Source organism: Stegostoma tigrinum, chromosome 21, assembly GCF_030684315.1.
Source record: "Stegostoma tigrinum isolate sSteTig4 chromosome 21, sSteTig4.hap1, whole genome shotgun sequence".
NCBI classification, from domain to species: domain Eukaryota; kingdom Metazoa; phylum Chordata; class Chondrichthyes; order Orectolobiformes; family Stegostomatidae; genus Stegostoma; species Stegostoma tigrinum.
This window is the reverse complement of record NC_081374.1, coordinates 28,464,109-28,918,794: the sequence shown is the minus strand read 5'-3', so window position 1 is coordinate 28,918,794 and position 454,686 is coordinate 28,464,109. Positions and strand designations below refer to the sequence as shown.

At 40.3% G+C, this 454,686-nt stretch overlaps 3 protein-coding genes across 4 annotated transcripts in view; 2 read left to right on the top strand and 1 right to left on the bottom strand.

Annotated features, from left to right (window-relative positions):
• Window positions 1–49,497: 49,497 nt before the first annotated feature.
• Window positions 49,498–62,395, top strand: LOC125463027 (ubiquinol-cytochrome-c reductase complex assembly factor 2). Its single transcript, XM_048553655.2, has 4 exons — window positions 49,498–49,737; window positions 55,050–55,124; window positions 56,837–56,906; window positions 61,933–62,395. The coding sequence occupies exons 1-4, from the start codon at window positions 49,600–49,602 to the stop codon at window positions 62,031–62,033; spliced, it is 384 nt and encodes a 127-aa protein (XP_048409612.1). The 5' UTR covers window positions 49,498–49,599; the 3' UTR covers window positions 62,034–62,395.
• A 5,987-nt stretch (window positions 62,396–68,382) lies between these two features.
• Window positions 68,383–320,625, bottom strand: itpr3 (inositol 1,4,5-trisphosphate receptor, type 3). 2 transcript variants are annotated; one of them, XM_059653417.1, is made up of 59 exons: window positions 320,550–320,625; window positions 319,878–320,196; window positions 305,670–305,740; window positions 260,210–260,331; window positions 247,670–247,756; window positions 227,125–227,283; window positions 224,484–224,582; window positions 223,449–223,532; window positions 217,241–217,387; window positions 214,219–214,314; window positions 207,071–207,115; window positions 206,036–206,190; window positions 200,900–200,999; window positions 199,914–200,074; window positions 194,945–195,086; window positions 193,687–193,845; window positions 192,133–192,305; window positions 190,686–190,805; window positions 186,604–186,786; window positions 183,937–184,188; window positions 182,033–182,177; window positions 174,201–174,345; window positions 171,606–171,802; window positions 170,305–170,437; window positions 163,640–163,697; window positions 161,607–161,772; window positions 157,962–158,111; window positions 156,922–156,996; window positions 156,060–156,185; window positions 152,333–152,455; window positions 143,241–143,441; window positions 142,876–143,127; window positions 140,946–141,071; window positions 138,986–139,111; window positions 137,334–137,454; window positions 134,013–134,194; window positions 131,736–131,884; window positions 123,266–123,374; window positions 121,106–121,196; window positions 119,544–119,719; window positions 112,594–112,786; window positions 107,941–108,113; window positions 102,613–102,813; window positions 99,417–99,527; window positions 98,192–98,287; window positions 96,141–96,242; window positions 95,441–95,524; window positions 93,478–93,579; window positions 91,190–91,382; window positions 88,899–89,024; window positions 88,014–88,186; window positions 86,056–86,220; window positions 83,522–83,714; window positions 82,724–82,825; window positions 79,747–79,871; window positions 77,445–77,610; window positions 72,107–72,267; window positions 69,923–70,084; window positions 68,383–69,276 (listed from the first exon to the last, which is right to left on the bottom strand). In XM_059653417.1, the coding sequence occupies exons 2-59, from the start codon at window positions 319,964–319,966 to the stop codon at window positions 69,184–69,186; spliced, it is 8,016 nt and encodes a 2,671-aa protein (XP_059509400.1). In that variant the 5' UTR covers window positions 319,967–320,196; window positions 320,550–320,625; the 3' UTR covers window positions 68,383–69,183. The 2 variants fall into 2 exon arrangements, with proteins under 2 accessions (XP_059509400.1, XP_059509399.1); XM_059653416.1 differs by lacking the exon at window positions 320,550–320,625 and having other exon boundaries at window positions 319,878–320,497.
• A 122,845-nt stretch (window positions 320,626–443,470) lies between these two features.
• The window catches only part of LOC125462792 (diphosphoinositol polyphosphate phosphohydrolase 1), a 155,517-nt gene continuing 144,301 nt past the window's right edge, over window positions 443,471–454,686 (top strand). Inside the window, exon 1 of the mRNA XM_048553173.2 lies at window positions 443,471–443,898. Within this exon, the coding sequence (XP_048409130.1) occupies window positions 443,800–443,898 (99 nt within the window). The 5' untranslated portion in view covers window positions 443,471–443,799. The remainder of the gene's footprint in view (window positions 443,899–454,686) is intronic.

The following is a 454,686-nucleotide window of genomic DNA, read 5'->3' as shown; positions in this document are numbered from 1 at the left end:
TACTAACCTCATCCCACCTCGTTGACCTGTCCGTCTTCCCTGGACTGACCTGTCCCCTCCCTACCTCCCCACCTATACTCTCCTCTCCACCTATCTTCTTTTCTCTCCATCTTCGGTCCGCCTCCCCCTCTCTCCCTATTTATTCCAGAACCCTCACCCCATCCCCCTCTCTGATGAAGGGTCTAGGCCCGAAATGTCAGCTTTTGTGCTCCTGAGATGCTGCTGGGCCTGCTGTGTTCATCCAGCCTCACATTTTATTATCTTGGATTCTCCAGCATCTGCAGTTCCCATTATCACATGATGTATGTATATGTTTTGTGATTTTTAAGGGGAAATATTTAATATGTCCATTTTTCAACATAAGTGTGTGAACTGGTTTTGTATCTTAATGGAATAAGATTCACCTTATAATACATCAATAACTTTATTAAATGAACTAGTTGACTGTTTCCTTTTTATTCTACTATAGAGAAAGCATAAACTTGGGCATGTTAGGAACAGGATAAAACAATATAAATTTATGCTGTGACCCATGGAGTAATGGATTTAGAAAAATACATTCCTCTTATCTCAGTCAAAACAATCGTCTGAAGGGTTGCTTCTTGAGAATGCCTATTTAGGGGAGCTCCCCAATTTTGGCAGAAGCATCCAACTATTGGTAAAAAGAACTTTGCAAATTTGACAGGGTTGAATTTGCCTTTGTTGTTTCTGGTGCTTTGGTTGATGCTGGGTAGTCTGAATGCTTTATCAGATTTTGTAGTGGTTATATACAGCTCATCAGCTGGTTGAGGCAGTTCAGAGGCATTTAAGAGTGAACCACATTCCTGTGGATCTGGAGTCACATGTAGGTCAGACCAAATGAGGATGGAAGATTTTCTTTTCAAAAGCAGTGCATCAGGGAAGTTTCAAAGACAATCACCAATGGTTTCATGGTGTCTCAATATAACTTAATTCTACATTTATGAATTAAATTCAGATTTCACCATTTATAGTCGTGGAATGTGAATCAATTTCTGCAGAGCATTAGCCTCAGTCTCTGGATTACTAAACTACTGACATTAACACTGTGCCACCGCCTCTGTATCACAAATATTAAAAATCATTATGTTGCAATATAATGTAAGACACTGAATTTCACTTAATGTCTGCTAAATAATCAGAGACAATAATGAAAATTACAGTGTAAATGTAGAGTTTCATGATTCCCAAGCAGATACTTAAACATGTCATAAACCCTCATATGTTACTAAGGAAACCAATGTTTGTTGGGCCTCCTCAGCTTCGCTTTCTTCAGCAGCCCATCTGACTGGAAACTACAGGTAAATGTTGTAAGTCGGTGGGGAGAAAAAAACATATCCACTGGACCATAACTGTACTTTGTCTCATTAAAAAGGTAAAGGTAACCAAAATGACCGTGCATCTTTTGGTCCAAAGGTTCAGTCTAAATAGTACATAAATAATTCCTTTAAAAATCTTAAGTGCCTTTATAATTTGATACAACTTTTGTAGCCCAAATACAACTTCTTTCCCTAATGCAGCAAACCAACTGTAGTGATCGAATAATCATAGATCACTTGTCCTGTACATATAGTTGAGCTTAGTGACACATTGCAAATTGATCTCGAGCCAGGCATGGGGTTATGTATATTCAGTAAATTTTGTTTCTCATGTATAATATCTTCTCTTGACTTAAGTTAAATTCCATAATACTGTTCCATCTGTTTTGTATATTTTGTCCAAATCATTCTTTCTTTTTTGGACTGCCATCTTCAGTGTTTCTGCCTTTACTTTTTGGTAACATTTGCTGCTAATATTTAGTCCTTGTCACTTTTTTTTTGTAAATTAGTGAGTTATGATCCTAACACTAAACACTGAGATACTTTGTTCAACACCCCACCCACTCACACCACCATAACTTAACTCCTCTTCAAAATACCTTTTTGCATCTTTCACTTCTTTGTGTTCAGGATATACATGGTTTAATATGAGCCATTTTCAAATGTACATTATAATATTGCCAAATAGTTCAGCTGATACATAAGGATTTGCAACTGTTAAAAGTAGGTAATTGTACTGGGTAGTAAGTGAATTACGTGTCCCAGGATTTTTTAATGTCTCGTTTTGTGAGTGAAAAATTAATTTAATATTTGTAATTGTGTTTGTAACAATGTGCCTTGCCTCCATCTGGAAGCTATTCATTTGTGTACTTTAACTATTAGCATATTTAGACAAACCTCTGTGATAAAGATGCAATCAAATCACTTAAAGAAAATTGTCCTCAAAATAATTCTCTTCTGTCACGACTGTGTAACCCAGTTTACCATTGTTTAAAAAGTGGTATCATATCCAGATAGTATTATATTTCTAAATTTGCCATCAGTACATTAGAGAATATTAGTAAAGCACAATGAAAACAACTAATGTCCTATTTTTAAGGATGATCATAAATAATACAAAAAGCTGGCTGAGACAGCTGATTGAAGAAGTGTTGAACTTCAAGAATCACAATTCAGCACCTCCATCAATGCTATGGCACACAGAGCAGGCTTATTACTTTTCTGCCAACACAATTAATCGAACTATATATTCATCGGTGGATGGGGGGGTGGGTGCAGGGGCAATGTTTGGGGAAGATTTGTCAAACACTATTTTTTCAATATCATGGGAAGTGAAATTGCATCCAAATGAACTTGGATTATAATGATCATTACGGTATTCCTAGGGCTTAAAATAACGACTGCTGCACAGCCAGATTTTCTGTGCCATTGTTGTCTCATTCTAACGGTCCATACAGTTTAAAATTTCAAAGGAACCCTCCTTGAAATAAAACTAAATATTTGAATCCTACAGCATGGAAACAGGGCATTTGAGTTCACACCAACCCTCCAAAGGGCATCCCTCCTAGACCCCTACATTTCCTATGGATAGTCCATCTCGCCTGCACATCTTTGGACTCTGAGAGGAAACCAGAGCACCCAGAGGCAAACCACACAGATATATGGAGAATGTGCAAACTCCACACCGTCATCCAAAGGTGGAATTTGAGCCGGGCCTCTGGCACTGTTAAACAATAGTGTTAACCACTGAGTGTCATGATATCACTTGTATCCTTTTAGCAGCTGCAGCTTTAATGTGTTAGATGTCACCCATTTCAGTGTCTCCAACACGTACATCCACCTCATGTGACTACAATATACTGATAGATAAAAACAACCTTCAAAATTTCTCAATAATAATCACAAGATGGTAAAACGTGACATCAGGTTAAAGAGAGTTAATGTAGAACCAAAGATAACTAATGGAGAAGTGGCATTAGATTCATCTGAAAACTTGAGTTGAAAATGATGGAATACTGTTTTAGAGTCATAAGGTTTTTGAACTTCCAGATATCATTCTTGACCATTTCTCGATTCAAGGATGATGGTTATGCAGGGTTTTGCCAAGAGTCAAGATCTCTCTCACCCAATGAATAAGCTGATTTTTAACCTACAGGTCTTGAGGTGCTATTGCCAGGATGTCCCATGAAGTAATTGGATCCAGAGTAATGAATTTGTCCTGCTTTCTTCTTTTGCTACTGTTTTGTTTCATTCTTTATGCACTAATGATGGATTGGAACCAAACCACCTTCCTGCTGCCACCTTAATTAAATTTGGTAAATTTATGCCCAGGTTCTACAACTCTGCCACTAACTGAGGTGCTTAAAGACTCAACCAATGACCATTTGGGGCTATTCCGCTCCGGGCTGCAGTTGCTTTCACTCCAGGAGCAACAGGAAAGAATTTACCAACTGTTTAGTGCTGTGGCTTAGGGAGGGAAAATTCCTTAATATGCAATGATCTGTGCTTAATTGATGGGCTAAATGTAGGGCAGGGAAGTCATGGCTGAGAGCCAAATTCTTGCCCTTTTTGTTTTGTACACCATGTCCTTCTTTCTCCATGACACCCACCTCACCAGAACCTCACTAAATAAGATGCACCTTTTCCATGGATAATCCCCAATCTGGAGAGTCTGGGGATGTTGTATCAGTGGTTACCATGGCCTCTTCCATGTCACTATTGAATTCTGCAGCTTCTTCTGATTGTTTGACAGTGGACTTTCTACTTTGCCAATCAATTGCCTGACTGATGGAAGATCTGACAGGCTTTACCATCTCGCCCATGAGTTTCTCTTCACTAATCTCTACCACTTTCAGATATATCCCAAGGAAAGGAAGATGCCAGCCTTTGTGATGCAGAGCAATGGCACAGCTTGATGGACAAATTGTCACCATTTTTAATGACTACTACTTCCGTTTTTCAGGAAGAACCTTTCACTTGGACTTCTTGATTAGCATGTTATATGCCACAAAACTCCTCACCTTTTTAAAACAACTTTAGCATGGCAAAAATATGCCAAGATATTTCATAGTTGTCTCATCAAACACAATTTAATATTGATCACACAACAATACATTAAAATGAGTGATGAAGAAGTATGTTTCAAGAAGAAAAGAGATAAATGGAAATGTTTAGATATGGAGTAGCGTATCTTCAGGTCCAGCCAGCTAGAGCTAAAATATTCAACAGTGTTGTCATGAAAATGGGGGTGTTTTGGATGGCAGGGTTAGAGAGCCTGTGTTATGAGTATTGAAGCAGGGTTGGAGGAGGAATCTGACTGTTGACTATCCCAGCTTTGGAGGGCCCGCCTTACAGGCCTCTTTGAAGCCATTAACCCCCAAGAGCTGGGTCTTGTTTGACCCATTTCTGTATCCAAAAATGTGCAATTGGCTCACTTTCCATCACGTTTAATTTACATGAATTAACATTTAGTTTGTTAGCTAAATGTCATACACAAATATAAAATCTAATGAGATTACAGAGAAGTTTTTTATAAGTCTCCGTTCTGCTTTCAAGATCTTCAAATAAAATAGAAGAAACCACACAACAAGTGCCATATAAAAGCACCACGGTAATAAAATGTCCAGGCCTAACCTCATCTTTCATCCATCCCATTGGCGTTTGAACCCATATCTGCAAAAATCACCTTTAACCATCAAAACATTTAGCTACCCATTTTAGTTTTCAGAAAATACTGTCAAATTAAGTTCACCTTACTGTCTTTTAATTTCTGTCATGAAGATTCATTGTTAAATGAACGAGGAATTTGGATGTTCTTCAAGAAAAACTGGAGGTAGAGATGGAATATTGTAATTAAGTGAAGGTTTAACAGAGGACATATTAGAGATTGGAGATCAAGATGATAAATTCTGGGATAAATTATTTGAAGTCCATTTCTCTTTTTTTTCTAGCCCTGATGTACATTTTTTTGCAATGCTTTTTCCTTTTATAAACCAGCAATATTTTCAACCACCCTGATGGCATTTCTTTCTTGCAAAGATTCATTTCCAGCCTGTAATTGTTTCAGTCTCTGTAGCTGCTGATACTTTGCTTTTGACATTAGAAGCGGCTAGAAGACCAATGTCCACCTCTCTGTGTACAATAATTCTTATCCAATTTTCTACATACTTTTGAAACAGTAAAATTAAGTAGTGATTTATGATGTGGCAGCTTCAGGATCAGCCACTGTACTTCATTAGCTAAGAGGTTTTTCTCACTCCCTGAGTTATTTTATGTATCTATCACAATAAACAAAAACATATAATAAACATTGCAAGAAATGATACATATGTTTTCAGGTTAATTTCTCAGTTGATACTGTGCTTCCCATGAACTGGCATTCTGTTTTACTGGTTTTACCCATCTCTCTTCAGACACATTCAACTAATGCTCTCCATCCATTGGGTAAACACACGCAATTATCCTTGCTCATAGTTCCCTTTTCATTACCTTTCACAGGAGCCAGAGCAGGTAATTCAAGAAGGAGGCACGTAACCAGATGTTGGCTTCCAGTCATTTCTCAGTTTTGCAGTCATTGAAGATCAGCAAGCTTTTGGTGATTTCTGCTGTGGGAGACGGGAGGGATGGTGGTGCTATCAGCTACCTGATGATAGAATGAAATGTTAGGCAGCAATGTGGCACAAAGTGCTTAGTCATGTTAGTTTAATGCCACCAACCACTGAAATGGGCTTACATTGAAGGACATGGTGATGTAGTGTTAATATAACTGCATCATGACCTGGAGGCACCAATTAATGCCTGGCGGACATTGGTTCAAATCCATGTGGAATTTAAACTCAATGAATTTAAAAATTTAGAATTGATAGCTAGTCTCAGTTACACTTACAGTAAACTATCTTAAATTTTCATAAAAATCCAACTGGTTCTTAAGGTCCATTAGGAATGAACATCTACCATGCTTACCAAACTGGCCTAAATTTGATTCCAGGACCAAATTAATATTGTTGACTCTTAATGATATTTTTGAAATAATCTCGTAAGCCATTTAGTTCAGGGACAAGGATGGAACACATGTTGGTGTTGCTAGTGATGCCCACAACCCATGAATAATTACATAAACATGCATATTGATGCAAAGCATCACCCTCTTCACAATACTTATTCATTTCTTTTATCTACCATCAAGCCTTCCTACATCCATTAGGAGGAGGTTCAGATTGTCAATCACAACTGTAATTCCTCAAAGATCGCATTCTTTGAGGGTGCATCATCGCCTTTTATGTATCAGAACATATACTTGCATTTCCACGAGACAAGTTAAAGCTGTGTTTTCATTTTGAGGGCTTCCACTTTACATGTGAGCAGGAGCAGATGGTGAAGTCTCGAATTACTGAAGAAATGGCACAGGACGCTCCAAATTCAATTCAGCTGGACACTACTGGTGTGCTCAACAAATACAGTAGTTTTGCACTGTTGCAGATAGTGGGCAATGTAATGGGAAGGCTCCTCGTCCAGTTGGATGAGTTTGAAGGAGTTTGTCACAACCACAAGAGACATGATATTTTAGGTGTTTGTGATGAAGTCTTTCTCCATAGAATGGGTGGCCAAATGACTGGAGCATCGAATACAGAAATGAAATGACTGCATGCTGGTCTTCACTAATAGCTTGCATGATATGAATGCCACCTCCAAGAGAGATGTCTCCTAGCCTATGTTTTTCATTCTCCCATTGATCTGCAGAAAATTGCGGCAAGCAAGTGTGCCTCCATCATGGCAGAATAACGGAGGTGGAAATTGGAACTTGGTTCAAAGTACATCTATATCTCACAAATGTGTTCTCTCCCTTCTGTCACCCAGTGCCACACATGGTGCTTCTTTTCCTAGCAGCTGCTTGCCTGCCATTGGTTTCAAATTTCAACTTGTTAACATGTAGTTTCTTTTTCTCCCACGTACCTGATAGAAATTAGACCATGACATTCCTGACTTGAAAGTCAGAGGAGGTAACTGGTGGAACAAAACACAAAAATCGCTGGAAAAACTCAGTAGGTCTGGCAACATCTGCGAAGAAAAAAATCAGAATTAACATTTTGGGTCCAGTGGCCCTTCCTTACCGGACTCAGAAGGTGGCTCCATCCCTCTGCTTGAGCCTCCAAATCTCTGTCTTGGACAGCAATCCCCAGCATCTCACAGTATGCTCCATAGGCAGCATCCACAGACGTTTTGGCATTAGGTGTGTATCAGCCTCACCACTTCATCATGGCATATCTCTGACAAATTTACAATGCATTTCTCCAATTCAGGGCTGCACTCGGAGCATATGGCATCTTTTGTTACAATGCTACAGTCAGGAAACTCTGTGTGCAGTGTCAAGCATCCATTTCATCAATTGGACCAGGGTGGCAGAAAGATTGGCGCATACCTGGGAAGCCAAGAGCTAAACCTTCTGGAGAATAGCTCCTGGCAGTGTCGCCCATGATGGTAAGGTCAAGGAGGAAGTTTCAGGCAAAGCACATTCCTTGAAGACCTCAAAGGCGGAGCAGGTGGAGGATGATAGCTAAACTTAAATTAGGGCATCACAACAGCTGCAAGGGCGAATGAAGGCTGTAACAGAGAAGGGCCGCCAGTTGTCTTGTCTTCAACACCTATCTGCTAAGGTCTGTTTGGTGACTGTCTGTGCACCAGCCTCCCCATGTTAAAAGATGTCAGGAGTAGGCATCTTCCCAAGAGGTACCAGTTCTCTTACGTCCTGGACAAACGTCCTATTGACAATTAGCTAGTAGTGGAGGAGGCAGGACCACGATACCTGGAAGTCTGTAGTCACAACCGACACATTACGCAGTGGGTGTCAGATTTACATGGCCTTCATCGACCTAACCAAGGTATTTGATAGAGTTAATTGCCAGGACCTCTGGCAGATACTGTCACAATGTGGCTGCCCTGTTAAGTTCATCAGGATACTGAGGCTGCTGCATGATAACATGTCTACTACAGTGCTTAGCAGTGAGCTATACACCACAAAAATAATCTCTGCCATGTCGCTGAACAGAGGCAACTCTTGCACAAAGAGAGGCAGAACATCACCACCACCTCCTACAAGCATTACCATCTACCAATGCCCAAACTGCAATAGAATCTGTGGATCCTAGATTGGCACAGAGAACTCTGACAAGGAGGGTCATGTCGGCATTTACAGGACCTTTGACATAGTGGAATCATATTTGATTGAAGGCAGCACAAACCACACTGTGAATGGGAGCGTGGTCGAATTATTGATTAATATACCATCCCAAACCGCAATCTCCACTTCACCCAAGAAAGATACCAGGAATTTAAGGATGTCCTTGCAGTCATGAGAACTTCCATTACTGGTGAATGTGCAACAGCATATCTAATTAAACAAGCTGCAGAGAATTACATGAGGAAAATTCATAGCGAGAAGTGTTCTATGAAACACCATGAAGTTGGCATTTAGCCTGTTTTTAATAGACTTTAGTCAGCTAAATTCAAGATCTTCATCGTTCTTTACAGTTCTTCCCAGTGAGCTACACTTGTTCAATCTTTTCCTCGAGAAACAATTGCAATCCGACAGTTCCATTCAAATTTTCTGCTTCTCAGGCTCTTGATCATTTTAGTTCCATAATATACTTCCATCATCATATCCTTACAGTCTGGAATTTGTGTTCCAAGCATTTAGGATAGAATAGGATTGGGCAATGGGTCTGGGTGGGATGACGTTTGGAGGGGTGGCGTGAACTTGAAGGGCCAAATGGCATGGTTCCACACTGCAAAGATTCTATAAGGCTCTGGAGACCTGGTTTTGAATTCTGCCATGGTAGATAGTGATTTTTTAATTCAATTTAGAAAAAAATTGAAATAAATAGCCAGCTTAGTGACAACCATGTAATCACTGGCAATTGTAGTAACAACTGATTTGGTTCACTAAAGTTCTTTAGGGGAGGTACATCTGCCACCCTTACCTGTTCTGATGTGACTCTGGACCCATGGTAATATGATTGATTCTCACCTGTCTCCTGAGAGTTACAGTTGGGCAATAAATAGAGTGGCACAATGGGTCAGTGGTTAGCACTGCTGGCTACAGTGCCAGGAATGCTAGTTTAATTCCACCTGCAGGAGACTTTGAGTTGAGTTCGCAAATTTTCCATGTTTCTATTTGAGGTACCTCCAGGTATTCCAATTTCATCCCACAGTCCAACGATGTGCAGGTTATTTGAATTGGCCTGCTAAATTGTCCAGGGCATGCAAGTTAAGTGGCTTAACTGTGAGAACTGTAGGGTTACAGGGATGGGGTAGGTCTTGATGCGATACTGTTTGGAGGGTTGGTGTGGACCCAATGGGCTGAATAGCTTGTTTGAAATACTAACCTAGCCAGCAACACTGATATCCCATTTTAAAAATTCTATGCAATAAAAAATGCTACTTGAATACACCTTTTATATTACTTTTTTTATCTTAATTTTTATCACTTTGTCTATGTAGCAGTAAATAATAAACATCAAAAGTTATGGAAAGACCCAGATGAACTTCTTTTATTTTCACTCAAGGAGCTAAGTTCCATGAAAAGTGTCATTAAAAAGTAATCTTTATTCAGATATCTGCATCTCCCGCATTTCCCACAACACATCCCTCACACCCCGCCCCCGCCACAACCACCCCAAGAGGATACCCCTTGTTCTCACATACCACCCACCAACCTCTGGATACAATGCATCATCCTCCGACACTTCCGCCATCTACAATCCGACCCCACCACCCAAGACATTTTTCCATCCCCACCCCGTCTGCCTTCCAGAGAGACCACTCTCTCCGTGACTCCCTTGTTCGCTCCACACTCCCCTCCAACCCCCCCACACCTGGCACCTTCCCCTGCAACCGCAGGAAGTGCTACACTTGCCCCCACACCTGCTCCCTCACCCCTCTCTCAAGCACCAAGATGACTTTCCATATTAAGCAGATGTTCACCTGCACATCTGCCAATGCGGTATACTGTATCCATTCCACCCGGTGTGGCTACCTCTACATTGGGGAAACGCAGAGGCTTGGGGACCACTTTGCAGAACACCTCCGCTCGGTTCGCAATAAACAACTGCACCTCCCAGTCGCGAACCATTTTACCTCCCCCTCCCATTCCTCCGACGACATGTCCATCCTGGGCCTCCTGCAGTGCCACAATGATGCCACCCAAAGGTTGCAGGAACAGCAACTCATATTCTGCTTGGGAACCCCGTAGCCCAATGGTATCAATGTGGATTTCACAAGCTTCAAAATCTCCCCTCCCCCCACTGCATCACAAAACCAGACCAGCTCGTCCCCTCCCCCCACTGCATCCCAAAACCAGCCCAGCCTGTCTCCACTTCCCTAGCCTGTTCTTCCTCTCACCCATCCCTTCCTCCCACCTCAAGCCGCACCTCCATTTACTACCTACTACATCATCTCGCCTCCTTGACCTGTCCGTCTTCCCTGGGCTGACCTATCCCCTCCCTACCTCCCCGCCTATACTGTCCTCTCCACCTATCTTCTTTTCTCTCCATCTTCAGTCCGCCTCCCTCTCTCTCCCTATTTATTCCAGAACCCTCTCCCCATTACTCTCTCTGATGAAGGGTCTAGGCCCGAAACGTCAGCTTTTGTGCTCCTGAGATGCTGCTGGGTCTGCTGTGTTCATCCAGCCTCACATTTTATTATCTTGGATTCTCTAGCATCTGCAGTTCCCATTATTACTTGTCTTGCTTTTATGAAATTTGAAGATAACATTAACTATTCTTCTTGCTATCCTTACTCTATCACTCACTCACACTGGTTAATTCAAAAGCAGGTGCTACTTTTAATTTTAAGTTAAAATAAAGTTGTTTATCAGGCAAAGTATCTTTGTGTTCTGACACCCTGACCAGAATTTAACTAGTACACCAAGGATCCCTCTGCCAAAGCAAAATGTGGGTCTTGCGTGAATGAATGAAGAAACAGTGACAGTAATTTTACAGGTCAGCTAATTTAAAGACTGGCAATAGAACAATGGTCTGCCTACCTGGGCTACTGGGAAATCAAACGGCCAGCAGCTTAGCATCACCACTGATAAAGGCACCCACTACCAAGGCTGCAAATGTGTGGAGAAGGCACTCTGTATTGAAGTGCCTTTGAAAAGTTGGCAGAAAAGTAGTGATGTGCAGGTCCATTTCAGTAGCTCCCAGCAACTGGAGCATTGAACCCTCCAGTAGGATTCCATGCAACAGCTTGATGTAAGTGGGGTACTCACCACATGGCAGAGTGGAGCATTCCTACACTTGTCATTAGATGGCTGTCAAATAGGCTAATTAATTACTTACATGGCTGCCTACCTCTGGTGTCTGAGATGCTGCCTTTTCCACATTTCATAGTATCCTGTATCAAAGAAAGCACATTAGAATTTTCCTTCATTACCTTATGCTATTTTCTCACCTCTCCATATTCATCACCAGGTTAAAACTGGTAAAATCCTTTGCTTCTGGTCATTATTGCCAGACCCCGCATAAACATAATTCTCTACTCCCCAAACTCTATTCCTCTTCTTGGCAATCATCTTAGGCTAACTAAACCTGCTCACAAGTCTGACGTCATATTTGATGTAGAGCTGTGTTTTCAACCATGAATCTGTTTTGGTACATTAAAGCTACTTTGCAAAACCAATCTGTTGCATAATGCATTTGTTGCAAAATTCTCTCGACAGCTTAATTTTTTGCATCTGCAAAGATCCAGTAGGAAAAAAAACCTTTACAGACAATGAATAGAATCTTATTTCAACTGGAAAGGCATGGAGTAAAGAAAGACATATGGCAGAATTAGAAAGAGCACTTAGCTGTCTTTAGGTAGGCACGGTCATAATGGGCTGAATGGTCTCTTCTGCTCTGATTTCTAAGGTTCTAATTGCACAAGTAGTTCAGAAAGTCCAATTTCAAAATTAGGAATAACTTGCTGCATCTCTTAACCAGGTGTTGAGGTGAGATTCTCTCTAGGGAGCAGCAATTTACCAGTTAATGCGGTTTACTGCTTTTTGCTGACTTTAATAAATGTAAATTTCGCTTCATTAATATGGAGTTTTCCATTGTGCCATCCACTGCAAACAAACTAAATGAGGATTCTCGATATGGAAGTCAGAGCAAGTATCTGGTGAATTCAACTGGCTGAGAAGAGCCTCCATGTTGTTCACCACCCATCAGCATCCATGGGCAGTAGTCACACTCACTCCTGATCCACAAAGTTTGGCATTCGACAATTGACAACCCCTTGGGATCTCTTTGTCCCTGTCCAATCCACTTGGAGGATACCTAAGAAGTACAGGCCCGCATTGCAGGACTCACCAGCAATTATCAATGAAAGACTGCTGTAAGGACATTTTTAAGCACCCACCTCACAGATCAGAGCAGACCACATCCCAGGGATATTGATTTACTCTCAATACATTCTCTCAGTTTGAACAACCTGCAAGCTTGCAACATCCCTGCCAGACCTTGAGCTGCCTATTCACACAATCAAACAAGCAGGCAGCTGTCTTTACCGGTCCATGGGCCTCAGTCAAAGCAGCACCCTTCATTTGTCCATGTCTATCTCATACCTGCACAATGTGCCAGCAGCTTATGCAGCAAACACATTGTATGTGCAGTGAGCAGGCAGCCTTGTCCCAGACTCTTAGGAAAGTAAAATCCAAAAGAACTGAGGATGCTGTAAATCAGGAACAAAAACAAAGTTGCTGGAAAAGCTCAGCAGGTCTGGCAGCATCTGTGAAGAAAAAAATCAGAGTTATTGTTTTGGGTTCAGTGACCCTTCCTCAAAACTGTAATCCGGAGAGGAAAGTAATCCTCTGAAATCCATGGAGGCATCCATTAGTCAGGAATCCTGACACAGTAAGTCGTCGGAGGGAATTGGGTGAGTGACAGCAAGTGAGAGAAGATGTTGCAGGCAATAGTGAGAGTAGTAAAGCATGAAACTTGTTGGGAGGTGGAGTGAGTATGAGAAAAGATGGTGGTACTTATCTTCCCAGAGTGGAGAAGATCATTAACCTCCCTACATGGCTGTGCATTCCTCCAGATTGTTGGCACTGCACCAGCTGAGTTGTAACATCTGACCTGGAAGGTGTGGACTGGTGATGTGGCCTCCTCTGCTAATCCTAGAGGAAGATGGTGTCCTACCTTGAGCCACCCTCACCTGTAGGACCTCCAGGTTCCTGCCTGCAAAGTGGGGCACCAAGCTTCCCTTCTCTGCTATGTCCTGGACCAAGCGAAAGGAACTGTGCAAGGTAGCTCCAGACTGACAGTTTTTGCCCAAGTGTACATCGCACTTTTAAAGAAGGCAATGGTGCATGGGATGCCAGTCAATTCCAAGATATCCCAGCAGTGCTGACATGCTCGAGCAATGGTTTGTAGTAAAAGATAGGGATGGAATCAAGCATGAAAGATGCTCCAGGTGTGGGATAAATAATCCAGGAGGTGAGTTTGCTAAGATACGACCAAAAAGCTCAATAGACATTGCAGATAAAAAAAACCTACAGAAAAGATTAAGACTAAGAGCGAGGGTTTTTTTTTCCCTCTCTTAAGACATAAAATCTTGCAACTAGTCCATGCAATAGTCCAAATGGTGAAGGTAAGCAGCACATAGATGACTTATTGTACAATATGTGTGCCCATCTCCAAGGAAAGTCTTTGGCTCATTGTTTGCTGATGGGTCCTACCTGAGCAATTCCTGTGAAATGTGGTGTGTTTGTGTGTCCCAAATCTACCATAGCCAGAATGGGAATTGAACCCATCCTGTTGAGGTTATTCTGAACCATATACTGGATATCTAGCATGGCAAGCTTACCAGGTCTCTGAAAGTATTTTCTATACCATCAACGGGAAACAAAGCTTCAAGCTATTTGACAGAAGACGTTCAACAATGCATTTTCAATAGCTACGCTGAAACTTGAATGCTGCTGTTAGATAAAATAAGTAAAATTCTCTGTATAGTCTTATTCTCAGTATTAAAGTAAAATCCTGATGGCAGATGCTATCTTTTCAATTAAATTCTGACTGTGCTTGAAACAGTGATAATGAAATCAGTTTAGGAATTGGAAAGATGTTGCTGACAATTAATGCAAAAATAACTGAAAGTACCAATACTGTCTGATAGCTCTTGTGGAAATTATTGTTTTTGGATAGAGTCAGATAATGGTTGCATGTATGAGTGATCCAAGGTTCAGGATATAAAAAATGAAATGTTTTGTTTGTTGTTCATTTGATCCAGATTAATTTATTTGTATTTCTTTGGGAAAGACATGAGAAAGGCTTTGCTTAAAGACACATTTTTTGTGGAATTATTCTTACAGTGTTGTGTTTACACAAACTCAGCAACACAACACTCTTATTGCTCTTTCTATCATTGTCAGTATTTATGGGCGGCACGGTGGCTCAGTGGTTAGCACTGCAGCCTCACAGCGCCAGGGACCCGGGTTCAATTCCAGCCTTGGGTGACTGTCTGTGTGGAGTTTGCACATTCTCCCCAAGTCTGCGTGGGTTTCCTCCGGGTGCTCCGGTGTCCTCCCACAGTCCAGAGATGTGCAGGCTAGATGGATCGGCCATGCTAAATTGTTCAGGGGTGTGTGGGTTATGGGTCTGGGTGGGATGCTCCATGGGGTAGTGTGGACTTGTTGGGCCGAAGAACCTATTTCCACACTGTAGGGAATCTAATCTAATCTTAACTACTCCAAGGTCAGGAATAAAAACAATTTGGATACAGTTTCAGAGACACTCAAATTTCTCTGAAAGTAGTGTCATGCTTCAGGTCCCCCAAACTTGAAAAAACAAGCTTTCTCTGGCAGGAATAATTAGCTCTTTGATCAATGCATTATACTTTGCGATGGATATTTCTCTTGCCACTTCTTCACTAGAACTAGGCACTGCGCATTACAGACTGAATTCTAATAGTGCCTGAAGTTTTCTTCGATCCTGAGATAACAAGGTGTAGAGCTGGATGAACACAGCAGGCCAAGCAGCATCAGAGGAGCAGGAAGGCTTACGTTTTGGGCCTAAATCCTTCTTCGATCCTGAATCGTTCTTGAAATCGATGCTCGGGCTACAACAACTTTAAAGGTGGAGATGAACATTATAACTGTTCACATTTGCCACAGGACTCATTCATCACCAATCAATCACCATATCCAAAGGATCTCGAATAACACTTACATTTGTCAAACTTGCAAAATTGAAACTGACATGCTTATTCATCCACCAAGTTCCACACATTCAAAATTTAAACATCAACTTGATCAGTTGGATCATCTATTTGTAACTGAATATAGTTATTTGTCAGATACAATGTTCTTAACAGGCCCATCACTTGTTTCAGCATAGAGTTCCTAAGACGGAGTAATTTTTTTTAGAATTTTAATAGTTTTCAAAACATTTGGCAAACTACAACGCATGTAACAAATAAAATGTAAACCGGTATGATATATTTTGACATTTTTTTTAAAAAATTCAAATTGCCTAATAAAGACATACTCAAATGTTAAATAAAAATTCATTACGGAAAGAACGGTCAGGGGGAAACAGAGGGAAAGAGTCTAATTGTTTAAATTGTTTGGATTTTGCAAGGGTGTTTTCAGTCTTGAAGAACAGAGTATGATAAGGGTCTGATGATCGGCCAGAGATGCAATGATGGACCTTTTATTTTTATACCTGAATTTTGTCTTAATAGGCAAATGGCCCCAATAAGATGGAAAGTGAGGCCTTTCAACCATTGATTCACATGCAATATTACTGTGATAATATAATGAGCATACTTTTAGCGGTATATTGCATAGTAACTGTGAGACATGGCCATCAGGAGCAAAATCAGAATGCATCATTTCTCCACAAAGCATGGTAGACTTCTGGAACTTTCTACCCCAGAATATGGTGGAAATGATTTGGAACTTTTAAGGCTTGAAAAAAATTTATATTTTATTAGGCTAGGGTATCAAGGGACATGTAACAAAAGTGGGTAGAGATGAATTTCAGTCATGATTTAATTAAGTGGCAGAGCCAGCTCAAGGGGTTGAGGAGGCTATTCTTCTAGTTGCTAATGTTCTAATGGCTCATTACTAATGACTATCAGAATCCTTCACAAAAATGTTTCTGATACATTTATGTTCCACTCAGGCACCACAATTACTGTGAGAAAAAGTTAAATGTCATTATGCTTTAGCAGAGCCCTTGTGGAAATCTTATGTGCTGATCTGTATTAATGTTCAGTGTATGTGCAGTTGGCAGGGGAATTTATCCAGCAATAATTACATTCATACAAAAGAAAAAGCAGTTACTAGCTCCACCATGTGGGCACTGCAACAAACTCAGCATTATAGTAGATAATAAAATGTGAGGCTGGATGAACACAGCAGGCCCAGCAGCATCTCAGGAGCACAAAAGCTGATGTTTCGGGCCTAGACCCTTCATCATCCAGCCTCACATTTTATTATCTTGGATTCTCCAGCATCTGCAGTTCCCATTTAATCTGGAGTATTGTTTTGGTGACTACAGCAAAGTCATACTTTTAGCTGCTAACTGGTCCCAACACTGATATTGTGGTGTAACATGCAATAATAAACCAATTACATAGAGTTCATAATATTTGTAAAACTCTTGTGGGAGATTAACATCCTCAATGCAAAAGTAGGTTATAGGGGAAATTCTGAAATTTCTGATCTAATTCCATAAGCGGTCATGGCTTTGTTACTCCTGGGAAAGTACTTTGGCCCACAAACTTTAGGCAAAGGAGACACTACACACCAAATGGAAGACACAAACCAAAATGTAAGTTAGGATCTCAAGTGAAGTTTTGAGCTGAAATTTTGGGGCCACATGCTCCTCTCATGTTTCTTCTTTTTGTCATGCAACAACAGACAAGAAGTACTAGGGAAAAATAACAAGGAAAATGGTAAGTTCTTACAATTTTGGCATTGTCATTATAACATCATTTTGTCTCTAACCAACAACAGGGAAAAGTTACAGTTAGGATAAAGACTTGCATGGAGATGATTGTAAGATCACCGATAAATTGAAGAGGCAACAGCAGCCGTGGACCCTGACAATGCTAAGTGGGCATTCAGGAGATGCCAGCCATTGGCCCAATAGCATGCACGTTCTGATCTCTGGAGTGTTGCGCCAATAACAAGAGAAGTTAAAGTGGTTACTCAATGAGGACATATAACTGAGCTTAGCAGAGCAGCAGAGGACAAAGGAAGTGTGGAAAATCTAACAAAATGATCAGAAAGAACAAGAAGAAAAGGCAAGTGACAGCAGAGGTGCAGACTAGCCAACCACACATATAACTCTATCCACAAACAGCAACCACCTACCATTTCCTAGAATTGCTGGTGAATATTTTAGGATTCACCTGAACCTATTGGCCACGAAAAAAAGTGGGACTTATAGTTAAGGCTAGATGCTATAAATTATCTTGTGAAAAGATGAGCTGTCATTGCTTGAGCTTGCATTGTTCTTGCCTTCTCCGTTATTCCATTAGAGTCAGAAAGGTCAGAAAGGAAATAGGACAGAGAATCAAAGCAGAACACAACTGAAAATTTGGGCCTGAGTTATAAATGGAACAGGAGGTGTTGAACAAAGCGATTTATCCTATTTATCCTATTTTGATCTCCCAGGTGTTGATGAGAATGCTTGTCTCTGGGTTTTGAATACATCTTTAACTTTTCTCATTATTGCCTCACTTTGTCAAATTATCACTTCTGCCATTTTAATTCTCCCATGTCCTCCTCTTAGTCATAGACCGTTTGTTTTATTGAGCCTTCCACCTGCTCACAAAACTGCTCGACTGCTTTTAAAAAAAAACAACCTGGAAAGGTCATCAGACTGAAATCTTGACTCATGGCACATAGATGTCTGACTCTGAGCGTTTGTATTTTCTGTTGTAATGATTCGTACTTGACAGGAGGACTACAACTGGCATTACATGCCATACACATCCTTTTTATTCATTCATATCCTGTGGCATCTCTGACATTTATTACCTATTCCTGAATACCCCCAAAACAGTGGTGGTAAACACCACCTTGAGGTACTGTAATTGATGTATCAATATGTACATCCATGGTGATTTCTTTTTACCTGTGAGAATTTGATACTGCTGAAAGACTTATTAGCCAATTTCAGTTAATTTCATCTGCTGACCATCCAGGCTTGTTTCATCAGGTGGAAGGTTTCCTTTTGCTGTCCTCTGACATTAGAACGTCAAAGGAAGTTGTAAACCAGTTGGTTGTCCAGACTTTAGAATCATCAATATTGCAGATGTGTGCAGGGAGAGATGTCTCTTACTTACAGACACATTATTTCCTCCCTAAGGTACACCAGTCAACACTGAAAACAAAAAATACTGGACATCACAGGGGATCGGGCAACATCAATGTAGAGAGAGCAAGCTAACATTTCAAGCCTAGACAACTTTTCATCAGAGCTCTGACCCATTGTGATTTCCAGCATTTTTTATTTTCAGTACAGATTCCAGCAACTGCAGTAATTTGCTCCTACTCTAGTCAACAAAGTGGGGCAAAACTTCTCTGACCTGTTGCCACTCAACCACTGTACTGTCAGCTCTAACTGCTGCCTTCCTACCAAATTCCAAACAAACAAATGCTGATAACCTCTTCAAGTCGCTAACAATCAGATCACAGCAGGCCTTTAAATGGGTGGACAGAATAGTCTTCCAGTTCATAATCTGATCCTTCTCTTACCATCAGACCTTGATTTGCCAAGCTGCCTACCTACACAATGCTAATAAAATGTGAGGCTGGATGAACACAGCAGGCCCAGCAGCATCTCAGGAGCACAAAAGCTGACATTTCGGGCCTAGACTCTTCATCAGAGAGGGGGATGGGGTGAAGGTTCTGGAATAAATAGGGAGAGAGGGCGAGGCGGACCGAAGATGGAGAGAAAAGAAGATAGGTGGAGAGGAGAGTATAGGGGAGGTAGGGAGGGGATAGGTCAGTCCAGGGAAGACGGACAGGTCAACGAGGTGGGATGAGGTTAGTAGGTAGGAGATGGAGGTGCGGCTTGGGGTGGGAGGAAGGGATGGGTGAGAGGAAGAACAGGTTAGGGAGGCAGAGACAGGTTGGACTGGTTTTGGGATGCAGTGGGTGGAGGGGAAGAGCTGGGCTGGTTGTGTGGTGCAGTGGGGGGAGGGGACGAACTGGGCTGGTTTAGGGATGCGGTGGGGGAAGGGGAGATTTTGAAGCTGGTGAAGTCCACATTGATACCATTGGGCTGCAGGGTTCCCAAGCGGAATATGAGTTGCTGTTCCTGCAACCTTCGGGTGGCATCATTGTGGCACTGCAGGAGGCCAATGATGGACATGTCATCTAAAGAATGGGAGGGGGAGTGGAAATGGTTTGCGACTGGGAGGTGCAGTTGTTTATTGTGAACCGAGCGGAGGTGTTCTGCAAAGCGGTCCCCAAGCCTCTGCTTGGTTTCCCCAATGTAGAGGATGCCACACCGGGTACAGTGGATGCAGTATACCACATTGGCAGATGTGCAGGTGAACCTCTGCGTAATGTGGAATGTCATCTTGGGGCCTGGGATAGGGGTGAGGGAGGAGGTGTGGGGGCAAGTTTAGCATTTCCTGCGGTTGCAGGGGAAGGTGCCGGGTGTGGTGGGGTTGGAGGTCAGTATGGAGCGAACAAGGGAGTCACGGAGAGAGTGGTCTCTCCGGAAAGCAGACATGGGTGGGGATAGAAAAATGTCTTGGGTGGTGGGGTCGGATTGTAGATGGCGGAAGTGTCGGAGGATGATGCGTTGTATCCGGAGGTTGGTGGGGTGGTGTGTGAGAACGAGGGGGATCCTCTTTGGGCGGGTTGTGGCGGGGGTGGGGTGTGAGGGATGTGTTGCGGGAAATGCGGGAGACGCGGTCAAGGGCGTTCTTGACCACTTTGGGGGGATAATTGCGGTCCTTGAAGAACTTGGACATCTGGGATGTGCGGGAGTGGAATGCCTCATCGTGGGAGCAGATGCGGCAGAGGCGGAGGAATTGCGAATAGGGGATGGAATTTTTGCAGGAGGGTGGGGGGGAGGAGGTGTATTCTAGGTAGCTGTGGGAGTCGGTGGGCTTGAAACGGATATCAGTTACAGCTGGTTGCCTGAGATGGAGACTGAGAGATCCAGAAAGGTGAGGGATGTTGCTGTGTTCATCCAGCCTCACATTTTATTATCTTGGATTCTCCAGCATCTGCAGTTCCCATTATCACTACCTACACAATGCTCTCGTTCTTGACATTTGATTGAGTATGAGACAATAATCGGACTAGGAATGAGCTGACCATGGACTTCTTTTCAACCCCCACTTAAGCCCACCAAAAAGCATGAAATCCAACCTCACATCCCTGTAGTCTGGGCATCTGGATTAAGCATCTTCCACATTTATTCTGAATATGAGTTAGAGAAAACTAAAAGCGTCAGAAAACCTTTTGGTGCAAAACATACAGAAGGGGGAAGAAATCTGTACCATTCTTAATCATAATAGCTCAAAATTGAAACTCAAATGAATTTTGTGCAAAACGAAATGTGGGTTTTGAAAATTGGTATTTTTGAAGCATTCAGCTATCATTTCCATGGAGATTATTATTGAGGCGCGTGCCCTCACTAATCTCAGACTTTGGCAACAACATGAAGGCAGAGTTTGCAGTAAATAAAAATAGTAATCAACTCGCGAGAGTGTTAATTGATGTTCTTAAATGTTTCATTAAAGTGTTATGCCTCACTTACTTGCTGTATCAAATGGAAATGATCCATAAGCCTTCTTCATTTATAAGACAAATATATAGTACAAAACCCAGAAGGTTATTCAATAGTATAAAGGATTCTATGCGGTGATTAACTTCTTAATGACTGACAATTAAATTAAAAAAAACATTTACTGTTCTCTTACTTGGTAGATTTAAAGATTCTTTTAAGTTACAGAGAAATAAAACTTTTTCCTTGATTACTTCTTTTGCTGCCTAAAATAATACTGCCAAAACTTGTAATGTAAAGGTAATTCATAACATGGGAACAAAATGAATCATACACCACACAGTACATGTAATGAACCTTGAAGAATATCAAAAGTTGTTAACATTTCTCATTTTTTAGAGATTTAGTACAGATCCAAATTCCAGTCAGTACAATGTCCATGTAGATGATATATCAGTGATTTGAAATATTTGTGACTCATGATGTATAACTCATTCTCGCCATAGAATAACATTATCAATAGTTTGCCATTAATTATTATCAGGCCATTAGTTTTGCAGGCAATAAAATACCTCCATAGGGTATTGTGAGTGACTTCAAGTATATAATGAGACAATCATTTAAATAAAGGTATGACAGTGCTGTGGCTTTAAAAAGTTATTTTGTCCTTTGTTTTTAAAAGAGAGGTGTACAGCAGTCTAAAAAACCACTTGGGTAAACAGCTTGAGGCCTTGTTTTTTTTTAAAGTTGGAAGAATAGACGCAGCCAGGATGAATGTGGCCAGCTCTCACAGACCAGGAATTCTAGTGTTTCAGAGATGGTAGGAACTACAGATGCTGGAGAATCTGAGATAACAAGGTGTAGAGCTGGATGAACACAGCAGGCCAAGCAGCATCAGAGGAGCAGGAAAGCTGACATTTCAGGCCTCAACCCCCCTTCAGAATCTGAAGAAGAACTTGCTGACGTTTGGAATCATTAAAAGCAATAACATTGACATATGGAAGAGGAGGCTAGATGAAAACACAAGGGAGAAAGAAATCAATGATGTGGGACTGTGAGGGGAAAGATAACATGAGTGAAAGAATGTCCATGAGGAATTTAAACACTGGTACAGACCACTTGCTTAGAAATCCTGTTTTAGTACTCCTGATTCTATGTATATAATATTAAAAGAACACCATGATATTCTTGTTCCTCTCCAAGTTAAGATTATCCTATTTTCAGCATATATCACAATTCACTCAATATTTCTGGACCAATTTCCTAAAATTACATGACAAATTTCACTGTTGGAACTTCAAGAACTATGAAAGAAAAGTAAAAAGTCTGCCAGTACCCTCTTCTCAGAGTAACCAGGATAGTAAATAAAGTTTGAGGCAAAGGACAAATAAATTCTCCAAGCCACGTTCCAAGAATTTCTATTACCCTTGAGTATTTCAATTGTTTTCAGGAAAGCCATTAGCTTCCAGCTTATTGAAATGTCTCCTTACCCATCTTCATTTACCTATCTGTGACATGTCATTTGCCATTCTTGTATGTGTCCTGGGCATTACATAATTCAACAGGCCATAGTAAACTTACAGAATGGATGTGTAATTAACTTCAGAATTGAAGGTGGATTCAGAAGAATGGTTTCATGCCTTGCTTTGTTAGTTTGTTGGAAACAATATATCACAAAATTTACTGCACAGATTTCAATGACAAACAGTGGACTGAAGTGGTTCAAGAAGGCAATTCACTGCCACCTTCTCAAGGGCAACTAGGGACGGCAAATAAATGCTAGTCAGCTAGCAATACTCGCGTCCCATGAGTAAACTTTAAAAAAAAGCACACCAATTGGGTTTGGCTCAAGGAAGAACTGGTGAAGGTGCAGATTTAGATTGTGGAATTTTCAAAAGCTCCATTAAGATTGGGAGATAATGCAGATTGACATTTTTGGGATGTTTCGGATTGTACTATTCAGAATCTTCTTTGCAGCTCATGACCATTGTAGCAACTTTCTGCAACAACAGCAGTGCACTTCTAAAGCATGGACCTGCACTGTAAAGTGTGCTGGCAACCATGTCATGGTAAGTGTTAGAGTGGCGTACAATGATCAAGACTGAAAATGAAGTTAATGTGAGAGTTGCATTGTATGAAGAGTGATACTTACTCAGTTGGTAGGGCACAGATATCACTGCATCCCTGCAGGAATGGTCCTTCTGCAAATGTCTGTATTTTCTACTCATAAGGGCTGAGAAGTCAAATGTTGGATACTCCTTCCCTCCAACCACATGGCTTTGGTCTTCCCTGGAATGGGCTGTGTTCTCTTGTAATGACAGAAAGGGAGGGATTGAATAAGGTGAAAGTGGGTGACACAGCTCTTTGTGCTGGTACAGTGGTGAAAAGGTGTTGAGATGTTCCAAGGAACTGAGGAGCAGCACAGATGCTGTACAGGCTCATTGCTGTGGGAGGCTGGGATGGGTGACCACAATTTAGGAAAGACATTGCAGGCAATAGTCAGAAGGAGGACATGAACATTGATTGGAGGTGGGTCCAGTAGCAGAAATAGTGAGTGTGGTATAGCAGAGAAGAGCATGGCACTTACCCTGGTGCAATAGAGAAGGTCATTGACAGGCTGCCAAGATCTGGTTTTCTCTGCCAGTCCTCCAAGAAGAGAACTTCTCTCCTCTGTACCACACACTTGGCCAGTGCCTCCAGAATCGTAGTGCCATTTTTCCCTTCTTCGACACGTTCAGATTCTGTTTGTCAACAAGCAGGAAACCTTTGCAATGGGATGGCACAGTGGATGCCAGTCTTTTGGCAGATAACGCACAGGTAGTGAATTGTTCTGGGATGAAGCATTGTAAGGTGGGGCTGGAATTAGAGATGAGAAGCACCAAAGAACCCATAGTAAGTAATTTATGCAGAGTGTTTGGTAAGATGTGGTGAAAGAAATCACTGGGGTTCAAAAAACCTTCAAAAACCCATCAAAAAATTGTGCAACTCAGACCTAGTACAAAAGCACATAAGATTCAGCACATTGTATCTCAAAACTCTATTTTACTTGGCCTTGAATACATTCAATGAGTCAGCCTTCTCTGTTTTCAGTGGAAGAGAATTCTAACAATCAACAACTCTGAGATGAAAACCTTTCCTTGGGCTGAATCTTACATTTTTGGCAAAGTCCAATTTGAGTCAAAGTTTTTGGAGGGTTTGTCGATGCAAGAAACATGCCAACCTCTTTCTGAAAGAACTGAAATATGGAGCAAGATGATGCAAGATAAAATGTGGACTTCAAAATCGATCTCATCAGATCTGTCATGCAATTCCGCCACAAACCTTACTATAGCCAAGATTGTTCAGACCTCCATAAGATTCCAGCCCTTTGTCCCCTAATTGTAGTCTCCCCTAAAGGCTAAATATGCTCTCAGGATCCACCTTGTCAAGTTTCCTCATCGTATAGATAAGTGTGAGGTGTTACATTTAGATGAAAAAGTAAAAAAGCCATGTTATGCTTGGATGATGAGAGTTTAAATGTTGCTAAGGAATAAAATAATCTAGGGACGCACATAAATGACGAAAAAATAATGATGTTTAATAAGAAATTAAAATAATTAAACTAATCACTGAGAGATTGTAGGAACTGCCAATGCTGGAGTCTGAGATAACAAGGTGTAGAGCTGGATGAACACATCAGGCCAAGCAGCATCAGAGAAGCAGGAAAGCTGACATTTCGGGTCTGGATCCTTCTTCAGAGTTGGGGAAGGGGAAGGGGTCTCTGAAATAAATAGTGGGGGGGAGGTGATGATGGAAGGTGGATAGAGCAGCAGATGGGTGAGGAGAAGCCAGACAGGTCAAGGAGGCGGGGATGGAGCCAGTCAAGGTGAATAATGTGAGGAAGTTAGGATGGGGGTTGGTCAGTTGGGAGGGAGGGGTGGCTAGCTGGGAGGGAAGACAATGGGTCAAGGAAGCAGGGATGAGGCTAGTAGGAAGGAATTGGGGGTGGGGGTTGGTCAGTGAGGTGGGAGGAGCAGACAGGTGGGAGAAAAGATGGGCAGGTCAAGGAGGTGGGATGAACTGGGCTGGTCTTGCGGTAATGTTGAGGGTGGGGAGATTTTGAAGCTTGTGAAATCCACATTGAGACCATTGAGCTGCAGGATTCCCGAGTGACATGTGCTATCTGGAAGTCTATTTAATCTGTTGACCACTCATTGTCTAAAAGAACTTCAATTATTCCTAAAGTCATCTTTCAATTGTTTGAACAATAGTTCCTTTGTCCTATTTGTCTTCTACTACTTGACAACTTGCAGTAATGTTTTATATTTACATTTTTAATCGAGAACTGAGAAAAAGTTCTTAGATGAGACTGAGAAAGTTTGTGTGATTTTCTTTTGTTTGTTCTATTCCTCTGAAAGCATATCTCTCCTGGCCATCACAACACACTTCGTGTAGGGTTCATCCAGCCCCACATTTTATTATCTTGGATTCTCCAGCATCTGCAGTTCCCATTATCTCCTGTATTACGAGACAGGTTTTGGAATCCAATCCCTTCTCCTTGTGATGGCAGTTTGACTCAGGCAGCATGACTTTTTTTATCGATGCCGATCAACCTCATACTCAATCTGAGCAGGACAAGTGTTGACAGAATTCAGATTACATTAGATTTAGATTAAAGACTACAGTGAATTCAGACTGCTCCAGGTCAGAAGAAAGTAAATTCCTCAGCATTCCCCACAAAAAGCTCAGTGTCAGGCCAACAATTTAATGTGAAAAATAGAAGTGCCTTATTCTTCAGCACTTCCATTGCTATAAGTAATAGTTTCAGTAGAGTTTACGCACAGAGGCTTGGAAGGCTGAGAGACTTTTCTCCAATTCTCAACTGCATTAAAAAAAATTCTTAACAGTCTTAGTTGAAATAATTGGCCACCAGATTCTTTAAATGCAGCAAAAGGGAGAAGCTGAGAAATATCCACAGTAAATCAACAGCCTGCAAGATGAACATGTGAAAAGAAATAAAATGGAAAAAGTGTGTAATAAAAATGCAGGAAACACATTGCAGGGTCAAAGGTACACATTTTGACTTTTTGGCCATGGTATTCCTCTTGTGAGAGGCTATGACTATCTTAGTTATTTTTGTACACTTTTGGTTTTTCATTTTCTCATTGAGCTGATCCTTCACGTCAACAAGCGGTTTCCTGCTTTCAACATTAAACAGTTATCTTCCCCTTCGTGATTGCAGTAATTTGTTTCCATAGCTATTGATGGGCTTGTTCATCCTTTAGGTCTAGTGAAGATTCTACACTTGTAACATTCAAGTTTTTTTTTTCCCTTTTACTGAAGCTGACAGATCCATTGGGATGGCTTTTAACTTTCACAGCCAGTCACTGAAATGGCAGTATCGAATTGACCTCCTGTCATAACACATTCACTTTGATGGAAAGAAAATTTAAGCATAACAGGTGGCTGATCTGTCTGCTTCTGCCAGATTTCCACCTGGTGGCAAAAGTTATAAGCATCTCAACTTTGAATTTCCTTCATTTTCTATTTTCTTATTTTGAGGAATGCATTTTAAGAAATTTGGTCAGGAGTTAATTTCCTTTGAAGTAACATGTTTTTAATTACAAGTATCACTTTGCAGTTTATCATTTTAAGGCTCCCAGTGATCAAACCTTTATAGTGAGTAAATGGTATATGTGGGTATTACAATCTATTGATTGTTGAGTCTGACTGAACTGCAATTGTCAAGGAACAGGACGTCCATAATTCCTGCAAATTAACCTGACTCTTTTTAAATGCCATATAATTTGTCACAGTTAACTCCCACTAAATTAAAACAAACTTCCTTGTTTTGGGCTGACGAATTCCCATGAAATTATATTCTGATCCCACAAACACGGGCAAAACATCCAGTCATAAATACCAAGGGGTATATTTTTTATATTTTTCTTTTGTTTACAAAGAATAATTCCATATTTGGTCCTATTTGGATAGTAAAAGCCAATAATCACAATAGACCAGGTCATTCAAATTTTACTTTCACCATTTAATCAGGGTTCAAATATGTCCAACTTGTTATGAGATTCCTTTCTTTCTCTCTGAGTGATTTGAGTCTCTTAAATTTCCTATAGATAAATGTTAATTTCCCTTGTCCCTTCACTGACCTCATTTTGCCTAACAAAAAACATGTCCATAAGACCATAAGACATAGGAGTGGAAGTAAGGCCATTCAGCCCATCGAGTCCACTCCACCATTTAAATCATGGTTGATGGGCATTTCAACTCCACTTCCCTGCACTCTCCCTGTAGCCCTTAATTCCTTCTGAGATCAAGAATTTATCAATCTCTGCCTTGAAGACATTTAACATCCCAGCCTCTACTGCGCTCCGTGGCGATGAATTCCACAGGCCCACCACTCTCTGGCTGAAGAAATGTCTCCTCATTTCTGTTTTAAATTTACCCCCTCTAATTCTCTGGGCTGTGTCCATGGGCCATAGTCTCCCCATCTCATGGAAACAACGTCCCAGCGTCCACCTTTTCTAAGCCATACATTATCTTGTAAGTTTCTATTAGATCTCCCCTCAACCTTCTAAACTCTAATGAATACAATCCCAGGATCCAAAGCCGTTCATCATATGTTAAACCTAGCATTCCAGGGATCATCCGTGTGAATCTTCGCTGGACATGCTCCAGGGCTAGTATGTCCTTCCTGAGGTGTGGGGCCCAAAACTGGACACAGTATTCTCAATTGGGCCTAACTAGAGTTTTATACAGTCTCAGAAGCACATCACTGCTTTTATATTCCAACCCTCTTCAGATAAACAACAACATTACATTTGCCTTCTTAATCACAGACTCTACCTGCAAGTTAACCTTTAGAAAATCCTGGAATCCTGGACCAACACTCCCAGATTCCTTTGTACTTCTCCCTTTGCCCAGTTCCTAATAAAGTGCTGACCACTGGGGCAGAATAGTAGCTCAGTAGTTAGCACTGCCTCTTCACAGCACTAGGGACCTAGGTTCAATTCCAGCCCTGGATGACTGTCTGTCTGTGTGGAGTTTGCATGTTCTCCCTGTACTTGTGCAGGTTTTCCTCTTCCTGCTCTGGTTTCCTCCCACTGTCCAAAGATGTGCAGGTTAAGTGAATTGGCCATGCTAAAATTGCCCATAGTGTCCAGAGATGTGTAGGCCAGGTGGACCAGCCATGTTAAGTGAGGGGCTATGGGAATAGAGTGGGATGCTTTATAGAGGGTCAATGTGGGCTTGATGGGCCCACTGTAGGGATTCTATGATTAACTTTTCTTGCTGGTAATACTGGCTGATGTTGTTAATCAATCTTTTTCTTCATTTTGCCGACGACACCAAACTTGGTGGTATTGTGGACAGTGAGGAAGTTAGCTAAGATTCCAAAAAGATCTTGATCAAATGGGTCAATGGGCTGAAGAGTGGCAGATGGAGTTTAATTTAATAAATGCGAGGGTATTACTTTTTGGAAAAACAAACAAGGGCAGGACTTATACAATTAAAATAGGGCCTTGGGTAGTGCTATAGAACAGAGAGGCCTAGAGGTTCAGCTACATAATTCTCTGACATTTACATCACATATAGGTAGGGTGGTTAAGAAGGTGTTTAGCACATTTGCTCTCATTGCTCAGGCCTTTGCCTACAGTATAGGAGTTGAGACAAGATGTTGGTGAGGCCTGTTCTGAGTATTGAGTCCAGTTCTGCTCTCCATGTTATAGGAAAGACATATTACGCTGGAGACAGCTCAGAAGAGACTTACCAGAATGTCGCTGGGAATGGAGTGTTTGAGTTACAAGGAGAGGCTGAATAGACTGGACAATTTTCCCTGGAGTATGAGAGGTTGAGGGGTGACCTTATTGAGGTTTATAAAATCACGAGGTGTATAGATAAGGAGAATGGCAGGTATCTTTTCCCGAGGGTAGGGGATTTCAAGACTAGGGAGCATATATTTAAAGCAAGAAGAGTAAGATTTGAACAAGACACGAGGGGCAATTTTTTTTACACAAAGTAGTTTGTGCGTGAAATGAAATTTTAGAGGAAGTGGTGGATGCAGGTACAGTTACAACAATTAAAAGACAATTAGATAAATACATGAACAAGAAATGTTTGGCAAGATATGGGCCAAGTGCAGGCAGATGGTACTAATTTAGTTTGCGATTATGGTCGACATGGACTGGTGGGCTGAAGGGTCTGTTTCTGCGCTGTATGACTCTATGACTCCATGACACTATACTTTAACTCTATGTTAAATCCCTTTATTCAGATTTCTGCCCATCCGAAAGCATCAAAGCAGTTTTTATCAAAGTCACAAATGATACCCTACATAATTGCTGTTTGACCAATTCATCCTCCTCCAATGCCTCTCTCCTGCCATCCAGTTAGGTTCAAAGTTTTGATAAAGATCTGTAGTTCAAGTTGCAGATGAAGTTGTTGCCTTGCTTACCGAGCTAGCTTGTTCTCATTCAGACGTTTCATCATCACGTTAGGTGACATCATCAATGCAGCCTCCGATGAACCGGTGTTATTGTACTTAGCTTGGGATTTATACTGTTTGGTCTGTTTTACTGAGTGGAGTCATTTCCAGTTTCGATCTGTATGGATTTGTTTCTGGGGTCCAATTCTATGTGTTTGTTGAGTGCAATACCATTGGAGAACCATGCCTCTAGGAATTCCCACACATGTCTACATTTGGTCGGGCTACAATGGTTACCTTGTGCCAGTTAAACTGAAGGTCTTCATTGTCTGAGTGTACTGATATTAAGGATATTAATGAACACCAACTGGCAGCAAAATGGCTTGATGAACTCCCCTTAATATCAGTACACTCAAAAAAGGAAGGCCATCAGTTTAACTGGGACAAGGTAATAACCGTAATGCAATCAACAAACATATAGAATTGGAACCCATGCAGACCAAAACTGGAAGTGACTCCACTCACCATAACAGACCAAACAGTATAAATTCCAAGCTGTGTACAATAACACCGGTTCATCAGAGGCTCCAATGATGATGTGATCTAGCATGGAACATCTTAATGAGAACAAGCCAGCTCGGCGAGCAAGTCAACAACTTCATTTAGTTAGGTTGTCGGCAACTTTCACAGTTTCACATTTAACAATCCCAATGTCAAAGAATCACTGGCAATGGCTTCTTTACCTCCTCCTACTCCACACTTCTCTATACATTATCAATTTCCACGTTTGCTGATGACACTTAGCTCTATATTGTCATCACTTACCTTGATCAGTCCACCATCTCCAAACCTATCAGATTACTTGTTGATATCCATAATGGGATGTGTAGAAATTTTCCTGACTAAATATTCAGAATTGCAAAGCTATTGTCTTTGCAGCCTGTCTCAAACGCCATTCCCTAGACACCATCTCCATCCATCTCCCTGGTGATGGTCTGTGGCTGAGCCAGTTTATTCATAATGTTCTGATGAAGGGTCACTGGACAATAAATGTTAACTGTCTTATTTCTCCATATATGCTGACAGATCTATTGTGTTTTGCCAGAACTATCTGTCTTCATTTTAGATTTTTAGCATCCACATTTCTTTCTGTATATTTATGTTCTGAATCTTAGGGTCACATTTTAATAGAATTCCCAGTGTTTTAAGAGGCCATTTAACCCATCAAATTTGCACGGACCCTCCAACGATTATCTCACCCATACCCAGCATCTTACCATATCCCCTGTAATGGCACAATGGAGCAATTTAGCTTGGCCACTCCACCTAACCTGCACATCTTTGGGTTATGGGAGGTGACCAGAGCACCCAGCAGAAACCTACACAGACACTGGGAGACTGTGCAAACATCACACAGACAGTCACCTGAGGCTGGAGTTGAACCTGGGTCCTGGTGCAGCAAGGCAGCAGTGATAACCATTGAGCTACCATGCCTGAACATGAGCTTCTGACCACATACCTGTACCTATTTCCACCTCAGTTACTTTGCATAATTCCATGCTACAGCAAGTAATCTGCTGTTAAAACTCTCATCTATGCCTTTGTTACCTCTCAACTTCACAATCTCAAATTACGACTGGATAAGCTTCCAAATTCTACCATCCATAAGATACTCAAAAATGCTGCCACCCGCTTGTACAAATTCTCATTCTCCCATCTTTCTTATACTCACTGATTAACCAGTTCCCAATTAAACAATGCTTTAATTATAACATGTTAATTCTTGTTTTCAAATCTCTCACATTCTTGCCTCTTTTTATCTCTGTAATCTTTATCAACTGACCAAGATTTCTGTACTTCTCCAATTCTTGTCCCTCAACTTAGAAATTTTATTCCTTCCCCTACTAGCAATTGCCTGTGGCCTTCAGTTACCCAGGCCCAAAAGACTGGAATTCTCTCCATTGAATGCATCTGTATTGTCTTTCTTCTTTAAGACATTCACAGAGTCATAAAGTCTTAGAACATAGAAGAGACTCTTCAGCGCATTGTGCCCAAGCCAGTCATCAAAGTTTAGTATTGTTAAAAAGTTCCAAGGCACTTCAAGTGCATTGTCAAACAGTACTTGATAGTATGTTACATCAGCAGACCACATGTTTGCTCAAGTCCCATTTTCCAGCACTTGGCCTGTATCTTTGTATGCTATGGCATTTCAAGTCCTTCTCTAAATATTTGGTAAATACGATTGAGATTTCCCACCTCTATCACCCTTTCAGAAAGTGAGTTCCAGACACCCTCTGGCCATCCACTCTGTGAGTGTTAAAAGCTTTCCTTAAATACCCTCTAACCTCCAGCTCTTTCCATTAAATCTAGGCCCCTTTGCTATTAACTCTTTTATGAAAGGGAAATGTTTCATCTTGTCTACCGATCTATGCCCCTCATAGTTTAATGCGCCTCAATCAGGTTCCCCCACCCAACCTACCAAAACAGTCTTCTCTGGTCTAAGGAAAACCATTCTGATCTATAACATCTGTCTTCATAACCAAATCACTCTACTCCAGGCAATGTCCTGGTGAATCTCTACTCTGTTAAATTTGTTTATTTGAGCAAGCATATGGTCTTTTGAGGTTGGTTGGCTTGTTGAGCTGGTGTGTTGTTGTTCCGCAGATGTTTCATTACCCTGCTGAGTAACATAATCGGTGCAGCCTCCGAGTGAAGCGCCACTGTGTCTTCCTGCTTGTGTTTTTTTTAAATCCAGGAAGGAAAACACAACAGCGCTTCATTGGAGGCTGCACTGATAATGTTACCCAGCAGGGTAATGAAATGTCTGCAGAACAACAAACCAGCTCAGCGAGCCAACCAGCCTCAACATCCACAACCCAAGCTACAAATCTATTCCAAAACCTTAAAACATATAGTCTCTGAATGTTATGTGTTGTCAAATGTTGTTCTGATAATGTTCAGCCTGTTTTATTAATGTTAATTGTTATTGATAAATTCAGGCAATTTGAAATGCTCCTGATTGGGATATATATAAATCCACATCACAAACCTTCTCACACTTCCATATAAATTATCCATCTCAAACACAAGCCTACAGATGAGCTTCACGCGGAAAATATTGTAAGCTGGAGGTACCTTTCCCAAGTTAGGATTCAAGATTATAACTCAGTCGTATCACACATTTTGAACTTAATTTGACCCACATAATATTATCTGAAGGATTTGACAATTTTCCCTACTGGCAAACATGAGGGGAAATATTATTTTACGTCCCAATCTGTTTTCCCTGCCATCCATCTCTGTGCCCTCACACCATCCACCTTTGCTGTGCAGAAAATTTCAAAAATGCTCCATTCATTGCCACTTTAAGTTCTCCTATCATGTCATAGATTCATAAATTTTGTAATACAGTATGATTTATGCGAATAATCTCACCAGTAAGATTTCCATGCTTTTAAGATTTCTATATCCGAAATGAATAACAGAGAGAATTGAAAAATCTGGCAGTTTTGCTATTGCAAACGAGAAAGCCTACACCTTTAGGGCTGATGTACCTGCTGGAAATCTCTGTGGAAATGCTGTCGTAACAGTTAAAACTGCTGGCATGTATATTTTGTCAGAAAAAGTTGAAGCATTGCATTCAGACCATTTTTCTTGAGACTTTTTTGGAATGACAAATTAAGACATGCAGTTTGTTATGTAATAGTTTGGACAGGCAAACTCTCTAATTATAAATGACCCTTCTTTCTATGAAGAGTACAAAGTTTTGTATAAAAACGATTAACGAACTATGAATTCAATTTGAAACACATGCAGGTAGATCATAACACACCAGATTAAATGCTTAAAAATGGTAACATCTAACTTGCCTGGTTATCTTGTTTCATCTATGAATAAACACAAGGACCGATTACTTCAGTATAAATTGAATGCTTACACTTAAAATTAAGATCTTGAAAATATGGTGGCATATAAAGGATTGAGGATAGTGTATAAAGTTCTCAATCCTCTAATTTAATGGGGACATTGGCAGACATAGACAGCTGAAATTTACGACTGAAAGTGTGCATTAGGAAGTAAGTTTGATTTCAAGTTGTGAACATACATGGTTAAGGAATGGGAGGAGGTCAAGAAGATCAGTTAAAGAGCAGGAGGAGATCTGGAAGTTTGGCTGCTGAGTGTAGGATTGATGAAGACTTTGGTTCTGGTAACCTTTTGGGTTATCAGTATTTATGTGTTTTATGCAGGAGTCCACAGGGCGACACACAATGCCCCTAACAAACAAAGCTGTCTTAGATCTTTGAAGGATAAACAATGCTGAAAAAATATTTCCAGTTATCTCAGAAAATATGTATTAGAGACAAAGATCTGTGTCGTAGTAATCTTCACCTTTCTATCATTTTACTGACAGTGCCTTGTAGCAACAAAATCATGATACGGTTCTCCTTCATCCAGAGGCAGTTTTTATTGAATTGTTCAAGTCAGGTATTCTTTCTGATTTAAAACAATCCAGTTGGCTTCAACTGGTACAATATCCAATGCAAAGAATCCTTGAAGGAGTTAAATTGGTTCCACTTAATTAAGAAGTATGAGTGTGCAGGGGTAATTGGGAACCTAGAACAGGAGGAGCATTAGACCTTATTATTTCTCTCTGTTCCTGAGCCAGTGAACTACTCTTTGAAATCAATGAACTTTTTTTACAAAGTAGGATTCTTCTGCCATGCTCAGTCTCTTCAGTGCCACATCAAGCTGTATTTTCTCACATGAGCGTACAGCCAACACTTGAATAACATCTATTGAGTTGGTCTAATTCCCCACAGCTGCAAAGGTCCAGTTGCTTTGCCAAAAATTCGAAAACTTACTACAGACTGGTTCCTGCTGAGTTCACAACAATGCTCAGAATCTCATGAATAGAAGTGGGCACATTCCAAAGCCCATTCTCTTCTTCATCACAAGAAAATGTGAAGGACAGATACAGAGGCGGAAGGCATTCTTCCAGTGGCTATTTTTTTCTAATGCCCCCTCTCATCAGGATCAGGATAATTAGAATCAAGCTTTTCTCATGAAAGTTAAAATGTTCAGATGCCAGCACTGAGAGCTGAATATTATACTTACTTGCAATAATAAATCAGAATGGAATTTTTCATCTATATGCCAGATTCAAGTTTTAGGTTTACCAACTTTTCAACATAAGGAAACATAAGTTATGTTTGAAAACTTTTTAAACAGGCTATCCTTTGTGTGTCAGAGGCCTAAATCTATTTTCCTTTCCTTAATAGTAATTTCAGCTTCATCAACCCACAGGTCGATGTACAACAGAGCAAATGCAAACCTTTACCGAAATCTCATATGAACTTAAAACAGCATTTGGAAATTGTCAAGCTTTGCATATTTTCACATCTACCTTTTGAGCTGTTCTGATTGAAAAGGCTATTACAATTGTCTACATCTTCTGACTTATTTGTAAAAGATAATGCAATGTTTACTGGTTAAAAATTACAGTCAAAACAGGCTCCAGAGTGAAGGAACACATCACTTCCTTCAAATTCATGTGAAAAGAGATTGCTTGGAAAATCAGACATGAATCATTTTGATGCAGTTCAGGTAGAGATTTAAGAAGTGGTACTTTTCAGAATATTATGGAATTATTTCAGGATTAGCAGGCACAGGGTATGGCTACCTGACAGAAGACTATTTCTCATTTCTGTCTGGAACAGTCCACAAAAGTGACTAGCAGCCAAGGATAGACAAAAAACAAAGATTGTCTCCAAGGAGAATGGTGCTTTCAGGTAGTCTTGTGGCACAAGTTGTACCTTATTTGTAGATACAAATATCTATCCATTGTTCACATAAGGCACAAATCATGAGATAAGCTAAAAAGATGATATCAACGTATTCAACCCTCATTTGGATAATCCCGAATTCAATGTACACATTGAACACTGACAACTGAACATAAAAAACCCCTGCATTTGATAAACAATTAAATATCAAAAGAAAATAAAAATACTCTAATTATGAATTTTTGTAACATGACAAATTTATATTTGAAATTGTAAAATGGAAACAAGTCTCCTTGTTGTAGTACAAATAGACACAACATCCGTCATAATTTCAAGCCAATTTTGATGCAATGCTTATGCTAGGTAATTTAGTAAGAAAGCAGACAGAAGGAAAATATGATTGGAAGAGTCCAGCTTATTCAAATCTGTACGATGTGTATCAAATGAACACAATCGCTTTTGTATAAGCTGTGTCAGAAAATATTCCCAATCAGCTATTCTGTTACTTTCACGGCATCTTTGTAGATTGCAGCCGAGTATGATGAAATCGGTTGTTTTATTTCCTCAAATCATATGCTCAAACACAACACAGTTGCACTGCAAGATGTACATTAATTGCTTCTACAAGAAATTTTTGTCATTTATTTCAATTAAATAATTATAGTATCCAGGCAATAGCATGCCTTTTGAAATTTGAATTATCCAATTTATGATACCCTGTGGATATGCTCGTTTCAGTCTTTGAAAATTTGTTGTCTAGCATAATACATTGACATTGAAGAATGGTGACCAACTGAACACTTGAAATTAATATTCATGACAGGGTATTAATGTGTTTATTTAGTGCTGCTCACAGACTTTTATGACTGAACAGTTGGTAAATTTGCATATTCTACTGGCTGGACCTTGACAGATGTTAATTGGTAAGAGCCATGGATTCTTATAAATTTGCATGGACTTCCAAAAATTATTTATGATTATGAATTTGCCAGTTACAGTATCAATAAAATGATTCTGCCTAGATTGACACATCCAATTTTACCAATGGCTGTGCCAGAACCTTAGCTTATTTGAATATTCATTGAGCATACAATGTTTTGGATGCCTATAGGAGGAATTAAGGAACATTTCTGGGATCCTTGAAATCTGAAGGTATAAGAATATGAGTTTCTAAAAAAAGCAGTCTTTAACATTTCTGAACAGGGTGATTAGAAAAATAGGTTTAAATTTAAAAAAAACTATCTTCCTGCTTATTTTAATGCTGATTTCATACACATGTATTTCAGAATTTTCAGCTTTTTTGCCATTGACCTTCAGTTTTTGAACAAAGTTTTGTATTGGTATAGTTGCAGGTTCATTGACTTCATTTATATATGTCTTAATTTTGAAAACTCCAAGGTCAAAACATGTAAAGCTAAGAGGAACTTTATATTCAAATTCAAAGCATATTAGGACAATACTTTTGAATGTTATCAATAATACCATGCAATTTTTCCTTCATTTTTGAGACTTGTGGCTATGTCAGCTTTTTTTGCCCAATCCTAGGTGCCTTTGAGAGTCATAGAGTCTTACAGCACAGAAACAGACCCTTTGGTCTAATCAATCCATGCCCAAAATAATCCCAAACTAAACTAGTCCCATCTGCCTGCTCCTGACCCATACCTCTGCAAACCTTTCTTATTCATGTAATTATCCAGATGTCTTTAAAATGTTTTAATTGTATTCATATCCACCACTTACTCAGGAAGGTCATTCCATACGTGAACTACCCTCTGTGTAAAACATTTGCCTTTTTTAAATCTCTTTCCTCTCACCTTAAAACTGTGTCCCCTGGTCTTGAAATCTCCCATTCTAGGAAAAAGACAACTATTATTAAGTCAATCTATACCACTCATGATTTTGTAAACTTCTATCAGGTCGCCTCTCAACCTCCTTTGCTCCAATGGAAAGAAGCCCCAGTCTATCCAGCCTTTCTGTATAACTCAAACCTTCCATATCTGCCAACATCCTGGTAAATCTCTTCTGAGCCATCTCCAGCTCAATAATACTCATCCGATAACTGGAAGACCAGAAATGGACACAGTATTCAAGAAGAGACCTCACCAATGTCCTGCACAACTTCACCATGACTTCCCAAGTCCGACACTAAAAGGACTGAGCAACGAAGGCAAATGTGCCAAATGCTTTTTAACCATCATGTCTATATGTGACGCAAACTTAAAAGAATTATGCACCTGCATCCTTTGATCCCTGTTCTACAACATTTCGCAAGGTCCTACCATTAATTGTCTAGGGGAGGTGATGGTCTAGTCATATTATCGCTGGACCGTTATTTCAGAGACCCAGATAATGTTCTGGTGGCCCAGGTTTGAATCCCACCATGGTGGATAGTGGAATTTAAATTCAATAAAATACCTGGAATTAAGAATCTAATGATGACCACGAATCCATTGTTGATTGTTGGAAGAACCCATCTGGTTCACTCATGTCCTTTAGGGAGGAAAACTGCCATCTTAACTGGTTTGGCCTACATGTGACTCCAGACCCACAGCAATGTGGTTGACTCTGAACTGCCCTCTGGGCAATAAATGCCACCTAGCCAGCGATGCCCTCATCCCAAGAATGAATAAAAAATAAATAAGCCCTACCCTTGTTTGTTGTACCAAAAGGCAATAACTTGCATTTATCTAAATTGAACTCCACCTGCCATTTTTCAGCCAATTGACCCATTTGATCAAGATTCCTTTGTAATCTTAGAAAACCTTCTTCATTCTCTATTATGCTACCAATTTGCTGTCGTCTTCAAACTTACTAACCATGCCTTCCATATTGTCATCCAAATCATTTATATAAATGACAACAAAAGAGGTCCCAGAACTGATCCCTGTGGAACACACTGGTCACAAGCCCCAAGTCTGAAAAGCAACCCTCTACCATTACTTTCAGTTTCCTGCTGCTAAGCCAATCATGTATCCAATTGGCAAACTTACACTGAATCCCATATGGCCCAACTTTACTAATTAGCCTACTACACAGAACTTTGTCAAAAGCTTTACTAAAATCCAAAAAATCAGCATCTACTGCTCTGCAATCATCGATCATTTTGGTAGCTTCCACAAAAAACTCAGTCAAGTTTGTGAGAAACGATTTTCCTTACACAAAGCCATGCTGACTATTCCTAATCGATGTTTGCCTCTCTAAATATCTATAAATCCTACCTTTTGTAATCATGCCCAACGATTTACCCACAGCCAAAGTAGGATCACAGGCCTATAATTCCCCATTTTCTCCTTATACCCTTTCTTAAACAAAGATACAACATTAGCCACCCTCCTGTCATCAGGCACCTCACCCATAGTTATAGATGATGCAAATATTTCTGCAAGGAGCCACGCAATTTTATCCCTTACTTCGCACAATGTTCTACAATAAATTAGATCAGGTCTCTGAGACTTAGCCACCTTTGTACTCTCTAAGACCTCCCAAACTTCCTCTTCTGTCATATTAACTGTTTTAAAAACAACAAATTGTATTTCTCTGCCTTCTCTGGGCTCTATTTCTTTCTCCACAGTAAAAACTAATGAGAAATGTTCATTTAGTATCTCTCCCATCTCCTGGGGTTCAATACAATGACCTCTTAGATCCTAAAGAGTCCTACCTTCTCTCTAGTTACCCTCTTGCTCTTAATGTATTTGTCAAATCTTTTTGGATTATCCTTAGCCTTATTTGCCAATATTATCCCGTGTCCTCTCTTTGCCTTCCTGATTTCTCTCTTAAGAATGCCCCTACACTTTTTATATTGTTTAAGAGGTTCAATTGAACCAAGTTCTCTATATCAAAAATAAGATTCCCTCATTCTTGACTAGAACTTCAATATCTTTATTTATCCATTGTTACTTAATCTTACCAGCCTTACCCTTCAGTCTAACAGGAACACAATGCCTCTGAACTCTTGTTATCATGCTCCTAATGCCTCCCAATTCTCAGTTGTTCTATTATCTGTGAACAGTCTACTGTAATAAACTTTAAAAAGTTCTTATCTCAAACGATTAAAATTTGCCTTACTCCAATTAAAATCTTTAACTTTTATGGAAGGCTTGTACTTTCCTATAACTATTTTGAAACTAATAGGATTATGATCGCTGCAACTCAAGTGTTCCCCTACTTTTACTCCAGTCACCCACCCTGCCTTATGCCCAAAAGAAGGACTGGTTTTCCTCCTTCTCTATAGGACCGTCCACATATTGATAAAGAACATTTTCTTGACCACATTTGAAAAATTCTTTACCATTCAAGCCTTTAACATTATGATAGCCCCAAACAATGTTTGGAAAATGAAAATCCCACATTATTACAATCTTATTATGCTTACATATATCTGATATCTCACTACACACTTGTTTCTCAATTTCCCTCTTACTATTGGGGGCTTATAGTACAATCCCACCAAAGTGATCTTTCCTTGTTTATTTGTTATTTCTACTCATATATTTTCATTGGATGATCTTTCAGAAATATCTTCCCTAGTTATAGTAGTAATATATTCCATAATCAAAAACACCCACCCCTCCTTTCTTGCCTCCTTTTCCATCCTTCTGATAGCATCTAATGCCCAGAACATTGAGCAGCCAGTCTTGTCCATCTCTGCCAAGTTTCTGTAATAGACATGACGTGCCAATCCTATGTTCTTGCACATGCCCTGACTTCACCAGCCTTACTTGTAAGACACCTTTCATCAAAATAAATGTAACATTCTCTCCTCACACTCAGAACGTTCCCCATCAATCTTTCTATTTACACTGCGACTGAGCATTCCTCCACTCCCCCTGTCTATCTGTATAAAGTCTCCCTTCATGGAATAAGCAAATCACCCAGCTAAAATGTTGGTCTCTTTCCAGTTTAGGTTAGGCCTATCCTTTTTGAACAGGTTTTTAAACATTCCAGTTGTCCAAAAACCTGAATCCCTGAACAATATACCAGATCTTCATCCACTGATTTAGCTCCTTTATCCTTTTGTTACTTCCCTTGTTTGAGTTTGGCATTGGGAGTAAACCAGAAATTACTACTTTTTAATCTTCTCCCTAACATCTTAAATTCAGTGTGTACTGCCTTAATCTTTTCCCTAAAAATGTCATTCCCACCAATGTGTTCAACAATTTCTGGCTTCTCAATTTCACTTTTTTCACAATGTGCTTGAAATGTTTAGAGACATCCTTAATCCTAGCACCAGGAAAGCAACAAACCATCCTAAACTTACGGCCATTGCCATAGACTCTCCTGTGCCCCTGACAGGAGACTCCCCTATAACAATAATTCTATTAAATCTTGTCAAACACCGCTTAAGATAAGGATTATTCCAAATGTTCAATAACTGACCGGCCCTTCAATTTTCCTCAGCCAGTCTATCCCCTTCTAGAGCTTCAAAAACTGAATACCTTTTTGAAAGAGGAATAGCCACCAGAGATGTTTGAACAACCTTCTTGCCCTTCCCCACAGTCACCCATCTATCTGACTGATCCTGCCGGGTAATAAATTTTCCGACTTTATTGGCCATCTCACTCTGTACCTCATACATACCATTAATGGCACTAAGACTAAAAAAAAATGAGTTTCAATAACACCTTATATATAAAATAAACTATCTTTCATTACCTACAGAAAATAATGGGAAAAAAAAGAATTATATGTATTTAAAACTTAAATAAAATAACCACTTAGTTGATTAACGGATTAAAGAAAATCCTCTTCAATAAATTCCTTGAAGAAAAAAAATCTTCTTCAGGGCCGATCACAGGACTCCACAGAATGAAAACACAACTCCTTATTTTAAAAATACCGTTCGAATTTTCAAAAAAACATTTGCCAATATTAAAAAAAAATAAAAACCTTTGCAATGTGAAAAACCATCTAAAGCACATATGGACTTTACTTAAAACTTCTCTTTGTTCATTTATTGTTCCTTAATCTTACCAGGCTCACCCTTTTCTCGAATAAGAACATAATGCCTCTGAACATTCATCATCACACTCTTGAAAGCCTCCCACTTGTCAGATGTTGTTTTACCTGCAAACAATCTACTCAAATCAACTTGGATAGTGGTGAGCTGTGTTCTTTAACAACTGCACTTCATTTGGTAAGGGTGGAACCAAATGTTGTTTGGAAGGATGTTGCAGGATAGTGACCCAGCAACATTGAAGGACCAGCCCAAGTTTATCAGTGAATTAAGGGAAACTTGCAGACAATAGAGTTCCCCTGTATCTACCGCACTGTTCTTCAAGACTGTAATGGTCATGGGTTTGGCAGGTAATATCTAAGGTGCATTGATGAATTTCTGCCATGCATCTTATAAATGGTAACTATCGCTGCTACAGTGTGTCAGTGTTGGAGGCAGTGAAGGTTTGTGGATGTGGTGTCAACAAAGTGAGCTATTTTGTCTTGGATGATATCAAGCTTCCTCAGTGTTGTTGAAGCTGCCCTCATCCAGACACTCCTAATTCGTGCTTTGTAGAAGGTAGACAAACTTTGTGCAATACATCGAATGAGTGTATTCATTTATAAATATGAGCTAGTAAAGGCAAGACCTGTATTCTCTAAAATTTGGAGGAGCCAGAAGTGACTTAATTAAAACATATAATATTTTAACCAGGTAGGCATGCAAAGAACATTTCTTCTTGTGGGAGAATCGAAAATGAGTGATTATAGTTTAAATATACAGAATTACCTTTTTAAAACGGAAATTTTTTCTCTTAGAGGGATGTGAGTCTTTAAAATTCCCTTCCTCAAAAGGCAGTTAATACAGAATCTCCAAATACTTTTGAAACAGTGGCAGGTACCAAGGGGAATGAAATATTATTGGAGATATGCAATAATGTACTGCAGAGGTTAAATTTAGATCAGCCATGATCTTATTGAAAGGGGGAGCAGGCTTGAAGTGATCTACGCTTGTTCCTTGTTCACATGTTGGTATGAGTAAGGAAATAAATTACCCACAGCAGGATTACTAGTCTCTGGCCTGCTCTGATAGCCATACTAGCGTTTAGACCAATTCAGAGTCTGGTCAATGATAACCTCCAAGATGTTGATAGCGAGAGATTCAGTGATTGTAGTGAAATGTGAATGGCCGATGGTTAGATTCTCTTATTTTTAGGTGCCTGGCACTTTCATGGTGTGAAGATTGATTATTAGCCATAATTTAGATATTGTCCATGTCATGTTGCTTTTGAACATGGATAGCTCATCACAAATGGTGCTGAACTTAAACATAATTAAAATGTTACTCTTTATAGAGTACACTGAAGGTTTATCATTTGTGAGATATAAGTAAGTAGTTTGTCAATTGACTGATTGCCACAAGCGCCGAAATACAGAAAAGCTTCTGTTTATGAGTTGTACAGGCAGGGAGTAAGAGGAAGAATGGAGAAATACAGTCCTATTCATTGGATAGCATTTAGTAGGAAAATGCTGGAATCTATGATAAACAATGAGACAGCTGTGTATTTAGAAATGAATGGTAAAATTAGGGACAGTTAACATTGATTTATAAAATAAAAATCAGAATTGACAAAGCTCCCATACAGGAAATTAGTAAATAAAATATGTTGGAGAAAATAGACCAGTATAGATTGAAAGTGTTCACAGACAGAAAGCAGAGAATATAAGCAAACTGAAAATTCTAAGGATGGCAGGCTGTTACTAGTAGGTTACCAGAAAGATCAGTACGAGATGCACAATTGTTTATAATACGTATCTAATTGATTTGAATATGTCTCACCTGCGCCAGCAGTAGAATCATAGAATCCCTACTGTGTGGAAGTAGGCTATTTGGACTGTCAAGTCCACATTGACCCTCCGAAGAGCACCTCACCCAGACCTATTCCCTCTACCCTGTCCCTGCTTTTGCCATCGATAATCTACCTAATCTGCACATCCTTGGACACAATGGGTAATTTAGCATGGCTAATCAACCTTACCTGCATATTTTTGGACTGTGGGAGGACACCAGAGCACCCTTTTCTTATGCTCTTACCTTCAACTATTTGTTTATAATGTACTTCTATAGTCTTTTGTAGGAAATATAATTCAATTATGTGAGAGTGAGGTGAGTGCAAGGTGAAGTTCAAGCAAAATTTAACGGAATGCAGTCATGTAAAGGTAAGTGGCAGTGTAGGCGAGGAAAACATTCTTACAGCCTTTGTTAAGCCTCTGGCGGTATCTCAGTTTAATGGCAGCTTTGTCATGGCCGAAGAATGAGAGAGCAAAAAGAAGTAGGAGGGAATAAAATTAAATAAAAGGAAAAGTAATTTCCAGGGACAAAACAAGGACCACAACAGTCCAGCTTCCGACATATTTTTGACAGCCATGCAATAATAAAAATCCTTGATGTAGCAAAAATGCCATTTTGCAAAATGAGAATGACATCATATGGTTCGCTCCACTAATTAGCAATTTCATAAAGGTCACAAAATGATGAAGTAGAAAAATATCTTGCAATGTCTCAGTCTGAAAATACATCGTTGAGAGGTTGATAAAAGAGGGAGCATATTCGAAATTTAACTGTGGCATTACTCATCTATGAGTAATATAAATGACCTAAAATGCCCAATCCTTAACTTCTCCTTATAAAAATAAAAATTACAGCTGAAAATTTTTTATCGGCAAACAATCTTGGAGACCATGACTATCGCTGGTGACACCGCAGCTAGGTGTTCACCATATATTCACAATCATTAAAGGTTTGGTGTAAACATAAATGACTCTCAAGCAGACTATGGGCTCGAACCTGTGCTCTGTCTTGGCATAGCGAGATTTGCTTTTGACAGATTAATAAATGAACTCAATGTGTCACTTTCTGGCAATCTGTTGTGATGCAGACAAAGTTGGAATGCTAAGTCCAAGCCCCACAAAAGGGCTAATAGGTCAACAGTAATGGTATGCATTACTTCTGAGGATGAAAGGTTGTCTTTTTTCTTGCCACATCTTCAATCTATGTCAACAGCAGTGCCAATAAGTCAACTGTGCCATTTTCCCCAACAACCAGTAAAATGCTGCATTGAGGTCATCAAGGTCTCAAGTTCAGGGGCCTTCATCTCAGAAATTGCAGCCTTCTGTGAGTACTGCCAAAGCAATTCAAAGGGCACATCATAGAAGAGATGAGTTAGTAAAAATGCCCTTTTAGTAAGGCATAATTGGTTAATCACTTAGATGACAAAAAAAATCACTAGAATAATATTCTGTTGGGAAGGAAGATAAACACATGTATTACATTTGCATCTTCGGTCTCCAGTTGCTTTGGGTTACAGTTTCTTTGGCTCAATTGTTTAAAGACATTTCCATTGTGTTTGGCGGCATATTTTCAATGAGAAGAATCAAAGGGGTAATAAGACTGTGTTTTACCTGATTTTACAGATACAGTGGTGCAGACGTCACCACAAGCATCACTCTATCAACTAGTCCCTGCATTGTATTTTGATGCCCTTCCTTCTTATGACTTTTCATCACCATCATTCAATTTTTTCCAACTTAGCAATGGATAAAGCATGATATTGTTTTTTTTCCATGTAACACTCTCTGAATTGTTATATTATGCAGAGTGATGCATAACTAGAATAAAATGGCACATTTTGTATGACCAGCTTTAGAGGATTACAGGCTTGCTCGGAAGGAGCTCAAAAGTGGACTGAGGAGGGCCAGGAGGGGACACGAGAAAGGCTTGGCAGGAAGGATTAGGGAGAACCTGAAGGCATTTTACTCATAATGTAAGTAATAAGAGAATGATCAGGGAGAAGGTAGGGCCGATCAGGGATAGCGTAGCGAACTTGTGCGTGGAGTCTGAGCAGATAGGGGAAGCCCTAAATGAGTATTTTGCTTCGGTTTTCACTAAGGAAAGGGACCTTGTTGTGAATGAGAGCTTTGGGGAGCAGGGAAACTGGCTTGAACAGATCAAGACTGAGGAAGTTGATGTGCTGGAAATTCTGGCAAACATTAAGATTGATAAGTCCCCAGGGCCAGACCAGATTTATCCTAGGTTGCTCCGGGAAGTGAGAAAGGAGGTTGCTAAGCCGCTGGTGAAGATCTTTGCTTCCTCACTCTCCATGGGAGTCGTACCAGAAGATAGGAGGGAGGCAAATGTTGTTCCTCTTTTCAAGAAAGGGAGTAGGGTAATCCCTGGAAATTACAGACCAGTCACTCTTACGTCTGTGGTCAGCAAGGTTTTGGAAAGAATTCTGAGGGATAGGATTTATGACTATTTAGAAAAGCATAGCGTGATTAAAGGGAGTCAGCATGGCTTTGTGAGGGGCAGGTCAGGCCTCACAAATCTTATTGAGTTATTTGAGGAAGTCACGAGAAAGGTCGATAAGGGTCGAGCAGTGGGTGTGGTGTACATGGACTTCAGCAAGGTATTCGATAAGGTTCCCCACGGCAGGCTCATTCATAAAGTCAGGAGGTATGGGATACAGGGTGATTTAGCTGTCTGGATTCAGAATTGGTTGGCTGACAGGAGGCAGAGAGTGGTTGTAGATGGCAAATATTCTGGCTGGAGATCAGTGCTGAGTGGTGTCCCACAGGGGTCTGTTCTTGAGCCTCTGTTCTTTGTAGTTTTTATAAATGACTTGGATGAGGAGGTTGAGGGGTGGGTTAGTATGTTTGCTGATGACACAAAGGTTGGAGGTGCCGTTGATAGTATCAAGGGCTATTGCAGGCTTCAGCAAGACATTGACAGAATGCAGAGCTGGGCTGAGAAATGGCAGATGGAGTTCAACCTGGATAAATGCGAAGTGATGCATTTTGGAAGGCTGAACTTAAATGCTGAATATAGGATTAAAGGCAGGATTCTTGGCAGTGTGGAGGAACAGCGGGATCTTGGTGTTCAAGTGCATAGCTCCCTCAAAGTTGCTACCCAGGTGGATAAGGTTGTTAAGAAAGCATATGGTGTTTTGGCTTTCATTAACAGGGCGATCGAGTTTAAGAGCCGCGAGGTTATGCTGCAGCTCTACAAAACCCTGGTGAGACCACACTTGGAATATTGTGTCCAATTCTGGTCGCCCTATTATAGGAAAGATGTGGAGGCTTTGGAGAGGGTGCAAAGGAGGTTTACCAGGATGCTGCCTGGACTGGAGGGCTTGTCTTACGAGGAGAGGTTGACTGAGCTTGGACTTTTCTCTCTGGAGAGAAGGAGGAAGAGAGGTGACCTGATCGAGATGTACAAGGTAATGAGAGGCATTGATAGAGTCGATAGCCAGAGACCTTTCCTCAGGGCAGGGCTGACTGCCACGAGGGGTCATAGTTTTAAGGTGTTAGAAGGAAGGTATAGAGGAGACGTCAGAGGGAGGTTCTTCACCCAGAGAGTTGTGAGCGCATGGAGTAGTTTACCAGTGTTAGTCATGGAAGCGGAGTCATTCATGACATTTAAGCTGGACATGCACATGGACAGCAGTGGATTGAGGGGAATACAGGTTAGGTTATCTTATTTTTGGATTGGGATTATTCCACGGCACAACATCGTGGGCCGAAGAGCCTGTAATGTGCTGTACTGTTCTATGTTCTGTTGATCAAGGTATCTGAAACTTTCAGCCAAACTGCCCAATGTATGATTTCTCAGGTTCTTAATGGGTTGTGACTCTCATTTTATCAGTATTGCTTAGATAATGGTGGACTTGTAAAGAAGTGTCACCAGCTAAATGTGGTCTATCTTTTGGTGTTACTGGACTGACGAATAATGGATGGTGAGATCAGCAGAATTGATGCAAACTTGTGTTATGACCAGGTGATGAAATGGCTCCTCCCTTTTCTCCCTCCTTGTTTAATCGTGACAGGCATTTTTTTGTTTAAAAATGGTTATTGTTGCCAAATCTGATTACTTAACTGTTTACATGTTATCATAAAAGAATTAATCGACTTAGTTTCTTGAGTTCAACAAATACAGAGATTAGTTTTGTTCTACTAAAACTGACTTGGGAAAATAATAATAAAATATACTTTGACTTCCCACACGCGCATGTACATGCACTTGAAGCTCAACACACAAGATTAGAGGTTAAACAAAAACTAGGAGTGGGATTTGATCATTTAGGCTTTTGAGCCTGTTCCTCCATTCAACATGGCCAAAAATCACACAACACCAGGTTATAGTCGAACAGGTTTATCTTAAGACGCAAGGTTTTGGAGACTCACTCCGTCTTCAAATATCTTCAAATAAACCTGTTTATACAAACTATAGCCTGGTGTTGTGTGATTTTTGACATTGTCCAGTCCACTACAACAACAGCACCTCCACATCATTCAATATGATCACAGTCGATCCTCTAACTTAATTCCATATTCTCATTTTATCGCTGTATTCCTGATGTCTTTAAAAGTGAATCAGGTTGACAGGGTGGTTATGAAGGCATCCAGCACACCTGTCTTCATTGCTCAGGCCTTAGAGTAAAAGAGTTGGGGTGTCATGTTGAAGTTGCACAGGATGTTGGCGAGGCCTCTTGCGGAGTACTGTGTGTAGTTCTGGTTGCTCTGCTGTAGGAAGGATATTATTAAATTGAAGATGATTCAGAAAAGAGTTACTAGGATGTTGCAGGAATGAATGGTTTGTGATATAAGGAGTGGCTGAATTGTCTGGGACTTTTTTTCACTGGAGCATGGGAGGTTGAGGGGTGGCCTTATAGAGGTTTACAAAATTATGCGGGGCATTGATAAGGTGAATAGCAAGGATCTTTCTCCTTGGGTGGGAGAGTTCAAAACTGAGGGGCATACTTTTCAGGTGAGAGAAGAATTTTTCAGTAAGGACATGAGGGGCAACTTCTTCATACAGAGTGGTTCGATTGCGGAAATGAACTGCCAGAGGAAGTGGTGGATGCAGGTACAGTTACAACATTTAAAAGACATTTGGACAGGTACATGAATCAGAAATGTTTGGAGGGACATGGGCCAAAACACAAGCAAGTGGGACAAGTTTAGTTTGGGAACGTGGTTGGCGTAGACTAGTTGGACAGAGGAGTCTGTTTCCATACCATCTCTATCTTTTGTTTGAATATATTCAGTGATTTGGCCTCCACCGGCTTTTCACTAGTCCACCTCTTATCCTGAGACTGTGTCCCCTGCTTCTCGACTCCTCAACCAGGGAAAACATCCTCTGGCATCTTGTCTGTCCTGGCCTGTTAAAATTGCATACACATCAATTAGATTTTTCTCATACTTCTGAACGCTCTGATTACAAGCCAAGTTAACAAATTTCTCATACAGGCCAGGGGAGGATGGCCAAATTACGTGGAATGTACAATAATGTATAATAGATGTGCGCATCTTGCTAGTTAACATCTTTTGTTTAAACATTTTTTTTAAATTTCATGTGTCCATCTGATAAAGTAAAAGTCAATATTAAATATAATCATGTTATATTTGATATACACCTTGATACAACTTGATTTAATTTGTGTTTTCCTTCTGTCATGATCACATACCAGCTTGGGTTTGATGGGATAGATGAGGTTTCCTCTTCTGGTTGCTGGTTCCTCTTCTGGTGCAAAACTACAATGCAAACAAATGCAGAAACTTGTGCAAACTCCTCACAAAAAAAAATCCCTGCTTCAGTGGCACTTGTATTCACATGATTTACAATTCAATTAAATGGTGTAAATGGGTGACAAATCCATGTTACTGCTGGGATGACTGGTGACTACAGACTCCAGTGGACAATTCTGCATTGATGAGGGCATTCCATTGTGTCTAAAACATACAGAAAATTATCTGTTGCTTTAAATAAAAACAGTGCTGGAGAAACTCAGCAGATCTGTCAGCATCTGTGAGGAGAGAAACAGAGTGGATGTTTCGAGTACGATATGGCTCCCTCCTGGTCCAGTGGGCAGCAGGAACTGCTATAACAGGATGCTTAGGCCAGCCACAGCCGTGACCTGCATCGCGCCTTAGTAACATCCATCTGATAACCTTGTAGCTGTGTGAGGTTCCTACGAACAGACGTTCCGCTTTTTTCTGCATTTCCAATACACCTAGCAGGTTCTGCAAGCTGTTTAGCAATCAATCCAGATCTAGGACACTCTGAGAAACGTGACAGGAGATGCAGTAAACATCGAGTGAAAAAAAAATCTAATTTCAAAACTTGTACTCTGACTCCTGCAAATGATGCGAAGAGTTGGTACAGACAGCACAAGGGTTCTCAATGATTGACAGCTCAAACAGCACGATCTCCTCAGGCGGAACAGGCTACCGGGACCGCACATGCGCACACCTGCACGCGCCATTTTGTTGGCTGTTGAAGGGTCGGTGCCGGCAGAGCCGGTGAAGGTGTTGGACAGTGGCCGGTGTGGCCCTCAGGAATGGCTGCGACCCGGTATCGCCGCTTCCTGAAACTCTGCGAGGAGTGGCCTCTGGATCAGACCAAGAAAGGCCGAGACCTCGGGGCTTTCATCCGCCAGAAAGTGGCGCAAGGTTTCCGAGAAGGGGAGAGCTCCCAGGTAAAGCGGAGGGGTTAGGGGGTCGGAGGTGGGGGGGGGGGGGTGGGGGGGTGGCGGAAACGGGCCTGGGGTAGGGGGTCGGAGGTGGGGGGCGGGATATGCATAAAGCAGTCTGTGTCCCGACTGTATTAATTTCCTGCAAAGGTTATAAAAAACATGCACTAATGCATTGATGAAGGTTATGTAAGCAAAGTGCTAATGATAGGAAAGATCTTGTAAGAATCTCTTTCAGGGCTCATATGGCACGGTGACACTGTCCCTATCTCTCAGTGTCCTTCTTTGCTGGCTTTTTGCTCACTCAACATGAAAATCTAATTACACTGCTGTCTCTCTCCACAACTTGTTCTTTCTCTGATTCAAGCAACTATTTATTTTCCCTCAAAAGATATGTAGAACATAGAACAGTACAGCACAGAACAGGCCCTTCAGCCCACAATGTTGTGCCGACCATTGATCCTCATGTATGCACCCTCAAATTTCTGTGACCATATGCATGTCCAGCAGTCCCTTAAATGACCCCAATGACCTTGCTTCCACAACTGCTGGCAACGCATTCCATGCTCTCACAACTCTCTGCGTAAAGAACCTGCCTCTGACATCCCCTCTATACTTTCCACCAACCAGCTTAAAACTATGACCCCTCGTGCTAGCCATTTCTGCCCTGGGAAATAGTCTCTGGCTATCAACTCTATCTATGCCTCTCATTATCTTGTATACCTCAATTAGGTCCCCTCTCCTCCTCCTTTTCTCCAATGAAAAGAGACCGAGCTCAGTCAACCTCTCTTCATAAGATAAGCCCTCCAGTCCAGGCAGCATCCTGGTAAACCTCCTCTGAACCCTCTCCAAAGCATCCATATGTACCTGAACTATACATAAATAATGTCACTTTTCAACTCTGCCTCGTTCTTTTTGTAAGCATTTACTTTACTAATTCCTTGTCACTAACTCCCTTACCAGGCAACTTCTTTGCCCTTGGTCCTATTAGTTTATCAAATACTTTTTCCCCTATGAAAGAGACTGTTGCAGACGATTTCCAATCAACCTGTTTTGAGGTGTTATGACTCACCTTTGGAGCAGGTGGAACTTGAATCTAGGACACTGAGAGATAGGGACAGTGTCACTGTGCCATATGAGCCCTGAAAGAGATTCTTACAAGATCTTTCCTATCAGCAGCTTGCTTACATAACTTTCATCAATGCATTAATGCATGTTTTTTTGATAACCTTTGCAGGAAATTAATATAGTCGGGACACGGACTGCTTCATGCATATCCCAATTAACTACCTTCCAACAGTTGCCTAGATTGCAATTGGAGCCACTTTGAAGATGCAGGGTCTGATAACTTTTTTTTCCTTGCCTGATGCTTGAAATATGGAGACCATCATAAGAACCTAGGAAGTAGCAAACTAATAGTCAATTTCTCATTCCCAAGTAAAACAGTGGGAGTAGCAGCAATGACAGTCTAGCTGAGGTCTGTCTAACTATGATTAATGGCATATCGTTTATCATTTGGCCTTTTACAATCCCAACAAATTCATATCAGTGAACAGAACCTGAGTTGCAGGCATCATTGTAACTATTGTTTGCCTGTGTTCCACTTTCTGAGCTTCAGACCACTTGGCAAAGAAATGATCTTGCTCTGTATAAGTATTATATTTCTGATGTCACGCAGAACGGATTTCCTTTTTTCTAGCTTGACATTTTCAACAATTTTTACAATCCATTTCAGGAGAACGTTATTTCAAAGGTCTTGGGGTTTTAGGGTTGCAAGTCATTTTTATTTCTCCGCTGAAATTAAATGTTTCTTCAGTAATTTATTTGTTTCAGTATCTTGCTGCCAATTCCCCAGTTATTGGAAAGTCTATGCTAACTTTGGTTCTTAGAAAACTCCTTTCTCTGTTGTTTATATTTGTTTCTCCACATCCCAATAACTGTAGTATTTGACTATCTTAGCAACTGAAATCTTGGTGAAAAATAATATGTGAAATAGCTACCACTATAATTTCATCAGACCTCCTAATTTTAATTATTTCCTGCAGCTAACTGGGTTATCTACCATCTCCTCCAGTTTTTATTTTGTCATGGTATATATTGCATAATACAGAAATTAAATTCTACAGTGGCTGTTTTCGTGTGCCAGGATTTTTAATTTGCCATTTTAATTGTAAATTGATAGAGTAGATAAAACCAAAATGATATTGAATCTGTATTTGATCAGCTTAGAGAATTCAATTGAAAAACAAATGGAGCTACAAAAAGCTGGCTTTTTAAAAATTTCGAATGCGTGTTTTCCTGTCTCTATTTCAATGTACCAGAAAATTCACTGCAGTACTTTGAATTTTAACAGTACATAATAGTATACTATTATGATAGGTTAACAAAATGGAAGGGATTTCATAACTTAAAAGACTTAGTGTTCACGTATTTAACTACATGCAGTTGTCAACTGATGGGAGTTATGGAAGCTTCGTGATTATTGGAGTTTGACAGTTTAAATCCAATCATGACATGTTGTGAACTTGAATGTAGAAATGTGGTAACTAACATACAGGCTGCCAGCAGAAAAGAAACATGATTGGGAGCTGCCAGATCTAATTTTTTAAAAAAATTACCAGATGGTCCACTAACACATTTCAGGGAGAAACATGCAAGCTGAGTCTGCTCTGGTATGTGTGATTCCAGATTGCAGTTGATTTGTTACCATTGGGTAGAGAGCAATGGACAATAAATATTGCCTTGCCAGTGTATGCAGATAATATAGCATTATTGATACGCTATTAATGGAAAGGATGGTAGACTTACATTTCTATTAGTTCTTAGCTGCCTTTAAATTTCAAAAGCAGTGACTTAGAGGAGCAATTAGTCAACTTTAAGGTTGTTATGTTGGAAATATTCACTAGATCTTGGGTGTAAGGACTCCTCGGAAATCTTAGCATTCACCTAAATGCTCAAAGCCAACGGACTTGTTAATGTCTGAACTGAACAATAATCAGACAGTGCAGCAATACTACAGTACTGCTGTGAAACATCAGCCTAGATATGTGAGCATGAGCATATTTGGAACACACTGTCAACTTCCTGCCAATTCTGCATTCACTTCAATAATTTTTATCTGCTCTTTGTTTTAAATTGAGAAACAAACTTGCTCTTTATACATGACTTTTGCTGTAGAGTCTGTTGTTCCAATCTGGAGAACCAAGGATAAGAGACCATAACCTCAAGATAAGGGGATATCCAGTTTGCGTTGAAATGAGAAGGTTCTCCCCTAAGAGAACTTGGAATTCTCTGTCCCAGAGTTGTGAAGACTCAGTTATTGAAATATTCAGGGCTTACATCACTAGAGTTTTCAACTCTTAAGGGAATAAAGAGATACGAGATTCAGTCAGGAAATTTAAATTAGTAAGACCATAAAACATAACAGAAATAAGCCATTCAGCCTATTGAATCTGCACCGTCATTCGTTGAGATCATGGATTAACTGATAATTATCAACACCACTTACTTCCCATTTACACAACTCCACATTCTCTTACTAATTAAAATGCCTCTCAGCCTTGAATATGTTTAACGATCCAGTCTCAGCAATTCTCTGGTTTAAAAAAATTCCATGGATTTAAAACCCCAGAGAGAATTCACCCTAATCTGTCTTAAAAGTGTGACCCCTTAATTCTCCCACAAGAAGAAACAACCTTTCCACGTCTTTTCCTGCTCCTCTGCTGCCTGGTCTGCTGTGAATAAACTTAAAGCTGATCTGCCTCCAAAATGCAGGACTTGCCAGAGCAAGACGTGGAAAGAGATAACAGTTCCACCATATGTTATCTCTTTCCATGTCTTGTTTTGTCAAGTCCTGCATTTTGGACGTAGATCAACTTTAAGCTTATTCATTAGTGGAGCAGTCTTTAGGGTCATGTGGCCAACTGCTTCTATTTGAGTTATTTAGTAAAATATCTTGAATTTTTCCCTCAGGCTTAATTTAAAGTAGACATAACAGAGATATTAAGTGGGCTGAGTAAAACCCTAGCCAAAGTTGTAACTTTGAAAAGGATTTTAAAAGATGGAGTGAATTTGAAATGTTGATCATGTTGAACATAAGCAGTTGAACACATGGCACATGGTGGTTTGGTTTTGAAGTGGGCGTGTAGCAAATGCATTAAGTCAAAGGAATAGAAAGTTTAATGTGAGAGGTTGTAGAGCTAGTTGAATTAGAGTTGGAAAAGGATGGCATAATGAAGGTACTTTAACACAAGTCTGGGAATTTTAATTTTTAGAATAAGTGTCGAGAGTGGGACGATTGGCAGCTAGTGTGGACTTACATCCTATCCTCAGAATTTGGGATAAATTGAAGATTCAGGTATTTAAGAAAGCACTGGAGGAACTGAAGTTTGAGATGAGAATAGGTGAGGATCCCAACAGTTTATGGCCTGAGGGAAAAGGTGGAAGCAGTAGTCTTACACAATTGGAAAGAAACATACACTCTGGAAAATGTATGATGCAGAATTGGAAGATGAGCCCGAAGTTAGAAAATTTCGGTTCACTGTGCAGTGACTGAAGAGGGGGAGAATTTGGTGGCAACGCTCTGACCTGCATGGAAAGGGCTAAGAGTGATATCCTTAGCCGTGTTTAATGTTTTGTCAAGGTTGTGAGTGCAGAGGTATATCTGATGCCTTCAGCATACATGATGAGCCAGTTGACTCTGTTGCCTGTTGCAGTTATAAAGTGTATATTTGAGAATGAGGCGGTCCCAACAGTAGATCAAATGTATACGCCTGGAGAAGGAATTGAGCCCCATGTTTGCAATTCTGAGCTCACTGTTTTATCAAATAGGCAATATTGTTTTTAAATAAATCATTTAGGAGTGAGAGAATCTTGAATTTGAGGGGTCTGAATTGTGACAATGCATCATGATTGTATGAGTTTATCTTGCTGAATTTAGGTTAGTAGGATCTGTTGGTCACTATCTTTGACTAATCCACCCCACAACCTAAACTGAGATAACTGTGCTCCATCCCTCATCTTGCAAATCAAAAGCTTATCCCTTGAATAACCATCTTTCTCACCTTCCCTGTCTTCCTGGCTACATCCTTGTGCCAATGTCTGTCTATCCCAATAGAAATGTACCAGATAATCATGCTGGCTGTTGGATGGAAAACCTGCTTTACAGAAAAAATAAGCTTCTAGATTTCCTACCCGAGACTTCTTCCGGTCTTTATTTAAATATTGGGGCCAGAGATCCCTATAGGATATGTGTATCACCATTAGCTTTTGTGATTTTTGATTTTAGTAATATTTTGTTTTAACATTTTTGTGTTTAGATTGCAGATCCAGAGAAATGTGATCGGATGTATGAAAGTTTAGCCAGGATTCATTCTGCTTATTACAAAAATAAGGTACTGATGCTTTGACATCTTTATCCTTCCTCTTGTATTTGCTTATGAAATGCATTGCTGAATCATAAAGGGTAAAGTTAAGCATTCAATTCTAGAAACTCCCCAGGGTAGAAATGGGCTAAGACTGAAATAATTAGGGGGAGAAGGAAGAGCAATTAGAGAGGAATATCCCAAATATGGAAGACCAAATGGGGAAAAAAAACAGTTGCTGAAATCCAGTACTTTTCAGAAACTTCAGTTCTGGTCACAACATGTCAAATTCTTAATGATTGTGTGATTTTCATGCTTTGACAATGAGATATCCCTGTGAGTGTTCCTCAAGGTATTGTCCTAGGTCCAACCATCTTCAGCTGACCGACGAATAATACCTTCATCACAAGGGCATAAGTGGGGATATACAATGACTGTGCAATGGTTAGCACTGCTCGAGACTACTCAGATATAAGACATGGACAGCATCTGGATTTGGGTTGACAAGTGGCAAGTATCATTCACACCAAATGCCAGGCAATGACTGTCTCAAACAAGAAAGAATCTAAATTTTGACCTATAACATAATATCAGCATTATTATTGCCGAATTCCACTCTATCAACAACCCCAACCATTAACCAGAAATTAGCTGGGACTAGTCATGTAAATATTGTGGTTACAAGGCAGGTTAGAGGCTAGGAATCCTGCGTAGGTAGACAAAAAGAAATAGGAGTAAGCCATCTGGTGTAGCAAGTCTGCTCTACCATTCATTAAGATCATGCCTGATCTAAAATTCTTGTCCACAACCCACTACCTGACTCCTCAAAGCCTGTCCGCCATCTACAAGGCACAAGTGACGAGGGTGATGGAATATTCTCCACTTGCTTGAATGAATGCAGTTCCAACAACATCAACCTCAAACTGAACATATCCAGGACAAAGCAGTCTGCTTAATTAGCCTCGTGTCTAGTTCCTCCACCGAAGCTCAGTAGCAACAATGTGTACCAGCAGAAATTTCTGTGACTGCTGAAACAGCGCCATTCAAACCCTTGACCACTGCCATGTAGAAGGGCATCTGCATGGAAACAACACCAGTTGCAGGTTTCCCTCCAAGCTTCTCACCATTCTGACTTGGAAATATATCATCATTCCTTCAGTGTCGCTGGGTCAATATCGTGGAACTCTGCCTGATAGCATTATGGCTGTATCTACACCAAATGGACTGCAGTAGTTCAAGGCAGCTTGCAATCACTTTCTCATAGACAACAAATGCTGGTCTCTTCAGCGATACTCACATCCCATGAATGAATGATGTAAAACAACCATGTCAAGTGTACGCTGATATTAACAGTAAATATTTGGACTTGACTTGAACGAAGTTTAACAAAATTTTGTGAATGTTTTTGTGAGCAGTGAATGATGATATAACCCTAACACATATTTCTGAAGCAACTCAGTTACAATAATTGTGAGTACAGTTGAGTTTGATTAGGGTTGGCAAGCAAGTTAATTACAGGCTGTAATTAGCGATTTGTTTATTCCCCTGTTTTGTTTATATCATAACTCTCGTCTGTACATGTGCAACCTAATAAAATTGAATTCATTCTTCTTTTGCAGTATTCTTTTCAAAAATATCCAAAGTCAGTCTTGCCAAATTCAAGAATATCAAGAATATGGGATGATTTTGTTCAAAGGTGTATAAGCAAATAATCTTAAATCTAACAACTTATTTCATTTCAGTACCCTCGTCTCAGAAACACAAGTTTCACTGGTGTAACTGTGGAAGAATGCCGACTGGTCCTTGCAACAGGTAACTACTCTAGACTTTGTAGTTCTTGACAGAAGACTCCCGCTGTTGTCGTATCAAAGAAAGTTAAAAGCAATATTGTGCACATTGCATATGATAGTGTAGGACAAATTAGGTTTTTCATTCAGCTGGTTTCTTGCCCTGAACTAATGTTACATCAGACTTGTGTACCAGAGACACAAGGTTTTGTTTTTTTTATATAAATTCTTTTGTGGGCATCATTGGCTTGACCATCACCATTTTCATTTGTACTGGAGAAGATGGTGGTGCATTACTATATGAACCACTACAGTCCAAGTGCATAGGAACACGGTGGTGCTGTTAGGAAGGAATTTCAAGAATTTTGGCACCACACCTGTGGGACAATAGTGATAATGTCAGGATGGTGTATGACTTGAGGAGAACTGGCAGGTGGTGTTTTTGTTTAGGGGAAGTGTTTGTTGCTGCTGGACCAGTATTTATTGCCCATCCTAATTGTCCTTGAAAAGGTGGTGGTGGTGAACCGCTGCCTTGAAATACTGCAGTCCATGAAGTTTAGGTACACCCGCAATACAGTTGGGAGATAATCCCAAAATCTTCACCCAACAACACTGAGGAATGTATATATATTTCCAAGTCAGAATGGTGAGAGGTTTGGAGGGGAGCTTGCAAGTGGTTGTGTTCCCATGTTTCATCTGCCTCCTTCCATTTCTGGTATTGGGTGAAGGTTTAGAAGGTGCTGTTTAAGGAGTCTGCTAATCTTGTATATTGTACACACTGCTGCTATTGAGCTTTGGTAGTGGAGGGGCTGGATGTTTGCAGATGTGGGGCCAATTAAATGATTGTTTTGTCCTGGATGGTGTCAAGCTTTGAGTGTTGCTGGAAGACACTCATCCAGGTAAGAGGGGAGTTTTACATCACACTCTTGATTTGTCCCTTGGGCACTCTTTGGGGAATCAAATACAGAGTTACTCACTAGGATTCCTAGCCTTTGACCTGTTTCTGTAGCGACAACATTTATATAGCTAGTCCACTCAATAATAAATCTCAGAATATTTATAATGGTGAATTCAGTGATAGTACTGTCATTGAACATCAAGGAACATTGGTTACATTCTCTCGTTTGAGCTGGTGATTGTTTGGTAGTTGTGTGGCACAAATTTTAATTGCCACTTGTCTCAGAAAACCTGGATATTATCCACATCTTCCTGGATTTAAACATGGACTGTTTCAGTGTCTAAAGTGCTGCGGATGGTGCCAAAATTATGCAATCATCAGCAAACATTCCCACTTCTGATCTTAAGGTGGAGGTAAGATTCACGGAGTTGAAGAATACTTAGGGCCCTAGTACTTAGGAATGTTTGCAAAGGTGTCCTAGAGCTGAGTTGACTGACCCCCAACAACCATAACCAACTTCCTTTGAGTTAGATATGACTCCAATGAGCAAAGAGTTTTTGCCTCGGATTCCCATTCTATCTGGCTTTGCTTGGCTGCTGTGATACCACACTTGGTCATTTGTGACCAATATGTCAAGGGCAGTTCATCTTGCTTTGGAATTAAGTTCTTTTGTTCACATATGTTACAAGGCTAAAGAGTTCGAAAAGCTGCGTCTCCCAAGCAGAACACAAACTGAGTGTCAGTGTGCAGGTTATTGCAAAGCAGATGTTGCTCTATAATGCTGTTGATGGCCCTTCCATTACTTTACTCATGACCTAAAGCATACTATTTTGGAGGGTGGAGGGGTGGGGGGGGGCCCATTGTTAGGATTGAATTTGTCATTCATTTTGTGTACGGGACATACCTAGCCTGTTTTCCACTTTTTGTGGATGTCGGTGTTGCTGTACCGGAATAGCTTGGCTCAGAGCATGTTCTGGAGCACACTTCTTCAGTGCAATAGCAGGAATGTGTCAGGGCCAGTATCCACTGCCTCCAGCTGTTTATTGATATCATGTGGAGCAGCCAACAACAATCAGCTTCAGAGATCTGTGAAAACCAAGGTCACAAAGGTTTGGGGGAACCACTTACAACCTGCCCATGGGTTATGTTTTGGAGAAGTCTCAATCAGACTTCAAGCATCTTGACTTCCACCCACTGCCTGAAGCTGTGCACTGTGCACATCCTCTGCATAGCAACATTGAAGTGTCTTGACGCAGCCCCACTGATTGCTTTGAACTGAGCCAAAGGCCACAAACATCCTGGAAGGTCAGGTCAGATTAAGAATGCACATATGGAAGCTGCCTTCATAGTGAAGACTGTGCAGCAACCTGAGTAGAACCACTCATCTTCGTAGAAGAGAGCCATTCATATGTCAGAGTTGAGGAGGATTCCAGCAGCTGAGCTTAAACCTCGATATTTGCAGGTAATATTCCTCCTCAGACAGAACTGGATAAAGAGTAAATATTGTGGAAATCTGGCAATGCTCACACAGTGCTTTTAATAAAGAATATTTTCTTAATAAGACTGAGTTGAGCCACAGCTTGAATTCTGTGTCCCTTTGTCTGCCTTATCAACAAGAGTGCTAGGGTAAAGTACTTTTCATACGTAAACTGGTAGAAGTGTCCAAAGCATGAACAGCAGTGTTGTTCATGGGGGATTCACTTTTGGTTATGCATTGAATGTGAAGCCAGGAAGTGCATTCCTCCCTCGTGAGTAAATATTTTAATGAATAGGGACTACAGCTTCAACTGCAAGTGAACATTGTTACTGTGAATGCTGCAGTATAGAGCTGCTGTATCCAGGGCAACTGAATTTTTGGAAAGGAGGCTTCTTAATCCGAGATTCTCTGCATATGCAGATTGACTGACTGACTGACTGACTGTTTTAACTATTGATGCTGAATGCCTAAGGTGGAGATTTTACCGGCATGAAGTGTGGTGCACTCCTGATTTATGTACATAATTTATGTACAATGCCATCACCAATTTGAATGCGCTGGTATCCACTTTGTCTCTCAAATGCAACATCAACTAATTCCTTTTCAACCAGGGCTAATGAGGATTAGCCCTAGTGAAGTAAGTACAACATTAGAACCAGTCTTTGAAATAGTGTCTCTCCATGGAAAAGGAAAATTATATTTAAGTAGAAGGAAGTACAGTAGAGAAATGGATGTAGTAATTGTGCATAACGGTCTTTTGAAAGGACAAAATAGTGGTGCAGACATTTAAATTGGATACTTCTGTGGACCACCTGAGCAGTAGGATTTGACATTGAATTTTAAAAGTGCTCTAGGAAGTCTCCTTTGGAACTGTTATTTATCTAGCTGTATTTAGATTGCAGATTGGTGCTGATGTCATTAGATTGTGACATGGCTCCAGTAAAGATGAAGAACAAATATTTTTTGAAAAAAGCAGGCTTCTGGAATGGTCACTATTTAAGTTGGTGAAGAATGAATGTTTACAAACTAAATTAAAACATTGGAGTACAAAGTGTGTAGCTGGATGAACACAGCAAGCCAAGCAGCATCTTAGGAGCACAAAAGCTGACGTTTTGGCCCTAGACCTTTCATCAGAGAGGGGGATGGGGAGAGGGAACTGGAATAAATAGGGAGAGAGGGGGAGGTGGACCGAAGTTGGAGAGAAAAGAAGATAGGTAGAGAGGAGAGTATAGGTGAGGAGGTAGGGAGGGGATAGGTCAGTCCAGGGAAGACGGACAGGTCAAGGAGGCGGGATGAGGTGTTAGGTAGGAAATGGAGGTGCGGCTTGAGGTGGGACGAAGGGATGGGTGAGAGGAAGAACAGGTTAGGGAAGCGGAGACGGGCTGGGCTGGTTTTGGGACGCAGTGGGGGAAGGGGAGATTTTGAAGCTTGTGAAGTCCACATTGATACCATTGGGCTGCAGGGTTCCCAAGTGGAATATGAATTGCTATTCTTGCAACCTTTGGGTGGCATCATTGTGGCACTGCAGGAGGCCCATGATGGACATGTCGTCTGAGGAATGGGATGGGGAGTTAAAATGGTTCGCGACTGGGAGGTGCAGTTGTTTGTTGCGAACTGAGCGGAGGTGTTCTGCAAAGCGGTCCCCAAGCCTCCGCTTGGTTTCCCCAATGTAGAGGAAGCCACACCAGGTACAATGGATACAATATACCACATTGGCAGATGTGCAGGTGAACATCTACTTGATATGGAAGTTCATCTTGGGGCCTGGGATAGGGGTGAGGGAGGAGGTGTGGAGAAATAGCTTGGGTGGTGGGGTCAGATTGTAGATGGCGGAAGTGTTGGAGGATGATGCATTGTATCCAGAGGTTGATGGGGTGGTCCCCAAGATGACCTTCCATATCAAGCAGATGTTCACCTGCACATCTGCCAATGTGGTATATTGTATCCATTGTACCCGGTGTGGCTTCCTCTACATTTCTGAAAGTGTAAAGCACATGAATGTAACAAAAATTCTTTACTTGCAAAGAAATATCTTCATTTTTGTAAGGTCAATTGTGCAACTGAGATTTGTGAAAACCATTTGCTCACATTTTATCCCCTAGTTTCTCGTGATTGTACAGATGCAGACTAGCTCATGACTTCTTGGCACAGAAGGTTGTGCAACATTTGTTTGGAATGGCACAGAAAATCTTTTCTTGTGAAAATTGAGACTTGCGTAAAGCGGTTGAAACTAAAATAATAAGTCTGGGTAATATTTGTGAAGATGCATACTAGTCCTCTTCAATATTCAAAACATTTCACTGGACTGCCTCCACCTCCTAAGTGTTACAATTTGCATTAACTAGGTCTTTAAAGACTTAAGTGTTTGACATGAGCTGACTTTAAATACATCTGTAGGATTTTTCTCAGTGTAAATAAATTGTAAATTCTCTAGCACTATTTTAATAGATTCTAATTTCATTGCGCAGTCATTCATATTTGTGAAGTGCATTATGTACATAACTGACTCAGTTGGTAAGCTAATACACAAGAAGTTGGGTTCATTTCCCGGACTGTGACAAATTTAACAATTGTATACAGGGTGCTATTTGAGTTGGTGCTGTTGGCTGAATACTTCTGGTATTCTCAAGATGGCCAGACAGCATTAGTTGTTGACTCTTGTTTTATTCTTTGTAGATAACATGAAACAGTTGGAAGAAATGAAGAAAGGAATGTGGAAAAAGATACGAGAGAAGTTCACACGCAAGCCAGAAGATGCCACCAAAGAATATGCCTAACAGTTTACCTTGTTAGGACTACTGCTTCATTTTATTTACTGCAATTTCTAAACAATAGTGATCTAGTTTCTAGGGAGACATTTCATAACTGTGTAGATGTTTGTGGAAATAATATGTTACATAAGTAAAGGATTGTTAAAAAATATGTTTTGGTGACTGAATTATACTTGGCACATTTTCTAAAATCTAATTCTGAATCCCAGTTGATTTATGAAGTTTAAAAATGTTGCCATATCCAATTTTCCCAAGTAATAGATTAATGGAAAAATTCCACAAAGCATAGGATAATCTTTATCATGTAGTTCATAGAGAAAGAAGCTATTTCTGACTTCAAAATTTTAATAAATGTGCAACCAAGAAAATTGCTGATCAAATCATTTTAACCTTTCATAACCTGCACCAAAATTCTGCAGTTTGCGCAACTTGTTTATTTGCCCAACTTGGGTAAACAAATTCTTGGGGATGTTTAACATCAAAGCTTGGTATTCAGTGCTGACAAGATTTATGTTCCATGTTTCGTGTTTAAAGCATATAAAGTAAGTAATTGTAACTTAAGCTTCATCTAGCAATGATGTATAGGTGTTTTTTTTTTTGAAAACATAACTAACTCTGCGGTAGGATCAGGATACTTTACACAAGTGGTTTACTGGGTAATGGTTGCGACTGCTTGATCCTGACTGTTTGGAAGGGATGATAGCAGTCTTAAGGGGAGACCAGAGGCTGTTAAGATCCCATTGCTCTGTTTCATCGAGAGTCACTTAGTTTGTGGAAAGGAGTTGGTTGTATGAGGCCATTTTCCCTGGGTCTTTGAATTCCATGGGGGAAGTTATTAGCCTCCCCGCCTTCAAGCCAACACCAAAGTCATCCCAGCCAATGTCATTGAGCTGCAGTTTGCAAATGATGCTGCATATATGCGATCTCAGAGGATGTACTCCAAGCCACCTTCAGCATCTTTTACAGAGGCATATGAGAACATGGGTCTCACCCTGAACATCTGCAACACAAAGGTCCTCAACCAACGTGACCTGAAATTGTGGAGTGAACCCTGATCATCAGACTCCACAGGGAAGCCTTAGGGAACATTGACCACTTCCAATACCTCAAATTCCCCGTCAGCCAAAGCAGCTATTGATAAAGCGATCCAGCACTGCCTCCAGTGTGCTAGCGCAGCCTTTGGCTGCCTGAGGAAAGGGGTGTTCAAGGACAGCAATATCAGACCTGACGTCAAGATCATGTTTAACAGAACTGTGGTGGTTCCTGTTCTCTTAAATGACTCTGAGATGTGGACTGTCTATAGCAGACACCTCAAGATGCTGAAGCAGTACACCACCAATGCTGTCTGCACAAGACCCTGCAAATCTGCTGAGAAGAAATAGCACCAAAACCAATGTCCTTGACCATGCCAACGTCCCCATCATTGAGGCATGACCACCACAAGATTCCCCAAGCAGGTGCTCTATTGCCAGCTTCAAAATGGCAGGCAAGCCCCAGGTGAACAGAGGAAGTGCATCATTGATACCCTCAAGGTCTCAGTAGCAAAGTGCGACATTCCCACAGACACCTGGGAATCACTGGCCCAAGTCCATCCAAAGTGGAGGAGTTGTTGCCAGGAAGGCATTGAGCAGCTTGAGACTTACTATCAAGGAAAAAGTGGAAGCCAGGCACAAACTATGGAAGGAAAGCACTGCCACACCAATGCCCCACCTACTCCTTCCTTCAAACACCCTCTGCCCCAAGTGTAACAGAGCCTGTAGTAACCACATCAGTCTGTACAGGCACCTATAGAGTCACCCTCATCTCTGAGGGACCACCAGCGAAATGAAAAATTTGGAAGGGTTGCAGCCAGCAGAAATGAAAATCTCAGCTGGCTGAAAAATGTCCCTGGGGAAACAAGACTGTGAATCCTACACCCTTCCTACTCCAACCCTCCATCTTCACTTGCAACAAGTGCAGCAGAGACGACCATGCCAAGATGGGTCCTGATGAACACCAGGTGATATTTGATAAGGATATCCACTATGGCACAAACCATTGTGATGGAAAGCTGTCAAGTAAACTACTGTGGATAGGTAATAAAATGTGAGGCTGGATGAACACAGCAGGCCAAGCAGCATCTCAGGAGCACAAAAGCTGACGTTTCGGGCCTAGACCCTTCATCAGAGAGGGCTCTCTGATGAAGGGTCTAGGCCCGAAACGTCAGCTTTTGTGCTCCTGAGATGCTGCTTGGCCTGCTGTGTTCATCCAGCCTCACATTTTATTATCTTGGAATCTCCAGCATCTGCAGTTCCCATTATCTCTGATACTGTGGATAGGTCATTTGTCTAACATTATCTATAATCAATGCTCTTATTTATTTGAATGCATGATACATTTAAAGAACTTTTTTACACAAAGTCCCAGTAGTTGGAGAGTGGGGACTTGGATAATGGCTCTCTTCCTGATTTTCTTTTCATTCATACATTCCCTAGTGTTACAAAATCAGTAGTAACTCCTGTATTGGGGCTGACATTTTAATTTAAAATTTCCTATCTATTGTACATGGAGCCTTAGAGGTTTGCAACATGGAAACAAGCCCTTTGGCCCAACTTGGCTCTGCCATCTAGTTTTCACAATTAAACTAGTCCTGTTTGCCTGCCTTTTTATCCATATCCTTTCATACCTATTCTATCAATGAGCCTGTCCGAATGTTTCTTAAATGACAAAATTGTACTCTGCTCCATCACCGCCTCAAACAGTCTATTCCAGTGTGAAAAAGAATTGCCTTCGGGACCCTTGTGTTTCTCCTTGTCATTTTAAACCTATGCTCTCCAGTATTAGACTCACGTACCATGGGAAAAGCTGTTGGCTATCTATCTTGTCCATGCCTCTCATCATTTTACAGATTTCCAGAAGGTCATCCCTCAGTCTCCTATGCTTCAGGTCCCAGCCTGTCCATGCTCTCCTTATAAGTGGAACCTTCCAGTCCAAGTAGCATCCTAGTAAATCTTTTCTGCACTCTTTCTAATTTACTATTATCCTTTCAAGAGTAGGGTGACCAGCACTGCACGCAGGACTCCAAATATCACCTTACCAATGTCTTGTATAGTTGCAACATGATGTCCCAACTCCCATGTATGCCAAAGTCTGCCTTTGCCACCCTGTCTACCTGCGTTGCTACTGTCAAGGAGCCATGCACCTGTACCTCCACAGCTCTTTGTTTTATATTACTTGCCATGGCTCTACTATTTACTGTAAATCCTGCCCTAGTTTGACCTACCAAAATGCAACACCGCACATTTATCTAAATTAAACTCCTAACTGCCACTCCTATGCCCACTGACCCAGTTGATCAAGATCTCACTATATTCTCAAATAAACTTCACTGCCCTCAATACCACCAATTTTGGTGTCAACCACAAATTAACTTACCATACTCCCTAAATTTTTATCCAAGTTATTTATATAAATGACAAATAACATTGGAGCCAGCACTGATCCCTGTGGCACACTACTGCTTACAGACCTGCAGTTTGAAAAACAACCCTGTACAGCCACCTCAGTTTTCTACCTTCAAGCCAATTTTGTATCCAACTGAATCCAGTGAGACTTAACCTACCGTGTGATATTTGTCAAAGGCCTGGCTAAAGTCCTTGTGGACAATGCCCTCATCTATTTTCTTGGTCACCCCTTCAGAAAACTTCATCAAATTTGTGAGAATGATTTCCCATGCATAAAGCCAATCTGGCTATCACAAATGGGTCCTTGCCTCTCCAAATGTCTGAAGATCCTGTCTCTCAGAATCACCTGTAACAACTTACCCACCACAGAAATTAGGCTCACCAGCTGCTCTTCTGATGCTGCTTGGCCTGCTGTGTTCATCCAGCTGTACACCTTGTTGTTTCAGATTCCAGAGCATCTGCAGTTTCTACTATCCCTTTCAATATCCCTTCAATAAAGTATTCCTTTTGGAGAACAGAGTGTCTTGAAGCAAAGTTCTTCCAGGTTTGCTGAAGATACCAGATTTTCACATTAATTGTTTTGTTTCATAATCATTGGTTTGATGCAATAGCTTACAGCAAGCAGTGGGAGTGTATAACTATCTTCAGCTTGTATTAATTTGCTGCAAAAATTTAGAGAAATTTAAAGTCTGGAAACCTTCTGCAGCTGCCCACCACCCACCCCCTATCATTCCCAAACACAAATTGTTCGGCTGCCCAGGAACCAATGGGAGAGTTGTCAGGCTGATATCTGGCATTATTTGCACAAACCAGCACTCTGTTACCAGCTGAATTCCACTACATTGACTGTCCCACACCATGTGGTCATACCTTCCTCCCACCACTTGCAAAGCAGCAGTGTAAACAACTCTCCATGAGTTCCAGTAGCATGTTTTCAGAAATGTAGCAATTCCTTCCTCAGTCATTCCTTTTAAAAGTTCTTTTCCCGCTTTAGTCCACAAACAAAATAAAATCAAAGATTTGGTCTCTACAGTAACCACAGTGAATTTTGGCTGCCATTACGATGCTCACACAAGCTTTAGTTAGCTCATTTTCCAAGGGCAAACACTCCCTCCCTCAATATTCTCCTTCCAACTTGCTCTTCCGCCCTGTACTTTTCACCTGCCCATCCTGAGTTTATATTGGATTATAGTTATTCAGCCCCATATAAATTTAATACCATTGTATTTGTAAGTCCAACAATGATAAATTGAATAGTCCCTTAAACAACTGGCAAGAAATAACTCCATGGATGCATTGTATATTACTGTAAGTATTAAGTCTAGTAGTGTATTCATATCACAATAAATTAAACATCTTTATAATTCTATATTTCAATCAGCTATACTAGGGAAGCCATATTTTTACTGTCCATTCCTAGTTACTTTTGTATTTAGCAAGCGTACATAATGTTTTCAATCTTTAAAACATAGGGTTCATAAACACAATGTTTTAACTGAAGTGTGCAGAAGTTGATTAATGAAACATTTGCTGTGGAATCTAACAGTCTTACCTAAGTGACCAACTGATAAATATGCTGACCATTGTGAAGAAGTAGATTTTTACATCATTGAACATATTCTCTCGGAACAAAGTGAGTTGTTTGTGAAACACTTCCACATAATTATCTTTATCTTCTGGAAATTTAGACTTTGTGTTAATTAAGTAGCCTTCACCCAGGGCCACCAAGCTCTTTTCTTTAAAAATATTTAATCAGGAAATACAACTTTATATCCTTAAAATTACTTCTAAATTCAGATGTACAGCCCTGATGACATGATGCACTACAATCCTTTCAAAATCACTACATGCTTTCAGATGTTTGATAGCCAGATTGTTACACAATACTCAAAATTTATACATTCATATACCTGAAGTAAAAATTTGTTTTATAGTCCAGTTCTCAAAAACATAGGCATAATTGGCTTTGTACTGCTTGAAAACAAACGGATCACATTTGCAATCTGTGCAGGTGGGGAGTGAACAGTTGGTCATGCAAGTTTGACCTCTTGGTTTGCTGCCACTCAATTAGATTTGCAAGAATAGAGAATATTTTGACTAGCTGATTATAGCAGTGGTATTGATCAGAGCACAAAGACCTCTTTAGAGTGCTTGTATGTTTTGTGGAATCTGTTGTTTAACTGTCAAAATTTTTGTATTGCTCAGCATTTATTTATTTGAATTATGTCTTGGTGATTAATTCCTTCCACCAAAGAGATGTCCCAAAGCTAAAGTTAAAAATATATCTTTTATTGGTAGGAATTACTAGCTGGAAGCTGTACATTACTTAAAATAAAATATAAATATTTATTCAATTAATCCTCAATCTATTGCACCTGTTGATAAGAAAACATTGCTTGTCGATGAGGTGGACAGAAGTCTGCAATTTCCAATAGTCATAGAAGGCATTGGGTGCATCAGTAGGCATGTAGATGAATTTAATCCACGTTCACCAATTCATTGAGTCTCAGAATAGCAGTAATCCAGTAATGCAACTTATCTTGTATAGCCTACTCAGAATAGAATGGTCTTGTTTCAAGCATTCAAGAAATCTTATGTTTCCTTTTGAGTACATTTTCAAGCTGTTAGAACTTTTAAACTATGAACTTTTGAATATCAAACCATTTTAAACCACTGGCTTAATTACTGTTTGATTGAGTTTATTACTTCATCCATGGGATAGGTTTAATACAAAAAGAACTAGGAAATTGAAAATGCCAATATATGTTGTGTTGTAAAAATAGCAGTCGGCTAATTACAGACTTTATGTGAAAGACAGAATATTTGGACATGTGAAGATATTTTGAAATATTTCAGAGTTATTGGCTACAGCGTAAGATTGGTATTTTAAAAAAATCACACCATGACAAAGGTTAAAACTTAAAAAAAAGTTTATTAGGATCTAACCGTCTGTCATTTGCCAAATAGGCACTGATTTCTTATAGATTCTACATTCTAAGAATTAGGTTTCATGGTAGTGTTGTAGCCAGTACACTTTTTTTTAAATGAGTAAAGCAAATGTTGACACTGGCTCTGCATGTGTCCAGGTATTTATTTGTGTGACTACAGAGATTGAATACAAGTTGAATTCGGTGATGAGTTGTTCATGCTGATTAAGTTATGAGGTGATTCTGTTCAGTCTCCTATTCCAGCATTAAACCTGTGTGTAGATGCTGCAGTTTAATAACTTTGATTCAAACTCTGTTATAATAACCAACAGAGGAGGTTAGAAATGTAATATTCATAAAGAGATATTGTTTCCCTGCCTGAAGCAAGTAATCAATGGATTTCTTCAAGTTTTCCAATTTTACCAAAACGTAAAACACAGAAATGAATGACTTTGTACATCATAATTTCAATATATATATAACCTACAGTAAGAAAATAGCAACAATCACATTTTTAAAATATTGCACGGTGACATCACCAGAACCGTAATATAAAACCCCATTCCCCTTTTCAAGAACTACACTCTTTCAATTTACAAGTCGTTTAATTCTCATGCATTTGTAAGTATAGTTTCCTTGCTTTAAGATCTCTTCCACAGTCCCAGAGAAAATACTAATATGTCTTGTTTCAATCTAATTTACATTTCGTTGTGAAGAAAGATGTCAATACACAACAGCATTATTAGGCAGTGACGTGAACGTTAAGTTGTAGTGCACTGGAGATTTTCACGCTTTTGCCATCTGATGGTTTGTGTTTGATATGTTGCTCTGCGCATCCACGAATCCCATTCTCTGCCTGCGTTTCCTTTGTTCTGTCATCTATATAAAGCAAAAAATAAATTATATTTTCTTAAAATCTACAACATTGTCTGATGACATTAGCATTAGATGTATCAACCACTTTTTTATTTGTAATAATTTTTCCATATTAATGTATTTCCCCAACCTTAATAATAAAGTCCAATCAAGTTTTTAAATTCTTTGTTACAATTTATTTGGCCAACTTCTTACTCTAAAACAAGGTAAATGAGGAAAACAGCTGCTTGGGAAATAAGCAGGTAGAAATAATTTATAATGGAGAATGTATACTTAATGTAATTATACTGACATGTTACAGCAGAGAAATTGAGTGGATTCCAAATTTCCTTAAACTTGTGAGGTTGAGAATGTTTGAGGTTTAAAGTTTACAGTTTACAATATTATGTTATTTTGAATTCATACAAACTGAAAGATTATACCAGAAAAGAATAATTAGTTCAAAAAATCCACCACCACTTGTGGTAGAATATCATGGCCAGAATTCTCATATACCTCTTTCCTCTGTAACCATGTAAATGCTTGACACAGGGCAGAAAAGAAAAAGGGAATCCAGAGCAATAAAGGAATAATACTTGAAAACGACTTTGATTTCCTCATATACAAATTTGTCCTTTGATACAATAAATGAGGTACTTTAAATACATGCCTGTTCTTTTAGTTCTGTAAGTTGGTTTGTGAGGTTTGATACAAGCTTCATTGTCGAGAACAACTTGTCCTGTAGATTTCGAAGTTCATTCTGTTCTCCTTCTCCTTCATTGCTGACCAGAGACATAGCACGCATACGTGGAAACCAATCCAGATTTTTACTCTACAGAAAGTAATAAAACAACAACTGGTATTCTGGTTACTTACATTTTGGAAATGCCACAATATCTACGGCATTTATTATTACATTCAATCCTCCAGCATGGATGAGGCACATTGAAAGAAAAGAACTTGCACATAATAGTATATTTCATTTTCTCAGGAAGACATTCCAAAATTTTTCATAAACAATTAACTGTTTTTGGTTGATTCTGTTGAAAGCTCGGATCCAAAATATTAATTTTATTTTTCTCTCCACAAATACCTGCTGAGTATTTCCAGCAGTTGTTTTTTTTTCCTATTGTAAGTATTTTTGAAGCGTATTCACCATTGCAGGTAAAAATGGCAGTCAAATGTCATACAGCAAAGTTCCACAAACAGGAAGGAAATAAATAAGCAGATAACCTCTTTTAATGTTGCTGGCTCAGTGGTAAATATCAGGGCAGATACAGATAGAAATCCCATTGGGCAAATTTTATCAGAAATCTTTTAAACTATTGGAGCAGGCAAATGGGGCGTTGGTTTAACATTGCAACCGAAGGTCATCACCCATCAACAGTGTGGAATTTTGTCAGTACAAAATAGATAACTAACTAGCTAGCAGCCAACTTCAGCAAGTAAAAGGGAAGGAAAATGGAGCATTGGCCTTTATTTCAAAGGAAATGGAGTATAAAAGTGGGGTAGTGTTACTAAAGCTAGACAAGGCAATGGTCAAATAATAATTGCACTAACAAATGTCAGCCAAGACCACCACCAAGACAGAATCTATCCTATCTCCCGTGTCATTTCGACAGCAATATTATCACTGAATTCCCCTAACATCAACATTCTGAAAGACCAGAAATTTAACCAACCAGTCACATAAATATTATACCTTTGAGCAAGTCAGAGGCTGGAATTTCAGCATCAGGTAACTCACTTAACTAACTGATTGCCCAAAACCTGTCTGCCACCTACAAGTCAGGTATGTGCCAGAATGGTTTCCATTTGCCTCAATGAGTGCAGCTCTAGCAATGCTGAGGAAGCTTAACATGATACAGAACAAAGCAGTCTTCTGGACTGGTGGCGCATCTTAACATTCACTTCCTCCACCACCAGCATACGACAACAGCTGTGTGTACCAACTACAAGATATAATGTATCAACCTGTCAAGTCTCTTTGACTCATCTTCCAACACTATGGCCTCTGTCATCTACAAATATAAAGCCCAAATGCATATGGGACAACATCAATTGAAATATCCCCTTCAAGTCAAAAATTATCCTAAAACGGAAATATATTGTCATTTTTACAGTGAGGCAGGATTAGATTTGGGAGCTGTGTTGCTGATGGCACTGAGAGTGTACCTATGTCAAAAAGGAATGAAGTAGTCTGAGGTGACTATGAATCATCAAACTCTCAAAAGACAATTAGGAATGGGCAATAAATGCTGGTCTTGCCAGTGACATCCACATTCATAAATGAATAAAAACAAAATCTGGGATTATTGCATGAAATTGGAAGTAAAAATAACAAGAAATTTGACAGGTGACATTTTATGGTCTGTCCCATTGACATGAGCAGTTTTAAATTGAGCATAAACTATGAAAGGTGATTTGCAGTTTGGAGTTGACATTGATTATTCTTAGTACAGCTGCAGTATAGTCAGGTATAAAATAAGGCTTCCATCAACTTTGCTATAAGATCCTCACTCAAAAGAGGGCTTAATGCAATAGTCTGATTTTTTTTCCACTGCCTGAAGTAAGTATTTTGTACGGGTTTTCACCGAATTAGGGATCTTTTAAAATGTATCTCTGTTCATACACATAAAAGCAGAAAGAGTTTATCCAAATTTGTTTCAGCTAACAGGATGAAGATACCATCTTCCACCTGGAATGAGCTGGATGGGAACCAAGGTCTCAGAGGTCGTAGAACTCCAGGCAGCTTTTTCAACCTTTAAGTATACTAGTTTATGTAGTTGCGAGTTGTGTTGAATGAGCTGCAAAATTAAATTCAGTACAATATTTTGTTTAATTAAAATATTACCTTTATCATTTGAGCAACGTAGCTCTCTGGACCTGTGTATTCAGTCTTCTTTTTGACATTAATCAATACAATGAAGTATAAATAATTCCAAATGTTGTGTTCATTGTTAATGTGCTCTTCAAATGATACAGTCTTGTTATCAAACTTGTCACGCTCAAGGCCTGTGCAAAACAAAATTAGACATTACTTCCAGAAAAAAAAGTTACCAAACCTGTAAAATATTTGTTCAAATTGTGGAATATTTCCGGGTCTGCAGTTTTATATCCCCGCTGGTCTAATGTGGTTTGATTTCACTGTGGAAGGAAATTTGAGAATGAAGCCATGTTCATTTCGCAAAGGCAACTTTTAAAATTCGGCTAGGGGCATTTCTCAATGTCAATCTGCTCATACCCAGAAAATTGGCAGCAAACAGCAATGGTAGTGACTGACATTTCCATTAACATGTGGTAGTGCTAGATCATGGAGTGAAAAGTAACACTTGCATTGACTGCTGGTGGAGCACTGAAAGGCATTTGAATCTTTGTTGCTAGATATTCATTGTGAGTTACATGTAAATGTTAAGATCCCAAAGCAACATAGGTGTTGTTCCTCCAGTTTACGCTTGACTTCACTCTGACAATGCAGGAAGCCAAGGATGGGTGTGTCACCAGAGAACTGAAATCAGAAGGTCGGGTTGGATGGTGCATGCAGAGCACAGATGCTCTGTAAACCGGTTGCCGAGTCTGCGTTTGGTCTCCCCCATATAGAGGGGACCACATTGACAGCAATGTATACAGTAGATGAGGTTAGATGAAGTGCAGGTGAATCTTTGTCAGATTTGAAAGGACTCTTTGGGGCCTTGGATGGAGGCGAGAGGGAAGGCTAGAGTCAGTGAATTTGTAGTGGACATCAGTGGTGAGTCGGTTCCCAGAGATGGAGAGGGAGATGTCCAGGTCCAGTAAGGGGAGGGAGGTGTCATAAATGATCCAGGGGCAGATGTAACATCTTCTGCAGTTGCAGGGAAAGGTACTGAGTGGAGTGGAGTGGAGGGGTTGGTGGATATCATGGACCTGATGACAGAAACGCGGTGTGCATGGAACGTGAATAGGGGTGGGGAGGGAAATATCTTTTTGGTTATGGTGTCTAATTGTAGGTGACAGAAATGTCAGAGGAGGATGTATTCTATTTGGAAGCTAGTGGGGTGGTATGTGAGGACTAAGAGGACTCTATCCTTGCTGGTGGGGGGAAGAGGGTTTGAGGGCAGAAGCACGGGAAATGGGGGAGACGCGGTTGAGGGCATCCTTATTAACAGAGGAGGAAAAATTATGATTTCTAAAGTATGAGGATATCTGGAAGACCTAGAGCAGAATGCCTCATCCTGGGAATAGAAGAGGTGGGGGAATTGTGAGTATGAGACAGAATTTTTGCAGGAGTGTGGATGAGAGGAGGTGTAGTCAAAGTAATTGTGGGAGTCAGTGAATTTGTAGTGGACGTCAGTGGTGAGTCGGTTCCCAGAGATGGAGAGGGAGAGGTCCAGGTCCAGGAAGGGGAGGGAGGTGTCATAAATGATCCAGGTGAATTTGAGGGCGCGATGAAAGGTGTTAGTGAAGTTGATGAAAGTTTGAGCTCCTTGTGGGAGCACGAGGCTGCACTGGTATTGTCATCAATTTAGCAGAGAAAGAGGTGGGGGATGGTGCTGGTGTAGTTGTTGAAGAGGGACTGTTCCACAAATCCTACAAACAGGCAGTCATAGCTTGAGCCTACACGGGCACCCATAGCTACCCATTTGTCTTAGAACAAAGAAAAGAACAAAGAAAATTACAGCACAGGAACCGGCCCTTCGACCCTCCAAGCCTGCGCCGATCAAGATCCTCTGTCTAACCTGTCATCTATTTTCTAACGGTCTGTGTCCATTTGCTCCTTGCCCATCCATGTACCTGTCCAAATATATCTGAAAAGACGCTAACATGTCTGCGTCTACCACCTCTGCTGGCAACGCGTTCCAGGCACCCACCACCCTCTGTGTAAAGAACTTTCCACGCATATCTCCCCTAAACTTTCCTCCTCTCATTTTGAACTCATGGCCCCTAGTAATTGAGTCCTCCACTCTGGGAAAAAGCTTTTTGCTATTCACCCTGTCTCTACCCCTCATGATTTTGTAGACCTCAATTAGGTCCCCCCTCAATCTCCGTCTTTCTAATGAAAATAATCCTAATCTACTCAACCTCTCTTCATAGCTAGCACCCTCAATACCAGGCAACATCCTGGTGAACTTCCTCTGCACCCTCTCCAAAGCATCCACATCCTTTTGGTAAAGTGGTGACCAGAACTGGACACAGTACTCCAAATGTGGCCGAACCAAAGTCCTATACAACTGCAACATGACCTGCAACTCTTGTACTCAATACCCCGTCCAATGAAGGAAAGCATGCCATATGCCTTCTTGACCACCCTAATGACCTGCGTTGTCACCTTCAGGGAACAATGGACCTGAACACCCAGATCTCTCTGTTCATCAATTTTCCCGAGGACTTTTCCATTTACTGTATAGTTCGCCCTTGAATTTGATCGTCCAAAATGCATCACCTCGCATTTGCCCGGATTGAACTCCATCTGCCATTTGTCTGCCCAACTCTCCAGTCTATCTATATTCTGCTGTAATCTCTGACAGTCCCCTTCATTATCTGCCACTCCACCAATCTTAGTGTCATCTGCAAACTTGCTGATCAGACCACCTACACCTTCCTCCAAATCATTTACATATATCACAAACAACAGTGGTCCCAGCACAGATCCCTGTGGAACACCACTAGTCACAGGTCTCCAATTTGAGAAACTCCTTTCTACTAGTACTCTCTGTCTCCTGTTGCCAAGCCAGTTTTTTATCCATCTAGCTAGAATACCCTGGACCCCATGTGACTTCACTTTCTCCATCAGCCTGCCATGGGGAACCTTATCAAACTGCCTTACTGAAGTCCATGTATATGACATTTACAGCCTTTCCCTCATCAACCAACTTTGTCACGTCCTCAAAGAATTCTATTAAGTTGGTAAGACATGACCTTCCCTGCACAAAACCATGTTGCCTATCACTGATAAGCCCTTTTTCTTCCAAATGGGAATAGATCCTATCCCTCAGTACCTTCTCCAGTAGGTTCCCTACCACTGACATCTTGTAGGAAGTGGGAGGAATCAAAGGAAAAACGGTTGAAAGTGAGGACCAGTTCTGCCAAATAAATGTGAGCGTTGGTGGAGGGGGACTAACTAGAGGAACAACAACTCATATTTTGCTTTGGGAGTTTACAGCCCAATGGCCTGAATATTGAATTCATCAGCTTCAAAATCTCTCGTCCCCCAACCTGTCCACCTTTCTGCTCACCTATCTGCTCCACCCTGTACATTGACTAAACACAATAATCCCCCACCTGCACACCCTCCCTGTAGCCCCAGTCCCCTCCCTCAATTTATTTCTGGGCACCCCTCCCCCTCCCCAGTCCTGATCCATAATCAGTGGATCAGATGAAAACTCTAAAGTCCTGCCACATCCAATCTTGAAAGGTGGTGAAAGTTTAATGAGTAGAGGACACTGCACAAATATTCCTATCCTTAGTGATGACAGTGAAAAAGATAAAGCTGAAGAATTTTTAACCATCTTCAGCCAGAAGTGCTGAGTGGATGATCTATCTCAGCTTCCTCCTTAGATGCCCCACACAACAGCTGGCAGTCTTCAAATAATTCCATCCATACCACATAACATCAAGAAAAAGCTGAAGATACTAATTATGGGCTCTGACAATCCGTGACCGATAGACACACCCATACCCAAGCAGTTCCACTGCAGTTTCAACACGGGCATGTGAAAAAATTGTCCAGGTATGCCCTGTCTACAAATAGCAGGACAAATCCAACAATGTTAATTACCACCCAATCAACCTGCTCTTGTTCATCAGCCAAGTTATGGGCAGGCTTGTTTGCTAGTGCATTCAAACAGCACTTGCTTGTCAACAAGTGACTGTCCTTGACATCGAGAAGCATTTGACGGAGTGTGGAATCAAGGGGCCCTACCAAAACTGAAGTCAATGTGAATTATGGGGAAAAGTCTCCACTGTACCAATGAAAATGGTTGTGATTGTTGGAGGTCAACCTACTCAGTTCCAGGACATCTCTGCAGAAATTCTCCGTAGTGGTGTCCTAGCCCAACCACCTTCAACTGCTTCATGAATGACTTTCTCTCCATCATACATTCAGGGGATGGTACGTTTCCTCATGTTTGTACAACATCCAGCAGATTTTTTCCCTCCTAAGGTACCAAAGTAGCTTGTATCCATAAGCAGTGAGATTTGGACAATATACAGCTTTGAGCAGGTAAGTGACAAGTAAAATTTGCGTCACATGACATGAATCAGGCAATGATCATTTCAAACAAGAGGGATATGTGCCCATGACATTCAATAGCATTGCCATCGCTGAATGCCCCATTATCAACATTCTGGAAGCTACCACTGACCAGAAGCTGAACTGGACCAACCACATAAATACTGTGCTACAAAAGCTGGTCAAGGTCAGAAATTGTGTGGTGAGGTGCGGTGAGGAACTCACCTCCAGCTTCTCCACGGCCTGTCCACCATCTAAAATGCACAAGTCAGAAATGCGATTACATACTCTGCACTTGCAAAAGTAAGTACAGCTCCAAAAACAATCAAGGAGTTTGACACCATCCAGATCAAAGCTTGATCGGCACCTCCTCCATCACTGAAGCACAACAATACAGCCATCGAGTTATACAGCACAGAAACAGAACCTTCGGTCCAACTAGTCCACAGTGACTATATTCCCAAACTAAACTCAACCCAATTGCCTGCGTTTGACCCATATCCTTCTTAATCTTTCCTATTCATGTACTTATCCGAATGTCTTTTAAATGTTGTAACTATACCTGCATCACCATTTCCTCTAGCAGTTCAGTTCACACATAAACCACTCTCTCAGTAAAAAAGTTGTTCCTCACGTTCCTTTTAAAACTTTCTCCTCTCACCTTAAAAATACTCCCGCTGGTTTTGAACTAAACAAGGGTGAGGGATAAACTGAAGTGCGATTTTGTACATGGGTCTTAGGCCATCAAACATATCACGTCAGCTACCCACTAAGATGTGATGCAAGAGGCACTTAATTTCTCCACACTGCATCTTAGGAGGCTGTGAGATGATTAGTTAAAGTAACATTACCAGTTTCCTCCAGCATACAAAATAGTACTGAACCAGATTGATCTATTATTTTCAATCTGAAAATGTAATTATTGCAGCATTTTATGAGCTGTTTTTATTCATCTGGTGAACAAGTATTAGATATCAGCACTTACCACAGATAAAACAGGTTGATTTCAGGACTTCTTCTTTCTTTTGTTTCTCACTTCTCAAATCAGCAAAGGTGTCAATGATAACACCAAAAATCAGGTTCAACACAATAATGATGACAATGAAGAAAAACAGCAGATCAAAGACAACACGAGCAGGAAAGAGAGCTTCCTGGAATACATCAATCATTGTAGAATTACAATTACTCTTGAAGGTCAATATCCTTGTGCTTCTGCAAAATAATCTGAACTAACTTGACATGTACAGATAATAATTTTCAGACACCATGTTAAGGAGAATTCTATAGTTCTTTTGGCAGGCTTTTGATGGTCAACGCTTATTTGATACATGAAAAATTGCCCTCTGAGACAAGCAAGCCAGGGTTTTTGAGAGACCTCAATGTGCTAAAACTAATTTTCTCCCTTTGACTCCTCTTTGAATCTTTCTTTTCTTATAATATAGGTAGTTCTTAGTTAATTTCTAGCTTATTTTGTTCATGTTGTTCGAAATAAATTATTTTAAACAGGTTTTCATCTTAATCTCCAGCTGTGATTCTGTTTCCAGGCTCACTATCTTGTGTTATGTTTTAACTTATGTTAAAATTGTATAAACCCTTAATTAGGTTTCATTCAGAATACTGCGAACAGTTCTGGTGTCCTTATAAAAGACTTAGAGGCCCTGAAGGGGAAAATTAGTAGAATGACCTATTAGAATAGGATAAACTTTTGTTTTCTCCAAAATGGGACATATAAGAGATATCCGGAGATAGACGTTCAAGATTGTGAAAGGGATTATAGGGTAAATAAGTTAGAATTTATTTCAACGTGTGTGCAAGACCAGAACTTGTGGCTGTAAGTAAATTATAGTCATGAAAAAATCAACCAGGAATTCTAGAGAAATATTGCTACCAGAGAGTTGTTGAATGTTGAACTGACTACAACAGCATTCAGCTAATGCAAATTGCAAAAATGCATTCAAGGGAAAAGGGAGAAATGAGCAGAATATGTTTATGGGTTGGGTAAGATAGATGGGAAGATATGTGAGTTAAATAAGGGCTTGTTGGTCTGAATGGTCTATTTCTGTGCTGTGCATACATTGTCAAAAGAAGTTAACTACCCCGCTCAGGCAGTATGATGGCTCAGTGGTTAGTACTGCTGCCTCACAGTACCAGGACCTCAGGTTCAAACCCATCCTTGGGTGACTGGATTCTGCACATTCTCCCCATTCTGTGCGGGCATCCTCTGGGTGCTCTGGTTTCCTTCCAGTCTAAAGATGTGCATGCTAGCTGAATTGGCCATGCTAAATTGCCTGTAATGTTCAGGGTCATGTAGGTTAAGTGTGTTAGCCATGGGAAGTGCAGAATTACAGGGAAAGGTAGAGGTATGTGTCTGGGTGGGATGCTCTTCAGAGGGCTGGTGTGGACCTATTGGGCCAAATGGCCTTTTTCACACTGTAGGGATTCTATGATTGTCCTCATGCCTGTGTAGAGTTCCGCCAGGTGCTCTGGTTTCCTCCCAAAGTTCAGGGATGTGTAGGCCAGGGGGCCTAACCATGGTAAATGTGGGGTTATGGGCATAGGGTGTGATGCTGTTTGGAGGGTTAGTACAGACTTGAAGGGCCAAATGGCATCTATGTGCACTGTAGGGATTCTATGAATATTTTCACTTTTTTGTTGGTAGTCAGACAACATGTAAAAAACAAATGTACTAAAAACATTGAAAAAAGGCCCTGCTGATTTGCTTACTCTGTAATATATGTGTATGTGCCTCAAGGTAATTCATCACCCCTGGCTTAACGTAAAGACACGGTTACTATTAACAATGATGATAAGTTAGAACACACAGTGATACTGCAGCACATTGGTAGGATAGTGTTTTAGTTGAGATTCCTTTTATGTTCAATTAAAACCTGTGCCATTAGATGAAATGCCAAAAATGGCAAAGGCAAATTGACACAGGAAAACTGAACATGAAATGTTAAATTCCCTGTCACTTTTTAAATAGTATGATGTTACTAGCTCTTAATTGACAGTAATACATTCTATAAGCTGGAACATAAGCTTTGATAATGAGAATGGATAGTAGTATGGTGTTTCTTAAAAGGACTGATAAAACATTTGGGTGGGGAAATTATATAACAGTAATTTTAAAAATTTGAATTTATTTTGGTGAGTCTGAGTCTTCAAGCTGCATGCACACATGTAATAACAGTGAGTAGGTATGGATACTTACTGCTGGATTTTAAACTTGAAACTGTGGAGGTGAGAGACAAATGCTTTGAGGTCTCTTATTATAAAGATTTACTTACATCTTTTGAAGGTTGTCTGAGTATATCTCCAACACCACCTCCATTACGTAGACCATGATTTAATACTGTTACTATACACATCAATAGAGTGTCACAGGCTCGCTCTTTGTCACCCTCTGCCTCATCTGTAGTGACAAAAGTAAAGTAAAATTTTCATCCAGTATTCTTTGAGAAATTAAGAGTGTGAGCTCCAAGCCAATTGCACAGATAATAACTTTAACCACTTGTGCAGAAAATTTCCTTATCTCCACAATTCCAATCACTTTTTAAAAAGTCACACGACTTTAGTCCAACAGGTTTATTTGGAATCACAGAAGCTTTCGGAGTACAGCCCTTCATCAGGTGCAGTGCGACAGCAGGGCAGAGGCATCAAAAGATCATACAACTGGTGTGAGTCAGGTGTCAGATAATAAATTGCTGCAGGTGACCAAGAGTGTTAGACAGTGAGAAGAGTATTTATAAGTGTTTGCTGTCATGACAACTGACAAAGACATAGGAATACACAAAAGGAGATATTCAGGTCAGACATTGAATTGTAGGTGTGAGGCTTTGTTCAGAATCTGTGTCAGAGTTTAAACTTGGATTCAAGCTGATTTCATTGCGAAAGCTGGCATTTTTTAAATACCACATTGACTGACTGTGACTGCAATTTCTGTGTTTTTGAACAAAATAGAATGTATCTGCAAATAAGCAAACATCTTGGATGAAATGATTCACCCATTAGATGTGTGTGTGTGTGTGTGTGTGTGTGTGTGTGTGTGTGTGTGTGTGTGTAATAAGTAATTCAAAACCTCACAACTAATTAAGGTAGAGAGATCATCACAATTTATCAAGGTGATGCTGTCAAAACAGGAAAGTAAAGAAGATTTCACAGATACAAAAATCGACCTACAACTCAGATGACCCTGAGACACTTTGCCGTCGCCCCGCTCGCAAACTCCTAAAATCATCTCCTACACCGACTCTACAGTAGGTACTGCAACCTTTATAATTGAGATAGAGTCCATATTCCCAGTTTGTGCTCAAGAGATACAGCTGAATGGTTACAAGATACTGCCAAGAAGATGAGGCAACTGAACTACACCACCAACATGCATTACAAGAACAGGAAACTAGAGAACCATGGAATCACCACCAGCAGTAACCAAGCCTCCCCTGGTACCACAGATGAAAGTGGTACCACCACAGGAAAATACACCATTAATTTATCTGACCGCACCCTTCGACTAAACAAAATTGAATTTCTCAGCCAAAGGCTGAGTTTCTGTCCCACTACCAAAATGGGCCCCATTGGTTTTGTGGCAGACAGAGGAATTCATCAGGTGAATGAGGTTCTAGGAATTCTTCCACAAACCCCAACATGTCAGCAGTGAGCCCAATGAGACAACCAATGAACTGGCACAGTCGAAACAAATCTGTGGAACAGCAACCAAAGGAGGAGTTGAATTGGAACCCCCCCCCCCCCCCCCTAGGCTCTATACGTATGCTCAAGCTGTCAGGAGGTGCGTTAATGCCAAATTCATCATTTGTACTCACAAGGTAGTGCAGAACATCACCCAAGCACAATACAATGCCATCATACTGTCAAGACCAATTGCAACATTTTCGTCAGTCTAGCAGACAAATGAGGAGCCATCGTCATACAAAATAGAATGGAATACTGCAAAGAGGTGTACTGACTAGTGAACAACCAGGAACAGTACAGACAACTGCCTCCCAATCCAACCCAAGAACACACTTGTCAACTCAACAGACTGATCAAGACTTTTGATCCAATCCTTCAGAGTATCCTGTGCACTCTCATCCCACGTACTTCTCACATAGGAGACTTGTGCTGCCTTCCAAAGATACACAAAGCCAACACACCTGGACGTCCCATTGTATCAGGCAATGGGGCACTGTGTGAGAACCTCTCTGGCTATGTCAAGGGCATTTTGAAACCCATCATACAAGGAAACCCCGGCTTCTGTTGCAACACTACAGACTTCTGACAGACACTCTGCTCCCATGGGCCAGTCAAATCATGAACATTCCTTATCATAATGGATGTTTTGTCACTTTACGCCAGCATCCCCCACGACAACAGCATCGCTGCAACAGTGTCACTGCTCATTACCAACAAATGCCAATTTCCAGATACCATCCTACAATTTATCCACTTCAGCCTCAAACAAAATGTCTTCCCCATTGACAACCAGTTCTTCATCCAGACACTTGAAACAGCCACTGTAACCAAATTTGCTCCCCAGTGTACCAACATTTTCATGGACAGGCTCGAGGAAGGCTTCTGTGCAGCACAGGAACTCCAACCAACACTATACACCAGATGCATTGATGACATTTTCCTCCTTTGGACTCATGGCAAGGAATCACTGAAACAACAGCGATAGCAACAAGTTTCATCCCACTGTCAGACAGAAGTCAGACTTCTGCTGCTAAATATAGATGTATGACAGTCAGATGAGAACAGATCTGGTGGCATCTGGTCTAATCTATGTGTGACTCCAGACCAAGAGCAACGTGATTGACTCTTACCTGCCCTCTAGGATAGGCAATAAATGCTGCCCTAAACAGTGAAGCCCTCATTCTGTGAGTGAATTTTAAAAAGCTACAATGTGTTACCTTTGAAATATTTTTTGTTGGTCTATTAAACAGAAAATACTTGGGTGAGTTAGCAGAGGAATGCGAGTACCACTGGAATCATACCTACCTTTCCTATCAATAAGATATAATCTGACCATCACCCTTTGACTTTCAATGGCATTACAGCCTTCTCAAGGGCAATTAGGAATGGGCAATGAATACTGGGCTGGTTGGCGAGGCCTAAATCCCATGAGAGAACTAAAATTTGGGAGGAAACTGGGGAAAAGGAAGAGAACATCTTGTATCTTCTCGAATGTGATGGTAAATGAGATTTGTAGAGTGATGTGCAGAGTTTTGCTAATTTGTTTCTGCAGGTTAACGGTAATATGCTGACCTGATGCCTCAGTGTCTTGGATGCCTGCAGAACAATGAACATCATCAGCTGCACACGTGTTGATAAAATCCTTTATAGCGCTTCCTGGTACTGCAAATGAACCTAATGACAAAAGAAACAGTCTGCTTATCATTGTAACCTTTGTCTTACTGAAGATTTGTATAAAATTCTTGCTCTTAATGATGTCATCCATTTTACTAGGTTATTCTTGTTCTAATTCTCAAATTATTTAATTTTCCCTCTTTAGATATTGATGTTTCATGTACCATCCCTAAGGTCTTTGTCAGTATTTATGGCTGAGCCACTATGAGATATGCAAAGGACGACCTGGCAATTAGTTCTGTAATTTTTTTTCCCTGTGCAGAGAAAAAGTGTGTCATCACACACTCAAAAATGCTTCTTGATCTCAAGTTCGAGATGAGGAAGTTATTATGTGCAAAGTTGCATTTGTTCATCTGTGATACCACTTTAGTATGGCAATGTACTTTATGCCCTGATACTCCTTTGCTACATTAGTCCTATGAACAAACAAAGATGAATGGCCACCAATCTCTGGCACTCTGGTCAACTTGCATGTCGTGGAATGAGTGTGGATTTGATGCCAGACATATTGGACAATATTCATTTTCTGGTTGTCAGTCCACATTGTTATGTCCATTAAAGTTATTCAGTGGGAAAAGCTAAAGCTTTTGCAAAATCAGGAAAGCCTGCCTGATGGCCAAGACAGTGCCAGAGCATGGTCTAAATTATAGCCGAGTTCTGCTGTATTAAGCCAGTAGAGTCTCAAGCTATATTTACCTGATGTCTTGCTGCTCGGTAACCTCTCAACATCTAGAATGAAATCATCTTTCAGAAAGAGGAAGCCCACGATCGAGAAAAGATAAACAAGGATGAGGGCAAGCACAGCTGTCAGGAGGATGGAACGACCATTACGTGTAACACTTTTAATGACATTAAACAGGGTCTCTTCTCTGTAAATCAAATCCAACAGCTGAAATACAATAGTCAGACATGTGGTAACTTTATATTTGTCAGTTTTAAGTGTCTCATTTTCATAGTCTGAACTTTGCAGAATAGGAAGGCAGTAATTTTCAACAGAAGCATCTTTACAACAATGTTGCTTTGAAATTGGTTTTCATTAGAGGAAATACAAACATTTTCTGCATTTTATGCTGGTTTGGTATCAAGAAACAACAAAAAGTAGTTTCAATTTACATTCATCTGGTCTATCTTCCCTCAAATCCCATAAACCAATGTAAAACAAAACAGAAAACAATGCAAAATGAGGGGTACAATTCTGAAAGGGTGCAGGAATACACATCACTGTCCGTGGTAGGGCAGGTAGAGAGTTAATAAAACATACAATAGATGGGGCTTTATTACTAGGGACATAGAGTACAAGAGCAAGGTGATGCCGAATTGTATACTTATAAAATTTCAGTTGTAGGGTTGTGTGCAGTTCTGGGTGAAACACTACAGGAAGGATATGAACACATTAGTGAAAGAGATTTACAAGAATGGTTCCAGTTATAAGATAGTGTCATCACATGCTCAAGAATGCACACTTTAGTTGTAAGGTTAGCTTTGAGAAGTTGGAACTGTTCTATTTGGAGAGATGAAGACTAATAGCAGATCAGAATGAAGTTTTCAAAATCATGAAGGACGTGGAAAGAGTAGACAGAAAAGGATCAAGAACAAGACAGCACAGATATAAAGTGCAAAAACAGAACTTGCTGGAAAAGCTCAGCAGGTTTGGCAGCATCTGTGAAAAGAAAATCAAAGTTAATGTTTCAGGTCCGGTGACCCTTCCTCAGAATGGTCTGAGGAAGGGTCACCAGACCCAAAATGTTAATTTTGAATTTCTCTTCACAGATGCTGCCAGACCTGCTAAGATTTTCCAGCAACTTCTGTTTTTGTTCCCGATTTACAGCATCCACAGTTATTTTGGTTTTTATTATGGATTAAACTTAATTTGAAGAAGAAGCAAATGTGAGGGGAGAATAAAAGATTTTCACACAACGTGTGTTTCAGGTCAGAAATGAACTGTCTAGAAGTGTGGTGGAAGCAGGTTGAGGCATTCAAGAGGGCATCACATGATTATTTAGATACATTACATTGTGCAAGGATTTGGAGAACACATAGATAAAGGCACCGAGTCATATTGCTCATCTGAAGAGCATCATGACATGTCTCATCACGAATTGCCTGACACGATGGGTCAAATTGCCTCCTTCTGCACCATAACACTTGTGTGATTGTATGAATCATGCAGCATGTTTTTAGATTAGGCCAATGTTTTATATTTACATCTTAAACTTCTACACTAACCTACTTGGTCAAGGCTGGGGAACAAATTTCAATGGAAACTGGGCACTGAATTAATAAATTGTCCCTCCTTCTTTAGAGATTGGGTTTGATTCTAACTTAGTCTTATGGCATGAAAGGTCCCTTTTTTCTGCTGACTGCAAAGTTTCTGCTTGAAATGAGCCAAGAAATCATAAACCAGTTCCTATTTGGCCTGAGGTCCACATTGTGACATTGCGTGTAATTCAGGAAATTGATCATTTATTGACCAGGTGGGAAGCAGTAACATAGTGGTACTTTCAATGGACTTGTAAACAAGAGCCTTGGCTAATGTCCTATAGATTTGAGTTTGAATCTCACTGCAGTATCTGGTAAAATCTGAGTTCAATAAATCCTGGAATTAAAAAAAAGCTAGTCTAATGGTAACCAAGTAAACATTGTTGATTATCATAAAACCCATTTGGTTCATTAATGTCCTTTAGGAAAGGAAATCTGCTAGCCTTACTTGGTCTGGCCAGATTCCAGAAATATGATTGGCTCTTCAATTGCCCTCTGAAATGGCTGACAGAACCAATCAGTCCAAGGGCAAACATGGATGGGCAAGAAGTGCTGGACTTGCCTGAAATTGTATATCCCATGTGAGAATAAATAAAGATATAGCTACAAGAAAAGATCATGGGAAAAAGTACAATCAAGAGCATACTGCAAATAATTACTAGAATCAGTAATCTCTCTAGGCAGAGAATTTCTCTCGCAGTTTTCATGTTTAGTTCATATGCGACAGTGAAGCACAAGACACAGTTACCGTACAATTACCTAAAAATATAGCATCAGCCTTTAGTTGTAAAAGGGCTGAACATCTTTAATGCTGTTTTATTTCACTTCAAGCAATTTTTTTGGACAGTTACCTTAAACAATATAGCATAACCAGAGCTCAATACTAAATGAAACAGGAGTTAGGTGAAATGCTTTGATTAAACATTTTAAACATTCTGGATGAAACGGTGATAAATGAAGATCTAACATACCAGGATGCTGTAGAAAAACTCATGCACGAAGAGCCCCAGCACACTTGTCACTATGTATCCAATATGGTAAAGGAATGCCATGTCCATAATCATGGCCTTGTATCCAATGATAAATTTCCCACCATTGCCCACAAAACTAACCAGATACACTATTTTGTTGATGAGCTAAATATAACAAAATGAAAAGAAAAAAAAAATTAATGTGAAAATAAAGTGCATCAAATGTAATCCAATATTCAGAGTGCATTGCAAAATGAGTAACCAGCATTTTTATTGACTGGAAGTAGTTTAACATTTCTATTGAATGCCTTGGAGATTCACTCTTGAAGGTGATAGTGATCTTACTGTTGAGTACGAGAGCTACTTTAGACTGAATGTGTACTTATTTACAATGCCAAATCTTGCAAGTCTGTCCCAGATACCCTAGGACCTCTCATAACTCTTAGACAACAGAGATCTCACAGGTTCCTTTATTCTATCAAGGTTTTTCAGCCAGGCAGGGACAGTTGCTGGGAGAAAAAAAAGACTACCTCCTCCAAAAATAGCTGATGCCACCATTTTGAAACTATCGGATTGATGCAGAATGAAGATACAACACTGCTCACACTTCTACCAGGCCCACAATGGAACAGGCCATACACCTGCAATTCACATACCACTGACTTGATTATTGACCTTTTTCCTGGAGTGTTGGGCAAGCCTTCTAACTCTGGACACTGTACTCCCTCAGATTGCAACAAGGGCTTTGGCTGGCTTGATCTGACTTTCTGTGGCAGCCCTTTGGAAAAGGATGACCCTCCTCTACAAGAACCCATTTGCCAGCATTTCCAGGTTCTGGTTCATGAAATGCAGTATGAGCTTTCTGCTCTCTGTGACCTAACAGGCAAACACCACAGTGTGAGGAGCAGTTGCTGGTTTTCAGAGCATGAAGTAGTGTACATCTGGGCTTTAGGTGTGGCACCAGTGTTGTATATACAAGAAGGTCCCAGTATTGGTAAGCAATTCCACCTCTCCTCCTCAGTGATGCCACAAGATTATGCAAGCAAAGTTGCTCTGTGCATGGTAAACCAAGTGCCTTGAATCTTGCTTAACAAAAGAACTTTAACGGCAAATTGAGAAAATCCACTCCAAGTTTATCTACATAACAATAGTCAATTGTGCAACATTGCAAATTGTTTTGACTCACTGTGAGAAATGCACTACTGTGTATGAATTCAACCACATTTTCCCTTCTGCTGAGTTACCGCTAAACATAATACTTATAGCTCTCAAACATTCTTTTCCTACCAGCCAATATATACAATAATTCTAAACAAACACAAAGAATGCAGATGAAACTCAAGAGAGAGAAACAGTTAATGTTTCAAGTCCAGAATTCAAATTTCAGAACTTGCTTTTACACAATTATTCATCTAATTTAGCACTGGGTTTTTAATTTTCTATAATATTAGATGACAGTGACCAATACACGTATATATTGGAATTAGTCAATTTGTCTTTCATGTTAAACAAATACTTTTAAACCATTAATTAATTCACATTCTGTTTCGTATATTCTCCTGTTGCATATTTGATTATTTGGGTGGATCGTTACTTGTTCACTTAACCCCCACATGTCGGATAATCCTCAAAGTAATTAAATAGAGCATGTGTGCAAGAATTTTGGAATTTTGCCAAATTACTTCAGCAAACAAATTGAAAGGCAGAGTCTTTTGTCAATAACAAGTAAATGCCAACATCAATTTTACATGTAATTTCTATGACCACCCATTGCTAAGTGAGACATCTTGTAATGATTTCTTTTTCAGGATTTTCCAGACAATTATCCAGCAATTGTATCAAATAGTAGATTAGTCAACTGAATAAAAACTGACTTCATACCTATTTATTTCAAGCACGGAGCCTTTGTTTTGCATAATTCAGCATTCAAGTTTGTTAATAACCAGCTTTATACTTACATTAAGTGATCCCAGTGTTAACAAAGTGTGACCAATTCCAATGTAATATATCGATCGAATTATCAATGCTATTAATAATGTTCTGAGGCCATATCTCTTGGAAAGCAGAGAAACTACTGAGAAACAAATTACACCCCAAAAAACAAGTGAGAGAAAAGATGAGTCCAGGGCCCCTGTATGAAGAAAAGTAGAAAACAGGTTGTTACTATGTTTTTTTTTCACTTAATACATTTTATTATGTAACAGAACATGTTGTAACCTTCTGTCAGGTCACTCAAGTGTGTCTGCTGATTTTGACTGCCGGAATTTGCAATACAATTTTGGCAGCAGTTAAACGTACCTTACATTGTTGCAGTACCAAAACAAATTTGATTATTAAAGCTATGACCATCTTTTTCACCTGCTTTTAAAACCTAGGCTTGACACCATTTGTCCTTATTTTATTGCTTTCTCCACTTGCCTTTTTACTTACTCTTTACAACCTTAATAGTATGCTAAGTTATGGGTCAATGTCAAAACAACAGGAGCCTGTGGTTTGGTTTGAAAGAACAGATCATACTGTTCCATAATACTAATGGCATAATTGGTCTTTAAATCACTAGCAGTATAATTTTCCATTATTATTAACTGTTACCAGTAGTTTTAGGACTTCGACAAGGTCCAACAGAGGCAATACATTTACCGCACAAATCCTTGTGGCATAATAGCAAGTTAAATTTTTCAATTTATTCTCGATAATCAGATGGAGAAGTGTTTGGACTTTGACCTAAATTTTGAAAGTCAAAGTTCTTGATTAAATGTTCAGCTAATTATTCACCATCATTTATAATCTATTCAGATGATAATTTTCAAACATTCAAATGCTTCATTAATCCATGAACCTACCCATTGATGTAGGTTCTGCATAAGGATAGAAGAAGGCAATGACCAGATTGATAAACACAGCCAGGTTGAAGGAGATGCTGCCCCATAGTGACATCCTCCTGGAAAACCAGTACAGCAGTGGCATATCTAACATAAAAAACAAAGACAATGCAATATACAAATAAAATAAATAAACAAACAATCAGTGAGAGCACAAAGATGTACCAGTTCAACTATTTAAATTCAATTTTAACAATTGTGATTTTACTTGCACCTTCTTGAAAACTGAATTCCCACTACACAATTTACAGCAGAATTTAGAACACCAGAAAAAGGAAACCATTAGTAATGCTCCACATATATCCCCTCCACTCTTATTTACTTCATTTGACCCAATCAGCATATCTATCTTTTCCTCTTTCAGTCATGCATATCCCACAAATACAACTGTCTGCCTCATCAGTCCATTCAGTAAAGAAACTTCTCCTCAAGTCTTCTTTGATTTATTAGCGATTACTTTATATTTATACTGCAATTTTGGACATTACCGCAAACTATAACATTATTTTTTACATCTACCCTATCAATCCTTTTCATTATTTAGAAGACATCTCTACTGAGTACCGTCTCAATGTTCTATTTGTAACAGAAAGAGCTGGAGTTTGTTAGATTTTCTTTATAATTGCACCCTCCAATTTTGGTGTAACTATTGTAAATTCTATCGCACCTTTCCAAGGGCTTCTACATTGTTTTTGTAATATGGTGACCAGAATTGCGCACAGTGATTCAAATGCAATCAATGTAAGGTTTCAGTTTAATTCAAAATAACTTCTCTGCTTTTCAATTACATCATATTTCTAGTGCTCTATTTATGCTTTGAGTGGCAGTGTTAAATTACTCCTGCTCTAATTCTTTTGTGTCTTTCCCCCTTTTACACTATTATTTTCCAAGTGTAAATGGCCACTTAATTCCCAAACTGTAAATACACTACTAATATATACACATCTGAGTTGAAAATAATTCTGCAATTTACACTCTCATTCTACCATAACTTACAATTAAGATGTAAAGTATTATAATGCATTCTCTATTTATGGGTGGTTTCATTGTACAAATATGATCCTTGACTTAAGAAAAATACAAATATTTGAATAGTTTAACACATTTGTTTTTTTTAAATGAATTGCAAACCAAAAACAAAAATCCTCTTTCTGTATATTCCTTTAATTGTGACTGAGTTCTTTCGTACCTGTGGAAGATGACTAGAATCCAAACTATGCTTCAGCTTTATTTTCAAGAATAGAGTTTGAGTAAACAAAAAAGTTTTTACATTAAAAGCTCTACAAAATTATTAATCTGTTATTCTAGAATGTGGAGCGGGCTTGAAATAACAACCATTGCAAGTTGAATCAAACAAGGGAAACTATTTACACTCTAACCTCTCCAAACTGGAAATTTATTATTCAGAAACACCAGTTGTTCAGAAATATTTTCTACAGAATCATCTGGTCCATTAACAGCACTATTTTAACACAGTACTTTGGCACTGGAAATGTAGAAGTTACAGTATCTGGATAAATAAAACAATCTTCATAATTTCTTTCTAAGACTTTATCAGTATTGTTTATTCCACGTAAATATTTATATCCACTGTTTGCACAGTTCACACGCCTTTGGTTAGGCATTTCAATGTCATTCTATTATCCATAAAATTCCAAATTGCAGAAAGGTCTTATTCCCATGCAATGCAAATGGAGATGTTGCTATGAGGGCTGTTCCAAAGAGAAATTATTCTGAAAGTATCTGTGATCAAATTATTTTTCTTTAAATTCAAGTTCAATTTCAACACTGCATTCCCAAATTTAATTTCTGTCATTTCACAGAGACAATTTTGATTTAATGGCATTCCCTGCTAGGTTCACACCATTAACCTTTTGTGATTGAATTTTCTATGTGGTTTATTAGTAATACACTTCAATGCATTACATGGATTTCTGTACCATCATAAAATATGTAGATGGGAACTAATATCTAAGCCTTAAATGTTGCTTCACAATTACTTAATGTGAAAATTAAAGTGATTTGTGGAACTGTCTTTCAAAATTCTAAACTACTAATTTCTAATTTACATGCCCTAGAATTTGGAACCTTTCAATGTGTTCCATCTGTTCCCAAAATAATTGAAAAGCACAACAGCACAACAGCATAATTCCTCCTTTCATTCGCACAGGTAGATCAGTGAAATATCTCTAGGCAGCAAATTCTTTGCTTTGACAGTAAAAACAAATGAATGCTTTCAAAAACTGTCTTACTTCGGAGTTTCTTCTGCCATTTCATCTCATTGTATAAAAAATTGGTCTTTTCAAAGAAGTCGCTGACTTTGCTGCCTTGTTCATCTTGCTCTGTTGTGTTGACCACTCTGTGCTTTGACTCATTTGTTAGGTATTCACAAATGCTTGGCACAGGGAATACAATCTGCTCCATGTTTCGATCATTCCGAATAATCTAGTGATCAGAACCATAGCAGGAAAATGCAGTTAAACAGACAAAAGTTACACAGCCATACAACTGTGTAGACAGCAAATTATATTATTTTAAGCATGCCATAAAATAAACCCAAATTAACAACTTTGATAGCTTCCATTTGCATTTCAAACATTCAAAACACTTACACTATATTGTACATTTTAACTAGATATACATTGATTTGGTTATTTATATGACCATCAAAAGGCCTCCATTGACTCTAAACTGCTGAAGTCAGTCATTATAAGAACACTGTTGTTCTGACAGATCCTTTAGCAGGCCTACCAGTTTATTTTATGATTCCAGCTACTCCACATTATCAATTTTAATTTTTCCTACAGGACTGCAGTTGCACAAGTTAGTTAATAATAGACATTAGGGAATGAACACACACCAGATAATGTGCACATTAGATGGGTTGTCAATCAGTAACATACATAGAGATTCAGATGGGTTTGGAGATATCACTTTCTCACTACTTTATGTATTCAAACTGTTTCCTTCACGAAGAGGGCAGTAATTAATCTCTGTTAGAGTGGATGTGAAATAATTCTTCAAGAGAAACCTCTAAGAGGTGTGCAGATTTATGAGTTCATAGAATCACACAATACAGAAAAGGCTTTTCTGCCCATCGGGTCTGTACCGGCAAAAATATACTACTAACTACACTAGTCCCATAGCTTTGAATGTTTTGACATTCAAGTGTTCAACCAAGCACTTTTTAGAAGGTTGTGAGGTTTCTGATCTCAACTATCCATCCAGGTAGCACATTCCAGACCCCCACCACCCTCTGGGTAAAAAAATATTTCCACAAATCCCTCCAGCTTATCTCTGGGTGCTCTGGTTTCCTCCCACAGTCCAAAGATAATACAAGTTACCTGGATTCGCTGTGCTAAATTGCCCATAGTGTCTGGGGATGTGCAGGCTAGGCGAATTAGGCATGGGAAATGTGGGGTTACATGAATAGGATAGCGGGGTAGGTCTGGGTGGGATGTTCTCCAGAGCGTTGGTCTGCTCCCAATGGGCAGAATGGCCTGCTTCCATATTGGAAGAATTCCATGATTCCACGAAATCCTGTCTGAATCTTCTGCCTTTCATTTTAAAAGTATGTCTCCTTGTTGTTGACCCTTCAACTATAGGGAGCAGCTGCTTTTTATTCACCTGTCCACCCCTTAATCTTATACACCTATGTCAAGATTCCCCTTCAACCTTCTCTGCTCCAAAGAAAACAGCCCAAGTTTATCCAGTGTCTCTTCATGGGTTAAATGCTCCAACCCAGGCAACATTCTGATGAGTCTCCTTTGAACCCCCTCCAGTATAATCGAATCTTTCCTATTGTGTGGTGACCAGAATTGCACACACTAGCAAAGTTTTGTATAGCTCCAGCATGACTTTGCTGTTCTTATAATCTCAGCCACAACTGATTAAGTATGTATTATTATAATCAACCATCCATTTGACCAAGAAAAATTCAATAAAAATACAATGAAAGCTCACACTTCTATATATTAAATCAACCAAACTCCAACCGTGTGAATTTTTAAACTTCACAAAATACTTTGTAATTAGTTTTATGCTATCTACAACTAAATAAAGTTAACATCCCAGTTGGATCCAGCCTGGGATTGACCAATTGGCATTGTACAATAAAATATACTTTAGATATTTTAAAACAATAAAATTCAAGGAGAATGGCAAAATTAGGTAATCATTTAATATTTTTATGTAATAAGCAAAAACAAAAGTTTGCAATAAGAATTAATTTATCTTTGGTGGTGAAATATATAGCAAACCTAACAGAAATAATGAAATCAGGCAGCTCCACACCTTACCTACCACAATCCAGAAATGATTTTAATGTATAGTGTTCCTTTATCAAAAGTCAACTGGATATGGACCATAATTTAAAACGCTCTATGCTAAAATCTGTACTTATATGGTTTGCACTGTTATAAAAATGTTACTTTTCAGATTTCATCTTGGCCACTAACAAAATGCTTATTGGCCTTGGTAGCGTTGCTCAGCTGGAAATCACCATGCTCATAAATTGAACATACAAGTGTTAAAATTCTACCTCGACCTGTGCTGTATGATTTGAATAGTAGGTCAAAGGATCTTCCTCTTCTTGTTGGTCCTGATGGCCTGCTTTCAGCATTTGCATGTTGTTCAACATTAGCTACAAAAATGTATGAAAATCCATTAAATCAAAAGACAGGTGACATATCGTTGCTGTTTATCCGACATTCTGAATCATCTGAAAACTTCCGGCTGTGTCGTTTTTCTGCATATGTTATTGCTTCATTTATTCTTTTAATTATTTTTTGAATCAGGACCTGTATAAAAAACTGTGGATATTTTACTTCTTTAGAATATGCATCCTACAGGCAAAAAAAAATGGAAATCTTTATGGAGGAAAAGTGTTTCTTAAGCCAAGATGCCATTGTGTCAAGATCACTGACATCTGATAGATTCAGTAACACCAACAAATTAAACCTGAACATCATCCGTAACTTAAAAAATTAATATGCAAAGATGCATGTTTTATATTGTGTAGGCAACACTCAGACATAATAACAAAATTGTGAGCTACATTTCTGATGCTGTTATCCTCAGAAAAATAATTCTATGTAAGTTGCAAGTTATTTTGTAGATCAGAATCATATTTCAACCTCAAATATGATTTGGTTTTAATGAGAATTTAATTTGATTCGCCTTATGGCCTGGAAATAGTTTTACAAGAACAAAAACTGAATCAAAAGTGGCTTCAATGATCACCTGACCACAGATTAAGACAAGCTCAGGAAATCAACACTGCCATCTGAAAGTCATCTTATCTAAAGACATCAAAGCAATCAAATGTGTTGGGCATCAAGAAACTCACATCTCTTGTTTTATTTTGCATTTGTACATGCTGGACATGGAAATGTTGTCTGAAAAAACAGCAGATGGAGTTAATGAAATAAGGATTTCTAACAGCAAAAACTTAACGTCATCCATTCCCTGTTATCCTTCATTATCTCACAAACAGAGCCTGGTTAGAAAGCAAACCGGAGAATCAATTATTTACGTAGAACTCAAGATATCTACAAATTTCACAGCTGGAGATACTGGTTATCGATTAAACAAACATGGTATCTGGTTAAAATTTAACTTCTCCACAATGGTAGGTGTGTTTGAACTTCGTTACCTTTATTTTTCCTGTCAGTACCAGACACTCCCTCTGTTTTTGTGTCTGTTGTGTATGTGTAAGTCTTAGTACTTTTCTTGAGGTTATTTCACATCAGAAAACTTTATAATTGACTGCCTAATTTTAACTAGCACTACATTTAATTGAAGTGTGATAGCTATGTTCCAAAAAGAAATTAAAATACTTTTGTGAATGGCTGAGAGGGGAGCTGATTCAACCCTCTTAACTTGATCTGACATCTCTATAATTAAAAGTACAACTTTGTAAGGTATAATTGCTGAGAATCTAATTTTGTTCATAGGTAATTAATTAAAATGTTAAATGGGTAATGTTGTGACTAAAACAAGTCTAACACTGTCCAACCCTATCCAACACAAACACACATGGAACACCGTTCCTAATATCCAATGTATTCTGAAAACATCTAATTGTACATGGGTTACATAGCTAGCCAAAATGAGCATGTAAATAGGACTTAACAAAAAAGGCAATCTGCATCTGATATCAACTCTTAAACTGGCAACACAAATTCTGCCTTTGGATTGTTTGGCCCTCTCCACCAGAGAAAGCAGTATCGTGAATCAGGTTTAAGGAAGAGTATATGGATACTTTACAAAGAAGATAATCAATGGCTATTGGAGTAGGTTGAAATGTAGAGTTGAAGATACAATCAAATCAGCCATGATCTTATTGCAAGGTGGAGCAGGTTAGATGGGTTGAATGGGCCAGGCCTGCTCCTAATTTGCATGCTTATACATTCTGATTGAGCAGTATGAGAAATCTTTATGGCATGCATTTGGTCAACTTTTTTTTTGCAATGATTTCTGCCAAGAAATTTCCATTTTCTCACCAATGAAATGCCTTCATCCACCTCATCTCGTACCCGTTTGACTGGCTTCAATAATTGCTGCAGTTGTTTGTTGTGGCGAGACAACTGAAATAAACAGTAAAAGCTTTAGAAAATCTTTGATCTCACTAGCACAACTATTAATGGTGGGGTAATGGTACTGAGGCATTGAATACGATATTTAAGTGAACAATGAAAACTGTTGGAAGAAGAATCTGACAGTGCAACTCAACTGGAATGGTCCCATGCAGACTCAAACACGGTGCTGGTAACACTGTGATCATTTATAGATTCTCCTGCCCGTGTTCAGGCACAATTTTGGCATGGTCATTTTTATCTGGAATAACTCTTTTTCCCTTCCCTGTTCCACTTCATTCTTGTAGAATTCATATTTTTGCAGCTACATATTTCACGGAAAGAATTTTGCAAACAATGCAGCCACTTGGATTAATGAATATGTCACTACAAATAGAAGATATTTGTGATTCTGGAAATTTCACAGTCGGTTCTTTACACAGCGAAATCTTTCACTAGTAGCAGCTAGTCTACAACCAACCATTGATCCTTAGAGCAGCCTGTCCATGGAGTTATGCTCCACTTGACATCATACAGTCTGTCACTCCTCTGGGCTCCAAGACACATGAAGCAAAGAGAAAAGGAAGTAAACGGCAGTTGTCAAAGAACCAAACAGAAACAGTATTACCTGTAAGGCTAATATATAAATGTTGTGTCCCACATCTCTCGGAGAAACTTCTGAATTCTCACATTCTTCTTCTTGTTGGTAGGCCTTATTAATAACGTTAACCTTAAAAAGCATAATTTAGGTGCAAATAATTAAAAAGCTATAATAGAAATGTGCTTGCAGTCGCATCAATGTGTAGAATGAAGTGGCTCTTACTCCCTTCATACACTCAATTGTCATGCAATGACACATTGAATACAGTAAAAGCCAACAGTTTTAGTAGCAATTGGAGTGACAATGTACATTCCAATAAAAATGTAGCTTTAATAGAAGCCACTAGACTGGAGAGATACACTTACTCCCACACCTCCTCCCTCACCCACATCCCAGGCCCCAAGATGACATTCCACATCAAGCAGATGTTCACCTGCACATCTGCCAATGTGGTATACTGCATCTGCTGTACCTGTTGTGGCTTCCTTTACATTGGGGAAACCAAGCAGAGGTTTGGGGACCGCTTTGCAGAACACCTACCCTCGGTTCGCAACAAACAACTGCACCTCCCAGTCGCGAACCATTTCAACTCCCTCTCACATTCCTTAGACGACATGTCCATCCTGGGCCTCCTGCAGTGCCACAACAATGCTACCCGAAGGTTGCAGGAACAGCAACTCATATTCTGCTTGGGAACCCTGCAGCCCAATGGTATCAATGTGGACTTCACCAGTTTCAAAATTTCCCTTCCCACCACGGCCTCCCAAAACTAGCACAGCTCATCCCCGCCTCCCTAATCTGTTCTTCCTTTCAGCTATGCCCTCCTCCCACCTCAAGCCACACCTCCATTTCCTACCTCCCAACCTCATCCCGCCGCCTTGATCTGTCCATCCTCCCCGGACTGACCTATCCCCTCCCCACCTATACTCACCTCTACAGGCTCCATCCCCACCCCTTTAAGTTGTCTGTCTCCTCTCTACCTATCTTCTCCTCTATCCACCTTTGATCCGCCTCCCCCCTCTCTCTATTTATTTCAGAACCCTCTCCCCATCCCCCTGTTCTGATGAAGGGTCTAGGCCCAAAATGACAGATTTTGTGCTCCTAAGATGCTGCTTGGCCTGCTGTGTTCATCCAGCTCCACACTTTGTTACCACTAGATTGGGCAGTTTATTTGATTTGAAATGTGTTCTAAAAGTAATAGGATTCCTTTTACCGGGCTAATTTAGTACGTGTGAATGACTTAAAGTTTTCTGTTTATGAGTTTTTTCATCAGACATAATATTAGACAAATGAAAATTCCACCTTCACAGAATTTAGAAAGTGCTTTGAATGCAACACTGTTGATATATTAGCATTCTCGCCTCTGGGACAGAACGCCATTGCTTCAGTGTTTAATCTAGTCTACCACTACAAAGGAGCACTGATTGATTGTTGTATCCTTTGGAGGCCACATTAAACTGCACCTTATCTGTTTGTTGAAGTGAATCTTAAAGATCTTATTGCACTATATAACATCTAATTTGCTGTTAGCAGGGTGCTGTTTAATGCATTATTGGCTGTCATATTTGCCCATGTAATGGTGACTACCTTTTATTTTCAAATGTACTTAATTTGTTAAATGTTTTGGATTGCTCTGAACCTGTGAAAGGGTATATAAATACAAGTTCCTTCTTCAGTACCAATGTGGTTTGCATAACAATTTTTTGCAACTATCTGTTTTCCTTTGCAAGAATTGCATTGTAAAGACAGCCCTTCAGACAGTCAAATGACAAAACATTGCAGTGTTAGAAAACTGAAATAAACCACAAAACATTGTAAACACTCAGGTAGTCAAGCATCATGCATAGAGATCAAGAGCCTGTCATCACCAGTCAAGTTTCAGAAGAAAGGTCTTAAACCTGCAATATTAACACTTATCTTCCTCTCTCCACAGGTATTACCTGGCTTGCTGTGTGTTTCCAGTGTATACTGTTGTATTTCATGTTTGGCTAATGCAACCCTTACAAAGTGATACGCTTGAGTTCGAGATTTATGGCCATAAATCAAATATTTTTTAAACAATTGTTTAATGCTCTCACCAATTCCTGGGGTCTCAAATTGAAGAGGATCCTCTCTGCATTCTCACTGTCATGTCTACTCTCCATGAGTGCAAGTAATAGCTTTGAAGCATTGTCCTATTGTAAAGATGTTAAATGCCATAGCTGAGAAATTAATGTAACTAGTGGTATTTTCAAAAAGAAAAGATAATGAAAACATTTGCACAATCAAAGAATCAAACATCATGAATCTACTTTTCATTTAGAAAAAGAAGTTCCAATGAATTTATGAGTTATGCTACTATTTGAGATTTAGAAGTCAATTTTCCTACTTTCAATACACCAATGCATCATAACAAAGACAACCTTTTAAAGGGTGAAAAGGGTGATTTTTGTTTGTAACACTCATGATGCGGTTGATGGTGCACTTGCCTGAATCAGAAGGTTGTGCGTTCAGGCCCTAGTCCGGGACTTAAGCACTAATGTTAAGACTGATACTCCAGTGATGTACTGAGGGAGTGCAGCATGTTGGAGGTGCTGTCTTTTGCATGAGACAATAAACTGAGTACCTGTCTTCCCTTTTAGATGGACATAAAAGGTCCAGTGACATTACTGCAAAAGATAGTAAGGACATTTTCTCCTGTGACCTGGTCAATATTTATCCCTCACTCAAAATCACAAGAAATAAGTTAAAAGGCCAATCTCACTTGCTGGGAGGTTGTTGTCCAAAATTTAGCTACCTCGTTTCTAATGTTACAAAAGTGACTACCCTTCAGTACTATGTCACTGGGTGTAATGTGCCTGGAGAGATCTAGAGGTCATGAAAGGCACTGTATGAATATAACTGTTTTTTTATCAATTGACCCCACAGGTATGACTGACATAAGAATTGTTTAACAAAGATTCCACAGGTAGAAATTGGTAGACAGTGTGTTAACTGTCCACGAGAGATATATAACAGGTCCCATTTTAAACTGCTACCTAATGTCAAAAGTATCTGTAATGGCATTAGATATTATTTGCTACAATATTTGAGAATCCAGATCATTCATAAATAGGAGATAAAACTCTGACTTAAATGCGTTAGGTAAGAACAAATGATTAACAGTTCTGATTTATGTACTTATCTGAATTTGGCACTTACATAACTGCCTATTTGTTCATTTTCTACTTGGACCCACATATGTTACAGTGTAATACAATACCATGAATTATATTGAACATATTGGGATGAATCTGCTGTCAATGCTTTGGATGCTTTCCTTACCTTTAGCAGTAGCACTAGGTCCATTCTGTACTTGCACAGCGGGCTGATATCATTCAAGATCAGTGCAGTGATAATATCAATGCCATTGCTCTCATGAGATACAATGCAAGTCTAAACGGCGAAAAATCAAACAAGCTGCTGAAATACCTCACAGAAATAGGTTGGAAACATATTACTTCTTAAAGCTAGGCTTTGCTTCTCCTGATTTAAGCAAAAATTTGCAGTTTATATTTTTAAAGACTTTAACATGCACACATTAAACAAAAGTACTTGCAGGCTAGCATGATGTACTGCTACTCCAGTCAATTTGATTATGAAACTAATATGGATTGCAGCATTGATTGATAATAACTCTGTCTCTCAGTAATTTCTCATTTTGCAAAGATTAAATTTAAACAATCAATTAACAAGCTGCCTAATCAATTACATGTGACCTGAAGTATTAACTGGGCGAGCCAACAGGGATCTGATCCATTGGTCAGTTCCTCAGGATGTCCCCGCCAGAAACAAGAATTCTTCAGGCACTTTAAATGGTTATTGGCAGGCCAGCCTGAGATTTGCTGTCCTGACAGCAAGAGTCCAGCCCACCAAGAACTGCCAGACAATTAGATGCCAATGCCTCGAAGTTGGCAGTGCCAATGGAAGTGGTAGCAACGTCTGGTTATGCACTCAACAGGTGTAAAAGATTACCAAGGGACCTCAGGCCAAAGGTGAGGGAGGGATGGGAATCCGGGTGAGTGTCGAGGGAGGGCCTGGGGTTTTCAAGGCAAGGGCAACACGTAACTTTCAGCACCCCCCCACTCAGTTTTGATTGGGCAAAGCATCTGATAACAAAGAACTCTGAGCTACAATTGAACTGTAGTTACCCTGTAGAACCACACAATTGTGATTATGGCCATTTGGCCTATCAAACAAGTACCACTACCAAATGCTAATCCCTGTATTTTCTTCCCCATCCCCTTGCCAACTCTTTCTATCTGAATAATCCTCCGATGCTCTCTTGAATGCCTCAGTTGAAGCTGCCTCCACCACATTTCGAGGCAGTGCATTCCACACCCAAAGTAGCTGCTGAATGGAAAAAATATTTTCTCACAACACTCTTGTTTTTCTTGCACATCATTTTATATCAGTGGCCTCTTCTTGTTGCTGCTATTACAAATGGAAATTTCTCTCTAACTACTCTGACTAGCCCACTCATGATTTTGAAAACCTCTACCAAATTTCATCTCAACCCTCTTCTCTCTAAGAAGAACAGTCCCAAGTTCTTCAATCTACTCTCATAACTGGTGGATTCAAACTTGTAAATCACTCCTGCACTTTCTCCAATTTGTTAACATCCTTGAAATCCTGTGGCATCCAGAAATGTACACAATACTCCAGCTGATGTCTGACAAGTGTCTTAAACAAGTTTAACATCGCCTCCTTAGTTTTGCACTCTATGCCCCTATTAATAAAGCTGAGAACACTGAATGCCTTATTGACTACTCTCTTCCCTGTCCTGCCACGTTCAATGTTCTGTGCTCACATACTCAGATCCCTCTGCTCTGCTTTAGAACTGTACCCCCTCAGGGGTCTCAGGGATAATGGGTGTCCAGCAGCTTATAAACAAGCCTAACTGCACCCTGTCAGCAGGGGCTGGGTATCACAGATCAACTCCTTCCAAGCTTCAAATTAATCAAACGGGCAAGTAGGGTTATTCCCCCACCAGAAAACTGATGCTTAGCCTCTCCTGAAATTAAGTGGGACCAAGTGCCACGGTTCCTGCCTGTCTTTAATTCTGTCTCCACAAATGCTACCTGACCCATCGAATGCTTCCAGCAATTTTTGTTGTTATATATTTTCATGTTTATTTCTTTTAAGCATTGCTGTTATGGCTAATCTTCCAAAAGTGGCACTCACAATAACGAAACATCCTCATTACAAGTGAATCAATCTCTATCCTGAGTTTTATTAGTACAGTAAAAATAAAAAAAAAGAAATCTTGCATCAATGTGCTGGAAATATTTGTCATTTGTCTTTGCTGAATCCAGGTAACTTCTGACATCAACTCACAGGCCCAGATTTTCACCATGATGGAAGGTTTCTCCTATGTGGCGGAAATGGACTGAAATCACAAATAAATCCCGCCCCCAAACATAGAGCTTCCCACTTCCACAGGGGCAGGAATGAAATCTGCTTGGGTTTCAAGCATGTGTAGTTCCTAGTGACAACTGGCCATTTAAATAATTGGCTGCCACTTACAACCCACTTTATTAATCCTGCAGTATGGGACCTGGAGTGTGCAGAGCAGACCAGCTTTGAGTGGGTCAGTTTTCAGCATATATCTTCTAGGTAACCAGCACATCCTGTCACATCCTGTCAGGCATCCTTAGGGTTGAGGGAGGTTGTCATGTATCCTTTGGCATTATTAACTATCAAGTAGATTATGCATAAAAAAATCAGTAGAAGGTTCATCATGTCAAAGAAGAAGTATCAGGAAGTGTCATAACTGTCAAGACCTGTCAAACTGTTTTTTTTATGACATTAAGTCACAGACCTTTATGTGTTTGTCCTGCATGAGTGGGTACTTGTGAACCTTAGGTGAGGGGTGGTGGGTAGAAGTAGGCACTAAGTTGGTTTGGTTGGATAGTGTGTCAATGGGGGGGGGGGCACAGGAAGCATGAGGAACCATGGGAAATGGACAAAGGGACTTAGGAGGCAAGAGTAAACATTGGTCAGAATGGATGGGGCATGGTAGTTATGTGGGGGCATGGAACTGAGGGATAGTGGGGGTGGGTGCAGGAGGTGAGGATAGGAGGATATATTAAGCTTTAACTTTTGTTTTGGACACAACACTGCAGCCCCAGGGCACTCTTTCCACCCAGTGTGCGTTAGTAATCGGCGGTCTCCTCAGCTCTTCTCAGTCCAGCTGGCCTCATATGCGATCCTACCTGCTACCCCCTCTGGACCCAAAAGGGAGAGTAAAGGTAGGCGTTTTTGGATGTTGGACATGTGGATCTGAGTTCCTCAGCCTCGGTGCGCCAGACCCAGGTAAGAAACTCAGAGTCCATGTAAGAAAGGGTAGCAGCAATATAGACAAAGCAGATTTTTGTTTTGCAGTTTGTGTCACTCTTAATGCGCGGAGTATCAAATGGAAATTGCTGTTCATACCTGCACAACATTGCATAGTTCAGTAATGCTAGACATAAATGTGTACCTGGTTTTCAGTGCACGGTCCTTGACAGTACTCCGTTAGTGTCTCCAGCGTCTGTGTAATAAGTAGCACGTTATGTTCATTGATGTACAGCCCAAGCAGCCCCAGGCCTCCAGTGGTGCTCCCACACATAATATCCAAGAACTGCAGAGTCTGACAGACTAAGTTGTAATTTGTCTTGTTGTGTTGACAGCGAAGGAAATTCTATTTAGGAAACGCATAATCAATCAAGAAAAAAGATCACCGCTGATCAACTGTAATGTTTAGATGCTGACCAAGATGTTGTTTAAAGTTCTTAAGGAATTCCTAAACCCAAAATGCTAGTACCAAGAGAATAATTTTAACACTCATGCATGCACTTATGTGGCAAAACCAGTGACAAAGGATGCAAAATTGGTCTGGACAAATGATTGTGCACTATTAAGAATTAGTACATTATTTGATGTGCCAACTTTTTTCAAGAAATTTTATTATTACATTTACTGGTGTATGCTCCTGCATTGCAGAAAAGAAATAACAGAATGACACAGTGTGGAGCTGGAGGAGCACAGCAGGCCAGGCAGCATCAGCGGAGCAGGAAAGAAGGGTCCCGACACGAAACGTCAACTTTCCTGCTCCTCTGATGCTGCCTGGCCCATTGCGCTCTACCAGCTCCACACTGTGCTATCTCTTGCATTGGCAGTTCTTACAATCTCTAAGAAATACCAGAATGCTGTGTGTTGTAAAATCGTAAATATGTTCATGGGAAACCCATTGACAAGTGCATTGAGGCCCATGCAGGCAGCCTCTCAAAGATTTTTTGACACGTCACCCCCAATGTTATAGCCATTGAATTCAAAGAAACAAGAATTGCAGATAGTGTGTCTCTGATTCTGTGATATGTGCTGAGATTGTGCAAAGCCCCAAATGTGATGAAGAGGGTCACAAAATTATCTTTATAGGTTTACACTGGGGAATCACAGATGCCAATGGAAAGATAGACTGAATAGTACAAATGGTCTAATGTGATCTGTTTTATTACTGCAAATGGCAAACAAAATCCGCACTCCACAAGTACCAAGTCGTGATAATCTCTAACAAAACAGAATCTATCGCCCCTTGATATTCATTAGCAATATCATCACTGAATCCCAAATCAACAACATTTGGTAAGTTGACCAAAAACTGAACTGGACTAGTCACATAAATACTGTGGTTACAAGAGCAGGTCAGGGGTTAGGAATCCTTCGCTTTCTGATTCCCAAAGCCTATTCACCATCTATAAGGCACAGGTCTGGAGTGAGATGGAATGCTCCACACTTTCATGGCTGGGTGCAAATCCAACAACACTCAAAAACCAGGAACTAAGCAGCTCATTTGACTGGCACCACATCCACAAGCATGCATTCCACCACTGGCACTCAGTTACAACAATATGCACCACCTACCAGGGATATGGCAGACACTCACTAAGGATCCTTATGTGACACATCACAAACCCAAAATCACTATCATATTGAAGGATAAAGGCAGCAAACACATCGGAACACAACCAATAGCAAGATCTCTTCCAAGCCACTCATTTTCATGCTGCAACTGTACAAAATGCTAGCATGGCCTCACTTGAAATATTGTGTATAGTTCTGGTTGCTCTATTACAAGAAGGATGTGGAAGCATTGAAAAAGGTGCAGAGGCGATTTACCAGGATGTTGCCTGGTCTGGAGCAAAGGCCTTATGAAGAAAGGCTGAGGGACTTGGGTCTGTTCTCATTGGAGAGAAGAAGGCGAGGAGGGGATTTAATAGAGACATACAAGATGATCAGAGGATTAAGTAGGGTGGACAGTGAGAGTCTTTTTCCGAGGATGATGACGTCAGCTTGTGCAAGGGAGCATAGCTACAAATTGAGGGGTGATAGATTTAAGACAGATGTCGGGGCAGGTTCTTTACTCAGAGCAGTAAGGGCATAGAACGCCCTGCCTGCCAATGTAGTTAACTCAGCCACATTAGGGGCATTTAAACAGTCCTTGGATAAGCATATGAATGATGATGGGATAGTGTAGGGGAATGGGCTTAGATTAATTCACAGGTCGGCGCAACATGGAGGGACGAAGGGCCTGTTCTGCATTGTATTGTTCTATATGTTCTTTGTCCTGACTTTAAAATATATCACTGTTCCTTCAACATTGCTCGTTCAAAACCTTGGAACTCCCTCCCTAATGGTATGTGGGTGTACCAACAACAAATCGATTGTTGCAACTCAAGAAGGTTGCTCTCTACCACCATCTCAGGGGTAGCTAGGGGTAGACAATAAATGCTTGTCCAGCCAGTGACATCCACACCCACTATAAAGACATTCACAGAGGAGTGGTTTAAAATGCCAACACAGCTAATATTTAACTGGGGTAAAGGAAACTATGATGCTATCAGGCAGGAGTTGGGAAGTACAGATTGGGAGCAATTGTTCCACAGAAAGGGCACAGCAGACATGTGGAGGCTGTTCAAGGAGCAGTTGTTGCGAGTGATGTATAAATTTGTTCCTCTGAGGCAGGTAAGGAGGGGTAAGATTAAGGAGCCTTGGATGACGGGGAGAGAGGTGCTTCTTGTCAAAAAGAAAAAGGCAGCGTATGTAAGGTGGAGGAAGCAAGGGTCTAGCACAGCTTTAGAGGATTACAGGCTTGCTCGGAAGGAGCTCAAAAGTGAACTGAGGGGGGCCAGTAGGGTCACGAGAAAGGCTTGGCAGGAAGGATTAGGGAGAACCTGAAGGCATTTTACTCATACGTGAGGAATAAGAGAATGATCAGGGAGAAGGTAGAGTCGATCAGGGATAGCGTAGGGAACCTGTGCGTGGAATCTCAGCAGATAGGGGAAGCCCTAAATGAGTTTTTTGCTTCGGTTTTCACTAAGGAAAGGGACCTTGTTGTGAACGAGAACTTTGGGGAGCAGGGAAACTGGCTTGAACAGATCAAGATTGAGGAAGTTGATGTGCTGGAAATTCTGGCAAACATTAAGATTGATAAGTCCCCAGGGCCAGACCAGATTTATCCTAGGTTGCTCCGGGAAGTGAGGAAGGAGGTTGATAAGCCGCTGGCAAAGATCTTTGCTTCCTCACTCTCCATGGGAGTCATACCAGAAGATTGGAGGGAGGCAAATGTTGTTCCTCTTTTCAAGGAAGGGAATAGAGAAATCCTTGGAAATTACAGACCAGTCAGTCTTACGTCTGTGGTCAGCAAGGTTTTGGAAAGAATTCTGAGGGATAGGATTTATGAGTATTTGGAAAAGCATAGCGTGATTAAAGGGAGTCAGCATGGCTTTGTGAGGGGCAGGTCATGCCTTACAAATCTTATTGAGTTCTTTGAGGAAGTCAATAGACAGATTGACGAGGGTCAAGCAGTGGATGTGATGTACATGAACTTCAGCAAGGCATTTGATAAGGTTCCTCACGGCAGGCTCATTCATAAAGTCAGGAGGTATGGGATACAGGGTGATTTGGCTGTCTGGATTCAGAATTGGTTGTCTGACAGGAGACAGAGAGTGGTTGTAGATGGTAAGTATTCTGCCTGGAGGTCAGTGCTGAGTGGTGTCCCGCAGGGCTCTGTTCTTGACCCTCTGTTCTTTGTAGTTTTTATAAATAACTTGGATGAGGAGGTTGAGGGGTGGGTTAGTATGTTTGCTGTTGACACAAAGGTTGGAGGTGCCGTTGATAGTATCGAGGGCTATTGCAGGCTTCAGCGAGACATTGACAGAATGCAGAGCTGGGCTGAGAAATGGCAGATGGAGTTCAACCTGGATAAATGCGAAGTGATGCATTTTGGAAGGTCGAACTTAAATGCTGAATATAGGATTAAAGGCAGGATTCTTGGCAGTGTGGAAGAACAGCAGGATCTTGGTGTTCAAGTGCATAGCTCCCTCAAAGTTGCCACCCAGGTGGATAAGGTTGTTAAGAAAGCACATGGTGTTTTGGCTTTCATTAACAGGGGGATTGAGTTTAAGAGCCGCGAGGTTATGCTGCAGCTCTACAAAACCCTGGTGAGACCACACTTGGAATATTGTGTCCAATTCTGGTTGCCCTATTATAAGAAAGATGTGGAAACTTTGGAGAGGGTGCGAAGGAGGTTTACCAGGATGCTGCCTGGACTGGAGGGCTTGTCTTACGAGGAGAGGTTGACTGAGCTTGGGCTTTCTCTCTGGAGAGAAGGAGGAAGAGAGGTGACCTGATCGAGGTGTACAAGGTAATGAGAGGCATTGATAGAGTCGATAGCCAGAGACTTTTCCCCAGGGCAGGGCTGACTGTCACGAGGGGTCATAGTTTTAAGGTGTTAGGAGGAAGGTATAGAGGAGACGTCAGAGGGAGGTTCTTCACCCAGAGAGTTGTGAGCGCATGGAATACTTTGCCAGCGGTAGTCATGGAAGCGGAGTCATTAGTGACATTTAAGCGACTGCTGGACAGCACATGGACAGCAGTGAATTGAGGGAAATGTAGGTTAGATTAGGTTATTTTTGGATTAGGATTAATCCAGGGCACAACATCGTGGGCTGAAGGGCCTGTACTGTGCTGTACTTTTCTATGTTCTATGTTCTATGTTCTTATCCATTCGCATTCTTGTTTTGAATATCTGTGGACTGTGATCCCAGTAGTTATGCTTGGACTGGGTTATGAATGTCCATCAATGCTGCCACAGCTGGAGTTTGTAGAATTGGTGAAACAGTCCTTAACAGACACATGGAACGTAGGCATATGTGTCAGTATGGGAACCCACCATCACTTCCCAAGTCTCTTCCACCATTCATTCAAATCACAGTTGATCTGTATCCTAATGCCAATCTATCTGCCTGGGTTCCGTGACCTTTGAAATTTTTGCCAAATCGAGCAATTGTGGTTTGGATTTTTCAATTAGCTTACCCTAAACGGTCTTTTGGGCACAATTCTATACCTCCACTCTCCTTTGTGTACAGAAGGGCTTCCTGAACAGTCTAAAAGTCATGTCTCCTTGTTCTGGACTTCCACAGTCCTTGCAATCTAGCCTCATGAAGGAACCAGGTAGCATTTTGGTAAAATCACATTTATATCACCTCCAAAACCATACATATGTAGACATTCTTTTCTCTGGTATTTTAATGAAGGTGCTAACACATTTAAATTAATAAGTTAATGCTGCTGTTATGATAATTGGCGAAACAATATCACATTGATTATTTATCTGCTAATGTGACTGATAATAGCTTCTCATTTTATAACTCCTTCATAGGCCCAATAAACTTTCAGAGACCCTGACCTGAAACACTAAGTGCATTAAAATTAATCAAATTTTTAGCATCAGTAAGGGAACGTGTAAAAGAACATATGATCTAACCTGGAGGTTATTATTGTGGTTTTCACACAATAGCTGGAGAAAGCGTAGGATGGGCTGCATTATTGTTACTGCTGGGCTGATTTCAGCATCCTTTTGTCCATGATCAGCATCACCTAATGTGTTCATCTGCGATCTGCTGTGAGTAGCTGCCATCAAAAGGTGAACATCTTTTCCTGAGGGGGGAAACAAGCGATGAAACAGAAACAACACCACTGGCTCGATGCAATATTACTGTCAAACACATTAAATATCTAAATGAAACTTCTCCATCCATTACAAAAACAGATGTCAATGGCTTCATTAAAAGAACAGATGACAAGTTTTATGGGAAGGTGTTAATGTATCTGTTACTAATATTGCACAGCATGATTCCAAAGCATTGAGGATTTCATGATATAATTCCATTTAATTGTCTATTTCTTCTTATGATTAAGTAGATGGATATTGCCTTGGCAACGACAAATTCATATTATTCGTTAAAAAATTATCATTTGGAAGACTATTCACTCCTGACACAGATGTATTATTTTTTAAACTGTATCTATGCTGACTGAAGTTTATTGGCACAACTAGCTCTTTCGATCCTGCAAAGTTCTCTTTATTAATGTCATGGACTTTTGCCAACATTTGGAGGGTTTTCCCACAGACTGGTGAAGCAACAGTCAGACGCAGTCATAATAATCAAATACTGCCTTACAATATGTCAGCCACCCCCATCATCGTCCCTTGATATGTCTGGTCCCATTGGCAGGATAGAGCCAGTTGTATACCTCTGGGAGGCAGTTGCTTTGTAGAGTCTTCATTATTGATTCTGGACCCCATGAACTCTCAAGGCATCAGGTTAAGTGCTGCACAGAAATCTCCTGCTGATTACAAGGATTCAAGACAGTGGCTGAGCAGCAGGGCTGCATGGGTACTCTTATCCAGGACTCATCCGCTCTTGCATGCTTTCACTTTTATCTTCCCTTTTTCTTCTTTTTGGAACCTTTTATAGCACATTAGTTGGGGAAATCATCATGGCAGTTATGCAGAATTGTGGCTTCTCCTGGCGTTCGGAGACACAGAGGATACGGCTCCTCATGGCGACTGGCAGCAGGGATGGCAGTGACAGCAGGGATGTTCTCCCAGCATTCAGGGCTGGCAGCGGCAGTGGCAGCAAATCTCCTCCAGTGACCAGAGGCAGTGGTAGTAGTGGACTTTTTAAGATGGCGGACCTGGCAAGGAGACATCTCAGAGGAAGGCTATGAGAGTGGAACTCTTGGTGAGGCTGTGGCAGTTTGGTCTGGCAGCAGAGTCAGGGACTCCTAGTTGCAGCAAGCCCAGATCAGGGACTCCTGGCATTGGTGAGGGGTCCGCGGATGTAGCGGTGGTAGCATACTGTGCCTGGAGCCAAGGTCTCCTGATGTCATCAAGGCAGCAGCACAGCCAGGGACTCCTGGTTGTACAGCAATTGTGGGTTCAGCACAGGACCTGCATTGGTTTCGGTAAGGTGGGCCCAGCAGCAAAGAGATGGTGCCTAAAGAGTGGCAACTCCTGCATTGGGGAGACTGGTGCAGGTGGTGATGAGGCAGTAAAGCAGGGTTGGCAGCTCAAATATCATTAGTGAACCAGTTCAGGGCTCAGGGCTCTCTTTCAGTTATATCTTTTATCCTTTTTATTCTTCAACTACTCAAAATAGCAACAGATCATGGCAACTGTTGAAGTCTTCCACTGTATGTTACACTGTAAGGTGCAAGTGACAATAAATAAATCATCATCATTCAATCATTCACATCACATTCTCCATCAGTCAATGAATCCAATACTCTTCACTGTTGAACACCTTCCCTATTGAACATCACTTGGAGGAAGTACTGAGGATAGCAAGGTACAGAATGTGTTCAAGTTGAGGTACTTCAACGTCCATCGCCAATGTTGACTTATTAGCACCACTACTATCTGAGCTTGTTGAGTCCTGAAGGTAAGACAGATCCTGCAGCAGATGGTAGTGAAACCAACAGGAGGGGAAAAAATCCTACTGAATCTTGTCTTTACATTGCTAACCAGCAGAGATGCATCTGCACTTATAGAACAGTGCAAACTGACGTATTGACTTTTCTTGTTATGACTCTGTCCCATTTTCATACTCAGGATAGCCTAAATGGATTTTGTGATATTGCACCTATGCTAAATCCAGAACAGATGTAGCAGCTCAAATCTGGGCATATATAAAAGGGCCATCAGCAACAGCAGAACACCACAAGCACTTTTTCCTTTATCCTTGCATGGGGTGTTGATACTGTTGACAAGGCAAGTATTTGTGTTCATTCTTTGCCCATGAACTGAGTGGCTTGTTAGATTGTTTCAGAGGCCAGTTTGGAGTCGACCACATTGCTGCAGGTCTGGAGTCACATGTAGGCTAGACCAGGTAAAGATGAAGGATTCTGACAAAGCATCTTTGCTCTTGAAAGGTTATCTCTGTTTTTCTCTCCGAAGATGCTATTGGGCCTGCTGAGTTTCTCCAGCAATTTCTGTTTTTGTTTCAGATCTCAAGCAATTCTTTGTTTTATTGTTTAAGGATGGCAGATTTCCATTCCTAAAGGACTTTAGTAAACCAGATGAGTTTTTACAACAGTCAATGGTAGTTGGTATGGCCACCATTACTGAGACTAGCTGCATGTTCCAGATATATTAGTTGAATTTAAATTCCACCAACTGGTGGGATTTTTAAATATATCAGATAGTTGATATATATGCAGAGTATTCGTCTGTGTCTTTGAGTGACTAGTCCAGTTATGTTAACTCTACATCATCACTTTTCGCTACAAAATCTAATCTATAACCTCATGGCCGGACATATCCCTCATTCCACAACTGACATCCACTTGACATCAAGTCAGCACTTGATCAAGTGTGACAATAAAGAACCCTAGCAAAGTTGTTGAAGTCAATGGAATCAGGCTGAAAACTCTCCAGTGGTTAGCATTATACCAGTCCCAGGTTGTGATCGACGGGCCAATCATCTCAGTCCCAGGAATTATTACAGAATCTCTTCAAGACAGTGCTCTAAACCCAACCATCTTCAGTTCTTAAATAATCACTCAACCATTTACCTCCATCATAAGGTCAGAAATGAGGGTCTTTGCTGATGATTGAACATTGTTCAGTACCATTTGCAATGCTTCAGATACCGAAACATCAGTGAATAAGCAGCAAATGTCAGGTTGGGCAAGTAAGTGTAATGCACAAATGCTAGACAATGACCATCTTCATCAGATGAGATTCTAACTATCTTCCCTTGATATTCAAAGGTAGAGCCATCACTGAATTCATTCCTATCAACATATTGGAAAGTTATGACTGACCAGAAACTGAGGTGATTGAGCTATACAGCAGCTATAAGAGCAGGTCAGAATCTGAAAATTCTGTGGAGATTAATGCATTTCTGCATTCCCCAAAGTTCATCACTATCCACAAGGTACAAGTCATGGAATAATTTCCACTTACCTGGATAAGTGTGGCACCAACACTCTGGAAGCTCAGCAGCATCCAGAACATAGCAGACAGCTTGATTGGCGTCCCAATAACCAACTTAAAACGTGTACAAAATGATCAGAGGTATAGATAGAGCGATCAGCCAGAAGGTGTACAAAATGATCAGAGGTATAGATAGAGTAGACAACCAGAGACTTTTTCCTAGGGTGGAGGTAGCTATTATGAGGGGGCTTAGTTGTAAAGTGAGTGGAGGTAGATATAGGGCAGACGTCAGAGGTAGGTTCTTTACTCAGAGAGTGGTAGGGGTGGGGAATGCATTGCCGGAGAGGGTAGTGGAGTCGGCCTCATTGGGGGCATTTAAGCGACTATTAGATAGGCATATGGATGATAATATAAGCTAGGGGTGGAGGTTAGATTCACCTTAGGATTAGAGTAAAAGTTCAGCACAACATTGTGGGCTGAAGGGCCTGTACAATGCTGTACTGTTCTATGTTCTATGTTCTATGTTCACCACCAGCAAACAGTAACAGCAGAAAGCAACATAAGAGGGTTCAGTGAGGTTACTCACCACTGATTCTTTGACAGCAGCATTTAAACCTGCCACCTCTACCAGGAAGGATGCATGGGAACCTCAGCAACTTTTGATGAGGACAGCAGGAATACTGATAGACCAGAAGCTTTCAGGAGCTGATCCCCAGAGCACCCTGAATGATGGATCTCAAGCTGGGTTATAGTGGGACTACATTAAATAAAAGCAATTTATTAGAATAGTCAATAGCTGTAACAAAGTCATGGATAATGGTTTCAGTAGATCAGCTGAGGCTGAGACAGTATGACTGGGGTGGAAAGAATTGGTTTTGCTGAGGGCTTGGTTTGCATTCAGAAGTTCAACTCAGGGTCACATCAATCCAAGGTTGTGAACAATCTGGATTTGCCTCAGACAAGCTCAGGAAAGGAGATATCATTGATGACATCTGTATTCAAATAAATTTTCAAGACATATTCCTTCCTTAATGAAAATCCACTGACTTAAACCATTCACTCAGTTTCTTTCTCCCCAAATATTGCCTGACCTGCTGTGTATTTATCACATTTTCTGTTTTTTTATATTCCTTCTTTGCTTCACAGTTTGTGGTGAATTTGACAGGACAGTGAAAGTATCAGTAAGGATAATCTAACCTTTAAGACCAGCTCCAAGTATAGGATTCGTTTTCTCCTGCATATCATTCTTAGCCATTTTGCCTCCCAGATCGTTCATGTTGACTGAAACATTTGCTTTGATTTCTTGCTGGGCAACTTTCATACGTTGATTAAGGACCTTGAAAAACTTTTCTGATTTATTGTCACTAGTCATAAGACTGTAGAAAGAATTCTAGAAACAAAATATGCATTGACTGTACATATTAGCAAGCATGTTGTATCTCAACTTCATAAACAATCAAATGATACAGGAAATCGAATGCTAGACGTCATAAGCCTCAACACAAAAGGTCACTTTTTACAGCAATATGTGTCAAGACATGTTGTCACTTTGACTGACGAGTAAATGGAGATAAACTCCCTAACGTCTGCTACAAAATAACTCAAAAATACAGAAGATTTCATTTACAAAGATGACAGTGTGATCAAACAGCAAAAACTGCAAAAGTAGACATTAAATGTACTGAAATAAGCTAAGACTGGTAAGATGGAAAACAAAACAGAAACGACAAAACAAAAACAAAATGATACAAAAGTGTCACCAATACATTCACAGGCAGCTCAGTGTAAAAAGAAAGTGTAATTATGAAAAAAGCGGCAATAACTAACACTATGATATTTTATAAAATCAATAAACTGATATTTTGAAAATGCAATTGAGATTCAGATTCCACTCAGGTCAGAATTCTGCTCTTGTTAATTATATCTGTTTAATAAACTCATTCAGAAAAGGAATGAAACTGGTTGCATATTAATCTCATCTATCTTAACACTTATTGGCTGTGGTCAATCATTCATCCATGGCTTGGAGGAAGCATCTATTGTAAGCTTTGAAACCAAAAGTAATTTCCTCTGATGCCCTGATATCCACACCATTCTTCAATGTGATAGAGGAGACAGAACAATTGATTGATGATACTTAAGAGACTCAAGGGGAGATGAAAGAAAATGGTCATATTTATGACAATAAAGAAAATTGGAGGATGGAAACCTTCTGAGTTTGAGAAGTAATTGCCTCACGACTTGACTGTTCTGTGACAACTGATTTTACACAGTACAGCAAAGGTCGGATAACACAGAGCTCCAAGCATCTCATCAGGGTTTTGACAATAATTTTTATTTGGCTTGTACTTTGCTGCTTCATCTATATATTTTAATGAAGATTGATCCAAGCCTTATCACTTGGTGAAATCCAGGCAACTGAGTAGTTAAACTTGTGTAGGTTATTTACCCACTCAAAAGTCAGCCCTTTCATGCTGTCTCTAGTTCTAGAGGGGATGAGGTGTCCATTGAAAGAATTCTGAATTTATGTGAATCAAGATCTTATTAAATCAGAGGATACTGCCATCATTTAAACTGCATGCTGAGCAGGAAGGTTTCTCTGGACCTCATAAGGAAATTGCCAATCTCCCTTGACCATGAAGTCACTCCATGTTGGATCTTCCCAAAATCCTTTCATTGCCACTTAAAAAGAAACTTGCCAGCAGCTACCACCTGATCTTTAGATTAAAGAAAAAACAAAAGAACTGTGGATGATGGAAATTTGAATCAAAAGCAGAAATTGCTGGAAAATCTCAACAGGTCTGGCAACACCTGTGGAGAGAAATCAGAGTTAGCGTTTTGGGTCCAGTGACTCTTCTTCAGAACTATGAAGCTATGAAATGGTTGGTATTTATACAGAAGATGGGGAGTGTGGAGACTAAACAATAGGCGGAGATAAGAGACCAAAGAGGGAGAAAAACTGTTGGACAGACAAAGATAATAGGAACTGCAGATGCTGGAGAATCCACGATAACAAAATGTGAGGCTTGATGAACACAGCAGGCCCAGCAGCATCTCAGGAGCACAAAAGCTGACGTTACGGGCCTAGACCCTTCATCAGACAAAGGACTGGTTAAAGGTCAGGCTGGGATAATAAATGGCTGCTAATGAGAACTATTAGTAGTTGACAATGTGTACTGTGTGGTAGCAGTCCATGTGATGACAAGGTCTGGTGTGTGGGGGTTGGGGAAAGCATAGGGAAAGGTGCTCAAGTTCCAAAATTGTTGAACTCAACATTAATTCCAAGGCTGTAGAGTTCCTGAGCAGAAAGCGTGCTGCTGTTCTTCCAGCTTGTGCTGGCCTGAAACAGAGATGTTGGCCAGACAGCATGGTGGTATGGTGAAGTATATAAGGGCCATCAGCAACGGCAGAACTCCACAAGAACTTTTTCCTGGCAACTGGAAGCTCAGGGTTTCTTTTACAGACAAGAACTTGGGGCTTCTGCAAAGTGGCCACCCAGTCTGCGCTTCTTTTCCGCAGTGTAGAGGTGAACAGCGAATGCAGTAGTCTGGATTAAGTCAAGTGCAGGTAAAATGCTGCTTCATCTGGAAGGTGTGTTTAGGGCCTTTGATAGTGAGGAGGGAGGAGTAAATGGGCAGGTATTGTACCTGCAATTGCAAGGCAAGGTGCCATGAGGCTGTGGGGGTGTGTTGGGAGTGAAGGAGGAGTGGACCAAGGTGTCCCAGAGAGCTCGGTCCTTAGGAAATGCTGACAAGGGATGGGGTGGAAATATGTTTCTGGTGGCGTATTTAGTCAAGATTTACTATGGAAGCAGTCAGGGGTGTCCATGGGTACCCACATGGGCCACAGTCATTCCTGTTCTCTTTGTGGGGTATACGGAATATTCCTTGTTCCAGTCCTACTCCGGCCACCATCTACAACTCTTTCTCTGGTATATCAATTACACCATTGGTGCTGCTTCCCTCTCCTGTCTATAATTAGAAAAGTTTATCTATTTCACTTCCAATTTCTACCCCATTCTTTCCTTTTTCTGGTCCATCTCTGACTCCTTTCTTCCCTTCCTCGACATCTCTGTTTCCATTTCGGGATAGATTGGCCATCAATATCCACTACCAACCATCTGACTCCCATAGTCACTTTGACTATACGTCCTCTGACTCTGCTTCCTGTAAAGACTCTATTCCATTCACTCAGTTACTCTGTCTCCATCACAGCTGTTGTGAGGATCCAACTTCGAGAAGGGGGCCTCAAATATCCATCTTTTTCCTCAACTGAGGATTCCCAAACACTGCGATTGACAAGGCCCTCAGCTGGTTCTGACCCATGTCCCACACTCCAGCCTTCATCCCCTCTCCTCCCGCCCACAACAGCGATAGCGTTCCCCTTGTCCTTACTTACTACCCCATCAACATCCACACCCAGAGGATCATTAGCCACTATTTCCACCACGTCTATGGGATGCCACCAGCAGACACGTATTCCCCTCCTCTCCCTTGTCAATCCCCCGCAGGGGCCGCTCCCTCTGGGACACCCTGGTCCACTCCTCCTTCACTCCCAACAAAGACCCACAGTCCCATGACACCTTTCCCTTTGACCACAGAAGGTGTAACACCTGCTCATTTACTTCCTCCTTCCTCAGTATCCAAGGGCCAAAACACATCTTCCAGGTGAAGTAGCACTTTACTTGCATTTCAAACAATCTAGTCTACTGCATTCACTGCTCGCAACATGAACTGCTCTACATTGGACAAAATGAAGCACAGAGTGGATGACTGCTTTGCAGAACAGTTCCAACCTGTCTGCAAAAAAACCCTGAGCTTCCCATTGCTTTCCACTTCAACAGACCACTGTGCTCTCTGGCCAGCAACTCTTGCCTCAGGCTTGCTGCAGTGCTCCAACAAAACTCTGCTGGAAGAACAGCACCTCATTTGTTACTTGGGAACCCTGCAGCCTTCAGGACTCCACATCAAATTCAACAATTTTAGGGCTTGAGCACCTTACACACACACGCACGGCATTGTCACTACATGGGCTTCTACCACACGCTACACATTGTTAGCCATTACCAGTCCCCAGTAGCAGCTATTCATTTGCCCATACTGATCTTTAACTGCTCTTCTGTCTGTCCAACTGTCTTTTCTCTCTCTTTGGGCTCTATCTCTACCAATTGCTTATTCTGCCCCCTCCTCACCTCCACCCCATCTTCTGTACAAAAAACATAATTTTCCTAGTTGCCATAAGATCTGACAAAGGGTCACTAGACCTGAAACAGTAACTCTGATTTCTCTCCACAAATGCTGCTTGATCTGCTGAGATTTTCCAGCAATTTCTGTTCTTACGCCATCTAATCTTTGTCTTCTTTGTGTCCTCTTCAAACTCAATGTTGATGGGAAGTGGATTGACTGCATTTAAATGATGCCCGGGAATTAAAATACCACCGGTCTAAAACAAATGCCACCATGTATTTACCATTCTTTGCTTCATGCCATCCCAAATCTGCTCTAAGTTTAAATCAACCCGACAAAGATTGTATTTATAGACCTTGTAATCTGTCAGTCATCATTGAAGAGAGTTATTACATCTGTTTGCTGTCAAGGAGAATTCTCAAGAACAGTTTGCTCTGAAAAAAAAGTTTTTTTTCTTTTCATGCTGTCAACACCTATTTATAAATCACAAGCTTTGACAAATTTCTGTTCACCTCTCGTCTCCAGAAGTGAGGACAATTCAGGTCACACCTGTATTCATAACTAATTATCAAGTGCTCCTTCTACAACCTGGTTTTTTCTTTGCTTATATCACCATGTGTGTTATTTGACATATTCCCCCACAAAAGTAGCATTAATGATCATCAAAAATAAGCTTCATGTTGGTATTGGAGTTGCGTTTAGATTAAATGGTCTATAAATTTGATCACAACCAAGAATAGGCTTGGAATAGGCATGAAATGGGAATCTTGTGGCTGTTCACTTGGCAACTGTGTTGAAGCCTTACTATCATGTGCATGGTCAGCATCATCGCCACTGCTTATTAGTTATATTTGTGTTTATGTAGGAGAAGATGGGAAATAAGGTGTTTCTGACAGAACTTAAGACATTCAGTCCACTGAAAAGAGATGGTGCAGGAGGGAACTCGTGAACACAAATCTGACTGCAAGATCTATCTGATTAACAGACCTTTGGTTCTACAGTGCCATTTGGAGGCTGAGAATCCAAGTAGGAGCATGTGGAAAGCAAGGTATTCCTTTTTGAAAGCAAAAAAAAAGTCCATACAAAAGGTGGCCAAGGAGGTCAATAGCAGGAGCTTAATGCCCAAGACACATTACTGCACTGTTCAAAAATGATCAATGACACTATCGGTATTGTTATGTTATTGTTCAGTTGTTCTGTTGACATTCCTCCACTGTCTGCATCCTCACGACTGACAGCTCTCACGTCTCCTGCTTTCCTTCACACTCCTCCATACACTGCACTACAAGCTTTTCACACACTCTTCTCTTTCAGCTTAAAAGTTCAGGCGCAATATCGGGTAAGAGCTAGTGAACGAAGGAGACCTGCATTCTGCTTCAGCTCTGGAGGAAGACATGCTATCTAACACTGTCCAGCAATTAGCACAGGGGAGATGTCATTCCGGGTGTCTTTAAACTTTATTCTCTATTTCCTTCTTATTTCTCTTCCACTGTAGAAGTCCAGCAATTGCTACTATCAGCCATCTATTTCACTCCAGTTAAGAGCAGCTTTCCTGCGTGATGTACTTGAAAGAAAGAAAGGTCAAGGGTCTGGGGCAACAGCATGAAATATACATTCCACAGGTACCAGGCTGCCAAATGACAGACACACTAACTAAATCATATGCAAAGAGCTGATTCTGGTGGTTCATTCTAATGAAGATGGCTTATGGGAATGATGGCGAACATGTGACATCTTTGGATAGTTTACCGGTGAAGACATCATCAATGTTTACAATTTCAATTTCATTCTACCCACAAAAACAGATAAGGAGGTGGAAAGGGGGAAGACTGTCAGAAAATTCAGTAGATTTGGGTTGTGGAATATCTGTCGCCTTCTCAATTCCTTCCAAATCAATCACAGCAGGTCAGGGTCATTTGTGCCCCGAGGCCAAATCAGATCCCTAAGTGGTCAATTAAGGACCTCATTCTGTTTCTGTGGGTATTCTCCCACCAAGGTGGCCAGTACAAATACACCTGAAGCTCAGTACAAAGGACAGACAACAATGTTCTCCAAGGAGGCAGAGCGGTCATTTGAATATAATAAAGGAGGATGTGTGGTTTCATATCTAATCCAAGGCTCAGGTTCAAGTTGGCTGCTTTATGGAAGATGTAAGTGTATTTACAAGTGGACTGGACATTCAGTCAGACTGGAGGGTTTTCAGAGCCAGCTAGTTGTGAATTAAACAGACACAGACAATGCAAGAGAAAATCAGCAGGCTTGGCAATATCTGTAAAGAGATAAACAGAGTTAATGTTTCAATTGCGGCAAGAGGAACAGTGAACTTTGTTTCTCTCTCCATACATGCTGCTTGATGTGCTGACTTTCTTCAGCATTCAATACATTTTTTTCTGATTTCCAGGATGTGCAGTGTTTTGCTTTCAATTTAAGTAGTAAACAGTATGGCACAAAAGAAAATGAAGGTTCAATACACACGTGGGATTAAGATAGAAACTGAAATGTTGCAAACGCATGTGAAAAATAAAAGTTAATTTTTAGGAAAAAAAATCAGGGGATTTTTCAATATCATTGTGAAGGAATGATACTCACTCATATCAAAGCAGTTCATCCGTGTCAGAGACATTGTTTAGCAATAATCCTGATTTGGTACGCTTATAAAACCTCAGTCGCACCTCATTCAGCAAAGCTGGACATTTCTGATGGCAATTTCCAGAAAGAATAGTGTGGAAAGACTAAAGTTCAGATCAAAGTTTCAATGTTGCCTGCTAAGCCTAACAGTGCGCCCTGGGGCGGAGCAGAGTATCACTGACTGCAAGTCCCAGATTCCTGCCTGAAGCTGGGATTAGGCAGGCCCAAGAAGTTGCTGGCAGTTCTAGACATAATGATGATGATGAGTTCTGACAGTATGAGCTTTGTTACAACTACAAATTTCAGGTTATTATCATCAGTTTAGATTGTTACCTGAATTTCAGTGTTTCCTCCATCTAGCAAGGCAATAGCTAATAAAATACTCTCCTGGAAAATCTTGTCACTTTTGGAGCTTGTGATGAGATCTTCAACCAGTTTTGTGGCACCCTCCCTGTCCAGACGACACTGGATAGTAGAAATTGAGTTCCAGTCTTGACCTTTATCTGGATCTTATACAAGAAGATAGATTTTAGGTCACAAGGAAAATCAGGTAACAGCTTCTTTAAAGATGTATAGCAAGTATTGTTGGAAACGCTTAATGTTCATTACAATATCTGTAAAGACTGGATTAAAATAACGGGGAAGCAATGGCCTAGTGGTGTTGTTACTGGACTGCTAATCCGGAGACCCAGGTAATGTTCTTGGGACCTGGGTTCACATCTCACCATGGCAAATGGCAGAATTTCAATTCAATAAATATTTGGAATTAAGGGTCTAATGATGACCACGAGTCAATTGTTAGAAAAACCCATCTGGTTCACTAATATCCTTTAGGAAAGGAAACTGCCATCCTTAACTGGTCTGGCCTACATGTGACTCCAGGTCCACTGCAATGTGGTTGATTCTTAACTGTCCCCTGGGTATTTAGGAACAGGCAATAAATGCTGGCCTAGCCAGTGACGCTATTATCCCATGAATGATTAAAAAAACACATACACTTGATGTCATTGTTTGCTCATAAGTATATGGTTGTTTGTAAATATAGTTTGCCTATTAATATCTATTATTTAAGAATCCAAAACATGCTCTTCACAATATTAGATACATAATCCAGCAGAACATTCACCAGCTAAATGCTTCTATAGGACAGGAGCTGGGGAGGATCAGATTAGCTCTTCTGCCTCTGAAGCAATGGGCCTGCAGTTCAATTCCCATTCCAGGATTTAGTGGCTGTAGACCAACCTAGTCAGTAGTGGAGGTAAATCAGTGTGTATTGGTGCCAGCCCCAGCTCAGATAAAGAGGGAGGGTTAATGGCAGAAAAGGCATCCAGCATCACAAACACCCAGATTCTTCATTGTCAATGGGTCAAACCTCCCTAATAACCACTTTAACTCCCCCTCCTACTCTCTGGATGACATGTCCATCCTGGACCCCCTCCAGTGTCACACTGACACCACACACAAACTGGAGGAACAACACCACATATTCCACCTCGGGAGCCTACGGCCTGATGGGCTAAACATGGAATTCACCAGTTTCAAAATCTCTCCACCCCCAACCTCAGCCCACATCCAACCCTCCCTCTCATTCTCGCCTACTTGACCATGATATAATCTGTCTATCTTCTCCCTCACCTATCCATCCATCCCACCTCACTGACCAATCCCCACCACTCCCTATCTGCAATTAGTTATCACCATCTCACCTACCTTCCCCAGCCCCACCCTCCTCTCTCGATTTATTTCCCAGCTCCCTTGCCCCTCCCTATTTCTGAAGAAGAGTCCTGCCCAAAACATCAACTTTCCTGCTCCTCTGACACTGCCTGGCCTGCTGTGTTCCTCCAACTCCACACTGTGTTGTAATTGCTAGTTACTTGCATTTTGTTAGTAAGTACCTCCAAAGTACAAATCGCTGGAGTCGCCTTTTGAGTTTGACTTTTTGCTGTAGAGGTAGCTATTCAGAAGAGTTTTTCTCAATTCATTTCCCTGCAGGAAAAGAATCATGTGATGAGCACCGCGGCTGAAAGTACAAACATTTCCACAATCCCTACAGCACCATTCCCACCTGGATCAACAAATGTCTCATCCTAACACTTATTGAATTAGAAACTTGTATATATTTTTTGATCCTATTTCAGCCACAATTCAGTCTAGAGGAGCTAAGACTTCAGTTGTTGAGAGAATGTGTGATAAACCAAGATGAGTTCCTCAGGGGATGACTCAAATTCAGTCACCAGAACCATTTCAAAATTGCTAGAGAATGGGATTTTCTTCCAAGAAAGACACATGCATACTTCACCAAAAGCACTAGCTTCTAAAATGAAGAATAATAATCACTGTATTTCATCCAAAAATATTGATTCCTAATTTGTAATGTGGGTAACATGTTAACTAAAACATTAAATAGTGCTAAACTGAACAGGTGAGTGAATGGTAGATCCCAGAGGAGTACTGAGAAATAAAGAGACCTTTGTGTATAAGTCTATAAATGTCTGAAGATGTCAAAACAGGATTGCAGGGTGATGAAGATGGCAAAGTGGGATACATGCCTTCATTAGCTGGGATGTAGAATATAACAGCAAGAAAATCTTATTCCAACATTATAAAATATTGGTGAGGATATAAATGGAACACTGCATGCAGCTCTAGTCACCACACTATCATAAGGACATGACTGCAGTGCAGACGGTGCACTCGAGATTCAGCAAGATGGTGCCTGGGACGGAAAATCTCAGTAACAGGCAGAGACTGGATAGGCTGGGGTGGTTTTCCCTGGAGGAGGCGGCTTGGGGGGGTGGGTTATCTGATTGAGATATACAAAATTAAGAGAGACATAGATTGTGAGAACCTTTTCCCCAAGGAAGACGTGCCTGAGACCAGAGGGAGCAAGTGTACAATAAGGAGTAGGTGGTTTCGAGGGAATGTGAAGAAATTTTTTTACACCCACTGTGAGGTAGAAATATGGAACATTCTCCCAGAGAGGAAGGTACTCTTGCAATATTTAAGAAGCATCTGGATGATCACTTAAAATTCCAGGGCATAGCAAGCTATGTACCAAGGGCAAGTAAATGCAGTTAATGCAGTTTGGATTTGTTAGTCAGCATAGACATGGTGGGCTGAAGGGCCTGTTTCTGTGCTGCATGACTAAGTATCTCAATGATCTGAAGGCACTTGTCACAAAAATCCTGCTTCCCACTCTTTAGATGTGTAAATTACTCAGGAAAATAATTCAATTCCAACAAACTCGACATTCCAAATTTGAACTCTTCAGAAACGGGCAGATTTGGGTCAGATTAGTGTTTAAAGTTTCAGAGGTAGATTTTCTGATCTAACCTGCCTTCAAACTGCTCTCTTTGGGATGTAACTGAGACTTCATGCCCCCTCTCCACCCCAGGCCAATCTCAGGCAGATTTAATGAATGCTGTGACCATCACTGACTGGCTTCCCACCCAAATGACACCCCACAATGATGTTCTCTGCACACAGGAAGAATCACTGATGGAACTGACTTACTGTGGGGTAATATTCCAGAATGCTCCTCGCCAGACAAGGGAAAGGTTCACTGACAGCAAAGACTGGGATCTCCAATTATAGGTTCCCCAACGCTGACTGATCCACTCTTTGTCGATCAAGTCAGTAAAAAACTACCTAATTCATGTCCCATTAGTGACTTGTGAACAAAATATCAGTGATGCAATTTAAATGTATAAATAAACTTGTGACATTTTCCCAGAGGTTCCATACATTTCTCAGATTTTTCATAATTTTAAAATATTGTTGATTATGCCACTTATTAAATCTCACAAGCGTAAGTTCTGCAAAAATAGTTTGATTCACTGTGCACATCATTTAATACTCATCCTCAACCTCCTCTGTACCAGAAGTGATTTAAGGTATCTACGGAAAAAATAAAAATTGCTGCTGTCAATGTGAAATGCAAGTTAAAACTTCCTGAAATTTAGATGCAGGTTTGAATTAGCGCAATAATTGAACTGGTCCTCAGCTCTCTGTATGAGCAATAGTCCATCAGAAATGCAGTTAGACTTTTTTTTTACCCGGTCTCCATAGCTATTCTTTTTGACCAACATTGCTCGGAGGCTGCGAAGAACTTTAATGCAGAGCTTCTCTTCTGTTGACATGAGAGTCTTTGTGTGTTGAATTAGCCTGGAAAAATAAACAGATTGATAAAGCTACAAATTGTAGAACCCTTCGCCCAGATGATGTTAGCAATTCGTATTCAGCTGCTCATCTAATATGCCTTAAAGTTTGAATGGCATCATAATATAATTGCACAGATTTTGATATGCTCTGATTTAAAGGTCAGGTGATCAGGTTGTATTGCATGAATCAGGAGGAGGAGAAATAGGTGGGCTGCAGAGTCTGTGATTGTTTTTGGTGAGCTTGGATTGGAAGACTGCAAGCCTACTGTAGAGGGTTTGGGGAGGTCTATCAGGTGCTGGTGTTTGGGGCAACGTAAGAATGGTGATCTCATGAGCGGCAGTGGTTACGGTGAGTTCTTACCTTGTGCTTATTTGTGGTGTTTAGTGCTGCTATTCCGAGAGGCATACAGCAATGATAACAGATGCCTCGGGGTAAACTAAAGTTTTAGCAGGGGCCATAATCAGAAGTTAGGCCATTTATTTCCATCTGCTGATGATCAAATGCCTGCTTCAAATGTGAATCAAGGATACCTCAGATTTGACTTCACTAAGACGCAATTCTGCACATTCATATTGTAAATGAGCATGAGCATATTGGATCCTATTTTCTTTATCTTTTTGTTGTGTATATGATTCAACTTAACCTCTAAAGTGTACATAGGCACTTCACATTAGAGCCTTTAGTTACTAACTAGTAAGCATGAAAAATGTCCTCATAATTCTGCCTACCTTTGTGGAAACATTATTAGAATTATGTCTGTGGTACCTGCTGGATCAGAAGATTTTTACAGTCTGTTTAATGCATGATGCTGATACTCAATATCATGGCTGTTGACCATAATGTTATAACAGTTAAAAAATAAGAAAAACATTCATCGGTCTGGAAGCATCTGTGAAGAAAAAGAATCAGAATTAACGTTTCAGGTCTGGTGACGCATCATCGGAGTGTTTTGAGGAAGGGTCACCGGATCCGAAACATTAACTCTGATTCTTTCTTCACAGCTACTGCCAGACCTGCTGAGTTTTTCCAGCAACTTCGGTTTTTGTTCCTGATATACAGCATCCCCAGTTCTTTCGGTTTTTACAAAACATACATACTTGGCTAACAAATGCTTTGGAGTCACAAAATCATAAATGGCGCTACATAAATACAAATATTCACTATGGTTACTGGTATATTCTTGTGTGTTAGTTGCAATTGCTATAAAACTAACCAAGCCCTTAAAATATTTTAAAATGTGAGGCTGGATGAACACAGCAGGCCAAGCAGCATCTCAGGAGCACAAAAGCTGACGTTTCGGGCCTAGACTCTTCATCAGAGAGGGGGATGGGGGGAGGGAACTGGAATAAATAGGGAGAGAGGGGGAGGCGGACCGAAGATGGAGAGTAAAGAAGATAGGTGGAGAGGGTGTAGGTGGGGAGGTAGGGAGGGGATAGGTCAGTCCAGGGAAGACGGACAGGTCAAGGAGGTGGGATGAGGTTAGTAGGTAGCTGGGGGTGCGGCTTGGGGTGGGAGGAAGGGATGGGTGAGAGGAAGAACCGGTTAGGGAGGCAGAGACAGGTTGGACTGGTTTTGGGATGCAGTGGGTGGGGGGGAAGAGCTGGGCTGGTTTTTTGTTTTAATATAGAATCTTCTGGAATGGGCACAGAGCAATACACTCTACTCAATATGCTGTGATTAAAGGGTTAGTTCTTCTTGATAAATTTGCTTTTTTAAAACTTATGAGTTATAAAATACCTCCAAATCATTCAGAACACATTTAATTTTGCATAATTTAACTGGGGTCTAATACACAGAGGCGTCTCATTTTCATTACACTGAGTACCTCTGTTCCAACTCACTTCACCCTGATCCTTTTGCAGCTATCAGAGAGTTAGTCTAGACTTGAAAGGATTTAGAAACAATTCTTTTGTTCATAGGATATGGCTGAACCTGTCAACATCATGTGTATTGCCTGCCCTAGTTAGGCTGAAATCATGATGGTCAACACTATTGTGAACCATTGTACTCCTTGTGCTGTTAGGTAGAGTTTTCTAGGATTTGGCTAAATAATGAAGAACATAAAGATCAAGTCAGAATGGGTATTTCTGGAGGTGGCAGCACTTTTCATAGCATCACTATTTTTGGTTCCTTGTGGTGGTGGAGGTCACAGAACAGAGGTGTCATAAAAGCCACTTTGGCATATTGTATGTACTGCACCCATGGTGTACTGCTGTATATAGAGCCCAGTAGCATAGTGTCATTTTTCCCACACCCTTCCTTCCCATCCAATCCTCCATTGCACTCCCTAGCCCACTACCGACCCATTCACCTTTCCCTCCCACAGCAACTACCCCCCGCCACACCGTGTCCTACCCTCACCCATCATGTGACCCTCCCCTCCTTCAGAATCCTGGTACATGCCAAAAGCTCCACCCCTGAATCTTGCCGCATATTCACGATCTCCCCGACCTCAAACTCTGAGGCTGAATGGGCTGTCCTCAATAAAGGGCTTGCATTCGTGCCCCTCCAATCACACCTCAACAAGTTCCGTGCCCATCAAGATGTGGAACTCTTCTTCCATTGCCTCCGCCACCGTGCCTTCATCCTCAATAGAGACTCTCAACCACCTTCTCCTGCCTTCAACCTCCCTCCTGCTCTTGAACACCCGCTTCCGGCCTCTTACCCACCCTGGACCTCTTTATTATCGCTTTGGCAGTTGGCATCGAATGCCTCAATTTCTCCAACCCCCCACCGACTCCAACCTCTCCCCCTCCAAACATGAAGCAGTCCACTTTGTCCACATCAATCCCCGTTTCAATTTCGAACTCGCTGACAAAGGCGGTGCTTGTCTGGAAGATGGATATCTATGTCTCAGAGGCTGAACGCCAACTCTCCGACACCATGTCCTAGCTCCCCCTTGACCACAACCCCACAATGCCCATCAAGCCACCATCATCCACACTGTCCATGACCTTGTCACTTCCAGTGGCCTTCTGTCCACTACCTCCAGCCTTATTGACCCCCAGCCCTGCACTGTCAGTTCTACCTGCTCCCCAAGATCCACAAGCCCAACTACTCCAGCAAACCCATTGTCTCTGTCTGCTTCTGCCCCACCGAACTTATCTCTTCTTACCTTGACTCCATTCTCCCCCACTTGGTGCAGGCACTCCATATCTACATCCGGGACACATACCACGCCCTCCACATATTTGGAAACTTCCAGTTTCATCTTTACTATGGATGTGAAATCCCTATACATGTCCATACCCCACAAGGATAGCTTTCAGGACCTCAGTTCTTCCCTCTTCAACAGACTCGACTAGTCCCCACCCCACCAATACCCTCCCCTGCCTTGCCGAACCATTCCTCACCCTCAATAACTTTTCCTTCAAATTCTGCCCACTTTCTCCAAATCCACGGGGTTGCCATGGGCACTCACATGGGCCCCAGCTATGCCTGCCTGTTTGGTTTTCAGTTATGACGAACAGCCTGTCTCTAATATGTACACCGGTACTGTTCCCCAACCCCTTTACCGTTACATCAATGACGGCATCAGTGCTGCATCCTGCACCCAGGCTAAACTGGAGTAGTTTGTCAACTTCGTTAACAGCTTCCATCCTGCCCTTAAATTCACTCGGTCTATATCAGACACCTCCTTCTCTTTTCTTCACCTTTCCATTTCCATTTCCGGCAACAGATTACAGACTGACGTTTATTATGAACCCACAGACTCCCACCACTACCAAGACTACACCTCTTCCCATCCTGTATCCTGCAAAAACCATCCCATTTTCCCAATTCCTCTGTCTCCGTTGCATCTGTTCCGATGAGTTGTCCCACTTCCAAGAATCCTGGATGTCTGTCTTTTTCAAACATCCTCTTTCCCCCTCCGTCATCCAGACAGCCCTCCACTATTCCCCATTCCACAGTTCTTAAGCTCCGCTCCCCTCCAAAACGTAATAAAGATTGGGTCCCCCATGTCCTCATTTTCCATTCCACCATCCTCAAACACATCTGCCAACTGCAATTAGACCTCACCACCCAGAACATCTTCCATTCCCCACCTCTCTCTGCCTTCCACAAGGACCATTCCCTTCACCACTCCTTAGTCTGCCCATTCTCCACACCAACCACTCCAACCCACCCGGTACCTGCTCGTGTAACTGTAAAAGATGCAACACCTGCCCACGCACCACCGCCCTCACCTCTGCCCAGGGCCCTAAACAGCCCTTCCAAGTGAGACAGAGCTTCACCTGCATTTCCTCCAACTTCGTCTACTGCATCCAGTTCTCCCACTGTAGTCTTCTCTATATCAATAAGACCAGACGTAGACTAGGTGACCAGATATAAAGGGAACTCCAGATGCTGGAGAATCCAAAATAACAAAGTGTGAAGCTAGATAACACAGCAGGCCAAGCAGCATCTCAGGAGTGCTCCTGAGATGCTGCTTGGCCTGCTGTGTTCATCCAGCTTCACACTTTGTTATCGTAGACTAGGTGACCATTTCGCTGAATGTCTCTGCTTGGCCCATAATGGCCAACCTAACCTCCCAGTCACCACCCACTTCAACTCCCCGCCCACTCCCCCTCTGACATGTCCGTCCTCTGCCTCCTCCAGTGTCACAGCAACTCAGAACGCAAATTTGAAGAACAGTACCTTTTCTTCTGCCTGGGCACCCTACAGCCTGGAGGACTCAACATTGAGTTCTCTAATTTTAAATAACCTTCCCAACCATCCCCCGGCTTCCCTTCCAGACCCTCTGACTCCCTTCCATTCCACCTTCTGACCCTCCCTATCAGCCACTAACCGGATTCATCCCTTCCATCAACCAACCTGGTCATACCTACGACCAGTGTCCACCTATCACCACCATTCTGCTACTCCCTCACCTCTTTATCTGCTGCTCACCCTACCATACTTCCAGTCCTGAAGAAGAGTATTACCCAAAAAGTTGAACTCTCCTTTCCTCTAGATGCTATCTGGCTTACTGTGTTCTTCCAACCTCCTGTCTGACTACCCTGTCAATTAAAGTAACTGTTCTGTCCTTGGGTTTTTTCAAAGTTGCAGATGCCCCTGGCCAGGTGCGTTGTGAGTATTATACCATACTTCCAACATCACCTACAGGCAAAGAGAGGTCTGGCAGCAAGCCATTTGTCCCAGAGTACCCAGCCTTTTCTTGGCTCTTGTAGCCGGTGTATTGGTAGATGTTGGGTCTCGCTAAACATCTGGTCAGTGATGGTCCCTAAACTTGTCAACAGCCACAACACAAGAAGAGTGGCACCAGTAATCAAGAAGGGATGATTGACTGGCTTTCTCAAGTTAGATTTTGTTACTGAATAGCATCTATGTTGTTCAGGTATTATCACCACCTGTCAACTCAAAATTGTACATTGTACAAGTCTTATTGTAGGTTGCCACAGGCTACTTCTCTATTATCAAGTTTTGAATCGAGGTAAAGAATGAAATCTTGACTGCATAGACCCACTCTTGACCTCAGTGCAGAGAAGAATATTGTTGAAACTGCTGAAAATATTTTACTAAACAACGCTATTGTGAGAAACATAGAGCATAGAACATAGAACATTACAGCACAGTACAGGCCCTTCGGCCCTCGATGTTGTGCCGACCTATCATACCGACATGAAGCCCATCTAACCTACACTATTCCACGTACGTCCATATGCTTGTCCAATGACGACTTAAAAGTACTTACAGTTGGCGAATCTACTACCATTGCAGGCAAAGCGTTCCATTCCCTTACTACTCTCTGAGTAAAGAAACTACCTTTGACATCTGTCCTATATCTTTCACCCCTCAAGTTAAAGCTATGCCTCCTCGTGCTCACCGTCTCCATCCTAGGAAAAAGGCTCTCCCTATCCACCCTATCTAACCCTCTGATTATTTTATATGTCTCAATTAAGTCACCTCTCAACCTTCTTCTCTCTAACGAAAACAGCCTCAAGTCCCTCAGCCTTTCCTCGTAAGACCTTCCCTCCATACCAGACAACATCCTAGTAAATCTCCTCTGCACCCTTTCCAAAGCTTCCACATCCTTCCTATAATGCGGTGACCAGAACTGTACGCAATACTCCAAGTGCGACCGCACCAGAGTTTTGTACAGCTGCAGCATAAACACCTGGAGCAGAATCCTTGGAATGTGGTCAACCAAAAAAAGTCTCCCTGTATGTCAAATGTGATTCAAACCACTGAACTCCCATTAAGTGTGACTTTGCTAAGTTTCCTGGTGTCACAAGCTGTCTAATGCTCCTTGATTTTGAGTGAAGCTACGATCATTTTATTTCCTACATTTCACTCTTTGTCGGGTTCAAAACCATGATGATATGTAAAGTAGATCGATTCAGATAGAATCCAGGCTGAATGTCAGTGAGCAGGTCATTCATGCACAAACAAAGAATTCACAATTACATAGTGCTATCTGCAGCTAATGATTTATTTCAGAGTGTAGGTGCGATTACTATCAAGGTGAATGCTGATGTTAATTTGTTAATGCTTTGTTGTTATTGTTAGCATGATAAATGTTGGAACAATGACACTATCAGAACTCCTCTGCTCTTCCTTGCACAATGCTATTGAATTTTTATGACTACCTTCCATCACTTTGTGGATGACTGGGAGAAGCAGGGAAGAAATATGTTGTAGCCTACTGTATCTCTCAACTAATATTTTAAGGACCATGACAGCCACAGTAGACAGGAAAACTTTGTAACAGTTTATAGTACATTGCATGTTTCACAATCAACTTCCATTTTCCAGGACAGCTTTGATGGTCTTAACAAGAAATCTATTTACCCTGTCTAAATGAACAAGGTAAACACGGTGTCCTTTTAAACTTCAGCAAATACTATGGACATGATTTTCTCCTCCACGGAGGGGTATAGAGGGTTGGGTGAGAAGGGGAAACAATGAGGCAAATTGGCCACTGAGAGGAACTCACCCCACTCTTACTACTCCCTGGGTAAGAAGGGCCATATGCCGCCTCCTTGACCTGTCACCAACTAAGGCACCTAAGAAGACAATTAGCTTAAGGGTCTCATCTCAGAACCTCCCTAATCATCCACTGACCTGCTGGATGAGAAAGGTGGCTAATTTTTCAAATGGGAAATCAGGGACAGCATCCTGCTGGGTTAGAGAGAGAAGCCAATCAATTGTCCCAATCTAGGAAATCAGAGACAATTTAGGGGATCAGAGACCTCCTAATTCACCTTCCAAGCAACTACACTCTGCGAGAAGAGGATAAAACATATTCCCTGCCTTGCCACTGGATCCCTAACTTTACGACTTGGAGGCTGTTAGCCTCTGATTGGGTGGTGGCTTCTAGTGGCTCAGACACCAGTGTTAAGGCCTGTCATTTAACAAGAAACTCAACTATGCTCTTCCTTCACCTTTTAAGGAGCTGATAGAAGCAAATGGCAAGTTTTCTTGACGGTTGTGAGGGCCTGTTAATTAATTGTCACCTGAAATGCTAATCTTCACCCTCTAAAATATGGAAAAAATTCCACCAGATGAAAATCATTGCATCAAGGCTATTCTGTTGTCTATAATATTGTCATGTTCAGCTGCCATATGTACAGTGTGTACAGTGTATTCTGGAATTGATATACTAAGTTTTTAAAAATGCTTAAGTACACACTATATTAACAATTGTCTTATTAACTACTGTAATGTCAGAATTCTAGATGTACTGTCAACAATTAAAAAAGGCAACAATTGATGTTCTCTTCAGAAGATGGTTATTCCAAATCATTGTAAACAAAGGTGCCCTGCAGAACTTTTGCAGACTTTGTAGCATTATTATTGCTTGGCCATTCAACAATTTAAAAAAGTCTTATAACAGAATAAAGCAGCCACGTTAAAGTGAGTTACTGCTTGTAAAATATTCTTGGATTTCAGATGATGTTCACAAACCTTCATGCTTCCTTTGCAAGTTTATGAAAGCCAAACTGTGATAGATCATTAGAGCTAACTCTATCTCAACCATTATCTTTATCCAGTGATCAGTCACACAAAGCAAAAAATGGGCTTCATTGTCACTGAAGCATACATCAGCATTAATTTTCTTCAGGCTTATTTCTAAGAGAGAACTTGCTCCACTACAGGGTGCAAATTATTTCATTTTCTCATGAAAGCATTCAAGCTTCAATCCAGGACTAGAAGGTTTCCACTTTGTAAAATTAAAACAGAACATTGCATTGTGTGGAGACCTATTTACCTGCACAAGGGTATGTAAAAGCTTCACAGTATTGTTCAAAGGCTAGGAAGATCCCCTGCTGTCCTGACCAGCATCTTCCCTTAAATAACACTAGCAATATTATAAATAATTAACTTGTCAATCAATTCATTTATTGCAGTTTTCCCACTTACTTGGAGATGAATCCACCACTTTCACACCGTAACCTGGCTTCTGTTCCCTCCATAAACAAAAGTTCTGGCTTATGCATGACATCAATAAGAACAGAGAGCTCAGCCTCCACCAGTGGTTGAAGGCGATCTTCCAGGGTTGTTATGATATCCTGCAGAGAATTAAACAAGAATAAGTAAGCTCTGCCGGTGAAATAAACATCCAAGTGCCACTGCTACATACACATTGAATCACTGTTATAACATGTTTCTCACTGGGGGATCTTAACCACATTGTATATTCAAAATTCATCACTTTCACCAATCTATTCTCCAATGTAGAAAGACTATGATCAACAAGTGATTTCATGAGGTGACCTTATAATAAGCATTACATACTGTAAAGGCAACATAATTGATTGGGCTCATTTGTCAGAAACACAAGCTCGGAATTTGCTCGGAATTGTGGGTTTGGCCAGTAGTGATGGAGGATGTAAGGACTTCCGGAAAACATAGATTAATTGAGTTATTTAAGTTGTTATGCTAAAGAATCACTTTTGAATTGGAATGAATGAACCAAAGTATAAAATCCACCTCACAATGGCACAACATGTTAAAAAGTAAACCAGTATTAGTGTGGTAGGAATTGTCAGGAAAACTAAGTGGAATGGCATCGGACTTAGTACTTCTACTCAGAAGCAGTCACCGTTCAGTTACTGTTGAGGCTTTGCATAGTTCCTTTGTTGGAGTCCAGTACCTCCAGCTAGAGAGAGGGCTGAGGTATTCACAGATCAATTCCATGTGAGACAGGGAATGAAAAGACAAATTCCAAATGCAAGACTTCAGTTGCCAAGGTGAGTTGACAGCAATATTTTCACCATGAACTCAGATCATGCTGGGGTCTAGTAATCTTTCACAGATTTAACATACAGTGCAATAATAAAACAGCACTGTATTGCTAGAGGTGCTGTCTTTAGGATGGGATCTTGAACAATTCCAATCTTTTGAGTGGATATAAAGATTCCATGGCAATATTCGAAGTAAAGTAGGGGAGTTCTGCCAGCATCCAAGCCAACCTTTATGTTTCAATCACCTAAATGGATTTATTCACTGATCTCATTGCTCATTAGGGAACCTTGATCTGTGTATATTGGTTGCCACATGACTGCACTTCAAAAAGGTGCATCACTAGTCTGAAATGACTTAATGATGAGGATATGAAAATTCCAGATTCCCTCTTACATAATATTTGAGAACGAGTTATTATAATTTAGTATATTGTTTGGTGAGAAGAAAGGATTTGAAGTTAAATTATCAAGTTAAGTGATGTTTGTTGTAATTATGACTTTGCATGTTTACCTGACATCTGCAAAATAAAAGAATTTGATGATCCATACCTGGTTTTGACTTTTTACTGTGTTACTCAATTGCTTTGCCAACTGATTGGTGAAGTAAAGGGAACAGAGCTTAAAAGGAACGTGCAATCCAGGACAGAAAACCCTACTGCCACTGTGTCAGCTTTCACGATTATGTAAATCTAGTCTAGTCAATACAGCAAATGACTAAATGCAGGAGGTGCACTGACCACCGGTGAAGGTCACTGAGCACAGAGAGAGTATGTATGGCAGACTGCAGATTGCGAACAGACGCAGAATAGCAACAAGAACATTTAGGAAGCAGCAAAAGACGGTTAATTCTACAAGAAGCAAAAGCAAAGCACCTAGCTTTATTCCTGAAAGAGGATCACAAAACCATTCCAGCTGTGTTGCCCTCCTTTCAGCCTGGTACACACATTCATATTAACACTGGATTTAAATTACAGACATTAACATTATCACAACTATACTGAGTTATCATAGAAACACATTGAATTCCCCACCCTGCCCTACCCTATTTCTGCATTTCTCATGGCCAATCCACCTGGCCTTCATATCTTTGGACTGTGGGACGAAACCGGAGCAGCCGGAGGAAATGCCGCAGACATGGGGAGAATGTGCAAACTCCACGCTGACAGTCACTCAAGACTTGTAAAAGGGACACATTATCCAGAATGCACCAGAAGCCCAGAGTCTCAACTGCCATCACAGTGAAATGAAAAACTTCAGGAAATTCAACAAATGTCAAAAAGCAAAATTTTCTAGGTTTGAGGGTAAGGATGATACAACAGTGATTCCGGAGGTGTTCACTTGAGGCATTTTTAAAAATCAGGCACTGTATAGCAAATTATTAAATGCAGGGCATTTGAGCTTTTATAAAATGTCTTCCTTTTTTAAAACACAATGATAAACAGATGTAGCAAACCTGCAGTTTTTCAATGATATTCTTGTAGTCCCACTGTTGCTGTGTACATGCAGTGCGAGGAAAAGCTCGGGTGCTCGTCTTCCAATTTGGAGCAGTTCTCTGAGATGCCAATGACTGGTTGTCTAACAAGGTACGAACCAGACTCTCTAGGTCTAATGGAAGGGGCAACGAGCGGTTTTTTGCTAAAAAGGAGAAACCACAAGGTTACACTATTTGGGAAACAAGTCTAGCGAGGTAAGCTAAGCAGCAGGATTCCACAGGTTCCTGGAGACACTCCTGTGCATTTAGCCAATCTAAACGCTGGTATAATTATATGCACTGACATTAGGCCCTTACATCACCTTTAAAATAATGAAATGTAGCATCCAAATAAGCTACCACATCAACAAATAATAACCCAAATAATTTACTGAGACTTGCAGGTTTATACAAAATAATGCCTTGTCAATGCGGTGGTCAGGCTATATTATACTGCAAATGCTCAATCTTTTCTGATCCTTGAGACGAAGCAGACCCAGGTTTGAGTAGTACTTTGGATGGCAGACTGCTTGGTTTTAAAAAAGCAGAATGATCAGGGCTCTTGGGAGCAGGGGTAGTATCCTATAGGTAATGAGCCTAAATTTGCTGGATCAACTAAAATGGGAAAAGACTTAGGAAAGGTCTATTGAAAGGTCAATTGGTCAGATGGTGACAGTGTTATCTGAGGAAATATGTGTTTAAGTTGAATATTACAACTCAGCAAGATGACAGTATGTTTGGGTTGAGTCCGTCCAGGCACAAGGTGATATTTGACCATCTGTCAGCAAAACAATGGGCAGTTGACCACAGAGTCATACAGTGTAAATATTATATGGCTGATTTTTGATGCCACAAAAGCTGCAAGGAAATAGCCTGCATAAACAGCCATGAGCAGGCTAGCTGCAACCAAGGTTGGTTAAATTGAGAGTTATTTTTTATTCATTCATGGGACGTGGGCACTAGCAGCTGGTCAGCATGTTTACTGCCTGTCCAAAGTTGCCCTTGAGAAGGTGGTGATGAGCTGCCTTCTTTGAACTGCTGCCGTCCATGTGCTATGGGTTAACCCACAATCCCCTTAAGACAGGAATTCCAGGATTTTGACTCAGCAATGTGAAGGAACAACGATACATTTCCAAGTCAGGATGCTGAATGGTCTTGCAGGTGGAGGTGTCCCCATGTGTCTGCTGCCCTTGTCCTTCTATTTGCAAGTGGTCATGGGTTTGTAAAGTGCTATCTGAGTTTCTTTAGTGAATTTCTGCAGTGTATCATGCAGGTAGAACACACTGTTGCTACTGAGCATCGGCAGTGGAGGGGAATGGATATATGTGGATGTGGTGCCAATCAAGAAGCTGCATTGTGCTGGACAGTGTCAAGCATCTTGAGTGTTGTTGGAGACTGCACCCATCCAGGCAAGTGGGAGTATTCCATTACATTGCATTTTAGATTGCAGGCAGGATTTGGTTAAGTCTCTTTCCAACACAACAACTAGAGAACCTAATGGGTAAAAGGTCATTTGACCATGGCAAAGGTGACACAATGTGAAGTTTGCCACTGGTCAACTGATCACTCACTGAAGGCTGGATAGTATCAGGATTCATCATGCAGGCTGCATATGTGGAAGGGAACGTAAAAGATTGTGCTTCAGGGTGATAGCTAGCTCGCTCAAGAATTGGAGTCACCTAATCAATGACTAGAGATTAGGATGGAGCAGGCTGATCACTTGTTTTGGTTTGACACTTGGACAATTCTCTGTGAACTGGGTCACTTGCAATTGTTATGTATTGTGTAGGTAAGCCTGCGATGTATTATTGTTATCATTGCAGTATTTTATAATGTACCTAGCTTCAATAAAGAATAACTGGGTTTACTCTGTTGTTGGAGCTGTTTTGGGTTATTGATGTTCTGATGAGAGAAGGCAGAAATAAAAGCTTACAGTCCTTACCTCTGAACCAGGAAGCTTGGATTCAAGTTCCATCTGCTCCAGAGGTGTGTAATGACATCTCTAAACAGCTTAATTAGAAAATGCCTACGGTTCAGGGACAGAAAAGGAAACAGCTGCAGCCTATTCACAACAGTGATCCGAGCAAGCATGTTCGAGCAAGGAACTATATATCATTCTCTATCATTGCTGATGCCAGTTGAGAAATACCACGTCTCTAATTTATCTGAAGAAATTCCTGAATAAAAGCAACTGTAAAATGAAGGCAGGACTGCCTAAAGTGAACTGGGAGCTTGCTCAACAGATAGGACTATAGAGGTGCAGTCAAAGACTTTTAAGATATTTAATATCTCTCAGCAAAGATGCGTTGTTGTGGGAAATAAAGAAGGAAAGACTAAAGAAAGAAGGCTGCATCTTCTGTGGTTGAATAAGGAATTTAAAAACAGTAACAAATTGAAAGGAACACTGCAGAAATCTGCAAAGATTAGTGTTAAATCAGAAGATTGTCAATTTTAAGAACCAGTAATGAATGTTTAATTTTGAAAACAAGAATAAGATTAGAATGAGAGAAAGCTAGATAATAATAGAAAAAACAGACGGTCAATGATTCTGTAAGCATTTCAAAAGGTATAGCCAGATCTAGTGTTGGATCTTTGGAGAGAGATACTGGAACACGAATTTTGTGTCTGCCTTCACTATAGAAGGCTTAGAAAACTTCCCAAAGGTATTTTACAAGCAAGAGGTGAATGGAACATTGGAACTTGAAGGAATCGTCATCACCTGCATCAAAAGATATAGGAAAATTATTTGACCTCAGGTCTTATAGCTCCCCATGACCAGATGGTCACAGCAATAGCACAGACATTGGTTACAATCTTCCAAAGTTCCACAGTGGAACAGAAAATAACTAATGCAATACTTTTATTCAAGAAAGGAAGGAGACAGAAAGGGGGAAACTACAGCCCATGGGGCCTAACGTCTATCATAGGAAAGTTAAGGATATTATGGCAGGATACTTGGGAAATAATAACATAATCAGGAGAAGATCTTTTTCTTTCAATGGCCATGTAGGACTCTTCCCCAGAAAGCAGTGGAGGCTGGGTCATGGAATTTATGCAAGTCAGAGTTGATAGATGCAGATAGAAAATCAAAGGTTATATGGGGCAGACAGGAATGTCAGGTTTACATCACAACCAGATCTACAATGATCTTACTGAATAGCAGAACAGGCTGGAAGGGTCGAATAGCCTATTGCTGCTCCTAGCTGTAAGATCCAATGTTCCAAGTGTATGGGCTGTGTATTGGCTAACCTGGGTAATTTATTATGATTTTTGATTTCTTACCATAAGGATTGTTTGCCTTACCCATCAGAGCTAATGTCCTAATGCAGATTTCCACTGAAGACTTTTGCTGCTGTTGCAGCCAGGAGCAATCCAGAAGCCGGCATGTGGACTGCAGAAGCTGTATGACAATAGACTGGTGTGTCTACAAGAAATTAGAAGCAAAACATGCAATTATTATGCAGGCAAAAATAAAACAACCTATTGTGTGCCTATCCATATTAAGAATGAAAACTGGAGAAATTGTTCATATGTTTATTACTCTTCGGAGATTTTGGCATGAGGCACCAAACTAAATACAAAAATATGTTAATATTATTTACACAGCTCTGAAGCAACAATGTGAAATGTTCCATTTTCTTCATAAATCTCTTGTGCAAAATATCCTTATGTTCATTTGCCAGTAATATAACCTGCCAAAACTGCACAATAAATAGCTGAAAAGAGGATTTGAGCGCATTATATTTGCAGGGCGAATTTTGTCAAATTCCTGAGACACAGCCCTGAGGGTGGGAGTTTAATTACATAGATTTGTTGGCTGTGGGTTAGATGGAAGGTTAAAGTTGTAAAATCTGAAACCTGACCTCGGTCTGGCTTCAATGTGCCCATTTGCAGCTTTTCAGGAGTAGTAAGGGAGGCCAAGCAATGAATGCACTCTCTGGAAGTAGGTCACCAATTTAAATTTGACAATGAGATTAGCAGCTCCACTTTGATCTATGATTCTGGTCAGGCAGAGACTGCTAAGTAAGAAGATACAGGACTAAGGTAGGTCTAATCCCTAACCTCTGGAAGAAGAGATCAGGCTTTGCAGAACAAACTGGTGGAAAGAAGATATGGACTGCTTGATTCAGCCATTAAGTGCTCTCTTGTTAACCGCTGCATCCAGCATACGTGCTCTGTCACTACCAAAGATCGGACAGCTATACAACACTCTCAAGTCTTCTGGTCTCTCCCATCATGCGCCTACCCTCCTATGCCTCTCTATCTATAATCACCAGCCACCAGCCATGAGTCCCTCTTCTTCCAGAGGTTAGGGATTAAACAGGCCTAGTCCTGCATCCTCTTACTTAGCAGTCCCTGTCTGACAAGAATCAGAGCCCGTCAAAAGGTAGATTCCCAGGCAGCGACACAAGAGTGACACCTGGCACACACTGGGGAGGTAAAACCTAGCAGCATTTTGAACAATTTTGACTTCTAGATTTCACACACCTTACTGATGCTCAAGGAGTTAAAACTCTGCCTCCCCTAATTAACATCACGCGGGGTATGTCATAGGACAATTGTAATATCAAACCTCTTTCATACGCTTTCAAATCTTATATAACAGCATCCTTTTCAGATTGTTAATCCGTTTCTTGGACAGAGACTGATTTGCACTCCTACATAACAGACTTAATGAATGGTGTCCTTTGTTATGAATGGAAAGTCCATTTTCCAGCTATTTCTACATGTTGTATTTGCTAGGAGTTAATTAGGGAAGTTATTGATGTGTTTTCCTCATCAGTGGAGCCAACAACAAAAGTCAAACAACAAATCCACCAGAAACCTACTGCTTCCCCGCATCTGAGAGATTTTGAACAAGTTAGAAATATGAGGCAAAGGTACAGGCATCACTGAAAAGATGATAATTGTTGTTTTGCTTGATGCTTAATAACGCAGATTCCTCAGTGAGTTACCTGTAGTGATGTGCTGTTTTCAGAGAAGGGTGAATTGAAGAATGCATTGATGGTATCCATGACAACAGTCACTACATATTTCTCCATAGTAGGATCTGAAAGCCTTTTCTCCCTTTTGCTACAAACCTTGCATGATTTAAACGATAAAAGACAATTTGCATTAACTCTTGAATTAGCTATTTGAAACTCTGAACAAATAATGAAGACTAACTATGCTTCATGTTTACAGTCAAAATTATTGTGGTTAGTACTGCTGCCTCACAGTGCCAAGGGTTTGATTCCATCCTTGGGTGACTTTCTGTATGGGTTTCCTCCTGATGCTCCAATTTCCTTCCACAGGATGGTAGACTGGCCATGCTAAATTGCCCATTGTGTCCAGAGATGTGCAGGCCAGGTGGATTAGCCATGGTAAATTCAGGGTTACAGGAATAGGGCAGGAAAGTTACTCTGGGTAGAACACTCTTTGGTGGGTCAATGTGGGCTTAGTGGGCTGATTGGCCTGTTTCCTCACGGTAAGGAGTCCATGATTCTATGAATCTGTGGTTCAACACTGGCCACTCTTCTGCAGTTCTCAGTTTAAACACAGCTTGGGTGTATTCAATGGCGGCTGACTTGTTGCTCCCAATACCCGAGAATGCTCACCAGGCTGGATACCTGTTAGCTTGTTAAGAATCGATTGGCAAGCTTTTGGGCTATTGCAGGGTTCAACAGTCCTGGGTTCGAAATAGCTATTCCCCAGTAAGTGGCTGGGAGCTTTTGGATCCTAACAGGTGGTCAATCAAAGTTTACATTTCTGGAACTGCAAGAAGATAATTTTTTTTCTGCTTCTTGGTGAATGGGGTCATGGGGATAGAGAGGTCAGGATAGGCAAAGATAAGAGCAGTCTGGTAGTCTTTTGAGGCTATTCCCTTGCCACAACATCCCTGCCTCTGACTGCCATAGATCAAGATAACTGGAGGAGTCCCCAAACTAGCAGGTATATCACGGTTTTCTCGCCTGCTGGGAACCAGATAATTGGGCTTGTTGCACATTAAGGCCCTCAGGTAGCCATTAATTGACCACTGAAGGACAGTGATTGCTGGTGAATCAAGAAAATGCCCAATGGATCTTCTCACCCAGAATTTAATTCAAGAGTGGTAAGAAGAGGGTGAGTATCTCTCTAAGGTCAACTTGTGCAATTATTACCACTTCCCACTACCTCGTGGGAGAGGATTATTCTGCCTTTTTCCTTTTTTGTTAAAAATGCTGCAGTTTCTGTACAAATTAAACTGGACTAAACTACAAAATAATTACAGAGTCATAACTTATTAACTCTCAGAAATTTGAGTAGAATGTTGATAGCATTTAACTTTCCAACCGAAGGCAGCTTTTCTATTCTGGCAGTGAAAGTCTCAATGCCCTGGTCAACATGGCTTGACTTTTTATTGAGAGATAATGGGAACTGCAGATGCTGGAGAATTCCAAGATAATAAAATGTGAGGCTGGATGAACACAGCAGGCCCAGCAGCATTTCAGGAGCACAAAAGCTGACGTTTCGGGCATGAAGGGTCTAGGCCCGAAACGTCAGCTTTTGTGCTCCTGAGATGCTGCTGGGCCTGCTGTGTTCATCCAGCGTCACACTTTATTATCTTGACTTTTTATTGACTTGCTTTGTCCGTTTTGATTTTATGTATCTGCAGGTGACAGATGAATTTACTTTACCGTTAATTGGTGGGTATGTTAGAAAACTTCAGCAAATTAATAAGCTTTGCTTTATATTTTTTAAGCACGGTCAACACACATTCATGATGCCCATCTGTATGCCCCATACAGGCAAAAAAGGCTTTGGATACTTCTATTCAAGCAAATTTCTGAGCAAAATTATTTTACGTGAATATTACTTTCCTAGTCTCTGGTATATTACATTCTCTACGTTTAGTCTACTCTCAGCATTATCTCTGGCAACCTTTCACAGACCTACCCGAGCCATGTCCACTGTGAAGTTCTCAAAAAGCTTCCAGATGTGGTTACTGGTATAAATCTCCTTCATTTCCACTTCTGTGTCCACATAGCAGTGATTCACAAAATTAACATAGGCTATTTTCACCTAATAATGACAAAAAAAAGTACATTTAAACATCTATAGGAATAAAGATATTTTACAGTCATGTTGTTAATCTATGACTTTTGCCTTTCAAAATTGCCATTGAATCCTTTCCCTTAAGAGTTTTATTTTTCTATGTTTGCTATACTTGGTTAACAGTAGATGAGTATGAACTTGCCACCTCTACATTTCTGCACTTTTTTGCTAATATCAGCAAAACTAGAAAAATATTGTCAAAAATATTTTATGAGCTAAAACAGGGCTTCCTGCCAGCTGAATAGGAAAAATGCGACTGCAGCGTGCAGCTTCCAAGAAAATGCTATTCATCTTTACCGAATGGTGCCTCTGTAAAAGTCTGTAAATCATACCTGGTGCACAATTCAGGTTTGAGAATTGGGCATTACCATAGATTCTGACATGTACAGTGGCTTTTGAAGCATTAAAAAATGCTTCTAAAATGGAGTTAATTTTCTACTCCACATATAGAAAGGAACTGCCGTCATGAGGATGATGCTCAGCATGTTTGTCATTCAGCATGTGGGGTCTGCTCTGCGTGGCTATGTCTTAAACAGCTGTGTATCTTCACAATGTAAACAGCATCACCTACTTGGTCCATTGCTTCCAGTTATCAGCTACCGGAAAGAAGAACAGCCATTCACGGGGCAAAAATTTGAGTCTATCCACTAATGGGATCATAGGATGTAATGGGTGAGGAGTATTGTTTGGGAGTAGGGAGGAAGTAACTGATACACTGAGTATAAGAAAAATTCAGAGAGATTGAGTGGTCTTATAAACCAGTCAATTTACATGCTTCAGTCTATGTTAATCATTAACATTTGTTGAGGTCAACTTTCTCATTTTCCCTATGCTTTAGATACGGAAACTTACAAGCATTGAGGTTCCATCTTATAAATGCCACTACCGTGCCCAAATATACACTTAAATGAAGGAATAACATTAAATTTATAGGCATTTTGTCAGTTTCCAAATATCACATTCATTGTACATTTTTCCTGTAATGCTTAGTTAAGTGAGTTATGTTCTTACAATCTAAGCTAAAGGTTAAGTTGACGTAGTTGCAGAGGACCATCGGACTGCTCTCCCATTCAAGAGAGAGAGAGAGAGATGAGTGGTGGTGAATTTAACCTGGCTGTCTGAGATGAGAAGACAAGACCTTTTTTTTAAATTAGATTCCCTACAGTGTGGAAACAGGCCCTTTGGCCTAACAAGTCCACACCGCCCCTTGAAACATCCAACCCAGACTCATTCCCCTATATCCCACACACCCGTGAACACAACAGGTAATTTACCATGGCCAATCCACCTAGCCTGCACATCTTTGGACTGTGGGAGGAAACTGGAGCACCCAGAGGAAACCCACACAGACACAGGTAGAATGCGCAAACTCCACACGGACAGTCGCCCAAGGCTGGAGTTGAGCCTGGGTCCCTAGCACTGTGAGGCTGTAGTGCTAACCACTGAGCCACCGTGCCACCCTGTGCACCTTCATGCTAGTCTCAGCTGTTACTCTTCGCATCACTCTATATTGCAAATCACTGTCAAGCCGTTTGAGCTTACTGACACCCTTTTTACTGTTTGCATGTCAATCATAACTCACCCAGATCCACCTGCTCCACACCAGTTACTTTATTGCAAATTTAATTATCAATTGCAAAAAATTTCAAATCAGTTACCAAATTCTATTTTTTTTGTCTCCTTGATTTTGCCAATGCATTCCCCTATACCAACCTAATTGCTAGAACCATTTGACTGCAATGTTAATTCAATTTGTACAAGGCGGCAATACCTCTGTTATACAGTCTTCATGAGTGACCACACGCACAACGTCCTCCAAAGGCAACAATGAAGTACACTTGATTTCTGTATAAACATTCTTGCCCTCAGCACAGGCTGCGAGCAATTCTACCAGTAAAATATGATATGCCAGTGGACTGTTTGTCTCCACACCATCTCTTGCAGCATTCATCATTTCCAACATGGTCTGAAATGATGCCTTGTCATTGTAGAAGACAACAACATCATCCCCTGCACTGCTCAGCTGTTGGGATAAAACATATGGTGGTCAGAATTACAACAGTCTTTACTAGTTGGGTCGGAGTAACAGTGAAAGTAAAACATCAAATATTGTCAGGTGCCTTTAATTGCTTTTACCTCTGTCATCACCATGTCTTGACATTTTTTGACATACTTTCCCTCAGCTTTTATTATGGTCTGCAGGAACTCCAGATACTTTACATGGCGGCCATGTGTTGCGCAGCACTGCACAAAATGCTGCAAGACTGTTTCACTTATTTCTGAACAGAGCTGATAATTGTTTGTGAAGATGTGCTGCATGGTCTCAGCATCCAAAAGCTGCAAGAGTAAATGAGTTACATTGTATAAAAGGTACCACAAATGCATCATATCACAATGAACATTGTGCAGCATCAGCAATCGCTGAAATAAGGACAAGGTGTCGGTCAGCCTCAGAAAACAAATTATTTTTGATAAGACACTTGATGTGTTCTATTTCATCTTCATTGCTTATGTGTAATACAATTGCATTTTATTGTTAATCCCAAATCTGCAGCATTGCATTCTCGTGTTTTAGTGAAAGTTCACCACACTAAATTAGAAAAATATGATCTTTCAAGCTAGATTTCAGTCTGGGATCAGACTTGATCAGTAATATCATCAACTGGGATCATGTTGAGAATAACAGACAAGCACAGACAGGCACCTTTTTACTTCAAATTTCAAGGCCAGGGGATTTAAGTGACTTGACATTTCCATAGGTCATATCTGCATGACAAAAACATTTATGTTTATTCTCAAAACTTCTTACACACACACGCAGCAGGATAAGGTCCTTACTGCAGTGAGCAGGAGGTTTACTTAGGCATTGCACTGAGTTTAACAGATCTGGTGAGTTTGGGACGCCCAAAGAAGTAAGTCGCATTCTTTGCCTGATCTCTCTCCAGTTTCTGTTCGAGGCAGGTCTTCCGAATCAAGTTTCCATCTGCCACTTTAGAAATGCTGTAGTCTTTTCATGGCTCCAGGAAAATCCAGGTAATTGTTTCTAAAGTGGAGTATTTTTTTCTCATGGTAAATATAATGAAGGTCAGCAGCAGCGAAACCAGATCATCACCAAGACTGACTTTGTCTTGTTTTTATTTTTCCTGAATTCAATATTGGCATCACTTTCACCATCAGCTTAGGCTATGAAAATGGATACAAGGCATCTTTCAAAGATCCTGCTTGGGTGCAAATAATCCATAAGATTGAATACTTGTGCAGGGAAATATTATGAAATTCATTTAATCTTATCCCAATTTACCCTATGCCTACTCACCCACATTGGCTCATGGTCAAACAACATCTCAACTTTGTTTCTAAACCTCATTTTCAAATCCCTCACTATAATCTCGTCTGGCCATAAAACCCTACAGGATATCTGCACTCTTATAATTTGGGTCTCTTAAGCATTCCCGATTTAAATATTCAACCACTGCTGGTGTTGTCCTACCTCTAGATTCTGGAATATCTCTCTACTTTCTGCTTCTCTACCTCATCTTCATCCTATGAAACACTTCTTAACATTTATCTCTTATATCAACTTTTGTATTTGAACTTGTGGCTTGGTACGTGCTTTGTTTTATGATGCTCCTGAGAAGCAGTTGAGGATGTTTTATTACCTTAAAGGCAGTAGGTAAGTATAAGTCATTGTCATTATTGTTGAAACCTGTACCTGTAAAATACAGTCCTATCCTTTATATGCTTTACCTGAGTGCGATCTCGTAACTGAAATCCTATCACACTAGATTCACCTCATCAGACTGACAGCAATTTGATTTGAAGATATCCCCGAGCTGGCAATGAGATAGCACTTAGCTGTGAATGCTAAACATGAATGAAAATGAAACACGCTGCCAGTAATATTGAGTCTGTGTGGAATACACTCAATAAAAAAATCATCTGGCTGATGTTGGCAGGATACCAATAGTTTGAGTCTGGTTCAAAATGTGACATTTTGCCTTGGGTTCCATGGAGACCAGTATGGTTGCTTACTCTGTTAACAGTAGGCTGTGTTGAAATTTAACTCAGTGGGGAACATAGCCTCCTCCCAGACATTCCTGGGGACATGTGCTATTACATCTTAGGGGGTTCATGAAAGGAACAAAAGGAGTTATGTATCACCTAAATTGTTGTTAATTGTGCCATTCCCTGGGGCTGTTTCACCACCTCACCTCCATTAACCTCATGAAAACATAGAAACATAGAACCATCCACAGTGAAATCGACAGCAATCAGGATTTTCCTGCATTTAAGTGCTGGTAGCCAAAAATTATGAGAGCCAAAATCAAACTGTAGCTCATGGTGTTGGTCATTCATCGCTTGAATGTTCATTACTGCATTTTTCTAATGGTGACTAGCCTGGGAATAGTTCATCTGTGTCAGGTCACAAAAGAAACTGGGCAGTTTTTGCTCATTTGTTTCTTTAGTCTGATACTAGAACTGATTTTCTGTACCATATTTTGAAGTTAAATAATGTTTGTTTGGACTCAAAATTTCTACATGTCCCTAGATTAAATAAACTATGAAAACAATAGTTCAGCATTACAGAGAGAATCTTCTAAAATAACATCATGCATATAAGCAAGTTAATTCTCTCATGCAGCTGCTGTGGAAGTCATTTTTCTTGTGGTATGAAAATATTTAAGCTATGTACCTATGATACATTGATGTAGATCTGCTTGCAATTAAGCAACAGACTTACCTACTTGTGCACTAAAGAAACAAAACATTACGAAGGGTTTGTTGCTATAAGCACAACAGACAGTACCATTCAAAGAGTCAGTTTCCCAAAGCTCCCGCTTTTGGTGGGAGTCTACCAGGACAGTTGATTGGTTTCTCAAAGTATAGTTGGGCGTGGGTCAAGATCTACGCACATATGGAATTTTTCTGTGTGGCCGAGAGAGCAACAGCAGCTCCGATATTAACACAGTGGATTATGAGGTGGGGCATTTATAAGATGAAGACCAGAGGAAGGACAGCAAGAATACTGATCATAATACCTTGGCAGAAAAAAGGATGTGCAATGTGATAGTTACAGAGCATTCACTAAGCATCCTTTACAAGCAGAATTGATTGGCCCACATAATTTCTGGCTCACCTGATGAGGGTACATTTTGAACTGGTTTGAAAAGATAACAGAAAGGAAAATTGAGGATTCGGTAATTTGCTTCCATTTTGGAATCATCAGCACAAAAAGGGTGGGCAGGATCTCTAGTAAGAGACAGCTAGGAGCTTTTCTTTAAAGGCCTCAATATATTAATCTCTTATTCAAACTAACTTAGAGATAAGCATTTCAGATATGCAAGCCTCAGGCATAAGGAGAGGTGTGGAAAGAGGGACGGTGGGACAGTGGCACCATTGTTCTGTTGGATAGGGCTCTATGTAATCTAGCTGAGACTCAGGGCCAAGTGGAAAGGGTGAATAAATAAACCACAAGGGCATTAAATGGCAAGGAAAGAGGGTGCTGAGGTCAAACAGAAAATAACAGCAGAGTAGGTCACTCAGCCTCTCAAGGCTGCTTTTCCATCATTATGATCATCATTGATCATCCAATTTAATAGTCTGTTTTTGCTTATCCCTTCAAATCCTTTGATTCCTTGAATCCCCAACTGCTATTCCAACTGCTTCAATAATTCCAAAAAATTGTGAATAAATGTGAATTATAAAATAAAAACAAGAGTTCAGGGGCATTATTTTCCTGATAGAGTGATGGGTAAGACTGGTAAGATTAAGGAACAATAATGAGTAATGATATTGAGATTCAGGTGAAGAATAAAAGAGAATCTTATTTTAGTTACAGACGGCTTGGTTCAAATGAATCTCTTAATCAATATAAATAGTGTCATGGCATTCTTAAGAGAGAAATCAGGAAAGCAAAGATGGGATATGAGATAGCATTGGCAGATAAGCTTAATGACAATCCAAAGAGATTCTACAAGGACATTCAGAGCAAGAGGGTAACTAGAGAGAGGGTAGGACCTCTTAAAATTCAAGGAGGTTATCTTCGGGTTGAACCCAAGAGATGGGAGAGGTTCTAAGTGAATATTTTGCATCGGTTTCTACTGTAGAGAAAGAAATGAAGGCTAGAGAACACAGGGAAATAAATAGCGATGACTGTCTTATAGAAGAGAATGTTCTGGATGTCTTAGAGAATATAAAAGTGGAAACATCTCTGGAACCTGACATAAAGTATCCCAGGGTGTTGTAGGAAGTAAGGGAAGAAGTTGTAAGGTCCCCTGCAGAAATATGTGCATCATCTATTACTACAGATGAGTTACCTGATGATTGTAGGCTGACTAATGTTGTACACTTGCTTAAGTAGGGTGGTAAGGAGAAGCCAGGGAATAAAAGACCTGTGAGTCTGACTTCAGTTATAGGTAAATTGTTCGAGGTGATTATAAAAGATAGGGTTTATAGACATTTAGAGAGGCAAAAATTGATTACCGATAGTCAGCATGATTTTGTGCAAGGAAAATCGTGTCTCACAAATGTGATTAAGTTTTTTGAGGAAGTTACCAAAAAGGCTGATGATGGCAGAGCAGTAGCTGTTGTTTACTTGGACTTTAGTAAAGACTTCAACAAGGGTCTGCGTGGCAGGCAAATTTGTAAAGTAAGGCCACATGGGATTCACGGTGAGCATGCCAACTGGATACATAATTGGCTTGATGTCAAGAGACAATGTTGGTGGAGAGTTGTTTTTCAGACAGGGGGCCTGTCACCCCCAGTGTTCCACACAGATGGATTCTGGGTCCTCTTTTGTTGTCACTTATACAAATGATTTGGATGAGAATATAGAGGGCATGGTTAATAAGTTTGCGAAAGACACCAAAATTGGTGGCATAGTAGACATTGAAGAAAGTTTTCTAAGATTACAAAGGGATCTTGATCAAATGTGTCAATAGGTTGAAAAATAGCTGACAGAGTTTTCTCTAGATAAATGCGAGTTACTGCATTTTGGTACAACAAACAAGGGTAGAGCTTAAATAATTAATAGTAGGGCCTAGAGTAGAGTTGTAGAACAGAGGGACCGAGCTATTCAGGTATAAAATTCTTTGAAGTTGCATCATACATACACAGAGTGATTAAAAAGGTGTTTAGTAGGCTTGCTTTCATTGCTTAGTCCTTTGAGTATCAGAGTTGGGAAATCATGTTGAAGTTGTACAATATGTTGGTGAGGCCTCTTCTGGAGTGCTGTGTGAAGTTCTAATCACCATGATATAGAAAGGATACTATCCAGCTGGAGAGGGTTCAGAACAGATTTACCAGGATGTTGCTGAGTATGGAAGGTTCGAGTTATAAAGGAAGGCTGGATACATTGGAATATTTTTCACTGGAGCAATAGAAGGTTGAGAGGTGACCTTATAGAGGTTAGTAAAATCATGATGGGGAGTATAGTTAGGATTAGTAGTAGGTGTCTTTTCCCTGCGACAGGAGGAATTTCAAAACTGGGGACACATTTAGGGTTAGAGGACAGAGATTTAAAAGGGGCATTTTTTTTACACAGAGGGTGGCACATGCGTGCAATGAATTTCTTGAGCAAGTGGTATATGTGGGCACAATTACAATGTTTAAAAAGGCACTTGGATAAGTACTTGAACAGGAAAGGTTTGGAGGGATATGGACCAGGAGCAGGCAGGTGGGACTAGTTTAGTTTGGGATTATGTTCAGCATGGACTAGTTGGATTGAAAGGTCCGTTTCCATACTGTATGACTCTGTGGCTCTATGAAAAGGAACAGAATAGCTTAATGGACAGACATTGTGTTTCAGGTATTATAGGAAAGAGAAAACTAAAGCAATTAAATCATGAGTAGAAAATCAGAAATGGAAGTGTAAATAGCATGACAAGAAGGATATTTTAGGATGTGCGGCATAATCATTGTTTACACAAACATTTACATTTCACTCTGATGAATTAACTTCAGGGACACTCAACTTAAAAGGATATGAAATGATTGCAGGAGATAAGCAGACATTGAAGATTTTATGGGTAGAATTAATAAATAGAAAAGAATTTAAGTATTTAATGGGAGTTGTGTATGTGTTCTCTTATAGTAGCATTAAAACTGCAAAGAAAGAAGAATGTTCTACCACTGGAGATGGCAAGCTTGGAGGTAGGAAAAGCGCATAATTAGGCATGGAGGTGGCATTCCCAAACCCTTGTATCTTCTTGCATCTACCAAAATTAAACTCTGATCACTTAGGGGCCATTACTGACCGTACTGTCTCACTACCAGAGGCGCCCTTAAGAGCTCAGTTAAGGGCTGCTAAATGGGACTCAGCCCAACAATTGCAAGTGGGCAATGTAGATGTTAACTCTCCATCAATGCTAAATTTATGGAGCATTTTCTGTTTTAATTATTTTTATTGACGACATTTTTATGGAATCTGTGCTATTCACTAGGTGGCTCTCGTTAATTGCAAAATTAATCCAGAAACAAATTTCATTCAAATATTATTTACCCCTTGCATCTTTTTATTAAACTATCTCACTATAAGTCAAGTCCAATTTTGTTTAGGATTGGTAATGCCAAGGCATTAAATAATTCCAATAATATTCTAGAACAGTGGGGGAGAAACAATGTGATTACAAAATACTAAAATGTGAGGCTGGATGAACACAGCAGGCCAAGCAGCATCTCAGGAGCACAAAAGCTGACGTTTCGGGCCTAGACCCTTCATCAGAGAGGGGGATGGGGGGAGGGAACTGGAATAAATAGGGAGAGAGGGGGAGGCGGACCGAAAATGGAGAGTAAAGAAGATAGGTGGAGAGGGTGTAGGTGGGGAGGTAGGGAGGGGATAGGTCAGTCCAGGGAAGACGGACAGGTCAAGGAGGTGGGATGAGGTTAGTAGGTAGCTGGGAGTGCGGCTTGGGGTGGGAGGAAGGGATGGGTGAGAGGAAGAACCAGTTAGGGAGGCAGAGACAGGTTGGACTGGTTTTGGGATGCAGTGGGTGGGGGGGAAGAGCTGGGCTGGTTGTGTGGTGCAGTGGGGGGAGGGGATGAACTGGGCTGGTTTAGGGATGCAGTAGGGGAAGGGGAGATTTTGAAACTGGTGAAGTCCACATTGATGCCATATGGCTGCAGGGTTCCCAGGCGGAATATGAGTTGCTGTTCCTGCAACCTTCGGGTGGCATCATTGTGGCAGTGCAGGAGGCCCATGATGGACATGTCATCAAGAGAATGGGAGGGGGAGTGGAAATGGTTTGCGACTGTGAGGTGCAGTTGTTTGTTGCGGACTGAGCGGAGGTGTTCTGCAAAGCGGTCCCCAAGCCTCCGCTTGGTTTCCCCAATGTAGAGGCAGCCGCACCGGGTACAGTGGATGCAGTATACCACATTGGCAGATGTGCAGGTGAACCTCTGCTTAATGTGGAATGTCATCTTGGGGCCTGGGATGGGGGTGAAGGAGGAGGTGTGGGGACAAGTGTAGCATTTCCTGCGGTTGCAGGGGAAGGTGCCGGGTGTGGTTGGGTTGGAGGGCAGTGTGGAGCGAACAAGGGAGTCACGGAGAGAGTGGTCTCTCCGGACAGCAGACAGGGGAGGGGATGGAAAAATGTCTTGGGTGGTGGGGTCGGATTGTAAATGGCGGAAGTGTCGGAGGATAATGCGTTGTATCCGGAGGTTGGTAGGGTGGTGTGTGAGAACGAGGGGGATCCTCTTGGGGCGGTTGTGGCGGGGGCGGGGTGTGAGGGATGTGTCGCGGGAAATGCGGGAGACGCGGTCAAGGGCGTTCTCGATCACCGTGGGGGGAAAGTTGCGGTCCTTAAAGAACTTGGACATCTGGGATGTGCGGGAGTGGAATGTCTTATCGCGGGAGCACCCGGTGCGGCTTCCTCTACATTGGGGAAACCAAGCGGAGGCTTGGGGACCGCTTTGCAGAACACCTCCGCTCAGTCCGCAACAAACAACTGCACCTCACAGTCGCAAACCATTTCCACTCCCCCTCCCATTCTCTTGATGACATGTCCATCATGGGCCTCCTGCACTGCCACAATGATGCCACCCGAAGGTTGCAGGAACAGCAACTCATATTCCGCCTGGGAACCCTGCAGCCATATGGCATCAATGTGGACTTCACCAGTTTCAAAATCTCCCCTTCCCCTACTGCATCCCTAAACCAGCCCAGTTCATCCCCTCCCCCCACTGCACCACACAACCAGCCCAGCTCTTCCCCCCCACCCACTGCATCCCAAAGCCAGTCCAACCTGTCTCTGCCTCCCTAACCGGTTCTTCCTCTCACCCATCCCTTCCTCCCACCCCAAGCCGCACCCCCAGCTACCTACTAACCTCATCCCACCTCCTTGACCTGTCCGTCTTCCCTGGACTGACCTATCCCCTCCCTACCTCCCCACCTACACCCTCTCCACCTATCTTCTTTACTCTCCATCTTCGGTCCGCCTCCCCCTCTCTCCCTATTTATTCCAGTTCCCTCCCCCCATCCCCCTCTCTGATGAAGGGTCTAGGCCCGAAACGTCAGCTTTTGTGCTCCTGAGATGCTGCTGGGCCTGCTGTGTTCATCCAGCCTCACATTTTATTATCTTGGAATCTCCAGCATCTGCAGTTCCCATTATCTCTGATTACAAAATACGACAGGTTCAAACTTTCAGGAATCCGGCAGATCATAACTGGCAATCCTAACTAAGAGTTGCGAAGTATAAAAGTTCATTCATTACTGCAGAGTCATCAACACTTGAATAGTTGCCCTCCAGTCAACTACTTATCAATCTTTCTCTCAGGGGCAGTCAAGTACTTGAACAGAACATCAGTGTTGATTGTGGGCTGTAGAGGAACATTTATTTAAGAAGTAATGATTTTGCTCACCGAAATGTTCCCACTTCCCTAGGTAATTAATGTGCTATCACCACAACTCTTTAGATCACTGCTGTGCATATAATTTGTTCTGTGCTTGCTGTGGCCCATTCTAATTAGAAACCCGGGGATGTTTGGAGACAGTTAGCATTAATCTCATTACTGTGGGAAAATCTGGTCTAAATGTATATTTTTCCACAAACATTTGATATGAAGTCATGGAATTCCTTTCAGAGACTGCTTTTTGTGACAACAAGCTTACAATTCATATCGAATGGCTTTTTTTACTTTTTACTTAAATTAAATTTGAGACATGAGCTCATTGAAAGGGGTAACCGCTTTTACATAGTGGCTAAAAAAACATCTAGTTTGAGGTTACTTACCCCAGGAGTCAAGAACAGGTTCAAGTGCTTATAAAGTAGAGTCTGGTTCTCAGGGCTTCCTGCACAGAATTTCTGAAGGAACTGGTGAGTGTACTTCAAAATCTCACGCATTTTTATGTCATTCTGCAACAAAACACAATCTTCAATCATTATTTACAGATTTCATACTGATAATTATTCTGAAAATGCTGTGATCAGTGATTTGAGGGTAAATGATACAACTTATCAATAGCACTGTCGACTGCAAATACTTAGAGCCCAACAACATCTTGGCTATAGTACTGAAGCCATGGGCTCCAGAAGCAGCCGTGTCCTCAGCCACTATTTGGGAAAACATTCAACAATGCTGAAAATTGTCTAGATATCTTCTGTCCACAGAAAACAGGAAAAATCTAATCGAAATAATTATCACCCTCTCTGCATACTCTTGGGCATCAGCAAGTTGAAGGAAGATGTTGCTGATAGTGGTAGCAAGCTCACTTGATGTAAAACAAAGGAAAATCCTAAGTTATTTTAAAAGTACATCAAGGTTAAAAGGATAACTAGGGAAAGAGTAGGGCCCATTAAAGACTACAGGGGCAATTTGTGTGTGAAACCAGTATGTGGGTAGTTCCAAATGTGTCAGTGTTTATTAGTGAGAAGGACAATGTGGATTAAGAAATCAGGGAGAAGGACTATCATACAATTAAATAAATGAGTATCAGAATGAGGAATGGGAGGGGCAGTTAAAATGGTTTGCGACTGGGAGGTGCAGTTGTTTTCTGCGAACCAAGCGTAGATGTTCTGCAAAGTGGTCCACAAGCATCCGTTTGGTTTCCCCAATGTAGAGGAAGCCATAGCGGGTACAGTGGATACAGTATACCACATTGGCAGATGTGCAGGTGAACCTCTGCTTAATGTGGAAAGTCATCTTGGGGCCTGGGATGGGGGTGAGGGAGGAGGTGTGGGGGCAAGTGTAGCACTTCCTGCGGTTGCAGGGGAAAGTGCGGGTATGGTGGGGTTGGAGGGGAGTGTGGAGCAGACAAGGGAGTCATGGAGAGAGTGGTCTCTCCAGAAGGCAGACAAGGGTGGGGATGGAAAAATGTCTTGGGTGGTGGAGTCGGATTGTAGATGGCAGAAGTGTTAGAGGATGATGCGTTGTATCCGGAGGTTGGTGGGGTGGTGCGTGAGGACGAGGGGGATTCTTTTTTGGCGATTATTGCAGGGGCGGGGTGTGAGGGATGAGATGCGGAAAATGCAGGAGACACGGTCGAGGGCGTTCTCATCCACCGTGGGGAGGGATGTTGCAGTCCTTGAAGAATGAGGACATCTGGGATGTACGGAAGTGAAATGCCTCATCCTGGGAGCAGATGCGGCGGAGGCAAAGGAATTGGGAATAGGGGATGGACGTTTTGCAGGAAGGTGCGTGGGAGGAGGTGAATTCTAGTAGCTGTGGGAGTCGGTGGGCTTGAAATGGATCATCCTCTGACACTTCCGCCATCTACAATCCGATCCCACCACTAAAGATATCTTTCCATCCCCTTGTCTGCCTTCTGGAGAGACCACTCTCTCCGTGACTCCCTTGTCTGCTCCACACTCCCCTCCAAACCCACCACACCCGGCACTTTCCCCTGCAACTGCAGGAAGTGCTACACCTGCCCCCACACCTCCTCCCTCACCCCCATCCCAGGCCCCAAGATGACTTTCCACATCAAACAGATGTTCACCTGCACATCCGCCAATGTGGTACACTACATCCTCTGTACCCATTGTGGCTTCCTCTACTTTGGGGAAACCAAGCAGAGGCTTGGGGAGCGCTTTGCGGAGCACCTACGCTCGGTTCACAATAAACAACTGCACCTCCCAGTCGCAAACCGTTTTAACTCCCCCTCCCATTCTTTAGACAACATGTCCATCCTGGGCCTCCTGCAGTGCCGTAATGATGTCACCCTAGGTTGCAGGAACAGCAACTCATATTCCGCTTGGGAACCCTGCAGCCCAATGGTATCAATATGGATTTCACCAGCTTTAACGTCTCCCCTCCCTCCACTGCATCCCAAAACCAGCCCAGCTCGTCTCTGCCTCCCTAACCTGTTCTTCCTCTCACCTATCCCCTCCTCCCACCTCAAGCTGCACCTCCATTTCCTACCTACTAACCTCATCCCACCCCCTTGACATGCCCATTCTCCCCAGACTGATCTATCTCTCCCCACCTATATTGTCCTCTCCACCTATCTTCTCCTCTATCCATTCGATCCGCCTACCCCTCTCTCCCTATTTATTTCAGAATCCTCTCCCCATCCCCTTTTTCTGATGAAGGCTCTAGGCTCGAAACATGAGTTTTTGTGCTCCTAAGATGCTGCTTGGCCTGCTGTGTTCAACCAGCTCCACATGTTGTTATCTCAGATTCTCCAGCATCTGCAGTTGTCATTAACTCTGAGGATACAATGATCTTGGGAAAGGACCTAGCAATCTCCTCTCTTGCTTTTTTCAATAACTTGGATTAGGTGCCATTGGGCCCTGGGGACTTATCCACCTTGATACTCTTCAAGAGATCCAACACCATATTTTTCTTGATTTCAAAACGCCCAATAATATTAGCACACTCCATACAAACCTCACTATTATCCATATACTTTTCCTGGGCAAATACCGGTACAAAGTACTCATTTAGGATCTCACCGACATCTCTGCCTCCAAGCACAGATTCCCTCCTTTATCCTTCAGTGGTCCTACCTTTTCCTTAGTTATCCTCTTGTTTCTTTGGAACGCCTCATGATTCTCTTTAACCCTAATTGCCAAGGTCGTTTCATAGCTCCTTATTGTTCTCCTAATTCCCTGTTGAGTACCTTCCTGCTTTCCTTGCATTCTTCACAGGCCCTGTCATTTTTAGCTCCCTAAACCTTACATGTGCTTCTTTTCACATATGAGCAATACTATGCCCGTCAGAATTAAAATGACCTTCACAGTTCAGAGGGACATGATACGCTGCTCATAAAACTCATGAAGTCATTTCCATGACAACACATGATTGCCTAATGTACAACCAATACAATGCAACAATTACACTGCTTGCTACCTCCTCATCATTGTTAGGGAACAGTACTTTAAATTAAGTGGTGAGGAAGTGTGAGAACTCTGAAGTGAAGAGATCACAGAGCTGGCATGGTTTGGGTTTCTGACAGTGCCAAGATGTTAACAGATCTATTCATGAAGTCAGGAATTATTGCAAGAAAGTGCATTCTTTAAAGGAACATAATGACTGATGATTCATCGGTTGAATGTTTGATCAGAGGAGAATTGTGAAAGAGCTCAAGTAAGTGAAATGAAGATACAGAGGTTAATGCCCAAGCAATGAGCTGGACTAATAGCCCTAAGGGTATGAACGGAACTTTCATCATGAATCATATTGAGCATGAGAGAAGCAAAGATTCCTTAACAATCGGGGAGAAAATAAAGTTGATGAGTAATGTGAACTGAAGTTGGATTGACGAAGGAATGAGCAATGGACTAGTTGAGCCACTCACTGTGAACTGTTCCTGGTCTGGGGAGGAACGATTCAGAGATTAGATAAATTTAGGAGCGAAACATGGAATAAAATCAAACCAAAAAGAGTGACAGCTAAAAAATAACTTCAGTAAGGGATCACCCTTCTCTGCCTAGCAATTTACTTGTGTGGTTACCAGTCCTGTTCAGGTTCTTGTGAAGTCATTGTCAGAATCAACTCTGTACGTGATGATATTCTCACCTTGTCATAAGGTACCTGCAGCAGATCCAACATCACTTTGTGAGCTCCCATATTTTTCAGCAGCCTCTGCTGTTTCTTTCTAACCTGTTCTCCGACTCCACACATTTTATTCAGTCGCTCCAAAATCTGAAAGTATAGATAAATTTCTGTGAAATTAACATCGTGGCTGACATTTGTACTGAGTCATTCTCACCTTGTTTATAAAAAGGTTTATAAAATTGCTTCAATGTGAAACAGCTACGTTACTGAGGCAACTGACAAATAGTCTCTTTCTTACCAATTTTCCATCGCTCATTCCTTTAATCTTCCAGTTTGTTATTTTGATTTCCCTGATGAAAGGCCTGGCTGCCAGCTTGTTTCAAAAACTTTAGCAATATCATTACTGTGTTGCCTATTAGAATAAGCAACATGCGGGAAATGGTAGACGAGATAGATACATTTTCCTTTAAAGGCTTCTTTGACTTTTATTTACTTCAACAAAACACGTAATAAAAGAAACTGTTGACTAATATTGAATCCCTGACCTGATGTTGCCTTTGCATTTAGGTATGTAATTAACTTAGACTCAAACAAACCAAGTGGCTTAGCAGGTAAGTAGTAAAGACCCGTTGTTCAGATTCTATTCACAATATTGCTCTGGAGGATTAGTCAGCATATAAGTTTCATGCTGCAGAATGAGTACAGTAAAGAAAAAAATGGCGAGTCATCTTGGGGAATATTCATATACACCTTCTCCAAGTGATGGTTCAAAAGAAACACAATGTAACACCCTGGAACAGGTACAAGAGTGGCAGTCCATCTGTAGTGCTGGGAGGCCAGGGAGATCGACGGACATTGTTAATCAGTCCACAAATTGACTCACCTCTTTGACGTCTTGATAATTGCTACTACTTTTTCCTCCTAATGTCTTCTCCATGGCTGCATCATCAGCAGGCTCCTGAAACGTGAAAATAATATGGTAGAATCAGATGGAAAAGTAACATCCAGAAATTCAATCCAGAAATTCAACAGATCCAACAATAGTGTGTGCACATCCATTAATATTATCTTATGTTGATACATCCCAACAAACAGTTATTAATTCCAAAGCAGGAAATCCTAAACGGAGTAATTTTCCAAATTTGCATTTCTCATGCTGTGCAGCTGATGAGCAATCATTTGTGCACTGACAATTAGCTGTCAAACCAAAATTTGCAACATGTAGATGAAGGTACCCAATGCCCATTCTGGGTTCTTTTGTCCATTGAACTTTCAGTCAAATTCTTCTTGACCACTTCTTGATTTCACATCTTCACTCAACATCCTCAATACGGGACATTAAAAGAGCAAAGTATTGTTGAACATGATGAATTATCCAATGGAACATGAGGGTATTCAGTGATCTCTTAAAGTTGGGAATTTCTATATGAGTAATAACTTCTGCTTGATTCCTTTCAAGATGCTGAGAGATCTGTTCTGCTGTATACATCCTTAATTGCTAGTTATGGTGCAACAACGCCACTTGCTGGCCCAGAGATGGTATTACAATTAGAGACATTACTAGCTGAAGAAAATTTTCCTTTAAGTTTTTTTTTGCTTTTATTTACATCAACAAGATGCATAATAGAAGACAGTCTTGACTAATATTGAATCCTCATCCTTGTGTTTCCTCAGAATTTGCATCAGATATGAGCTTAGTTTAAACTCAAATAATCTAGGTAGTTTAAAATATCATAACTTGGAAGTATAAGTATCATATAGAAATAGAGTGCACTCAATTTTCCCCATTCTTTTCTATTCATCTACTAAACATTCCATCAAAATATCTGTCAAATCTAATCATGTTAATAAGATGACAAAAGACAATTATCTGATCTATCTTCATTCAGGGCTTTGAAATGTGATGTGTAGGAGGGAAGTTACCTCTGATGTTGCTTTTTTCCCTTCTGCTCCTCTGTTGCTTTTTTTGTCCACCCAGAGCTCTGACTTTTCCACCATTGTACGGAGGCGATCCAAATCAGATTTGATCACTTTGTAGTTATCAACATCTTGAGGTGATATGAGAAGCTGGACCTAACAGTGTAGAATCATAGAGTTAGAGAATCATAAAGATGTGCATCACAGAAAGAGACATTTCCATCCAACTCATCCATGTTGACCAAATTTTCTGAACTAAACTTGTCCCACTTATGGAGTAGATCCCTCTAAACCTTTCCTATTCATGTACCTATCTAAATATATTTTAAATGTTAGAACTGTACCTCCATCTATCACTTCCTCTGGCAGTTCAGTCCACATATGAACCACCCATTTTTTTGAAAAAAAAATTGTCCCTTAGGTCCCTTTTAAATCTCACTCTTCTGACCTTAAAAATATGTCCCCTAGTTTTGAACTCTTCCTTCCTAAGGAAAAGACCTTTGCTATTGACCTTATCTACGCTGCTCATGACTTTATAAACATTTATAAGGTCACCCTTCAACCTCCTGCACTCCAGCAAAATAAATCCCAGTCTGCCCATGCTCTCCTTATAACTCAAATCACTCAGACCTGGCAACATCCTGGCAAACCTTTTCTGAACTCTCTCCAATTTAATAATACTTTCCTTTAGGGAACAAAAACAAAGATGTCACTTTCATTTCATTCATGTAAAAGCTCTTTGAAAGAGAACCAATTACGACAGAATAGAGACGTTGGAATATTTAAAGCAACTTTTTCAATGATTCTTTCGCCATGGTAATAGCACAGTGTGATTGTCAAACTTCTATTTGTGATGGCAACAATATCCAGATTTTTCCAGTTTTCATCAGCAAATATCTCTTCAAATCCAGTCAGTATATACAATTATTTTAACAATGGGCTTCAGTTCATATCCCTGAAGAAAACTTGTGGATTTTCAAAATGTAAACTCAAAAGGGAGAAAGCAAAGTCAACGCGATTTCTTTGGTTAACTGTATGGCAGCAACTTATTTTTAATCTGGCAGCTAATTATCAGGAAACAAACAAACCAGGACAAGCCGTGAAAAGAATTTTAAATCACTGGATTCGTTTACTGTGTATTTTAATAGATTGAAAGCATCATAGAAAACAAAAGACAATTTTGTGCCTAGTATCATGCCTATTTGCAAGTTAGTGAAACGTGTTCTACTGTATACATCTAATTCCTTGTATCAATCCCATTATCTGTACATACTGGTTTAAACAAATAAGCTTGAAATCTTAAAATATATTAAATTTAGAAGCAATACCTGATGCGATGCTTGACTGGTTCCAAAGTGGAACTTTCAGGCGATATTAAATTCTTTAACAGCTAACAACAACCATGAAAAAGGATTTTTTTTCTTATTTATCTGATTTAGGCCTCACTGGGGCAGCACACGGGAAATCAAGCCCCTTGTTCCCCGAATCGACACAAAAGTTAAAGTTTTGAAAAAGTAAGGAGAATTCCCAACTTACCAGGTTGACAGAAAGGTTTCCGCACTTAACAAAAATTACTATATGTTACAAATAAATAGATTCTAGTTACAGATAAAAAATAATGAACCGTCAACATATAACTCTAGTAGTTAAATGTTAACTGTCTTTTGAAGTTCCCACTACATGCCCTCACAGTCAGGCACAGCCAAGAAAAAGAAACATGGGTGTTATGTGCAGAGAAAAAGAATTGGAGCAGTTCAATGGTCTCTGCCTTGTAGGATTACTGGTTCATAATTATGAACTGATTCTTTGCTCCATCAATTCAAAGTCACAGCAAACGGAAAGGGGAAATAAACTGGCTATCTTTAGATTTGTGGTGGCTTTTACTGCAGAGCTGAAAAAACACTCCTTCCTTTCAAAAGGTCCAATAGCTTCTCCTGACCATTCACACCCCCAAGCTGTTAAGCTCTGTGGTAAGTGATCACAAAATTGTTGGCTGACAGGAGGTCTTTCTCATCAATATCTGGTTATTAGTTCACAGACTATTTATTGACAGTCAAATCTTCATTCGTACATAGCTCCGTGGGTTTTGCCAGGGACTTTCACTACTGCTTGAAAAAGCAGCTGTGTAAACTGCACTTATAATGAATGCAAGATTATTTGATTTTAAAAAGAGCAGCAATTCTTCAACAATCCATGGGTTTAAAACAGTTCCTTTACTCTTTCAGAATAATATAAAAACTACAGAAAAATTTAAAAAACGCTCTTTATACCGTACATGGCTTCGCTGAGTGTAAAGACGAAGCCAGACACATACAAGTCGCGGAGTAAAGATGCATCTAGGAGAGGGGCTAAATATATCAGAGCTGGAACAACTTTGATTAAGAATGTTTCAAAATGACAGAAAATACATTGATGATGTTAAAACAATGTCAGCCGGAAAATCTGTGTTTGTGTTTCACAGTGTGTACTGTATCTGGAAATGTTGTCAGTCTTAAAGTAGTCACATTTGGAGACACATGCCGACATTATTGGAATGCCATTAAGACAGCACATATTACAAATTAGGGTCCACCCCAGTTAAAATAATACTTAGTAGAAAATTGCAATAACATTTAGCACAGGCTTGTACAAGTTCTGTTTTCGAGTTCAAGATGAGCAAGAGAGTTTTAGAACTGATTCAGCCTGTGTCAGTGCTAAAACAAAACTGAATTGGACTATTAATTTGGGAGTTCCAGTTTTCATGTTTCTTGGTGAAATATGACAGGCATGATTTGACGCCAATGTGTAAAATGAGTTACAAAACTGATCTTAAACATTTCAAGCATTGCTCTTTTTGATAAAAACAAAATTATTTGACCTCCCATAAGTTCCTATAGGCCTATCTTCACTTCACTTGTTTTCCACTCCCTCAATTCTTTCAAACTATTTTCTTCAGGCCTTCTTAATCTTTCCCACTTAACAGTGAAAACTTCAAATTCATGAGCTGATTTTTGTATAAATATGCAGGTCAGAGACCAGTGAAGTCACTGGGACCCCATCTACCGTTTTAATTGAAGAGTTTTACAGCAGTGACTGCTTCCTTGTCAGGTCTAACCTATCAGGAGACAATAGCTGGTGTGATTGTCCTTGGCTCCACATTGTGTCTGTCCACCACTATCTTCATCTGGACACACTGCCAGGGAGTAATTATATAATTCCTTGCCTGTACCATCCAGGTGCCCAAATCTCCTGTCCTCACCCACTGCTAAGCATTAGGGTGAACGTTGGAGAAAATCTATGAAATGAAGTCCAGTTGTTGAAGTTGGAAAAGCCTTCACATCCCCATTAAAATGTGTGTGTCCCTTTGACCTTCCTCCACAATTAACCTTTTCGCTATATGTAATTTGGCAACAGGCCACTTGGTCTCTTTGAAGGTTCATATCTGAGCTGAAGACATACAAACTGATCAACAGGCTAATTGTCTGTAGCCCCAGTGTGAAAGTAAGATCAGATGATAGGTCATCAACCTGAAAGATTAAATCTGTTTCTCTCTCCACAAATGATGTTTGGCCTGCTGAGTGTTTCCAGCATTTTACATTTTATACTTCTTGCCTCAAGTCCAAATCTATATTAGTTATTTGTCTGTCACTGTTAGGACAAGCCATCTCTCACCTGTTTAAAAGTAGCCAGCAGTTCCTGTCTTTGGCTGAAATGTTTGAAAAGAAGCTGCAGAGATCCAGAAATGAGTGGGGGATAATCATGCATTGTGAGGTGAATGAGTACTCGCAGAAACATTGTGCCCCCTTCATCATCCACCTCCAGTGGACTGCTGTTTTTGCTGAATAAAATAGAAAAAGTATAAATAAAACAAAATCAGAAGCACTGAAAAGCACTACTTTACAACGCCTATGACTATCCATCACTGAAATACACCCATGCGTTATTGTTGGATGCTACCACACCCATGTGTTATTGTTGGATGCATGCCACTTACAAGCTTAGTTCTGGTTGAGGTGTGGTTTAGATACAAAATCAAAAAGTAAGTCAAAGCACTGACAAAGCAAACTTTGAGGAGAGTCTAGAGCCTGAGAATGAATACGATGAGGGGTAGATCTGGTGAATTAATCATGGAAGCATGATATATTTATTCCAATCATATGCTGATAATTGTTAGCGGTGACAGTTAATGATCACTCACGATGTATCTAACTATCAATGGCAAGGCTTAGTCAATGTTTGTTTAGAATCTCAATGCTATGTCTTGACACAACTGAACAACTGGTTCCAGTTTTCTTTTTTTAAGTTTAGTCGTGGTTGAGCTCAAATGAAAGACATGGCCCCCTACACAGCATAAATGAAATGATGAACAAAATCAAGATCAAGGTCTGATACAATTGTCCCGAGATACAATTGAGAATGAAAGCCTACAGCGTTTAGAATTATGTGCACTTGTGGAACTGCTAAGTGGTGCTGTGAATGTGGCCCTATTTAAAATCACTTGAGGTATGGCAGCAAAAGAGTTGCCTTTGATCTCTAACACTAACCATCATCTCCAAGACTGTAGGTATTTTCAGAGTAGGCATGGAGTCTTAGTGCAACTATACCTATAATTACATTTAGAAGTTGTTTCTCCATTGTATGGAGCATGAACCCATCACACCACTGAGGCAAGCCCTCTTGCCATTCTCTTAGTTCATTCTGTTCAGGTGTAAAGTCAAGATCAGTAACATTTCACGCTCACACAAAATAAAATCAACTGTGGAATTACAAGAGCTTCTTGATAGGTTGTAGCAGTGTAATTGTTAAATTCTTAAATGTAGCTTGCAGTTGCTCTCTGGGGTTAAACAAAGGATTAATTATCAGTGAATCGGTACATAGTAAGTGTTTTTATCCTGTGTGAGAGTGGCATAGGTACCATTAATATCCCAGAGATAGTTAGGACTGCCGATGCTGAAGTCAGAGAATACACAGTGTGGAGATGGAGGAACAAAGCAGGTCAGGCAGCGTCAGAGGAGCAGGAAAGTTGACATTTCAGGGCCTGACCCAAAACGTCAGCTTTTCTGCTCCTCTGATGCTACCTGGCCAGCTGCGTTCCTCCAGCTCCTCACCGTAACTGTTAATATCCCGTTGTGCAGGTCTTGTTCAGTCAGCTATAAGGCAAATGTAAAGCAGACAGGAACAATAGCTATCTGCTGCCAGGATGAACTTTGTAGTGGATTGGACCTGGCTACATGAGGCATGGCTTTCAAAAAAATGTCAGCATTGAGAAAGGGCATCTGAAAGGATCTATTAATAGCACAGCATCATCGCTTCATGTCAGCTTTCAGGGGTCTTCTTATGTTGGAGTGGTAGTGTCCCTACCAATGGAGCAGGAGGCCCATGTTCAAGTCCCACTTGCTCCAGAGCATCTCTGAACAGGTTAATTAGAAAAATAGGTCAATTTCTTTTCAAAAGTATGTATGATATATAGAGGAGTTTTATTGGTACCCATATTCTGATTTTAACCAGGAATTTCATTGGGAATTCATTTGGAAGTGAGAAATCGCTAACAAAAGGACAGCATCAAAGGACTGTATCATTGTGTTTGTAACAAAATATATAAACTGCATCTTTCCATGGATTATTTACTCTACCTTTACTTTTATAACTCCAACTGCTGAAAACTTAGAACAAAAACAAATTAAATTAATTATCAGGTCACTTACCCAACCACAAACATCGATTCTGCTTGCTCACCAATACAATCCAGATTTACTGTCGTGACTGGAAAGATAGAGATCAAATAACACCCAATTATTTATGTTAGTAAGATAAACCTTCCCCTTAAGTTAGTCTCAGACTGCAGGTGGCAGGATTCAAATTAACCAGAGATGAGATCTAGCTTAAAGTAATTCCATACTGAGATTTCTGCCGGTTATATAATTGGATAGGCACACTGCTCAGGGAAAGAAACTTCTATGGGTCAGAGTTTGCAGTTAATGGTGAAGCATGGACCACTAACAATAAATTGGTTAAACTGTCAGAACTGCACCTGCCGCACTGTGCAGTGATACAGTATATGCTCATTGTACTAAGGCATTTCCAGTAGAAGCAGCAGTAATGTCACCAGTTTGTCTAAGCAGTCAGGTACATTAAAAATTTTCACAGACCCTCAAATGGAAGACTAAGGATACTAAAATAATACCTTACATAGAGAAATTAAAGATAGGTATATTAAAATGGGATAAAAAGTAAAAGCTAAAATATTCCACAGAAAGTTCTGAACTGAAGAACAGCACAGCGCTCCAAATCATTTCAACACTAAAAACCAAATTACACCAACAAATTGCAATATTTTAAGTGATGACAGGCACAGGTAGTGTTTAAGTCAAAATTTTCACTGTATTTGAGATCACGTGCTGTTGGGACCAAGGATGTCAGGAGGGAAGGGTGTGCCGTGAGGGAAAGGTGAAACCATTGTCTGTTTAGAACCCTCAGTGACAGACTGAAGCTTTAGGATTTCCATGTCAATCATCACATCTCCAATATCCTTAAATCAGCGGGGAAATGGTGAATACTGACATTTCACTGTGAACACTCCCCCACCCACCAGCTGCAAAATTTGGCCCATTATGTTCTATCTTACATGCTTACTGATACTTTGTGACTGTAATTCCTTAATCTGTTTGATTTTTAAAATATATACTGCTTTTCCTTTAACAAATCCCTTTCAAAGCTGTGCTCAGACTTCAAACTTCTGGATTCCAAAACCAAAAATTAAATAGGCATCAGAACGAGATAAGATGGGACCAGTTACAGCCATCTGGGTTGTGTTGTTTCAGAATTGGGTTCAGTGTTTCAGTTGTCTTGCTACACCATCTGGAATGTACCAGATAACTCAATAAACAGGCCACGTGCAACCAACACTCCCTGTAAGATGTTTGCACTCATGTAGCTGCAATCAGAAAAGTTTTAGGACAAGGAAAAGTTAGAGGAAAGTTTTCTTAAGTAGTACTTATTCCCAAGAGGAACAAGATCAGTAGCTTCCACTGTACTACATAGTGCTAAAATTAAATCGACTTCTAAAAAAAATTGACCCATAAACTTGGCTCCAGAATTTCTTTCCCTTTCCCACAAACTACATAACATATCCCACTGGACTCTTGTATACATTTCATGGTCTACGCCTAGCTACTTGGCTCCAGAATACAATGTCGCCTTTGCAACAAATAATGTGCAAATATAGCAAAGTTGGACAAATATTCAAAGAACAGAATTTTTAAGAGCTATTAGATCAGGGATCTGCAATATTTGCATAAAGCCAAGAGTTTCTATTGTAGAACAGCCAGTAGGAGGCCTGTGCAGTGCGAATATCCAATGACAAAACTCCTGATTTTATTTACTTGAGCAACGAACAGAAAGTTCCAGTCTGCAGCATGATCTGCATGTCTACAAGTGAAACACCCAGGCTAATTATCTTTCCAGGTCAGGTACAAACAGGCTTTATTCACTCATATTGAAACCTTACAGCCAATGACTTCTTTTCCTGCAAAGTCTCAGGGTCTATTATCGTCCCAACTTGCCTAATATCCAGACATTTGGGTTCACTGCTCCCAGATTATGAGTATCTCTCTTGGCCTGTTAGTTCTGCTTTTTTATCTGCTGTCTTGGAATGAATCCCAGGGTGCTAAAAGAGATGGCGGAGGAAATAACAAATACGCTTGTGGTGATTTACCAAAATTCACTGGGCACTGGGACGATTCTGGCAGATTGGAAAACAGCAAATGTAATGTCACTGTTTAAAAAAGGAGATAGACAAAAGGCGGGTAACTATAGGCCCATTAGTTTACCTTTGAACTGGGGAAATTGAACCTATATTCAAGGAAGAAATAGCAAGACATCTGGATAGAAATTGTCCCATCATAGTATGGATTCATAAAAAGCAAGTCATGTTTAATTAATTTGCTGGAATTTTTTAAGGACACTAAAAATGCTGTGGACAACAGTAGATGTGGTGTACGTGGATTTCCATCAGGCATTTGACATGGTGCCATATAAAAGGCTGCTGCCTAGGATAAATTTGCACAATGTTACAGGTGATATATTAACATGGACAGAAGATTGCTAAGAGAAAGCAAAGAGTGGGGAGAAATGGGTGGTTTTCTGGTTGGCAATCAGTGGCTTGTGGTGTGCTTCAGGGATCAGTTAAGGGACCGCAATTGTTTAGAATTTACATAGATGATTTAGACTCGGGGACCATGTGTAGTGTGTTTACGTTCACAGAAGGCACTCAGATCAGTATTACAGCAAAGTGTGCAGAAGGCACTGAAAGTCTGCAGAGAGATATAGGTGAGTTAAATGAGTGGACAAGGGTCTGACATATGGAGTACAATGTATGTGGAGTGTAAGGTCATCCATTTTGGTAGGCAAAAAAGCAAATTGGATTATTACTTAAATGGTTAAAAATTGCAGCATGCTGTTATACAGAGATACCTGGGTGTCCTTGAGCACAAATCACAAAAATTGGCTTATGGGTGCAGTGGGTAATTAAGGCGGCAAATGGAATATTGTCCTTCATTTCAAGAGGGATGGACTTTAAAAAAAGGGAGGTTGCAGCTGTACAGAGTGCCGGTGAGGCCACACCTGGAGTACTGTGTGCTGTTTTGGTCTCCTTACTTGAGATGACGTACTGGCACTGGAGGGGGTGCAGAGGAGATTCACTAGGTTGACTCTGGAGTTGAAAGGGTTAGCTTACAGGAGAAATTGAGAAGACTGGGACAATACTCATTGCAATGTAGATGAATGAGTGGGGAATCTTATATAAAAAAAGTATAAAATTATGAAGGGAATAGGTATGATGGAAGCAGGGAGGTTGTTTCCACTGGCAGTGAAACTAGAACTCAGGGGCATAGCTTCAAAATAAGGGGGAGCAGATTTGGGCTCAGTTGAAGGGGAAGCATCTTTACCCAAATGGTTGTAAATCTGTGGAATTCCCTGCCCAGTGAGGCAGCTGAGGCTACCTCGTTGAATGTTTTAAAGATGGATTGTTGAACAGTAAAAAAATCAAGGGTTATGGTGAGCAGGCGGGTAAGTGGGGCTGAGACCATGAAAGGTTCAGTCATAATCTTATTGAAAGGTGGAGCACGCTCAAGGGGCCAGTTGGTCTACACCTGCTCCATATTTATGTTCAGATGTTTACAATGGTGCTTCATGGTATGTGCGTGAATGGCAGTGATGCCTGACCAGAGCAGTGATCTCTCATCCTTTCTCCTTGAATGTCTGTGCTATTTAAGGCTTTCCCTTTTTTTCAGAGATTTTTAGTTTTGTCTTTATGAAATCTAAAGTGTTTGTTCATTCACTCACTGAACTCAGACTTGGGATTACTACCACAGTCCACAGCCTCACAACATCTCTGCCGTTGAGCTGAAGATTTCTTCTGCTCCCACATTTCTCTCATCAAGTTTGAAAGGCTTTCTGACATTCTTTGAAGTACTCTTCAGTATTGTGTTGTCACAAGGGTTGTTTGGAGGTTTGTTGTACTGGACAATTGGTAATATTTATTTTCTTTGAAATCTGAAGAGTCATGTCAGACTTGAAATGTTAACTCTGTTTCTCGCTTTGCAGATGTTGCCAGGCCTGATGAATTTATAGAGCACTTTCTATGTTATTTCACATTCCCAGCATCTGCAGTAGTTTATTTTTATGGCTTGAAGTCTTCTGCGTTACCATCTTGTTTGCTTCATTGGAATCGGTGCTAAGTTAAATGTTTAGATCCTGCACTGATCACCATGTTGTGTGTGCTACAACATGTAAATATTTAACAACATGCATTTCTGCAACTGTTTACAGATCACAAGAATAGGCTATATTTCATTATAAGGAGGATGTAGCCTTAGGCTTGTCTCAAGAAAATCGTAGTTTACGCTCCCATCAAGTCCTCAAAACTAGGGTAGCATTAATTGCACTTGAGCATGCATTGCAGTCATAATATGATGGAGGCTTGCCACTAACAGGATGCTGATATTAAGCCAGAAAATTATCATGTTCATTGATAATATATTATTTTCAGTTCTGGTGTGGTGCGAGGCATGTAATTTATGCCCCAAAGATTGGCATATCTCTTTGGCTGTTTCCAAGAAACAAGGTACTGACCGTCCTAAACGACCTGTATTTCAAAACTGAAAAAAAAAACAGAACCCAACATCAATTATGATTCTACCATTTAGTAACATTTACTAAACAATCTTGAATGTGACTAGAATTATGCTGACAACCAATTTAAGACTGTCAATTAGGGTGGCAGTGCATTTGAGAGTACAGGAAGCTATATATATGAAGACACAGGGTCCTGTTGTCTGCAGAAAGAAAGATCATGCACTCACATTGTGTCTCTTTCAAGAAATTCTCTAATTCAGCTCTAAGTGCAATTTCTTGACTAATCAGAGTCACCCTGCTTGGTTTAAAATTAAACAAAGCTTTGGAAGTTTATTATCAGTCATCATCTTACTGGTGTATTCTCTGTGGCAAGGTCTCTATTTTGTTTACTCATGGGATTTGGGTGTAGCCGGCTGGACCAGCATCTATCACAATCATTTGTCAACCAACTAACACGTTTTTCTCATACAGCATAAAAAGAAACTGGCATTTCTTGTGAATTATACTGATAGGCGCAAGATGAAATGCCGTATGCCTTTTCGGTGAGAATAAAGCTCTGTATTAACAAACAACTAATTATAAAACAGCACAATAATATGCAATTAAGTCAAAATAAATACAGGCAGAAAACAGCAAGATTAATGCCAATGAATTATAGAGCCAGAGCTGTATTACCACACCCTATCATTTTTCCTATCTCCATTCTCAGTATCAGATCCTGCATTTCACTGAGTTTTTGCAAGGTCCCGGTCCATTTCAGTCACTCAGACATCTGTATTTCTGCATCAAAAGTTCAAACATTCAGGTCAAGTGGGAGACTGAGACATATTAAAGTTCAGGAGATATGTAGGGAGTAATGGTGAGAGATACAGTCCCTGATATCTACTGTGAGGTGGAAGGGGACTGAAGGGACTGAAAGAAGTCGAAGAACTTAGGATACCCAGGATACAGAGGTTTGGTGCAATTTAACAATACCTCATTACCACTTATTTATTCTGCTTCCCAACCATTGGCAGTCAGATAATAAATAGGGAAACCAGTGGTAGGAGAAAGTAGTTGGACAGTTTTGAAACTATTCCCATCACTTAGGAGGTGGATAAGCCAGCAGTCTAGACTTGGTCGGGTTGGTGGTAATTGGGTGTATATGAGGGATTGGTTTGGGTGGCTGGCTGCAGAAGGGCAGGCAGGGTGGTTCTACAATCATAAAGGGGACCTGAGTGAGAGACCATAATCAGCAGACGGTAAGCTTCGATGAAGTCCTGGAGAGCACAGTCACACAGAACTACTTTGAAATTAAACTTGTCAGAAAATCGCACAGAAGTAAAGAGACTCATGCACACAATAAACAGAGGAGGCAGCATCAAAGGAGAAAGTCAGTAAGAAAAGGAGTCAAGGGCAAACAGAAATATGGGAATAGTTGCAAAAGCATAGACAGAGACAAAGAGAGTCAAACAGAAAGATAAAGACAAAAACAACTAGAGAATGGGAAAGAAACAATGAGAAAGAAACAATGAGAAAGCCACAAGAAATGCAAGCTTTAAAAAAAAACTGGCCCCAATAAATGTTACAGCAAAATAGCTCAAAATAGTTGAAAAATAATCATAAACTAACATTTTCAAGGTCACTGTTCAAATTTCTTTCTCACACCAGTGAGCCAAATGAACCTGTGCCCCGATGCGGAGACAAATTGAAAATAGTAACACCTAACACTGTATTCCAGACAAATGGTTTACAAGTTATAGATTCCAATGCCACATCCAACAACTTGACTTCCTGCATACTTTGTAGATGTTTCTCAAATGGGTAGCTGCTCCACGACTGCATGGTTGTTAAGTCTGCAAATATTGTAACTGCTTCGATAGATTTGATCTGTCATCCATCTTAGGTGGACTAGAACAGTTCAAGGTGGCAGGTAAAGAAATGGCAGCTTTGTTGGAGATGTCTGCATTTCTCGGAGGAAATCTTCAAGCTCTTTCACATGTCATTGATGGATAGTGACCCGTGGAAATCTTGCCTGACAAACTAAGAAAATAGCTGCTACGATTTTTTTTCTGAAAGTTTTCTTTAAAAAAATCAAACTGAAGGTGCACAATAAGCGCAACGAAGTTTTCACTGGGATCAGAATGTCTGAAAACTACTAGTCACCTGTAAAATGACACAGCATGTCGAGCAGGTGAGCTAGTTCAACAAAATTTATACATTACATGCTCCTGAGAAGTAAGTTATTGCTTGTTACCTGTTGGCTCCATGAATGCAGCAACAGTGCTTTCAGCTGTACTCTCTGGTATAGGGTCGCAGACAACAAATTCCTTTTTGAAGACTGAGAGAAGGTACGAAATCCTGAAGTCTAACCTGACGTTAAGGATGAACTGAAAAGTAAACAATTTCAATTAATTTCAAGATTTGGAGATGGGGGGAGGTGAGGCAGGGGAGACAAATGCAGGAAGAGAAAGCAGTTAACCACTTAACCTATTTGAATTCTGTTTCTTCTGGAAAGTCTTAAATCTCTGACTGTCTTCCTCAGGTTCCCTTTCAACACTAGCTCAATGTAATTGAGTAAGTATTGTAACAATGATTTGGATGTTACTGTAATATTTAGACAGCATGCTATCCCACAGCACAACACAATATTGACATAAGCAATTTGATCCCTTTAATGCACTGAATTGCTTTCTTCAATGGATAGGTCAGGGGGAGTTCAGATGCATTATCAGACGAGCAAAAGTGTTCTTTTCTACTGGGGCTCACATAAAAAAAATTAAAGTGTTCAATTGAAATTTTCACATATTTGACATGTTTCAAACTACTAATCAAATTCCAATTCATTCCAAAGGAACAACTCATCAAACCTGCACTTTCAGATCAAAGCACTCCTGCTGACTTTATGAATGTGACATATCTTCATTCCAATTACCGTTTCACAGTCCCCTGGATTCTCTCAGGTGTCCCTTACATCAGGGAGCTATTTTCTTTACACAGACTACAGCATTTCAGGAAATGGCTCTACGGAGAATCTGATTACGTATTTTATTTCTAACACTTTATTTTGATTTTGCTCCCATTTCAGGAGAGTGATCTTCAGATGCTGCTTTCCCTCAATTCTTTTGTATTGATTGCCACTCCCTGAGTGTGGACACATGGACTGATTTCAGCATTAACCAAATAGCAAAATTCACAGTCCTATATTTTCAAAGGTCAGCCAAAATTTCAGCTTTCTTCAATTGCAGCTTTTTGTCATGATGGTTATAGCTAGTGTTAAGAGAATTGCAAGCTTGTAGGCAACTCTATTCTTCTAATGTAAAGTGGCAACAGAGTGGCATTTAAGAGTCACTTAGATGGTAGTGAGAGATTGTTCAAGCCAGGTAAATTCAAAACAATCTGAGCACACAGCAGGGCTTTTAAGGATACTTAAAACACACAATAAGTAAAGATTAACTCTGACCTTCACTGCACAAAATGCATTAGGATCAGAATCTTGAAATAAGCGTAAAAACAAAAGCTTGGCACAGGAATTATAGATTCAATGATTTTTCATACCTGCAAAATCTGCAGGATGTTTAGCTTGGTATCCATAACAGTGATGCTCTTACTGTCAGGTATATCTTTCGGCTTTATCTGGGGTTCAACGTTTATATTGGAACATGGAACAGAGCCAAACAAAGACTGTTTTCTGCTTAAAACCATAGTGGACACGATCTGTCCAACTCCATGGATTGACTTCTTCATACTTCTCTCTAAAACATGGGAAAAAGGTGAACTTTGGTGAAAGGTAGGTTTAGCAAAGTTAGAACCACACAACGTCACAGGAATATATTAAAATCAGGTGATCCACTAACATAGGACCAGTTTTTTTTTCATATTTAGTAACATCTAATTGTTTATTTGGCACTGTTTCCTCATATATCACCAGAAAAGTAATTTTATGCTCAACACAAAAATTGGAATTAGAAGAAGTTACAAAATCATTTACTTCTTAACACTGAGCAACAGCAAATAAGCAGGTCAAGGACTCTGAGCAGTTTAAAAGCATTGCAGACTCAACAACTATTAAAAGAAACATCAACATGAGATGTTCCTCTCACTGCTATTATTTTGACTCCCTGCCATTGCATGATAAAAATTTATTTCACTATCTGAAAGTTTTGCCTTTGTCATTATGACTGAAGCCACAATGAGCAGTTGCTTTAGCATCACCCATCATACCACAACAGGGGAGCCTGCATGGGAACGGAGAATATGAGACATTTATTTTAGATGATAAGCCTTTCAAATTAAAATCTATGGACTGAAATGAGATTGTTTAACATTAGCAGCAAAATCTTTAAAATATTTGTATGACATTGCTATTATAACGAAGACACTGATCAGCTTAACATAAATGGATTAAAACAGTGGGGAAAACCATTTAAAGTAGCACTTTGGTGATATTAAAAATGAATATGGCAATGTATTTCAACCCTAAACTGGGTCAGAGCTGAGTGTTCAATGCCAATTCTTCATTTTTAGTGTTCAGAATTTGAATTCTCTTTGATATTTATAAAAAGTTGGCACTGAAAAGATAGTAGAGATAATGGGAACTGCAGATGCTAGAGAATCCAAGATAACAAAGTGTGAAGCTGGATGAACACAGCAGGCCAAGCAGCATCTCAGGAGCGCAAAAGCTGACATTTCGGGCCTAGACCCTTCATCAGAGCTACAGGAATAAGGAAAGAATGCTGGACTGGCTGGGATGCTCTTTGGAGGGTTTGTGCAGACTCTGAGTTGAATGCCTACTTTGTAGAAGAGGCCATTCAGCCCATCAAGCAGGAAAGTGAGGTGAGGATGATCAGATAGGGTCCAGGCCCAAAATGTCAGCTTTTGTGCTCCTGAGATGCTGCTTGGCCCACTGAAAAGATAGTAATAGATTATCTTATGTATGATATGAGAGCTCATGCTAAAGTCACTAATTTCTAATCGTTTATAATCAAACAATCATTATTTTATATAGATTAAGTAAAGGATAAATAAGAAATAGGAAAGATGGTTCAAACTATGCAACTAACAGATATATGAAGTGCTTTATAAATACATGTGATTTTGTAATTTAGCATTTCCAAAATGTCTGTATGGGTATTTCAAACTAAAATATAATAATGCTGGTGAAGTTATAGGTTATATTTCTGAAGTATTGCAAATTTTGGGTATATATTAGTATCATTGCTTTATATCACATTTTTCAAGTAACAGTAGGTGCAGAAATTGGACAGCTCAGCACCTTACCCCCACCCAATATCTGCCATTGCTCCAACTGCCACCAAGTCATTACAACCTTCAGACAGGCAACCAAGTTTCCCTCCACAAGCAGCTGGCAGCTTCATGTTACAATGTAAACCAAGATTCAACACAAAAGGGCCGCATGACAATTTTCATGTCTCAGTGGGCAAAACCTGCACTGTCTCCAGATAGATGGAATACCAAGCAGCCCTAGTCAGCAGTCCTTTAAAGGCATTTGTGAAATGGTGAAAAGCAGGTAGGCACGTATTCTAGCAATTTGAGACAGAAGAAATATTAATACCTCTTCTGGCTCCATAATAATTCATGCAACCAATGTCTAACTCTCTGTAGCCTCCATGGGATCAGTTAACCCAGTTGACTGGATGGCTAGTTGTGATGCAGAGTGATGCCAACAGTGCAAGTACAATTCCTGCCCTGATTGAGGTTACCATGAAGGTCCTACCTGCTCAACTTCGTCCCTTGCCTGAGGCATGGTGACCTTCAGGTTTAAATCAGCCAGAGTCATTCTTCTCTCTAACAAGAGAGCAGCCATATGATCCATTGGGTTTGTGGCAACTTTACATTTCATTGCATTCCCACTTCTGCATTTTAACAAATAGGCCAGCCTTTTTAGAAACAACAAATTATTCCCCAAACTCCTGTACCCACCCCAAACAAACTGATCAGGAGTTGTTTTAAATACATGGACATTGATTACTTTTGCACTGAGCCTGACTATGAAAATAATTCAGATTGCTTTCACTGAGCAGGTGTTAGGCTTGCCTATCTTACCCAGTGGTAAATGAAAATATCTTGTCAAACACTGGTTCCAAACTGACAACTAAATATCCTGAGAAACTCTTGCACTAAAATACTCACCAGTCCCCTCATCATGATCCATAGCATCGATAACGTTGACATCTTGATTACAATCAATGATACCAAGTAGTGTCCTGGTCAGTCGTAGGAGCTCACTGAAGCTGTAGAAGCCAAAATAGATCAGACGTCTGGCTAAGCTGACCACCTAGAGTAAGATGCAAAAAAAATCAGTAATTTTATAATTAACAACACACAATAATATTCCCACCCCTACGACAAACGTATATCCTCACCCTGCTGAATGTTATCTAATCCATGCAACAAATATTATAAATGATTATTTAAGACTATTAAATACAAGTGGATAATCCTCAACAAATTTCAAGTTCAGTGTAATTGAACACTGGTCTGCAAATCCTAGGAGCCTTTCAATACAGTGCCAATGGAATGTTAGAAAAAACATCTTTCCCATTCTTATTTTACACTTTAGTATTGAGGATGTGTGTTTAAAATGGAATGCAAAGGATCTCCTTCAAGCAATGCAGACATTGCTGGCTAGGCCATTTCTTATTACTCCAGATGCAGTTAAGAGGCTACCACATCACTGTGGAACTGGAGTCACGTTTAGGTCAGACCAGGTAGGGATGGCAGATTTCCTCTCCAGAACTAGATAGGTTTCTATGATAACTGGTAGTGACTACACATTTGCCATAACGTCAGATTGTTATGGAATACAAATTTCACCATTTGTTTTGGTGTGTTCTGAACTCATTTCCCCAGAAATTTTGCCTGGGGTTCCGGATTACTGGTCCAGTGACATTACCATTACGCTACTGTCTCCACTACATTAATTCATTTATTCTATATCAAGCTGAATGTTTGGGAAACTCGGTTTAACAATTTTGTTTTGAGGTGATGGAATAAAAATCTTCAGAATGAAGGTCATCATTGCTAGACTGTTACAAATTCACTCAGATCTGTGTGAACCATTCACTCATTTTTTAATTTACTTGCGACAAATGGGTGTCGTGGCTGCCCTTGAGCTGAGTGACTTGCTAAGTCATTTCAGAGGGCTTTTGTGCTCCTAAGATGCTGCTTGGCCTGCTGTGTTCATCCAGCTCCACACTTTGTTATCTCAAAGGGCACTGGTGGGGGTCTGGAGTCACATGTAGGCAAGAACAGGTGAGGATGGTAGATTTTATTCTCTGAATATCAATAACGAGCCCGATGGGTTTTTCTGACAGTTGACAATAGTTTCATGGTTTTCAGTAGATTCTTAATTCCAGATTTTTTTCTTAAATTGAATTCAAATTCCACCATCCGCCTTGAATACAGGACTCCAGAAACATTAGATAAATTTCTGGATTAATAGTCGAATGTAATACCACTAGGCCATCACCTATCTTTATTAGGTGCTATTTTACACTAGACTAAGGTCACTTTCTTGAAGTACAGTCAGTTTTGTGATCCTTTAATTGGTAAGGATATTTTAATTCAAGATGTGGTTTTATTTGTTCAAAAGTTGATGAATATTTTAGAATCTCCATCTCTAATAGACCACTGGTTATTTAGCTCACCCTTGCAGCTGTAACTTATATGCTTCCGTTAAAATTTTCAGAGCTTTTTTTTTTAGGTTTTAGACCTTCTCTCCTTGAAAATTTTTTTGGAAAAAATACATTTAGTATATTGCTTGAGTAGATTTCTAGCTTGGGTTGTGGATGCTGTGGTTGGTTTGCTCGCTGAGCTGGTTCATTAGTTTGTAAACATTTCATTACCCTCTTGGGTAACATCATCAGTGCAGCCTCTCAAAGCGTTGTTGTATTCCTGCTTGTTATTTAAACTCTTGGGTCCGCTGGAGTTAATTACTTCATTTCCGGTTTTTCTTTGCCATGGTGTGTATGTGGGATCTAATTCTATGTGTTTATTGATGGCCTTCTTGGTGGAGCACCAGGCCTCTAGAAATTCCCGTGCTTGTCTCTGTTTGGCTTATCCTAGGATCTTGACATTGTCCCAATCAAACTGGTGGTCTTCCTTGTCTGTGTGTATGGAAATGAGTGAGTATTGGTCATGTCTTTCTGTTGCAAGTTGTGTTCATGTATTCTTGTGGCCAGTTTCCTTCCTGTCTGTCCAATGTAATGTTTGTTACAGCCCTTGCATGGGTTCCTGAATATTACGTTGGTTCTATCCATAGTGGGTAAGGGGTCTCTGGTTCTTGTTAGCAGTTGACTTAGGGTTGATGTGAGTTTGTGTGCTACTCTGATGCCCAGTGGCCATAGGAGTCTTGTGGTCAGTTCAGACATGGTCTCAATGTATGGTAATGTGACAAATGTGTTGGGAGATACTGTATGTTCCTGTTGTTTGCGTTACAGGCATCATCAGACTAAGCTGTTCACGTATCTGTAGTCTCTAATATTTGGTGGAGGTATTCTTCTTTAGTCTGGTATAATTCTGGGTTGCTCAAGTGTTGCGGCTCATTTGAATAGTGTTTTCATACAACTCTGTTTGTGGGTGTTGGGGTGGTTACTCTTGAAATTTAGGACTTGATCCGTTGTATGTGGCCTTTCTGTATACCTTTGTCAGAAATTCCCCATTGACACTGCATTCTACCATCACATCCAGGAATATGGCCACTGGGCATCAGAGTGGCACACAAACCGACGTCAATTCTATGCCAACTGCTAACAGGAACCAAAGACACCTTACCCACTATGGACAGAACCAACATAACATACAAGATTCCATGCAAGGGCTGTGACAAACAGTACATTGAACAGACAGGAAGGAAACTGGCCACAAGAAGACATGAACTCCAACTAGCAACAAAAAGACACAAACAATATTCACTCATCTCCATACACACAGATAAGGAGGACCACCAATTTGATTGGGGCAACGTCAGGATCCTAGGACAAACCAAACAGAGACAAGCACAGGAATTCCTAGAGGCCTAGTTCTCCACCAAGAAGGCCATCAATAAACACATAGAATTCGACCCTATATACACATCACTGCAAAGCAAAACTGGAAATGAGGAAATCAACTCCAATGGACCCAGGAGTTTATATAACAAGTGGGAAAATACAACGCTTCATCAGAGGCTACACTGATGATGTTATCCAAGAGGGTAGTGAAATGTCTGCAAACTAATGAACGAGCTTGGTGAGCGAACCAACCACAGTACTTAATATTAATTTTTCTTCCTTAGGGCCCACTTATCACCCTGTTCGCCGGGCACTTCAACCTATTATTCTGGGAATATCCAACATCGTGTTTTTAAAATTTGTACAAGCTTCTCTATTTCAAATCTGTGCTTTCTTATGATTAAAACATCATTCCATAAATGTAATTGCTGTGTTTTGATCCTCTGCTAGATTTTCCAGTGACTGGCTGAGTTACTAGCCTCTAATTTTCTGGAACTCTACTGTCCGTATCACATCTCTTACCTATTCCTCATACCTCACCATGCTGTCTGTATTTTCTTTAATTTCACTCACAACACACCCCCTACTGTTATCAACTACAACTTCCTCTTGTCCACAGAGCTCCAGGTGATCGCTTTATCCTCGGCAATACTACTACCAATTGTTCACCTTCTGTGTGCAGTTTAGGACTGTACGTCTTCTACTTTCCAATTTGAAGGATGATTGAACACAGGAGTCAACACCACAACAATACCTCTCATGGGTTTCTCTTGTCTCACCTCTGTCACTCCAAAAATTAACAAGATGTGTCAGGGCTTTCCTACTGAGGTAAGAGAAAAGTGAACAAAAAGCCACTTCCAACACTGCAAGGAATTTACTTTAAAAAAAATCCACTGGTCACTGACATAGCAATACTCTGCTCAAAATCTGCACTTGCAGTTTCTAGTCCTGCTGCTAATATCTCATTGTAGTACAGTTTAAAAAAAAACTTCCCGGTCTTTTTTTCCCAAGAAAACCAAAAGAACTGCGGATGCTGGAAGTCAGAAACAAAACAATAAACCAATTCTGAAGAAGGGTCGCTGAACCCGACACATTAATTCTGCTTTCTCTCCACATATGCTGCCAGACTTGCTGAGCTTTTACAACAGTTTCTGATTTTGTTTTGACCTTTTTTCACTCTGAACGAACAATTCACCTCTGATGGCACCAGCCAGTGCATCATTCTCACTCGCTCGCACTGACTGATTTTGCTCGGGCTCCTTCATCTGCACTCAGTTAAATGCTGCCTTGATGTCAGGGACAGTCACTCCCACCTCACTGAAGCTTTACAGAAGTCTAGGTCCAAGTGGTCTGGCAAAACTCAAGTTGATCATCAGTCGCTGAGTGAGTGCTGCTCGATAGCATTGTTGACTGCAACTTTCATCAGTCTGCTGTGATTATGAATAGTTAGCTAGGATGGATTTCTGCTACATTTTGTGGACAGGATGTAACTGGGTAATTTTCCACATTGTTGGAAATGTACTGGAACAGTTTGGCTGAGGGTGTAGAGAGAACTGGAGCATAAGTCCTCAGAAATACTGCCAGGATGTTGTCAGGATTCATAGGTTTTGCTGGGTTCAGCTTTTGTTGATCACAAATAAAACTAGCTGAAGATTGGATCTATGATAGGTGTGGTCTGAGGAAGAGGCCATGATTAAACAGCCATTTAGCACTTCTGGCTGAAAATAATTGTAAATGCCTCAGCCCTGTTTTTGCATTGATGCACTGAGCTCACCCATCAATGTGTTTAGGGATATTTTTGGATTTTCCTCCTCTAGTGTATTGTCCACAACCATTTATGATGTTATATATAAGGATTACAGAGCTTTAATCTTGTTCGCTGACTGTCGGATTGCTTAGCTTTGTCCAGGAGTTGCCAAATCTTCTGTTTATTAGGCATGTAGTTCTGTGTTGTAACTTTCCTAGGTTGGCATCTACATTTTAAAGCTGCTTGGCACAACTACTGGCATGGTCTGCTACACCCCTCATGGAACCAGTGCAGTTCCTCTGATTTTAATGCAATGGTAGATAAGGGAATATATTGGGATTACAGGTTGTAATGGAATACTATTCTGCTGATGATCACAATGGCACACAGCATCTCAGGGATGTACAGTTTTGAGTCATTAGATTTGTTTGGAATCCATTCCATTTAGTAAGCTGATACTGCCTCACAAGATGAGTGAATCCACTTTGTGAGAAGATAGGATCTCATCTTGATAAAGTACAGTCATGGACAGATGTATTGGCATCAGGGAGATTTGCAAGGATGAGACAAAGTAGGATTTCTTTTGCATTAATGCATTCATCACCCATCATACAGTGTGGCAGAAATATCCTTCAAAGATCATCCAGCTTGTCAGTACTGGTGCTACCAATTCATTTATGGTAATGGGCGTTGAAGTCCCCATGCACTTGTTACCCTGTGCTCATACAACATTCAGTGCTTCTTCCTAATGGTGTTCCACATGGAAAAGTTCAGATCCATCAATTGAGGAAGAACTGTAATGTAAAGGTAAAGTCACCAGAGTCTTACCAGATCACAGGGCTGCTTTCTTAGTGGAGAATTAGATGACTGGTTTTGGTTTAACCTGACAGTCAACACACCACAGACAAGGCAAGAGATTGAGAAGGAGAGTCCTTCATTGTAATCTCAGCTGGTGCAGGAATTGGCATCACTCTGTATTACAAACCAGCCTTCCAGGCAACTAAGTGAAGTGAACTCCCAGAAAGGACTGTCAGTGGTAATCAGGAGGGGATTCCTTTGCCATTGTTTGGTCTGATTCTACGAGACATCATGGTATTCAAGATCAAAATGAGTACTCTCATGCAACACCCTCTAGACTGCATACCATTGTATCACCACCACAGGAAGGTATGTCCTGCAAATGAAACAGGACATACCTAGGAATGGTGATACTAGCAACTGGGACAGTAGTTATAAGGTATGACTCAGTGAGTACGGCCATGTCAGGCTATTGTTTGAATAGTCTGTGGAACAGCTCTCACAATCTCGGCACAAGTCATCAGATATTGCTATTCAGAACTTTGCAAGGCGAACTAGCAAGGTGTGCCTTTGTGGCTTCCAGTACCTAGGTCAATGTCAATTATCTGTTTGTTTTTATTTTCATTCAAATTTTCTTTCATGGTTTAATGCAATTGAGCAACATGGTTCAACCAATTCAGGGGCTAGACTCAGTAAGGAGAGCAAATTTATTTCCCTAAAGTGCATTAGAGCGCCAGGTGGGTTTTATGACAATCAACGATAGGTCTATGCTCATCTTTACTCGGTCTAACTTCTTTAAAATTTTATATTTATTAATTACTTACATTTAAATAACACCACCTAAAAATAGTACCATTTAACTCATGTCCCCAGAATATTATCCTGCTGATTGTGTAGATCAGCTCAAGTGGCACTTGCTCAGCAATAACCTGTTCACTAATTCTCAGTTTGGGTTTTGCCAGAGCCACTTGGGTGCTGTGTCAAGCACAGCCTAGAACCAATAAGGACAGAAAAGCTGAAGTCAAGAGGAGAAGTCAGAGTGACTGCCTCTGAGTCAGCATGTGTCCAAATATGGCATCAAGGATCCTTAACAAAACTGACTTTAATTGGAATGAGAAGAAGAATTTCTGTTGCTTGGAGTTATACCTGGCACACAGGAAGATGGTTGGGGCGTATCCCCTTTGGGTTTGCCTTCCTGAACTACTGAAATCCACCGGGTGTCAACGCACTCACATGTTGATCATGGCTAACGAATCACAAAAATGCAACCTTTGCCTTTTAGAGATTTGACTAATTCGTATATTACATGGAATGATTCTTTTTAATATTTACCTTTGTTTATCTGTAAGTTTTTCCAAAGTGTTTTCCAGCATACTAAGTCCTTCTAATTTTGTATTCCATGATTTTAAACACCATTTTAATGGCTCTCCCTTTTGTCCCTCGAATCTAATATCACTTGAATCACATTATAGGCAGTATTGACAGGATATTCCCCTTACTGTCAAATTGCCGGCTACTTTTAGTTTATTGCTCATCATCAAATCCAGTTTGGCCTTCTCCCTGGTCAGTTCAGAAACATACTGCTCCATAAAACTGATCTAGACATATCCTATATAGCCTTTACTGCCTGAATTGTTCAGCTACTCCCAGTGCACACAACTTCCTATTAAAAAAACACTATTTTGTTAAATTCTTACCAGATCTACATTTTTGTACATCACTGCCCCAAATTTATTACAAAGGAAACATATCCAGATACACGCACCATTTACATGTGCCAGACTTGGCTTCCCAAATAATCATTTAACTTCTATTGAAATGCTGGCCCATTTACTACAAGGATCATATGCTTTCCAAGGTTTATAATTTATACCAGAGGAAAACTAGGACACGCGAGGTATACCATTCCAGACAATAGTTTACAGAGCACTTTTACTTTAGTGACACATACCAACAGGGGTGATTGAATATGAGCTCAATGCTACAAGCCACATTACAGTCTAAACAGATGGCTGAAGGAATTGGCAAAAAAAAATTTCAAGTGATTGTAGAGAGTATTGAAAGGTAGTGCAGAATGGCAAGATTTAAAGAGATACTTTTAGAGCATATTAAGGGAGGGGGGCAACTAGTTTTTGTTTATTGTTTCTAATTAAGCCCAAGGACCTCACTGCATCAAAATGGCAGTAGAAATGTTGAGCGTTAGTTTGAAAAACATGGATTATAGATCTTGTAATCACATTGAGATTAGATGCTACTCTTTGCAGAAAATCAGTGAAAAATAGCAGCTTTTTTTGCAAATAAAATGTGGTCCCTTTGATGCCAAATTTGCTAAAGCATCTCTCTTTATAGATGAATTTGGCAAAATTGTTCATACTGTGAGAACTTTAAATAATTGCAAGGAAACACGCAAATAAAATCACAATTACCTCGTTTGTGAGCTTATTCTTTTCTTCATTAGAAAATGGAAGAGCATCATTCACCACATTGTTGAGATAATCTTCCATAAACTCCATCGTATTAGCAAATTTGTTTTTCTTGTCATCCCGTGAGTCATTCAAATTGGAATCATAACTGTAAATCAAATTTAGTCATTGTCAAATTTTCTCTCACTAGCACTAATCCTCATTAACATGACTGTTGGGTTTTCCTCTCAGTTAACCGGAGTGGGTCTCTTTTACATGTTGAAAAAGAACATGTTGAAAAAGAGACTTTTAAAAAAAATTTAAAAGTTACAGCTTCACTGGCAAAATTACCACATGTTAAATCTGCATGGTACATTAACAGACAAATTGATCAGCAACCTCAAGGATTAGAGGCTGGAAACAAAATCCTCTGAGTCTCGCACATTGTGTGAAAATGCATCAAAACACCTGCCCTGACCCTTACGATTAAGGCCAGCATGCTACAGCTGTAATGGTATATTCTGCACTCTGTTCTGCTACCTAATGCATTTTGTTTGGTACGATCTGCCTGTAGGGCAGTTACTCAACAACACTTTTCATTGTATCTCGATACACATGGCAACAATAAATCAAATCAAATTAAATCAAAATACTTCCTGTCTGTTGAGCACTTAAGAAGACAGTGGCTGGCCGTTATGCAGTATCAGATTAGTGTGGGCCGAGTTCCTTTCCAGCAGGAGCTGCCTGTTGATCAGGGCTGACAGCTTCTCCTCTTGGAGGCCATAGCTGATGTCAGGAGTGCAAACCTTGAGGCCAAGGATAAAGGACATTTCTGTGGGGGGTAGTATCCAGGAATTGAGGTCAACAGGGAGAAGAGGTGCACCAGGGAAATCAGAAGCAAAGTCATGGGAAGGTGGTTGCTGCCCTATGTAGGTGTTCTCAATCAGGGACCAAGAGCCTTTGATCATGTTCAAAAGCTCCAAGCCAAGAAGCAGCCGCAATTTTCCTCCTCCTAGGAAGCACACTTGCTCCTGGGCTATTCCCAACAGAGTCAGATTGAAGCCTTTGAGTGACCATTAATTGGTCACTTTAGGCCTCAATTAGCAGGATGTTGGCCATGGACCTTGCCACTCATGACTTAATTGAGACAGAGATTAAAGGCGTCATCCCCTTCTAGTCAAATGACTTCCCATATCCTACCTGATCCCCAGATTCACCATGGCCGGAGTCACAAGCCTTTGCAACTTACCACTCAGGTATTTGCTTACTGCAAGCAGCCCTTAGCCTCCTCATTGTTAAGAATTTCTGGAATTGCATTTTAACTTCCCACGAAACACAATAAGTTCAATTTCGTAACTAATGGTACGGGTATCTTTTCAATGACACGATTATTATTAATGCGATGCCAATAAACTTCAATTAAAGATGGAATAGTTAAAAGTATAGAAGCTGACTGCCCGAAACGGTGACTTGCTTTCAGATATTATATGAAGTTTTCTTTTTTTAAATTTTAGCTTTGGGTCTCTTTTCTTTCTCTTTCTCAGTCCAACCTTTTATCCCTACTTGCTTTGAAGCTAGTTCACTTCATTTCCTTCTGAGTCATTCCAGTTCCTATCTCAATTCTTTGATCTTTTGGGCTAAGGAAAACACAATTGGTCCCACCATTTATTAAGGTACTAAATGCCCTTTTGCCCTTGCATTATCAGCTGACACTCGGCTAGTTCGACCTAATGGTTTGAACTAAAGGATGTTGTTTAATAACAATATGCACTTTGAGATTATCACTAACAAAATCTAGCCTGTAATAACTCTTGCTGCTCAATAATTCATACGCCTCTCTGGATTATGTAGTTCATACTCCTAAATTGCTCTATCCAAAATTAAGCAACTTCAAGTAAACACATTCAGGCAAATAAAAATGGTCTTACTCTCTGATACTGATTGTTGTAGGTATTTCAGCCCACAGTCGAGCAAATTTCACTGGTGTGACCAATTCCTGGGGGTCGCGGTCTACATGGACATGCAACATCAGATTGCAGAATGAAGCCCGTATATCAAATGGCAAAGTTTCATCTGCCATGCACAGAAATATCAACTCCACACTCAGCTGCTTGGAAATTTCATCAATTGCCAAATATTGACGATCCAGACAAATCCTTGCAAACAGCTTCAGCTGATACCTAAAATATAAGCATTGGGACAAATTAGAAAAATACAACAGGCACATTTATTTGACCCTGCAATGCCTTTTAGCTTGAACTTTAGAAGAGTCTTTTTCATTTTTAATACCAACCATTTTATAGTCTCTATTTTACTGTCAACTGTTGTTGAATCAGAGGTTGCCTTGTTCTAAGGGTCACGTCCACTCAAAATTTAACTGAGAGTGTATAAACAGAATTTTTATTTTATATACAAATGCAGTAGAAGTCACTTTAGGGAAGCTTTGATGTAACTGTGACGTCATTGCCAGTACATTGTTAAAAGTTTAGAACATATCCTGCACAGAGCATACAGCACTGTAGCAGTACCATCACGTGTCATCTGTCATTAAACATTGTTGTAAAGTAAGTAGAAGTCAGCCTGAACTTGTACAAAGAACACAGAGTAGAGCTGATTAATGTTGTCTAAGTATCTAATTAGCTGAGTGGATAAATGTATATAAGGGGAACACAGAGACAAAAGATCAGCGAGCAGGTGACTGAGTAATATTGGGGAGTAACATGCTTTTTTGAACACTGGATTTAATAAAGCATTTGTACTTTTAAATTGTCTCCATTACTGTAAAATGCAGTAGTTTGGAAATCTGCCTAGAGACAAGACAATGTGACCTTATACTGAGTCTGCCAGAAGCCAAAACCTTGTGTTCTTTTTGTTATCGAGGCAGAAAATCAAAGTGAAATTTACTGAAAGGAAAGTGCATGTTTTTACAACTCAAGGTCAATGAGGAAGAAGCTGGTCCTGCTGTATACAGACTCTCAGAGTCAGTCAGATAGATATTTTCGAACTAACCTGTTCAGAGATGTTATGACACACCTCTGGAGCAAGTAAGACTTGAACCTGGGTCTCCTGGTTTAGAGATAGGAATGTTAATACTGTGCCACAGGAGCCTCAGTCAGACAGATGTGAATAAGAGCCATAACAGGTGTGCTACTCTAGCCAGACTGCTTTTGGGTTAACTATCAAGGTGCTAGTGAGGAGATTACAATTCAAAGGAATTGGAATTGTGGAGATTAAAAGACTAAATAGCTGCTAGAGGTTTACTGCTAGCAGTCCCTTCAACTACGAGCGGATAATTGAGTGAAGGAACATTATCTAAGGATAAGAAAGATTTACCCACAGCTAGTGAATTATTAAGAAATAAAGTTATTAAACACATTCATAACTTAATTTGTACTGTAATCTGTCAGGTTGGATGAGGTGTCAATCAAGTGTGCTGCTTTAACCTGGATGGTGTTAAACGTCTTGAGTGTTGTGAAAAAATTAGCAGGGAATACCTTTTCAGTGTTGTTGTTTACACATTGGGTTATTGTAGTATGAAAAGCTTTGTCACAGAGATTGACATATGAGGAATGTTTGAGGACTCTGGGGCTATACTCATTGGAGTTTAGAAGGATGAGGGGAGATCTAACTGAAATTTACAGAACACTGAATGGCCCGGACAGAGTGGATGTTGGGAAGATGCTTCCACTTCTGCTCCAATGTCTTATGGTCTTATTGAATGAGGCAACAACTGTTGCAGTTTTTAAGGGAAGTTGAATAAATATTTGAAACAGAAAAGCCAAATTAATGGGAAAGGAGCAGAACATAAAGATTAGTTTTGTTTTGGGCTTGCAAACAGCCAACACGAGCATGATGGAATAATGAGCTCTTTCTGTGATGTAAATCTCTACAGTTCTTTGATAAGTAAATGCAGTAAAGCAACATGTACGGTAATAGACTAGCAACCTTGTGTCATAAGTTCAGGATGATTGTAGCCAACTGTCATATTGCATTTTATAGATTTGGCAAATTGGAGGTGGGGAATAATAAATTGATCGCAAAAGCTGCTAAATTATTCTAAAAGCTAACATATTTCAGAGATCAGGTCTACGTAAGGTCTACACAAAAGGTGGTCAACACTTCAATATTATTCAATTTGGGGAACCTAGATTAGGCAATAAAAATGGCACTGCCAGTGTTGCTGAAATCCTGAGAGCCAAAAAAATTGAGCTGAAAATAACAGTTACGAAACAAAAGAAGTCTAGTATGAGCAACAACAAATGCAGGTGTCAATAAAGCAACATTTAAAAATTCCAGTAGTTCAATTTTAAAAATGCAGTTAACTTTAAGATGCCTGTTCTTGTTAGCCAGACATTCATGCCTCTTCAGGAGGGCAAGCACAGCCAGAAAGATCCGCTCTAGGATTAAATAATTTTTTTAGACTTAAAAAGATAACTTTTACATTTGTCACAAAATAATTACTGAATGACCCTTATAATATCTAATCATTATGTATGTTTTTAAAGCACAGTTTATCAACAATTAGATTCAATTCTGCTTCTCAATGCAATGTTATTTAAAAAGCTGCATTATTGCTAAAAAAAATTGCTAATCACCTGTAATAAGTGAGGACATTTTCATCATGTGTATTGCCAGCTCTGGCCTCTTGCGCTAACTGTCTGATGCTTTTTTCTTGGACTTCATTCATTTTGTCTGTCCAGATCAACCAAACTTCATCTTCGAAGTATTCCATACTCATATACTCTGGAGATTGGGACATTTCCTTCACTGGCCTCAATCTATAAAGAAAATGTGCAACAAAGTATTCAGCTTGTTCATGTTTTCCACTGCACTGCAAAATTAAAATATTAAAACTTCTACTTGCATGTGTATTGCACCTTAGACCCATGAGAAGTGCCAAATATTTTATAATGAATGACGGTTCCTGTTCTATGGGAATTTGTAGTTGTGTTTCCAAACAGCAAGGCCCACAAACAGTTAACCAAAGATTACAATGTTGCTTGGAGCAGGAATATTAAGGGACTGATAGAACTTAGTATTTTCTCCGAATGCAGGCATAGCTACCTGAACATACAATGACTCCTCAGTTTGATGCTTTATCTCACCAGTTATTCTATTACAATTCAGTATGTGGTCTCTCTTTCAGTTGTAACATACACATGACTCTGTGGAAGAAGATTTTAACTAAATAACAAGTTCAGTTGCAATTGATAGTCAGTGACAGCTCTCCTTCAAATTGAGGAGAACTTAGGATCACCAACAAGGTAACATTCCATTTATAATATTCTGATTTGCACCTCATTATTAGTCTCAGAAAATAACTGTTGCACGTTTTAACGCAGAGATTGAGATGCTGCGCATCCTGTTAATTGACAGCAACACCTCACAATGGAACATGCCAAAAATTCATAGACTTGGCCAATCATGCTGAGATAATGGAGAAACATGAATGACAAGCAACAAGGCAACAAACTTTGTTCAAGTTTTGTTCAGCATTTCTAAACAATTTTTATCTCTGTCATCAATTGAACATTGTGTAGCTCAGCCCATTTCCAGCTATTATTCATTGTGTAGGATATATTGAGATGAGTTCTTATAGCAATATAAGAAAAATGCCACATCCACTTTATGAAGGATTTACATCTATTTCCCTTCACAAAACAGTACGTCCACATGTTGAATCTGGAACATCAAACTATTTAATTTGAAATGCAAAAATGAGCACAAAAAAGGATCTCAAAATCTCTCAGCCTGCAATCTTAATTGCAGATTAGAAGTAACTGTGTTGATGGTGGCATAAAACTGCATATATCATTCTGTGTTAAATTCTTCCACCTTGCTTATGGTAATGAGACTGTACTGGTCAAATCTTGCCAAATCATCCCTCTGCATCTTTCACAACTATTCTTCAGATTTTAAATACACTTTCTTTCACTGCAGTGATCCATACTTGTTGCACTAATCCAAATTCATTCAAAATACGTTGGCATCATCTTGCAAATGTATTCAGTGAAAGACAATCATGGTAACTAAATTGTAAAAATAACATTTATGGTCTAACAAGCTAAGTTTGATTCTGAGATCTGAGTCCAGTATTGTCTTAAATTGGGATTGTGAGACCATATCTTTGACCTTAGCCCTCCTGGTGCCATAAGCCTGAATTACGTTTTATTACATTTAATTATTATACAGCCAGCCAGCAAGTGCTTTAGCAGTCACCAAATGGAGAGGGTGGAAGACCCAATCCCATTTTGAGGATTGGACCCCAATACTCAGATAGAGAGGGGCTTGTGGCTGTCAAATCTGCACTTGGCTGTAGCTCTCCAGCTCAAGATGATCAGGCAGCTCAATGGCTGACCCAAATACCAAAGCAGCAAGCTAGAGTCACAAGGTACTCATTTCGACTCTTCATGCCAGGAATTCTGACTGTTAATATTCAGCAGGTGAGGAGAATAGAAGCCTGCATATTAATGAGGTTAGATTACGTAGCAATGAGGGAAAGGATGAGCGATAATCCTCAGTTACAAGCTCCTCACAGTTCATGAGCAAGAATCTTCTCTCTGGGAAAATACAGTTTGTCAGTTTTGATGTTGAGAAAGGCCTTGGTCAACATCTCACACAATTCTCCCAAATTTCTCAACATAGCTCACATCTTTCAGAGCCTGGAACGATTCTACTCACTGACACCATCTTGAAATGCACCTTCCTCTGAAGGGGAGACAGTACCATCTGTTTCAACTGGCGTATTGGAGTTTTATGACATACTCAAAACTAACTCACCAATCTGATAGACAAACAAGCAAAACAGGCACTTACATGATTCCTTGGAAATGTAACCAAAGTCAACCAGTAATGGTAAATTTGGATCAGTGATAATGGGAACTGCAGATGCTGGAGCATCCAAGATAATAAAATGTGAGGCTGGATGAACACAGTAGGCCCAGCAGCATCTCAGGAGCACAAAAGCTAAATTGGTAAATTTGGAGTTGCTTAAATGGAGGAGCTGGAATGCTTCTATAGGTTCCATAATTATGTGTTCTATTGCAGCCTCTGCTCCAGGATTGTGGGAGTAGGAAGAAAAATCATCTCAAAAACTGCACTGGCTGCAGTGGGACAAATGGGAATTCAACCAAGAGGGAAGTGAACCATAAGGATGGAATGCCTTGCAAGAGAACAGTCAACTAAGCTGAAATCAGTGAAGAATTTGAAGTTACTTCTCCCCCTCTCCACATCAGACATTGGAATCTGACACGTAATCTCCTAGCAATATCCCATTTCTTTTCGAAGTGCTTGCAGTTACTTCATTGAAGGAAATACACAAGTGTAAATTATTGTGAAATACATGGACACTACAGACAGCTAAACAGCTCAGTACAGAGAACATTGAGCTTTGACAATATTCCAAATTGCTGAGATGAAGATAAAAAGTTGTGAGGAATAAAAATAAGGTGGAAATCCAGGACATTTATTTTTATCTTACTGCTGTAATGGGATATTTCCCAAGTGTATTACAGGTTATGGAACAAAGTCATATAGATGGAGTTAAAACCACAATCTTTCAAATGGTTCAACAGGTTCAAGAGGCTGGCCTCATGTTCCTAACAAATTTATCTTTCATTTATAGGATATGGCTTTCCAGGTCTAAACAGAAGGATAATAATTTTGTTGGAGCTTCTTGTATTTGTATGCAAGAATGGAAGAGATTTGAAGTTCCTAAAAAGTGTTTTAACTGGCAATCTATTCATGCATAAACATTTAGGAATAAAACAAAAGCACAATCAAAAGCACCTCCAGACACTCCCAAACCAAATATGTCAGGTCAATAGCAGCACAGCACTTTTTCTACATCTTTTAAGAATGTATCATAACAACAAAGAAGATGTACCTGCACATTTCACTGTTGTAATTTACTTTTACGTGTTACATTATCTGGAGAGGGAAGTATTCCCTAATGAGAGGTGTCAGAGCATTGCGGAACATAAAAGTGGAACCTAATCTGCTTTGGATCCCAAAACCCATTAAGAAATGTTATCCTGGATCAAATGGTGCTAGATACATTCTAACACATTGCAGACTAGTTTGCTGCTTTTTTTTTTGAAAAAAAAGGAGAAACAAAAGGATTGAGGTATTCATAGTTAACTTTTCGGATCCGGTGACCCTTCCTTTGAACGTTCTGAGGAAGGGTCACCGGACCCAAAATATTGACTCTGTTTTTTCCTTCACAGATGCTGCCAGACCTGCTCAGCTTTTCCAGCAACTTTGTTTTTGTTCCTGATTTACAGCATCCGGAGTTCGTTCGGTTTTTGAGGTATTCGTAAACTGGCAACAACAGATTGGCTATTCGTGAACATAATGAGATATTCATCAGAAGTACAAGTTTCAATAACTGGAGAGATATTGATGCATTGAAGTAATCAACAGTACTCTGAAAACAGGATAATATTTCCATCGGTTGTCATCTACAGAATTTTTTTTTTGGCTCTTTTCAGTCAAGAATGTAAGCCTGATACACAAAGCTTTTTGTTTCATTCAGCTGTGAATCAGCTTTGTTCTTTGATAAAACAAAAAGAAAATGAGTATGGAACATCTCCAATAAACATTCCACCCAGTCCCATCTTCTGGTCATATCCCTGTAACCCTGCATTTCCCATGCCTGAGAAAAGAAGCTGCAACTCACTCAGTTTTTATGAGGATATCTTCATTCTGGGGATCCAACACACATTTGCAAATAAGTTCCTGGGTTACTGGAATAGCAACGTGATTTGATACACAGAGATCTGATAAATAATCTAAAAACCTGTTAGAAAGCAGCAAGAATTAGTGACAGGTGTTTGGCGAGAAAAATGCAGTTTATTTCATTGACCCTTTAACTCAACAGATCTTTGTACTTACAGATAATATTATATGGAATGGTGCTAGCAGCCACAACACACCTTCTATTTAAGAGATGCAGAGTACTGCCAGCAAGTAATGATTCTAAGGTCCCTACTGACACTGTGACCAATGAGCACTATGGTTAGTACTGGCTGCAGTAATTACGACAATCAACATGCAGCACAAAGATGCATAATGTTTGCATTATGTTGGATGGGTTAATCCTACATTACAATCTGTGCACCCATTTTTGCAGGCTATCTATGTTCGCCATGATTTTGCCCAAATTATTTCACTATTCCTCCCATATGTATATCGCTCAGACTATCAACATGCAAATTTCTGATTCACACTTATGTCTGACTGGTTCAAATCAACTACAAATTTGAACTCTGCAACCATGAACTGTGAAGAATTGTAATAATGGGTTTAAGAATAATTGATTACATTTTTTAAAAAAATCATATCACTTCTGCTTTCTTTCAAAATTAATGGCAGCTAATCCAAGACACAATTCTGTGTTCGATTTACAAGACCACATAAGACCCAAGTGTATATGTCAAAACTGATTCAGCTGTTTAAAGCTGCAGCTACTTGCTCTGGTTATGCTAAGGTAACTTGCGCCATGATGTATCGGAGTAAATTTCCAAGCTACATCTGGGCCTCGAGCAGATGTCATGGATTGGCTGAAATTTTGTAGATTTCAATAAAAAGCAATGGAAATGAGGCTGTTTTTAGAATCAGTGCCGGTTTCAGTTCTGTATAGCAAAACTAAGACTATTACCTGTCATGTTTTATATCACAAAGCATTTAGTGCAATTATTTGCTTGCGAGCAGCAATAACTGGTGGGAAGCAAAGTAACCATTCTATGCGAATAACATTCTAAAAGAGACGAAATAAAGTGAATCACCATTTAATTTTACTTTGGTGATTTTAGTTGAGGCCTGAACATTGTGCAAAGCTCATGAAAAACTTCCCAATTTTATTTGAACTGTGTATTGGGACCTGTAGTGTTTACCTGGAAAACAGACTGGGCTTATTTTAATTCAGCATTCAAAGGACTGCACCTCTGACAAGTCAGGATTGTATCCATAATTCACTGAAGGCTTAATGAATCCCACTAGGAGAAACTGCTTCTGAGAATACTTGACTACACCTAACAGGATCCACCCAGTGGCTGTGTTGCACTACACATGTGATCAATGTTCATTGAGCAGACACAACAATCCTAAAACTGTGATCACCTTACCTGGGTTCTCGGCTCTTCCTCACTAGTTTGACAAAGGTTTCAACTTCTGTTTTCGTAATGTGCTTTTCTAGCAGTTTCCTGTTATTGTGGAGTAGAGCTGTAATTGTGTCTTCAGCCAGAATATCATAGCCAATCTGAGATTGCATCACTCCAAACTGCTTTGCAATGTGTTCCTAACAGAGTAACAACAGGGAGATGTCAAACAAAAATGTGTTTAGTTTTATAGCCCCTTTTGTTCCAATCTAGGTTCCTCTCCTTCACAAAGACTACATGGCAAGAGCCTACGAGTCACTGAATCCCCTGTCCATTAATCCAACAGTATTCCAAAAGGAAAAAATACTTTTTTCATGTGTTCCTTATTAGGCTTATTTCATCAATTGTTGCTTCAGATCCTTGTTAAGCATGATTTCAGCACCAAAACAAAACATGGAAGGTAAGTACATCCCAGACAATGTCAAGGTTACACCAAAATGCCTTCCATGGAAAATCCATTTGTACTATCACTAGGTAATTTAGCAGTATTTTGGTATACACTAATGGAATACACTGCCAACTATACAACAGCAGGAGCTAGATGCAGGCAGAAAAAAATACAGTGATCTAGGCCCGAAACGTCAGCTTTTGTACTCCTGAGATGCTGCTGGGCCTGCTGTGTTCATCCAGCCTCACATTTTATTATCTTAGAAAAAAATTCAGTCCTCTTATAATTAATGACCAACGGGATTTGAAAGTAGCGGTACCTAAATTCTTCTCTATTCTTCACTATAAAGATTATAGGGATACCTTGCTGCTGACATTGTTGGATTGCAATAATTCCATGTTAGAATTCCCAAAAGTACCGACAGAAGTAATTGATAATGTTCTCTCGAATGAATGAGAAAACTTGCAGTTCAATCATTGGAGAGAAATCTGTAATTTGTATGTCCATAGCTTCTGGTAATACCAACAAGGTGTTCAGTGATCCTTTGAGATTAGTTAATTTTTTTCATTATCTAGCTCCCAACAGTGAAATCATACTCCCCTAATTTGTAAACTCTGTTTTTAATGTTGTACATGAGTAGAATCAGCCCATTGAGTCCACATTGACCTTCAGAAGAACATCCCACCCAGTCCCATCTTCCGGTCATATCCCTGTAACCCTGCATTTCCCATGGCTAGTCCACCTAGCCTGCACATTCCTAGACACTACGGGCAATTTAGCATGGCCAATCCACCTAACCAGCACATCTTTGGACTGTGGGAGAAAACTCACGCAGACACGGGGAGAATATGCAAACTTGACACAGACACTTGCCCGAGGCTGGAATCAAACCCAAGACCCTGACACTCTGAGGCAGCAGCGCTAACCACTGAGCCACCGTGCATATATTACTGCACAGACCAAACTATCTGATATTCTGCAATTAGCATTTGCTTTGCATCTCAATAGTGCTAGTTGAAGAACCGAATTTTACAAATCTGCCTCATGAAGATTCATTATAAAAATGAATTTCAACTTGACATCATGCTTAAGAATTGGAGTCTAGCCATTAAACACAAGTCACAGCCCCATACTTGGTTTTTCCTGTAATCATCCTGCGAATGTCGAAGTAATCTGTAACAAAGTCGGAACATATACTGGTACGGTGCATTCTTCTGATCAGCGAGCTCCTCCAACCTTAGCATAGGTCCGTCACCTTTATCCACAAAAGGAGCCTTCAAGATTCCAAATATCTGTGCACAGGAGGCAAAAGTCAATGATTATGTTATGTTTCCTTTGTAATAAACACAGCGACTATGGCAGAGAGTGTATTCATCGTTCTAATATTTTACTACAAGCGATTCTCAGTGGCAGAAGCAACATAAATGATGAACTAAGATAACAAAGTGTGAAGGTGGGTGAACACAGCAGGCCAAGCAGCATCTCAGGAGCACAAAAGCTGACGTTTCGAGCCTAGACCTTTCATCTGATCCAGCTTCACACTTTGTTATCTTGGATTCTCCAGCATCTGCAGTTCCCATTATCTCTGATCATAAATGACGAACTGTATTATGCCTAATAGCTGCACGTACGCAATTCTAATAGCAGTCACTGGATAACTATCAGTTCACGAGCTTCGCCAGCTTATCATGATGGAGAATAATGCAGAGTCCAGGCTGATATTAGCAATTTGTGCACTAGGTTAGATTCCCTACAGTATGGAAACAGGCCCTTCGGCCCAACAAGTCCACACCGCCCCTTGAAACATCCCACCTAGACCCAGACCCAGACCCATCCACCTATAACCACACACCCCTGAACACTATGGGCAATTTAGCATGGCCAATCCACCCAGCCTGCACATCTTTGGACTGTGGGAGGAAACCAGAGCACCCGGAGGAAACCTACGCAGACACGGGGAGAATGTGCAAACTTCACACAGACAGGTCAGCATCTTACTGCACAAACTCATGTAATTTTATAATATTAGATCCAAAGACGTGGCAGGAAGACAAGGGGGAATTACTAAATCGGGAGATCTATATCCCTCAGGAAAGGAAAGGATTATGGTTATGTGGCATGTGTCAGAAAGTACGGTTAAATGGTTACTTCAAAGTCTAACAAATACATAAATCTTTTATTATTCCTACATTTATACTCAGGATAACATAAGGACATTATAATCATACACAAACTCTAACATAGGCTAACAGTTATCAAAATTCCATTGTGTTGATTTTACTTGACATGTTTACATTCGGCGCTGCCACATTAATGTTTAGTAGTCCATAACAATATACTGTTGCATCTAAACAAATTGCAAACATGCTATTAATGATAATCACTCAGTACCTGCTTCAGGATGTTTTGCTCTCGCATCAGTTTTTGTCTTTCCCTGTTGGGTTTTGTCATGACAATGTCCAGAACATTTTGACCATCGTCAGCAACCTCGACAACAAAAAAAACAAGATCTTCCAACAATTTGATTGCAAACCTACAACAGACAGAAAAATAACTCAAAGTCTTTGTCATTGGTTTCAGTCAAAAAGCACAAAGATTAGGGGAGCAACATTCACTGACAAGGGGAACTTTGCAGGGTCCAAATCTTTCCCAACCATTTCAGATGAGTGTTTTTGGGCTTACTGGCATTGCTCACTAAACTTGTTGGATAATAAAAAACAGTGTAAACAGCCAACTGAGGCAGCCAGCAGTCTCCATTCTCTAACTGTGTTCACCTCCTTTAGCTGTTAATGGCGTAAATAGCTGAAGACGACTTCTGGCAGTTTTAAGCAGCTGTTCACACTGTCAACTTGGAACATGGAATGTAGCATTTGAAGCTCAATATGGAAAGTGAGATTTGGAAGATGTGATCGAGGTGTGCACCAACTAGGCAACAGAGTTTCTGGCACCAACCCTTGAGGCTTATTTATTTCAATGTGCTCAGTACGTGAAATCATGACAGCCATGAAAGTGAAGCAAGAAGCTGCAGATCAAGAAAGTTTGGAAAACTAACTCCAACTCACTTGACAGTTTCCAGCATCTGTTCACCGTAGCAGCAATGGGAGGGAGTTCAATCATGGAGATTTCTGGCAGTTTTGATCAGCTAATTTGTAAATGTGTAAATAGCTAATTGAAACTGCTTAAAGGCCGGACTTCACCTGAAGTAAGCAAGTTTTTTTCAAAGGTTGGTAAGTTTTTAACTGCATAAAATACTAAGCATATGTTATAAATTTAAAGCAGCTCTTTTATAATTGTCATCTACAGTAAAGGCAATTGTTCTGCATGATAAGGGTGAGTGATAGAAAGAGTATTTAAAAATGCTCTTTATTAAGTAAGACAAGTTAAAATTTACAACCACTTACTCGTAATTTTCTTGGTGGGTGTTTAAATAATATAGTTCAAAAGCAAGCCTAGAAACTAACAATACACAGCAGTCCATACAAAAGAAGGTTAAGTATATTCACCGGGTGCCAGGCCACATGTAAGTTCTGCAGCCTGAAGGAAAATGTGTTTCATATTCGTGTTGAATATTTTCAGTTGTAGTCCCCGTTTGGTTTCTTAAAAGAACTGCTTTTAAATTTGTGGTTGCCCATGATCCTAGTCTGTGAGGGGAAAGAGTGGGAAAAATGGAAGGCCTCCTCATGTGCCTGCTCTGAGGACTGGCCAAAGTGCCCTCCAACAGTTCTTGGCAATAGGTTGTGTACAGTGTTGTAGCACCCAACTGTCGATCCCCTTCCAAGGTTATGTTCACACTCTGGTGCACTTGGACAGAGAGCACTCAGAACCCATCAGTGTAGTAGAGGCTTCACGATACCAGTGGGCCTCACAGGGACTAGGGTGCATCGCCACCCCGGTAACAATATTTTGAATTAAAGTTGATAAGCTTCCATTTCCATTTTATTACGGTGCCCTGCCAGGGTCTGTTTACACCACTATTGTTCATTGATAAGAGAAGAAACCAATACTAGTCTAGGCAAGTCAAGAAAACGCTGAATGCCCAGAGACATGTGATAACCACAGAGTTATCACATAACTACAGGTGGAGAATGTTGTGTGTTTTAGCATGGTCAGGTACACATTAACTCGTGTTTGACCAATCAGATATTTTGATCTGTTTTTACAATAGTTGGGGCAAGAGCAGATTACATTTGTTTAGAAGTGAATCAGCTTGACTTTCCATACCTGTTGTATCCCAGAATTCAGCTGATTCCTAAATGGATAGTAAAGCCTCCAGATTGCCTCAGACTGAGCAAAGTGTAATTGAAAAAACAGAGAGAGAAGACTGAAGAGAAAAAGGTAATAAAAAACAAATAAGGAAACAAAACAATCTTCAAAAGAATAAAGGAAAACATACAGTCTTTCAAGGAAATAATGATATTATTAATAAAAAGAATTCAAAGTGTTTTCACAGGGTGAGTCCATGATCCATACGGTAGTTTAGTTTGCATATATATCTTGCATGCTTAATTTATTACAATAAGCAGAATCCTAAAAGAGGAATGATTATATTGTCCATATTTCATCCAAGCCTCCATTTTAATTGTAGATTTGACGCTATTAATTATCAGGATGGTCTACAAACAGGATCTAAACCAAATTTACAGCTGTTCTCATATATCCTGTCTCCCTGTATAAAAAGTACGCACATAAAATCATTTTCATTTTGTAAGAGCATGGCATTTGAGGAATAGGAGTAGACCTTTCAGACTCTTGAGACTGCTCCAAACATTCACTGAGTTCATGACTAATATGTAATTTAAGTCCATATGACTGACATATCCCTTAATATCTTGGGTTATCAGACGCCAATTAACCCCAATATAACATTGACACTCTAGCATCAATTGTCATCTGTAGAAGTGTTCCAAACTTCTAGCACTTTTTGCTTGAATAAGTGGCTTCTACTTTCATCCTTGAAAGGTTGGATTCTATTTTCAGAATGTGTCTTGCCTACCAACAGAGGTTGTTCTTCATCGGCAGACATAGCTCTTCCTCTTTCTACCCTATTTGCACCCATAATAATTCGAAAATTTGGATCAACCACTCCTTAATCTTCTAAATTCTAAGGAACACAAACATTGTTTAAGTAACTTCTTTGTGTATTTCAACCCATGGAATTCTGGTGTCATTCAGATCCATCTATTCCACACTCCTCCAATATACCCTTGTTAAGACCTGGTACCCAGAGCTGTTTGTGCTCCAGGCACAGTTTAACATATGCTTAGAGGTCATGCACAAGGAGAAATAGGGAAGCTGCAAAATAGTGAGAATAAATTTAAACCAGTCAAAGGAAAAATTAACCAGAAATATTTGAAGTCATTGACATAAATAATTTCTTGTAAATTAACGTGGTTTCTTCAGTTTAAGTCTACATTCCTTCCACAGCGCCTGGAAATGTATAAGTTGCTATTAGACAATAGACAATAGGTGCTGCAGTAGGCCATTCAGCCTTACAAGCCAGCACCACCATTCATTATGATCATGGCTGATCATCCACAATCAGTATCCTGTTCCTGCCTTATCCCCATAACCCTTTATCTTTAAGAGCTCTATCTATTTCTTTCTTGGAAGTATCCAGAGAGTTGGGCTCCACTGCCTTCTGGGGCAGAGCATTCCATATATCCACCACTCTCTGGGTGAAGAAGTTTTCCCTCAGCTCTGTTCTAAATGGCCTAACCCTTATTTTTAAACTGTGTCCTCTGGTTCTATTGTAATGAATAACATGTTAATTGTTAAACTTATCACTGACATTAAGAATTACAATGTAGGAACTGCCTGGGTAACATCTTCCAGTTTTGTGCTTGACATAGAAATGTGTTAGCTATGACCTCGCCAGTCTGTAGAAGGTATGTTTAGGGTGGTAACTTTTTGTATGTGGGGTATGAGTCAATTACTTTGAAAAAAGGCTTTTGTTGCTAACTTACGTGGGTTTTCCTGTACCAAGTTAAACACTATGATATTCTCATAAATTAATGTTTTCTTTGTATGTTATGGTTTTCAATTTAATGAAGTGTTGACAATTAATAATTGACCCAAAAATCCCATATGTTAACTCAAAAAACATAATGTACTGTTGCTAAGTGACTACATTACCCAATAAAGGAGACAGTGAGAATGAAAAAGCCTCTGAAAACTGAAACAAATACCTTGAAAACCGGAAGTAATCCTTAAGAAAATCTGAGAAGGAACTGTAGAAAATATATTTTGGCCACAGCAGGGCAGTTTTTAGTTTCAATCAATCAATTCATTGTAATTCAAAACAAGAATGAAATACAGATTTGCAGCTGAGCAAAGAAAATATCTTATTGAATGATCCAGGAAAACAAATACTTACCAACTGCCAAATATACGTTTTGCTTTAGAAACTCATCATGCAGAAACAATATACTGAAACAGTTTACTTTTACAAACTAAACAAAGAACAATCATCCTATCCCTTCTCCAGGGTAGATACACAGCTTTGGTTTTGTTGACATGAGCAAACTTAATTATTTTTGCTGTTGTTCAAAATTAAATCTGCCTTAAGCAAGATTGTGATTTTGCCTTATATCAATTTCATACTGACAAACTGTGCCGCAATCATAGTTGTAGGATAAGAAAGCAAGGATTCACAAAAAAAAACCATTAATCTAATCTCGCTTAGCTCACCCATTAAGACTTTTCTGGACAAGAGAATTAATCTACAATACCTCACGACTTTACAATGGAGCTACTAATGGGACTTTCTCCAAATGGGTGAGACTTAACCGATCTGCAGGCAATCTAACTCTCTAACCAATGCATCAATCAATCTGGCTTTTAGGTGAAGGTGCACTGACACAGCTACACTTCACTAGCCGTTTCAATTTGAGCTTCTTATGTTCACTGAGCACATCCTCCAGATAAGCCCAGCTAAAAATGAGAGACCACACACTGGGAAACATAGGACTGCACTTGTGAATGACAGCCTCGAAATATAGCACTTTTTAAAAATATTCTTTCATAGGATGCAGGCACTGCTGGGAAAGCCAGCACTTGTTACTCATCTTTAATTTCCCTTGATCTGAATGGCTTACAAGGCCGTTTGGAACCAACCACATTTTTGAGGTTCTGGAGTCACAAATAGGTTGCAATGGATGGCCAGAGTTCCTAAGGGACACAAGTGAATCAGATGCATCTCTATGACAATTGATGATAGCTGATGGTTACCATTACCATTAGTTTTCAATTCCAGATTTGAATTCAAATTGTTCCAGCTGTCATGGTGAGTTTTAAATTCATGTCCCCATGATATTATCGGCCTCTAGATTACTCATACGTTACCATTAAATCACTCTGTTACCTTCGATCATTATGATTTAAGATTCCTTGTTCCATCTTTTCAACAATTATCCCAAGGATTTTACTGGCATCATTTGCAAAATCCAAATCCCGAATCTCTGAAACTGGAACGGACACAATAGCAAAGGCTTCTTTGTCTTCCTTACTTGGGCATGTTCCAAGCTAAAATAAATAAAGACAAATTTTAAAGAGTTTTTTAATGATTACTTAAGATTTGAACAATGGCTAAATCTAGAGGCATTTTATAAATTTCAATCTATACTGCCCATTGATCAATTTAAACTTGTGGACCCACAGTGAATTTTTATACTTGATTTAAATAAACATTTTCATTCAGCCATGTGAATTACACAGCCATTATTAAAACAAAGTATACTGTACAAAAGAAAGTTTTTATTAAAAAGATAAGCAATTTCAATGGCACTATTCCCTTTCATCATATTTCTTCAAAATACTAATTATCTGTTCATCCCCAGTATATTGACTCGCACTGGTTCACCAGCATTGAATACACTCCATTGAACTAATTCAGTTCCTCATAGCATCACACCATATCCTGGAATCCCTGCTAAATTCAAAGGTTTGCATAACCCAAGTTAAAATGCTTCTTCATTATTTAAGTATCATGCAAATTTTAATTACTTCCAACATACAAACTAAGGTAATTTTGTTTTTCCGTTCTGCCTCAATAGAAATTGCACTGTAAACAGCCAAAATACAACAGTAATATGTAGACTTTCAACATTCTTTTCTTCCTTTGATATAGTTTACATTCAGTGAAACTAATTCTGTTTTGTCTTCTGAAATCCGGTCAGAATTCAATGATTCAGCATAGCTAGTAATCATACAGAGGTTGCATTCATAAAGATTGGCATCAATGAGTTGACAATTACTTGTGCATTTATGATTGCAGAATACATATGTTCTCATTCTAAACTTAATTATGAAACTTTAAATTAGGCGGAGGAACCTGAGTTCCATAACTACCATGAGTCTTATTGGTCTCTCTTCATCGGTATCAATGGGAATGTTTGTGCTCTGAATCCAGGTATTGGTACAGAGGTGTCGCAACCTCACAAATGAATTTCTGAAACATCAAAGGGAATACTTGTAAGAAGTGACTGGCATGCATATATACAAATAGAACTGTAACTTTTAAAATAACAAATTCACATTTATTATGGCTTTCTCTGTCTAACCAGTGAGAAGTCTCTCCCATTTGCTGTAGATTTCATGATATTACAAAGAATCACTGTCATTTTCTGCCAAAATAAAGAGAAATATTCTGAGCAGTGCCTCTACAATTTCCGGATATTCAGCTTCAGTTCTGAGTTGGCAACTCAGCACTCTGGTGTCTTGTAATACAGAGATGATGAATTCAACCCATTGACTTTGTCCATGAATGAATCGAGTAGCTGCCGACATCTGCCATGATTTTCAGCCTGTTTGCATGAAACATGTGGGCAATAGTTGCAAGATTCCTCAACATATGCATCAATATCTTGACTCTACAATCCCCAAAGAATTTCTGTTTAAGTCTGGTCTCCTCTTGACACTTATTGGAGAGGGTAAAATCATCGTATGGGAATAGGAATATGCAGAAAGGGAAGAAGATGAAGTGGGCTGGAATTTTATGAGGCCAAATGGTCTCCATCTACACAGTAGTCCTATAATTTTATTGAGAATGCCCTAGCAGTGACTTTTTTTCTTTCTTTGAGTTCAAAGACAATGGCTTTGAACAAATGCTGAGTAAAATCTGGAAACAGTTGGTGTCAGGCTTCTCTGGATCTTCAGATTTCTATCTCAACCTTATGTAAGTTTCTTTACACATATAACATATCTATCCAAGTGCCATTTTACAGTCTGATTTCTAAGTGTGATTTTTTACCACCTGAAGAAGATACTGAAAAAAATTCAACAAATTCCTGAAACTGACAAGGGATAGGATTTAGCACGAACGTGTGAGGGATTAGAGGAGCAAAACCCTTGGCATGTCTGGGTATAAAAGCCCACCAGGTCTTCTAGTAATCAGGCTCCTGGTAGGAATACTGTTGAGATTAGGACCCTCATCGAAGAAGATGTGGCTGCCAAGAGCTTCTGACCAATCAGAGGCTGCTAGCTTCTACAGTCAATAGTGCCACAGAACAGACGATGCCTGTTGCCAACACAACACCTTGGGTGGAGAAGTGATAAAAAAAAAGCTAGTGTTGTTTGAGGGTGTCCCTCAGAACGAAACTCATGGGAGAGGGTAGCTATTGGAATTATGTAAAAAAGAGTGATGCATTTCTGTATCCACCACTACCTCACCATGCAGCCCTTTCTGCCCACCCAATGCCAACCCCTCACTTGTGCACAGATTAATGCAGATCAAAGGAAGTCCCACCCAACTGACAGCCTGCCCACAGTGGTTAATTGATTGGGAAGACGGACATGTCACTTTCTTCCTGGAGCTGGATTAATTGCAGCCCAAGCAGGAATGGATGCTTAATTGATCATTGTATGACTCCAATTGGGTCTCAACTGGAGGCCGGGCAGTAAAGTGGAGATTGGGCCTTCCTGCCTAGGACTTAATTTCAATCAAGCAGAGAAGTGTTGGGGTTTTGGGTCATGACCATCCCACCAACTTAATTACTTTCCCATATCTGAGTCAGCAGTCTCCAGGACTGAGAAATTCCACTTGAGGATTTTACAACATGTTTGGGTTTGAGAGGCAGACATTTTGGACTAGATTCTCACCTCAAGGCAGACAGTAGGAGTCAAGAACTTTCTTGGCTCGCTGTGCCTGTCTTGGGTTTACAGTGCCTGCAAAGAGGTAAACTTTAATTGGGAGGTAAGGACAGGTAACTACTTACTGCAAGCTGGCCACTGATTGGGAAAGAGTTTCAAAAGCAGCTACAGAGGCATCTTGTACCAATGAAGGCCATTTAAAAGGCCCATCTTGGTACTTTGGAACTTCATCATATTTATAATGAAAACAATAACCCCCTCTAGCCATTACCTTCCCCCAGACCCAGACACACCACCTCATACTTTTCACCTCCTCATTCACCCCAAGGCACCTCATGCATCCCATGCCGAGCTATGTCTCACCAAGACGACCTGCAGGGCCTCCCATGTCTTCCATGCCAAGCTAAACTCATGCCACACCAATTTATCTACAATAATGTCAGCGTATGACCCCTACCATGAAAACAGGGTGTGTTACAGAGCTCCAAAAAAATTCAGAAAACTCTATTTTATTACAGCCCAATGTACACAGATCCTTGAAAGTTGCCACCCAGGTTGACAGGGCTGTTAAGAAGGCAGACAGTGTTTTAGCTTTTATTAATAGAGGGATCGCGTTCCGCAACCAAGAGGTTATGGTGAAGCTGTACAAAACTCTGGTGCGGCCGCACTTGGAGTATTGCGTACAGTTCTGGTCACCGCATTATAAGAAGGATGTGGAAGCTTTGGAAAGGGTGCAGAGGAGATTTACTAGGATGTTGCCTGGTATGGAGGGAAGGTCTTACGAGGAAAGGCTGAGGGACTTGAGGCTGTTTTCGTTAGAGAGAAGAAGGTTGAGAGGTGACTTAATTGAGACATATAAAATAATCAGAGGGTTAGATAGGGTGGATAGGGAGAGCCTTTTTCCTAGGATGGTGACGGCGAGCACGAGGGGGCATAGCTTTTAATTGAGGGGTGAAAGATATAGGACAGATGTCAGGGTAGTTTCTTTACTCAGAGAGTAGTAAGGAAATGGAACGCTTTGCCTGCAACGGTAGTAGATTCGCCAACTTTAGGTACATTTAAGTCGTCATTGGACAAGCATATGGACGTACATGGAATAGTGTAGGTTAGATGGGCTTGAGATCGGTATGACAGGTCGGCACAACATCGAGAGCCGAAGGGCTTGTACTGTGCTGTAATGTTCTACGTTCTATGTGTCAGTCATCCAGACCCATTAAAATTGCAGAAACTGCAAACAACAGAGAACCTTTTTTATTTCTGTAAACGGACATTGTAAAATTGGCACAATGGATTACAGTGCTTGGTCTGTCCCTGGGACTTAGCTGGGTCTTCCTTGTTTCAACACTTTAAGGTTGTCTGAGCTCTTAGTCAAACTTCATGAAGCATTCTGGATACACAGTTCAAAGGAGTGATGGGGCAGGAGATCTGGATGGAGGGGTAGAGCATGAAATGAAGGGAATGAAGGCCAATGGGAGGTGGATGGGTAGCATAACTTGGCATGGATCATGGAGTTGAGTATGGGTCATACTGGGGATTTGGGAGCTTACATACCACCATTTCCCTTTCCCTTTAAAGGATCTCAAACTGAGACGAGGGTTCTTGGCTCTATCAAAATCTGGCCTGGTTCCATGAAAACAGTGGATGGCTCTGATGTGCCTATCTGATTTGTAGAGCCAGCCAGATCAGGAGTGCAGAGTGCAGACTTGTGACCTGAGCCAGTCCATATTCTTGAAGTACAATAGAAAACCTTGGAAATCCTAGAAATGGGGTTGGGAAATGCAGAACTAGCTACCAATGCTATCTTTCCATCTGCATCCACCTGACATTATGAAAATCGAGCCCATTATTGTAAACAGTAGTGAAATATTAGAGTCCCTGTTCCAAACACCAGCACTATTATGTCAATATTATGGAAATATATACTTATTTGGGAAAATGTTCTAATTTAAGTGAAAAGGGAAATAACAATAACTAAACTCATATTATAACAAAAATGTGGTAATAATTTACAGTTGCTTTTTTGCATGGACAAATTTGCATTAAATGGCCGGTTGAACTTTATTTCATCGACGTCAGTAAGTACAACACGTAGATGCAAATGGAGTAAATTTCGGTCTGCATATGCACCAAATGTGACTATACATGTTCTGAAATATAATGACGTACAGGTTCCCGGTCATCAGTCATGAAGTTTACTTTGTTTTACTCACAATTCCAACTTCAATGATGTGAAACTCTAGCTCCAAAATAGCTTTGCAGTGGGAGTGCAGACATTTTGTAACTTTAGTGCGGGTACAAGTAGAACATATTTTACTTTCACTCACATCGTTGCAACAATTGGCACAAGGATATTTTTCAAACCCTGGCATCCTGTTTTGATGAGGCTACTACAGAAGCAATCATATTTGAAAGTTTAATGTGTCCTTATGGCAAGTCAATCACAGAATTATTTCTTGCAGAATGTACCCTTTTCTTTAGCAGGTGTAGGACTTCTTTAGGTCAGCACCTTGTGCCAAGTTTAGCTTTGGGTTCGTCAGTGCAGGTACCCAATTAATTTGGTGCAATGGCCACCCGCTAGATCCATGCAAATGTTCAAAACCAGAAATAGGATGAGTTCATGAACATATGTAGACTTTCCAACTCATCCTTTACATGCCCACAAGACAATCACACTCAGAATTTCAAAATAATTTAACACTTTGCTGGAGCAAGAAATGTCCACCAAGACGTGCAGAATTCTGAAAGAGCAATAAATAATTTGTTACACGAAATTGAATTTGTAAAACTTTTAAGTTGCTATTTGTTGCTGCACATGGAATTTTGACAGCATTAGCAAGTACTGATGCAATAAACCAAAAAGAGAACGTGGGGCTTTTCTTTAATCTCGTCATGGGACTGTGGATGTTGCTAGCTGGGCCATCTTTACTGCCCATCCCCATGCACTTGAGAAGGTGGTGGTGAGCTGTCTCCATGAACTGCTGCAGTCCACGTGCTTTGGCATTTGTCAAAAAAGGATTCAATTTCAAAAGTCAAGAGGTTCCCTATGGGTATAACACTGTTCTCCTTAACTTCATGACCAATCTAAACTGAAGCTTAACTTTATGGAGCTACTAAGATGTTCAATAAACTTAGTTAAAGCAGGTCTCCATTTGTTAAAAGGACATACATCAGGCAAACCTGTAACATTTACTGTAGAGAAACCAGATGTAGGCTCATTCAGATGTTAGAATTACATAGATTAGAAATTTAGGAATCCTTCATTTTGAAACTTCCAGATCTTTTGTAAGACATGCCAGCCAGTTTATGAAAGTGAATCAAATGACTGTGCATCATGTCATGCTTACATCCTGAATAAGGTTTTGCATAGAGTAAATGTTTTATTTTGAGCTTCAGTACCTGGGAACAAATGAATCAGTTTTTTGCAGAGTAGTTGGATCCTGTTCAAACAGAGATGCAATGTCATTACCATGGGGTACAGCCACTAGTTTGTATCTGACATTATCCCCTCCTTTTCTCTTGCTGCTCCGATTTAAGGTTCTGGATTCTCCCTGCTGAGATAATATAAAATTCATTTTAAAGCGCTGCTGTTGTTCATTCTAAATACCAAGTGCAGTATAGTCACAGAATACTTTCAATCTAATGAACGTCCAGTCAACACTCAGGACATCTGTACATAACCGTTCTGAAAAGAGTTATTTGCATATAACGGTAAATTATAAAAGGCAAATTGCTCTTTAAACAAAATCTCAAAAAAGTCCCATAATATTCACTCAGCCCAAACTTTCTGCTTTTTGTGCCTTTCCATGTAATTCAAGCAGTTAACCGTCAGCTACCAACATTTGCCGACATTCCTGTGCGACGCAGTATTGAGAATTTTCTACAAGCTCGATGTCTATGAAAGCTACAACTGAAGCAGCTCCTGGATCCGAACTGGCTAAGATTCAAAATTTTTCATGTTATGTTTGGAATCATGGAATTTAGACTACTTTCCATCTTCATGGGGTTATAAACACACTGCGCCACAGGAAAATAAGCAACTTCACAAATTAAATGCTTGAATGACACTTGACAAGCCAGCGCTCTCAGAATTGTAAGATTTTTTTTCTTCCTTCCTAAAGGGACAGGCCCTTGCTGGGCACAGTTCCATAGTTGTTACCAACCCATTAGCATTTAGCCCAAGGATTCCTCACACATGAGCCTACAGATAGACACAAAGCTTGAAAAGCAACACGACTGTGTCCAGGTCGTGTCCTCATGTGTCAACAGGAATCAATCGGATAGTCATGCCAAGAGGGAGTTCTGGTTATTTCCCTACCTTTTCCCAGAAACAATAAAGTCGATTGTACAAATAAGCTTTTATCTCAACCTAGATAGCTGTAGACATGGGATGCATGTCAGTTCAGTGCTTCTATCATTAAAAGTAAAACTTACCACGGATTTTGAATCAGAGGCATCTCCCTTGTAAGCTGAATTTTCCTAAAAGAAAAATGATAATTAATATTACCTACTCATAAAAAATTGCACAGTATTACTGAGATTTATTTTGTAATGAATCTGCCACAGTGGAAGAACAATGCTATTTCTGATGAAAGAGCCAGTCATGTCTTTGTGATTACTTAGTGGCAGCACAGTAGCCAAAGACAGAGAGCTTCCTTCTCTAAATGCTGCATTGGGACCATCAGGTACTTACCAGGGAAGTTAGTTAGATCATTTTTATTACAATAATACCACAAACAGCAAAGAAGAAATTATTGTTAATGTCAACTGAATGATTATATCAAGCACACCATTGTACAAATGAATACACATTTCATAAATCACATTTTGATTGCAAAACAATGCAAGGACAGATTTACAATGTGAATCATAATCCAAACTTAAATGTAAAATATTACTTCATTATGTTGTGTAGATAAGAACATACGATTGATGAAATGTTGTTCGACTTACTAGCTTCCACTCATTTTGCATTGACAACTGGTACCAAATAATTTGTTCCAAGAATGTCTTCTGACTGTCACACCCCAAGCAAATTCTTGATGCAGATTATTGAACAATGCAACAAACCTTTGTTGTTTTACTACTAACATTTCTAATGGGAAGATATTCATCAACCACATGGTAATTAGCCACTTAGTTCATTTCAAATTGCATTACTTTCTGTAGAAAGTGCCTGCCTTTTTCCACAACTAAGTGTAATCAGCAATTAAATAAATGTAAGGTGTGCATTTTGTTGGGTTTAACCAGGACAGGATTTGCACAGTCATAGGTAGGGCCCTAGGGAGTGTTAAAACACAGAGATCTAGGGGCACAGGTTCAAAGCTCCACAAAAGTGGAGTCACAGGTATACAGGGTGGTGAAGAAGACTTTTGGTATGCTTGCTTTCATAGGCCAGACCACTGAGTATAGGAGATGGGGCATCTCAGTGCAGCTGTACAAGACATCGGTTAGACCATATTTGGAATACTGCGTGCAGTTCTGGTCACCCTGCTACAGAAAGAAAGCAGAAAAAGGTTTACTAGGATGCTACCTGGATTGGAAGGTTTGAGATATAAGGAGAGGTTGGACAGGCTGGGGCTATTTTGCCCTGGAGGATAAAAGACCGAGGGGTAACCTTACAGAGGTCTATAAAATCATGAGATGCATACATAAGGTAGATAGCTAAGATGTTTTCCCCTTGGTAGGGTAGTCTAAAACTAGACAGCAAAGGTTTAAGGTGAGAGGGAAGGATACAAAAGGTTCCAGAGGGACTTTTTTTTTCCCCACAGAGAGGATGGTGAGTGTCTTGAGTATCTAGAACAGGCTTTTGAGGCTGTGGTGGAAGCGAGTACAATTTTGTCACTTAAGAAACATACACACAGGTACATGGATGGGATAAGCATGAAGGGATATGCAAATGGGGCTAGTTTAATTGTAAAAACTGGGCCGCATGGACAAGTCAGGCTGAAGAACCTGTCTAAGCTGTGGACCTCTATGGCTCTATTATGTGGCTTATTTGCAATACTGTCAAAAAGGCAAAAAAAAATAATATTTAAGCAGTGCCTTCTAGGGAGAGATAGTGACACAATGACATTACTGGATGAGTAATCCCATCGGCCAAGCTAATACTCTGAGGACACAGGCTCATTAGTAGTGGGAATAAGTTGTTTGTCAAATCAAGTCTGCGTCACTAGTTAATAAGATCAGCTATGATCTCCCCTGGCTTCAATTCTACATTCTTGAGTACCCCCAATAATCTTTGGCTCCCTTATTTGTCAAGAATCTGTTGACCAGTCAAGAATTTATCTGGCGGAAATCCCACAGTGGCATACTAATTAATTATAAATTTGATGTGTTAAAATCCTTCATTTGATATCTAGTCTTCATAATTTGATTTGATTTATTTATTGTCAATGGTATTTACTACAATTACAATGAAAAGTGTTGTTCAGTGTCACTACTCTCTAATGCCATCTTAGAACACAGAAAATAAATCACAGATTATAGAGCCAGAAAAATAAAACAATAAAGTTCATCTAATAGTCTTATCTCTATACAGCTAGGTGGTCTTTGGAACAGCTCCCACTTCTAGCTCAGCCATGAAGAATGGAACATGTAAAACTGATTCAGGCTTGTAATTGAGAACTTATTACTTTGGGAACAGTGAAGCGTGACTCCATTTTCTATAATTCCATAAGAACAGCTGAAAGGCATTGATATTCCTCTGCTACCATGCTTTTCAAATCCTGTTATTAGTATAGTTATTCAAAAGTGTTTTACTCCAGGTCCCAAGTATCACCTTTGCTCATATTGCTTTAATTACACTGTCTTAATTACCCAGGAAACAGAATTATACCAAATACAATATTACACATAATAAAGGAATTCAGGTTAATTTAGTTGTGTTCCTAACAACAGTTCACATCAGTGAGAAAGGTGGATTAATGGGATTAAGATCAATGACATGAGAAAAGAGAATGCTTTGAACACTATGGAAAGACTTTAAAAAAATGCACCAAGTAACTTAATAAAAATTACATAATTTGCTGATTATGACAGAGAAATGATGTTCAAAGTGCAGTTAAATATTTATATGTGCAAGAAATTGAAATAACCTCAGGTTCTGGTTTCCAGTGGACACATAGACCACAAATTATAGGTTAAAACTAATCAGGTTTGTTCAGCCACAGCAGGTGTGAATTTATGTGCAGCAATGAACAAAAACATTCCAGTAAAAACGTACTCACTATTTCCTTTCCAAAGTACTCACTTCAATCGAACTACTTTCCTAACTGTTGTCCTTGTAGGCTAGAAGTCATCATTGATCAAAGGCAATGAAGGTCAGTGATTTCTTAAATCTGTGCTAACTTGAATTCATCACTGTGATATTTGTATAACTTCTTAGAGTTTATACTCCCATCACAAAGTTCTCAAAAGGTTATGGTTCATTTACAGCATTAGCTCTCTTTGTCACACTCTGTTAGAGATGTTATGGGCGGTTCAGCACGTCCCCAGCAGTATTCAAGAAAATTATCCTCTGCCTGCAATATGTTTTCAGGAAATAAGAACCAGATCTGAAAGTTTGGAGAAACAATTAGTACTTAGTGTACTAGCTGTGTTGGTGTGGACAACTGACCTCTGCCTCTGCTGTAAATGCTTTTGTGCACAATCTGTGGCAACCATTAAGCGCACATTGTTTGTCATATGGTGTAAGTTGAAAGCTGTAAGACACTCAGCTACTCAAGCAAAAATAAATCAAGAAGGAAGTAATAAAGAAACTTTGAATTACAGGGTGAGTCAAAATGACAGTGCAGTTTTAATTCCATGCTACTGCGGAAATGAAGCAAGATATGAGACAGAATTGCAATAATTTCCATTCTCAGTGGAAAGACAAAAAATAACAGAACTATTTGCTTTTTCTCCCCTCAGCAAAGAAAGGCAACAAATCTGCTACCGATGCTGGGAAAAGCCAGACTGAAAAGATTTTGCAGGATTTGAGATGATACTTTGAATCACATATTTATGTTATTCATGAACTGTACTTGCTCACCATATAAGCTCAACTGGAAAGGAGACTTTTGATCAATAAGTCACTACACTGTAAAACAAAAGCTGAACCTTGAGACTACGTGGAACTAAAAGATGATCTCATCAGAGACAGAATTACAATATGTCTGAGAGATGCTGTTGTTAAAGCATATCTGTTGAAAGAGGAGAAATGTACTCTCAAGAAAGCTATCAACTTGTGCAGAAGTTCTGTGAATGTCAAACATCAGCTAGCATGTATTAATAGAAGAACGAGACTTTGCATTATTCTGAATGATATTCCAGGCTGTATGTGAATGACATATTGGACAAAAGGAAACAATCTTGCAAAGAAATACCAGCAGAAAGACCAAGATCAGAAGGAAGTATATAATTATTTTAGAGGCCATCTTGCAAAAGAAAGGAACGCGGGTTTGGGGAAAGAATGACTCAACTGCTGAAGATGTTAATTTCCTTTGCACACAAATGCTTAGCTAGAAAGCAAAATGCAAGTCTACAAAAATGTTTGCCAAGTGGATGCTCAATTCTGACAAATCACTACACACCATTAAATAGGTTGGCGTTATCAGGTCTAAAGGTGATAAATGATTTGTGATGATTAGAATGCTGATTCCAGAAGGGCAGCATCAAGTGAATGTGAAACACCAGCTTTGTGGACCGTCATTAGTTTCACACATCTATGCAAGATCATGCAAGAAGGTGACCCCAAAAGAAGCCTACGAAGGTAATATTGAGATTACACAATTAAATTGCAAAAGGGATCACATGGAAATTGAACATATCCAGCACATGTACAAGATATTAAGGACCAGACCAAAACACCTCAAAATATGTTAGGGGTGGCACAGTGGCATCAGGGTTAGTAGTGTTGCCTCATAGCACCAGGGGCCCCGATTCAATTTCAGCCTTGCATGACTATCTATGTGAAGTTTGCACATTCTCCCTGTTTCTGCATGGGTTTGCTCCAGTTTCCTCCCACAGTCCAATGGTGTGCAAGTTGAGTGGATTGGCAATGCTAAATTGCCCATAGTGTCCAGGGTGGAAAATGCAGAGATGGGGTAGTGGGTGGGTCAGGGTGGGATTCTTTTCAGAGGGTTGGTGTAGTCTTGATGGGCTGAATGGCCTGCTTCCACACTGTAAGGATTCTATGATGATGAAAATTAGGAAGATGGCCCAGGCCCCAACTTCTGGCTTTTTTAAGGCATTGTGTTTTGGATGCAATGTGATTGGTCAAACTACAAGGGTTGAAGTAAAACATATTTTATTTGTACACTATAGTTAAATACAAAAAAAATTGGAATAATAACTCTATTGGAAAAGTTAACAGTTAACAGAATAATGGATTATTTAACTACTGAACAGCAACAGTGCCAATATAGTAACACCCTATAAACATATCCCTGGCAAAGCCAAATTCAGTAAAAAAAAAATGTCTCATAAGCAATTCTAACAGTAGGAAGAAAACCTAATCTTTTAGCTGTATCAGAGAGGAATTATAGCTTCCACATCCAGCTTCAAAACTCAGCAACTACTGAAAATTAAAGTTAAATCTGGTTCTGTGCAAGCTTGACCCCACCCCTTCATGCTGCTTCTATTGTTCCAACTTTAAAAAACCCTAAGTTCTCACAAGCAAACTTACTTTTTTGGCTTGGGACAGACTGTTCGTGACCTCTGTCTCAACCTCTCTCCCTAAATAAAAAGAGGAAAAAATACGCCTCTTAAAGCCATAGCATTGTCAAAAAGGCAATGCCCCAGAGAAGAAATATACCCAAAGAAGGCATGAAAAGTAGACCAGTCCAAGGATTAATATAATGTGGCACCCAAACAAAACTTAGTAATGCATAACCTACTGATGCCAGAAGTAGCAATTAAATGTACAACAACATCATTGGGAAATGACAGTCAGATTTCTCTTTGATTAAACTGCCAAGTCATTGCCAGAGCTTAATATTAGACAGCTATCTGAGTTCAGAAGTTCAATGCTCTCAACAGAAGTCAGTGCATGTGACAACTATGAATCTATATTGAACGGTTGGAGCCTTAAAACAGACAGTGAACTTAAACTACCAGATGTATCACTGCAATAGCAAACAAGAGTATAACAAGACAAACTGTCAATGCAAGCAGCTGGTCAGGTGATGTGATTTCACCACTGGCACAGAGTACAGAATGGCCAACAGTCCCAGGAGGTCCATTAATCCTCAGAAATTCAAATGGATCAGCAATAACAATCACTATGACAACAGCACTCACCATTGAAATGACCTTCTCCAGAAAAGAAATATCACCCCAGAAGTAAGCAAATTCAAAAGAATGAGCAAATAGCATCATGTAGGCATATCAACCGGAAACCTGCACAATTTAAAGATTAGATATACAAGATGTGCACAGAGACTGACAAAAGTGAAACTGACTAGCGTTGACAGACAATGTTGATAACAAATGATAATTTTCTTTTATGGCCATATATGTTGGATAACTTGGGTAATTTGTATCAGCAAACATTAGTGCATACCATTTTGTACTTTTTTTCTTATGAACTAGAGATTTTTAGAGACACAATAGCATTTAGCATGCTGGCTAGCTTCTCACCATCACGTGACTTCGATCTCTGCTGCGGCCATAGGAAAAGTTCATATCTTTGAATCAACAAAGATCTCCGATCCAGAGACATTTACTATGTTTGAACAGAGCAGAGTCAAAGACATTTTTCAAATTTTACTCAGTGGCCTTATCAGAACTTATAATGGGAAGAATAACTTGATAGCAATGGATTATCCACCCTAATCATTTCAATAATCCTGTTCCCACAATTCTGAACACAGCAAATCTATTAAAGTGAACAAAGCTGCATCCTGCTACCAACCTCCTATGTCATTAGCAAAACATTTCCAATCCATGGCAGAAGCTTCCCTCTGCAGAGGAGTCTGTGTCCTTGTAGTTGCGCATTAGTGCAAGTCATCTATTTATCTTCAAAAGATGATCTATGTACTTTGTATGTTTTTCATTTATTGGCCTTGCTGCTATGAAAAATAACAAGCTGCAAAGAGGGGGCACTATTGGCAACATCAGCTATCGCCCCAAAAATCATTTTACAAGTGTCATGTCACCCCTTTTAGAGAAATAAGTAGCTAACAGTTCAAAAACAAAGATGCGATACATTGAGATTTCCATCTGTTAGCAACATAACAGTTTACAATTTACTTCTTTGGAATATTGACATCTTTCATAATTTTGGACACCCATCAAACACCTTTACCTCCAGTTATAATACCCAGGAGTCACTACGCTTTATAACGTTTTCATTACACTGGGATCAATGGGTCAAATTGTAAGCATTCCCATTTTCAATCACAATAATGCCAGCTGACAGGAAACACATCCATCATTTTAGCCATCCATTCTGTTCTTTAATTGTCCAGGGAACGCCAAGAGATTGCTTGAGATTCTCGACTTGCAAATTTTAGTTTTTATTTCATCTGAGGTTTATTGAAAGTACTTTTTATTTCCTCTCCAATATAGCATTTAGTCCTTAAACAAAATGATAAGCACACCTCAGCAGCCAAGTAATGGCCTGTAGCTAAATGTTTGAATCTGTACAGGCTATTCCAATGGCCAGCACCTCCTCTACAGGGATCATGGTGAACAACCTACAGGAGGAAGAGAGATGCAAGTCATTATTATAAAGTAAAGGAAAATGGTAAATATATTATAAATTACATATAACCTACAGAAGGAAGCAAGTGACTAGTCATGGATTTATTGGCCAAGGATGATGACAAACGTTCCAATAATCTAGAAATTCAACCTGGGCACTGGGACAAGCAGTTATACAGCTTGTATCAGTCATACATAACACGCAGTATTCAGTTCTAATGTAGTCAATGCAATAAAATGTGTTGCTCATTAGCTGACACAACATTTCTCACTACCACCAAAAATAAACTTCTATCTGTACTCTGTTTATGAGGAGGGTTTCAGTGACAAGAGCTTTCTGTTATGAAGGGAAATTGGAGATTTTGTGGGTTGTTTTCCTCGGAGATGGGGAGCATACAAGGAGATCTGGTATAAGTTTTCAAAATCATAAGGGGGCTGGACACAGCAGATCGGGAGAGTCTGTTCCCTCTTGGAAAAGGATGGAGGGCGTGAGGGCACAGATGTAAGTTTCGATCGCAAAAGAAGTAAACTATGAACTTTACACACAGCAAATAGTTAGGATCTGGGACACACCACCTTGAGGTATAATCAGCTACAATTGAGGCATTCAAGAGGTCATTTGATGATTACTTGAATACATACAATATTCATATTTGTAGAGAAAAGATGAGAATAGCACTAGGCACTAGGTCAAACATTCATTCAGAGGGCCAGCATAGCCACTGTGGGTCGAACAGCTTCCATCTGGGCCCTAACAACTTTGTGATACAACCTGAAAGCAACTTTGTCAACAGGGAGCTCTCAGGCCAAAATGCAGCCTGCCAAAAAAGAGTCCTAATGGTCCACCAACTGGTATTCAAATACAGGAAGCAAAATAGCTAGTCGTGGAAGAAGATGGTCTTCCAATCAGGTACAGGTTTTCTCGTGCATTTGGCTCATTATCAGCAGCAAATACAGGAGGCATATCTCTGATTGGAAAAGCAGAGTGCAGTGTAAACAGAACTACTTTATTCAGGTTGAGGCCTTCACATTGTAAACAGCAGCGGTGGAGTGTCTTCTTGGGTGGGAGTGGTCAGAGATATTGCAAAGGATGGGACATTTGCCTGAAAAGAAGCTTCAAGCTGTCAACAGTTGTGGGGAATGAGGTTCTATATTAGTGACTGATGGGCAGAAGGCAAGGCCTTGCCATTCCCAGACAGGTACACAGTCACCTGAGGTTCATCGTCGAGCTGGCAGAATGGGCTTCCAAGCCCAAGGCACTGTGAGGGATGCAAAGGGAAATGGTGTGAGAGAGGGGTGAGGAAGGAATAATGGGGAAGGGAGAGAGGCAGAGAGAGAGATGGGGAAAAGTGTTTGTAGAAATTGAAGCAGGATGAGACATGGACAGAGTGAGGATCGGGTGATAACGTGTTTTAGGGAGGGAAAGAGTGCATGATGAAGGAAAAGAGATTAAGGGAATGTAAGAGAGTGTGTGCCTGAGCCCAGAGGTCAAGCCACACTCCCTCCCTCTCTTGCCACCCTCCCTGAAATTATTCATGGAGCAGGCTGGGAAAAGAGAAAAAAAAGGCATGAAAAGCAACTTGCTTCCTATTCCCAGTTTAAATGAATTCCACAGAGGCCAACTCAGAGAATGCCCTGCCAGAGGTGAAAGTGTCAGGTTACTGAAATCCATATCTCAACCTGATTCCCCTCCCCTTCCCTGATGACCAGGATGTAGGGTCTAGTCTGTCCATCTCTTCTTCTTAACCAAAATGTAAAATAAATAGTTAGCTCTCCTGCTTGGCACATTTTTGTGGCCAATTTTGTCTTTATATGAACAACTTATAAATTGGACTTCTTCTTCCTCTGAAACTCAAATTTATTGTTTTCCCAAACCTCCTCTTTCAGAAATTTCTCTACCAATCCCTGACTGAGTGAAAAATTGAACCATGGCCACCTGTCAAAAAGGTTGAACGAAATTGCTCTAATTTCACATTTAGAATAGAAATTATTTTCACTTGTGTTTTTACAAAAAATACACTGAAAAGTGTGTACAGCACCATACTCCAGCACCTATATTAACAACAGAAATCACATATCAAAAAATTAATACATAGTCCACCCATGCTCATTTGTTAGAATGATCTGCACAATAAGAACAGGGAATAGATTAGTAAGAGTTAACTATTGTTCTCCATCTGGGAGAGAAGAATGATCCAGGGGAAAACTGAGAACTGTTCCAATTTAATGGGAGGATCGATCTCAAAACACAAGCAATTCCTCAGAAATCTTTTGTCTGTTGAACTGCTAATTGTTGTAATGCTCTCTCTTGTTACCTCAACAAACTCCAGTAGAACCTAATTCTTTGACCGATAATGAGACATCACAACATGTCTGTCATAGTTTTACTGAACAAAAGGTCTCTTTGTTTCAGTTTCTGACTAATTCTTTATGTCTAATACATCCTTACATTTCATCCCCATGCTTAAATTATTACAAAATAGCTGCGTTAACTTGTTGCGAGTGTAGAAAGAATGTCTTCTCATTCAGTTATCGTCAATGCCCACGAATACGGTTGTCACTGAAAAATGTTACTGGAAGGTATGGCAATCTATTTGGAGTAAATCCTCCATTTGACTTTTCACCACAAATATTTCATGTCACTGAAAGTGGATTGCAGCTCGTTATAAATCAGTCAGGACATGTTTAGGGCAGGAATGGCTCCAAGTATTTGGTTTTCTAAATGCACTATTTCATGTAGGCTTGCCAAAAAGTATTCAATCTTAGTGACTGTATTTTATGGAGTTTCATTTTAAATTAATTCAATGCCGGTATGGCCATACATTTTCATCCCAATGGTTGCCGAAACATTAATGTGCACATGAATTTGTGGAATATATGTAACACACCAAGGAACATTTTCCCTACTATGAACATTACCTCAACCTCCCAGAGTGCATTGGAGCTTGTTGCAGAGGTGGCAGATTGTCTCAGTGTTGTGCGTAGAAATACATGCAGCTTTGATTTGTATTCATCACATGTCAGAAACTTCTCCTGTTCTGCATGAAATAGCCTTACAACATCACCCTGCAAGGGAGGAGAACAAAGAATTCATGTGTAAGCGAAGAAAGCTCCAGGATATGACGATTCTTTCCTGTCAACGCTGTCTTCTCCACTAAAGAAAGATAGAACACTTTGTGCCAGCATTATTTATGGAAAATGTATGCCATCTAATGACATATAACTTCATTAATTCAAAAATCTGTAGCATAAATTGTGCTAAGAAAGACATACTCCATGAAATGTGAATTACTCTGATTATCCAAGACTTGCAACTAAATCAGTGATTACCACAGTTGACAAAGTAAATATTATTAATCACTGCCAGTTAACCTCACTGACCCAGAAAGAGAGTCATTATAAGTGAAAACTTTCATTTCTTAAGACTGTAAAATTTTTTAAGGAGTTAAAAAGTTCATGTTTTTTAACTTATTTTTCTTTTCTGTCTTTATTTCTCACTTTTTCAAAACAGTCTGTCCTTCTTTTCTCTTTATTTTCCTTACCCAACTTGACAGTAAAATCACTCCCTCTAATTTATGTATTTCACTTTGTTATTCCTTTTGGACTAGAGAAACACTTGTTCCAACTGTTCACCCAAAATTCATCAGGCAGTAGATACAGAAGCTTAAGTACATATACCAATTGGTTGAAGAACAGCTTCTTCCCTGCTGTTAATGGACCACTGAATGGATCTCCCCAGTTTCAAGTCTAATGTTGATCTTGCTTTTATGCACTCTTATGCAGCCTAACCTTGTTAGCCTTGCTCTGTCTAAGCGCCCAATGATCTGTATGTCTTCTATATTCTGATCTGCCTGAACTGCTCAGAAAACTTTTCACTGTAGCTGTGACAACAATACATCAAATCAGTCAAATTCTAAATTCCCAATTGTTCTCTTTGTACTATTATTAGCTGTTGTTTCAAGCAAATTTATGGGTGTTTTTTTTTAAAGACTTTAAACCAGGCTTTTGTCAGTTCAATGATCAGCACTTTAGAAGATGTTCACTCCAGGAAAATCTGGATCTTTGTGACTAAATGATATGTTTTCCAACTGAAAAACCAGTGATGTGCTAATCATAGCTATCGTGTTAGGTGTCACCAAAATCTAAAAAGCCTGATCATAAAACACAGACGGGCTACTAAGTTTGCAACAGATAAATGCTAAAGATTGGACGCTAGAGATGAGATAACTCACCTAAAAAACCAGCAATTCAAAGTTTCAATTATTTGAATCATTGTCCTATTTATATACTTGGCTTATTGACAGGAAGAGTGGACAATAAAGGGTTTTGCACACTGGTGCGGAGTTCTATAAATAGCACTTACCAATATAACAGGTTACAGTTCTGTGATGACTACACAGCTTATACTAACAAAGACTGAATTTTATTTTGTTTCTCATCAGCTTCTAACATTTTTGCAAATGACATTGGAAACACAGGCAAAAAAGGAATGCAAAAGAGCGAACTAATGTGCTCAATTTACTCGCGCATTTCGGCTACAACAAAATTCATTACAAGCTACTTATTAAGGCAATGACTGCAGATCTTATTTTAGTTTTTAAGATGTCCCTGCACCACTTTTAGAGCCTATTTGTTTTATCTGTTTTAACAAGTCAAAAGATAGCAAGCTCCAACCAGTTTTACAGTGGCTTGACAATCACCTCAAGGGAATGCTGAAGATCTGCAAATTAACTTTTTTTAAAACATGCCTTAATGTGGAGCCAGGAGGAACATAATTGCTTTCCCATGGAAGGAGATTAAAAAATAAAAAGATCAAATACTTGATGACAAGTCTTGTCTAACACATTAACTTCTAATTTCACTGGAGACTGGTTTTAGATGACAAACTTGAGAGCAGAGTATTCACCAATTCAAGTAATTTAATGGAGCTGTATAACTCGTGCTGTATCATTATTTTAAATTCTACTCTAGCCAGCTGAGTTTCCTGGGGTGTAGGAGACCCTGCAGCTGAAAGGGGAAGCGAATGAGTAAATGAAATGACTTGGTGTTTTCTGAATGATGCTTGACAACGAAGAAACGCAGGACTGCCTTCCTCTGAGTCCTCAAGCGAACGCATAAACCTATAAACCACATGAACACCTGAGAATGAACACCCACCTTTAATCCAATCTCTCCTGGCTGCCTTCCTCCTCATGTCAACTCCCATTCTGATGTCTAACCTTGTGACCTAAAGTGCAGGTATTCCCACCCAATCGCTATCAAGCACAAAACTGGCTATGGTCCCAAATGGAGGAGAAAAATTCAGCATGCCCTGCCACTAAATTTGGTGTCATCTCCAGGAATGATGAGGAATCTCTTACATCCCGATTTCCACATCACCTTCCCACCTCAATCATTGCTGAGATTATTATTACAAATATTTCCAAAGTGCTCCACATCATCTATGCACAGTAAAGACATTCATATATGAACATTAAAAGTCATTCACGTTCAAAAATGACTCAGCATGCTATATTAATATGACCAAATGATTAGATCACCAAGAGATTAACCTAATGGATTACTGTATGTTGTGCATAGGGTACAAGTGCCATTCTATATCAATATATTTAATGGGCAGATGGAAACATGGAGTTGAAGCCACAATCAGATCAACCATATACCACACTCATTCTGCTCCCAATTCTTATATTCTTCTCTCTGTTTATAATGTCATGTAGTTCCCTCCTGTAAAACAGAAGTTGGCCAGCTGACAGTGCTCCCAAATATTAATGGCATGTTCCACCTTGTTTGAAGAGTGGTTGGAACCTACATTATCTGGTTTGTTACATTCAGTGCAAATAATCTCATCAAACAGACCTAAGCAGCCATCAGGCAGGAGGATTGGTGGCAGCCTTCAAATGTAAACGTAACTGAGCAAGCAGGAAGTATTTTTGGTGAGGTGTTTCTCCACACCCTTATTTTGTCAAGCTACCATGTACAAGTGTGTCTAATTGTGTGTCAATGGATGCGAAAACAAACTGCACTGAGTGAACAATAAGTAATATCACTCCCAAAGATATCCCAAGTGAACAAGTACAGGGTAAACAAAATTCTAATCATATGAATTAAGTGTAAATGGCATTGGTAAATCTGACCAACCCAAAAACTAACAGGGTCATGTTGTTCCTGTAGCTCTTTATTAATACTCCCATTCCCATCATTTCTCCATTTAAAGTTTATTGAAAGCTCACCCACCCTGACCCAAAGCTAAATTCAATAGCCCTATAAGATGCATGTTTAACCTTTGCTTGTTGGTTGCAATCATGGGCAAAAAATCAACTCTGTGCTACCAGTTCACTTCAGTGATTTCAGCATCTAGCTAGCAGTAAATGCACTAATTGTTTTTATCTATTAACAAGGTGCGAGCATTGAGAATGATTAGCTCCACAAGCTAGAATTCTGCAAGAAGTTCAATTATCTCAGTTACACAAGCAAAGTCAGTGAATCTACCTTTGAAAACCATAACTTATTGACTGCACACGTGGCCTAAACCATTCAATCTACCAAACTTTCTTCACATACCTAACAACTCCTATCAATCAGGACTTGTTGCCTAACATTCATTTGCATCACCTCACCCTCATACGCTTAGCACTGCTCAAAGTTTTGGCAATGATCTGGCAAAGGGTTGTGGGTGAGGCCATTGACTTGCTCACTGAGCTGGCTTGTTCTCGTTCAGACGTTTTGTCATCATGCTAGGTGACATCATCAGTGGAGCTTCCAATGAAGCCTCATCAGCTCAAATCAATTGGCAGCCAGGAGGAAATGGAAAACATTTGCATGTCCTAACCACCAGGGAACAGTGCTACCCATTACTGATATACCTATTCTTGAGGCCATGCCAGTAGCAGAGCTGAAAGATCAAAGTTGCTTATGCCCTTGTACCTAATTTTCCTCACATTCCATCTCCCTTTCACCCCACACAATCCTGTAATTAAAGCAGCTGCTCTAACTTTCACTACCCCAGCCCCTCCTTCAATTTAGGAGATAGCAGCGAGACAGAAGGACCAGACAAGAGAGACCTGCCATCACTGCTCACCAGAGTGTGAAGTCACACACAAATTCTTCCGTTGAGAAATCAGATGAGGACTACAATGAGGCAACCTGCAGAAGGCTGATGGATATGCGCAACAATGCTACATTGCCTGGTACATTGAGAAGCCTGTCAGAAAGTCTATGGTTAATATCAAGGAGTTTAGTGAGCCCAGCGCTGACTTAGCGAAGGGATTCGTACAGGACTGGGAGACAGGAGTGCACGATAAATTGTGGGATGCCCCAAATCTTTCCAGAAGCCAGATGCACACAAGTTTGGTGCCATTGACATTTTCCACTGGCAACATGTTCCTTATCTGTAGGCTGCAGATTTCAGTGAGAACATCCTTATTGAAACACAGACATTTTGCACTCTGTTCTTCCCTGAGAAGCAGGTAAAAGAATTGCTTCCTCAAAACATTGACAAATATGGCATCCTGCCAAAAATCTGCCTTCTCCTTTTTCTAAAAAAGCAGTTTATATAGTATTGCGCAACTACTGGTCATTCCTCAAGCCATTCTGTAAATCAGATCCATGTCTTGGAACATCCAACTTGTACAGAAGCAAAAACTCCTTTAACACTTGCCACACCATTCACTATAGACGCCCGCAATTTCAAACCAACCAAAGAAGGCAACAAACACAGTGAAAGCAACAAGTCAAAGAAAGCATTTAACAACTAAACTATAGTTAGCCAATGATAATGGGAACTGCAGATGCTGGAGATTCCAAGATAATAAAATGTGAGGCTGGATGAACACAGCAGGCCAAGCAGCATCTCAGGAGCACAAAAGCTGACGTTTCGGGCCTAGACCCTTCATCAGAGTCTCTGATGAAGGGTCTAGGCCCGAAACGTCAGCTTTTGTGCTCCTGAGATGCTGCTTGGCCTGCTGTGTTCATCCAGCCTCACATTTTATTATATAGTTAGCCAATGATGTCTTCACATATATTTGGCAGTGGTCAGGACTTGCCTACTGATGACCACATGTTCAGCCGTCTGAGGTTATTAGAGGACATTAGCTGAATGGTAAAGCTCCAAAACAATATCATTGCTCTGAAATCACCCTGTTCAATGCTTTAATCTATCTGCCCAGCATTCCATACCCGTGCACTGCTTGAGTACTAATGTTTTCACCATTATGGCACTTGCCACAATTCACCCCACAAGTGTGTAATCTCTCTGTAGATGCCACATTGAAGCACTAAGTTCAGTGCCCAACAAACTGACGTGAACAATCACAGTTTTTCGACTCACCATCACCACCAACAAAAAACACTTTATCCCCCAACTCCCCCAACACCTCCTCTCCTATTTCTACAGTTTACACCACACAAGAGCAATGGATGTGAGCTCGGGCATCACAGCATTATGCCTTATGAATATTTTCCACATGGGCTGTTATTATTTTCATGCTCCAAGGGTTATTTCTTTGTTAAAGTACATTTTCTGACATTGTTTTTCATGTTGGTGATTTACAGGTTGAGTGAATAAACATAGCTTAGTTTTCTGGGCTCCAGTGCCAGTGATAATAACAATGACAATGCTCGGATAAACAAATTGCACATCAAAATCTTGTAAAAGACTCCTAGGAATCAATCTAACTGCTGGGGATAGAACTTCAGTAAGTGAACTACAGGGATATTATTCAAATGTAGCAGGAGGGGGTCATTGTCCAGTGTGCTTTTGCTGGTTCTTCCCTTTATCAATGAAAATCTAATATTATAACTGCTCTTTCCCCATGGGATGTGGACATTGCTGAATGGGCCATCATTCATTTCCTATTAACAGTTGCCCTGATAATATGGTGGTTGGCCATATTCATGAACAACTGCAGTTGATTTGGTGTAGTTGCACCCACAATGCCATTGGAAGGGGTTTCTGTCTCATATTCTTTGAATAAAGATTAGAAGAAATGTTAATGAGAAAGGAATGTAGGTCAACTACTTTGTCTATTGAATTTGAGTGATCAGAATTGTTATACTAATAAGTTGCGTATTATGACAATTATCCTGCAGAAATAAGTTTTCCCAACAAAGTTACCATAGCTCATACCCCTTTTAAAACATCGTCCATATCATCACTGTACTTCATATAAAGGTTTATCTTCCAGCTCGTGTTGCAGTTCACAGAGTTTACCTACAGTTAAAAATATAAAAATTAATGAAATATCATTGAAAGAAAATAATTACCTTCTTGCTATAAAAGACCCATTGACCACCAACCACTACAAATCATTCTGCATTATTTATGTGATATTCATGTCAGAAACTTGCATGTAATTTCATTGTGCATCAAAAGAAGTGGAGTACAACTTACCTCCACTCCCAAACACATTTTATGTTTGTATAAAAAAAGTTATCTATTATCATTTTGTTTATTAGAATTTTAAAAACATTGTCTCTTCAAAGTTTTCTTTCTTAAATAACAAATTAGCCTACATGCTCACGTAATATCTGATCTCATGTAAAATTCAATTCCTGACCACTGGCCAAAGAAATCATCCATTCTTCCAAATACCACCTGCATAATCTGACCTCTGACTTGTAGCCAAAATATCCCAATTCTATATACATGTCACCAGCTTGCCATTGAAGTCAAACTTGCACTGTCGAAAACCTACTTGGTAGAAGCATAGCATGGCACACCATTGAAAATGGCCTATGAAGCTTCTAATTTCTGTGCACGTCAATGTGGCTTTTGTACTACTTTTTAGTGGGAGGTCTCCGATGTGGCAATTCTGTGACAGCAAAACAATGGCAGCTGGTGATTTCAAACCCTCCAAATTGGAAATTTTAGAAGTCTGAGAACTTTTACGTGACGATAGCATGAAAACATTAGGCAGTTGTGCATACGCCCAACTGAATAGAAGGAAATACTACAGGGATGGTACATCCATACAAACCAGCAGCTCGACCTCTCTCTCCATTTTGATGCTTAACTTATTTTTCCTGCTCCTCTTTGTTCTTTGTTTTTATTTCCTTAAGCCATTTTCAGGTCCTCCTCCACTATCTGTTCTTTCCATCTTTTGCTGCAAACCATTACTTTTCCTTTATCTTCGGACCTTCCCTTCCTCCTTTGAGTTCTTACCTCCTGACAGCCTGCGTTGTCAAGCAGCTCATAAGTACTAGCATGTAATGGCTGTCCAGCATTCACTGGATTTAGGACGACTTTGTCTCCAACCACCACCTGAAACACAGCATCATATTTGTGTCACTATCACAAATATCACATCAGATTAAGAAAATGACAACACTGAAAACCTACCTGCCATCATAAAGTTTTTGAAAATTCATGATGTAATCTCTGAACATAACTCGTAAAAGAAAGAAAATAAAAAAGACACAATTTCTGTCATGCAAAATAAGTTTTGAAATCATTACATTCTTGATTAATAAATTATTTATTAATTCAACCATGCTCTACTCCAAAGTGGCACGTCATTGTCTGCTTTTATGAACATGGCATGAAATATACTCATATTACACTCACATATGAAGCTGTTTGAATAAGTGCTGCTACTTATGCATACACAAGTAGCTTTCTCTTTACTCAAGGCAGAGGATAGGACTTTGTTCATTTTTCTTGAGCCCCTCTTTTCAATTTTCTTGCTTGAAGTCCCTCTATCCTTTTTCCCTGCACATTTTCATTTCTCTCCCTGTCTTTGATTCTCTCATATTTTCTGATGTTCTCTCTTTTTAGCATTCTTGTCCTTTGACAGTTTGGAATATTAAGTGATCCAAGCTGTCAAGAATATAAAGAATCAAATGGCCTGTGATATTTAATGCAACAGAAAATCCAAAAATGTTATCAGATAAAAATAGATCCTATGCCCAACGAAGTTGGAAAAACTGAAAACTTGCTTTAAAACGTGGGCCTTAAAAGAGGAGAGAAATATAGGTTTAAAGCGAGGATTCCAGAGTGTGGTGGTGAAATGCTTGACCACCAATGGCTGCATGAAAATAAGGGAGACACAAGAGGTTAGATAGGGAACAATGGACAGTTTCTTGTCGGGCTGGAGAAGGTTACAGAGTTCACCATTACAAGGCCTTCTACTTTTACCTTCAGCAGGTACATGGGAGCATTAGTAGCTGAAAGTTCCTTCCAAGTCACACATTATCCTGACTTGGAACTCTCTTGCTGTTCCTTCAATGTTCGGATCGTGGAAAGCCCTTCCTAACAGTACTATAGGTATACCAATATGACATGGACTTCAATGGTTCACCACCAACTTTCAAGGGCATATTAAGTCTGGTAGATGAATGTTGGCCTAGCTATCTGATGCTGCCTGGCCTGTTCCTCCAGCTCCACACTGTTATCTCTCAATCCAGCATCTGCAGTATTTACAATCTACAGAGTTCGTAAGTTTTTTTGACAATTTATTCTTTTATGTTTGTGGGTATTGCTGGCTAGGCCAACATTCATTTACCAGTCCTAAATGCCTTTGAAAGTTGGTGCTGAATCAGCTTGAACCACTGCAGTCCATGGCATACCCATAGTGCTGTTAGGAAGGGTGTTCCAGGGCATAACATTGAAGGAACAGCAAGATAGTTCCAAGTCAAGATGATATGTGACTTGGAAGGAACTTTCAGCTACTAATGTTCCCATATACATTCTGTAGGCAAAAGTAAAAAGGCCAACATGAAGTCAAGCAGAATGTTGAGGTTGTGAATAGACAATCTGGGAAGGGGAACAGGATCAGCAGTAAGGGCAGGAAATTTAAGGTGAATGATCATGACAATAGCTTTGATCTCATTTTATTTCATTCGGGAAAGGCGTTGTTTCTGAATGCTTGACAAACAGTGCAGCAATGCACAGCAACAGGAGATCAGGTGAGCTCTGGCGAGAGTATCCAGATAATACAGCAGCACCATGTAGTTAAGGAAGAGAAAAAAAGTCAAAGGATAGATCTTCATGGGAATCCCAGATATACTAGTGGGTGTATGGTAAGGGAAGCCATTGTCAGAGATGCTCTGGATAGAATAGGATAGGTAAAACTGGAATTAAGCAAAGTTAATTCCCTAGACCGGGATAATGGAGCAAAGGGCTTGAAGCAGGAGACCTGTAGTGAGGTCAAACACCTGATTTGTTAGCTTGCTTATAGCTGCTATAGTTCAGTGGCTGAGGGAATATAGGTATTGACAGGAAAGACAACAGCACATGATAGATATGAGGGTAAGGGGAAGTTGGTAGTGAGGCAACAGTTTGCAGATTGAGGAGTTTTGAGGGGAGGATGAAAACTGTCATTTTAAAAAGGAGTGGAACAGGACTTCAGGCAGGAAAGCTAGAATCGTGCCCCGTAAGGGATGTTAGATGGCCATCAGCATAGTGAAATTGAGTTTGAGGGAGTTGGAAATGAGCTTGGAAAGGGCAGTGGTAAATTAGAGACAAATTATGACAAAGCAGTTTAGGATAATAGCAGGGGTCTAAGTAAGTTTAGTTTGATGGGCAGAAAAAGTAAAAGAAGCAGAGACAGATGAATACATGGTCTCCATTTTTTGATAAAACAGTCCATGAGCTCCATTAGCAAGTTGTGTGTGCTAACAGACAAAGGGGCCGCTGATACAGTGGGTATTGGGAGAAAAACTGGAGGCTACCTTTGACTTTCAGCATAGTCTTGACTAGCAGTTTGTTTTGATACCTTAAAGCATGTTGAATACCAAACATTTATTGTTTATTTTAGTTGCCTTCAAACAGCTAGTATTGCTATTTGTTATTGGTATATTCTTACATTGTCGCCATTACTCCTTAGCTTCCAAAATGGCTGAATAAATAACCAGGAGCCTTCATTTCCTGTTGTGTCCAGGGTGACTCTCATGGCATTCTTCTCTAGAAGTGCTGGCAACCTCTTATTCACAGTTAAATATTTGTTGCTTTTCATGTGTAGCAGCTGAAAGTGAAAAACAAATTATACCTCAGGGAACAGAACAATATTTATTTAGAAGAGTTTCCAATATTAGTAGACATTTGATTATCAATGCCAATAATGACCACTTTATAGATACACTGGCGCATACGTTACCTTCTGGAATGCACAGCATTGAGTATCAAATAAAATTCAGCCACTTCATCAACAATCAAACACTGAATTGCTTTATAATTATGTCTTTGTGCTACTATGGGCCACTATTTAATAGAGTCATCGAGTCATACAGCATTGAAATACAGCCTTTGGTCTGGCCAGCCCATACTGAACATAATCCCTTACTAAACTAGTCCAACCTGCCTGCTCCTGGCCATTTCTCTCCAAATTCTTCCTATTCATGCACTAATCTATGTATCTTTTAAATGATGTAAATCGTTAATGGACTTCAGTAAGGCATTTGATAAGGTTCCCCATGGTAGGCTCATTCAGAAGGTCAGGAGGAATGGGATACAGGGGAACTTAACTGCCTGGATACAGAATTGGCTGGCCAACAGAAGACAGCGAGTGGTAGTAGAAGGAAAATATTCTGCCTGGAAGTCAGTGGTGAGTGGGATTCCACAGGGCTCTGTCCTTGGGCCTCTACTGTTTGTAATTTTTATTAATGACTTGGATGAGGGGATTGAAGGATGGGTCAGCAAGTTTGCAGACGACACAAAGGTCGGAGGTGTCGTTGACAGTATAGAGGGCTGTTGTAGGCTGCAGCGGGACATTGACAGGATGCAGAGATGGGCTGAGAGGTGCCAGATGGAGTTCAACCTGGATAAATGCGAGGTGATGCATTTTGGAAGGTCGAATTTGAAAGCCGAGTACAGGATTAAGGATAGGATTCTTGGCAGTGTGGAGGAACAGAGGGATCTTGGTGTGCAGATACATAGATCCCTTAAAATGGCCACCCAAGTGGACAGGGTTGTTAAGAAAGCATATGGTGTTTTGGCTTTCATTAACAGGGGGATTGAGTTTAAGAGTCGTGAGATCTTGTTGCAGCTCTATAAAACTTTGGTTAGACCTCACTTGGAATACTGCGTCCAGTTCTGGTCGCCCTATTATAGGAAAGATGTGGATGTTTTGGAGAGGGTTCAGAGGAGGTTTACCAGGATGCTGCCTGGACTGGAGGGCTTATCTTATGAAGAGAGGTTGGCTGAGCTCGGACTTTTTTCATTGGAGAAAAGAAGGAGGATAGGGGACCTAATTGAGGTATACAAGATAATGAGAGGCATAGATAGAGTTGATAGCCAGAGGCTATTTCCCAGGGCAGAAATGGCTAGCACGAGAGGTCATAGTTTTAAGCTGGTTGGAGGAAAGTATAGAGGGGATGTCAGAGGCGGGTTCTTTACACAGAGAGTGGTGAAAGCATGGAATGCGTTGCCGGCAGCAGTTGTGGAAGCAAGGTCATTGGGGTCATTTAAGAGACTCCTGGACATGCATATGGTCACAGAAATTTGAGGGTGCATACATGAGGATCAATGGTCGGCACAACATCGTGGGCTGAAGGGCCTGTTCTGTGCTGTACTGTTCTATGTTCTATGTTCTATGTGACTGCATTCACCACTTCCTCAGGAACTTCATTCCACATGTGAACCACATACCTATAAAAGAATTTACTCTTTTTTAAATCTCTCACCCTAAAAATATGCCCCCTAATCTTGAGGTCCGCCAGCCTAGGGAAAAGACATCTACTATTAACCCTATCTATACTGCCCATGATTTTATTTACCTCTATAAGGTTACTTCTCAACCCTCTATGCACCTGCAAGAAAAATCCCAGCTTTTCTTTACAACTCAAAGACTCCATACCTGGCAACATCTTGAGAAATCTTCTGAACCCTCTCCATCCGAATACTATCCATCCTATAGCAAGGTGATGAGAACTTGAACACAGTACTCCAGAATAGGCCTCACAATGTCCCGTACAACCTCAATAGGACTTCCAAACTCCAATATTCAAAAGACTGAGCAATGAAAGCAAGCACGCTAAATTTGAATTTGCAAGTTAATGCTTAGAAATTTAATACTCATTTCCTCTTGACAATTGCTGCAGTTTGTTCCCTTCCTGATGCAAAAAAGGACTGACAACCTTTCAAAATTAAATCAATGAGGCAAACTATGATATATAAAATCAGACTGCGCTTAATATGCCCCAGGTATCCATTTGATTCCCAATGTCATAATATTTTTATCAATACAAGTCAGTCTATCACAATGTGATGTGAATACAGCTGGCATAACCAGCCAGTAGTGGCCTGAAAGAACATCGAGTCACCTCCTACCTTTTACACCAGCATTCCAAACATACAAGAAATGGGAGCCACCAATAGGCCTGTGAGCCTGCTCTGCCATTCAATAGGATCATGACTGATTTGGGTTTCAATTCCACCTTCCTGCCCATTCTCCATATCTCAACTCCTTAAGACACAAAGCTCTGTCTATCCTGATAACTATAGTCAATGATGAAGATTCCACAATCTTCTGGTGCAAAGAATTTCAACGATTCACAGTGCATTAAGTTGACAAATTTCTCCTCACCTTTGTCCCAACCAGTTGGGACCTTATCCAGAGGCTGTGCCAGTGGAGGAAATCTCTCAGTGTCTGTGCTATCAGTAATATTTCCTCTTAATAGTTTTGCACAACACTGGCTTCCGAAACCAGAAGTACCAGTTGGCGTGAGTATAACCTCAGAGCATACCCCTATTCCTTTGCAATAAAGGTCAACATACCATTTGCCTTTCTAGTTGCTTTCTGTACCTTATGATAACTTTTCATATGTTTTACATGAGCACACCCAAGTCTCTTTGAATGTCAACATTTACAAGCTTCACACCTTTTTAAAATATCCTGCTGTTCTAATCCTATGACCAAAGTGAACAATTTCACACTTCCCTGCGGTATAAACAATCTGCCACCTCATTGCACTGAGCCTGTCTATATTCTTTTTCACCTTCTTTGCATCCCCCCACAGCTTACCTTTACAACTAAATTTGTATCATCAACAAACTTAGATAAATTACTCTCCGTCACTTCATCCATGTACAAATGACAATAGCAGAGGCCCTAACACTAACTCTTATTGCACTTCACTATTCACTACCTGTCAACTTGACAACTGTTGCCCACTTTCAGCTACCTGTCTGTTAATCAATTCTCTCTCTATGCTGATATCTTATCAACTCTACAAGCACTTATCTTACTTATTAACATTTTGTGCTGTACCTCCTCACATACCTTTTGAAAGTCCAGTTGCACTACAATGATTGGTTCCCCTTATTCTGTCTTAGCATAGTTACATTCTCAAAATAAAATACATTTTTCAAACAGGATTTTCCATTAAGCAAAACAAAACCCATTTGTTGTAAATATCCAATGTTTTCCTAAGCGTTGTTAAGATTTCATTAAAAGTGGATGCCAGCATTTTCCCAACAACTGATGTTGGGCTGACTGGACTGTAGTTCCCTGTTCCCTTTATTCGTCTTTTTAAAAACCGAGTAATATTTACCAACTTCCAAACTTTTGGAACCATTCCCAGATCTAAAGAATTTTGCAAAATCATAACTAATGCATCTAACATCACTGCAGCAATACTTTTTAAAAATTAGAAACTGAGCTATTGGTTCAAGGGCTTCATCAAGTTTTAGACCCTTATATCTCTCCAATACTCTTCCTCTATTATATTGATTTCCTGATCTTCTTCTCACTTTTCCTATCCTTGGTGGTTATCCATTTACAGAATGAAACTTACGTCTTTTGCTATAATGACAAACACAAATTATTTGTTCAATCTCTCTGCCATTTCTTCATTCCCCATTCTTCATTTCTCTTGTCTCTGCTTCTCAGGAGCCAACTTTTACTTCAGTTACTCCTTTGCTTTTCATATAGATATAAAAGCTCTTACAAATTTTAAAATATATTTCTGACCCATATAATGCTGAATTATACTTTCTTACTTATTTACTGTCATTTTATAATCTTTCCCTTTTTACCAGCTTGCAATAATTCATGATCTTAATACGGACCTTCAGAAATGCTGTTTGTATGTTCATTAGCTTCACTTGGGAAGCCAGTTTTAATGAAAGTCAGGTTCTATAATGGAAAGAAGGACTGGAAAGAGATGCAGTGGTGTTTATCAACATTTATCCCTTGCAGCTCCTTGATGCAGGACTCCATGCTAAAATGGTCTGTTCCCTGAGACGCACACTGATTCAAACAGCAAGTGTCTCGCGGGATAACAAAGTGTGGAACTGGGTGAACACGGCAGGCCAAGCAGCATCTTGGCAGCACAAATATTAACTACAGCTGGAGGACCAACAACTCAGTAACAGACACTCTTTGGTCTACCCAAAACATGCCGGTCTTTCAATGCAAAGAGTTGATCTCCACCAACTGTTGCAGACTAGAATATTCCAGGGTCCAAGACTACGTGTTAGGGACTCATTAAAGCTTGGTGCATTTGTTGCCAAGGTACAGTGAGAAAAGACCAGCATAGAAGGTCTTTCAGCCTAAATATAATGAGGGTCTGTTAAGCTTTGAGACACCCCTCTAGCCTTGTGGGAATGTAAATAGTCTTCTTTCATGATGAGAAGATGTTCTTTTGTTGCAACTGGATTGAAGCTGTAAAGAGGAATGTCAAAATTCCACTGTATGTCCTACAAAATGTGTAGGGACTGAGATAGTGGGAACTGCAGATGCTGGAGAATCCCAGATAACAAGGTGTAGAGCTAGATGAACACTACAGGCCAAGCTGCAACATAGCAGCAGGAAGGCTGGCATTTCGGGCCTGGCCCCTTCATCAGAAATGGGGGAGGGGAAGGATGTTCTGAAATAAATTAGGGAAAGAGGGGGAGGCGGATGGAAGGTGGATAGAGGAGAAGATAAGTAGACAGGAAAGGTGATCTGGCTGTAGTACCTGGTTTGCTTAAGGACATGGTCGAGCAGTTTCAAGGCTGAAGAGATTACGGGGGTGGGAGGGTGGTGTTGGCGGTAAGGACTTACTAGAACAGGAGGACAGAAATCTGCCATTCCTACTTCAGAGGCTGTGGCCCCAAATATCTCAACCTGAAATCCCAATTGGTGTCTTGACCCTGAGTCAGTGAAGCCCTGTTTTATGATTTACATAGGACCCCAGTGGAATTTACATGGACATTGAGCAGCCAAACTGGCAGGCCTTCAAAAAAAAACTGCTGGAAATAGGCTGGAAAATTACCTGACAATATTTCATGTTTTATCTGTGGGCTACAAGGATCAGGCAACTGAGGAAATTAGTTGTGAAGCTTTAATGCGATTTACAAGGACAATCTATAAATTGCCTATTATACACCACCATCATCTTGAACCAACAGCACCAAATATGCCAAATAAGTGAATATGATTCCCAATGATAATTACCAAAACCCAAGTCTGGATTCCAATGTGCATTATTCAGTGCCTTGGAGTTAAGGAGTCAAGAACAATCGACTCAATGGGCGACCAGGGATTGCTATCAATTCTATGTCCATCCAAATAGGATTGTTCAACTTCATGAGTATCTGTCAGTTACAAAAGAACTCTAAAGAACATGGAGGCAAAATCTTGCCTTTGAAAGCCCAAAAGAATTGTGTATAACATTAGAGGATTTTATTCTACCTCCTCATAATGACACAGAGGAAATTATAGAATTCTATAGGCATAAAACAGCAAAAGTAATTCTGCTAAATAATACTGGTAAGAACTATAAGAACTTGCATATGTTATTATTTCCAGAATGATTTCAATTTTGTGAAAGACAAGTATGTTCATTGTCTTAATTCTGTGTTATAAATTTACGCTTTTATGTAATTGTATTGTCTGTAAAAAAACTTAGCCAACACTTTTTGCCCGAAAGCCGTGGTCCAACAGTACATAATTGTTGGCTTGAAATAATAAGAAATCTACATAATCTCCAAGGTAAAACACACACGTGTAAAGGTAACATCTCATTCCGTTCATGCAAAAAATTGGACATTTCAATTTAGACAAAACCATGACCTGATTATTAAAGCTCCCCTTTTGCTGTGAACGTACTTCCAATGGAATTTTAACAATAACACAAAATGCTTGAGTTGTCTTGTGCGTATTTGCTGCCAAAGTATCTGAATGTCCAAGCAAACAGAACAAAGCCACATTGTATCCCTACACATGTTGGCATGCGGTTTCAAACAGGCATCTTTCTAGAAAGCATTCCCACTTATTTTCACTTTAAAAGGGAGTAATTGAAGGAGATGTAAAGAACATTCTGGGTGAACAGACAAGTGATCCATTTGTGTCAGTAACCCTGCAAGAGAATTATGAATTTCAGAACAATGTTGACTTGTTTTTAAAATATAAATTACCCATTTGCAGTTTCTCAAAGTCGTATTGCATTTCAAACATGTAACACTTTTCTACTCAAAGACAAAATGCCACTCTATGGGAAGAATATCTGAGAAGCTATATATTATTACGTGTCTTAACTATATAGCCTATGATTCAGCCAAGTGCTACATTAGACACGAATGCATGAAACCAGTCAAAATGTGTTCAATATTTCTCTGAGGTTTAGCAGCCATAAATTCCTAAAAGTTGTCTCAGTGTAGGATGGAGCAGAATTTCTGTCCAGTCCATTCATGTTCTCCTGAACCTTTGCCAAGTCCCAGGCTATTAGAATAGAAACACCGAAACATAGAAGATAGGAGTAGGAGTAGGTTATTTGACAAGTTGACCCCGCTTTACTATTCAACATGGTCATGGGGAACCATCGAGCTCAATATGCTAATTCCATCCTCCCCCATATCCTTTGCTCCCTTTAGCCACAGGAGACATATATTCCTCCTTTTTCAAAACACATGATATTTTTGCCTCAACCATTTTCTGTAATAGTGAATTCCATAGGCTCAGCACTTTCTGGGTAAAGAAATTTCTCCTCATGTTAGCTCTAAATCATTTACCTTGTATTCTTAAACCATAAACCCTGTTTCTGAATTCCCCGACCTTGTTAGCAATCTTCCTGCACTTAACCTGTCAATCTCCTTAGAATATAGATTTCTAGGAGATCTCTCCTTATTCTTCTCAACTGCTATGAATACAATCCTAACTGACTCAATCTCTCCTCATATGTCAATCCTGTCATTCCAGGGATCAATTTGATCAATCTTTCCCATACTCCATCCGTCACAAGAAAAAAATCTTCCTTAGGCAAGGGCAGCATGGTGACTCAGTGGTTAGCACTGCAGCCTCACAGCACTAGGGACCCAGGTTTGATTCCAACCTGGGGCAACTGTGTGTGGAGTTTCCATGTTCTCCCCATGTGTGCGTGATTTCCTCTGGGTGCTCCGGTTTCCTCCCACAGTCCAAAGATGTGCAGTGTACCTGGATTGGCCATGCTAAATTGCCCATAGTGTTCAGGGGTATGTGGGTTCTAGGGGGATGGATCTGGGTGGGATGCTTCAAGGGGCGGTGTGGGCTTGTTGGGCCAAAGGGGCTATTTCCACACTGTAGGGAATCTAATCTAAGGAAACCAAAATCACACACAATATTCTAAGTGTGGCCTCACCAATGCCCTGTAAAGACGTCCTTGTTCCTGTATTCAAATTCTCTTGCTATGAAGGCCAACATACACATGGGTGGCAGTAAAATTTAAAGGTATGCAGGGTCATTTGATCTTCGAGCAGGATAACAGGTCAGCACAACATTGTTGGCCAAAGGACCTGTACTGTGCTGTACTGTTCTATGTTCTATACAGTTCTTTACTGCCTGCTGCATTTCAAGTGTCCATGACATTTTCAGGGCAACAGAAGAATGGAAAAGTCCAAAATTTGCGTGGCACAAAGGATGAAGTTGCTCCAAGCAAACATTTTTAAAAGCTTAAACCAGGCCAGATTTCAAACTTCTCATTTCCCTGCATTTGACCAAAACAGACATTTGGTATTTGTATGCTATCCACTTATACCAGAACCACAAGCTGCTTCACACAGATGTACAGCGCATTCGAAAAGACAGAAATGGCCCCAATTTGAGCAGGAATGTCAATGCAGTGTAAAAGGACAAAGACCTGCAACAATCACCCAAACTCTGTATCAATTAGACAAACACTCCCAAAAGACAGGAACTTCAGATCAAAGGTGGTTGAGTGCATTTAAATATTTGCATTTGCTTTAACATGTTTGTCATCTGTAATCATAAAATAATGATTATTTGTCATCTTAAACCTTAGATTGTCCTCTGCAACTCAGACTATTATTTAATGGTCCACTCAACAGCAGGCAGATAAAAACTTATTCGAATGCTCATTGTGATAAACAGATGTCAAGGGTAATGAGTAATGAGCAAAGATACTGTTAAGAAATTGCGTTTGTCACCTGTGATATTTGAATGGCAAAGATAATGTAAAAGAGGACAACAGCACTTTGGAAAGATTTGTTGAAAGGTATTTTTAAAATAACTTTAAAACAAGAATATATCAGACTCACATTTGTGCTACAGTCTGAGAAACCCTCACCACTGAACATCATGTTGCATGAGCCTGTGTGGATTACTGATCACTATGTGGTAGTGCTGCTCTCATCCTCTTTTAAGATAGTAATCAACAGTGTCTGCTAGGTCTGCTGTGGGAAAGGAAAGCCACCTGCTAGTCTAATGAGAAGAGGTTCTTGTTTGAAACAAGACAGAGTTTATTGCCCATATGCAACAATATACAAGTTGTGCTGACATGATAGCCATTTGGCTGCATCTTATTCTGTATTACAGTGCATTCATTGTTATCCAGCCCACCCTACGATATTGTCACATTCAATTCTAGCTCCAACTTACCATGCACCATTCCTGGAACAACTTGCTATTCACCCAATATCCCAGATCTCACTGGCATCCCTGGTGCCTGGGCCATATCTAAAAGCTTATTGTGCACCCAACCACTATCAGTCTGGGGATGCCCTGTATGAATATCAACTTTTGCCCCAGAGTTGGCAGGAGGATAACAGTACCCCGGTGTGTGGGCAGAAAGCTGGAGGCCCTGCTGGCAGTGTGGTACAGACACGGGACTTCCTCTTTCCCCAGGTTATGCAGTGGGGTAAACAACACTAGAACTTGCCAGCCTGGTCCAAGGTGGCCATCAGGTTAAAGAAGTATCAGCTGTCTAGAGGACTGACCAACACTAAAGGTAAAAAGTCAATGTCCTTCTCCACTTTGTCAGTGTAAGGGCTTTCATCCTCTCTCCAATACGGCACATTCACTCAATCTCTGCTACTGTACCTACCTTCACTATCCCTAATGCCAGCAACATCTCTCTCTCTCTCTCTCTCTGCCCCCACTCACTCCCCCCAAACCGAACCACTGATACCACCAACCTTGCAAACCCTCTGTGCTGCTGCCTACTCACTCACTCACTCACTCATTCAGGACACCGTCCCTCATGCACCAAGAGTAACAGCTATGTTACCCACTTTCAATAACCTTAATAACACCCTGTACCCCTCTCATTCCAGACGGAAACAGCACACAGTAGGGCAAGATGAGTCAAGATGGGTGGTGGGGAGCACAACATTTGTTTCTCGAACCCCCCTATGGACGGCATCTGACCACCACAAGTGAGTGATTGTCCTCTGGACTGGTATTGGAGGCTGCCCTTGACTTGATGCACCAAGACTCCCAGACTGAAGACTATTCGCCCGACTTGAGTGAGAGCACTGATAGCTGTGACAACGTTTCTAGTTTTCTATTTGTGTAAACAGTGAAGCAAGACAGAAGTAATATATACTGCTATCTCTGGCTGACAGGGCAAAACGCAAGAAGGCACAAAAAGGCTGCGAGCATCCAGGTCAGATCAAAGTGACTCAGCATAATAATAGTGAGCAAACAGCCTAAAGATTCCAGAATTCCAGAGGTTAAGTGGTAGTGACAGCCGCATCAAGGCCATCTTTGATGAGTGTGGTGTCCAGGATCTTGAACAAAACTGGGCAAATCTAGCAAAACCCTAGCAATGGGTATCAAGGGAAAACTCTCTGCTGGTTGGAGTCAGACCTGGCACATAGGAAGATGGTTGTGACTGTTGGAGGTCAGTCATCTCAGCTCCAGGACGTCTCTGCAGGAGTTCCTCAGGGTAGTATTCCAACCATCTTCAGCTGCGTCATCAATGACCTTCCCTCCACCATAAGGTCAGGAGTGGGTCGGTTCTGAGGAAGGGTCCCTGGGCCTGAAATGTTAACTGATTTCTCTCCACAGGTGCTGTAACATTTACTGAGCTCTTCTAGCAATTCCTGTTTTTGCTTCAGAAGTGGGGATGTCCACTGATGATTGCACAGAATTCAGCACCATCTGCAACTCCTCAGATGCTGAAGCAGCCCATGTTCAAATGCAACAAGATCTGAACAATATCCAAGTTTTGGCTGACAAATGGAAAGTAACATTTGTGCCACACAAATGGCAGGCAATGACCATCTCTAATAAAAAAAACGAATACAATTTAACAACTGCCCATTGACATTCAGTGGTGTTACCATCACTGAATTCACACGCCCTCCCCCTCGTCATTCTTGACATTAACATTGACCAGAAACACAACTGGACTTGCCAATAAATACAATGGCAACAAGGGCAGGTCACAGACTAGTAATACTGTAATGAGTAACTTACCTACTGACACCCCGAAGCCTGTCCACCAACTATAAGGCACAAGTCAGGACTGTGATGGAATGCTTGCCTGGATGGGTGCAGCTCTAATAACACTCAAGAGGCTGACACCATCCAGGACAAAGTGCTTGATTGGCACCACACCCACAAGCATCCACTCCTTCCTTTATCAACACTGAGTAGTAGTAGTAGTATGTACCATCTGCAGGATTGCCCAGCAGAAATTCACCAAGGCTCTTTAGGTAATGCTTTTGAAACCCATGAACACTTCCATCTAGAAGGAGAAGGGCAGCAGATACATGGGAACACAACCTCCTGCAAATTCCCCTCCAAGCCACTCCTCATTTGGAAATACATTACTGTTCCTTCACTGTTGCTGGTTCAAAATCCTGGAATTCCTTCCCAAAGGACATTGCGGACTAACCTCCAGCATGTGGACTGCAACGGATCAAGAAGGCAGCTCATCACCACCTTCTCAAGGGCCATTAGTGCCAGGCCAGCCAATGACATCCACATCCCACGAATGAATTTTTAAAAATGCAGCCTGGTTCCGTCAATGAAATTGGTGCATGCACCTGAGAATATCACATTGTGGTGACAGTCGCTGGTACAGCCTGAGGTGCAGCACTGAAGTACAGGAGTGTCCTATAATTAGACTGAGACATGCCATGAGGGTTCTTTTGGCTGGCATTTATCAGCTGCCAATGTCTGCGGATGTATAGTGCATATGACCAGTGCCCATGGAAATTGCCTTAGTTATTCCTACCCAGTGACCAACATAGAGGTCCTGAAATCGCAAGGTACCCATTCTGCTTCCTGTATTGAGTGTTTGGCATGTTTGGTAAGGTAGAATGCTAATAGAGGTACATTTGGCCATTAAGGCACTTTATAGACAATAATCCCCTTTGATTAGCAACTTAGCATGTTCTAGCAAGAATCTCAAAGTGCCATTGACAAAAGCATAAAAGATACATGGAGATTCTCCCAACATTCAGATTGCCCTCAAGCTTCTAGTCCAATTCTACCAGCAATTTCAGTATCACTTATGTCATTCAGAACCTGATAAGATTCCGGGCATAGTTACAGAGAAAATGAGTAGCTCTTAACACTAAACTATTCTCTCGCTCGATCCACATTACATTGTCAAAGTGGTTTTAAGGTTGAGCACCAAGTTCTGAAATTTATGGGGGAGGGTCAAGAGGCAAACCGTTCACCATCCCAGAAGGAAAGTTGGCAGCAAGGCAACAGACCAGAAAGAAACCTGCCCTGCAGCAGATGGGCTGCATTGCCTCCCTGACTAGGGAGGAAGACCCATCCTTAACAGCTAGTAGCCAATCTGAGTAAATACAGAGTACTAGATCAACCTAGCTGGCATAATCATGGATAATTATGGTGTTGGGCCACACATCCCATTGCTGCTGACTGGAAAACTTATACCCATCAAGATGGTGACAGGATGGGCTGACACAGGGAATGGCTGGCAGCTCTCTTCCAGTGGAGGAGGAGTAAATAATTAGAACTCCCTTACCACTTCAGTTATGTAGCAGCTTTGCCTGGATGGTGTTGATTGTGGTTGAAGTTGCACACATCCATACATGATTTATTGCTTGCAGGTGGCAGAAAGGCCATGTGGAGTATTGAGGTGAGTCATTTTTACCACAGAATACTCAGCTTTTGAACTGCTTTTGTAAACATGTGTCTAGGTGTATCATGTCCGATTACATTTCCGGTCAATATTGACGCTCCACAATCTTACCAATGGGTGAGTTGACCATGGCAATGCTATTAAATATCAAGGGAAGGTAGTTAGACCTCTCCTTCTTATTGAAGACAGACATTGTCCAGGGCCTGTATGTCATGAATGCTGCTTGTCACTTTTTAATCAAAGTTTGCATCTTACTCATGTCATTCTGTGTGCAGGCTCAAAATACTTCCTTTTAAAAGGAGATGAGGGTGGAACTGAACAATGCGCATTTTCAGTGATCATCAGTAGTTTGACTTTATGACGGAAGGAAGCAGTTGAAGATGGGTAGGACCTGGTGCTCTCATCAGGAAATCCTAAAGCAATGTCATTAAACTGAAATAGTTGGCCTCCCATCAACCAAATCATCATCTTTTGAGATCAGTATGACATCAGCAAGTAAAGTTTTCACTTGTTTTCGCATGGCTTCAATTTTACTTGGTCTCTTTGTTCCCGCAATGATCACCATGAAAGTCCCACCTTCTCAACCACATCCCCTGTCTGAGGTGTGGTGACCCTTCGGTTAAATTCACCAGCTGCCTCTCTCTAACAAGACAGCAACCCGATCATCTTCTGGGACTTTTGCAACTTTAACTTTCACCTTTAACAATGCTTCATCTCAATGGCACATGCACTTCAACACTGGAATTCAAATCTTTTGATGTAATGTTGCAACACTATAATTGGAGCTGAATAATCCTGGTGGAACCCAAACTGAGTATCAATAATTGAGGAGTAAACACCAGTGTTGACAACGTCTTCCACTTTTTGCTGGTATCTGTAAATGGACTGCTGGGCTGTATTCCGGTTGAGTTTGATAATTACTTCCTTAATAATTTGTGAATAGTTCTTATTACCATGAGTCGCAACACAAGAGTTTAACAAAAAAATCCAACTGAATATCATGCAAGTTTGTGGAGTCTATGTTAAACTAGAATAAATGACTTTTCATTTCCCTAAAGAAATTGTTCTTCTGGCTGATCATGTATTCTGGTAACTTTGTTTTACTAAAACAGTACAGCTATCAGAAGGTGAGATCAAGTTCAGCAAGGAATTGCAATACCTTTCCTTCCTGAAAAGAACGTTTGATGTCGCCATAATGAAAAATGATCTAAATTTAAAAGTTCTTTGGTTACCCAGAGAACACAATAATGGAAGCTCAACGAACCTAAAAAAACTACCTCAAGAGAATAAATGCATTCCTACCTTTTGAAAATCCTCATGGTGATGGCATTCTATAAATACACTTGCAATAGACTTCCTGACAAATGTTTTGGCTGAATGTAGCTGAACGGCCTCAAAAGTCATTGAATGAAACTACTGATGCAAGGAACTACTGTGTTGGTGCATACACATGTATAGGAATTATTGTTGGACTGTGGTTGCTTGAGTTAATAGCCCCACATTCATAAAGATGTTAAATACCTGGATGAAGCTGTCAGTCTCCCAGCAATGTGTGTGAAGAGCTAAATGGATTTTGTTCACAAGTTCATTTTATTAGTGAGAGTAGACAAAATTGCCTAGATACAGCCACTCATCCCTAGGATCCTCCGTAGTTGCCACCCAGGTTTATAGGGATGTTAAGAAGGCGTATGGCATGTTAGGTTTTATTGGTAGAGGGACTGAGTGTCAGAGCCATGACGTCATGTTGCAGCTGTACAAAACTCTGGTGCAACCGCACTTGGAGCATGGTGTACAGTTCTGGTCGCCACATTATCGAAAGGATGTGGAAGCATTGGAAAGGTTGCAAAGGAGATTTACCAGGATGTTGTGTGGTATGGAGGGAAGGTCTTATGTGGAAAGACAGAGGGACTTGAGGCTGTTTTTGTTAGAGAGAAGAAGGTTAAGAAGCAACTCAACAGAGACATACAAGATGATCAGAGGATTAGATAGGGTGAACAGCGAGAGCCTTTTTCCTCAGACGGTGATGGCTAGCATGACGGGACAAAGCTTTAAATTGAGGAGTGATAGTTATAGGGCAGATGTCAGACTTAGGTTCTTTACTCAGAGAGTAGTAAGGGCATGGAATGCCCTGCCTGCAACAGGAATAGACTCGCCAACTTTAAAGGAATTTAAATGGTCATTGGGTAAACATATGGATGATAATGGAATAGTGTAGGTTAGATGAGCTTCAGATTGGTTTAAACAGTCGGCACAACATCGAGAGCTGAAGGGCCTGTACTGCGCTGTAGTGTTTTGTGTTCTACGTTCTATATTCTATGTTTCAACATTCACATGAACGAGTGTGTGAAAAGGAAACATTCTTGGCCTAAAGATAGTAAGAACTGCCGATGCTGGAGTCGGAGATAACACAGTGTGGAGCTAGAGGAACACAGCAGGCCAGGCAGTATCAGAGGAGCAGAGAAGCTGGCCTGACCCAAAACATCAGCTTTCCTATTCCTCTGATGCTGCCTGGCCTGCTGTGTTCCTCCAGCTCCACACTGTGTTATTCCTGGACTAAGCTCTGATAATGACTGCTCATTATCAGACAATACACTTTTAATTGAACTGCAACCATTAAGATTTGGATCCATTCAGTGAAATAGGAAGGAGAAGAGATAAAAGGAGAAGGAAACAGAGAACTAGAGCAAACATATGACTGCATACTTTATTGTCTTTAGCTTGTGTAGTCAAAAAGTCCTCTTCTTAAGTTCTGCAGTTTTGTTCATTATGCTTTAGAAAAGTGTACTGAGGTTGAAAGGCATTATCAATCAGTTCTAGGACATTACATACAAATGAGCGCTGTTGGTATTTATCCTAATTAATCAGTAAACATAGCCAAAGTCACTCTTCACTGCCCGTATACAGGAATCAGCTTTCCTGACTGCGGTCATATAAATAAGAAAGTAAATTTCACAAAACTGGATAGTTATTAAATAGTTTTGTTATTGGAAACAATAGTTACGTTAAAAGTCGTCTGCAAAAATAACATGGCTTCATCTACATTTACTGGGTCCAATGTACTGAAAGGCAATTATAAATAGACCCCTGTGGTTTAAGTCTGACATTTTGCGAATGCAAACGTTTTCCTTCAAAGTTAAATGATTCAAAAATATCTGATTGTGCTTCATTTCAGTAGCTGCTGCTTTCATTTACATGTTTTGAGGAAATGACTGGTTAAACTTACAAGGTCACTCTCATTTGAAAATGAATTTGAGAATTACAAGTATTTGTTTCTCCACCCATGGCGAGAACTGAGTTATTCTCAGAATGATTCAAATAATTACCAATTTTATTCAGGTAGCTAACATTTTTAATGAAGGAAACTACAATCAAATGAACAATTTTTCAATTCCTTGGACCCACAGAGTAGTTCCTTACCTCAATAATTTGAAAGAATTATGACAATGATTTTAGGTTTAGACAGGTTTAGGCAAAACATTTGTCACAAAGTCTATTACAACTTTGCCTAAAGCTATTTTCACAAGGTGAGAATATAACTATTACTTTGAAGCAATTTTCTGAAGTTAGTTCTGCTTGCATTACTCAATACAGGCAAGTACATTTGACATCTGGTTAAACATATTCCTTTATTGTGACGCTGAATGCAGGAAATAAAGGCCCTACAAATGCCTTGCTGAACTTGATCTCACCTGCTGATTGTTCTGATATTTTTAGGAGAGTAAAACTACCCAGAATACAAAGTCAATGATAATTGCAAATTCTTATGGCAGCTATTTATTCCAGTTTAACATAGACTCTGCAAAAGCCCGTGACATATATTTTGCGTCCTAAGGTCATAAACTGCAACTCATTGTAAGAAGAACTAACCAAAAGTACTTAATTAAATCAAAGTATTTTAAAGAAGGTTTTGAATAACATGCCTGCATTTCAGCCTGGTGAATAAAGAGGATAAAGAGACAGCAAATGAATTGAATAGTTATTTTGCATCAGTCTTTGCTAGAGTGAATACAAGTAATATCCAGAAATAGCTGTAAATCAAGAACTGAAATGGAGGGAGGAGCGGAAGAAAATTACAACTACCATGGAAGTAGTACTGAGTAAATTGTTGGAGCTGTGTGTTGACAAATCCCCAGGTCATGATGGATTTCATCCTACGGTCTTAAAAGAAGCAGTTAATGAGATACTTGATGCATTGGTTTTAATTTTCCAAAACGCATTAGATGTGAGGAAGGTTCTTTTAAATTGGAAAATAGCTGCTTAACCTTTTTTTATTTAAAAAGGGAGTGATGGACAAAACATGAAACTACAGGCCAGTTGGCTTAACATCTGTCAGAAGGAAATGTTAGAAGCTCTTATTAAACATATCATAACAGGTCACTTGGATAAGTCCAAGGGGATTAGGCAGAGTCAACATGGTGTTGTTAAAAGGAAATAATGTTTAGCTAATTTATTCATAGAACCATAGAATTCATGCAATGTGGAAGAAGACCATTCGGCCCATCAAGCCCTCACCAACCTTCTGAAGAGCATTCTACCCAGACCTACCTTCCTGTAACCCTGCATTTCCCATGACTAATTCACCTAGCTTGCACATGCTGGACACTATGGGCAATTTAATATGGCAGATCCATCTAATCTGCACATCTCAGGACCATGGGAGGAAACCGGAGCTCCCAGAGGAAGCTCACACAGAGACCTACAAACAGTTGCCAAAGGCTGGAATTGAACCGGAGTCCCTGGTGCTAAAAGGCGGCAGTGCTTATAACTGAGCCACCTTTGAATTGTAACTTGCACCATAGCTAAAAGGGGAACCCATATTTTTATATATTGTACTCAGATTTCCAGAAGGTATTTAATAAGGTGCAAGATTAAAGGTTTTGCAGAAAATAAAAACTGATGTTGTCAGGAGTAACATATTGGCATGGATAGAAGATTTGTTATACCTGTGGAAGAATGTTAATATATCAGAAGCTTGGCAAATGCCTTATGTGGAAAGGCTAGACGGGCTAGACCTGTATCCTCTTGACTTTACACAATTAAAACACAAAATTCTGAAAGAACTTAACCAGGTGGTTGTGGAAAGGAGGTTGTGTCTTGTGGGAGAAGGTAGAACTAGGAGTCCTGGTTTAAAAATAAGGGGTTGTCTATTTAAGGCAGAGATGAAGAATTCTTCTTTCAATCAGAGGGGTGTGAATCTTTAGAATTCCATTCCTCAAAAGGCAGTGGCTGCAGAATCTTGAAACATTTTTAAGATAGCAGTTGATAAATTTTTGATTATCAAGGAATTGAAGAACTCTCAGGAATATGTAATACCACAGAGTTGATATTAAAATCAGATCAGCCACAATCGTATTGAATGTCAGGGGAGGCTCAAAGGGCCTTGTTCCTTCTTCATTTGTTCCTATGTATGTGGAAAATGCATATTTATGAAGACTGTTGCTACATACATATATTATACTTACATATGTATGAAGTTCAATGATGAATTCCTGTGCACATTTAAATCGGAAAGTATTCACATAAACTATTGACACTGTAAATCACTAAATAATTTTTGGAAAGAAGGTGTAAGGTGTTTGTATTTACAGACAATGGCAGCAACATCTGTATTTACTGTGAGTCAGCCTGTTAGTCTTCAAGATCTCAAGAAAGTAATCAGCAGTCGTCAGCTGCTTTAAACCGTCCATTCATTTCAAGATAAAACAAAGTGCAGGGTCTGAAGGAATTTTAGTTTTTCTACCAGCATAGGTCTAGGCCCAAAACATCAGCTTTTGTGCCCCTAAGATGCTGCTTGGCCTGCTGCATTCATCCAGCTCCACACCTTGTTATCTTGGATTCTCCAGCATCTGCAGTTCCCATTATCTCTGATTACAAAGATAATGTGACAGTCACAGAGATGAGCTCTGTAAAGGTGAGGGTTTCTAAGATATTCCCGAAACATTCAGACTCAAAGGGAACACTTTTGAGCAAAAAGTGTTGATGGTTCACCATGCACAATGTGGGCAGGAGCTCACCCTTGGATTCAAAGGATCAATTTCATGAGGGTTTGAAATAAGGTTGTAGGTTCATGTAGCTTGTGCTAAAAAGAGAATTATCTGGAAAACTGTGGAAGACAGTTCTGGAATTAACAGTTACCAGACTGGGGAAGGTTCAGAATGGAAGTAGCTCTCAGGAGCTAAGAAGCTCTTTGGACTGGTTCAAGGAAAATTGAAAGATGACCAAAGGGGCAATGTAGTGTTTACATGTGAAGTGGGTTTATTGGTTTTGTTAGAATTAAAAAGGGAAAGTTCTGTTCATAATTCAGAGTGGAAATTGCTAACAAAAATACTGTTTAGTCAACGATAGTGTTAGTCCATTTGTTACAGCAAAAGTTTTTGAACATAACATCTTGCCATATCATTCCGTCAACTTTCACTTTTCAAATGAATAAGTGAAAGTTCACTTTCAGCTTAAAGTTTCAAGTTTCTTCCTTTAATGTTTTCAATATCTACATGAATCATAACATCTGCCAACCATAGAATAACTCCAGAACCGTGAATGATTTCAAAGTCTGATCTAATGTACATCACTTAAAAATTATGATTAATGTGAGGGCAGTATTCTCCCCACCGGTGACAACTTTGACTACCCCCACCACCCTTAAATTAGAATTATTCTCCAAAGCACATCTTTTCTACTCAATTTATTTAGTTCTAAGGGAAAAACTCTTGTGTTAGTTTTTAGATTGAGTCTTAGAACAACAAACCAAATACTTTATGTAGTATAATAAACCAACAACAGTAACAACCAAAATGCCTGTTCTAAGTAAATGAAAAGAGTACTGAATATTTACTATTAATTGAGTGCAACTGTATTGCTTTTAAAAGTATTATTATGCAGAGGTTTCTTTGACATGTATCATTTGTAGATTTGCTACCATCACAACATAATTATCATAGTGTAAACTGGATGACATTTCAAAGGTTGTAAATGCAAAGGACAGTAACTTGTTATATCCAAAAGACAGGAGTCAGTCAGTATTGAACATACATTAATTTTGACACAAATGGTAACAGTTGACAGAAGCACAAGTTAGGCCAAGAAAGCAGATTAGCCAGGGTGAAACTGACCAAAAGTAACACATAAACATCATTTCCCAAACATGTATTTTCACTTAGGAGCCATACTCATCAGGAATTAGGGATTATTCTAAACATGCCAATGTGGACCCATGATCGATAACACCACAAAACTTTAATAACTAAAAAGAGCCTGAAATAATTCTGAGATGCAGAAACATTTTGTCAAACTGGATCCTGTTAAAATAATAAAGAGGGAGAATTTGGTATTAAAAGCTCAGAGCAAAGCATTTCTGATAACAATTGCAACCATTTTATTCTATATCAACCTCATATAGCTACAATAGCTACAAAAGAACAAACAAATTCGACAACATCAAACTTGCATTTATATTGTGTCTTGAACACAATGTTCCAAGGTGCTTGGCAAGAAGTTTATAAAACAAAATTTGACACAGCCTGCACAAAGATGAAATTAGGGCATATGGCTGAAACTTGGTCAAAGACAGATTTTAATCAGCATCTTAAAGAAAGGCAAGTAAAGAGGTTTAGGAGGAGAATTTAGGAGCCAAGGGCTCAGATAGCTTAAGGTACACAACCCATAGCACGGGGATTAAAATTCAGAATGCTCAAGAGGCCAGAATTAGAGGAACACAGAAAATCTCAGAGATTTGTGAAGATGGAGATTTCAGAGTTTGCATTTGTTCCTGCCTTAAACTCACCTACTACTGAAACGTTTATTATTATCTTCATGATTTTCAAATTCAACTACACCAGCTTTTTCCCATACCCAGTCTCCCATTTTTGTAGCCTCTATAAACAATCTTATCTCCTCACCTAGTTATTCACTCCACAAAACCTCCAGCGTTTTCACATTCCACTCCCCCTTTGGCTCTCTTTAAAACACACTGCATTGATATGCTTTCTCACAGCCCTCCCTTTCGTTCAGCATTCATTTATTCTCCTCATGCCCAAGGATGTTTTCTTATGCAAAAGTACAATGTAAATGCAATGCATTATCAGAGGAGGCACATACCTGCACTACACTGCCATATTTTATCACCTCTCCGTGCACTTTTTTGTTTTCCGTTTCATTCTGCTTCTGTTCCAACTCAGCCGCATGCTGTGAAAAGAGAATTGAGATGAAAATGAAGTTATTGCAACATTTTATAGTTATAATCAACGAAACAGCCAGAAATTTATAGCAGTCAGTGGTGAAATAAATATACAGCTTCTACCAACAACCTAGATGGGAACCAATTCTCCTCGTAAATTTTCCAGACAATCAGTGACTCAAGAGCCCTGACAAACTACTTGCAGAACAATGGTCTTTGGCATGAGAATGTTCAAACATGCTGTCATTAGGGCAAGAGCATGTTTATCCTTGGAGTGTGTGCATAATGCATGCACTTGATACATTTCCACTTCTGTTGACAAGCACTGGAAGGCAAAAATTCACTAGCTTGTCAGCCCTAGCCATTTAAGCTTATTTTCCATGATAGCTGTATGTAGCATTAACAGAGGTCTGGAGTACATTATATACTTTCTCCAAGTTAAAGGTCTTATAACACAGGGAATGAAAGGCTCTCCAAAAAAAATCACACCAACACAAAAGTAAAAACAAATATTTCTTAGTTATTTTCCTGACCCCCCACAGCAACTGATTGAGTAGATACATAACCACTGAACAAGCTTCAATGTTGTGACAGAATTCAACGCTAATACATTCTTGTCTAATGCATGCCCTGTGCAATGTGGCCTGTATGCCACTGTCTAGTATTTTTTCATCGTATGAACTGTATATCTGTCTGTACTGGTCAAAAACAAAGCTTTTCACTGCACTTAGGACATGTCACAATAAATCAATCAAATCAAATTCAGAGCATTGGTGAACGCATGCTCAATTTTGGACTGCTGAAATGAAAATTTGCCTAAAATCTCAGATTTATTAAATGCCTGATCTCTAAATCATGTTGTAAAAATCTATTTTAAAAGGAAACTTCTTTATAACATTCCAAAATCAGAATGTTAAATTGTACTATGCACAGTTTTACATCATAAGTATAGAGCTGGATGAACACAGTAGGCCAAGCAGCATCTTAGGAGCAGGAAAGCTGACGTTTCGGGCCTAAGGCCTAGGCCCAAAATACCAGCTTTCCTGCTCCTATGATGCTGCTTGTCATGCTGTGTTCATTCAGTTCTACACTTTGTTATCTCGGATTCTCCAGCATCTGCAGTTCCTACTATCTCTGAAACAGTTTTACATCAGTTTGTTTCATTTGAACCCAATAGAAAAGAGGGATTAGATTTGACCAGCTAATCATAACACACACAAAGAACATCGAACATTACAGCACAGTACAGGCCCTTCAGCCCTCGATGTTGTGCCGACCTGTCATACCGATCTGAAACCCATCTAACCTACACTATTCTATGTACGTCCATATGCCTGTCCAAAGATGACTGAAATGTACCTAAAGTTGGCGAATCTACTACCGTTGCAGGCAAAGCGTTCCATTTCCTTACTACTCTCTGAGTAAAGAAACCACCTCTGACATCTGTCCTATATCTTTCACCCCACAATTTAAAGCTATGCCTCCTCGTGCTCGCCGTCACCATCCTAGGAAAAAAGCTCTCCCTATCCACCCTATCTAACCCTCTGATTATTTTATATGTCTCAATTAAGTCACCTCTCAACCTTCTTCTCTCTAACGAAAACAACCTCAAGTCCCTCAGCCTTTCCTCGTAAGACCTTCCCTCCATACCAGGCAACATCCTAGTAAATCTCCTCTGCACTCTCTCCAAAGCTTCCACATCCTTCTTATAATGCGGTGACCAGAACTGTACGCAATACTCCAAGTGCGGCCGCACCAGAGTTTTGTACAGCTTCACCATAACCTCTTGGTTCCGGAACTCGGTCCCTCTATTAATAAAAGCTAAAACACTGTATGCCTTTTTAATTGAATATTCTTCAACCAAAGGAAGGTTAAGGGGGCAGCTTTGCAAATTATTTGTGACTGTCCATAAACAGCAATGCGGTAATATAATCTGTGTGCCAAAAACAGCATCATAAAGATGTCTCAGAATATCTCATGTATGTGAAATTCATTCCAAAAATCAGCAAGGTTTCTGATAGTGATGATGATCCTTGCTTTCACAAACAAAATTCTTAGACAGAAAAACAAATGAGGTAAGAGGAAAGGAAACGTGACTTGCCAAATAGCCCCCAAAAGCAAGAACAACCTCCTTGAATAAAACTGAGTCCACCATTCAATTAAATGACCTTCATTGGTTCATAATAATCTAGGATAATAAAATCAAATATATTCTAAAACCGTTGACAGAAACTGACAACGTCATTCCTCACCTAAGGCCTGCAGCAGTAAACAGAAAAGTGGTCGCTGATATATCTGCTTCAGTACTGCTAGTCACAGGGATATAGCAATTCATGTAAACCAAAATGTATCCAGCTTATCATTGGTTGATAATTCCCCATTCCTTGAAAATAAAACAAGCTTCGTACAGTGCTTTTACATTCAGAGAGGTAAGCATAAGCGCTCAGCTTCCAACTTTACTGTGTTAAGTGCTTTAATCAGATCACATATGGATTTGCTGCTTATGGGTGATATTTTTCAACTCCCAGGTCAATCAAATGCTGTATTTGCGGCTATGACAAACATGTTGTGCGATACCATAGAAGAGCTCAGTGGTTAGCACTGCTGCCTCACAGGATTCGATTTCACCCTCAGGAGACTGTCTGTGTGGAGTTTGCACATTCTCCCAAGTGTCTGTGCAGGCTTCCTCAGGGTGCTTGGGTTTCCTCCCACAGTCCAAAGATATGTAGGGTGGGCAGATCGGCCATGCTAAATTGCCCATAGGTGTTCAGGGATGTGTAGATTAGGTGGCTTATTGGGCAATGAGTCTGGGCGCGATGCTCTGATGGTTGGTGTGGACTTGTTGGGCCAAAGGGCCTGTTTCCACACTGTAGGGATTCCACGATCTAAAATAAATTATTACAATGGACCAACTATTACGAACCATCAAACTAAGAAATGTTTGAGACTATTGCCTATTCATGATTGCCTTGAGAAAATGGTGTTGAGCCTCTTTCTTGAGTTGCTGTTTGCCGTGAGGGGTGGAGACCCCCAAAATGCTGCGAGGGAGTTCCAGTCAAATGGTATCATTTAAATTCAATGAATTAATAAACCTCAAAGGAAATATCAGTCTCATTAATTGTGAGCATGAAAATACTTGGATTCTTATTTTGGCCCATCTGGTTTGCAAATGACATTTAGGATAGGAAATCTATGGCTGACTCTGAACTGCTCTCTAAAAAGGATCTTCAGCTGAATCAAACTGCAACCTGCAAAACTTTCACAAAAATGTCTCAGGCAATATGGGTGTTTCTTCAATTCTCTCATTGAAGCAAAGTTTAACCCACAGCACTGCAATCAACACTGCAAATAAGGCAAGGAGGCAGGTCCCGAATTCACCCCCGCCAAAACAGGATTAAAACATTGCTGCTAATTGCACCTATCAGATACGCACTAGCTGTTCAGCCAACCAGACCACAAAGAATCCGAGTTATTGTGGTAAAATACACTCTAAGTATATGTGGTAACCTGAAGCTGTAGACAGTATCGACAGAAGCACTAATTATGTTCCATTACGTAGCTGATTTGGAATCTGTCCCATTCTTATCATATGTCGTTGGCGTTCGCATGTGGGAAGGATTTACAAGTTGGTACGCAGCCTGTTTGGTCACATCATGAAGGCACCTTCCTTGACCATCAAGTCTTGGGAGGGTTGCTTCCAGGCCTGCTACTAGTGAGGAACAAGGTGGAAAGCCTGTAAGATGAGGCAGATTATTGTTAGGACCAATGTCTGATGCCTTCTCACCTCTGCTTTAACTAAGTTCCAGGGACAAATCCCATGGATGGCCTTCCAATCCTGCCTTCACCAAAGACCCTTAAGTGATCAATTAATAACTACTTAAGGCCCATGATCCAGGGAATGCAGAGGGGCCTGTACTACAATGTGCTAAGTGGGTGGGGTGTCATATCCTGACCTTAAGCCTCAGAAGAAAGACAGTACCAACTGTACCATATAGACATTTACCACAACACAGATGCATGTTGTAGAAGTTTCATCTCTGCATGTAAAAACTTTATTTATAGTTGTGACATTTCTGCTTTGCATTGGTGTGAGGTCTTCCTATTGTAAATTCAAATTTTTCATTCAGCAACTCATGACTCTGTAAATACACCCTCCTATCACTGGTAGTGCTGCAGTATATCAGTTCTACATATCAAGCTCCATGGTCTGTTCTACAGAGAAACTGATATTTTTTCAATTTAATTATCATTCAGAGAAAAACATGGGAATTCCGAGAAGCCTGGTACTCCACAAAGAAAGCCATCAATAAACAGATAGAACTCAACCCAATATACGCAACACTATGAAGGAAAACCGGAGGTGAAGCGATCCAGTTCAACATGACTCCAGAGTTTAAAAACCAGACAGGAAAACACACCAGCACTTCATCGGAGGCTGCACTGATGAAATTACCCAGCAGGGTAATGAAACATCTGCGGAACAACAAGCCAGCCTGGCGAGCCAACCAACCACAACATTGACTTATTCAAATTATACTTGTAAATTAGAAATACCCAAGACCATCATCTGGTCTCTGAAAATTCTAGCCATTAGTTAGGGGTGGCAGATAATTGAGATTTCACTACAGGAAAGGTCTAGTTGTGAAGAATCCATCTAAATCTGTTGTATCATTTGAAATAGATCCAAGAAAGGAAAGACTGGACTGAGAAATAAAACATTAATTTTAAAATTATTGATAAATTAGAAAGTATCTTTGCTTGTTAATTTACAAAACTTATTCCTATAACTTAGTGTTGGAACACCAACGAAAGTGAAGAGGAACGTCATGTTAAAATTTGACTCCTCTCACTGTTTCTTTTCCCCTCATTGCGGCAACAGTTCTTCTCAGTCGCAAGTCTTTGGAAACAGGGACAGAGTAGCAGTTGCAATAATACAGATTTTTTTCTGTTCAATTACTGGCACTGAGAACAAGGAAGTTTCAGCACCAACATCAAATAACTCAAGAGTTAGATCTCAGTTCATTCATCACAGTGAAGAATGGTTTTGGATCTATGCAATAATGAGATGATCTTCTCAAAAAATGAAGAAGTGATATATTCTGCTGAAACTTCTCAAAAAAGCTGGTCAATAAAACTTCCTCTGGGAAACCTACCCATCACTGAGGATGCACATTCCGAATTTGCCCCATCACAAGTGAATGGTATTTGGTGAGCTTGTTTTGCCAGATACTTGTAATTTTTCTTAGTTACTGCTCTTATATCACAAAAAAAGCTGCTACGTTGGTGGTGCTAGCTATGGCGAGTCCAGTGCCCCAGAGTTAGGAGAGCACTACGGAAGGAATAGCTTTTACAAATGCCTTAAACGTGCAAATCTTTAAAACACTAAACAACACAGCAATTTTTGCAGGCTCTTTATTTTCCAGGTGCCAAATTGTTGTTCCAACTTAAAAATTATGTCTTCATACAATCTTAAGAGAGGAAGGAAGGAAGTCAATCTTAAGGCACTTTAGAAGCAAAGAAGTGCAGTTGCTGTTGGAAAGTAGGAAATGTGGCAGCCACTTTGCACATGAACAGCAAACCCACCCAAATGCCATTGTGACAATGACATAATGACCTATTATTTTTGTAATTTTGATTGAGGGGCACTGTGGATAACTCTCTGGTTCTATTAACCAAGCAGCGGCTGACAAGATTTATCAGCCCCACACACCCATACAAGTGCTATTAAATGCCTCCCAGCAGATAGTGTGCAATGTAAAGCAACTAAGTTTACATGTTAATGTTTATTAGTCAGTACTCAGGAAGCTGCCATGATTTTGTTGTTCTATATTAATCTACATTGTTTGTATTGTTCAGGCATTGCAATATTCCTGTCTAATTGTTTACAGACCTGGGATTCACCCTATAATATTGAGAGATAGTTTTATTCTTGCTTCCAAACTCAGCATTGGAAAAATAGTCCCTTGGGGCACTTTAAATAGTCAATCAGTAATTTAGAGAAACTTTTCAGATGCCTAAAAAGGTTGGGGTGCTCTGTAGTAAATGTCAAGATTTCTACAGTAGGCATTTGCATGCAGGGCAATTGGAGAAACGAAAAAAGTACAACCTTCTACCTAAAATTAAGAGAAAATAGAGGGTCTCTATCACATTAGCATGAAATGGGCAGCAATGAGGGAAACAAGGTAGCATAACAGGTCATTGGCTAGGATAGTGCCCAGAGAGATACAGGACCACCTCATCAATAACAGTACAGAAATTGTTTTTTGTGCATTTAGAAGAGTAATTATTCTTTGTCATATAAATTTACTTACACAAACTAATCTGTACCTCTTCCATGGCCTTTCAAACTATTAGAAAAGTGTAACACAATTTATTGGGTCTTTCAATGGGGAGGCGAAAGTCAAATGGTATTGTCACTTGACTGTTAATCCAGGAGTGCAGATAATGTTCTGGGGATCTGAGTTCGAATCCACACAGCAGACAGTGGAATTTGAATTCAATACAAATTTGTAATGGAGAGTCTAATGATAGCCACGAATCCATTATCGGTTGTCAGGAAAAAGCCAACTGGTTCATTAACATCCTTTAAGGAAAGAAACTATCATTCTCACCTGGTCTGGCTAACATGTGACTCCAGACACACAGCAATGTGATTGGTTCTTAACTGCCACCAGGCAATTAGGGATGGGCAATAAATGCTGGCTTAGCCAGCGATGCTCTTACACTGTGAATGAATAATTAACCACTGTCTTTGAAATCTTAGTGAAACAGTGTTTTGGACTTAATATCTTCCAGCTATATCTCACCTGTACTTTTAGTGTGATCTCAGCACAGCTCCTATTTATGCAGTCACAAGAAAGGTACACAAAGAAGAACCTCCTGAGGTATTTATAGCTGCCATATTTGACAGACAACAGATGCTAGTTAGTGAGTCTCTACAAACAATCATCCCAACGAAGTTTTGCTGAATCATGATGATGTGAAGTAGCATTTATTCCAGAGAGTCTTTTTTCCAAGAGGCTTGTAATCACAGCTCTCTCATGGAATGCTACTCTTTCCATGATAAATTAAGGAATATCCCCTCAAATCAGCACTAAATGATCAGCCCTTTCCACCAGGACCTGTAGTCTCTTGTTTTAGATTCTCCTGCCAAATAAACATTCAGCATCTACTCTATCAGAGCACTTCCATAATCTTGAATGTTTCAATGAGATACCCCTCATTCATTCAAAGTCTAAAGAATACAGATCCAGTTTATACATCTTTTCATCATAGGACAACAGTCTCATCACATGGACCAAAACAATGTTGGCAGTAATGCCTCCATCGCTAGATTATTGTTCCGTAAATATGGAGACTAAAATTCCATGCAGTGTTCAGAGTGTCATTCAAGGAAATATGCAAGGTTTGTTGTCAATATAAAGTTCAGACTGTGCAAAGATAGATATGACATTGTTAGTAACTTTGTAGATGCCACAAAAATTAGTGGCATGGTAGGCAGTGAAGAAGATTTTCCAAGATTATAAAGGGATTTTGATCAAATGGGTCAATGGACTGAAAAATGGTAAATAGAGTTCAATCTGCATAAAAGCAAGGTATTGCATTTTGGCAGAAATTTAGAAAATAGTGAGAGGTAGGGTGTGCGATTTCTCACATTTTTAAGTGGAGAGGAGGGAAATTTTAAAAAGTTATGAGGGGCAATTTTTTTTGCACAGTGGGCGGTGTGCATATGGAATGAATTTCCTGAGGAAGTGGTGGATGTAGGAACAATGACAACATTCAAAAGACATTTGGATGAGTACACGAAGAGTAAAGGTTTGGAGGGAAATAGCCCAGCAGCAGGCAGGTGGGGCTAGTTTAGTTTGGGATTATGGTTGGCATGAACTGAAAGGTCTGTTTCCACAGTGTATGACTCTATGATTTAACAAACGTCATTAGAACATTCCATGGAATAAACCAAATAGCAAATGCAAACGAACAATCAGATCGTGTGGATTTCTTAGCAACTCCCCTCATTCTCACCCCCAAGTTTAATGACATTATGGATTACCAAACGTTATTGAAACTTCACAAGTTATGATTATTCATTTTCAACAACCTGGTCCTAAAATATTTTTGAAAACTGTTCTGACATGGGCTGACTCAACAACTCCTCATATTCTGGTGGCCTATTTTCCTTCCTGGAGCTCAATCCATTGAATTATTGGAAAGTGCACTCCAACATCGACTGATAAGCATGACTCCAACATTTCACAAACTTCAAACTTTGCCAAGTTAGTGCTGCCCTTAATTTTCCTCAACTTTTATCTTGCCCCATTCCCCAAAACAAAATGCCTGTGGGCTTTCAACCCCCAATTAGATTTCTTTCAAGCTGAGCACCTACCAACTAGTAGATGGCAGAGTTTAGACAAAACTTGGCAAAATTTTGTTGAAAGAAAGGAATTGAATATTACTTTGATGGAGAAAAACTGCAGAAATCTACAGAACAGAGGAATCTGGGAGTCCTCATGCATGAATCACAAAAAAGTTAGAATCCAGGCTCAGCAGGTGATAGAAAAGGCAAATGAAATCTTGGCATTTCTTTCAAAGGGAACAGCATTAAATGTAGCGAGGATTTGCTGTAGCTAAACAATGTCCTCGTCAGACCACAGCTGAAATACAGTGAAAACTTTTGGGCCCTGTGTCCATGGAAAGCTAAATCCACATTGAAGGCAGTTTGGAGAAGGTTTACTAAGCTGAGCCATGTATGGAGGACTGTCGTATGAGGAGAGGTCAAGTAGGTTAGGCCTGTGCTCATTGGTGTTTAAAACAATGTGACACAACCTTGTTAAAACCCATAAGATTCTTAGTGAACTTGACAGGATAGAGGTTTCCCTTGTAGGAGTATCTAGGACCAGAGGACATGGTCTCAGGCTAAAGGATCACCCATTTAAATGAGAGGTTAAGAGGAATTTCTTCTCTCCAAGGGTAGTAAATCAGTGGAATTCTTCATCACAATGACTGTAGAGGCTGGGACGTTAAGCTTATTCAGAGCTGAGATGGATATATTTGTAAATTAGGAAGGGAGCCAAGTATTATGAGGAAAGAGCAGCAAAGTGGAGTGGAAGATCATCAATGCATGGTCTTATGATGGCAAGACAGTCATTGCAGCAGCACAGAGTGTAGTTACATATTGAAAACCATGGAATCATAGACACAGCAGTCTCCATGGGAATTGTCTGGGAAATTGAAAATGGAAATTCCCATGAAAATATGATGTTATGACAAGAGTGGAGATCTGGCTCAAAGAAGGGCAGGCCTGGTTATTAAATATGCCTGGATTCAGCATGCTCAAGAATGGGATAGGAGTGACTGTATTGACTAAAGAAGAATATGGCAGGGCTGGAGGGAGAAGCTGTCCCAGTGAGTCAAGGACAGAAACTAATTGGCTAGAGCTAAGGAACCAAAAAGTTGCAGCTACATTACCAGGTGTTAGGCCAACAGTTGGTGAAAAACGCTGTACAGCAACAAATTGCAAAGAAGTTACAGAAAAATGCAAGAATTATGGAACAGTTATAACAGCAGGCTTCAATAATCTAAAGATAGACTAGGAAAGTAGTAGTGTAATTCAAAGATGAGCAAAAGATCCTAAAGCGTGTTCAGGAGCATTTTCTATAGCAGTTCATTTCCAACAAGAGAGGAGGCACTATTGACCTGGTTCTCAGTAATAAGGTGGGCCAATGGGATCAAGTGTCAACAGGGGAGCACTTAGGAGACAGCGATCATTGTATCATAAGGTTTACACTGGCTATGGAAAAGGAGAGGAAGCAATCTTGAGTAAGAATAAAGTTCAGGAAAAGTCAACTTCCGTGGAGTCAGAATGGATGTGGACCAGATAAACAGCGATAAACAACAAACAATAACTTATGTGCCATCTTTCAAGAAGGTTCTTTGATTTTTAAATAAAGATAGGAAGAAAGTACAATCAGGGTATAGTCCATCAGAGGAGTATAGCATACCACCCATGAATAAAGAAAAAGATAGGGAATAAAAAGAAACAAAACATAAGGAGTACGTATGACACATGTCAGGTAGATTATAGAAATGAGAGTCATAGAGATGTACAGCACAGAAACAGACCCTTCAGTCCAACTTGTCCATGCTGACCAGATACCCAAAATTAATCTAGTCCCATTTGCCAGCATTTGATCTATATCACTCAAGACTTCATATTCACGTACCCATCCAATGCCTTTTAAACGTTGCAACTGTACCAGTCTCCACCACGTCCTCTGACAGCTCATTTCATATATGCACTACCCTCTGCATGAAAAAGCTGCCCCTTAGATCTCTTTAAATCTTTCCCCCTCACCTCAAAACTGTGCCTTCAAGTTTTGTACTCCTCCAAGCCAAGGAAAAGGCCAAATACAATTACCCTATCTATGTCCTTCAAGACGTCATAAACCTCTGTAGATCAACTCCTCAGCCTCTGACACTCCAGGGTAAATAGCCCCAGCCGATTCAGCCCCTCCCTATAGCTCAAACCCTCCACTCTGGCTACATCCTTGTGAATCTTTTCTAAACTCTTTCAAGTTTCCCAACATTCTTCCTATACTAGGGAGACACGACTGCACCCAAAATTCCAAAAGTGACCTCACCAATATCATGTACAACCACAACATGACCTCCCAACTCCTATATTCAATGCACCGACCAATAAAGGAAATTATACCAAACACTTTTGTCACTATCCGATCTACCTGCGACTTTGGAGAAAAGCACATAAGAGAAGCAAAGTGTGGGTATGAGAAGAAACTGACAGCTAAGATAAAGCAGAATCTAAAAATCTTGTATGGACATTTAAATTGTAAGAAGGGTGATTTGAGGAGGAGGAATGATGCTGATGATGGTCTATAAAGGGTATTTATGGATACAGGCAGGGATTATGGCTATAGCATAGAATTAATATTTTCCATTTGTACTTACCAAAGAAGAAAAATGCTACACAGATCATGGTGCAACAGGAGGCAGCTCAGACACCTGAATATTTTAAAATTGTTCAGAAGGTAATTCACAGGTTGTCGGTTTTCATGGTTAACAAGAAATTAGAACCAGATGAAATGTACCCAAGGACACTGGCCAGGAAAATGTCTATTTCCAACTGGCAAGTACTGACTAGTTGCAAACTTTGGTGACCAATTCCAACTGGTAGAAGCATTAACTGGTTGGCAACGGGAATAACCCTGTTTACACTGGTCTCAACTGTTTCAATCATTCCAATTACACTGTTTTATTCCTTCTGGCAAGTCAGTCAAGTTTGATCAAATCCATGGGACAGGTTTTACGAAGCAGTACTGGACAAAATTCTACCATGGAACACATCACTGCTGACCGAGTTATAACTTGGAACATTCTAGCTTGGATCAAGAAGTAATAATCAGAAGCAAGAAATACAGTGATATTTCTGATCTGTATCTCAGCTACAGTGAAACAAATTGTATTTCCCCCACTGTAATATCAGCCACGACACAAGGGATTTAAGGTTCAAGCTTTCAGGTCAGTGTAAGCCTAGCTGTGTATTAAACTATTAGGCCACCAGAATCCAGAATGGGCAAGTACATGAAAACAACATAGTAACAAGCAAAGAGGAATGAGGTTTCTCTTAGAAATCCATCAAATGACAATGAAAAAGGGACCAACCGATATGAAATCAAAGCTCCTTGACAGGATTTCCAGGTTTCATACATCACCTTAATATTTTCACAGTGCTCTGTATTACCATTTTAAAATTAAAAGATTGTGCCTTGAGTTGAAGCTGGAAAGGACAACGGTTAAGAAGACCTCGTAAGGCCAGTTCAACTTTGCCTTTAAAAGGTTGGTATATGTTCAAATAGCTTTTCAGCAGAGATACTGACTATATAGTAGACATTCCTACATAGCACCCTATTGTCTGAAATTCAGCAAACTATCAAGCATGATTCAACTAGTCACATCATACATCAATATATTCACCTATTATGAACAAGGAGGACATGGCAGAATCCTTTGAATGGCGAATAAAAAGAATGCACTCAAATTATTGAATCATGCCATTGACTCAAGTACCAACTTGGATGCATACTCTGCTCCCAGGATTCCTAGTGTTGGCACCATCTTTAAAGCCCAGCTAGGCACCCAGTCAAGCACTCGCGGTGCGCAGATGCCCTGCCAGTTTCCAGTCAATTGTCACAGACGTGTTGGACAGAGGGCAATTAATAGCCACTTTGTTCACTGGACGCCCTGGTGAACAAGGACTTTGCATGCTGGAGATAATAGTTCTATTAGATGGGTGGAAATAAATGCAGTATTTAAACTGCAAACATTCAAACACAGATTTTTGGAATCTTATCCAGGAGCAGAATTTTTTTAAAAAAATCTATTTTGAAAAAGTATGCTCAAAAATCAGAAACTCATGCAAGGAATGTAAGGAATAGATGCCTTACCTGCAGCTTCTGTAACAGTGCAATGTCTGCGATTTTATCTTTGTCCTGCTTTGCTTGTTTTGCTTTCCAGTATTGTTTTTGTGCTGAATAACGGTTCATAGGACATACTTTGAAAAGACAATCTGCAACAGAGAGATTTTAAATACTTACTAATTTCATTTTATTCAGTCACAACATGCAGGATTGCCCTCACAAGAAAACAGGGAGAAATGTGCGAGATTGGCAGTAAGGAGAAAGGTCGGGTGCAAAAAGTCTTATTTTCCAACAAAGTGTTGAAAGGTAAGATGAGATTCTCGCCAGTGAGCAAGGATCTGTATGATAACAAAGTGTGAAGCTGGATGAACACAGCAGGCCAAGCAGCATCTCAGGAGCACAAAAGCTGACGTTTCAGGCCTAGATCCTTCATCAGAGAGGGGGATGGGGAGAGGGTTCTGAAATAAATAGGGAGAGAGGGGGAGGTGGGCTGAAGATGGATAGAGGAGAAGATAGGTGGAGAGGAGAGGTGGGGAGAGGATAGATCAGTCTGGGTTGGACGGACAGGTCAAGGAGGTGGGATGAGGTTAGTAAGTGGGAAATGGAGGTGCGGCTTGAGGTGGAAGGAGGGGATGGGTGAGAAGAAGAACAGGTTAGGGAGGCGGGGACGAGCTGGGCTGGTTTTGGGATGCAGTGGGGGAGGGGGAGATTTTGAAGCTTGTGAAGTCCACATTGATACGATTAGGCTGCAGTGTTCCCAAGCGGAATACGAGTTGCTGTTCCTGCAACCTTCGGGTGGCATCATTGTGGCACTGCAGGAGGCCCATGGTGGACATGTCGTCTGAGAAATGGGAGGCAGAGTGGAAATGGTTCACGACTGGGAGGTGCAGTTGTTTGTTGTGAACCGAGCGGAGGTGTTCTGCAAAGCGGTCCCCAAGCCTCCGCTTGGTTTCCCCAATGTAGAGGAAGCCACACCAGGTACAATGGATACAATATACCACATTGGCAGATGTGCAGGTGAACATCTGCTTAATATGGAAAGTCATCTTGGGGCCTGGGATAGGGGTGAGGGAGGAGGTGTGGGGGCAAGTGTAGCATTTCCTGCGGTTGCAGGGGAAGGTGCCGGGTGTGGTGGGGTTGGAGGGGAGTGTGGAGCGGACAAGGGAGTCATGGAGAGAGTGGTCTCTCCGGAAGGCAGACAGGGGTGGGGATGGAAAAATGTCTTGGGTGGTGGGGTCGGATTGCAGATGGCGGAAGTGTCGGAGGATGATGCGTTGTATCAGGAGGTTGGCTCTTAGAAGGGCCTCACTTCACTCACAACTGAAGCTCGCTCTTTCATGCAACAAAACACTTATCGCACCCACTCAGGATTTAGTGGCAGCTATTCTCAACTAGATTGCTCTCTTGTTATTTACAACACAATGAAAGGAAACGACAGTCACTACTCAAGCAATGAATGTCTGCTCATTTCTTATTATTAGTGAATATGTACACATTTCCTTCTTGGTAGTCCTCCCTATCATCTCCATCAGCGTTAAACTTCCCTAAATCCCTACCAACTCATCTATGTATATCTTCATTTCCTCACTTTACTGATCCCTCCACCCCAGGCTCTGATACATTTTGTAAACATGCCAGATATAGCAGTTCATTGATTCTCCCCCAGCATCAAAACCAGGGTACTACTGGCTCTCGAGGACCTCTGCCCCAGCTCTAACATTGTATATAGGGTTGTTATCCACGTCATAATTGTAATGCCTGCTGCTTGCTGTCCTCAATCCTCACAATTAAGTTCCCAAGTGTCTCTCCTGCAACAGCAGCCCTCTCCACCACTTTGACTTTTGGTGGACAGGTCCCCCAAATTATCCAAGTAACAAACTCCCCGACTCTGCCAAACGCCAGCTGGAAATCCCATATAACATTGGACTGACACGCTTTCCCCTACATACCCTGCAGTAAGATGCTGGTGATGGCTGAATGAGTCACATAGGTGGCTCAATAGACTGGAGGAAGGTGGCCTGACACTCACTTCAACAATCACTAAATCTCAGACAGAGTCAGGGGCAGCTGGCTAGGAAGTTGACATGTTGGATTTCACATCTTCTGATTCATCAGCATGAAACTATAAAATCTCAACTCTGTGGTTCTATGCGTTAGTTGTTTGCTGCACTTTTCAGTATCATTTATAAGTATCTATGAGTCATCTGTAGTCCTGAGTTCAAATGCTGATGAAATAATTAGAATAAAAAAGTAGAATAAAAGACATGATCCAAAAGTGAGGAAAATCAACTTTACCTTGCAGAAGCAAGCATGAAATGAATACATTTTTAATTCAAGTATGCACAAGTTAAGAATTTTACACATGCAAGATCAGATTTCACAATGAGAATGCTCTCTGCTTCAGTGAAAATCTTAAAAATCCATCCGAAGTAAAAACAGATTCTGTCTGTCTCTAAGGATTTGTATTAGTTTGTGATACTTTTTTTTTGCAGAATGAATGTTAAATTTACATGGTGTTTGCAAATTTCATTTGCTGCCTTTTATTGCTGTACTACAAATGCTACCTCAAATCCTGGTTGACAAGGTCATATTATTTAGTTAATTCCTTAAAGTTCAGTATTTTCAAGCTTTCTTACAGATTCCATGTTCTTTAGTCCAAGGTCAGAAAAGGAAACAACGATTTTAAGTTTCACTAAGCTGATTCAATGTAACTTTCGTCTCCAAACAATAACTTCACTGTAGCAGGAAAGAATCTGATTGTTGTTATTCGCAATCATGATTGCTGACACGTAGGGATGAATAGAAAGGACTTGCTGTTTCCCAAGTCCGTGAAAAAAAAACTTATTTTTAGCTAAATAACCCATGTTGCTCACTTGTTCTGTGACCCTACTTGGTAAACCGGATAACCTATCAATACTATCTCAATAATGTTTCCAGGTTTTACTAACAGGAAGCTACACAGCTATAAACAGTGTATATAAGCTGGAACTATCAGGTTGTCATTAAAAGGGACAGCGACGGAAAGAAATAGAACGTAGAACAATACAGCACAGAACAGGCCCTTCGGCCCTCCATGTTGCACCAACATATGAGCTAATCTAAGCCCATCCCCCTACACTATCCTATCATCATCCAAATGCTTATCCAAGGACTGTTTAAATGCCCCTAATGTGGCTGAGCTAACTACATTGGCAGGCAGGGCGTTCCACGCCCTTCAAGGCAGAGATCGACAAATTCTTGATCTCACAAGGAATCAAGGGCTATGGGGAGAGTGCAGGGAAGTGGAGTTGAAATGCCCATCAGCCATGATTTAAATGGTGGAGTGGACTTGATGGGCCAAATGGCCTTACTTCCACTCCTCTGTCTTATGGTCTTATGTCTGATATATTTGAAGTGGTCAATGTCGGTTTAAAATTGGCTTCCAATTAGCCAACTGTGATCACTACTCTCTTGCATAGACATCAAAATTACAGTCCTTTGGACCATAAAGAGTTGGAAGGTTATCAAATTTTCGGACTTTTCTGCATTTTTGTCCAGCAGATCTTTTTTACTGGGACAAACTAATAAAAATGTTTTCTGCAAAGATACTGCTTTCATTTTGACTTACTAGCTCAATTGAAATTTAGAGCAAATGGAAACACAGCAGTGTGTCAATATTTGGCTCGTGGGTTGACACGGTTCTGAAACGCCACAATTGTATCAGACACTAAAAACTCAAAATTCACAATCTATTATCTCAAGCAGCTTGATGCTTAAAACGATTCAGTTTTAATTGATCATATTCCTGATGAGATTTAACTTCCTTTGAGGTTAAGAAATAGAACTGAAACTGTAGATTGTCATGTTGCACATAATAAATAGTTCCTGGATGTTGTTTAAAACTACTTTCTTACTTTACCTTTTGCTTCCCAGGACTCTGGGGTCAAACCCTATCTGAGGCAGTCGGTCAGTCTGAGACCAGCAGCCACTATGCAGCAGCTGGGAGCAGGAGGAGCAGGCTCAAGAAGTGCCTTTGGGGTGGGGTGTGAAGTGGCCATAGGGTGCAGTTCACAAGGAGAAGGATTTGTTGGGGGGGGTGGGGGGAGTGTAGAGCAGTATTTATTGCCCACAGGGCAGTTAAGAGTCAACCACAATACTGCACATTCGGAGTCACAGGTAGGCCAGAAGTAGTAAGGATGGCAGATTTATATTTTTTTATTAGGTAGATTCCCAATAGTTGCAACTAGGCTCGGTGATTAAAGTCTGGATTCCTGTGCTGATCTGATGCTGCCTGGCCTGCTGTGTTCCTCCAGTTCCACACTGTTATTTCTTAAGCATTGGTCACACTGTTTCTTGGAAAATAGAATTGTGAAATGTATTGTTCAGATATAATTCAAAAATGAAACTTCTCTTATTCTAAGCTCCAAGAAAATCCTTGGACACACTTTGCTAGAATGAAAAGATGTGACAGATCACCATACATTGGACACCCCATTGTCGGAATTTCTATTATCTGTCGTTTGCATTATTTGCCGGAATTTTAATTGACCAAAGTTTTCTGCAAGAGTTTGCTTTATTGTACAAATACCTTTTTCTTTTAAATTTCAGCTTGTCTACTTCCTGCATCTTCCTCTATCATTATTGGCTTTATTCTCATGGCAAGGCTAAGACTTCATAGGGCAAATAAAACCAAATGTTCACAATCCTCATGGAATCCTTTCCATTATGATGGATAATGAACATTCCAGAAAAGCATGATATCCTTCTTGATTGTGAGATCCTAGTCCTTAAATATTCAGGTCTTTGGTTGGCCACAGTGGAGACAGAAATGCATTTTGTCATCTATGTATGCTTTTACCAAAAGCAGGCTCTTGATACATTAATCGACCATTTTACATTACAGTTGGTTCTGCTATAATGCATGTTTCTTCAATGTGAATTAGCCTGAACATGGTTGAAGAATTTAGACCACTATTTGTAGAATGCAAACTTTCCTCACCTGTATATAACGTGATTCTGGCCTCATTAGTTTAAATGGCGTGGCTATTGTACGATTTTCTTATAGCATGAGACCACACAAGCATGGAACTATCGCGTTATATCAGAACTGACTGTATCTCACCAGCAATCGTATTTAATGGGACAATGTGTTTTGCTGTAGGAACTTGTTGCTTAGTTTCTATATGGTTAGTGAAAGGCCCATTTTCCCATAGGTCTTAGAGGCAATGATCTCGAGTTCAGGTTCTGGGCAAGTACAAACATAAATGTCCTCTGCATACTGATGTCTGTTGACTGAGGCTGGACTGATTTAGTTTTAGATTAAAATCAGAGATAATCTCCATGCCTATGGCCTAATTTCTGTCTTGCTGATCTTACACTTTGAATCAGTATTCCGCCTTTCCCCCACCACTGTTCATGATTGAGAAACTTCACTGTCCTGCCATTCCACATTGTGAATACTTGTTTGACTGGTTCTTCAGCTTCTGTCTGCTCCTGAATAGAGGTTACCTAGTTACCTGCATATGATCGTGTACAGACCACAATAATATTGCACGGCAAAGTCTAGCTTTGAACCATGTCAATCCTCCTATGATTTGACTCAGGCCCCACTATGCTGTGTGCTAGCTGATGTGCAATGAGCACAGAATGGACAACCGCAATACTGACTGACTTGAGCTCTGCACATGACTCAGAAACTCAGATGTCTTCACGTCAACATTGTTACCCATACTGACACTGCAGAAGACCAAAATGAATGAACACAACTGAGGGTGTACCCCTTTCTGGAAGTCTTCAAGAAGAGGAACGGCCTCCAGAGATAAGCTTCACCAATAAACATTAATTTATACGGTATCTCAGTGCCTCCCTCTTTGGATATGTGAGTGCCTTATGACTGCCAGTTCAGCCCAATGAGGAATCATCAATGCATATGCACCTACACCTGAATCAACAGATAAAGCTGAAGAGAGATTCTACACTGACCTTCAGTAAACCCTAGTCCAAGTCCCAGCAGGCCACAAATGATCCTCCTCAGAGATTTCAACATGTGAGTCAGGAAGAATGCAAATCTCTGGAAGGGTGTGATTGGCAAGGATGCAGCATACATGGTAGTATAGATGGACATAGAACCAGAGTTAACATTTCAAATCCAATGTGATTCTTCTTTGGAAATTTAAAGCAGCACTTTCTGTTTCTAATCGGAGTTCAAACAACTTCTTGACGTCATTGTTCAAGCAAGGGAGTGCACAGATGTGCATGCCACTCACACCATGACATATCATGACTACAGGTGATCAATATCTTATCAAATCTACCATCAACCTGGCCCACAAACAATGGAATCTACCAAAGGCAACCCCAGGAAAATTAACCTTGAAGGCCTCAAAGACATAATCCAGAAGTCTTCTCAAACTGTGCACCACTTCCAATGTCTCAGTCTCTAGCCACCATAGTGTCATAGAGATGTACAGCACAGAATCAAACCTTTCAGTCCAACTCGCCCATGACGGCCAGATATCCCAAATTGATCTTTTCACATTTGCTAGCATTTGAGCCATATCCCTCTAAACCCTTCCTGTTCATGTACCCATCCAGAAGGCTTCTAAATGTTGTAACTGTACCAACCTCCACACTGTCCTCCGGCAGCTCATTCCATGTACACGCCACCTTCTCTGAGTAAAAAAGTTGCTCCTTAGGTTCCTTTTAACTCTTTCTTCTTTCACCTTAAATCTATGGCCTCTAGCTTCGGACTCTCCCACCCCGGGGCAAAGACCTTAACTATTTACTCTATCCATGCCCCTCATGATTTTATGAACCTCTATAAACATCACTCCTCAACCTCTGACACTTCAGGGAAAGTGGCTCTAGCCTATTCAGCCTCTCCCTATTGCTCAAGCTCTCTAATTCCAGCAACATCCTTATAAATCTTTTCAGAACCCTTTCAAGTTTGACAACATCTTTCCAATAGCAGGAAGACCAGAATTCACAGGTCAGGCAGCGATTCTTCAGCACCTGTCAAGCTGTTTCATGCCCCACAGCACTCAAAAAGGTGTCACAAATGAAGGGAAGCTGCTATTTTTCTCTATTGAAAGAGGCTTGAATCTGGAATAACATTATTAAGCCCCTCTGCCTCTCTATCTCCTTCACATTCTTTAACACCAAATTTTGGAATTACTCAGTTAATAATTCTGCTAGAATATGATTTAAACTACAATATATGAGTATTTTTGAGCCATGTTTTATTAAATCTCATAAGTTTGGGAGGCACAGGTATCATTGAATCATTGGTTCCTAAAGTCCTCAAACACTGCTGAGTTTTCCTCATGTTTGACTGATATTGATTCATAATCATAATTAGTTAATAATTCTACTTATTTTCTAACCAACCCATTCAAAGATGTTAAGGCACACCTCTGGAGCAGGTAGGATTGAACCTAGGCCTCCTAGCTCAAGTACAGGGACACTACCACTTTGCCACAAAAGCCCTCAATGTTACTCTGTGCAATAACCAGCTTGTTACAATAAAATTAGATGCACCTTGCTCTTTTATGTCTGTCAATGCCCACGTTCAGTGAATATTTATTAACATCAGGAAGAAAGTTACATATCTACCCATAGTTGGTAAGGAAAGTGTAATCTTTTTCCTCAGTAGCACCACAGCAGCACCACAGCAAAAAAACAGAGGAGTCTTTCATAAAATTCATCTCAAATTGTTTCCGTAAAGCTATGGAGGAGCAGTTGAGCTGAAGGAATTGTTTTCCCCATTTACTTTGAATTGGTTTCTTTTAGATCATTGATTTTTCTTTTGTTTGCACATTCTTCAATGGATACTCCCTTGAAAACATGACAAAACATTATTCCCCTACCTCCCACACACTTACTGTGCAAACATGCTGTTCCTGGATCCTGTTTCACTATCACATGGCAACAAATTCAAGTGCTTAACAATGAGACAGATACCGGCAGTCCAAAGAAACATGCAAAATACCAAAGGAAATGACCACTAGCATTAACTTGTCAGTCTTTTTTTGTTTTGAGTTATCCTCATTTAATAGGTCCTCTGTAATGTTCACCACAATTTGAAGACTGTGACTAAATATTAAATTGTTTTGCTATGAACTTTTAAAAAAGGGCTTCAATTGAAAAAAGGTATTCAATTGATTTAACAAGCATTTTCCAATCATTTTGAGGTCATGTCACAAACGACTATTGCATAAAATACTAAGGGCAGGGCATCAGTAACTGGCTAACCTTTCAATTAAAAAGCACTTTAATAGTTAGCTATGAAATTACTACAACACATATCTCTCTAACTGCCACAAAACAGCTTTAATATAATTTCGGAGGGCATTTCAATATTAAAATATCATCTTGTATTTTTAAAAACCTCAATGAATTTGTCACTGTGTTCATCCACACATGAGAAAGAGAAATCCAATGACTGTCTTCACTGCACCCAAACAGAAAGCCAGGACTTTCAGCCATCAGCACCAATGGGATTGGGCACAACTTAAAAATTGTGGCATCTGATGGGTTCCCTAAGTCCTAACACCAATAGGACCTGCTCCAATTTCCAAAGGGAGGAAGGAGATCAATGTTTGATGCCCAATAACAGCCCACTGAGCTCCTTGAGAGCTTGTTACCAGGTCAGGAGGGTGAGAACACAGTAATCAATGGTGAATTCAGTGGACATGAGCAGTCTGATGCACTTCAGTGCCAAGCTGTGAGGTCCATTGCACAGAGAAATGATCTCTATTTTTTAAACATGCAGGCGTCTCAGGACGTCGGGACCTTGTACCATATCATGCACATTACCTTCCATTTGGCCAAATGGCCATTTTCATGTGTGGATGGGTGTTGGCTCTCCAAGCTTCTGTTTGCTCTCTTTGGCAAAGAAATTGCAGGTTCCATCTTATTGCCCATCTACTTGGTTGTTCTCATCCTGCTGACAGCTCCTGCCTCCTGGAAATGTTTAACATCACTAACTGGCACTGGGCTCACCTTCTGCCCTATTAGAAGTGTGCAAGCCATGCGGTTCCAGCATGGGGTTTGGTCCTGAAATTAACCAGATTCAGGGAACTTCAAAAATCCATCCCAAAACACTCAGACTTCGGACGAATATCATTGTATTAAGGCTATCCCTACAGGATCTTCAGGTCTGAACCTAAACACCATAAAAGATGCAATCATATTTTAGCTATGAATCCAAGGTTTTCTTTTTCATAAGGTGGAGGTGATAGCCTAATAGTATTATTGCTGAACTGCTACTCTAGAGACCCCAAATAATCTTCTGCGGACCTGGGTTCAAAACCTGCCATTACAGACATGGAATTTGAATTCAAAAATCTGAGGATTATGAGGAAAAATCCATCTGGTTCACAAATGTCCTTTAGGGAAGGAAACTGCCATCCTTACCCAGTCTGACCTACATGTGATTCCAGACCCACAGCTGAATTTTAACTGCCCTTTGAGCAATTATGGATGGGCAATAGATGCAGGCCTAACCAACAATGCTCCCCTCCCATGAATGAATTAAAAAAAAAGCTACCTGTCTGCAACTAGGATTATCAAGTCAGGTCACAATGCAAAGATGTCACAACTCTACTCCTTGCTCTTAACAGATGTATGTACTCAAAATGCATTTCAGAAAATTACATAATAAGTGAACAATATCCTACGCAAAATGTCATGTTCCCTCACTTGGCTTCAACTGCAACACATCTATTTTCGTGGCAGAAATGATCCATTAGCAGATATGTACCACATAGGGTACTCAGCAGTATAAACTCACACCTCCCACTTCCAACTCCCCAACTCTTCTCCTGCCTGCTTTGGTTCCAAAGGTTCAATCCTGTCACTGGTCATTGCAAATTTAAATTGGTGAATTGCTCCCGCTAGGTTGTAATTTTCATCCACACTTTCCGAGCTGGACAATCGTACACTTCCTCATGTCCTCAGTGTTCACTGCAGCCCCTCAGATCCAACAGCAGTACCTCCAGGTACAAGTGAGATCTTCCCTGTGGCTCTAAGCGTGGGCGAGCTTTTCTTACCATCTCACAGAACCTTAAAAATCCTTCCTTTAAATTGACTTGTCATCTCAACTGCCATCCCAAATTGGTTGTGGAGATCCAAAGCAGTATGACAACTAGTTTAATCTAGCAAAGAGCAACTGCTGGACGGGCTTTGCAGGCAGTTAGATTCCAATCCCGATAACGGTCCTTCCATTTCACAAAGACTAAGATGAGAAGATTCCGTGCATTGTGTTTAATTTTGCATGCCGCATATTGGGATGGATGAGAAAGGTTCAGAGAATTCAGTGTGGTTCCAGGGCTAGAATATTACAATTATATGGATAAAGTGAAGAAGCTGGGATTGTTCTCTTCAGAGAAGAACCGGTTCTGAGGAGAATTGACAGAGGTGTTTCAAATTTTGAGGGTATTAGATACAGTAGATAAAGCAAAACTGTTTTCACTGGTTGAAGAATTGATAACAAGGACATTATAGGAATAAATTGACTGACAAAAGAACTAGGGATGACATGAGGAAAAACAAATGATTCGAATTTGGAACGCATTGCCTGATAGGGTGACAAATGCAGAGTTAGTAAGAGTCTTCAAAAGGAATAGGATAAATATTTACAAAATAAATAACTTGCAGCATATTTAGCAGGTGCAGAATGAAGAGGCTAACTGGATTGTTCCTTAAAGGAATTGGCACAAGCACAATCAGCTGTATGGCAATCCTTACTACTTATTCTGGAATTTCCTTAATATGGCATCAGACTTCATAAAGCAGTAACGATGCCCACAATGTGTACTAATCATGAATTCCTACAGTGTGGAAGCAGGCCATTCGGCCCATTAAGTTCACACTGACCCTCCAAAGAACATGTTAACTTCACAACTACTGCTTATAAAAACTTATAGAAATGTCTTATCTTTGGAAGATTTCAAACTGAAATTATGCACATGCAAGACAGAATCTCTGAGAGGTGTTGCATCCCATTCAATAGTGCAAGAAATGGTCAAATTGTATGCAGAGTCTCAAAACTTCTGTAACAGAAATTTGAAATGCCTAATGACATGGTTGGCTGATGAAGCAAAATGAAAAACTGAAGCCCACAAACACCACTGTTGGAAAGTATAAAAAAAGTGAAGAGATAAATCAGGAAACACTAATTTCATAATGACAAGCCTAAGTTTTCAAACTCAGCAACTAGCAGGCTTAAGAAATAACCAAGGGTGTTAAGTAGTTCCACAGTGATGGAATCTCAATATCAATAGAATGGAGGATGCAAGATGGAGGATAAGATACTACGACAGCAAACATGCAAAAATTTAAAATAGCAAAGCAGCCACTAGAGAACGACATTTAAACCACTGCATCTGACTCATGGAAAACAGAAAGGAGAAAGCTTTACTTTACCACAAACCCTTGTAGTCTCTTTCTCAAATAACCCAATGTTTCACATTCATTCAATGAATGACTTTTAAATGTATTGCTTATAGTGAAAAATCTCACAAGCAAAATTTAGATAAATGATCTTTTAGCCTGTTCTTCTGAATGTAGTTACAGCAGGATTGCCAGAAAGCTCCTTACTTTCAAATAATGCAATAGCATTTCTCAGAGTCAAATGGACATGCAATGAGTGTCTCACTTTCACATCCTACGTAGAGGACTTCATTTCTGATGAAGCGTCACTCTGAAGGAGAGTCCTAGAATAAGTCCTCAAGGCATAGACCGCAGTGCACATTACACTTATATATTTCTGATTCAGAACCAGAGACCTACTGACCAAGCCAGGGTGACACACAAATTGACTTCATTTGTAGAATTCTTGCCCTGTAGTCAGAAAATTTTAAATATAGTTCTTGGCAGATACCTCCTACAGTAATTGCTTCTCCACCTAAATTAGGAATTGGGACACTCCCACACATCAGGTCTGCATCAGACCTGTCTACCACAGAATGAAATTACCCTGTCTATCATTTTTTTTTGGAACAAACTTCTCAAACTATCCACACAAGTGCAATTTGATTCTTGTTCATTTAGAAATGTTAAACATTTTGAGCACCATAATGCAGTCGGTCAACACACTGAGATACTGGCAAGTGAACAAGGTCGGTGTTTGCATATTTGACAGTTACAGTAAGATTCGTGGAAGCTTTTTAACTTTAGAATATTCAAACCAGAAACAAAAGCATTTCATACTGGATAATAGATGGGAGGCGAAGATTGTTGCAATTTTTCTGCCATTTTAGCACCATACTTTCCAATATAAGTCCTGATCCTCCTGAGGTGTAAATGATCACGAATGCTTCTAAAAAGATAATGCCAGCTTGAATAAGCAACATGAATGAATTTGAAGACAAGAGGAACTGATTAGATTTCCCTCTCAGTGAAAAATGGTTTGACTCCTACAGGGGAAACAATTATTACATTTATAACATAACTCAGATCATAGCCTAAGTTTATATTTGTACTGACAAAGCAATATTATTCTTCATCGTAATTCTTCACTCACAAATCATAAATATATGAACAAGGAAGAACAACAGGCCACTCAATCCTTTCAACTAGAGGCAGCCATTTAATAAGACCACAACTGATCTGATTTTAACCTCAACTCTACATTCCTTCCGGTCCCCATCATAGATTTATAGGAACAGGATTAGGCCATTCAGCACCTGTGCTGTTCTGCCATTCAATGAAATCAGAGCTGATGTATGGCCTAACTCCACATGCCTGCCTTTGGCCCATATCCCTCAATGTGTTTGGTTAGAAAAAAAATTTCCAACTCAGATTTGAAATTAGCAACCAATTTAGCATTAACTGCCATTTGCCGAAGAGAGTTCCTCTCCCACCCTTTTTGTGTATAGAAGTGTTTCCTGATTTTTCTCTTGGATGTGGCCATTCTACCAGGCAAATAGTGACTGAGTGCTTTATACAAAACTATTGTGCTTGTATAACGCTTTAGTATTTTTTCCACAGACTAATAGGAAACAAGAATAGATTATTCATAATGGATTTTTCTGAATTCCCTGCTTTCAGAAATGGGCAATTGTGAATGGCTCAGATGTCAAGATTTAAGTGAAGTACAGGAGGATTTGGGACAAAACATCTGGACAATTTGTTGAGTCCCAATCATCTAGGAAGACAGACATTATTCACTATGATTGTTTCATGAGGATATATGTGATGCTTGAGTAAACCAACAAGATGTGCAGTAAATGCATTGGTTTGTGGTAAATATTTTTAATCTAGTTTATCTAATTATTTCTAGATAAAAGCAAAATACTCCAGATGCTGGAATTCTGCAAGAAACACAGAAGGTTCTGGGAAAATTGTGGAGAGAAAAACAAAGTTAATATTACAGTTCAAAAGAAGAAGTCATATTGAACTTGAAACATTAACTCTGTCTCTCTCTCTCTCTCTCTCTCTCTCTCTCTCTCGCTCTCTGTTAGATGCTGCCAGACTTGCTTAGTTTCTCCAACACTCACTATTTTCATTTCTGGATAAACCTGGTGAGCTGCCTGGGTGCTCCAGTCTGCAATTTTCTATTAAAATTTACAAAAACAAGCCGGATTGGGCCGTGAGTTAGAAATGTCTGTGACCAAATGGTTGAGTGAGCAGCAATCCCTAATATCCTCAGCATTAGAGCACATTGTACTCCGTCACAATGAGGATTCATTTGAACTATGGTATGCACACACCCCATCTCAGATAATTCCAAGATTTAGTCTAATAGGTGATTCAACACAGCCTGAAGAAAGCTTCAATGAAAAGACTGAGGTACAAGTTTCTGTAACAATGCCAACAATTTAACAGTGACAGGTCAACTTGAGAGAATTCTAGTTTATGTTTTGACGCACTGCCCAAGTGTCAAACTAGAAGCAATGTAAAGATTAACCTATGCTGTTTTAGATTATTAAAGCTGTGCAACAATCAGCTGGGAATGTGATTTTTCTTTACCATCAATGATCGCATGAACAGGGCCAAAACCCAGTTGCATTCTGAGATGCATTACCCACCCAAGATTCCTCCTACTTCTTATTTCTCTCCTGCAAGTCCTGACATTCTGTGGATCACACAAGGTAAAGGAAAGAAAACTAAACAAATTAGCTTGAATGGGCAGGAAAGTGATATTGCTTCACTCAACTCATTTAATGGTTGTGGAAACAAAAGGGATTATCTCCCATATAACAGGACCATCTGCAAAGTTTGCACTGAAGCAGTTTAGTCAATTTCTTCAGATCAAATTGTTAATTATTGTTAATGAATGTGTTCGTCCCGCACTGCATAATAGGTTCATGTATGGACAGATATCCCCCTTTTTGCACCTGGCTGTCAGAAGACCAAAATCCTGTTTAAAATAGCAAAGTGTGGAGCTGGATGAACACAGCAGGCCAGGCAGCATCTTAGGAGTACAAAAGCTGACGTTTCGGATCTAGACCCTTTATCAGAAAAGGGGGATAGGAGAAGGGCGGGAATACCTCTCCCCATCCCCCTTTTCTGATGAAGAGTCTAGGCCCGAAACGTCAGCTTTTGTGCTCCTAAGATGCTGCTTGGCCTGCTGTGTTCATCCAGCTCCACACTTTGTTATCTTGGATCCTCCAGCATCTGCAGTTCCCATCATCTCCTGTTTAAAATAACTTGTCCCTGGCCTGCAGTTTTAAATGGTGGCATCTTGAGAGATACGGCCTAATCCATAAATTTATGGACTTTCACAGACTCCCAGAGATGCCACAGCACCACAGTGTTGCGAACATTCCACCTTTGTTCACAAAATGGTGAATAGATAAACCCAGTGACTAAATGTAAATCAGTTTAATCTCACTTATGGAAAGCTCAAGAAACAATTTTCAACTAAATGGTTTGAGTGCTTGGAGAGAACGGAAAAGCTTGATGTGGGGAAATGTTATTACTGTGAAGTATATGGACTTCCAAAAAACAATTTAGTAAAAACATTTAGTATAGACTCATGATAAAAATAATAGTTCATGAAGTAAAAGGGACAGGAGCAAAATGGCTGCAGAATTGGCCAAATAACAGGGAACTGAAAACAGTGATTTACAGATGTCTTTCAGACTGGAGAAGTTTTGTAATGAAATTGCCCAGAGTTTGATGTTTGAACCCTTGATCCTCCCAATATATATCAATAAATAGATTTTGATGTTCAGTGTATTATTTCAAAGTGTGGGAAGTTGTGAACTCTGAGGAGCTTGTGTAGAACCTCAAAAAGGGCAGAGACAGATTGGTGGAATGCACAGACAAATGACAGATTAAATGTCATGAACAGAAGGATAAAAAAGTTCTTTTTAGTGGGAAGAACAATACAAAACAGTGTACCAAAGTACAATTTTAAAGGAGTACAAGAGCAGAAGGACACACACACACACACACACACACACACACACACACACACACACACACACACACACACACACACACACACACACAAAGGCCACTCCTCAGAACACCATGAACCTTGTCCAGAGCATTGGTTCAGTCTCAATGGAAGTATTATGTGCAGTTCTGGGTATTACACTGTGGGAAAGAAGTGAAGGCATTGGAGAGAGCACAGAAACTATTCCCAAGAATGGTCCTACAGTGGAGGAATTCCAGTTACACAGAAGTTGGATCTAACTTTTTTGAAAAATAGGTGGTTAAAACTATGTTTGATAGAGATATTCAAAACCATGAGGGATCTGTACAGATTAGATGGGGAGAGTTGTTCTCATTGGTGAAAGGATCAAAACCAAAAGGACACAACAATGGTGACAAGAGGAAGACCTTTCCATGTAGCAAATGATTAGGGATTTGAAGTACACTGCCTGACAATGTGGTGAAGGCACCTTTAATCAATGCATTATTATCCAAAAAGGAAAATGTGCAGTAGTATGGGGAGATGGTGGAAATGGCAGTAGGTACACTGTTCCTATAAAGGGCTGGCGCTGACAAAATGAGACAAATAGGCTTCTTCTGTGTTGTAACATTTCTGTGATTCAGAATCACAGTACATTGATCATGCAACAGACTATCATGTTTTGTTTCATGTAAATCATGGAAAGCCTAAAAGAGAGTGTAGTTTTCATGACATTGAGGAAGGATGCAATGATATCTAGCTTGTTCTTTGAAACAAAAGCTCCACAGACACTAAGTACCTGTCAAAATGAGATACGTTACAGTTCTGTGGAAGGGTCACCGGGCCCGGAACGTTAACTCTTTCACAGATGCTGGCAGACATGCTGAACTTTTCCAACAACTTTGTTTTTGTTCCTGAGATATGTTAGCCCTTGCTACAGAAATAGGTATGAGAATCCTGCAGGATAGTCATAAGCCATCTCTCCTAGCTTCCGTGCCTCAACAGATCTATTTCTGTAAATCAACATCAGCAACACATATTTCCAATGAGAAATACCCTGGTGACAGCAACAGTACAAAAACTCATGAGAATCAAACTGGCAGCAAAAAAGCACAACCACAAAATGCAAATGACTAAGAAATTTCTTAAATATATTTTGCCCTTTCTGTGACAGTGAACTTGGGTATTACATTTAATATACATCATGGGTAATGAATCTTTTCTCCCAATTAGAATTGTCTTATTTCCGCTCAGAATTTGGATAGTATCAAGACAAGGTCCCTTTAAACCTCCTCAGATTGCTTTATTTCCTTTCTCTGGATGACATCTAAATGCTTCCAATATATTATTCATTATCCTTCTGCTGAGGAACACAGAACATGCACGGGCTTCCTGAATGACATCCAACTCCATCTCTCTGGCCTGTGGCTCCAAGAATGTTGCAGTTGAAATTAGTTCGGCTTTTTATTGACAAATGTTTAAAAATCATATGTACTACAGACAGGCTGAACCTATTCCACTCACCTCTTGATACTATCTGGGTGCCTTTCCCATTAACTTCATCAATCCATTTAACTTTCTGTGCCCAGTAATTCATCATCTCAGCATCTTCTCCAATCCTACGATGAAGCTGTTACCTAGCACATGAATTAGCACTAAGACTGCCTTATTCCATCTTTCACAACACATTCTTTCTGGTAGAAATAAGGCTGTGTATTTTAGTTGAATGTTGAAGATGCACTTTTTTAAATAATTTCTCCTCATCAGCTTCCCCACCTCCCATAAACCTCAGTGAATCCAAAATATTTTAAGGAAAGCCTCTTCTCCAGTCCACCCTAGTTTTGGACTGACTCTCAAAAGGAAATATCCTTTCCACATCCAACTTATCAAGACTATGCAGGATCTAATATGCTTCAATCAATCACCCCTCACTTTTCTACACTCCAATAGAAACAAGTTCAACATGTCCAATCGGCCCTCATAAGACAATTCACCTACTTCACAAATCAATTTAGTAAACCTCTTCTGAACCATGTCCAATGCATTTATATCATTTATTAAATAAGGAGATCAAAACCGCACACAGAATTTGAGATGCAGTCTGACTGATGCACTATATAACTAACCATAGCCTCCTTACATTTACATTACAAATTATATGGCATGTCTAAATTTCATTCAAAAAGATGGGACTTAGATCCCTCATGCCTAATTGAAAAAAAGGTTTTTATCTATTATGATTAAAATCAATTAGTTCAATCCTGTTTAATTCAGGCTCTGACTGTTGGCATGGGTTCCTGTAATTTTGCAGGCGATAGTCAGGTTTCTGACTTAGCAGTTATGTTGGTCTGTATCTGTTTCAAAAAAATATGTTAACTAGTTTTCTACCTTTGTGGATCTCGCAAGCAGAACTCAATGTTGTAGCAAAACAGCAGAATCTCAAACTCTTCTAAACGCTACATGGATTTCCTTTGTCTAGCCTTTAAAGAGCCTTCAACTGATTTAAATATGTTGAGTCAAATTTTTGAGAACCAAATTCTCACTGCATAACTCAAATCATTAGCTAACTCTTAATGTGACCTTTTATTGGTGGGGGTTTATTTTATCAGTAGACGGTCATCAGTATAAGATTATCAAATCTCTAAAGTTGAACTTTCAATAGAAACAACATTCTGTCAGCACCCAGTACATTTTATTGCAAGATTGTATGATGTGTGAAATTAATTCTATAGGTTTGCAAATGTCTACAGAGGAGAAGGAACAGAGAGACAGTAATAACACATGATGTAACATGAGATTGAATCTTGACCCATATAGAACTCATCAGATAATTAGAATTAAGTTTAAATAATAGTCCGGAGTATCTGACCTTTTGCAAAAAGAATACGACCAAGTTTCACCAGATACATTTTTTACTATATACATTTTTGACAGTACTTCAATTTTATTTGCTACTCACTCTTTTTAAAGTACAATACAAAGTTCTTATTGAATTGTGTGTTACAGAAATGTATTGCAAGTTCAATGACTAACTACCAAGATATGCAGTAATATGGTTGAGGTTGATGCTATATGTCAGAAATTTAACAAAGTCCAGTTTATTGTGTACAATATATCAGGTTCATCAAACTGTTACACAAGTTCAGATTGTGGCAAAGGCAGTATTTTGTGATGAATGCTTAGTTTCCTGCTGTGGCAGTATAATCTCATCCAGAGATATGTTTAAAGTCAAAAACAAGCAAAAACCATTTGGCTCCATGTCAACCCAGACTGTATGGCATCTAACTTGCAATGTCACTGATACTAGCAGTTCAACATGTATTACCCATCCCTAGTTGCCATGAGGGCATCAACAGTCAGGCACATCGCCTAGGACTCAAGTCACGTACATTCTAGCCTAGGTAAGAATATTACTGTTTTTGCCTAAAGAATATCAGTGATCCATTGAAGTTTTAAGCAGTGATTTAGAGGCTTAACAAATAATTTATTTTTAGTGCAACTACAACACTTACCAAATCTTACCAAATTCAAATTCACATCTGAACACATGATTTTTGGATTACGAGAATAGTAATGCCACAAACATGCTAACATGCCATTACAGCATTTCAAATCATCCAACTACTTTTAATTCAATTATCTCATGCATGGAATTACTTCAAATGTACATCTGAGTGAGTCCATTTTCTTAAAGGCTGGGCAACTTGGAATCATATTCTGCCTCTTATATCTTTATGATTTAACACCTTATAAAACTTAATGGCGTCCCAATTACTTGCCCATCTAGATTTAATTTTATCTGATCTTTCCTCATAACTCTAACAGAATCATAAAAATAGAACAGGCATTGGGCCTTAGTAAGCCTTAGGTCTTTTAAATCCGTTCTACAATTCAATAAGGTTAAGGCCAATCTTTGACCTCAATTCCACTTTCCTACCTGATAAATATCTTGAATAATTTAAGAGTACAAAAGATAATGATCCCATCCTGAATGCTACCTCTTTGTCTTATAAACTGAAAACAGCATATTATACTCAACCTTCCATTATACAACAACACCTTCATGCCACAAAAGAATCTAGAAAACCTTCACTGAACTATATGTAAGGTAAACATTAAATATGACCAAAAATATTAACGCTTTCTCGTAGGAAGAGGGTGCCACCAGCTAGATCAGCATTTATTCCATTATACATCCCAAATTGGGTTTGAGAACGGTCATGGTGAGCAGTCTTCCTGAACCACCAAGGTTCTTGAAGTGTAAGTATATGCACTGTGCTGTTGGAAAGGGAATTCCAGGATTTTGATCCAGCATCATGAAGGAGTATTGACATAATTCCAAGTCTCAATAGTGTATGGCCCGGAGGGGAACAGCAGAAGTTGCTGTTCCCATGACTTCTATGTGGTAGAGGTTGTGGGTTTTGAAAGAAGAAGTTAGATGAATTGCTGTGGTACACTTTGAAAATGGTATGTGCTGTTGTCACCACGCATCAGTGGTGAAGGAAGTGAATCTAGGAGTGTCAAACAAGTGGTCCTCCTTGTCCTGGATAATGACGAATTACTTGAGTATTTTTGGAGCTGCTCACATTGAAGCAAGTGATCAGTATTCAATCACACTCCTGAATTATGGCTTACAGATGATGGACAGGGACTCAGGAGACAGAAGGTGAAATACTTTCACATATTTCCCAGCTTGACTACCGTTATAACCTCCTTATTTATATGGTTAGTCGCTTATTGATAACCACCAGGAAATTGCTAGGGAGGGATTCAACAATGGTAATACTATTGAAAAATCAAGAAGAGATGGTTAGATTCTCTCTTGTTTGAGTCAGTCATTGCCTGGCACTTGTATGGCGTGAATGTTATTTCCTATTTATCAGCCCAATACTGGATGTGACCCATGTCTTGTTGCATTTGGGCATGGATGGCTTCAATATTCGCAGTCATGAATGGTGCTGAGCATTATGCAATCATCAGTATATATCCCCAGTTTGGACCTTATAATGGAGAGAGGATCATTTATGAAGAAGCTGAAATGATTGGGCTATCCTGAGGAATTCCTGCAGTGATCTTTTCGTGCTGAGATGATGGATCTCCAAGACCCACAAATATCTTATTTTGTGCAAGGTACAACTGCAAACAGCAGTTTTTCCTGATTCTCAGTGTTGCCAGTTTTGTTAAAGCCCCTTAATGTCAAAAGCTGGCCTGCGGTCACTCTTACCACATCTCTGGGGTTACGTTGTAGTCGCACTGCCAATATGTTGACATTAGTAAACAAATATTGTTTTGTGTTTCTCTCCAAGAATTAATCACTACAGTAGATGAGTTTATAAAGTGACCAAATGGGTTGATTATCAACCAGTATGCTGAGAGCAGTCAAGAAGACTAGAAGGGATTCCTGGTCAGCCATGCGCTTGATGTCATGAGGCACTGCTCAAACTATAGTCTCTTTGTGACAAGCTAATGACTTGTTTCAGGAAAATCTACCAATGAAAATAGGCAGAACCATATGTTTAGTCTACATCAGTGGGCTTGGGGACAGAGAAAAAGAAAAAAGGGAAATAGAAGGTCACAGGCAATGGGGTTGAGCTTTTACAGAAGTCTTTCAGTGATTTTGGTCAATGTTGACTAATTATTTCATCTACGGGAAAACCTGACAATGCATACCATGGATTTCAGCCCACGATGTGCAGCCAGTGTTACCCATTCAAGAATATATGTTAACCTACAAAATTGCAGAACGTGCTGATACTGCATCCTAAATGACAGCAATAAAATCAACAATGTAAAACAGAATCAACACTCCTAATTAAAAGCTTACGGCCAACACCAAACAGCAGAATTGCTTTGTCAATTTTATGATTGTTCAGTTTTTAAAATGGGTATTTCATTATCCATAATCCACATATTCCTCACATGCAGAACCTTAACAGCCAAGTGGACATGGCTGTTGTGACGCATCAGGGAGATATGAGGGAAAAGATTTTAAAACTGGCCCATTGGTCATCCATAGAATGTGTTCAGCATGCATGCTGTCAAACTGACCAATAAACTCTTTCAACCCAATCTGCATCTCTCAAACAAACAGAGAGAAATGACAACTGATGTAATAGATTAACACCTATTTAAATTGAATATAATGTGCATATGCTATATCCATCTGCTAGGTTGGACAAACTACTTTAAGAAGTACCATGAAATAATGTTGCCTTTTCTACATTGGTTTAACTGGCCAACAATAATGCCATCTCCCTAAAAGTGATAGCATCAGTGTATAATGCTAGACACTTAGAACAAAAACTTTGATTTGTACGTCAAGCTTAATAAAACAAAGCAAGGAAGCTTTCAGGAGAGTTATCAAACAAAGCTAACAAAGAACCAACAAATTGGCATTTTGTCAAAGCGTAGGTTCAAAGGTGTGTATTTGAAGAACAAAGAGACGGAGAACTGGAGAGCTTTAGGGAAAGAATTGCAGAATTTAGAGCTTAGTTGTCCAAAGCAACTGCCAACAAATGTGAAGAGAAGGAACAAAACAGAAGATGCCGGAAAAGCACAGCAGGTCTGACAGCATCTGTGAAGAAAAATCAGAGTAAATGTTTTGTGTCCGGTGGCCCTTCCTCAGAACTGAGGACAAAGGGATACATTAGAGGTTACAACTGGAGACACACAAAGATACTTGTGGGACTGGAAGACATTACAAAGAAAGGCAGGAGAATGGCCATGGAGCAATTTGAACACAGGGATGATAAACCTTACATCTCAGCATTGATGTATTGGGTCCAAGTTTAGGTCTGGAAGCATAGAGCTGTTCGGAAATATGGCAATGTGTATTAGAATTAAGGCAGCAGGATTCTGGTCGCAGAGGGGGTAAAAGGAAAGTAAAGAGTTTTGATGATCACATGCTAAGTATTTACAGTCAAGGGATTAATTCACTCAATCAGCTGATGGCTGGTTTGCACTGCCAAGTGAAGCCAATACTGTGGGTTCAATCCTTCCATCAGCAAAAATTACCATGAAGGACTCTCCTTCTCAATCTCTTTGCCTTGCCTGAGACATGGCAACCCTCAGGTTAAACCACTGCTAGTCATTCCTTTTGAATGAGAGATCATCCCTATGATCCTACGATGACTTACAGTCAGTAGCAAATTATTTGATTGGATATTAGAATATGATTATGATTGAATAATAGTGTCATGTGTATTAACTTGGAATGTAGAGTAGAATGAACACAGTTGGTTAGAGTTGAGTGTATAAAAACTGTCCCTTTCAAGTCCAACTCAAATTTATGAAGCGTAGATGGGCAGCTCACCAAGGGAATACTAAAATTGTTGTAGGCAGAAAAAAGGATGAATACAGTTTTCAGCAGCAATTGGGTCAAGGTGGACTGAGGACAGGTTATTACTGAAGTGAAAGTGCTACTGTGGGTTTGGTGGTGTCAATTCAAGGTCACCGACCTCACTGAAGTTCTGATGTCTCTGATTCAACCTAAGATAGTGGTCAGGAGGGTGCTAGATGGTGATTAGGGAACAATGTTTGAGGTTGAGACAGTATGCATTCAGCAAGCTTGTCTACCACGCATAGAAAGTGGTTCTTATTCTTGCAGGAGACGAAGTACTTCACTGTAAGAGTTGGTCCAGAAAATTTCGGCAAATGATTTCAGTCATTTCAATAATGTATTCAAGGCAACTCTGAATCTTCTAGGATTGGATGTCACAGAAGCAGTTTGGCAACACAAAGGCAATGGAGTGTTTGAGAGAGTGTGATGGGGCTGGATGTTATCAGCATTGATATGGAACCGAGCTGTGTGTTCTCAGTTAATGTCACTGAGGGGCAACAGGTCAGTGAAACATGCAATAAGGAATGGGCACAAGATAGGTCCTCAATAAACACCCTGATGAATGCAGAGATAGAAAGAGAAGTCAATGCAGGAGACCATCACGCCTACTGGAATGTAATGGAGGCAAGGTCACTCAGTTAGGCAGCAACACACAAGCATTAAAGGAAAATAGCATGGTCAGAATAGTTCTGAAGAATAGAATTAATCAACAGATGGAAAGGAAGGGATAAATCAGTGATAGTCAACACAGTTTTGTTAGACAAATATCTTGTCTGACAGATTTGAAAGGGTGACTAAATATATTGATGAAGGAAGTGCAGTTGATGTGGTTTACATGGGCTTTAGTAAGGCCTTTAGCAAGGTCCCACATGGAAGGGTGGTCCAAAAAGGTGAGACCCATGGGATCCAAGGCAAGTTTGCAAACTGGGTCCAAAACTGGCCTATAAATAGAGGGCAAAGGGTGATGGTGGGGGGGCTGTTGCTATAATTGGAAGACTGACCAGTGATATAGGATTTGGTGCTGGGTCTCTTGCTATTTGCTACTTACATTGACAACTTGGATGTGAAGGAAGAAAGTATAATTATTAAATTTACAGATGACATGAAAATTGGTGGTGTTGTTGATTATGAAGAAGATAATTTCAGGCTACAGTCTGATATTGATCAGCTGGTAAATTGGGCAGAGCAATGACAGGTGGAATTTAGTCTCGATGAGTATGACGTAATGCATTTTAGGAGATCTAATAAGGGAAGGACATATACATTGAATGGTAGGTCCTACAGGAGTAGTGAGGAACAAAGGGACCTGGGTGCACAAGTCCACAGATCCCTGGAAATATCAGCACAGTTAGACAGGGAGGTGAAAAAGGGATGCAGGTTACATGTCTTCCGTAGCTGGCATGTAAATTAAAAGGAACAAGAAAGTCTGAATACAACTTTATAAAACATTGGTTAGGCCACAGATGGAATACTGTGTGTAGTTCTGGTTGCCACACAAGCACTAGGACATGATTACACTTAAGAGGGTACAGTGGAGATTCACCAAGATGTTGCCTGGGATAGAAAGTTTCAGTTATGACGGCAAGACTGAATAGACTAGGTTTTTTTTCTCTCAGGAGCATAGGAGGATGAGTGCTGTATTCTGATAGAGAAATACAAAATTATGAGAGGCACAAACAGAGTACATAATGAGGATCTTCAAAAGAGATTTACCAGAATATTGCCAGGAATGAGTTATAAAGACTGGATAGGCTGCAACTTTTTTCATTAGAGCATAGGAGGTTAGAGGTGACCTTACAGATGTTTATAAATCATGAGGGGTATTGATAAAGTGAATGGAAGGTATCTTTTCCGTCAGATGGGTGATTTCAAGGCTCGGGGGATCATACTAAGCTCAGAGAAGAAAATTTTTAAAAGACACGAGGGCTTTTCCTTTTTTACCCGAAGAGTGGTTCATGTGTGGGATGAATTTCCAAAGGAAGTAGCGGATGCAGGCACAGTTACAATATTTAAAACATATTTAGATAAGCACATGGATAAGAAAAGTTGAGGGGGATACGGGTCAAGCAAAGGCAGGTGGCACTAGTTTAATACGGTTAGATGGGACCCCCCATAGGGTCTGTTTCCATGCTGTGTGAATCTGTGACTCTAGACTCTATAATCTCTTCCTGATGGCAGACATGTCCAAGACAAGAGGGCATAAGTTTAAAGTGTACAGCAATTGGTTTACAGGACATCTGAGAAAGATATTTTTTCACCCAGAGAATGGTAGAAATATGAAATGTGCTGCCTGAGAGGGTGGTGGAGGCAGCTACTGTCACAAAATTTAAGCAACCTCTGGATGAGTACTTAAAATGACAAGGCTAAATGTTATGGACTAAATGCAAGTAAATAGGATTAGCATAGTTTGGTGTTGGTTGGCCAGTTTAGACACAGTGGGCGAAGGGCCTGTTTCCGTACTATATGATTCTATGACTATTCCATTACCCTCCAGTCTTTGATGGTCAACCAGGAAATGCAACCCTACGTTTGTGCCATTTGCAGTATTGCAGGGGAAATAAACTCAATTGGCCTGTCTTGTAATTATACTGTTTATAACGGATTTCTTTATAGCCATCTATCTTACCACATCTCTCTTATTCTTCAATATTCTTCATTATAACTAACGTAAACTATGGTCCCACCAAATATGATGGCTACACTTCAGAGTTACAGAATCATTACAGCCCTGGACCAGGTCCTTTATCCATCATGTACGTCCATGCGGCTCTCCAGCTATCTTAGTACTGTTCTCTTGCTTTCTCTTCATAATACTGCACATTGTTCCCTTTCAAACTAATCATCTACTTCTCATTTGAGTGCCTTCATTGCACTTGCCTCTCACAGTCTTGGGCGGTACATTCCAAACCTTAACCATTTGTTTGAAAAAGCTTTATCTCACGTCACATTTGCTTTTATGCTGATTATTTTAAATCTATGCCCTTTCACTCTCCATTCTTTCATGATTAGAAAAACTTCTCCATATTTTACTTAGTCCATTCTTTTCACAATTTTGAACTCTTCAATCCGATCTCACCTCCACTTTTGCTTCTCCAAGGAAAACAGTCCTAACTGCTCCAACGTATCTTCCCATTGAAATTCCTCTTACCTAGTACCACACTTGTAAACCCATTGTGCACTCTCAAAAGCCCAAGCATTCTTCCTGCAATGCAGCACCTGGAACTGGGCACAATGCTCCAACTAAGGCCAAACTAGTATCTTATTCAACTTAGCCATTTTGTTTTTGTATCCTGTGGCTCTCTTGTTAAAGCCAAAGACACTGCATGCTTTATTAACTGCTCTCAACCTACCCTAAAATCTTTAACTTGTGCCAGGTCTCTTTACTCCTGTATATCCTTTAGAATTCTACCCTCTTACTCATTTTGTTTCCACATATTCTAATTACCCAAATGCATCACCTCACTCTTGTTTGCATTGAAAATCATCTGCTCATTCCACTATGCTGTGTATAACCTTTTGAAGATCTACACTAACCTTCTCACAGTATACAATGCTTCTAAATTTTGTATCACTTGCACATGGTGAAACTGCACCTATATCAAACAGTTTAGATGATTAATATATTAGGGACAGCTTTTTAGTGGAGATCCTTGGGGATCTCCACTAAAAAGCCTTCCCTCTGGCCAATAAAAAAATCCAGAAGTTCAAAAATATCCATTGGCTGTAAAGCATTTTGGGACATCCTAAGGTCAGAAAAGACGCAACATAAGTGCAGGTTCTTTTTTTTTTTCTAAACATATCACAGACGATGTGGGCAGTGCCAGTTGTGACTCTGCGAGGACAGCTGCTGATTTGTATCCCACACTCATTAATACTGCACCATCTCTCACATCCAATAGAGCTCATCTACAACCACTTTGAGATCCACCATCAAATTAACCCTAGTTTGACACCTCTTTCTGCTGCCTTCCATTTTGCCCTTCAGAATCGTCTCTGTAGCTTTCCGACTCTGATTAAGTTGCCAAAGTAACGACCTCCTGTTTACTAGATGTCACTTTTACAGTTCTTGTCTTCTTAAAATTGAAAAGATCTCTTCACTTATCTTCTGATGTGTGAATTTTCCACACACACATTAGCAACCACATTTCACTGATCTATTTCCATCTATAGATCTTATTAACTAAGTTTCTGAGTCATACAGGAAAGTGGATATAATGTAGCATGTAGAGTTTTCGCTTTGTTACAAGCTTAAGTTTTCTTGACATCAACATCTCATTCATCTTCACTAAATTACGTTTAGCTGTCTCTATCTTTCTTCTAACTTATACATCACTTCTGCTATCTTTGATTATCATTGTCATAAATGATGTTACAACATTGGATCAGCACCCCAAAGTATTTGTGAACATTTTTTACTTTTATTTCCAAAATAAGTTTTCATAAAAATGAAGACTGCTACAGAAAAATCTACTGTGGATCGCAATTCAACGATTGCCTGGGGGAAAATTTCATACAGGAAACACTTAACAAGAAGCGATAATAAGGGGGCTGACCAGCTCTTTTCCAGCAGAAAGCCCACTTTGTTCTGAGATATTTATTTTATCCTCTTGGAATATACAATAAAAAGGGATAAAAACTGACTGCAACACTAGTCTGTGTGTTACTCACTGGACACACTAGTGTGTGGAGTAGAAGGCTGTAGGACCACTCCTTTGGGAGCAACCATTAAATTAGAGAACCATAGAATCTGTACAATGCAACTAGAGGCCAATCGGCTCATCAAGTCTGCATGGACCCTCCGAAGAGCATCTCATTCAGGCTTGTTGGACTCAGAACTTTTCTCTACGTACATGATTCTCTCACATTTAATAATTAATAAATATACATTTCTTGTTAATTCAAGAAAGCTTCATTATTTTGGCTTTTAATACACAAGTTCGTTTGGGTCTAGGAGAAAAGCATCCACAAAGAAAGGAAATTTATTTCAAATTAACTTTCACAGGTCAGTAAAAATGGTAACCTTAGTTTCTATTCATGTTTGTATTCAATTGACCCATACGAGTAACTGTCAATGTGAGGTAGAACCTGATTTGTCGGCTATAAGCCCACTGTTGAATAGCCTGAGTCAACTGAAACGTGAAAATAATAGCCATCTACACACAGGGAGGGAAAAATAAGCAAGGAAAAGAATGTCAGATTAATATCATCTGAGGAACAATATTTTACAAAGTCTCTTTGCAGTAACAGGAGTTTCCTCTCCATGAATTAAGAGAGCTACCTCTTGACCATTGTATTCATTTAGTGATCCTGGACAGCAACTTCATAAATGATTTTAAAGCACACATGGCAATTCAGCTATTTGTACTCCACTCTTTTTACAATCTGCAAGACACTGCACTAATGTGCAATATTTGTTGCAATTTGAACAGCCTGACAACTTCAGTCCAACCTTATGAGATTCAAACATGTCACACAAATGAGCCATTCACATGCCACACAATGCAGCAAACAGTTGGAATGGAACTCAACTGCTGCAATAACCATAAGAATACATATCTAATTCAAACCATGGCTTCCTGGTATTGTTCATATATGAATTCTTCCTGATGTATTTACTCATTGAGTGATTTGAGGTACAAAATTGTATTTGCACAGCTTTGGAGAACCAATGGGTTTGCCATAAAGCTGTGTACTTACTGGCTGTACAGAGTTTACAATGGGAAGATTACTGGATACAGGATGTCAGTTTAAATGTTTATTTTGGACACATGCAAATTCATATCCAAATACCCAACACAGCTGATGCCAGCATGTGATTATCACAGACAGACTGAACTTTCCAGTATTATTTAATGAAGCTCTTCTGCAATATAATCACTGATATTTTAAAAGGAGAATTTCAATTTTTTTCAGGTTGTGAACCAGAGTTTCTATTTGGCCGCAAGGACCTGTATTTTACAAACGTTGCACTTAATTTTTTTTGAAGTTTAATCTTTTCCTAGGATGCATTAAATATGCAGAGCAAATCCTATGTATGAGTTGTGCCAGGGATCAAACTTTTGGTGCAACTGCAGGTCTTAAGCAGCTGTAGCTAGTGCTTAAATGAATGTGCAACTGTGTAGGTAAATGGCTTTATTAAGAGTTAAAAATAATTGGCACCCTGACCAGTGGTTGTGAGGACCAGGAGTGGTTGCTGCCAAAAATCAGTGGATAGCAAAACTAATGTGGAAGTGACGCAAAGGAGATTAATGCTGGACAAGTGCTGGCAACAGGACAGCAACCAAACTCCACATGATGTAGAATGATTTAAGGCGACTGTGATATGATGAGCAGGAGCATTGTAAGTCATTGTCCTTTCAAATGCGTTTGCTTATAATATATACCATCCAGGAGACGCAAGTGCAGCATACCTGGCAGGATAGCAAGGCTCAGCAATGGAGGTAAAATTAATATTGAGCACGTAGAATTCAGGAACAGACATACTTACAGCTAACAGCTTTGGCACACTATTGCTTTGTAAATGTTTCTGGCAGCAATTGTTATTGACACAATCTAGCTGCATGAACAGCTACAGTCACAGAGGAAGTCTGCAGGATAGGTGTCTGTCTCTAAATTGTCCTTATACTTCAATATTTTAAGACCGTTCCTTGGCTCCAAGATGGCAAATAGTACGAAGGAATAAGCTGAAACAGGAGGACAGCCAGAAATTACAATCTCTTGCTGCTATATAGAAAGCCACCCTAGGCAATTTGGCTATTGAAGTACATTAAAAGGACAAAGGAAAGAAAAATCAGAACTCCCCTCATACTACCATCCTGATCCAATCTGCACTCAGTTAGATGCAAACATTCATACAACTACAGGAGCATCACATCTTACCTTGTTATGCAAACACTGTCTGAATGTGTGACCTGAAGTCAGCATTCTATAGTTTTTACTTAAGTTACTTCTCGATTTTTGAAAATGGGCAAGAATCTAACAGCATTGCCTAGCAGTGCACATCCTTGCAGATGATGGAACATAAGCTAACTCTGTCCTCAACTGGGATATCATAAATGAATCCACATTAAATAATTTTATAGCAATTTGCAGCAACACCAGTGTTGTAAACATTTGAATGTAACTTTGATGAGTGCATTTAGGACTAGATTTCTGCCATTGGCTTCCAAGTAGTGTGTAACTCTTTGCATGCCATGAAAATTATCAACCAAAGAATGCAAATATTGATGAAGCTATTCAATATCACATTAACAGTACTTTCAGCCTATGTCTTTGATGGAGGATTGGATGCATCTGCAAAATTTTGTATATCCTTGGCGTCACATAGAACATAGAACATAGAACAGTACAGCACAGAACAGGCCCTTCAGCCCACAATGTTGTGCCGACATCTCTACTCTTCACCCCTAGTCCTGGAATACTTAATGGTATCTGTGTTCTTTTAACCCCTCCCAAGTACTAAGAATGTAATAGCATCTTTTAAATTGGTCTTGTCTTAGGTGAGTGGTGAGAAGGCGTCACCAGGCACTCAGGTTTTCCACCAATGTTCTCTCGGTAACATCCTTTAGATCTACCAGGATGATGATAAAATAAATTGTTTGAATGATGTTGTGGTAATGGCAGTGGAACTGTTAGCAGTTGCCATCATTTATTCTCTGAAACTGACAGCAAATTCTGGAGTCTGCACAATGCAGAACTGAACATTTTATTTTACACAGACAGTGGTTCATGTGTGGAATGAACTTCCACAGGAAGTGGTGGATGTGCGTACAATTACAATGTTTAAAAGACATTTAGATAAGTTAAATGAGAATGAAATGTAAGGATATGGGCCAAGCACAGGCACTTGGGACTAGATTAGTTTGCGATTATGGTTAACATGGACTGGTTGGACCAATGGGTCTATTTCTATGTTGTATTACTCTATGACTCATTGGGAATTCAGAAGTTGCTGCCAATGATGCTACAGTTTTCCAGAGGTTGATGTCTCCACAGACTGCAAACAATTAGATGTGACAGATTCTATCTACTCTTCCACAACATCAGTTACATGAAAACACCTGAAAAAATTTACATCTTGTTAAATGAATTGTAAGTGAATTTGTGTTTTGGGAATGGAGGGTGGAGGGGGAAAGATTACTCACAATCTAAGGGCAAAGGCTGTTGGCACCAAATCTATCAAAATGCAACTGTATCACATTAATAATATGCCGGAAGCAGTTTGTCTTTGTTGAGATTGGGGTTTCCACACTTCAAGAACAGCAAGTCCCAGCAAGAACTGCCAGTTAATGTGATTAGCCACGTGCTCAACAGCCCCAGCAATGCCAGGATGGAATACTGGCAACTGCTGGAACTACAAGCAGTCCCTGGACACAAAAGGGAATGGAACCTGAAGCTAAGGCAAGTCTGGAGACCTGGCAGACCCCAGCGAGGGGTTCACCAGGGGAGTTTTGACTTTGATGTTACATAGATACTCGCATATCTGCCTGGGCAATCCTTGGGCTTGGCATGAGATTCAAACTAACACTGAAAATGAAAAATCCATGCTGCAGAGATCATTGGATCTTTCTGTTCAGGTCTCCCTGAGGTCAATTGTGAGCACCATTGCTTCACCATTCACCAAAGACACAGCCAATTTAAAAGATGCTGATCCTATAATCGATCACTTAGCATGGAGTTAAAAGAACACAAAGCTTGTCCAAATGATGAAGATAATAAATATTAATACTCTTACTATCAATGACTACAATTAGACTATTCATCTGCAATTATTGTTGGCAGGTTCAATTGAGGCATTCAAGAGGGCATTGGATGATAAAAAGAGAAAATGTGTAGTGTTACAGAAAATAGGCAGGAAAGAGGCAATGTTAAAATATTCAGAAAACCAGTGTACACACAATGACCCAAATGGCCTCATTTTGTGCTGTGATTCTGTAAAATTACATACCTTCTGGGTCTATCACCAGTGGGACCAAAACTCCAGCCCCAGGTTATTGCTGACCCTCAGCTTGACAATGAGAGCCTTGAAAACATAGGAAATAGGAGCAGGAGTAGGCTATTTAGTCCTTCCAGCCTGCTCCGCTATTCAATGTGGTCATGGCTGATCATCCAACTCAGTACCCAGATCCTGCTTGATCCATACACCCTCTGACCCCTTTAGCCCTCAGAAACATATCTAACTCCTTTTTGAAAAAAACTCAATGTTTGATCTCAACCACTTTGTCAGAGAAATCCACAGGCTCACCACTCTCTGCATGAAGAGATTTAAACTCATCTCAGTCCGAAATAGCCTATTCTGTATCTTTAGACTTTGACCCTGGGTTCTGGATTCCCCCGTCATATGGAATATTCTTCCTATGTTTGCCTTGTCCAGTCCAGTTAAAATTTTATAGGTTTCTGTGAGATACCCCTCCCATTCTTCCAAATGTCAGTGAATTTATTCCTAAGCAATCCAGTCTCCCTTCATATATCAGTCCTGCCATTCAGGAATTAGTCAGATAAACCTTCATTGTTGTCACTCCATAGCTAGAACATGTTTCCCCAAATAAGGAAACAAAATCTGCGTACAATACTCCCTTTGTAAGAAGATTGAGAGATCACCTGCTGAAAGGGTGTAGTCAGCTTAAAAAGGATTCCTTCAGCATTCTGCATGTCCTTCTTCATATCCTTTAATAATGCATCTAAGCTATTCTTAGATATTAATATAATGTATGCTTCAATCCGTAACATGACTAACACATTCCATATCCTTTGCATCACAATGTTCTCAAAAATCCTGGTCCAAAGCTCTTGTTTAATCTCAATTCGATGGTACCTCTTTCAAGATTTAATCGCCTGTCATGATCTGGTTTGATCTTTTCTGTCCAAATCACTTTAAACAGGTCTATCAAATTACACATTAATCCTTCCTGTTCCAATGAAAAAAAGCACATGCTTGTAGATAGCATGAACTGCAGATGCCAGAGTCAGCGTCGATGCAACGTGGAACTGGAGGAACACAGCACGTGAAGCAGCAGAGGACCAGGAAAGTCAATGTTTCAGGCCTACAGCCTTCATCAGGACTGGAGAGGGGCAAGGAAGCTGGTAAATAAATCAAGAGGAGGAGTAGATCTGGGCAGAAGGTAGGTCGGGTGGTGATGAATGGATGCAGGTGGACGGTAGTGGAATTGGTCAGTGGGAAGGGTGGGGCAGATAGGGAGGAAGATGGACAGGTAGTGTCAGGTCAAGGAGGTGGGGATGAGAGGGAGGATTAGATATGAAAGGAGTCTGGAGACGGGGAGATTTTGAAACTGTTGAACTCTTATGTTGAGGCCACCGGACTGTAGGCTCCCAAAACAGGATATGAGGTATTGTTCCTCCAATTTGCATGTGGTGTCATTGCAGCACTGGAGGATGGACATATCACCAAAGGACATGGGAGAAGGGAGCTAAAGTGGTTGGCAACCTGAAGGTGTTGCTGATTATAGTGTACAACGTGGGGATGCTCCATGAATCGGTTACTGAGTTGACATTTGGTCTCACTGATGTAGAGGATGCTACATCAGGAACAATGGATACAGTAGACCGAGTTGGAGGATATACAGGTGAATCCCTGTTGGGCTTGGAAAGTTTGTCTTGAACCTTGGATGGAGGTGAGGGGGAGGTATATGGGCAGGTATAGCACCTCCTGTGGTTGTAGGGAAAGCTGCTAGGTATGGTGGGGTTGGTGGGAAGTATGGAATGGACAAGATGGTCTCAGAGTGAGCCGTCCCTACGAAAGTCAGATAGGGGTGGGGAGGAAAATATTTCTTTGGTGGTAGGGTCAGATTGTAGGTGGTAGATTTGGGGGAAAATAATGCGCTGGATCATTGGTGGGGTGGTGTGTGAGAACCAGGGAGATTCTGTTCTTCTTTTTGTTGCGGGTAGGGGGTTTGAGGGCAGAAGTGTGGGAAATGCGAGAGATGTGGTTGAGGGCATTGTAGATCAATGGAAGTGGGTATGTTGCGGTCCTTGAAGTGGGAGTACTTCAAGTAGGAGTGAAACAATCCATCTTGGGAGGAGGTGCAGCAAAGGTGGAGGAATTTGGAGTAAGGGATCACCTTCTTGCAGGAAGGTGGGTGGGAGGAAGTGTAGTCTGGGTAGCTTTGGGAGTCGTTGGTTTTGAAATAGAGTTGGTGCTGAGACGAGGAGGTCCAGGAAGGGGAGGGAGGTATTGGAGATGGTCCAGGTGAGCTTGGGTTTGGAGTGAAAGGTGTTCATAAAGCTGATTAACTTTTCAGCCCCTCATGGGAGCATGAGGCAGTGTCGACGCAGTCATCAATGTTGCAGAAGAAAAAGTGAAGGATGGTGCCAGTGTAAGAGCAGAAGAGGGACTGTTCCACATATCCTATGAAGTGGCAGGCATAGCTTGGACCCATACAGGTGCCCATAGCCAGCCCTTTAGCTTGTAAGAACCACCCCCTTGATTATGACCCCACGTCTGTTCATCAAACCATCATCTCCAGGACCATCAATAACCTCAACACATCAGGAGACCTCCCACCCACGCATCCAACCTCTGTTCCCCAACCCTGCACTGTTTCCATCTCTGTCCCAAAAATCCACAAACCTGACTAAATGCCCTGGTTGACCCATTGTCTCTGCCTGCTCCTGCCCCACTGAACTCATCTCCACCTACCTTTCCCCCCAGCCCAGGAACTCCCCAACTACATGCAGGGCACTACCCACACCCTCCACCTCCTCCAAGTCTTTCAATTCCCCGGCCCCCACCACCTCATTTTCACTATGGACATCCAGGCCCTGTACACTTGTATCCACCATGTAGATGGCTTAAAAGCCCTCGGCTTCTTCCTCTCCCACATTCTCAACTAGTACCTGTCCACCGACACTCTCATCCCATATCCGACCCTCCGTCTCATCTCCTTGACTTGACACTACCTGTCATCTTCGTCACCACCTATTTGCCCCAACCTTCCCGCTGACCACTTCCCAACGCCCCCTACCTGCATCCACCTATCACCACCCGACCTACCTTCCACCCATCGATTTATTTTGCAGGTCTCTTCCCTCTCCTCAGTCCCGTTAAAGAGTGTAAAACCGGAAAGTTGACTTTCATGCTCCTCGGATGCTGCTTAACCTGCTGTGCTTGCCACACAGTATTGTCACATGCTTGTACTTCCTCAGAACTTGTAGTATTCTAATGAATCATTGTAACCTCACCACTGTCTACCTCCCTACTGCATGCAGCCCAACAATTTTTAAAGTTTCATAAAGATTTACCATTAGACACAAAAATGCTTACAGGCTAAGAGCAGGAATAGACCAACTAGCCCCTTGGGCCTCTTCCATCATTTGATATGTTCACGGTTGACCTAATATGGCTTTAAAATCTATCTTCGCACCAACCCCACCCCACCCCTTCTCAATCAAGAATCTATCCAACTGAGCCTTAAATACATTCAGTGACATTGCATTCACTGCTCTCTGGGGAAGCGTTCCCCAGACGAACAATCTTCTGAGATAAAAATTTATTTATCCTAGGTTGCTCCGGGAAGCGAGAAAGGAGGTTGCTAAGCCGCTGGCGAAGATCTTTGCTTCCTCACTCTCCATGGGAGTCGTACCGGAAGATTGGAGGGAGGCAAATGTTGCTCCTCTTTTCAAGAAAGGGAATAGGGAACTCCCTGGAAGTTACAGACCAGTCAGTCTTACGTCTGTGGTCAGCAAGGTTTTGGGAAGATTTCTGAGGGATAGGATTTATGACTATTTGGAAAAGGATAGCGTGATTAAAGGGAGTCAGCATGGCTTTGAGAGGGGCAGATCACACCTCACAAATCTTATTGAGTTCTTTGAGGAGGTCACGAGACAGGTTGATAAGGGTCGAGCAGTGGATGTGGTGTACGTGGAATTCAACAAGGCATTCGATAAGGTTCCCCACGGCAGGCTCATTCATAAAGTCAGGAGGTATGGGGTACAGGGTGATTTGGCTGTCTGGATTCAGACTTGGTTGGCTGACAGGAGGCAGAGAGTGGTTCTAGATGGTAAGTATTCTGCCTGGAGGCCAGTGCTGAATGGTATCCCGCAGGGCTCTGTTCTTGAGCCTCTGTTCTTTGTAGTTTTTATAAATGACTTGGATGAGGAGGTTGAAAGGTGGGTTAGTATGTTTGCTGATGACACAAAGGTTGGAGGTGTCGCTGATAGTATCGAAGGCTATTGCAGGCTTCAGCGAGACATTGACAGTCTGCAAAGCTGGGCTGAGAAATGGCAGATGGAGTTCAACCTGGATAAATGCGAAGTGATGCATTTTGGAAGGTCGAACTTAAATGCTGAATACAGGATTAAAGGCAGGATTCTTGGCAGTGTGGAGGAACAGCGGGATTTTGGTGTTCAAGTGCATAGCTCCCTCAAAGTTGCCACCCAAGTGGATAAGGTTGTTAAGAAAGCACATGGTGTTTTGGCTTTCATTAACAGGGGGATCGAGTTTAAGAGCCACGAGGTTTTGCTGCAGCTCTACAAAACCCTGGTGAGACCACACTTGGAATATTGTGTCCAGTTCTGGTCGCCCTATTATAGGAAAGATGTGAAGGCTTTGGAGAGGGTGCAAAGGAGGTTGACCAGGAGGCTGCCTGGACTGGAGGGCTTGTCTTACGAGGAGAGGTTCGTTGAGGTCGGACTTTTCTCTCTGGAAAGAAGAAGGAAGAGAGGTGACCTGATCAAGGTGTACAAAGGTAATGAGAGGCATGGAGAGAGTCGATAGCCAGAGACGTTTCCCAAGGGCAGGATTGACAGCCACGAGGGGTCATAGTTTTAAGGTGTTAGGAGGAAGGTATAGAGGGGATGTCAGAGGGAGGTTCTTCACCCAGAAAGTTGTGAGCGCATGGAATACTTTGCCAGTGGAAGCCGTGGAAGCAGAGTCATTAGTGACATTTAAGCGACTGCTGGACATGCACATGGACAGCAGTGAATTGAGGGGAATGTAAGTTAGGTTATTTTATTTTTGGATTAGGATTAATCCAGGGCACAACATCGTGGGCTGAAGGGCCTGTACTGTGCTGTACTTTTCTATGTTCTAAAAAATAAAATTATCTTCAATTCCATCTAATCAGGGGACCCCCTTCTTTTTAAAACTGTGCCTTCTCTTTCTAGTCTTTGTCTCAGCATTCCTTCATGTGCTCTTGGGATCTTAAATAATTTCAATCGGATCATACCTCACTTTTCTAAATTCCAACTGATACAGGTTAGCCCCGTCCAACCTTCCCTCACAAGATAACCCCTTTATCTCAGCAATCAATCAAGTGACCCTTCTCTAAATTGCTGCGAGTGAAATTATATTTTTTCTTACATGAGAAGGCCAAACTGTACACAGAACTCCAAATGTAATATTACCAACAGAAAATTGTAGCAAAACTTTGCATGCCGTTAAACAGTTAAAATAAAAAAGCATAGGGCAAACAGCTTTTATAACATTTCAGAGATGCTATTTTTATATTTTATATGACCTTGTGGACAAATTTAAAGATTTTTTATCATTGGCCCCATAGGAAACTCACAGTACAAAACAATATAAGGAGGAGATTCAAAATTGTTTGTCGGTTTTGGAGGCTAAAATGTTGATTTCAATAATTATTTAACTGTGCACATATTTTTGAAATTCTGTTCCATGAATAATGATACTTCAGTCATTAAAATTGCAATCCAATTGACCTGTACAGAATGAAAACAGACCCGTTGTTCCATCTCATCTATGCCGACCAGAATGATAAATTAATCTAACCCCATTTGCCAGTGTTTGGCCAATCTCCCTCGAAAACTTTCCTATTCACAATTCCATCCAGATGCCCTTTAAAGGTTGTAATTGTACTATCCTCCACCACTTCCTCTGGCAGAACATTCCATACACTGACCACGCTCTGTGTAAAATGTTGCCCCTTAGATCCTGTTTAAATCTTTTCCCTCCCACCTTAACCCGATACCCTCTACTTTTGGACACCCCTACCCCTAGCTATTTGCCATATCCATGCCACTCATGATTTTATAAACTTGTATAAGGTCACCCGTAGCCTCAAATGCCCCATGGAAAATCATCCTATCCTATTCAGCCTCTCCCTGTAGCTCAAGCCCTCCAACCCTGAAGAAGGGTCTAGGCCCGAAACGTCAGCTTTCCTGCTCCTCTAATGCCGCTTGGCCTGCTGTGTTCATCCAGCTCTGCACCTTGTTATCTCAGATTCTCTAAGAGCTGCAGTTCCTATTATCTCTGAAACAATTTTAACACCCCTGTAAACCTTTGATGAACCCTTTCAAGTTTCATAACATCCTTCCTCTAGTAGGGAAACCAGAATTGCACAGAGTATTCCAAAAGTGGCCTAACCAATATCCTGTACAGCTATAACATGAACCCCCAACTTCTATACTTAATGCAGTGACCAATAAAGGCCAGCATACGAAACACCTTCACGGTCCTGTCTACCTGCAACACCACTTTCAAGAAACAATGAACCTGCACTTCAAGGTCTCTGTTCAGCAGCACTCCCCAAGACCTTACATTTAAGGTCCTGATTTGCCTATCCAAAATGCAGCACATCACATTTATCCAAATTACACTCCATCTGCCATTCCTCAGCCCATTGGCTTATCTAATCAAGGTCCCTTTGTACTCTGAGATAATCTTCTTCACTGTCCACTATCCCTCCAAATTTGGTGTAATCTGAAAACTTACTCAACATATCTCCCATGTGCACACTCAAATCATTTACATAAATAATGAAAAGCAGTGGACCAACACAGATCCTTGTGGAACACCACTAGTCACAGGCCTCCAGTCTACAAAGCAACCATCCATCACCACCCTCTGTCTTCCACCATTGAGCCAGTTCTGTATCCAAATGGCTAGTTCTCCCTGTATTCCATGTGATCTAACCTTGTGAACCAGTCTACAATGCAGAACACCTTACTGAAGTCCAAACAGAACACGTCCACCGCTCTGCCTTCATCAATCCTCCCCATTACTTCTTCAAGAAACTCAAGTTAATGAGACACGATTTCCCAAACTTAAAGCCATGTTGACTATCCCTAATCAGTCCTTGCCTTTCCAAATACATGCAAATCCTGTTCCTCAGGATCCCCTCCAACAAATTGCCCACCATCGATGTTAGTCTCACCAGTCTATAGCTCCCTGACTTTTTCTTACCATCTTTCTTAAGTAGTGGTATCACATGAGCCAAACTCCAATCTTCTGGCGCCTCACCTGTGGCTATCAATGATACAAATAGCTCAGCAAGGGACTGAGCAATCACTTCCCTAGCTTCCCACTAAGTTCAAGGGTACACGTGATCAAGTCCTGGGAATTTTTCTACCTTTATGTTTTTTATTATGAGCATTTTTCAAGATGTTGTTGTTTATTTTCCCAAATTCTCTAGCTTCCATATCCTTCTCTACTATAAACAATGATGTATTTCCCCATCTCCTGTGGTTCCACACACAGGCAGCCTTGCTGATCTTTAAAGGGCACCTATTCTCTCTCTGGTTACTCGTTTGTCCTTAATGTATTTGGAAGTCCTTTGGATTATCCCTAACACTATTTGCTAAAGCAATCTCATGTCCCCTTTTCCCCCTCTGAAATATACTTCATAGAATAGAATCAGGCTATTCAATCCAACAAAACCACACCACCCCTCTGAAGAGTGTCCCATCCAGACTCATTCCCCAACCCTTCACCTGTGACCCCGCATTTCCCTTGGCTAACACGCCTAACCTACACATTCCTGAACACTACGGATAATTTAGCATGGCCAATTCACCTAGCCTGCATAAAGCATGGCCAATTCACCTAGCCTGCATACCTTAGAGCCGTAAGAAGAAACAGGAGCACACAGCAGAAACCCACGCAGACATCAGGAGAAGATGCAAACTCCACACGGACACAGTCACCCAAAGCTGGAATCAAACCCAGGTTTCTGGTCCTGTGAGGCAGCAGCGCTAACCACTAAGCCACCATGCCATCCTTACTACTGCCTTTATACTCTTCTAGGGATTCACTCAATCCCTGCTGTATATACCTGACATTTGCTTCCTTCTTTTTCTTGACCAAAACCTCAATTTAACTAGTCGTCCAGCATTTTTGATGAGGGATAACATTATGGCTGTACTTAGAGTTTATTCCTGGAAACAGGCCCAGGGAAGTTATTTGGGTGGAACTGAGAAATAAGAACAAGATGATCACCTGATTGAGATTGTACTATAGGCCGCCCAATAGTCAGCAGGAAATTGGGAAGCAAATTTCTAAGGAGATCTCAGTTATCTGTAAAAATAATATGGTGGTAATGGTAGGGGATTTTTAGACTGGGGCTGCCATAGTGTTAAGGGATTGAATGGAGAGGAATTTGTTAAGTGTGTACAAGAAATTTTTTTTTGATTCAGTATGCGGATGTACAAACTAGAGAAGGAGCAAAACTTGATGTACTCTTGGGGAATAAGGCAGGGCAGGTGACGGAGATGTCAGTGGGGGAGCACTTTGGGGCCAGTAACCATAATTCCATTAATTATCAAATAGCGTTGTAAAAGGATAGGCCGGTCCTAAAAGTTAAATTTCTAAATTGGAGGAAGGCCAATATTTACAGTATTAGGTAAAAACTTTCAATAGTTGACTGGAAGCAGATATTTGCAGGTAAAGGGACAGCTGGAAAATGGGAAGCCTTCAAGAATGAGATAACAAGAGTCCAGAGGCAGTATGTTTCTGTTAGGGTGAAAGGCAAGGCTGCTAGGTGTAGACAATGTGAGATGACTCGTTCCAGCACTTTAAAATTGTTGCAAAAAGTGGCCCAAGTTTTATTATTTCTGTTTTATTTATTAAGATAATAATTAGGCTGTAAGCTAGAAACTCTGAAGAATCTAGAGAGTTCAAACAAAATGAGATGACATGCTAAGCCTTTGACATCTGAGGAATCAAAGGGTTCACTGTTCAGAAATGTAGGTCAGAACTGAGTGCAGAGGTGGTGGCCCCACTGCTGACTGGAAAGTCAGAGGTGGACCTGCACCTGCCAGCACTACTTGCATAGCTCAATCAACAGGTCAGACCTAACACATTAGCTAGGTTACTCTTAATTACCAGTCAGCTATATTAAAGTTGGCTGCTGTGGTTCAGAAAGGCAGATCAGCACCATAATCTTCAGGGCAAATGGTGATGGGCAATAAATACAGTGCTAGTTTCCCAAACTCTAGGCCAGTGTTCAAATCGCATTGTTCCAAAAGTATGTTCATTTCTGAACAAATTAAAAAGAAAACAATAAAATGCTGACTTGCCAACAATGACCATATGACATTAGGGAAATAAAATAAAATTCAGGTAAGGGAATAGCAGAAAATAACAAAAATGGCCACTATCAGGAAGGAAGATAATGATGGAAAACTGGAACATCACACAGGTTATTTCTTCCTTCCAATATCATTGAACCAAAGGTCACTGTGAATACACAATCATTTTCGATCACTGGATTGCAATGCATCTTTTCATAAATTGTCAAGATTTATGAGCATTGACATATAATCCATTGTTACTTGGTACCAGATGAAAAAAACCTTTTCCTGGTTCTAATAAAGATCTGATGTCATCAGTACTTAGTGGCTTTCACATTGAGTCCCTTGCACCAGTGTTGCTAACTACTGGCACTTACTGATTTAGAAATGCAGAAACATCTAGGCCCTAAGTTCCAAAATTTCATCCATGAACACTTCCTCTTCCATTAAACATTCCTCCGTCTTTTTCTGGGGACACAGCGATATATTTAGGTCAGTTGACAAGATATACTGGAATTTTGTCCCAAGTTAATGCGAACAATGTAAGTTCAATCCCCATTTCATCTGAGATAGACTTGAGACTTGCCTCCTAGCCCTTCCGAGACTGGAAAGTGATGACGGAACACCAACTGCCAGGAAACCAGCTCAGGATGATGCATCAGGAGACAATGAGTCAAGGGCTTGCCTTCAGGCACAGCACACACATGACATGACATTCTCATTTACTCATTTATAGCAATCAAAACATAAGTACAATTAGAAGAGTCAACTCAGTCTACCTCCTAACTCCTTTCACCGGTAACAATATTTTTGCCCCACCCTACAAATGAATTTTATCACTTAAAAATAGTCTGTTAAAATACACCCACGGATTACAGACTTCCATTTAAGAAAAAAGACTTGAAAAAGCTGCTTTTCTTCACTTGAACAAAGATGAGTGAGAATCTCCAGGACTTGAAAAATTATAAAAAATTGAGAGACAGTACTGAGTGACGCCTGCTGCCTGACAATTCAATGCCAATGGAACCCTAAACTAATCATTGAACAACTTTAAGCAAAACTACAAATACACCTCTTTGTCAGATGTTGATTAGAACAAGGAGGACTGACTTTTGTTGTCTGTATGACAACAGTGTTTGAAAATAAATTGGAGATGTATTTGAAAAGCTCAAATATAAAAGGGGTAGAAACAAAAGTTAAGGAAATTGGAGTATAGTTGTAAATATTAAAATTGACATAACAAATCAAATTACCACCTGCGAGGGCAATTTTTCATTATAGAAGAATTGAATCGGTCAGAAAACAAAATATAATAAAACACTCGCATATTTTTATGTTTACTAATGTAAAATGACCACTGTGTTTCCAAGTCTCCCACTTTTCTCAGTTTAGATTTTGCTTTCTTCTCTTTTTTTACATGTTTCATTGTGTGCTTTGTTCTTCATCACCAGTATGGTGTCACCCTTTATGGATGTGACCTCCACATTTTTACTGCTGCATAGTGTCTTACTATACATTAATATTCCTGTCAGGAACTGTATGATTCAGTGTCTTACAAATATTCATGACCACGCCCGAACTCTCTTCCTACATTCCTCTGGTTATATAAACGATTAGTTGCCCGAGAGTAGTAGATTCAGTCTGGTCAGATAGAAACTGAGTACACTTTCTGACACCTAGTTGGCACTTGAACCAACCTATTTAACTCGACGAAAAGTTTAAAATTTCAACATTGTTCAGCAGGCAGACATTCTCACTTGCCTACTGAAAAATAAAACAAAATTAAAGTCAGATGCTCTCTGAGCACATTGCAGATCAGATTTGGCCTTGCGCTGGATTTCTGCTCCTTGAGTATCAAACTAAAGCAGCAGGTGAGATCAACCTCCAAGGAATATCACTCCAGAGTCAGGCCGGGCGCTGATCGCAGATTTACACCCAGTATGTCATTGTCATGAAGCTGAAAATACTTTGTACAAACATTAATTTGCAGTGCAAGTGCATCCTGAGATGCTGCATGGCAAAGCAAAATCCGAATACTTTCGATTTATTTTCACTGCCAACAGCGTCTAAATTGTTAATGCCAGAATTCTACTGATTTAATAGACCAATTGCTACAAAGACTTTCTTGGCTTCCTAAACACAGTATGCAGCCACTAAACCCTCCCCATTAAATCCCGTGGAGAAAATTATACAAGCTTTTTGACATGGAAAATATATACAGGATGCCATAATTACTTTTCCCATGTTTCTAAGCATCCTCCTACGTCCCTCTCCACCCCATCTTACCTCCGCACCAAGGAAAGCTACTAGTTATGAGTTTCCATATCGTCTGACTCACTGTGAGTAATAAGACAGGAAATTCACTATTTATATAATGGCACTAATGTAAAATATGTCAGTTTTTGAATGACTGCAAAACACAGTTCTGTGGCAGTTTTGATTACCAATCTTGTCTTATGAAGGACACAAGCACTTGAATATGAGCTGCCGCAATTACAGAGAGATAATGATGAATACATGACATGAATAAAATTAGCGAACTGCAAAAGAAAGAAATTTTTCCATAAATTAAATGCAACAGAATTTGAAAAGTATTTTTCTAAGTATCATGAATTAAATTGCAATTTAAAATCTAGATGGGAGTAGAATAGAATTAAATGATAAGTAGGTTAACCTGAAAAATTCTCTTTTAAAGCATACTACTGGATTCTTGGATAAACAAAATGCATTAATACTAGGATTCAGATTGGTCAAACAGCAATAAAAAGATGTAGTTACTTGATTATGCTTTCTCAGTAAACAATAAATTGGTAGTATGTGCCAGAGGGCCTTATTTTCTAGGCTACAGACTCATTCTCATGGTCACTGGCTGAAAGGAAAGGAAATTTTCACATCTGGCAGGTAACGTGGTTTTATTTAACTACTTACATTGGTCTTTCATTACATTAGTCCTAACTCATCTCAAGTTGTTCATTGGTTGTTAAGCTGTTTGGCATATCCTAAGATAATGAAAGGTGTTACTGGGGTGAAAGTTTGTCTTCCTGCTCTTTAAAATGAGACCTTTACAGTCCCTGATGTGTTTCTAAATTGAACGCCAAACTCAGTGGAATTCATGTGGCAGAAACAATCACTTTGGTTGTTCAAAGGGTAAAATTGATGGTGGTTGGGGTGTAGGAGAAAATTAGGTCTCTTGGGTTTGAATTGAAATTTTAAAAACTATACCAGAAGGTTTTAGAAAGCTTCAGAATACTTCGGTTGTTACAAAATCTTAAGAAACTGGTCTTCAAAACCAGCAATGCAGAGTGACAAATGGAAGGTTAGGAACACCTAAGCATTTGAATTGGCCAAAGCACATTTGTCACATATCTCATTGTTACACAACAGGTTAATTCTGAGACTAGGATTCTTATGCTACAAACAGTGGAATTCCATTTGCAAAGTTAGTTTAACAAGAACAAAAAACAAGCAACCTAAAGAAAACACTACAGCTTATAAAAAAATGTGAAGATCAATTGCAAAGTGGACAAGGTTGAAAGTTGTTCACTGTTACCACAGGCATAAGCTAAGCTTATGATCAAAGTCATCAATTTGCACAGGAGCACTGAATACACACTGCAAGCCTAATCTTGCTATCCTATAGTGACCCTGATAATGAACATGAATGGTGTAAAGCAAACTACAGGGAGCAAATGTTGAAAAAACAGTGTTTGCAGATACAATTTAAATCCTACCCATGAGTAACATGTGCCTAAACACCTTTCATAATTCTATCCCATGTTATATGTATATACATGAACAGATAAGTGGCTATAAATTTTGTGGCAAGTAACTTACCTCCAAAATTCCCAAAGTTGCTAACATCTTCAAGGCATATTCAAGAGTATAATGGAATATTGTCCAATTGACAGGATGGCTGCTGCTGCGATGACATTCTCCAGAATGTCAACACAAACCAGGACAAAACAGCACTACTGATTTGTACCTAATCCACCACCTTTATTCACTCCAATACTCCAGTGGTAGCAGTGTACATGATCTACAAGACACACTGTAGCAACTCACTCAGGCTCTTTCAACAGCATCTTTGAAACCTATGATCTCTGCCACCTGGAAGGCCAATAGCAACAGATGTATGTAGCATCCAGCAAGTGACAATATTGATGCAGAAGTCTCACTAAAACAAGCATCCTCGTTCGTGAGAAGAACAAATAGAAAATCACATGGAGGGATTTGAGATTAAAGCATTGATACCCCCTGAATTAGATCATTAGCCTGAACAATAACGTAATTACTGTGTGTATTACTTAGTCCATGTGGAAGACGAATATCTACGAGACTGATCATCAACTTGCTCCTTTAATAATGAACACCACTTACCAATGAGCCACAAGTCCCAAAGTCCAAGAAGATTAAGATCAAAGATCAAAGGTTACCAAAGAGAGAAATCAGTCTGCCTCTGTCTACTTATGGCCTTTTTATCAATACGTTACCCACAACCTTTATTTTTCATGCAATGTTATGTGACAAACCAACTTTACCTCTAAATTTTTTGGGAGGATTTTCTAGATCTCCAGCCCCTGGCTCAACCACACATCTGTCATCCACCAATCTGCAAAAACAAATAAATACTTTTTAATATGTAAGAATATCCATTTCTGCTACATGTTATCTAACTGAGAAGTTAGTTAAGATTGTAATTTAGCTTCCTTACCATTCTGAAGCCAAGTGCAGTTAGATAAAGAATAATACCGACAAACAGTTCAACAGGTCAATGACAAGGACCAGATACAATCAATATGTTGGTGATTACCCAAATCTGACAGTATGCAAATGAAATCAAAGTTACTATCTGATGATTTAAAAGTACTTTGCAAGGTAAAATGATTAAACACCCAATGGATTAGTAACATAATTACACCATTAGAACTTTCATTAAAATTGTTGTGCTTCACTTAATTAAATCAATGACTAAATTGAAATGTCCATGTAGTTTATGTAGAAATTGGATGAGATACATTCAAGCACACTGCCTAAGTCTTTTGGATTGAATTTTCTAACTTTGTTCCAACTAAAAATATCCAAATAGAATAAAAATATTTACTCTCAAATAACCGCCCACCTGACTGTTTTACTGCATTAAAAGCACTATGTGAATGAAGATGTTATTGCTGGACTAACTACCATGGATGCTCACCTTATATGGGTGGCAGTTTCCATAGGAAGACCACACTGATTAAATTCTTGAAAAAAAATCAGAAATAGAAACATCCACGCAGTTTGTAATTTACTCAGTTATGTTACACATTGTTACAATTGTCAATATTTATTTACAATAGCCTAACGTTGCATAGTTGGTCAACTTCTCAGCATCGCACCAAGAACATGGGCTATTTTTCAATTATCTCAAATCTAGCCACGTCTAAACAAAGATGTTTCATGGATTACTGGTTACACTTGCAGGGCACATACTGTTGTGTAATCCAAGTTACTATGCAAGTAGGGATAGTAGGAACTGCAGATGCTGGAAAACCTGAGATAACAAGGTGTAGAGTTGGATGAACACAGTAGGCCGAGCAGCATCAGAGGAGCAGGAAGGCTGATGTTTCAGGCCTGGACCCTTCTTCAGAAATGGGGGAGGTGGAGGGAAATCTGAAATAAATAGGGAGACGGGGGAGACGGATAGAAGATGGATAGAGGAGAACACAGGTGGAGAGGAGACAGACCAGTCAAAGAGGTGGGGATGGAGCCAGTGAAGGTGAGTGCAGGTGAGGAGGTAGGGAGGAGATAGGTCAGTCCAGGGAGGACCGACGTGGCAAGGGGGCGGGATGAGATTAGTAGGTAGGAGATGGGGGTGGGAAGAGGGGATAGGTGGGAGGAAGGACAGGTTAGGGAGGCGGGAATGAGCTGGGCTGGTTTTCCGATGCAGTGGGGAGAAGGGAGATTTTGTAGCTTGTGAAGTCCACATTGATACCATTGGGATGCAGGGTTCCCAAGCAGAATACGAGTTGCTGTTCCTGCAACCTTTGGGTAGCATCATTGTGGCACTGCAGGAGGCCCAGGATGGACAATTCATCCACGGAATAGGAGGGGGGAGTTGAAATGGTTTGCGCTGGGAGTTGCAGTTGTTTAGTGCGAACCGAACAAAGGTGTTCTGCAAGCGGTTCCCAAGTCTCTGCATGGTTTCCCCGATGTAGCGGAGGTCACAACGGGAACAGCAGATGCAGTATACCACATTAGCAGATGTGCAGGTGAACATCTGCTTGATGTGGAAAGTCGTCTTGGAGCCTGGGATGGGGGTGAGGGGGTGGGGGGCACACTTTCCAATTATTTGGTAGCTGTACACAAAGTACTGTGCTCACTAGATATCTAAAACAAAAAGCAGAAAATTCTGGAGAAACTCAGCAGGTCTGGCAACATTTGTGGAGAAAGAAACAGATAACATTGAGTTCAGTAATGACTAATCTTCAGTTCAGAAGAAGCTCAGCAGGTCTGGCAGAATTTGTGATCAAGAAACAGAGTTATTGTTTCAAATCCAATATGACTTTTCTTCAGAGCTCTTCTTCATTTCAGAAGATTGGATCATATTTACTTGGAATACTGCGTCCAGTTCTGGGCGCCCTATTATAGGAAAGATGTGGATGCTTTGGAGAGGGTTCAGAGGAGGTTTACCAAGATGCTGCCTGGACTGGAGGGCTTATCTTATGAAGAGAGGTTGACTGAGCTCGGTCTCTTTTCATTGGAGAAAAGGAGGAGGAGAGGGGACCTAATTGAGGTATACAAGATAATGAGAGGCATAGATAGAGTTGATAGCCAGAGACTATTTCCCAGGGCAGAAATGGCTAGCATGAGGGGTCATAGTTTTAAGCTGGTTGGTGGAAAGTATAGAGGGGATGTCAGAGGCAGGTTCTTTACGCAGAGAGTTGTGAGAGCATGGAATGCGTTGCCAGCAGCAGTTGTGGAAGCAAGGTCATTGGTGTCATTTAAGAGACTGCTGGACATGTATATGGTCACAGAAATTTGAGTGTGCATACATGAGGATCAATGGTCGGCACAACATCGTGGGCTGAAGGGCCTGTTCTGTGCTGTACTGTTCTATGTTCTATGTTCTATGTTCTATATTGGGTTTGAAACAATAACTCTGTTTCTCTATCCCACAATTCTCCTGGACCTGCTGAGCTTCTCCCACACTTTGTTTTTAGTTTAAACTTAAAGCTGTATGCGGTTCTGTCCACTTTAGAATCCAAGTAATATTATTATATCATAAGCTGTCATTACACCTTGTAATTGCACATGGCTTTTCATGGCAATTAACAGATTTCTCTGGCTTTCAAGTTATCCTTTTCTTTAACAACGATATCAATTTTAAATGCTAGAAACAATTCAGAAAAAAAACAGGTCACAAGTAAAGAGAGATCATCTGCCCCCGAACTCTGACTCAAATCTACCATGAATATTTAAAACTTTGGTTCAATAAAATTGAGTCAGACACTTTTCGTCATCTTGACCTTTAAGATCAAATTGTCTCTGAAGTTTCTTTCATGTAAAATAAAACCTCACTATTTCCTAAATATTAACGCAGTAAAGGAATCTAAACCAAGAAAGGTAATGGCAAGATTTTTACCTTCACTACTTTATCAAGCAGTTGTTGCCCCTGTAGATCATTTGATCCCAGTCTTGATTCATATTTCAAATACCTAACATTGTCCACCAGCCTTGTACTACTTCTCTGCCCTGCATCCTGTGCTTCATGACTTTAAGCAAGCTGAACTGGTTATTAGTAAAATAGTGTTATGGAGAAGAGACACTGTAGTGAAAATAAATGAAGCCCATACAAATTTGGGCACTTCTCTTACTAATGTACGAACATTAGATCAAAAAGTTTTGTTTTAAGAGGTCATTTATTTGTGCTTGGATACATAAATAATTATAGTTAGTTCTGAGCTGTCTACATTGTATTTTAAATAATATTACAAAATTAAATAGCAAAATCTAATTGGAGGTGCGGAGAAAAAACACCAAACGTCTAAAATGTTTGTTTCATAAGAAGACACAAATATTTTGGAAAAAATATTTACTTGTGTTTTGCCAAAAGGTTGAAACATGTGATGAAGAACTGCCAATCACCTGCAGCTCACACAGAAGGCCACTCATCATCTCTAAATCTAGACTGAGAGTGTGCACAGGCTATTCAGATAGGGTGGGGCATCAAAGCCATGTCTGTTCATGTTCTCACCCAAAAGTCATACATAAGCTCTCTGACAAGAGTCATTAAGCTGCAGTCAGAAACATATCTCCCGCGGCAAGCAGTGCATTCCCCACTGTTGTGTCAACTTAGATCCAGTTAATATCAGCACAGGCTGGGGTGTGCACCTGGCTCTTTGTTGATCTGGTGAGCACTTGGAATTATTTTAGGAACAAATTACTGCTTCAATCTGTACTGAAAATAACAATTGCTGGTGATCACAGCAAATCAGTCAGCATCCGTGGAGAGACAGCTAGCTAATCTTTCAAGTCAAGATGAATCTTCATTAGAGCTGAAGTGAAGTGCAGAGTGGCAAGCATTTATGCTATAGTTTGGGAGGAGGATGTGAAATTAGTGGGTGTAGGGTGCTGGTGGAGAAATGATGTTGATAGATCAAATTAAGTGATCAGAATGGGAGAATGGCAGAACAATGGTTTGTCTCCCAACAGACTCGAAAGGACAACAACTGGGATGGGGGAGGGGAGGACTTGATAACAAGCTAAAAGAAAGGGAAGAAAAGGTTCACAATTTAAAAAGGTGTTGAACTTAAGTATTAAGTCCAGAGGCTGTAAAGTGCCTGGTCTGAGGATGAGATGTTATTCCTCCAGTTTGCACTGAGATTCACTGGAACACTACATCCGGCCGAGGACAGACAAATGGGCATACGAGCAGGATGCTGTGTTAAAATGACCAGCTATGGGAAGGTCAGGGTACAGGCCAGAGGTGTTCCACAAAGTTGTCACGCAGGCTGCATTTGGTTTCTCCTATGTAGACTAAGCTACATTGGATGCAGTGAATACAACACACAAGATTGGATGAGGTGCAGATGAAATGCTATTTCACCTGGCAAGACTGGTCAAGCCCTTGGATGGTGAGCAGGAAGGAGGTGAAGGGGCAGGTGTTGTATCTTCTGCAGTTATATGGATAAGTGCTGTGGAGAGGGTGGGTAGTTGTGGAATGGACCAAGGTGTCCCATAGGGAATAATCTCTGTGATATGCAGACAGAGGGACTGAGGGGGAAGATGTGTTTGGTGGGGCGTTCTGCTGGTGGCAAATGATCCTTTGAATGCGGAGGCTGGTGGGGTGAAAAGTGAGGATGAGCGGGACCTGATCATGCTGTTGAGAATGATGGGAAGGGGCAAGAGTGGAAACATGGTGATAGGTTGGATCCAGTTGAGGGCCCTGTCAACCACAGTGGTCATGGATGAAGCAATGTATGTCAGCAGCACTGTTTTGGAAGGCGGCATCATCCAAACTGATGCAACATAGGCAAAGGAATTGGGAGAATGAGATGGAGTCCTTCCAGGACATGGGGTGTGACGAGCTGTAGTCAAAGTAGCTATGGGAGTCAGTATCTTTGTAGTGGATGACAGTTGACAGTTTATTCCTAGAAATGGAGACAGAGAGTCAAGGAAAGGAAATGCTGTCCCCTCCACACTTCACTTCAGCTGTAATAAAGAGTCATCTAGACTTGAAACATTAGCTTGATCTCTCACTCCAAGGATGCTGTCCAGCCCGCTATGATCTCCAGCATTGTCATTTTCAGTAAGGAATTGTTTTACCTCCCATTATACTACAATACTGGTGCTAACGGGTAACAGATAAGTACATTTTCAGCACTTTTATTTCAGATACAAAGACGTGAGCTTTTGCAAAGCTGTGTAACATTACAGGCAAGACAGATTACCCAAATATGGGTGGGAGTAAAGACAGGTTGGAGTGTAATGTGGCTACACCAACTGGCATGCCAGTTGGTGTGCACCATTTTCAGCCATTTCCAGGAAGGCCAGGTCAGGACCCACAAGCAGGACATGGCTGAACAATCAATAGGTCTAATTAAGGACCAATGGCCAGGGATTAATTGGAGTTTCCTTGTCGGTCTCCCACCTTATTAGCAGGACAGCAGATGGGAGCCTCCTGATGGAAGGTCTTGAAGAAACAGGATGTCAGGATGATTCTAAGCCTATGGCTCTGATCATGGTCCATCCCTGTCAAGCAATATCCATCCTTAATTGTGGCTTGGTAGACGTAGTCACTTGTTGAAATTCAAATAGTTTAACAGTATTGGGAGCATGACCCAAACTTGAGGACCCCTCTCCTGGCTGCTTACTTGTGGTGGGAGGCAATTACTCCTCCTATGCGGCAAGGCCTCCTATTGCTCCTCCCAAGTTCCATGCATTCTCAGGCCAATTCTCCACAAATCACTGTTAGATTCCTAACATGCAATAGAATTGAGACCCATTTTAAATCTGGAGACCCCAACCCAAAACAGCAAATCCTACTCCAAGCATTTATACTATAAAGGTGTTTTTTTTATAATTGGCATATTATACTGACAAATTCCTGCAACCCCCTGTAATCACCTGTGACAAACAGTACTGTTGGTCCAAAGGAAAACCAAGTTATCATTGCAGTAGATGTTTTATTAGTACACTGCAATGCAGATAACACAACAGTTAAACAACAGAAAAATGCAAGAAACTCTTGAAATATCAGACAACCTTAATATCAACTCCCAAATGTTTCTGTACCCAGCAGTTTGAATGTACAGTTACTATGATGGTAACTGTAGTGATTGGAACCAAGAACAGATGGATTTCATTAACTATGAGATCCTTGGTTGGGGCTGTTAACCTGGGCCAATCAAAGCACCTCAACTGGCAGATATAAAGAGGAGTTTCAGAAGGTCTCCTCAATCTTTGAGCCGGCTGATCAGAACCCATGTACAATGCACATGTAAATAAAGTGCAACTTGGTGACCGGATACCAGCCTCTGTGCAGTTATTTCTGTAACCAATGTTTGTAAAGGAATTTATTTACATATATAGAACTTAAATATAAAACCGAGCCATAAAACCATTCCTTCCTTAGAAGCGAAGCAGAAGGACAATTGGAGTCACAAAGTATAAACAGTTGCTCAAATTAACAAAATGTCCTTTAAATTTTTACTTATCCAACATGTCATTCAGTTGTACAAGATTCAGGTAAGTAAAGATCTTTTAAAGAATTTGAAGTCAACCAGGAGAAATGCACTGTAACATAACCCTGAAGGAGGCTGCACATCCAATCATGCAAATCCTTAAAGCTCTAAAGGATATTCAACTGTTCACCATTTTAAAAGAGATAATGATTCATTTGTTACCAAATGCCTAGGAACATATTTGTATAACGTTGTATCACACAAATTGTGGGCAATGCTTTTCTTTAATCTATTTTGATATAAAGTAGCAAAGGTATCATCTTAACTCATGACGGATGAGGTATTGGCCTCCATTATGAATGCAAAAAATTTATGGAATACACAAGTATTGCTGAGTCATTCAATTTATTTACACCCCCCTACTTTGAAATTGGATTTCACGAGTTGGATTTGGATTGGATCATTGGATTTCAAATACTGAAATGTCAAGACTCAGGAAATTTTAGTTGTGAAGAAACTTCACACTTTTGTAAGTAAATCAGTGTCATCCCTTTAAAGTTAAAATTAAGTGCTTCTAAATCAAGCTATAGTATTTTTAAAAGTTCTTTGTTATAAATCAAAGTCCTATGTCCTTTGAACTAAGAATTTTTCAATCAGTCAACCAGTTAGTTGGAAAAAAGATATATTTCAGTGGATACTGATTGTTGAAATATGGTCAACAAACTACTTTGGTCCATTTCCACTTTCTTTACTCGCAATTCCAATGCAATACTTTTCAGATCCTAAAAATATATGCCAGCCTCATGAATGAAATTCATGTTAGAAAATATAGCAACAGATTGATTTTTCCTTATAAGTATATATTTGTGACTGGCAGCACAACTGCAATGTCACTCTGAACTATTTTCAGTGTCTTTATCACTCACCCTATTGACCAAAAGTGATAGCATTAAAACTTTAATGTCAATCCATAAATTTTGTTCCATCAAGCAGAAAATTGCAACAACAAAGTCATAAAGCAATGTCTCCTTTCATCCAAGCTGATGAGTGCAGGTATAGGCTGGAGAGGGTAGGGAAAGCTGTGGGAAAGGAATGAGTGCTTTTTGCTAAATTCATTCACGAAGTATTAGCGTAATTAAGAAGTCAAATGAAAATGGGACTATACGCAGCAGCAGACTAAATCTAAACAAATTTGTCAGTAATTTTTTCTGGTTGACAGACTTTTAAATCGGCATCTAGGTAATTTAAAACAAAGAAATATTATTAATGCATAGAAAAAGGAAAGAGTTTTACATTTATCCGATACAACAATTAGTCAACATTTGAGAAAATACAACATGAAAAAAGTCTAACAGACCAGCTCCTGCGGCAAAATTTGACAAAGGTTTCCTCCAAAGGTCATTCACTGTTCTCCACACTGCACTGGCCAGAAACAGCAAAAATGTTTTTGATTGTACATTCAATTCTGATTTAGATTTAAATTCAGAGCAGGTAGCAGAAGAAACAAATGTCTGAGGTAACCAGCCAGGAAAATTAAGAGATTCAAGACACAATTGCATCCTGTGCTGGGGTAACCAGAATAACAATAGAACCAACTTGAGTGGATTGTAAGCACTTTTTCATGAGTAATTAATTTTCAGTTGTTGTGGTTTCAGTTTTGCCTTTGCTGAAATGATATTTCCACTGTCTTGAGGCCACCAAAACCCCAAGACACCTCATTATCTTTTCTGTACAATTCCTATTGCAAGTCTCAGTTCTATTCTTAAATGAAATAGTTTTAATCAGTGTCACTTAATTCCAATATTTGTACACTATTCAGCAGCATAGAATCACTCCTATTGAAAGCCTTGCCAGCAACTGGTTTAATTATGTCCTCCCGATCCTCTAGGTTATGAGTTCACAGTTCTAAGAATATAATCTTAACTCCTTGAAACAATCATATCCTATTTCACAGTCTTTAAAAAAAATGAAGGACACCAGTTTTTTGGTGATATACAAACATATTGTCTGTTACATTCTATAAGCACCTCTTTCTATTAAAGATAAATCAGAAAAGAAGCTATTACTTCATGCTTTAAATTCTCCATGCTGAAAGCATAAACCGAAGGAACCTTCAGTCAATTTAATTCAAAGTGCATAATTTACATAATTTTATCACAATACTTTTTATTCATCCAACAAAGTAAAGGAAACATGTTACAAGATGATGGAACAAAATTCTCACATGAATGGGGTGCTGGATATTCAGAAATATGCAGACATACGAATATGCCGATGTACCAAATACAACTTTTGGCCATATTTAGGCATTTTCATCAGTAGGTAGAAGAAATATACCAGAGCAATAATATAAAATTTCACAATCATGGGTAAAATCTAATTGTGGATTTTAATACTTTCATATATACTACCAAAGCCCCCTTTGAGAAATTCAAATGACCTTATATTCCACATTCCACTACTTCTGTACTATGTTGTCTTATTATTCATTGATTTGTTGTGTTTTATCAAAATGCTGTACTGGGAAAGTTACAATCTTGCTGATTAAACAAGTTCAAGGTTGTTTGTAATGTTACAGGTCACTTAGACATGCACAGATTGAGACAAGTCAACATAAAAAGCAAATAAGAAATGGTATTTACCTTGTCATCTACCTGTGTCTATGTTGGACCTTATAAGCAAATACTTCAGAAACAGAAACAATTCATTTCTGTCAGGGTTTACACTCAATGAATAAGATCATTGAAACACAATATGACTTATTTCCTCTCCTGGGAAGTAATCATTCTAGGTCATAGTACAGAGCCAATATCTTCTCAAGTGTGAATCCAAACACTGAGTGTCAGCAAATTTTCTCTTTTGAATTTTGTGGGTGACAATGAAGTCTTGACACACAACCTAAACTAGAAACCAACAAACTTGGTCTATAGACTGATTTGGTGTGGCATTCTACTGGCAGTGGCTAATTATGATTGGCAACATGATTTGCCCCAACCCCGAGAGCAGCCTGTCCAAATAGTAGGCCAGCAGCTCCACCACAAGTAATAGCCATCGCTGAAGGATCAACACCAGTGAGAGAGCAACTCAATAGCAAGGTGCCCTCAATAAGCTGTTGTGTGGTTGGGTGCCCTATTCACAGCACAGATATTGTCACTAAAGCATAGGAAAATGGAGTGACACCTCAGTATGGCATGGAGTGCCCATAAAGTAGAGCTTCACCCCTGCAAACTCACTGGGAGACAATAGGGATGTCATTGGTTGTGTCATCATGCAACAATGGACCATTGTAAGCAAAGCACCCACGGAGTGAACCAATGGCCATCCAGTGGGCAGCTGAGCAACCGACTTTACCATAACTGGCAATATGACAAAGCAGCAGGCAAATATCACCTGCACCTTGACATTCCCCTCCAACTATGTGCCAGCATTCCTGTCTCCCAGTCTGTCACCAATTTGCTCGGAAAATTTGCCTCTTTATGTGCTAATTTTTTTCTGTCCAAATGTCAAGACATGTGCAGGTATCAATGGGTAACAGTAAGTACTGAAAACCCCGGAATTCCCCTCCCTTCTTTCATCTCTACCTTCATACCCTTCTCTCCCTCTGTCCATCTCTCTTTCTCTCCTTTCTTTAGTAAGTCTCCTTTCTTTTCACTGCCTCCTTTAGTCCACCTGCTCTCCTATCCCATTCCTCTTAGCATTACAGCCCAAGCGTACTCACACCGTTTGTAATAATCTAGCTGCTAATGCAGGTATTGGCCAATTCAATGCAGCCAGAAATGAAAGTGAGCCTCACTTAGTCTGCAGAGCTCTGTATAAGCTTTGTATCACATTTAATAGCTATGCCATCAACAGATACAAACATTGTTTTACATTTTTAGCGCCTAGTCTCAGAATAAATGGCAAGCCATTTACAGCTGAGATGAGTTGGAACTTATTCGCTCAGAAGGTGGTGACCCTATGGAATTCTCTAGACCAGAGCTAATTCCATTCACCAAAGACATCAAGGGATATGGGGGTGACAGAGGAATATGCTGTAGACGTAGATGGTCTAAAATAGCAGAGCAGGGTTAACAGGCCGAGTGGTCCACTCTTGCTCCTACCTTCCTGTGTTTAGAACTGAAAAACTAGCATTAGCAAATGGAATTAGACTTACTTAAAATCCTTCAACCACTATACAAACCGACACTACTCAGAACTGAAGAATACTTTACACTTCCTATAATTTTGCTAAACTTGTGGAAAATTAGTACATTTAAAACAATGTGCTAATTAACTGATTCCATGTCAGTTAACATGACTGTGACAGCTTTATTTGTAAAATACTAGTCAGGATAATTATGATTGGAAATACTGAAAGCTAAAAATCTACAAACTTACCCAAAGAAAATACTGCATCAGAAAGTCAAGTCAATCAGTGAATGCTGTTAGTTACTTTTCTTTACAACTATTTAAATGCATGCTTTATATTTCATAGTTTCCATTTTCAGCAATAACTGCTTTATATGTTTCTCATTTGTTGGAATATAATTATACGTCCTTCAATGAAACCCGCATTCGTGTCCAATGACTCATCATTTTAGTGCATGACAAAAGTGGAGTGCTCTACTACCGACAATTGATACATTTATTCCACAAAATAGGGCTTTCATTTTCCTCTTAACCAAGTTCTCCTTCCTGAAAAGCATACATTCAAACTGGTCCGTGATTCCATATTTTCAGGAAGTTGAATTAATATTAATGAATACTGAATACTCATGACCAATTCTAATATTAAACATAATTAATTCAGCTTCCTGACATTGTCAGACACAGTAACTCATTGAATACACTTTGTCGTTGCCTGCCATGAAACACACGTTACATACCCACAAAGATATCATTCATGTAGGCCAAACATTTTGAGTCCAGATGCTTTGATTGCACCCGTAAGGACTTAAAGAGCCCAAAGTCCTTAAACAGATAACCAGATAAAAGTTACATGTATAACGGTTTAGAATTTCCAGTTGTATGGTCATTTCGGGCAAGCCAACCGGACAAATTGCAGAATAATCATTGGCTCATGTTGTTTAGCATCAGGCACTCAAATGTACATTTTATGTAATAAGCACAGCAATGCTAAAAATCATATTTCAAAGTTTCAATAGCCGGACAGTATTTTCTGAGAGATAGTAGGAACTGCAGATGCTAGAGAATCTGAGATAACAGTTTCTATTTCAAAAGAAGTAGCAGTCTTCCCCAGCCCCTTGCGATGCAAGACCCAAGTTCGTTGAAACAGAAACTGAAAATAGTAGGAAAAAAGAAGCGCCATTTTAGGAAGGGTCCAGACCTGAAACGTTAGCTTTCCTGCTCCTATGATGCTGCTTGGCCTGCCGTGTTCATCCAGCTCTACACCTTGTTATCTCGTATTTTCTGAGAGTTTTCTAAACTCCAGGACCTGGTCTCTCAAGAGTAGAGTTCTGGATTGACAAGCACCAATTTGCAGCTACTTATTTCAGCAAATAACCTCAATAGGTCATGGGATTTTTCAATTGCTTTCATTTAAGCTTCACTAACCTTATTAAAAACCTATATCATGTTAAACATGGTGACGGCCCAGTGGTTTTATCACTGGATTGTTAACCCAGAGATGCAGATGACATTCACGGGACACGGGTTTGAATCCCGTCAAAGCAGATGGTGGAATTTGAACTCAATAAAAGTCTGGAATTAAAGAGAGTAATGACGAGCATGAATCCATTGTCGATTGTCAGGAAAACCCCATCTGGTTCATTAATGTCCTTTAGGGAAGGAAACTCACCTGGTCTGGCCTACTTGTGACCCCAGACACACAGCAATGTGATTGACTCTTAATTACCCTCTTGGCTAGGCAATAAATGCTAGCCTAGCCAGTGATGTCCTCATCCCATGAATGAATATTTAAAAAAAAGCTATGTTGGGGTAATAAATATGCTCCAGAGTGCCACAAATGCAAAACATGGCAGATGCTGGAAATAATAAATATAAACAGAAAATGCTGGGAATCCTCTGCTGGTTCTAGTTTGTGCTATCACCGGAGAGCAAGTGGTAAATATAAAGAAGGGCATATGTGTTACTTACCATCCTCACAAATTTAGTGTCCTCAGCATACTCGGATAGATAAATCTCTGTTCCTTCATCCAAATCATGAATAAATATGATGATTAAGTATACGATCAAAACATATGACTGGGGAAAACACTTGTCACAGATTTCAAACAGAGTATGTACAGTTATCTCCACTCTCAGTCTCCTACCTTCCAAATAATTTCCAACAGCAATATAAATGCTACCCCCAATTCAATGTTCTCTCATTTTTGTTAATAATCTCTTATGTGGGACCTTGTAAGTTATCATGTTTCTGTTTGACCAGGACCCACGTTAAACATCAGTATTTGACTTATGCATGATCATTATTCTGTTTTAAGCTTGATTACTGAAACAGGTTATCTAGTCATTTGCACAGTACTGTTCACGGGAGGTTGCTATGCACAAACTGGATTCCCCAATTTGTACAAGTGATGTTATTAGCATTTTGGAACATCATGAAACATATATCTAATCTTTCCTTTTTAAAATTTAATAAATTCTGTGCTATTTGTTAGATCTGTAGTGCACTACCGTAAGCCCATTACCATGCGATCTATTGTGTCAACTAGAAACAGTGAATGATAATATCTAGATATCCCAATCTCCCAGTTTAATTCTTTAATTATAGTGGATCACACCATTTACGATTTCCACTATTTTGTTCTTCAAGCAGAATTTTTTCTGAGCTTGCACTGTGTTGAATGCAGGACAATTATGTTTTCAGCACAGGACATATTATAAATTAAAAACTTTTGTTTGTAATTGAGTAACAACACAAATCACGTTGAACTCCTTACCCAAGGGGGTTAGTGTGATGAAAGCAGAATATGAGCTGTCTCCCTATAGATTAAAATAAAACTTTTCTTGGGGAGAATGCCTTTGAAATCACTACAATTCAAAAAACTATTGATATTCAAAATGTGTTTCAGAAAGTCAAGAGAAGGAAGCATATATGAAGTTAGTAGGAAGTGTAAATGTAAAGAATGTAACAGATTTCAGACAGCAGGGCTTTCGAGCCAAGAACATAAGGGTAGTGCTACATCACAAGACAAGAACATCTGGAATATTACATGGGGCACTAAGCCATATATTTCTGATCACATTGCTTCGAAGCAAGTCTGAAAATCAGCTTCATTGATATTTTCATCCATAATGGAACTAGGTAGGCCTAGCCCCACAGCAGAAATACATTCAACGCTTTCTACAGTTTTAAAACATTCATCCTAAACAAACTGTCGTCACCTTCAACTCAATTGACACCGACTTTCACGCGAACGAGATGGAAAGTAGGACCCCGTAGAGTCACTTTGCTAGTTATTTGCCTTGTCTACAGATTTGATGAATTTGCACATATTTACTTGACATTTGGTCACGGTTTGTTTGAAAGTTTGCAAAATGCACGGTTCTACATAACAGGAAGAGAGTACAGCTTAATACAAACGTATATATGTGAGGACTTGCGAATAAATGATCTCTTACCCCAAGGTGCTAATGAAGCCGTTCACCGAGCCTTCCGCGTACAGGGAGACAATATCCCCAACATGCAGAAAACTTGATATTTCAGACATTGCGCTCTCCCGTCTGAACACTTTTTGCTTGAAAGTTCTACAGCGGCCCGCGTGGAAAATTCATGAGTTGCTAAAGAGTCGAAAAGTTTCGCAGAAAGTGTAACTTGTGGAAGAGCTCAGTGTTTGCCTTGGTCTACCTCCTTTCGCACTGTCAACACACAGCGTGAGAGAATAAGATCAGCACTGAGCTGCAAATATTTCCATCAGCGCTCCTCCGGCTTTATGGCCACCTGCGTCCAATAGAAAAGAAGGCGAGAAAATAATACAGGAAGTTTTACAGTATCTGATGCAAACTTCTTATCACCAAATAGTAACGCCCCTTTGTGACCCAAAGCAAAAAAAAACTCCAGTATGCGAGTGTGAAACCAGCAGAATAAGAGTCAAGTTTCATTTTCTAATATTGGTTGCAATAAAACAGGCAGAAACAGAACGGTCTCAATAAAAGTCATTATTTAAAGTGAAAGGAATGTTGTCACAATCTGGCTCGGGTGTAAATATACGATTGGGTACTTCTCATTGTTTTTAAATGTTCAGCAGTATAAGAAACTTCCGACGGAGTTTTACTTCTGCATTCAACCCTCACCATAAAGCTTCACTAAGCTCTGATCATAACTTGAATAGATCTGGAAGGAGCTAAAGTAACCACCCATCCGAAAATGCTGGCTCCTCAAGCTACCAATCAGTAACCAAGGGGGCGCCGAAGCAACGCTGTGATGAACCAACCAGCAAAACACAGGAAACCAAACAATCAAATCACTTTCTTTGCTTCTCAGTCAACAACAAGGAACTGACACACGTCAGAAACAAATTTGATCAAAGCATTGTAAGAAGAAATGTTATTATTTGAATGCTGTTTGAAACATATTTTATAGGCACAGGAGTAGGCTATTCGGCCCTTTAAGCCTGCTGCAATTTTCAATATGATCGTTGTGGATAATTCCACCACGTATCGTGTTGCTGTGCTCGCCCATTGATTCTTTTACTCTCCAGCGCTGTATCCAACTCTTTGAAAGCCATTAGCAGACCACATGCATAACCTGACTTATAATTCCCTAAATGCTTTGAAGTTATCTGAAAGTTACCCATGTATAGAGCCATAGAATCATACAGTTATAGAAGAGGCCCTTTGGCCCATCACATCTATGAGCCACTGTCCCACTCTAGGCTCATAGCCTTGAATGTCGTGACAATTCAAGTGCTCATCCAAGCACTTTCTAAAGTTTGTGAGGTTTCCCTCCTCAACTACCCCCACCAACCTCGGAGTGAAAAACATTTCCTTCAGTCCCCTCTAAGCCACCTCCCTTCACTTTAAAATTAGGCCATCTTGTTATTGAACCTTGAACTAAAGGGAATATTTACTTCCTATTCGCCCTGTCCATGCTCCTCACAATCTATTCACCTCTGTCAGGTCAAAGGCAACCTCGCTGCTCCAAACAAAAAACAAGCACCTCCAGTCTCTCTTCATAACTGAAAAGCTCCCCCCAGGCAACATCCTGGTGGAACTTCTTTTCACCCTTCTCCAGGCCATATAGTGTGGTGACCAGAACTGCACACAGTAATCCAACTGTAGCCTAACGAAAGTTTTTTTACAGCTCCAACATGACATCCTGCTCTTATAATCTATGCCACAACTGATAAAAAGATGTGTCCCATATGCCTTCTTAACCACCCTGTCAACCTGTCCTGCCACCTTCAGAACTCTGTGGACAAGCCCCCCAAGATCTTCCTGTTCTGCTAAGTTTCCTCATTTAGCGAGCAGATGCTAAATTGAGAAGAGAGCCAAATTCTGAGGTGGAACCAGAAGCAAAGCGGACAAAGTTCACTGGGGCCACCATTGCTGAATTAAAAATGCCACCTTATAAGCCCAACAACCCTATTGGTGAGTTGTATACAAAATTGTTACATGCACAGTTTGGCTCTTGAATAACAATGTTACACAAATGCAATCATCATCTGTGAATCTCAGAATGCATTGTTTCCATAGAAGTTGACCAGAGTGTGTCACAAATTTTACCCTCCTAGGGAAGTGACCCCATTTATCAGTAAGGCATTTGATAAGGTTCCCCATGGTAGGCTCATTCAGAAGGTCAGGAGGAATGGGATACAGGGGAACTTAGCTGCCTGGATACAGAATTGGCTGGCCAACAGAAGACAGCGAGTGGTAGTAGAAGGAAAATATTCTGCCTGGAAGTCACTGGTGAGTGGTGTTCCACAGGGCTCTGTCCTTAGGCCTCTACTGTTTGTAATTTTTATTAATTACTTGGATGAGGGGATTGAAGGATGGGTCAGCAAGTTTGCAGACGACACAAAGGTCGGAGGGGTCGTTGACAGGATAGAAGGCTGTTGTAGGCTGCAGCGGGACATTGACAGGATGCAGAGATGGGCTGAGAGGTGGCAGATTGAGTTCAACCTGGATAAATGCAAGGTGATGCATTTTGGAAGGTCGAATTTGAAAGCTGAGTACAGGATTAAGGATAGGATTCTTGGCAGTGTGGAGGAACAGAGGGATCTTGGTGTGCAGATACATAGATCCCTTAAAATGGCCACCCAAGTGGACAGGGTTGTTAAGAAAGCATATGGTGTTTTGGCTTTCATTAGCAGGGGGATTGAGTTTAAGAGTTGTGAGATCTTGTTGCAGCTCTATAAAACTTTGGTTAGACCGGAGAGGGTTCAGAGGAGGTTTACCAGGATGCTGCCTGGACTGGAGGGCTTATCTTATGAAGAGAGGTTGACTGAGCTCGGTCTCTTTTCATTGGAGAAAAGGAGGAGGAGAGGGGACCTAATTGAGGTATACAAGATAATGAGAGGCATAGATAGAGTTGATAGCCAGAGACTATTTCCCAGGGCAGAAATGGTTAGCAGGAGGGGTCATAGTTTTAAGCTGGTTGGAGGAAACTACAGAGGGGATGTCAGAGGCGGGTTCTTTACACAGAGAGTTGTGAGAGCATGGAATGCGTTGCCAGCAGCAGTTGTGGAAGCAAGGTCATTGGGGTCATTTAAGAGACTGCTGGACATGCATATGGTCACAGAAATTTGAGGGTGCATACATGAGGATCAATGGTCGGCACAACATTGTAGGCTGAAGGGCCTGTTCAGTGCTGTACTGTTCTATGTTCTATGTTCTATGTTTTTGCCATTCACTGACAACTCCCTTGTCTGAATGAGAACCAAAAGAATTGTGGATGCTGTAAATCAGGAACAAAAACAAAGTTGCTGGAAATGCTCAGCAGGTCTGGCAGCATCTGTGGAGGAAAAAAAGAGATAACGTTTCGGGTCCAGTTCTGAGGAAGGGATGCTGCCAGACCTGCTGAGCTTTTCCAGCAACTTTGTTTTTGTTACTCCCTTGTCTTGTTCCTTTTTCCAAAATGCATCACCTCAGATTTATTAGAATTGAATTCCATCAGCCACTGATCTGCCCTATCTGGCCAAGCCATTTATATCTTTCTGTAACCTAACACCTTTCTCCACACTGTCAACCACCCAGCCAATGCTCACATTATCTGCAAACTTATTATTCCTCCCAGATTCTCATCGACATCATTTGTGAATATTACAAACAATAAGTGAGCTAGTACTGATCCCTGTGTGATGCTGCTAAACACTGGGCTCCAGTCACACAAATAGCTTCTACCACCACCCTCTGTCTTCTCCCACGAAGCCAATTTTGAGTCCGTCTTGCCAAGTTACCATGAATTCCAAGAGTCCTTTTACCTGCTTTATCAGTTCCCCATTTGGACCTTTCAAAGGCCTTGAGGAAATCCATATAAACTACATCAACTCTGTTACCATCTTCCAAAATCATGCCCTTAGAAATTCACCATATACAACTTTATGCAGAGATCTCCAGACTCTCAGGAACCCAACACTTAACTCTTGCTCATACATTCTTCTACAGGGATTCTTTATATATTTTCAAACTCAATTTCTAATATCATCAATGTGGGCTTTAATAAACTACATATCTTTATTTTCCAAAAATGCTGTCTTCCTCTCCAGATTACTTCCATGCCTAGCTCAATCCAGTTTTATCTGCTTCTACTACACATTCCAACAGTTTCTTTGTCTGAGTTGGCTTGTTCCTGCTGACATCACTCCACTGCAACTTGAGAACTCAGGTTGGTGTCTCATCCATTTCAGTGAGCTTGACTGGTCAGTCTCAGCCTATCTATTCTATCCTATCAGCAGGAAAGCTGACATTTTGGGCCTAGATTCTTCATCAGAAAAATGGGATATATGCCTGAAACGTCAGCTTTCCTGCGCCTAAGATGCTGCTTGGCCTGCTGTGTTCATCCAGCCCCACACCTTGTTATCTCAGATTCTCTAGCATCTGCAGTTCCTACTATCTCTATTCTATCCTTTCCCCAGTATTAATAACCAGGACAACATTTCAACTCTTTCCCTCAGCTGGACTTCCTTCAATTAGGCCATTTTCCCTCAAAGCTGACACGAATAAGCAATCCCACAGGAGATTCCTGAAAACATAAACACATCTATAAAACAAATTTTCCGTGGAATTAACCTTGTTAGAGCTGTTCACACTTAGTAATCTATTAACATTAATTTCAAGACCTGTAAAATATACAAGAGTTTGATAATTTTATTAAAATGTCAGGTAAAGTTTTCAAGCTAAAGTAACATTTCGAATTTAGAATCCCTTTGTGCCAAGGCAAAGTAAATATATTGAATAATCATCACAGAATTACACTTGGACATCTTTAAACATTGGCATTTCTAACTGAAGGAAAAAAAACATTTTTCTTCTTGCAGTATACCTTACAAAGTCTATGCACATTCATTCTTCACATCTTGTGCTTCTTGCTTTTCCTCAAATCCAACATAATAAGTTTGATTTTATAAAATTGCTAGTGGACATCACAATGTTACTGGAAATATGACACAATGTAGTGTGGGTTTCTGATGGATATCATAGACATACTTAGAATAAACATGATAGACATTGTCAAGCAATAATTTCACTGAAATAGCATGTCAGACAACTAACTCAGATTAAAATTATCAATATTATCACTGATAGAAATCGACCTTACTATTGCCATTTATCATCATTTGCCTTCGACTTTTAAGAATCTTGTTTAAAATGTGAAGTTTGTCATTTTGTAAAAAAGACAATTGTTTCCAGTTAGTTACCTGATAGTTTTTTTGAGCTTCTCCACACAAGAATGTTTAAATTTACTAATTCTTTCCACATTCCTCCCATGGACATTTTTTTCCCACTGCATACATGATTACAAAGCATATTTTTGCTTGCTAGATTTACTATGATACATCCAGGGATCTTGCCAAGGCTAGAAACTTCTGGATGATTTTACTTGTCACTCAGTTGCTAATGATTGGCACACAACAGGTGGCAATTTTTCATGGTCTGGGATTGGATGATAAAACTGATGCCTGAGCTCAGTGTAAAGATTTAATAAACATCCATTCTCCATCTCAGTGCTTGGGAAATATTTCCCTGGAATCTCTTTGGCTGACATTACCAAACCATTTTGAAATAACTCCACAAAGGCCAGTATCCCATCAACTCACCCTTTATTTACATGTGGCAAGTCTTTGACATTGATCCAGCTCCCTCAGAGCCAGCTCTCAGAGTGAATGGGATGTCTGACACTCTTGTTCGTCTCTGTCAGCCAGGCATCCCTGATTGGACCAGATTAACAGCTCCAATCTGGGGATTCATATTCTGTTTTACCTGGCTGATCTTGTTACAATCATGAAATAAGTGCACAGTATCCCATCACCAACTCAGCATTTATTTACCTGTGCACAGTACACTAGCTGTGGCCAGCTGGCTCAAAGTCAATCCCCTGAACGGAGGAGATTCAAATCTCCTGTGATATTGGTCAGCCAGGACTTTCCTGATTGGTCCAAGTTTACAGTCCCAATCAACATCCTCGTAATCAAGAAGGCCAACCAGGTTCCAATCACTACATCCCTCCCACTCTTAAGTCTGGTCTTTTGTTTGTAGCTTTTCAAACATAGAACATAGAACATTACAGCACAGTACAGGCCCTTCGGCCCTCGATGTTGTGCCGACCTGTCATACCGATCTCAAGCCCATCTAACCTACACTATTCCATGTACATCCATATGCTTATCCAATGACGACTTAAATGTACCTAAAGTTGGTGAATCTACTACTGTTGCAGGCAAAGCGTTCCATTCCCTTACTACTCTCTGAGTAAAGAAACTACCTCTGACATCTGTCCGATATCTTTCATCCCTCAATTTAAAGCTATTTTCCTGTGATGTTCTCGCACATAATTCCAGTTCCTCTGATTCAGACTCTGACAGTGGCACTGTGTACCAACCGTAGCCTGCCTCTTGCATCCAGAACAACTCAGGAGAGTTTCCTCCTCTTCTTCTGGTGGTCATGTATCTAGGCTGCATCCATGTTGGACTCTGAGGTATTCTCGACAAATGATGGAGGGGGAGGACCTACAGCTTCTAACAGACCTTCTGACTGTTGTGTATGTTTTGCTCCTGCCGTGTTTGCGAGGTAAGAGCGTTCAGATGATCCAAATGCTTGTTCAGGACTGTAATTACCTACCTGAACTGAGTAAGTGATGGTACGTGACCTCGTGTCACACTTGCCTTATACCCATACAGGGCCTTTTCCATGGTTCCAGCATCAAACATCATTCACTGAATTAAATTGTCTCTCTTGCTTAGAGCAGGTACGTGGCCAACATTGGCATTCCTGTCGCCGTTTCACCCTTCCTCACAGGTCTGGGAATGTCAGGTTTAACTTCGTGCGAAGTCTTCTCCCTGTCAGCAACTCTGCTGGAGCTATCCCTGTTGTTGTGTCTGGGGTGGTCCTATAATCGAATAGGAATCGGGACGGTTTGGTATCAATTGATACTGTAGGCTGCTTCTTTAAACCTACCTTCATCATTTGGATTTCTCTTTCCGCTAGACCATTAGACAATGGACATAGGGGCAGCTCCATACCATCCATTGTCCAATGAATGCAATTGATTTTAGGAAATATTCAAATTCACTGCTGGTAAATGATGTCCATTATCCATGACCAATATTTCCAGGAATCCATGTATTGCAAAAGATGCTCACAGCTTCTCAAACCTCATACCTCAATTTGCCAAATGAACTTTATGCACACCTAACCACTTTGAATGGTGTCCACAATGAGCAGGAACATTGAGCCCATGAAAAGACTGGCATAATCAACATGCAACCAAGTGTAAGGTTTTTCTGGCTATTCACATGAATGTGGGGGCACTGCTGCTGGCAATTTTTGTCTTTGTTGGCACATTGGGCACTTCCACACCAATGCAGCTATGTTGGCATCCAAACCCAGCCACCAGATATTGCCTCTTGCTAGCATCTTCATCAAGGAAACCCCGGGTGATCTGGTCCAATCAGGGAGGCCTGGTGGAGTTCAGCCAGTATCTGGTAGCAACCTTTACTTGAGACATTCAGCCTCACTCCCCATGGTAATATGCTGTCCTCTACGGATTCCGCTCCCCCCCCCCCCCCCCCCCCCCCCCGCCGGCTCTCTGCCAGCTACATAAAACTGCTAGCATCTCAGAATTGGTGGAGGTTTGGGTCGCAATACTTTTTACCCAACTCCATCAACTCTTGGAAGGTTTTAGCATCTAGTGCCCCTGGGAAAGTTAAGCCCCTGATAACTGAAAATGCTGCAGGCTTGCAAGCAGTCAGAGGGATTACTCAAGATAACAAAGTGTGGAGCTGGATGAACACAGCAGGCTAAGCAGCATCTTAGGAGCACAAAAGCTGATGTTTCGGGCCTAGACTCTTCATCAGAAAAGGATTACTCATTGCTTTTCATTGGCCCAATATCATTTGCCCAGAAAATATATTGCAGCGGAGGTAGCAAGAAATGTAGATTCTGAAGTCCGAGTCAATAGAGTGTGGAGCTGGCGGAACACAGCAGGCCAGGCAACAGCAGAGGAGCAAGAAAGTCAACATTTCGGGTTTACACCCTTCATCAACTAAGTTCGAATTCTGCCATGGCAGATGGTGGAATTTGAATTAAATAAACATCTGGAATTAAAGAGCCGAATGATGATCATGACTGTGTTGTCAATTGTCAGGAAAATCCCATGTGGTTCTTTAATGTCCTTATGGAAGAAAACTGCTGTCTTTACCCAGTCTGGCTGAGATGTAACTCCAGATCTACAGCAATGTGATTGACTCTTATCTGCCTGCTGGGCAATTAGAGATGGGCAATAAATGCTGCCTGGCCAGTAATGCCCTCATCCTGTGAATGAGTAAGGAATTCATTCCACATACTGAGCCCAGTCTTCAACTGCAGGATCAAGTCAAACTCGATAGAAAAAGGCATGATGCCAGAAATGCTTATCCCAACTTCAAGACGACTACTGCAAGTGAATGTTCTTCAGGCACATCCTTTATTCTTGCATTGCAACTAAAACGTCTTCACAGAGACCGATGTCCCATTACCAAGTCATCCTTTATTGTGCAGTCTACACTTGCTGTGGCCAGCCTGGTCAGAGTCAGTCACCTGGACTGAAGAGATCCTAATCTCCTCATTACGTTGGTCAGCTACGGTGTTCCTGATCGGCCCCAGTTAACAATGCCAACCAAGGACCGCATAGTCAACAAGGTCAAACTGGTTCCAATCCCTAAAAATCTCTACACTTATAATTGCCCATCCTCAAATTTTCCACAGTGCTTCCACTGACCTGTGAATTAACATCATTTTCTGAATCTTGGACGTTAAAAGAAGGCAAGATTTAAATTCAATGTAAATCTACCATAATTTATGAAGGACATTCACTGATTTACATTTTTTTCCTACTAAAATACGAACAAAACCATACAATTTTAACCCCAAATGTGCCACTGATATTCCCATGATAATTTTTAATCAAAACACATTCTTCGTTACTCATTTATGATAACTCACTGGTTCTGACAATCTAGGTCACGTATAATGTTAATTGGAATGTATTGCACACAATTTGCCTGTCACATTTTCCTGCATAACAGTAGTGACGACACGCGCTTGTAACTAATGAGGGGGTGCTGCCTTGTCAGAGCTATGAATAGTGATGGTAGATGTTCCAATATCTTTTCCATCATTTGGCTGAGCAGGAATTTATCCCACTTTTCCCTCCTGTCATTGGTTTATTTTGAAATGATTAACAGTTTGATACTCAACCTGTTTGTCCAGGTTATGAAAATATCTTCCATTGACAATTAAGTCCAGGATTGGGACAAGAACCGAGAACATTTGGCTCAGAGGCAGAGGCGTGACTCATTAAATCACAAGATCTCTTTCATGTGAGATTCATACCAAACTGAAATGAATAAAAGAAAAGATGACACAATTCTGGCAGTGGTGATTGATGAGATTGAGTTTTTTTTTCTTTTATTATTTATTTTAGGCTATGAATCAAAAGAAAGAACAAAGAAAAAAACCAAACAAAGAACCAGAAGGAGCTAACTGAGACACAGAAAATAATCATTATGCAGGAAAGATAAATTCCAAACATTACTTTGAGGCAATCAAGAAAGCTGACATTAGAGAAGTCAATTTTATGGAATTACTAGCAAAATTTAAAAAGATATATTCAAATTACATATTAGAAATAAATTATCAGTCCAAATGGAAAAAAAGTAAAATTCAACATTCTAAACTTGGAAATATTTTGAATTAGTGCACAATCGCAGACAAAATTAAAATTTGCAACATACTCATTTGAAATAAAGTGCATCTCTGAAACTAAGAGGAAATACAGAAATAAGAAATCCCCAAGCAAGTAGCTCACAACCTGTCCGATTCACAATGGAATCATCTGATCACATTTTAACGTGAACAGTTACCTAGGGACTCACAAGAACCTCACCCTAATATTGCATATAATGAAAATGGTCACCTTCACCTTGAAAGATGAGTCAAAGGTTAGGAAATAGAATTAGTATTAGCTTTATTTTTATGTGTACTCCTCACATGAGTACGGTGAAAAGTTTACAAGTTCCCACTTACAGTACCATCTTAGCTACAAAGATACCTAGGCATAGAGTCTAAGGAATAAATTAGAAAAATACCAAATCACAGGAATAAAATGTAAATATAAGGAAATAAAATGTTCAGAATCACAGTGCTTCCACCCCAGTCTGTGCCAGCACCTGGCCTCTTGACAATGAAAAGGTGTAAAAAAGAAATGACATTAATAGAGGCCATGTTCTGAGCCAGAGGTCCAAATACATATACACAGCTTTTGCAAGGTCTCTGCAAGGTCCCACAGCCAGAAGTGCTCACTCCAGTCACTGCCTCCCCAATAGCTGAGTCCAAGTTTCAGGAAACACCACAGCCACGGCCAAAGACCCCTAAGTCAGACCCCAAGGCCCTGCCATGGGCCTACCACAGCCAGGAATCCCCTTCTGGGCACCATCACCGCTGCAGCCGCAACCGACCGAGCACCATTGCGGCTGATGACCTGCCAAGCACTGCCATCACTACTCACCAAACAGCACCACAGCCAACAACTTACCGAGCTCCGCTGCAGCCGGCTACCCACTGAATTCCCAAGTGCGGCCTCTGAGGCTACTGCAGCCCCACTCCGTGTACATGTGGTTACTGCTTACCTTGTGCTCTTATGTGTGGGTTGACAGACTTGGCTACTTGTAGTCTTTTATTGTTGAACAATTGTTGGATATTTACAATTAATCAATATAGTGTCAGTTTTTAAATGTGTACTGTGAACTCAATACATAGCTAAACAATATGCAGCTTTGAAAATGATCAGCTCTTATGCGAAACATGCTCATAAGTAATTTAAGGAATGTGCGTTATAAAATATCTGAAATAGTTTCTCATTTCCAATCAATAAATTTATTTTACATTTGCCAGATTTGAGTGTCTTCTAGACTCATAATAAATCATCCAGTTATATCTGATTTGAGCATTTCTTAGTGCACTTTCTGTTCCCCTTTTGGGGACAAAAAGCTAATGACAAATAATTACACATTCTGATAAAGAGCATTTAAACTAAAGGCAAAATCTCTGTTGGGTTCACCCTTATTTGAGGTGTTGAGAGTCAGAACTTCAATAAGTACAATGTCCTGATGGATATACTGCTGTTCATTGAAGGAAAATAAGAATATTAAACACACATTACCTTTGGATTTCATTTCCATTAGCCAGCAGAAGCAATGTGGTGACAAGAAGTAAACAACAATTCGATCACATTAGTGGTTCAGAAAATGGGAGATTGTTTTGAGGAACTGGAGAAACCCCTTATCAAATTATCATGGGATTTTACTATGTTAGTTTCACCCTAATCTTTCTAGCATCACAATTGTGTCAGTTTTTGTCAGCTCCCACTCTATGAGCTCAGAATTTCTTCGCTGCATTTTAACTATCTGCACACAGAGATCACATATTAGTCTAGATGGGCAATTGTTGAGGAAGTTACAGTAATCTGATGTACGGTCTCAAAGCGGAACTTAAATTTGTGGCCAATTATTTTCTCTGCTGCTCTGCATGCAGTAAAGTGCTATTAACAGGTGGTTCACTATTAAAATGATGGCTAATCAAGTAAAAGCCTGAAGGTTATGAGAAATAATTATTCTCTCTCATCTGTCCAATTTATTTCTGACTATAGCTATACAACAACAAAACCTTCTTCATATACTGTTTAATGTAGAGAAGTGTCTCAAGAGATTTCACAGAAGTGTATGAAAGAAAATTTAACAAGTTACAGAAGTTACAAAAGTTGGGCAAAATGGTAGGTTTAAGAGAAGGAAAAGAAGAAACAAAGGTAGTGAGGTTTGGGTAGAGAATTCCAGAGCTTGGAATCTTTTGAGCTAAAGGTTTGACCACCAATGATAGGGTGAGTAAAATTGAGTATAGTAAAGTAATGGATATGGCAGAGCTCCAGCGTTTCTGAGGATTGAAGAGCAGCAGGAGAGTACTGAGCAATTCAAAAACAAAAATAAAAATTTCAAACTCTCGGCATTGCTTAATCAGGAGCCAATGTCAGTGAATGAGGATAGGGGTGATGGGTGATCAGAATGGGATCTAAGGACATTGAAGCAGAATTTTAAATGGCATCATGTTTCCTGAGTTTACATGGAAACTGGAAGGTAAGTATTGGAATAGTCAAGTCTAGAGATAAGATAACACTGGATGAGGCTTTTGACAGAAGTTGAGCTAAGACTGGCAGAATCTGGAAATCTTTTCGGCAGCAATAGTTGGACAAAAGCTGTTTAAAGCTGTGGAACATGGAATAGAAACAAGCATGGGGACAATTGCTCTTTTTAGGAAGATGTAAGCTGGATGTGCATGAAAGAGGTGCAGCAAGGGCTCGAAACAAAATAGAAATTGCTGGACAAACTCAGTAGATTCTGGGAGCATCTGTGGAATGAAAGCAGTGTTGACATTTTGGTTTGTTTCTTGTCGGCTGCTTGTTGTCTGTTTTTTACAAACACTGGGTTGAATATTTATAGTTGATTGATATATTGTCCATTTTCAGAAGAAGGGTCGCTAGACTCCAAATGTTAACTTTGCTTTCTCTCCACAGAAGCTGCCAGAGTTACTCCAGCAATTTTTGTTTTAGTTTCAGATTTCCAGCAACCACAGTTCTTTGTTTTATTAAAGATGTTGATATTGTTTATAGCAGAAGGAAATTCTTCTGAGAAATAGAGGTACAAGCAGCAACAGAAATACTTGAATGTGAATAGAGCATTGCAAGTCTCAGTTTCTCATGCATTTTCCAGACTGGAAGTTACAGCTGCCGGGAAAGGGTGGTATTTATATACATCCCAGAGGCTTGCATTCTCATGAAGGGTCAATGGACTCAAAACATTACCGTTCTTTCTCTGTCTCGACAGACGCTACCAGATCTCCTGAGTCTCTTTGGCATTTTCTGTTTTTGTTTCATATTTCCAGCACCTGTACTTCTATCTTTTATTGTATCTTCTTAACATATGGTAACAAAAGTTGCAGATAATGCTCCTGGTGTGGTTGAGCCAAAGCTCTGTGTGATTGAGTAAGAAATCTTTAATCTTGTACTCCAAGTCACTTGCAATGAAGGTGAACATATCATTTCACTTTCTTATTTCCTGGTGCACTTGCATGTAAACATTCTGTGATTTGAAGAAAAGTGGACTCCAATTCTACTGAATATCAACTTGCTCTTGTCACTCCCTTTCTTAAAAAGATTGAGTTTTCCACTCTTCTTACTAAAGTGACCAATTTCACATTTCCTCACACTATTCTCTATTTCTCACTCTGTTATATGTCTGTGTCCTTTGCAACCTCCACCCAGCACGCCTTCCCACCACCTCTGTATCATCAGCAAACCGAATGGATTGCACTCATTTGATTCTCATATCTAGGCCATTGATACTGATTGTATAAATTGTTGGAGCCTAAACACTGACCTTTATGCTGCTTCACTTGTCACATACCATCACTCCAAAAATGACCCATAATCTTGCTCAACATTAGAAGTTTGATATCTAATACTGTGGTTTCAGGAAGACGTCATTGTCACTTTTCATTTCCTTGTTTATCTGTGAAGGAAAATGAGACCCGGGTCTGTGTGCTCATGTTACTGAGCACTATTTGAATTGTCTTCATTTTCTTCATTTTGTGTCAATTTCTAACTGTTCTTTTGAGAGTAGAATATTTATGTTTTATGTTATTAATTGTGCTTCTAATTGCTATTTATATGCATAACCACAAAACAATGCAGAAGACGCATCTAAAATGACAATTTGTCACATGTCCTAATGATGCCATCACGTTTATCATCTCTGTTTCCTTTGAGAAAACCTCTACATACATTAGTTATCTGTGAAAAGAAGATATATTGTGTGAAAGAATTCAACTCCTCAGAAAACATAGACTGCCATTGCCCTTTATTAATACTCAGGCTCCAGATACCTCAGACAAGGTAGTTGCTTCGTAAAATTCAATGCTGACTTATGTTAGGAGATCCTGCCACACAAATAGAAAAGCATAAAGCTATCCTTCTCCATGCTCCCCACCCATTTCCCATTTTGTTAACTATCAGTAGCAGTAATTTTTTTATATGGCCACATAGAATCTCTTTGTTTCTGGATACATAGATATGTTTTACCAAATCATAATGTATGGCTCTGTCTGAAATAAACCCAGCACAGTTCTATTACACAGCACAGTAAGGGGCCATTTAGCCAATCATGCATATTCCTGCTTTAGAGCTTCATTTTCAAGAATGTTACAAACAGTCTCCATTCTTCTCAGAAGAGACCAAAGAAAGCCAGCTTCTAGAGGACATTCTGAACAGCAGTTGGTTTGGCCAGAACATAATTACAGAGAAGGAGATACGAGGACATGAACAACAGTTATTTTGGATGAACAAGTTCCTTTGAGACCAGAAAACCAGGTCATTGCTGGGAAACAGGAAAGTGACCATATATGATGACTGGAAATTAGCCAATGTTGTTCCCTTGTTTAAGAAAGGAAGCAGGGATAAGCCATGAAATTATAGGCCAGTGAGGCTGACGTCTGTGGTGAGGAAGCTCCTGGAGAAGATACTGAGGGACAGGTTATGAGCACATTTGGAAGAAAATTGACTAGTTAGTGACAGGCAGCATGGTTTCATATGGGAAGATCATGTTTCACCAACCTGATCAAATTTTTTGAAGAGGTGGCAAAGATAATTGATGAGGAAAGAACTGTAAATGTAGTTTACATGGATTTTAGTAAGGCATTTGATAAAGATTGGTTCAAAAACTAAAATCACATGGGATTCCGGGTGATCTGTCTTTGTCATAGAAGACAGAGAATAGTGGTGGAAGGGTCTTTTTCAGAATGGAGATCAATAACTAGCGATGTTCCACAATCTTAGGTCCTCTGTTGTTTGTAATATAAAGAAATGATCTGAAAGAAAATGTGGGTGGTCTGATTTGTAAGTTTGCAGATCAGATAAAGATTGGTGAAGTCGTTGATAGTGCTGACAATTGTGAAAGGATACTATAGAATATAGGTAGTTTGGAGCCTTGGGCATGGAAATAGCAGATGAAGTTTAATCCAGACAAATGCGAGGTGATGCATTTTGGGACATCAAATTTAGGTGAGAGTTATACCATAAATGGCAGATCCGTTAAGAACATTAACATACAGATGGATCTAGGCATGCAGGCCCACATTTCCCTGAAAGTGTCAACACAGGCGGCAAAAGTGATTAAAAAGACATATGGCATGCCTGCCTTAATCAGCCAGTGCAGGGAGTTAGCAAAACATGTTGCAACTATATAAATCTCTTGTTAGGCCTCATTTGGAATATTGTATGCAGTTTGAGTTGCCACATTACCAAGAGGATGTGAAAGATTTGGACAGAGTGCAGAGAAGGTTCACCAGGATGTTGCTCAGTCTCAAAAGCATTGGCAATGAGGAAAGGTTAAAACAACTAGGACTGTTTTCACTGGAAAGATGGTGGCTTAGAGGAGACATGATAGAGGTTTGCAAAATTATGAGAGGCATAGACAGGGTGGATAGTCAGGGGATTTTCCCAGGGTTGAAGTTTCAATTACAAGGGGGCACATGTTCAAGGTGAAAGGGAAAAAGTTTGAGGGAGATGTGCGAGGAAAGCTTTTCACACAGAGGGTGGTAGGAGCCTAAAATGCATTACCAGAAAAGGCAGCGGAAGCAGGCATGTTGGCGACATTTAAGAGGCACCTGGATGGTTACATGAATAGGGAGGGAATAGGGGATACTGGCTGATTAAGGACAGAAGCTTTTTTTTAGTTCAATCAGGGCATGATGATCAGCATGGTCTGGAAGGGCCGAAGGGCCTTTTCCTTTGACATACTTCTCCCTTGTTCTTTGTTCACAATCAATAATGGAAGCAAATGAAAACTTAAAAACTTCTGTGACCAGTAAAATGATAAGAAAACCCGAATCATTCAGCTATAGCTAATGAATGAAGCTTAGCCTTTGAAAATGATGGCAGAGATTGCTCAGGGGAGGAGGTTGTCCTTTCAAATAACTCTGCAAATGAGAGTACAGCTTGAGTACCAATCAAGATTTCTGTGTTAGTCCTACCTTGATCGTTCATTTTGTTGTTGATGACAGTATAATCCTGGAGCTCCTGAGTTATCCTCGCCTGTACCTTAGCAGTTTCACGTTGAAGTGAACCACAACCTACTTCATGCCGAAGAGTAGTGGAGAAGTGTTCATCGTCGGAACAACTTTCATTCTTCTTGGATCTTCTTCTTGTGTCTTACATACATTCCTCAATCAGACAGCAGAGCAGATAGAAAGGTGAAATAGAATTTCACCTTCTTGTCTCCCTTTCAAAAGATTGTGAACATTTAAATTCTGACATTTTCTCTTAAGAGTCAAGTTTCCCTTGACTGTTCTTCAATTCTTCTAATTCAAGCCTTTGTGACTGTCATGCCCCAATGTCCAGTCCTCATCAGAAGCTACCATTCCACTCCAGCAATGTATTAGCGATGTGGAAAAGACAACAGAGCTATTAAATCCGATATAGCCCCTTAGAGAACCAAGAATATTTTCTGTGATTCATTCATCTAGAACAAGTGACTTCAGTTACTTATGTGGGGATCATGATTGGAGAAAATTATTCATTGTTTGTGTTTAAATATTAATAATAAAAAGGTGTACCATAAAAGAACTTGGAAGTAAATGTATAAAGCAAAGGGAATTGAACTTTGAAATTATGATGTCTTGTATGCTCAACAGGAGCAAACTTTACAGATATTCTTGAGTTTTTAGTGAATGGATGTTCCTCCGATTTGCTTTAACATAATTGCTGGCTTGTGAGATGCTGTGAAGTGGAACAAAGAAAGAGAGAGAGAGTCTTCTTGTCTTTGCTGTTAACAATTCATTTTCTTCCTTGCTAACTTAAAAGCAGCTGCTGAAATGTGGATATTTTGTGCATGCCTAAGACTGGCTTCATTGTCTTCTTTCAAGCTAGTTAATAACAGCCAAACTTTCATCATACAAATGTCAATTAAACCTGCAGTTACGTTTTTTTAAAAAAAATCATTTTATTTAGTTGACTACTATCAATGTCTCCTGACTATTGCATTTATTAGTTTCTAGAACTTGCCTCAATTTGTGCACAGGTGACCACCACATCAATTTTCAGTCCATGTGACTTCTTTTTCTAAACATAGTTTTAGTCTCTGTAGGTACAGATGCTGTAAATTGAAAAATGATTGTCCATATTTAACTCTGTTGTGACTACTACATCAAAATGTTCTATAAACCCTTTACTACCCTGACACAAGAGTGCAGATTGTACATTACTATAGTGTATAAGAAGTTGGCTTTCTCCAACTGGGAGCATTCCTCAAGTAATCACCATAGGCATGATTGTTATATCCTCCAGGTAACAGAAAGTTTATGCTGAGTACTACTACATGTTTTAGTCATTGTGTTTATACATGTGTAACTTGTTTGGCTGGTTTTAATTCTTGTCCCAATTTGTAGGAGATATACAATTAGGATTGCTTCTTAATTGTGTTCAAAACCTTGTTATGTAACCATTTGGGTTACTTCCAAACTTCCTGAGAAGTTACAATGGCTAATCGAGAATGTAGTATAGTTAGTTCTGTTATAGTACTTTTTTCATTAATGCAAATTGTCTGTAAGACAATTGATGCACTGAAGATAGTGTCTGTAAAATGTGAACTTTCTGCTATACTGGTATAGTGATTTTCTACAGTGATTTCCCTATAAAGTGATTTTCTATGGCAATTTCCTACAGTGTGATTTTCTATAGCGTGAGGTCACACAAGAATGCAACTATCTCATCATAGGAGAACTACATGTATCATTGTTCCAAGCTTTATCATATTTTCTAGCTGAATACAATTTCCCACTGAATGAAAAAACTAATTTCTAGTCAATCTTAGTATTTGAACATGAATTGTTGGATATGTGTCCTGCATGCTACAACTAAACCTTCAGGGTAAGTCTGAAATCTGACCTTTACAGCCTTACGAACTACATTACATTTATTTATACCTTGCAAGTAAAGTACTCAAATCAAGCTATTTCCCATTCCTTTCTACACTGTTGTAAACATTAGATAATGGAGATTTGTTGATCCCAATATTTCTGGGAGGTGAGGGAAGGAATTGGGCAGAATTAAAAATGTTTGAAGTATGTATGTTTGGATGAAGGCTTAGAGGTTAGGTCTTGGGGATGAGTTGTGAGGCTCAGAAGCTAGGTAGGTCTGCAATTGGGATGATGGGGGATGTTTACAATTGGAAATCTAAAAAGGAGATTGGGAATGAGGCCTGCATTTGGGGCTGGGAATTGTCACCAGCTACCCTTGTGGATTCTGGGGCAAACACGTCTAAAACCTATGGTACATAATGGGAACTGTAATAATCATTTAACTAGATCTGGCAAATTCAGCTTCTACTTCTGAGCTAATTTCCCAGCTTACAGAAAACTCATGTACCAGTGCCAAATTTCAATAAAATTACCAATTATAACATGGAAGTCTGATTTAAACAATCCACCTTGTGTGTGCCACTGGATAAATGGCAGCTGACATTTGTGTAATATATATTGAGATTGTAGTCTGTTCATTTCACATTTAGAATACCTAGACTATATACACCACCCTGTTCACCCTAATATTCTGTACAGTTTGACAAGAATTGTAGGTAATTATGCACACCCTAATGAATGACCACAAAACTTAAGACTAATAGTGTAGGCTATTTGTAGTTGTTCTATTTATAATAAATAATTTTCACCACTTCATTCATTTTTGCAGTGAGTAATTAACTCGTGTGTTGCCAAAAAATTTACAATTTGATTAGAGCTGCTCATATTTATCTGAAATTGAAAAGGAAATGAAGGATAAAAGTAAATAATAAATTTCCTTGAAATTTCCAAAAGAATGCATTCAGAAAAATACAAATATCCACTACCTCTTAATTACTGAATTGCAAATCTAAAACTTTGTGGGCAGAATGTTATCAATTTAGTTTTATTTGTAACAATGGCCCTAACAGTGAATTGGGAGCATTTTGGGATTTGATGTGGGTTTCCATAGTTCTTAATGTGGACTTGGTATAACTCCATGCATGTACCCTAAATATTATCCCCTTTCTAAGAAACCTCTACCCTATAAATTTGGTTAAAAGGAATTCAGACCAGCTGTAATAGTAAGCACTATGCTCGCTGTGTGGCTTTTTCACACAATGCAGTGAGAAAGGACCTGTGTCATTAAGACCTGAGCATCGGATGAGCAAAAGAGTCACTAACATCTCTCAAAATATATTGATCCTTGTCATCTCATCCAGCAAATAAACAATATTCCAGTAAACTAAGAACTGCTTTCCATGGTTCAGCTCAATGTATTTAAGGTATTTCCTGAAGCAAAATGTAGTTGATACCTGCAACAAATAGTTAGTTGCAGACCCAGGAATTTAATTGTTTATTTAATGACATCATTGGACAGTATTATTGCAGCTATTTGGGTCAACTCCATTTGCCATCTGTGGTTGTTAGTTGCAATTAAGATCTGCCCAGATAAAATATTGTAGCACAGACAGAACGTCAAATTTTCATCCAGTGTTCACTCATGTGAAGCACATTGGGGTGACTAATTACATCACATGAACTACTTAATTTAAGTTTTTGTTGTTATTGTCTCTCTCTGAATATCATTAAATTTGCTGCTTTTGTGAGGGAAATCAAAAATGAAGTGTTGTCCAGCTTATCATGGAAGAAGAGGAAGAGCTGAAACCCTGTCTGAACCACTGGTAAAAACAGGCCCTGACTTCTTTGTGAGCCTGTGCCCATGTAACTTGTAGATTAATAATGTGCTTGATGTTTCATCCTTGTCATATTGCAGGGTTGACAGGGTAAATGCATCAACACAGCAGCAATACAAACTGCCAAGCTAAAACATAGGCATGTCTGTTCATTTGGAAATTATCATGGCCATGTTGGTGGCTACTTTCATTGGCCAGAAACCAATGGCAATCTCACCATGGCCCTGATGGAAGTAAAGATAATTGAGATAGTTGTACATGTCATGGGCATCTCCAGGCCATTGAAAATAAAGATCCCTCCTCCAGAGATATCAGTCACCTGAATGGCTGCCAGATCTTCAGTTTCAGCATTGTCACCAGGACTAATGGTCACCGCTAGACCTGCAACAGGCCCCAGACCAGAAGCCAGTAAGGGGAGAGGTTGGCCACAGTGGAATGCCACTGGATGAAGCATCCAGAAGTTAGAAGTTCAGGCAATGCTCTGGGGATATGCATTCAAATCCTGCTTCACTCTCACTTCTTTTGCAGATCATTTTATATTTATGCCCACTTGTTCTCGTTCTTTTAATGAGCGGGAACAATTTGTCCCTATGCTATATCCAGCCTGCTCATGAATTTGAAAAGCTGTTTTAGATCTCCCTTTAGCTTCCTTCTCTCCAACTTCATCGCTCTATCCTCGCAAGTACAGGCCTATTCATGCAAATCAGCACTGCGCTCTCGCTAATGCATGCACATCCTTCAAACACCATGAGCATCCAGAACTATGCACAATACTCCAGCTGACGTCTAACAAGTATCTTGTACAAGTCCTTGCTCTTGTACTCTATGCCTCTATTAATAAAGCTGATGTTACTGTATGCTTTACATATTTGTCTCTCTACTTATTTTGCCACTTGCAATATTCTGTGCGCATATACCCCTCGCAACTTAGAATTTAACTTCTATTTTACATTGTTATTCAATGTTCCTTCCACCAAATTGTGTCACCTCACACTTCTCTGCATTGAAATTCATCTGCCATCTATGTACCCAGTCCATCAACTTGTCCCTGTCCTTTTAGAGTTCTACACTGCCCACCTTGCAGTTTACAGTTCTTCCAGGTTTTGAATTATTTGCAAAGTTTGAAATTGCCCCCTTCACAGCAAGATCTAGTTCAATTGTTCATTAGATCGCTGTCTATATTTTTGAGACAAGTGCATATTGTCTCAATACACACGATGAGGGCCATCAGTTTGACTGGGACAAAGTAACCATACTGGGACAAGTGGACACCAGACATGCAAGGGAATTTCTGGAAGCCTGGTTTTCAACATGGGACTCCATTAACAAGTACATAGGAATTGACCCCTTATCCAGACTGCTGTTAAAACAACCGAACCAGAAGCGACAAGACCATCACTCCAGAGGATCATATAAATCCGAAAGGAAGCAGAATACCAGCGCTTTGATTAGAGGTCACACTGATGACGTTACCTAGAAGGATAACGAAACATCTGCACACCAGCTCGGCAAGCTAATGAACAATTACATCCACAACCCGAGCTACAAATTTTCACTAAGATCTTGAAAAGATTGAGTTAATTTATGAATATCAAGAAAAACAATGTTCCTGTACGGAGTGTGGGATTCCTTACAGATCATAAGTTATCTTTTGTTCTAGTGATTGCTGGAAATTTCTGGAAGAAGCAACATTCCCTTTTTGTGTTCAATAGCAGCCATTTTAAAGCCAACAAGAGTCCATTTTGAAGAAAAAACACAAGAGCATGGTTTAAAAAATAGAATCTTTCCTCACGCCTTCTGGAATTCTTAATATATTAGCTAACAATGATGTTGCCAGTCAAGAAATTAGCTACAGCAAGATATGGGCAGTTGTCAATGTGGATGATGCAGGGGTCTCTTAAACAGCCCTTTCTATCCTGAGAACTGGGTGCTAGATCGGGAAGGCCTGACCCCAAGACCAGAAACAGGCTGCCAGGGTATGCCTACAGTAGTCCACACCTCTCTAAACATCAATAGAATATCAGTGGCAGTAGAATGAGGCTCTGAAGTGACAGTTATTTAGCGGTTTAATGGTTTCAAGTGGTCCAGGAGTTGGAATGTTCCCCTGTCCCAAACCTAATCAGACAAAGTGGGGAAGGGCATTTGACTCATTACCTTACCATCAGACACACTGTGCTTTGTGGCCCATTCCTGCACTAATTTCCTCACTAAATGTGTGGTTGTTCAGGATATCATTATCCCTCTGTGATACTGCAATAAGCCTGAAATAAATTGCTGTTAAAATATGCTCAAGAAAGCTCAGTAGTCCAATGGAAAGGGTAAGTTATTAACAAGCTTTCATTTTTATAGGACAACATTCACTCTTTCTGTTACCTCCCATTCCAGAAGTTCAAATAGAAAGCTTTTTCTGTCTCGAGTGCCTCCAACTATGGAACCTATGACCTGGAGAATGACATTTTTTTTATCTTTACCTTGTCAGATTTTGTTACCAGTCATTAGCAATACAACCATGTTTAAGAGCTGCAGGTGCAGCACAGCAAACCCCATTGCTTCACACTCTGGGAACCATAAATGTAGCAATGAGTAGCATGCAAAGTATTTGATTTCTTAGCTGCCAAAGTACTTGGATTTTAAACAGTGGGATATAGTAATGTTGATTGTCTAGTTGCACTGTCTCCCTTTTTCTCCTGACGTTGTTGACTCTTACAATAATGATTTCCCTCAGTACATTGTTTAAGTCAACATTTTTGACATTCGAGTTGTTTCGCCTCCCACAGTCAAATATTTGTTTAAATATGTGAAAAATGTTCACCTGGACAATCTAAGATAAGCCAATGACCTAACATCAAAGCACTATCCAAGCTGATCTAATGAACTGTGTTACAACTAAGTTAGGAAGGGTGAAATGATACTCCTTTGTGTCTCTCCTCTACTGATCACAACAAAGTTTAAATTTAAAAGTGAGATTATACTGCTAATTACATATATACATATATCTATGTACAACAGATTGTATAAATCTCAGTATCCAAAACAAGTCAGTTCAGTTTCTTTCGTGACAAATGAAGAACTTGTTCACTGCAGCCAAATCTGTTACACACATCGATGCAAGGATTATTGACAAAAGGTTTAAACTGTGCAAATATATACAGCTCCCTTCTGGAAAAATAACATATGTACTCAACTTTCAATACAGGGAATAAAATGAAGCAAATTTCTGCAAAGCATTGTCTTAAAAATACTTTGACCAGCAACAATTAAATTCAGAGAAATTGTTATTCAACTGAAGTCACTTTCTACACATAGATAATAAAATGTGAGGCTGGATGAACACAGCAGGCAAAGCAGCATCTCAGGAGCACAAAAGCTGACGTTTCGGGCCTAGACCCTTCATCAGAGAGGGGGATGGGGGGAGGGAACTGGAATAAATAGGGAGAGAGGGGGAGGCGGACCGAAGATGGAGAGTAAAGAAGATAGGTGGAGAGAGTGTAGGTGGGGAGGTAGGGAGGGGATAGGTCAGTCCAGGGAAGACGGACAGGTCAAGGAGGTGGGATGAGGTTAGTAGGTAGCGGGGGGTGCGGCTTGGGGTGGGAGGAAGGGATGGGTGAGAGGAAGAACCGGTTAGGGAGGCAGAGACAGGTTGGACTGGTTTTGGGACCCACTGCATCCCAAAACCAGTCCAACCTGTCTCTGCCTCCCTAACCGGTTCTTCCTCTCACCCATCCCTTCCTCCCACCCCAAGCCGCACCCCCCGCTACCTACTAACCTCATCCCACCTCCTTGACCTGTCCGTCTTCCCTGGACTGACCTATCCCCTCCCTACCTCCCCACCTACACTCTCTCCACCTATCTTCTTTACTCTCCATCTTCGGTCCGCCTCCCCCTCTCTCCCTATTTATTCCAGTTCCCTCCCCCCATCCCCCTCTCTGATGAAGGGTCTAGGCCCGAAACGTCAGCTTTTGTGCTCCTGAGATGCTGCTTTGCCTGCTGTGTTCATCCAGCCTCACATTTTATTATCTTGGAATCTCCAGCATCTGCAGTTCCCATTATCTCTCACTTTCTACACAAGCTGTTAGCATTTGGATTTCTTCCTAATCAGTTATTGCTAGCTGAAGTCATTTTTCTTGCAACAGTGATGGTAAGTTCCAAATTTCACCTTTAGGTATCCTTAATTGTGCTGGTGCAGTTTTCCAGTGGGCTTACAAATTTTGATGAGAGGGGTTTCAGAGAAGAGAGAGAGAAAGGACAAGGCCCTCACTCAAGACAAGTCATGTCTCTGTGTTCAGACCCAATATCATTTTCATGCACAAACTATGTAAAATGACCTCTCTCTGAAGGTGCTGCAGATTTGGAATCTCCATCCGAGTAACTTGTTCATCGTAAATCTGATGTTGTTGCTGCTGTTGCTAGTGTCTTTTCATTTGTAGTGTTCTCTCCAATAAGTTTTACGTACAAACATATATAATTAACTGTCCAGTCAACAATGTTCCAAATTAACATTTTATATATCACATTTTCATAACAGTAGTAACAGAAGCAGGATTCTTGATTTTATTCAACCTATGTGACATTTAATCCAATTGTAGTACCTCAAAAATTCTCCTGCTTAGATCAGCTGACGTAACGCAAAACAGAAACTGTTTGTTTCCAAATACGGTGTGCTTTTTTTTAGTAATGTTAAGGCAGCAGTATCCTTTGTTGAGAACATGAAATTGGACAGAGTAATATATTAACCTTAATCAAGACTTTGATGATTATTTAATGTATTTTGGATTTGAACTTGCTTTACAATTGGACATTTCATTTGCACTCATAATTTGCTCTGTTACTATACAACTTGACCGTTGCTTTGGAAGCTAATAGAACCCAAGTAGTATATTACTGACACTAAGGAAGAATTACAGTGGGTTGAAAATATGTTTCATAATCATACAGTACACAAATATGTTTTATGGGTAAATGTTTCAACTTTAGACATTTCTTAATGAACCTGAACTAACATGAGTACAGAACTTTGCTAAGCCTTTTCGTACACAATTGATTTGTTTGAAGTGTTTAATAGAACGTTAGAGGTTTGGCATTACAACACAGAAAAATGGGAGCCTGTGGCACCATTCACCAAACTAGATCTGGCTGATAAACCTCCAAACATGTTCAACAATAGCCTTAGTTTCAAGCAATGGCTTACACCAATCATTTACTTTCTATCTGAAGATATCCAGCTGGAGAGATTTCAGGACTCACAAGCACAAGGTCAAAGGACAAGCCAGAGATACTCAGCAAGTGCTTACAGTAGTGATTGTAATAAGGTCACTCAGTTGGACCACACAGAATTTGACTTCCCTGATTAGGGTTGTAACCAAGTCCTGTCAGGGACCCCTGGCTAACAGATATGAACAATAGTGTCAGAGATTCTGTGCACTCTGAGACCAGGTTCTGAGGAAGACAGACCAGGGTCAAGTACTGTGCATGTGTAAATAAAGGGTGAGCTAGTGAAGGGAAACCAGCCTCTGTGAAATTATTTCACTTATGAGAAGTGAAACCTTTTGAAATAGGTGGCAGCATCAGATAAATGTGGACTTTGAAATTCCAAATTTTGCTGGTGAGTAGAAAGAACTAGCATGATGCAATTCCAACTAATGCCTCAAGAATAGAGGCATTAAGATGCTATCCTGTACATTTTTGCATTGACTGAGAAACCAAAGAAAGAGTTGAGCATCTAACTCATAGCAGAGCAATAATCACTTCCTTGGAGAAAGTGCCTGCCAAATTTCCAACATGTGCGAATAAAATGAATGATATGCTCTTTGAAATAATTGATAGTCTCCCATGAGCAAAATCATTAGAGTGAGCTATGGAGAGAATGCCGAGAGCAGTTGGACAAGGCCTTTCTCGATTTCATGAGTAACCTGATGCATTTCCAACCTGAGTTCTAGGTAACAAGGAAAGATTCTTGCCAAGGGACAATGTTCCCTCTGAGGTTCATGCATGCTGAATAGCATACCAAAGCATTCGCTTCAATCAGTTCAGGGAAGACAGTCTTCAGCCAGAGGTTCCTGGTACAGTAAATCATTGGCAGATATGGCACAGCCAGCTGGCTATTTGGGGTGGTCAGGGTCAAGATCCTCACCTTATTAGGAGTGAAGAGTCCAATGATGGGCACCCCATCACCTATTATGGCTCTTTCAGCCGTACCGAGGGATGTTGTTACCTGGAATAAGGGGAAGGGAGGGATTGAGTGAGGTGAAAGTGGTCAGCTCGGCTGTTAGTCTTGATGCTGGTGGGGTTGAGGTAGTGAGGTAGCCTGTGTTAGATGATGGGCAGTGCAGAGGCCTTGCAGGTTTAGACGGGAGGAGTGTTGGATCATGTGAGACCGAGTGAGAGAAGATGCTGCATGTGGTAATGAGTGTGGTCATGGTGGGAGGTGGGTGCAATTGCAACAATGGACTGAGTGTGAATTCGCAGAAAGAAAATAATGATTCTTACCCTGGCCAAGTGGAGAAGGACAACGGCCTTCTTCTTTCACTGTTGTCTGTTCCTCCAGATAGCTGAGATCACACTGACCTGGGTGGAACTTTGAACCAGACAAGCAGGATCTAGTACCGTAGCCAAATCTCAGTCCTGCAGAAAAAGGATTGCTCTTCTCTGCACTGCCCCATCCTTCAGGACTTCCAAGTCCCTGTCCACAAAGCAAGGCATTAATTTCCCCTAATCTGCCACATTCAAGGTAAATGTCAAGAACTGTACATTGTAGCTCTGGGCCAGCAATACTTGTCCAAGTGAACAACAGCCTCTTAAAGATTGCACAGGTACATGGGATGTTGGTCTATGCTGGAATATCTAGGCAGTAGCGAGTTCTTCCAGCTGTACAGAAAGTGGAAGCAGCAGGCTAGCATCAGACCTAGGGAGCACCATAGGTGTGTGGAATGTGGTTATTAAAGTAGGTCTGTTAGTGTGTGAAAATCCACTAAGGCCTGTGAAGAAAAACCCTTCCTGAAACTCAGCAAAATTGACACAGCCAAAATATCACAAGATTCAGGGTTATATGTTTAAAGCCTTCTCATATAATTTCCAAAGGATGACATTCCAAAGCATCTACTGGCCATTCAGCCCAACAGGTCCATGCCAGTGTTTATAGTCCCCCAGAATATCCTCTATCCCGCTTCATCTAATCCCGCCAAAATATCCTGCCATATCTTTATCTAGGCTGCCTTTGAATGCATTGATGCTTGTTGCCTAAACTACTCTTTGATGTAGTGGGTTTCATAGTTTGAACCTGTGTCTTGATAAGGAAGTCTTGCCTGAAATTCCTATTGGATTTACTTGTGATTTTATATTTATACCTCATAATCCTAGCCTTGCTTGTGAATGGAAAATGTTCTACCTTAACCATTTATGTCTATCTTATCCAGCTATGTCTATCTTATCAAATAATTTCATAAGCCTCATGGAACCATAAAATCATAAAATAATCTAGCATGAAAAGGGCCATGCGGTCTCTCAAATGCATAGAGAATTGCTGTAAGAGCAATTTAGTTGGTTCCGTTCCGGGGCCGCTCCCTGGATCCTTGCAATGTTTTTTTCTCTTTGGCTACTTATCCAATTGAATACATTTTAAAATCTGCATCCACCACATTCTTTTTCAATGCGTTCCAGATCCTAACTATGAACTAATCCTAACCATGTAAAAAAAACTTTACCTCACAATGTCATTGTCTTCAAGGAGAACAACCTTAGCTTCTAAAGTGTGCTGTCCAGAACTGGACACAATACATTGGTAGAGGCCTGACTTGTGCTTTATAAAGGTTTATCACAACTTCTTTGCTTTTCTTTGTTCTATGTGGCTCTACTTATAAAGGCTCCAGGATCCCATGTGACCTTTTGAACACTTTCTGAAACTACCCTGCCATCTTCAGCAATTTCTGTACATATACACCCAGGTCTTTAAGTTTCTCCTCTTGGAATTGTACCATCAAAGTTTTATTTATTGATCTGTCAACTTTTACTTGTCTGCATTATATTTCATCTGCCATCTGTCTTCCCATTCTTCTCGCCTGGATATGGCCAATGAAGTTTATTCTTCTCACCCTCACCCTTCACCTGGGTCACCATTTTACAAAGCTTTATGTCAGTGCAAATTTGAAATTGTATACTCAAGTTTACCTCATTAGCATGTGTCAAGAAAAGTGATGTGCTTGCATCAAATCATGGGGACACCATTGTATATCTACCTTCAGTCTGAATGATTGACTCACCACTTTCAGGTTCACTCCCTTTGTCACTGATGCACCTTGTCAGCAGTGTGCACCATCTCGAAGACAAAGTTCTGCAACTCACCAAGGTTTCTTCCACAACGCCCTCCAAATCTCGGATCTTCGCCACCTGGAAGGAACACCACAATCCATAAGTTCCCTTCCAAGTCACTGACCATCCAGAATGGGAATTAGATTTCAATTTCTTCACTGCTGCTGGGTGTAACCAAGTACGGCTGCAGTTCAAGAAGACAACTCATCATCATCTTCTCATTGGAAACTAAGGATGGATAATACATGGTAACTGAGCCGTTGATACCCTTATCCCATGACATAATTTAAAAAAGGGACAATTATCAATGGTCAGAGATTTGATATAACTGCTTAAAACATCGAGGGAAAATGAGGAGAAACCTTTACAGAGAGTTGTTAAGATCTGCAATGTGCTTCCTGAAAAGGCTTTGGAATCAGCTTCTACTGGAATTTTCAAAAGCAAATGGGATGGGTACATGAAGAGGATTAATGTGGAGAATTATTGGTGGTGGCTGTTGTCTAGACCTAATCTGAATAGCTCAAAGTTGACAAAGACACCTATGACAGAATGGCCTCCTCCTTTGCTGTATGGTTTTATGATTCTACGCAATTATTATAAAGTCAAAATGTAGTAATAATTTACAAAATAATGTATATATTTGAATATTAGCCTGATCTAACTTCAATTTTCAAAGTATTGTTTATGTTCTTAAACAAATGTCTCGCTGTCCCACACATTCACATGTTGATTTTTCCCAGTCACATTTGCCATGTAAACTTCTCCAATGGTTGATTATTAACATCAAAGGTCCCTCCAAAGAAGAAGTTGAAGAACTGATTGATACATTCTAAGCAGATGTTTTTGTTCTTTTATTGGTTTCAAGACATTTTGAAGGATAGAGAACTTCCTACATCTATGTTTGTATCTTGCAAAGTGAGCTTTACTGTTTCAAATTTTGTAAGGTCATGTGAGTTACACTTTGTCATATAGATATACAAATTGGAATGAATGAATGAATGAGCGAGTGAGTGAATAAATGATTTTATTGTTACATGTATTTTACAGTGAGAAATACAATATAGTGAAAAGCTTTCACACAACATGACAATGCTTTGATTTTTTAAGGAAAAGAGAAAAAAATTAAAAGATATAAGCTTAAATAGAAGTCCATCTATTTTCACGTCCTGGCTTTTCAGAACCACAAGCACTTTACCACTGCCGATGCCAAACCTAACTAACATTGAAGTTTCCAACCCTCTGGCACCAACTTTCACCACTGAGTCGATTCAGCTCTGCCACTGCCTGCGCCGGACCCACCAACATCAGAGTCTCTCGCCGTGGCCCACTTAATCAATGTTACTGTGATGCCACGTCACCGGCAATTCACTGTCACCAGCACCAGGCACAACAAACAACTCAGCAACCGATCCTCAGGCGCCATCTTTTGCCATAGTTTAATGAATTTAATTTACTTCACAGCATCTGTAGGCAATGAAATATGCTGTGCTTTTCACTGCAATGTGTAATTCAACTGTTTTGAAGTGTTACAACCAGATTCCAGATGAGATAACAAGGTGTAGAGCTGGATGAAGGCTACCGGCCAAGCAGCATCAGAGGAGCAGGAAAGATGACATTTTGGGACCTAGACCCTTCTTCAGAAATGGGGGAGGGGAAGGGGATTCTGAAATAAATAGGGAGGCGGGGGAGAAGGATGGAAGGTGGGTAAAAGAGCAGATAGGTGGAGAGAAGACGGGCAGGTCAAGGAGACAGGGATGGAGCCAGTAAGAGTGAACGTAGATGGGGAGTTAGGATGGGGATTAGTCAGTCAAGAGAAGATGGACAGGTCAAGGAGACGGGGATGAGGCTTGTAGGTAGGAGATGGGGCTGGGGGTTGGTCAGTGATGTGAGAGCAGTGGATGAGTGTGAGAAAAGATGGACAGGTCAAGGAGGCAGGCTGTGCTGGTTTTGGGATGAGATTGGGGGTGGGGACAAGCTGGGCTGGTTTTGGGATGAGGTCAGGGATAGGAACGAGCTGGGCTCGTGTTGGGATGAGGTTTGGGGTGGGGACGAGCTGGGCTGGTTTTGGGATGAGGTCAGGGATAGGAACGAGCTGGGCTGGTGTTGGGATGAGGTTTGGGGTAGGAATGAGCTGGGCTGGTTTTGGGATGAGGTCAGGGATAGGAACGAGCTGGGCTGGTTTTGGGATGAGGTCAGGGGTAGGAATGAGCTGGGCTGGTTTTGGGATGAGGTCAGGGGTAGGAACGAGCTGGGCTGGTTTTGGGATGAGGAAGGGGATGGGAGATTTTGAAACTTGTGAAGTCCACATTGAGACCATTGGGCAGCTTGTCCCTGCCTTCTTGACCTGTCCGTCTAGTTTGTGAAGAGCAAATTTAAAGCCTTCTGAATAACCAGCTCCACTATTTGCTGGTAGTCCAATAAGACAATTATTATCCATACTGGTTATGTCCTGCTTTTCGCAGAGAGAAATACCTGAGCAGTTTTTCATATAGCTGAGAAAATGCCAATGTGGTAGGTGTACTGGAACTGGAACAACTTGATAGGAGCATGTCTACTTCTGGAGCACAGGCTTCAATACTATTTGTTGGAATGTTGTCAGGTCCCATTGCCTTTGTAGTATCCAGTACCTTCAGCTGTTTCTTGACATCACGTGGAGTGAATTACATTGGCTGAAGGTTAGCAGCTGTGATACTAGGGGCCTTTGGAGGAGGCTGAAATGGGCCACTGCTGGCTGAAGATGGGACCAAAGCTTCAGCTTTATTGTTTGTCCTGGTATGCAGGGCTGCTCCCACATTAAGGATGGGGATATTTCTGGAATCTGTTAGTTGACTGATCATCTGACATCATTCATGGCTGGATGCAGCAGGATTGCAGAGCTTAGACCTGTTTGATTTGCTGGTTTGGATCGCTTAACCGCATTTATTTCCTTCCCTAACGCCATTACAGAACCATTTAAGCAATTATAATAATCAACAATTGTTTCATGGTCACCATACTGAGAGTGGCTTTTAATTACAACTTCATTAATTGCTTTCAAATTTAACCAACCACTTGAACTGGTACATTTCTGTTCACAAAATAAATTGCTTTCAACAAGCCAGCAGACACTGTATAATAATGAGAAGAAATAGCATAAAAGTTAAAAGCCGAAAGTGATATATTTATTACCTTCATTTCTTTTATCATTTCTTTTATTATTGAGAATTTCCTAGTAAGTTCAGCATGTGTTATACCTCTTTATTTTCTTAATTTGACTCCATTCCATTCAAAATGAAATGAAGTTCAAGTTCTTCTAATATTTGTATAGTGCTTGTTCATAGAATGTAGCAGGGCGAGATGGACCAATGTCCTTTTATCCATTCTATATTATTCAATGACTGTACATATTCATCTCCACCGGGAGGTAAGGGAACAAATACTCCATCTTTCATCCTAAGTAATGATGGTCCCACTGCGTATGTGTAAGCAAAACTCAATGGGTTGCATTTGATGGAGGTGGGATAGTCCTCTTTTCTCAGAATGAAAGTATGGCGGAAACTCACGGATGTTTGGCAGGGCATGCCCTACATACTTAGCTTGGGGTAGGCTATCCTTCCACATCTGAGAAGAAAGCACTGGTTCAATGAGCTGGCTACCTCATTCATAACAAAGTGTAGGGCTGGATGAACACAGCAGGCCAAGCAGCATCTTAGGAGCACAAAAGCTGACGTTTTGGGCCTGGACCCTTCATCAGAAAAGGGGGATAGGGAGAGGGTGCTGAAATAAATAGGGAGAGAGGGGGAGGTGGATAGAGGAGAAGATAGGTGGAGAGGAGAGTATGGGTGGGGCGGTAGGGAGGGGATAGGTGAGTCCGGGGAGGACGGACAGGTCAAGGGGACAGAATGAGGTTAGTAGGTAGGAGATGGGGGTGCAGCTTGAGGTGGGAGGAGGGGATAGGTGAGCAGAAGAACAGGTTGGGAAGGCAGGGACGAGCTGGGCTGGCTTTGGGATGCAGTGCGGAGAGGGGAGATTTTGAAGCTGGTGAAATCCACATTGATACCATTGGGGTGCAGGGTTCCCAAGCAGAATATGAGTTGCTGTTCCTGCAACCTACGGCTGGCATCATTGTGGCACTGCAGGAGGCCCATGATGGACATGTCATCTAAGGAATGGGAGGGGGAGTTGAAATGGTTCGCGACTGGGAGATGCAGTTGTTTACCACGAACCAAGCGTAGGTGTTCTGCAAAGCGGTCCCCAAGCCTCCACTTGGCTTCCCCGATGTAGAGGAAGCCGCAACGTGTACAGTGGATACAGTATACCACATTGATGGATGTGCAAGTGAACATCTGCTTGATGTGGTAAATCATCTTGGGGTCTGGGATGGGGGTGAGGGAGGAGGTATGGAGGCAAGTGTAGCACTTCCTGCGGTTGCGGGGCAAAGTGCCGGGTGTGGTGGGGTTGGAGGGGAGTGTGGAGTGGACAGGGGAGTCGTGGAGAGAGTGGTCTCTCTGGAAGGCAGACAAGGGTGGGGTGGGAAAAATGTCTTTAGTGGTGGGGTCAGATTGTAGATGGCGGAAGCCTCAGAGGATGATGCGTTGTATCCGAAGGTTGGTAGGGTGGTATGCTAGGACGAGGGGGATTCTCTTGGGGCAGTTGAAGCCTTTAATTGCCCCAGGGGTAAGTGGGCCTCTTGATACTCCCCCAGGGCTGATAAGATTGCACCAGAAGGCTCTGAGAATGGTATTCATGGCATGGCACCCTGTTTTATACCTGCTGTCCACATATCAATCAAATGAGGCTGTAAGATTTGTCACAATACCATCCAACAATATTATGAACAAACATAGGAGCATTGTTATACGTACAAGATTAAATTGTGCTGGCTTGCATAATGTGAAAAAGGGTTTTTAAAATATTTTATTTGGAATGTAAGTGTAATATAAAGGCACAAATGCAATAAGTAGCATTTTCTTAACAGATCCCATAATTATAGTTAAATGGATTTCCTTTTCTTTGTGCTAAGTTTTTTCAAAACCCGAGAAGGGACACGATGTATGAAGTCTCTAACAAGATTTTGTATATATTAAGTTGTAATGTTTTTGCAATGATTTTTAGAAGCGGAAATTATCAGCAATGATTTTGTTGGATGATGCTGCCATGTTTTACATTAAAACCGGGTGGGGTTCTTTTCCATGTTATTCATATATTCAATCAGTTCAAACACATTACATTTCAATTGAATGTAAGCAATGAATCATCTTCGAAACATGTGAAATGGATAGATTCAAAACCAGTTAGGAATCACTAACAGATGCATGTTCTGTCATATGTTTGAGAATTATAGAATCCCTACAGCGCAGTCCCTACAGCCCATGAAGACCGCACTAAAACTTCGAAGAAAATCCCAGCCAGACCCACCCATCACCCCACATTAGCCTTAGCTAATCCTCCTAGCCTGCACATTCCTGGATACAATTTTAGCATGGCCAATCCACCTAATTTGCACATCTCTGGACTGTGGGGAGAAACTGGAGGAAACCCATACAGGCACAGAGAGAATGTGCAAACTCCACATAGACAGTCACCCAGGCTGGAATCAAAGCCGGGTCTCCGGCATTGGGAGGCAACAGTGCAAACCATGTGTTCATGTCCACCAATACAAAAATGTTAAATTCTCCCAATTGTGCAGATCAGTTCAAGTAATGATATAACACTGTAGTGGCACAGTGGTTAAACATAATATTGAAATCTTTACATTCTGTAGCTCTCTCAGCTCAACATTTTGCTTTGCCACACCTTCCTTCAAATAATGACTCACTGTAGTGCTCATGCTGATTGAGGTATGCCCACTCCTTTATTGAACACTGTAACATGGTAAAGAATACAAGTAGTTAGTAGCAGTGATAAAACAGTACAAGATATCACTGGAAAACCTAAATCAGTTAAAGCATTTAATAATGTTTCTGTGCCATTCAAAAATCTTTGAAAGAACATATATCCTTCAGGAGTTTATTCTTCTGAGAGTGCTTTCTCCTGGAACAATGGCTCTCATTTCATGGTTGTTTCACCCTGTACACATTCTCTGAAGTAATAATTAACACACTTCTATGATGCTTCACATTTAATGAGTCTGAATTGATTGTGTAAATTTGTTTGCATATTTGAATGAGTGGTTGCCATAATTACAGAAACTTCCAGGTTAGCTGTTTGCCCATTGCAGATTCATCAGCAAGTCAAAAGTATCTTGCCATTTGAGTTGGATTATACAGCCCTCATGTCCCAAAACTGTAGACTTTGTTTTCAGCTGAATTGCTAAAACTGCATCCGGTCCCCACTCTTAAAACACAGTAAAGAATATTGGATAACAAGGTGTGGAACTGGAGGAACACAGCAGGCCAGGCAGCATCAGAAGAGCAGGAAAGCTGACATTTCGGGTCTGGACCCTTCTTCAGAAATTGAAGAAGGGTCTGAAGAAGGGTCCAGACCCGAAACATCAACTTTCCTGCTCTTCTGATGCTGCCTGGCCTGGTGTGTTCCTCCAGCTCCATACCTTGTTATCTCAGACTCCAGCATCAGCAGTTCCTTTTATCTTTGAGTAAAGAACATTTACGTTTAAAGCATTACATGATAAATTTGGCTCATGGAAGAGCCATCATTTTGCAATTTGCCAAGAAGTTTCAACAAAAACAGAAGTAAAACTACAATTGCAAATTGTAAGAGAGAGAAAGAACTGCAAATGCAGGAGTCAGAGTCTAACACAGTGTAGAGCTAGAGGAACACAGCTGGCCAGGCAGCATCAGAGGGAGCAGGGAAGTTGACGTTTCAGGCCGGGACTCTTTTTCAGAAGCTGACCCGAAATGTCAACTTTCCTACTCCTCTAATGCTACCTGGCCAGCTGTGTTCCCCCAGCTCCACACTAGATTGCGTATTGTCGTGCAGCTTTGAGCCCAATTTGATCTGAACTGTCAATTACACCAAAAATGGAAGCTTTTAAAAATGACAAAGCACGTACAACACAGAATAGACTATTTAGGCATTATCACAGATCCATTTCATTGTTTTGTTTTTCCAAATAGTGTCCTCCCACTCACCACTTGTCTAGATTTCCTGTAAGGCTTAAATATTGCTCATAATGTTCGTGGAATGTTGCTGAGAGAAATACAAATCGGATCTTTGCACCTAAGAATGTGTTGCAAGACAGCAAAACCTCAAAGAGTATTAACTCAATGCAGTCTTTACTATCATGGACCACCAGTATAGGATAGATTGAGATACATAAAACATAATAGGGGAATATTTATGTAAGCTACACACTTTGCCCATGAAGTCTTATGATTTGTCCCTTGGTGACCCTCAAGCACAAAAATGTTTGATGATCTTAGAATACCTCATAAGAAGTTTTACTGGGCACCAAATAAATGTGATATATGTGGGTTTAAAGACAGGTTACAATCTTCACTGCCCAGGTTAACAAAGACTTTTGTTATCTTATGTCCAGATAGTTTTCAAAATAAAAAGTTTTTTATTTTCCTGAATCTTTAAATTTAAAAAGCAACAATTAATCATTCATAACCTTTAAATACTGAAAATGAAAAAGTTCAAGAACGCTGACATCCCATTATTTAAGTGTTGATATGTGCCACCATTTCGAGATCCAGCTACAGCATTAAATCTGCAATTTGAATTAAATTTTCATGATCGTGATGCCAATGAAGCCCATGGCATTTTTGTTATTTAAAGTTGCTGGGCAAGTTAGAAAAAAATATATGTGGATTGGAAGGAAAACACAGAAGCCCTTTGAATATTTTCTATTTAAAAGACAGAAATAATCTTACATGTTACCTTATTTAGATTTTCAGAGTTACAGAAGAGATCAAAACATATTAACTTGGAAAGCTATTATTCTACCACACATTTTGACTCTGCCTAACTTCAGGGGAAAATCAACCTTGGCCGTAATGGAAAGGTAACTCATCTGCAATCACAAAAATCCCTTTCGCTATTTCTAGAGGATAATATATAATTTTGCAAGACTCATTAACCAGAGAAAATCAATATAAATGGGGATCAAGCCAACTTATGTCGTTATATGCTTCAGGTAAACTGAAAGATTGAATTTGAACTTTCAGGTGGGCAGCTGGTAGATTTTGTAGACCTACTCCTTGACCACGGGATTTCACTTGCTCTGGCCCATCATGATCTGCAGGAACATAGATTAAATATCGAGGGAATGGGGATCTAATCACAATAGTGGAATTCATTGTGCAGCAAATTCCTGCTCCTCTTGGGCCCGCGTGTCACTTAAATTTTTGGGCTTCTTCACTGACAACTGAATGGAGTGTGCATGTGCAGATTCTGCCCCATGGTGCCCAAAATCACTTGGAAAGATGATTTATATAAAGTAATACTAGCATGAACATCCCTTCAAGGCAATATAGAGTCATAGGTTTGTACAGCACAGAAACAGGCCCTTTGATCCAACTCATCCATGATGACCACATATCCTAAATTAATCTAGTCCCATTTGCCAACTTTTGCCCCATATCTCTCCAAACTCTTCGTATTTGTATGCTCATCAAGATGTCTTCTAAATGATGTAATTGTACCAGCCTTCACCACTTCCTCTGGCAGCTCATTCCATACATGCACCACCCTCTGCATGAAAACATTGCCCCTTAGGTCTCTTTTAAACTTTTCCCTTCTCACCTTAAATCTATGCCCCTCAGTTTTGGGGTCCACCACCTGGGGGAGGAAAACCTTGGCTATTCATTCTATCCATGCTCTTCATTATTTTCATTATTTTGTAACCCTCTATAAGGTCGCCCCTCAGCAGCCTCCAATGCACCAGGTCAAATAACTGCAGCCCATTCAACCTCTCCCTATAGGTCATATCCTCCAACCCTGGCAACATCATTGTAAATCTTTTTCAAACCCTTTCAAGTTTCACAACATCCTTCCTATAGTGGGGAGACCAGTACAACACGCAGTATTCCAAAAGTGGCCTAACCACTGTCCTGCACCCCTGCAACATGACCTCCCAATTCCTAAACCCAATGTACTGACTGATAAAGGCAAGTATACCAAACACCTTCCTCACTATCCTATCTACTTCTGACCTCACTTTCAAGGAATCATGAACTTGTGCTCCAAGGCCGTTTTGTTCAGCAACGCTCCTCAAGATGTCACCGTTAAGTGTATAAGCCCTGTCCTGCTTTGTCTTTCCAACAGTTTGAATTTAAAAAGTTAAGATCATAAAACATTCCAGAACATCTTGCTTAACATTCTTTTCTAATTTCTCGACCCCATTAAAATAATCAACGTTAGCAATGTTCAGCAAATGTTGAGAAGGTATCAAAAGCAGGTAGATGACTTTGAGGTTTGGACCAAACATTTTTATTGATGGTCAAGCAGGTTGAAGGGGCTTAATGCCTCCTCCTGTTGCTATGCCCCTAATTATGCAAATAAGTCATATAAGTAAATAAGCAACGAATGGTATTTAATGTGGGTGACAGGGATCTCAACCACTGACTAAAGAGCTAATGAGATCTCTGTGGCATTTGCTTTGGGAAGGCCAGCTACATTAAGTGCCCATCAGGTAATTAAAGGGATGAAGGCAGCATTTTCCCAAAACTGAGGACCCCAGGGATAGAAGTCTCTAAGATCTGCCAGACAATAGATAACAATAGCTGTTGATTCAACAGAGCAGCCGGAGTTATCATGAAGGCTGACCAGGATCAGTGAGGGACCCCAGGCCAAAAGGTCTGTGAGGGCGCAATGGCGTTTGTTGCAGGTGTGGGGGATGTGGGGTGCATGATCCAGGATGGAGGAATGCCTTGGAGTGGCCAAAGCTATCATCACCCCTGCCCCTTCTAAAGCCTAACCCTGGGTCTTTCAATCAGGCACTGAGTATCTCTGTGAAAAGGGCGTCTCAGGAGTCAACTGGTAAGTGCAATAGAATTTGCTTTTCAAATTTCCTCCATGGCAACCGTTTCACCCAGGTCTGCTTGTAAACTGTTAGCAATGAGATGAAGAATTTAAAGGGACAGGGCCTCAATTGGCAGGGGAAGGCCTTCCTTCCCTTTGCTTAATCAAGGCAGAGCAGGGAAGACTGTGTTGTGCCCACACTTCGCCCTCACAGATGTTCAATGCCTTCCACATTTTAACATGCCTTTGAGGAGGTCCTGTGAAGCAGGATTAAAGTTCTTTTCAGTTAGAAGGCCCGTCTCTATCTAAAATAAAAACAAATAAGCAGTCTGCTGTTAAAACCTTTTGAAAGAAACAGCAGTTTAATGCTCCTCACAACATAGCTTCAACACGTTCTTGCAGGAAAATACAGCAATTACAAACTTAAAAGCAGTTTTTTGCGCAGTTTTGTTTTTTAATGTGCTGTGAGAACTATCCAAATGTACTGTGAAATTTTGTACAAAAGTAATGAAATTGTGTCCATTGTTGCCGTCAAAGACTGTTTTTTCTAGTGAATTGGAAGCACTAATGCATTTGATCCTCCTTTAGTTTGTTGAATGTATTAGGGTACAAATTTCTAGTAAGACCGTAACCATGGTAAATGCCAAGTAAGTGTGTTGTTGATCAGCAATCAATTCAACTGAAAAAAGTGGGTGTGACGCTCCTCTCTGATGAAGGGTCTAGGCCCGAAACGTCAGCTTTTGTGCTCCTGAGATGCTGCTTGGCCTGCTGTGTTCATCCAGCCTCACATTTCATTATCTTGGAATCTCCAGCATCTGCAGTTCCCATTATCTCTGGGTGTGACATGGGTTTGCTTGTCGAATTGAAGTTTGCCATGTTACTGAGCAGAATGGGAACCACTGTTCTATGCTATAAGTATTTCCCTTTACCAATTCAGCACAAATTTAGACAGAAGTGGATGCCATTACTCCTTATTTGCCATAAACACCACCTAGTGCCTGAAATCCAAAACTACAATCCTTCACTTTTTGAATGACAAGCTGCAGTTTTTCATCCAACATTCTTAGCTCGATTAAAACTCTGGAGCAAAGGGCAGTAATAATAGAGAAAAAAAAAGGGAAAAGGAAGCAGAAAAGGGGAAAAAAACCTGAGTGAGAAGCAAAATCAGGAAAATAAATAGATTAACACTGCACTCTACTAATAAAACAAATAAAGATTTCCGAAGAGAAATGGAAGGCAAACAGCTAGTTACGGACTGAGCAGCCAATGATACTGGTACTGAATTGCAGCTGTTCAAACAACATAAGTCCTGCTATTTTGCACATCAAGTGACAGATGGTTTTGAGAAGCAAATTCTAAAAATCTTACTTAGCATTGGCAATGGGGCACTTCATAGAATTAATACATTTACTTTTCCCATGGACAATCAGAAAGACCCAAAAATGATGTGGAAGGTACTTGAAGTCAAGCTGAAGTTGAGAATTAACTTCAGGGTTAACAATCTACATGTCATATCATATAGATGACAACTCAAAGAGTTAATGGGCTTGTTTGTTGCAAGATACTGCAACAAAGGACATGAGTGGGACTTTTCCAAAGAAGATCTCTTAGAAAGCCAAATTGATTTATTATTTACCCTCTATACCAATTATCACCTTGAGGAAGGATCTTCTGGGAAAGACAAAGGGCTGTATCATTGATGCATTACTTGAGGATGACACAAGTATGAAGCCATACTGACAGGCCAACAACAATTACGGCCTAAAGCGCTGTTATGGTCAGCAAATGCAGTAAATCAGCAAAATCTGTAATAAATGTGGTTTGTCGCACATACCCCAAAACTGTCTAGCTTTTCTGGGTATCTGTAAAACATGTGGCACATATATATTAGACATGTATGTATGGGAAGGCCAAGTCAGACATCAGTTGACCAACAAAACAGTATAGCAACACAACAATGCCAGCAAGGAAAGTTTACAGGAGTAAACAAAAGTGAATCCACCCATTAAATTCAAGGCCATCAAACATACGGCGAATTTCAAAAAATTAACTATTTTTCTTTATTGGTAACTTGCACACTATATCAATGATAGAAAATGCTCGGAATCTTTTACAACCATTTACATAATACACCCCAGAAAGCACCACAGTATACAGTAAAAGCTGGAATTGACACAGGAGCTAGTATCACTACATATCTCGATAAAAATGTACCTGAGCAAGTGATATTCTACAAATGACTTATAATAAACAGTCTTGATATAATGGGTCATCAGTTACATGAATTGGCAGAATTACACAGCAGTGCTAATGTGAAAGCTCTTTTTGGCATTCCAAATCTACTACCTGGTTGATACCAACAATACAGCAGCACTGACTACCAGTATGCACAGATCTTGGTATAATCAAAAATCATATGATTTAAACTGTGCCCACTGTGTGGATCAGGTAACTCATGGCACAATTAAAACTGCAGAAATTGAAGAGATTCTCAAAAATGATCTGCTACACTTTGACCATAGATAGGATGAACAGTTACAGCCAGCAACTGCCGAAGATGAGGATATAAGAGTTGCATAAGATCATTATCTAGGGATGGTCTGTGGTTCTTTTGGTATTAAAGAAGGACCTGAGGGCATTCATTCATCATGGCAAGTGATTTCATTGGTAAGTATGTCCCAATTCTAAAAGTATTATGTCAGGAAATCATGTCAAAGTTATGGCAGGAGCTCATAATTATTGAATGCATGAGATGCCTCTGAATCAGTGTACCAGCCAAGGATTAATTAGGATAGCCAATGACTCGTGAATGCATGTACCAACCCTAGCAGTGGAGGAAGCCGCTATATCCACACAACTATCTGCCCACACCTTAGATGAAAGTAGCACTTAAACCTATTCAGAGTGCACAGAGAAGATTACATGCTCATGTCAATTTACTTCTCCGGATTTTCCATGGTTCAATGATTTAGCAACACAATGAGTGTAACAGTCACTGACAAGACGAATGCTTCCCTCAGTTTTTGCCTCCTAACTATTCACCCTGTAATTTTAAACTTAAATTTAAACCTAAACTTCAACAAGCTTGGCCATTGAATTTTATCCATCATCTAATTGGTGCGTTTTTCATGGCAATGTCTCTACCAATCAGAGTCAACTTGCCGATCAATCAATCAGTTCTCTTTTCTCAATGAGTATTAAATGTTGCTCCCCTCTACACTGATATCCTTGTGAATGTCTTGTTGAGTACAAAACATTTATCTCTTTCTATATGTTTCAATTCCATAAATACTCCCATTCTATACTATGAATGACCATTAAAAATATTATAATGAGTTGCCATCATCAGTTTCATGTCAGCTGGTGTGTGTTCCTGTTTTGTGGGTGCAATCGTATTTCCAACCATGATTATAGTGCCCATGAATAACTGGTCTTGCTGAGTTGCTCTATGGCAGCCTGGAAAATTTAGAGGCAAAAATGTTCAGGTCTGCAGTGACCTTGAGTGCCACATGCTATGCTGCAATATCTGTGGCATTTGATTTCAGGTCTTGTTACATTAGGCAAAACGAGTCTGTGACAGCCCTCACAGAGAACAAAAACTCCTGACACACTACTGTTCTGCGAACTGCAGCTATGCTGTCCTGGAATTATAAACTGAGTTGGGAGGTTAAGGATTCGACAGGCTATGCATAATTCTTGCCAGCAGATTTCCTTTTGTGGCACCACTTTGAACCATAAGGATGGGAAGTCAACATTGACAAATCACCAATTTTGTATTCCGTGTGATTTTGGTTCTGCATTCTTAGGTGAAAACTAAGGGGTATTGAAATGTAATTTCATTCTCTTTAATTTAAAACCTGGCCTGAATTACGTCTTCAGACCTCAGTCGAATAGCCTCTTGCCCTGAAGTCTCGTTCTACCCAAAGATTACATTTAGCGCTGACTCACCTTCTACAAAGCCAAAGCAGATTGTCATAAATGGGTTTAGAACCCTATTCTCTACAGTATGTGAAGTGAATCTTCCCATGTACCAGACTGATAATAAATTTAAAATAGAATGATACTTTTATTAAATATCCTATGGAGAGCACAATCGCTAACTCAGCAGTGCTGATAACTACAATAATCATTAAAGTCTTGTTTGAAACTGTTTAAAAAATATATTTCCAGTGATAAGAAATACCCCAGATCATACTTAAGATTGGCATGCTCCATTACATCTCAAATGTCTTGTGTCAGTTTAATTGCTAGGAACTTTTCCTAACCACTCCCATCAATTTGCTTTATAGCCTTCAGCCAGTGGAGAAAAAGGAAAGGCATGTGGTTGTAATACAGCTGATCACATCTCAGATGTATCTCATAGAATTTCAGGTATGATTAATAGGTTTAGATTACAGTGTTATGACGGCTATCATGCACTTAGCAAACCCCCAGGGGCAGCACAGATAAACGATCAGTTAATCTGATTGCCTTCAAGAATGTTGATCAGGAATATTGATCAAGTATGATGAAGCCTGCAGAGTTTTGTTCAAATAGTTCCTCAGGAGCTTTCACATTTATTTGGATCATCTAGACCTGTATAACAGCTAAACAACATCTTGCTTCAACATCTTTACTGAAAAGTAGCAACTGCAACAATATCACACTGGAGTTGCAACTTAAGTCATACATATGAAGACTGGACTAGTACTCAATTTTGAAATTGTATCATACGGAACTAAGAAGTGCTTTGAACTGTATTAATTACTGCAGATCTGAAGGGTGTCTGTCTCAAAAAGAAGTTAATTTATTGAGAGGAGCTGCTTTCACAGCTTTGTCCCAAAATTTTGTGCTTAAACTTGCCATATGGGCTATATTCAATCAACACTAGCTTCCCTGACCTTGTTCTGTTTAAGCTGCAGTTTGAACTTGGTCTAAGACCAGTACAAGTAGAAGACAAACACCATTCATACAGTCCCAGTCAGAGAATCATACAGCATGGAAACACACCCCTCAATCCAACCAGCCCACACTGGTCTTGCTCCCAAACTAAACAATTCCCACCTGCCTGCATGTGGCCCATATCCCTTCAAACCTTTCTTATTCATGTACTTATCCAAATGTCTTTTAAACTTCAAAACTGTAGCATACATCCACTTCCTATGACATTCCATGCACGAACCATTCTCTGTGTAAAAAAGGAGCCCATAATGTCCTTTTTATATCTTTCGCCTCTCACCTTAAAAATATGCCCCATAGTTTTGAACTCCCCACATCATAGAGAAAAGACCTTTGCTGTTGACCTTATCTATGCCCCTCATGATTTTATAAACCGTTGTCAAGTCATCCATCAACCTCCAATGCTCCAATGAAAAAACCCCAGCTAATACTTATGGCTCAAATCCTTCAGGCCCAGTAGCTTCCCGGTAAATCTTTCCTGAATGGTGTTCAGTTTAATAATATCTTTCTTATAACAGGGCAACCAGAATGCACACTGTCCTGCATTTTGACCTAAGAAGGGAATTAGATAATACTGTATGGTTCTTATTGTTATGCTGACAGACTACAATTGTCCTAATTAGACCTGATCAGCTTATTATAAAAATCTGGTCACCAACCAAAAAATCTCAAGGCCAGATTTATTACAATGCACAGTGAGTTTTTAGGATAGTTAATCATTACCAATAACTTCTAATCATAACATTGATATCTCGATTTAATTTAATATTTCTTCACCATTGCAATAACTGCCTTCTTTAAAGGAATGCCCCGCTCACACAAGATGCAAACAAGTTATGATTCTGGATGAAGAATGATAATAACTTTGCAGTGAAGAAACATGAAAACTTTCAAAATGTCTTCTACAACAAGTTTTACTTGATATCAATACAGTCTCAATTTGATATGAATTAGAGATGTTGCGAAATATTGGTAGCTCGGGTAAGTTGGTTGGCTGTCGGTTTGTTCGCCGAGCTTGGCAAATGAATTGCAAACGTTTCATCTCCAGTTGAGAAGACATCATCAGTGCATAGGTGGGTGATTCCTCTGGTGCTCGCATTTATATATGTTGCCTAAGAGTAGTTAATGTTCGCGATTTTGATTGGTAGATATTTTAGTAGTTAATGCTCTCGATTTTAATTAGTAGATATTTTAGTAGTTAATGTGCTCGATTTTGATTGGTAGATATTTTAGTAACCTAAATCAAGTTTGTGTTATGGTTTGTCAAGTCGCCATTTGATTGGCTGTTTGGAGGTTGTTTGAATCGTTTCTGCACACCTTGGGTTCATGGCATTTGGCCTCTTCCGCGATTCGCCGTCGAATTATTTGACTTCTATGAAGCAGTAAAATCTCACCCAATGCATTTTCATTCATATTGAATTTTATTCTGGGTCTTAATTATGACTGGTAATGTTTGTTTCCAAAGTCAGGAGGAATTTATTAAGCTCACAATACAGAGGTAAACAGCAGGAAAAATTAGAGCATTGCAATTTACAATGAACAGTTGCATTTTAGGAATGATACTCTGCACCTGTGGGATGCCAGCCAAAGGCATAAAGCTGAGTTCCTGCTCACTCTGACTAACATCATAAGCAAAGTTATCATATAATTGTATAGTAGTCCAGAATTTAAACATTGCAAAGCAAGACAAGCAGCCTAAGCTTCCTGTCTTCACTCATCAGGAGTGCAAGAAAACCAGATTTAGAAAAGGAAAGACAATTTGTACAGTGTGAAGACAAAATGTTAGGTTATGGTTAGCAAGGAAATACTGCAGGAACTGTTAACTCTTGGAGTTAACTTAACTAAGCCACTTAACATTTTCTGCTGCATCTCCATGCCAATAATGGTCCATCAAATCTGCACTGTCTTCTTATTCTGTTTCAATTGTAGTTCACTTTTTAACGATTGGTTTTATTGTGCATCAGCCCTGGAGAGTGAAAGAAAAAAAGCTTTGATATCATATTCCCTTTTAGCATTATTAAAGTTTCTTATTTGTGAGCACTGCGAAGTAATCTGTCAGTGACCAGTGTTAAACATTTGTGAGCCATTATCTGGGAGATCTTTTTGATGTAACAGACAGAATCTTGTGAAGATCTGAAGGTGAAAAGAAATAACCTACACAACTTCACTCGTGTGCACTCAATATTATGATTGTAACGTAAACGGATTATCAACATTCAACTTTTGTTACTTTAATATCTGAGAATTTCACGGGCTAAAAATAATGTTAGAGAGTGCATGACTGAAGTAAAATAGTTTTTGTGATCACCATCAAGTCCAGGCAACCAATACAGATTTCACAAACCCACTGCATTGGCATTATCATTCTTTTCAAAATGCACTGTAACTCTGTGAAGTGCCATTAGATTCATCTCTCTTCTTTTATTTACACATGTATGATAAATTCAAACAGTTGGAAATGAAAGATTATCTGATGAATATCCATTTTGAAAAAGGCAAAGCAGCTGGATTTGGAATATACATAAAAATTACACTTCAATAGATTACTTTGGGCAAACTAAGGAGACAGAAAAAAAAACATGACTGATAACTGCAAGGATATTGGAAGCTTTTCTCTCCCTCTCTCTCTCTCTCTCCCAATCTCAGAAACCAATACTAGTGACAAAACAATTTTGAAAAACCACCAGCACTAAAGTCACCTCTCCTGAGGAAATAAGACAACAGCTCACCCATTAAGACTTCAGTTTCACTGTTGATTTCAAGAGGTGTAAAAAACTTTAAACAGCAAGTGCTTACATCTCTTTGCTTAAAGAGGCTCCTCCCTCCCACTCTTCTTTCAAAACTTATTTCTCAAGTTGCGTATGTGATAGAAGTCTCATTTTCTTATTTTTCTTGAGTTTCATAGGTGACCCATCCTGTTTGTCTCCTCAAGAAAACCTGGGAACCATCTGTCCTTCATTTTTGATCAGTTAGCTACATTTAATTGAAGTGTGATAGCTACATGCTGAAAAATATATAAAAGTATTTGTTACAGTTGACAGGGATGGGTTTCAAAATGAAGGCAGGACACATGATACACTCGGGAAGGAAGAATTTTATAATTACATATTTTAAAATCAAAATTGTGGATATTAATTTGTGTGTATATTAGAGTCCAATGTCAGCTCTTTCCTCAGTAACTTGCATTCAGACATGTCAAATAGCTTTACTCTCTGATAAAGGATCTAGACCGGAAACGTCAGCTTTTGTGCTCCTGAGATGCTGCTTGGCCTGCTGTGTTCATCTAGCTTCACACTTTATTATCTTGGATTCTCCAGCATCTGCAGTTCCCATTATCTCTGACAACAGTTACAGCATTGCTTTTAATGTGGAGATGATGCAGCCAGTTGATTTTTGTGGACATACAACCAATCTGCAATACATAGGTCATCTACAAGTGGCCTTACAGGAGGCTAAAGTGTGACACAGGCTTATCTATCCACTGGGAGTTTGATAAAGGCTGTTATTGCCACCGTAGACATTGTAAGTACGGACTATGTTATTTTGTGTTCAGAAACAAAAGGTCTGTGTTTCCTATATCCCATTGAACAAGCAGTGTGACCACATAATAATAGCTGTGAAATTTAACAAGGGTGATGGTTTAGCATTATAATTAGACTGCTGTACATTTCTCGAACTGTAACCAAATTGTAAATCATATGATCAACAGCACCCACATTTGTCTGGGCAGCACATTGTAAAAACAAAACATGTAAGTATTGTTGTTAAAGCAATTTATAATCTCTTTCATGTATTGTAGACATGACAGTAGAGAAAATTATTTTAACTTAGCTAATTTGGAGTGGATCTATAAATTCTTTCAGTAGATGTCATATTCGAAACCAGGGATCCTCAGACTGTCCTGTAATAAACTTTGGAGGTCAGGAAGTGCAAGAGCCAGGGTAAGGAATCAGATATGTGCTGTGCTCTGTCACATTAGAAAAGAGTTCATTGAGACCTTGTGCATAATTGACAATAGTTACAACTTTTCCTTAAATGCTGCTGTATGAATGCTTTTACACAGTTAGCAAACACTGAAGGAACTTAGGTCTTGCATTGCAAGGGGGTGGGGAAGATTTGCCACTTCTTTTGAAACAGCAACTGAAAATAATAGGGAAAAGAAGCACCATGATAGGAAGGGTCCAGACTTGAAACATCAGCTTTCTTGCTCCTCTGATACTGCTTGGCTTGCTGTGTTCATCCAGCTCTACACCTTGTTATCTCATCATTAAAGGAGTTGGGCAGCCACCACCAAGCATTCTGAACAATGATTTGCTTTCACAGAATATATTTACAGAAAAGAAAACCAGCGTGTAAATCGCTCATTTATACAAATGTAAAACCTCTGACCTCCTGGACTTTTGAAACAAAGAATGCTCAGAGCTTCAAAACCAATTCAAGGCTAATGAAGTTTCAGTCAACACAGATGGTGCCACACTTGCACAGACAGAAGCCAATTGTGTACAACAATTTTTTGGAATTAAGCACAGAGATTGTCAACCAGCCAAATTCAGAGAAAGACCTCATTCCTCCGCAAAGGCCAAACAAGCGCAACATGTTAAAGTTATCCAGAGTAAAAAGGATCAATAAATCCCCAAAGTGTATCATATTAATATAAAACAAAAATCTGCAGACGCTTGAGATCTGAAACAAGAACAGATATTGTTAGAGAAATTTAGCAGGTCTGGCAGTATCTGTAGGAAGAAAACAGAGTTAACATACTGAGACTAGTGACTGTTATTCAGAATTGCTATTAGCGACGAAGAGATAGAATTTATGCTGAAGCTGTAGTTGGGGTTGTTAGCAGTGGTGTGTGAGCAGATGGGTGGAGTGCAGCACGAAGATAGACATCTAAAAAGGAAAGGTAAACAAGGAAATTATGGATAGCTTGTCAGGACAGAAGAAAAACTGAACAAGAGATAATAAGAGGGAGTGTGGGATGGATTAAAAAAAAGTGCAAGAATGCAATCAGACTCTTAAGCTTTTGAACTCGATGTTATGTTCTAGATGCTGCAGGGTCCCCAAACAGAAGATGAGATGCAGTTCTCTGAAGTTGCACTGAAGCTCTCTGGAACACTGCAGCCAGCCTGTGACAGAATGTTGGCACGGGAACACAGTGGTGTGTTGAAGAGGCAGGTAACTGGAAGCTTGGGGTCACTTTTGTGGACAGAGCCTGGCTCTTCTGCAAAGTGGTCAGCCAGTCTGCGTTTCATCTCCCCAGTGTAAAGGAGACCACATTGTGAACAGCAAATACAGTAGACTAGATTGAATGAAGCACAAGTAAATTGCTGCTTCACCTGAATGTGTGTCTGGGGGCTTGGATAACGAGAAACAAGGAGGTAAGCAGACAGATATTACATCTTCCACGATTGCATGGGAAGGTGCTGTGGTAGCAAAAGCAGATGTGGGGAATGAAGGACTAGTGCACCACAGTGTCCCTCTGGGACATTCCCTGTGGAATGCTAACAAGGGAGGGAAGGGGAATATGCTTCTGGTTGTGATATCCCATTGGAGGTGGTGCAAATGGTGGCTTACAATATTTTGGAAACGGAGGTTGGTGAGCAAATAAGTGAGAACTTTTTGGGGGAGGGAATGGAAGGGGTGAGGGCAGAAGTACAGGAGATGAGTCAAACAAGGCTGAGGGTTGCTTCAGTTACAGTGGGGTGAATTTTTAGTTGAGGAAAAAGGTGAACCTTTCTGAGGCCCCCTGCAGAAGGTGGCATTATGAGAAAAGATGTGACAGAGACTGAGGAACTGGGAGAATGACATGGATTCCTACAGGAAGAAGGGTGTGAGGATGATTGTCCAGGTAACTGATTTGATTTGATTTATTAATACTGTCACCTGTACCAAGGTATAATGAAAAGTCACTCAGAGATAGTAAGAACTGCAGATGCTGGAGTCAGAGATAATAGAGTGTGAGCTAAAGAAACAGAACAGGCCAGGCAGCATCAGAGGAACAGGAAAGCTGAACTTTCGGGTCGGGAAAGATTTCTGAAGAAGGGTCCTGACTTGAAATGTCAGCTTTCCTGTTCCTCTGATGCCACCTGGCCTGCTGTGTTCCTCCAGCTCCCCACTGTGTTATAACGAAAAGTGTTGTCTTATGTGCTTTCCAGGAAAATTGTACTATACAAATACAACAGGGTAGCAGAACAGAAAGCAGAACACAATGTTAACAGCTGCCGAGAATGTGCAGAGTAAATCAACATTAACGCTAAAGAGGTCCATTGAAAGGGCTGATAACAGCAAGGAAGAACCTCTTCTTGAATCTGTTTGTACATGTCTCCAAATTTTAAATTTCCTGCCCAATGGAAGAGGGTACAACTACAATGGTGTGGGAGGAGTATCTTTGATTATGTTGTTTGCTTTCCCAGTGCAGTGGAAAGTATAGACAAAGTCAATGGATGGAAAGTTTGTCTGCATCATGGACTGCGCTGTGTTTATAACTCGCTATAGTTTCTTTTGGTTCACCTTTAAGAAGGCTGATCTAATGTCTGTGGTGGTGACCAAGAGTACAGGTGCATCCAAGGCCGATGGGTTAGGTGATATTGTTTCACTGCCCTCCTGTTCAAAGCAAAGGTAGAATGCACTGAGCTTATCATTGGGTTGTACTGTTGCCCGCAATTCTGTTTGACATTGTTTTGTAGCTCATTATGTCGTGTAAGCCTTGTCAGAAATGATGGATGTCTATGCAATTAGCCTCGGCCTCAAGCTTAGTTTAGTATTGCCTCTTGGCAGCCCTGATGGCCTTGCAAAGTTCATACCTGGATATCTTGCACAGATCAGGCTCAGACTTAGACTTCAGTAGGAAGTGGATCTCCTGGTTCAACCAGGATTTCCAGTTTGGAAATGTTTGGATTAACTCCTTTGGCACTCAGTCATCTACACACTTACTAATGAAGGCTGTAACAGAAGTGGCAAACTCATTTAGGTGCTCACTGAGTTCTTGAACATGGATCAGTCCATCAACTCTAAGCAGTCCTGTAGAAGCCCTTTTATTTCCTCAGACTAACACTGCATTATTTTCTGTTCTGGGTCCACACGCTTCAATTCCTGCTGGTAAGCTGGGAGGAGGAGCACAGCATTGTAGAATGATTTTCCAAAAAGCAGACATGGGAGTTATTTATCGGTGTCCAGCCTATCCCCTGAAATGGAAGCTGAGATATTGGGGCAGGAAAGGCCAGAGTCAGAGATGGATCAGTTGAAGGTGAGGGCAAGGTGGAAATTGGAAGTGAAAGTAATAGATTTCTTTCAATTCCAAATGAGAGAACAAAGCAACACTGATGTGGGGAGGAACCTGAGTAAGTTTAGAACAAGGAATGTTCCATGTGCTCCACAAAGACACCAGTATAGTTGTGACCTCTGCAGGTATCCATCACCATACCTTTGACCTGAAGAAAGTGGCTTTGGTTGAGGAATGAATGTATTTGTTACAGAAAAGTTCAGAACTCCAAGATCATAGTGACCACATAGCTGAAGAAAACCGTTACATTTGATGAGCAAGAATTTAGCCTTTCAAAAAGAAGCACTGGAGAAAACAAGAATCTATCGTCTGTTATAAGTGGCAGGAATCACCTGCAGAAGGAAGTTGTCTTTTCAAGTCGCTCAATAAATGAGAGTACCACAGAAGAGTTTCCTTTTGATCTTGCTTTGGTAATTTATGCTGTTGGTCATGAGCATGTAGTCCTATTTTCTCATGGAGTCCCCGAGATGTACTTGCCTCAACCACATCACAGCAAGTGTTGAAGTGATGTTATCATCCTCAGAAAGATAAATTAAGTCATCCTTAGATCAGGAAGCAAGGTAGATGCAAAGGATATCTTTTCAAGAAGCTATAAAAATTTGAAATGCATAATCATGTGCAATCCTGCAAATTGTCAATCAGTTTTTCCTTGATTGGTCTTCACGGCTGCAACATTCAAGTCTTTGTGTGGGTTGGCAGGAACTGTCATTCCAATCCTTCCTGTACTAGTTCTCCAAGGAGAGTTTCAAGAGAGCATGTTCATCTTACACATCTTCAAAGAGAGTCGAGAATCCAAATAAGGATTAGCCCTTCAATAACATCCCTCTTGCAGGTTGGGTGGGTTGGAAAATAGAATGATAGCCTTTGATGATTGTGGTGTAATGTTAACAGAAAGAAATGGTATTGTACAGGAACTAGCAGGAGATTTAATGTAAAGGGAATTGTACTTTAACGCTGGGTCTACTAATTGAGCATTTGCAAAAAGATTCGGATCAAATTGATGCCAGATCACAAGGTTGCTGGAGAATTATGATTTAAGGTTCCAAGTAAAATGTTCTCTCTTACCATCTTTTAAACATAGTTATGTTCAATAAAGCCTATTTCTGTTCACTCAGGAGCACCTAAATCACGCATTACAACTCCAACTGCATTCCAGTAATCATTCATTCTGTAATGAAAAGGCTAGGACTATTTTTCACATAGGTTTCATTCTAAATAGAAACAGCCAGCTCTCTGCCTCATTTGCCTCCTGGTGCAATTTGCTCGATTTGAGCGAGAGCAATGTCGGGCAGCCTACCCAATAGTAAGCTAAATCCTGGGGGACAAGTCATAATCATGGTAGGTTAGAGGCTGAGTGGAAAAAGGTTATATTTGCAATGGTTTAACCACCATTAATTGTGACACATAATTTGACAAGTTTGATCCAAAAATTTCAATTGTTCTTCATAAAAATATGGTGGTAAAGACTTTGGTGAACTTAAAAGTAAGCATGGATTTAGAACATAGAACATAGAAAAGTATAGCACAGTACAGGCCCTTCAGCCCACGATGTTGTGCCCTGGATTAATCCTAATCCAAAAATAAAATAACCCTAACCTACATTCCCCTCAATTCACTGCTGTCCATGTGCATGTCCAGCAGTCGCTTAAATGTCATTAATTACTCCGATTCCATGACTTCCACTGGCAAACTATTCCATGTGCTCACAATTCCCTGGGTGAAGAACCTCCCTCTGACATCTCCTCTATACCTTCCTCCTAACACCTTAAAACTATGACCACTCGTGGCGGTCAGTGCTGCCCTCGGGAAAAGTCTCTGGCTATCGACTCTATCAATGCCTCTCATTACCTTGTACACTTCGATCAGGTCACCTCTCTTCCTCCTTCTCTCCAGAGAGAAAAGTCCGAGCTCAACGAACCTCTCCTCGTAAGACAAGCCCTCCAGTCCAGGCAGCATCCTGGTAAACCTCCTTTGCACCCTCTCCAAAGCCTCCACATCTTTCCTATAATAGGGCGACCAGAGCTGGACACAATATTCCAAGTGTGGTCTCACCAGGGTTTTGTAGAGCTGCAGCATAACCTCGCGGCTCTTAAACCCCATCCCCCTGTTAATGAAAGCCAAAACACCATATGCTTTCTTAACAACCTTATCCACCTGGGTGGCAACTTTGAGGGAGCTATGCACTTGAACACCAAGATCCTGCTGTTCCTCCACACTGCTGAGAATCCTGCCTTTAATCCTATATTAAGCATTTAAGTTCGACCTTCCAAAATGCATCACTTCGCATTTATCCAGGTTGAACTCCACCTGCCATTTCTCAGCCCAGCTCTGCATTCTGTCAATGTCTCGCTGAAGCGTGCAATAGCCCTCGATACTATCAATGGCACCTCCAACCTTTGTGTCATCAGCAAACATACTAACTCACGCCTCAACCTCCTCATCCAAGTCATTTATAAAAACTACAAAGAACAGAGGGCCAAGAACAGAGCCCTGCGGGACACCACTCGACACTGACCTCCAGGCAGAATGCTTACCATCTACAACCACTCTCTGCCTCCTGTCAGCCAACCAATTCTGAATCCAGACAGCCAAATCACCCTGTATCCCATACCTCCTGACTTTATGAATGAGTCTGCCTTGGGGAACCTTATCAAATGCCTTGCTGAAGTTCATGTATACCATATCCACTGCTCGACCCTTATCAACCTGTCTCGTGACCTCCTCAAAGAACTCAATAAGATTTGTGAGGCATGACCTGCCCCTCACAAAGCCATGCTGACTCCCTTTAATCATGCTATGCTTTTCCAAATAGTCATAAATCCTATCCCTCAGAATTCTTTCCAAAACCTTGCTGACCATAGACGTAAGACTGACTGGTCTGTAATTTCCAGGGATTTCCCTACTCCCTTTCTTGAAAAGAGGAACAACATTTGCCTCCCTCTAATCTTCTGGTACGACTCCCATGGAGAGTGAGGAAGCAAAGACCTTCGCCAACGGCTTAGCAACCTCCTTTCTCGCTTCCCGGAACAACCTAGGATAAATCTGGTCTGGCCCTGGGGACTTATCAATCTTAATGTTTGCCAGAATTTCCAGCACATCAACTTCCTCAATCTTGATCTGTTCAAGCCTGTTTCCCTGCTCCTCAAAGTTTTCATTCACAACAAGGTCACTTTCCTTAGTGAAAACCGAAGCAAAAAACTCATTTAGGGCTTCCCCTATCTGCTCAGACTCCACGCACAAGTTCCCTACTCTATCCCTGATCGGCCCTACCTTCTCCCTGATCATTCTCTTATTCCTCACATATGAGTAAAGTGCCTTCGGGTTCTCCCTAATCCTTCCTGCTAAGCCTTTGTCGTGCCCCCTCCTGGACCTCCTCAGTCCACTTTTGAGCTCCTTCCAAGCAAGCCTGTAATCCTCTAAAGCTGTGCTCGACCCTTGCTTCCTCCACCTTATGTACACTGCCTTTTTCTTTTTGACGAGAAGCACCTCTGTTCCCATCATCCAAGGGTCCTTAATCTTACCCCTTCTTACCTGTCTCAGAGGAACAAATTTATGCGTCACTCACAACAACTGCTCCTTGAACAGCCTCCACATGTCTGTTGTGCCCTTTCTGTGGAACAATTGCTCCCAATCTGTACTTCCCAACTCCTGCCTGATAGCGTCGTAGTTTCCTTTCTCCAGTTAAATATCTTCCCCTGGTAACTGCTTCTTTCCCTCTCCATGGCTATGGAGAAAGTGAGGCTGTTGTTGTCACTGTCGCCAAAGTGTTCTCCCACCGCGAGATCTGACACCTGTCCTGGCTCATTGCCGAGCACCAAATCCAAAATGGCCTCTCCCCACATCGGCCTGTCCACATACTGAGTAAGGAAACCCTTCTGAACACACCTGACAAAAACAGCTCCATTCAAACCATCTGCACTAAGGAGGTTCCAATCTATATTGGGAAAGTTGAAGTCACCCATAACAACAACCCTGCTACGTTTCCACTTTTCAACAATCTGCCGGCCAATGAGTTCTTTGATCTCCCTACTGCTATTTGGGGTTCGGTAGAAAACCCCAATGAGGTGACTGCTCCCTTGCTGTTCCCAACTTCCACCCATACTGACTCAGTCGACAAACCTTCCTCGGCAACCTTCATTTCTCTTGCTCTGATGCACTCTCTGATTAGCAACGCTACACCCCCTCCTCTTCCCCCCCCCCCCCGTTCTTTTTAAATGTTCTAAACCCTGGAACATCTAGCAACCATTCCTGCCCCTGTGAAACCCACGTCGCCGTTATGGCCACAATATCATAGTCCCAAGTACTGCTCCCTTGCTGTTCCTAACTTCCACCCATACTGACTCAGACTTGTTGGTTTGCCCTGTTATGATTTTCCTGTAGGCCACCACGACATTTTAATATGAGTCAAATAGTGGCTGACTGGCAACTTGACAGTGTTATGTTGCTGATCCCAAACATTGGATGAATTTTCAGAGGCTGTGCCCTGGGTCTGCGTAATTACAGTTCCAATACCATATTTGTGTCAGAAAGTAATTTTGCCTTTTCAGTGTTTGCAACTTACTAAATTTTTAAAAAATTTGGGGCTGGATTTTACAGTCCCATCATCAACTTGACACCTATTCACATGCTCCAACATGTCTTCCATTTTAATCAAGGTCTTGTAGGAAGAGACAGCCAGCTTGTTCTTTGACGTATTATTGGTTAATTATTGACAGGTTTTACCAGTTGTGCTGCTGTTGGGCAAGATGAGAGACACCTTTAGGGATCAACCATAAAACCATAAGAAATAGCAATAGGAGTAGGCCTTTCGACCCTCAAGTCTGCTCCAAAATTCGATTGGATCATGACTGATCTGACATTCCTCGCATCCATGTTCCTGCCCTTTTCCCTTAACCCTTGATTCCCCTACTGATCAAGAATCTATCTCAATACACAAGTAATCTTCCCCCACAAGGAGCATGCAAGGAGTTCTAACGAATTCACAAACATCTGAGATAAGAAATTTCTCCTCATCTCAGTCTTAAATTTGCACCTCTCAATTTTAAGACTTTACCATTTAGTTATAGACCCTCCCATGGGGGGAAACATCTTCTTTGCATTTACACTGTCAAGCCACTTAAGAATTCTGTATGTTACAACGAGATCACTTCTCATTCTTCTAAACTCCAATGAGTGGAGTCCCGTCTTGTTTAACCTTTGCTCGTAAGACATTCCTTCCTTATCAGGGATCATCTGAGAGACCCTGTAACAATCAGAGGAATGCATCACTCAAAGGCTATATCATCACTTTAACAAGTCTCTCAAAAGCAGTTCTCCATCCATCACAATTCCCCACATCTCCCTTTGCAGGAGTCTGTCAGCCAGGCATCACATATATTCTGGTTTAACCTGAAATGCAGCCTCAATAACTTCTTCTTAATAGCTGAAATATCACATTCATAAAAATAGAGCAAATTAGAACTGAGGCAGCACCTTAAACTATAAATCGAGGTATTTTGTGTTGACTTTTCTGATCTTAGTGAGTGGACCTCTCTTCAAACAGAGGAATTGTGCATAAAAAAGTCTAGTAAATATTAGAACAAATTGTGTTATTTTCCCAGCTGACCACCCCGTGAGGAATTCCCCACCTCCATCACTATGTGATACCAAGTAAGGATTGTTTGAGATAGTTTGCAGCAACTAATCCCCGTTTGCTTTGTCTTATACCTATCTAGTGATCAGTGGTAGAGTTACATCACTGCAGGGTATCTATAGAAGAGGCATCATTCTTAATTAACAAGAAGATTTATTGCATGGTAGCTATATGTTCAACTATAATTGGTCAGATGTAATCAGGCCTTCGGGAGTTGATGAAGATGTATCTGCTCTGTCTGAATGCTATAGCAGAACTCTTTGCTTCTACCCACAGACAATGCATTATCGGTAAAATGGGCTCAGCCAATGCAATACGATCATTAACCCCATCAGAATCATTACCTTAGTCAACATCAACTATCTGCTGATTAGTTATGAGAAAGGGACATTGTGATGCAAAGGGGTACACATATTAGAATGAACACAGTGCCAATTTAAAGCAGAATATTGCGTTGTGTGTTACAAGATAACATTTCTGTTGTACATCAGCATATTCTCTTCGAACAATACCAGAAATTGATTTATGTTAAAAACAATTTACAGAATTTGATTGTTTTACGATGAGAAATTAGCATGCTAGACATAATTTGCCAATATTTGGTGTTAAATTACATTTACTAGTCTAATATTATGCTACATTTGTCACCCAATTTCTTCCAAACATAAACTGTAACACTTACTAAAATATTAAGCTTTGATTTGAAATTTCACATATAAATTAGTTTTGACTAGTAAAATTGACCGTTTCTTTCAAATTAGAACAACCATACATTCACAATAGTTTTATTTAGTTATATTTTTTCACCTAACAAGAAGATTCTTTTGTAACATGATTAATTTGATATTTGCTCAATACTCATTTGTACATGGCTTATTAATGAAGATTAATTTTTCCACCCCCAGCAGGTATTTAGATTAGAATTTGTCTTTTTATTTTACAATTCACAAGTGTTTTATTTTGCAATGGCAATGTTTTCATACTATTTACTTCAATTTTTGTGCTTCTGTCTGAAGTATTTCACTCTGAAGTATTGCATGTATTTCACTCACTCTACACAGATTGTTATCGATTTTCTGATTCGCCTTCAACATTTATTCTTATCTCTAAAATCTAGGCTACTTTTGCATGCCAACTACTGACTCCACTTCCTTCGTCTGCTTTGTCAGCCTTCTTAATCTACCGTATCCACCAATGTTCTAATAACGGTCTCAGCTGCTTCCTGTCTTAAGTAATGTTTATCCAGTTTCCTAATTCCAACAGTCATTACATCGTATGTCAGTATTTTAAGTTCAAGTTGTCCATTGAACTGCATTTGGTGAATAATTGAATAGCATGTGTCTGTTTTTGGCACACGGCCTACATTTCTTGATCTTTCTTATAGCTCATTCATCTCCAAAATGTTTCTGAACTCAATACCTTCACACACTGAGTCATGACCCTTCTTCCAGTCCTCAGTATCACAATTGGTTCACATTGTGTTGTATTTTAAAGAAGAACTTAATGTAATACTTACATGTATTAACAAATACACATAAATATTGGTTGTCTAATTCTAATTATCATTCTAGTTTCCTGTCAATATGCTGATTATCTTAATTTTCCACTTTGCCCTTACTCTAAAAGATTTAATGTTGCTTTATTTGGTATCCCCTTTGATATTGTTTCACAACTTCTCTACACCTCACATTTGCTATTTATCCCTTGGTCTCATTCATTGTAATTCATATTCCTGTGTCAGGTCAGAGATACAATTGGAAAGTCAATGTGAAGAACACAAGACCTGTGCATGTGAAGAAAATTTTAGGAGTCTGTATCATCACATGGCCACAAAAGTGAAAGCTTCATGCTTCCATTGCCTACAATTGTTTCGAATCAGAAAGGATACAGCACTGAAGGAAGCCATTTGGCCCATAATGTCTGTGTAGGCTAAATAAACCAGCTCCCCATGCTGATCCCACTTTCCAGTCCCTGGTGTGTAGCCTTTCAGGTTGCAGTGCTTCAGCTGAAAATCTAAATACTTTTTAAATGATTTTCACATTTCTGCCTTGATCATTGAACTGGGCAGCAAATTCACCACCTTAAATCTGCACCTCCTAATAATTGATCTCTCCACTAGGGAAACAGTCCAATTTATCCAAACTCTTCATTGTTTTGTGCACCTCTGGTGAGCCTCAGCCTCCTTTGTTCTAAGGAAAAGAGCCCTTGTTTATCCAATTTTCCTCCTTTCTGAAATTATCAAGACCTGGCAATATTCTTATAAATGCCAGCTGTACTATTCCTATAGTAATTATGTCATAGAGTTATACAGCACAGAAACAGACCCTTCGGTCCATTTCATCCAGGCCAGCCTGACATCCCAATCTGATTTCGTCCCACTTGCCAGCATTTGGCCCATATCCCTTTAAAGTCTTCTTATTCATCTACTCATCCAAGTACCATTTAAATGTTGTGATTGTACCTGCATCCATTACCTCCTCTGCCAGTGCATTCCATATACACATGACCGTGTGTGAGATAAAGTTACCACTCAGGTCCTTTTTAAATCTTTCCCTTCTCACCTTAAATGTATGCTTTCTAGTTTTGGACTTGCTTACCTAGAAAACCTGGCCATTCACCTTCTCCATGCTCCTCATGATTTAATAAACATCTTCAAGATCACCTCAGTCTCTGATGCTCCAGGGGGGAAAACACTTGCCTATTCAGCCTCTCCCTATATTTCAAGCCCTCAGGCCCTGGCAACATCCTTGTAAATCTTTTCTGTGCCCACACAAGTTTAACAAAATCATTCCTTTGAAAGGGCAATGAAAATTGTACACAGTATTCCAAATAGGGCCTCACAAATGTCCTGTATAGCTGTGGCATGACCACTCAACACCTATACTCAACGTATGATCAATGAAGGCAAGCATGCCAACCACCTACTTCACCACCCTGTCTATCTGTGACTCCTTTCACGGAACAAAGTATCTGCACCCTTAGGTCTCTTTGTTCAACAACTCTCCCCAGGGCCCTATCATTAATTGTACAAGTCCTGTCCTGGTTTGCCTTACCAAAATGCTACACTTCACATGTATCTAAATTAAAGTCCATCTGCCACTCCTTGGCCCATTGGCCCAACTGATGAAGGTTCCTTTGCACTCTTAGATAATCTTCTTCACTGTCCACTACACTACTTAATTTTAGTGTCATCTGCAAACTTACTAACCATACCACCTATACTCACATCCAAATCATTTATATAAATAATGAACAGCAGTAGAGACAGCACTGATCCTTGTGGCACATCACTGGTCACAGGGCTCCATTCTGAAAAACAGCCCTTTAGCAATACCCTCTGTCTCTTACCTTCAAGCCAGCTTTGTATCCAATTTGCTAGCTCCCCCGGATCCCAAGTGATCTACCTACCATGCAGAACCTTGTTGATCACTTTGCTCAAGTCCAGATAGACAATGTCTACCCCTCTGCTTTTGTCAATCTTCTTTGTCATCTCTTCAAAAAGAATCAATCAAGTTTGAGAGACATGGTTTCCCACACACAAAGCCATGTTGACTATTCCTAACCATACCTTGCATTTCCAAATGGATATAAATCCTGTTCCTCAGAATTCCCTGCAACATCTTACCCACCACTGATGTAAAGCTAGCCGATCAATAGTTCCCTGTCATTTCTTTACAGCCTTTCTTCAATTAGCCATCCTCCAGTCTTCCAGCACCTCACCTATGTCTGTCAATCGTAAAAATATCTCGGCAATGGTACAAATACGCCCAGCAATCTCTTCCTGCATCTCCCACAAGGATCCCTGATCAGGTGCCAGGGATTTATCTACCTTTATGCGTTTTAAGACTCCAGCACTTTATTTTTGTCATTTCAACTCTTTTCAAGACATCATGATCTATTTCCCCAGGTGCCCTAGTTTCCATGTCCTTCTCCATAGTAAATACTGATGCAAAATATGTCCTGCAAAAGTTAGTAAGTTTGCAGATGACACTAAGATAAGTAGTGTAGTGGACAGTGAAGAAGATTATCTAAGAGTACAAAGAAACCTTCATCAGTTGGGCCAATGGGCCAAGGAGTGGCAGATGGGCTTTAATTTAGATACATGTGAAGTGTAGCATTTTGGTAAGGCAAACCAGGACTGAACACAAAAGCTGTGGCCTAACAATATCTTATTTAGTTGGAATTGGAATTGGAATGAGCTTTATTATCACATGTACTCAGATGAGTACAGTGAAAAGTTTACAAGTCACTAATCACGGAACCATTTAGGGGCCAAGGTATCTAGATGCAGATTGTTAAATGTAAATTCCAGAAAAATGAAGAAATAAAAAATTCAGAATAACAGTCCTTCCAATCCAGTGTATGCTGGGCCTTAACTCCAGACAATCCTCGGCTTTACCTTGAGGCTTTTGAGGCTGGGAGACCGCTCTGGAATCATCTTGAGTCCCGAAGTCCATGATGAGGCTATGCCAGGCTGCAGAGAGGCCACCGCTATAGGCCACAGAGACCATCATGCTGGGCCAAGAGGCCCACCACAATAGGCGGAGAGAGCCACACTGTGTCTATATTGAGTCCCAGAGTCACAGTCCACGCTGAGGCTGGGAGTTCAAGGCATCACTGAGAAGAATGAAGAAAAAAAAAATCACAACAGAGAGAACAAAACCTCAACCAAAGAAGAAAAGCCACATATGTCTTCTTTACTATCTTATCTACCTGTCCTGCCACCTTCAGGGCTCTGTGGATATGCACTCCAGAGTCTATCACTTCCTCTACCCCTCTCAATAATTTCCCAGCTGTTATGTTTTCACTTAGTTTATTTGGGTTCCCATTTCATAACCTCATACATTTCCAGATTAAATTTCATTTATCATGTTTCTGCTCGCTCAACCAAATCATTTATGCTTTCCTGCAGTTGATTAACATCCTCTACACTATCAACTACCTGACCAATTTTTGTGTCATTTAAAAATGTCCCAATTATGCCTCCCACATTTAAGTCCAAAGTATTAACATGTACCAGAAAATTAAACCCGTGGAACACAACTGGGAACTAACAATTATTCTTTGTTTCCTGTTAATGAGCCAATTTTGGATCAAACTTGGCACATTTCCCCAGGCTTTGTTTTCTCTTCGGAATCTGCCATGCAGTACCTTGTCAAATACCTTACTAAAATCTGTGTAGTTGAACCATCCAATGCACTACCTTCATCAATTCTCCTTGTTAAGTCCTCAAAGGAGAAGACTAAGTTAGTAAGACATAGCCTTCCCTTAACAAAACCTTGAAAATCCCTTGTTTATTCATCTGTGTCTCTCCATGTAACAGTTAACCCTATGTCTCAATATTGATTTCAGTACTTTGTCGACCGATGAGATCAGTCTTACAGGCCTATAATTATTTGGCCAATTCTTTGCACCTTTTTGCCAATACTTTGCACCTTTGAGTAATAGAACATTGTTTGCAGACCTCCAATCATCTGGCATCTCACCTGTATGTAGCTTAAGTCCAGGAGATGTATCTAATTTCAAGCAGGTCAATGCCATTAGTACTTCCCTTCTCACTATGTTTATTTTTTCTACACCTCACAGTTCATTTATTTTACTAGACTGTCTGTTAAATTCCCCTTGGTGAAGACGGAGACAAAATGCTCATTGTGAACCTTGCCCTCATCATCTGCATCCATGCACAAGTAATCAAATATATCTGTGATAGAATCATCTCTTCACTTAGTTATCTTCTTGCTCCTAGTGTACTGCTAAAGCATCTATAGATTTTCTTCAGTTTTGATGGACAAATAATTTTTCATATCCTGTCTTTGATTTTCTAGTTTTCTTTTTCTCTTCACCTCTAATTTCTACACTCCCCTAGTCGTCATAAACTATTTTTTTTGATATTTGGCAGTTCACTCCTTCAAACAGAACCTAATTGAAAGAAGTAGTAAGGACTGCAGATGCTGGAGTCAGAGATAACACTGTGGAGGAACATAGCAGGCCAGGCAGCATCAGGGGAGCTGGAAAGTTGATGTTTTGGGTTGAGACTCTTCTTTTGGACCTAATTGAGACCTACTTTCAGGATGAATGAGCTAAGTTTGGGCTATCTCTCATTGTGCAATTTTCTGATAGATACATGGCAAGCAGCCTCTAGTCAGTCCAAATTACGTATGGACCCAGGCACTTTTGCACCATCAAGTCTCCGTGAGATGAAACAACATCTAATAAATGTCCCTTGTCACTTCTCACCTTGCCATTAATACTGAACATCAATGGTCATGGCGATGGAATCCAGGCCCATGCACATATCTGGCAGACACTCAGTGTATTGAAACTGGGTGTCCATGGACGTCGCCAGTCAGAACTAACATGGTACAGACAACATTTGTGGACTCCTGCATCCGATTATCCAGTTCATCGGCTGTGTCTGACAAACCAGCCTATTGGACCTGTGTGCGCATTTTGGTAAAGTCATTATGATTGACATCAAGGGATCATCTACTGCATGGGGTTGACCAGGTGCCTAGTCTGTAGTAAGTCTCTGAATGCCATAGACCTGGAATGTTTCTTTCTCAAGCAGCTGCAGAGATGTGGTCGTGATGTGCTTACAAGCTAATCTAGATAAAGAACTTGAGGTAAAAGCGGGTGGAGAGTGCAACTGAAAGCCTTGATGCTATATCTGCAGAAGACTGACTGACTTCCTCCTCAGAAGTTGAAGCATCTGGCAAAGGCCCCTTAATTAGCAGAATTCTTCCAGTGCAGCTAGTGCCTGCATAAGAAAAGAGTGTGAATCAGTTGTGTAAGTGGATAAAAGTTTTTACATTAGGAATGGGTTAGCATTGGTGGTATTGGGAGAGTAGCATAGCACAATGCAGCTCACTGCGTTATTCTCCACATTCCAACAAAAAAAAATTGCTCTGTTCTCCCACCCTCTGCCATTATTTCTTCGTCCGGAAACTCCGTTTCCATCATCACCTTCTCAACCTGATTAGGAGACTTTTCTTCCTGCAATGAGACAAAGGAGGGACTGAGTATCATGGAAGTACTTGAAAAAGCATTTAGTTAGGATATTCAAGCAGGAAAAGTGATAAGACGTCCGTAATGAGTGAACAAAAAGGACGGGAGCACGAAAGGTTAGTAGTTTGAAGGATTGAGGCAGGTAAGAAATATTGACAGGACAAGCTGCCTGCAATAGTGACAGTTGTAGCCGCCCAAATCCATTAGTGTGGCCTCCTTTACTGGCCAGCAGGACAAGGCATGGCCGTCATCTTGACCACACCCTCCACCAGTATCTCAAGCTTCCCAGTTGTAAAACAGGGAGCTGCTTTCCCTTTGAGATTAGACAACCACAGGGAAAGATGCACTTCTCAACTTGCTTCATCTGAAGTGATGCACAGCTAGGGTTTAAATATTGCTCCAGTGGCATGAACATTGCAAAGTCCCATCTGCAGTGAGAGCTTCTGTCTCTCCTGCTACATGATTCAATGAGACAGATTCCGAACAGGCCAGTTGCATAATTGATAAGTTGAAGAGCAGAGAATTGCATAAGAAAGGTTGAGATGGGCCACGGCAGCCAACATCTGCAAAACACCACTTTGCCAATCCATTAGAAAATTTAGCACCACATTTCAGGTCTGCAATCTTTCTTTCGAACAGGGAAAAATTAGTAACAGAATAAGTGTTGTGGAATGGATGTGAAATGGGGCAAGAAATAGTCTGTGAAAGAATGAAAGACAACAGAAGTTAAAAGTCTCCCAAAACCAAAGGGAATGAAGGGACAGGGTAAGAAGCAAAAAAAAATCCCAATAACGATTTGACTGGATTTGTGTCACTGGTGACAATAAGAGGAAAACTGAAATACTCAAATTAGAGGCAAAAAAAGTGCTGAGATTATGGTCTGAAATTGTTATTCTCAGTATTCATGAGGGTTAGATTTGCCTGGTCCTACCTGACATTTTGCTAATTTCTCTGAGCTGTACACTGCAGGAACCCTCACTGCACACGCCTCCGCATTGCAACATTTTCAGGTTTCACCTTCCCAAAGCAGTTTTTGTCATGGCAGCAATGTGTTCAGAGTCCAGGGCCAGAACATGGTTCTACAATGGTTGAATTTCCATCATAAGTCCAAGAATGGGGATTGGGGAAGTCGAGAGGTGGTGGTACACAACTCTGAGGGTCATCACCAACTGAGTTACAAGTTTCCATGATTAGTCTAGATTAGAATATTTGTTTTGGTTAAATTGAAATTTAGTGTAAGAACTTATTTTTCATTTCTTGTCTTCCTTTTCCATTTTCCTCTAAGGAATCAACGCAATTATCATATCCATTGATATCAATTTGCAACAAGAGTTTGATGTTTTTATTTATTTCTACCATAACACCATGGTAATATTTTAATATCAAGGCTGAACTGAGCAAAAAAGAAACAAAATTAAAGAAAATTAACAAAAGATTGGAAAATAGCAAATTGAAAGAAAAGCAAAATATAACTGAATAAACGTGGAAAAGAGTACTAATAACCACCTTTTACAAAGGTCCTTTCAGTACATATTTACTCCAGATATTTCAAGTAGATTAGGATTTCGACATAATCTGAAGATTCCCATAGTTAAACAATATGATTGTGCACTGCTGAGTTCTCTGGTCTCCACTCAACCAAGTTGGCTTGATCAAAGACACAGTTGTGTAGAACAAATATCCCACATTCAAAAATGTGCTTTATTTTCAAAAATAGCCCTAGCAATAGACAACACATCATGCTATTTGAATATTACACCAGCCATAACTATGGGATAATTAAGTCACTGCATTTAGGCATTGTGCAACAATTCACTTGAGAGTCACGTAACAGATAACATCTAGTATCTGTGTATCTATTTATTGCCTAAATTTCACTTCAATATTTCACATCAAAGTTGATGCTTGCATTAGCCAAACATCTTTTGTCAAAGTATTGAGTTATGAATAATTGTAGAAATTATTCACTTCCAATAGATTAAAACATTAATTATATGATTTTGTTCTTAATATCTTAAGAATGTTAAATGGCAAAACTTTATATATAATTCATTCTTTATCTCCCCAAATTCATTATACAATATTATTTTTTGTTCACTGGGATAAACAAGTCTGCTTTAACCACCAATTTTAAAAAGACTGTGGTCAGAATTGAACATACCCCTGGCACTGAAGGTTGGTTAGGAAGCAAGAGGGCAATTTATTGCACTTGGCAATGGGATGCTCTTGCCTCAGCCTGATTGCCTTGGGTGAGACTTTTTAATCAGGCTCTTGAGTGGGTTTTTATGAACATTTTTAATCAACTTGTTCTGACATGTAATGACACATGTTTGGGGCCAGTGGGCCTTGAATCTAAACCTTCTGATCCAGAGGTTAATACATTAGCACTGTGCCACAAATGTTCCTGAATCCAATTATATGCTAATGTTCAATTCCAGCAGTGATCAGTAGAGGCCACATGTGCAAACTGAATAACAAGGCTTTGATGCTTTTATTTATTTCTACCATAACATCATGGTAACATTTTAATATCAAGATGAACTGAGCAAAAAAAAAGAAACAGAATAAAGTAAAAGGAAATTAATGAAAGATTAGAAAGCAGCAAATTGAAAGAAAGGCAAAATATAACTAAATAAACATGGAAAAGAGATTACTATTAACTCAGTGTCCTGGAGAAACACATTGGCTCAATTCTCTTCTATTCCCAACACCTATGGTGCCTTCCATTGCATTTGCAGAAGGTGTAACATCTGTCCATTTACCTCCTCCCTACTGTCTAAGGCCCCAGATATACGTGCCTGGTGAAGCAGTGACTTACCTGCTCTTCAATCAACACAACCCACTGTATTCACTGGTCAAAATGTGCTCTGCTGTAGACTGGGGAGACAAAACACAGACTGGGTGACTGCTTTGCAGAACACTTATGTTCTATCTGCAAAAATGACAGAGCTTCCTGTTGTCTGCTACTTCTTGTTCCCTGGCCAACATGTCTGTCTCAGGCTTACTGCAGTGCTCCAGTAAAGCTCAGCACATGCTGAAAGAGCAATAACTCACTTTCTGTTTGGGGGCCCTGCAGCCTTGTGGACTCAATATCAAACTGAATACTTTTAGGGCCTGAGTACCTTCTCCCATGTCCTTACCCTAAACCCCACACACACCAGGCCTTGCTACCACAACCAACCTACTGAGAGCCACCAACAGTCCCCATTTGCAACTATTGATTCTTTCAGGCTGACCTTTATATCTTTCTTTGTCTGCCCAACTGTTTTTCTCTCTCTCAAGGGCTCCACCTGCACCTAATATTTGCCCCGCATCACCAACCACACCCCCCAGCCCACTTCCCACACCCCACCCTCAGCATGTGTACCAAACTTTCCTAATCGGTTCTGAAGAAGGGTCACTGGATCTGAAACGTTAATTAATTTCTCTTGCAGATACTGCCAGATCTGCTGAGTTTCTTCAGTAAGGTCTGTTTTTGAGTGCATTTATTTTGCATGGACTGGTTTGAAGGAAAAAAGTCACTGAAAAGCTTTGGAAGCGAACCAGTTTTTAAACAAGGCTTCTTGGAAAGAAATGATTTCTTGTAACACTTCATCTTTTGCTGGAAAACTTTGCTGAGTTTGCTTGAATGCTGCTTTGGTCCTAGTGAGTAATTTATTTTGAATTAGTTCATTAATTAGATTAACCAATTAATTAGTTGATTAGTTCATTCTCCCTTGACCCAACTGACATTTACTCCCCTTAGACTTTGAAACATTGCCATTTGGTTAAAGCAGACACACAATATTAGCTGCAAATGCTGCTGGGTCTTAACATAAGTGCAATATTGAAGTGGCATGGTGCCATACAGCAACATGTCCAACACTCTTGATTGCTGAGTCAAGTTTCAAATGAGGTGGCGAAGTGCAAAAAGGTAAGGAAATGCAGAGGTGGTATGTGCAAATAGGCAAAAAGTGAGTGAGTGCTACAAGAACCTGCCAAGACACCTTGAGATGTAACTTGATCAAATCCATTAAATGCATTTGTCCTGTGCATAAGGCGTTCTTGGAGCTACATTACAATGAAAGGTGCTGGTGTGCTCTAAATTGCAGTTTAAAATGGAAATCTAAACTGTGAATTTATGATGATGTGATGCCAAGCTCTGTGAATGGGATATGCGGGTGGTCACTGCTCAAGGAGTGTGCCCTGAGGTTTTGGGGACTGCTATCTATGATAGAGCCCCAGAGAAACAAACAATGAGCTGGAATTAGCAGGTACCCACTCAGACTTTCAGGTGAGGAAATGTTGCTGTCTAGTTTCTCTCAATTGCTGGGGTCAATAGGAAACTACAGATTAATGAGGTGAGATTAAGGATTGATGGCATGTGAACGCGTGCCAGTAGACATCTTGCAAGTTGTGAGACCCTCACTTTTCTAATCTCATCATTTTTCCCAACTGACTCACTGTTTTCCATGTCAATCTGCAGCAGATACTATTTTCCAAAACAGGAACATCTATTGGATGCAAACTAAAAGCATTTGGTAGTTGATCAATCAGAATTTCAGCAGCATTACGCCTATTAATACATTTTATGAAACGAAAACCAGGCATGATGGGTAAAATAGTCTCTGTGTGCCATAATTATTCTGTGATACTGTAACCCACTTCTCTCCACATTATGAAATTTCATTGTTGTGTTGTAAATTAGGAAGATAAACAATAAATTTGAAAAAAAAAATAACTAGAAAGCAATTTGTTGCTCTTTAGTGAATTAATGGTAATATTTTACTTCTGTTTCATTTAACTACTTCTTAAAACTATTTATGTGAATATTGAAACATTCAGTCATGACCACAGAGAATTGCTCAATTAATCTTTCAAAGCTGAAGGAACTTGTATTGGAAATCCTTTTTTCAGGGAAACTCTGAAGATTTTTCAATAATTATTTAGCTTACTGCACAGTTATGTTTCTCTGAATTCATGTCATTTGGACATGTTTGGAGAAAGACAGAATATCCAACTGCTGACATGTTTATGGAAACACATGATGGAATTTTCTAACAATATATGTAAAGGTATATTGAAGCAAACTTTAGTGGGGATTTTTGATTTATTCGCCCAAAGCTTCTGTTTATTAATGGTGATAGAACTGTCAGGGTTTGCATCATTACAGCTGTAAAACTGACAGCAACTTCTAGCATCTGTACATCCCAATTAAATGTGGAAAATCCAGAACTCCCTGTCAGTGATTCGCTGCTCCTCCATAGAGTGTACTGATGAAGTCCTTGTAATTGAAACTGTTCAGAAATTTCTTGAATTAATGTGAATTTCCACTATTTATGCTGTAATCCCATTGTAGAAACTCCTGAAAAATGCACACATTTGTTGAATGACATGTAATTTACTTTCTAACCCCAAAAATGGATTTTGTATTTGTGGAATGATGCATTTTTCTATTATGCTAATAATTCTACACGATGTCCATTTTATCATCTTTCACCATATTATGAGCTATGGCAGAAGTAATCAGAGTGATCTCTTGCTGTTGTCCACCTCATCCAGCTGTTATTCACCAAACCATCTGTTGCCTTTCTGACAGAATCACAGAAGTGTTACAAGGGAGAAGGAGGGCATTTGGCCAATTGTGTTTGCATTGGGTCTTCAAATGAACATCAATATCTACTCTCAATTTCTTGTTACCTCCCCAGGCCCACTCAGATGTGACATACAAAATGGAACCAGACCACCATATAAAACAATTTTGCTTTCACACTGAAACAGACTGGTACTGGGCAACAATTTGCTTATATTACATGTCCACATAATTGATTTTCACAATACTAAACACAAAATTTACACATAACAGTTGTGCAATTTTAAGAATAATATGTAGATATCACAGTAGTTTGGCATCAGAGTATGCAAATATTTACATGCTTCGCTATGAAAGCAATTTCTTTTTGCAGATATTCAGCAATACAGCAAACTTTGTTTTAACTGGTACCTTATGAAATGGCAGTTTTAATAAACCATAAAAAATTATACAGCCCAAATGCCATGAACTTTAATGTATTATTTTGTCCAATTAATATAGTTTTTAATTTATTTAACTCCATGTAAACATACTTAGTCAATTTCTCCTCAAGTACCATTATGTCTGGGTAGTCTGCCAGTAAGTTTTATTTAAAGCAACATTGCATTATTATTTAAGTGATTTGTGCTAAAAGTAAAGTATAATATTAATGTGTTTATCCGTGCATTGTATTTTTATTACTTCACGTGTGTTTTTACATTGATTATGTGGGCTCTTTCTTAGCCAGAATATTTGATCAATCGGCACACTCCTGATCCCATGGGTGCTGAATAATAAAAAGTTTACTGCATTTTTGAACTACTGTATATCATGCTGGTGGCTGCCTTACTCCAATATCCCTGAAGAGCCCACATGTTTTTCCCTGCCTGTTCAAAGGAAGTTAATGTAATTTGGCATAGGATTATACAATTAAACTAACCACTCTGAGGATATGAAGGGGAAAGCTGTGTTTATATGGGCATCAAATATGGACATGGCTGCTGTTATATCTCTGACAATCAGAAGACCTGCCTGCAAGTCCTGTTGGGATCTGTCAGGTCAGCACCCAGCACTTGAGCCCGCATTTTGACCATTGAGTTTGGTCCCCAACCCTGGCAGCCAATGGTTTGTTGAGCCCCCTTCTCATCCCATCTGGGCCATAGTAATTGCAAGAAATCAAGGCCAGTCAAGTAGCTCTTGAGTGCAGTGCATCAATGTCAGGCAAAGAAGCCTGGAGATACCAATGCACACTTACAGCAAAACAAAAATTAAGTACTAGTGTGCATTAGCTTCATAGTTTATATCTGCTGATATACATTTTCATAACATTGATATACAAATTATACAATGGAGAATAGGAAGCTTTTATTTCAGGTATTCCATTTGTTGCACCTAGCCCTGCATCCATCTGTTCAGAAACAGGAATGATTCAAAATAGATCTTGCTTTAGTTAGTAAATGGATTAGTAGATTCATTTTCCTACATCTAAGCGTATTTACACATTAAATCAAGTTGATTAAACTATTTGGGCTAATTGGGGTTAATATTTTTCTTTCATTATTTTATTGTTTATCGAGCTTGAGGCCTGCGTACAATTCCATCTCCAAGCAGAAGAACAGACTCTTAACAATGTTCTGAAATGTTACGCTTTCTCGTCAATTTTACTTCAATTGTTGTTGACCAAACAAATTACTGTGTTGCATTAAAATTTAGTAACAATCTCTTAATTTATTAGTGCAGTAGTAAATACGTGCAATATATTTAACATGATGTGGAGTTGCACTGTTGCGTTGTGTCTTATGTTTTACTTTGCCATGATATTTATTTTGACCTTGTCAAATTGATGTCCTGTTGGAAGGATATGCAAGGTTAAAGAACTTATTTAAAAATCTCATGAGCATATTACCTATTAACTTTTTAAACTGAACAGATAGTCCTATATATAGTTCTATGGTGTATCAGAATTGATCTGTTATATTCAGCTATGTGGATTGGGATGGTGGGATAATGTGGGAGTTGGGGTTTGGAGGTATGTTGTCTGCATGCTTTGGGACACTTTCCCTGACATTTCCAGTGGAAGTTATGAAACTGGAATCATCCTGTGTTTGTGAATGCATGTCATTACTGGAGGCTTAAGTTTTAATAGCAGCCATGACTGACAGGAGACAAGTGTGGATAATCAGTAAAAGAAACTGACATGCTTGTTTTGGGACTATTCTGACTGTACAGACATTAAATTTATGTGCAGTAAATCGGGCACATTGACTACTTTGCTGACTGCTCTGCCCTCAATGATCTAATTTCAACTTAAAATGAGTGAGGCTTTGTGCTGGGAGTTATAACTCCTGGAGTACAAAAATATAGCTACCGAAAGATTGCCTAACAATGATAGTGACGATAAGTTGTGCATGAATTTGAGGTTTGTAACATTACAGGTTGTCTCAGAAATTAAATTTGCCACATGACCACTGGTAACAATAAACCCTTATATATGATAGCACTGTTAATCAATATCACTTAACTGAACGTACTTTCCTGAGTTTTCTGTTTGTGAAGGGACTGATAATTCACCAAAATTGATCATTTGGCTTTTTATAGAAAATACTGATTCCCACAATATAGATTTTTTTCAGAAGTAATGACAAGTATACAATTTTCTCCAGCTGATTAATTGGTCAATAAATTATTCATATTTTACTGCTACTGGTATTATCTGCCACTTGTCTAATGCATGTACAAGGTTGAGGTGGAAATGCTCTCTCTACATTTGCCTTCTTTCCTGTGCATGAATTCATGCTCCATCCTGTGTCCCCCCCATTACGTTCAGGCTGAGATTGTGACTTCATCTGAAAGAAAAGGCTTTAAACAAAATTTTCCCGTCTCAGGAATGGCATGGTCAATAGTGAAAAATTTGGGGAAAGCTGCTGAGTGGAAAATCTTGACATCAAAACAAAATTTCCAGAATTCTGCCATTGAGTGGTAATTTTATTTACATGCATTTGTAATTCATCTGGTAGAATCCCTACAGTGTATAAGCAGGCTATTTGGCCCATCAAATCTACAATGACCTTCTGAAGAGCATCCCACCCAGACCCTCCCCCTTCCCTATAATGTTGCATTTATGTGGAATCAAACTATTGTCCCTGGCACTGTGAGACAGTGGTGCCAGCCACTGACCCACATGCCATCCCTATGCATCTATCAATTTTCCTCTCCATGTTTGAGAAATTAGGCAGCATAAATTCCTAACATGTTCATCAGACCACGTACCTGGGACCTGCAGCTCACCGATTGCTTGTCCCAGCCACCAGACAACTCCGCCTTCACCCTTGGCCCAAAAAGGGTAGCATCTACAAACCACCAGCCTCAAAACATCATCAGTCCAATTTTCACACACTTCATCACTTCCAAGCTGATTGCTTTCTTGTCTTGTCAGCTAAGCAAATGTAATCAGATAAGCTGGCTTTAAAATGTCACGTGTATCTGTCATTTCTGAAACAGTTTGCCATCACTGGAATACAACGCTGCCATATTCGCTCATGGACCATAAGAATGCAAGGATGCCATCTGTGATGTGCAAGGGTGCCTTTGCTTGTCACATTGGCTTACTGGCAGAATTCCGCTCCGCCAAGGAACATGAACACTTTGGCTGTGCAGTGTACTTTTGGAAAAGGTTACATATTTCTTACTTCCTTTTCACATATCAGCCTGCTTCAGAAGCCTCCATGCCACACTGTCTAAAGTGGCATAAAAAATTATGCTTCATTGTGATTAATGCCAGGGTTCAGGATTACAGGTACTGAAATGGTGCTTTCTTTCCAACACTCCCCACAAATTATCTGTTCACATATCTGACACAGACAACACTGAGGCTGGAGTCTCTGTAGCCTTTGTCCAGCTTCCAAGACAATGTAGAAGGAGGGGTCAATAACATAGCCAGCAAGTGCAGCAAGCTCAGCAAACTCCAGTAATGTTGCATAGCATCCAGAGGAATAAACAGAAGAGAAGAGAGGAAATTAGCTATCTAACAGGGATAAATGCTTGTGCAGGTTAAGATTGATTTAGCACTGGTGCTAATAGAAATGCAGCACAGTGTAATGAAACTCAGTCGGTTGTTTTAGCATTGACGATTACTATCCCCACATGAGCAGTCATGCTCCAGCTAAGTCAAGAATTTTCTCTTCAAATGGAGCCTGATATCCACCACCTCCTCCTCCAATCCCCATTATCACTGTTGGTTGTGGCCCATTTATTCCTGTCATGAGACAAAGGCAGGCATTGAGTATGATGAAGTGGATGAATGAGCTATTAGAGGTGATGAAGGAACAAGAGAGGTGGTAATGTCACCCCAGTCCTTGTGGAGGAAGCATAGAGGGCAGAAAGGGTGAGTAGGATTAGGAGGATGAGTGGGTGAGGTGGTAATAGTATGAGTTGTAGTCTATGAGCCTTGATGAGATATGTGTGCTTTGGCAGAGTTTAAGTGATAGGTGGCCCTGTGAGTGTGAAATAGCAGAGAGAAGATGGTTGCATTTAACCTGATAGAGTGTAGAAGATCAGTGATCTTCCTCTTACACTGTTGGACCGACATTTTAACCTGGGGCACTGCACTGACCTGGGCTGCTATCTCAGTCCAGGTTGTCTGAGTTTGGTCCTGTAGCCTCCTTTCCTGGTCACCAGGAAAATACACTGGCCACCCCACTCCTGCATCTATCATCACCTCCATGTCCCTGTTGACAAAGTGAGGTGCTAGCTTCCCTTTGTGGGGCATGTCTCTGTTGATGACCACTGGTCCTAGCTTTCAGCATTTGTAGTGGTGTGTAGCTGGGATATAAAGATGATGCAACATGAACATCAGAAGGTCTTGAACGTGGTGAATGCTTCCAACTCTCCTACCATATGATTCTACAAGAAATGTGTCAGAAACATTGTAGGTACATAGTTAATAAAACGAAGAGTGGAAGATTGTTTGAGCAAAGTTGTTCCAAGCTATGTCAGACTTGGCACAGGACTGATATTAAACAAATCAACTTGTTTAAAATGCTTTAGATTTTCATCAGCTTCTTGATCTTTCCTCACAAAACTAACAGATGGTATGGTTCAAAAGAATTTGTTACTATGACAGCAATTGATAAAACATATATTTATATACATAAATAATACCATTATTTTATGAGGTTGAACAAACCTCATATTATATCAAAAAGTTTTATTTAATATGGCAGGAGTTACATTGGGAAATACAATCATTCACCAGTATTCTCGGTTTCCTCTCATTCAGCCAGCTTTGTGTCCATGTTGCTACTGGCTCTTTTATTCCATGGCTTTCAACTTTCAGTTTCAATTAAACAAGGAAATGGTATGTACACCTTGAAAGCTACTCAGTTTTGTTCTGCTTATTTAAGGAAGGATATATTTACTCCGAAATAATGCAAAGTTCGTCCCACTGATCCTTGGGCTGACAGGATTTCCCTTTCATCAATGTTTTGAGTAGACTGCGCCTTTATTTCCCAGTCTGTAAGGCAATGACGAATGAAGCAAATAGAATTTTACAGGTTCTGGAAAGGTATAGATATTTTAATTAACCTGTTCAGGAAGATCATGACACAGCACTGGAGCTGGTGGGAACCCTGGCCTCCTTACTTAGAGGTAGGGACATTATTGCTGCACCAAAACAGCCCTAAAATATTCCCATGTTGTATCAACCAGGCCTAGGTCTGCTTAGCTTCATGAAATCTGATGGAAGTGTTCATTTCAGATTAGTATGGCAAAAGCCCTTTTGGTAAGGTTTCCTTAGTCTAGGCGTCTCAAAAAGGGTGAGGGGAGGGGTTTAATATAGTACATTATTAAGCAGATGATTGGGGTTAATTGATTAATTAATCGACTGGGTAGATAGAAAGTTTGAGCAGGAGGGATTGTGCGATACAGTGCTATTGTCCCTACCTGTTAACCAGGAAATCTACATTCAAGTCCCACATGCCATAGGGATGTCATAAAATGTCTGAACAGATTTTTAAAATCAAAATAAAAGTGTATTTGGTCTGCGGAAAGTGCTGTAAGACTGAACAATTAATAAACGTTATACATCATGGTTTCTGTCTCTCGAACAGGCTTGGATCCTATAAATATAGGTCACATTATCACAATAAGGGGGCATCCAATTCGGACTCAAATACACTCAAACAGCCAGAGTCAAAAGGTATATACGGCACGAAAGCAGGCCCTTCAACCCAACTTGTCCATGCTGACCAGGTTTTCCTGTTTAGTCCTGTTTTCCTGTCATTGGCCCATATCCCTCTAAACCTTTCATATCCCTGTATCTGTTCAAATGTCTCTTAAATGTCGTAGTTGTATCTGTGTCTACCATTTCCTCTGGCAACTCATTCCATATATGCATCACCCTCTGTGTAAAAAGGTTACCCTTTAGGACTCCTTTTAAATCTTTCCCCTCTTAACTTAAACCCACGCTGTCTGTTCTAGACTCCCCTACACTTATGAAAAGATCTTGGCTATTCACCTTATCTATGCCTTTCATGATTTTATAAACCTCCATAATGTGTTGTCTCACTCCTCAGCCTCTTATGCTCCAGAGAAAAAATGTTCCAGTCAATCCAGCCTCTTCTTATAACTCAAACCTTCCAGTCTCAGTAACATCCTTGTAAATCTTTTTTGCACCCTTTCCAGTTTAATATCATCCTTCTTACAGCAGGGCTACCAGAATTGTATGCAGTACTCCGAATGTAGCATACCAATGTCTTGTACATGAAGTCCCAACTCCTGTACTCAATGCTTTGACTGATGAAGCCAAGCATGCCAAACACCTTCTTCACCATCCTGTCTACTTGTGACACCACTTTCCATGGAAGGTCACTGTGTTAATGCCCCCCAGGGCCCTACCATTAACTGTCTAAGTCTTACCCTGGTTTGTCTTTCCAAAGTGCAACATTAAATTAATTTTTTATCTAAATTACACTCCATCTACCATTCCTTGGCCCAGTTGATCCAGATCCCGTTGTACTCTTAGATAACTTTGTTGACGTCCATTGTACTATCAATTTTGGTGTCATCAGCCAACTACCTATGCCTTCTAATCTAAGTTGTTTATGGAAATGACAAACAAGTAGACCCAGTACCAATCCTTGCAGGTCACTGCTAGTCATAGGCTTCTAGTCCAAAAAAAATCTCTGCCACTACTGTGTCTCCCACCTTCAAACTAATTTTGTATCCATTTGGCTACCTCTCCCTGGATCCCATATGGTCTAATGTTACTAACCAGTTTACCATGTGGTACCTTGTTGAAAGCCTTGCTAAAGACCAAGGAAACAACATCTACTGCACTGTCCCCATTTATCTTCTTGGTCAGCTCTTCAAAAAACTCAAATTTGTGAGTCACAATTTCCCACATGTAAAACTACTGACTATTCCTAAATCAGTCCTTGCCTATTCAAATGCACGTGAATCCTGTGTAGCAGAATCCCTTCCAACAACTTACCCAACACAGACATCAGGCTTACTGACCTGTAATTCCCTGGTTTTTCCTTGCAGTCCTTATTAAGTAATGGCACAATATCAGCCACACTCCAGTAGTCCGAAACCTTACCTGTGGCTGTCGACGATACAAATATCTCCATGAGAGGCCCAACAATTTCTTACCTAGGTTCTGACAATGTCCTTGGATATACTTGATCATGTCCCAGGGATATATCCACCTCTATGTGTTTGAAGACCTTGAAATGAAGATTACAATTTTCCCATCAAAGCTTTGGGGAAGTTTGGAATTCCCTAACCCAGAGGGTTACTGATGTTCATGTATTTAATCTATTGAAAATGAATCACGATAATTTTTAGATACTAAGGTGATCATATTTATGTTTGTTACATATCTCCTCTAATCCTGCTAACTTGCACATCCCTGCTTTTAATCACTGCACCATTGCTTCAGTTATCTGCACCCCAAGATCTAAAAATGTGCTGCAAACATTTTCTCACTGTGACACCATTTTCATATTCAAAGTGGTATGATCCCAGATACTAACAAAATCAAAACAGGATAGTAATATTTAAGATAATGGGAACTGCAGATGCTGGAGATTAATAAAATGTGAGGCTGGATGAACACAGCAGGCCAAGCAGCATCTCAGGAGCACAAAAGCTGACGTTTCGGGCCTAGACCCTTCATCAGAGAGGGGGATGGGGGGAGGGAACTGGAATAAATAGGGAGAGAGGGGGAGGCGGACCGAAGATGGAGAGAAAAGAAGATAGGTGGAGAGGGTGTAGGTGGGGAGGTAGGGAGGGGATAGGTCAGTCCAGGGAAGACGGACAGGTCAAGGAGGTGGGATGAGGTTAGTAGGTAGCTGGGGGTGCGGCTTGGGGTGGGAGGAAGGGATGGGTGAGAGGAAGAACCGGTTAGGGAGGCAGAGACAGGTTGGACTGGTTTTGGGATGCAGTGGGTGGGGGGGAAGAGCTGGGCTGGTTGTGTGGTGCAGTGGGGGGAGGGGATGAACTGGGCTGGTTTAGGGATGCAGTGGGGGAAGGGGAGATTTTGAAACTGGTGAAGTCCACATTGATACCATATGGCTGCAGGGTTCCCAGGCGGAATATGAGTTGCTGTTCCTGCAACTTTCGGGTGGCATCATTGTGGCAGTGCAGGAGGCCCATGATGGACATGTCATCAAGAGAATGGGAGGGGGAGTGGAAATGGTTTGCGACTGGGAGGTGCAGTTGTTTGTTGCGAACTGAGCGGAGGTGTTCTGCAAAGCGGTCCCCAAGCCTCCGCTTGGTTTCCCCAATGTAGAGAAAGCCGCACCGGGTACAGTGGATGCAGTATACCACATTGGCAGATGTGCAGGTGAACCTCTGCTTAATGTGGAATGTCATCTTGGGGCCTGGGATGGGGGTGAGGGAGGAGGTGTGGGGACAAGTGTAGCATTTCCTGCGGTTGCAGGGGAAGGTGCCGGGTGTGGTGGGGTTGGAGGGCAGTGTGGAGCGAACAAGGGAGTCACGGAGAGAGTGGTCTCTCCGGAAAGCAGACAGGGGTGGGGATGGAAAAATGTCTTGGGTGGTGGGGTCGGATTGTAAATGGCGGAAGTGTCGGAGGATAATGCGTTGTATCCGGAGGTTGGTAGGGTGGTGTGTGAGAACGAGGGGGATCCTCTTGGGGCGGTTGTGGCGGGGGCGGGGTGTGAGGGATGTTTCGCGGGAAATGCGGGAGACGCGGTCAAGGGCGTTCTCAATCACCGTGGGGGGGTGGAGGCTGTGGGTGGGAGGTCCCCTGAGGTGATGAGGTCATGAATGGTGTTGGAGATGATGGTTTGGTGCTCGGGTGTGGGGTCATGATCGAGGAGGCGGTAGGAGGTGGTGTCGGAGAGTTGGTGTCTGGCCTCGGCGATGTAGAGGTCAGTACGCCATACTACCACTGCGCCACCCTTGTCTGCGGGTTTGATGGTGAGGTTGGGGTTGGAGCGGAGGGAGCGGAGGGCTGCCCGTTCTGCGGGGGAGAGGTTGGAGTGGGTGAGAGGGGTGGAGAGGTTGAGGCGGTTAATGTCTCGACGGCAGTTGGAGATGAAGAGGTCGAGGGAGGGTAGGAATATTTAATTATGAAAGTGTGCACATTAAAAATAAAAAGGCAATACATCATCTACTCATGAACATCTATGTATTTAAAATGATTTGATGAAAATGTTTGTATCCTTACTCAGCCTAACTGTTCAGCTCCAGATTAGAGATGCGCCTTCCTAATGGGTAGTTCCTAAAACATCCTGCATAAAGACTCTCTCCTGACAAACTTCCTCAACTTAACCTTCATATTGCACCTGAACTGTCACCTCATTTTTCACTTGGAGTTTCCATTGAGTGATACATTCCTGTCACCCATGAACACCCTCCCCACGAATTTGCATTTGATTCTACCTCAGAATGCATTTTCCCTTCCCTAAACTCAGTGAACTGGAGCCAATGTAAATATAACGCAAGGGCCTTGCTACTGATTCTGCTGTGAACCTAATTGCTTGTAACATGACCCTGCTGGAGTCTGCAACTCACAACATGAGAACATCTGGTGCAGAATACGCTTCATAAATCTCTCAGTTCCTTGATGCATTTTCCTCTTTCCAGACTCTCCATAAAACGTTGACAAAAGTTGTTAAACATCTTCCCCAATCTCTCCTAAATGGGCATGGTGGCATGCTTTGTTTATACTTCATAAGGAGTTTGTTTTTTTGTTACTTAAATGTACTAACTTATGAGGGTTGTTAAGGGTTCAGGGTGGGAAGCTCTAGTTTCTTTGAATTGAAACTGGTTTAGATGAAACTGGAAATTCAACAAATAATATCTAGTAATTTGTTTCAATCCAGACCACACATTTCAGTTTGAAATACTTGGTAAACTGCCAAAACGTGAAGAAAAACCTCACAGGATCTTGATTAACTAAGGGTAGAAACATGCACGGAGCCACACACAGCAACTGTTAAATTCGTTAACAATTTAGTCTGAACAGAAAGTGTGAAAATGAGTGAATTAAACTATGGGAAGGTGCAGCTAGTGAGATCACTCAGTGTGTAAGGCAGACATGATGCAGCTAGTGGGATTAGACAGTGTATGACCCAGAGATGATGCAGCCAGTGGGATTAGACAGTGTATAACCCAGAGATGATACAGCCAGTAAGATTAGACAGTGTATAGCCCAGAGACGATGCAGCCAGTGGGATTAGACAATGTATAACCCAGAGACGGTGCAGCCAGTGGGATTAGACAGTGTATAACCCAGAGATGATGCAGCCAGTGGGATTAGACAGTGTATAACCCAGAGATAATGCAGCCAGTGGGATTAGACAGTGTAGGACCCAGAGATGATGCATCCAGTGGGATTAGACAGTGTATGACCCAGAGATGATGCAGCCAGTGGGATTAGACAGTGTATGACCCAGAAATGATGCATCCAGTGGGATTAGACAGTGTATAGCCCAGAGATGATGCAGCCAGTGGGATCAGACAGTGTAAAACCCATAGATGATGCAGCCAGTAAGATTAGACAGTGTATGACCCAGAGACGATGCATCCGGTGGGATTAGACAGTGTATAACCCAGAGACGATGCAGCCAGTGGGATTAGACAGTGTATAGCCCAGAGACGATGCAGCCAGTGGGATTAGACAGTGTATTACCCAGAGACGATGCAGCCAGTGGGATTAGACAGTGTAAAACCCAGAGACGATGCAGCCAGTAAGATTAGACAGTGTATAACCCAGAGACGATGCAGCCAGTGGGATTAGACAGTGTATAACCCAGAGACGATGCAGCCAGTGGGATTAGACAGTGTATAACCCAGAGACGATGCAGCCAGTGGGATTAGACAGTGTATAACCCAGAGACGATGCAGCCAGTGGGATTAGACAGTGTATAACCCAGAGACGATGCAGCCAGTAAGATTAGACAGTGTATAACCCAGAGACGATGCATCCAGTAAGATTAGACAGCGTATAACCCAGAGACGATGCAGCCAGTAAGATTAGACAGTGTATAACCCAGAGACGATGCATCCAGTAAGATTAGACAGTGTATAACCCAGGGATGATGCATCCAGTAAGATTAGACAGTGTATAACCCAGAGACAAGGCATCCAGTAAGATTAGACAGTGTATGACCCAGAGACGATGCATCCGGTGGGATTAGACAGTGTATAACCCAGAGACGATGCAGCCAGTGGGATTAGACAGTGTATAGCCCAGAGACGATGCAGCCAGTGGGATTAGACAGTGTATTACCCAGAGACGATGCAGCCAGTGGGATTAGACAGTGTAAAACCCAGAGACGATGCAGCCAGTAAGATTAGACAGTGTATAACCCAGAGACGATGCAGCCAGTGGGATTAGACAGTGTATAACCCAGAGACGATGCAGCCAGTGGGATTAGACAGTGTCTAACCCAGAGACGATGCAGCCAGTGGGATTAGACAGTGTATAACCCAGAGACGATGCAGCCAGTGGGATTAGACAGTGTATAACCCAGAGACGATGCAGCCAGTAAGATTAGACAGTGTATAACCCAGAGACGATGCATCCAGTAAGATTAGACAGTGTATAACCCAGAGACGATGCAGCCAGTAAGATTAGACAGTGTATAACCCAGAGACGATGCATCCAGTAAGATTAGACAGTGTATAACCCAGGGATGATGCATCCAGTAAGATTAGACAGTGTATAACCCAGAGACAATGCATCCAGTAAGATTAGACAGTGTATAACCCAGAGACGATGCAGCCAGTAAGATTAGACAGTGTATAACCCAGAGACGATGCAGCCAGTGGGATTAGACAGTGTATAACCCAGAGATGATGCAGCCAGTGGGATTAGACAGTGTATATCCCAGAGATGATGCAGCCAGTAAGCGATCAGACATAGTGTAACCCAGAGAAAGTGGCATCCAATGAGATCAGACAGTGTGTAACCCAGAGATGATAGAACCAGGGGTTTTCCAGTGTGCAACCAACACGAAAAGATGCCATGGACTGTGAAGTAAGGTAAATTCCGACTGAAAAAATATCATAATTGAAATGAGAAGGCCATGCAGTTTTGCAGGCATAACGTTAATGAGAGTGCTGAAACAGAAAGTCTTGGGAGGGCATGTATGCTCTTTGAATGTGGCAGGACATTTTGAGAGAGTGGCTAGCAAAGGATATGGAATATTAGGCTTCACAAGTAGAGGCACTATGTTGAACTGTGGTAACGCTAGTTCAGGCTGCAATTAATAGATTACATCCAGCTCTTCTTACCACATTTTCAGAAGTAAGTGAGGATCCTTGAGCAGGTACTGGGGAGATTTACCAGAATGGTTCCAGGATTGGAGGATATTAGTTCTGAGATTAAGCAGAGAAGCAGAGATTGTTCCCCTTGGAGCAAAGACATTTGACGAGAAATCTGCTGGAAGGTTGGATATTTATAAAGTAGACAAGGAAAAGTTTTTCCCATCCCATCGTTCTGAGGAAGGGTCACCAAAACGTTAACTCTGTTTCTTCCTTCACAGATGCTGGCAAGCCTGCTGAGCATTTTCAGCAACTTTGTTTTTGTTCCTAATTTACAGCACCTGCAGTTCTTTCGGTTTTTACAAAGCTTTTCCCATCATGGCTGATAGTACAATAGTAGTGAATACAGATTTAAGGCTCAGGGAAGAGATGTAGGGGAGTTGTGAGGACAAACCTTTCAATAGTAATAACTTGAAACTCTCTATCCATGTATGTGGTAGAAGCCAAAATGATAGTTAATATTAAAAGGAAATTGGATAGACACTTGAATGAAATAAACCGAAGGGCTGGTGGTATAAAGTGGGGAAATGGGAAAATTTCGTTGCTCTGCTGGGAGCTAGTCTGTACCATAACAACATCAATATTATGGACAGTGAGAAATGCAGAAAAAGTAATAAATTTCCGGCACCAGTTTCAGTCATTCGTAAGGTATTCATAATATTCACAAGATTTATGCTGACAATGCACAAACTTATACATTTCAAGTTAAATGCATCCTACATAGAAAACAATAGTTTTTCAAACACACAGGAGTTGTCAAACTACATATTATGTAAAATAATATGTGCAAGACAGACAATATGATTGTGATTGTTATTAAATGTTCAGGGGATGATTGAGGTCAATAACAGTGATTTATAGGGTTCTGGCACAGACCACATATGAACACGTCAAAAGGTAACATACAATCTTGTGAATTTCTATGGGATATCAAAGCTGTGGAGGAATGTTTTCAAACTAATTAAAGTAAACAAAAAAAATATGGTCAACATTTTGAAAGTCACATTTATTATAGAAATAGCAGATTCCAAATATTTTGGATAACAAAACCACTAACATCTCTCAGCAAAATATTGAGATAGAATTCAATGATGTTAATACATTGTTTAAAGATAATGGATATCACAAAAGAAAAATCACATTGTTTTGAAAATCATTCTCTTGTAATACTTGTAAGCTCAAATGTCTCAACTTATTTTTATTTAATGTCCTCCAATCCTGTAAAACATAAGCGTGCTAGACAAATGTAATTACTGGACACCTACATCTGAACACGCACCAGCTCGAACTTATAGACAGATTAGCTTAATGGAAGAAAGTATTTTCCATATAATTTAAAGTATTAAGCATCTAATCGCAATCACAAACTATCATTTATTAGCAAACTATACTTTGGTTGGGTTTGTAATTTTTATTCAATTTCAGTGAACCTCATGTTATTTGCTTTTTGAGTGTAACAGAAGAGGACTCTTCCACTATGCAATGCTTCTTTTTGCCAGTAGAAGTCGCTAATGCTTTTCATAAGTGCCGCATTGAATTATTCACTGAGGAGATTTACCAGAAGAATTGACTGTTCCATGCAGAATGAAAGGGCTGTGCAAAATAAGAACAATTTTCAATTAGCATATCATTAATACATCATTAATTATCCAAAAGTGAATATACCTTTGCACCAAATTTAAATGTGGCACCAGCAAATAATCTGCATCTTTTTATAATGATTTGAAGTCATGCTTAAATGTTGGCACAGATGACTGCTTAAATACTTCAGCATGTTTCACTTTAAATTTGCTCACAAAAAAATCTCTGCAAGGTGCAGAGAGTGCACATTCCATTGTGAGTTGCAAACAATTATTTTGGTTGTCAGAATACAGCTTCCTTGTCCCCGCAATAATATCTTCCCTATCTATGTTAAAATATCTGAATCACATGGCGAGAAAAGCGTCAGGACAATCCTGGAAACATGCCAATTGTCCAATATTTCAGCAAGGGACTGGCGTGTTGTTCAAGGAACCTTATTAGGAAAACAGAAAACAAAAATACAATGATATTCTAATAATCTTAGGAGCTTGGTTCAAGGAAATTATAAACCACCTAAAATACTACATTTGTATATATAGCACGTACATTAAATGAATGAAAGCAACATTACAGCCTCTCTAGCAAGCCTCGCTATGATACGGAGTTTTACAATTGGCATTTATTATACATAGCCTTTCATAAGTGCCATCAAAACATAGCTATCTGCTGTTATTAACATCTCTCTTAAATTAAATGCTGCCGCCCTATTTTGGGATCTCTCTGATGTTCGTGGAGGTCCTGAAGAACTGAGAGATCTACAGAGCTAATTACAGCTGTTTTACTCCCTCCGATGTATCCGTTACTCCACATTCACTAAGTCATGAACTTGCTTAAATTGTTACATTGATTTATTTTCTGCAAGGTTTGGATAAAATTACACCAAGTATTTACACAAATGAACAAACTAGCGCAATCATATTTTCAGGAGAAGGCTAATTAAAAATTCTCAACAGTTACTGTCTTGGGATTTCTACTGCCTCAGGTTCTGTTTTTGCTTCAATTGTCACTCAGGTCAAACAGAAACTTCTGATTGTTTTGTAGACACTGGAAATGGAAAACACATTACATATGCACAGCATATTAAAAGACAACGGTGTTAATAATTTCTAATTTGTATGGTTTCAATAATTCCATGGTATAAATATTAAGTTAGTTTGGAATTAACAACCGCACATAGAAGTATTCCACAATTTCCTACAAGCAGCAAAACAATAAGAAGGCTAAATAATCATTAGACCATAGATTGCCTTTCCTCACAGAAGGGAGGCAGTATCCTATTCAAACTAGCAATGTGCTCATGAGTCCTGTCAATGTCCATTATTCAGTAAACTATTCTATCTTAGCTATTGTAAAGTAGGTATTCTTTACAGCAACAAATCTTTCAGGACATCAAAGTACTCTTCAAAGTAGGGATTCTTTTTCAAGCTTAAATCTTTTGGATAATTCTGTCTTGTTATATCGAATCTGAAAAATGTAAAACTATTGATTTAACACAGAGCTTTAGCCTGGAATGCTTGATACTGGAAAGAGACAATTGTTGCCCATGCATTTGATTAAAGTTAAGAAGATTCAGGAATAGAGCCCCACTTGTAACCTCTATTTTAACTCAGTGAGAACAGGGTGAACATGGTTTGGATGCATATTTTATACATCATCTGATTTCATTCTCCATTGACTGAAGGGGAGGCGTTGTGTTGGACCCATACTTTCCCCTCTCCACCAGGCAAATTAGGTTAATATCAAGACTATGGCCCATTTTAACCAACTCAAAATTCTTTCTACTCTCTATTCTCTACTATTAACATTGGAATGATTTTCATAATTATTTTACCTTTTGTTTTTTAGAATTCCTGTCCTAATGCCAAGATCTGCTTTCATGCACGTCTTTCTCTTCCAGCAGCAGAACCTAAAGAAAATGAAATTAGCATTTCAGAATATAGTTGTCCAGAAACCATCTGACACTGTTGCAACAACTAGGTTTGTATCGTTCATAGAATATTCATGTGTGAATTGGACTATTCAGTGTTCCCACATTCTGTTTTAATTTCATGTCATTGGGTATATGGTAAGACCAAGATATTCCACTGGCCAGAGAGTTTCTGGAGCAGCACAACAGGACCATGTGAAATCCCAGATACCATTTATTCTGTGGGAGTTTCCTGAGAAATTGAAGATTCCAATAGACAATTTCTATGCATCTGAAACTCTCTGAAGGAGTCTAGTAAAGTTGAAAATTTCAGAAGGTTCCAACTTAGTTAAGCTTAATAGTTATCCAGGAAAACTTAAAAGATGAATAACTGGACTCTGACTCCTGACCGTTGGACGCAACATGCCTGGACTAGTTTGAACCACTGTCCTGACATCTGCCTCTGTCACTGGATCCAAAAGCGTCCTCCCAACCCTGGCCTACTGTAAGCACTCCATGACTAACCTGGGACCCTACATACCCACCTGGCACCCTATTTATCTGATACCCTGACACCCTAACAATTTACCCAACTGACAGACTACCCCCATGCTTACCCTATATACTTACACTTTCATAGGAGCTGTCAAAGTGATTGGCTGTGCTGCTGAGTATTACAGAATATGACACAGTGACTACCATTAAAGAGGTATGGCTCCTCCTAAGATTTTTTTTATCTTGTTATCGGATTCATGGGTTTCTGAACAAGTTTGTTCAGAAAGCCCCTGTCCAAGAATCTCCAATGCAGTCATCATCTTAAGTGGTAATGGGAACTGCAGATGCTGGCGAATCCAAGATAAAAAAGTGTGAGGCTGGATGAACACAGCAGGCCCAGCAGCATCTCGGGAGCACAAAAGCTGACGTTTTGGGCGTAGACCCTTCATCAGAGAGGGGGATGGGGAGAGGGTTCTGGAATAAATAGGGAGAGAGGGGGAGGCGGACTGAAGATGGCGAGAAAAGAAGATAGGTAGAGAGAAGAGTATAGGTGAGGAGGTAGGGAGGGGATAGGTCAGTCCAGGGAATACGGACAGGTCAAGGAGGCGGGCTGAGGTGGTAGGTAGGAAATGGAGGTGCGGCTTGGGGTGGGAGGAAGGGATGGGTGAGAGGAACAACAGGTTGGGGAAGCAGAGACAGGCTGGGCTGGTTTTGGGATGCAGTGGGGGGAGGGGAGAGTTTGAAGCTTGTGAAGTCCACATTGATACCATTGGGCTGCAGGGTTCCCAAGCGGAATATGAGTTGCTGTTCCTGCAACCTTCGGGTGGCATCGTTGTGGCACTGCACGAGGTCCAGCTAGAAACTGATGTCCATTTCAAGCCCACCGACTCCCACAGCTACCTAGAATACACCTCCTCCCACCCACCCTCCTGCAAAAATTCCATCCCCTATTCCCAATTCCTACGCCTCCGCCGCATCTGCTCCCATGATGAGGCATTCCACTCCCGCACATCCCAGATGTCCACGTTCTTCAAGGACTGAAACTTTCCCCCCGCAGTCGTTGAGAACGCCCTTGACCGCGTCTCCCGCATTTCCCGCAACACATCCCTCACACCCTGCCCCCGCCACAACCGCCCCCAGAGGATCCCCCTCGTTCACACATACCACCCCCCCCCAACCTCCGGATACAACACATCATCCTCCAACACTTCCGCCACCTACAATCCGACCCCACCACCCAAGCTATTTTTCCATCCCCACCCTTGTCTGCCTTCCGGAGAGACCACTCTCTCTGCGACTCCCTTGGCTGCTCCACACTCCCCTCCAACCCCACCACACCCAGCACCTGCCCCTGCAACCGCAGGAAGTGCTACACTTGCCCCTACCCCTCCTCCCTCACCCCTATCCCAGGCCCCAAGATGACCTTCCATATCAAGCAGATGTTCACCTGCACATCTGCCAATGTGGTATATTGTATCCATTGTACCTGGTGTGGCTTCCTCTACATTGGGGGAACCAAGCGGAGGCTTGGGGACCGCTTTGCAGAACACCTCCAATCAGTTTGCAACAAACAACTGCACCTCCCAGTCGCGAACCATTTCAACTCCCCCTCCCATTCCTCAGACGACATGTCCATCATGGGCCTCCTGCAGTGCCACAATGATGCCACCCGAAGGTTGCAGGAACAGCAACGCATATTCCGCTTGGGAACCCTGCAGCCCAATGGTATCAATGCGGACTTCACGAGCCTCAAAATCTCCCCTCCCCCAACTGCATCCCAAAACCAGCCCAGCCTGTCTCCGCTTCCCTAACCTGTTCTTCCTCTCACCCATCCTTTCCTCCCACCTCAAGCCGCACCTCCATTTCCTACCTACCACCTCATCCCGCCTCCTTGACTTGTCCGTCTTCCCTGGACTGACCTATCCCCTCCCTACCTCCTCACCTATACTCTCCTCTCTACCTATCTTCTTTTCTCTCCATCTTTAGTCCGCCTCCTCCTCTCTCCCTATTTATTCCAGTTCCCTCTCCCCATCCCCCTCTCTGATGAAGGGTCTACGCCCAAAATGTCAGCTTTTGTGCTCCTGAGATGCTGCTTGGCCTGCTGTGTTCATCCAGCTCCACACTTTATCATCTTAAGTGGATTTGTTTTAATGAAATCTGGGGTGGAAATTGGGTTTCTGACCACAATCGGAATATCTGGGTCAACTTGTTTAATTACATGCTGAAATGCAGCTTGGTCAAGCCCAGTGAAATATTGTCTCACAAGAAGAGTTGGAGCAGAGCAGGGTTGAGCCACAGCTACGCCTGTGTTTAGATGCTGGAGGGTAGTGCAGTCAAAACTGTCAGGCACAGGCTTAGAAGTACATTAGTCAGCTGCAAAAGAAGGCCGAGTCTGGGCATAAGACTAAGAGACATTTGGAACAGTGAGCCTTTTAGGCAAGGATCACACCTATGGAAATCAGAAGGTGTACAGCTGTTGTTAGCTGGGGATAAAATTAGTTATGTGAAGGAGACAGGCTGAAATGACTTGCGATTTTAATGAGATTTGGTGATCCACAACATCACTAACTGAGCGGAATGCTGAGGAATCTGTTGGATCTGTCTTCATCGCATCTGCCAATTGCTGTGCTGTACAGGGTTTTTATCACAGTACCTCTATTAATCCATATTTAGCTTGTTAATTCTGGATATTAGAGTTTAAACTGTGTGTTATGTATAAAGTAGATCATTTTGCTTTTCTAATCTTGTAATTTGTTTCTTTAAAAACATGCGGCATCTTGGTGCTTTATTCTCTCAGGATGTAACTGAGATTTTGAACTTAATCTATTTTTACATTCAAAAGACAGAGTTCATCAGAGATTAGCCAGAAGGTTGCCAGGAATGGAGGCTTTAAGTTGAAGGAGAGGCTGCACAAGCTGGGACTTTTTCCACTGGAGGTTAGGAGGTGACCTTATAGAGGTTTATAAAATAATGAGGGGTATAGATAAGGTGAATAGAAGGTGTGTTTTCCCTCGGATGGGGGATTTCAATACTGGGGGCATATTTTTAAGGTGAGAGTAGAGAGATTTAAAAAAAGGGGCAATTTTTTTTTCCACAGAGAGTGGTTTGTGTGTGGCATGAACCTCCACAGAATGTGGTGGATGTGAGTACAGTTACAACATTTAAAAGGCACTTACACAAGTACATGAGTAAAAAATGTTTGGAAGGATATATGAATATTAGATGGGACTAGTTAGTTTGGGATTATGGTCCGCATGGACTGGTTGGACTGAAGGGCCTGTTTCCATGCTATATGACTCTATGACTCGATGATTATGACTCTACTGATCTCTAACCAAATTGGATAGCACAAATTTGGCAGAACAATCTTGAATCATAACAATCATTTTCAGGGTGCTGAAGTAATTTCTCTGTTCACTGGAAATCTTGTGTTCCAACAAGCTGTTTTGAGACCTGAGAGATCCGCACTTTCCTCTGGGAATTGAGTGTAGCTGTATGAATGATAAAAGACCACACAGAGGTAGATAAACTGCTAGAAAAAGGAAGAGAAGAGAAAGAAGTACTTTCAGTTGTGGTTATATTTGCTCAGGATCTTTACTGAGCAATTCTCGTACCTCAATTTCAGTGAAGGTACACACTTGCAATGTCATTGTTTCAATGATTTAGATGGATTGCAAGGTTCTTGTGGTGCAGGAGGACTTTAATTACATGTGTATTGTCTTGCCGTCACTTCATGTAAATTTGCCCCCCCTCAATGTGCAGTTGGTGTATAACCAGGCAACTAACCATGCTGGTGCCCATTATCCTGGCAGTAGAAGTGATTTCTTCATGCTCTGTAGTTCTCTGTGCCATTAGTTACTTCCACGCTGACAAATCAAAGCTGAGCTACCAAGCAAAGTGGGTTATCTTTCCATGATATTGGTGTGTAGAACCCTGGTGTACATGCACAGCAGGTCTACAGAAGGCATTCTGTCTCAAGGAGTGTTATGGGGCACAAGATCAGTGTCCTCTAGAAATCCTTCTGCTACTTTTGTCACTGGAGGATTCTTATGGCACTTAACTAAATGTGCACCAAGATTTATAGCAAAATGCTACGTGTCAAACAAACTGGCCTTTACATAGGAACATCATCTGTTAGGACAAAAGCTGAGGTGCAAAAGTATAAGACAGTGAAGAATAATAAGGAACTGGAGGAAGGGGAAGCATAATGTGGAAGACCACAAAAAGGAAGGATTGATGTAACATAGATAACTGCTTACTACGCAGGTTCTAGATAATCAAACAATTCATCAGCGACACAAGCCACTTCAATCACACCCCTCTGTTCACCTAAATTTCCACACTACTTTTGATGCTTTATCATTGATTGTCTCAGTCCCTTCTTCATGACAACACAAAACTTAAAAACATCAAAAAATGCACATCCTAATCTGATATTATAAATTATATTATGATATAATAAGAAGTACCTTTCTTCTAAGTCTCTCCATTTGTGTTCTTTTGATGTGCTTCCCCAGTGGCTACAGTATGCCTGGTAAAAGAATCCATCACTGAGCCATAAATGAGTAGAGTGCAGTTGGCCTTGCACAGCCACGTCAAACAGCGCTGAAACTAAAGGGCCTGGAATCTGACTGCAACAACCTGGTCTGGATGGTGGAAGTTTGAAATGGTTGGCAAAGGTGAAGCTAGGCAATTATTCTTCCTAATGGGGACTATTGTGTTGTACCTCTTTATGGGATTAAACAACAGTTCCACTAGCTTCCAGTAATTTAGAGATAAATTTCAGTTTAAAGGGCATGTATCAAGGTAGATATTGTTTTATTTAAGAATATATCATCACTTTTTAATGGTTCCAAAAGGTTTGACAGATTTTTTTCTTGCACATTTACAACAGCTCAAAGACATTAATATGTTTCAGTGACCTTCAGCACTGATTATTCAGGTTGGATGGATATTCCTACTGTCAGACTAGAATCTGTGCTCAAATCACACCTAAAATCATGATAGGTAACTCCAAAAAGAAACAATTCCTACAAACTTTGCATTACTGTGGACCACAGTGCACTAAGAAACTCCTGGCGGAATGAGTTCCATGTTATTTCAAAATAATAAAGTTGTGCATTAAAACTCAAACGTAGTTAAGCAGTCCTTGTCAAGGCATAACTTTACCATGACTGTGTTGGAATCTCAATTCAAGTCCCGATTTTGGGAATAATATTTCAAATATATATATTGTTGTTATACTGTGTTCAAAAATATTACGGATTTAAGGTAGATGTGATTGGTAATGCAGTGAAGTCATTATATCTTTAAACAGGTATTTAAGCCATGGTTGGAAAATATTTTGAGTTGACAGTATCAACAATGGGACAGTCCTCTTTGATACCTGTTCACGGAGGATACCCGCATCTTTCAGTGTTGAATCTGACCTTTGGAGCAGGCTGGTCTCATCATTCAAACCTTTCTTCCACAGCCGAACCTCATTCTGAACATCAAGCATTTTCTTTATCTCCATTTCAACAAAACCTGTTCAAACACAGTTAACATGTCACATGCAATCATGGTGTATTGAGTTTCATTTTACAAATTATCCACTTATATACTGTAATCATCTTCCTTATTTCTGATTACTTCAATGTTCATCTCTTTAAAAATTAAACCTAGGAAATAGACAATAAATTTTAAAAAGCTAGTAAATCAATGTTTTTGTTTTCATACAGTGTGGGTGTCATTGGTATTTACTGTCTATTCCTACTTGCTCTTGAGAATGAGGTGGTGAGCTGCCTTCCTGAATCTCTGCAATCCTTCTGTACAGGGTATTGGGTATAGCTGTTGTTAGGAAGGGAATTCCAGGATTTTGAGCAGCTGAAGTAAAAGAAACGTTGTATAATTCCACATTGAGATGCTGTGTAGCTTGAAGGAGAACTTGTATGAACTTATGCCATTGTCCTTGTAGGTGGTTGAGGTCACAAGCTGGAAAGGAGCTGTTGCAGGCATTTTGGCTGTTAGTGCAGAACAGATGGTGGATAGTTTATAGTGCTTCCACTGTTCATCAGTGATGAAGAGAGTGAATATTGAGGGTAGTGGAGGGTGTCAGGCAAGCAGATTAACATGGCCTGGTTGGTGTCAAGCTTTTTGGTTGTTGTCAGAGCCTCAGACATCTAAATAAGTGGGGAGTAAAACATCACACTCCTGAATTAAGCCTTGTAGATGGTGGGCAAGCTGGGAAAGACAGAAGGCGAAGTACTTGCCACAGAATCTTAGCCTATGACTTACTCTTGCAGCCACGGTCGCTGCCGGGCAGTTTGTTGCTTCGATTTTTTGTTACTTATTCATGCTTGATCTTTCATGACTGTTGAAAGTTATAACTCAATTAATCAGTGCACTTGATTTGTGCCAGAGATTGATTGCATCTCAGATTTCTAGCTTCATATGGATAAAAGACCCTCAATTTTGACGAAATGACAAAATCCATTAAAATTGTCAATTGCTCAGAAGCTCAGAGTCAAAGTTGGAAATACAAATTCTTGCATCTAATTTGAATACATTTCCAGACAATGATCAATATGATTAAGGAAGTCATAGCAGGAAGCTTGAACCATGGGAAAATTGACCGGAGAGCTCCAAGTTCCAATCAGGCAGTAGGTTTTAAATTGGTTGCAGTATTCCTTCAATAATAACATTGTATTAGTACAGAAAAGTTGAACTATTGCTCACAACAATGCAAAGAAGAAATATGGGGAAAAGCTGCTTCCTTTAAGTCGAATATTTGAAAGTTTCTATACAATATACACAATGAGGAAGTAGTGTGATATGTTGTTAAAATAAAAGTTCAGATGAAGGGTGCATTAGTAAAGATCCCCAACAAGTTAATGCAGTTACCTTGAAGCTAATTGTAAATAAAGATAGATTTTGCTGAGTCAAGAGGACAACTCTTGTGAGACTCAACACATGGTAGAAGTCTAAGCTTGTAAGCTATGTGCAATAGAAAAATTGCAACCACCATCCTATTAAACACTATGTTTCATTGCAACAAAGCTACATAATTATCTTGCAGATTGAGAAGGTCACCAATGGAAGCAAGCCACTATCCAGAGGCACTCCTTTGTTTTTTGGAAAATAAATTTGCAAAGGAGTCAGGAGCAGATGTGACAGAAAATAGCCCTTTTAAATTATATTTTAATCAATAATAGAATACATCTTCATGGCAGGTGGAACTTGAACCCAGATCTTCTGGCCTGAGGTAGGGATACTACCACCGTACCTCAAACCCCCAGAATGACCCTTTATATAGTGGCAGGCATTTCCTGAGCACTTCATCTGTTTCAAATAATGTGGATGCTAAGGACAGCTCCATTCAGATATCTGCAGATCACTGAATTTTTGAAAGACTGTGCAGTTCTCTAACAGACTCCTCTTGTGGTGCATAGTGAGAACAGCTCTCTTCTGGGTATATTCAGAAGATGACATATAATTGCCGCCTGCAAGAATGTCATGGGGAGCTACAATTTGCAGTCCCTCACTAACTCCTCTTCTTCATTTAAATCATGCATTCCATTCAGAATCCCCATAGAAATGTCCATCCTCAACATTTACGAGATGCAATTTAACTAGAAGCAGCAACAGAGAAAACACCGAAAGAAAATGACTATCAATGTAAGCAGGAAGGTATTTTTCAAACCTTTGACTACTTAGTGCGTTACTCTATTTGTTCTGTATTAATATTTTAAATAATTTCTATTATAAGATAAAGATACAAGATAAAATTTTAAAATATCCTATCAAAACGGTGATTTAAGCATTTGAGATTCTTGAGCAAAGCTGTTATTGCAACTTTTTTAGGGAAATTAAAACATGAAAGTATGAAATAAAACTTTTAAAACGAGTGTTTGTGAATCCACGGGTCTCACTGTGACACACAGTCACAGCTGATACATCGTTGCACATGAAACAATACATTCCTACACATATTGCTATTTTAGCACTAGGCCTTACATATCCTTATCCACATCTAAACTTAACAAAAAATGGAGGTTTCTGGAGAAAATCAGCAGGTCTGCTGGGAGAAAGCAGAGAAGATGTTTTGAGTCCAATAGCCTTTCTTCAGAACTGATCTAAACTCACAGCCCTCCCTAAATCAATTTGACCCTTTATCCAATACCCACTGTAGTCCAGAATCTTTTCAATGTTCAAAGTAGGACTATCACACACAAAGAGGCCTTCAGTTGTCTCAAAAATTCACTTTTATTTACAAACACTTAAAGTGAACAAAAATCAAATAATTGAAGATAAATTTGCTTGTTGAAACATAAATGATCTATTTACATGTCAAGCACCAACCAACCAGCCATTTTCCAGTCATTGAATGATCATTGCACCCAGCTCTGAGGAAGGATATTCTGGTAATGGTTAGAGTGCTATGGACGTTCACCGGACTGATTCCTAGGAAGCCAGAACCAACATATAAAGAAAAATTGGCTCGGTTAGCAATATACTCACTGGGGTTTAGAAGAATGAGGTTTTATTTTAAAAAAACCTATAAAATTCTAACAGAGAAGACAGCATAAACACAGAAAGAACATTTCCAATGACCATGGAGTCCAGAACCAGGTTTGCAATCTCAGGACACAAAATAGGGCATTTAGGAGTGAGATGAAAAGAGATTTATTCACCCAGACAGTGGTGAGCCAGTGGCATTCTCTGTCACAGAAAGCGGTTGAGGCCAAAACATGGAATGTTTTCAAGAGTTATAGGCTTTCTGCCAAAGAATCAAAAGGCATGTGGAGAAAGCAGGAACAGGATTGTGAGCTGGATGATCAGCTATGATTCATATTCATTGACAAATCAGGCTTGAAGGACTGAATGTTCTTCCCCTGCTTCTATTTTCTACGTTTGCATGTATGTTTCTATGTTTCATCTAGAACTGCGCATCAATTAAGCCTTTCCGGCTTGTAGCCGCCAATGCAGCTATGCTCTATTGTGCATAAGATGATGTTACTCCTGCTCAATTGAGCCCACACTTCTTTGAGAAAGACTGCTCTGGCTCTCCCAGTTTATCTGCATCCATCACATCCCCTCTTTGGCTGCTGAAGTTGCTCAGAATACAAAATGTTAGAAATATGCAGACATTCTGTTTAGAGGGCACTGCAAGTCCCTGCAACACCAGTCTAAAGCAGCCAAATCATATCTTCAGGAGGCCCGTCGTCTGCTCCACCATGGCCCTGGTGAACGAATGGGATGCAGTGCATCCATGCTTCACCTCAGTCAGTGTATGGTAATAATACAGTCATCAGCTATGGTCAATGTGGGTAGCCTCTGTCTCCCATAATTCATCCATGTAGGGCATCTGACAATAGGAGCACCCAAGTTCTAAAAGATATATGGCAGCTCCCAGGATACAAAATGCAAATTTCAAAGAAGGTGGACCTGTGGTGAGCAATCCTTGTGCCAGATAAAGACATAAGGTGGTCAAGATGAAAATGTGATCAGATTCTTCACAAGGTTGCAGTATTATTGCAGATGATGACAAATGCACAAATATCTCACCTGAAGATGCCAAGAACTGCAAATGCTGGAGTCAGAGTCAACTCAGTGTGGAGCTGGAAGAACACAACAGGTCAGACAGCATCAGAGGAGCAGGAAAGTCAATGTTTTGGGTCGGGAGCCTTCTTCAAAACTGGGGAGGGGGAAGGGAGCTGGGAAATAAGTAGAAGAAGGAGGGATGCACCTGGGGAAGGTAGGTGGGATGGTGATATAAGTACTGAGAAAGGAGATGTAGCTGAGGTCCTGGGTCTTTTTTAAGTATGTGGTCAAATAACTTCAGGGTAGAGGTGATTACCGGTGGATTGCAGTGGGACAGAGATCCATTGGGATCTTTCTGGAGGGAGGAGGACAACTTCTTCAACTTCTACCTTTCCCCAGCCCCACCCCGCCTCCATTTATTTCTCAGCTCCCTTCCCCTTCCACAATTCTGAGGAAGGGTCCCAACTCAAAACATCAACTTTCTTACTCCCCTGATGCTGCCTGAGCTGTGTTCCTCTGGCTCCACACTGTGTTGATAACCATCTAGTGCATCCCTCCAGGAAATATGTCCACCTGGCATCCACCCACACCACAGCAGTATCCAACTGTCTTAAAAATCATAATAACAGATTAAATATTCTCTTTGAATACTCATTCTCAATGTGCATCACATTTTGTGTAAAGAAGCATTTCTTAAAAATAGTGCTAAATTTTCCCTTTATTAATTTGGACCTGTGTCGGATTTTTCATTCTTACAATTGAGAGTCGACTAATTTGTGACATGTGCCTTTTCTGCTATCATTTATGACTTTTATACTGTACCTTTAAAAGAACATCCTTCAGCCACTTCATTTCAAGACTGAAGAGTTCAAGTTTACGCATATCTTTCTTACAACTCACACCACTGCGTCCAGCGTTTAAGTGTCAGGATGTGGACCAACGCACACTGAAAAGTTTGATTCCGATTTCTGACCTCAGTTCCAAAGTTCTGGCTATATAATTCTATATTGCAGAGACCAAATGTACTAAGAACTCTAGGTTTTGTTCAATTTAAAAATGAGTACCCCTGCATAGTAGCTATGTTATGGACTAATAATCTAGAAAACATAAGTTCAAATCTAATAATCTTTGGGTTAACTTCTTATTTTATCAAAGCTCAACTGATACATTAATGCCCTTCATTGGTGAAAATGTGCCACCCCCTCCCAATTTAGTTGTCATATAACTTTAGTTCTGGGCTATGAAGCCGATTTTTGGTGCTTCTGAACTAGTCTTAAAAGCTGTTAAGTTAAATAGTAGGTACTAACTGCCAGAAGCACTGTAGTTGGCCAAGGAAAGGCCAGGCTGCAGATCAATGAGATGAGGATATATGTGCCCTTGCTGATGTCTCCCACAAGCCAGGATCAAATAAAAAGGAAATCCTTAGCTGCTTCAACACCATTTAATCATTCAAGAGAAAGAAGCAGGTTACAACTGGACCACTGTTTACAGTGGCTGAAAGTGATTTTGCTGCTTTTCCAGATAATAACCATTTATCAGCTGGATCTGCAGATCATCACAACAAATAACCTTCACATCTGCAAACTGTTTTCATTCTCCATAAGTTTTAGTCGAACCACAATGGAACTTAGGCACATGCAGGTGATTTAGAAATTGTAAAAGTACGCAGTCTATTCTAGTTTTCCACCTTTAAAGGTGTGTCCTCATGGAAAATATTTCTCACAAAGATTTTCCCTTTGGATAATTTAAAAATTGGCATTGACCAAGTGACGACATCTTTGCACACAAGTCACCGTGATTCAGGCTTTCAAGACACCCAGTGGCTACAAGCAAAAACTCCTAACAGCGCATCTCATGGAGATGCTGTGATTGTACTGATGCAGCAGGGAATCAGACTTGATGAGTGTGGACTTTTATGCTGGAATCCTGCAAGGAGTACAGAATTACCACTATGCTGTTGGCAATGCATCTTTACAAAAATGAAAAACAACATGAACAGTAACTTGTAATGGCAAAAGAAGTTAAGAATGCAGATTTGTACAACATACTTTTAACACTGGAGGTCCCCACAATAAATATGGCAGGCATTGAAGAAATAATTATGAATGCTATAATTATTGATATAATAGATTGTTTTTATTACCAATAGATGGTAATAGCTGCGTCACAACAACACTGTTTTCTTTTAGGGAAAAGCTTTTATATTTTGATCTCAGCTGATTGTAATAATAGACAAGGCAAATCCCAGGGTGAAGGGGGTAACAAGGAATAGAGCTGGATTAACACAGCAGGCCAAGCAGCATCATAGGAGCAGAAAAGCTGACATTGTAATGAGATCGTTCCTGTAGTTAATAAAAACCGAAAGAACTGCGGATGCTTCTGAAGAAGGGTCTAGGCCCAAAACGTCAGCTTTCCTGCTCCTATGTTGCTGCTTGGCCTGCTGTGTTCATCCAGCTCTACACTTTGTTATCTCAAATTCCAGAGTGAAACCTGGTTTGATTGACTATAATGTTTATTGATCATTTTACTGTTGAGGCCAGCCACTGGACAAATTCATAAGAGATTACGAATGTATCTCTAAGAAAAGATCATATAAATTTGTTATGTAAGAGAAAATCGAGAATTACGTTACATTAGACAAGATCTACAGGCATGAAACAAAAATGGAAATTGGTGGAAAGACTCAGCAGGTCTGGCAGTATCTGTAAAGAGAAATCAGAGTTAACATATTGGGTCTGAAGACCCTTCCTCAGAACAGGAAGGGTCACTGGATCCAAAATGTTAACTCTGATTTCTCTTTACAGATGCTTCCAGACCTGCTGAGCTTTTCCAGCAATTTCTGTTTTAGTTTCTGAATTACAGAATCTGCAGTTCTTTCAGGTTTTATTAACTACAGGAATGATCTCATTACAATATCAGAAGGAATGATTGCTCCCCTTTTGTCCAAGCATTACTCTTTTAGACACTCAATATCACAGTCAAGAGTCACCCCTAGCTCCACACTAAAGCTTCTTGGTCAGCTAGTATGGCTAAAATTGGTTTCCTTTTGGCAAATTTCTGCACATTCACTAGATGCTATTTTTTCCAGTTAATATTTTTCCGTGAGACAGCTGAAAGAAATTGCCAACTCAGTTCACTATTGCTTAACATGGGAGATATTTTTGACAGCCTTGTAGGATATCTTCCTTTCTGACACCCTCATAGCTTTCCACTTCTGGCACAACTTACTCACTAACTTCTAAGAATCTCTGGACTTTTCCCTAGCCCTGATTTAGTGGAAACTGCTAATAACAGTACCTCTGCTGTTATTAGCTTCTTACCACTGCAACAGCCTGCTCTGAATTCTTCTCCATCTCTCTCTAGCAGTTATTAAACTCAAGTCAGTAATACAGTAGCATTTATCTCCCTGGGTAGCTTGATGGTCATTTAGCTGAAATTCATGATTTCTCGTAAGTGCTGTTTTCAACTTAATTTAACAAAAGAAAGATCAGAACTGAAAAATTGAAATCCATTTTATTTCCTCTTTGAAACTCAAATCCTCAAATAATAATATTATACCAGCCTCCATAACAACTGTATTTCTCAAAAGAATAACAATTAGTATCCTGCAGTTCATGGCTGAAATAATTTTGCAACAACCTACAGCACTAATGTTTCTTGCTTGCCTAGGGCCCTTGAAATAGACTTCAATAACCAAACTGCTTTCACAATTAAATATGCTTTAATCTTACCCACAGAGTCAGTTGTTCTAAAGTGACTGAAAACTAGAGGATTTGATTCATTACATCTGTATACTATCAGCTGAATTCGTTGGCCATCTTCTTTTAGCAGTTCTTGTGAGTTCTCTTTACTGTGAAACTGGAATGATAATTATATTGGAACACTTGGTTAGTATAAAGGAAATAAACTGCACATCTTCTGTCACCCACCAAGTACCAATAGAAAAACTAGAGGACTCATTAGAGAAGTATGGCACATATAAAAACAGAACTTTTATTTTAACAGCACTGAAAAACGTCTCTTCCAGTCTCAGAGCACTTTACATTAAGAATGATCTTGAAGTTACCAAGCACCTTCCAATTCTCATAATCCCTCAATGCTATGCTGTTTTTTTGCTGTATAACCATTCTGCTGGATAATTTGCACAAAACAGAGCTATGCAAACAGCAGTGAGAAAAGTGGTCATAATCTGTTTGGTGGTGTTAGTTGTAAGCATATTCATGTGAATAGCACTGTATATTTTTCGTATCCATCGAGCGTGGAGATGTGACCTCAGTTCACTGCCTCACCAAATTGTGACACCTCTAGCAAAGCAGCATGTCCTCAGCAAACACTGTGTAATGAGCCCAAGTTCTGAACTGTACTTGAGCTTACCATTTTTCAGAAACAAAACCATTACCACTAATACAAAGTGCAATTCATTTGCTCAGTATTGAGATTGCACAATTCTACCAACAACGATAAAGCAACTTAGAAAAGAAACTGCTGAAAATCTTGCTCAGCTGCCTTCTGTCTAATCTTGAAAATGTAATTGATTACATTGTTAATTTACATTTCTGTCTTTTGGCTTTATTTTGATCCCAAATATTTCTCTTCTGATTTTCGACAGGTTTTTATTATATCATGTGACTTACAACTTTACCAGCTTTCCTATCTTTTACATCGGTCACTGACTTGAGACAATCTTACTCATTCCTCCATCAGCTCTTTCCTCATGACTTTTCTGTAAGGTGTGGGTGAAATAACCTACAACTTGCCTTGAAATTCTGTTAAAAATTGAGTTACCACTAGGCAGACCAAAGTGCCAGGGAAAGAATGGGTTAATACTACCTCGATCACAAAAGTTCACAAACATTTCTTACCAGGGGAAAAAGGCAAGCCCACAGGCCAGAAAATGGATTACTATGGCAGATTTAAAGATACCCAAACTTGTCTGCAGGGTTAGTAAGAACTTGTTTGCATCTGTGCTAGGCCACTAGTTTAGTGAAGACCTGAGGAGCTGTAGAATAAACAAACCACTTGAAAAGTCTAAGAACGAGCTTGAAGGATTTTAAGTGTTGATAAGAATTGATTGACATCGCAGAACTTTTACTCCCATTTATCTTCATTTAAGGATTTAAAAATGGCCTGCTCACTCTTATCTGACTGCCCATGTCAGCGGTTATGGCCCAGGCAACAAAATATTAGTGCCTTAGTATTTATTAGTTTTATTATTTAATATTAGTTTTTAACAAACTTAATTAACCCCAATTTTTTACTTATGTATGGTGGACTGACTGCTGATTCCTAAGGGACACTGTTAGTGGGAGGCTGCAAGGAGACAGGCAAAGGTTGCAAATGAGACAGAACAGTTTTAAAGCTTTAAACAAAGTTAACTAGAAGTTAACTAAATCAGTTAACTGGAGCTAGGAAATCTCAAAATAACAATTAATTCCTTGCAAACGAATGCAAAGTCTTTAATTCAAAATTATTTGTTTACGAGTTATTATGGACACTGTGTCAACTGTTAAATATAATTCTGAGTTTGAAATCTGATAAGTAAGAAGAATAGTATTTGGTTAACTTCTTCTAGGTTTGTGCTTGTGCAATAAAAATGCATTAGCAGTGACCTCATCATGCTGTGGAAGATCTATTTAGAGTGATGGGTTTTTTTGCTTGTAGAAGGGTGTATCAAATATTTTGAAGAAAAAAAACTTTTAGTTCCTGAAGATTTTAGTTCCTAATTGTTTGCTAACTATATCTACTGTCTTTTGCCAACTTAAACACTGCGGTGTCTAAGAAATTAATATTTTCCTTGTGTGTTACAGTTTTAAGTTTAATGGAGGGTTGATAAATATGAGGATATTGATGAATTCTTCTAATTCTGTTTCTGTGTATGTTGAAGTTTGTCAACCCAAACACAGAAGATGATGTTATTTCATAGGTTTAGCACCTAACAAATGAGTTTATGTGAATTAAAAAGTAGCCCCTAAAAACCTAAATGTAGGCCCTGAAAAACAAAATGTAGCCATTAAGAAAATTCTGCGAAGAGGCCATTAAAAGAAAATACATTATTTTATGCCCTACTCTGGAGAAGTTATGAATGATACAATAAAAGGTAACCAGACCATACTCTCTCATTAGAGACAACAGATGGTCGTTTAACCTAAGGGTCATCACACCTCAGGTGAGAGGAAAACTTGAAAAGGAAAGCTCTTCATGGTAGCTTCAGGTGGTGTGGGAGTTGAATCCATGCTGTTAGTATCACTCTGTATTATAAACCAGCAATCCTGCCAACTGAACTAACCAAATCCCCTAAGTAAAATATCATAATCCTAACAGACCACAGAGCTGCTCTCTCATTACAGAGAGCTGACTGTTGGTGGTCTAACCTGAGGGTCACCATGCCTCAGATAAGGAAAGAGATTAAGAAGTGCAGTCCTTCACAGTAACCTCAGCAAGTGCAGGAATTGAACCCACACAGTCAGCATCACTCTATATTGTAAGCCAGTGATCCAGCAAACTAAGGCCACAGTCCAAAATATTTTTCTCTCCACAGATGTGCTGTTTCTAGCATTACTTGAATGTAAATAAAATGCTTGAATTTTCCGACAAACGTTTTATCCTTTGGAATGCTAAAATGGTCATTCTGTTTTCAATAAAACGTCAATGCTGGTATTAGCATATATAATGTTTTGATCTATGGGAAACAAGAATTCAAAATATGCATGCTTTCTTTGAAATACTGAGAAATTATCTAAGAGGGAAAATTACATTAGCTATGCACATTTATAAATTGTGACGTATGCATTAATAATGTGTCAGACAGCCTTTTCATTAAGATGAGTGAAAATTTGCAATTATCACTGTCTTTCACTGAATATATCTTTTCCCTTTGATCTCTATCCAATGCCTCCCTTCATACCATCTTCCTAAAAATCTGTCACTTGCATCTGACATTCAATCTTCCCAATTCACATTCTTCACATCTATATTCAGCTTTACTGCCTTGTAAAGCTCTCTAAGATATTTTCTTGCAGGAATATAGTTATAAATATACATGTTAAAGAGTAAAATTTGTTAAGATTACAGAAAAGGATAGAAGAGTGAGACAAGCTGACTTATTCCACCAGAGCTGAAATAGGCCTGAACGGCTTACTTTGCTGCTGTACCTGTCCTGTAATTATTTTCTTTAAATCTTTTCATGGGATGTGAGCATCACTGACAAGACCAGCATTTGATGCATGTCCGTAATTGCCTTGAAAAGGCAATGGTGAATTGCCTTCTTGAAAGGTTGCTGTCTTTGTGGAGTAGTACACTCGTAATGTGCTTAGGATGGGAGCTCCAGGACTTTTGTCAGGCAACAGTGAAAGAATGGTAACATAGTTCTCAGTCAGGACAGTCTGAAACCTGCAATGGAACTTGCATATGGTGAAGCTACCATCCATCCATCGGTGACCCTGTCCGTGTCAGTGATAGAGGGTGCAGGTTTGGAAGGCTTGACCAATTGTTGCGCTGCATCTTGTGTTATCAGTGCTTGGTCCTCGATGATGTTAAGCTCTTGAGCAGTGGTTGCCAATGTATGGGTGATGACACATAGTGGGGTCATAATTTAAGCGCATGGGGTCATGAGATACCCATCTTGTGAAGCAGCAAAGGTCACCGTAGACATGAAGCTAGCTCCTAACAGAACTGTTGCAATTGGCCACTTTGAAATTTAAATTGCTAGCATGCTCTGTGGCAGAAGTCGGACTGCTTATTGCAGATACCCTGAAGTCAGCATGATTTTGCTGCCTTAAGTTATCTAGCATTATTCACCACCCTATACTCACATGACTTCTCTGTGCTGTAGCCTACTTGCCCCCTTTCCCTCTCACCTGCTGAGCTCTAGCTCTCAGTGAGGGTTTGGAAGAGGACGGTAGTGAGTTGGGAAGGTGGTCTGTGAGTGGGAGGAATGTGACAAGTAGCAAGGTGGAGGAAATGGGTGGGATGCAATGTGGGACTGAGTCAGGGAGCAGGATGGAGATAGCAAACTTTGATATCATGGAGAGGTTAGGGGAATTATTTATCATTTTCTGGAAATCATTTTGAGAAAAGGTCAAAGCTTTCCAATTTTATGACAATTCTTGCCAATCTCTACTCTCACTCTGGGGTCACATCAATTTAAAAATTTAAAAGCATTAAAATGGGGGTCACAGTGAGAAAAATTTTGGGAAGCACTGTTCTTGAATGTTATTGGTGTCATACTCTCAGGCAAGTCTTTCATCGTCCTGCCTTGTGACTTGTAGTAGATAAGCGTGGCGAGTTAGGAGGTGAGTTCCTGGCCATAGTGTTCCCAATGTCTGACCTGCTCTAGTAGCCACAGTATTAAAACCTGTCCAGTCCATTTCTCATCAGTGATAACACCCAGGATGTTGAGCATTAAGTACTGGCAATACCACTGAATGTCAAAGGGCAATGGCTAGAATCTCTCTTGTTAGAGCTGACAACTACATGATAACTACATTGCACGTGTGTTACTTGTTACTTAATAATGCGAGTCTGGGTGTTGACCAACACTTGCTGCACATGAACACAGCCTTCAATCTCTGATGTGTTGTGAATTGTACTGAAAATTATACAATTATGAGTGAATAACCCCATTTCTGATCTTATGGTGTAGGGAGGATCACTGATGAAACAGGTGAAGATAATTAAGCCTAGGACACTACCCTGAAGAACTAAGGGCTTCTTCTGTTATAGTGGTATTGTCTCCACATCTGGACCAGGGGACCTGGGTTTAAGTCCCAACTGCTCCATATCTGCATAGGTTAATTAGAAAATGTCAACCTGAGAACCTCCTGCAGCAATTCCCTGGGGCTGAGACGATCGAACCCTAGCTATGACAGTTATCTTCCTTTGCGTTAGGTATGGTACCAGCTGGAGAGGCTTTCCCATTTCACTCTCAATTTTTGTAGCGCTCGTTGGTCAAAGGCTCCTTTGATATCAAGAGCGGTCACTCCCACCACATCTAGCCATTCTGAATGTTTCTTGATTGCCACCAAAAAATCATCTTTGCACATTTTAATATAAATTGCTGGATAAAACAGGGATTAATACAGAAGTCTGAAAATGATCAATGTAAGAAAGCAAACCTACTTTTGGAATGGGAGACTTTTTCATCTTGCTGTACACATTCAACAACTTGCTCCATGGCGAGAATGACATTTTTAAGTTGTTCTCCTTTGGTTGATCTATAAGTCAAAAAAAAACTTATTTGGATTTGAATCTATTTCTGAAAAATGCACATTTCCCATTGTTCTCTAAACATTTCCCTCCAGGACTGGTAAGGTAGTGGAGGCCAGGAACCTTACAACTTTCAAAAATATTTGTATGAGAACTGGCGCGGTGATCTCTGAGTGTGGTGTGGCCTCAGCTTCTACTTAACAACCTGTACCTTGATTCTAAGATGGCACCAAGTGGCCGCTTGTAAACTTTTCATTGTACTCAATTGAGTACATGTGACAACAAAGCTAATTCAATTCAATTCAATTCAATTCAATTCAACACTCCAGGATATAGGACAAGTGCAGGAAATTGGGATTAGTGCACTTTTAGTGGCAGTTATGTTGGTACAGACCTAGTGGGCCAAAGGTCCTTTTCTGCATTGTACGAATTTATGACTTAGAGAATCATTTTAGAGCATAAGAATCAGTTCAATTTACCGAATCAGTAAACATCCTTCTGTGTATGAATATGCATTATTATTGTTTATTTCTATTCTAGTCCAGAAATTCCAATCATGGGACAGTCATTGAAGCACCAAAGATTGGAGATAAGCATCGAGAACATGCAGAAATCCCAATGCAGCTAACTTTGTGCCAAGGAAATTATAAAGTCTTTGGGTAATTACCTGGCTTGTGAAATCCTCCGAAAAAGTCTCAAACCTTGACATGCACCCACCTCAACCACCAACCACCCAAACGCAGTGGAAAAGAAACAACTTGTCCCCAATGCAGTACCACCTGAGACCTGACACTGTGCCCCCAGCCTAAATGACAATTCCAGGTATGATACCACACCAAAGTTTTTGAGAAGATTTGTAGCTTGGGTTGTGGATGAGGTTGTAGACTTGCTCGCTGAACCAGAATGTTTGATTGCAGGCGTTTTGTCAGCCTGTTAGATAACATTGTCAGTGAACCTTCAGTGAAGCATTGGTGTTCTGTCCGACTTGTTATTTGCCTCGGTTTGCTGGGGTGGTTGCTATTACTTCCGGTTCGGTTTCTCAGCGGTTTGTATATTGGGCCCAGTTCGATGTGTTTGTTGACAGAGTTCTGATTGGAATGCCAGGCCTCCAAGAATTCCCTGGCATGTCTCTGTTTGGCTTGTGCTATTATGGGTGTGTTGTCCAAGTCAAGTTTGTGTCCGTGTGTATTGAAACTAGTGATAATTGGTTGTGTCTCTTGGTAGCTAATTGGTGTTCATGTATCCTTATTGCCAGTTTTCTACCAGCTTGGCCTACGGAGTGTTTCTCACAGTCCTTCCTTTTTTTTTATATTACGCGAGTTTTATTGGTTGTAGGTATGGGTTGGCTGTTGCAGAGGCAATGGCAGAATGTGCTTTTTGGGTATGAGGCAGACCACGTCAAGAAGATACATCACGGCCAGACACACTCGTCATTTTACCATACATCAGGGACATATCAGCAATGATTACAGAATACTCAGACCCCTATGTATCAGGGTAGCGGCTACAAACCAACAACCACCCTGTGAGAGCTACTGACGAACATAAAGGATCCCATACCACTCATAATACCACTTCTTGATATAAACCCTCAGCCTAACCTTAGCACTCATCCACTCAGTTCTCACCCTAACCTCTGAATCACTACCCAGCCCCACCCCGATCACCACCCATCTGCTATCTTACTTCCTCAACCACTTGTCACTCTAAACCATCACCCACCTTGCACCCTGCTATGTCACCAATCCATCGCTTTGACATATCCACCTTCCCCACTGGGTACCTTACAACCATATTCCCTCACCCACAGGACATGATTCCCTGTCCACCTCTAACACCATCACCCTAAACCCTCACCCACCTGACATCTTCCATCCAACACTAACCTGCCAAACTACCACCCATAACACCACTATCACCTATCAAACCAACCTTATCTATCTGGCAACTTACATCCCTGCCCTTCTTGCCAATCTGCCACCCTATCAACTCTACCCTCTTTCCCACCTGCCAATCTGATCCCGCACGTATCTTTCACATTGACCTTCTCTCAACAGCTTTTAAAATGATTGTAGTGCTTTCAAATCACAGAATATTGCCCTTATTCCTGGGAAAAGAGCCACAATTTCTGATGTGATTCACTTTACTCCTTGTATTAGATTTGTCTACACTGCTTTGGCCGAGCAGGGTTCTGGCTAAATTTGCGGGCAGAACTTATTTGAAGGTAAGTCATTCTGATTTTGTACAAATGGGATTTGAAAATAAAATGTTTTCTCATTATGATTGGAAAATTGTCTCCAAGGCTATGATCCTGCAATGTAAACCAATCTCTCCATAAAAACTGCTTGATTTGCCTTTCCAGCATTTTACTGTTGTGGCATAACATTACCAGAAGTTGCAGTTTTTTCTTTTATGGAAATATTGAAGGTTCATGCCAAACAACATATCAGCAAGCTCAAGTATCACCTGAACGTGCTTTCAAAATTGTGACCCACTATAAAGCATTGTTCTTTGAAACTATAAGAATTGAAAATAATCTAGTGAGTTATTTCACAATAACCCACATCAAATTAATTTAACCTCAACTCAAAAAGATGGCACATTCAAATCGGGTGAACATTTTTAGAAAACTTCTTAGAAATTGTGTACTTCAGTTTACTATGGATGCCGTAAGAAGCATAGATATGACAATATGCTTTGGACAAAATAAATTAGTGTCCTTGGAAAAAATGATGCCAACTTTCCAAAAAATACTTGTTCAATGCTCCAGCCAACAGTATAATTACGTTTGGAAGCCGATAAGCTGTTCCAACTAGGATGTTCTTAACATTGCTTTTCCAAACAATCACACAAATGGATTCCATTTCCTGACTTTCTGAGCCAAGATTCTTTCTCACTAACTTTGGGTTCCAGAGAAGAGTCATTTTGGACTTGAAATATTAACTTTGCTTCTACCTCCACAGATGTTGTCAGACCTTCTGAGTTTCTCCAGCTCTTCCTGTTTTTATTCCTTTCTCACTAATCACTGATCTTTGTAATCAGAACTCTTTCTCTAATTTGCCTGTTGTTTTCAAAATGTACGATGGAAAATTATTTGGTGAAATGGATCACTTTTTAACTATGGGTGTGATATTGTATTTTTATTTTAAGTGTGGAGCTGAGTATGTGAGGTGGTGACTTTCTGGCCATTATTGAGGTGGGGGTGGTGGTTGTGGAATGTAAATGTAAGGAAGTTTTGTTTGAACTGTACAGGGTGTTGGTAAGGCATACAGTTTTAGTTGCCATATTTGAAAAAGGATATACTGGCATTGGAGACTATTTCAAGAGAAATTCACTGGGCTGATTCCTGATGAATGGATTGACATCAAAATCAGCTAAACAGGTTCAGCCTTTGATCATTAGAGTTTAGAAGAATGAAAGATGATCTTATAGAAATATGAAAGATTGAGAGGGTTTAACCTTTTAAAGATTTTCCATGAGAGGGAAAATCTTGAATGAGGAGACATTGTTACAGAGTAAGAGGGCACTCATTTAAACCTGCGAGACAAAGGAATATTGTATGTTTCAAATTCTTTACCCCAGAGAGTTGCAGAGGCTAGATCACTGAAAGCATTGAAAGGGAGGTAGATTTTTTTAAAGTATCAGGGAGTTGAAGACTATAAGGAAAGTGAAGCCTGTGACAGATCAGCTACAATCTTGTTGAATAGCTGGGCAAGCCTAAGGGGCTAAATAGCCTACTTCTAATTCTTTTGTTCTAATGTTCACTTCCAACTTTGCTGTTAAGAGCTTGCAGGTGAATGAAGGCGAATATCACATCCATACTAGATTACCAGAAACTGCCAGGCAATCAGAGGGTCCTAACGCTCACTGAGCAAAGCCTACCACTTTGCAGGATCCAGGAATGAAAAAGTATGTTTTTTAATTCTTCTAGGCAAACCGTGGAGAGAAGTGGGTATTTGAGACTGGGGCAATTGACGGTAGTGTCAACTCCACAGGCAAGTTGTCATGATGTCCTAAACTAACCGCCTTTCTTGCTTGCCAGGAGACAGGTAGTTGGGTAGGTGCTGGTGGCCACTAATTGACCACTTGAGTGTCTTAATCTCTAGCGAGTGAAGAAAGTCGCCTATGGATCTGCATGCCCAACATTCAGTTACAGAGATGGAGAGAAAAGGCTGAGTTTCACTCTTAAGCAAACTTGTGTAAATATTTCTATTTCTTGCCCCCTCCAGCAAAGAGAGCATTATGTTTAATGTATCTCCAATGGCAATTAGACCTAAATCGTTTATCTCTGTGGCACAAGTTCATCTAGTTCTGCACAGGCATTTAAAGTGATTTCATTTTTTTAAACTATTATTCCCTGCATGACTTTCCCTCTCTTTGGTCATACACTCTTGCCTGTACACTCCACCCTTCCAGTCAAAGCCTAAATCTTTGAAAGTGAAGAATGGGAAATCTGTGTAAAGAAGACAGTATTGTAGAGAGGTTTGGTGACCAGTATGACTGACGTCCGTTTGGCATCTTTCTTGATCCCATCAATCACTTAAAGTGAAATCTGAGGGGTGTTGTAGCGCTGGTTGTTACCTCATTTTAATTTATATTAACCCTGAACATTCATGTCTAAGTAGTTTATATAATGCAAATGGTTTAGAAGTGTTATTTTACCCGTTCTTACCTGTTCAGTATATTTATTTCATTATTGCTTGATTACTTTAATTCGTATGATGATTTTTTTCAATGTTTCCCATTCAAACGTGGAATCCTGTCACTTCGTTTGTTATCCATGAATCTTCCAAGCATCCTACTCTTCAGAAGGCTATGGTATATCAAATTGGATCATGACAAAGATGCCGCTTGTCCAGTTATTCTCATAACTAAAATCCTAACATGGCACAAATGGAAGATCCTCACCACATGGACTTCAGCAGTTCAAGAAGGCAATTATTATTTTCTAAAGAAAAGCTAGGAATGGACAATAAATGCTGACCCTTCTAGTGACACTCATATCCAAATAATTAATTTTATTTAAGAACCTCATCCTTGTACTTTCTCAGGGCTTCTTGGGGGTCATGGCATTTGTATTTGTGAATTTGCCTAACCATGAAATATCAAACACTGGCAAAAAACAATGCATAGGAAAACAAAGCAAATATACCTCAAAATCAAATACAAAAATTAAACAATAAATAATTTGTATAGAAGTAATTATGAATAATATCAAAATTAGTTCAAAATTCTGGTTTTATGTTAGAATTTCAGTCTTCGCAGACACCATTGTAGAATCTTCCATACCTTTCAAAAGAGATTCACTCTCATCCTTTGCATTGCTATAATCTAACAAAGATTCGTTTGAATTCACAGATGCATTCTGTTCTTCTACAGGCATAACCTTCAGAGTGGTGTTGATGCTCGACCTGTCCAACGTAATATGCAAAAAAAAGTTGTAATATTGTGCTGTGCAGAGGTATATAAACAGCCAAGATAAGGCAGGTCACTTAGTGCTTTTCCAAAGATTTTACCTCCTCAGAACTGTAAAGTGTTGGAAGGATATTTTTAACTTCTTACTTATGGAGATTGGATATCCAAAACAAGCAAGTAATTCAATCAGTATTTTTCTAATGGTAATGGATAGATAATTCTATCAGTTTTATTTATCTATAAAAGATATGAATGATAATTTTGGAATACTGTTCATAGCCAATCCCTTCATCATCCACCAGTGAGGTTGCTTCTTCGGTACAATGTTAATACTAGTAATTAACAAAGCAACAAGCTTGGTTCAGCATTTGATAGCAGATGTCAGATGCTTATTGATACTTTAAATTTGTCACATCTTTTATTGTCTACACTAGGAAACAGCAAAGTTACTCATTCTTGCTTTGTTTTTATTGTTATATACAGTTAAAGACAAAATCAACATTTCACAAATACTGCTCTGGTGAATAACACCACAAACATAATGTTACATATTAAACTGAACAGACTGGAATAGCACCAAACACCAAATATTATATGACAGACCCAAAATGCCTTCTTAACTCACCAACAGTCAGCAGAAATAACATGCAGTCAGGACACAAAGACAACTAAACGGCCTTCCGGAAAACCATATGAATATATATGTAGGTCATTTCAGTGGCAAGGTGATTGGTCAATCATAATATTAGCAACTTATATACAATGTACTTCAAAATCTCTACTTCAATTTCCTGGAAAGGCAAATAATCACTGCGTGTAAAATACCACTCATAACACGAGCATGACGTGTCTTCCAAATCCATTTTACTGTTACCCCTCATACTAATTATTTAATCGCTTATTTCTGATTTCAATGTAAATTTTATGCATATTTAGGTGCAATTTTAGCCTTCTTTCCAAGCATTTTCCTTCCGCATTCAGTCTTTTCTTTCCCTTTCCCTGTCCCTTTTTCTATCCCATCTCCAGCATCCCTCCACCATCTCCTTTCAACGCCTTCTGCCAGCTTCCCATTTCCCCTTTTGTTCCACAGAGCAACCCCACATCGATCAAATAATCTCACATCCCTGATATAACCCTATTTATCTTAACTATACCCCTTGATAATATCTCGCTGCGTGCGAACACAAGGAACAGATTAGTATTACACCATAATAACAAAGTGTGAAGCTGGATGAACACAGCAGGTCAAGCAGCATCTCAGGAGCACAAAAGCTGACGTTTCGGGCCTAGACCCTTCATCAGAGAGGGGGATGGGGAGAGGGAACTGGAATAAATAGGGAGAGAGGGGGAGGCGGACCGAAGATGGAGAGTAAAGAAGATAGGTGGAGAGAGTGTAGGTGGGGAGGTAGGGAGGGGATAGGTCAGTCCAGGGAAGACGGGCAGGTCAAGGAGGTGGGATGAGGTTAGTAGGTAGCTGGGGGTGCGGCTTGGGGTGGGAGGAAGGGATGGGTGAGAGGAAGAACCGGTTAGGGAGGCAGAGACAGGTTGGACTGGTTTTGGGATGTAGTGGGTGGGGGGGAAGAGCTGGGCTGGTTGTGTGGTGCAGTGGGGGGAGGGGACGAACTGGGCTGGTTTAGGGATGCAGTAGGAGAAGGGGAGATTTTGAAACTGGTGAAGTCCACATTGATACCATATGGTTGCAGGGTTCCCAGGCGGAATATGAGTTGCTGTTCCTGCAACCTTCGGGTGGCATCATTGTGGCACTGCAGGAGGCCCATGATGGACATGTCCTCTAGAGAATGGGAGGGGGAGTGGAAATGGTTGGCGACTGGGAGGTGCAGTTGTTTGTTGCGGACTGAGCGGAGGTGTTCTGCAAAGCGGTCCCCAAGCCTCCGCTTGGTTTCCCCAATGTAGAGGAAGCCGCACCAGGTACAGTGGATGCAGTATACCACATTGGCAGATGTGCAGGTGATGTGCATTAAGCAGAGGTTCACCTGCACATCTGCCAATGTGGTATACTGCATCCACTGTACCCGGTGCGGCTTCCTCTACATTGGGGAAACCAAGCGGAGGCTTGGGGACCGCTTTGCAGAACACCTCCGCTCAGTCCGCAACAAACAACTGCACCTCCCAGTCGCCAACCATTTCCACTCCCCCTCCCATTCTCTAGAGGACATGTCCATCATGGGCCTCCTGCAGTGCCACAATGATGCCACCCGAAGGTTGCAGGAACAGCAACTCATATTCCGCCTGGGAACCCTGCAACCATATGGTATCAATGTGGACTTCACCAGTTTCAAAATCTCCCCTTCTCCTACTGCATCCCTAAACCAGCCCAGTTCGTCCCCTCCCCCCACTGCACCACACAACCAGCCCAGCTCTTCCCCCCAACCCACTGCATCCCAAAACCAGTCCAACCTGTCTCTGCCTCCCTAACCGGTTCTTCCTCTCACCCATCCCTTCCTCCCACCCCAAGCCGCACCCCCAGCTACCTACTAGCCTCATCCCACCTCCTTGACCTGTCCATCTTCCCTGGACTGACCTATCCCCTCCCTACCTCCCCACCTACACTCTCTCCACCTATCTTCTTTACTCTCCATCTTCGGTCCGCCTCCCCCTCTCTCCCTATTTACTCCAGTTCCCTCTCCCCATCCCCCTCTCTGATGAAGGGTCTAGGCCCGAAACGTCAGCTTTTGTACTCCTGAGATGCTGCTTGGCCTGCTGTGTTCATCCAGCCTCACATTTTATTATCTTGGAATTCTCCAGCATCTGCAGTTCCCATTATCTCTGCTGTTCTTACAGCTTAGGTTGAGTTCCACCGGAGAACTGCAGCAAGCTGACACAGACATGTTGGTCAGGGAACACGGTGGTGATGTGAGGACGGATAACTGGACTTAAAATGTTAGCTCTGTTTTTCTTCAATTATGAGAACCACTATTCCGGTATATTGTTGAAGAACCTAAACTTCAGGGCAAAATTGAAGGAAGCAGGTTTCATCATTCAGAACCTGCATTTAGCAGATCCAGCAATCTTTCTTTTCCACTTTTCATGCCCATTTGAAAGACCTTTTTTCTTTGTAGCTCCTGGTGAAATATGTTTATAAGATTGATGGTACAGAACTTCGATGTTATTGGAGCTACCGGAAATTTGTTCATGATTTTAACTGTTACATTTTGACCATGTTACAACACATCAAGGGAAGTAATGGCCTGGTGGTATTATCGTTAGAGTGTTAATCCAGAATCTCAGCTAGCATTGTGGGTTCAAATCCCACATGACAAAATTTGAATTCAGTTAAATAAAATCTGGAATTAAGAGTCTAAAGCTGACCATGAAATCATTGTTGATTGTCAGGAAAAACCCAATTGGTTCAATAATGTCCTTTTAGGGAAGGAAATCTACCAAACTTATCTGGTCTGGCCTCCATGTGACTCCAGACGAATTGTAATGAGACTGACTCTTAACTGCCAATTGGGCAATTACAAATGGTCAATAAATGCTGGTCTAGCCAGCAATGCCCTTATCCTATGAGTGAATTCAAAAAACATTTTTTAAAAGTGGCATTTGACACAATAAGGATTGGTTTTGTATGAAAAACAAAGTTAAATCATGGGAAATCTATAACCTGTAAGTGGAACAGGTTTAAAAAAGTTGGAGATTTGAAGACAAGAGTGATGTGCTTTTATTTAAACCTTTCATACTTTATTAATAACAAGGTTTTTTTTGTTTTTGTCATAAATGTGTATTTATGTTTTTTTAAGTCGATTGACTATTGTATCTGAATATTAAGCAACAGGATGGAATAAGGTAATTGTCTTATTAAGATTGCCACTCAATCTAATGCTGAGCAATGTTCATGTTCAGTTTTTGCCATCCCTATCACAGTCGCCATTTCCTTATAGTAGTTACAATTTTCTGACAAGGCACTTCCTAGGTACTTAACTGTGATAATTGTTCAATGTGCTTACTTCTACATTCCTGCTATGTTTTTTTCAATCTTCATGACTTTCACCTTCTTTTCTTTGCTTGTCAGTCCATAAGCTTTCACCACTGTAACCATTCTACTCATCAGAATTGGTTAATCTTTTGTTGTGCTACTACCTTCATCAAAAGACCTCATACTTTAAGGACTTTACTCTAATGTCATTCAGTGTTTCCTTTACCTGGGTTTCTGGACAGATTTTGAAGAGCAAAGGTGATTGTAGACATCCTTATTTTGCTCCATGCCTGGTATATTCAGTTTCATCCAACACTGCCCTTATTGTTGCAGTCTGTCACATACACAGAGCTATGATTATTCTCCCAGCTCTGCAATCAACTTTGATTGCTTCTAGCGCTTTCAACAGTTCTTGCCAGCTCATCTGGTCAAAAGCATACTTGTAATCCATAAAGCAGGTGTATATTTCTTGTGGGTATTCAATGCTTCTTTTGCTTAACACAATTATCAGTACTACAGCCTCTCAAATTCAACAACCCTTGTCAAAACTGAATTGTTTACAGCCGATGTGAGCAGGATGATGATTGAAGTTTATTATGGGGAGAAAAGTGGACACTCAATGACTAGAAAATTGTGAAAGGATGAAATGGGTCAGCTGGAGAGAAAACAAGAGCAATTATGCTGTTTCCTGGATGATGGAGGATGAAAGATTGTTGGCGAATATCATCAAGAAAGTAAGACCAGGTTAGATTGGCTGCATTCTAATGTAGAACTTGTCAAAAGAGGTGATTAAAGGAAGATTAGAGGGATGTAGATCAAAAAGAATCAAAATTATGTTAGACAATTCAGTATTGAATGTAAGAGGCTCCATGCAATAACTGAAGAAGAAAGTCCAAGACCATAAGACATCAAGAAAGGAATAGGGCACCAGCCCTTGAGTGGGTAGTTAATCACAACTTGGGTAGAATTTAGGAATTGTTGGGTTTTGATGCAGCACTCAAATTTATTTATTCATTCATGGGTTAAGGGCATTGCTGGCTAGGCCAGTACTTATTGTCCATCCCTAACTGCCCAGAGAGCAGTTTAAGAGTCAACCACATTGCTTTGGGTCTGGCTTCACACGTAGGCCAGACCAGGTGAAGGCAGCAGTTTCCTTCCCTAAAGAACGTCAGTGAACCAGCTGGGTTTTTCTAACAATCGACAATAGATTCATGCTCATAATTAGACTCCTAATTCCAGATTTCTTTTCTCCACATTGAATTCAAATTCCACCATCTGTTTTGGAGGTATTCTAATCCGGGTCCCCAGAACATTACCAGGGTTTCAGGATTAATAGTCTAGTGATAAAACCACTAGGCCAATGCCTCCCCTTGCTGTCATAAAAACGATGCCATGCAAAGTACGGCAGAATGCAGCTGAAATCGCCAAAATTAGCAATACTGGTAGAGAGATGTGACAACAATGCAGGAAGTAGTTTAACTGTTCAATTATTACACAATTCTAGATGGGGAAAAATAAAACTAAAGACTAATCTTAAGGCACTTAAACTCAGTGTTGCTATACATTTCTTTTCACCTTCCTCGGTTGGCCATAATAAAGATTCAATATTGTTTTCAGCATGCAGCTACACCTTGCTGTATTTAAAATGTAGATAACATTTTCACCTGAAACAAATTCCATCCCACAATACATTCCCTCGTTCGGCTCTGAGGAAGACAGCACGGATGCTTCAGAGCAAATACCAATGAGGTTGCATCTTACGCACCCCATCAGCTCAGATACTGATATCTCAGTGGACATTTGATCGAGATTACAATCAGGACAACCTGTGGGTGAGCACTTCACTGCCACATCTCTGCAGCAGGTCATGAGAGAAACACAGCAGGTAAGTGGCACTTGGAGGACTGTCAGAGAACAGACAACTGCTCAGCCCCAGGAAGTAGGTGATTAAGAACTCCACAGAAAAACAAATACATATGCAGCAAGTAGGTTTGTCCAAGGCACTAGGAAAACTGATTCAAAGTATGCAGGAATTCACAAACGCTGTTTGCATTACGCTACCTATGGCATATGCCACCATTGACAGAATGGTAGCTGCCATCACCAGCCAGATCTGGTACCTTCAGTGTCTGCTGTAGATGTGTATAGACTTGTACAACATCATCCCAGCCACTGGTGCTCAAGAGGATTAGGAGCCACGTACAGGCCAGCCAGAAACATCCACTCAGGACATTCCTAAGGTGGCCAAGCCTTCTGCCTTCACCTTGCTTGCCATCCCAAACCCTGTGGAATTCAGCATGTCTGGGCCCTATAAACAGAAGTGGTCCTAGGGTCATCTGATCAGCCCTCCAAGGCCAATGGATTATAAGTCAGGATCTCTCCACTCAACTGTGGAATTTGGAGTGCGCTGACATGTAGTGAGAGGGAGAGAAAGAAGAGATTCTGAAGGCACACTGGTGGCACTAGTGTATTCATCAAAGTAAACAGATTTTCACATTTGCAATTAAATATTCACTTCTCATCATCAACTCTCTGTCAAGGCACCAATGCAATATCTCTGGAACTGAACACACTCATCGTATACCTACAAAACAACAATTGGCACAAGACGTCAAATGAGTAGCACCTGAGCCACAAGTAGACAATAGGTAAATGGCCAGTGAATGCTGCCTTGGCAAGTATGGTCGACCTTCCAGGCAGGAAAATATTGCCATAAAGCACATAAATTAAGTGGGGATCAACCATCTTGCCTGGTCAGGGATGTTTTGTACTGCACAGATTTGGCTAATGCGTAAGAGTCACAACGAAAGTAGTGCTCTTAGATCTCATTCATGCAATGTATAGAATTGAACTATTTTGCCATTTGAAGGTCCTCAGCTCATGCAAAGTTGAGGCACCTTCCTTCACAGAACAAAGCACTTACCCTGGTTGTGGTCATAATCATTTCCATTACACATTTGCAATTTACTGAACAATGGAAGACAACAGTGGGCAGTCTTTAGACAGTGAGTTCCAGGCTTTACCTCTCCATGTCGATGAACTCTGAAGCAAAAACATCTCTTTCCTTCAAGCACTTCCTGTCAACCCTGTCGGCTTTGAAATTACCAAAGTCCCTGCCCAACTCACTTACACAAGGCTGCAATGGTGCATATTACCCTCTCAGCCCTAGGCATATCAGGTAAACAGATATTCAGTTTATGGAACTGTTGAAGGGGACAGACTCTCCGAGGAAAATGGAAGGGGGCATCAGTTATTTGGACACTTGGAATGATTTTTACATTAGGCGCTATTTGACAAAATTTAATAGAATTAATGTTATATGGAACTCTCCTGTCAAGGGCACAGACAGGAGATTCTGTGGCAGTCAGTGTAAATTTAGAATGCTTTGTTGCCTACCTGGTGCTAGAATTAAGGACATCTCCAAAAGTTTCCAGCATATTGTTAAAGGTGAGATTGAGGAGCCAAAAATTATTATACATATCAGTAGGAATGACATCTCTGAGAGCTGCAGACGCTGGAGAAACCGAGATACCAAAGTGTGAAGCTGGATGAACACAGCAGGCCAAGCAGCATCTTAGGAGCACAAAAGCTAACATTTCGGGCCTAGACCCTTCATCAACATACATTACTGCTATAACCAGAGAAGATATTTCTGAAACATCATCCAGTGAAAATATATAGGTAGAAGTTAGAATTAAGAAAGGAACGATTACCTTGATGGGATTGTCTTATAGGCCCCCCTAGTAAGAAGGAAACTGAGAAACAAATACATAGGGAGATCTCAGGCATATGTAAGCATAATAAGGTTGTAATAATGGGGGATTTTAATTTTCCAAACATTGACTGGGGCTACCATCATGTTAAAGGTTTGGATAATGATGAATTTTTAAAATGTGTTAAAGAAGACTTTTTTGACAATATGTGTATGCTCCTTCTAGACAAGAAGCAAAATTAGAGATAACAAAGTGTGGAGCTGGATGAACACAGCAGGCCAAGCAGCATCTTATGAGCCTGCAGTGTTTGTCCAGCTCCACACTTTGTTATCTCAGAATCTCCAGCATCTGCAGTTCCCATTATCTCTGATCACCAAGAATCAAAATTAGTCATTCTTTGGGGTAGATAGCAGGTGGCTGAAGTTAAAGTGGGGGAACACTTTGGGTCTGATGGTCATTACGCCATCAGTTTCAAAATGGTTATGGAAATGGATAAACCTTCCATAAGATTTAAAGCTTTAATGGGAGTAAGGCAAATTTTAATGGCTATAAGACAAGAACTTTCAAAAGTTGACTGGAGTAGACTATTTGCAGATAATGGGATGACTGAAAAGTGGGAGTCTTTCAAGTATGTGATGACAAGAGTTCAGAGGCATTATGTTCCTGCTAGAGTGAAGGGTAAAGCTGGTAAGATTAAGCAACAATGGATGAATAAAGATATTTAGGTTCTAGTCAAGAATAAAACAGAACCTTATTTAGGACATCGACAACTTGGTTCAATAGAATCTCTTAATCAGTATGAAGAGTGTAGGGCATTTTCAGAAAGAAATCTGGAAGGCACAGAGTGGATATGGTTTAGCATTGGCAGATAAGGTTAAGGATAATTGAAAGAAGTTCTACAAATATACTGACAGAAAGAGGGTAACTAGAGAGAGGGTAGGGCTGCTTAAAGACCAAGGAGGCTGTCTTTGAGTTGAACCCCAAGAGATGGGAAAGATACTAAATGAATATTTCTCATTAGTTTTTACTGTGGAGAAAGGAGAAAAATGGAGTCTACAGAATGCAGAGAAATAAATTTTGATGTTTTAGAAACAGTTAACATTATAGAAAGGGACATTCAGGAGGTATTAGAGACGATAAAGGTGGGTAAATCTCTGAGACCTGATCAAATGTATCCCAGAGTGTTTTGAGAAGTAAGGGAAAAAATTGCGAGACCCCTTGCAGAAATATTTGCATCAACCATTACTATGGGTGAGGTGCCTTTGTCTATATTTCTGTAAGGTTAACACATCCTGTTTAAAATTATTTTGATTGTTTGGTCAGGGAATTGATCTTTGTGCATTTCCACCATTCCAATCTCTTTAAACAAATGTGGCTGACAGAAGGTTTGTCAGGAAAAAGTAAATTACTCATATCTGTACATGTTTATAATTCCTGGGGTAGCATATGAATGAATATAAAATCCAATCCTTCATTTTCTGCAATGATATTGAGTGGTAAATTGATATTAGTGCATCCCATTAGTAGTTTTCTTACCGTTGGCTCTGGCTAATGTTCAAATATATATACAGACATAACAATATATAAGTTAAGAGCAGAAGTTGGACAGAGCCCAGTCCATTACACAAACCAGGCTTCCATCCATTGACTCTATCTATACTTCCCACTGTCTCAGGAAAACAACCAATATAATCAAAGACCCCTCCCACCCTGCTTATACTCTCTTCCACCATCTTCCATCCAGCAGGAGATATAAAAGTTTGAATACATGTATGAACAGATTCAAGAGCAGCTTCTTCCCCATCCTTATCAGACATTTGAACAGACCTTTCAAATATTAATTCTGATCTCTCTCTTTGGACTTTCTCTGTGGCTGAAATGGTGTATTCTGCACTTTATTCTGCTACCCTGATCCTTTGATGCATATAATCTGCCTACATAGCATGCAAAACAACACTTTTCATTGTATCTCAGGACATGTGACAAAAATATATCAATCAAATCAATCTCTGAACTTTGCTCCACCATTTCATTAGGTTTCAACTGTTCTGATTTTGGCCTCTATTTTCCTGCCTGTCACCTGTACCTTTTGACTTCTTTGTCAGTCAAGAATACATCTAAGTTAGCCTTAAAATTATTCAAAGGCCCCCACCTCTAAGGAAAGAGAAGTCTGGAGATTAACAACCCTCTGAGAGAAAAAAAATCCCCTGATATTCATCTTAAGTCTGAGACCTCTTATTTTTAAACATTTCTGTCTAGTTCTACTTTCTTTGAACCTAAAGTTCTTGCTTCCTTCATTCCAGGAATATATTTGGTGTTGAAAACTGGAAGTGAGAAATTTATGGTCCCATTAACAGGTTTGGAAACTATGCCCACAGGGTTATTAGACTGCTCCTGAAGTGAAGTTAGAGCAATAGTTATAAACTGAATGCAAACCATTAAAAACAGATCAATGAAGGAGGGGGCTTGTGTAAATTAGTAGGGTAGTCAGTGGAGGTGGGGTGTGGGGGAGGTGGTACTGCAGTTATAAACTGTGGGGTCTACAACAGGAAGGGGCATTACTGGCTCCAAACAGGAACAGGTGTTTCAAATAAAAGGCAAACCTGCACAGAATCTGCAGGGGCTACCTTTCCTGAACTGAAGTGGGATCAGAAGGGGAGAGGACCTCTAAAAAATAGAAGGGATGCTGGAGGAGTAGAAGGTCTCTGTGCAAGGGACAGCATGTGTTAGAATATTTTGGAGAACAAAGGAAACAGAAGCAACAGTAAGACATTCTCCCCCCACCTTGTTCTGTCATTTACCTAGATCATACCTGATCTTCTACCTCATTGCCCTTTTCTTGAACTATCCTCATACTGTTTGATATCATTAATATCTAGGACTCTATCGACTTCTATCTTGAACATATTCAATAATTGAAGCACCTTGGCCCTTCACTGTAGAGAATTCCAATCACCCTTTGGGTGAAGAAATTTCTCCTCAACTCAGCCCAAAATGACCTAGCTCTTATTCTGAGATTCTGATCCAAAGTTCTGGACACCTTGGACAGAGGAAACAGTCTTTCTTTATCCATCCTGGAATCCCCTTTTTCTCAGCAAGCACTTACTCCCCTCCCCAATATCCCCACACGATTCAAGAAGGCAACTCACTATCACCTTGTCAAAGATGAGCAATGATGGGGAGTAAGTCAGTGACATCAACATCCTGTAAACGAATAAACAAAACCTCTTGGGCCCTGTAAGAATTTTGTTTGCTTCAATGCTTCTAAACTCTCGAGAATACAGGCCAAGTCCCCTCAACCTCTGTTAATAGGACAGTACTATCAGCCCTAAATTGAGTTTGGTTAATCCTTGTTACACTCCTGGCATGGCAAATTTTTCCTTTCTTCAGTAATACGGCAAATTTATTTACAATGCAGAAACAATAGTTAAGTCGGTCTGCTCAAAATGGATTAAGCCAAAAATACCATACCCTTTCCCATTGAGACGAATGCTAACCCTAACTCAAAATTCCCATCAATTGTGAAGTAAAAATGTTTAAAGTTAAGGAACATCTACCAAATTTGATGTAAATATTTTCTGAGAAGCAGGCTTTAGAAAGGCAAATGTCAGTGGTCAGAGTGCCAGTAATTGAAGGGAAATTTGTCAATTCTACATTTGCTGCTTACAACCCTGGTGTATAGGGCTGTCACAAAATTGACAGTCGCATTTTTTTTTCACTTAGCTATGTCCATGCTTCGTTAGAAGCAACGTGGCTAAAATTGTTTCAGAGATTGTAGAAACTACAGATGCTGGAGTCGTTTAGTACAATTACAACATTTAAAAGATATTTGGAAAGATACATGGATAGGAAACGTGTAGCACGATATGGGCCAAATGCAGGCAAATAGGACTAGTTCGGTTTAGAGAACCTGGTCCTCGTGTACGAGTTGGGCCCAAGGCTGTGTTTCGCTGCTGAATGACTATTTTTGCAGCGTCGAGCCTGTTTAGAACTAGTTGTTCGAGGCCCTAACAGTTGAGGCTTTTGTGTCACACGAAACTGACTTGAATGTGAAACCAGGATGAAAGAGGAAAGTGTACCGAACTCACAAGGTCACGGAAAATATTTCTACGTACAAAATGGGTCTTTTTTTCTCTTAAACTGCCACTCACTTGTTTTTCCTCTCCGGACTACATGTGTGCCGTCTCGAGCCTGTGTTTGTTGGTGACTGCATTTGCAATTCCGTGGAAGGACTTGGTGGTTTGGGCGACGCTTTCATCCCAGATTCTAACATCCCCTTCCTGAATCCCTCCGGAGGGACAGGCCTGTTTTCGAACTTTGGTGGCGCAGTTGACTGTTTTGGCCGCAAACTGGACCCACTCACCACGTATGACCCTTCGGGCAACATCTGGAGATCTTTCAAGTCTTCCAGCAGGGCGCCTTCTCTTTGGCTCACTGCCCTGCCCCCTGATGGTGAGGAATCTGGCACCGATCTGGACGTGGTCAGCTCTTGCCAGTTTTCCAAGGCTAGGTCTTGCATCTCGGAATACCTCTCCTCTTCGTTTGGCAGCAGGTATTTCCGTTTGTTGAGGTTGTGGAAGACAATGGGGAAAGTCTGAAACATTTTATCAAACGCTGGTACCGGTTTGAATTGAACTAGTATTCGGCGACAGTTGGTGACTGCAATTGCCCGAATTCGGTGAACCGTTGGGGAGCAAGTTCTCATTCCAGAACAACGCAATAAGAGAGGCCGCTTTAAAAGTAAATAGAAGAATCGCTTCACCCTTTTGTTGTACAGCATTGTTGCTGAATTATCATTTATAGGCGGATTTTTGGTGATGTGTATTTATTCCGTTGTAACTAGATAATAAAGCAACAGAGAACAACAATGCAAGAAAGATCCCAGAAAATCTGAACAAAAACAGGTGAGCCACATTTTAGAACAAAATGTAAAGAAAAGAATAAATTATTTTGTAAAATCCGATGACTAACTTTCGATTTTTGTCACATCGGTACTTCAAAAATGTACTTTCAGTAAAATAGTTACCAATCACAAAGGATCTAGAGTGGGAATCAAACTAAAAAAAGGAATAGACGACATAAATACAAATTATTCATAAGCTTGTTCAAAGAAGTAGATTTTAAGGAATGTCTTAAAGGAGGAGAGAAAAAGGTGGGGAGGCAGAGAGTGGAGGGAGGAAGTTCCAGGGTTAGACTTGGCAACTGAAAGTCGTACCGCCAATGATAGAGCAATAATAATCGACGATGCGCAAGAAACCAGAATTAGGACGAAGAGCTATCTCAAAGAGTTCTGTGACTGGAAGTGGTCACTGAGACTGGGGAGGGACAAAGCCATGGAGAGATTTGGAAATAAGGACAAGAATTTTCACTTGAGGTGGTGTCCAAACCCAACTAAAGTAGGTAAGTGAGTACAAAAAATGATGTGCAACGGTCCTTCTAAATTGCACATTTATGTGCTAAACAGCAACCAAAACATACCAGGAATCTTGCTGACAAATTGTCCCCTTTAAGATATGACGTGTACTAGAAAACATAATGAACTTAAGGTTGTTGCAGCACATAAAGGGATCATTTCTCGTGGGGAAATTGGCCTTAGTGCGAGTTAGGACACCAACAGCAGAATTTTGGACCTCCTCAAATGGACGATGGGAGACCAGCCAGGAGACAGGATAAATTCAAACTTACTAAGTTTGTCACATGAATAAGTATAAAATAAAGTCATAGATCTTTTACTGTATAAAAAGGCCTTCTACCCATCATGTCCGTGTAGTTTACAAACATCTATATTCTAATCTCATCCTGCAAAATTTGGCCTGTAGGCTTATGTGCTCTGACATTTCAAGTGTGCAATTGTCTTCACGGTTCCTGCCTCAAATGTCCTTTTAGCTTGTGTTCCAGATCTCTGCCATACTCTCGGTGAGATAAAATTCTCAAATCCCCGCTAAAGCTCATGCTCCTTCCCTTAAAGATGTGACTCGTGGTTACCCCTTTGTACACCTGAATCAGCTACCACTTCAGACTTCTCTGCTGTATGGAAAACAATCCCAGCCTATCCCGTTTCATTACAGCTGAAAAAGAAACTGTATTTGATATCTCAACCCACAGCATTATATGTAATTTTAGTTCATCTTTGGAAATAGTTTTTTTAAAAAGATTAATGTACAGCCGCACCTTTTCACTATATAGAACAGAATAAGGAAAGAAAAACTTCCACATTTAAAATCAACAAAACACGTGAACGTTACATTCAAGAAAGACACAATTATACACACAAATGGCCTTTGCTTTGTCTTCCCATACATTGGTCTCACAGATAGAGGCGGGGGGGACATCCGCTGCGCCCCCTCTCGGCTCTGAGCGTTCATTGATGGAAATGGAGCTCAGGCATTTTCTACCGAATTTGCTTGACGGGGCGGGGCATCGGCGCGCCACGGACGTGATTGGCGAACGGGGCACGCTCCTGGCTGCCGATTGGCTGGGCCTGGGAACAAGCCCTGCCCCCCCACGTGTCCCTTTTCCCCACGCCCCCCACCCCACAAACTGCCTTTGTGTAGCAGGTTCGGTTGAGGCACAGGGCAGCCAAGATGGCGGCGGCGGCGGTAGCAGGAGGAGTAGTGGAGGTGGCGATGATGATGGCGACCGTAGTATCGGCGGCGGCGCTGGTGTCGGAGAGAGTGGCTGTGGCAATATGAAGCGAGGTCGTCCCGGCGGCTGAAGATCAGTCTTCCTTCGTCGTTCAGTAAAAAAAATACAATTCACAACTGAGGGAGTTCTCTGCTTCTCTTCTCATGCGAAGTTTTTTTCTTTTGGGGGAGGGAAGGAAACACAGTGTAGAATTGAAACAAGACAGTTTACTGAAATAACATAAATGATGAAATTAAAGCAAAACCAGACTCGGACTTACGATGGGGACGGGTACAAGAAGCGAGCGGCCTGTTTGTGCTTCAAAAACGAGAGTGAAGAGGAGGTAAGAGGTTTTGGGACCTGGTTTGTGCGGCGTTGCTGCTGAGAGAAAGAGAGACAGTCTCCCCAGGGCCCAACACGTCTGCTCTCCATCTCGCCTTTTCCTGGGGGAAGAATCTCTGCTGGACAGGCCTTGCCTGTTGTTCTCTTGGAAATTCTTCCGGTTTCAGTGCATTTTATTTTACATTCTGTGATCGCTCCCACCGAGGGTGCTGGGGCGGGTGGCGTGGGGAGGTCTGTTTTTCTTCGGAGTGATGCCACATGCACTTTTCGCTTTGTGCTAAAATTACCGGTGACACCGCTGGTCCGGTTGATCGACGTTTGATGAGTTGGGTTCAGAGTGAAGGCATTTTCTCTCTCCCAACTTCAGTCAGTCAGAGGGGATCGTGGACTTATGAGAATCGTATTTGTCTGGTTCAGTGAGACTCTTTCGGTCTGTTGAGGCTGCAGAGCCTCCACACTTCCTGGTCGAAATTTTTGCATTTGCCATCGCAGGCGTACGTGAAAACAAAAATGCCTTCCCTTTCCAGCTGTTCCAACTAGTTATAAATATATTTGTTTTAAAAATGAATGAAGGAACCACTCTTTTGAGTAGTAATTTGTGCTGTCATACAGCGTAGAACAAACGGCGTGTTTTCATACTGCAAATTTGTCCATTGCAGCCAGGGATGACTTTTTAAAAAAAAAACGGCAGGTGGGTTGGCAGCTTTGCAACAGGAGGAAGATAAAGAAGTGAATTGTTTTATGCCTAGAAAGATTTTAACACAAAAGTATCACAGTTCACCATTTTGGAAAAAAAAAGCCATCTGCAGTCCCATGTTAATAACACGCATATAGCTAAGATTTCAGTAATATTTTAAAAGTTGAAATGATCTAGGGTGTGAAAGTGTTCGTGAAGGCAGTCAGCATTTGGCCTACATTATAAGTGGCTTGGCAGAGCTGATCTGTATTCTTGAAATGTATTTTTCAGTTTGTTTCCAACTTGTCCTGGCTTTTGGGTATGTGCATGAAAGCATCATGGTTACTACAGTTACCCTGATTAATCTAGATTGTGTAAGTGAGAAAGTTTGTGTTTGCATCTTCAGTAGAGCAGATAAATTTTTCTTGATTTTATTTTTGAAAGGAATAATTGACGTTGGAATGTGCTGGTGTATAGATGATAAATTGTTTGAGATTCACTTAGAGAGTCGTACATTTCTGTGGTTGTACAGTTTATTTGAATTGAAGCTATAGACATGGCAAAACTGGTGCTTTTTGCATTAAGTAGTGAAGTTGCTTTGTTTGATGCTTTTTGTTTATAGGCTGAAGTCAGCTGTGTCTCATTGTACCTGAGCCCAAGTTTCCTTTTACGTGGACCGAATTATGATATGTGAAAGTAATTTTAATTGAATTTCATTACAAGTCATTCTTCATAGTTGGCTCCCATTAGGTGCTTGTATCAGAAGATCTGTAGAGGATGGGAAGTAGGCAAATTTCTTACAAATAATCTAATTTGAGTGAACATTTCAATATCTTAATTTTAATTCTGGTGACACTGTCAATTTGAGGCATCTATTTGAACTTAAAATGGAATTTATTTTAAGCCTAATCTTTGCATGGTCGTATTGATTGTAATCCCTGGTTGTGCTGCCAATTTCATTTCTAGAAGTTGAGAATTTTGTGGAAGCATTAGTCCATGTGATGTTTGACCATAGATGTCAAGAAGAGCTGTTTAAGATTTGCTTAAAAACAGTTTGTGAACTGTGTGTGAAATCAAGCACTATATTGTTCATTACTTTCTGGGACACTTGCACATAAATATTAGTTTGAGCTTGAACTCTGGAACTCAGCTTTTGTAATCTGATATTTTTCAAAGTGATGAAGGTATAGTGGTGGCCAAACCTGTGATATCTATCATAACATACAGTATCTTATTCACAATATGTATAAAAAACAAGTTTCAGTTCTGTGTGGCTCACTTTGATTGGAGAAGCTGCTTTCGTATTGTGGTGTTAAATGTTAGATGAAAGCCTGAACAGAAACAGTAATTACTAATTTGAGTTGTTAAATTTATGTGGGAAATACGGAAACTTTCTTTAAGATTGTGATTCATTTTTCTCAACCGTTTCAGCTGTTGCCAGTAAACTTAAAGTGTAACAGCTAAAGATAACAGTATAGTTATTGAGAAACAGAAAGTTTCAAAGCAGTGTAACTTGAAATTGTTTGATAATACAACTAGTAACAAATAAATGCAGTAATTACCAGCCAAGTTTAATGCCTGCAAATTCTCATTGGTTCTTGTGCTTTCTGTTGTAATTTTGGAATACTTGAGTTTATGGGTTTTTAAAACGGTTCTTCCTACTCCTAATGCCTTCAATGCTTTTTTTCATTTTCCTGGACTGAGTAATCTGCTGTTGAGCATGCTCATTTATGTCCATTTTGATCTTGCTTCCCAGGCAACCTTTGAAACTAATGTTAAATGGCATTGATATACAAGGAAAACTGTGGAGTCATAGTAGAATGGCAATACTGTACTCATTCTTGGATGTGTTATAAAAAATTCCACAGAATTATAGAGAAGCACAACAGGCTGCCTAATGCAATAAAATCTCAAATTCTAGCAGTTTTGAACAGTTTTGTCCACGAGCTTGCACCATTTAAGATAACAGAAATATTTTAAATTGTATGTATTAAAAAATTGATAATGGAGATCCAGCTTTATAACTAGTTTTCAAATCAAATATTGTAAACCTCCCATCCAATTTTCAGCATGCAATGAAAACATTACTTGTGGTAATTTGGAATTGATTTGAACATCATTAGCTTGTCTTGAAAATCCCACTTATGTGGAGGTGTAAGTCATTGCTTGTATTTTTGAAATGGTCTATATATAAGTGAGATGGTGTTGGGCTGTTTCTGTGTTGATTGACTGCTGTTTTATTTGGTGTTTGGAAATGAAGTTAGTGAGTACTTAGTGTATTTAAATTGAATACAACTTGTTTTAAATTTCATTCAATCAATCACTTGTGAGCAAAATTTAGTGGTGAGTCTTTTATGATGCTGTTGTGGTTGAATACCTTTGGTGTGTTGCATGATTTTTTTTCAGTCTATTCATTGCCAGCAACAATTCATAATGTTGAGCAAATAGTCAATAATTTTCTTTCCGCCTGTGGCTCATGTTTGGCATGTAACATCTACACGTAATACATTCATGTAGTGCTTTTGACATGTTAAAACCAGTGACATGGCATTTTGCTGAGTAACTTTCTCGCTGTTTTTCTAAATGTTTCCAGCAAGTCTCAGTAACTCATTTGCCTAGATATATTTTTAAAAAAATTAAGTTCAACAGTTACAAAAATAAGCTGCAAATTTATATTTAAAGTACTTTGCATGTTTTGATAGAATAATCGCAAGAGATCAACACTTTCAGTGATCACAGATTTGCCTTGTTTGTCTTATTAGCAAAATTTCTATATTTGCTATTACAGCATTATGCTAATTTAGGATTCTGGTAGCAGTGTTCTCAAATTTTCACCTCCCTTTATGTAGATGCAGTCTCCTCCTTGTGCATTGTTATTTCTAGCATTGCTTGAAATAGACTATTAAAGCATTAATTATGACAGTTTTCTTTGGATGAGGACGAGGCAGAATGCACAATAGTGCACCATGGGAAATTGGAAATTGTGTGAAGTAAAGCTTCATTTATGCATTGAAAGTGGGATGTTGTCTTACCAGCTATTGGCGACTGAGCACTGCATGACTGAATGATGCTGCTTTGTGATATATAATAAGACTTTTTCTGCAATGGACTTCACAGGATTTTGCTGTGCTGCAAAACTTTATCACGGCAGAAGAAGTTTTGTCTTGCCCAATTTACTTCCATGTGCCCAAAAATCTGTGGGTCGAGCATCGGCCTATTCAATCACATGAAGACCCATGGCACAAACTTGCAACGCTAAGTAGATGTCATCCTCGAATCAAGGGACGACTGCCGTCGACGACAATTGTACTTCAGAAGTTATGAGAGGTACTGATTGTGGAATAAAGTAACTGATTTTTTTCAGTTTTTCATTGGCCTTATTTCTCTTCTGTGAGTGGTGATGAGAGGGAAAAGAGAAGTTAAAATTTCTGAATTTCTGTTGTATTTTGGCTAATCATGAGCAAATCTTCAGGAAATCTGTTAATGCTTCCCAACTTTTTGGCTCTTGCATATTTTCACATAAATAAAGCATTAATTATTCAACTCCAGTGTCTGTTAATTAACACAGGTTGTACTGATTTGACTACTAGTAAGTACTTGGGGGAGGCAGTGGCCCAGTGATATTATCGCTGGACTGTTAATCCAGAGACCCAAACATTGTTCAGGGGAATAGAAGATAATGAAATGTGAGGCTGGATGAACACAGCAGGTCCAGCAGCATCTCAGGAGCACAAAAGCTGACGTTTCGGGCCTAGACCCTTCATCAGAGAGGGGGATGGGGTAAGGGTTCTGGAATAAATAGGGACAGAGGGGGAGGCGGACCGAAGATGGAGAGGAGAGTATAGGTGGGGATATGGGAGGGGATAGGTCAGTCCAGGGAAGACGGACAGGTCAAGGAGGTGGGATGAGGTTGGTAGGTAGGAGATGGAGGTGCAGCTTGGGGTGGGAGGAAGGGATGGGTGAGAGGAAGAACAGGTTAGGGAGGCAGAGACAGGTTCGACTGGTTATGGGATGCAGTTGGTGGAGGGGAAGAGCTGGGCTGTTTGTGTAGTGCAGTGGGGGGAGAGGACGAACTGGACTGGTTTTGGGATGAGGTGGGGGAAGGGGAGATTTTGAAGCTGGTGAAGTCCACATTGATGCCATTGGGCTGCAGGGTTCCCAAGTGGAATATGAGCTGCTGTTCCTGCAACCTTCGGGTGGCATCATTGTGGCACTGCAGGAGGCCTATGATGGACATGTTCATCTAAAGAATGGGAGGGGGAGTGGAAATGGTTTGCGACTGGGAGGTGCAGTTGTTTATTGCGAACCGAGCGGAGGTGTTCTGCAAAGCGGTCCCCAAGCCTCCACTTGGTTTCCCCAATGTAGAGAAATCCACACCGGGTACAGTGGATGCAGTATACCACATTGGCAGATGTGCAGGTAAACCTCTGCTTAATGTGGAAAGTCATCTTGGGGCCTGGGATAGGGGTGAGGGAGGAGGTGTGGGGGCAAGTGTAGCATTTTCTGCGGTTGCAGGGGAAGGTGCCGGGTGTGGCACCTTCCACCCCAACATTCAGTTCACCTGGGCCATCTCCAGCACATCCCTCACCTTCCTGGACCTCAGTCTCTATCTCAGGCAACCAGCTTGTAACTGATGTCCATTTCAAGCCCACTGACTCCCACAGCTACCTAGAATACACCTCCTCCCACCCACCCTCCTGCAAAAATTCCATCCCCTATTCCCAATTCCTCCGCCTCCGCTGCATCTGCTCCCACTATGAGGCATTCCACTCCCGCACATCCCAGATGTCCAAGTTCTTCAAGGACCGCAACTTTCCCCCCACAGTGGTCGAGAACGCCCTTGACAGCATCTCCCGCATTTCCCGCAACACATCCCACACATCCCTCACACCCCACCCCCGCCACAACCGCCCCAAAAGGATCCCCCTCGTTCTCACACACCACCCCACCAACCTCCGGATACAACGCATCATCCTCCGACACTTCCGCCATCTACAATCTGACCCCACCACCCAAGACATTTTTTCCATCCCCACCCCTGTCTGCTTTCCGGAGAGACCACTCTCTCCGTGACTCCCTTGTTCGCTCCACACTGCCCTCCAGCCCCACCGCACCCAGCACCTTCCCCTGCAACCGCAGGAAATGCTACACTTGCCTCCACACCACCTCTCTCACCCCTATCCCAGGCCCCAAGATGACTTTCCACATTAAGCAGAGGTTCACCTGCACATCTGCCAATGTGGTATACTGCATCCACTGTACCCGGTGCGGCTTCCTCTACATTGGGAAAACCAAGCGGAGGCTTGGGGACCGCTTTGCAGAACACCTCCGCTCAGTTCGCAATAAACAACTGCACCTCCCAGTCGCAAACCATTTCCACTCCCCCTCCCATTCTTTAGATGACATGTCCATCATGGGCCTCCTGCAGTGCCACAATGATGCCACCCAAAGGTTGCAGGAACAGCAACTCATTCCGCTTGGGAACCCTGCAGCCCAATGGTATCAATGTGGACTTCACCAGCTTCAAAATCTTCCCTTCCCCCACCGCATCCCAAAACCAGCCCAGCTCTTCCCCTCCACCCACTGCATCCCATAACCAGTCGAACCTGTCTCTGCCTCCCTAACCTGTTCTTCCTCTCACCCATCCCTTCCTCCCACCCCAAGCCGCACCTCCATCTCCTACCTACCGACCTCATCCCACCTCCTTGACCTGTCCGTCTTCCCTGGACTGACCTATCCCCTCCCATATCCCCACCTATACTCTCCTCTCCACCTTCGGTCCGCCTCCCCCTCTGTCCCTATTTATTCCAGAACCCTCACCCCATCCCCCTCTCTGATGAAGGGTCTAGGCCCGAAACGTCAGCTTTTGTGCTCCTGAGATGCTGCTGGGCCTGCTGTGTTCATCCAGCCTCACATTTCATTATCTTGGATTCTCCAGCATCTGCAGTTCCCATTATCATTGTTCAGGGGACCTGGGTTCAAATCCTGCCATGGCAGGTGGTGTAATTGGAATTTGAATTCAATACAACATCTGGAATCAACAATCTTGATGACCCTGAATCCATTGTCGATTGTTGGAAAAAACCCATCTGGTTCACTGATGCCCTTTAGGGAAGGAAATTGCCATCTTTACCTGGTCTGGCCTACATGTGACTCCAGACACTTAATAGGCTTCTGGGCTATTAGTGGCCGGCAATAAATGCTGCATAGCCAGTGATGCCTTCATCCTTGCATGAATTTAAAAAAACTTCGCAAGATCTAGTTTTTTTTTCTTATTCAGTCTTGGAAACAGTTCAGTTTTCCTTGGTTAGAAATGTTCTCCAAGTTATACTCGTTGATATGCATGTGTGATGTAAGCCAAGCATTTGCCATTTTAAGATAAGTAATACATGCACAGTTCACGTCTTGGGTAAGACTTATGATTGTAATAAAAGGAAAATAGATTAGTTGTAGCTGTTCTGTGGATTTTGTGAGATAAGGAGAATATGGTCAATTTCTTTTGTTTTTGTAAACCTGGTTTGGTGTATCATTCCTAGAGTTAAGTATTGTTTCATTTATTTAATGAAGCAAGCATGTGGCTCTTTGAGGCAGATTAGCACATTTACCATGTCAACAGAATTGTTCTTCTGACAATAGATTAGGAGTTCCAGGAGGAAGAGTGTCTTCCTGGCTGATCTGCGGCTGGTAAGTCTTTTTTTATATATCAGTCAGTATCTAAATTTTGGAATAAAATAAAAATGTGTTGTGGGTTAAGAATTGTGTTGTCACTTTTTTGTTATATCGTCTGTTGTATTTGATACTGCCACTGTGGAATAGTGATTACACTGAGCCAAGTGAGAGAGTGCATTCATGCTGACTTGGGGAAAGAATTAATTTTGTGGAAAAATGTTCAAGTTGTGAAATTGTGTATTAAGTAAAGTAAAACATAAGACGTTGAAAAATTACTTTAAAATATGTATGAATGATATTTAGCCAACATCAGTGTGCATTATGAAAGGAAACCGAAGAGAAATTTAGACTGTCAGGTAAATAAACAAAAGAATGGTGTACTTCACTTGAAATGGGAAGACGTTATTTTAAGGTGGATTGCAATGGGGCAAAATCAGTGCGATATGGCATGTTTAACAGTGGTAGCAAAAATACAGATAATCAAAATTGTGCTTGGAACAAGGGATATCAACTTTCGGTTTCTTACTAATGCTGTAAGACTGAATTAAGATATAATTTAATTAAAAATTGTAATCCTTTGTACAAAGTTGCCAAGAAGACTACATGCTCTGTTTCTCTTAATGTGTGATCCTTGGCTGTTGTGCCATGTTACAGTTTAGCAATTGTAATGATCAGAAAAAATATGGCTAAGCTTAGAGATGCATTTTGCCATGGCATTTAATTTGTGAGTATCAAATATTTTGAGAGCCCCAAGATATATTTTAATATAATGAGGCAGACATGTTGAATATCGTAACACATTAACTATGCTGTATACTTTATTTGAACCTACATTTTGGTATATTATAAACTACTGATTTGCGTTGAGTCAATTATGGGTTGAAACTAGATGTAACTCATACATATATCAAGGTACAATAGAAACTAAATAATGGCAGACTTTTTGAAAGCCAATCTTGTATGTTTGTAAGTGATTAAAATATAGATCAGTCATCTGTTTCAATAAGATGTTGTGAAATAAGGAATCAATGTGTGCAAATCTGTTTGTATTTCCTTCCCTGAGAAAGCAGTAATTAGCATACTGCAAAAACTTTTCTTAGTATCTTGCTTTCCTGGGACTTGAGGAAGGGCACAAAGTACAAATAAGGTGCTTTTGATATGTTGGTAGCTGAGAGTTCAAAATTCATGTCCGAGGCTTCGGTCAGCATTTTGCTTTGGTTTATTCTGCTTGTCCCAGTCCTCCCCCTGATGCTTCTAGTTGAATTTTCTGCTTTATTTAAATGTGATTTCCTTGATCACAATTTTTTCCCCCCCATCCTAAATATTTAAATTGGCTCTGCATATCAAACTGTTTGGTGTCTTGACTTCCAGCGCCACATTGGACTGACCAAAACATCTGCTTTCCTTACCACCAATTCCACTCACCAGGAAACGATTAGGTCATTCAGATCCTTAGACCTGTCCCACCATTTAAAGTGTCTCCTTCTTATCCTTTAACAAGAAACCTTTCAAAAATGCTTGTCTTTGTTTTCATTTAGATAAATTATCCTAGAATATCTTGGATCTAATCTAAAATGAGAGTAGACTTTTCTCGTAGCAGTAAAGAGTTGAGAATTGGGTAGTTGTTTTCTATTGTCAGTGCGTAAAATGTTGCCTGCCGTTTGATTGACTTGCCTTTGCATGAAAAGTTGCTGAAATTCAAACAGGTCATGTTGGAACCAGGAAGCCAGAAGCTTGGGCTTAAATGATCAGAAAACGTCTTGTGTTTAAATAATAGTTTTGATGTAGTAATATGTTGCAAGTCACTTTGCAGAAGTATGGTTGAGGGACATTTGACAGAGGACCACAAATGAAGGTTTTAGGGCAACTCACAAAAAGCCAAAGAAAGAGGACATGGAAAGAAGGGTAATGAGTTTAAGGCAAGTGTTGCCAGCGCATAGGATCATGGCAACTGATTTGCTTTGGTTTTATTGTCACATGTACCTAAATACAATGAAAAATGTTTTATGACCAGTACATACAGATCATAGGAAGCAACAACATACAGACCATCAGGTGGAAAAAAAATTCTTGAACAGGTTACATCGCACAGGGTGTGTGCTGGGAAAGATCAGCATTATTTGAAGTTAGTGTCCTTTCATCAGCGTTATAACGGCAGGGAAGAAACTGTTGTTGAACTTGCTGGTGTTCAAGCTTCTGTAACTTCTGCCTAATGGAAGAGTTTGTAGGAGAGCGTTCCCAGGGTGGCAGCCTGGTTGGCAGCCTTTTCGTAGCAATGAGTTATGCAAATTGAGTCTCTGAATGGAAGGCATGTGGGCATACCTGTCAACAGTTGAACACTTAACAGGGCAAACAACTGTATTCCTTCTAGGTGTTTGCAGTGTGAAGGTTTGAAAGATTAACAGCATGAAAATGACAAGGAAGACTTAAGTTTGAGTAGATGGTTCCAATGTCAAAGCAGGGGATAGAGAGGGAACAAAAGAATGAGAAAGCAAAAGAAAAAGTAAAGATACTTTATTTAAAATGGTCGTTAATCAAAATCTGAAGGCAGTAAGATTCCATATTTGTAGTAATTAATTTTGGGGACACTGATGTTTAGCAGCAATTAACCCATATCATGTTAAAAGAATTCATATAGACTGAAATGGACAAGTTTATTTTTCTCCGTGTACACTTTGTAATTACTAGAGAAAATAGCAACTGTATGCTGTTTATCACTTGTCAGTGGTGAGCTTGGGAGGCAGATACTTCTAAAAAGATATTGGTAGCACAGTGTAACTCTTACTTGAAGTTTCACAATGATTTGTATATAAACAATACTGCTAGACTGCATATTATCAGCCATTGTTGAATGCTGCATATTTGAGCAGATTTTTATTTTCAGCTGAAATCACCGTTTTAAAATTGACCAGAAAACTCTAACAAGTTTCTGAACTGCAAGGAACTGAACTTTTGGCGAGACTTTGCATGTTACGTCTGTTTGTAATTTCACAGCTGCCAAGCGTATTTGACATTCACTCTTGGCAATTTAATAAAAGACAAGGGGCTCCAAGTTTTGAATGTATTTGAGCAGAGTGTGACCTGAAATTTCTGCAGTCAAACACTTCTGAATTTTTGTTTTTACCCATGTTAAGTACCTTTTTGTAGTCCTTAAATTTACAACATCTTGTTTCAGTTTCATGTGCTGTTAGTCTCCTTTCTAAACTGCATTCATGCATTGTCAATGAAGTGCCAAAAATTGCTTGATAACAAAATCACTTTGCACATTTGGTTGCTTGCAGTTGCTTAGAAGTCTGGAGGGTGTTTATAAGTGCATGGTGAAGTCTAGAAGGATGCAAGTTTGCAATAAGTATTAATCTGTGCCAAACATACTGTGTTAAATACCTAGGGAAGTTTTAAATACAGAATCTAAGCAACTAGGCCCTTTGCAAACGGCTAAGTTTA

Excerpts from the sequence above, each read along its gene's own strand:
- LOC125463027 (XM_048553655.2), top strand. The coding sequence starts at position 49,600 with ATGGCTGCGACCCGGTATCGCCGCTTCCTGAAACTCTGCGAGGAGTGG. Across the intron at positions 49,738-55,049 it reads GAGAAGGGGAGAGCTCCCAG|ATTGCAGATCCAGAGAAATG; the intron begins GTAAAGCGGAGG and ends TTTTGTGTTTAG. Across the intron at positions 56,907-61,932 it reads CCGACTGGTCCTTGCAACAG|ATAACATGAAACAGTTGGAA; the intron begins GTAACTACTCTA and ends TATTCTTTGTAG.
- itpr3 (XM_059653417.1), bottom strand. The coding sequence starts at position 319,966 with ATGTCTGAAATATCAAGTTTTCTGCATGTTGGGGATATTGTCTCCCTG. Across the intron at positions 190,806-192,132 it reads AGGAAGAGCCGAGAACCCAG|GTTTTTAGATTATTTATCAG; the intron begins GTAAGGTGATCA and ends GCTTTCTAACAG. Across the intron at positions 171,803-174,200 it reads GGATCATGATGAGGGGACTG|AGAGAAGTATGAAGAAGTCA; the intron begins GTGAGTATTTTA and ends CCCATGTTTTAG.